Here is a 553,372-nt window from a genome sequence, read left to right as displayed (position 1 = left end):
CCCAGCTTTTGCTGTTGTGGAGATTAGGGGAGTGAACCAGCAGATGGAAGACCTTTGTCTCTGTCTGTCCCTCTCTCTGACTGTAACTCTACCTCTCAAATAAATAAATAAAATCTTAAAAAAAAAAAAAAAAGGGCTGGTGCTGCGGCTCACTAGGCTAATCCTCCGCTATGGCACCCCGGGTTCTAGTCCCGGTTGGGGCGCCGGATTCTGTCCCAGTTGCTCCTCTTCCAGGCCAGCTCTTTGCTGTGGCCCGGGAGTGCAGTGGAGGATGGCCCAAGTGCTTGGGCCCTGCACATGCATGGGAGACCAGGAGAAGCATCTGGCTCCTGGCTTCAGATCGGCACACGATCTGAATCTTTGGAAGGAAGACCTTTCTCTCTGTCTCTCTCTCTCTCTCACTGTCTAACTCTGCCTGTCCAAAAAAAAAAAAAAAAAAAAAAAAAAAAAAAAAAAGAGAAGAAGAAGAAGAAAGAAATTATTATTTTTTAAAAATTTTTTTTTTGACAGGCAGAGTGGACAGTGAGAGAGAGAGACAGAGAGAAAGGTCTTCCTTTTGCCGTTGGTTCACCCTCCAATGGCCGCCGCGGTTGGCGCGCTGCGGCCGGCACACCGCGCTGATCCGATGGCAGGAGCCAGGGGCTTATGCTGGTCTCCCATGGGGTGCAGGGCCCAAGGACTTGGGCCATCCTCCACTGCACTCCCTGGCCACAGCAGAGAGCTGGCCTGGAAGAGGGGCAACCGGGACAGGATCGGTGCCCCGACCGGGACTAGAACCTGGTGTGCCGGCGCCGCAAGGCGGAGGATTAGCCTAGTGAGCCACGGCGCCGGCCGAAAGAAATTATTATTAAAAACTAGTCAGAGAACAACCATTCAAGGGGCTGGCTCTGTGGCGCAGTGGGTTAATGCCCTGGCCTGAAGCACCGGCATCCCATATGGGCACCGGTTCTAGTCCTGGCTGCTCCACTTCCAATCCAACTCTCTGCTGTGGCCTGGGAAAGCAGTAGAAGATGGCCCAACTCCTTGGGCCCATGCATTCACATGGGAGACCTGGAAGAAGCTCCTGGCTTCAGATCGGCGCAGTTCCGGCCATTGTAGCCAATTGGGGAGTGAACCAGCGGATAGAAGACCCCTTTCTCTCTGCCTATCCTCTCTCTGTGTAACTGACTTTCAAATACATAAATAAATAAATCTTTAAAAAAACCCAATCATTCAAAACCACTTGCTTTGTTTTTTTAATTAATTACTGATGTTCCTCAATGCTAAGGAATTGTTCTAACCAAGAGGTTAATACTCTGAAACAAGTTGATTTTCTTCGGATATATTTCTTTGGCTGATGAAATCAAACATGATTTGATCCACTCCCAGCAGTCAATGGCTTTCCTTGCTTGGCTAACAAGTCACTCAGAAACTTAATTTGGTTGTAGCATCCTTTTCATTTTTTATTTTTATTTTTTTATTTTTTTTTAACTTTTATTTAATGAATATAAATTTTCAGTGTACAGCTTATGGATTACAATGGCTTCCCCCTCCCATAACTTCCCTCCCACCCACAACCCTCCCCTCTCCCGCTCCCTCTCCGCTTCCATTCACATCAAGATTCATTTTCAATTCTCTTTAGGGGCCAGCACTGTGGCACAGTGAGTTAATGCCCTGGCCTGAAGCGCCGGCATCCCATATGGGCGCAGGTTCTTGTCCCGGCTTCTCTTCTTCCAATCCAGCTCACTGCTATGGAAAGCAGTAGAAGATGGCCCAGGTCCTTGGGCTCCTGCACCCATGTGGGAGACCCTGAAGAAGTTCCTGGCTCCTGGCTTCAGATCGGTGCAGCTCTGGCCGTTGCGGCCAACTGGGGAGTGAACCAGCAGATGGAAGACCTCTCTCTCTCTCTCTCTCTGCCTCTCCTCTCTCTGTGTAACTCTGACTTTCAAATAAAAATAAATAATTCTTAAAAATAAATAAATCTTAAAAAATAAATATTCCATTTTGAATTTTCAGTGCCTTCTTTGACCTAAACTGCAAAGTCACACTCATCATTTCTGCACACCTTATTGGTTGCACAAGCCAGCCCTGTTCTACGTGGGACGGACTGTACAAGGACATGAATACTGAGAGGCAGGGGTCATGGGGTCATTTTAGAGGCTGCCTATCTCAATGCCCTTTGAAGAAGGCATCAACAACAACAACAAAAAAGGTGAAAACAGTATTTTTCTTTTTTTTTATTTGTATTTATGTATTTATTTTTTAAAGATTTATTATTTGAAAGTCAGAGCTACACAGAGAGAGGAGAGGCAGAGAGAGAGTCTTCCATCCGCTGGTTCACTCCCCAACTGGCTGCAATGGCCAGAACTGTGCCGATCCAAAGCCAGGAGCCAGGAGCTTCCTCCAGGTCTTCCACGTGGGTGTAGGGGCCCAAGGACTTAGGCCATCTTCTACTGCTTTCCCAGGCCATAGCAGAGAGCTGGATCCGAAGTGGAGCAGCTGGGTCTTAAACCAGTGCCCATATGGGATGCCAGCACTGCAGGCCAGGGCGTTAACCCGCTGTGCCACAGCACCGGCCCCAATATTTATTTATTTTTTAGATTCATTTATTTATTTGAAAGGCAGAGTTACAGAGAGAAAGAGGGAGGGGGGGGTCTTCCATGTGCTGGTATACTCCCCAGATGGCTGCAATGGCCAAAGCTGGGCTGATCTGAAGCCCAGGAGCCTGGAGCTTCTTCCAAGTCCCTCACGTGGGTGCAGGGGCCCAAGAACTTTGGCCATCTTCTACTGTTCTCCCAGGCCTTTAGCACAGAGCTGTGTTGGAAATGGAGCAGCCAGGACTCGAACCAGTACCATGTGGGATGTTGACATTGCAGGCGTTGGCTTTACCCACTATGCCGCAGGGCCAACCTATTTTTCTTAAGAAGTTTTTGTTGTAATGATTCTAATGCAAACATTAAGAAAAACAGTAGAAATTCTCATATAGCTCATAATCTTTCAGAGACTTTCTCGTCCCACCTAACTAAAAGTCCATATATATATATAATTAAGGCAAACATAAATATTCATTAATTAATGTATCCATCATTTCAACAATTATCTACAGTGTTCTGAAAGTATACCAGGAAGCATACTAAGTACTCTAGGCCTTAGAGGCGATGATGAACAAAATTAAGTCCTTGTGCTCATAAAATGTGGCTTCTATGTTGGTGGAAGATAAAAGACACACATACACACACATTTGTATATAATTGTCAGGTGTAAATACCAAGAGGAAAAAGCAGGACACAGGGATAGAATGAACACAGGTGCTATCTTAGGTTGGCCAGGAAAACATGTAAACTTTGAGTAAAACTTGAATGTAGTCTTTTTTTTTTTTTCTTTTTCTTTTTTTTTTTTTTTTTAACAGGCAGAGTGGATAGTGAGAGAGAGAGAGACAGAGAGAAAGGTCTTCCTTTTTGCCGGTGGTTCACCCTCCAATGGCCACTGCAGCCGGCTCATCTCGCTGATCTGAAGCCAGGAGCCAGGTGCTTCTCCTGGTCTCCCATGCGGGTGCAGGGCCCAAGCACTTGGGCCATCCTCCACTGCCTTCCCGGGCCATAGCAGAGAGCTGGCCTGGAAGAGGGGCAACCGGGATAGAATCCGGTGCCCCAACCGGGACTAGAATCCGGTGTGCCGGCGCTGCAAGGCAGAGGATTAGCCTGTTAAGCCACGGCACCGGCCGAATGTAGTCTTAAAATTCTGTTAAATTTAATTGAGTTGGTGGTAAGGGGGAGGAGAGAGAGAGAGAGAGAAGCGAGAGAGAGAGAGAGGACATAGCCATCCACTTGTTGACTGCCATGTACCAACCAGCAACCAGGCCTGAAGGTGGGAACCAGAAACTCAATCCAGGTGTCCCACTTGGGTGGCAGGAACCCAGTTACCTGAGTCTATTGTTACTGCTGCCTCCCAGAGTCTACGTTAGTAAGGAGTTGGAATCAGGAGCCAAGCTGAAAACAGAACCCAAACACTCCAATATGGGACACAGGCATCTTAACCAGCATCTTAACCAAAAGGCTAAATGCCAGTCCCCTAAATGTAGTCTTTGAATAAATGTTATCTCTAAAACACAAATTAGTTTATTTTGTTACAGCATAACAAACTACTCAAAACTTAGTGTCTTAAAAGCATAGTAACAATTTATTATCTCTCACAATTTCTATGGGTCAGGAATTCAGGTGTGGCTTTGCTGGGCAGTCCTGTCCTAGGATCTCTTAAGTTGTAGTCATCTGAAGGTTTCGCTGAGGATGTAAGGTTGGCTTCCCATGACTGACAGGCTGATGCTGCTTGTTGCTTAGAAGGCTCAGTGCCCCCCCATGGAGGTCTCCCTACAAGGTATCTGAGTATCCTTGTGCTGTGGAGGCTGATTTACCCCAGAGTGAGGTTGTAAGAGATAATGCAGAAGTGTAATGCCATTTATGACCTAACTCTGAAATCACTTTTGGGGCATTCTATTGGTCACATAGGTTAGCTCTGATTCAGTGTGGGAGGGGATTACACAATAGCAAATATAACTGAATGTGAGAATCACTGTGTCCTTGGTCTGTGTTTATCACAGTCCAGACCATCATGTTCTCTTATGTGTTTGGAATGATTTTAAGCACTTTACCCAGGGGGGAAACATCACCAATGAACACTAAAGTTTAAGTTTTTTTTTTTTTTTAATTAGTTCCATTTCATTTGCAACACTTACCTACAGGTGCACCACATATAAATATCTTGTTTGAAGTTTATTCTCCCTTGGTGTATAAATCAAAATACTTAACTAGAAAAAAAACATGAAACCACATTTTAAAAATGGGAATTCTCTCAGTGGGAAGGTTTCAGACTACAAACTTAGCTTCTTTTATAAACATACAAGTATTCAGGTTGTCTGTTTATTCTTGAAGGAGCCTTGGTAGTTTGTCTTTCAAGGAGTTTGTGCATTCTTCTAATCAAACCCATAACGTTCGTACTACTCTTCCCATAGTGTGTTTTTAATATCCTTGGGATCTGCTGTGACATCACTTTTCTCATTCAAGATATTGGTAATTTAGCCGGCGCCGTGGCTCACTAGGCTAATCCTCCGCCTTGCGGCGCCGGCACACCGGGTTCTAGTCCCGGTTGGGGTGCCGGATTCTGTCCCGGTTGCCCCTCTTCCAGGCCAGCTCTCTGCTGTGGCCAGGGAGTGCAGTGGAGGATAGCCCAAGTGCTTGGGCTCTGCACCCCATGGGAGACCAGGAGAGGCACCTGGCTCCTGCCATCGGATCAGCGCGGTGTGCCGGCCGCAGCGGGCTGGCCGCGGCGGCCATTGGAGGGTGAACCAACGGCAAAAGGAAGACCTTTCTCTCTGTCTCTCTCTCACTGTCCACTCTGCCTGTCAAAAAAAATATATATATATATATATATATATATATATATATATATATAGGTAATTTGTTTCCCGTCTCCTTTTTTACCTTAAGCAGTCTGGCTAGAACTACAACTTAAGAGATCCCAGGACAGGACTGCCCAACAAAGCTACACCTGAATTCCTGACCCACAGAAATTGTGAGAGATAATAAATGTTATTCATCTTCTCACAAAATTACTTTCTAGATTCACCGACTTTGTTGTTTTTCTATTTTCTATTTTTAAAATTTTTTCTCTGATATTTACTATTTTCTTTCTCCTGCTTATTTTGAGACTTATTTATTTTTAATTTTCTAGTTTCTTAAGGTGCAAGCTGAATTCATTGATTCGAGACTTTCCTTTTTTTTCAAAAATTTAGTGCTATAAGCTTCCCCCTAAGTACTGTTTTAGTGATAATTTACAAATATTCATGTGAATATTATGGATTTTAAAATATTCCAAGGGGCCAGCACTGTGGCATAACAGGTAAAGCCTCTAACTGCAGTGCCAGCATCCCATATGGGTGCCGGTTTGAGTCCCCGCTGGAGTCCCAGCTGCTCCACTACCAGTCCAGCTCTCAGCTATGGCCTGGGAAAGCAGTATAAGATGACCCAAGTCCTTGGGCCCCTGCACCCACATGGGAGACCCAGAAGAAGCTCCTGGCTCCTGGCTTTGGATCGGCCCAGCTTGCCCATTGCAGCCATTTGGGGAGTGAACCAGCAAATGGAAGACCTCTCTCTCTCTCTCTCTGTAACTCTGCCTTTGAAATAAATAAATCTTTTTTAAAAATTTTTTGCACCAAAATAAACTTATCTTTTAATTCTATCTTCTATAAACTTTTTAGACTACTCATGTATGTTTTATTTTTGTGTTTAGTTGGCTAAAAATATGTTCTAATCTTCCTTGCATTTTCTTCTCTGATCATGGGCTATACAGAAATAATTCAGTAAGTTTCAGTGTACTGAGTGATTTTCCAAAGATGTTTCTGATATTAGCTATATTTCCACTGCAGTTACAGAATAGATCTAGTATGATTTGAATTCTTTACATTTATGGAGATTTGTCTTATGGCCTAGAATATTGACTACCTTGGTGAATGTACTTTACTAGATGCTCTGGGTGCAGTTTTTTTTTTTTTTTAAAGATTCATTTATTCATTTGAATAGGCAGAGTTACAGAGAGGCAGAGGCAGAAGCAGAGACAGAGGAAGAGAGAGAGAGAGAGAGAGAGAGATCGTCCATCTTCTAGTTCACTCTCCAAATGGCTGCAATGGCCGGAGCTAGGCTGATCTGAAGCCAAGAGCCAGGAGTTTCTTCCATGTCTCCATGTGGGTGTAGGGGCCCAAGGATTTGGACCATCTTCCTCTGCCTTCCCAGGTACATTAGCAGGGATCTGGATCAAAAGTAGAGCAGTCAGGACTCAAACCAGTGCCCATATGGGATAATGGCACTGCAGGCAGTGACTTTACTTGCTACACCACAGTGCCAGCCTGCCTGGGTGCACTTCGTTTTTATTTTATTTTATTTTTTGACAGGCAGAGTGGACAGTGAAGAGAGAGACAGAAAGGTCTTCCTTTGCCGTTGGTTTACCCTCCAATGGCCGCCACGGACAGCGCGCTGCAGCTGGCGCAACGCACTGATCCGAAGCCAGGAGCCATGTGCTTCTCCTGGTCTCCCATGCGGGTGCAGGGCCCAAGCACTTGGGCCATCCTCCTGCCTTCCCTGGCCACAGCAGAGAGCTGGCCTGGAAGAGGGGCAACCGGGACAGAATCCAGCGCCCCAACCGGGACTAGAACCCGGTGTGCTGGCACCACAAGGTGGAGGATTAGCCTAGTGAGCCGCCACGGCGGCCCCCTGCCTGGGTGCACTTTGAAAGAAGTGTTCTATCTATGGAATTATGTCAGATTGGTTGATTGTGTTTTGTGCATGTTTGATATCCTGATTTTTTTCTAAGAAATCTCTTTTATTGTGCATTCATCATTTCATTTCTATCAGTTTGCTTTATATTTTCAAGCTGTATTTTTAAGTGTATAAGTATTTAGGATTATTATGTCTTCATATCTCTGGTATGATCTAGTATGATCTTCTGATCTTCTTTATCTCTGGTAAATTCTTTTTTCTTTTTAAAAAGAAAACATTTTAAACATATAAAAAGAGGCCCGTGTCATTGCATGGTGGGTTAAGCTGTTGCTTGCATTGCCAGCATCCCACATCAGAGTGCTGGTTAGGCTGCTCTGCTTCAGATCTAGCTCTCTGCTTGTGTGCCTGGGAAGACAGCAAAAGATGACCCAAGTACTTGCACCACTGCCAATCATGTGGGAGACCCAGATGGCGTTCTGGGCTTCTGGTTTCAGTCTGGTTCAGCCCCAGCTGTTGAGGTCAACTGGGGAGTGAACCAGCACATCGAACTGTTGTCAGCTGCGGGGCCCCCAGTGAGCTTTATTGCAGGCTCCTCCCTCCATGCATGAGAGAATACGAAGGTGGAAGCATAAGGATGTGCAAGAAAGCCGATTTATTCACAGCAAAAACAAAGTGCAAACTCGAGAATCAAGTAGTGCATGAACAAACAGGCCAAAACACAAAAAGTCCCCCAAAAGGAAAACTCCTCAACAAGGGGGAAAAAAGTAAAAAGGACCTTAACCAAGGGAAAAGCCCCCACCAAGACAAACCCCTCCACAAGGTTAAGCAGTCCCTATAAACCTCCAGAAGCATGGGGGTGATTCAACTGGCCAGCCCCGATTGAATTTTCGAAAAAGGGCAGAGTTTGGAGCAGCACTTGAGCACTGCCCATTTCTGTGCGCCTCCCCACTTTTTTAAAATTTTATTTTATTTATTTGAAAGGCAGAGTGTACACAGAGAGAGAGAGAGATAGAGAGAGAGAGAGAGAGAGAGAGAGAAAGAAAGAGATTTTCCATCCACTAGTTCACTCCCTAAATGGCTTCAATGGCCAGGGCTGGTCTGAGCCAAAGCCAGAGCCAGAAGCTCAAGCCTCTGGTCCATCTGCTGCTTTCCAAGGCCCATTAGCAGGAAGCTGGATTGGAAGTGCAGCAGCTGGGTCTTGAACTGATAGTATCCATATGGGATGCTTTTGCTGCAGGCAGGCTTAATTTGCTACATTACAATGCCAGCCCCTCTGTACCCTTTTAAAGAAACATTTGAAGTGTCATGACCTCATGTGCATGATCGGAGAGTGCCCCATAGTAATTTTGTCATAAGGACCTAAAGGTCATCAGAGGGTCACATCCTATAACCTTGTTGGGTATTTCCAGCCAGCACTGGTTCCAAGTTCACAAAATTATAGAACTTGTGGTTTCCGCTACAGGGAGAGGGGGCGGGGCCTGCTGGCAAGTGGGAGGTGTGTCTACATAGTGCACAGAAATGGAAGGGAGTTTGGATGGTGAACAGAAAGGGTCTGGTCATATGGGCTGAGCAAGGCTCTCATATGAATTGGAAGCCAGGAACTCAACTCATGCCAGCGGTAGGAACCCAACTACTTGAGCCATAGCAGGAATCTGGAGTCAGGAGACAGAGGTGAAAATCAAACCCAGGTAGTCCAGTATGGGATGCAAGTGTCCTCACTACTAGGGTTGTGTTTTGTTTTTAAGATTTATTTATGGGACTGGTGCTGTGGCGTAGAGGGTTAAGCCACCATGTGCAGTGCCAACATCCCATGTGTGTGCCACTTTGAGTCCCAGCTGCTCCATTTCTGATCCAGCTCACAGCTAATGTGCCTGGGAAAGCAGCAAAAGATGAACCAAATACTTGGGGCCCTGCATCCATGCGGGAGACCTGAATGAAGCGCCCTGTACCTGGCTTCAGCCTGGCCCAGCCACGGCCATTGTGGCCATTTGGAGAGTGACCCAGCAGATGGAAAATCGCTCTCTCTCTCTCTCTCCCTCCCTCTCTCATTTCTGCTTCTGCCTCTCCTTCTCTGTAACTCTACCTTTCAAATAAATAAATAGTTTCTAAAAAGATTTATTTATTTGTTTGAAAGGCCAAACTAGAGAGAGAAGGAGAGACAGAGAGAGATCTTCCATCTGCTGGGTCACTCTGCAAATGGCCACAACAGCTGGGGCTGGGTCAGGCCAAAGCCAGGAGCCTGGAGCTTCATCTGGGTCACCCACATGGGTGGCAGGGGCCCAAGCATGTGGGTCATCCTCCACTGCTCTCCCAGGTGCAAAAGAGCAGGGAGCTGGATCAGGAGTGGCGTAGCTGGGACTCAGGCTTGGACCAGTGCCCAAAAGGGTTGCTGGCATCGCAGGCAGCAGCTTAACCTGCCTGTGCCACTATGCTAGCCTCTTCTTTTTTCTGAAATCTACTTTATCCAATATTAACATGGCATTGTTAGTTTCTTTTTTATTACGTTAGGATATATATTTTTGTCTTTACATTTAAAATGCATTTGACATAGATATCAGATAGCTTTTACTTTCTTATCCAACATAATCTTGTCTTTTTAGTTGGAGTAGACTATTTAATGTGATTATTGACATGATGAAGTTTAAATCTATCATACTGATATTTGTTATTTGTCCCATTTTGTTTTTGTTTTCCTTTTTTTCTTTCTTCTTTTGGATTGCTTTTTTATTATTCCTGTTTTCTCCTTGTTCAATTATTAGCTATGATTCTTTCTTGTTATTTTATCATTTGCTTTAGGGTTTACAAGTACTTAATCCCCCTACCCCAGGACTTCTCCCAAGAGGAATGAAGGCAGATGCCCTTACAAATATTTGAAGATGTATGTTCATAGCAGCTTTATTTGTAGCTCCCCAAAACTGGAAACAATCTAAATGTCCATCACAACATGAATGGATAAACAAACGTGGTGTGTCCATACAATAGAATACTACTCACTAATAAAAATGAATGAATTATTTTTACATATAGGAACAACAATGACACTCAAAATAATTAGGCTGAGAAGAGAACAGTAAACCTCCAAAATTAGAAAAATGCAAACTATTCTATAATTAAACTGTACAGTAGCTGTGTGGGGATTGATAGGGGTTGGGACAAGCAGGGAGGCAAGGGTGTGAAGGAATACAAAGACACACAAGAGAGTTGTGGGGCAGTGGTTATGTTTAATTGTCTTGCTTGTGATGACTTAATGATATATACACACATCAAAACTTTTCAAACTGTTCACTTTAAAATGTACAGGTTATTGTATGTCAATTATACTGCAATAAAGTAGAAAGAAAAAATATTGTCTATAATTTTACCACCCAAATATGAAAACTGTTAGCAATTTGTCACTATCAAATGCTACGTACACATTTTCAGATATCCAAGTGGTATCTCAATATTTTCCAAAATTGTAGTATTGCATTGTGTTAATACTAGCTTGAGCTATTTCCCACTGATAGGGTCAGTTTTCATTTGTCATGGTAGTAGTTGTTATCACTGTGGTAATTGTACTGAAATAATGTTGTTATTTCAGTATTCACTCAGTCATCCCAACAACAGGCCTCAAGACCGCCCCAGGCACACTGCTCTCATCACTAATCAAACCATCATCAAATTCTGTCATTTCTGCCCTCTTAGTGAGAACATACCTGTCACCTCATTTCTACTCTCCTTGCTGATGTACCAGGTTAGACTTTCATTTCCCTTATGGAAAATTGCAATACTGATGCTTATTCTCTTATCATTATTATTTTTTAATTTTTTTTTTAATTTTTTTTTTTTTGACAGGCAGAGTTAGACAGTGAGAGAGAAAGGTCTTCCTTCCATTGGTTCACCCCCAAAATGGCTGCTATGGCTGGCACACTGCACTGATCCGAAGCCAGGAGCCAGGTGCTTCCTCCTGGTCTCCCATGGGGTGCAGGGCCCAAGCACTTGGGTCATCCTCCACTGCACTCCCGGGCCACAGCAGAGAGCTGGACTGGAAGAGGGGCAACTGGGACAGAACGGCGCCCCAACTGGGACTAGAACCCGGAGTACCGGCGTAGCAGGTGGAGGATTAGCCTAGTGAGCCACGGCGCTGGCCTCTTATCATTATTTTTATAATGAAATGATCAGGTTTTCTTTCTTTTTTTTCTTCTTCTTCTTCTTCTTTTTTTTTTTTTTTTTTAATTTGAAGGGCAGAGAGATAAAGACAAACAAGAAGAGAGAGATTTTCCATCTTCTGATTCACTCCTTTAAAAAGTCTGCAACAGCTGGAATTGAGCCAGATCAGGGCCAGAAGCCAGGAACCCAATCTGGGTTTCCCTGTGGGTGGCAAAGACTGAGCCTCCTGAGCCAGCACCTGCTGCCTCCCTGAGTATACACCGGCAGGAAGCTAGAAGCCAGCTCTCAAAGCCAGGCCCTGCAACATGGGACGTGGGCTGCTGCCCCCAGTGTCCTCTCCATGTTTTCTTATCTTAATGGCAATACTAGGCCAGTACATCCAAGAAAAAGTGAAAACAATTTTTTTCTTGAGTTAAAATTTCATTCCAAGCTAGTCAATGCAATACTTATGTATTTTATATGACTGATTACTAATCACACATATAAATACATATCTACATACTGTATAAATTTATTTAAAACATTTCTGATTATACATAAACCACTAATATAGATTTTATTTTTCATTATCTATTAATTTTTAGTGTTTGTAGTCATACTTCTACTCTCTTCTTTTCTTTTTATATTTTCTAAGGGATATGGTAGAGTATTTTGATACTTTCCTAGTGCTACATTAATATTACAGACCCAAAAGAAAAGGGCCGGTGCTGTGATGTAGTAGGCTAAGCCTCCTCCTGCGCCAGCATCCCATATAGGTGCTGGCTCGTGTCCCAGCTGCTCTTCTTCCGATCCAGCTCTTTGTTTTGGCCTGGGAAAGCAGTAGAAGATGGCCAAGTGCTTGGGCCCCTACACCCCCATGGGGAGACCTGGAAGAAGCTCCTGGCTCCTGGCTTCAGATCAGCTCAGCTCTGCTCCAGCTGTTGCGGCCATCTGGGGAATGAACCAGTGGATGGATGGAAGACCTTTCTGTCTGTCTGTCCCTCTCTCTGTCTGTAACTCTAACTCTCCAATAAATAAATAAATACAAGCTTTAAAAAAGAAAAAAGAATCTGGCTTACAGATAATTTGATTCTTTGTATTATTCATTTATTTGAGACAGAGTAAGCCAGAAAGGAGAGTACTCCCATCCAGTGGTTCACTCTCCCAATGCCCACGACTGCCAGCTGGGAGCTGGGAACATAAATCAGGTCTTCCGTGTGGGTGGCAGGGACCCAGTCACTTGAGCCACCACTGCTGCCTCCCAGGGTCTGCATTATCACACTGCTGGAGTCAGGAGCCAAAGTCGCTGTCAAACCCAGGTTCTCTGACATGGGACACAGGTGTCCTAACCTCTAGGCCAAACACCCACCCAACAATTCAATTGGTTTTTTAAACTTCCAGTCTTGATACTCTTGGAAAAAAAATTGTTTATTTAGCCGGCGCCGCGGCTCACTAGGCTAATCCTCTGCCTTGCGGCGCCGGCACACCGGGTTCTAGTCCCGGTCGGGGCACCAATCCTGTCCCAGTTGCCCCTCTTCCAGGCCAGCTCTCTGCTGTGGCCAGGGAGTGCAGTGGAGGATGGCCCAAGTGCTTGGGCCCTGCACCCCATGGGAGACCAGGAGAAGCACCTGGCTCCTGCCATCGGATCAGCGCGGTGCGCCGGCCGCAGCGCGCTACCACGGTGGCCATTGGAGGGTGAACCAACGGCAAAGGAAGACCTTTCTCTCTGTCTCTCTCTCTCACTGTCCACTCTGCCTGTCAAATATTAAAAATAAATAAATAAATAAATAAATAAATTGTTTATTTATCTTATTTTTGTTTATTTCGAAATCAGAGTGACAGAGAGAGAGAGATATCTTCCATCTACTGGTTCACTCCCCAGATGGCCACAACTGGTAGGGCCAAGCCAGAAGCCAGGAACTCCATCCTGGTCTCCCAAGTGGGTGGCAATGACCCAAACACTTGGGCTATCTTCCCCTGCCTTCCCAGGAGCATTAGGGGGGAGCTGGACCGGAAGCAGAGCAGTCAGGACACAAAGCAGTGCTGTGATATGGGATACTGGTGTCACAAATAGTGGCTCAACCTGCTGAGCCACAATGCCCGCCGCTTAGAAGGCTTTTAAATCCTTCTTGAATGTAAGTTTCTGCCAATGCCTCTCAGGTCAAATACAAAGACCTTAGCCCCAGCTATCACAGCCTTGATAATATAGCAATTCCTTCTGGCAGCCTCAGCGTTGCCAGTCTCACAAAGAGGCTTCAGCCACACTCAGCAATCCTCAGCAGAATAAATACACCTCCCTGGAGGACTTAACCAAACTCTTCCAGGAATTGTCGAGGTCCTAAATTCTCTAGCAACAGTTGGTAGTGCTGAAGACATACCTATTAGTGTTTATTAATAGCCTGCAAACTCTCAGGGCACTGGGACACTGCTTAGTAACAGCCGTAAACGTTGCCTGAATGAGTAAGTGAATGAGTATCTTCTCCTTGGGCTGGCTAACTGGTTAGGGATGATTCTTCCTGTGCAAGTATCTGGTTGTTTTGGTTTTAGCGTTTCCTGATACTAGACATGAGTGTGGCTTTGCTTAGCACAGAAATCATATTTTCACGGTATCCTCAGGACTTGAAGAGGGGAACCAGCTGATGAAGCATCGAGCATGGGAAGCTTGGCCTTTTCCCTCTTGATTTTTGTCCACGGTGTCTAGGAGAATACCACCCGGGGCTGGAGACTTACAAGCAGGAACTAAGCACATTTATTGTCTGTATTGCACACAGGGCTTCGGCACAGGGCTGGCAACCTGTTTCTTGTTTAGTTGGGGATTATTGGAGTACACACGGTCACTGCAGATTGAACGTAGTTATTCACCATTGCTCACTTGCCAAATGTCATAGTAAAGAACCAAACCCACTAAGACAGCAGGAGCAGGGCAGGAGCATGGAGGGGCGCAGCCTCCAACAGAAAGTCTCTCCAGTCCCGTTTGCGTGGCCTCCCAGCTCCATGGCTGACAGAAGCCTAGGTGGCTCCCCCAGCTCTGTGGCCCACACCGGCTTGCTTCCTGTTGCCCCTCCCCCGCCTCAGGCTGAGGCTTCAACTTCCTTTGGCCGCTTAAGAAAGCACCGTTTTGAGCTCCCAAAGTAGTTATTTTTTCTGTGTTTCCTCTCCCATGATGGATTAATTTCATGTGTCAACTTGTCTGCGATCAAGGCTGCCCACTTAGCTGGTACCACATTTCCTTCTGGTTGTTTCAGGAAGAGAATTTGCATTTGATCAGAAGAAAAAGTAAAGAAGTCCACCCTTACCAAGTGGGCAGGCGTCCCCCTGTCCACTGAGAACCTGAACAGAAGGCAGAGCGAGGGCTGGAACACGCGTCCTCTCCGCCCTCACGTTAGAGCTCCTGGTTCTCGGCGTCTCAGAGTCTGGAGCCAGGAGCCCCTGTCAGGAGCCCCCAGGTCTTTGGACTTAACTCCATCACTGACTTTTCTAGGTGTCTGGTTAGCAAACAGCAGAGTGCCTGCAGTGTTTTCTTAATAAACATCCTCGTGTACATCTATATGTGACACACGTGGGAGATACACACCCTCTCGGATCTGTTTGTCTGGAGAACCCTGTCTCCTCTTTGCCTCACCGGTTTCTGCTTTTTTGTTTTCTTTTCTCCCAACTTTGTTAGATTTCAAGGAGGAATGATAACAAACATAGGGTGCAATCTGCCATGCAAGTGGAAGTCCTCTTTGCTGTATTCTTTGGTGTCATGTGTGGTCTCCCCAGCCAGAGAGTGAATCCCAAGAAAACCATTATTTAAGCATTATCAATGTGTTTTTAAAATACCTTCCAAGTAGGAGTTCTATTAATATTTGATTGGTATTACTGATTACCTTGTTAGCAGACACAAATACGTTTGAAGGTACACAAGGGACTTTTCAAAAACGCTGGCAATTTCCAGGTCCTCAGCTCGGCATCTGCACCCAGCTCCATAGCTGAACGGAGAATGAATCTACAACCAAGTTACCACAGTGGTTTTCGTCTCTCTCTGCCTTTTTGGTGCACACCTCTAAATCTTCCTATGCAATTTTCTCAGGGTGGAAAAACCTTATATAAATACTATTTGAAATAGTAGTTTGGGCCAGCTTCTTTCAATTAAGGCACCATGATGCGAGGTCTAGCTTCCTGATTTTTCATTTGGTTTGATTTGGTCAAAGACATGACCTGGTGTCAGAAAATGGATAGCTGGCTTATGGTTAAATTCTGATACAGTGTAGTGTGGGAAAAGAAAGGAAGTAATGACTGTTTTTCATTAAAGGCTCAAGCTGGGACCGGCACTGTGGTGTAGCGGGTAAAGCTGCTGCCTGCAGTACTAGCATCCCATGTGGGCGTCAGTTCGAGTCCTGGCTGCTCCACTTCTGATCCAGGTCTCTGCTATGGCCTGGGAAAGCAGTAGAAGATGGCCCAAGTCCTTGGACCTCTGTACCTATGTGGGAGACCTGGAACAAGCTCCAGGCTCCTGGCTTCGGATTGGTGTAGCTCTAGCCGTTGTGGACAATTGAGGAGTGAACCAGAGGATGGAAGACCTCTCTCTCTTTCTGCCTCTCCTTCTCTGTGTAACTCTTTAAAAACACAAAACCAAAAAACACCAGGCTGGGGCCGGCCTTGTGTCATAGCAGGTAAAGCCTCCACTGTGAACCAGCATCCCATATGGGCACTAGTTCATGTCCTGGCTGCTTTATTTCCAATCCAGCTCCTTGCTAATGCACCTGGGAAAAGCAGCAGATGATGGCCCACATGTCTGGGCTCCTGTTACCCAGGTGGGAGACCTGGATGAAGCTTCTGCCTCTGGCTTGTGGCCAACTGTGGAATGAACCAGTATTGAATGGAAGATGTCTCTCTCTGTGTAACTCTTTTAAATAAACATATAAATGTTAAAAACAAACAAGACTTTGACTCTCTCATCTTTGTCAAAGAGAACACTACTACCGAGGAAGAATCCTGTGAAAGTCCAGCGAAGAAAGCTAAGGTGGGAAATGTTGAGGGTGAGAGCATTGTATTTCTTCCACTCAATGTGTGGGCTATGTTTTAAATGTTTGTCCCTTTTAAATCCCCTGATGCAATTTGACTGCCATTTTAATATTAAAGGTGATAATTTGAGAGGTGATTGGGCCCTGAGGGCTCATGGATGGGATTAATACATCTTCGCGTGGCTCCTTTCTCCTTCCTGCACGTGATGTGATGACGTAACCAGACTCTCACCTGAAGTATGAACCAATCAATTTCTGTTCATTTTAGATTACTCAGGCTCTGGCACTCAGTGATAGCAACGGAGACAGTAAGGCTACCCATCTTATCTAACTACCTGAGAACACCATTATTTAAAGCATGTTTAAAAAAAAAAAAAAGAGGCCGGCGCCACTGCTCACAAGGCTAATCCTCTGCCTGTGGCGCCGGCACCCCGGGTTCTAGTCCTAGTTGGGGTGGCAGATTCTGTCCTGATTGCTCCTCTTTCAGTCCAGCTCTCTGCTGTGGCCTGGGAAAGCAGTGGAGGATGGCCCAAGTGCTTGGGCCCTGCACCCGCATGGGAGACCAGGAGAAGCACCTGGCTCCTGGATTTGGATCAGTGCAGTGCGCCGGCCGCGGCGGCCATTGGGGGATGAACCAATGGAAGGAAGACCTTTCTCTCTCTCTCACTCTCACTGTCCACTCTGCCTGTCAAAATAAATAAATAAATAAATAAATAAATAAATAAATAAATAAATAAAAAGTAACGAAAACAGGATCCAGATCTTGAATTCTAAACACCATTCTTCAATAAAAGGGTCTAGGGTAGCCCCTTGAACAAGCAATTGGTTCTAAAGCTGGGACAGGGAGATCATAAGATGAGCCCAGAATATCTTGTGATCCTAGGAAGTAAATAAATACTTTAAAAAAAAAAAATACAGCCTTGTTGAGAGAACAAAGAAGCCAGGCTGAAGGTCTCCTAAGCCAAAGGTGAAACAATTTGAGCAACAAAATAAATGCTGGTATCAGAGTTTTATCTTCAAACAAAATAAAAATCCATGACTCAACACCACCAACAATTAAATGGAGAAGCGACAGCTTTTCCAAACGGCAGAACTTCAATTAATAAAAATAGAAGAGGGAACCAGAAAACCACCATTTAGAAAATACCACAGCAGGAACTGTGGACAAGATCTACTGATCCACTCAAACTAGTGGATGAGTTTTGAGAAGAAACAAGTTTCACACATTCTCAAAGTTTCTCCCCCAAGATATCCACTAACTAAAAAGGGAAAGGCAGTAACTTACAGAGGGAAAAAAATCTGACAGAATCTACCCTAGCCAAGTACCCAAGGTCAAGTATCAATAGTCAGTAAGACCTACTGACCGCAGGTGTCATGGTACAACGGACGGAGGACAATTCATTTCTGTGACATGCTTTCGGAAGGAGTAACCTCAGCTCCATCAGAACACACCCGACAAACCCAAACTGAGGGGCATTAGACAAAGTAACTGATCAACATTTTTCAAAAGTGACAAAGTTATGAAACTCAAGGTAAGACTAAGGAACTGTTGAGGCTTCAGGAGTCTCGGAGGAAGTAACTACATGCTCTTTCTGGATAGTTTTCTGGAACAGAAAAAGAACATTAGTGGGACAATTGGTGAAATATTAATAGGGTGTTTGGTTTAATTAATGGTGTTTTCACCAAGTTCTGATCACTGTGTAAGATTTTCACTAAGGGAAGCCAGGGGAGGCACATAAGGAAACGTTCTATTTTTGCAACTTTTCTGTAAATTTACAATCAGTTTCAAAATAAGTTAAGCACTCTTTTCGTGTCCAGTGATATTATGGCTAATGTCATATTTTGATTTTCGGACAAAATTATATTGTACAATCATACCAATGAAACATTTGTAGAATACAAACCCGTCATCTGTTGACCTTTTGATATGGCTGTGGTTGAGAAATAATGTGTAGTACATATGCCAGGGACTCAACCTCCAGCATCCCCTTTCACACAGGATGGAGTCTTCCGAAGTCACTCAGCAAGATCTCTCTCTCCCTCTCCCTGCCACTCTGCCTTTCAAATAAATAAAATTTTTTTTTCTTTTGGACAGGCAGAGTGGATAGTGAGGGAGAGAGAGACAGAGAGAAAGGTCTTCCTTTTTGCCGTTGGTTCACCCTCCAATGGCCGCTGTGGCCGGCGCATCTCGCTGATCCGAAGCCAGGAGCCAGGTGCTTCTCCTGGTCTCCCATGCAGGTGCAGGGCCCAAGCACTTGGGCCATCCTCCACTGCCTTCCCAGGCCATAGCAGAGAGCTGGCCTGGAAGAGGGGCAACCGGGATAGAATCCGGCGCCCCAACCGGGACTAGAACCCGGTGTGCCAGCGCCACAAGGCGGAGGATTAGCCTGTTAAGCCATGGCGCCGGCCCAAATAAATAAATCTTAAAAGAAGAAAAAGAATTTGCTTAAATGCTTTTGTCCTCAAAAAGAGAAAGAGCTGGGATTAAATGAAATAGCTAAGAAAAGCTGAAGTTTAAGCTTATGATCACAAACTGTGAGTTTTGTTGCATTTCAAGTGATGCTCACAATGTACACATCTTCTCTTCCAAGATCTTTACTGCTAAAATTTCACTTAAAGAGGCTATGCACATTGTAAAATATGTGTGTTAATTTATTAAATTTACCTGTCAAATGATATTTCAGTAATGTGTAACTGAAATGATATTGTAAAGGTTTATTTACAGTGACTGAAAGCAGATGGTTCTATAAAACTTAGAGGTAATTACAGGCTGCTGCTGCTGCTTTTTTTTTTTTTTTTTTTTGACAGGCAGAGTGGACAGTGAGAGAGAGAGACAGAGAGAAAGGTCTTCCTTTTTCCATTGGTTCATCCCCCAAGTGGCCACCACGGCCGGCGTGTTGCGCCGATCCGAAGCCAGGAGCCAGGTACTTCCTCCTGGTCTCCCGGGGTGCTGGAGCCGCAGGCAGAGGATTAGCCTAGTGAGCTGCAGCACCGGCCAGGCTTCTTCTTCTTCTTTTTTTAAAAAGATTTTATTTATTTATTTGAGAGGTAGCGTTACAGAAAGAGAGGGAGAGACAGAGAGAAAAGTCTTCCATCCGTTGGTTCACACCCAAATGGGCAAAACGGCCAGAACTGGGCTGATCCGAAGCCAGGAGGAGTCTGGAGCTTCTTCCAGGTCTCCCATATGGGTGTGGGGGCCCAAGCACTTGGGCCATCTTCTACTGCTTTTCCAGGCCATAGCAGAGAGCTGGACTGGAAGTGGAGGAGCCGGGACAAGAATCGGCTCCCATATGAGATGCCAGCACCACAGGTGGAGGCTTAGCCTACTGTGCTACAGCGCCCATGCCATTACAGGCTTCTTAAACCCACAACTGACAGATACTTCAATATTTCTAAAGAAGCCCATTTTATTCAATAGTATTTTCCACTGTTTTTATAAAAATATAAAAAGACAACATTTATAGTTTTAAAAACTTGTATTTAACCCAAATCAAGATTTTTCTACAAATTATACCTCTTTCTACAAAGTTTAAAAGCTATCACAGAATAATGTGACGTGAAACCACATTAGGAGCGATTACACATCACAGTAAGAGTATTTTGTTTAAGAAACATCTTGCAGAATCTCCTTTGCAGCCTTTCACCTTGTGTTTGCTGTGTAAACACACAAGATTAGTCCTAGTCATTCATATTTATATAGTAGATTGACATACAGTTAATGTACACTATCATAATTGCAAAATGGCAAAAGGCAATCTTTACAAGTGTCTAAAATTTTTTAAAATAAAAGACAGCCAACATTGCCCTCCTTTTATGCAAAAATGACCTTTCTTCCCCTCCTTCCTCACCCTTTTTGATGGGAGCCCTAAAGCATACTAACACACAAATGTGTTTATATGGTACTTTTACTTAAATTAGGCTTTTGAATAGTTGCTTTCTTTTCCAATACACTGAATTTTTAAAAAGGCACCAAGAGTAGACTCAAGTCGTTTCAGATTTTCTTGTCCCTTTTTGTCCTTTTGCAATGATTTTCCTTGGCAGAGGTAATTCTATGAACTTTAGGAACCAGAAGAATGAATGATAAACCACAACTTCCAACTTCACAGCTTTCAAAAAGTCTAAATATATTAATTGGCTTCTTGAACTAATCATTTAGGATAAAAAGTCAGAATAACTTTTTGAACATAAACATAAAAAAGGACACATTTATCAACAGTAGGAAATTCCCAAGCTCATCGTAACAATGTATTAAACAGTAACACACGCCAAAAACATTAGAAATTCATTGATAGATATTCTGATGTATTATGCTGAAAACATACTATTAACATATAACAAAAGACAGCATTTATCCCACAGGGAGGAAAAACATAAATTTAATCACAAAAGCAGATTTACTGGATTTCAGCTTTGATTAAGTTCTAGAGATATATACTTAAGATAAAAAAGAAAAACAAGATTCCCCCTTAACATAAAAAAGTCTCTCTATATAATCCATTATTAACACTCTTTATGCTCTGACAACATAAAACGTTTGGAAACTTGAACTCTGTGTCTTGTGAGCTGTTCGCTGAGCCGGCCGGGCGCCTGGGAACCCCTCTGCAGAACCCTGCCACGTCTCAGAGCATCAGTCTCCCGGCTGCGGCCACTCTACTTCTTCTTCTTCTTCTTTGGTGGCTCATCCTCAGAGCTGCTCTCTGTGCTGGTGCTGCTGCTACTGGAAGAGCTGGAGTCGGAGTCGGAGGAGGAAGAGGACGAAGAGCTGGTGGAGGAGGCTGATGAGGAGGAACTGGAGGAGCTTTCGTCGGTGTCACTGTCCTCAGAGGAGGATGAGGTAGACGTGTCCTCACTGTCCGACGAGGAGTCACTGGCTGAACTGTCGCTGCTGCTGCTACTGGAGCTGGTTACACTCTTAGCCCTATCAGACAACCAGTGGTTACATGCATGCAAAGCTGACGTTCAACAGAAGACCTGAAAGCCATTTTAGACGACAGCGTAGGTCTGCTGGCGTCCTCCCCCGACTTGAGGCCTTGGGGGAGCCCACTGTTGTAAAGCACACCCGTCCCCTGACAGATGTTCTTGCTACTTCAGCAGCTGACTCTCTATAATGGGGTTCAAGAGGATCAATATTTAATAATTTGGCCAGCGCTGTGGCTTAACAGGCTAATCCTCTGCTTTGCGGTGCCGGCACACCGGGTTCTAGTCCCAGTTGGGGCGCCGGATTCTATCCCGGTTGCCCCTCTTCCAGGCCAGCTCTCTGCTATGGCCCGGGAGTGCAGTGGAGGATGGCCCAAGTCCTTGGGCCCTGCACCTGCATGGGAGACCAGGAGAAGCACCTGGATCCTGGCTTCAGATCAGCGAGATGCGCTGGCCGCAGTGGCCATTGGAGGGTGAACCAACAGCAAAAAGGAAGACCTTTCTCTCTGTCTCTCTCTCACTATCCACTCTGCCTGTCAAAAACAAAACAAAACAAAACAAAAAACATAAAAATATTTAGTAATTTATGTTCTGAGTGAACAGTTAGAGGAAAGCTGTGATCCAACAATGGGTCTATTTAAACCTCATGGAGAGTTGTAATTGTTTTAAAATGATTTGTGTTTTAACTACATTAGAACAGACATGGCTGCCACAATTCCTTAATAATCTAATAACATCTCCTATTTTAAGACAAGAGAGGATCATTAATTACTATTTCCAGGTGTAAAGACTGTCGAAAGTTAGAGAAAAAGGAGAAATGGAGGCAAACAATTCCAGGGGTGAGAAGAGAACAGAGAAGCAAGCAGGAGGATCCTTAATCGCCAACTGCACACAAGCGACTGCAGATCTAAATCTTACAGTTCACTGTTTCGCTGTGACCCTTTCCATCCCTCCAACTACATTTACATTTTATATCCACATAGGCCAAACATACCTTTTTTTCTTGGTCTTTCTTTCTACATTGGTTTCTCCAATGCTGATAAACATGAGGGAGGGAAAAAGCTCCTGTTAGTAGAGTGATTACATACAGCTCAGACAACCCTTTCTGCTACTGCCCACACCGCTTAAGGTGGAGACACACTGTGCCTTTCATAAAACTTACTCAGAGAACATCAGCTTGCTATCTCCAAGTGGAGTTTCCTTTTGGAGACTGTACATACAGTCAACGTAGCCAGCAATAAAGCCAGCTGTATTGTTATCAGTTGTACCTTGAAAGGTAAGCCAGCAGTTAAGCTGACTTCTTAGCTGGGAACTTAGGTTGATAGAACTGCATCAGCTGTTTACTGAACAATCAAATACTGCATAACAGCAGCATGAATTTGAATGCCCAGAATCATATTAAAAACAGCCACTTCATATTTCTAAAAAGCAAACTTTTAAGTTAAAATCATGATTTCTTTTTCTGCACATTCCCCTCAATGTTCAGATTTTTAATGTTTAAGTACCAGAAACTTAATACTGTAAGGCTATGTTCTCTCACGTTATTTATAAAGTATGAAGTATGATGAATTTGAATGAAATGTCCAAATGGCTTGCTGCTGTATTTCTGCCAAACAATATGCATACTAAGTCGGTTTATAAATTATAGGTTGGCTTCTATCACTATAGCACTGTCCTGCACATTGATCATCTCTGCACTGTGGACTTCTCTAAATTTCTTCCATAACTTTTCTATCTTTATTTCCCTAGTCTTCAAACACAAGTCTGCTTTAGATAAAGTTGTTTTATGTAACAGAAATACTGAATTATCATTTTTCTGAGGAAAATAAGTAGAAATATTCTTATTAAATCATACAAGAACTCATACATACAATAAATTAACACATACCCATTGTTTTATTATTGACCCAAAAATCAGCAGCCATTACTTAAGAAGCCAGATTTAATATTCATACAATTCCATGTATTTTTAGGATCAAAGTACTTTTGTGATACAACTAGAAAACCAAAAGCAAATGTTAGAAAGTTTTCATAAATCTTATTCTTTATCACAGTGGTCTTCAAATATTTTTTGCTTATATTCTCAAAAATAACTTTAGGAAACTCCCATTTTTCAAAACTTCTAACTTAGTATTTGCCAGGGATATACGCCATGTATTTTAATATTTTTAAAATAAATAATAAAGTTCATGTAAACACTTGTTATGAAAAAAACAAAATGAAGTGTTCAGTACTTTTCACATAAAAATTACACTATTTTAATAAATGTATCCAATGGAAACTAAATGCCACAATCATTTCATACCTACCTTCATTTCCTTAAAGTAAATAAGTTATCTCTAACAGCTGGTACTTCTACATTGTCCTTTGTTCTCTTTAAACTGGGAATCAAACACAGGGCCTCCAATGCATAAGCATCTTGACTCCTAGGCTAAACACCTGTTCCTTCCACAAACTCTTTGAAAGCCCCTTGTACATATGCTTTTCTATCTTATTTGTATACTTAATGTATATTGTATTGCTTCCTATATCTACACATTAAATCTATTTCAGGGGCAGGCGCTGTGGCGTAGCAGGTAAAGCCACTGCCTACAGTGCCAGCATCCCATATGGGCATAAGTTCAAGTCCCTGCTATGGCCTGGGAAAGCAGTGGAAGTTGGCCCAAGTCCTTGGGTCCCTGTATCCATGTGGGAGATCCAGAAGAAGCTCCTGGCTCTGGCTTCACATCGGCCTATCTTTGGCCATTGTGGCCATTTGGGCAGTAAACCAACTTACCAGCTGTGTGACAGCGAGCAAGTTACTGCACCTCCCTATGCCTCAGTGTGCTAAAATGTAAAATAAGGATAATAATAGTACTCACCTGAACAGTATCAATGTGAAGCTTAAATAAGCTAGTATTTATAACCTACCTTTGCTGTAATAATAATCTGTTTTCTTTTTCTTTTAAAGCTTTCTTTAGTTCTGCTGTTCTTGAAGGCCTATGTAGGTATTTTCTTTTTCCTGTGCATTCATAAGTCCAATGTCCAAATTCCAAGCATTTCTGACATCTTACATGTTGCTTATTTGCTTCACTACAGGGCAAAACATAGAACACACAACTTAAAATTCTGCCTTGTGACATTTTCTGCCCTGAAAAGTTTCAACAACACAAAGTGTAAAATGATGTTTATTTTATTTAAAATACCTTTATATTTTATATTGTTTATTGTAGATTTAAGACAAAGCAGTACAATAAGTAGTTAAAAGTGTGGATCTTAAAGCTAAGACAGAACTGAGCTCCAATCTTGGCTCCTCAATTCCATTCCAGTATTGATGGACTCAGAAATGCAGACTAACTCCCTAGCTTCGACCAAGAAAAGACAGTCAAAATATTTTTAACAGTCTGCTTGGAGGATCAGAGAATTAACAAGGAGGGAAAGAATAATCAAGTCAAGATACGGAAGAAGATACAAACCTAGAGTTAACTCAGCTCTTGTGGTGGGGGCAAGCACCATGTTCCAAAAGCAGGGGGACGAATGTGTGTCCAGAGTTAAAAGTTTAGAAGGGATACACTCTCACAGTAAACCAAACCTCACAGAGACTGGAGCCCAGCTCTGGCCATCTGGGAGACTGAGCTGGATTAAGATATAACAAGGGAAGAAAAACAGGTGAAAGAACTGGAAGGGCAGAAATCAAACTGTTGTTCCTTACTGATGATGTATTATATACAGGGCAAGTCCAAAAATACTGACAGAGAAACTACTTTGAATCAATTAGAATTATTGAATAAGCAACCTTGATAAGCAAGGTTAGCAAGGTTTTACATCAGAGGTGGACAACTTTTTTTCTTAAAGACTCAGATAGTAAGTATTTTAGGCTTTGCTGAACAAGAGGGAAAATTATAGATATTATACAGGAGGTTATCTAACAGAGAAAATAATTTCCATAAATATTTTGACAAAAATTAAAATATAATTTTATATAATAGAAGTCAACTAATGAGAAGAATGGAATTTATTTTTGGAGGATAACATTTCCCTCAACTGGGGTTCAAAGTTAGTATTTCCCATTGTTACAAGCTGAGTAGGACTTCCCTCCCCCAAATTCACACAAGACATTTAAACTCTGCTGTCATAATGTAATGGCTGATGGATTAAAGGTGGAGACCTAATCTACTTGTGGCATCTGAGAGGTAGCTCCGGTGGGAAGTCTTTGGGTCGATGTGGGTGTGCCCTCAGAGGGTGGTTCTCATGAAAGGGTTGATTATTTGAGTTCAAGTTCTGCCTAGCTTTCTGTCTCTGCTTCCTGGGTCACCACATGACAGCTCCTCCACACCTACCATAAACAGCTTCCATTCCAGTGAATGGGGCTGCCCAACCCTGACCTGCACCCTCCAAGCTGCAAGCTGAAATAAATCTTTTCTTTTCCAAGAAGCTCATTTAGGCCTTTTAGTTAAAGTGACAAAAAGTAGATTAACACACCCTGATCAAATTTTTCATATGTACATATATAAATAGCAGGCTTAGTTTACAAGTATACAAAAACAGATGGCAGGCAGGATGCAATGGCCCATGGTTTGCAGAACCCCACCCTAGATCACTGTATAAAATCAGCTGATATTCTACAGAACAAAAACAGTTAAATATGAAAACACTAAAAGGTGATATTTAAAATATCTGAATATTTACATGTTTTAAAGTAAAATAGCTAAAAATAAGTAAAGATGTGAAAAATTGATATGCAAAAAAACAAATACTACACAGAGAAACTAAACACCTAAATAAGTAACAAAAGAAAGGGATATGGTATATTCATGGATCAGCAGACCCAATGTTGTAAAAATGTCAATTCTCCACAAACTGATCCAGACTCAAAGCAGTGTCAGTCAAAACCTCAGCGTGCTTTTTTGAGTGTGAGACTTAATAGTTTATTCTAAAAAGCATGTTATTCTAAAATTTAAAAGGTCAGGAACAGTCAAAATACTCTAATCAATGAACAAGAAGGGAAGATTTGCATTAAAAGAAAAAAGCTATAATAAGAAATAGAAATAGAAAGCTATAATAAGAATATGTGAGTGAGGGTATGCAAATAATCTAACAGAACAGACTAGAAAGTCCAGAAACATACATACAAATATATATACACAAATATTTAATTACTTGAATTTTTTAAAGATGTATTTATTTATTAGAAAGGCAAAGTTACAGAGAGAGGGGGGGGGGGGTCTTCTATCGGGTCTTCACAACAGCCTGAGCTGGGCAGATCTGAAGCTGGGAGCCAGGAGCTTCTTCTGGCCAAGTGAACCAATGGATAGAAGATCTCTTTGCCTTTCAAATAAAAATGAAAATAAATAAAAATTATACATATATACATATTTTATTTGACAGAGTTAAACAGTGAGCGAGAGAGACAGAGAGAAAGGTCTTCCTTCCGTTGGTTCACCCCCAAATGGCCGCTACGGCCGGAGCTACACCAATCTGAAGACAGGAGCCAGGCGCTTCTTCCTGGTCTCCCACACATGTACAGGGGCCTAAGCACTTGGGCCATAGCAGAGAGCTGGACTGGAAGAGGAGCAACCAGGACTAGAACCCAGTGCCCATATGGGATACCAGCGCTGCAAGCAGAGGATTAACCAAGTGAGCCACGGCGCCGACCCCAATAAAAATTATTTTAAAATGACAGATATTTGAGTTAAGGATTCCTTTTAAAAAAAAACAACAACATAAGGCCGGTGCCGCAGCTCAATAGGCTAATCCTCCGCCTTGCGGCGCCGGCACACAGGGTTCTAGTCCCAGTCGGGGCACCGGATTCTGTCTCAGTTGCCCCTCTTCCAGGCCAGCTCTCTGCTGTAGCCCGGGAGTGCAGTGGAGGATGGCCCAGGCCCTTGGGCCCTGACCCCATGGGAGACCAGGAGAAGCACCTGGCTCCTGGCTTCGGATTGGTACGGTGCGCAGGCCGTAGCACGCTACCGGAGCGGCCATTGAGGGGTAAAGCAACGGAAAAGGAAGACCTTCCTCTCTCTCTCTCTCACTGTCCACTCTGCCTGTCAAAAAAAAACCCCAAAAACAAGAAACATAATCACGCACTATTTATAAAAGATTGTTAAATTTGACTTCATTGAAATTAAGGATTCCTTGGGGCTGGCGCTGTGGTATAGCAGGTAAAGCCTCCGCCTGCAGTGCCGGCATCCCATATGGGCGCCAATTCGAGTCCCAGCTGCTCCTCTTCTGATCCAGCTCTCTGCTGTGGCCTAGAAAAGCAGTAGAAGATGGCCCACACCCTTGGGCCCCTACACCAATGTGGGAAACCCAGAAGAAGCTTCTGGCTTCTGGCTTCGGATTGGCACAGCTCCGGCCATTGCGGCTAACTGGGGAGTGAACCAGGGGATGGAAGACCTTTCTCTTTCTCTCTCTGCTTTTCCTTCTCTCTCTGGGTAACTCTTTCTAATAAAAATAAAATTAAAAAAAAAAAAAAAAGACCAATGGTCTCAATTCCAAATTATGCAAAGAACTCTTATGAATCAATAAGAAAATGACGTGTAATAGAAAAATAAAATGAAGTAGAAAATGGACAGGGGGCAGTGCTGTGGCGTAGTAGGCTAAGACCCCCCCTGAGGTGCCTGCATCCCATATGGGTGCTGGTTCGTGTCCCAGCTACTCCACTTCTGATCCAACTCTCTGCTATGGCCTGGGAAAACAGCGGAAAGACAGCCCAAGGGCTTGGGCCCCTACACCCGTGTGGGAGACTTGGAAGACGCTCCTGGCTCCTGGCTTTGGATCTGCCCAACTCTGGCCATGGTGGCCATTTGGGAAGTGAAGCAGTGGATGGAATACCTTTCTCTCTGTTTCTCCCTCTCTCTCTGTATAACTCTACCTCGCAAATAAATAAAATGATTAAAAAAGAGAGAAAATGGACAGAGTATAAAAATGAGATTAAGAAAGACATGAACAATAAATACATAAAAGTGCTCATAGAATAAAAGAAAGCAAATTGACAACAAAATGTCCTAGATACCTACCAGAAAGGCTTAAAACCTGGCAATAGCAAATGTTAGCAAGGATATGTAGCAAGAGAACAGTCACCCATTGTTAAGAGCATAAACTGGTACCACAATTTTAGAAAAAAAAAAAAAAAAGAGAGAATATTTTCTACTCTATAGCCTAGCAACTCCACTTGTAGGTGTTTATGCCACAGGCACAAATCTATGCACAGATATATGGAGGAAATACGTTATCTTATTGCTTTTCCTTTAAGTAGCCAATTGAAATTCTGAATGTCACAACCTTACAGAAAAGATTTAAGTATATTTTAATTATTTTTCCTGATTCATCTGCAAGTTGTCTCTTCAATGTAGACTATTTTATTGCATATTTTCTGCAAACCAGTGCATTATCCTACATAACAATATAACATCAAAATCAAGAAATTAATATTGACATGTTCCTCCTACCCTATCTTGAGACCCCACTTAAATTTTTTTTTTTAATTTATTTTTTATTTTTGACAGGCAGAGTGGACAGTGAAGAGAGAGACAGAGAGAAAGGTCTTCCTTTGCCAGTGGTTTACCCTCCTATGGCCGCCACGGCCGGCGCGCTGTGGCCGGCGCACCGCGCTGATCCGAAGGCAGAAGCCAGGTGCTTATCCTGGTCTCCCATGGGGTGCAGGGCCCAAGCACTTGGGCCATCCTCCTCTGCACTCCCAGGCCATAGCAGAGAGCTGGCCTAGAAGAGGGGCAACTGGGACAGAATCTGGCGCCCCGACTGGGACTAGAACCTGGTGTGCCGGTGTCGCTAGGCGGAGGATTAGCCTGTTGAGCCACGGCACCGGCATCCCCACTTAAATTTCAACAACTGTCCCAATCATGTTCTACACAGCAAATTTCAGTTCAGCACCAATGCTGCACCTGTTTGGTATCCTTCAGTCTCGAAGAATCCCTCAGGCAATTCTCAGGGAGAGTTGTGGGAGGAGAGTACCAAAACATAGCTAGAAATCATAGGTTTTCGTGTTCTACAGCACAGTGGGGGAACTGTGGGTCACAAGAATGCATTACACACTGCACAAAACACTGAGGGGGTGGAACTGGCAGGCCGCAGACATGGAGGTAGGCTGGGGGTGTGCGGGGGCTGACCACCTGGTCTTGGGCAGCTTAGGCTTTAAGCACATGTCGAGGCATTGCACTATGTCCCATAAAAGTCTACAAGGTTTACAGGTTAATGAAAATTTTGAAAAAATAAAGAAAAAATTGTTGCCTTTCACAACTTTGACCCCCCCCCCTTTTTTTTTTTTTTTTTGACAAGCAGAGTGGACAGTGAGAGAGAGAGACAGAGAGAAACGTCTTCCTTTGCTGTTGGTTCACCCTCCAATGGCCACCACAGCCGGCGCACCGCGGCTGATCCAAAGGCAGGAGCCGGGTGCTTATCCTGGTCTCCCATGTGGGTGCAGGGCCCAAGCACTTGGGCCATCCTCCACTGCCCTCCCGGGCCACAGCAGAGAGCTGGCCTGGAAGAGGGGCAACTGGGACAGAATCCGGCTCCCCGACCGGGACTAGAACCGGGTGTGCCGGCGCCGCAAGGAGCAGAATTAGCCTGTTGAGCCACGGCGCCGGCCTAACTTTGACCCTTTTTAAAGATTATAGTCTAGTTTGTAAAGTGTGCATCAATTTGAGTTGGAGCATTTGCTTGCAGGCTCACTCATGAGGCTATGAGCGGGAGGCTTCGCTTCCATGTCGTGTTGGCCACTGTACAGGGCTACACACAGTGTGGCTGGCCCCAGGGGGAGTGACCGACGCAAGGCAAGAAGAAGTCAGTCTTTTACAACTTTGTCTAGGAAACAGTTCTCACTGTTGTGGCGTTCTATTTTCCTCAAAGACCAACCGCACAAGAATGGGGTGGGGATTACAGAACGGGGACCCTCCTGGCGGCTGGCTACCGATTCTGCTACCTCTGTATACTTTGATTCAGGCCAAGCAGTTATGCAGTAATGTAACGGAAGTGATGCTGCACACTTCCCATAGAATCCTATGAGGTGATATGGCTTTCAATCTTATTACTGCTGATGTTCAGTCCGACCCCCTGAATAGCAAGAGTCTACCTCATTGACTATTATAAGGCTACTTTCTGTTCTGTTGTAATTGTGAGAGTTTGAAAACACAACTATAGTGACACACATCTGTTCGGATACTGCACTGTGGCACAGCAAGCCACGCCACAGCCTGAGATTCCAGCATTCCGTATAAGCACCGATTTGAATCCTGGCTGTTCTGCTTCCTATCCAACTCACTGCTGCCACAACTGGGAAGGCAATAGCACATGGCCCAAGTGTTTGGGCCACTGTCACCCATGTGTGAGACCCAGATGGAGTTCTGGCTCCTGGCTTCTGCCTGGCCCAGCTTGGTGGTTGAGGCCATTTGGGGAGTGAAGCAGCAGATTAAAGATCTCTCTCTCTCTTTCCTTCCCTATCTGTAATTCTTTCAAACAAATAAATGAATCTTTTTAAAAAGCATCCCATTATGGGTGCTGGTTTGAGTCCTGGCTGTTCCACTTTTTTTTTTTTTTGACATATAGAGTTAGACAGTGAGAGAGAGAAACAGAGAGAAAGGTCTTCCTTCTGTTGGTTCACCTCCCAAATGGCAGCCACGGCCAGTGCACCGTGCCGATCCGAAGCCAGGAGCCAGTTGCCTCCTCCTGGTCTCCCACACGGGTACAGGGGCCCAAGCACTTGGGCCATCCTCCACTGCCCTCCCGGGCCACAGCAGTGAGCTGGACTGGAAGAGGAACAACTGGGACTGGAACCTGGCGCCCATATGGGATGCCAGTGCCACAGGCAGAGGATTAACCAAGTGAGCCACGGCGCCAGCCCCGCTGTTCCACTTTTGATCCAGCTCCCTGCCCATGTGCCTGGGAAAGCAGCAGAGGACGGTCTCTCTCCCTCTTTCTTTCTCTAACTCTGCCTTTCAAATAAATAAAATAAATCTTAAGTATATATATTATATATGGCTACAAGTTTCCTGCTTGAGCAAGGGTTGGACTGGGTGACTTGCTGCTAACCTACAAAAAAAGGCAGTGAGGGAGTGTGACTTGGAAAGCTAGGGCAGGCAGCTACCGTGCATGAAGACATGCAAGCAGCCTCCAGAGGGGCCATGAGGCGAGGAGCTGAGGCCTCCTGCCAGCAGCCATCCTGAAAGCAGATCCCCAGTTGAAGTCAGCCTTCCGAGACTGAAGCCTGGTAACTGCTTGCCCACAACTCCATGGGAAGGTCTCAGTCAGAAGTACTGCCCTCAGTCAGTCCTGAATTCCCAACCCACAGAAACTGAGTTAACGCTTATTATTTTCATCCACTAAATTCTGAGGTAACTTATTTCATAACAAGTGGTAACTAATACAGTACTTTATAGTATATAAATATCCAGCTCATTAAATGTTTAGTTCCTTTACTATGACTTATCAGTATGGATTTGTGTCCTTCCATAGTTTGTTCAATGGGTTATATATCATCTTTTTTTTTTTTTTTTAAGATTTATTTACTTGAAAATCCAGTTATAGAGAGGGAGAGATACACAGAGAGAGAGAGATCTGCCATCCATTGGCTCACTCCGCAAATGGCCACAACAGCCAAGGCTGGGCCAGGCCAAAGCCAGAGCTTCATCAGGGACTCCCATGTGGGTGGCAGGGGCCTGAATACTTGGGCCATCTTCCATTGTTTTTCCCAGACCACTAGTAGAGAGCTGGACTGGAAGTGTGGCAGCTGGGACATGAACGGGTGCCTAAATGGGATGCTGGCATCGCAGGCGGTGGCTTTCCCTGCCATACTACAGTGCTGAAACCGTCATCATTTGTTTTGATGCTCGAATTGCCTCAGATTTACTCAACAGGAGCCCCATTAAACTAGATTTTCTATCCTGTGGATGAGACTCATTCTTGGAGCACGTCTTTGCTTTCTGGCACAACAAAGTCAAAGGTTCACCTTCTATTTTCCCTATCTTAGCCTCAAATCAGCCATTTCTCCAAAGAACCCTGATGACACTCAGAGCCCAGGTCAGGAGCACACTCACAGCACTGCGCTCACTGTTCTTGGGATGCTGCTGCTCTAAAGCACTCTCAGTGCACAGAGCTGGAAATACACCTATCTGTCAAACACACACATTTCCACCTACCTCAAATAAAAACTATGAACTCATATTGCCGCCTTTAGTTCTAATCCAACTTTTTCTCCTCCATACTTCCTTCTTCAGTGAGAAACCTGGCTTCCCACATCCTCAACAGATTTACTTATTGTAACCAAGTACTCACTGCTGCCAATGCTGCCCCTCCCCATACAGATGCCCTCTTTCCTTCCCTTGGGATCAGATCTTCTGCTCTGCACTGTGGCCATCCCACTCCCAATCCCTAGCCTTCCCACCTCCCTGTATCACGTGCACATGCTCCAGAGCCTGCCTGGGTTGATCCTCATTAGCAGGCCAGCACCCCTCACGAGACATGTTTCTCTCTTCACTTCGGCTCTGGCACATTGCACCAGTGCCCCCTCACACCACTCCCAAGGGCCCTGAATGAGTATGGCCACTCTCCCAGGAGGATGACCTTGTGATCCCTCATCCTTGGGATCTGGCAGTCAGCACCGGAAGCTCTGCCCACTGGGTTTCCTCCACGCTCTGCTGCACTGTACACTCTGCCCTTCAATGGGTGCCCCCGTTTCCCGTCTTCAGGGCTGACACTCCAAGGTCAGGTGAGCCTTCCACATGGATGCCTGTCTGCTGTACTTTACCCAACTACTTTAGGGCTGGCTTCCTCAAGAAGGGAAGAGGAACAAAACAAACTACAAGAATGGTTTCTTTGGTTTGTTCTGTTTTTAAAGATTTATTTATTTGGGCCGGCGCCGCGGCTCACAAGGCTAATCCTCCGCCTTGCGGCGCCGGCACACCGGGTTCTAGTCCCGGTCGGGGCACCGATCCTGTCCCGGTTGCCCCTCTTCCAGTCCAGCTCTCTGCTGTGGCTAGGGAGTGCAGTGGAGGATGGCCCAGGTCCTTGGGTCCTGCACCCCATGGGGGACCAGGAGAAGCACCTGGCTCCTGCCATCGGGGCAGCGCGGTGCACCGGCCGCAGCGCGCTACCGCGGCGGCCATTGGAGGGTGAACCAACGGCAAAAGGAAGACCTTTCTCTCTGTCTCTCTCTCTCCCTGTCCACTCTGCCTGTCAAAAAAAAAAAAAAAAAAAAAAAAAAACAAAACAACAACAAAAAAAAAGATTTATTTATTTGAAAGCCACAGTTAGAGAGAGAGAGAAAGAGGGAGAGACAGAGAAAGATCTTCCATCTGCTGGTTCACACACCAGATAGTCAAAACAGCTGGCTGGGCCAGGCCAAAGCCAGAAGCCAGAAGCCATCCTCCACTAAGCTCCTGGGCCACAGCAGAGAGCTGGCCTGGAAGAGGGGCAACCGGGACAGAATCTGGTGCCCCGACCGGGACTAGAACCCAGTGTGCCGGCACCGCAAGGCGGAGGATTAGCCTATTGAGCCACGGCGCCAGCCTAACATTCTATTTCTTAAAGAGAGAGAAAGGGCTAATACATTCAAAGTCTTGAAAGAAAATTGTTGCCCACCAGGTTACTATCCTCAGCAAAGCTATCCTTCAAAGATGAAACAGAAATAAAACATTCACAAGACAAACAAAAACGGAGGGAACTCATCACTACTATATCAGCTCATCTTAAAAAAAAAAAAAAAAGCTTAAAAGAGAACTATGATAATGATAAATATCTGAGGTTATAGGTAAACCAATTAACCTGATGTGGTCATTACACATTGTATATATGTTTTGAAATGTCACACTATACCTCATAATTTAAGTAACCACAATGTGTCAATTAAAAATAAAATATATTTTTAAAAAAGAATGATTAGGGCCGGCGCCGCGGCTCAATAGGCTAATCCTCCGCCTTGCGGCACCGGCACACCGGGTTCTAGTCCCGGTCGGGGAGCCAGATTCTGTCCCAGTTGCCCCTCTTCCAGACCAGCTCTCTGCTGTGGCCAGGGAGGGCAGTGGAGGATGGCCCAAGTGCTTGGGCCCTGCACCCCATGGGAGACCAGGAGAAGCACCTGGCTCCTGCCATCAGATCAGCGCGCCAGCCGCGGCGGCCATTGGAGGGTGAACCAACGGCAAAAAGGAAGACCTTTCTCTCTGTCTCTCTCTCACTGTCCACTCTGCCTGTCAAAAAAAAAAAAAAAAAAAAGAATGATTAACATATTTAATATATGTACAATTGCAATATGCATCCCAAAAAATCACATTCAGAAACACTACAAGATAATGCCATTTAAAAATGCAAAATCACAACTTTATACAAATATAAAATTAATACATGTCAAAATTTCATTTAATCACTAAATAATGAGGAATCAGTAATGGTTGAAATGAGAATTCAAACATCACTCCAATATGGGCAGTCAATCACGCTAAAATGAATTTACAAATACTGGTTAGTAGACAAGGCAATAACTGAATATATCACAGTTCTATGGGCAAAAATCTGCAGTGTTACCAATGTCCTACAACTACAGATTTGTAAAATAGCTCAAAGACAATGAAAAGAGCAGACTTTCATAGAGTCTCATAGCCAGGAAGGGTGGACTACACAGGATACCTACTAATCTTTTGTTTTCTTCCATTTCAAAGCCTTCCACAATTCTTCCTAACAATGAAAATACTGGGGGAAGGAAAGTCTCTTGCAATCAGTGAAACAGTCATCTTTTCTAAGCTCACAAGTTGTTTTTCCAGTATTAACAAACTACTGGCTTGGGATCTAGTCATTAAAATATCACCAGACATTGAAGAATTCACTTTGTTATAAATAAACTTTCACACATATCTAAAGTACATCTGTAATTAATATCTTATTTTTATGCTCTAAACACTAATAAACTACCTCTAAAATACTAATTTTAGGGCCAGTTTTGTGATGTAGCATGTTAAGCCACCACCTGTGATGTGGGCATCTCAGATGAGTTTTGGTTTGAGCCCCAGCTGCTCACTTCCAATTCAGCTCCCTGCTAATGTGACCAAAAAAGCAGTGGAAGGTGGTTCAAGTAGTAGGGCCCCTACCACCTACACGGCCAGACTTGAAAGTTCTTGGCTCCTGGCTTCAGCATGGTCCAGCTGTTGCAGCCATCTGGGAAGTTAATCAGAAGATGTTAAGATTTCTCCCTCTGGCCGGCGCTGTGGCTTAACAGGCTAATCCTACGCCTTGCGGCGCCAGCACACCGGGTTCTAGTCCCGGTCGGGGCACCGGATTCTATCCCGATGGCCCCTCTTCCAGGCCAGCTCTCTGCTATGGCCAGGGAAGGCAGTGGAGGATGGCCCAGGTCTTTGGGCCCTGCACCCGCATGGGAGACCAGGAGAAGCACCTGGCTCCTGGCTTCGGATCAGCACGATGCGCTGGCTGCAGTGGCCATTGGAGGGTGAACCAACGGCAAAAAGGAAGACCTTTCTCTCTGTCTCTCTCTCACTATCCACTCTGCTTGTCAAAAAAAAGAAAAAGATTAAAAAAAAAAAAAGATTTCTCTATCTAATTCTGCCTCTCAAATAAACAAATTAATGTCTAAAAAAAATTAATCTTTCGGGGCTGGTACTGTGGTACAGTGGGTTAAAGCCCCGGCCTCAAGCACCAGCATCCCGTATGGGCGCTGGTTCTAGTCCTAGCTGCTCCACTTCTGATCCAGCTCCTGGCTCCTGACTTTGGATCGGCTCAGCTCCAGCCATTGCAGCCATTTGGGGAGTGAACCAGCAGATGAAAGACTCTCTCTCTTCATCTCTACCTCTCTCTGTAACTCTGTATTTCAAAGAAATAAAAATAAATCTTTTTAAAAAATTCATCTTTCATATAGATTGCTAATTTATACTTTCAAAATAAGTAAGATTATGTTTTCTTCCTACTAAAATGAATAATATTCAAATAATATTCCATTTCTATATTCCAAGCTAAAGTTCAAAGAAGCATTTTTTTAAAGTTTTTTTTTTTTTTTTTAAACGCAGAATGAAAGAGAGAGATTGATCTTCCATCTGCTGATTTACTCCCTAAATGTCCCTAAGAGCCAGGGCTGGGCCAGCCCAAAACTAGGAGCTAGGAATTCCATCCAGGTCCCCATGTGGCTGACAGGAACCTATGTACTACAGCCATAATCTGCTCTCTCCCAGGGTAAGCATTACAGGAAGCTGCATTAGAAGCAGAGCAGGGACTTCAACTCCGACAATCTGATACGTGATATGGGAGTCCCAAGCCATAGGTTAACTAACCCTCTGTGCCACAGTGCTTGGGCTTCAAGGAAACATTTTAGTGGTATGCCATTTTAAGTGAAATAAATTTTTTTAAACACTTATTTTTTATTTATTTGAAAAGCAGAGTTAGAGAGGGACAAACAGAGAGATCCTCCAACTGCCCACTAACTCCCCAAATGGCCACATCGGGTTGGGCCTGAGCCAGGCCAAAGCCAGGAGCCAGGAGCTTCATCCATCTGCCCCACAACAGGACAGGTGCCCAAGTACCTGGGCCATCTTCAGCTGCCTTCCTAGGCACACCAGCAGGGAACTAGATTGGAAGTGCAGCAGCCAGGAATCACACTGGTGCCCAGATAGGATATGGATGCTGTGGCAGGAAGTTTAACCACTATGCCACAGTGCCAGTCCCTGAAATGTTTTTTTTTTTAAGATTTATTTTACTTATTTGAAAGGCAGAGTTACACAGAGAGAAGGTGAGACAGAAAGAATCTTCCATTCACTGGTTCACTCCCCAGATGGTTACAATGGCCAGGGCTGGGCCAGACTGAAGCCAAGAGCCAGGAACTTCATCCAGGTCTCCCACGTGGGTACAGGGGCCCAAGTACTTGGGCCATCCTCCACTGCTTTCCCAGGCCATTAGCAGGGAGGTGGATTGGAAGTGTAGCCAGGTCTCAAACCAGAGCCCATGTGGGATGATAGAATTGCAGGCAACGGCTTAACCTCTTACGCCACAATACCGGCCCTATGAAATGAATTTTTAAAAAAAATATTTATTTACTTTAAGGCAGATAAACAGGCAAAGAGAGCTCCCGTCTGCTGGTTTACTCTCAAATACCTGCAATGGACCAGCCTGGGCCACCCCAAAGCCAGGATCCAAGAACTCAATCCAAGTTAACCATGTTGAGGGCAAGAACCCAACTACTTGAATCATCACTTGCCTCACAGGTACAAATTAGCAGGGAGCTGTAATCAAGAGTGGAGCCGGGGGAACAAAACTGTGCCATACCAGGTTAAGCCACCGCCTGCAAGGCCAGCATTCCATATGGGTACTGGTTTGAGTCCTGGCTGCCCTACTTCTGATCCAGCTCCCTGCTAATGCAGCTTGAAAAGCAGTGGAAAATGGTCCAAGTGCTTTGGCCCAGCAACTACATGGGAGACGCAGAAGAAGCTCTAGGATCCTGGCTTCAGCCTGGCCCACTATTGGCTGTTGTGTCCATCGGGGGAGTGAAGAGTGAAATAGCAGACGAAGATCTCCCTCTGTCTCTTCCTAACTCCTATAACTAGAATTACAGACAGTGAGAGAGACACAGAGAAAGGTCTTCCTTCCCTTGGTTCACCACCCAAACGGCTGCCACAGCTGGCGCTGTGCCGATCTGAAGCCAGGAGCCAGGTGCTTCCTCCTGGTCTCCCACGCGGGTGCAGGGCCCTGAACCATCCTTCACTGCCTTCCCAGGCCACAGCAGAGAGCTGAACTGGAAGAGGAGCAACTGGGACTAGAACCCGATGCCCATATGGGATGCCGGCGCTGCAGGCGGAGAATTAACCAAGTGAGCCATGGTGCCGGCCCCAATAAATAAATCTTAAACAACAACAACAAAAAGAGTGGAGCTGGGACTCAAACTCAGCCACTGCAATATGGGAAGCCTGCAACTCCAAATGGTATCTTAAGCAGCTAAAATGCTTGCCAAATGCTTGTCCCTGAAATGATATTAAAATATATACAGGCCGGCGCCACAGCTCAATAGGCTAATCCTCCGCCTGCGGTGCCGGCACACCGGGTTCTAGTCCCGGTCAGGGCACCGGATTCTGTCCCGGTTGTCCCTCTTCCAGGCCAGCTCTCTATTGTGGCCCAGGAGTGCAGTGGAGGATGGTCCAAGTCCTTGGGCCCTGCACCCCATGGGAGACCAGGAGAAGCACCTGGCTCCTGGCTTCGGATCAGCACAGTGTGCCGGCCGCAGTGGCCATTGGAGGGTGAACCAACAGCAAAAGGAAGACCTTTCTCTCTGTCTCTCTCTCTCTCACTGTCCACTCTGCCTGTCAAAAAAATAAAAATAAAAATATATATATATATATGTATTAGGACATTCCCATCATACTGGCAAACTATTTTTTAACGACTGCTGTTGGCAGAATGGGGATGAGCACTCTGTATCTCTGTATATGGACACTGCTGGTAAGAATTTAAAGCAGCACAAGCTTTCTGAAGAGCAAGTAGGTAACATGCAACAAAATGTAATAACGTGCATATTCAAAACAGATGGTATAAAAGATGGTGATCCTACTTAGGACATGCCCAAGAATCTAAACTAGAGCTACTAGAACTGATAAATGATTTAAAAAGGTCACATGACAGAAGGTCAGTAGAGAAAAGTCAAATGCTTTTCCATATATCAGCAATAACCAGAAACAGAAATTTTAAAAAATACCATCCAAACACTTAAGGGTAAATGTGATGAAGGATGTGCAAAATTTCTATCCCTATAACCATAAACCTTGTTAAGAGACAACAAGGGGGACTGGCGCTGTGGCACAGTGGGTTAACACCCTGGCCTGAAACGCCGGCATCCCATCTGGGCGCCAGTTCTGGTCCCGGCTGCTCCACTTCTGATCCAGCTCTCTGCTATGGCCTGGGAAAGCAGTAGAACATGGCCAAAGCCCTTGGGCCCTGCACCCAAGTGGGAGACCTGGAAGAAGCTCCTGGCTTCGGATCAGTGCATCTCCGGCCATTGCAGCCAGTTGAGGAGTGAACCATCGGATGGAAGACCTCTCTCTCTCTGTGTAACTCTTTCAAATAAATAAATAAATCTTTTTTTAAAAAAAAGAGAGACAATAAGGAAGTCTAAAATAAATGGAGGGATATATACGTATTTTTTCCCATGGGCCAGAAAACTCAACACTGTAAAGATGTCAACCCTCTACAAGCTGAACTTCAAAATCAATGCAATCCCTAATGAAATCTAGCATCCTTTTTTGAAGAGATTGATAAGCTGATTTTAAAACTTATATGGAAACATAAAGACTCTAAAATAATCAAAATAACACTTTTGAAAAAGAACCAAATTATAGAAGAAACATTACCTAAGTTCAAGATGATTTACAGGGGCCTGCACTGTGATGTAGTAGGTAAAGCCACCGCCTGCAGTGCTGGCATCCCATATGGGTGCCGGTTCAAGTTCCAACTGCTCCACGTTTGATCCAGCTTTCTGCTACGGCTTGGGAAAACAGAAGATGACCGAAGTCTTTGGGCCCCTGAACCCACGTGGGAAACCTGGAAGAAGCTTCTGATTCCTGGCTTTGGACCGGTGCAGCTCTGGCTGTTACAGCCATTTGGGGAGTGAACCAGTGGATGGAAGACCTTTCTCCCTTTTTTTCTTGCTCTCTCCCCCTGCCTCTGCCTCTCTCTAACTATGCTTTTCAAATAAATAAATCTTAAAAAAAAAAAAAAATGATTTGCAAAGCTACACTTATTCTGAGAGTATGGTAATGGCAAAAAGATGGACAAACAGATCAATAAAACAACATTCAGAAGCAGACTCACACAGATATGTGGACAGCTATTTTTGACAATGGTACAAAGGAAGTTCAGTGGAGAAAATAGATTTTATTTATGGGTACTGGAACAATTATACAGCCATATGCAAAAAGATGAACTTTGGGAAAGAGTTTCTTACAAAGTTAAAAACACATGTACTATATGCACCCACAATCCCACTCTTAGGTATTCACCCAAGAGAGAGGTAAACTTAGGTTCACACAAAAACCAACACACAAATGTTTACAGCTGTTTTACTCATAATAACCCAAACTGGAAACAATCCAAATGTTCTTCAACAAGTGAATGGATAAACAGACTGATATACTCATATAATAAAATACAGTTAGCAATCTTTTTTTTTAAGATTTTATTTTTAAAAAGTTTTATTTATTTGAGAGGCAGAGTTATTGACAGAAAGAGAGAGATGAAGAAAGAGGTCTTCCATCCGCTAGTTCACTCCCCAAATGGCTTCAATGGCAGGAGGTAGGCCTATTTGAAGCCAGGAGCTTCTTCCGAGTCTCCCACGCAGGTGCAGGGGCTCAAGCACTTGGGCCATCTTCTACTGCTTTTCCAGGCCATAGCAGAGAGCTGGATCGGAAGAGGAGCAGCCAGTACATAAACTGGTGCCCACGTGGGATTCTGGCATCGTAGACAGAAGTTTAGCCCACTAAGCTACAGTGCTGTCTCCCAGTTGGCAATCTTAAAAATGCACTACTGATACATTCAACAACTTGGATGAATCTCAAAGGCATTATCTTAGTGAGGGGCTATCAGCTGATTTAATTTACAGGACATTCTGGAAAGAGTAAAATTACAGGGACAGGGAATAGAAAAGTAGTGCCAGAGGCTGAGGACAAGGTAAGGGTTTGCCTACAGAGGGGCATTAAGAAATATTTTGGATAACAAAAATGTTCTACATCTTGATTTTGGTGCTGGCTACATAAGCATGCGAATATGTCAAGTCTCACAGAATTGTACATAGAAAGGATACATTTCACTTAGTGTAATTTATGCGTCAATTAACCTGACTTTTAAATACATCCAAGTCATCTGACCCAGAAATAATTACAGATATATACAAAGCTTTAATTGTAGAATATCACACAAAGTACGACATGGTTTATAAGAGTCAGGCTATGGGTGGGCATGGCACTGTGGTTAGGTTGTTGTCTGGGATGCTCACATCCCACATTAGACTACCTGAGCCAAGTTGTGGCTACTTTGCTTCTGACTTAGCTTCCTGCTATTGTGCACCTGGGAAGATGGCAGGTGATGGCTCAAGTGGCTCCTGCCACCTATGTGGCTGCTGCTGGCATTCAGGGAGTCAAACAGTAGATGGAAGATTTCTCTCCATCTGTCTCTTTCTCAGTCTCTCTGCCTTTCAAATAAAATGAAAATACATAAGTAAAATAATTTAAAACAACAGCATAGAGAACACTATGAGACCATTTAAAATACTATGAATTTCATAAAAAGTTATGCATTAAAATGTAAACAATGATGATCTCTGAGGCAAGATTATAATACTTTTTTCTTATATTTTCTAATTATTTTACAGTGAACATGGATAGCATGTGAAATCAGAAAACAAATTTTACATAACATTTTTAAGGGAACATATAACGAAGGAGGAATACAGAAGAGTAATAAAGACCAGTTAGAGATATCCAAAGGCCTTCTTAACAAAATAGGTTGAGACTAGTGGAATATGTTAAGAACATCAAAAACCTTTATTTGGGGTGAGCATCTAGCCCAGCGGTTAAGATGCCCACATCCCACATAGGAGTATCTGAGTTCAATTCTCTTCCAGCTCCTGCCTCCACCTTCCTAACACAGCTCCTGGGAGGCAGTGGGGCTGGCTGAGAAGCTGGGTTTCTGTTATCCAGGAGAAGACTAGCCACAGCTATTGTGGGCACTTAGGGAGTGACCTAGTGGAAGGGAAATCTGTCCGTCTCTCTCTCCCCTCCCGCTCTCTTTTGAATGAATTTTTAAAAATTGTTTTCAAGCTGTTTATTTCATTATTTAGTTAAATGGAGGGGGGACAGGTTCTCTCTTTGAAGGGCTAGGCAAATAGGCTACCGGTACTGTCATGTTAAGGCTCGAAGAGCAGGTGGGACTACTTTCATTTTTTTTTTTTTTTCAACACCCAAACAAAATTACAGCACATGCAGAAGGAGAAGGGTAGAATCAAGTCTCAGGATACTGGAGGGGTGACAACAGAGCCTTCTAGTTCTCCTGAATGTTTTAAGTTCCATGGCCCAGATTTTGTTGGCTGGCATACCAGAGATTTCCCACAAGAAATTGCTCTCCTGCTGCAGGTGCTCTGAGGAACTGGGGCAAAACAGCAGTTGTGCAGAAAGACTGAAGGTAAGCAAATGACTCCCAAAGCAGGGAAATCAGGAGAATTTGATTGATATCCATTCCAGACAAAATTCTGGCCAGATTTACTAAATCAATTCAGAAACAGAAATCATAATCACCAGGAATCAGCCATTACAGACTAATATCCTTACGGCCTCTGGATATTTGTATTTCAACAATTCATCTAGGAAAGCATCTCACAATACTCTTAAAACAGAACAATACAGCAGATCAGCTGGATTATCACAGATAGAGAAAGCGGTTTAATGGTCAAAGTAAATAAAAGAGTGATCCAGCGATAGACTGTATTACAGATTGGTCCTGAATTTGGTGTATTCCAACATTTTTATAAGACGGATGAAGACACAATTGTGCTATTTATCAAAACTGCAGTTGACACAAAGCTGAGGGTTAGCTAATGTAAGGGATGACAAAATGAGGACCCAAAAGGTCTTGATAGGCTAGAACCCTAAGTTTGGTCTGGCAAGAGGAAATTTAACAAGCATAAAGGGAAGTCTGACACTTACATCCAGAAAATCAACACAAAGCAGGGTGTTGATTTATAACACAAATAGAAAGCACTCAAGCTTTTAAATGACTGAAATCAAAACTTGGGTCAAAAGCAGGAAAGTTGGAGGTATGCAGGGGTTAGCTTTATAAGTATTATTTTCCTTTCAGTGTAATAAACTTTTTGAAATTTCAAAAAAATTTTTTTTTTCTTTTTGACAGGCAGAGTGGACAGTGAGAGAGAGGGAGACAGAGAGAAAGGTCTTCCTTTGCCGTTGGTTCACCCTCCAATGGCTGCCGCGGTTGGCACGCTGCGACCAGCACACCACGCTGATCCGATGGCAGGAGCCAGGTGCTTCTCCTGGTCTCCCATGGGGTGCAGGGCCCAAGCACTTGGGCCATCCTCCACTGCACTCCCTGGCCACAGCAGAGAGCTGGCCTGGAAGAGGGGCAACTGGGACAGAATCCGGCGCCCCGACCGGGACTAGGACCCGGTGTGCCGGCGCCGCAGGCGGAGGATTAGCCTAGTGAGCAGCGGCGCCGGCCAAAATTTCAAAAATTTAACAGGCCACTTCGGAGGGTGAGTATGCACTACTGGAGGTCTTTAATCAAGTTAGATGACCTGGATACTGAAGAGAGGAGTGGAATATAGTAGAAGGTATAATATAAGAAATGGCCCCAAAGATGCTACAATTTATTTATAGGGGCCGGCGCTGTGGCGTAGTGGGTAAAGACGCCACATGTAGTGCTGGCATCCCATAGGGGCGCTGGTTCTAGTTCTGGATGCTCCACTTCTGATCCAGTTCTCTGCTATGGCCTGGGAAAGCAGTAGAAGATGGCCAAAGCCCTTGGGCCCCTGTATCCGTGTGGGAGACCTGGAAAAAACTCCTGGCTTCGGATAGGCGCAGCTCCAGCCGTTGCGGCCAACTGGGGAGTGAACCAGCAGATGGAAGACCTCTCTCTCTGTCTCCTTCTCTCATTCTCTCTGTGTAACTCTGCCTTTCAAATAAATAAATAGATCTTTAAAAAATTATTTACATGTGGACAGGTACAACTGCAATTTACAAAGTAAAAGTAATTCCATTCCAACTGATCTAAAGTAGATAGATGAGTTAAGTTCCTGAAAGACTAGTTAAATGGGGAATTCTTTTTGTTTTCATTTTATTTCTCTTCTTCTCTTTGTCCAAAGACTTAGGAGTGACAACAGAGGGGCCAGCAGTGTGGCATATCATGTTAAGCCTCCACCTGCGATGCTGGCATCCCACATGGGCACCGGTTTGTCTCCTGGCTGCTCTTCTGAAGTGAAGGATGGCCCAAGTGCTTAGCACCCTGCACCCACGTCAGAGACCTGGTTCTTCAAGAAGCTCCTGGCTCTTGGCCTTGGATAGGCCCAGCTCCAGGTATTGTGGCCACTTGGGGAGTGAACCAGAGGACAGAAGACCCCTCTCTCTCTGTCTCCCCCAAGATCTCTCTGTAACTCTGCCTCTCAAATAAATAAATCTTTAAAGAAAAAAAAAAAAATGACAACAGACCTTTCTCAGTTCTCATAACTTAAATACAATTTTAAACTTGTTATTATAAAAGTCATATATGCTCCTTATAAACAAAATTAACATTTTTGACTAACATAATATGAAAATAAAATGAAAAGCAAAGACACCTCTCCTCTCCCCCAAATACATCCCTAAAATTATTTTGCACATCCCTAACCTCAAAATAATCTTCCTTTCCTGAATCCCTGGGGGTATTACAATCTGTATACATCACAACAAGTTGTATTATACCTCTTCCCAACAAGACCACAAGCTGCTCAAGCTCAGATCTGCCTTTTACTTCCAATGTACCTCATGGACCAAACACCCACACTATACAAAGAAAACATCTGTTTAACTTTCTGATACTTATGAATGAGCACTACTACGGATTTTGATTAGTTTTGCCTAGTCAGCATTCATCTACCTTTGACCGGTCCACCCATGGTCGTCCATTCCATTAGGCTGGGAGAGACCACTGAGTCAATTATAGCTTCAAAATCCCACAGGTGTGATAAGACAGTCAGGTCACTGAAGTGCATTCAACTCCAAGCTGAGAGGATATAAGGGACTCTGGCATACTGCACTAGGAAGAAAACAGTCTATTCCAGTCTGGAGCCGACATCCAGGAACGCAAACCTGAGCGACAGAGGCAGAAGCAGAGAGGCAGAGACGGCGACCTAATGACATCAGTTAGCACTGAGCCTTCCTTTCACCACCAAGCTGACTACTCTGACTCCCTGAGTCTTTATCACTATACTCAGGGAACTCTCCTCATCGGGCCTGAAAAGGGAGAATGTATGGAAAGAGAACAGAAATATAAGAAACAAAAAACATAAACATATATACGTAACGGGCTCTGAGCTATGCACTACAGGTGAGCAAAAGGATGATGTGTGAAACGCTGAGAATGCAAAAGCGGCACATGTTGCTGGGCTGCGCCAGTTGGTAGAAAAAAAGGTTTTACAGGAAAAGGGCCTCTGAGATGACCCCTGCATTGTCGGCTCACCGCAAACCTCTAGCGCCGCTGTCCTGCTAGCTCCTTAGGCGCACTGGCTATCTTTCTGCTCTTGAGAAGTACATTCTTTCTGGCCTCAAAGCAATTTTGCCACTGTCTGGATGCTCTTTCCACACATCGTCTCAGGACCGGCTGCTTTCTCACCATGGCCATCTCTGATCAAATGTCGCCTCTTTGCATCACCAAACCTCGTGTCCGTCAAAGCTGACCAAACTAGAGACCGTTCCCCCCACCGGAGCGTGAGCTCCCCGAAAGCAGGGGCTCCGTCTGAATGAAACACCTCTTCGTTATGCCCAAGCTCTGGCGCCGAGCCCAAGGACTACACATTTACTCAGGGAGAGGCCGGCAGTAACTGAGAAGTAGCTGCTGGTTGAGTCCAGGGCCGGCGATGGGAAGGGGCAGCGAAAGACAGCTGGCGGGAGGCTGCTTAGGGAGCCGGAGTTTACCTCCGCGGGAGCGAAGGGGTCCGACCCGGCTTCCCTTGCCCACGCGCCGTCTGAGCAGAACGGCCTAACCCACGGAGTGACCAACCCCTGCGTGCTGCCTTCTTGTTCCACGACCCCGCAAGTCTCTGGTCACCAAACTTATCGCCCGGGCCGAGCCCCGTGGACGCTGGCAATGTGTCTGAGCAACAGCCATCCTCCGCCGCTCCTCGGAGGGGGTCCGACGCCCAGCCGCGCACCCCTGCGCCGGCTCAGCCGCCGGCAGACGCGCGTCTCCCCGCCCCCAGCCCGTCCGGGAGCCCGAAAGGGCCCTCACTTACGCTTGTCTCCGGGCTATGAGCCGATGCATGGGAGTCGCCATCTTAGCGCGGCCGAGGCCTGCCGCGCTGAGTTTTGGGAAACTCCTCGCAGGGGGCGTGGACTTGGGCCCGGGCGGCCGCGGCGTGGGCGGGGCCTCCGCGGCGTCTGGGCGGGGCCTCCGCGGCGTCTGGGCGGGGCCTCCGCGGCGTCTGGGCGGGCTCCCGGGCGGCCTCTCTGAGGAGGCCGAGGGCGGGAGGCGGGGCCTGCGGACGCCGCTGTGGATCTGTCCGTGGGGCTGAGCCGGGTTTGCGAGGACGGTGACGGGGAAGAACATTCCCGAAAAGGAAAAGTATGTATTTAAGATTCGTATGCATAGGTATCCCCCACACGCAGAGATACAGAATGAAACTACTGTGTACCGAAAACCAGAAGCCTGGAGAATACAAGAGTGGGTGGGCGCTGGATCGGAGAGAATGAGTTTAGCACATCCTCAAGTGAACATGGTGTTAGCTGTTCATTGTTTAATATAGTCACAGCAGTGTTATAAGGACCAAACGAGACTACATAAGTAAAGCTGCTTTGGCAACCAGAAAAAGACCATTGCAAACAGGACTTTAGAAAATTGTAGCTATACCTATTTGTAGTATCAACCCATGGAAATGTTCTCCCAAGTCCACAATCTTTTATATATACACACATATATATGTGTGTGTATATATATACTCTTCATATGTATAATTATTCCAAAAAGTTAGTGAAAATGGCATTAAAAGAAAAATGCACATTTCCCACCAACTTTTCTGAAATCTTGCTGTATATATTCTTGTGTGTTTCTAGGCCACCTGTTCATATTTTTCAATTAATAATTATTTAGCAAAGTGTTTAGGAGCTTGAGATGCTGCGTTGTTCAAGTTTAGGCCCTTGTGCACATGGAACTTTCTACAGACAATAAACAAAATCTGCTATGATTAGGGTGTTTTCCCCCCATAATTCATGTATTATAAATTTAACCCCCAGGGCCAGAGCTGTGGTGTATCAGGTAAAGCATCTGCCTGCAATGCCATCATCCCATATCTGCACAGGTTCAAGTCCCACCTGCTCCATTTCTGATCCAGCTCCCTGCTGATGTGCCTGGGAAAGCAGCAGAAGATGGCTCAAATGCTAGGGCCCTTGCCACCCACAGGGGAGGAAGCTCTTGGCAGGAAGCTCCTGGTCTCTGTCTAGCTCTGCCCTGGCCTGGTGCAAATACTTAGGGAATGATCTGACAGATAGATTTTCTGTCTCTTCTTTTTTTTTTTTAATACACTTTTTTATTTTTTTTTATTTTTGTCAGGCAGAGAGAAAGGTCTTCCTTTTGCCGTTGGTTCACCCTCCAATGGCCACCACGGCCGGCGCGCTGCGGCTGGCGCACCGCACTGATCAGAAGGCAGGAGCCAGGTGCTTCTCCTGGTCTCCCATGGAGTGCAGGGCCCAAGGACTTGGGCCATCCTCCACTGCACTCCTGGGCCATAGCAGAGAGCTGGCCTGGAAGGGGGCAACTGGGACAGAATCCGGTGCCCCAACTGGGACTAGAACCTGGTGTGCCGGCGCCGCTAGGCGGAGGATTAGCCTGTTGAGCTACGGTGCCGGCCTCTGTCTCTTCTTCCGTCTCCCTGACCTTCAAATAAAGAAATAAATCTGAAAAAAAAAAAAAAAAGAAATTTAATCCCTAAAGTCATATATCAGTGATATTTGGTAGGTGATTAGGTAATGGAGATTCTGCCCTCATGAATAAATGAATCTATTTTCAGATTAATGGATTAATTTGGTTATTGAAAGAGTAGTTTGTTATGAAAGTGAGTTCTCTTTGCCGTGCTTTCTTCGTCTTGCAATGTGATGTCCTCTAGTGTATTCTGATGCATTTAGAGTGAACCAGCGGCTAGGTTTACCCTTTGGCTGGCTGTCTCTGTCTCCCTCTGTACTTCTTTGTTTCTCTGCCTCTCAAGTAATCTTTTTAAAAAGGAAAGAAAAAGAATTCCAAATAAGGGAGTAAAGTGATTAATTTTGGGAGTTAGAGAAGGTAATGATGTCAACTTTGAGTAGAGCATGTTCTTTAAAGAATGGATTATTGGGTGTTGTGCCACAGCAAGCTAAACTGCAGCCTGCCATACCGGTATCCCATGTTGAGAACCATTTTGAGTCCCTACTGTTCCTTTTTTTTTTTTTTTCTTAAGATTAATTTATCTTATTTGAAAATCAGTTACAGAGGGATCTTCCATCTGCTGGTTCACACCCCAGATGACCGCACAGCCAGGGCTGGGCCAGGCCAAAGCCAGGAGCTTCTTCCAGGTCTCCCATGTGGATAGCAGGGTCCCAAACACTTAGCCATCTTCTGCTGCTTTCCCAGGCCATTAGCAGGGAAATGGATCAGCAGTGGAGCAGCTGGGACATGAAACAGCTCCCATATGGGATGCTGGCGTCATAGGCAACAGCTGAACCTGCTATGCCACAACACCAGCCCCTGTTCTACTTTCCATACAGCTCCCTGCTAATGTGCCTGGGAAAGCAGCAGAAGGTTGGTCAATTACCGGGCTCATGCTATCCATGTGAAAAGCCCTGATGGAACTCCGAGCTCCTGGATTGTGCTGGGCAGCTCTGGCCATTGCAGCCATTTGGGGAGTGATCCAGCAAGTGAATCTCTCTCTCTCACTCTTTCCTTCAAATAAATAAAGTCTTTTAAAAAGGGATTTATTTTTCTGTTCTTTAGCTTGCTTTTTTTTATTCCCCTGTGTATTTATGGGTGTATTTTCACATCTGAAAACATACAGATCTAATTTATTCTTTTTGTATATTATATGATGTGGATATTCCACAGTTTATCCAATCAGAATCCTATTGTTGAACAATTAAGTCAGCACAACAAATTTTGAAGCACTCAATGAAGGCTTTTTGTTAAGATCCTAAAAATGGAATTGCTGAGTCAAAGGATATACACACTTTAGATTTTGATAACGCTTTAAATAGGCTGTACGCTGGAGTGGATGGTGGGCACAATTAAGATTCCTCTTGGGATGCCTGTATCCCATATTGAGATGCCTGGGTTCAAGTCCTAGTTCCACTCTAGATTCCAGTTCCCTCCTTATTCCTACACTGGGATGCAGCAGGTGATGGCTCAAGTGGGTCCTTGCCATCCACGTGGGAGACCCTGATTGAGTTCTAGACGCCTGGCTTTGGCCTAGTCCCCGCATTAGCTGTGTGAGCATTTGGGGAGTAGGCCATAGGATGAATGAGAGGTATCTTTCCTTCTCTCTCTCTCTCTCTCTCTCTCTCTGTGGACTTTCAAATAAAAAATAAATATAAATTTAAAAGATTATAAACAAGCTTGCTTTGTCACCAGATTTCAGAATGGTCAGTTGTTTAAATTTGTATATTTAGTTAACCAAAGTGATATATTACTGATGAGGTTAAGTAATTTCCTCGTCATCCTTGTTAAATTAATCTGATTTTGGTCTGAGAGTGACTGTGTACCTTCAGTCCCAACATCAGGAACTAAAACCTAGTGTGGTAGGTGAAGCAGCTGGAGGCCTGAATTAGGAATATGCTCTCATAACAGATACCTGAATCTCAGCTGATCACATCATGCCCAAAAAAGGCAAAGGCAGAGTTGTAACTAATCAACCTGATGTGTCTGTACCTCACTTCCCCTTTTCTGTGTATAAACACTACCTGTTTATGTTGCACGCTGTTCTTTGATCCTCTTCTGATTCTGAGCACTTCCTGATTTGTGAATTGTTTTATGCTCAATTAAACTGTTTAATTTGTCTAAAGTTTTTCTTTTAACAGCAATAATAATCTGTTCTTCTTTCAAGAATTGGTTCTTCAAATTCTTTGCCTGTTTTTCTTTTGGATTTTTATCTTTTAATACTGATTTGTAAGTTTTTAATATTTTACATATAAATCCTTTGTCTTATATGTTATGATTTTTTTTCCCCTATTTTGTCTGTTGTCTTTTAACTTTGTGATCATTTCCCCAAAGGGAAGTCTTAAAGTTTTTATAAAATTTGTGGCCAGCATTGTGGTTTAGTGAGTAAAACTGCCACCTGTGATGCTGGTATCCACACAGGTACTGGTTCACATTTCTACTGCTCCACTTCTGATCCAGCTTCCTGCCAATAGCCTGGGAAAAGCAGCAGAAGATGATCCAAGTCGTTGGGCCCCTCCACACACATGGGAGACCCAAATGAAGCTCCTGGCTCCTGTCTCTGGCCTAGCCTTGCCCTGACTTTCAACCATAAGAGGACTGAACCAGTGGATGGAAGATATGTCTCTCTCTCTCTCTCTCTTTTTAATACTGTCAATAAAAATAAATAAATCGGCCGGCTCCGTGGCTTAACAGGCTAATCCTCCGCCTTGTGACGCTGGCACACCAGGTTCTAGTCCCGGTCGGGGCGCCGGATTCTATCCCGGTTGCTCCTCTTCCAGTCCAGCTCTCTGCTATGGCCCGGGAGTGCAGTGGAGGATGGCCCAAGTCCTTGGGCCCTGCACCCCATGGGAGACCAGGAGAAGCACCTGGCTCTTGGCTTCGGATCAGCGAGATGCGCTGGCCGCAGCGGCCATTGGAGGGTGAACCAACAGCAAAGGAAGATCTTTCTCTCTGTCTCTCTCTCACTATCCACTCTGCCTGTCCAAAAAAAAATAAAATAAAAAAAATAAATCTTTTTAAAAATGTTTAGAAAATTGGAGAGGCAGAAAGACAGACATACAGAGTTCCTTTCTACCTGTTCATTACCCAAAATGCTTTGCAGTAGCCAGGGCTGGGACCAGGGGTAGAGCCAGAACTGGTAAATCAATCCAGGTGTTTCATGTAGGTGGCAAGGGTCCAACCACTTGAGTTATTATCTGCTGAATGTTGATTCTTAGGCAATCGTTTTAACAGTCTTTGTGGTTTCCTAGATTTGGATCTTGCACAAAATGTTCTTTTGTGTACTAAAATTATTAAAATATTGTCTTATTGCTATTTAATTATAATTATATTAGTTTTGTTTCTGTGGTTATATCCTGATTTCTAATTTTTATTTTATTGAAACTCAATTTTTTAAATGATCTATTACTTCTCGATTGGTTTGAAATGCCGTAATGCCGTTTCTAGGGCCAGAATTTTGGTGTGTCCTGGCTGCTCCGCTTCCAATCCAGCTTCCTGCTAATTGCCTGGGAAAAACAGTGGAAGATGGCCCAAGTGGCTGGGCCCCTGCCATCCACGTGGGAGACCCAGATGAAGCTCCTGGCTAATGGCTTTGGCCTGGTCCAGGCCTGGCTCTTGCGTAGATTTGAGGAGTGAATCAGCAGATGAAAGATCTTTCTGTCTCTCCTTCTCTCTTGTAGCAATTCTGACTTTCAAAATAAATACTTTTTTATTTTTATATTTAAATTTATTTATTTTGAAAGTCAGAGTTACATAGAAAAGAGTGAGGGAGAGACAGAGAGAGTCTTCCATCTGCTGGTTCACTGCCCAAATGGCCCCAACAGCCAGAACTGGGCAGACCCAAACCCAGGAATCTTCTGCTGATTTCCCAGGCCTCTTAGCAAGGAGCTGGATTGGGAATGGAGCAGCCAGAATTTGAACCAGTGTCTATATGGGATGCTGGCACCTTAGGTGGCGACTTTACCTATTATGTCACAGTGCTGGCCCCAAATATCTTTCTAAAAAATGCCATTCTCATAATAAATAGTTTTCTTGAACATTATATTTTCTTTTTAAAAAAAAAAAGATTTTTTTTTTTAATTTGAGAGGTAGTTACAGACAGTGAGAGGGAGAGACAGAGAGAAAGGTCTTCCTTATGTTGGTTCACTCCCCAAATGGCTGCAATGGCCAGAGCTGTGCCAATCCGAAGCCAGGAGCAGGTGCTTCTTCTTGGTCTCCCATGTGGGTGCAGGGGCCCAAGCACTTGGGCCATCTTCTACTGCTTTTCCAGGCCACAACAGAGAGCTGGATTGGAAGAGGAGTACCCGGGACACAAACCGGCACCCATATGGGATGCCAGTGCCACAGGCAGAGGATTAACCTACTATGCCACGGTGCTGAGCCCTGGACATTGTATTTTCTTCCAGAGATCTGTTTGTACCAATATTGTACAATTACCATGGTTTTATATAATATTTTTATTTAAAAGTTTTAATTTACTTTGATTTATTTCAAAGGCAGAATGACAGAGAGGAAGACCTTCCACTTGCCCAAATGCACAAAACATCTGGGCCGGGGGAAGCTGGAAGCCGAGAACTCAAACCAGGCCTTTCACTTGAGTGTCAGGGACCCGAGTACTCAAGCTGTCACCCACAGGCTTCCTGGTGATCATTAACAGGAACGTGGATCAGAAGAGGAACCAGGACTCGACCTCAGGTACTACGGTATGAGTTGTGGGTGTCCTCGCTGGCATCTTAACCATTATGGCAAACACCCACCTCTGCAGGATATTTTTATATCTTCTAAAGTGTAGTCACTCTTCACCAGAAGCTTAAGAGCACTCCAAGAGAGTGTGAGAAAACTCGACTGCAAAGCTGGCTTTGTGTGAGAAGCTCTTTGCAAAGCTCAGGAGCGCCAACAGATTGTTTTCTTTTACTTACCATTAGCACGTCTGCTACAAACATTTCCTTTTTGTACCATTTGGTTTTAAAATAGTTTTGGGGGATTTGGTAGAATTTGAACTAACTCTGGACATCCTAAGGTTTGTTTCCATATGTTAAGTATTGTAGGCCTCTGTGAGGCTCCTCCCCGTTAGGTAATACACCTTTCCACTTGTTACACTTTGGGCCAGGATTGTTTTTGTGACAATTCAAGTTGTGTCTCCATATTTAGAAAATCCTAACCCTCCTGTTTCTTTTTCATTTTCTAAAATGAAGTTTTTTTTTTATTAGAGGCCATTTCAAAATTTATGTCACAAAGGGCCTTTGACCCTTGGAAAATCTTCCAAGTAAACTCTAGTCCTCAGTACCTTTCTGCAGAATCCAGCTGCACCTGCATGGTGAGATGTGAACATAACAGGTTTATAAGTCCAGGCTACTCAGGTTGCAAGTGACAAAAATGAAAGCAAGGGGCCAGTGCTGTGGTGTAGCAGATAAAGCCACTGCCTGTGGTGCTGGCATCCCATGTGGACACCGGTTCAAGTCCTGGCTGCTCCACTTCTGACCCAGCTCTCTTCTATGGCCTGGGAAAGCAGTAGAAAATGGCCCAAGTGCTTGGGCCACTGCACCCACATAGGATACCAGGAAGAAGCACCTGCTCCTGGCTTCGGATTGGCACAGCTCTGGCCATTGCAGCCATTGGAGTGAACCAGTGGACGGAAGACCTCTGTCTCTTTCTTTGTCTCTCTTTGCCTCTGCATCTCTGTAACTGTGCCTTTCAAATAAATAAATAAATCAAAAAAAAAAAAAGAAAGAAAGAAAGCAAAGTAACCCTTGGCCAAAAAGGGGGAGGAGTAGAAAGTAGGTCCCAGAGAAGGCACATCATTGGAGTTTCATTCCAAAGGAACTAACTTTGAGGACTTTTCCTTAAAACAGAAAGACACAAACCTTTGTTCAGAGTTATGCAGTGGCACAGTGATAACGGCACTAGTGAATAAACCTGAATACTTTCCCCAGACCTTTAAGCAAACCAGGGAATCTCTCATGGCAGCCATGTTTCCTGCCTCAGAAAACTTGCTCCTCCCTCCTTCTAGTCTTTTAAAAATTTTTAAAAGATTTTTTAATGTATTTAAAATGCAGAGAGAGAGAGAGAGAGATGTTCCATCTGCTGGTTCACTCCCCAAATGACTGCAATGGCCGGGGTAAGCCCAGTCAGAAGCCAGGAGCCAGGAGTCAGGAGCTTCATCTGGGTCCCCCACGTAGATACAGGGGCCCAAACATTTGAACCATCTTCTGCTGCTTTCCCAGGCGCATAAGCAGGGGGCTGAATAAGAAGTGGAGCATCCAGTCTCAAATTGGTGCCCACATGTGATGTTGGCATCACAGGTGGCTGCTCTACCCACTGTTCCATAGTGCTGACCCCCCTCCTTCCAGTCGTACAGCCATTTGTATGAAATTGAATCAGCAAATGTCAAGAGGCTTCAGTAGCATTTCAAGCTACTTATGTTGTTTTTGGCATTTTGGGGGTGAGCCTTCCCATTTTTCCATCCTACCTCACATCCTAACTTGGTTTAATGTAGACTAGAGGTTGTGGAAACTTCTGTCCCCTATATTCCAGAGCTTTGAGGTTTCAAGATACCTTAATCAGTAGGGTGAGAAAGCAGAACATTATAATCAGGGTTCAGGGAAATCTTATTCCTTCAGCCAGCTGGTGCCCAAGGAGGGAACTATAAGCCAAAAGTTTTAGTGGCCCGGGAGTGCAGTGGAGGATGGCCCAAGTGCTTGGGCCCTGCACCCCATGGGAGACCAGGAGAAGCACCTGGCTCCTGCCATCGGATCAGCGCGGTGCGCTGGCCGGTGCGCCGGCTGCAACGCGCTACCGCGGCGGCCATTGGAGGGTGAACCAACGGCAAAAGGAAGACCTTTCTCTCTGTCTCTCTCTCTCACTGTCCACTCTGCCTGTCAAAAAAAAAAAAAAAAAGTTTTAGAGTCTAAGAATCATGGAAGAGTTGCAAATTCCTCACCTTTCCATTGCAACAGCCTGCAGGCAGGCAGGGCCAAAGGACACAGAAATTCCGTCCTGGGAAGGATCGGGGCTCTCACTTGCAGTTAACTGGTTAATTTAATCACAAGCTTCTTAATCAGGCTGCTGTTGGTGAAATCTAGGTGGTTTCCTTGAAATTGAAACCCAGATTCCACCTATGAGCCTTGGTGCCCTTTAAGAATTTAGTTAACCTTGGGTCCAATGACCAGGGCCTGGGGAAGTTGAAGCTCCTGTGCACTTTTAGTGGTTTAATCTTTCCTAGGCCTCTGTGTCTCTGTTCCTGCCCCAGGTCTTATCTGGACACAAAGCTATATTCCTCTTGTATCTACCGGAAATCCTGCCACACAAAGTATCTCGTGGTTTTATTGAAGATTTGGGCTGCTGTGAAGGGTTGTCATGGGGAAGATGACGTAATCTTTCTCTCTGGGTCTCATTGAGTTCCTCTCAGGTCAAGCCCTCCGCTGCTTCCCAAATGCCATAGTCCCTGAACACTGCCAGGTGAAACTCCCTTCTTTCAAGGCCTGCTCAGGCTCCCTTCCATCTTGCTAAAAACCCCAGTCAAGAAGCTGCAAACACTTCTAGACTGTCCTCTCCTCCCAAGGCTCCGCCCACTTCTCGGGATTCCACTCTTATCTGTAGTCAGTGTAGATTACAGTGCCTCTTCCCACCGCAAAGGTTATAAAATGCCTTTGGCTCCAGCCTGGAGGATATTTCCCAACGACTGCACAATCCTGCTGCTGGCAGTGGGCAGGAACTTGTCCCAGGACCTGGTCCTTTCTTTTTCTGGCTAGCATCTATAATGGCTTGGTAAGCCCCTTTATTGACAGAGAGAGAGAGAGAGAGAGAGAGAGAGAGAAACAGCAAGTGCCAAAGCTCGCCCAGGCCTGTATGTGTGTCCCTCAGCTCTGCTGTTCTAGTGAACCACCTTTTCTCTCGTGACATCTACAACATGAAATAGCTTTAGGAATGACCCTCTAGCTCATGATGACAGCCCTCTGAAAACTGTCACCTGCAGCCTGTGCCTGAACCAGCTTGACTGGTCCCTACTGGACCAGTCACGGTCTCGCACCTGGGAGTTTGATATTGGAACTAAAGTTTTCTAGTTTCCATCCCTGCACAGGACTGGACTGGAAGCTTGGGCATGCCCAGCAGAAGGCTAGCCAGGGTGTGGGGAGAGAGGCAGCTGGTCTACAGAGAACGAAGTATCTGAATCCGAACATCTCCATCGGGAAGTGGTAGAAATCTCAACTTTAACGATCTCTTCCTTGCCTGAGTGTGTCTCTGATGCCGTCTTTGTTGTCCTTGCTTCTCTAGTCAGTGCTAGAAACTAGAAACTTCAGTTTCCGGGAGAGGGAGATGCCCGCTCCTGCTTGGCCACTCCTTCTCACCCCTGTGTCTTGCTGAGGACGCCTCTGCCAGACAGCCCCTTCTTGGGTAGGATCTGGTGACACTGCCCGAGTCCAGCCGCCAGCCTGCGTGTGCAGCAGGTGAGAGCAATCACGTTCCCTCATCACACCAGACTGCCTTCTCTCCTTACAGCCAGCTCTCTCCAGTTCTCTTTCTCTGTCCCTGCTTTGTTCGAACAAGAAAATTGGCAAGTGCACTCCTGAGCAGATGGCAAGCCAGGGCACAGAATGCAGGTCCTCCCTGCTCGTGTGCGGCTCTCGCCAGGCTTCTCAGAGGCCTGCCTTCCCACTTGTCCTCCCCAGAGAGAAAGTACTTTCTACCCCTCTCCTCCTGGGAGAAGAGGAGGCAGCTTCTCTCCTAGGGTAATTCTGTAGTCCCCACAGGGCACAGCCCCAGCTCCCTCGCCTCCCCAGCTCTCCCACAGAGGCTGCAGGGAAGGGTGGTCTAGAGTAGGGTGAAGGCAGGAAATGCCAGGCTAGTTCTGCCCACCCCCTTTGGAGAGTTGGCCGGCTCCAATCACTGCCAGTTTTCTTAAGGGTGTAGGTTAGTTAGCACTTTCTTTGCCCCCACGTAGAATCCCCAGTCATCAGTTCTAAAATAGCTGGGGAGAATCTCATGCAGTAGCCTGTCAGAATGACAGGCACCACCATCGTTACTCCTATATGTGTCGAGCACTGTGCCAAGTATTTAGCATTAGCGGTCTCACTTAGTCACAGCGTGAGGCAGGGCATGTTGTTTCCCCCGGTTTCCAGGGGAGGGAACTGAGATTTACAGACTATTAAGCCATTTGCCTAAAGTCACTCAGGCAGTACGTGGTGGGGCTAGTATTGAAGCCCCAGTCGCAGGGTTACAGTGCTTTTAAGGAGCCCCCTGGGGGCCAGTGCTGTAGCTTAGTAGGTTAAGTCTCTGGCTGTGATGCTGGCATCCTGTATGGGCACCAGTTTGTGTCCCAGTTCAAGTCCCAGATTCTCCATTTTCAATCCAGCTCCATGCTGATGACCTGGGAAAGCAGTGGAGGATGGCCCAAGTGGTTGGGCCCCTGCACCCACGTGGGAGACCACGAAGAAGCTCCTGGGTCCTGGCTTCAGGTCCGCCCAGCTTTAGCCGTTGCACCCATTTTGGGGAGTGAACCAGGGGATTGAAGATCTCTCTCTCTGTGTCTCTTCCTGTCTCTGTCTGCAACTCTGTCCTCAAATAGAGAGGCAGAGTTACAGAGAGACAAAAGCTGAGAGACAGAGGTCTTTTATCCTCTGGTTCACTCCCCAAATGGCTGCAATGGCTGGAGCTGGACAGATTCAAAACCAGGAGCCAGGAGCTTCTTCTGAGTCTCCCATGAGGGTGCAGGGCCCAAACACCTGGGCCATCTTCTACTGGTTTCCCAGTCATCATTTTGGAGCTAGTTCGAAAGTGGAGTAGCTGAGACTTGACCCAGTGCCCATATGGTGCCAGCACCACAGGTGGAGGCTTAACTGTGCCACAGTGCTGGCCCCAGTAAATAACTCTTTTTTAAAAAAGGGAGCCCACTGTATTCCCTCACTGGTGTGCCCATGAGAAGCACCCTTGGATCATGGCTTTGGAAGGTGAGAGTCCTTGAAGTAGAATTATTGTCAGAGACTGAACTCTTTCTACCAAATGCTCTCCAGAAAGGCAACCAGATCATCAGGTCCCTTATGTCTTTGCCAGTATTGGGTTACATTTAAGAAAAATCTTATCCAACATGATGTATGAAAATCGCCTGCCATTATTGTTACAGTTAGCATTTAAAAAATCCCAAGTGAAGTTAAACATTGCATATGTATGTCACTGGTATTTATTCCTTTTTCTTTTTTTTTAGAGATTTGTTTATTTATTTGAAAAGCAGAGTTAGAGAGACCACAGAGAGACAGAGACAGAGAGAGACAGAGAGAGAGAGAGAGAGAAGGAGAGAGAGAGACAGTGTGAGAGAACCTTCATCTGTGATTAACTCCCCAAATGGCTGCAATGGCCAGGACTGGGCCAGGCTGAAGCCAAGAGCCGGGCACTCCATTCAGATCTCCCATGCTGGGGCAGGGGCCCAATTATTTGGGTCACCTTCTGCTGCTTTCCCAGGTGCATTAGCAGAGTCCTGGATCAGAAGTGGAGTAACCAGGACTCTAATTGATGCCCATAAGGGTTGTCAGCGTTGCAGGCAGTGGCTTAAGTAGCTGTGCCACAACACTAGCCTCAATTTTAACAATTCTTAAAAGTACAATTCCGTGGTATTTAGTACACTCGCAGTGAATGTTGCGCATCCATCACCACTAACCAGTTGCAGAACTTTTTCATCATCCCAACCATAAACTCTGCATTCATTAAAATAACTCCCAGTCTATCCCTTTCCCAGTGTCCTGGGTAACCTCTCTTCTGTGTCCTGTATCTCTGTATCTGCTTGTTCTGGGTTCCTCATGTGGATTGTCTGTGTCTGATTTACTTCATTTAGCACGATGTTTTCAAGATTCATTCATGTTCATTCATGAAGTCTTTATCAGGATTTCATTCCTTTTTGTGGCAGAATGATAGACTAGGTGTATACCACATTTTATTTATCTGTTTATCTATTGGTGGGCACTTGAGTTATTTCTATTTTTTTAATTAAAAAATTTTTTTTAATATGGGAGGCAGAGAAGTGAAGAGAGTGAGAGCTCCAGTTTGATGGTTCACTCACCAGATGCCTGTGGTGACACCAGGCAGAGGCCAACATCAGGGATTAGGAACTTAATCCAGGTCTCCCAGGTGGACAGCAGGAGACCTTGAGATGTCGCCAATTCCTCCCAGGGTCTGCATTAGCAGGAAGCTGGAGTAAGGACCCAGAGCTGGGCATGCAGACCAGGTTACTGGCATGTGGGACTTGGGTGTCTTAACTGCAAGGCTAAGTGTCTGCCCCTCCATCTTTTGGTTATTGCAAATAATATCGGGCCAGCGCTGTGGCATAGTGGGTTAATGCCCTGGCCTGAAGCGCTGGTGTCCCATATGGGTGCCAGTTTGAGACCCAGCTGCTCCACTTCCGATCCAGCTCTCTGCTGTGGCATGGGAAGGCAGTGGAAGATGGCCCAGGTTCTTGGGCCCCTGCACCTGTGTGGGAGAACTGGAGGAGGCTCTTGGCTCCTGGCTTCGGGTGGGCACAGCTGCAGCCATTGCTGCCCGTTGGGGAGTGAACAATCGGATGGAGGACCTCTCTCTCTCTCTCTCTCTCTCTCTCTCTCTCTCTCTCTCTCTGCATCTGCCTCTCTCTGTGTAACTCTGACTTTCAAATAAATAAATAAATCTTTAAAAAAATTTCGCTATGAATGTTGGTGTTTAAGTATTTGACTCTTTGTTGTCAATTCCTCTGTATTTATATCTAGGAGTGAAATTATTGGCTCATATGGTAATTCTATGCTTAACTTTTTGAAAACAAAGTGTAATTTTTAAAAAGTTTTAAACAGGGGCAGGCCTTTGGTATAGCTTTTAAGATGCCGCTTGGGATGCCTGCATCCACTGTTGGTTTCCTGTGTTCAAGTCCTGGCTCTGCTTCCAGCTGTAGCTTCCTGCTAACGCATACCTTGGGGGTTGGCAGGGTCTGGCTCAAACACTGGAACCCCTGCCACCATTATGGGAAACCCAAGTGGAGCTCTTGGCGCCTGGCTTCAGCTTGGCTTAACCTAAGCTGTTGCGGACATTCAAGGGGTGAACCATTGAATGGTAGATCTGTGTCTCTATTTCTCTGACACACAATGTTTCAAATTCAATTTTTTAAATTGGCAAAGTTAAAAACCTATACATACACAGTGTAGACAAGTCAGAGTTTTATTTCACTTCTTCATGAGGGATCCAGCAAGAGTCAAACTAACAATGGAGAATTCCAAAGTCTAACATGAGAGAGAGAATGCTGAAATTAGATTACTAAATTAGATACAGAACTTTGTTCTACAGGGTCATAAAAGCATGATCTTTGGGTATATCCGTTCTTCCAGTCACAAATAATTTGCGCCTCTGTCCTACAAAAATCATTTGCAACTACCTATCTTCTGTTAGCTAACATTTAAGTTTAAGAAGTTGGGACTCTAATCTATACAAAATGGCAAGTCAAAGTTACATTTGCTTAAGGAGTCAGGTTTGTTGCACAATGTTTTGGCTTGCTAACTAAAGGGCAGGCAGTAATGGTTTTTGCCTTATCCCCAAATTTGGGTTCCTCTTCATTTTGTACTTATTGCCTTTCCTTTAGCTGACAAGCTTTTTTGTATTAATTTTCCTGTCTTCTCCTTTACTGTTTTTGTCTGTGGGTATTATGCTTACCAAAGTTCACTGCACACGTGTGTGTGTGCAGATGGGTGCCTGTGGACATGTTAGCTTTATTTTCTAGTAATGATTTTATTTTTGACATTTAATTTGTAAATCAAATATTTATCAGAAATATGTTGTTACATTATGAATTGAGGTGGAGATCTAAACATTTTTCCGAATACTTATCTAATGTCTCCAGATAACATCCTTTGACTAACTGGAAATGTCAATTCTGGACTTGATTTCTCTTCCACTTGATTTGCCTCTCATTGCTGGTGCTGTCTCACAGTTCCAATTATCATTACTCTGTTATACTGTATTCTGACTTGCACTTCTTTTTTTAATCTACATTTTAATTTCTTAAAATTTTTTCAAGTGTCAGAGAGAGAGAGAGAAACAGAAGAACAGGCAGAAAGAGTCCCTGTTCATTAGTTCACTCTGTAAATGTGTGCAGCAGCCAGGATGTGTGCAGCTTGGAACACAACCTGGGTTCCCCACATGGCTGGCAGTGATGTAACTATTGAGCCATCACCTGCTGCTCCCAGGGCCTGCCAGAGCTGGGAGTAGAATCTAGGCACTGCAGTGTGTGTTAAGGCCGTCTTGGCCGGCGCCACGGCTTAACAGGCTAATCCTCTGCCTTGTGGCGCCGGCACACCGGGTTCTAGCCCTGGTCGGGGCACCGGATTCTATCCCAGTTGCCCCTCTTCCAGGCCAGCTCTCTGCTATGGCCCGGGAAGGCAGTGGAGGTTGGTCCAAGTGCTTGGGTCCTGCACCCGCATGGGAGACCAGGAGAAGCACCTGGCTCCTGGCTTCAGATCAGCGAGATGCGCCGGCTGCAGCGGCCATTGGAGGGTGAACCAACAGCAAAAAGGAAGACCTTTCTCTCTGTCGCTCTCTCTCTCACTATCCACTCTGCCTGTCAAAAAAAAAAAAAAAAAAAAAAGGCCGTCTTAATTGGAAGGCCAAATGCCAGGCCCTCTCTCTCTGTGCTTCCACTGGGTGCCAGCAGCCGCACCTTTCATAGAGTGAGATGGTATTCACAGACGAGGGCTGTGGCTAACCGCTTCACAAGCAGCAGCACCTGTGGCCGTGGAAAAGTGTGGCATGATTGATAAAAATCCACTGAAAAGCCTGGAGAAAGATACTAATTAAGGAACCTGAAAGCAAGCGCTGAGGAAGCACGCACGTGCGCGTGTGTGCATGCATGTGTGTGTGTGCGCACAGACGGGCACACTTCTGCATGTGAGCGTGAGGAAGTGGTGGGGACACAGTGAACCAGCAAACCTGTGCACTATGTACGATGTCTTCGGGGCCTCTCAAAAGAGGACCGCGGCTGCTCTCCTGTGTTTTCCCCTTTCCTCTTGTCGTTTTTCTCTCTTCCCCTTCCTAGGCCACGCCCCGTGAGCCCACGCTGCGCCCCCACTCTTCCTCCTGATTATGCCAGGGAGACCACAGGGCGGCCTGTTTCCGAGAAAGCTTACCCACAAGTTCAAGATTTCAGTGCTTAGGATTTTAACTGCCAGGTAGAAGCCCAGACAGCGGCTTTCCACAACCAGCGTGCTGTCAGTGGTCTCCTTTCTTTGTTTTCTGACCTGTCCCTTCTTTCTTTCTCCAACCTTTTAGCACGCTTCGCCACCCACCCCCAGCCGGAATCATGTCTCCTGGAAGCAGTCTGTGCCTTCATGTCTGCACACTCACAATTGGATTTGCTACTAAGTTCACAGTCCCTTTGCAGTCTGGCTTCCAACTTCAAATCCAAGGTCTCTTGGCTTTTTTTTATTTTTTTAAGATTTATTTATTTATTTGAAAGGCAGAGTTACAGAGAGGCAGAGGGAGAGGGAGAGGGAGAGGGAGAGAGAAAGAGAGGGAGACAGAGAGAGGTCCTCCATCCGCTGGTTCACTCTCCAGATGGCCACAATGGCTGGAACTGTGCCATTCCAAAGCCAGGAGCCAGGAGCTTCCTCTGGGTCTCCCAAGTGAGTTTAGGGGCCAAAGGACTTGGGCCATCTTCTACTGCTTTCCCAGGCCATAGCAGAGAGCTGTATTGGAAGTGGAGCAGCCAAGACACGGAGTGGTGCCCATATGGGATGCTGGCACTGTAGGTAGAAGCTTTACCTGCTAAGCCACAGTGCCAGCCCCCTCAAGGTCTCTTTGAAGCCATGCCGTGGAGCCCCTGAACCCTGAGCTAAGACTTGACCAAACCACACCCAACAAATGAAGAGCAATAATGCCTCTGAAGGAAAAGACAGTTGGGCCAGGTCTCCTGCTTTGTGTAGTCAGGCCATGGCAGTGAGAATCCTGTCTTTTTTTTTTTTTTTTTTTTTCTTTTGGTTTTGAATTAAAACAGAGGATTCTGATTTAGGCCATGGTAGGATCTACAGAGGGACTCTGTATTATGTCACATAACAGGACACTGCTTTGTTTGTGATTTTCAGTACTTGCTCCCAAGCCAAGCCTTGCCTAGCTGGGCTGTGCTCTGCTAGAGCCCGGTCAGCCCCTGGAGCAAAGCTGTAAGCCTGTGAGGTTTGCTGTGCTCCCCGCTCACCGGCGCTTTCCTTCTTGGGCTTGTGATCCTCATCTCAGGCCAACCCCTGACCTGGCTCTCAGTCATGTCCATTCCCTGCCTGCTCGCGGGGACGTCTGTGTGTCACAGATCCCCAGCTTTGGCAGGGGATTTTACTTTAGAGAGGAAGCGCTAAGAAAGAACATCAGAGAAAAGCCTCAGAAGGAGTCATTCCAGGTGCTGTTCTGAAACCCTCCGAGAGCTCCAGAGAGCCCCCTCTGAGCCCCTGCACCGTCTCTCATCCCGGGAGCCACAGATACTCCAGAGACAGCTGTGCTCCTCCCCGCTGGGCACGCCCCGTGTGTGCTAACGCTGCTGGAATAAAGAGCCATCCCGAGCGCTGCTCCCTGGCCTGGGCTGCTGACCCTGTGCGAGTCTTATGGGCTACTGCTCATTCTTGGTGGAAATGTCATAAATAGACCTCCATTTAATAGACTAAGGAGTATTCCTTAAGGGCCAGTCATCCAGTTTTAAAGAAAAATGACTTAATCACATTTTTACTCACTGGTGAATAGCTCATTCTTCTGACATATTTCTAGAATACCGAAAGTTCTTATCATGCTTTTCGTTTTATAGTATCTCCATTGTGGGAGTTGCTTCTGGGTGAGGCCAGGTTATTTTTCCGGGGTTGGCTTTTATGTTTTCTGGATGAGACTCCTGATCTTTCCAGCCAGCTCAAGACATCTCTGCATTTGACTGCTGCCCCTGCTGCCCTTGGCCATGGCTTTGGGCTCCTCTGCCGTCCCCTGGGAAAAATGGTGTTAGTCACTCGACTCTGAGTGAGGGCTGCACTGCTGACGTTCAAGTGTCAAACTGTAATCATCTGTGATATATTTAGATTGTGAACTCACGTTACATTTGAACATTAACTATCTGTCAACAAGAAAATAAATGGCCCGCCTTTGGCTGTGAAGCAATATATGGGCAGACTGCCACATGCACCCACGGCTGTTCATAGTAACACTGATCACTTATCAGATTACAAATATTCACTGTCTAGATGCCTGTGAAGTTAAGAAGCTCAGCATACCAGTTGCTGCCAGGGGCCACCAGGCCGTTAGCATCATTGTCTGTAGTCTGACAGCAAGAAGGAAAAGGGATTCCTTTCCTTTGAGACCGCATGAGCCAGCGCAGGACACTCGTGTCTTAACAAGACTAAGAGCTACCGCAAGAGCACTTAGGGAAGTTTTGTCAGTTCTGGGATTGGGATGACAACTGCAGCTGCGGCAGGAGAGCTCTCTAGGGGCGCCTCGAGACTCTGGAACAGGCTGGCCGGGCAGACCTGGGCGAGGCAGTGAGTCAGCCGACCAGAGCTGCAGGCAGGCTGTGGGGTGGAGCTGCTAGAAGAGAGGGTGGGGCCAGGAGCCTGTGAGGCAAGCCAAGAACATTATTGGTGATTGAGGGGCCTATGTGAAGAGGTTAATTGTCATGGTCAAACCAGCTTCTTGGCCTGCAGAAATCTGTGCAAAGTTCACCCCACATTTTAAGGTTATAAAGAGGGAAAGGGAGAATGTCGTCGTGATGCATCTGGTTAAGCAGCTGCTTGCCAGTATGGCATCGCATACCCAAATGTTGATTGAGTACCAGCTGCTCCACTTCCAACCCAGCTCGCCTGGGGAAGCAGTGGAGGATGGCCCAAGTGCCTGGGCCCCTGCCACTCATATGGAAGTCCCAGATGGAGTTCTAAGTCTCCTGGTTTTGGCCTGGCCCAGCCCGGGCCATTGTGGCCATTTGGGGAGAGAACCAGGAAATGCAGGACCTCTTTCTCTGTCACTCAGCCTCTCAGATAAAGAAATAAATGTTAAAAGTTAAACAAAAGGCCGGCGCCGTGGCTTAACAGGCTAATCTTCCACCTTGTGGCGCCGGCACCCCGGGTTCTAGTCCCGAATGGGGTGCCGGATTCTATCCCGGTTGCCCAACTTCCAGGCCAGCTCTCTGCTATGGCCAGGGAAGGCAGTGGAGGGTGGCCCAAGTCCTTGGGCCCTGCAATCCATGGGAGACCAGGAGAAGCACCTGGCTCCTGGCTTCGGATCAGCAAGATGAGCCAGCCGCAGCAGCCATTGGAGGGTGAACCAACGGCAAAAAGGAAGACCTTTCTCTCTGTCTCTCTCTTTCACTGTCCACTCTGCCTGTAAAAAAAAAAAAAAAAAAAAAAAAAGTTAAACCAAAAAAAGGAAAGGACCAGGAGAGCTAATGATGCCACAAGCCATATGCATGAATGAATCAGCCTCATGCGTAAGTGAATTTAAAAAACAGTGGCTGGTGCCGCGGCTCACTAGGCTGATCCTCCGCCTTGCTGCACCGGCACACCGGGTTCTAGTCCTGGTTGGGGCGCCAATTCTGTCCCGGTTGCCCCTCTTCCAGGCCAGCTCTCTGCTGTGGCCCGGGAAGGCAGTGGAGGATGGCCCAAGTGCTTGGGCTCTGCACCCCATGGGAGACCAGGAGAAGCACCTGGCTCCTGGCTTCGGATCAGTGCGATGAGCCGGCCGCAGCGGCCATTGGAGGGTGAACCAACGGCAAAAAGGAAGACCTTTCTCTCTGTCTCTCTCTCTCTCTCACTGTCCACTCTGCCTGTCCAAAACAAAACAAAACAAAAACAAAAACAAAACAAAACAAAATAAAAGGGCTTTGGAGAAGGAGCAGCACAAGAGAACAGTGCCTCTGGGTGAGCACACAGTTTGACACTGAGGGTGGAGTAATGACCAAGAATTTCAGCCAATTTGGGGTTAGGAATGAGCTGTGGCTGTAGTATATCAGAAGAGCATTACAGTTAGAAAATGCACTAGTGAAAAAAGTTGGTGCTAAATTATTATCTCCTTTTTAAAAAATTGTTTATATTTATTTTAGAGTCAGAGAGATATAATGAGATAGAAACAAAGAGAGCTCTTCTCTTCACTAGTTCAATCTCCAAATGCCTACAACAGCCAGGGTTGGGGTAGGCTGAAGCCAGTGGCCTAGAACTCCAGTTCTCCAAATGCTCACAACTTCCTTGGGTGAGCTGAGCCAAAGCCATGAGCCTGGAATTCAGTCCAGGCCCCCCAACTGATGGCAGGGATTCAAGTTCTTGGGCCATCACCTGCTGCTTCTGGAGTGCCCATATGCAGAAAACTAGATAGGAGTGGCTTAGACTCAAGCCAAGCACTCTGATACTAGATGGGGTATCCCAAGCGCTGTGCCAAATACACACACTTTAAGCCAATATTTTCATTTTAAAGATTTGTTTGTTTATTTGGAAGAGTTGCAGAAAGAGAGGAAGAGAGGAAAAGAGAGATCTTTCATGTGCCTGTCCACCTTCCCCCCCCTCCCAAGATGCCACAACTGTCAGGGCCTGGTCAGGTCAAAGCCAGGAGCCAGAAGCTTCATCCAGGTCTCCCAGGTAGGTGGCAGGGGCCCAAGTACTTGGGTCATCTTCTGCCACTTTACCAGGTGCATTAGCAAGGAACTGGATCTGAAATGGAGCAGGTGGAACTGGAACCAGTGTTCTGCTCTGGGATGCCAGTGTTGCAGGTTGTGGCTTAACCAGCTGCACCACAATGCTGGCCCCAAACTGGTATTCGTTTTAGGAATTCACAAAGTTAAACAAGATTCCCACAGGACTTCTTAAATTGTTTAAAATGGCAGTACTGAGCTATTAATATATCCAGAACACTGTCCTGTGGAACATAATTTGGGAAAGGCTGGCTTACAGTAATATTTTAATAGTTGCAGTCAAGTACGAGCACTTAGACCAGCAGCTATGAAGTTTGCGGCCCACATGGGAGTGCCTAGTTTTGATTCCTGGCTCTGGCCCCTGACTCTAGCTTCCTGCCAGTGTAGACCCCTGGAAGAGTCCAATGACTGAGTAATTGCATTCCTGCCACCCACATGGGATACTTGGTTTCTCTTCTTGGCTCAAACCCTGGTTTTGGCTCAGTCCTCAGCACCAATGAAGATATTTGGAGAGGAATGAGCTGGTAGATAGGCATTTTCTCTCTCTCAATAAATATAAAATAGGAGCAAAAATTTAAAAAGATACAACCACTTATATATAACAAAAATACTGAAAATACTCCAAAATGTCAACAATGAATGATGAGTTGATCTTTTTCTCTTAGTTTTCTGTGTTTACTTTAAAGGAACTGTACAAAGGGGGCCAGCGCTGTGGCGCAGCAAGTTAATCCTCTGCCTGTGATGCTGGCATTCCATATGGATGCTGGTTCTAGTACCAGCTGCTCCTCTTCCGATCCAGCTCTCTGCTGTGGTCTGGGAAGGCAATGGAAGATGGCCCAAGCCTTGGGCCCCTGTTCCCGTGTGGGAGACCAGAGGAGGCTCCTGGCTCCTGGCTTCGGATCGGCGCAGCTCTGGCCGTTGCAGCCATTTGGGGAGTGAACCAGCGGATGGAAGACCTTTCTCTCTGTCTCTCCTCACTGTCTGTAACTCTAACTTTCAAATAAGTAAATAAAATCTTTAAAACAAGCAAAAAAAGGAACTGTACAAAGAACACAGGTTTAAAACAAGTGCTGGTATAGGTGTAGGGGACTAGTTAGAGTTTTAAAAGCTGTGTAACCTTTAGCAAGTTCCTTATCAGGTCTTGGTTGTCTCATCTATAAAACTGGAAAAATAAGGAGCATAGCCAGTTAAGCTGCTACCTGTTATGCTGGCATCCCATTAGGGTGCCGGTTGCAGTCCTGGCTGCTCCACTTCTGATGCAGCTCCCTGCTAATGCGTCTGGGAAAGCAGTAGAAGATGGCCCAAGTGCTTGGGCCCCTGCACCCATGTGGGAGACTGGGAAGCAGCTCCTACTCCCCGCTTCGACCTGCCCTTCCCCACCCGCTAGCTGTCGCAGCTGTTTGGGGAGTGAATCAGTGGATGGAGGATCTCTCTGTCTCTGTCAAATAAATAAAACTTTTTTTTTTTTTAAAGTAATAACGACCTGATGGATTATCTGTGAAGATTAAATGAATTATGAGAATGAAATCACTTAGCGCATCTGGCATGCAGTGCGGGAGCTATAGATGTGCTAACTCCCATTGTTAGTAGGTTGCTGGAGTTTAGAGTTTAAGTAAGGAGTGTTGTTTGGACTCAGGGCACTGGTGCACTCACTGAGAGGTCAGGCAGCAGAAGAGCACCGTTACTGGAGCACGTAGCTGCCTCGAGCGGCCGAAGCAGCTCCTGAGTGTGGAACAGCATGCCGACGGACTCCTGGCAGCGAAGATTATGAGTTCCCAGCTGACTGAGAACCTGTTGTCTCTGGTGCGCAGCCTGTGAACACTGTATGTTTCTCCCTCCCTCCCTCCTTCCTTCCTTCCTTCCTTCCTTCCTTCCTTCCTTCCTTCCTTCCTTCCTTCCTTCCTTCCTTCCTAAAAGATTTATTTATTTATTTGAAAGTCAGTGTTACACAAAGAGCAAAGCAGAGAGAGAGAGAGAGAGAGAGAGAGAGAGAGAGAGAGAGATTTTCTATCCGCTGGCTCACCTTCCAATGGTCAGAGCTGGGCGGATCCGAAGCCATGAGCCAGGAGATTCTTCCAGGTCTCCCACACGGGTTCAGGGGCCCAAGGACTTGGGCTATCTTCTACTGCTTTTCCAGGCCATAGCAGAGAACTGGATCAGAAGTGGAGCAGCCGGGACTTGAACCGGCACCCATATGGGATGCCGGCAGTGCAGGTGGTGGCTTTACCCGTTATGCCACAGTGCCATCTCCCACACCATATATTTCAAAAGAAGCAAACACCCTTGTTTGTGATGGCTCAGAACTAAACCTAATCTTTACACCAGAGAAAGGCATTTAGCAACTTCCTGCTTCAAAAATACCCAAGATGCTGTGCTAAATAAAAAGAACTTGTGCTCTGACCATGATGCCTCCAACATTAAATGTTCTGGAAACTTTATTGCTTCACAATTGTGATTCCTGGAAACGTGCCACTTTGGATTCTTCAGAATTCTCAAATAACTTTTTCTGACTTCATTTATTTAAATATCCCAGAATAGCCTCTTGAGCTATAAGTTTGATGACCCAGGAAACTATTTATAGCTGGATGAGTACTCTCTGTGACTGATGTTAGTTATGTTTTATTTTGAGAAGGACAAATCATTAAAAAGATTGATATGGCTGTTGGAATTTTAACCTGAAAGCAGTGCCAAAGCGAACAAGGCAGGTAAGGAATGGTTGGAACATAAGCAGATACAGACGTACTTTTTGCCAGTTTAGCTAAGGCTGAGGAGGCCTTCCAAGAGCAGGAAGACACAGAGTCAGTAATCCAGACACGGTGATCTTTTAGGAAGATTGGATACTTCCGCCTGGTCAGCCTGGGCTCTGTTGGCTCAACACATGGAGACAGAGCTCTTTGTCATAATTATCCTTGGAGTTGTTTGTATCCCCCCCGAGACAGGAGAAAAACAGATACAGGTCAACCTGATTTTTTGCTTTGAGGCTTTGGAGAATTGTGGTAGAATGTTAAAAAAAAATTAGCATCTATGTCATTTTTAAGTGTAGAGATCATTTGTGTACATTCATATTGTATAGTTGTCACAACCCACAAAACTTTTTCATTAACCCAAACTGAATTTATGTCTCTTACGTAGTTACTCTCTATTCCGCTCATCCCGAGCCCATTAACTACTATTCCACCTTGTGTCTCCACGTATCTGCCTGAACTAGCTGAGAGATACAAGTGGAATCTGAAATATTTGTCTATTTGTGTTTAGCTTCTTTTGCTTAGCATGTTTTCAACATGGAGGGTTAATGCATGTTGTAGATGTGTCACATTTTCATTCCAACAGCTGAATAATACTCCATTGTATGTATTTACCCTATTTTTTTTTTTTTTAAAAATCCAATAAACACATGGAGACAGGGCTCTTCGTCATAATTATCCTCGGAGTTGTGAGTATCTCCCCGAGACAGGAGAAAAACAGATACAGGATGGTCAACCTTATTTGACCATGGGTTGCTTCCTTCTTTTGAGAGTTATGAATAAGCTATGAGCATGGATGTACCAATATGCTTGTTTCTTCTCTTTTAAAAAAAATTCTCCTTGCTGCCTCAGCACCTTTCATGCCAATTATCCATTTACAGGCAGCACCTGATGCTTGTGTTTAATTACCAGAACAGATTTTCATTTTCCTAAATATGAGAACTGTTTGTAATTTGCAAGTTTAAAGGCAAACAATCTGGGCTCTAGAATTGCTCCTAGAGACTGCATTGCCTCCAGAGGTAGCAGGAAATGTAGATGGACCTCTGTTAAACGTGAAATGTAGTTTATTTTTTTAAAAAAAGATTTTATTTATTTATTTGAGAGACAGAGTTAGAGACACTGAGAGGGAGAGACAGAAAAGTCTTCCATTTGCTGGTTTACTCCCCGAATGGCCACAACGGCCGGAGCTGAGCTGATCCAAAGCCAGGAGCCAGAAGCTTCTTCCTGGTCTCCCACATGGGTGCAAGGGCCCAAATGTGTGGGCCATCTTCTACTGCTTTCCCAGGGCAAAGCAGAGAGCTGGATCGGTAGAGGAGCAGCCAGGACTAGAACCAGAAGCCATATGGGATGCCGGAACCGCAGGTGGAGGACTAACCTACTGAGCCACAGCGCTGGCCTCCACTTTCTTTGCTTGTTCACTTCTTAAATGGTCCAAGGGCAATTACTGTAGCCTTCAGAGCTTCATTCTACCCAATAGCAATACAGAAAAGTGTCCTCCTCAAGCCACTTTAGTTCTGTGTTGGTGGACTTTCCATGTTGAACACAACACTTTCCCTTTCTAAGAAACCCCTCCTGTCTCCACCACTGTATACGTACAGCACTTGCCACCTAGTACCAGGATTCCCTTTACTTTCTAGCTACCCTTCTGATGGGGTGAACCAGGTTTTATAGAGTTGAAGCTGCTACCCTGTTAAAGGCCCTTTAAAAAATCACAAATGTTTACTTTTAAAAGATTTTATTTAAAAGAGTCCACACACACACACACACATCTTCTATTCACTGGTTCACTCCCCAGAAGGCTGCATCAGGGGCAGGAACCTCTTCCAGGTCTCCCAGGTGGGAGCAGGGACACTAACTCTGGGCTACCTTCTATGCTTTCCCCAGGCCATTAGCAGGAAGCTGGATCGGAGTAGAGCAGCAGGGACACAAAACCGGCACCCACGTGGGATGCCAGTGTCATTAAGTGGTGGCTTTTCTTACTGGTACCAGTCCCTAAAAATCACAAATATTTAGAAGTCACAAGGCATCTCTGGACACTTGGGGGTCTAGATCCCTCTTCTTCCGAGGTCTCCAGGCCATTTATCAGAAATGCTTACATACAACTGCTTTCTGAGCTCAAGCTGGCTGCCCTGTTTTTTTTTTTCCTACTAATTTTTCATACACTTTATTGACTGATGAGTCCAACGGGCAGCATTTGGTCAGTTAAGAAAGTCACCTCACTCAACACAATTCATCACAGTGCTGTGAGTGACCCCAGTCCCCGGATTTGAGGATGGAGAGGCCAGACCTTGAATTCAAGTGTAGCACACTTGCTCGTTGATTTCATAGGGACCCTTCACATGGCGTGGGTGAAGAAGGCAAGAGCACTGTGGCGAGTGTGGGCTGGCTGTTGAGAGCTTAGCCAGGAGGGCAGGTGGACTCAGTGGGTTGTCAGCCTCCCCAGGACTCCAGGAAATTTGATTTGCTGAGCCACTGCCTCAGATCTAGAGACGATGATGTGGAGAACCAAGGGCAATATTCAAAATGCTTCCAGTCCCATACTACAGCACACAGACCCCAGTTCGACTTCCTGTATTCTTGGCTTGGCAACTCACCAGTTCTGAGATTAAAGTGAAGGTTTTAGGGCACGTTTTTTTTTTTGTTTTTTTAAGATTGATTTTATTTATTTGAAAGCTAAGAGTTACAGAGAGAGGTAGAGACAGAGAGAGAGAGGTCGTCCATCTGCTGGTTCACTCCCCAAATGGTCACAATGGCCGGAGCGGAGCTGATCTGAAGCCAGGAGCCAGCAGCCTCTTCCAGGTCTCCCACGAGAACCGGAGGGCACGGGTTTTGATAACTGTAACCAGTTCAAGTAAATGAAAACCCTGGGGGGCCCGGCACCATGGCCTGCGGCGCCGGCATCCCATATGGGTGCCGGGTTCTAGTCCTGGTTGCTCCTCTTCCAGTCCAGCTCTCTGCTGTGGCCCGGGAGGGCAGTGGAGGATGGTCCAGGTCCTTGGGCCCTGCACCCGCATGGGAGACCAGGAGGAAGCACCGGCTCCTGGCTTCGGATCGGAGTAGCTCGCCCGTAGCGACCATTTTGGGGGTGAACCAACAGAAGGAAGACCTTTCTCTCTCTAACTCTGTCAAACACACAAATAAATAAAAAATGAAAGCCCTGGGACGGGCGCCCTGGCCTAGCGGCTGCTCCACTTCCTATCTGGCTCCCTGCTAATACGCCAGGGAAAGCAGCGGAAGAGCCCAAGTGTTCGGGCCTGCACCGGGCGAGGGAGACCTGAGAGAAGCTCCTGCCTTTGCGGCCATGTGGGGAGTGAACCAGTGGATGCAAGACCTCTTTCTCTGTAACTCTGAAATAAACACACCTTAAAAAACAAAAGCAACCGCCTTTTCCCGCTGGAATCCGACCTCCTCCATCCGCGCCCAGGCCCTCCACCGCTCGCACTGGCCCTGAAGCGGGGGCGGCCGTCACCCACCTCGGCGGCCCTGCACCCAGCTCTGCGCGGGCCATGCCGTCCCCTCAGTCTGACCCAGGGACACACGCGGGCCTGAGAACGGGGCGACGAGGCTGAACGAAAAGCAACCCAGACGGGGTGCCTGGGCGTGGGCTCAGGGCAGGGACGAAATCCCACGCAGGGATTAGCGTTCTCATCTTGGGGCCCAACAGGTGGCGTGCGGGTGATGCCACCACCGGAAGTCCCTTTGAGATAAACAGCGGAAGTAGGCCCACAGCGCGTCCTCCGTCCTCCGCCTCGAGCCGGCTCAATGGCCTCCTCCTGAGGGGGGAGGCGGCCCACAGCTCGCCGGCGCGGTGCAGCGTCGCTGCGGCACGCGCTGTGCGCAGGCTCACCCCGCCAGCTCCGCGGCCCAGCCGGCTCCCCGCGGCTCCGGTCCGCCCCAGGCGCGCCTGCCAGGATGTGACGTCATGCGCTTACGCAGCTGGGGGCGGGCCCTCGGGAGGAAAAGCGTCTGAGCCGGGATCTCGCGAGAACATTCCGTCCCCCTCGCAGCTCTCGCGCTGCAGCCCTGCTCCCGTCGCAACGAGATCCTTCGAGATCTTCTCCGCCCCCGCTACCGGTGCCCCTTCTGCGGCCGCTGAGCCGGAGCCGGCCTGAGCAGCGCCCTTGGCTGCGGTCCGCTTTGCAAGGACCGAGGCGCCCGCGTGGATCCTCGCGCGTCCTCCCGCAGCCCCGGTCTCCTGGCCCTCGCGGCCCGCCCTCCGCGCGCCAGCCCCGCCGGGGTCCGTGTCCTGTGTCGGCGGCCGGACCCGGGCCCGAGTCCGAGCAGTAGCCGGCGCCATGTCGGTGGTGGGCATAGACCTGGGCTTCCAGAGCTGCTACGTCGCTGTGGCCCGCGCCGGCGGCATCGAGACGATCGCTAACGAGTACAGCGACCGCTGCACGCCGTAAGTGTGGGCCGGGCCGGCCGCGTGCGCGGGGGCCGGCGAGGGAGCGCCCGCTGCCGTCTGCGACCCTCGCGGCGTGGGGGGCGCCGGCCGCGGGGTCGCCCCGTTCCGGGGGCCCGGTGCGTGAGGGCCCCCGCTCACGCGTGGCCGCCGCCGCCGTGCGCTGGTCGCGAGGCCTTTCCGCGGCGGCCCGCGGTGCCGGACAGCGTGGGGCGCGGCGGGCACTGGGAGGGGAGGCCGGCCTGGCACGTGGGGTGGGGTCCCCCGTCCCTGGTTTTTTTAAGGGGGCACTGGCTGGTCTCAGAGAGTCGGGACGTTTCCTGAGGCCAGCCCGGAGCTCGGAGCTCTGCACACAGCAGGCGCTTAATGGAAGTAAAGTTGAAGGGGGTCGGGCGCTCGCCGCCGCGGGGCCCACGTGAGTGGGGGCGGGGCGGCGCCCGGAGGAGGGAGTCGCAGTGGCGGGGGTCGGGGCTGCGGGCGGACTCCGGGTCTGAGGGTCGCCGCAGCCGGGGGTACGTGTGGGGAAGGGGCTCTCCGCGAGGGGTTTTGTTGCAGGATGCGGCAGGGTGTGCAGTCATTGTGTGCGCAGCTACCCGCAGCCACGCGTGCCGGCCGGTGGCTAAGCAGGGACTCAGGGGCTCGCTTTGGCTCCTAGAACCCAAGTTACGGGGCCGGTGTAGACACAGCCCTAAAAGATGGTGGCTCACGCAGGGCTTGCGCTGGGTGCAGAGAAGGCAGACGGACACCCGCGCATCCGGCGCCTTCCTCTCGGGCCAGCTCTTGCAGAGGCGCTGTGGTGCTCCTCAGCTCTCAGTGCATTTTCACCTTGATTTTTTTTGTCTCACTAGGTTGGACTGTGTCCTCGCTTTATCTTCACTACTCCGAAGGCTCAGGTTTCCCTTTCGCTGGGAAAGTTCGTAGCCCTCCCATTTTAGTTTCACCGGGTGCTTCCCCTGAAAACCCGCGCCGCAGCCACCAACTGTAGTTTGATGTCTGTCCACTTTACGCTTTGCTTAATAACTTTATTGAGATCCCAGTCACTTGTCCTGCGGTTAACCCGCTGGAAGAGTGCGATTCGATAGTTTTCAGTGGAGTCAGAACACACGGAGCTGTCCCATCGTTTGAGGACATTTTTGTCCACTCCCACCCCTACCAGTCAGACCCCTTTCTTCATTGTTTACAGTTTTTAACAATGGGGTATTCTGTTTTTTATTTCCAGACTTGTATTTCCCAAGCTTGCAGGTGGTTTTTTTTTTAATCATTTTAGCTTTAATGGCCTGTTTGATACGGTCTTACTGGATTCTAGATGTTCTTTATCTGTAAACAAAAAAAAGTCTCAGGGAATTAAAAAGCCTGGTGGCCTGAGTTATGTGTGAAGCTGCTCCGTCCTGTATTGCCTAGTTTTGAATTTATCTCCAAAGGGGACTCAGAAAAAACATCCCAAATCCTGGGAAGAAATCGTTCCCGTCTTGTCTTTTTGGTAGTTATCAAGCTCTTTTTTTTTTTTTTAATTTAGACAAACAGCTACAACAGTTTTACCATGAATTCCATTTGAAACTGAAAGGCTTGTTACAAATCAAAGAGTATAATTTCCATTGCAGTTAATTTTGCTTCAAAGAATAAGTGATAGGTGACAAGGTAGAGCATGGGATTGCAGGAAATACTGTGACAGGTTTTAAAGTAATTTTCTACATTTGCCCTGTTTTTTTTCTTGTATATTCTCAGTTACAGGAATGTCATATGCCCAACTAATTTCTGAATTACTGATTAACTTTCTTTGCTGGAATCTTGAGCTAAGTGAAAGTTGAGCGTGGAGAGGTTGCTGGTGTGTTAGTCACGAAGAATGTCTCTAGACTCTAGACTCACACGCTCACGGAAGGTGGAGCTAGATGCAGGTCCTGGAGGGTTGCCTGTGATGGAATTCCCTCATTTCGGACTGGGACTGTGACAGTCTGGATTCAGTTTTTGAGGAGCCAGTAGAGTCGTAACCCAGAAGAGGTGTTTGTCTTCCCACTGAATTTCGGCCTCATTTAAGCACCTTTTGATTGCCTGGGATCTAGCAGCCGTCCATGCTAAGTATGGAAGGTTCTATGGCGGAAAAAGCCAGATGCGAAACCAAAGTGTACAATTCCTGGGGAAAGGCCGGCGCCGTGGCTTAACAGGCTAATCCTCCACCTTGCGGCGCCGGCACCCCGGGTTCTAGTCCCGGTCGGGGCACCGGATTCTATCCCGGTTGCCCCTCTTCCAGGCCAGCTCTCTGCTATGGCCTGGGAAAGCAGTGGAGGGTGGCCCAAGTCCTTGGGCCCTGCACCCGCATGGGAGACCAGGAGAAGTACCTGGCTCCTGGCTTCAGATCGGTGAGATGCGCCGGCCGCAGCAGCCATTGGAGGGTGAACCAACGGCAAAAAGGAAGACCTTTCTCTCTCTCTCTCTCACTATCCACTCTGCCTGTCCAAAAAAAAAAAAAAAATTCCTGGGGAAGGACAAGGTGGAAAAGTACAGAATACTGGGAGAATCTCACAAGGAGACCTGGTTTAAATTGGGCTTGGGATGGAGAGGGACCGTGTGGAGACATGCGGCTGGGGGCTGTGTAGGAATTCAGTGCCCAGGGAGGTCCTGGTAGCTTTGAGGGAGAGCTGCTGTAGGCTCAAGGGGGAAGGCTGAGAAGAGCCTGCCACGCTTGCTGGGTGGAGAGGACCAGGCTGCTCTTGAGCTACTGGAGAGAGTGGTGTGAGATAAATCTGAGGAGTTTGGCAGGGCACACTAGGTGGCAGGGCCCTGTCAATCCTGTTACAGATTAGTATGTAGTACAGGGGGGCGTGGCGGCACTTAGGTGTTTAAAGTGTGATTAGACCATGCCAGCAGAGTGGGTATTCTGAGATGCAGGAGGGGGAGGAGGAGGATGCTGGGGGAGACTTTTGCCTTGTTGGTCTCCTATGGGAGTTTTCCACTATGTGGTAGCTTGGCAGAGACGCGAGTGACTTGGGAGGTAAATTAGGCGGGTTTTAAATGATGAGTGTTTGTGCTGAGACTTTTTTTGATTCTAGCCTTTAGAATAAGATGGAAACTGCCCCTTCCTTTTAGTTGAGTTATTTCAGTAGGAAGGGTATAACCTTAAAGCTTCTTTGGAGAAAAAAATGTTACTGGACTGCCAAGCATAACCAGAGTTGATTGAGCCATACTTTGTATGAACAATTTATAGGCTAAAAGTGAGTTCCTTAGGAACCTGTGGGTGAATTGTTTATGTTATCATTTTTATGGACATGAAATAAAACAATACTCACATATTAGGAATTTGAAGCTGTGAAATGGTCTATTAATAACTGCTCTTGAGAGTAAAAGCTGAAAAGTGTGTACAGTTTCTAGTCAATTGGTCCATTAACCTGTGGTCCCTTAGTTGTTGAGCAAAAGTATTCCTCTGTAGCACATTGTGTAGCTCACGGTGAAACAGCAGGATGACTTGGATCTTTTGGATGCAAAGAAAAGTTGATTTGTTAACTAAAGCTTCAGACTACTAAGTCTAATGTAGAGATTATGAAAGCAGTGTCTTAGAATCATTTAAGAATTAAAATGCCTTATGTCCAAACTGATGGATGTATTCTCTAGGAACTTTATTTCATTATGTTCTTATATATAACAAATAGTTGTGTGCCATAACAACACTAAAGTACTAAGGTAAAACTAAGTTTTGCTCCTTTTGATGTCAACCTTTCCAAACGGCTGAATGGCCAGGGCTGGGCCAGGCAGGAGCCAGGAGCTTCATCCAGGTCTCCAGCCTGGGTGCAGGGGCCTAGGGATGGCCTCTGACCACAGTGGGCCATCTCCCACTGCTCTCCCAGGTGTGTTAGCAGGGAGTTGGACCGGAAGTGGAACAGCAGGAACTTGAGCTGATGCCCGTATGGGATGCTGGCACTGCAGCCCACTGCTTAGCCTGCTGTGCCCCAGCGTGGGCCCTGCTTCCTTTTTTTGATTCTGAGGTCAGGTGGGTATGTTACAGACATCTAAGGTGTGAAAGGTGTGAGTGCACTGGGGAAGGAGCACAAAGTAATTCACTACAACAAAGCGGCTCCAGCTTCAGAACAGCTGCTTTGCCACTAGGACACCATCTCCTGTTGACTCGGAGGGTCTGATGGAAGAAAACTCGAGGCCCCTGGAAACTTGTTTCTGTATTATCTTCCCCCATGTGCAGCTGGGCTGAGGACACTGCAGAAGGCTCTAGCACTTGCCCAAAGCTGGCCTCTTAGTGTTCCTGTTGATTTAAATCTTAATTGCTCACTTTTGTTGTTAAAGGTTTATTTATTTGTCTGGAAGGCAGAGTTGGAGTGAGGGAGAGACAGAGAGAACTTCTGTCCACTGGTTCACTCCCCAGATGGCTACAGCAGCATGGCACAGGGCCAGGCTGAAGCCAGGAACGTCGTGTTTCCCACCTGTGTGGCAGGAGTCCAGGTAGTTGGGATATCTCCCCCTGCGTTTTCCAGGCTATTATCAGGGAGCTGGATCGCAAGTGGAGCGGACGGGACATGAACTGGCGCCCATGTGGAATGCCATTGTCACAGGTGGCTTAACCTGCCTCGCCACAACACCGGCACCCGTAATTGCTTCCTTAGTAGCATGACTTTGTATCTGCAGAGTACTGTTTTTCCTGTGTTAGTTCACACAGGGGCTGATCGCTGTAAGGAAACAGTCTCAAGTCTAGTTCTTGGTTTCATGTAGGCCCGAGAGGGAAACTCCGAGTGTTTCCACTCTAAGGCCTGTGAACTCTGCTTGTTCTCTACAAACCCATATACAAGTGGTGGGTGATCTCACTGCTGATCTTGAAGCTCAGAGAAAAGGGATGGGGAGGAGAGGTTCAAAGCTTCAAGGATGGGAAGAAGAGGACCCCACACAGGGCCACTGCCACCTTCTCCGATCACTGTCTGATCACACGCATGGTATCCAGCGGAGCTCTGCAGTTCAGAACCAGAGACCACAGCGTTGCTGCTTGTTTGTTTTATCCTTGTTGTGACCGGAATGGGGGACGGGATGTGGAGCTTCCATGCCTGCTCTGAGATCACCAACCTCCACAAACCTCCACAAACCTCCTTGTGTTCAGCTATTTGCAAGCTCCTGTGTTTCTTTGACATTTTCCTGTTGGGGTCCTGAGGGAATAATTCAGCCTCAGAAGGAAGACTTTGCAGAGATTTATTGAGGAGAAGCAAAACCCGAGTGGGGCATTTCACTTCTGTTTTTCCAGGGTTCAGTAACATTTATTAGGATGGCGCAGGTGTATTTACCTGTGTGCTCTCAGTGACCATCAATGGCAGCAGGGACACTGTGGAGTTAATCATCTTTATCTTTTTTCATGCTCATACTTGTCTCTAATTCTCTGTGATGATCTTGCACCAGAAAGCAGTTCTAGAGCTGGCCCTGATAGTCATTTTAATCTTTTTGGCTTTCCTTCTCAATTAAATACTGAGTTTCTGAAACCGTTCTGAAACAGTTTGTGTGTTTTACGTTTTGATCCAGTTAAGCAAAATTATCACATGGTGCTTTTTGGTTGCTTTTTATTAATGGAAGTAGAATTAAAAAAACCTGCATCATTAAATAATTTTAAAGATGATTGGCTTTCAGTGGACAGTTTGAGAAGGTAAAACAGCTTCTGGGGGTCAGTGCCGGCAGCACTCGCATCCAAGAATGTACCTGTTCAAGTCCTGGCTGCCTCTGATCCAGCTCTCTGCTACTGTGCCTGGGAAAGTAGCGGGAGGTGGCCTTAGTACTTTTGCCCCTACAGCCCATGTTGGGGACCTAAATGGAGTTTCAGACCCAGCTGTTTGGCCGTTTGGGGGCTGAACCAGTGGATAGAAGATTTATCTCTCTCCCTCTCTCTGTAACTCTGCCTTTCAAATAAATAAATCTTTAAAACAAAGTGAAACAGCTTTTGAAGCAAACTAATTGGTATATTTCTGTATAAAATATAGACTGTGGCTGCATTGCAGCTATAATGACACCTAATTTTTATTACTTATGATGTGCCTGTCTCTGCCATTAGTCTTTTTCTTTTTTTGAATACGAATACTTTTTTTTTTTTAATTAAATATTTTGTTTTATTTATTTGAAAGGCAGATTTGTAGAGGCAGAGGGCAAGGGAGAGGCCTTCCATTGGCTGGGTCACTCCCCAAATGGCTGCAATGGCTGGAGCTGAGCTGATCCGGAGCCAGGAGCCAGGAGCTTCTTCTGGTCTCCCACATGGGTGCAGGGGCCCAAGGACTTGAGCCATCCTCTGCTGCTTTCTCAGGTGCATTAGCAAGGAGCTGGATCTAGCAAGGAGCTGGACCAGAAGTGGAGCAACCGGGACGCGAACTGGCACCCCTATTGGAATCTGGTGCTGCAGGCTGGGGATTTAACTCAATGTGCCACATCGCTGGTCCCATCCTCAATTGAATTTTAATTGTTGTTGTGTAGCAAAAATTGGAAGTTCTAATAGTGAATTTTCATTGCTTTGTAACAACTTGGGAACTATTTGCTGTGTATACCTAGACCAACAACAACAAAAAAGAGGATAAATAATTTGAACTGAGCAAACATTCTTTTTGACTATGAATTGTATGGGCCACTTTGTATTGCTATTTGGAGTGCAAATGTAGCTTTTAAAAGAAGGCAATCATATTAACTGACTTCGAGGAGAATATTGTCTAGAGCACATTAGAAATTAATGTTCTGTCCATTAAAACATTCTCTAATAACAGAATAAAGCTTCATTGTCCAAAACAGTAGCCAGAAGCCACTTTTGGGTCTTTTGTGGTTTAAATGGGATTAGTGGGACTGAAGCATTGAGTTTTAAATTCTGTTGAAGTTTGAATAAATAGCCACATGTGGCTAATGGCTACTTTCTTGGATAGCACATATCTATAACCTAAGACTTCAGGTTTTATCAATTAATGCATTTTATGTTCAAATCTGGTATACACATGTACAGTTGTTTGTGTTGATTTCATTCTTTTTTTTTTTTTGGAAAGGGAGAGAGAGGTAGAAATAGAGAAAGAGGTTTCCTATTCACTGATTCTTTCCACAAATGTCCACATAGCCAGGGCCGAGCCAGGCTTATGCGGGGAGCCAAGAACAAAATACAGACTTGCTACATGGATGCCATGGGCCTCAGTTAGCTGCAGCCTCCTAAGGTGCATGTGAGCAGGAAGATGGTTGTCTGAAATTTGACTCCGACTGGAACTGGAACACTCTGATCCGGAATGCTGGTGTGCCAAGTGGTGTTTTAGTCACTACTAAAGACTCATCCTTCCTGACCTTTCTCTTCTAACCTTTCCATTGACTGTTAGTCCCAAACATAGATTGTCATGTATGGTTTGTAAAAAACTATCTTAGGGTGGTTACACTGTGGTGCAGCGGGTTAAAACCCTGGCCTGCAGTGCCGGCATCCCATATAGGCGCTGGTTTGAGCCCCGGCTCTTCCATTTCTGGTCCAGTTCTCTGCTATGGCCTAGGAAAGCAGTAGAAAATGGCCCAAGTCCTTGGGTCCCTGCACCCACGTGGGGGGACCTGGAAAAAGCTTCTGGCTTCTAGCTTCAGATTGGCTCAGCTTTGGCAGTTGCAGCCATCTGGGGAGTGAACCAGCAGATAGATGCAAGACCTCTCTCTCTCTCTGGCTCTACCTCTCTCTGTAACTGTCTTTCAAGTAAATAAATCTTAAAAAAATTTTTTGGAAGAGGGAACAGAGATGTTAGCAGTCATAGTTCAGTTTGTTGTTGGGGCTCGGTAGAAATTAAGCCTCAATTAGTAAGTGTAAAAGGAAGGAGTGATTAGTTTTAAGGAGTGGATTGGGAAGTCTTTAAAGCCAGAAGAGGTGATGTTCCTGGAGACTAAGAGAAAGACCCAGGCGTTCCAGGTGACAGACAGTGGCATGGCAAAGTGGACACTGGGAGACTGTAATGCTGATGGGTTCTGGATGGGTGAGGTGCAGCTCGAAAATGGGGTTGAGTTGGGCTGCAAGAGGCCTGAGGTTCTGTGTTCACGAGTCTGAGCCTTTAATTTGTTGGGTGTTGTGTGGAAAGTAATTAGAAGCAAGACAACTTGAGAGTTATAGAGACAAGATAAGAAATTAGCCCTGCAGTGGAGTTTACAGGCGGGCAGCATTAGTGTTGTTTATTCTGAGAGCTGGGGATTGTTTTGAGGAGGTGCAGATTAAAGCAGGGCTACAGGAGATAATGGAAGACAGATTCAGTTGTGTGGGGATTGAAGTTGGGATGCACCTTAGAGATTCTGATCTGATGGATTTGTGGAAAGATAGCGGTGTGCCAGTTGTTAGGTACAACTCTGGAGTGGGAGGAGTGAATGGAATGGGCACTTTCCTGAAGGGTGGTATGGACTGTGATGAGAGACTTAGAAGTGATAGCAGGAGGTTTTATTTATTTTAGTGATTGGTAGCATATTTGTGTAAAGGAACAAGTTGACACCTGTGCCCTTTGTTTTGTTTTGAAAGTTTATTTTAAAATCACAGCTAGAGAGAGAGATTTTCCAGCGGCTGATTTGCTCCCTCACTGCCTGCAGCAGGAGTCAGGAACTCCTTCTGTACTCTCCCACATGGACGGCAGGAACCCAAGCATTTGAACTGTCACCTGCTGCCTCCCAGATGTGGGTATCCCAGGCATTGGTTAACCTGCTGTGCTACAATACCTGTACCCCCTGTTCTCCTGCACTTGGTAGACCCAAAGAACTTAAGAGAAAGTCTAATGCAGTCTCAGGCTGTGTCATGTTCTTCCCATCAGTTAGTTCAGAGCATTTCTGCTACCGCTGCTTGGGAAAATTGGCTCACAGGAACTCTTAGTCAATTGATAGAAAGGGTGGCTAAGGTCCAGAGAGTTCTAGTCTTCTCCCAGTTTGGACAAAGCTAGTGAGTTGATAAAGATTATCTAGTGTTTCTGTAGCTAAGATTTGGACCAAGGCAGAATCCTTACCTTTTTTTTTTTTTAATTTTTATTTATTTATTTATTTTTTTAGACAGGCAGAGTGGACAGTGAGAGAGAGAGAGACAGAGAGAAAGGTCTTCCTTTTGCCGTTGGTTCACCCTCCAATGGCCGCTGCGGCCAGCCCGCTGCGGCCGGCGCACCGAGCTGATCCGATGGCAGGAGCCAGGTGCTTCTCCTGGTCTCCCATGGGGTGCAGGGCCCAAGCACTTGGGCCATCCTCCACTGCACTCCCTGGCCACAGAAGAGAGCTGGCCTGGAAGAGGGGCAACCGGGACAGGATCGATGCCCCTACCGGGACTAGAACCTGGTGTGCCGGCGCCGCAAGGTGGAGGATTAGCCTAGTGAGCCGCGGCGCCGGCCAGAATCCTTACCTTTTAAAATAATTCTTTTTTTAGACTTATTTATGTATTTGAAAGGCAGAGTTAAAGAGAAAGGAGAGAGAGAGAGAGAGATCTTCGATCTGCTGATTCAGTCTTCAGATGACTGCAACAGCAGGGGCTGGTCTGGTCTGAACCAGGAGCTGCTTCCATATTTCACGTGGGTGCAGCAGCCGAAGCACTTGGGCCATCTTCTGCTGTTTTCCCAGGCTCGTTAGCTGGGAGCTGGATCAGAAGTAGAACAACTGGGACTCAACTGGCACCCATATGGGATACTGGCATCACAGGCGGTGGTTTTACTTGTTAGAGTACAGTGCTGGCCCTAGAACCCTTCTTACTCAGCAGAATTGGAAGAACTGAGTTCAGGGGAGCTGAGAGGGTCAGAACTGGAGTGGAGCACATAGAGACATGATCTAGAGTCCTCAGGCCATCACTTCCAGATTGCAGGACCTTGGGTAAATTTACTTATTAATGCCTTTGGACTTTGATCTCTTGTAAAGTGTTCAGACACAATGTTTCTGAGGTTTCAGTGGCACAATTCATAGAAGCAGTTGGTGTAGCCATTATTAAAGTGGGCGGGAGAGAAGGCTTAGTCTTGTCTTTCAGCAATTTTTGGGTGATGTGGATAAGTTTGATGTTATTTTAGGTTGAGAGAGAGCAGCTGCTAGAAAGGGAAGTGACGTGCTAAGAGTAAAAGAACACAGGGTGAGATTCTGGAGGGCCTGGAATGAAAAGCGTGGAGGGAAACTGAGGGGCCATGACAAGAAAAGCATCAGCTCCAGTAGAGCTGACCTTTCAAGACCAAAGGCAGTGTCGCGCCCTTCTGGTGGACAAAACCAGCACGTGGCGTGAGAACTGATGATTTAGAAGAATGTGTAAAAGTGGGAGTGAAGTTCCCTGTCAGAAATCCCAAGTCCTTGGAAGCTCATTCTAGAAAAATTCTTACATGCAGTTGTTTTTCAGGGTTTGTGGACTGTATTCTTGGTGATGTAATTAGTAGTCTTAAAAACAAGAAAAACGTTTAAATGGTATTGGTGTGAGTGGACATGATTTTTATTGGGATTTTGAACACACGACCTGGAGAGTTAGAACGTGGTGGGAACGCTGGTGTCCCCCCTCGTCCACATTTCACACGGGCGGTTATGCTGTCCGCTCCAGCTTCACTTGTAGAGAGGCAGAGCGTTCCGTGGAGAGTTACAGCGGCAGGGCCCACGTTGTCCACTTAGCATGTACTGCTCAATCTGTGACTTCAGGCATCTCGCCTGCTATGGTTGTGTGTGTGATATTGCAATACAGTTTGATTCTTAATTGTTTGTTTTATCTTCTAGGGCTTGCATTTCTTTTGGTCCTAAGAATCGTTCAATTGGAGCAGCAGCTAAAAGCCAGGTAGAGTTTTGTTTTCTCCTAAAATGTCTGTCTGCTCTGGTTTGTGCAGCCTTCTGTTCAGCAACTGGTTGAGTGTCCATTGTGTGCATAACAGAACTAGATCCTGTGTGTACAACCCCACACAGGCCTGATCCCTGTTTTTGAGTACTTGAGTGAGAAGCAGTTAGCTTTTTAAAATAGCAGTAGCCTTGCACATTGTTTAATGCAGACTGCTAGGATGTATTTGGCCCTAATTTGTTGAAGCAAAGCTTGCTTGTTCTTTGATACTTGAAGTGCTCTTTGAAATCTGTCTTGTTGGGCCATTCGTCTTACTGGGTTTTTTTTTTTTTTTTTTTTTTTTTTTATAAATTTTTTTTATTTTTGACAGGCAGAGTGGACAGAGAGACAGAGACAGAGAGAAAGGTCTTCCTTTTGCCGTTGGTTCACCCTCCAATGGCCGCCGCGGTAGTGCGCTGCGGCCGGCGCACCGCGCTGATCCGATGGCAGGAGCCAGGTGTTTATCCTGGTCTCCCATGGGGTGCAGGGCCCAAGGGCTTGGGCCATCCTCCACTGCACTCCCTGGCCACAGCAGAGAGCTGGCCTGGAAGAGGGGCAACCGGGACAGGATCGGTGCCCCGACCGGGACTAGAACCCGGTGTGCCGGCGCCGCTAGGCGGAGGATTAGCCTATTGAGCCGCGGCGCCGGCCGTCTTACTGGTTTTTAAGGTCAGTGTTGATCTAAGTTTCTGAAGAAGAAAAGCATGCCTCTAGAAACACACTAAAGGACTTGCTGGTAGTTTTCTTTGTAAACCAGGAACCTGACATGCGAGGGTGCTTCAAAAAGTTGGTATTAAAAATGAAATTACAAGAGAAGTTCATTTTGGTGTAAAGAATTGTTGAAATCATATATGAAGCATGCTCAAAAATTAATGGAAAATGTATATTATGTAAAAATTATGAATTTTAAAAATGTTAGTACTAGGGTAAGCTTAATCTTTTGTTTCTATTTTCAATGGACTTTTTGAAATACTGTTGTGTTTTTGAATAACCAGAACAGCAGAACCTTAGCAGTCCTTTCCCAGAATGTTTGAGCTATCTGTAGAATGAGGGAGGTGGGTGTTGGGCTATTTGTGGTCCATTCTGGAGCACTGTACAGAGTGAATAGGTTTCTCGTTATGGACTGAGCAAAACCTACAATTTATGAACCTAAAAAAATGATGCTTGATTGATCATTTTAAATTGGTTATTTATAGTCTTTAAACATGCTAAGATTTTTTTTTTTTTTTTTTGACAGACAGAGTTAGAGAGATAGAGAGTTATAGATAGTGAGAGACAGAAAGGTCTTCCTTCCGTTAGTTCACTCCCCTAATGTCTGCTATGGCCGGCACTGTGCTGATCCGAAGCCAGGAGCCGGGTGCTTCCTCCTGGTCTCCCATGCGGGTGCAGGGACCCAAGCACTTGGGCCATCCTCCGCTGCCCTCATGGGCCACAGCAGAGAGCTGGACTGGAACAGGAGCAACCGGGACTAGTACCTGGCGCCCCAACCGGGACTAGAACCTGAGTGCCGGAGCCGCAGGTGGAGGATTAGCAAAGTGAGCCACGGTGTCAGCCTTAAGATTTTTTTTTTAAGATTTATTTATTTGAAAGATAGAGTTACAGAGAGGCAGAGGCAGAGAGAGAGCTTCCATCTGCTGGTTCACTCCCCAAATGGCCTCAAAAGCTGGAGCTCAGCTGAATTGAAGCCAGGGAGCCAGGAGCTTTTTCCCAGTCTGCTTCGTAGGTGCAGGAGCCCAAGGACTTGTACCATATTCTGCTACTTTCCCAGGTGCATTAACAGGGAGCTGGATTGGAAGTGGAGCAGCTAGCTGGGTCTTGAACCAGCGCCCATATGGCATGGCGGCACTGCAGGCCGTGGCTGTACCCGCTTTGTCACGGCGCCGGCCCCATGTCTAAGATATTTTAGGAAGCGATAGATAGCAAATACAGTTCAATTTGAAATGTCTTTTGAAATTCTAGTGGGTTCTCTGTTTCTGAACTTGCCTTTCTTACTGAGAGCAGTTATTGTATTGAACTGCCTCCTGAGTTCTGGGTTGACATAGTTTCTGTGATACAGTTTCTTTTTGGCAGCTTACTCTAGCAGGGCCTCATTTGGAGCCTTTGTTTTATAAGAGAACTTAGGTGGCTGCCTTTTGACACAGCTGAAACAGAAGCTCTGCTTTCTCTTGTGACGGCCTGTTACACCTCTGCCGTGGCAGGAAGGGCCTGTAAATCTTAAGGAGAAGTTCGTTTGGATTATTTTTTAATATCTTTGCCAGAACCTTCATCCCTCCCCCAACAAAATGTTAGACTAGTTCATCCTAGAGGAATTAGAAATTGTAGGTAACTTGTTCAGCCATTATCCAGAAATTACTTCCTGTAAGAATGTGAGATCATAATCATATTACACAGTTCTTATTTTCTAAAAATGTTTTTCAGTTGCTTGGTTTTTCCTTGTATGGGTATCTCATAATTTACTTCAGTGTTCCCTTGTGATTAACTGTGCAGACTGTTTTCAGGCTTCTGCTATAATGATAAATAATACTCTTTGCATTTGTCTTTGTGTACTTAGTCTGGTCTTTTTTCCTTGTTGAATAGATTATTTACAGTTTCTGAATTGATATGTATTGACAAATTGGTTCCTGGGAAGTTTGAGCAATTTTCAAAAGCTTTTTCATTAAGGTCAGTGTTGATGTAATTTCTTTAGAAACACAGTAAAGTACTTCCATGAGTTGTCCTCGTAGACCAGGAACCAGCCTTTTCCTGCTGAAGAAGCCCCTCCCGGCTGCTTTCCCAGGAACTTTCCTTCTGCTGTTTGAATTCCTCTATTCTTTTCCATAAAACTCTTTTGCTGAAAATTGCTTTCTGAGTTTGTTCATCTGCTTCATGTTTCACTGTGGGTAGAGCAGGTTCCCAGGGTTCAGATCAGCTGTAACATCTTGGTGATGTTACATGAATTTTATGTGAATGCTTGTTAGAAGTCCAAGAACAGAAAGTACTTCTCTCACTGTTTATGTCCCGAGTTCATGAAGAAGTGGGAAGAACTGGCCCTGGCCGCAGCACTGCTGTGGGGCTCCATGCTCAGCCCTCATTTTGCGTGCTGGTGGACAGTGTTCAGAAAGGCTTAGTGTCTGATGACAACCAAAACCAAGAAGGCAGCTTTGTAGAGGTAAGGTGATGCCATTTAATCTGAGGCTATTGAAGAAGAAAACTAATAGTGTTTCCATTCTTTGATTTGCTTTCCCTTAGGTAATCTCCAATGCAAAAAACACAGTCCAAGGATTTAAAAGATTCCATGGCCGAGCTTTCTCTGATCCATTTGTGGAGGCAGAAAAATCTAACCTTGCTTATGATATCGTGCAGTTGCCCACTGGTTTAACGGGTATAAAGGTAAGGTTCTCATGATAATATAACTTTAGGATTAAAATGTATTTTTACTTGTTCAGTGTGCTCATCATTTTATTAGTACTTTTCTGATGTCAAGTTGTAATGAAAAGCCTTCCAAATTCTTAGGAAATGCTTTCACTGGTACATACCATTTGACATTTCTAAAAGCGATTTAGATTTTTATTTGCTAGTCATTGTTGAGGCTGTTGGTACGAGTTTAGGGCTTTGGGAATGATGGCTTGAAGTTAATACTGCCATTGCTTTCCCAGGCACATTAGCAGGGAGCTGGATTGGAAGTGGAACAGCTGGGATATGAACTGGTGCCCAGATGGGATGGCGGTACTGCAGGGGGCAACCTAACTGTGTACTGGGAGTGTCTCAGATTGGTGTAAGGAACCCTGTCATGTGAGACTGTTGCTTCCCACGGTCTGCATTAGCAAGAAGCTGGAGTCAGGAATCAAACTCCGGCACTCCCAGTATGGGCTGTGTGAGTCTTCACCGCCATCTTAGACTCTGGGCCAAACAGCTACCCCAGGTTTCGTTATTTTACATTGTGGTCCTACATCTTTTTTTTTTTTTTTTTTTTTGACAGGCAGAGTGGACAGTGAGAGAGAGACAGAGAGAAAGGTCTTCCTTTGCCGTTGGTTTCCCCTCCAATGGCCGCCGCGGTAGGCGCGCTGCGGCCGGCGCACCGCACCGATCCGATGGCAGGAGCCAGGTGCTTCTCCTGGTCTCCCATGGGGTGCAGGGCCCAAGCACTTGGGCCATCCTCCACTGCACTCCCTGGCCACAGCAGAGAGCTGGCCTGGAAGAGGGGCAACCGGGACAGGATCGGTGCCCCGACTGGGACTAGAACCCGGTGTGCCGGCGCCGCAAGGTGGAGGATTAGCCTAGTGAGCCGCGGCGCCGGCCGGTCCTACATCTTGAAATACTGTGTGGAAAGCACGTCAAGGCCAGTGCTGCTGCTCAGTAGGCTGATCCTCCACCTGCGGCACTGGCACACCGGGCTCTAGTCCTGGTCGGGGCGCCAGATTCTGTCCCGGTCGCTCCTCTTCCTGTTTGGCTCTCTGCTGTGGCCCAGGAGTGCAGTGGAGGATGGCCCAAGGACTTGGTCCCTGCACCCCATGGGAGACCAGGAGAAGCACCTGGCTCCTGACTTCGGATTGGTGCGGTGTGCCAGCCGCAGCGGCCATTGTGGGGTGAACCAATGGAAAAAGGAAGACCTTTCTCTGTCTCTCTCTCACTGTCCACTCTGCCTGTCAAAAAAAAAAAAAAAAAAAAGGAAAGCACGTCAAAAAGCTAAAAGTTGCCTTCAAATTATTGCTTCTAAAACTAGCTTTCTTCAGCTCCATGTTAAAATAATGTTGCATTGTTGATGTCGGCGCTCTCATCGTAGGCTTCTGGAACTAGGAAGTGAAGAACTACGGTAAATCTAGACCCTTTTGTTTTCTCGCAGGTGACATATATGGAAGAAGAGCGACATTTTACCACTGAGCAAGTGACAGCCATGCTTTTGTCTAAACTAAAGGAGACAGCAGAAAGTGTTCTTAAGAAGCCTGTTGTTGACTGTGTTGTTTCGGTGCGTTTCATCTCACACGGTACTGATAGTGGGGAAAGAGAAGGGGACTTCCTGTTGCGTGCCAGTAGAATTACTTTTTGTCCTGTTACAATGGTTAAGAACTTAACACACAAGTCTTCATTTTCTTAAATATTGTTTCTGCCTCCTCAATTACTCAGGCCTCTTCCATTATTCTGCCACTTAAATCTTGTCTGTTCTTCAAGGCCCGCCTCACAGCCTGCTTGCTCTTGGTTTCTTGGTGTGGTACAGGGTAGCCAAGCATTTGTTGAATGAGTTAAATGTATCCAAGTACAAATGGCTTTGTCTCTGTTTGCTGTGTCCAGTACTAAAGTCAGGGTAGCATTAGACTTTATCTTGGCTTTCACATATTCTTGCTTACAAGAGTATTTCAAGCAGTTTGTGGAAAAACTAGAATTAAAAAGTATTTGTTTTGGTGCAAAAAGTTTTGAAGTTTCATGCATAGTTTTTTTTTTTTTTTTTTTTTTTTTTTTTTTTTTTTACAGTACTCACTTTACATGGACTCTTTATAGACACCTTCCAGCTTGGGGCCTGGCCACTTGTAGCTGTGTGCTTGGGGTGTGGTGGAGTCTGAGGGTGGTTGTGTTGGCTTTGCCACCAAATGTTCTCTTTGTTACCTGATACGGAGGTCTGTGGCCTTTCTTCTCTTAATGTGGTTGTGGAAAGATCTCAGATTCCATGACCTTGAGTCCTCAGTGGTTCAGTAGCAGGCACCATGTTTCTTTCTTTTTTTTTTTTTTCATTTATTTAAAGATTTGCTTATTTGAAAGAGTTACAGAAAAAGAATGAGAGGGAAGGAAGGGGGGGGGGGAGAGAGAGAGAGAGAGAGAGAGAGAGAGAGAGAGAGAGACCTTCCATCTGCTGACTGACTCCCTGGATAGCTGCAGCAGCCAGGGCTGGGCCTGGCCATGGCCAGGAGCTCTGTGTGGGTCTCCCATGCGGGAGGCGTCATGTTTGTTAGATGCTTTCTACCTTTTCTCAGCTCTCCATTGTCCCCCAGGCTCCTCCCTATTTCCTCTTCCGACGCCCTGAATTTTACTTCTGAATTACACTCGGTGTTGAAGTAAAACTAACATGAGAATAGAAGAATGCCTGAATGGCTTTTCCAGTTTTGGCATCTAATTAAATGATGATGAGTTAGGTCACTTTGGAGATTGGCTAGGAACACTCCAAGGACTTGTCTTATAAGTGTACTTGCATTAGAATTTCTTACAGTGAGAGGATAAAAAACAGAAAATGGCCCGTGAGGAAACCAGGCACAAGCTTCAAAGACACGTTACAACAATACGAGATGTGTCCTCCATCCTGAGCCTGGAAGTCGGGTTTTTATTGGGAGGTCAGTCACGTACCCAGTGTAGTACCAAGATCCCAGACTCATGGAAGGACAGCGTTGGGCGTAGCAAGCCACACTTGAGCATACGGGGAAATCTTCCTGTCAGTTTAGAGAACTGTCAAGAACTGTTCAGAGAACTTGTAGATGACAGGCGAGGGCCAACGTTGCAGGTTGGCCCTTGCGAAGGTAGCATTCTCTGCCTTGGTGTGAACTGTTCTATGTGGTTGCTACTGCCTGTTACATGGTGTCTGATGTCCATGTGTGACGTGATGTGTGGCTGTGCACTCACCCAAATGCTACTAACTCTTCTCTACTGTTAGGAAATACTACTTTGATCATTCAGAGATATTTGAAAGTGTACCTGGATTTTTACCAACTAAAAGGAGGATTCCATAAAAAAGTAAACTGGGACAATTTTTTTGTAGGTTCCTTGTTTCTATACTGATGCAGAACGCCGATCAGTGATGGATGCAACACAGATTGCTGGTCTCAATTGTCTGCGATTAATGAATGAAACCACAGCAGGTGAGGGGGACTGTTGATTACTTTTCTGACTTGTTTAATGCTTTTTTTCTTTTTAAAGATTTTTTTTATTTGTTTGAGAGAGAGAGAGAGAGAGGGGTCTTCCATTTGCTGGTTCACTCAACAAATGAAGTGAGCTAATTGGGAGCCAGGAGTTTCTTCCAGGTCTCCCATGCAGGTGTAGGGGCCCAAGCACTTGGACCAGCTTCTACTGCTTTCCCAGGCCATAAGCAGAGAGCTGGATCTCAAGAGGAGCAGCCTGGACACAAATTGGTGCCCAGATGGGACGCCACTGTCTGGGCAAAGGGCTTAGCCTACTACGCCACAGCACAGGCCCGACTTGTGTAATCTTGAGGTTGCAAAATCTTAAAGCCCTAGGGCTTCTTCCTTTTTATTTTACTTGGAATCCTACCATCCTTGCTTACCACTTGTATGTCGTGGTTTTTTGGATATTATGTCATATTTGAGGAATTAACCTGACCTGAACTTCTAGACCGTCATGGCACAGATGTTGCTCTTTAAGCACATACTTGTTTGGAAAGGAATGCACTGTATGTGGAACAGTGCTTTGGTTTACAAATGGGCCTTCTGACTGACTGACGGAGGAAAGGGATGTAAAGCAGCATCCTAGGACAGGACATGTGGGAATGTTGATGTCCAAGGGGAGACAAAACCCAGGAAGAAGTGCTTGGAAAATGGGGAAATTGGTTCCTCATAAAAGCCTAAGTAGGCCGGCGCCGCGGCTCACTAGGCTAATCCTCCGCCTTGCGGCGCCGGCACACCGGGTTCTAGTCCCGGTCGGGGCACTGATCCTGTCCCGGTTGCCCCTCTTCCAGGCCAGCTCTCTGCTATGGCCCGGGAGTGCAGTGGAGGATGGCCCAAGTGCTTGGGCCCTGCACCCCATGGGAGACCAGGAGAAGCACCTGGCTCCTGCCATCGGATCAGCGCGGTGCGCTGGCCGCAGCGCGCCTACCGCGGCGGCCATTGGAGGGTGAACCAACGGCAAAGGAAGACCTTTCTCTCTATCTCTCTCTCACTGTCCACTCTGCCTGTCAAAAATTAAAAAAAAAAAAAAAAAAAAAAAAAAGCCTAAGTAAATCTCAGCTTTTAATTCTTCGAAGTTAGTTAGTCATGAATAAATTGTACAAGGCTTATAAAGACTTGGATTCTATCTAAAACAGAACCCATGATGTAGTATCATTCACTATATATAGAATATTTTATACTTCTTGAATTTTGTTTATTACTTAGATGATACTATTATGTTGAATTTTTTTTCCTCTTGTGTAGTTGCTCTGGCATATGGAATCTATAAACAAGATCTTCCTGCCTTAGAAGAGAAACCAAGAAATGTAGTTTTTGTAGATATGGGACATTCTGCTTATCAAGTTTCTGTGTGTGCATTTAATAGAGCAAAACTGAAAGTAAGTACGGTTTGTTTTGTTTTTTTCCCAGACTCTTAACTGTATTAAACGTATAGTGACAGGTGTTTGAGAGAAAGATTAATTTGGTTGAAGAGTTTTGTAGCCATTTAACCCAGGGAGTTGATATTGTAGGGGCAGGGATTGAGGTTGTTGGCCTAGAATAATTCATCACATGTTGGTAGGCTGTGAAGCAAACTGCATAGACCTTAAAAAAAATGTTAAGATTCCTGAGTCTTAGTTTTAATCTGATGGGGAAAATAGTGCTTAACTTGGAGGCTTATTAGTGAGGAGTGTTTAAACATGTAGTCTCTTAAGTGTTTTCATGCAGGGCGGGGTGGAGTGGGGTTTGAGGGAGAATGTTACAACTCATGTGCTCTTAAATTTGAGTGTCCTGGAAGAAGGCTAGAGGGGCTGGAACTTGGATGCAAGAGAAAGGAGACTGCGTTCTAAAATCTGGAAGTGCTGGGGTGCAGGCAGTTGAGTGCACTGAGCAGTATAGAAGGTGGAAGGCAAGCGGGGGCCAGAGGGTGATCACAGCTGAGTTTGCTGGCTGGTGCTCGGTCCGCAGTAGAATGTAAGGCCAGTTCTCTGTCCCACTCTGGATGATTTTAACTCATGTTTGGTTTAATTACTTGAGTTGTATATCCAGGCTCTTGGTGCCACGGTCTAAATTGGGTTGCCCTGCCCCGAGATTGGGAATTTATCACCAAATACATGCAGGTAGTTTTGGAGGGCATTTTGAGATTAGATTTGTTCTATTTCTTTGAAAATGTACTTGGTTCTAGTTTTTATCCTACTTTGTGTCATTTCTAGGGTTTATTTTTTTAAAGATATATTGTTTGTGTATTTGAAAGGCAGAGTTAGGGAGATAGAAGGAAAGATCTTCAGTGTGCTGTTTTATTCCCCAAATGGACTCAATGCCAGAGCTGTGCCAGCCTAATCCAGCATCATGGAGCTTCTTCTGGGTTTCCCATGTGGACGACAGGAGTGCCATCCTCCAGTGATTTCCCAAACATATTAGCTAGGGGCTGGATTAGAAGTGGAGCAGCTGGGGTGCAAACCAGTGCCCATATGGGATGCCAGCATTGCAGCAGGCGGCTTAACCTGCTTCACCAGAATGTTGGCCCCTTATTTTTCCTTTTTAAAAGAAAGCAAAACTTTTAGATGATTAGCAAATAGGTTTGTGATTTTTACAGCTATAATCATGGGCCGATTGTAAATTTTCAGTGTTTATACTTTAATTATGAATAGAATTCTTTCTTTCCTTTTTCTTTTTTTTTTTAAAGATTTATTCATTTTCTTGAGATGCATAGTTAGAGTAGAAGAGACAGATGTCTTGCATCCACTGGTTCATTCCCTAAATGGCTGCAGCTGCCAGTGCTGGGCCGATCTGAACCCAGGAGCATCTTCCTGGTCTCCCATGTGGTTCAAGGGCCCAAGCACTTGGGCCATCTTCCACTGCTTTCCCTGACCATTAGCAGGGTGCTGGATCGGAAGTGGAGCAGTCAGGATATGAACCAGCTCCCATATGGGAGAATTTAGTGTGCTCTGTGTTAGAATGCTGTGTTACACCCTTTCCTGTGCCCTTTTAGAGCTGACAGTGCTTTAAGAGGCTAACACAGAAGGGGAAAGTAAGTCTCCATAAAACCCAGAGAAGAGATGGTCGTTTCTTCTTTTGGATCCTGTCTGGAGTCACAAATGCAAAAAAGAAAAGAATGAGTTTTGTTGTACACCTGCTTTGTTTTTCTCAAATGTCTTTCACTGTCAGCTGTCCCCTGTCTGTTTCCTGGCCCTTTAGATTGCTTGAAATTCAATTAGAAAAATATTCATTATAAAACTGTCTCTCAAGCTTTGGAAACACTCGTGAATAAAGCATTTATAATCTTGACACTCTTTAAACATTTTGTGTATTTTTTCTTTTTTTTTTTAATTTATTTATTTTATTTGAAAGATTTACACAGAGAGAAGGAGAGGCAGAAAGAGAGGGGTCTTTCATCTGCTGGTTCACTTCCCAATTGGCCACAGCGGCTGGAGCTGTTCCAATCCAAAGCCAGGAGCCAGGAGCTTCTTCCAGGTCTCCTGCATGGGTGCAGGGGCCCACAGACTTGGGGGCCGTCTTGTACTGCTTTCCCAGGCCATGGCAAAGAGCTGGATCAGAAGTGGAGTAGCTGGGACTCAAAGCAGCGCCCATATGGGATGCTGGCATTGCAGGCGGCGGCTTTACCTGCTACGCCACAGTGCCGGCCCCGCTTTTTTCTAATTTTTAATAAAACAAATTGGAATCACACTTGGTTCTGTGTCCTATTTTTTTCCCCCTTCTTTTTCCAGCTAACATGTCAAGAAAATTTCCCCCATGACACTTAGCATTCTTCAAAGAGATTATATTTTACTGGCTTTATTCCTTCTTTAGGGTATCATCACTTGTTTAGCCTGTCTTCTGTTTAATCCAATTAGATCTTGTTCCATTCTGCTAGATATTTGGAAAATAGATAATCTAAATTAATTAGATTTGCATGTTTAGGGATTTAGCATCTTTCAGGTAGTATACTGCATTGAGCTAGACTTTGGGCATTTAAAGATTTTGTGTAGTAACAAGATGAGAAGTATACCCAAGATATGTTGGTCTTTGGCATGCAGTTGCTGTTGGAAGTGACATTGTGGATTTTGGAAGGAAGATTTGGTTTTTTGAATTCCACATATACCATTAGTAACTTTGTGACATGTCGGCTGTCTCATTTGTCTAGTCTTGTGGTATTATCTCTGAGTTGAGGGTTACAGTGTCTTCTTCACAGTATAATTGATAATTGTAACAAGGATTAAATGAGATTGCCTGTTTTTTTTTTTTTTTTGGACAGGCAGAGTTAGACAGAGAGAGAGACAGAGAGAAAGATCTTCCTTCCGTTGGGTCACCCCCCAAATGGCTGCTACGGCCAGCGCGCTGTGCTGATCCGAAGCCAGGAGCCAGGTACTTCCTCCTGGTCTCCCATGCGGGTGCAGGGCCCAAGCACTTGGGCCAACCTCCACTGCCTTCTCAGGCCACAGCAGAGAGCTGGCCTGGAAGAGGAGCAACCGGGACAGAATCCGGCACCCTGACCGGGACTGAACCCGGAGTGCTGGCGCCGCAGGTGGAGGATTTGCCTAGTGAGCTGCGGCGCCAGCCAGTTTTTTTTTTTTTTTTTTTTTTTTTAAAGATTATTTATTTACTTCAGAGGCAGAGTTAGAGAGAAACAGAGACAGAGAGATCTTCCATCTACTGGTTCACTCCCCAGTGGCCACAATGGCAGAGCTGGGGTGCTCAGGAGCTCCTTCCGGGTCTGCTATATGGCTTCAGGGGCACAAGCCCTAGGGCCATCGTCCACTGCTTTCTCAGGCCGTAAACAGAGAGCTGACTTGGGGCCGGCGCCGTGGCTCAACAGGCTAATCCTCCGCCTTGCGGCACCGGCACACCGGGTTCTAGTCCCGGTCGGGGCACCGATCCTGTTCCGGTTGCCCCTCTTCCAGGCCAGCTCTCTGCTGTGGCCAGGGAGTGCAGTGGAGGATGGCCCAAGTGTTTGGGCTCTGCACCCCATGGGAGACCAGGAGAAGCACCTGGCTCCTGCCATCGGGTGCGCCGGCCGCAGCGCGCTACCGCGGCGGCCATTGGAGGGTGAACGAACGGCAAAGGAAGACCTTTCTCTCTGTCTCTCTCTCTCTCTCACTGTCCACTCTGCCTGTCAAAAATAAAAAAAAAAAAAAAAAAAAAAAGAGAGAGCGGACTTGGAAGAGGAGCAGGCAGGACATGAACTGGCCCCTGTATGGGATGCCAGCACTGTAGGCAGAGGCTTGATCTACTATGCCACAATTCCAGCCCTACCTGTTTCAATCTTGAAGTACTCCTTCCTCACTTTCTAAACTACTTGACAGTTAGATACGAATCATCATAAGTTTTAAAACTGAGTAATTAATTGTTGGAATAATTATGCTTTTTTTCTAAAGGTCCTGGCCACTGCATTTGACACAACACTGGGAGGCAGAAAATTTGATGAGGTGTTGGTAAATCACTTCTGTGAAGAATTTGGAAAGAAATACAAGCTAGACATAAAGTCCAAAATCCGTGCATTGTTACGACTCTCCCAGGAGTGTGAGAAACTCAAGAAATTGATGAGTGCAAATGCTTCAGACCTCCCTTTGAACATTGAATGTTTTATGAATGATGTTGATGTATCTGGAATAATGAATAGGTAACCATATCAGTATTTTGCTGTTAAGCTGAATTGTGTTTTTTCCTCCACATTACCTTAATTAGTTTATTGTTGAAATTATTGTTATGTGATAATTTCAGTTCTAAGGGTAAATATGTTAGAGACTGTCCAGGATCCTCCTTTTTTTTTTTTTAAAGCTTGAGTTTGGTTATTCTAGAATGTAGACTAGTTTTTGTTCTGATTAATTGAATATTCCAGCAGATTGCTAGTTCTTCATACATATGCATGTATTATATATGTTGTCAGTTTTTATAAAATAAGAGTGAAGTGCTTTATGTATGTGTGTGTGTATATATATATATGTGTGTGTGTGTGTGTGTATATATATATATATATATATATATATATATATATATATATATGTTTGTTTTGACAATCAGAAGGATCTTCCATTTGCTGGTTTACTCCTCACATGACTGCACTGGTCAGGGCTAGGCCAGGCTAAAGCCAGGAGCCAAGAGTTTCATCTAGGTCTGTCTCCCACACTGGTTGCAGGGGCCCATGCTTGGGCCATCTTCTTCTCACAGGTGTATTAGCAGGGAGCTGGATTGGAAGTAGAGCAACTGGTACTTAAACTGGCACCCGTATGGGATGCCAGCCTGGCAGGTAGTGGTTTTACTTGCTGTGCCACAGTATTGCCCCAGAGCAAAGTGCTTTAATGCAGAATTAAATTGAACCCTAGTCTTTTTTTTTTTCTTGAGTGGTTTAGAATCACTTGAGGGTCCCTTTTTTTACACTGCTTCTAGAATTCTGGGTAATTGACATGTCAGGACGATTCACTTTTGGAATTGCCTGGTTGGGTTTCTTGGATGATGGGAGTGAGCTGCTGTTTGTTGTGGCTGTGAACTTGCTGGTAGACTTCACACAATACTGATGGCTTTTCTAGGGAAATTTGCCTTAACTAGTTTTTAAAAATTGAGATGGTGGTGGTAGCCTTGTATCCAAATTTGTGATTGTCCTTTCCTGTCTTGAAAGCAATGACTTTTACTTTTATCAAGCAGCTTTGTGTAGTGTGTTTGTATGTGTGTGTGTGTGTGTGTGTGAGAGTGAGAGCGAGCGAGCTCACGCGCGCGCGAGCAGGGTAGTCCTGAAGTAGCTTGCATTTTGTGAGGCAGTGTGTCCGCCTGGGTGTTGTTCTTGGTGACATAGCTGCATTCTGTCTGCTAGGAACGCTTCTGTGCTCTATTTCATGGCCTCTTTATTTATTTATCTGAAAGTCAGGACTACACACAGAGGAGAGGCGGGTGAGGGGTGTCTTCCATCCGCTGGTTCACTCCCCAACTAGCTGCAATGGCCGGAGCTGTGCCAATCTGAAGCCAGGGGACAGGAGCTTCCTTCCAGTCTCCCACGTTTGTGCAGGGGCCCAAGGACCTGGGCCATCTTAGGCCACAGCAGAGAGCTGGGTCAGAAGTGGAGCAGCCAGGACTCGAAGCGGCACTGCAGGCAGCGGCTTTACCCTTTTATTTTGTATTTTATTTTATTTTTTAGTGTTACCCACTAGCAACCAGCATTCTGCTCTTTGTCTCTGGGTTTACCTGTCCTGGGTTTTTCTTAAAGGTGGACCCATGTGTTGTGTGTGTTTGGCTTCTTTTGTGTTTGGGGTCTTCGGCATGGTGTAGTGCTTTTGAAGTTCCCTTTCAGTGTAACATCTATCAGTACTTAATTGCTTTTTTGGGCAAAAAACTTCTGTTTGGATATGTACATTTACTCATTCATCAGTTGATGGACATTTGGGTGTGTTTTCACCTTTTAGCTCTTTAGGATACAAATATTTGTGAACTAATGAGTTTTGAATATCTGTTTTCAGTTCTGTCAGGGTATTTATATAGTAGGGTGGTTGCTGGCCAGTGACGACATGTTAATTTGTGTAGGCAACATCTGTTTTTCTCAGTGATTGCACCATTTTAACACCCCACAAGCAGAGTGACAGTTACTTTTCAGTTTTTTTGTTTGTGATCCCAGTGGGTTACCACTGGCTTTATGGTTATCTGTCTTCACCATTCTGATCATTGGATTCCTAAGGAACAGTGCTGGTGGCCTGTGTTCCTTCACTTCCTGTGTGTTGCACACAGCTTGTTTGCTGTGTGTGTGCTTCAAAGTGACTTAAGTTGCTGGATGGAAATCCTTGGCTCGTGTTTGCTTGAGCACCTTCAGTGGAGCCAGGCTGCAGTGCCTCTCTGTGTGATGCTGCTATCAGGTGTGCAGTGCAGGTTTGGCTTGTGCGTTATTTGTTCTTTTTGACTACCTGTTCAAATGTCTTTGGCAGACGTTTTATTTTTTTGTGAAAATTCAATAATAATATTACAGTAGTTTGATACTTGTTATTTTGATTCATTTTTTTCTATTTATGCAGTGTGCCTATTATAGTTTAATGATTTTTAAAATCTAAATAACTTCTTGAATTAATGAAGTTTTCTTGAACTTAGTTGGTTTAGTATTTGTTTCTGTGCTTTGGTTTTCTTCTTTGGTAATTCTTTTACTTTGTTACTGGACTTTTCTTAAAGTTGTCTGCTGCATTTGTCATTTTTTTCTTACCTCTCCTGACATTATCATGGTAACAAACTATTGCATACTTTCTGGTTAGTTTTCATTTCTGACATTTGTTCTTTTATTTCTAATTCTTGTTTTTTTTTAGTTCTGAATTTTTGTTCATTTCCTTTGTCATTTTTTATTCCCATAGCAAACCATGTTAAGGTGTACATACATTTCTGTGATTTTTAATATGTTTGCAAGGTAAAAGACCACTGTGTAATTCTAATAATGTGTTCTTATCACCCAAAATATAGCCTGGTACCTGCTAGCAGGCACTCTCCATTTCCCTCAGAACCTAGACTGCTGCCAGTACACTTATTGTCTTATGGGTTGGCCTGTCCTTTTACTTTTTCTTAAGTGCAATACATACTCCATGAATCTTTTCTTTTTAAAGATTTATAAGTCAGAATTAGAGACAGATCTTCCATCTGCTGGTTCTCTCCCCAGATGGCAATGGCCAAAGCTGGGACAGGCCAAAGCAAGGAACCAGAGGTTTCTTCCAGGTTTCCCACGTGGGTACAGCAGTCTAAGCACTTGGGGATCTTGCACTGCTTTCCCAGCAGGGAGCTGGATCATAAATGGAGCGGGAGGGACTCAGACTGGTGCCAATCTGGAATGCCAGCGTCACAGACAGCGGCTCACCCACCAGGCCATAGTGCTGGCCCCCTCCATGAATCTTTAGATGGAAATTGTGATTTAAGAATTTTTCTTATACTTTACTGTTCCAAAACACGTTCTTTTGTTTCTGTGAAATATACTCTTGCAGCATGGTGACAGTGTACGTTCTAAGATGTGGTAGGCGATTTATAGTTGTGTTCTTACACAAGCCCAAGAATTGGAGCCAGCTACCCACTAGGCTGTCAGGTGCCCTGTTTGTGGTCTGTTGTTGACAGAAGCATCTTCAGGCAGTGCAAAGGGCCCTGTTCACAGTGAGGTTGCACTGCTCTCTGAGGTCTGCTTGGCCGCCTCCTAGCCTCCTTTCTTTATTGTTGCTGTCTAGCTCAGTTTGGAATTTCTTACCAGTAGTTTTTTCAACATAATCCTTTTTCCCTTGAGGGAAACTTTGGATTATGCCCAGTTTGGAATTATTTCAAAGGCGGAGTTAGAGAGAGGGCGAGGCAGAGGCACATCTTCCATTCGCTGGGCCACTCCACAGTGGCCAGGACTAGGCCAGGCCGAAGCCAGGAGCTTCAGCTGGGTCTCCCTTGGAGGTGCAGGGGCCCAGGCACTTGGGCATCTTCAGCTGCTTTCCCAGGCCATTATATGCAGGGACCTGGGATGGAAGCACCCAAATGGGATGCCAGCTTTACTCACTGCGCTGCCGTGCCGTGCCATGAAGGCCTTTTGGACTCTGGTTCTGGACTGTGTAAACCCCTCTCATTGTAGTTGCTGTGTTCAGCTTGATTTAAATTTCAGTTATTCTGGAGTTTTCAGGTCTTTTTGATGTCTGATTGTTTCTTTCTATTTCCTTTGGCACAACTCATTTGAAGCAGGAATTAAAGCTGTTGGTGGCTTGTCTACTCATTTGTTTTAGGGTTTATGGGGATACTTTGTTACCTAGTTTTTGTTTTGTTTTGTTGATGTGCTTTGGTTTTGCTTTCTTAGTTGCTCTGTGTGTGTATTCAGTGGGCTTTAAAGAGATTGAAAAACTTGACCAGGCTGGGCGCTGTGGCACAGTGGGGTAAGCCACTGATTGCAGTGCTGGCATTGCAGTGCTGATCTGAGTCCCAGCTGTTTGGTTTCTGATCTCAGCTCCCTGCTAATGGGCTTGGGAAGGGAGCAGATGATGGCCCAGATACTTGGATCTCTGCTCCCTACGTGGGAGACCTGGATGAAGTTCCTGGCTCCTGGTTCAGACAGTAGATTTCAGAAAAAAGAAGAAATGGCTAGCATAGTGGTACAGGTAGGTGAGCTGCTGCCTGCGATGCCAGCATCCTGTTTGGGCACTGGTACGAGTCTGAGTCCCTGCTGCTCTACTTCTGTCCCAGTTCCCTGCTAATGTACGTGGGAAAGCAGTGGAGGATGACCCACGTGCTTGGGTCCCTGCCACCCATGTGGGTGACCCAGATAAAGCTCCATGTTCCTGGCTTTAGGCAGGGCCAGATCTGCATTGGCTGCTTGTGGCCTTTTGGGAGGTGAACCAACAGATGGTAGAACTGTGTCTCTTCAGGTCTCTCAGTTACTCTGCCTTTCAAATAACTAAATAAAACAATCTTTTTTTTTTTTTTTTCTTTATCCTTATACTGACTTGTAACTGGAATATATAAAGAACTATTACAACTTAGTAATAAGCCAACCCAATTAAAAAATGGGCAAAGATCTGAGTTGACATTTCTCTAAAGTAGATATGCAAATTGCCAGTATATACAAGGAGATGTTCAAATGCCATTAGCCATTAAAGATGTACAAATGAAAACCAATGTGAGGGGCCAGTGCTGTGGCTTAGTGAGTAAAGCTGTGGGTGCCAGTTCGAGTCCTGGCTCCTTCACTTCCGATCCAGCTCTCTGCTATGGCCTGGGAAAGCAGTAGAAGATGGCCCAAGTCCTTGGACCCCTGCACCTGCATGGGAAGATATAGAGGAAGCTCCTGGCTCCTGGCTTCGGATCAGCACAGCTCTGGCTATTGTGGCCATTTAGGGAGTGAACCTGCAGGTGGAAGACCTCACTTTCTGTCTGTCTGCCTCTCTGTAACTCTTCCTTTCGAATTAAAAAAACACAAACAATATGAGATACTACTTTACATCTACTAGGATTGTGCTTGTTGGAAGAGAGAATACACATTAGAGGGAATATGGACTAGGGCAGCCATCTAGGGGAAGTCTGTCGGTTTCTTTGCTTGTTGTATCACATCTCTGCTTCTCTATCTGTCCTACATACCCATCAGTTATATGTTTTCTGACGTAATTCAAAGTACATCGCAGATGTCTATGTACTTACCTCTTTTCAAAATACTGTTTTATGTATTAATCAGAATTCAGGTTTTTTTTTTTTTTTTTTTAATTTTTTTTTTTTTTTTTTTTTTTTTGACAGGCAGAGTGGACAGTGAGAGAGAGACAGAGAGAAAGGTCTTCCTTTTGCCGTTGGTTCACCCTCCAATGGCCGCCGCGGTAGCGCGCTGCGGCCGGCGCACCGCGCTGTTCCGATGGCAGGAGCCAGGTGCTTCTCCTGCTCTCCCATGGGGTGCAGAGCCCAAAGACTTGGGCCATCCTCCACTGCACTCCCTGGCCACAGCAGAGAGCTGGCCTGGAAGAGGGGCAACCGAGACAGGATCGGTGCCCCGACCGGGACTAGAACCCGGTGTGCCGGCACCGCAAGGCGGAGGATTAGTCTGTTGAGCCACGGCGCTGGCCTTTTTTTTTTTTTTTTTTTTAAAGTTTGCTTATTTGAATGATAGAGTTATGGGGAGAGAGCACACTGGTTCACTCCCCAGATGGCTGCAGTGGCCAAGGCTGGGCCACAGAGAAGCCAGAAGCCAGGAGAGCTTCCTGGTCTCCCATGTGGGTATAGGGGCCCAAGCACTTGCTATGTTTTCTGCTGCTTTTTCAAGCACATTAGCAGTGAGCTAGATCGGAATTGGAATAGCCTGGGCTTGAAGTGGTTCTCAAATGGGATGCTGTTGTGGCAGATGACGGCTTTACCATAGTGCTGACCCCAGGAATTCAATGTCTTATGGTTACTTTTGTGTTATTTTTACATAATGGTTAGTTGAATTTTTTTTAAAGATTTATTTATTTATTTGAAAGTCAGAGTTATACAGAGAGAGAAGGGGAAAGAGAGAGAGGTTGGTCTTCCATCTGCTGGTTCACTCCCCAACTGACCACAACCCCCAACTGACCACAACGGCAGGAGTTGGGATGATCCAAAGCAAGGAGCGGTAGTTTCCTCTAGATCTTCCCATGTGGTTATGGGGGCCCAAGGGCTTGGACCATCTTCCACTGCTTTCCCAGGTCGTAGCAGAGAGCTGAATTGGAAGTGGAACAGCCGGGACTTGAGCCAACACCCATATGGAATGGCAGCACTGCAGGCAGTGGCTTTACCTGCTGTGCCACAGCATAGGCCCTGGTTACACAGAGAGAGGAGAGGCAGAGAGAGTGAGGGGTATTCCATCCACTGGTTCATTCCCCAGATGGCTGCAATGGCCAGAGCTGCGCTTATCTGAAGCCAGGAGCTTCTTCTGGGTCTCCCGTGCAGGTGCAGGGACCCAAAGACTTGGACCATCTTCTGCTGCTATCCCAGGACATAGCAGAGAGCAGGATCAGAAGTGGAGCAGCAGGGTCTCGAACCTGCGCCCATATGGGATGTCGTGCTTCAGGCCAGGACGTTAATCCGCTGCGCCACAGTGCTGGCCCCTCAGTTAGTTGAATTTTAAAGTGTTTCATTTGTGGAGTTTAGGTAAACATATCTTTATGTTTTTTAAAGACTTATTTTCGTGAAAGAGTAACAACAGAGGGAAGAGTTGGAGAGACTTTTGACTGGCTGGTTCACTCCTCTGAATGCTTGCCAAACCAAAGCTAGACCAAGCTGAAGCTAGGAGTGAGGATCTCCATCCAGGTCTCCCAGGTAGATGGCAGGGCCCAAACACTTGGACCATCATTGGTTGTCTTGCAAATTTATTAGCAGGAAACTAGGTTGGAAGCTCATAGTAGCCTGGGTTCAGACCAGGCAGTCTGGTGTGGAGTGCCTGGAGTCCCAAGTGGTGGCTTAACCTGCTGCCTCACAGCAGCCAGCTCCCTTATTTTGAAACATCATTATCTGGGAGAGTTTCCCGCAGCCTTCATTTCCAGGGTTGACCACTGATATAATTTTGTACTTTTTGTGCTGTAGATTAAATTTGCCTATTCTACAACTACTTAGAAATGGAATCAGAACCTTTTATGTGAGATTTCTTTTACTCAGCATAAACTTTTGTTAAGTAGTTGTGTGCATCCTCCTCCATTCCTTTGTTTGCTGACTAGGTACCCTTGCAAGCTCACCCTTGAAGAATACTGGCTTGCTTTAGTGATTTGCTGTTGAGAATGAGTTGCCATTTTAATCTTCAAACATGAAAGAGTTCAAGTTGTTACACATTCTCATCAGTATTCATATCAGTAATCTTTAATTTTTGTCATTCTAGTGTGTATATTTTATACGTGTATTATTTTTTAGGTTTCATTTGTAAAAACCACTTAGTTTTTTTCTTTTTTATTTGAAATATTACTTATGGAAGGCATAGAGAAGTACCTCATCTGCTGGTTTACTCCTTACTCCCAGAGTTCCCAGCAGCTGGGTTCAGCCCATTCCAATCCAGTCTAGGTCTCCTCCTTGAATTCTAAGGACCCAGGTGTGTGGAGCATCACTTGCTGCCTTTCACGATGTGCATTAGCAGGAACCTGTAATCAGGAGCAGAAGTAGAACTCAGACCTGGGCGCTTAGATACAGAATGTGAGTGCCCCACGCTGTGTTATCTCCTGCTCCGAACACTCGGACCAGTTCCTTTTCCTTTTCTATTTTTTTAAAAAAAGATTTATTTATTTATTTTAAAGTCAGAGTTTCACAGGGAAGGAGAGGCAGAGACAGAGAGGTCTTCCATCTGCTTTTTATTCCCGCAATGGCTGGAGCTGGGCTGATCCGAAACCAGGAGCTTCTTCTGGGTCTCCCACATGGGTGCAGGGCCCCAAGGACTTGGGGGCATCTTGTCCTGCTTTCTCAGGCCATAGTAAAGAGCTGGATTGGCAGTGGAACAGACCAGACTGAAACTGTCACCTCTATGGGATGTCAGCACTGCAGGCAGCGGCTTTACCCGCTACACCACGGTGCTGGGCACCCCCTTCCCCTAGTTCTTCTGACGAATGTAATCCAGTGATTTTTAGGATAGTCACAAAACTGCGTAACCATCACAGCATTTTCCTTACCCCATATTAAAGTCCTCAATGAACTATCAAGTTTTTCAAACATAAGGAATAGGGAGCAAGTTTTGTGGCGTAGCAGGTTAAGCTGCTGCCTGCAATGCCGGCATCCTGTATGGGCACTGGTTCAAGCTGGGACCTTTTGGGTAGAGAACCAGTGCATGGAAGTTCTTTGCCGCCCACTTCCTGACCCCCAACTTGGCCTTTCAAATAAATTTTAAAAATCTTCTTTTTTAAAAAAAGGTAAAGTAGACCTCTAAATCGATGTTGCTTAGTGAATGAAGACAGTGTGAAATGTGCATATACCATGTAATTGCAGCTATGATATTCTGGAACAAGCAAGACTGGAGACGGAAAAAGGACCAGAGATTGCCAAGGGTTTATAGAGAGGTAGGGATGAATGGCTGGAACAAGGGAGTTTTAGGGCAGTGAAACTACCCTGTTGGATACTGATATGGTGGATCCTTATGAATTTGTCAAAACCCTTAAAAACTTTACCCATATTGGTTCATTAATTTGTAACATGTACCACACTAAACATTTATTTGTTTATTTGAACATTTATGTGTTTGTTGAGTTTGGTACTGTAGCATCACAGGTAAAGCTCCTGGCGGCTCCACTTCCTATCTAGCTCCCTGCTGATGGCCTGGGAAGGCAGTGGATGATGGCCCCAGTTCCTGGGCCCCTGCACCCATGTGGGAGACCAGGAAGAAGCTCCTGGCTTGTGGCTCCGGATTGCCCACCTCCAGGCATTGCGGCCATTTAGGGAGTGAAGCAGAGGAGGAAAGATCTTTCTCTCTGCTTCTGCCTCTTTCTAAATCTGCCTTTTGAATAAAATAAAATAAATATTAAAAATTATGTGTGTATATGAAAACCAGAGGGATAGAGAAGGCAGAATAAAGAGGAGAGAGACATAGAGACATATTTCATTTGCTAGTTCACTCCCCAAATAGCCACAACAGCCAGGTTAGGGCCAGGCCAAAGCCAGAAGCCAGGACTCCACCCTGGCTTTCCACATGTGTGATGGGAGCCCAGTCAGGCACTTGGGCCATCTTCCACAGTCTTCCCAGGAGTGTTATCAGGGAGCCCAATTTGGAAACAGAGCACCTGGGGCTCGAACAGGCCTGCAGTATGGGATGCCAATGCTGCTAGTGGCTTAGCCCACTTGTGCTCAGTGTAGGACTTTACTAGGGGAAACTGGGCTGGGTATAAGGGGCAGCACACATGGGAATTTTCTTTAGGTTTGTATCCCAGTGAGGCTAACATTGATCTATTCAAAAGAAAAAAGAAACCATGTACCCATTAGCTCTTCTTTCTCCCCGTTTTCGTCTTCCTACTCCTAGCCCTAGGCAGCTGCTAATCTTTCTGTCTAGATTTACCTGTTGTGAACATTCCATGTGTTCTTTCTTGACTGGCTTCTCTGACCCTTGCATGATCTTTTCTGGGTTCTGTGTTGTAACGTGTCAGTTTCTTGATTGTAGCATTCATTTTTGCTGCTTTTGGGTTGTTTGCACCTGGTGACTGTTAGAACAAAGCTGCTGCTTGAGAACATTCATGGACACATTTTTCTGTGAACATTGTGAACTGTTTATTTCTTTGGATATATACCTACTCTGGAATTGGAGCACACGGGTAACTCTGGAACATTTTGAGAGATTGATAAACTCTTCTCCAAAGTTGATCTGTCAGTTTCATTGTACATTACCCAGCAATGTTCTCTGTATCCTTTCAACACTTCTTAATATTTGTTTTTAAATTGTAGCCATCAATTCCACATACAAGTGGGGTGTGATTTAACCTGTTTCTTTCTTTTTTTTTTTAATAGAAGCAAATTTCTAGAGATGTGTGATGATCTCTTAGCTAGAGTGGAGCCACCACTTCGTAGTGTTTTGGAACAAGCCAGTAAGTATTTTTGCAATTGAATTGTGTGTGTATCAGTTCTTTGGAAAATGTGACGATCTTTTTCCCCCAAGCAGTTAGTGGGATCTACTCGAGTGCTGAGTTAGGCTGCTTCTGTCTTTCCCTTCCTTTGAGGACCCCTCCCCCACCCCACCCCTATAGTCTGCTACTAAATGTCAGGGAGATCGAGTCAGTTTCTCTGAGAAACCTAATTTTCACTCAGAGATGGATGCAAGTTGCTTAATGATTCCATGGTGGTGAAAGTTGTCTTTTGCTGTGCTGACAGAGTAGTCTAAAGCCTTTCTGTCCGTGCATCCATCCTTAGCTGCATGAAAAGCACAGCATGTACTGATGTAATAGAACACGTGAATTTTGTCTTAGGCTAACGCGTGGTAGTTTGATTTAGTAATATATTATTACTAATTTTCCTAAAGCCTTTGTTAACAAAACATTTCCTTAGAGCTCACTGTTTTGTTGGTTGCTAAGTCTTTTAGAGTGTTGAGATGTTCTGCCAGTTTGGCACAGGCTTAGCTCTTAAATCAGAATGGTGATGGGAGGTGGGCATGTTCTTTCCACACTGGGACAGCCCAGATCTTTAAATAGCCTACTCAGGAAGTTGTCAGTGTGTGTTAGATAAATGTGACCAGGAAACCAGGTGGTAGTAGAGACATGTTGTATCTCCCATCCTCGTGTGGAGACTGTATTTTAAGCTGGACTGTGCTTATGCTCTGGATGTGGTGATGGAATGGCTAGGGGGATTCGGAATCCCTCTTTTCCTTCCTCTGAGGCATGGCATTTCAGGGGCATTCTGGTATTTCAAGGCCCTCTTACTTCCCTTGGGTTGGCCTTCTCAGATGTTTGGTCTGTTGGTGTGAACTGTTCTTTCTGCGGAACTCCATCAGGTGTTCCAGACGCTGTACAGACAGTGCAGGATGTTGAAAACTGCTGGCCTGCTCCTCCCGAATCCCACGGTTGTTGGGCCACCCTCTCCCCATTATTTTGAGAATGAAAACAGTGGTTTGTTTCCATATGCCTGTGCTTGTGTGAGTGTGTTCATGTGAGTGTGTGTGTGTTGTGGACAAGTTCCAAGTCTGAGCAGCTTCTTATGATACTGCTCTTTTGTTTCCTAATTACAGTAAAATACTAATTTCAAGGTTCTTTAACAGATGTGTAATTGTTTCCCAACAGAGTTGAAGAAAGAAGATATTTACGCAGTGGAGATAGTTGGCGGTGCTACACGAATCCCTGCAGTAAAGGAGAAGATCAGTAAGTTTTTTGGTAAAGAACTTAGTACCACGCTAAATGCTGATGAAGCGGTCACTCGAGGCTGTGCATTGCAGGTGAGTCGTCTTTCTTCCTAGCTCATTGCAACCAGAAAGCAGTGGTTCATGTGTCTCACTGATACCCCGAGGTTAGCACAAGGTGATTTCAAGGTGTAAGATTCTGGAACTTTTAAAAAAAAATGGGTAGCAGAGATAATGTTAATAAAAGTAATCATACTCTTTTAATGAATTCACTAGAGCGTAGCTATCTTTAGGCTTTAAATGCCAGAATTTGGCATACATGAAGTAGTGTTCTGCATCAGTCGCTAAGGGCTGAAGGTTAATGGAAACATGATAAGAGATACTAGATTATATAGGTAATTTGACAAGTGATAAAAGTTTATGAAATTGCTTATTTGGACAGCATTAAATTATTGAAGTAAATGTTTATAAAGAAAACCATTGATGATCCTTGTTGAAATCAGTATTTGTGGATCAGTGTTTATCAGTATTTGTGGTTACTTTATATTGTCTGTACTTGTCAAGTAGAATTTTTAAAAATTACTGTTTTAGTGTGCCATCTTGTCGCCTGCTTTCAAAGTCAAAGAGATTGCCATCACTGACGTAGTACCATACCCCATCTCGCTGAGATGGAATTCTCCAGCTGAAGAGGGGTCAAGGTAATGTGTTCATTGATCATTTTATCTACTTGAAGGTAATTTATTGTTAAGCCTAAATAACACAGTGTGCTCGGTTCCTCCCTAAATGAGGCTGTAACGTTTTGTTGCAGCATGTAAGGCAATATATGTTCTCATTTATTTCTACCTTTGATCCTGATGCCATCAGTGACACCTCTTGTGTGCTGACGGAAGTGCATTCCTTTTTTATTGACTATAAAGACAGTTCTTGGGAACTCTTTGCATCTAGAAATAATGCTGTACAGAAGAGAGAGAAATGGGAATACCCTGAATTTGTGTTGTTTTTGCCTTTTTCTACCGTGCAGTGACTGTGAAGTCTTTCCAAAAAATCATGCTGCTCCTTTCTCGAAAGTCCTCACTTTTTATAGAAAGGAGCCTTTCACTCTCGAGGCCTATTACAGCTCTCCTCAGGAGCTGCCCTACCCAGATCCTGCGATAGGTGAGTAAGGAGTGGGGCATTTAAAAATGAAACTGGAGGCTTACATCAACTTGAAGAATAAAGGTGGCAGAAAGAACAAGTGCAGTATTCTGAAATATGGATACCTGAGACACAGAACAAAATCTTCCAGCTTGTTGTCAGGCCCAGAACCAGGTTATCATTTCCTTGGCCCCAGTTCTTTGGGCAATGTTTTTCGGGTAATGCACGCTGGAGTTCAGGCCTTTGTGTGAGGTGATGCTGGGTACTGTAAGGAGTTACAGGCGTTTAGTTCTGATGCTCAGATGCTGTAACAGGATAGACACAGAACATCGTTCGTGAGACAACATTAATACATACTAGGTTTTGGAAACGTTTTGGCTTAGAGTATTAGACTCTGGGGGGATAGTGCAGTCTGAAAATTAGCTGAGAGAAAAAATTACAATATCAAGACCTAGAATACATGGGTAAAGTACTAAGAATATGCTGGGCTGGCATCATGGCGTAGTGGGTAAAGCTGCCGCCTATGATGCCGGCTTCCCATGTGGGTACCAGTTCAAGTCCTGGCTGCTCTGCTTCTGACCCAGCTCCCTGCTAATGGCCTGGGAAGGGAATAGGAGAATGACCCAAGTGTGTATCTGCTACCCATGTAGGAGAACTTCTGAGTCCTAACTTTGGCCTGGCCCAGTCCTGGGCATTGTGGCCACCTTTCGAGTGAACCAGTGGATGGAAGATTGATCTCTGTCTGTTGTTCTTTATCTGTGACTCTGACTTTCAAATAAAGTTGGTTTTTTTTTTTTTTTTTTTAAATATGCTGAATCACATTTAGAAGCTGTGGAAAGTTAAACCCAGTCTTTTCTCTCATTTCTAAGACAGGAATTAGGGTGATGATACTTTGCAGAATTGTGAGAATAAAATCAATAAAAAGCAAAACCCTGGTGACAGGAACAATTTACTAGAAATGGCAGTCTCTTGATACATGATAGTAGTGTGGAGTCCTTGTTTGTAGACGAGAATACGACAGATCTGTGCCTTAGGAATTTTTTTTTAAATATTTATTTTACTTATTTGAAGTGCAGAGTTAGAAAGAGGTAGACACAGAGGGAGGTCTTCCAACCTGCTGGTTCACTCCTCACGTGGCCGCAATAGCTGGAGCTGAACCTGACCGAAGCCAAGAACCAGGAGCTTCTTCCAGGTCTCCCACATGGGTGTAGGGGCCCAAGGATTTGGGCCATCTTCTACTGCTTTCCTAGGCCATGGCAGAGAGCTGGATTGACAGTGAAGCAGCTGGGATTTGAACTGGCACCCATATGGGATGCTGGCACTGCTGGCCAGGGCTTTAACACACTGCGCCACAGCGCCGGCCCTGTGTCTCAGGAATTTAACTGTTAGTAATATAAAAATGAAACAAGGGACTGGAACAAAGGAATAAATTAGGAATCCTTTAGTCCTTAATTAGGACAGAATATTAAGAATTTGGCTTCATGTGAAAGAGAAAGAAGAAATGTGATGATGTGGTGAGATTCTGTGCGTGTTCACTTTGCTTTTTGAAGTGTTGTGTTAGTTACTGACATCACCTGGCCCTGTGGCCGTGTGTTCATTTTGAAGTCATGCTCTTAGGGTGTGTGTTCTTCTCTCTTGTCTCTCATGTCCCTAGCCCAGTTTTCAGTTCAGAAAGTCACTCCTCAATCTGATGGCTCCAGTTCGAAAGTGAAAGTGAAGGTTCGAGTAAATGTCCATGGCATTTTCAGCGTGTCCAGTGCCTCTCTAGTGGAAGTTCACAAGTCTGAGGAGAATGAAGAGCCGATGGAAACGGATCAGAATGCGAAGGAGGAAGAGGTAATCTGGGTGTTTGGGCTGTGAGTGGTAGCGGCCAAGGGTGACCTCTCTAGAAATCCTAGCAAGTGGACTGGTGACGAGAGGGGAACGTTGTGACAGACCTGTGAGGGTGGTTGGTGTGTGGCTCCCTTCCCCCATGTCAGTAAACGAACAGAAGAGTTTTACACAGAATTCGTGTAGAAATGGAACTTGAGTTGGCTGCTGCCTTCGCTTGAGTTAACTTGATTCTTTGTAGTTCTGGAGGAGAATGCCCCGAGTCTCGGTTGTTTGTTTTCACAAGTAGAGTAGGTTGTACACTTTACGTGTGTTGGAATAGGCCCTGGGTGTTGTCACTGAGCTTCAGCGTCGGTGCTTTGGGCGCCTCCAGTGTTTGGATCTTAGCCCTGAGATTCTGTTGAGATGGTTTGAGGTGGAGCCCAGGCGCTGGAGTCAGTGCTGGTGAAAGCTTCCCAGGTCGTTGTAGTGTGTTGCAGGAGTCGAGGCTCTCCACACGCCGTCATGATCAGTGTCAGGCTTTGTGCTTCCCAGAGGCCTCCGTGTGTTCACCCCCCCGACCCATTGTTGAGGTTGAAAAGGAGCTGCTTGAAAACACGTAGGAAATCCAATCACGAGGAAGCTTGGAGAAACTCACACTTGCCCTGGGAGTTGTGTTTGGTAGAAGGTGTTGAATGATGTCACCTTGTATACTGTGAATACAGTTCCACAATCCCACTGTACAGACTGACCGGTTAGGGCGCAGAGGGAAACTCCCGTGTTCCAGACAGCGGCTAGGTCTCCTGATACGGAGTGATTCAGCGGGAGTTCCACGCCCTGTAACTCTCAGTGTGCTGTGAAGTCTGCTTAGCCTTTCGGTAGCAGTCCCTGGTTTCGGGATTTACTGTGACCTGTTTTCCAGAAGATGCAAGTGGACCAGGAGGAACCACATGTTGAGGAGCAGCAGCAGCAGACACCAGCAGAAAATAAGGCGGAGTCTGAAGAAATGGAGGTATGCGTCGTGTCAGGTGGGGGCTCACAGTCTGGTGTTGGCTGAGGGGCTGTATTTTTGAATTAGTTACCTTAGGGATTCTTGATTTTTTGGAAAAATTTTTAGCAGATTTTATAGTATGTTTGGAAAGTGCTTTACACTGCCTTACAAACCCGAGTTTAACTAGGCCTTTGATTGGTTCACGCTGATTTTTTTCTGAATGGCTATTAGTAGTGATCAATGTACTTAGGATTTATTCTTCACTGGTAAAATAACGAGACTTAAACTTTTGTGCTGATTTTTCTTTTTCTTTCTTTCTTTTTTTTTTTTTTTTTGACAGGCAGAGTGAATAGTGAGAGAGAGAGACAGAGAGAAAGGTCTTCCTTTTTGCCGTTGGTTCACCCTCCAATGGCCGCTGCGGCCGGCGCATCGCGCTGATCCGAAGCCAGGAGCCAGGTGCTTCTCCTGGTCTCCCATGCGGGTGCAGGGCCCAAGGACTTGGGCCATCCTCCACTGCACTCCCGGGCCATAGCAGAGAGCTGGCCTGGAAGAGGGGCAACCGGGATAGAATCCGGCGCCCAGACCGGGACTAGAACCCGATGTGCCGGCGCCGCAAGGCGGAGGATTAGCCTGTTAAGGCACGGCGCCGACCTTGTGCTGATTTTTCAACTTTGTGACCCATGTCTTTTTAGTGAAACATTTTAAATAATGTGTTTAAATACATTGTGAATAGTGTATTTCAGAATGGATATGTAACATGTTTGAATATTCAACAACATTCTTTTTTTTTTTTTTAATTTATTTATTTGAAAGGTGGAGTTACACAGAAGGGGGGGTGGGGAGCGGAAATCTTCAAGAGAAAGAGAGAGATATCTTCCATCTCCTGGTTCACTCCCCAAATGGCCACAGTGGCTGGGGCTGGGCCGAACCAAAGCCAGGAGCCAAGAACTCTTTAGAATTTCTAATTGTGATTTTTAAAGAAAGTTTGAGCCTTAAGGTGGCTTAAGTCTGTCATCCATTTTCATATCACTTAAATTCCTTTAGATACACAATTAATAGTAAAGAATAAAAAAGACAGAGGAAATGATACTCCTAGATTGTTCAGGTGGCTGAGGTGTTTTCCAAGCTGGGAGACCCTGTGTGTGGTTGGGCAGGATGGGAGCAGCAGCAGAATTAGCAGTTGTCGTCCTGTGTGTGTGGACAGTGGTGAGGGAGGAGTGTGCCGTGGGAAGTTTCTCAGGGGGTTGTTGCCTGGGCTTCCATAGTTCTTGTCACAGTATTGTTTTTAAGGGAACTGAAATACAAATGACACATAAATTTCAGTAGCTGAGTTATTTGGATGGGAAGTGGGGAAATGACATTATAGGCTTGCATCATATCTTAGAGGGAACTGAATTCCAAAAGACTTAATAGTTAGAAGTTAAAAAAGCCAAAAGCTTGAAGTGAAATTTTTAAAATATGATTTATTTATTTATTTATTTGAAAGAGAGGGGCAGAGAGACAGAGATCTTCCATCCACTGGTTGCTCCTTGGATGATCGCAGTGGCTGGCTGTGGCCCTGATCCAGGCTGAAGCCAGGAGCCAGGAGCTTCATCTGGGTCTCCCATGTGGTAGCAGGGGCCCAAGCACTTGTGCCGTCTTCCACTGCTTTCCAGGCACATTAGCAGGGAACTGGATTGGAAGTGGAGCAGCCCGGACTGGTACCTACATGGGTTGCCAGTGTCACAGGTAGTAGCTTTGCCTGCTATGCCAGAACGCTGGCCCTTTGAATGCTCTCCTCTCCTCTCCTCTTTTTCTTTTTTTTCTTTCTCTCTTTCTCTTTCTCTCTTTCTCTCTCTTTCTTTCTTTCTGTTTTAAAGATTTATTTTATTTATTTGAAAAAATTACGGAGAGAGGTAGAGACATAGAGAGTGGTCTTCCATCCGCCGGTTCACTCCCCAGATGGCCGCAACAGCCGGAGCTGAGCTGATCTGAAGCCAGGAGTCAGGCGCTTCCTCCAGGTCTCCCATGTGGGTGCAGGGACCCAAGGAGTTGGGGCCATCCTCTGTTGCTTTCCCAGGCCATAGCAGAGAGCTGGATTGGAAGAGGAGCAGCCGGGACTAGAATCGGCGCCCATATGGGATGCTGGTGCTTCAGGCCAGTTTTTTTTTTTTTTTTTTTTTTTAAGATTTATTTATTTATTTGAAACTCCGAGTTAAAGGAGAGGCAGAGAGAAAGAGAGAGAGGGAGGTCCTCCATCCTATGGTTCACTCCTCAAATGACCTACAACGGCCAGAGCTGAGCTGATCCAAAGCCAGGAGCCAGGAGCTTCTTCCAGGTCTCCCATGCAGGTGCAGGGACCCGAGGACTTGGGACATTATTCACTGCTTTCCCAGGCCATAGCAGAGCTGGATCAGAAGTGGAGCAGCCAGGTCTCAAAATGGTGCCCACGTGGGATGCTGGCACTTCAGGCCAGGGTTTTAACCAGCTGTGCCACAGTGCCGGCCCTTGAATGCCTTTCTATTCTGTGCATGGGAAAAGTTTGAAAGAGTAAAAGCAATAAAAGTAATCACTACGAAGAAATTAGTTACATTTGATGATACGTGTTTGTATGAATAAGCAATAAAAAATAAGAAAAATCTAGACGAATCAAGCGTTTATGGAAAGAAGTCTCTAAAATCCTAAGAAAACTATGGGTAAAATATGACTGGGTAATTTTGAAGAGGTAGTAAGTATGGTTTGTAAGTGTGAGAGAAATGGGGTTGATCCAAAAACTAAAACAGTGTGATGAAGTTAATTGAATTCCTGTTCGTGGACAATGGGCAAGACAGTGGATTCTCACTGTTTGTGAGAGTGTAAATAAATACAGACATCCTAGAATTCACATTGAGAATACATTACTGATTGATCTGTACTCAGTTCTTAACCTTCTCTCCACCAATTTCTATGCATGTCTGATATATCTTTAGGTAAAAGCAGAAGGAAAATTTTAAGTAGTGATTATATGTTGATTGTGGGATTGTTACTTATGAATGTGTGTGTGTGTATTTTAATGTATTTTACATTGTGGTAAAATGCACCTAACATAAAAATTGCTGTCATGATTGTAAGTATACAGTAATACTAAGTAAATACATCTTGTGGTGCAGCTGATGTTCAGAGCTGTTTGATTTTGTGAAATTGAAGCCATACCCACTAATCAAACTCCATTCCCTGTTTCCCTCTGTCTCTTGTCGACCACCATCTGTGTCCATCTCTGAGTTTCAGTTCTTGAGATACACCTCAAGTACACATACTCCTTTATTTTCCAGGTACTATGGTAGCCCTAAGTTATTTAGACTGTCGAAGAACAAACTAGTAACGCAAAGCAGCTTTTGGAGTGTGACCGTTTTGAAATTTAAGAAGGTCTCTGTATTTGTGTGGTGTGGGCCTGTCCACAAAATCAGTTTGTTGAACTTCAGAGTTAGCTGAGGACAGTCCTCAGATTCCCCTTGGTTGGATAACTTTGAGAACTGAAAGGAATTAGGGAAGAAAGATTCTCTTGTCTTGATAGATTAGTAAGTAAGAGGAGATTACTTGTTTTCCTTAAGTCTGATGAATTTATTCTGTTTGTCTGACTTCAGACCTCTGAATGTATGTGTTTTTAATGACTTCTTTTCAGACTTCTCAAGCTGGATCAAAAGACAAAAAGATGGACCAACCACCTCAAGCCAAGAAGGCGAAAGTGAAGACGAGTACCGTGGACCTGCCTATCGAGAATCAGCTGTTGTGGCAGATCGACAGAGAGATGCTCAACCTGTACATTGAAAACGAGGTTGCTATTGAAAGTCTCTTCCGTGAGCTAACTGATGTGCACCCCAGGCTCAGACAGTGTCTGTTGACCTTAATGTGTTTTTGGTTGTTTAGACTTCGAGAAAGTGTTCAGGTTTGTGGGTGCTGCTGAGGTGAAGTTCAGGTAGTAGTGCCCACAGTCTGAGTTCTCGTGGGTGGTGCTGCTAGGATGGCTGTCGCGGTATAAGCTCTCTCGTGAGCACCCTCGTTTGGGGGGGCTGGTGCTCCTGTTAGTGTGTGTGTGTGCCCGCTTACTGGAGATGGGTGTTACATCACAGAAGTCGATCGGTAGGAGAAGTCACAGCATGAATGACAATGCTTGCTTACTGCAGTGTTTGTCTGTTGCCAGTCATAGTAGGAAAAGATAATTTTGTTACAGTGCACGCTGGGAGGTCTGGGGCCCTGGACCTTAGAGTAGTTTGGCTCTGCAGGATCATTCATGTCTACGTAGTATGAATAAACGATGTTTCTTGGTATTCCTTAATAATAATAGAGCACAGCGTATCACCTGGTGACACTGGACTAGCAGTCTCTTCATGTACCTGTGTTAAACTGTTTTTCTTACTTTTGCTTGAGTGTCTGAGCCTGCCCATAAAATTCCTTTGTTGAGCTTCAGAATTGGCTGAGGACAGTCGTCAGGTGCCCTTGGTTGAGTAACTTGGAGAACTGAAGGAGACTCTGGAAGAAAGATTCTCTGCCTTGAGAGTTACTAGTATTTAAGAGGACACCATCTGTTTTCCTTGTTCTGTCCTCAGGGCAAGATGATCATGCAGGATAAGCTGGAGAAGGAGAGGAATGATGCCAAGAATGCTGTGGAAGAATACGTCTATGAAATGAGGGACAAACTCAGTGGCGAATATGAGAAGTTTGTGAGTGAAGATGTAAGTGTGCCCCGAGGGCCTCGCTGCCGTGTGTCTTCCCGGCGCAGGTGCTAGAAGGGGAGTCTGCGTCAGCGCGTAGAGAGTTGCAGGGTCAGCTTTCCCAGAGGGGAGGGGCACGGTGTACAGGCTGAGCGTCCCTAACCCTGGAATCTGAAACCAGGAGCCCCTTGACACGATGCTCGAAGGTTGCAGATTCGGGGGGTGTTTTGGATTTCTACATTGGGAACGCTTAACTGGCAGTGTACATGCAAATATTTCAAAATCCGAAAAGCTTCAGAATCTGAAACTTCTGGTCCCAGGCATTTTGGATAAGGGACACTCAGCCTGTGTGTAATTTTATCTTGTGTTCCTTGTGTAGTGGGTGCTGGCCAGAGGTTATTCAGTTTCTGCATCAGTTTCACGTCCTAGCTTTTGACACATTTGAATGCTGTTCTTTACCTGGCGTTTTTCTTCAAGTCCACTCACCTTTTTTTTTTTTTTTTTTTTTTAGTTTAACATAATTGCATATAAATGCAGGTTATTATTATTTTTTTAAGATTTATTTAAGTATTTGAAAGGCAGGGTTAGATGTGTCTGCTGATTCAGTCCTCAGATAGCTTCAGCTGCAAGGGCTGCAGTGATCCGAAGCAAGGGGCCTCTTTCAGGTCTCCCACATGGGCTGTCTTTCACTGTGTATTGGGGGTGTGTTAGCAGGGAGCTGGACTGGAAGAGGAGTAGCTGGGACTCAACCAGCACCCATATGGGATGCCAGTGCCGCAGGTGGAGGCTTCACCTACCACAGCACAGTGCCGGCTTCAGTGCAGTTTTTTTTTTTTTTAAAGATTTATTTTATTTGAAAGAGTTACAGAGAGAGATGTAGAGACAGAGAGACAAAGAGAGAGGTCTTCCATCTGCTGGTTCACTCCCCTAATGGCTGCAACAGCTGGAGCTAAGGTGATCTGAAGCCAAGAGCCAGGAGCTTCTTCTGGGTCTCCCACATGGGTGCAGGGGCTCAAAGATTTGAGACATCCTCCCCTGCTTTCCCAGGCGCATTAGCGGGGAGGTGGATTGGAAGTGGAGCAGCTGGGACTTGAACTGGTGCCCATATGGGATGCCAGTGCTGTAGGCTAGGGCTTTAATCAGCTACGACACAGCGCTGGCCGCCTCAGTGCAATTTTTGATGAAATTTTCAGGCATATGTAAAGTCCCCTACAGCAGAGAGAAAAACAGTATAATCCCCTGTGCCTACCATACCAGGAGACATCTGCTGGTCTGTCTGCTGTGTCCTCCTCCCCCCACTGTACCTGTGACTACCCTGGTCTTGTCACCCATTTTTTAATGACCTAATTACAATTCTTTATTTAGGATCGTAACAGTTTTACCTTGAAACTAGAAGATACTGAAAATTGGTTGTATGAGGATGGTGAAGACCAGCCAAAGCAAGTCTATGTTGATAAACTGGCTGAATTAAAAGTAAGTGACTTTTGTTGAGAGTGCACTGTGTAACCACCGTAACTGTGGTTAGAGTTTCCGAAGAGAGTACCTTGAAATAGGGAAGAAGTCTCGAAAACTTAGATGCCCTTGATGACTTAAGAAGCTTGTTGTTATTCTCAATATCAGTAAAAAAATAAATAAAAAAAGAACTGTGAAAATTTCACTAAATTGGAGATACAGTGTGTTTGTGATATAAAGGAATAGAAAGACTGGCAGCAAGATGCAGTACTGTCTCAGAGGCACCTGTGGCACAGTTGCTGCAGGGCTGTGTGTGTAGTTTTGATCCTCAGTAAAAGCAGAGCACTTGGTTTTGTAGTTAAGAATATGGTGGTTAAACGCAGAGTTAAAAATAGAGAGTCCTGTCAAGGTGGGGCCTGTGTTTAGAAGCAGACACAAATGCACAGGATGAAGCTGTCACACAGTCCTGTAGATTCACTCTGGGTTCCTTGGTGCCTGTGCACTGAGGCCTCTCTGACCACCTGCTTAGGTGGGATTGCTCCGGGACAGCGTGCAGGTTCACATCACTCCTGGGAGTCCCCACGAGGTCCAGCGCATTGTGTGAGACATCATCCGTGCAAGTAGAGGGACTGATGGCTTCAGCTGTCGTCAGGTGTTTGACTTCTGTCATTCCCGTCCCAGTTGGTAGAAGCAAGTCCCTCATGTTCACAGTGCACATTTCCAGGAAGAGAGAACCCCATGCGTACCACATCACATGAGGGCACGCCTGCTGTCCCTGTAGTGTACAGTTTTCAGCTGTTTGTTTCATAAGTGATTATTTTTCTTAGTTGATTGACTCTGGGCCCGGATAAGATCCACACATTTTTATCAGTCAGTCTCTCCAGTCTGTGATCTGTGTCCATAGTTTTCCCATTGAAGAACCTGGCTCAGTTACGCAGAACGGGTATTCTCCTCTGTCTGAGCAGTGCTGTTTTCATGTCCATGGTGGTATCCAGTATTATCTGGTTAATTGATGGGTACAGCTAGAAGCTTCATCACATGCAGAAGTTTAAATAGTTTTTAAGTGAAATATTTAAAAAAAAATCATTTTGGCCGCTATAGTTGGCGATCTGTTAGTAGGGACCTAATTTATGGTTTGTCCCCACTGCCTGTTGAGAATTAAGGCTTAGGTGACAAAATTGAAATGGTTGCACATGAATCATGGGCTGGAGAAACATGCTTGGCTTTGTACATACAGCACATGGAAAGGGAATATGCCGTAATCCATGCTCAGTCTTATTAGAGACACTGTGCCTCTGATAGTGTAAGATACATGAAGAACTTCTGTTTTCTGTTCTGTTAAGAATCTAGGTCAACCTATTAAGATACGGTTCCAGGAATCTGAAGAAAGACCAAAATTATTTGAAGAACTAGGGAAACAGATTCAACAGTATATGAAAGTAATCAGCTCTTTCAAAAACAAGGTATCTGGTTTTTTTTTTTTTTTTTTCCTTATGTTGGTAGAGTTGAATTTTGAGGCATTTATGTAGCAGTTTTATATACTTACGAAGAACCATAGAATCTGCTGTTCATCTTCAGTAGACAGTCTGGAATTGAGCAGTATTGTTCAGTTTTCTTCCCTTGCTATGAGATGCCATCTGTGTTCATCTTAACATGCTTTGTCCTAGTCTTAGAACATGTTAGGCATGTGATTTGGTTGGTTACGCAGATGTAGGACTCTGAGCAGTAAACTCGTTTTTGAGCATTGTGAGAGAAGTGTTCCAGATAGGTGTGCTTTCATGGAATCCACACATCACATATGAAGTAGATGGGATTGTCAGCACTGATAGTAACTTCTCACTACTCTAAGCTTCACCTTCTTCGTACAACAGTTACTAACTTGGGAGAGCTGTGGTTCAGCCCTAAGTCCGACTCCAAAGCTTGGGTTTTAACCACTCTACTATATGCTAGACTCCAGGTTCTTGACGCATTGTCACACAAGAAACTGAGAGTGATAAAGGAAAACTTGATTTTTCATGAAACTTTTTCATCTTGAAAGTCCTCCTCTTAGAAATGCTGTTCATTACTGTTTTTGCTCGGAACTAGCATCCCTACACTTTAGCTTTCATATCTAATGAGGTGTAGGTGTTTTCATTGTGAAATTGTCTTGATAAGAGTTCATTATTATAAAACATGCATTTGTTTATACTTTTGAAACTTTGAATGCCCCATTATGTATTCTTAGTTTTCAAATTTTTCTGAGTGTTTTCGGAGTTGGGGTTGTTTTCTCTCTTGAGCGTGTAGTTAGTCTGCATAACACAAAGGTAAGTGTGCTCCGTGTCGTGGGGGATGGTGACGGTTGGTGGTGAGGGAGGTCGGCCCGTCCCTGGACGCTGTCTCGTGTTGCAGGAGGACCAGTATGACCACTTGGATGCTGCCGACATGGGGAAGGTGGAGAAGAGCACCAGTGAGGCCATGGAGTGGATGAATAACAAGCTGAATCTGCAGAACAAGCAGAGCCTGACCCTGGACCCAGTTGTGAAGGCAAAAGAGATTGAAGCTAAAATTAAGGTAATTTAGGACTTGAAATATTTCATAGCCTTTTCTTCTTATCAGTAGTTTCCAAGTGACATTTAGGAGGGAGCTTCAGTGTTGGATCATAGCTTCTGGTTTGGGGGTTGGGTGGGAGATGCTGATGCTGGGTTTAGCATACTGTTTAAAATTTGTTAATTTTTAAGAAACTACAATTTTCTCTTACCATTTGTAGGAGCTGACGAGTTTCTGTAGCCCTATAATTTCAAAGCCTAAACCCAAAGTGGAACCTCCGAAAGAGGAGCAAAAAATTGCGGAGCAGAATGGACCAGTGGATGGACAAGGAGACAACCCCGGCCCTCAGGCTGCTGAGCCGGGCACAGACGGAGCCGTGCCTTCCGATTCAGACAAGAAGCTTCCTGAGATGGACATTGATTGATTGCAACACTTGTTTATATTAAAACAGACTGTTATAAAGCTTTAAGTTGTCACCTTTGTTCTGAACATCAACTAGAGCAAGTGAATACTGCAGATTGCTTAGTTCTTAGGGGGTTCCGGGGGAGGGGTAGAGGTAATGTACCGAGCAGTTGACTTCTAAATAGTTAGATACAGACGTGAGTGCATTGTATCTTTTTCATATTTAGAAGCCCAGTGAGTCTACCTGCGCTTACGCTTTACTCATTCTGTGTTGAATCCTGCTTCTCCGGGGGCGCATTCGGGAAGTGGAGCTGCAGCAGAAGCTGTGCCTAGCTGTTGAGCAGCCTTGTCGTGACAGCCTGCGTGCAGAGCTGGATTGTGCTCTCAGAGTAGTTGTGGAGCTTGCCACAAAGGCTCCCCGCCTGGGTGGGGGTGGGGGTGGGGTCTCCCCCTGCTTCTGAGGGCTGGAGCAGAGCTGCAGAGGTGTGCTCTCAGCTTCACAGCTCACCTCCACCCCCGCTCCCAACCCCCCCCCCCCCCCCCCCAAGCAAGAGCTCCCATTCACAATGCCTTGTGGTGCTCTTGGGAAAGTCGGCCCCCTCCCCCGGAGCAGTTTGTTGACTGACGCTCCGAGACCTGGAGCCTCTGCTTGAGTGTTCACTGTGCCCCTGTGCCCCAGCGGCAAGGGGCCCTCCCTTAAGGTTCCGCACGTGTGGTGTGCGTGCTGTCAGCACAGCACAGCGCCATGCGGTTGATTGTTTCTCATCGTGGCCTGTTGGTTCAGGTGGGAGAGGTTCTGTGTGTATCTGAGGCACATCTTGAACTCCTAGGGCGAGAGTTGAGTATGTTTTCAGCTCACTCAACAGTCGCTTAACTTGTTCAGTGTTCGTAAGCAGCTAACGGATCATGCAGAAACCTGCACTGCGTTGTGCCGGATGTGTTAGTGTTAAAGCAGTGTGCTTCCCCATGCGGTAGAATACGTCCGTCTGCAGCCAGTCCGTGCACCCCAGCAGTCTGCCTGCCCTTGGGGGCAGTATTCGTAGAATGAGGCGTTTTGGACACTCCAGGGAAGCCTGAGTTAAAGGCCAGAGCTGGTACCTGCCTTACAGACTTGTCACAAGCTGTGTTGGTTTTGCTTTGGATCTTTGTAATAATGGCTATTCCATATAACAGAGCATGCCTCTGTTGATTTTGGCCTCTGTTAGAAATAAGATTGTACCTTGCATAGTTACAGTTTCTGTCTCTGTCCACATAGAAATGTTTCTGAGTGTTAGAAGCCCTCAAGTTCTGAATGGCCGCCTAGGAGGAAGGCGGGAGTGCTCTCGTGGCGGTGTGCAGGCGTGCATGGGAGCCCCGCGGCTGGGCCTGGGCCCACTCCACCTGTCAGGCTTCAAGAGCGCCCGCTGGCCTGCTTGCCGAGGCCGGTGGCATTGCTTTGACATGCTGGCTGCAGGATTAAGCCAACTCATAGGCTACTGACTCAGTCCTTAATGGCCATTTCTTCTAAATGATTTGTGTGTGCGGTTGTGGGGGAGGGCTTGGGTGTTGGGATGGGGTGACTTTGAAGTTTAAGACTAGAAATACGATGCTACGGTCTGCTTGCTCTCTGTTTAGACAGGCTTTCAGACCGGCTGGATTTGCAGGGGTGCCGGGCCGCTGGGTGGTAACTGACTGCTGTGCAGAAGAGCGTCTGTCCAGATCGCGTTACCAAATTGGTTTGTGAAAACTCCAGGTCACGTTCTTACACTAAGGAAAACATGGCAGTAAACATGAGACAAGTTTAGGAAAAACTAATAAAAGAAACCTGTCTTACACTCAAAGGAATGGTTTCCTTCATTTTGTGATGAAGGCTCCTGGGTGTGAGTGAGTGGATTGTGACTGTGTGCAGTGAAAGCTCTCGTCTCGGGCCGGTGCTGTGGTGTTGTGGGTAGGGCCGCCACCTACAGTGCTAGCATCCCATTTGGGCATCAGTTCAAGTCCCAGCCGCTCCACTTGTGATCCAGCTCTCTGCTATGGCCTGGGAAAGCAGTAGAAGATGGCCCAAGTCCTTGGGTCCTTGCACCCATGTGGGAGACCCAGAGGAAGCTCCTGGCTTCGTCTTGGCACAGCTACGGCCGTTGCAGCCGCTTAAGGAGTGAACCAGTGGGTGGAATACCATCCCCACCCTTCACCCTGCCTCTCTGCCTTTCAAATAAATATTTTAAACACCCCCCCCCACACACACACACACAAAAACAAAAACCAAACAACCTGCTCTTGTAAGTACAGTGTGAAGCTCTGACCTCTGTGGAATCTTGAAGTTCAGTGCCAGGGCATGGCCTAGAATGATGTGTGGTGTGAGTGTGCATAGGCTGTTTGCTGGTGTTACCGTGGGGAGGTGATGGGTGTGGAAGCAGGAAGCCACTGGGAGAGACTTAGCTGCACAACATGTGGGGCCTGGGTGCGGAGGGTGGGAGTCCATTCTGGTGGGAGAAGCTTACCTGCCACAGCCTACCCAGCAGGCCTGCTCCAGCCCCAAGTCTGCAGAGTTTAGTCCCACCTCAGCCTCTGTCGGAGGGAGAGAAGTGGGCGTTTGATAAGGTAAAGTGAGGAGCCGAGCCTCCTTTGATGGGAATATTGGGGTCACCTGGATTACCAGGGGGGGTGCCAGCCTCCCTGCATGATGCTGCCAAGGAGAGTGTACGGGCTCCCCAGGGGCACAGATGCAGCTCAGAGTTCACGGTCAATGAGCCGTGGATGAGCAGTCAGCAGAGGGGCTTGGGTTGGTGGCGCTGGGTTGCTTTTCAAGCACAGATGTTTCTGTAGAGGGTCTCGCAGTAGTGGCTAAGATGTGTGGGGCACTGGCAATTTTAAAAATTTTAGGTTTTTTTGTCGGTTTACAAGTGCTTCCATTGGCTCATTCACTCCTCAAATGCCTTCAACATCCGGGGCTGGGCCTGGCCAAATCCAAGTCTGGAACTTAATCTCGTCAGGGAAGCTGGTGTTGGAAGTGAAACTTGGTAGCGAGTAAAGCTACCGCCTGCAGTGCAGAGGTCCCATATGAGCACCGTTTCTAGTCCCAGCTGCTCCACTTCCGGTCCAGCTCTGCTGTGGCCTGGGAAAGCAGTAGAAGATGGCCCAAGTCCTTGGGCCCCTGCACCCGTGTGGGAGACCCGGAGGAAGCTCCTGGCTTTGGATTGGCACAGCTCCAGCCATTGCTGCCATTTAGGGAGTGAACCAGTGGGTGGAAGACCTCTCTCTCTGCCTTGCCTTCTCTCTGTAACTTTTTCAAATAAATAAGTAATTAAAAAGTCTTTGCACTCCAATATGGGGATGTGGTGTCTGAACCTTCAGACGGAAAGCCTGCTCCCTTAATAAATCTCAACCTGAAAGAGGATGTTTCGGGAAGGCTCCTTGATGTGTGCTTGAGGCGTTGAGCCTGGAATTGTTGGAGGCCGTGGGACATACAAGACTCCATGGTGAGGCAGGAACCCAAGGAAGGGGCCGGTGGGCTGTGGTGGTTGGAGCAGGAGGTAGGGAGGGGCGTGGCTCCCGCCGGCCTTGCAGTAGCAGTTGGGCTGTTGGTGATCCTTTGCAGGGTGATGAGAAGGCAGCAGAAGGCGGGCCTCAGCTTTTCTATTGGCCCGGCTTTGGTTAGTACACTCAACTGTACTTTTTTTTGACAGGCAGAGTGGACAGTGAGACACAGAGAGAAAGATCTTCCTTTTCCCTTGGTTCACCCTCCAATGGCTGCTGTGGCTGGCGCACCGTGCTGATCCAAAGCCAGGAGCCAGGTGCTTCTCCTGATCTCCCATGCGGGTGTAGGGCCCAAGGACCTGGGCCATCCTCCATCCTCCACTGTCCTCCCGGGCCACAGCAGAGAGCTGGCCTGGAAGAGGAGCAACCGGGACTAGAACCAGGGTGCCGGCGCCGCAGGCGGAGGATTAGCCTAGTGCGCCGCTGCGCCGGCCAGCTAAATGGTTTTCGCACAACACTGCCTTAAAGTTCTACGTGAGAAAAGCAGTCTCCGTGTTTGGGAAGATGGTGTGTGGGCCTAGGAACCCAAGTAATACCTCCAGGGGAGGTGCCTTCCTCTTCAGGGTAGGGTTGTGGGGATTTCTTCGTTTTTCTAAGACTTCAGTAATAAGCCTTTTGGGGTTTTCTGATGTTAAAAATTAGAAGTACTCGTTAAAAGCCTGGCTCCAAGGTCTCAGCGCGGGAGTGGAAGCTGCGGTTGGAGCCTGTGGTGTGTAGGGGTCATGGAGGTGCTGGCAGCAGTGGTGGGAAGACGGGGTGGGCTGGGTATTCTGAGAGGGGCCCTAGGGTGCTGCTTGGTTCAGCTGTGTCAGGAAGAGGGTGTGGAGTGCTGGAAAGGAGCTTCTGGAACATGGATGCAGGGAACCTGGGGGGGGGGGGAGAGCAGAGCTGGCGGCCGGCCTGGGGAGTGGCGGTGGCCAGCAGGGTCAGAGGCTGTGATTTGAGGGCCTTGAGGTGAGGCCACATTGGGCCCAGCGCCGGTCAAGAAGCTTGGCCTGGTAGCAATGAGGGGTCAGTCGGGAGGCAGGTTGGGTGGTGGCCTGCACCCAGCCTCGTGTGTCCCCTCGTCCATCTGGAGCCCGCAGTGGTTCGGGACTTGCTGGTGTCTCCCGCAAAGGTCCTGGCCAGGGCAGCCCTGGGAGCTGACTCCCAAGCCTGGCGTGTCGCTATCCTTGAGCTGAACACCACTGTGGGGAGCAAAGACCGCACAAAGTGTAGAAATGAAGTGACCACGGCAAGCATCAGTCTGGGAGGCGAAAAACTGGCCAAGCTAGGAGCAACACATCTGGGAGGGTAACGGGCAGAGGCTGCTGGGGCATCGGGGAAGCTAAGACCCCAAAGGCTGTTTGGCACACAAAGAGTGCTTTCCAGATTTGCCCAATATGCAAGTACCAGGCTAACCCTGGCCCCGGCACCTGGTTTTGGTGCGTGGTGGAATGTTGAGTGCCAGTTCCCAGGTGGGATTTGCCAGGTTCAAGTGCAACACACACAGACCACCTGCAGCTGTATTTGGGCCTTTTCCACCACTAGTGTCTGGGCTCCCATCCTCTGAGGGCCAAGTGGACGGTTAGACTGGGAGTCCTGGGCAAGTGGAAGGAGAGAGCACGTGGCCGCCTGCCCAACATGTGCTGGTGGCTTCACACCAGTGGCTTAGCTTTACATGCATCTAAACTGGCCTGCTGGGTTTGGGGAACACAGCGCTGCAAATTCTGGGCAGAGTGTGTGTGGCTCAGCTTCCCGGATTCAGTCCCTGGGAAGCATTTCCGAGGAGGAGCTGGATCAGCAGGTAAAGCAGAGACCAGCGGCAGAGATGGGTCCCTTCCCGCACTGCCAGTGGGGCCGTGTGATGCCACGAGGACCAGGTGGGCTGGACAGGGGATCAGACTGGGAAATGGGGAGCCCATGCAGTGGCAAGGGCAGCCCCTGGGCCTGTCCCTGCCTGCTCTACACTCCACAATGAAGAACGGACTGTGCCTTGATTGCAGCCCGCGTGATGCGTGGGGCAGGTGCCCAGTGAGCGAGCGCTGATGGGCAGAGAGGCAGTGGTTACAGTGCAGGGAGAACCCAGCCTGGAACTCTTCCTGGAGGCCTCCCCTCCCCCTGCTGGATGAGGAAGGGCCCGTGCAGCAGTCACTCCCTGCCTGTGGGAGATAGGATGCCTGGGAGCCATAGATGGCACCACCCCCTACATATGGTATTTTTTTATGTATAGCGGTATGTACCTAAGACAAAGCTTGCTTTATAAAGTAGGTGCAGTAAGGGATTCCTGCAACAGTTGGTCTGAAAACTGCCAGCATGGACAAGGCGGACAACGGGCTGTTACATCCTGGGCATGGAATTTTAAACAGCTGTTTCTGGAATTTTCTGTTTGATATTTTTGGACTGTGGGTGACCACAGGTAACTGAAATCACAAAACAGTGGATAAGGCATCTACTGTATTTGGAGTATTTTCCCTCCCTAGCTGCCTGGCACACCCTGACTACAGCCAGTTCAGATTTGGCCTCGTGTCAGCGGCAGTGTTGATGCTGCCACGAGGGGGCGCCATCACCCTTTACTCTGGTCGCTGGCCTGCAGGTCGGAGTCAGTGCACGCTTCAGGCTTCACAAGGAACCCCAGAAGTTTTGCGAACACGGTTCTCTGTCCTTTGGGGGAGCCAAGCGCACACTGGTGTAGTTTAACAGAGGGCTTGAGATCACGGCCGGCAGGGCTGGATAGCTGGCTCCCTTTTGTCCCGTGCCCGTCTGTTAGGCCCCATCAGCTTGAGTGTAAACTCTCAGGGGTTTGTTAGTAAACAGCATCAGAGCCTGAGGCCACCACCCTGGAGCCAGGGAGCCGGAAGTGTCTGTGGGGATCTTGTTAAAATGCAAATTCTGGGGGGCCGGCGTTGTGGCATAGCGGGTTCCATGTGGGCGCTGTCTCCAGCCCTGGCTGCTCCACTTCTGAACCAGCTCCACACACATACTCCGGGGAAAGCAGCAGAGGATAGTCCAAGTGCTTGTGCCCCTGCACCTCACATGGGAGAAGCTCCTGGCTCCTAGCTTGGGCCTGGCTCAGCTGCAGCCATTGTGGCCATTTAGGGAGTGAATCAGCAGATAGAAGTTCTCTCTAACCTTTTCAAATAAAATACAATAAATTTAAAAAATGCCAAGTCTTGCTCAGCAGGACTGCAGCCTCCCAGTGTTGAGTTCTAGCAAGCTCCCAGGTGATGCTTCTCAGGGACCGTGGAAGCAGCCTTTAGGGGCCACAGCTGCTTCACCTGTGAACCTGGGAGTGCACCGGGCCTGCCCATCACCTGTCCATCATGCCAGTGATGACAGCTGTGACGACGATCAAGGTTGGGGCTGGTGTGGTGGTGTAGCACGTTAGGCAGCTGCGTCCCCACTCTGAGTGCCAGTGCCTTCCTGGCTGCTCTGCTTCCAAGTCAACTAATGTCCTTGAGACGGCAGCAGAAGACGGCCCGAGTGCTTGGATCCCTGCCATCCACGGGGGAGACCTGGTTGGAACTCCAGGCTGTTGGATTCAGTATGGCTCAGCCCTGGGTGTTGTGGCCATTTGAGGAGTGAACCAGCTCATGGAAAACCTGTCTCTCCCTGTCTGTCACTGGCCTTTTAAATAAATAAATATATAAATAAGTACTGAAAGTGAGCGAGCAAGCTATCTTCCACCAGCAAGGCCAGAGGCCTGGTGAACACCAACGGTGAACTGTGCTCAAGTTCCAGGAGCAGCTGCCCCAGGCCCAGGGCGGCTGCGGCACCACCACCTGCGGGTGCCGAGGAGCCTGCTTTCTTGTCCTAAGCCCTCCAGCAGCCGGGCTCTGGAGGATGGTGTTGACCGCAGCTCCCGGAGTGGAGATGCACTGGCCCTGAGTGTGGGGTCCCAGCCCCTGGAGGGGGGCAGCAATCCCCGTGAGCAGCCTCGGAAAGGGGGCAGGGGCGAGACACCTCTGTGCGGGAGTGAGGGGCAGCTTCAGCAGAGCCACCCTGGGAGGGGCACGATAGAGACCCGACTCCGCGGGTGCCCAGGCGTTCCCCTGCTGATCTCTTCAAAGACGCCGCCCTGGCACTCTCCGCAAGTTCTGGCCAGGTCGGCTTGTCTGCTGGATTTTCCTCGTGCCCAGTTGGGAGTCAGCCAGCTCGTGGGCCCAGGTGTGCACCTGCACCCTGAGGGCCTCGGCTCAGCTCTGCCGGGGGCAGACCGTGTGTCTGACTAGCTCTGGGCACCACCTGTGTTCGGGGACAGGGAGCCTGCGTAAGGCGGCGCGGTGGGGGCGAGGAGGCTGTGGTGTGCCTTCAGCAGCGCCAAGGAAAGCCTGGGATTTCTTTGCGGCTGCTCAGCCACAGGCCCTGCTGGCCGAGGGGATGTGGGCTCTGTGATGCCCCCGCCCCGTGTCACCACGGGAGCTTCTCTGCCCAGGCCCTAGCCTCGTGGAGCAGGTGAGTCGTGGCTTCGGCCTGCAGCCTGTCTCCTGGCCGGCTGTGAGCTGCCCCACGTGGAGAAGCACTGGCCCAGTTCCCTTCCCACGCTGAGCCAGCAGTCTCCCGTGCCTGCCTCAGGGGACGCCCCTGCCTACGCACAGCTGGAGGGCAGTGGCTGTGGGGCGGCCGGGCCCTCCTGGTCAGAGGGAGACATCCGCTCCAGGCACTTCCGGTGAGGCAGAGTCAGCTCTTCCACCTGCCCCATGGTTGCTTTCAAAATCACCCCAGGTGGGAGCTGGTGCGGAAGAATTGGCCGCAGGGAGGCCCTCACCCGGGAGACGGAGCTTAGCGGCCGCAAGTACCCGGGCAGCTACAGCCATGGTCCTGGCCCAGCCTGGAGTGCAGGCAGCAAGAGTGCCCACCGCCGTCTTCATGGCGCCTTGGCTCATGCGCTGGGGCCTCCACATCGGCAGGTAATCAGTCATCAGGGCCACAGGCCGGTGGAGGAAGCAGCGCTCGAGAGCACACAGGTGAGCCCGGGGCTGCCAGTGTGGGTGGTGTCGGCCGGCAAAGAGGGGGTTGGAGCAGGCGCTGGGGAGCCAGGTGACAGCTTGACCACAGGCCGGCAGAGGGTGACAGAGGGTGCCAGGTGCCAAGCTCAGGGCAGGGAATGGCACGAAGCGTGGCCTGGGGCGTGGACGCTGCTGGCTGTGGAGTCGCCTGGTTTCTCAGCGCTGCTGTGTTTTGCTGCTGCTGGGGAGGAGAGGACGTTCCTGTGGGCAAAGTGCGGAGGTGAGCGCCCTCAGCAGAGACAGGTGGGGCATGGAGGGCTGGGGTGGGGGATAGCACAGGCCCCGGGGGGTCTGTGAGTGGAGGAGGCTCCCCTAGTCTGGCACCTGTGTGTGTCCCTGGCACACACAGGCACCTTTGCAGGGCTGCCGGGGCTTGTGTGGTTTGCTTGATCGGGTGGGAGAAAGGCCGGGTGGCTCGGTAGGCCAGGCCCGTCTTGGGAGTGCCTGCGGTACAGCGCCTGGCCTCACCCCTTGCAGGACAGAGGTGAGCCGTCCATGCAAGCATTGGCCTGGGCAGGGAGTTGGTGTTAGGGACACCAGGGTTCTTGCTGTCCTGCTGAGGGTCTGGGGCAGCCATGGCAAGTGTGAGAGCTGGCATTCAGCAGTGTGGTGGGCTCCAAACTGTCGAGAGGGGTGTCTGCTTGAGGCTGGGGCCGAGCCTGGGGCCAGGGAGCTCCGTGGTGGAGGAGGGGGCTCAGTGAGGGGTGCCCACGTGCTGTGAGTGCAAGCTGGGGGCACCTGCTCCCCAGGACACAGTCTCCACGCCGGAAAAGGCAGGGGCAGGTTCTGAGAGGGTTCCCATGAGCCACCGCGGATCTCAGTGTGGAAAATGCCTTCCCAGCCTCACCTGCTGCAGCACCTGGCCCGGGTTTGTAGGTGAAGAGCCTGCTGGAGGGGAGAGGCTGGCGGGGAGGTGCAGGTGGTGGGTGGGAGCAGGGCCAGGCAAACTGCCCTGGGGGGCCATGGGAGAGTGTTAACCTTGACTCCCCTCTACCTCCCGGACGGGGTCCCTAGGGGGTCCTCGGGGCCTGTCCTCTGCTGCCTCTTGTGCTGGGGACAATGGATTTGGTCCTTGTCTGCACGCTGCTCCCCGGAGGTGCAGGTGACAGGACTGAAATGTGGCCTTGGCTTCCGAGAGGCAGGTCGGAGTGGCAACAGCCGAATTCAGATGTCGATCTCGCTGCGTGTGGCACGTGTGAGTGGCAGTGACAGGGAAAGGCCGGATGGCGTGCGCAGGTCGCCAGCCCAGGTGCGGATCTGCTGTGAGATCACAGCAGGTGGGGCTGGGTAACTGGCTCCCTTTTGTCCTGCGCCCCTCAGGCCCCATCAGCCTGAGCGCATGGAGCCGAGGTGTCGGAGCTGGGGGCTGTCGGGCAGCGCCTCCCGGAGCAGAGCTGATACGAATCCTGCCACTGCTCCATGCCCCCTCTGTGGCCTCGGGCATGTCCCTTACCCTCTTGGGGCCTCCATTTCCCATCCATGAAATGGGCATCCGAAGGGTCCCTCTTGGGGTTATTGTGAAGATTGACTGAAGCACATTCGGTGGGTGCTGGGCTGGGTCGGGGTGAGTTTTCCTGTTTGGGTTAGTAGTGCTGTTCATGTTCCAGGGAGCAGTGTTGGCCAGGGAGTGTGGCCCTGGCCCAGGGCTTCCTGCCTGTGGAGGTGGTGAGCAGGGGGATGTGCCCTGTCTGTGTTTGCCACCTGTGGGGAGGGCTAGCCGAGGCCCCCACTGCCCACGACACTGTGTTCCCAAGTCCTTGGGAGTCCAGGAGGGGAAAGGCGTTTCTGGTCCAGGGTAGGAGGTACGTGCAGAGACAAGGCCCAGTTCTGCAGGGGACTTGAGCCAGATGGCGCCAACTGGATGCACAGGCACCCTCATGGCACAGGGAAAGGAGGCTGCTCATTCGCCCCTCCACCCGTAGGCCCCCGGGGGAGAGGCTGCTGTGGGGGTGAAGGGGGCACAAGGCTGAATCTCCTGGGCTTTCCTCAAAGGGGATTAGATGTCTGGGGCCTCCCTGGCAGATAGCGAGGTGGGGACTGGGTGTCTGGGGCCCAGCCGGCCACTTCCCGGCCCAGTCGTCACCACCGGCCATTCCTCTGGCTCTGAGTGAGCACGGCTCCTGCCCAGTGGAATCCAACCTCACTGTTCTGCCGGGAGGCACCCCTCTGCCCCCCTTCCCCTGATTCCTGGTGGGGGCCCAGGATGGCTTCGGTCTCGAGCTCTGTGTCCTGAGCTGCACGGTCCCCCCCACAGCTGCTCCTCTTCTCCCGCTCCTCAGAGAGGCTCTCCTTGGCTCTCCCTCTGCACACGTGGTCTCCACCCTTTCCCGTTCCCCACCACCTGTTTTGGGGGCTGAGAGGGCCTGCAAGCAGAACCTCCGCTGGCTGCGTGCCCTCGGCCCTCGGCCCCACTGCGGCTCCTCTGTAAGTTGCAGATCCTCACGGACCTGTGCTTGGCAGAGCGAGGGAGTTAACCCTTGCTGAATGCCAAGTCCACAGTGAGCACCTGAGAGCTGTGGGCACGGCAGGCGGGGCTGCAGCTGCTCTGTTCAGGAGGGCGCGACCCACGTCTCGCCTGTGTTCAGGTGCCTGGGACGTGGCCTGCGCGTTGTGGTGCTCGGTGAGCACACGGCGGGAGTGGATGGCAGGGTGGGGCTTGCTCCGCTCCTCACTGCCGTGCCTGGGTTGGGACATCCTCAGTGAAGTCACCTCAGCGGCTCGGCTTCCATTCAATGCCTTCCCTGAAGACGATGACTCGGGAGCGGGCGCCCTTCCTTGCCCCTTCAAACTGGGCAGTGGTGGAGGTGAGACGGGGCGGGACTGGCCAGTGGCCTTAGCCTTCCTGCCTTGGTTCTCACAGGGGTGCTGGCTGGGCACCTTCAGGCCACTGTGCCCTCCCTGTCCCCTCTGGTGCTTAGCTTCCCCTGGGGGCCTGGGCTTTGTCCCAGTGTCCACCACAGCCTGGCCTGGCGGGGAGATGAGTTGGGAGGGTAGGAGTCGGGGAGGGTCTTTGGGGAGTGGTCCCAGGTGTCACTTTCCTGAGGGGCAAAGAGAGAAGAAGGTGACCGGTAGTGCCAGGTCCCCATGGGAGAGCACTAGCAGGTGTTGGTACCTGCCTCCCAGGCAGGAGGTGAGACAGAACCTCTGAGATCCTGTGTCAGTGTGTGAAATGCGTGGAGAGATGATGTCCATCCCTGTCTCCCAGGCTGACCGGGCTTCAGATCACCGACTTCACAAAGCCTTGCTCAGATCCTGCCATGAATGGGTCTCTCGGTTTCTGCCTGAATTCCACGTCCAAGGGCAGAGGCTGTGAGGTGGCCCAGAGCCCTGGAGCTCGGCCCCCACAATGCCCTGCCCAGAGACCGCCGTGCTGCTGGCCTGTGCCCAAGTCTTCCTGTGAGTAATGGGGCCGCAGCCTCATTTGTCTGATTGATGCTGAATATTCTCCTGGTTTATTCCTTTTCTCAGCAATTTAATAATGATCCATAAACCTGTCTCCCCAGATCTAGATTTGGAAGGTCTGCATCTCAGGGGACCATTTGGATTTTACACATTTTTTAAAGTGACCGGGGCTCTGAGCTCCCCGCTACCCGGCTCACAGCCCACACGTGTCACCAGTCAGGTCCCGGCAAGTCATCTAGGTTCTATGATTCCCTTGTGCCGAGGTCTGTGTCCATGTCCTGTCTCCTTGCTCTGGGTCCCATCTGCCAGGCCTTGTGGGGTGCTGGGGGCCCTGCTGTCCAGGGAGGCACCCTTCTGGCTGGGCAGGGCTCTGTCATCTCTCCTGGGAGCAGCTGTTAGGGTGCTTCAGGTTCACCCACGGGAACCTGAACTCAAGGTGCTGAGTAGAAGGAAGGGGCCTCTGCCTTTTCCTGGATGGATGGGTGGATGTGGATGAGAGGCTCTTTATCGGGGAAGTTGGCTCCTGAGAAGTCTCATGGCAGCATCTGTAGGCTGGAGAACTAGCAAAGCCAGCAGCACAGATCTGTCCAAACCCTGAAGCCTGGGGCTGGCATTGTCGTGTAGCAGGTTAAGCCGCTGCCTGTGATGCCTGTGTCTCGTATGGATGCCAGTTTGAGTCCCGGCTGCTCGACTTCCGATCCAGCTTCCTGCTAATGTGCCTGGGAAAGCAGGGGAAGATGACTGTGCTCCATGGCCCCATCTCCGCCTACCCACCCCCACCTCGCTGTGTTGGGGGAGCTGTGGCTACTCTGGACATGATGCCCAGGGTTTTTGCTTATGAAGAAAATTGTTAATATTATTTTTTACAAGATTTTTTTATTTATTTGAAACTCAGAGTTACATAGAAAAGGAGAGGCAGAGAGAGTTCTTCAATCCATTGATTCACTCCTCAGTTGGCCACAATGGCCAGAGCTGTGCCAATCTTAAGCCAGGAGCTTCTTCTGGGTGTCCCACACGAGTGCAGGGGCCCAAGGACTTGGACCATCTTCTTTTGCTTTCCCAGGCCACAGCAGAGAGCTGGATCAGAAGTGGAGCAGCTGGGACTTGAACTGGTGCCTGTATGGGATGGTGGCACTGCAGGCAGTGGCTTTACCTGCTATGCCACAGCACTGCTCCCCCAAAATCATTAATATTTAGAGTGAACTGTTTGGCTGAGCTGAAGATAACCTTTTTCCTTTGCTTTATTCATTGTTATAAATTGCAATCAAAGATAGCTTAATGGTGAAATTGCTGTAAAATGGCAGAGAAAACATTTCTTAGGGTATTAGCTTTGTTTTAGTAAAGTACCAAGTAGTGATTTAAGTTGCCACTTTCGGGATTGGTTCTGCCTCTCTGTGGGGTAATACAATCAGTGAGATCTACTGCACACTTCATTTTCTCGAGAATGCAGATCATCTCCCAATATGCCCTGGAGAAAGCTAAATTACCTGTAACATTTGATAGTCCCCATCCATCCCCAGTGATGTGGCCAAGGAGCGTGTTGGGGGGCAACAGAGGCAAAGACAGGACGTGGGTCCCCCTTCCGGGGCCCTGTGTGCTGAGCTGTGTGAGGACCCAGGTGGCACCCAGGCTGGGAATGGAGGCTGGCTGGGTGCCACAGCACGTGGCATTCTGGAGAAATGGAAGCAGGCTGAGCTGAGCACGAGGAGCCCAGACCACCTGCTGGCGACGGGGCTGTGAGCGTGCCGCTGCTGCACCAGCTTGTGTGCTCGCTCGGCTTGTTCCGAGTCCCTGCTAGGTGTCTGGGGGCACTGGTGAGTTAAGGTTCTCATCGGCCGTCTGGGCTGCTCAGAGCGAAGAGCACTGAAATCAAAGGTGCTGCTCTTCTGTTTCTTTTTCCGATACATTTATTTGAAAGGCAGAGGGATACGTACAGAGACAGAGATCTTCTGTCCACTGGTTCGCTGCCCAAATGGCCAGGCGCTCCGTCTAAATCTCCCAGTTGGGTGGTGGGGCTCAGGCACTTGGCCCATCCTCTGCTGCCTTCCTGGGTACATCGGCAGGGAGCTGGATTGGAAGTGGAGCAGCCGGAACTCGAATTGCCTCCCATGTGGGCTGCTGGTGCTGTACGCAGTGCCTAACCTGCTGAGTGAGAGCACCAGCCCCGCCACGCTAGATTTTGAAGACTTTGTACAAAAAATGCAAACTGTAGCTTCCGGGGAGACCACCCTTGGGGCAGGCAGTGATGGAACTGGGGCTGCGGCTGGCGCAGGCAGAAAGTGCTACTTCTGTGTTCTAGAAAGAACACACGGAGGCTACTGAGGAGCCTCCTGCAGGGACTTACATTCATAAAGCCCCCCTCTTCACTAGAATGAGAGATCCTTATGCATGGGCGACAGCTCGTGTTCGTGTGTGTAGCCACATGTGTCTGCAGCCATATGTAGCCTGGTGTAGATCCTCCATAGAGCAGCTGGTTGGCAGGCTCGCTGGGATTTTTGAGGGCATAGATGGAACACAGAGAACCACAGATGGTGCCGCAGGATGAATGGTGTCAGGTGGTGCTCGGAGAGTGCACACATTTTGGTTGAGTGCAAAGATGGTTGAATGACAGGTGGATGGAGATGGGTGGTGAATCCTTGGTTGGATCCGCGAAGGGGGGAATGGATGGATGAACGCAAGCATGGAGTGGAGAAAAGGTGGAACATCGGGCGGGGGCTTGGTGGACAAAGGGGGAGTGAGGAGGGCTCATCCCAACGCAAGCGCTGGCCGAGGCCTGCCGAGGACCTCCCCTCTCCTGGCCAGCAGCCGGCACGGTTCTCTTCCCTAACGCTTTGTGTTTGGCCCAGACACATCTGGAGCATCTGGAGGCTTTGTCTGGCTTCTCCAGAGCTCGCCATGGCTGTGCTGTGGTAGTCAAGTCCATGTTCCTACTTAGAACTGCCAGCTCCCTTGTGGGCCACCTGTGTCACCTGGCAGGGGCAGGCTGGGACATTTGGGGTACAGATAGTATACTGCTAGACTGTAGGTTAATTCCTTCGCACGTCAGTTATCTTATTATTATTTTTTTAAGATTTATTTATTTGAAAGGCAGAGAACTACAGAGAGGCAGAGAGAGAAAGACAGACAGACAGAAGTCTTCCTTCTGCTGGTTCACTCTCCTCATTGGCCAGAGCTGGGTCAATCCAAAGCTAGGAGCCAGGGGGCTGATGCTATTGCATAGCAGGTAAAGCTGCCACCTGCAGTGCCGGCATCCCATATGGGCACTGGTTCGAGTACCAGCTGTTCCACTTCCAATTCAGCTCTCTGCTAAGGCCTGGGAAAGCAGTGGAAGTTGACCCAAGTCCTTGGGCCGCACCCACATGGGAGACCTGGAAGTGGCTCCTGGCTTCTCATCCATGCAGCTCTAGCCGTTGTGGCCAGTTGAGGGAGTGAACCAGCAGATGGAAGATTGATCTCTCTCTCTCTCTCTCTCTCTCTGCCTCTCCTTCTCTCTGTAACTCTGACTTTCAAATAACTAAATAAATCTTAAAAAAAAAAAAAAAAAAGAGCCAGGAGGTTCCTCTGGGTCTCCCATGTAGGTGCAGGGGCCCAAGGACTTGGGCCATCTTCTACTGCTCTCCCAGGCCACAGCAGAGAGGTGGATTGGAAGAGGAGCAGCTGGCACTTGAACAGGCGCCCATAGGGGCTGCCGGCTCTGCAGGTGGCAGCTTTACCTGCTAAGCCACAGCAGTGACCCTGGTTATCTTCTTATACAAACATCATAGGACTTCCCACCAAATCAGGAGTGTGACAGAGAGGAAGAGGGAGGAGGAGTGGCTCCATGGGTGCCGGTGGAGGGGGAGGGAGAAGCCAGACAGAGCCTTTGCTTTTCAGTTCCTTGCTCCTGACCCTTGCGGGAGTATAACCACTGCCCTGACATGAGCAGGCACGGCCTTCCAGAACATTCTGCTGGCCTAAACCCCTTTCTCAGCAGTCCTTGGAGGCTCCTGTGGGGAAAAGAAGTCTCCGAGGGAGGGAAGGACGGCCTGGGGCCTCTGGGCTGGAGCTGTCTCGAGGTGGCAGGGCTGTGGAGGAGGAGGCCCTGAGGGTGTGGGGGAGCAGAGCTCTGTCGCAGCCGGGGGCCTGCGTCGGCAGTGGCGTGGGCAGCGGCCTGCTGTGTTTGCCCTCTCGAGGCTCTGAGTTTTCCGCCTTAACAAGGCCTTAATCATTGTGATCAGCAGTCAGCTCATCACCCTTAATTGGATTATGTTGTGAGCAGGGTTCCTGGAGAAGGTCCACAGCAGATGGGGCACAAGACAGGCCGGCTGGGGCCCTCTGTGCGCCAAGCACGCTGGGCGGCCTCAGCAAAAGCACGCAGCCTCCCGGGCGCCCTTTGCTCTGATTTTTAGGATGCTAGATGCCGGTCTCGTCCTCCGTACTGCTCTCCTCTCTTACTCTGTCCTCTGCCCGCTGCCTTCTGGCCGAATATTCCTGCTGTTCTGCCACGGGAGGAAGACGGCCACAGCAGCCCCTGAGCCCCCTGGCGCTCGGTTCCCGCCACCTGAGACGATGAACAGGTTCATTCCAGCCCCAGTTACCTGGGGAGAGTCTCACTGACCCCACTGGGTCAGCTGCACTTCCCAGGAAGCAGGTGGCCAACTCTGGCCAAGAAGGGGGTCCCCGGGTACACACATGGCTGCCAGTGGCTTATCTGTGGCTGTGAGAAGGCAGGTCTCAGGGCACAGAGGACGACTCCCAAGGTGTTCAGCATAGGAGGTGGTTGTGGGACAATGACTAGGTTGTCCTTACCCAAGCGGGGAAATGCTGTGGGACTCCCGTCACTATCAACAGGGCTCTGGTCAGACTCCACACGACGTCTGAGCAGTGTTCCATGTCAGGCCCAGCCTTTTAGAGGAGAGAATTTCAGTGGCTTCATTGGGAGTGGCTGAAGACGTCCGTCATTGCAGGACATGCTGTAAGTTCTCTCACCATTACAGGTGGTGCAGGGCTGTAACACTAAGGCTGTCTCATGAGTAATTCTTCCGATTTGTAGTACAGGGAGGTAGGATACATGGCGAACTCTCCAGCTATTAAGGGGTTGCTAGAGATGCTGGACATCCATGAGTGACAGGTGTCGACTGTGCGTTCAAATCTAAGTGTAGCAGAACCAGCTGCTAGGTGATGCAGAGAACGCCGGTGCTTTTCTGTCTAATTGATAACATATCCCTTCCCGACCCAGAAGGGTTGCCCCGGGCCAGGCTCTCGTTTGATAGAATCCCAAGGAGGAGGAAAGGAAAGGAGGTAGCAGCATGAGGGCTTGGTTCTTTCCCGTCTGGGGTTTAAATCTCTAGCAAACTCACCTGTGCTGGCCTGGGTCAGATGCCCCCTCATAGATCAGTCACTGGCGCGAGGTAACAGGCCCACCCTGGTTGTCTTAGGTGGGGGGAGGCTGAGGACATTGATCCCAGAGTTCTTGGGAGAGCCGGGGTAGCTGCCACAAAGGGTATTCACCGCTGTTGTGGGACGAGTGTTTGAAGAATCCTGACACGCTGCCCAGTTGCCAGAACCATCTCCCCAGCTTGGCTCCCATTGCGTGGCCTTGGTGCACCCCTGTCTCTGTGCTCTCTGGCCAGCTTGTGTGCTTCATGTATTTATTTGTAAGCATGATACTGACTTTACTCTTACTAAGATAATTTTTTTTTTGACAGGCAGAGTGGACAGTGAGAGAGACAGAGAGAAAGGTCGTCCTTTGCCATTGGTTCACCCTCCAATGGCCGCCGCGGCTGGTGCGCTGCGGCTGGCGCACCGCGCTGATCCAAAGGCAGGAGCCAGGTGCTTATCCTGGTCTCCCCTGAGGTGCAGGGCCCAAGCACTTGGGCCATCCTCCACTGCCTTCCTGGGCCTCAGCAGAGAGCTGGCCTGGAAGAGGGGCAACCGGGACAGAATCCGGCGCCCCAACCGGGACCAGAACCTGGTGTGCCGGCGCCGCAAGGCGGAGGATTAGCCTATTGAGCCACGGTGCCGGCCTAAGATAATTTTATGCTAAACTTTGTAGGAATATAATGTTATCATGAATGAATAGGTGACAACAAAGCCTCATTTTTTATTAAAGAAGTTTTTATTGGGGCTGGCATTGTGGTATAGTGGGCAAAGCCACTGCCTGTGGTGTCAACATCCCATGTGGGTATTGGCTCAAGACCCAGCTGTTCTTTATTTTTCTTTCAAGATTTATTTATTTATTTGAAAAGCAGAGCTGCAGAGAGAGAGAGAGTGAGGGCTGGAGAGAGAGAGAGGGGTGTTCCATCTACTGGTTCACTCCCCAGATGGCCTCAATGGCAGGAGATGCACTGATCCAAAGCCAGGAGCCAGGAGCTTCTTCTGGGCCTCCCATGTGGGTACAGGGGCCCAAGGACTTGGACCGTCTTCTGCTTTCCCAGGCCATGGCAGAGAGCTGGATTGGAAGTAGAGCAGCCAGGACTTGAAGCGGCACCCATATGGGATGCTGGCACTGCAGGCGGTGGCTTTACCTGCTATGCCACAGTGCTGGCCCCACGACCCAGTTGTTCTATTTCCGATCCAGCTCCCTGCTGCTGTGTTGGAAAAGCAGTGAAAGATGGCCCAGGTGCTTGGGCCCCTGCCATTCACGTGGGAGACCTGGAAGAAGCTCCCGGCTCCTGGTTTCAGCCTGACCCAGCCCCAGCCACTAGGCTATTTAGGAAGTGAACTAGCAGATGGAAGATCACTCTCTGTCCCTAGCCCACCCCCCACCCTCAACCTTATATAACTCTGCCTTTCAAATAAATAAATGAATCAGCCTTAGAGAAGTTTTTATTTATTTGAGAGGCACATACGTGCATTTATACACGCACATTCACGTGTACACTCTGACTCCCCTCCATCCCTGTCACATACTGGTTCACTTCCCAGATGTTTGCAGTAGGCTGGGCAGGAGCCAGGAGCCAGAAACTCAGTCCAGATCTCCATGTGGGGTGGCAGAGACCCAGTTACTTGAGCCATTTCATGCTACCTTTCAGGGGCCTCATTAGCAGGAAGGTGGAGTTCGGAGCTAGAGCCACGATCTCCAGTGTGGGACACGGGATTTTTTTTTTTTTTTTTTTTTTTAAGATTTATTTTACTTGAAAGGCAGAGTTACACAGAAAGAGAAGGAGAGGCAGAGAAAGAGAGAGAGAGAGAGAGGAGGGGAGAAGGGAGAGAGGAGAGAGGTGTCTTCCATGCATTGATTTACTCCCCAACTGGCCACAACACTTGGAGCTGAGCTGATCTGAAGCCAGGAGCCAGGAGCCTCCTCCAGGTCTCCCACATGGTGCAGAGGCTCAGGCCATCCTCTGCTGCTCTCCCAGGCCACAGCCGAAAGCTGGAAGTAGAGCGGCTGGGACTTGAACTGGCGCCCACATGGGATGCCAGCCTGTAGGTGGCGGGCCCACCCTCTATGCCACAGTGCCGGCCCCTGGGACATGGGATCTTAACAGCTCTGCTAAACATCTGTCTCCTGTTTAAAAGTTAGGCTTTTCAGTACTGCTTCTTAGGTTACTGTGTTGATCAGGCCTTTCTGAATAGAGTTAAATAACAATGGTACAACACATACGCTTGTCTTGTTCCTGATTTTGATGTGAGAATTTGAATGTTAATGCTGGTAGGTGTGATGTGAGATGTTTATTTGAGAAATGTTGTTTCTTCAAATTAAGCTGTAGCTTTTAAGTTGCACCAACCTAATGGAGGACTCAAACCAGGTCGGCCTATATGGGATGTAGGTTTGCCAAGCAGTGAGTTAACCACTGCACCAAATGCCTGTTCTTTCATTGATGTTAGATGTAAAATAAAAGCACCTTAGAAAATTACATATATTTATGTGTGTTTATATGTATTTTTTCCTCCCCATGTTAATGTTGTATAATTATAATTTATAAGATGTAATTACTAACCTCACAGGTTGATTTTTTTTTTTTTAATTTGACAGGCAGAGTTAGACAGTGAGAGAGAGAGAGAGAGAGAGACAGAGAAAGGTCTTCCTTCCATTGGTTACTCCCCAAATGGCCACTGTGGCTGGTGCGCTGCCGATCCGAAGCCGGGAGCTAGGTGCTTCCTCCTGGTCTCCCATGCGGGTGCAGGGCCCAAGCACCTGGGCCATCATCCACTGCCCTCCCGGGCCATAGCAGAGAGATGGACTAGAAGAGGAGCAACTGGGACAGAACCAGCACCCCAACCGGGACTAGAACCCAGGGTGCTGGTGCCGCAGGAGGAGAATTAGCCAAATGAGCCACGGCACCGGCCCCAGAAGGTAGATTCTTTATATGAATAACTTCCTAGTGCTTAGCCATTTGCATAATCCTGGGATAAGCCCTGCTTGTCATTACATGCAATTGTCTTCCTAGTGAGTTGAATTCTGTTCCTGGCATTTGCTGGGATGATCTCTGTCCTTTGTGTTTCTGTGGGACGTGGGCGTCACAGTCGGGGCTCAGTGGCCGATTGTGTGTTAGGCTGAGGCTCACCTTGTCTCGCAGTGGAGCAGCTCGCGTGATGCACAGCAGCGGTTTCAGGAAAGTTGCATCCAATGCCTGGACCTGCACTTTTGTGGAGGTGAATGTTGGGAGACTTTTTCTTGGTTTTGGTCTTAACACACTCTGACGGCACAGTTTTGGTAATTTGCATCTCCGTGGGTCATCCACGCCAGGGAGATCTTAAAAGAACAGCTAAGTATGTTACTGCTGCAAATCTCCCCTGTAATTGTTTCACTTCAACAAAGGTTATTATTTGGGGGGAAACACACACACACACACACAGATCTTCCCTCTACTAGCTCACTCCCCAAATGCCTGGGGCCAGGGTGACACTGGGAACGCAGTGGCCACTGACTTGCTGCCTCCCAGCAGGAAGCTGGAGCTGGGAGCAGACCTGAGACTTGAACCCAGGCCCTCTGATGCGGAATGTGGGGGTCCCAAGTGGCATTTTAAACTTTTTATCAAATATCAACCCCTGCTACACACACACACACACACACATTTAATCATTAAAGCTTCATGTTTTTAAATTGATGTTTGCCAGAGACTCGAGTATATTAAATCTGGTTTCCCCCAGAGAACAACCTCACGGGTATGAATGTTGGTTTATTATCTTTGAATTCATTTACTTAGCTCCCCTCTATTTTCCTCGGGATAATCTCACGTTTTCAGTGCAAGTCGATCTGTTTTCTCCTTTTTTTCCCCCCAGGTGGTGAAAGTTTGGCTTCCAGCGTGATCTGTGACTGAGTCTGGGTGTTTCTGGGTTGTTCAGTGAATAAATGCTGAGAGGCACGAGTTTTTGTTCTTTGCCTCTCCAGTGTTTCCTAAGCAGCTGGGACATAGCTCCTGGCACATAGTAGGACTGCAATATCACGTGAATATTTTACCAAGTCAGTGGGGAAATAGAATTAAAAGATAAGTTTATTTTGGTGCAGAACTGGCAGGGGGAGGTGCAGGGGAAGGAAGGGACAGGTCAAGGTCACGGCAACCTGCAGCTTTCAGCTTGTGCCGCCGCCTTGCACCGCGGCCTCCCACAGCACACAGCAGATTTGTCTCTGGAGTTGGTGGCGAGCAGCACAAGGCACCGTCCTCTTCTGAGCTCCCTTCTCTCTCGCTGGTGACCTGACGGTGGGCAGGGGCTGGCAGAACACGAGGAGGCTGCGGGATGCGGGGCGTGGGCCGGGGAGGGGTCTGGCAGGCAGACCTTGGTGTTGAGGAAGGGGACGTCTGGGCAAGGTTGCCCTTGGGTCTTGCACAGCTGGGAGCTTGAGCCCAGGGTCCCTGGCCTGTGACAGCTGACGTCCCGGGCTGGTGGGTGCCTGCCTGCACCTCCTCCTCCCCTGGGGCTCCCAGACCAAGTGCGGGATGCCCAGTTAAATTAGAATCTCAGCCAAACACGCGGGCTTTGGGGTAGGAGCCTCCCAGGACCTGGATGAGGCCTCTCGTTGGGAAGGCAGAGGTGGCTCCATGTACCCCACTCCCAGCCTGGGAAGTGGGAACCGAGGGTGCTGGCGCCCCCACCCCTGGCTGCCTGTACCTCCCGGCTGGCTTTGTAGAGATGAGTGAAAAGGACATTTGCTGTCTATCAAGTCATTGTCACTTGGGGGACACAGAAGGCCAGGCTGGCTGCTGGGCTGGGTGGGGCGCTGAGCTGGCAGTACAGACAGCAGGGTGAGGTGACCACTTGAGTAGCGCAGGAGGTGACCACAGGCCAAGGGCAGTGGCCTGAGGCTGCAGGGCAGGGGGCGTGGAGCTGGGGCGGTCCTCTGTGCTGGCTGCTCCCCAGGGCTCTGGATGAGTTCCCGGATGGAGGAAGGAGGCAGTGTCGGGGAGGAGATGGCCTCCAGGTGTGGACACGGAGCTTGCATGCCCTCAGAGTAGCCTTGTTGGTTCCTGGCAGAAGGTTAAAAACTACACAAATAATTTTAATGGGTGTAATGATGTGCCCTTCACAAAATAATGTGGCATAGTTCCGTAAGTACTCGAAAATGATCATTGTGTGAACAGCTATTAATTAGCGAATGGCTTTGGAGAAAAAATTTCCATCGGTTTGGAAAGCACTGTTAAGAACCCATTACGATATATCTGGGGGTCAGAGCGCCATGTCACGTCAAAGCAGAGATTCATGGCTCCACTCTTAATCATTTCAAAATAGCTCACAGTGTGTGGTGCGTCTGACTGCGCAGATTTGGGGCACAGAACCCATATGTCTGCATTAGGCAGGGAACGGATCATTTCCGGCCCAAGTGGAGAGCAAAGCGCTTTCGACAGCCATTTGGCAAGAGCATGCACGTTTTATAGCTTCTCCGAAACCCGTGATTTTAAATGCATAGTGTTCAGCTCGTGTTTCCTTTCCCCCGTGGCCTGTGTGAGTCAGGAGAGCAAAGTCAGGCATTGCTGGGATGGCTGACCTGGACTTGGGTGTGGGGAGCCAGGCTCATGCGTGGCTTCTTGCCCCTTCTCACTGCAGGGAGCTAGGCTGGGGTCTGCTTCAGCCTGGTGCCCTTCTTGCCTCCTGGAGCCTGGGACGCTGGGAAACCTGGGGTCTCGGGGAGGGGGCAGGTACCCTTCCGAGGGAGTCCCTGAAATCCTTGCTGGGGAGGGAGGAGGAGGAAGGGTCTGCTGGGTGCTGGACACTGTGCACCTGTCCACAGCCCTCTGGGGCAGAAGGGAGAAGGGGTGGTCGTCCTGAGTGGCCAGTGAGGAGGCGGACGCTCAGGCATAGGAGGGCTGTCCTAAGCCCAGGAAGGAAGCCGCAGGCTGGAGAGAATCATAGGCCCAATAGGGCATCTGCCACCTGCAGCCTCACTCTGTGTGACTTGGCCGCGAAGAGGGCAGTGCCTGGGGCTGCGCCATCTGTCACAGAGGGACCCTCCCCCCAGTGACTGGTCACGCTGAGCGTGGCAGTGAGTTGGGCATGCTCACTGTTCAAGCCAGTGAGCCTCACTGCCAGTGTCTTGCTGTGGTGTAAGTGGTGTGTGTGTGTGTGCGTGCGTGCTCAGCACTGAACACAGATGTCCTTCCGAGCACGTGTGTGCACCTCATTCTGTCTCTGGTTACTGCTCGTGTAGCTGCCGTCTGTCTGTCTCGTTGGTTCCACCTGCAGAGTGCACTTCAGCACTTCTTCCCGTGCTGTCCCTGTCCTGTTTGTGTGGTCGTCACAGCCTCCTGCCAGCTGCTCTGCCCCGCCGCGCCCTGGCCCTCTCTGTCCTGTTCTGAGTGCAGCAGGTCCGTGGCCCTGTCACACCGTGAGTTGGGCCGGGTCACTTGTCCGCTCAAAACCCTCTGTGACTGCCCTGTCACAGGCTCCCATGGCTCTGAAGGCCGTGCCCGACCACGCCTCCCGCGCTCCTGTCCACGGCTCTGGCTCTCGCTGCACCTCGCGGCCTCCTAGCTGCTCTCTGAAGTCACCTGGCGTGCTTCTGCCACAGGCCTTTGTGGTTAGCACTCCTGCAACTGGTAACGTTCATCCCGGGATGTCATGTGGCTCCCTCTCCTACCTGCTTTCTGGAGTCGGGCTTGCGGCAGTGGAGGGGACAGAGTTTCTCCAGGTGATGTCACGTGGCTCCCTCTCCTACCTGCTTTCTGGAGTTGGGCTTGCGGCAGTGGAGGGGGCAGAGTTTCTCCAGGTGATCTGTGCATGAAGCCTTGCACACATGCTGCCCAAATCCAAGCCAGTGTTCACGCTTTCTTCTTCTTCCTTTTGAAATCTGTTTATTTGAAAGGCAGAGTTACGGGGTGGGGGGGGGGGAGGGGAGGGCGGGAGGAGAGCCACATCGTGAGATCTTCCACCTGCTGGTTCACTGCCCAAATTCCTGCAGTTGCCAGGTGTGTGTGTGTGTGTGTGTGGGGGGGGGGGTGGCCAGGCTGAATTCAGGAGCCAGGAGCTTCCTCCGAGTCTCCCACATGGTTGCAGGGGCCCGAGCACTTGAGTCATCTGCTGCTGCTTTCCCAGGCGTGGTAGCAGGGAGCTGGATTAGAAGTGGCTCAGCCAGGCCACAAACCGGTGCCCATGTGGGATGCTGGCATTGCGGTGGTGGCTTAACACTCTGTGCCACAGTGCTGGCTCCAGCGTTTACACTTTCTGATGAAACAATGAAAACTTCCAAATTAAAGGAGAAAAACATAGGCACACATCACTTAAAGGGCGAGCTCTGAGAACCGTGCCGATGGGCGTCTCATCATGTGCAGACCCTGGGGGTGCAGGCCACTCAGTGGGGCCTGGGGACAGCACAGAGGGGCTCAGCGGGGAGGCCTGGGCTGTCTTCCCTGCTTGGCCCAGTCCTGGCCACTGTGGGCATTTGGGGAATGAACCAATGTATAGGAGATTTCTCTTTGAGCTTTTGAATAAATAATTAAAATAAAAAATAATTTGAAAGACATGGTAAGCATCGGATGTGTATGGCAACATTGTTTTACAGTGAGGTTTTAGAGCAGCAGGGAGAAACTGGAATCCTTAGGCCCGGGTTACTGAGCCACCACCAGGTGTCTCCCAGGGTGCGCGTTAGTCGGAAGCTGGGATTAGAAGCAGAGCTGGGACTCAGGCCCTGGCACTCGCATGTGGAATGAGCTCCTCCAGCTGTAGCGTTGACTGTGGCACCTGGCACCCACCCCGGGAGAGCTTTTAGTTCGTGGAGCTTTACTTCTGGAAGGCCCAGTGAAAGGCTGGGGTGTTAAGAGCACTACCAATGTTAAAGTTCCTAACTGAAAATTCCAGACGTCCTTAATTGTGGTGGAATGAGAAGGCTATGCCAAGATGGCCGCTGGCGACGGAAACTGCCTGGCAACAGGCTGTGATTGGTTAGGGCATAGACCACCCCTTGACCGGATAGGCTGCCTTGGTTATATAAGCAGCTGTAGCAACTGAAATAAATGAGTCTGCAGGCTGCTCGCCTTTGGCCCGCTTTCACCTGACTCCCGGGATCTGTTGCCCCACCACGCTCCTCCTCTCAGAACGAATTCACAGCAACACTTAACGTATTTCTAGTGTTTTATGCTTATTTGCTGTCACAATGTACCAGTTTGTGTATAGTTAACACCTGTGGCCAAATGGCCAGGGCCCTACTCTGCAGCGGGCGGTCTCCCCGCCCAGCTCGGAGCACACGTGGCTTCCGCTCTGGCTGCAGCAGCTAACAGCTGGGAGTGGAGGTTTCAGGGTGAGTTTTTCAATAGCTGGCCCTCAGCCGTGAGGCCGACAGTGTCACGGCGGGCAGCGGCAGCCGGGCCGGAGTGAGGGCACCTCGTGGGTGTTTCTTGGCTGTGGACATCAAGCAGGGTCCCAGAGGAGGGCTGTTGGAGCTCTTGGGGGTTTTCCCAGTGGCTTCTGGGGAGATGCAGCTGACTTGAGGGTCAGATGGCAAAGAGCGTGGGACAAGGCTGAGTGGTTGCCTGGAATGCAGTAGGTCCTTTGCGAGCCTGGGGCCTGTGTTCTGGGCATGGCGGGGCCAGGCTTCCTGTGATGCAGACGCAGCTGTCACCGATGCGGTCACAGTCACAAGCGCCAAGAATCAGGGCACAGGAAGTGCTCGTCTCGGCCGTGTGTGCGCTCTCAGTTCTCAGACTGGAGACCATGAACTGCTGGGAGCAGATGTTAGGTTCAGGGCGCTTGTCAGTTGTCGGTACTGCGCACAAAAAAAAAAGCTTAAAATTAGAAGGTTGATGGAATTTTAAGTACAGCGATCACAATGGTTGGAGGGAAAATAATTGTAGCAGTAAGCAGCCTATTGTGAGAGATGAGAATGAGCAATGGAAATGGGAGCTGATCTTGAATTTAAAATCCATGGTGTGCAATTAAAATGGGGATTCTGAGATGATGGTTCCATTAACTGATACTTAATTGCAATGGAAACTGTGTAGCAGCACTTGGGGATCCTTGGTATGTGTTCATTCATGACTTAGGTGATGCCATCCATGACCACAGAAACGCTGGTCATGCTTACGCCTTGAGCACTTACTGTGGGCCCAACACTGGACTTGAACCTTTGCATGTCTGGTTACCACCTCCCCCACTGACTATTCTCCTGGGCCGGGAAGGACTGGCAGGCAATCCCTGTTTTGGCCAATTAAAAAAAAAAATGGTGGTAAAACTATGAGTCATAAATTGACCGTTCCAGCCATTTTTAACAGTATAGCTCAGCCTCAAGGACACCCACAGAGTTGTGCGGCCACCACCAGCGTCCAGGTCCAGGTCTTTTTCTTTATCCCAGACAGAATCTCTGGACACACTAGGAAGTCTGCTGCTCTTCCTGTCTCTGACTTTGCCTTGGCCACATTGCCTGGGATGATGTCGTCCCGACCTCTGACCTCACCATGGCTCGGTAGTAGCAGGGTCTACCATTCTCGGCCCTTACAGGACACAGAGCCATCCAGGCTGGCCCAAGATGCTCCCATGCCCCTGGGCATCACAAGTAGGATGTTCCCGGACAAGGTGGGATCTCAGCTGCCACGTGAGGCAGAGCTGCCTTCCCTGCGAAGGCCATGGCCAGCGCCCTGCTCTGCTCCCTGCCCTCTTGGGCTCCAGATGGGAGCTGACGTTTCTGAATTGCATGTCAGCTGCAGCATTTTTTGGGTCTTTGGCCCAGTCTTGCTGGCTCCCAGGTGTGGGGCCACACTGGTGCTTCTTCAGGAATGCCAGCCCCGCCATCCCCTCTTGTCATCTGTGACATCTTAGCCCGGAACCTGCTTTCCCTGCTTTGGCAGGACACACCCCTCTGCCGGGCCCATTGCTCACTGTAGAGGGTTCTGTGTGTCTCGCGTGGCTTTGAGCATGCTGGTCTGCTGGCATCTGGCCTCCTGCTGGTGAGCTGTGTGAGGGCAGGCCCAGGATCCTGCTGTAGGTACAGCAGTGTGCCTAGGGCTGAGTCACTATTCCAGTGGTTAAGTGTGGGGCGGCTCCTCCAGTCTCCTGGCTCTGTGTCCCTTAGCTCCGGCTCTCACAAGCTTGCGCCTGTGTCCCTGCTTCCTGGGCTTAGAGGGGCCTTGAGCACATGGACCACAGCCAGTAGGTGTGCGTGGAGGTGACCAAGGCAGGATCCTAGGGGACATCATTGTGCCATGGTGGGTAAAGCTGCCACCTGCAGTGCCGGGATCCCATATGGGTATTGGTTCAAGTCCCAGGTGCTCCACTTCCAATCCAGCTTCCTGCTAAAGGGCCTGGGAAAAGTAGTGGAAGGTGGCCCAGGTGTTTGGGCCCCTGCCACCTATGTGGGAGACCCAGATGAAGCTCTTGGCCCCTGGCTTTAGCTTGGCTCAGCCCTGGCCATTGCAGTCATTTGGGGCATGAACCAGCAATGGAAATTCTCTGTCTCTGTCTCTCCTTCTCTCTCTGCAACTGTTTTTCAAATAAATATATTTTTTTTAAAGAAGATGGGATCCTGGAGCTCCAAGGGGCTGAGCCCATGGTGTACCAAAGACCCCGAGGGGGCTGTGTGCTGTTGAAAGGGGTGTGTGTTGACATTCAGGGGAGTTCGGGTCGGTTCTCAGTTCCTTGCTTCCTTCTGAGGTTTGCTCTCTGCAGCCTCTCCGGCCCTGCACGGGAGCTGTGCTCATCACCATCCTGCTCACTTCCTGCCGCTGTCGCATGGTGAGCCAAGTGGGTCTGAGTTTCCTGGGCCTGCAAGTGTTACTTCAGTCGGCCGTGACTCCAAGGTGCCCTGTTCCTGCCTGGCTCTCGGCTTTGCAAGGCGAGTGAGAATGAGCACGTGATGTCTGTGCAGGGTGTTGGATGAGGACTCTGTGGAAAGCGACGGGACAGTGGCAGCTGTCCTGGAAAGTCCCTGGGCATGCTGCAAGGTCAGAGCCCGAGCCTGCATCCCGAGAGCGTGGGCGAGGAAGCTGCGTGCCCGGCAGTGTCCATCGCCATTGACGGGAGCTGAGCTGTCAGGGCCTCCCTCATTTGTTTTCATGGTTGTTTTTATTTTTAAGAAACATTTTCACATTATTTGAAAGGCAGAGAGAGAGAGAGCGAGCGAGCGAGCTATCATTCAGTAGTTTAATCCTCAAAGTCAGGAGCCCAGAACTGTGTCTCCCACATGGGTGCAGGGACCCAAGCACTCGGGTCATCTTCTGCTGCCTTGCCAGGCACATTGGCAGGGAGCTGGATCGGAAGCTGAGCACCCGGGGCTTGAACCAGCGCTCAGATGGGATGCCGGCATCGCACGTTATGGCTTAACCCCTGCCCCACAACACCGGCCTCCCTCTGTGTTCTCATCCCAGAGGAGGATCAGCAGTGATTGTGATGCTGAGGCTAACTTGCTCTGTAACCTGGCGCAGGGACGGAGAGCTGGGTGCCTCCCTGTGTGGGGAAGGCGCCTGTGACTGACGGTCGCTCTGCCTGCGGTGTTCTGTGTGACCACGAAAGAGAGAATGTTGGGAGCAGCCCAGGGTTTTCCATGGGCCTGGGGCTGGTGACAAAGGACATTCTGTAGCGAGCCTGGGTGCCCCATGCTACTGCCCGGGTGCCTGATGCTGTGCGTGCGTGGGTGTGCGTGTCCACAGCCAAGGAGTTCTTTGTTGCGCCTGTTGGGTGGCTGGCACGGGCCCAGCTGTCTATGTTCACTCAGGCTGCTGCTATGACCCATGCGCTTTGGCTTAGAGATTCATTTTGGGGTGTTTGGTACAAAGACTTGAGATAAGTGCTTCCTGCTCAGACTCAAACTCTACATGAAAGGCACATTATTAGCACTGTGATTTTTTGTTCAAGATTTATTCATTATTTGAAAGACACATTACGTTTAGAGAGGTAGAGAGAGAAAGGTCTTTGGTCCACTGGCTCATTCCCCAGAATAGCTAAAGTGGCCAGAACTGGATCAATCCAGAGCCAGGATCCTCCTCTGGGTCTCCCACACAGGTGCAGGGGACCAAGCAACCTGGGCCATCTTCCATTGCTTTGCCAGGTGCGTTAGCAGGGAGCTGAATCAGAAGAGGAACAGGGGCCGGTGCTGTGGCTTAGCAGGTATAGCTTCCGCCTGCAGTGCTGGCATCCCATAGGGGCACTGGTTTGAATCCTGGCTGCTCCACTTCTGATTGAGCTCTCTGGTATGGCCTAGAAAAGCAGTAGAAGATGGCCCAAGTCCTTGGGCTCCTGTACCCATGTGGCTCCTGGCTTTGGATCGCCCCAACTCCAGCCATTGTAGCCATTTGGGGAGTGAACCAGTAGATGGAAGACCTTTCTCTCTGTCTCTGCATCTGCCTCTCTCTAACTCTCTGCCTTTCAAATAAATAAATCTTAAAAAAAAAAAAATAAAGAGGAGCAGTTAGGACATGAGTTGGAGCCCATATGGGATGCTGGTGCAGCTGGTGCAGGCTTTGCCTATGACGCCACAGTGCCTGCCCAGCAATGTGATTTAAGGAGTAGATAATCCCACGACCTGGAGGTGGTCCCCCAGCACCCACTGAGCACTTGTCACCAGAGGGGACTGGTTGGGTGGTGCCCCAGGCAGCCTGAAGTCGCTCTCCGAGCTGCAAGGATCCAGTAGGAATTGGGTGTCGGGGTCCCCTCCGCTCTCGGCTGTACTGGTTTCTACATCTACATCCGCAGAGGCAGGAAAGAGACCGGCTTGGCACCCAGGCTCCTCAGGGCTGGCCGTGTGGCCACACCGCGTCTCTGGCCTGGCCTTGCTGTGGGCAGGCCCCTCACAGCCCCGTGGTCTCAGGCAGGGGAGTGGTGTTCGGCTGCGTTTCTGCCCTCTCTTGGTGGATGAGCTTGAGGGTTCCAGGCATCCCAAGAGGGGCCGTGCGCAGGCCTGGCCCTCCTGGGTCAGGAGGTCGTGCACGGAAACAAGGTGCAGTGCTGGGGGAGCTGCCCTCATGGTCCGCCTCCTGCTCTTTTTGTTCTTGGCAGTTTCTGGAGGGCTCCGCGGGGGGCCTGTGGTGCACAAGGATGCCGGCGATTTTCATAAACTCTCCCACCACAGGAAGCTGCAGGCCGGCTCGCTGGTCAGCCATGCAGACCTCCGTCTGCACATGTGCGATGGGGAACCGGCCTCTCAGTGGCCTCTGCAGCTAGCATCCTGAAGACAAGAGAAGGAAGGTCGTTAGCGTGAGCCGCGGTGGGAAGGATGCTCAGAGTAAGGTCCTCACGGCGTTCATCTGGCTTTGTAAAATCTTCCTCCCGTGTTGCATCTCATTGCTCCTCGTGTATCCAGACATCACATCAGCGTGCTGTGACTTGCTCTGCTAGGCGGAACTGAAGGTCAAGAAGTCGGCGATGACAGCCACAAGGGCACTTAGCTGTGTGACACCTGCCTGGTTAACATGGAACTGGGTGAGGGCCCCCGGTTGTGTTTGTGGTGACAGTGCAGGAGAGCCCAGGCCCGCCTCTGGCCCTGCAGCTGCCTCCCTGGATCTGAGGAGCTGGGGGCCGCTGTGTGCTTCTGGGTCTCTGGCCCCCTGCCTCAGAACCCCCTCTGGTCTGAGGAGACAGGTGGGCCTCGCTCGCCAGGGTGGCTCACTGCTCATCTCTCTGCCCCAGCTCAGGGTGCCTTAGCCCGGGACGGAGTGTCCCCGGGACCGTCTTTCCCCTTCTCTCCACTCGGGCCTACTAGGGTGGGGCAGGGCTTTCAGAGCCCCCAGCCCCAGGTGCTGGGTTTCAGGTCCTGGCTCCGCCCTCTCCATGTCCTGGCAGTTCCTGGAGGGAGGACCCACGGGTGCTACTGATTCAGCTCCTCTAAGGTCAGCACTGGGCCCTGGGGCCAGAGAGGCAGAGACTCTACTCAGGATGTCTCAGCTTGGGGCAGGGGTCCCGAAGGACCTGGTCAGTGAGGAGGAGGGGCTCCGCAGAGCCGCCAGGCTGAGCCTGCAGCTCTGAGAGCTGGAGAGGAGAGCAACAGGCTGCCCTCTGGGAAGCAGCCCACACGGGAGGGCGGCCGGAGCCCTGAGCCACGTGGGGCGGCCCAGCCCCTGCTCTGGTCCCCATGCTGCCGGCTGCAGCAGGAGCTGCCCCACTGCGGGTGCGGCCCCCTCTCCATCAGGGCCTCCTGCCTCATCTCCAGGCCAGTGTCGGTCTCTGCCCGCCCACCCTCTGGGGCTGGCTTCAGACACAGGATGCGCTGCGGTGTGGAGCCCCGTTTTGCTCAGTGACCTTGTCGTGCCTCAGGGACTGTGAGGGGTCAGTCCCCGGCTCTGAGCCCTGGAGGAGGCCAGTGCTTCACGGTGGCTGCCAGGCCCTTCCGTGCGGCAGCTGTGTCACAAGGCCCTGCGGCCTTACTCTCTGCAGACTGGTGTTGCATTCACTTGTCAGTTAAAATAGATAATCACAAAAACCAGTGACAGTCGCACATGAATTTTATTGAAAATGAGAGGCAAGGCAACCCCTCGGGACTGGCAACCAATTGGGACCGGCAACCGATAGGGACCAATACTCCATACCAGGGTGACGCCCCCAACCCTATCATCCAATAGGGCTCACAATCCCGAACCCCTGGTATACAGTGAACAATTAAAAAAAAAAAAAAAACCCAGAATATGGTTGTAAGATAACAGCTGACAATGACAAACCCAGGAACAATAGCAGATCCAAGATACTGTTGTAAGGTAACATACAGGGCACGTTTCTGTCAACTTAGTTCCTTGGAGTTTGGGCCCACATAGTGTCACAGGATACACCCTTAGCCATTAGCGAGCAAAGCTAATGTGTACAGAAGCAGGAGACCTGCAATAAGCTTTTAGCCACACTCACTCCATTTTGATTTTGACTACATTGGGAGCTCCTCTCCCCTGCTCTGTCTGCCCCCCAAAGCTCAGGGCTGGGTGCTGATGGGCTGGGGGAGGGCGTACCAGTTTTTCTCTGCAAGCTCCGTAAAGCTGTGTGGGTAGAAAGAAAATGTTCCCACGGCCCAGAGGCTGGGACAAGGGGAATGTGAAAGGGTGAAGACAGCCGTGGCTTTGGGGTGCATGTCTGAACTGGGGACCTGCACCTGGGAACTAGGCCACACGCAGGCGTCACATGCAGGCCAGGTAGGCTGGTTGGGGAGCAGCAGAGCCAGGTTGAACCTCCAGGGAGTGTAATGGAGGTGTGGCTAATACCCGTGATTTCCAGAAAAATCAATGTAGGTGTCATAGTCAGCACGCGGGACCGGAGTGAGGAAAATGCCCAGGAGCCCACAGCATCTCTATGGTCGCTGGGCCCCCCAGGCATGGGTCTCAGGTTCACCAGGGCCCAGGGAGCCTGCTGTCTGCTGCAGGGCTGGGTCGTCGGTCGGGTCCCCAGGCTCAGCCTGGACGAGGCTGCGCGGAGGATCTTGACTGGTGCTTCTGCTCTGTGGCCCTCCTGGCATGGGGCGACGGGGGAGGCCAGTTCTGGGGAGTGGGGGCCCTTTGGGCTGCGTGCAGTGCCTTGGAAGCCAGAGCAGAACCACTGGAGGGCCTCGTCTCTGCCTCTGTGCCCACTGAGGCCTGGTGCACGGGATGATCCCACTGACAGGGGCTGGGGTTGTGAGACCCTGGCAGGTGTCATGACATCTCCCCAGAGTGGGGCGGGAGAGGCAGCAGGGGCTGGCCGGGGTCAGGTCCACCCGAGAGCCTTTCCTCGACGCACACGAGAGACGTGATGCAATTCACATGTAACAGGTGTGCTTGTATGCTCTTCAGCGGGCTGTTTCTCTTTACATGTAAGGGCTACCAATGTGAACAATAATTGGCTAAGGTCTTCCCTTCCAGAAAAATCCTGTCGATTTATTAAATATAAATAGAACTATTATTTTAAGGAAAGTCAAACAGAACATTTTTAAGATTAAAAAACTATAGAAAGGGAAAACTGAAAAACGCTCCAAACCTGTCCCTGGCGTCTCCTCACATGCTTACTAGTTCCTGAGCGTCCCTTTGGGAAAGAGTGATCTATGTGTGTACTTGCACATACAGTCTGTGGTTTTTTTGTTTTTTTTTTCTGTTTTAGACCTCAAAATGTTTACACTTACCTGCTCTTTGCTTTTGTTTTCTTCATATCGTAGTGTCATCTGGAAACGTCTCCTGGCCTGTCCGCGTGGGCCTTGTCCTTTCTTTCTCATGGCTGCCTGATTGTTCTCCTATGAATATAATTTTATGGAATTAGCTCCAGTTGCTGGTCCTGTTGATTGTCTGCTGTTACAAACAGTGCTGTAATTTTGTATCTATTTCTTGGGGGACCTTTGGGAATATATTCAGAGTGTAAATTCTAGCTGTGGTCTTAGTAAGCCAAAGGGCATATGAAGTTTTTAATTTTGAGAGGTATCATCCTGTCAAGACCAGCACAGGCCAAGAGCTAGAAAAATCGGCAGTGGATCTTGGCTTATTATATTTTGTTTTTCCTGTAAACTACTCTGTTCACTTATATTGTTCATTTTCCCATAAACCTTGTTTTTTCTTACTGTTTTCTGTGACTCTTTGTTGTCCATGTCATAGGTGTTGCTTTTTCACCTTTTGGGTCATAGATTGATTTTGGTGTTGATGTAACTGAATGTATCACTCTTTTTCCATCACGGCTTTTGGGCCTTGGTGCCACACTTTGAAAAAGTTGGTCTTGGAATTCTGGATTCTGGCTCAGCCTCTGACCAGTTCCTGCCCTGCGGGGTGATGTGTGGGAGCAGTGATGGCGGGGTGAGTGTGTAAGGTCCAGGGGACCACGAGACGGCATGGCTTAGCGTGGTTTGGCACTCTTCCTCCATTGGCTGCCCGAGAGCGCCTTCCCCGGAAGGACCTCTCCAGGAAGCCATCTGGTCACCGTGACTGGCGGTCGGGGCAAGTGTGAGGTTTCTTCGAGCAGTGGGCAAGGCTGGGGACACAGGGGTCAAATCAAGCCAAGGTTGGGGAGAGCCCTGAAGACAGCAGGGCCTGGGTCAGCAGAGTGAAGGAACTCGGTGAGTTGGCTGCTGCCCCTGGGTCTGGCCATCCTCGTGGTGGAACCTGGGCTTCAGGCTGAGGACCAGAATTGGATTCTCGGAAATGAGAGAGAAAATCACCTCTGTCCTTCTCAGGGTCGCCAGAGAGTCTAGGGCCCAGAGGAGATGAACTCTCTCCTTACCCTGTGTGTGTCCATGTGTGTGAGTGTGTGCACCTGCGTATGCACCCAACAGATCCCTAGGTGAAGGGGCAAGGCCTTGGCCCCTTCCCTTCCCCTCTGTGGGTGCATTCTCTACTCTGTGTTTCTCCACAGAGGCTCTTGCCGGGATTGGTGGTCCCGGGAGCAGTGAGTGTGTGTTTGGCTCCTCTGCTGGGAGGTTGGATTTTGGACCAGGTGGGGAACTGCAGGTGCTCTTGACCTTTGATGGGGCGTGGTGCTGAGAGGAATGGGGTTTTCACCTTGAAAGGGCAGCAGCAGGTGCATCCATGGCTCACTGTTCATGCCGTCTCTGGAGGTGCTGGGGCCAGTGGAACTCAGGACTCGGTTCTGGCGGATGCCTGTTGGACATGGGGGAGGCCAGTATTTAAGGAGTTCTTTTCCCTGTGTGTGTTTTTTTTTTTTTTTCCAATGAAACAAATACAAGACCTGGGTTTATTAGTACAGGAATACAATAAAAGAATCTACACTTGTCTCTTTGGAGTGCTGTATTAAAAACTTCTGTAATGTTAACATAATTTAATGATCTGTGAGTAGAGGTAAATTTTAGCTTGAGAGGCAGAGAGACACAAAGGGAGATCAAGAGTGACCTGCCATCAGGGGTTGATTCCCCTAATGCCTGCAGTGGCTGAGCAGTGCTGGGCTGGGCTGAAGCCAGGATCCAGGAGCCCCAGCTGGGTCTCCCATGGGTGGCAGGGGACCAAGTACTTGGGACATCTGCTGCTGCTTTCCCAGGTGAACTAGTTGGGGCTTGCACTGGTGTTAATATCGGATGTGGGCATTGCGAGTGGTGGCTTAGCCTGCTGTGCCACAACACTGGCCACAGTTTATGTTGTTTTAAGCTATTAAAACTTGTTACGGCAGCAAAAGAAAATAGCTATGGTGGGGTATCTTTTTGTGACCATGCCATGGTTTATTTAGCCATTCTCCTGTTGGTGCCAGGTGTCTAAATTCCTAGTTTATCTTCCATGGTCCAGCAAGGGGTTCCCTGTACATGTTTCCGCATGTGGAAGGGAAGGTACCGTACTGTGGCAGTGTTTTCTGAGAACAGCCTTGGTAACCCCAGTGTGAAATACATTTTATGTAGTGACCCACTATGTATACCTACAGGAAAAATGGATCACATCGCAAGACCTTGTCCTTGCCCTTCCTGTTTGTGCTTTGTTCTTTAGATTTCTGGGCTACTCCATGCCTTTCAGAAGCAATGCCCGCTGCTTGCTAGTAACTCCGTTGCACAGTTCATGGCTGTGTAGTGAATCCATGTGGACACTGCCCTGGTCAGCGCTCAGCCCAGCGGGGACACCAGAACACGAGATGTCCATCTGCAGTTCTGCCTCCAGAGATTCTAGAAACAGGCACTTCTACTTCAGCATATGTGTAAGTTTTATGTTATGATTTATTATTGCTTTTATTACTAAGATTTCTGGAAGCTTTTTATTTTGAATTAGTTGTGGATTCCTGAGAGGTTCCAAAGCTAGTGCACAGCAGGTGCACCCTTCATCTGGTCCTTCCCCACGGTTCCATCATGCTGATTGTAGCACAGGACCAACCCGGGAGGCTGATGTTGCTATGATGTGCGGCGTGGATCCACTGTGTGGATGTGGGGACCAGCGCGGTGATGGAGATGCAGATCCACACAATCTTGTCCCTGTCCTCAGCCATCCCTGACGTCGGGGGCCACTGATCTGCCTTTCCCCCGTGTAACTGTGTCACCTTGAACTTGAGATGCGAGCCGACTCTCGCAGGAGGTGACCTTCTGAGATGGCCTTTTCCACTGTGCCTTCAAGCTCCAAGATCATTGGTGTTTTGAGAGTTCCTTCCTCCTTATTGGTGGGTAGGATTCCATCACGGGGGTGTTTGATCTTTCATTCTGTCGGGACATTTTTGTTGCTTCTGACGTTTGGCTATTATGAACACAGCTGCCACGAACAATCAAGGGTAAGCGTTATGTGGATTTAATGTTTATATCTGGGGGATTGCTAGGTCAAATGCGATTGCTCGTCCTATGTTAAGTGTATGTTTAGCTTTTAAAGAAATTGCCCAGCTGCCTTCCTGAGTGACTGCACCGTTTTATATACCTGACATCTGTGAGACGTTTCTCCATGTAACTTGGAGCAGTTGGCATCGCCGCTGTTTATTTTCGATGTTCGGATAGGTGCAGTGATGGCTCCTTGAGGTCTTGGTTTGTGTCCCCCTAATGACAAATGATGTTGAACATCTTCTATGTGTGTGGTGGCCATCTGTATATTCTGTCTGGTGAGATGTCTCTTCTTGGCTGTTGTTTTTATTGAGAATTGATTATTAGTCTGGAGGGAGGTGAGGAAGGGAGGCACAATGGATTCTGGTGATGTTTAGTGCTGAATGGATACTAAAATTTAAAATATCTTGTCTTAGAATTTTTCAGACGTGGAATAAGGGGCTGTAATAGTTCATACTCTCACTAGTACTTTTCCGGGTCCCTGTTTCCATACACCTTCATCAATAGGTTTAAATATTGAATAATTTTTAAATTGCTCTTGAAAGGCAGCGTGAAGGAGGGAGGGAGAGAGAAATAGAGATAGAGAGGTCTTCCCTCTACTGCTTCGTTCCTCAAATGCCCACAGCAGCCAGAGTTGGGCCCGGCCAAAGCCAGCAGCCTGGACCTCCATCCGGGTCGCCAGTGTGGGTGGCAGGCGCCCAGCTACTTAAGCCATCATCTGCTGGCTCCTAGGGTGTGTATCAGCAGGGAACCGAATTGAAGAAGAGCTGGGATGAAAGCAGGGGCTGTCATGTGGGATGTAGGTATCTCAAGCAGTGTCTGAACCAGCGTGCCGAATGCCTGCCCTACACTTCCTAAGTGTTTAGTGTTATTCACCTTACTCTCGTGGTTTTGTTTTGTTTTTGCCAATTTGGTGATTATGAACACAGCTGCCAACTCCAGTGACTGATAACAGATGCAAGTCTTAACCTGCGTTTGAGTGCTAGTGAGGTCGAACATCCTTTCCTAAGACTGATTGTGTATTCAACCATTTATGTCTTATTATTCTTTATCAGCTTCTCTTATATGGAAAATGACTGCCAAGTCTTCTCTTAACAAGTCACCCAGAACCTAGCAGCTAACATAGCGCACTGGTCCCCGAGTGCTGGTGGCCGGATGGTTCCTCTGGTTTGGCCTGAGCATAGGTCGTGCTGCGTGTCAGCTGGCAGGATGCTGTGGTGTGGCTGGTCCACAGCACCCAGGCTGCAGCCCCTCTGCTTGCCTCTGCCCTTCTGTGAGGGAATCAGGGAATCTTCTCACCCTGAAGGTCCGAGACATCCTGGCACTTCGCCCCGATTCATCTTGGATGGATTGTGCCACGGTAACATTGGCCAAAGCAAATCCCTCCCCCCCTTTGAAGATTTATTTATCTGAAAGAGTTAGGGAGGGGGAGAGAAAGATCTTTCAGCTGCTGTTTCACTCCCCAGATGGCCACAATGGCCAGTGATGGGCCAGGCCAAAGCCAGGAGCCAGGAACTTCATCTGGGCTCCCATGTGGGTGGCAGGGGCCCAAGTCCTTGGGCCATCTTTCATTAGCAGGTAGCTGAGATAGAAATTGTGCAGCTGGGACACAAACCGGTGCCCAAATGGGATGCTGGCATCACCAACCCCTACTGAAGCCAGTCTTAAGGCTAGTACAGAGAGCTGGAGGACACAATTGAGGCACAGATGCAGGGAGGAATGAGATTCTGGGGCCATTAGTGTAGACAGTGTGCCATCCAGCTGCTGCCCCCATAACCCTCCCACACACACAGTAAGCTGTCGCCCTGCCACTTGGCCCTGTGGTCCAGAAAGCATCTGCTCTCACCATCATGCTGGGAGCCCAGGGTGTCCTGACGGACCCTGGCGTTGCATCTGGCTCCTTGGACGTGATTCTGCGTAAGCTGGTGACGTGTGAACTGCGAGAAGCTACCGCCCCTGCTGTCAGGGCCTAAAGGCAGTGGTGGGACATGGACCGGACAGCGGCAGTAAATGCTTCTCACTTCCAAGCGGGCGAGCGGGAGCCACTGTCCACAGCATTTCTCTGCCAGGAGGGGTTTCTGGTGGGACTTCAGGGTGGCAACTCTGCCTGGGTGAGCGCCCGGGTCTGCTCCCTGCTGGTGGCTCTCTAGTCCCCGGCTCCAAGGCCCCTGACTCTGGTCTCTGAGTGTCCTTTCTTCCCCATTATCTCCTTGGCCACTTCTGAAGAGCAACTGCATCCTTCAAGAACTAATCAGCCTTCTTCCTGCTCAGAGGTCTTTTGTGTCTTGAACAATTCTCACCCAGGCTGAGGGCATGTATAACTGTAAGGCCGCCACAAAGCACACCAACCCCCGGGGTAAGGGAAAGCGCTTACTGGGGGAACCCGACAGGCTGGAGTGAAGGGGCGAAGAAGGAAGAGAGAGAGGAGAGTGTAAGACAGACAGAGACAGAGACCGAGGAGAAGAGAGAGAGCCACGTGTTCAGGAACAGGTCCTTTTAAAACTTTGCTGAAAGTAGGAGCAGCGAGTTCCATTAGGATGCGGGTGGGGCTGACACTGGTGGTTGGGCCATGTGGCCACCTGGCTTCCAGCAATGGCGGCGGGAGCTAGAGCCTGGGATGGTGTCAGGGTGTAGATTGCGCCATAGATAAGACTGCGCCATTTTACTAACTGTAACAATACAACATCCTCGAAGGTGCTGTGGATTTTCTGTGCCTCCAGTGGCATTTGTCAAAAGCCACATACATTTTTGAGAACTCTGTCTTTTCTAGGTTTAATCACTACTGCTCTGGACATGTTGGAAACTTTTTTTTTTTTTTTAACATTCTATTTATTCATTTGAGAGAGTTACAGATAGACAGAAGTAGAGGTATTCTATCTACTGGTTCACTTCCCAAATGGCCACAACAGCCAGAGCTGGGCCTATCTGAAGCCAGGAGCCAGGAGCTTCTCCTGGGTTTACCATATGGGTGCAGGGGCCCAAGGACTCAGGCCATCATCTACTGCTTTCCCAGGCCATGGCAGAGAACTGGATTGGAAGAGGAACAGCCAGGACACAAACTGGTGACCTTCTGGAATACTAGTGCTGAAGGTAGCGGCTTAGCTTACTATGCCACAGCCCTGGCCCCTGGAAACTGTTCAGATTCTTTGATCCCTTTGCTAAGCTGAGAGGAGCTATAAGGCTGTCCCATGAACATTTACTAACACATCTTCCTGTGCCAACGTTTCCACTAGTGAACGGCAAAGCAGGCTATATTAGCTGAGCCCAGAGTCAGCATGGCAGACAAAACAAAATGGCATGGATTGAAGCAGGATGACAGATGGAGGCTGCAATGAAATCTACCTTCCATGAGAGGGAATTTAAACAAGTTTGGTGGGGCTGCTGTACACAAATGGTGACTGTGATTCTGCCACCTGGTATTTTCACTCACTGATAACCTTTTTTGTAATCTATTCATTTTAGTTGCTTTAAGAATTTCTTTTCTTTTTTTTTTTTCTTCTTTTTTTGACAGGCAGAGTGGATAGTGAGAGACAGAGACAGAGAGAAAGGTCTTCCCTTGCCGTTGGTTCACCCTTCAATGGCCGCTGCGGCCAGCGCATCTCGCTGATCCGAAGGCAGGAGCCAGGTGCTTCTCCTGGTCTCCCATGGGGTGCAGGGCCCAAGCACTTGGGCCATCCTCCACTGCCTTCCCGGGTCATAGCAGAGAGCTGGCCTGGAAGAGGGGCAACTGGGGTAGAATCCGGCGCCCCAACTGGGACTAGAACCCAGTGTGCCGGCGCCGCAAGGCGGAGGATTAGCCTGTTAAGCCACAGCGCCGGCCAAGAATTTCATCATACAAATCTTGAGGGCATTTCATTGAGCCATTCTCGTGATGAGTGATCATGTATGTTATTGCTAATCTTTTCATTATTACTGTTGTATCTTTTTCATTATTTATTTGAGAGGTAGAGTTAGAGACAGAGGGAGGGAGAGACAGAGAAGGGTCTTCTATCTGCTGGTTCACTCCCCAGATGGCCGCAACAGCCAGAGCTAGGCCAATCTGAAGGCAGGAGCTTCTTCCAGGTCTCCATATGGGTGCAGGGGCTCAAGCACTTGGGCCATTGTTGTTTCATAATGTGCATTTGCCATGAACTTTTTTAAAATTTTTATTAATTTATTTATTTTGACAGAGTTACAGACAGAGAGAGAGACAGAGAGAAAGGTCTTCCTTCTGTTGGTTCACCCCACAAATGGCCGCCACGGCCAGGAGCCAGGTGCTTCCTCCTGGTCTCCCATGTCGGTCAGGGCCCAAGCACTTGGGCCATCCTCCACTGTCCTCCCGGGCCTCAGCAGAGAGCTGGCCTGGAAGAGGAGCAACCAGGACAGAACCGGTGCCCCAACCGGGACTAGAACCCCAGGGTGACGGTGCTGCAGGTGGAGGATTAGCCAAGTGAGCCATGGCGCAGGCCTGAACTTTTTTTTTTTATTAAAGATTTATTTTTTTGACAGGCAGAGTTACAGATAGAGGTAGAGAAGTAGGGAGACAGAGAGTGATGGAACAAGGACATAAGCCTCAGCCATTCTCCCTCATTGCCCAAAGGAGATAAACTTTGGAATGTATTCCTTGCCCTTGAAACTCAGTTGGGCCTCACACCCTACTGCCTTCATACCCCACCCTGCATTCTTTTCCAGGTTCTCAAGCCCCGTTCCCCTCCCCCCAGCCCCTGCCCAGTTCCTGGAATTCCTCTCCCTGCTGCTCCCTACCCCTTCCCTTAGCCCTAGCCCTCCTTAAAAAGGCCCGGCACCTGGGGGTCGGGGCCTTCTGTCACCTGCTCCATCTCGTACACGCAGGCCGTTGGTCACCCACCTCTGTGGATTTATTTTCTCTGAATAAATTCAGTCTGGCTGTAAATTCGTGCACTGCCTCTTCTCTAATCTGCGACTCTATTCCTAACATTTTGGTGCCCCATGTGAGGAGGCACCAATCTGCAGCTTTTTTCCTAACAGGTCTTCCCTCTGCTGGTTCACTCCCCAAATGGCTGCAATGGCTGGGCCCAAGGACTTGGGCCATCATCTGCTTTCCCAGGCCACAGCAGAGAGGTGCATCAGAAGTGGAGCAGCCAACGCCCATATGGGATACAGGCACTGCAGGTGGCAGCTTTACCCGCTACACCAGCCCCAGGCTTCCCTTTTCAACTGCATGTTCTATGACTGACCTATTTCCTTCAGGCGAGCTGTCCTAGGGGCAGTTCCGGGCTGAGGGCCCTCAGGCGTCTGGAGCTCAGAGACCCTGTGGTGGTGTTAGGTAGGAAGTTTGGTATGAGCTTAGGTGTGTGTGACATAAAGGCCTAAAGGGAAGACTATGTCCAGCATATGCTGCAACTCAAGGTCATCCCGATGGTGTTTCAGGGGCAGCCCGGTATTCACATCCTGCCCTGCCCCCTTCTACCTGGTAGCCTGCCAGGTGGGGTGTTCCCACCCCTTCCACCTGACAAATCTTCCACAATCTCCCAGGTGCAGCCCAGTATCTGCATTTCAAACAAGGGATCCCAATTCTCTAGGGTGTCCTGCCCACCCTTTCTCCTGTCTGATAACATTTGCATCCATAAATAGAAGTTTTTCTATTTACATCCAAAAAGCCCTTTGTTCCAAGAGGAGCAGAGGTGGGGAAACAAGACCCATCTCCTCCGCCTCCCCCCCCCCCCCCCAGCCCTCAGCCCTCTGCCTCTCTGTTGAGCTGCCCGCCTGCCTGGCCAGGTGTAATCTCTACTCAACCATGTAACCTCACTCCTCCCCCAACCCCCCAGTCCAAGTGACTGGGCACTCTCTCAGGCTCTGTCTGGAGAGGTGCCCATCCTTCGTTACGGATGTCCCTTCCCTAATAACTTTGCTACTTTTACTCTCCACTACTCTGTCTCACACCTGAATTCTTTCCTCACGAAGACAAGAACCCTGCATTTCTCCGGTAACAGTGTGATCTGCTGTGTGCTGGCCCCAGGCATGGGTGGGACCAGTGGGAGCTGCCATTGCTGCCCAAACGGGGGGTGCGTGTCTTGGCGATTGACCTGGGCAGGGGAGGCTTCCTGCCTCCCCTCCAGCTGTCTTTGGAACACAACAATCCATCTGACTCAAGGCAAACCCATCGCTTCAGGCCCCTGGAAGATGGCGGTGTGCTGGTAGGGTTGCATCCGGTTTCCTGACCTCCCCTACCCAGGCTCCCTCTGGCTCTGGGCGTCACCCATGCACAGGGAACATCTTTTCCATCCTGCCGTGTTGTTCTCTATTCCAGCCAAGTGCGTCCTGTGCAGCACCTTGGCTTTTTTTTAGTTTTCAAAAAAATTTTTGTCTTTCAGGTCAGCTATTTTCTCTTGTTTTGAGCACTGTGTGTGTTTATCATTAGTGTTTCTGCCAAGATTTTTGTGGGTTGTTGCCTGAGGGAAGCCTTGATTTCATTCATGTTGAAACTGCAGCCTCATTGTTTTTCCTGTTTCATTTTGTAATGATTTCTTTTTCTTTCTTTTTTTTTGACTGACAGAGTGGACAGTGAGAGAGAGAGAGAGACAGTGAGAAAGATCTTCCTTTGCCGTTGGTTCACCCTCTAATGGCCACCGCGGCCGGTGCACCACGCTGATCCCAAGGCAGAAGCCAGAGAGAGAGAGAAAGGTCTTCCTTTTTGCTGTTGGTTCACCCTCCAATGGCCGCTGCGGCCGGCGCATCTCGCTGATCCGAAGCCAGGAGCCAGGTGCTTCTCCTGGTCTCCCATGGGGTGCAGGTCCCAAGCACTTGGGCCATCCTCCACTGCACTCCCGGGCCATAGCAGAGAGCTGGCCTAGAAGAGGGGCAACTGGGACAGAATCCGGCGCCCCAACCGGGACCAGAACCCGGGATGATGGTGCTGTAAGGCGGAGGTTTAGCCTGTTGAGCCACAGCACCGGCCATAATGATTTCTGATAGCTCTCACTGTGACTTCACCCTTAAGTTTCTTTTTAAAATTTTTTATGATGTATTTATTTGAAAGGCAGAGTTAGATAGATACATAGAGAGACAGATATCTTCCATCTTACAGTTCACTCCCCACATGGCCCCAGCCACAGGAGCTGAGCAGATCTGGAGCCAGGAGCTTCTTCCCAGTCTCCCACATGGGAGCAGAGGCCCAAGGACTTGGACTTGGGCCATCCTTTACTGCCTTCACATGCCATAGCAGAGAGCTGGATTGGAAGTGAAGCAGCCAAGACTCGAACTGGTACCCATAAGGGATGCTGGCACCAGGCAATGGCTTTACCTGCTAGGCCATACTGCAGGTCCCCACCCCCTTCAATTTCTTAAATGTTGCCTTGAGAAACAACTAACATCAAAGTTACCATTGTAACCATTTCTAAATGCATGGTTCCGTGGGTACTTAACATATTTATGGTGTTGTGCCCTGGGCACCGCCACCCATCTCCGTAACCCTTTTCATCTTGTAAACCGGAAACTGTGCCCGGCAAACAGCAGCCCCCACTGCCCTTCCCTTGCCCCTTCTCCGGGGTCTCTGGAGGGTTTTATCTCCTCTTGAGTCCCTCCTATAAGGAGAACAGCGGATTCCATGTAATAGGGGTGCACAGTGTCGTTGTATGTGTGTATTGCACTTAGCGTGATGTCATCAAGATTATCTGTGTTGTAGCCTGTGTCAGAATTCCTCTGCCTTGCAAGTGTGAATTGCCTTCCACTGTGTCTGCCACGTTTTGCGTGTCCATTCATCCACGGGTGGACACGTGGGTTGTTTCTACATTTTCGCTGTTGTGAGTCGTGCTGCTCTTTCAGTCCCTGGTTTCAGTTCTGTTACACACTCTGAAGTGGAATTGCTGGATTGTAGGCATCTCTGTTTTTAATAATTCAAGGAACCTGGGGCTGGCTTTTTGGCACAGCTGGTTAAGCCACCGCCCGCAGCTCCAGTGTCCCAGGTGGGTATCGCTTCAAGTCCAGGCTGCTCCACTTGTGATCCAGCTTCCTGCTTATGTGCCTGGAAGGCTAGCAGAGGATGAGGGAAGTGGTTGGGCCTCTGCATCTACTTAGCAGACCGGGAAGAAGCTCTTGGCAGCTGGTTCTGGCCTGGTCCATCCCTGGCTGTTGCGGCCATATGGGGAGTGAACCAGAGGTTGTAAGATCTCTCTGTCTCTTCCTCTCTCTGTAACTCTTGATTTAAAAAAAAATTTGAGGAGCCACCATGCCTTTTTCCATTCCAGCTGTACCATTTTATGTTCATCCCATGTTAATATTCTGTAACTACAATTCATTAAGTGTTCCACTCTGTAAATACGCCACATTTGATCTGTTCTTTGGCTGATGGTCATTTACATTGTTTCCAGTTTTTCTTAATTACAAACATTGGTGCCATGAACATTCTTTAAATGTATCTTTGTGCATATGTAGCAGAATTTCCCCCAGGGTAGATACTCAGAAGTGTAAGTGCTGGATTGCAGGGTTTACACATTTTAACTTAATTGAAATTTGCCCAACTGCTCTCCAAAGTGGTGGTGCCAGTGTGCACTTGTACTGCGAGTGTGAGAGGCGTCTGTTTGCTCAGCTGCTCATCAACGGTGCGTGTTGCTGGAATTGTTGATGACTGCCACTCTTAGGAAGGTGGAATTAGGCTGCGATGTGAGCTTAGGGAGCGTTGTCCTGGTCGTTAATGAGATCAGGTAAACTTTCAGATGTGTTGACTGGCCATCTGGTTTTACCTCTGTGGTTTGTATGTTCATCTCTTCACCCGTTTTCTACTGAATTGTTTTACTAAGAATTTCTGTAGTCTGGATCCAGATACTTCGGTATATGACTGTAAACGTCTTGCCTCGGTGACTTGTGTTTTTACTCTGGTTTCTTTTGAAGTACAGACACTCAGGGAATTTGTTTGTGTTACAGATGGTGCAGTCACACGGTTGACAAGACTGTTAGTATAAATGAAACGGTCTCCTCATCCGTCCAGCCCCCGGCACTGTTGCTCATTTCTGTGCTTCCCTCCCAGACAAGCAAGCTCCAGCAGATAAATATCCCTTAAACATAGAACATAATCAGAGTTGTTTATCTTTTCCTTTGTAGTTTTTGCTTTTAGTTACTTATTTAAAAATCTTTCTTGCTTTGAGTTTTATAGATGTTGTTTTATTCTGTGTGTTTCATGGCTTCCTCTAACTTTATCCTACTTTACTTGGGATCATTGCTTTACTAAAGCTGATGGAGTTGCATTTACTACTCCCCTCCCCCCTTTTAATGCTGCCTCCTGTGATACAGCCCTTGCTCCCCTACCTAGGTGGGGCTGTTTCTTGGCTTGTGTTCAGTTGCCTCTGTGTAACTATCTGTAGCAATACAACTATTTTTTAAACTTATTTTTAAGGAATATGAATTTCATAAGTATAACTTTAGGAATATAGTTATTCTTCCACCATGCCCACCCTCCCACCCATACTGTTAACCCTCTTCCTCCTCCCTCTCCCCTCCCTAGTCCCATTCTCCATTAAGATTCATTTTCAATTAACTTTGTACACAGAAGACCCGCTCTGTACTAAGTAAAGATTTCAACAATTTGCATACACACACACACACACTGAGAACTAGTTTTACAGTTAAATAACAACTGTTAACTCATAGTACAACTAATTGAGGACAGAGGTCCTACATGGGGAGTTAGTGCACAATGACTCCTGTTGTTAATTTAACAATTAACACGCTTACATATGATGTCAGTGGCCACCCAAGGCTCTTGACATGAGCTGCCTAGGCTATGAAACCTTTTAAGTCCACAACTTCATCAGTATTTGGACAAGGCCATAAGCAAAGCAGAAGTTATCTCTCCCCTTTAGAGAAAAGTACATCCTTCTTTGGTGGCCACTTCTTTCCACTGGAGTCTCACTCACAGAGATCTTTCACGTAGAACATTTTTTGCCAGTGTCTTGGCTTTCCATGCCTGAAATGTTCTCATGGGCTTTTCAGACAGACCAGGAAGCCTTAAGGGCTGATTCTGAGGTCATAATGTTACTTAAAGCAATTGTTACTCCTTGAGTCTGCTGTGTGGACTGCTTCTCATACAACTGTGTTTTAATTACCATGGAATTTTATTGGATCTGGTTGGAGTTGCATGATATTGATAGGTTAAATTGGGAGAGAATGTGTCTTTAGAATATTGGGCCTTCCTAATTGTGAGCTTTAACATATATCATCATGTATATGAGTCTTATAAAATATTTTTGTAGGGCTGCCATTGTGTCATAGCAGGTTAAACTACTACCGTCTGTAATGCTGGCATCTTATATGGGTGCTGGTTCATGTTCTAGATGCTCCACTTCCAATCCACCTTCCTGCAAATGCACCTGGGAAAGATGGCCCAAGTGCTTGGCCCCTGTACCCGCGTGAAGCTCCTGGCTTTGGCTTGGCCAGCCCTGGCCATTGTGGCCATTTAGGGAGTGAACCAGCAGATGAAAGGTATCTCTCCTCTCTATAACTCTGCTTTTCAAATAAATAAATGTTTTAAAATATTTTTGTAAACATAATTTTCTCCATAAAACACCTGCATGCCCTTTGGTTAGATGTATTCGTTGGTATATTATATATTTTTGTGGTATTATAAGTTTTGTTTAAAAGTTATGTTCTTGAACTGCAGCTTTTAAATAAGATCGTGATTGATTTTTCTGTGTGCAGTGACACAGTTGCCAAAGCCTAGCTCTTAAATGCTGTTAATAGTGTGCCTTGGAGAACCCTTGTGTTTTGTACATATTTACCCATATTTTAAATAATCTTTGTTTTTTCCTTTTGGTTCTTATGCCTGCCGTCTCTGAGACCGTCTGTCCACCTGCCTCCCTTCCTCCCTCCCTCCCTGTGCTTCCTGGGAACTCAGCACCACAGTGAGGGGAGAGGGGACTTAAGCACCTTTGGTTTGCTGACTCTAAAGGGCATGGCTTAAACAGTTGACCTGAAATGTGATGCGTGTTCCAGTAGCTCTGTTAATTGAGATATTAGCTGCTGTAACTGGCCTTCAAATCTCAGCAGCTGTCATGAAGAAATAACTTTATTTCTTGCTCAGTTAAGTTTCTTTTCTTTTTCTTTTTGGACAGGCAGAGTGGATAGTGAGAGAGAGAGAGAGAAAGGTCTTCCTTTTTGCCGTTGGTTCACCCTCCAATGGCCGCTGCGGCCAGCGCATCTCACTGATCCGAAGCCAGGAGCCAGGTGCTTCTCCTGGTCTCCCATGGGGTGCAGGGTCCAAGGACTTGGGCCATCCTCCACTGCCTTCCCGGGCCACAGCAGAGAGCTGGCGAAGAGGGGCAACCGGGACAGAATCCGGCGCCCCAACCGGGACTAGAATCCGGTGTGCCGGTGCCACAAGGCGGAGGATTAGCCTGTTGAGCCACGGCGCCGGCCACAACTATCTTTTTTTTTTATTAGGGATTTTTTTTATTTATTTTCCTTGAAAGTCAGAGTTACACACAGAGAGAAGGAGAGGCAGAGAGAGAGCGAGAGAGGGACGTCTTCCATCTGCTGGTTCACTCCCCAGATGGCCGTAATGGCCGGAGCTGGGAGGATCTGAAGCTAGGAGCCAGGAGCTGGCAGCTTCTTCCGGGTCTCCCATGTGGGTGCAGAGGCCAAGGACTTGGGCCATCTTCTGCTGCTATCCCAGGCCATAGCAGAGAGCTGGATCGGAAGAGGAGCAGCCGGGACTTGAACCGGCGCCCATATGGGATGCCCGTGCTTCAGGCCAGGGCGTTAACCCACTGTGCCACAGTGCCGGCCCGTAGCACAAGCATCTTTTCCATCAGTTTTTCATTCTGTCTTTTAAAAGTATTTATTTATTTATTTGAAAGGCAGAGTGAGAGAGGCAGAGAGAGAGGGAGAGAGAGAGGACTCTTCCATCTGTTCTGCCGAAGCTGGGCTGATCTGAAGCCGGGAGCCGGGAGCTTCGTCTGGGTCTCCCATGTGGTTCACAGGGACCAAGGACTTGGGCCATCTTCCAGTGCTTTCCCAGGCCATGGCAGAGAGCTGGATCAGAAGCAGAGCGGCCGGGACTTGAACCGGTGCTCATATGAGATGCCGGCACTGCAGGCGGCAGCTTTACTTTGTGTGCCACAGCGCCGGGCTCTTTTTTGAGGAAGTGATGAATGGATGTTGAATTTGATCATGTGCTTTGCGTATGTACTGAGGTGTTGGTGTTTTTTCTTTAGTGTGTTAATGTAGTGAGTTACAGTGGTAGATTCTGTGAAGTTGATGTGTATCTGTATTCCTGGGATGCGCCCTTGTGAGGTATTGCCTTCTAAAATCTGATTTGCCACAATTTTGTTTGCAATTTTTCTGTTGCTCGGAAGAGAGATTGGCCCATCATTTTCTGGTCTTTGCTCTCACCTGGCGTTTGTTTCAAGGAATCATCAAATGAACAGAGGAGCTCTCTCTGCTGTTTCCTGAACCATTTGGTGTAAGGTACGAGTGCCTCTTACACTGGCTGGCTGGGTGTTTCTGTGTGGAGATGAACTATTGATTTGTTGTCTTGTATAGGCTTATTTGGAATTTTCATTCCTTTCTGAGTTTTCTTGGCAAGCCAGTTTTCTAGGAAATAGTCTACTTCGTTTAAGCTTTCATATGAATTGCCTAAAGTTTATAGTCATCCTTTTTTTTTTTCTTTTGTTAAAAGACAAATCACTGGTAACAGTGTCTTCTTTTTTTATTCCTACTACTGTTTATGCTCTTTTTCCCTGATCAGTGTTGCTGTGGGTTTGCTGTTTTATTAGATTTTGAAGAGAACCAGCCCTTGGTTTTTAATACTTTTTCATAAATAAAATGTATTCATTTTAAAAGTATTTATTTGTTTGAAAGGCAGAGCTGCAGAGAGGGAAACATAGACACACACAGACACACACACACACACTCACTCACACTCAGATCAATTGATTGGTCTGTCTCCCATCCTCTGGCTCATTCTCCGAATGGCTGCAACAGTTGAGGCTGGGCCAGGTGGAAGCCAGGGGGCTGGAGCTCCATCTGTGTCTCCCACGTGGGTGGCAGGGGCCCAAGCAGTCGGGCCATCTGCTGCTGCTCTCCTAGGTTTGTTAGCAGGGAGCTGGATCATAAGTGGAGCAGCTGAGACTCGAACTGGTGCTCTGCTATTGGATACTGGCAGCACAAGAGTGACCTGACCCACTGTGCCACAAAGCTGGCCCCAAGGTTTTAAGAAAAACTTTGTACATTAGAAAGGCAGAGTGGAGGAAAGTGAGAGCCAGAGACAGACAGGTAGGTAGATACATCTTCCAGATGCCCTAAATGGCTGCAGTACCTGGGCCTGAGCCAGGCTGAAGCTAGGAGCTAGGAAATGGCTCTGGTTCTCTCACAGGGTTCGAAGGAGACCCGGTAGCGGGCCGCCCTCTGCTGGGACTTGGTTCTTGTACTCAGGCCTGTGGTGCAGACATTCCAAGTGGCGCTTTGACTTTTGCACCACAATACGTGCCCTTAGGTTTTATTCTAGAAGGACGGACAGAGCCCCCATCTGATGGTTCACTCCCCAAATGCCTGCAGGGGCAAAAGGAGCCCCCGGCTGAAGTCAAGCGCCCAGCAGGCAGGCCTGGTCTCCTGCATCACCCAGTGCTTCCGGGGGTTCTCACGGGGAGGAGGCTGGCGTGAGGGCCCAGAGCTGGGCACAGAGCCCGGCACTCGTGGGATGTGGGATGTGGGATGTGGGATGTGGATGTGGGATGTGGGATGTGGGATGTGGGATGTGGATGTGGGATGTGGGATGTGGGATGTGGGTGTGTTAACCTCTACACCGAATGTCTGCCCCTATAGTTGGTTTTTTATTTGCTTTTTCCTTTGATTTTTCTGTCATACTTTTGCAGTTAGTTGAATGAAGTGCTCAAGTCTTTGATCTTTAGCCTTTTATTCTTTTAGACATTTTTTCCAAATTTCCACATTTCTTTTTTACTTTATGTGTGTTATTATTATTTTTAAAGATTTATTTATTTATTTGAAAGAGAGAAGGAGAGGCAGAGAGAGGCAGAGAGAGAGAGAGAGAGAGAGAGAGAGAGAGGAGGAGGAGGACTGGGGGGGGGAGGGAGAGGGAGAGGGAGAGGGAGAGGTCTTCCATCCGCTGGTTCACTCCCCAAATGACTGCAATGGCCGGAGCTGCACTGTTCTGGAGCCAGGAGCTTCTTCCGGGTCTCCCACAGGGGCACAGGGGCTCAAGGACTTGGGCCCTCTTCTACTGCCTTCCCAGGCCATAGCAGAGAGCTGGATTGGAAGTGGAGCAGCCCGGACTCGAACTGGCGCCCAAAGGGGATGCCAGCAGTGCAAGCAACGGCTTTACCTGCTACGCCACAGCCCCACTTTATATGTATTGTATTATAAAGTTATGGCACACATCTGTTACACCGAATAGTATGTTTATGATATATAAATATCTGTACATCAAGCAGTATGTATAGCTATCTGCAGCTGTTTTCCGGGCGATCTTTCCTAGTTTGTGTTAGGATTTCTTGGCCTTCTGAGCTGTTCACACGGTAGTCTCCAAATGTGTGGGGGTCGCTGAGTGCCCCTCTCCTGCTCTCAGCGTTCTGGGAACTTGCTCTCGAACGGCGACTCTGTGGTGTTTGCAATCTTTGGTGACATTGCACTAGTGGAAAATTAGTTTTTTGTGTAGTTTCATGTGTTTTTGGAAAAATCGTGTTTGATTTCTGCATGTGGGGTACTCCCTACTTCTGTAGATCCGTGTTGTGGTTTAAATCTTCACTATCCTTAGCGATGTTTGCTTTTTCCTGACAGTCACTCAGCTGTGCTGAAACTTCCTGCTGTGATGGCAGGTTTTCCGGTTCCTTGTAGCGCTGTCCGCTTGGGCTTATGTGTCCTGAGGCCCTGTTTTCGGTTTGTTTTGTCTGCCTGCTGAAGGAACACTCTCAGTGCGTAGGGTCTCTGTCCCTGCTGTTTGCATTCAAGTCTGCTGTCAGGTTTTAATACGACGGTATATTTTTTATATTAGTGTTTGGCTTGCTTTTCAAATTCCTTGTTTAAAACATCTAAAAAATTCATACATATGTTATTGAGATATAATTCACATACCATAAAAATGTAAACTTTTGAAGTGAACAGTTCAGGGCTGTGGCCTATTCACACAGTTGGGCGGTAATCGCCAGAATCTTTCTCTAGCACTTTCTCATCTACCCCCAAAGAAACTACGGACACCCTCACTGTCAGCATCTGTTCTCTGCCACAGACCCTGGGAACCTGTAGTGTTGCTCTCTGGGCGCCTCATAGAAACGGGCGCGTGCGACACGCAGCCTCTTAGCTCTGGCTTCTTTCATGGGAGGTACGGTTTCCAGGTTTCATCTAGGTTGGGGTACGTGTCAGTGCTTCCTTCCTTATGGTGGCTGTGCACCATGCCCCATGAGCACTGACCATGCCCCGTGTGCACAGACCACGCCCTGTGTGCACAGATCTCACCCAGCATGTACAGATGATACCCCGCACTCACAGGCCATGCCCTACATGCTCAGGCCACTCCCTTCATGCACAGACCTCGCCCCATGTACACAGACTTTGCCCCGTGTGCACAGACCACGCCCCGTGTGCTCAGACAACGCCCCACATGCACAGACCTCGCCTGCTTGTCCGTTCACCAGCTGCAAGATGCTTGGGTTTCCCAATTCCTTATTTTTATCTTTACCTATGCAGATGTCTTAGAAGCTTCCCCTAGGGATAAATTTGTAGCAAAGTCGAGGTTTAAAAATTTGCCAGTCTCGGTCTTGTAACTGGCACGTGCGGGGTCTTGCCTTGTGGTTTCTGTGCAGTGCTGGTCTCCCTCCCTCCCTGCCTTCCGCTCGGCTGACAGGCCGCTTTGCTGCTTGTTGTGGGTGTGTTCGTTCCCTTTCACTCTGTCTGTGGGTTTGGAAATCTCACATTCAAGGCCTGCAACCAGCATTTATTTCCTCCTTCCAGCCAGTACCAGAGGTTTAGAATTCTCTCGCCTCTGACATGGACTTGTTATCCAGTATTTGAGTTCAGTTTTGATTTTTAAGTTTCCCGAGTCGATAATTCTTGCTGTGTACACTCGCTTGGGCATGTTTAGAAATGTGTTGCCTACTGCACCGTCTTGAACTCCTTGCTTCTTCTGTGTCTTGAACTTCAGGCTTTCCGAAGTGCCTGTGTGAACAGTTTTCTGGTGCTCATGGAGCGTGTTATCCTACTGCTTTGTGTCGCTGCTGCGAAGTGTCAGCTGATTCCTGCTGCAGTTCCAGTCAGCTGTGTTTTCTCTCTGGGTTTTTTTTTTTTTTAAAGGTTTGTTTATTTGAATGGTAGGACATCAGGGATGGAGGAAGGGAGGGACGAGGGGAGAGACATCTTCCACCCAGTGAATCCCTCCTCGAGTGACTACAACACCCGGGTCTGGGCCAGGCTGAGCCAGCAGCCAGGAGCTCTGTCCTGTCTCTCACACGGGTGCAGGGGCCCAAGGGCTTGGAGCGCTCTGTGCTGCTTTCCCGGGCACATTAGCAGGGAACCGGATTGGAGTGGAGCAGCCTGGACTCCGGCTGGCACTGCAGTGTGGGATGCTGGCGTTGCTGTGGCGCAAGGCCGGCTTCTCCCTGTGTACTTTGACTCCCTGTGTACTTTGACTTGACCGTCGCTTGCTGCCTCCCGGGGTGTGCATTCGCTGGAAGCTGGAATTAGGCGTAGAGACGGGACTTGAACCCAGGCTCTGCAGCAGGGAATGTGGGTGGCCCGGGTGGCCTGTTGAACTGCGGTGCAGGTCCTGTACCTGTTATTTAATTATGTATCACGCATATTCAGTTTAATTTTGTACACACATAATCAAATAGTCTTGCTTTATTCCTTTTGTTTTTACCTCTTGCGGCCCTGGCTAGGACCGCGGTGCCCAGTGCCGCGTTCTGTTAGCAGTCCTGGGGTCTTTGTCTTCTCCCTTGCCCAGGGCACGGCTGCACGGTGTGACGTTGCGGCTTCTGTAGAGTCTTTGCTGTGGAGCGTCCTGGCCTTTTTGGTTGACAGTTTCTGTTTCTGCTTGGCTAAGAAGCAAACACGAAGGTGAGGAGTGTAGGGCTTCCCTATGCTGCTTCTGTGCCCTGTGCTCTTCTTCGTGGATAATGCGGCAAATCAGTTCTCCCACCAGTGCCTGCTGCGGCTGGGTCTGGGCCGGGCACTCAAGGCAGGTCTGCCACGTGGGTGCCAGAGTCACAAACACTGGAGCCGTCACCGCTGCCTCCAGGTGTGCCTGAGCAGGAAGCGGGAGCCAGCTGTGAAACCCGGGCGCTCCCGTGTGGCGCATGGATGTCTTAATGGATTTTTAAAAAAGATTTATTTATTTGAATGACAGAGTTACAGAGAGAGGTAGAGACACACAGAGAGGTCCACTCCCCAGATGGCCGCAACGGCTGGAGCTGCGCTGATCCAAAGCCAGGAGCCAGGAGCCTCCTCCGGGTATTCCACATGGGTGCAGGGGCCCAAGGACCTGGACCATCTTCTACTGCTTTCTCAGGCCGTGGCAGAGAGCTGGATCAGAAGAGGAGCAGCTGGGACTCGAACCAGCGGCCATATGGGATGCCGGCACTTCAGGCTTGGGCTTTAATCCGCTGTGCCACAGCACTGGCCCCCTTAATGGATGTTTTAACTGCTAGGCCAGAGACCAATCTGGTTTCTCCCAATACTAAGTAGACTGGGCAGTTCTGGAAATGATGAGACTTCATCATTATGCATTATACTTTTTCTAAATTGCTGGATTTAGTTTGTTGATATTTTATTTAGGATTTTGGGATCTATATTATGAATAAAACAGACTTGTAATTTTCCTTTCTTGAGTTGTTTTTGTTATAAAAGCATTATTCTAACATCACAGATGAAGTTGGGGATAGTTTATTTTTTTAAGATTTATTTATTAACTTATTTGAAAGGCACAGTTACAGAGAGGCAGAGAGAGAGAGGTCTTCCATCTGCTGGTTTACTCCCCAAATGGCCACAATGGCTGGAGCTGAGCCGATATGAAGCCAGGAGCCTGGACCTTCTTCCAGGTCTCCTGGGCAGGTGCAGGGCCCCAAAGGACTTGGGCCATCCTCCACTGCTTTTCCAGGCCATAGCAGAGCACTGTATCAGAAGTGGAGCAGCCGGGACTTGAACCAGCACCCATATGGGATGCTGGCGCTTCAGGTGGGAGCTTTAACCTTCAGCACCATAGCGCTGGCCTCTGTTCTCTTTCTGTTCTTTGGAGGACTGTGTGTTAAATGGTTGTTTTGTTTCCTGAACTATTTGATAATATTCACTGGTGCCACGATCGGGCTTTAAGGTTTTCTCCCCGCGTTTCCTGCGAGATGATTGTAGATTCATGTGCATTTGTAAGATACAGAAATGCCCTGGGTGCCCACTGCCAGCTTCCCTGAAAAGCAGCATCTCACAGAGCCATGGCGCACAGCCTGGCCGGGGCTGACGATGCACGGAGCATCCCCTTGGCAAGGGCGCGTGTGCTTTTACAGCCGCTCCGGGTGCCCCACACCTCCTCTGCCTGTCTAGCCCCGGGGACGGGGGATCTGCTGTTGCTGGAAAGGCCAGGGCCTGGGGCATGGTCTGGGGTGCACCTGTTGGCCCTGGCCGTTCTCAGCATCACTCCCTGGGGAATCTGTCATGGTGGGTTTGTGCGTCGGGAGCTCCTCCCCCAGGGGCCGAGTGGGACTCTGTGGGGCGGATCTGCCGCGGGAGAGCATCTGGCTGCTTTGCAGTTGCCAGTGTTGTGAAGAGGCTGCTGGGACACGCGGAATCCTGGTTTGGGAATGAGGGCGCCGTCTTTATTTCTTGCAGACAGCTGTCTGGGAGTGTGATTAGTGAGTCCCATGACAGGTGAAAGGTGATTTTTTTAAAAGACTGCCAAACTGTTTTCCAGAAACACTGCCATTGGGAATGGCCGCGTGACCAGCGTTTCTGCTGTCGTCGCTTGTCGTTTTACCAGGGTGGTGTTAGCAACTCTGCTAGGGGTGTGGTGACAGCCCTGGGCCTGGCATTTGATGGCTGTGGGTGGCTCCCTGCGGGGCTGTGGCGGGGTCTGCCCTGTACACCTGGCAGAATGCAGAGTGGAGGCAAGATGCGCAGGAGAGCAGGGTGGACCATGCAGCAAACTCCAGAACCAAGGGGTGCATGGACAGCCAGCCCCAGATACACAGAGGCCCAGACAGACAAATGGCTCCCAGCAAGAAAAAGCACCCGGCAGTGGAAAAAGCCTGGACAAGGCTGGGTCTTCCCTCTGCACCCTCCAGAGGCGGTGGGGCCCGATGGAATCTTCAGAGGGAAAGAGTTTGAGGTGGGGGTTGGGCACCACCCATTTCTGTGCCCTTACTAGGAAATATTGCAAGTATCAATGGCGTCAGGTACGTGATGGGGCATGAGTACCCACCATGGTAATTTTGCTGTGACATTATAATCACCTAAAGGCCATTGTGGGGACACATCCTGCAGCCAAGTTGCATATTTCCGGCTCCTGCTAGTTCCATGTTTGTCACATGGTGCAACTTGTGGCTTCCCCTAAAGGGAGAGGGGGCGGGGCCTGCTGGTAGGTGAGAGGTGGGCCTGCACAGTGCACAGAAAGGACTTGTCACGTAGTCAGGGCCAGGCTGTCATATGGGCCGGCCACAGGTGCCCCTTGGCGGGTTGGCTCTGGCTGTCAAGCCGCCAGGTGTCTCTGGCTGTCAATCACTGGCTGATGCGCTGTGCTGCGGGTCTGCCCGGAGCTGTCCAACAGCTGTTCGGCTGGGGCTGCCAGGCCTCAGCTGCTCTCTCCAGCTGCCTGCGTTTCCAGAACATGAGTACTTAGCATCTGTGTGTCTTCTTCGCTGCAATGTCTATTTCCGAATTTTTGTGTTTTGCTCATTTTCTAAGTGGAGTGATTGTTACTATACTGTTTAAAATACATGTATTTATTTGAAAGAAAGATGGGGGGAGAGAGAGAGATAGAAATAAAGAGAGTAGGTATATAAGTCAGAAGCCAGGATCTCAACTTGACTCTCCCACATGAGTAGCAGGGACCCAACTCCTTGAGCGTTTGCTGCCTCCCAGGGTGTGTGTGAGCTGAGCTGGACACGAGTGGAACCAGGCACTCCAGTGTGGGATGTGGGCGGCCAGACCTCTGAAGCAAGTGCTGGCCGGTTATCTGGCTCCTGAGTTTTGTGAGTTCTTTGTGAACTTCAGCCACTCGTGCTTGCTTGGATACATGCTTTGCAAATGCTGGTCCCTAGTCTGTATTCCCCCACGTTCCTCTGTGGAGACTTAACCCCGTGTGGATGGTATGTGGAGGCGGGGCCTTGTGGAGGTGGTGAGGTCGCAGGGGTGAGGAGACAGTGAGAGGGTGGCGGACGTGCTCCGGGACTGGGCTCCTAGCAGATGCTGACCCTGCTGGCGCCCTGACCTTGACCTTGCCTGCCTCTGGAATCGTGAGGAGCATGTTTCTGTAGTTCGGAAGCCACTGGTCTGTTGCACTGTGGTCCAGAGACCTGCACAGGGCCAGTCAGGTGCGAATGGCAGTGTCGCTGTTGCTGGGTGGGGAAAGGCTGTTTTTAGAGATCGGCGGTTCTGTCAGTAGACCGGGAGTCGGGCTCGTGCCTCTGTGTGGCGCACGCAGCGTCAGCCTGGCAGTCAGACTCGCACGCCGGAGACTGACTTCCGAGGGCGGCTTCTGCCCGCGGCCTGCAGCTCTTCCCTGGGTCATGAGCCTGCTGGCCCGGCCTTGCCGAGCTGCCACGATTGATCGCACGCATCCACTGCACGGCATCAGCTCCCCTGCCCCCTCTCTCGGGAGGGCCCTGACAGGCAGCCGTGCTCAGTGAGGCCGGGCCACCTCGCTCCCCCGCATTCCCTTGCCTAGTGGCTTGTGGTAGTGCCCACCCCGGGAGGTTGGTAAGTGAGCACTCACCGTGCTGTCCCAGGGAGAACGAGAGCCCCGGGAGTGCAGAGGGATTTGAGTTGGGCCTGCCAGGGAGCCAAGGCTGGAACCCAGGGGAGAGAGAGCCCTTAGGGCCTGGCTGGCCCAGCAGCTCCTGGGAGCAGCCAGAGCAGGCGCTCTTGCCTACCTCACGCCTCCCGTACAGACTGCCAGCAGCAGAGGTCACGTTTCTCAAGTTTTATTGTAAAATCCTCAGAAAAAGAGCATTTACAATGACGACACTCATGGTGGTGTGTGAGTCTCCCCGTCCGGTGGAACCACAGAGACATCGTGTGTGCAATACTGTGTCAAACGTCAGCGCAACACAAGCTGGTTTCAAACGCCACGGACTGTTACTGTGTTGGTACAAATTTCTACTAAAGTTGATGTATTAAAAATAATTTATATATATTGTATAAATAAGGAAAAATTCACATGTATAATAATTACAGGAGGCCTTTTGAGAAATATTGGTGATTAGAGAAAATATATTTTGGGAGTCTACACAACAGCTCAAAATAACGTAATCTGCCTTGACGGAAGAGATCCGGAAGTGGTGTGGGGCGGGGAGGGGAGAACCGCCGAGGACAGGTGGTGCGTGTAGCTTCCCACGCCAGGGGCCGCGTGGCTGCGCCATCTCGTGGAACAGGAGTCCTCGGCCGATGCTCCGAGCCCAGCTCTGTTCTCAGAGCCTCTCGTGACTGTCAGAAAAGCGTGGGGAGCCGTGGGGCTGGGTGGGCAGGCGGGTGCCACTGCATGGGCCCTGGGGGTCAGGGTGGGGGCCAGCAGACCTGTGGCCCTCGCGTCTGTGAAGCGGCCAGAGCAGCCAGGCACCAGCCGTGCTCCTGCTGTCGGCAGGTGTCGCGCTGGGCGGCGGGTGAAGCCTTAGCCTTGGGGCCCTTGTGTCTTGCAGGCGGTTGGAACTGGCTGCCCATCCTCAAAGACCACGCTCTGCTCCTGGTGAGCATGTGCCAGGGCCTGCTACGGCTTCTCCTGCCCCGGAGCTGCGGGGCCCCCCGTGTCGCCGGGCTTGGTGTCGCGGCGAGTCAACAGTTATTGCTTTGTGGAGTGCAGGAGAGCCCTCTAGGGTGCAGCCGCGCTCTTGGGGCCCCATGGGAAAGGGATGGTCCTGTGTCAGTTACGATGAGCTGCAAAGAAGGGTGTGTGAGTTGTGCATTTGTAAAAATAACCAAAAAAACAAAACAACACACCAACCACAAAAGCACCTGCTGAACACTCCAGTGCTGGCTAAAGGAGCCTCACGGTGAATTTCGGAGGGGAATCCCCACTTGCCCCATTTTTGGTCATTTCAGATCTGGGGTTTGGCTAATTTGGCTTGCCCACGCACTTCCCAGTGCTCCAAAGAGGGTTGTGGATGAGTAACACGCTTGCTCGTCTCTCACTGCCTACTGGGAGGCGGACGGCCAAGCCCGCGGGCCCAGACAAGGTGCTGGGATCCTCAAGCGGCCTGACAGGTGGTCCATTGCAGCCGACAAGAGCAGGAGGTGGGCTGCATTCCCCTGGCTGCCCGGGGTCTCGTGGTCACACTGTGAGGGTAGGCACTGTAAGTTTTTCTCCTGGAATCCTTGAAGCATCTCTGTTTTGTCGTCTCTGATTGTGGAGAGGAACCAAGGCAGCGAGTGGCTTTCTAGAACAGAACTGCTCAGCCTGGACGCCGGTCTGGGAGCCGAGAGCAGCATGCGGCCCGTGGGGGACTCCTCACCGTACCGCAAGCTGGAGCGCTGGATGGGCGGATGCCCCGGGGGCTGGTGTCACAGTAAGGCCACTTGCTCCTGGGATGGTGGGAGCCATTGTTGTGTGGCTCATGGGAAGGCAAGAGGAAAGGGAGAGAGCCGAGGGTGGGGGGAGGCTGAGGGGCTGGGGCTCTCAGAGACAAGGCATGGCTCAGATCAGTGGTCTCTGTTCCACTGGCCAGGAGCCCACGTCCCTGACAGCACGGGGTAAGCTCTCTCTGGTCTCGGTCCCGACTCCAAGGGCTGTGAGCTAGGCCTTGGTGTGCGTGGTTCTGGGCAGCCAGGGGCTGTGGCCCAGTGGGTCCTGACTGCATTTGGCGTCCGCTTGCAGGTTCCTGGGCAGTGGAAGCTCGCAGGGGACCTCTGGGCCAGGGGCAGTGTTTGGGGGTGCTGGATGCAGGGGACAATGTGAGGTAGATTGGCGGATGCATAGGAGGGAGGTGGGAGCAATGCCAGCTCTCCTGGAGGCTGGCTTCTCAGGAGGAGGTCACAGATGGGGGTGGGGGTGGGGGCGGAGAGCGGTGCACTGAGGGATTTGCCAGTGGGGACGGCGTGTGGAATGAAGCACACTGTGAAGAAGGGATGGAGTGCGCTGTGTATGCCCCCTGTAGAAAAATAGATCCAGAACGGACCAGATTCATATCTCAGTTCTGAAATCTCCTTTAGTTCACAGGCTATTGGTCGACAGAAACAGGAAGATGGGGCATTCACAGCCGGCTCCTGGCTGCTTTGTTCGATGGAGACCCAGCAGCTGGGATGCTCCTTTGAGGGGTGATAAGCATCTTCTGGGTGCCCCCTGGAGGCAGGGGCCCTTTTCTGCCCAGATGAGCAGGGAGTGGGGAGGTGCCTGGGAGCGGGTGGGACTTGCAGGATTGGGTTTCCCATCTCTGGCCATGTTGTCCCCAGCTCAGGGTACCTGAAGGGTTGTGTCTATAGCTGGCTCCAGCCAAGGCTTTCCCAGGCTCTGGCAAGCTCTAGTTGGTGCTTTGGGGAGAGCAGCTGGAGATGAGAACAGCTTGGAGGCCCAAGCAATGGGTCTGGGCTAGTCCCAGGTGGGGCTGGCAGAGGCCATGTGGCTGAGGCCGTCACTGTGATCCCTATGGCCACACGGGGGACGGCTGAGCCTCATGCCAGCTGCGCCAGAAGTTCATGTGGCTGCGAGGCCAACAGACCCTTCCTCCCGGCCATGGGGGGTGGCCGGGTGGGCTCTTGCCCCAGAACCTTTGTGCCAGGTCCTGCATGCTTGAGCTGGGGGAGGGTCTCCATTTCAAAGCCTTCACGTTGCCACAGGTGTGGGCTGTGTATCTTGGTGCCGGTAGCAAAAACCTTGAACTCCTGTGCAGTTAATGTCAAGGTTTCTGAGGGAGTTTCCGCCGTAAGCAGCTCTTTGGTGGTCGCACTAGCACCTGCTTGCTGGCTCCATCTGTAGGGAGGGCGGGTTCCCAGCAGCGGCTGCAGGGGGAGAGGGGCAGGCCAGGCTGGCCCCCGCCCGAGGAAGTGTCCTGATTTCCTGTGCAGGGCCTTTGATCCTCTCGGTCCCTGTGGCTTTGCCTCCTGGGGCTGCGCGCCCTCCTGGAGGTGCAGATGCCTTGTCTGGCAGGGCTGACCCCGTTTTGCCAGGAGGGGGAGGTTCATGAGCACTGGAGAATTGCAGGGACACAGTGGGAGTTGGGGAGTCCACGTACCCGGGTACTGAGGCAGGAAAAAAAGGGGGGAGATGCGTCTTCATCCATCCCAGCCCCTGGACGCTGAGTGTTCAGGTTTGAGGTGAGTTCCCTCACCTTCTATTCTGCATATCTTACCTTTAAGGAAACCCGAACACCCACGGTCCAGTCCAGGCACACGCGGCGGGGCTGCAGGGGCTGCGGCCTTCGTGGATCCGGACACCGGAGACTCACGGGGATGGCTGAGCTTGGGAAGTTGGGAGCCCGCGGGCGGGAGGACAGGGCTGTGTGTGTCCAGGCGAGGCAGCCCAGCTCCCTGTCCCCAACACGGTGACTGCGTAGCAGCAGGCGGAGGTGGCCAGAGGAGCTAAGGTTTCCGTGATGGGGCTGCCTCTCTCCGCCCCGTGTAGCTTGTACAGCGAGCAGGTGAGCTGGGAAGCACGCCCTGGACGTGGGCGAGAGAGGGCCGGCGGTGTTCTGAGCCCCATGGAGCGGGGTCGAGTGCGGGACTGGGTGGGCTGCATTGCACTGATGCCCACCTGGGAGCCCCCCATGGGCTGCAGTGTCTGGTGCTGAGTGGGGTCAGTGTGTATGGAAGCAGGTATGGAAGCGTGCTCTCTGCAGTGTGGACAGGGCCCGCTGGCTGGGCAGCCAGCCAGTGGACAAAAGCACAGCTCTGGAACCTGCCTGGACGCCACTCGGGGCGTCCCTGGGGTTTCTGCACCAAGCCTGGCGGCCACTTGCCCCCAGTCACACAAGCCTGGTCCACCTTGAGTCTGGTGCTGGGCCTGGCTAGGGAACGCCTCTCCCGCACGGTGGAAGCAGGCACGCGGGCCTCGGCCTCCTGGGCGCCCGCCCTGCACCTGGACAAACGGGGTGGTGGCCGTGTGGGGCCCTTCTTCTCGGGTGACTGTTGTCCTCTGTGGCTGTGGACGGTGACGGGGCCCCCAGAGCCGTGGCCTAAGGCAGGGCCTCGGGGAGCATCTTCCTGCTTAGTGGCATTCACGATTATAAAAAAATCATCTTGTCAAAAATTTCCAAAATAAAGCGTGTGATTTCCCCATCCCCCAAGATGCAGGAAGTCCTTGGACTCTCCCCAGGGCTGGCGACAAGCCGCAGGGACGGAGGAGCAAGCAGCAGAGGTCCCAGGCGGGGGCGCCATCCGGCGGGGCAGGGGACCGTGAAGGACAATGGCAACGTGAAGGCAGCGACTGGAGGGCGGCGGGGTCTGCGGGCCCCACGCGTGTCCGTGTGTCCACGTGTCCAGGCGAGGGGGCGGGCGGCTGGCGCCCAGGCGACTCCTTAGGCGGCAGCACGTGTTCCGTCGGAGCTCAGGGCGTGCATCGGACTTGCGAACGAAAAACCCCATCTCGGCAGCAGCGCGCACCTTATACTAGGAAACTTGCAAGGAGGCCAGCGTAGAACCACAAAGCGAATACGGAATTTGGCTTTTGTCTGTGAAAATGTACAGCGGACCAGCGCGGGGCCGCGGTGTCAGGGCCGGGCGGTGCGGAGTGCTCCCTCACACCTCGCCCACCCACACCACCGTGCTCCCGCCCCTCACGCCCGGCACCTCGCACCGCAGCGAGCGCTGCCTCGCGTTGACCAGGAACAGTGACTCCCGGGCCGGCGTGAGCAGGTACTGGCCGAACAGCCCGCTGTCCCGCACCACTCGGCCCGGCCCTGCGGGCGGCTCCCTCAAGTTCTTGAGCAGGGCCCGCCTGCCCGTGGCCAGCTGCAGGAACAGCAGGTGCGGCCGCGTGGCCAGCGCGGCGTAGACGTCGTACTGGCCGCCATGCGTGGCGGAGCGCTGGAAGGCCACGTCGGCCACGCCCGGGCCCACGGGCAGCTCGTGCAGCGTCTGGATCTCCCCGCGCACCGTGACCTCCTGCACGTGTAGCCGGGCGCTGTCGGCCGCGGCGCTGACCACGAAGCGCCCGTCGGGGGACACGTGCGGGGCGCCTGTGACGGCGCCGTTGGGGCCGACCACGGAGTCCGTGACGCTGTCGATGAGCAGCTGCGCGGCCGCAGGGCCGTCCTGGCTGCACTGGACGAAGTAGTAGCCGCCCAGGTGGGTGTGCGCCATGGCGCGGGGCGCACAGCCGTGGCGCCGCAGGCTGATGGTGCCCAGGGGCGCCAGCGTCTCCAGGTCCACCTTGTGCACGGTGGGGTCAGACCTGTTGAAGACGAAGCCGAACCTGGGAGGGGAAGACGGGTGGTCAGAGGGCGGGGCCTCCTACGTGGCGGGGGCGCCTCTCAGGGCCCCTGGGGAGATCCAGCGCTCCGCAGGGCGTGGCTCTGCAGCCCCCGGGCCGGGTGTTGACAAGCGGTCAGGGACCAGGGAGGCGTTAGGCCGCTTCTCCTTTTGGGGCGCCTTTGAATCCACCTCCCCTGCCTGTGTCCGGGCAGGTGAGCGCGGAGGGCGAGGCCTGGCCGTGCCCTTGGCCCTGGGGAGAGCAGGCTGGGGGGAGGAACCTGGGGCAGCAGGGGCTGGGACAGCGTTCGCCTTTGGAGGCAGATGGGCTGGTGCCACCCACTGCCCCGCGTGCCTCTGGGACTCCAGGACGGGGTAATTCCTGCCCGGGCTGCTGGGCGGTGGATCCGGGCAGGAAGCGTGCAGGAGGCTGGGTGGGCGCCAGCTGCCGGCACCTGGGCTGTGGGAACCTGCCGGGGAGGGGGTTCCAGAATACAGGGGCAGGACTTCTGGGTCTTCAGGGCCTGGGTCTGAATCCCTTGCAGACCAAGGCCTCCTGGGGTCAAGGGAAGTCTCTCCCCCTAATTTTCTTCTGCAAAACCGCCCATCAGAGTGGGGAAGAGGCTGGCTCCCCGCCAGTGTGTGTTTTCTACTGGGTAAAGAGCCGGGAGCGCGGGAAGAGCGGAAATCCCTGCCCCTGGAAGCTGCCCCCGAGCCCGGGCGGCCTCCGCGGCTTTGTGGGGCTGCCCCGTGGGGCGCATGCTCAGATGCTCTGTCCCTGCTCTCCCTGCAGCGAGGGGGTCTTCCCTGGGAGGCTCCTGTGGAAGTCCATGAGCCACAGCTGTACTAGCGGCTCCTGTGTGCCTGCCCTGGATGGCTGGAGCGGACACTGCCAACAATACTTACGATAGATTTTTTTTAATCATTTATTTGAGAGGCAGAGAAACAAAGAGTAAGCTCCCATCCACTGCAACAGCCGGGCTAGACCAGACCAAAGCCAGAGGCCAGGAACTTAATTTGGGTCATCCCTGTGGGTGAGGGGTCCAACCACACGAGCCGTTACCTGACGCCTCCCAGGGTGTACATTAGCAGGAAGCTGTAGTCAGGAGCAGAACTGCTACGGGACGGGGGCATCTGCAGTGACCACTCCTAGGCTACACGCCTGCCCTCTGCCAGAGTGCGGCGCTCGGCCACCAGCGCTTCCCGCTCTGCTCGCTGCTCCCCACGCCGGCCTCCCTGGGAGCCCTCCTGACCTGGGACAGCCCCTGAGCCTCAGCCGTGAGTACGGGCTGCCCTGGTGCTGCTCTCCCACAGCAGGCCCCTTCTCTGCTCCTTGCTGGTGGGCTCTGAAGTCCGCCCAGAAGACGCTGGGACAGGTCCCGCTCCGGGCAGAGCTGCCCCCAGCTGGCCTGGGCTGCAGCCTGGAGCCCGCAGAGCATGCTGGGCCCAGCTCACCTGACATGGTTGATGATGAGGTTGGTGGGGGGAATGAAGAAGTCCTCCACTCCCGCGAAGGGGGTGCGGATGAGGTGCTGGCCCTGGCCGGCGCTGGCTTCTGTGATCACCTGCAACAGAGGGGGGAGTCAGCGTGAGCACCCACGGAGGGGGTCGGGAAACCCAGGACCCGGCCTGTGCAGCTGCAGGCCCCTGGCATAGGGGCTGCTCGGGAGAAAAGTGTGGACAGACCCGTCTTGGGGAAGGCACGGCAGCTAAGCGGCAGTGGCGTGGGAGTGTCACAGGCGCCCATCTGTGGTGGGGCAGGGGCGTGTTCCTGGGCTCCCTCCCGTGTGCTCGGGCCTGCCCACCCATGTCAGCACCTGGACGCTGGAGCCTCTGAGGTCCTCAGCACGGACTCCTGACCCTGTGGGCTCCGTACCGCTCCCTCTGCAGCACGGAGTGCCACCGTCTCAGTATCCGGGGACAGCGCTCGTGGCCATGTGTGCGCTGTTGGCTGAGACCTCTCCTTCCACGGCAGGTGCGCGGGCCTGGGCAGTGGGTGTCTTGGTCAGATGCTGCTCCCAGCCATGCCCTCTGCAAGCCATGGCTGCAGAATTTCACCAGGGAAAGCGGCAGTCCTCTGGGGCCACTCAGAGGTGCTGGGGCTGCCTCCTAGCTGCCTCGCCCATAGCACACTGGGGACAGATTGTGCCTTCACCCAGGGGCTTGCTGGGGGAAGTACTGCAGTAGGCCTGGGCGTCGTACCACTGGGTTTGACACAGCACGGCCTCTCCGCTTCCCTGCTGGGGGCTGGGCAGGTGAGGAGGGCTATTCCCCGGCCTGTGTCCCTCTCGTGTCTGTGTGGGAAGAAGGGCAGAGTCGGGGGGATGTGCAAGGTTAGGATGGGAGCGGGGCTTGGTGGCCCCGTGGGTCGCCCCCATGGTCCCAGGAGGCTGCCCCCACCTGTGGTTGTTGGTCCTCCCGTTCAGGCCGCTGCCCAGCACGTGAGACCTGCAACTGGGGGAGTGTGGGCTCCAGGGCCCCGGGATCAGCCCCAGACCTGGGCAGGATGGGAGCCCGAGGCTGAGCCTGCGGCATGAGGGCAGTTTCTCGGGGGGACGGGGGGAGCTTCCATGCTTGCCCATTAGCAATGGGCCTGCCTCTCCCTGCGGGGCGGGGCTGGTCTGAGCCTTTCTGGCTCACGCTCCGCCGGGGCAGCAGGATGGCTACTGGAGTGACGCCGGCTGCGGCGGGCTCTGGCAGTCCTGACCTCGCAGCACGCTGTTTTCCTGTGGTGATCTGAAGCGGCCAAGTCCGTAGGAAATAACCCCTCGAGCCGAGCTGAGCATGTAGACGTGTCGGCATGAGGCGTGAGGGACTGTGTGGGGGGAGCTGTGGGGGGAACCGCCCGCCAGTTCCAAGCAGCCTCGCAATCATCGCGGGGCGCCAGGCCCTTCATTGCCGCTTCTGAAGTGATGGGAAATTACAGGCTGCCGCGCTGGCTGTCACTCCGCTCCAGCACTCTGCCACCCTGTGTTCAGGGGTTCCTGCAGAACCCAGTGCCGTGGGCACAGCGGTCTCCTCCCTCCAAGCCGGGAGTTCGTTCTTGCTGTTTTCTTGGGTCCCCGCAGTGCCCCACGATGACGGCCGGGTCCCACCGTGACTGGGCGCGGGAGACACATGCATGAGGCTACTTAGGAAAGTTCACGGGAGAATGCAACTGAGAGCCTTCAGGTGCAAAGCATTTTCACCTCCACGCATTGTGTTTCCATCGTGCGGCTTTCCTGTGAACTTCTATACGGCATATTCATGCTGTGAGCTGGCAGGAGGTGTCCACTCGTGCCAGGTGGGGTCAGGAGTCTGGACGGCTCCCTCAGCTGGCTGCAGGAAGCCGGCTCAGGGGCACTGGAGAGGTAGGGGCAGAACGCATGCCCTGGGCCAGATCAGAGGCAGCCAGGAGCCGGGCCTGGCTGCGAGTGGGCAGAGCGCGGAACTGGGGCAGGTGGCAAGTGTTTAAGAAGTGGCGGCTGGGAGGGCCGTGGTGCAGGGAGCCGCCTCCGTGCCCCTCGCTGTGGTTCGAACAAAATGTAACAGATCCCCTACAGCTGGGCATTTAGAAATGCCAGGAGGGTTTGGGTTTGAGCGTGTGGCAGATCCTCACGATGCACTAACACGGATGGTGTGGCTGCATCTTGGGAGAAGTTGTCTAGATGAATTCTGAGATGCCAGGTGTCTGGATCACGGCACGCTGGGGCTCTCGGCTCACAGGCCGCGGCCATGGGTGTAGCCGCACGTGTCCGAAGCACGGGCTGCCCTCCCCGCACCCATGGCGGCGAAGGTACGTTCCTCCCGCCGTGTTCGTGTTTGGCGTGTGAGATCACGGTTTCCTAGGGGTTCATTAAACTGCGGCCCCTGCCCTGGGCCTGAGGCCGGGGTTTCCTACTGGACTTTGGGAAACAGCCTGCCTTCTACCTGACCTTCCTCCGATGCCTGCTTGTGGGCTTAAGGATGCTTGCTGTGTTTACGGCTGCGCCTTGTCAGCATTACTGAGACGTCCTGCACTTTATCCTGTGTTGTTTGTTGGTGTCAGGAATAATGCCTGACCTCCTGCGGGTGAACCCTCAGTGCATTCTGGGAACTTACTCCCTGCTTGGGCGTTTAACCGCACGGCTGGATTGAGGACAACCGTGCTTTGGTTGCGGATGGCTCATGGGTATGACGGTGATCCGTAAGATGGACGGAGCGCAGTGTCCTGGAGCCCAGCGACATCCCGTGCTCCTGCTGTCCACGTGCAGTGCCTTCCCCGCCTGTGTGTGGTGACGCCAGGGCAGACCCCCTCCCCCGATGTGCAGGACAGCGCCTCCGGATGTGGACAGGGCCCAGCTCTCGAGCATCGACGGCTCCTTCTCCGGAACAGGACAGCAGTCTTCCGTGGCCCCGTGGTGACCTGGAGGCCACTCGGGGTGAGCCTCCCCCCCACCCCGGAGGCTCCCGAGCTGGCTTAGACTGCGCTTTGCTTTTTCACTGGGTTTTATCCGTTGGGTCCCAACACACTCGGGAGCTGACCTCCCTCCACGTGGGCTCCGCAGTTCAGAGCACACCCCGATTGGGTACGCTGAAGACCGGATGAGACGCACAGGTGCCTTTGGCGATGGTAGGTCTTCAGAGAATCTCCCAAGGTGATCTGTGTTGCTCGTTGCCCAGTCGGAGGTGCTTCCGCCCTTGTGTTGTGAGCAGTCGTGGACTTCCTGGAGGGAGTGCGCTTGTCGGCCCCTCCCTGCCTGCGGCATTGCTCCCTAATTCTCTGCTCTTGACCGAGGGTGGGAGCAGCTAACCTCGTTTTCTGGTTTTGTTTTCGATTAGTTTGTCTTAGCTCCTTCTGGACATCGCATTCTTTTTCTCATTTCTGAATGCAAATGTTCTGTGTACAGCTTTCTCTGGGTCCCACTGATTTTGGGGTGAAATAGTCTAAAACACTATCAAAATTTATTTGAAAGTCAGAGTTACACAGAGAGAGGGGAGGCAGAGAGAGAGAGGTCTTCCATCCGATGGTTCACTCCCCAAATAGCCCCAACGGCCAGAGCTGGGCTGATCTGAAGCCAGGAGCTTCTTCCAGGTCTCCCATAGAGGTGCCAGGTGCAGGGGCCCAAGGACTTGGGCCATCTTCCACTGCTTTCCCAGGCCATAGCAGAGAGCTGGATCGGAAGTGGAGCAGCCAGGACTTGATCTGGTGCCCATATGGGATGCCAGTGCTTCAGCCCAGGGCTTTACCTGCTACACCACAGCGAGCACTGGCCCCTATAGTTTCCCTTTTATCCACGAGAATTATTAAGTCACAATTTATTGACATAGCCCATGGCATCTAATTTTACATGAAAATACTTCATGGATGATTTTCTATATATTTATCAAACTAAGCTTGTTTAGTTTTGCCATGTCATGATTTTATCTCCTTGATGTGTATAATTTGAGTATTTTCTTGATCAAGTTTTTTTTAACCTAGTTTTTTGATATTTCCATTCATCATTACAGATGTATGTATGGCACCTGTTTACTTTTTTTTTTTTTTCTGTAAAGACCACTTAATTATTTGAAAGAGAGCAGAGACAGACTGAGAGAGATCTTCCACCTGCTGGTTTTCTCTCATGATGGCCACAACAGCCACAGCTGGGCCAGGCCCAAGCACTTAGGATGTCTTCTGCTTTTCCCAGGGCACTAGGAGGGAGCTGGGCAGGAAGTTGAGCAGCCAGGACAAGAACCAGTGTCCCCAAGTGATCCCGGCATTGTAGGCTGTGCCACAACACAGGCCCCCTGCTTTTAACCTTAAATCCACCTTGTCGGATATTTATGTTAGTAATCATGTATCAGTGCCGGTGCTGTGGTGCAGTGGGTTGAAGCCCTGGCCTGAAGCGCTGGCATCCCATATGGGCGCTGGTTCTAGTCCTAGCTGCTCCACTTCTAATCCAGCTCTCTGCTGTGGTCTGGGAAAGCATTGGAAGATGGCCAAAGTCCTTGGGCCCCTGGACCCGCGTGGGAGACCAGGAAGAAGTTCCCGGCTTCAGATCAGCGCAGCTCGGCCATCAGGGGAGTGAACCAGCACTGGAGGGATGGAAGACCTCTCTCGGTAACTCTGTTAAAAAATCAATTTGATAACCTGATTTTAAAGAAAAAAAATTTTTTTTTCTTCTGAAGGAAGTATAGAGAGATAGGGAGACATCACCCCTGCTGTTTGCCTCCCGAAGTGTTTACTGGGCTGAAGCCCAGAGCCTGGGGTCCCCGTGCAGGTGTCCCCGTGTGCGGCCATCACTGCTGCCTCCCAGAGTCCGCCTGAGCGGGAGGTGAGGTTAGGAGCTGCAGCGGGGCTTGAACCCAGGTCCTCCTGTGTGGGACCTGGGCGTCCAAACGCTGCCCTGTCTCAGGTCTTAATCGGACAATCCAGTTTGTTCCACCGGAGTCAGGAGTGGGCTTGGAGTAGTCTCCCACCTCCCCCCTCCTCTCACCGCAGGGCTCGTCCCCTTGGAGGCGGGGGTCAGCCTTTGTCTGTTGCCCTCTCCTCATGCAGCCGTCCTCTGTCACACCCATGCACTTCCAGGCACTCTCTCCCCGCCCATTTTACTTCTGATTTTAGATGTTTTTCTCCCTCTCCTGGCTGATGGGGTTCACCTGGTGTTTGTCCTGCCCCTCTGAGGCGCTCCCCGGGTTCCTGCAGGGCGGCCGCTGTCACGTTCCAGCCCTGCTGAGCACGGCGGGGATCCGAGTCCCTGGGCTTCCAGCTGCTGCTGTTCCGTCTCCCTGAGCCTTTCAGGTGACTTCTGGTTTATTCCTGGGGTCTCGCCAGAGGGCACAGACACGTCGTTTCTCATCAGTCTGCCAGGGCCATTGTGGGTCCCCTTCCGAGTGCTGGGCAATCCTGTGCTGGAGTCACGTAGTGGCTGACCGCATTCCGGCGTGGCCTTTTCCCTTTCGCGTCCGCCGTGGGTCCCTCGTCACAGCTCCCCGCATTTGCTCGGTGGATTTGAAGTCCTCATTCTCTAGCTTTCAGGCTTCTGCTTTGGGTCTGAGTGGACAGTGGGTGTTTCTCAGTCTATTTACTGAAGTCGTGGTCTTTCTGGCAATTTTGTTGCTGGTCGTTCTGAGCGACCTTCTGCCTGGCCCCAGGGTCACTGATTGGGCATCACATGGGGGTTGCAGCTTGACCTTGCCCCTGAGTGATGGCCGGCAGTGTTCTCGCTCCGGAGCAGCAGTAGGGGGGGCAGGGAGGAGCAGACCCGGTCTTCGGGGACCCCTACCAGTCATGCGATGAGGGCAGGCTGGCTCTGCCGGCAGTTCTCATGGCCTGGGCTGCAAGGGCCCGAGCAGCTGACCCTGTCTCACGTGTGTCTAGAAGAGGCTCAGGCGCTGTCTCTGGGGAGAGGAGGGCTCCGGCACTCAGGTCTCGTTTTACAGCACTGCCTCCCCGCTGAGCAGAGTGCGGCAGGCACACGCAGGCCAGGGCTGGGGTTGACCTCCCCCGCCAAGTGCAGGGAGGAAGCCCACCGCCCGCTGGAGCCCAGACTCTTCCCAAGAGGTGCTGCAGCATGGGACAAATGCGCAGGCTCCACGGCCACGGGACCCTGGGCTGATGCCCTTCTGTGTCTTAGCACCCTAGGGATCAGTGTGCTTTGTTCACGGACATCAGTGCTGGGCTGCTTCTCCTTCTGTTCTTCACTGGCCAGCAGCACCTGCGCTTGCTTTGAGAAGTTCCTCCAGCCTCCCCCAGCACAGACGGGGGAGGCCCAGGGCCTTATTGGGGGGCTCGGCAGAGGCCAGTATTCCAGGGCGGGCGGCACCTGCTGCTTGCTGTGATAGGAGAACCCTATCTCTCACGACCAGCTAGCCTCCATCCGCCGCTTGCCCAGGGTGGGATGGTATTGCTGGAGGCCGTGTCCTACTGTGTTCTAGAGTGTCATGGACTTTCTTGGGGTGGCTGTCATTCACCACCCAGGCGGATGGGAGACCATAACCTCATAGGGAGAGGGCTTTCTGGGGGGCTGGATATCAGACTCCGCGTGTTCCACGTACCTGGAGGCTCGGCTGGGACTTGTGTGTGTCTCCCCGGCTCAGCACCCACACCTGGTCATGTGACTTGTCATACACCAGCTTCGTCGGCAGAGGGTCCACACCTATGGACTTGAAAAGCAATAGTGACAAGTTGGTCATTGCTGCTGGGACGCTGATGGGATGGTCATTTCATGGTGACCCACCCTGGGAGTCAACGCTGCTGCGTGGGAACCTGGGATCGAGGCCTGCTGTCTGGCTTTGTCCCCAGAAACACAAACGTGGTTGTCGTTCACGTGATCCTTTTAAAAACTTCTTTCCTTGCACGTGTTAAAGGGCCCAGAGCAGCTGCGCAGAGGCCTGCACAGTGAGGCTCGGTGTCGTCCGCTCAGCAGAGAGCGGGTTTTCGGCACCTTTCTAGCTCCCTGGCTGGTCCTCCTCTTGGCATCTCTGGGCCAGTTCCCATGGGTAACTATTTTTTTTGTTTTTTTGACAGGCAGAGTGGACAGTGAGAGAGAGACAGAGAGAAAGGTCTTCCTTCCATTGGTTCACCCCTCAATGGCCTCTCTGGCGGCGCACTACGGCCGGCGCACCGTGCTGATCCGAAGCCTGGAGCCAGGTGCTTCTCCCGGTCTCCCATTGGGTGCAGGGCCCAAGCAGTTGGGCCATCCTCCAGTGCCCTCCCGGGTCACAGCAGAGAGCTGGAAGAGGAGCAACCGGGACAGTACCGGTGCCCCAACTGGGACTAGAACCCAGGGTGCCAGTGCCGCAGGTGGAGGATTAGCCTGGTGAGCCGCGGCGCTGGTCGGGTAACTATTCTTTTGGCTTCTCCCCTTCATCCTGAATTCTGTCCTGTGAATGACCTCCCGCTGAGAAGACGGCGCCGACCCTTGCCCGTGCCCACTCTGGCTCCCTGCTGCGAGGGCTTCCCTTGCTCTCTCCCTCTAATGAAAGCTCCTGTGCCCCGAAGCCTCGAGCAGAGGCTGCCGCTGGTTTCCTCAAAGGCACCAACGCCACTCATCTTCAGGAACGGAAGCCTTCAGCCCCGACGCTGTCCTCCTCCACCGAGAGCTGCCTGACCCAGCACTCGGACAGCACCGCGCTGGCTTCCTCTAAACTTCTTCTTCAACGGCACACTCTCTCTAGCCCCGCCCGTGTCTGCCCTCTTCACAACCCGGCTCCCTGCAGCTTGCATGTGGCCACTGTCTCTCCTTCTGGATTCTCATTCTGAGAGGGTGTGGAGCAGCGGGCTCTGAGTTTTACCAAAAACCTCTTAGACTCTCAGCAGATTTTAACACGCTCTCACTGTGCTGAAGACGAAAGCTACAGTCAGGCAGAGACCCAGGGAACATCCAGGGCAACACACCAGGACCTCAGCCCTAATCCTGAGGCTTTTAACTGACTCCGAGGCACAGGGAACTCACAGAAGCCCCGCTTGGGCCCAGGTGAGACGAATGTGATTGGCTCCTTACTCTAGGCCGAGCAGGGGAAGGGTGCCCTCTCCGGTGGATCACAGCCATTACAGGACTGTGTATAGACTGCTGGGCATTCAAGAATAGTAGGCATTTCAAGGGGCAGATGATAGGACCGAAACTAACATCAGAAAGACAATGGAAACAGATCCACCGGTGGTTCATAAAAAGAATTTACATATAGCAGAGGGAATTTAGTGTAAGTTTCAGAAGTGAAAATGAAATACCTGAAATAAACTCAATAGGTTTTTGTTGAGCCTCTGTTAGACACAACAGAAGACAGGATTGACAGAGAGTGATGGAACACACGGGAATCGAAGTAGACACAGCCACAGAGGCTCAAGCTGGAAGAGCTCACTTTTAAAGAGAAAAAAAGGTCGTAGATTATTTGAAGAAATGATGGCTGAAAAATCATCCTTGTGATTACAGATGCCAATCCATGTCTTTCAGAACCTCTGCAAACCCCAAACCAGAACCAATACAAAGAACACCATACCCGGGCGTGCTCGTGTTCAACTGCTGAACACCAAACCGAAAATTTGAAAAGGTGACAGAAAAAACTTTGACAAGAGCAACGGTAAGACTGGCAGTTGGCTTACCTGCAAAGACGAAGGAAGGCCATCGTAACCATCTGTAATTATATGCCATGTGAAGCTGGCCTTCAGAATGAAAACACTGTATTACTAAAAAACAGTGTGAAGGGGGCCGCTGCTGTGGCGTAGTGGGTAAAGCTGCTGCCTGCAGTGCCGGCATCCCACATGGGTGCCGGTTCAAGACCTGGCTGCTCCACTTCCGATCCAGCTCTCTGCTATGGCCTGGAAGATGGCCCAAGTCCTTGGGCCCCTGCACCCACGTGGGAGACCCAGAAGAAGCTCTGGCCATTGTGGCCATCTGGAGAGTGAACCAGCAGATGGAAGACCCCTCTCTCTGCCTCTCCTTCTCTCTCTGTGTAACACTGCCTTTCAAATAAAAGTGTTAAAAAATGATCCCAGACAGGACTATACACTTCATCAATTCAGAAAAATGGAAAAGGTAAATATCAATTAGTATTGCCTTGTCATAGTAATATCTTAAGTGGTTAAATTATACAAAGAATCAAAATTCACTCCCCCAGTAAAACCAAAGGCAAGAGGAAGGTGAAGAGTCGAAGTGTGCGCAGGTTGCGGCATTACTGGGGAAGTGAGGTAACAACTTATAGGAGACTGCACTGATCCACGGATGCATGTGTAATCTGTTATGTTTAAAACAACACAGAGAAGCTATCTTCCATGAGGGAGTATGTATAAACTGCACAACTCCAAAAGAAAGCAGAAAGAAAAAGCAACATAAACAGGTAGGTCAAATAAAAATACTAAGGTGTCAGATACAACTCAAATCTAATTATATTACATATCAGCGCATCAGAATTTCCAAGCAAAATATGAAGATTAATAAAGCAGGAAATATACAAATCTAGCTCCATGTAGCTCTATCAAAACACTTCAATTTAAGGTCAGAGAAAGGGAGGAAAAATTAGACCAGGAGAATACCTGGCAGAAGCATTGCTAGAGGCGCACTTCCCAGGAATAAAGCAGTCTAAGCAGAATGCATGATTGCTTCAAAGGATCAGTAGATAGGAGTTTGGAAACACAGATGACTTCTGAGTAACTGTGGAAGACTTCAACACCTCTGAGCAGCTTTGCCAGGCAGACCCAAACTGTCACTGTGCGCGCTGAGGCGACCTCACATCTCTGTGTGTGTGCAGGATGCACTCCCCTTTAACATGCATACGCACCACGCGCCAGACTGTCACAGGCTCAGTCTAAGACAAGCATCAATAAGTTCGAAGTATGTTCTCTGGCTGGAGTTAGCGAAAAGAAAAATCTGTCCTATTTGCTGGACAACTTCTTCATACAATACGCTCGCGCCAGGACCGCTCGGCCTCCCCCTGCGCCTGGCCGCACTGCCCGTCCCCCGCAGATCCCTCCCACGGGCTGCCAAGTCAGCCTCACGTTCAACTTGCCAGGTTCTGTGCTAATTCTCATTTCACTGAGCAAATAAAGCAGCAGGACAGAGGCTCAGGTAATGACCACCTCTTTCCTCCCGTTACAGTGGAAGAATGTGTCTAAGGCAGGCGGAGACCACGGCCTCCTGGCTACCCCGCTGCAGAAGAGAAGGGAATCCTGGGACTCATCCCATCAGCATACACTGTCACGGCCCCTCCTCCTGACTGCCTGCTGTCACCTTTGCAGCCGGACTCCCCCCGTGGGCCACCTTCTCGCTCCCTCTCCTGCCCTTTAACTCCGATCCAGTCTAGTAGGCTCGAGTTCCCTGTCCCCATCCTGTTCCTGCAAGGTGCTCTGTGACTCTGGGGTACCACACCCCAAGGGCAGGTCTCGGGCTCCTTAACACACACGTGCCACGGCCCACTCAGCGTCCCTGCAAGCGCCACCCTCTCCCGATTGCCTCCCACCCTTGTTCCCAGAGCACGTGTCCTGCCTGGCACCACGAGCTCAGACTTGCCTCTGGAGCGAGGGTCAACTACAGACCCGCAGAGCCCCTGTCGCATTCCCAGTGGCTCCGCATGCCCCCTGCAGCCCTGAAGACGCACTTGGGGGCTGCGTCCCTGACCAGACTCGCAGCTCTAGGGTCTGCATGAAACGGAGCCATGCAGGAGCAGTCAGCCAGCGCTAGTGCCAGCCGCCCTGGAGCCTTGCCTCTCCCTCTCCCCTGACCACCAAGTGGGGCATGGGGGCGGGGCCTGGGGGTACCTGCAGCACTTTCTGGGCATGGACGTCCAGCACGAGGACTCTGCCCAGCGCTGGCTGCGCCGCGTAGATGTAGCGGTTCCGGACGTTCACTGCCGACGCCCACTGGCACGGGGCTGTGCCCTCTCCTGCCGCTTGGGGACAGATTTCTTCCTGTGGGGGACAGAGACTGCCATGAATCTCCATAACCCCTCCCCCCATCTGTGGGTCGCCCCCGCCCCCTGCCCCTTCCTTCCCTCTGCAGAAGCCCTGGTCGCCAGAGCCCCGCCACCCTCTCTGTGAAGACGTTTGTGTCCACCTCCGTCTGCCACGGTCCCAACTCCATCTGCTAGAAGGTCTGAGTTCCTCCACTCGCCACCTCCTATTCAGGCCCGAGCTTGGGGCAGAGGGGCCGGCTTCCCTGCCCCTCTGACTTCAGGTCAGCTCACGTGACTGCCCCCACAGGGACACACATGCCTTCCTTGCTCAGAATAAACCCTCCGTCTTTGCCGAGGCCCAGCTGCCCCTCTCTGTTCTAGCTTCTGCTGTCCTCTCCCTCGCCCCGCCCCAAGCCCTCACACAGAAACCTGCCTGCTCTCCCGGGTCTCTGGTGGAGACCCCCGCACACCTGCTCTCCCAGGTCCCTGGTGGAGACCCCCGCCTGCTCTTCCTGGCCTCTGGCGGGCAGCACGGGATGCTCTCCTCAGTGCTGCAGGCTCTGCTGTCACCACACTGAGGGGCCTCCCGCGACTCCCCCCGCTCCCCAGACTCTGTACTCCCCGACCTTGCTGCGTGCTTGTCCCTCGCCACACTTGACTTCGTGCACCATTTACTGGGCCTGTCCCAGCCTGGCTTCTGCTCCTGGACTATCTGTTCTTTGAGAACAACATCTTGCCTGCTCTGTCCTTTACCCCTAAGAGGGCGACTGGCACAGAGCCGACGCTGGCCACCGATTTGCTGGACGAGGCCACAAGTGCACAGGGGACTTCCTGTTCCCAGCCTCCCACAAGATGCCATCTCTCGTGCCGCCTCCCGACTCTGGCCCAATCTGTCTCAGTCTTCCTGGTGGTTCCTGGTTCTGCCTATCTCCAAACTGCTGATGACACCCAGGGCTCCATTCTGGGTCCCATCCGTGTCACGTCACAGCCTTGGCTTCAGCCAGCACTCACAGTCTGCTGGACCCCAGGCCTGGGTCTGCAGCTCAGACCTCCTCCAGCTCCGCCCCTGCTCTCTCACAGCCACCACGCCCCGCCCTGGGTCCCCAGCACCATCGGGTTGGCCACGTCCAAAGCATGAGTGCCAACTATGACTGTGGCTTCTCCCCATGGGGTCGTCAGGAAGAGATCCTGGACCCCTCTCCTAGACCTCCACGTCCACGGCCTAGACGGCGGCAGCAGCTTTCACACGGGCCCCGCCCCTCTTCCCTCCGCCCCAGCAGGTCCACACGGGAGAAGCTGAGGCTCAGAGGGTTAGCTCACTTTTCCAACATCCGTTCTCCTGCTGTGTGTGGGAGGTGGGCTTTGATTCGGGGTCTACCCGATCCTGGGCCTCACACTGTGGAGTTGTGCTGCCTGGGACACCTTCAGGCCCTGTTTCACTGTGTCCCATTTAGCCTCTTAGCCAGGAAAACTGCACACTCTTTACCACCTGAGAGCTCTTCCCCAAGCTATTGGTTAGGTTATTGCAAATAGATGGTAGATGAGTGCCAAGGTGACAGTGCAATTATTTAAGACTAACAGCAAGAAATTAACTAGGACCACTGTTTGTGACTGCTGTCAGGGCTCCTACATGGGAGGAAAACTCCTAAGAAACAACACTTCTAATCGTTCACTCTTTCCCATGAAGGCGCCTAACCCTCACAGGGAAGAGCGACAGCCGGGAAGCACGGCAGCCTGCAACACGTCCGTGGCGGGACGCGCTGGGCCCTGCCCCTCACGGTCCCCGAGGACACGTGGTGTGCACCCCCAAGGGGAAGCCACGTGGAGGGTCAGATGACCTCTGGGGTTCAGTGCCACAGTCCCAAGCTCAGAGTATCCCGCGGGGCCAACTGGGAAGAGGGGCCTGGGCCGGGAGGTAGCAATGCTGGGTCTCCCGCTCTGCTGCCTGCAATGGGACCTTCTGCCTTTGCGTGGGAACCCACCTCCACACCCTGGCCCGTCTGAGGGCTCAGCGCACGTGAGTGGCTGCTGAATGGAGGGAGGGAGGGTTAAGTTCTCAGCCTCCGTCCCTCTCTTCACTGTGAAAAATACGAGACCCCGAAGAGCAAGCGGAATTAAGCAATCCCGTGGTACACAGGGTTGAGGACTCCCTTTTAGGATCCTGTCTGTGTGTGACGTCAAGGCTGCCCAGGCCACAGAAACTTACGAAGTCCATGAAGATCTTCTCGGTGGGTTTGAGGTGCCGCTGGACCTCGCAGTCCACAGGGTGGACCACCACGATGCCGTCATCGGAGAAGACGTAGAACATGTTTCCCACGCTGAGGCCTGGAGGGGACACAGAATGGTCACACCCCTCCCAGGGGCCTCGCTGCAGAAAAGGTCAGGTGCAACATGGAACATGCACGGAACCAGCGATGTGGACACCTGTGCTGCAGGGACCCAGTGCAATGCCTGGCCTGGGCAGGGCAAAGTGGGGCAGCAGGAGGCCTGATGGCGTTCAAGGGCATGGGGAGCAGGTGCCTCAAGATCCATCAAGCACAGCTCCGCCCTGCAGTCCCCAGGCACTCACACACAGCAGCCCCAAGGCCTCCAGGGCTGGTCTCTCCCTTAGCTCCCACAGTCCTTTGGTGCCATTCTGAGAGGAACGTCTGCACGTCAGGTCCCATGGACCAGACCGCGCCCCAGCAGCCGAGGCTCCGACTTCTGACCACAGGAGGCCCCTCCTAGGAATAGGCCAGCTTGGCCCTGGCCTGTCGGCCCCTCCCTCCAGCCACTTGTGCCCGCTCCTGCCCTGTCGGTTTCTGTGGCTGTGGCTGTCCAGGGAAAGGGGGCCTTGCAGACCAAGCGCAGCGTTCTTCATCTAATAGACTGGGGCTTGGCTCAGGCTACCTGCCTTTGTGCCGGAGCTGGGGTTGGACCCTGAGCCCTGCCTCTGGCCGCCACCTGCTGTCTCTCCATGAAGAGGGGACAGTGACACGAAGATGAATCAGGTCCGACTTCTCCCTTCCTCTCCCTCTGTTTGCTTCTTTAAAGCTACAGCATCATGATGTCTATAGAACCCAAGAAGCTTGCTTAGGAGTTCAGGGGAAATGGAGTTACAATAGGTTTATTCTGCTGCCCCCAATTTTGAGATCCATGCATAGTTTTTTTTCACAATACATATGTCTCGCGAACTTTTGGAAAACCCTTCTTATGCACTGGATTTCAAAGTCTTTGCACCAAAACAAACTGACCTTTTAATTCCATTTCCTATGAACTTTCTCAAGTCCTTTCTTATAGTAGTAGCAAGCCTATGCATACCCAAATCTGCAGATTCTCAAGGCCCTTAAATGAGTGGCACAAGGCTTGCATGGCACACACATCTTCCTCTAAGTACATCATCTCTGGGTTACCAATGACACCTAACGCAATGCACAAGTGTCAACAGTTGCTATGCCGTATTGGTTAGGGCAAATGACGGGTAAAAACGCCTGTCCATGTCCCCTTTCTCCTCAGCTGTTTCCGTCTGTGGGTGGCTGAGTCGCATACAGAGGTTGACTGGGCACAGCAAACCCTGGCCTGCACAGGGACAAACCCTGTGTTCTGGGGTAGCTGGCTAAGCACACGCCTCTGTAAGGAGCCAGAAAACAGTGAGCTGGGAGGTTGCTCCTTCCAGTGTTCTGCAGGGGGTTTTCTGGGCCGACGGCCCTTGGTGAGAGGAAGGCTACTGTGGGAGGCACCCACGACCTGATTTAGCGGGCTGCAGCATCTTGCTTAGAGCAGCTCTGGGCCGCAGAGCCCCTGGTCCTGGCAGCAGCTCCTCGGAAGCTGTTGATGCCAGGGGAGAGCCCACATGCATGCCCTGGGGAACCCTGGGGCGCCAGGCAGAAGCTGGCTGCCTACAAGTGCTGTCACCTGCTGTTGCTTTTGCCTCCCTGCCACAGGCCCCCGGAACGGCCCCTTTAAGGGTCTTCTCAGGAAACCATAAGCAGGAAGAACCCACCTAAGATTGAAAGCTCTGGGGCTGGTGCTGTGGCACAGTAGGCTAAGCCTCAGCCTGTGACACCGCCATCCTGTATGGGCAGCAGTTTGTGTCCCAGCTGCTCCTCTTTCCAATCCAGCTCCCTGCTGATGGCCCAAGTGTTTGGGCCCTGTACCCATGTGGGAGGCCCGGAGAAAGCGCCTGGCTCGTATCGGCCCAGCTGCAGCTGTAGCAGTCATCTGGTGAGTCAACCAGCAGATGGGAGACCTCCCTCTCTCTGTCTCTCCTTTCCTCTGTAACCTTGCCTCCAAATAATTAAATCTTAACAAAAGATTGAAGGCCTAACAGAGTCCACACGGGGTTTGTAGCAGCAGGCAACCCTCAGGCTGTGCACGGTGCCCTGCACACAGTGGGCCCTGCCCCGTGAGGCTCAACACACAGTCAGAAACTCTGTTGCGGCCTGGTGCTCTGGTCTCCTTTCTCCCAGTGAGGTGCCAGTGTGTCCCGAGGCCCACGGGCCCCTTCCTTTGGGCTCCTGTGGTCCCTGTCACTAGGTCTCGAGTTTCTGGTGTGAAGGCTGCAAGCACGGAGCTGCCCCTCATGGGATGGGACCTGCCAGTAGCCGCCCTGGTCGATCTTGGTGCAGCTGTGCCAGGCCTGTGCCCCGAGGCAGCTGTGGGTCTTGTGTGGGTGAGGGGGACCCCACAGCTGCAGGTCACACCACACAGCGGGGCTCCCACACAGGAAACAGCCTTGTTTCCCAAGAGGGGAGGTTGTGCTTGATGCTAACACACGGTGCCTTCCACTGCTTCCCATACCCGAGTTTGTTTTTTTTTTTTTTTTGACAGGCAGAGTGGACAGTGAGAGAGAAGAGAGAAAGGTCTTCTTTTGCTGTTGGTTCACCCTCCAATGGCCGCCGCACTGTGGCCAGCACACTGTGCTGATCCAAAGGCAGAAGCCAGGTGCTTCTCCTGGTCTCCCATGCGGGTGCAGGGCCCAAGCACTTGGGCCATCCTCCAGTGCCCTCCCGGGCCACAGCAGAGAGCAGGACTGGAAGAGGAGCGACTGGGACTAGAACCTGGAGTGCTGGAGCCGCAGGCGGAGGATTAGCCTATTGAGCCACGGCGCTGGCCTCCATATCCGAGTTTTGCCCACTGCGTGGGAGCCTAAGGAATCCTGAAGTGACCTGGCCTAGGACCAGAGAGGGACAGGTGCAGGATGAGGACCCTGTGCCACCCAGCAGTGAGTGGCTCACTCCCTCTGTACCGTGCATGCACGCTATTTTTGAACCATGTAGAACTGTCAAGGCTAGATCACTTCTGAGGCTAGACCACTTCTGAGGTACACTGACAGTTTCATATGAGTCAACCTAGTATCTTAAGGTTTGTCGGATAAATTTTTGAAAGATCTATATGCATTGACAAATACAATTGATAGAAATCATCAACATTTCCTTCACCAGCGCTCACTTACGATACAGCTACTATCTAGCGGAGATCTATATTAAGCAAAACACCAAAGCCAATGCCAACATCAACTTCTCAGAAAAAGCGTGAGATCCAGATGTGACTGGGCACGCCTGCACGTGCTCTGAGCGGCTTCTGATGGAAACTGGACGTATCTCGGCTGCCATTACGCCCACTCTGAACTGGCTGTAACTTTCAGTCTACGCGTGCGATTCTGACCTGCCACCTGGTTGGGAGCCTGGGCCCTGCTGGTGAGGGCGGTCTGGTGCCTACAGAAGTGGACAGCAGCTCACCCAAAGACAGCCCACCAGGGAGCCCCAGCACATGAACACAGGCACAAAACACAGAGCAATTTGGTCCCCTACCTTCCTCTCGCCACAGAATGTTGGCCACTGCGGCGGCCGTCCACGGCGGCAGAGAATTAAGGGAGCAGGAGGGCGATTGAAGGAGAAGAGGAAAGCAACGTTAGATCATGCAGTGATCCGTCGTGAGCACACGAGGACCCAGTCCTTCGCTCACAGAGTCGGCACCACTCACTGCCCAGCCACAGGCCCTGGGGACCCCGGGCACGCACGAATGCTGCTCGGTCTCAGGGCCCCTCAGGTCCTAAGTCAATCTGTGCCACCAGGTCCCCACGTAACAGAAGTGCACGGCGTTCCCCACACGCTGTGGGTGACAGGGGAGGGAGCGAGGTCTCGCCCAGATTTCCTGGAACACAGCCAGAATGGGTTTTTGACTATGATTCTCCCGGGAGGGCCAAGTGAAATAAACGCTACCGATTATCTCCTTTGATGACACAATTTAGGCTGGGGTCTATGACCAAGGGAAGGAGACTGAGACCAACCCCTGTGGCCATCAAGCCACATGGACCTGCCCACCTGGGGAGCAGCAGCTCTCGGGAGAGCATGCTTGGCAGGCCACTGCTTGGGATCACTCTCCCGGTGGTGTGCATGTACAGTACCCCCTGATCTGCAGGGGACATGTTCCTGGACCCCCAGTGGAGGTCTGAAACCTTGCAGAATACCAAACGCTGTATGAAGTTCACAGAAAATGTGTGAAGAAAAACTGTGCATGCATTTCAGAGCTTTGGGCACCAAGAGAAACATTTTTCCTTTCCATTTCTCACAGGCTGTCTCAAGTGCCCTTGGGTAGTTAGGCAGGAAGCAAGACCAGGGCTGGGGTATCTGAGTTTCCTCTGGTCCTTGGTTCTGTCTGCTGTCCAGGGATTTCCAGAACTGTCCAGGTTCTGGGGATGGTTTCCTGACCTCTGGGTACCCTCTGCACCCATCTGTATGCACGGAGGACACAGGGTCTACCCAACCCTCAGCACCCAGTGCCCTCCCTGGCCTCCCAACAGCCCCAGCGGTGGGGCAGGGGGAGGGGGGAGCTAAGGTAAGAGTGGACTCACGGGTCTTTCTGGCCGAGTCTTCGATGAAGAGTGAGGAGATGTCTTCGTCCACGCCCACCTCGTTCTTGGCAATGCAGGTGTACGCCCCCGTGTCCTCATACCGAACACTGCCAATGTGGAGTTCGCTCCCATTGGCTGCAGGAAGCACAGGGCTCAGGGGATCCTGCCCGGCTGGAGACCGCCCTCTACCTCCTCCCCACTCCCTTCATGGGACCACTGAGTGTGGGAAACATAAGACACACCCCTGATCCGGTGCTCCCCTGAAATGTGCTGGGCGGGGAGGGGTGGGAACGGGCGGACCAGCGCCCTCCGGAGCCCAGATCTCGGAGCGAGTGGGAAGACCTGTGTTCTCTCCGGATACACCTGACTTAGGATGAAGCAGCATTCTTGTTTCCGTTCCTGGGGGAGGGGCCGGTGGGAACCGGAGGGGAACCGCCCACGGGAAGCAAGGCCGGTTCTTACCTAAAAGCGAGAGCTGTTTGGACAGCTGGGCCGAGACATCCATGCCGTTCTTCAGCCAAGTGATTCTGGGCGTGGGGATGCCCTCTGCGTGGCATCGCAGGCTGGCGGCCACCCCGGGCTCCTGGGCTTGGGTCTCGGGATAGACTCGGATGACCGGCGGCACTGCGGGTGAGAAGGAGCGGGCTAAGAGAAGGCCCCCACTGGCTTCGGGCCCCACCCTGAGCTCCTGCTCCTGAAGGGCGGGGCCGGGAGGCGGCCCTGGGGATATCCCGCTGGCCGGTTCACCTCGATCCTCTCTCCTCTCCCACGGTGCCAGCGCTAACACGCGGGCTGTGACGCGCCTCGCAGGCTAAGCACACCAGGCTCTGTGCCGTGCTAGTCATGGTTTTCTCCAGGGAGATCTCACGCGTGTGGCGCTGTTCTGATGCTGCGTGTACAGAGCAGCGGCCGCAGAAGTGTTTCTGAACAGATCAGGGTCGGCCGTGTGATCCCTCTCACCAGAAAACCACCGGGCAGGGCCGTAACTTCTTGTAGAGGAAGCTTCACAGAGTAAGCACCCCGAGCACCGACCGGCGCCCCCTCCGGAAGCCTGCTCACTTTCCAACCCCTAACCGGTGGGCGGACTCAGCCACGGGTGCTGGCAGTCCAACCAGGGTGGGAGGGTCTGAGCGACCTGGCCCATTTGCCAGGTGAGTCCCAGCGACGAAGGCTCTGTCCCCCCTGCACAGCGCTCTGGCCCTTCACTGATGTCTGCAGCTCCTCCCTCCTGGCCCTGGCTCTGCGCCCCGGGGTGTGTGTGTGTGTGTGTGTGATTGTGCGTGCTTGGGTCATTCTCACATTCTCAGCGGGCTTTTACTCATCCACGCGCCATATCCCGCGGACTTCCAGAGGAGGATCTGTGGCAGCTTCCACACCTGGGTATTAAACAAAAGCATCACACACCCTTTGGAAAGAAGGGAAATGGATTCTTCTGGAAGCGCACATCTCCGAGGTGCTTCAAAAAGCTCATGGAAAAACGGGATTAAGAGTGTGTATTTTCCATGAACAGCTAGAGCACCCTTGTGTATTTTCCCAGGGTTATCATAAAACCTCTGTTGTCCAATTAAGAGTCCCAAGACCTTAGGGAAACACAGATTTTCCTTGGGATCAGCGCACAGAACGAACTGACATTTAGGTAGAGGAGCCCAGGGCCAGAGCAAGGCCAAACGCCAGTGACCTGTGCGTGGATAGACCGAGGGCAGAAGGGAGACTCCACTGTCTCCCTGGCAGAAGTGGACTCTCCAGTTTCCATGAGAATTCTTCAGCGCACGCTAACAATTTCCTCGGTGCATTCCGAGCTCCAGTCTTCCCTTGGCTGACTTCTGGGGCAAAGCCAGGGGCAGACGTGAAAGCCAAATGAAACAAGGCAAAGAACCCCACGCACCCTCACGGCCGGAGCTGTCCCAGGATCGCGAGCTCCGGGGTTCCTACGGCACCTGCTCAGGGCCCAGGCATGTACATACACGCTGAGTCGTCCCCCAGTTTCTCTGTGTTCCAGGCTCTCGGGCAGGGTCCTGGCCCTGTCACTCTGGGGGTGTGGGAGGAAGAGGGGCCTGGTGGACGCTTTTCTGGATGATGGCTTAGAACATACCGTGTGTCTCCCTCCTCTGACCCCCTTAGTTCAAAGAGGAAAGCAACTCCCCACACCCAGCATCTGGCAGAGGCAAGAATGGGGTTCATGCTGAACAGGTGTCAGCAGAGGTGGTGCTGGGGGCCAGGACAGGGCCGGGAAGGTGACGCAGCAATGTGAGGCCAGGCGCTGGCCAGCCTGAGCCCCTGCTCTCCTGCCCACCACTCTGATTTTCATGAGCCTGCCTAACAAGCGCAAAGTAACCTCAAGTAAGGTGGGGGTGGGGTGGGCAGATAGATGGGGCAGAAACACATGCATGGGAGGGGCAAGACTGCACAGTGGGCTAAGCTGACACCTGCATTGCTGGCATCCCATACTGGACTGTTGGCTTGACTCCTGGCCGCACTGCTCCCAAACAGCTCCCTGCTATTGCACCTGGGAAAGCAGCAGAAGATGGCTCAAGTACTTGGGATCCCTGCCATCCATGTGGGAGACCCGGATGGGGTTCCTGGTTCCTGGCTTCATCCTGGCCCTGTCCCAACTGTTGTGGGTATCTGGGGAGTGAACCAGTGGATGGAAGCTTGCTCTCTCTGCCTTCCACACTTTTAAAAAAGAGCAATTAATTAGAAAGGCAAATAGCAGTGCAACTGATAAGTGAATTTAAGAGCAGACTTTAAAAACCTTGAATAAAACAGCTAGGTTTTTGGCAGATTTGATCAATGGAAAAAAAAAAGAATTAACAGAGAAAATTAAAAAGAGAAATACTATAGTCATTCAGTAATGATTAATAAATGCACAAATCTCAATGACAGATCATTTAAAAACAAACTTTAAAGTATCAACACCAAATTGGGAAGAGATTATTTAAACAATGTAAATTGCTGCCAACCCCAAAGCCAGTCTGTCTGGTTAGTTTTATTGGAGCGCTTCTTTGCACACTGAAGGGTGTGTGTGTGTGCACATGCGTGTGCAGTGCTGGAGTCGAGCACAGAGGTGTTCCAGATTTCATGACCAAGCTGGTGTAACCAGGACACCAAAGCCCAGAGAGCTGAGGAAACACGGCTACACACCCGTCTCACGTGGGGTCAGATGGACTGTGACCCTCAGTGCAATATTAACAAAGCAAATCCACTGTGACCACGTGTGCTACGTCTCAATGGCTAGCTATTAGGAAGTCTACAATTAGTCATAGGCAAAGTTACAGGCAAAGAGAAAAACCACTTAATCCTCCTGCTAGACACGGACAGGGCCTTTGAAAAAAAATCCAAAATCCATTTCTTGGGGCAAAAGCGTCCATAAAATAGGAGCAGATATTTTCTCCCTGCCATGAAGAATCTCTCTACAGAAAGCAGCAGCGGCAGCATTCTTCTCAGAGCGGACAAACAGTAGGCCAGGAACAAAGGAAAAAGAAAAAGGAAGAGAGGCGGCCAGGTTCCGCCAGACTTCATCAACGGGGGGGGGGGGGGGGGTAACTAACGAGAAACACAAAGATTATGGACACGGAGGAAGGCTGTTTCCTGTGGGTGTTCTCTAGGTGACAAACCCGACGCGGTAAGGATTAATGAGAGCACAGCCAACGGGGCAGGCCCAGAGCACACAGTCGCTGCGTGCTAACATCCCAGCAATGGCCACACGAAAGCAGAGTGGGCCCAAGCGAACAAAACTGCAAAGCCTCACAAAACTGCAAAGCCTCACAAAACTGCAAAGCCTCACTAGCAACTTAAAAAAAGACAGGAGCAGCCGGAAGGAGACATTCTCCGATAAGATGATCTACCATTGATAAGAACCAACATCCTCCAATTTGAACCAAATATATTTAGTCTAATTAATGTCAGTTGGTCAGGGCTCGACAAAACAATTCTCAGTTTATCCAGAAGAGAACAACGTGCCATCAAGGCAGTGTTGAAAACCGAGCATGCTGACTGCCATTTTGTTACAGGAGACATTACAAAGTGCTGCAATACCGAACTTCGCAAAGCAGGGAGGGGGCAGGCTTAGGGAGTGCCCACCGGGTGCCGCACCAGCCATCATGATCAGTGTTGCACAGCTCTGTCAATTCAACCTCGGGACTGAACAAGTGACTCCAAGGGTGATGGCCACTTCCCGGGGGGGTTCTGGGGACAGGCGCCCCAGGGAACTCCTAAGAACACAGAGCAGGCTCCACTCCTTCCTCTGCCCACAGCAACATCTGACATTCCTGATGCCTGCGGTGCTGGCCCTTTTGCTGTTGGGGGGCTTTGTCCCGGGAGCCAGGGACTCAAGGAATGGCTTGCGAGAGGTCTCCTCCCCAGGGGCACACCAGCCATGACCTTTGAAGGGAGACAGCAGACTCCTGGCCAATAGGGCCTCTGAGTCCCCTGCGGGGCTTGGTAGGGCAGGGGCTGGCCCCCACAGCGTCTGAGGTCACAGGCCGGGCTGAGGCTGGGAATTCCCATCTTCCTAACAGGCTCCCAGGAATGCCCAGAGTCCCCGCTGGCAGGGGCTTCGGCACAGCCTCCAGGTCTCTCGGAGCAGAAGCCCCGGGAGCAGAGGGGTGGTGGCCACACAGCTTCCCCCTCCTCTCCATCCCTGCACCTGCAGGACTGAAGCCTCGAGCCTCCGCCTGCTCCGTCTCTAATGCCCCATCGCCCCCCGGTCTTGACCCAGCCAACCGGGGGATCCCGAGGAACACTGTCCCCACGACCTCTGTCCTATGCCAGGCCCCAGGATGCCAAGGCCTCCGAGCCGCCTCCGAGGGGTTCCTTCACTGTGCCTTCCAGAACTCAGGTTTCATCCTCGGCAAAACCTCCCCAGTCTCTCACCCGTTCTGAGTGGCCCTTGCCCCTCCCTTCCCCCTGGAAGGCCAGGGCTCTCCAAGGACCCTGCTTCTCCCGCAGCCTTGAGTGGGGCCCCTCATTCCTCACACCATGATGGGATGTGCGACCCTCATGTCCATTTTGCCAGCAAACCATCCAGTTTCCAGTCTCCACACCCTGGCTCATTCTTCCACCCACTGCTCACACCCAGCTGCCCGGATGCGGCTCGACACCTCTCCCAGTCCTGCACCAACGTCCCCCTTTATGCAGATCGATCCTATCGGTCCAATAAGACGCCTTCTTCTATCTAGAAGAAAAAATGATTGGCCCCCCTTCTTAGGGCAGCTGTACCCCGCTCTGCTCCTTGGAAGCACCTGGAAGGACTGCCCATCCTTGGCGGCTGGCACCTCTGTCTACCGTCCTAGTGACGCTGTGCCCACTGCTCCATCTGAACCGCTCCGTATCTCGGCCACCACCACGTGCTGACCCTGACTGACGGCTTCCTCTCCCGGGTGGCCCACAGCATCCAACACGGCCCATGACCCCTCCTTGCGGCCCTTCTGCCCAGCCCCTGCTGGTTCCGTCTCATCGCTCCAGCTCTGAACCGGAGTTCCTGGCCTGCGGATGTCCTTTCTCGGTGCTTGTGCTCAGTCTCCTGTGCACTGCTCTGACACAGGAAGTTTCCATCAGAGCTCAAGCCCCTCCCTCCCACCGGCTCTCTGATGCCCAGCACCTGCCCAGCATCCCTGAGGGGTTCGGCAGCCAGCTTTCATTTAGGCCAGCCCTGGGAGCTCCCGGCCTCTTCCCTAAACCTGTTCTCCCTTCCCCTCTCATCTCAGGGCTCCACTCATCCAGCTCCCGGATGAGGCGCCTGAAAAAGCAGCAGAGGATGACCCACGTACTTAGGCCCCTGCATCCATGTGGGAGACCAGAAGCACCTCTCGCCTCCTGGCTTTGGCCTGGCCCAGCCCTCGCTGTTGCAGCCATTTGGAGAGTGGACCACCGAATGGAAGAGCTCTTTCTCTGTCCACTGTGGCTCTCAAGTACATCTTAGAGCTGTTCCTGAGCACCTTTCGCCGGGTGACCCTGAAGGTGCGCAGCCAGGCCCTGCAGAGTCCTGGGCAATGAGGGGAGCAGGACGAGAGGGCCCCTGGGTCCTCCCAGCTCACTGTCCTGTGCCGCAGAAGATGAAACCCGAGGCAGCATGGAGCCTTGCCTGCAGGCCCACCTTTCCCTGAGCTGACTGCTCTGGGGAGAGCAAGCTGACTCCAGAAGCCAGTTTTGACCTAGCTCGCAGCTGCATGGGAGATGGCTCACTGCCCCAGGACTAGACTAGCCCCTTGCTGGGTGACGAGGCTGTGAGTCCAACAGTTGGGGTCAAAGAGGCCCAGGCCCTGTGGAAGCACCTGGCCCTGTGCTGGTCCCTGCTGGTGGCAGCTGTGGCTCCCCTCAGCCCCAGAGCCTTGGAGCCAGCCTTCTACCAGACAGGGATGGGTGAACAAGAACTCTGGGCATGGAAGGGCCTCCATGGGGTCCTGCGAAACAGGTGCACAGCACAGCTCCCCACCAGCAACACGACAGAGACCCAGCTGTTTCTGTGGGCCCTGATCATCCCTTCTAATTTTCTGTTCATTTGCATACTAAATATAATTGGAAATTAATATATCCTGGGTAAATATATTCATTGTCTTTTAAGTGTGTGAAACCTTCCAGCGAAAACATTTGAATACCTAACACAAAAGCCCGTTTTCTCTGGCCAACATCTGTCATTGCCAAGCTGAAAGGCAGCCCAAGTATGTCCGTAAGTAAGTTGTGCCATCAGAAATTGCCAGGCTGGGGTAATAGCAGATTCGGGAGATGATTGTTGTGCTTCGGGAGAGAATTGCTACTTGTCTCAGCTGTGGGGAGGTCAAGGGTGTTTTTAATTTAATGAATTCATCATTTATGTCTGAAGATCTTGCTTCTTCCTATGAAAGCAATGAGGGAGTTTGCACAAAGCTATAAATCATGTCAGTGTGTGTGGCTCACTGGGCAGCCTGGGCTTTGGGCAAGTTACACCGAGGCTTTGAGAGGAAGTAGTGACCTGCAAGGATTCTCCCCCCTGGCCGGCAGGGCAGGACACAGTCACGGACAGCGAAATCCTGCAGGACACAGCACAGCCTGTATATGGGATCCTTGCCCTGCTGCCAGGGAGCCGGGCAGCTCCAAAGGGAAGAAGCCTCGACTCTTATTCTTGGCTTGGAAATTTTTTCTAGGTCTTGATTTTCCCATCTGTATAATGGGCTGGAAGCTCTCTGGGGGGCCAGCAACGCTGACCACCTGTCCCTACCAACTTCTGGAGGCGTTTGCCAAGCGTTTTCTAACTCCTCAGGCCTGTAGGTCTCAGATGGCTGGAGACAAGGCAGCACCAGCCCCTCGTGAGGACGTGAGCCCAGGCCTCTGTGGCTGAGTTCACGTCTTCAAGCTTCATCAGAGCTGTTGCCAGGGGGTGGAGGTGGGGATCTGCAGCGAGCCTACTGTGGAACGGCCCAGCCCTGCCTCTGGGAAAACCATTTAATCTGAGCCTGGTTTCCTGTCCACACAGCAGGGCTAGTGCCTAGGATGCACACAGTGTTACTACTGTGATCCAGTCTCTCAAGTTACAGCATCTTCCCACACTGATCCCACTTCACTCCTTTCAAGTCCAGCTCAGCAAGTTCCACTTCTGCCATGCTTTGAAAGCCTCCTGTCGCATTCCCAGGCCAGCAGCAATGCCCTCTTGTCCTTAGAAGGTGACAACAGCCCACCTTAGGATGAATCCAGACACCATGCCCAAGTGTCTGGGAGTCAGCCCAGTCCCAGGCCCTCGTGGGCTCCTGGGATGTAGCCACCTGAGAGCCCAGCCAGAGTCGTGGTGACAGAGCCAAGAGACAGAAACCCGGTCGTCACACCCGCTGGTCCCAGCGCACTCCCTCCCATGCCACTCACAGCACTACGCTGCATACATCTCTTAACAAACAGGAAATGGGTCTCCAGGGGCCCGCCGGGATTTCAACAACAAGGTTTTGCTCTTTATTTAGACTCCCAGGGCTAAGAGTACCCTCTCTGGCTAAGCCTGAGCAATCGCTGGGCTGGTGGGGGGCGAGGCAGCTGTGGAGCCTCAGACAGAACCCCCCTGCCAGCTGAGTGCCCCGCCTCCCACCTGTTCTTTACTTATGCCCAGAACACCACAGCATGTGTAACGGCTTTGCTCCAGGGGTGCTGGGAGTACAACACAGGCTCCATCCATACTAAGAGCTCAGTCTAAAAAACCTGGGGTCCGGGGATAGCCCGACACTATGGACTAAACACTTGGGGTATCGAACAATTTGAGATCACAGCATTCCCCCAGCAGCCCAAGGCATTTACAAGTTTGCTCACCTGTAAGGTCCGAGGTTCTGGCCAGGGGGATCCCCCAAACAGGCTGTGAGGGCAATGTGAGGGGGGCAGGGTGAGCGGGGCTGCCCTGAAGGCCATGCAGTGTCGGTGAGCTCATGTTCCCAGACTTGCCTGAGGACCTCAGGTGTCCCCTCTCATCACCCCGTGCAGCCATGCTCCAGCTCAGACAGCCCCGCCAAGGGAGCCCCTGGCTCCAATCCCAGCCGCCGGTTCACCCACTAGGGTTATAATGCAGAACACGTGGCCTGCCTCTCAGGGAATCCACGAACTTCATCAGAGGCCAACACATGCAGCCAGGAAACCCCCAGGCCTCAATCCCAGTGCAGGAGCAGCACTAAGGGGCGGGTGCTGTGGCCCAGAGGGTTAAGCTGCAGCTTCGAACACCCACATCCCACGTCGGAGTGCCAGGTTCGAGCCCTGGCTACTTGCTCAAGTCCCTGAGAGGGAGCCAATGATATCCCAAGTACTTGGGTCTCTGCAACCCACGTGGGAGACTTGGATGCAGTTCCTGGCTCCTGGCTTCAGGCTAGTCCTGGCTGCTGTGGGCATTCCGGGAGCGAATCAATGGGTGGAAGATCTTTATCATTCTGAATTTCAAATACATTTTTAAAAAACGAACAGCCAGATGGGGCTGCGGCAGGAATGCCTATGCTGAAGCCTTAAGCGTCCTCTCGGGTAGAGGCAAGGTGAGCTCACACGGCGTCCCTTCAGTGGCTCCTACCCCGAATCCCGAGGTCAGCAAGGTGAACCTCACAATGTCCCAGCAACTGCTGTAGGCAGGACCTGGCGGCTTCCACACCACTCCAGCACACCCCGACACCGGCTCAGGCCCGCTGGGTTTGGCTGGATGAGACTCGCTTCCCTGTGCTGACCTGCTGGGGAACCGTGGGGAGACTGAACTGTGTGTTCTGCTGGCTGCAGCGGCCAGCTGCCACGGCCAGTGCTGTGATGTGGAGGCCACGGTGCAGGCTCTGGGTCCAGAAGCACTCCTCACAGCAGTGGGAGCCCGGGCGAGTGACCTCACGCAGAAACGCTGCCACACAACACTGACGGGAGGTCTGTGCTCAGCCCGGGGCTGGCCTGGTCAGGGCTTGGAAAGCCCGGGTTGGTGCAGCTGCTGCAGCTTAGCCATTTGCCCAGGTGCTAGGCGTGCAGGCAACACGAGGCTCATCCAATCAGAACGGAGCCCCAGACCTGCTCCGCTTCTGTCTGAGCTGAGCCCCTGGGGGAGGGGAACACTGCGGCCTCCCCACTGCACAGGGTGTGGCTCCCTGGCTCCTGGAGGAGGAGCAGCGAGTTTCAAACTCCAGGCTCCAGAGCCCATGGCTGCTCAGCCAGGCACCCTGAGTGCTCCGCAGGGCCGAGGACGGGGGAGGGGATGCAGCATGAAGGGGACGACACGCGTGGCGCCATTTACTGACCATTCACCTGCAGGACGTGGGTCTGGAACAGCTCCTCGTGGCCGGCAGCGTGGCAGGTGTAATTGCCCATGTGGATGGTGGTCACCTTGGTGATGTACAGGGAGTTGTCCTCGCCGAAGTCCTGCGTGGGCAAAGCCGACAGTGAGATCCAGTCCTCACGGAGCAGGCTGTGCAGACACAGAAGTCTTCCTGTGTCTGGCCTCGCTTGCCTGGAGCGGCCTGCAGGCTGTGGCTCTGGGCGGCAGTACCGCCATCACCCTGCACACGCCAGCACTGACCCCTGACGTCATTTCCAGCCTTGCTGCCCTGGCACCTCCTCCGGGAGGCCTGGCTTGACCTCTGTCCTCAGCGCACCTGCTCTTGACCTCACCTCACGAAAGCCTCTCCTCCTTCCTTACCCAGGAGGCCCTGTTCCTGGAGGGTGGGCCTTCTTTAGAGCAGGGGCCAGCCAAAGTCTTGTTGAGGGAGAGTCAATGTTCTTGGCTCTGTGGGTTGGCCAGGTCCTGTCAATCATTCGACGCTGCTGCTACGGCAGAACAGCCATCCCCAGACACAACTCAGGGAGTCAGGGAGGGCGGCTGTGTCCGCTGAAATGTAACTAAATGGTGTTCAGCTGCATCTGGCCCGCGGGCTGCAGCTTGCTGACTGGTGATTCAGATCTCACCTGAGTCCCAGGATGACCTCAGGCAGGTTGCAGAGACCCGAGTAACCCAAGGAGACGGGCTGGAACGATGAAGACAATGGAGCAAATGGAAAACAGGGGCAGGGCCTTATGGCAGAGCCAGGGAGGGCTGATGGCCGGGGTGGTGCAAGCAGTGGCCTGAGAGCCTCGGGCTGGGAGTTCAGCAGCATCACAACACGGGGCCTCACGGGCCCAGTGGGCAGGGGCGGGAGGAAGGAGGGGCTTCTGGCTGCCTGGGGCCCCCAGGAAGCACTGCGCACCTGTCACTTCCTGCCTCAGCTCTGGTCCAGCCTGCGGCACCCTGCACAGCGCCGGCCCCTGCTGGGCCCCGGGCGCAGACGGCTGGGAGTGAAGGGAGTGAAGTGCACTCTGGGGGAGACGCTCATCAGGGCTGGCCTGAGCTCCTGGGCGTCTCTGAAGCTAGGGTGTGCGGAGCTGAGTGCACAGACAAGGCCCAGGCTCCCTGGCTGGCCAGGGCAGTCTGCGAGGAGCTGGGGGAAGCCTGGCGGTGGAGACTCAGGGCCCCAGGCTTCGGCTGGAGCTCTGCCACGGACCACACGTCCCCTAGCCCCTCCGGGCAGTGGTCTCTCCACTTGTACACTGCGGACAACACAGGTGCCCAGGCTGCCTGCTGGGGCTTCGGGAGCCTGGCAGGAAAACCCACGTGAATACACGTTCTCCTGTGGGATGCATGATGGGCACGGTGTTCTTTTTCTGGCTATTAACAAAAGAGGAGAAAATCCTCTGGCCTCTGGAAGCAAACGCCCAGGAGCTCAGGCAGGCGTTCCTCAGGCTGAGGAGTGCTCTGGGCTCCCAGCGCCGCACGAAGGCTGAAGTCTGCACGGATCAGCCGTGGGTGACACGCCCTTAGCACCAGCACAGTCTCCAGAGGTTACCGTGCGCCGAGAACCGGACCTACCACGTTCTTTTTTTTTTTTTTTTTTTGACAGGCAGAGTGGGTAGTGAGAGAGAGAGAGACAGAGAGAAAGGTCTTCCTTTTTGCCATTGGTTCACCCTCCAATGGCTGCTGCGGCCGGCGCATCTCGCTGATCCGAAGCCAGGAGCCAGGTGCTTCTCCTGGTCTCCCATGCGGGTGCAGGGCCCAAGGACTTGGGCCATCCTCCACTGCCTTCCCGGGCCACAGCAGAGAGCTGGCCTGGAAGAGGGGCAACTGGGACTAGAACCCGGTGTGCCGGCGCCGCAAGGCAGAGGATTAGCCTGTTAAGCCACGGCGCCGGCCATCCTTCCACGTTCTGATTCTGCACCTGAAGATTCAACCAATTGCAGATGGAAAATACTGCGCCTGTACTGAAAACGCGCAGACGTCTTTGCTTGTCATCATTCCCTAAGCCACACAGTGCGACAACTGTTTACACAGCAATTGCATCGCGTTAGGTATTGTAAGTCATCCAGAGATGATTCACAGTTACGGGAGGTAGTGTGCGGGTCTGTGTGAACACCATGCCATTCTATACAGGGGACACAAGCATCTGTGGATTTCGGCGTCTGTGGGGAATCCTGAGCCGGTCCTCCACGCCACCACTGGACAATGCCTCGTTTAATCTGCAGGAAGAAGCACTCAGAAAACCCAGAACCTAAAACAACACAAACCCAGTCCCCGAGGTGAGACACAGAGCTGCCCTTGAGAACACAGAGCGTGATCTTCTCTTACCCCGGCCCCTGGGAGCCCAGGGTGCAGACCCCACCTCTGCCCTCTGCAGTCCCCACCAGGGGTCATTTGTCCTTACAAAGCAGACACCAGATTGGGCAGCTCCTGGCTTGGGACCTGGCTCAGGACGGCTCACCCTGGTTCCCCTCAGGCCCCACCTCCCTCTACTGGCCGCTTGTCTGATGGCCCAGCCTCCCCACAGCACTCGCTGGCCCTCTGACGCTGTTCTCGGGATTTCCTGAGCTCTTCACTGGTGTCCCCCGTGAGAACTGGACCTTGTGTAGGGGAGGGGGATTCTGGTGCTCTGTGATCCCTACTGTGTCCGCTGGGACTGGCACAGTGCCTGTCACACAGTAGGCCCTCCATTAAGCACCTGTTGAATGGACAGCAGGGCACTGGGCTAGGCTGCCTGCAGTGACTGCGTCTGCTCTGGCCCTTTGCCCACCAACGCGCCCCCTCCTGCCTTTGCATCCACCCACATTGCTCCAGCTGCGCTGACTGCTGGCAAAGGCAGAGGACTGGTCTCCAGTCTTGTCCCTCATGTCCCCACCCTGTCTCCATCTCCACCTGCACCCCTGGGAGAGACTCCTGGCTCTTCTGCCTTCCTCTGGCCGGGGCACGCGGAGACAGCTCCAAGGCAGACTGAGCTCAGAGCAGCAGGAGAGATGCAAAGGCTCACGCCGGGAACTGCAGACTCACTGGTGGCGTGCAGTGTCTCTCAGAGTCATTTAACCTCCCCGTTGGCTTTTCCTTGCTTGCCAAGCACAAGCCTGTGTCCCTGGGAGCAGAGACATAACTCATGGGTAATTGCACTGCCCCGGGAGGACAGGAGGGCCGCTCGGATGCTTCTGTAAGCACCCAGTGCATCACTGGCCTGTGGTGTAGGCTCTGGGGGGAACCTGACTCCACAATAAACAAGATACTGTCTCTGGGCTAAAACAATCAGTATCATATCATTACAGAGCCAAGTGCATATTGTTGTCTGGACAGGAATACTGGCTACAGAAATAAAATTTACCTCATTGGATGCAAGAAAATCTCTTTAAAAATTGATTTATGAGAAGCTACATAAAACGAAACCTGCAATCTTTCCTCTCCTGAATGTTCGTTGAGATGGATCTGAATGTTGCTATCAATGCTTGATTGCCTCTCTGTAATTGTCTTTTTATGGATAGCTTTCCTTTTTTTTTTTTTTTAAATCCTGGTGCATAAAAACGTATTAGCAAAATCAAGCTTCCTTCCAGAAATAAACAGATGCCAGATTAGACAATTCTATGTACTGATGCACAGCGTTATTGGGAAAGGGACCATTTTACTCAAAGATGTGATTTTCATCTTTTAAACATCTAAGTATCTGCCCTTATTAAAGAGGGTGATTAAACAAGAGTGAAGTATTAAACAATAGCTAAGCCGAGCTGAGCTGGGGGTGCTGGCACCATGACACATGAACAGGAGCTGTAAGTCACGGGACAATGGTCATCAGTGACCAAACGTCAAACACCAGGACCCTGAGCAGTGTGGGAGGTGAGGTCAGGCATCACCAGGGCCATGGCTCAAGCTCAGCTTGGAATCATTCGCTCAGAGCTTTCCATCTCGGAGCACCGCCGCTGTCTCGGGAGGAGGAGGTAAAGGGATCTTCCTGCTGACACTGGCTCGATTCTGCCCCCTAGAATGTCACTCTTCCAGCATCTCACTTGCCCCGGGACTACAGTGGGCCCAGTCCCTAGTGATAAGCAGTGCTCTGGGGATGGACGTATTTACTGCTCGGGTGTGGGCACATGTGCCCATGACCTGCACCAAGCCAGGACCAAGTGACGCCTCAGTGAGCACCCACACACCGGCACGGACACAGGCAGCAAACGAGAGCACGCACGCCCGCACAGGCACGTGTCCACTCCCTGGCCCACCACAGCTGGCCACCTGACCGACCCCGGGGCTGCAGCCCTCAGAGGACAATCTTGCCACTCTGCAGGCACTGTGGAGCAGTCCTCTTGCTCAGCAGCTGGCCGTATCCCTACGCAGCCCACAACCCCGTGAAGGAGTGCTGGTGCTGGGCCGAGGCGACGGAGCCACAGGGGCATGGGAACCTAGGTGGCAGGACTGAGTCACCGGCTGACTCGCACACCTGCTGTTCCCTGGGGTCCACTTGTGCTCATGACTGTGGGTGCTAAGGGGAGGCACTGCGTTTCGCTGGGCATTGCCGTGTTGCTGGTGCCCAGCAGGAGCTTGTCACTGTTTGCCGGGTGAACAGGTGTGTTGCCGAGAAGGAAGGGTGGTGCGGGACTAACGTTTCCTAAAGACAGGGCCGGCCTTTGCCCTCAGCTCCTGCAGGTGAGCTTGGCCCTGGGGATGTCTGCCTTGCAGGAGTCTCTGGCTTGGCTTGGGGTCTGGGGGGGCCGTACAGTCTCAGGTCTGCCTTTGAGGGGGCTGCAGACTTGGGCCACGTCTGATGCAGCTCTGGTAAGAACTCTGGACGCAGAGGCCTGGGTGGGAGTGCCTGGTGACAGTACCCTGGGTGTGCCATCACACGCTGATGCTAGGGGAGTTAGGGGTCTGTACCTCCCCCGGAGAGGAAGGAGGAAGCTCCTGCCCACGTGATGCCCTCCTCCTGCCCCTGCCTGATTTTAATCTGGACTCTTTCCCTGTAATAAACCTGAGTGTGAGTGCACGAGCTTCCATGGGTTCTGTGAGTCCTTCCAGCAAATCTGAACATAAAGGCAGTCTGGGATCTGACGTGCAGTTGATGAAGTAAGGCAGGGGCATCTTACATGGCTTCACTGTGGCCCCGAAATTTAAATAGGGGCTTCTGGCCCAGTCGGGTGGATGCTGAAATTCCATGCCCTGGACCATATTTGAGTATCTCGGTGCTCAGGGTGTCTAGGCACCCACCAGAGGAGGCTTACAGCAAAGACAGCTCTGAGCACAGAGCTTGTCCAGCTGTGGGGCCAGCAGTTAGACACCTCTATATTGCCAGGACTCCAGAGGGCTGTGTGGTAACAGTGGCAGCCAATGGGGCCTGAATGGGGCTTAGGATCTTTGCTGATTGCCTGGACTGCCCGGTTGGGGCCAGAAGGGACTTGGGCACTGGACTGGACAGTAGCAGTCAACTGAAGTTCTAGACCAACAAGAAACCTGCTCCTTTCTTCCCGGAAAACTGTAACCCTTACCCTGGGAACCTTGGACCATGAGTGCCCAGCCCTGCCCTGCCCGAGAAAGCCTTACCCAGGTACCAGCTTGCGACTTAACTGGACCACACTCACAACCACAGTAGCCACCTGCTGTTCTCAAAGCTCTCGAGGGAGGGTGTGATTAAATTTTCTTCTACCACTCACTCGGGGACCAAGACATTCAATCAGACGTTCTCTCCTACGGGGTGCTTAGAGCTCTTACCGCTGCCGGGGGTGTATGAACAGGGGGAGGCTCTCAGGAGGGAGAGCAGGTTATGGCCATCGACGCTGAAAACCTTCAAGAACTCTCACAGATCTGCTTGCACAAGTGTGCACAGAAGAATGCACAAGGCTGTTCCTGCTATTTCCAGGAGGCAAAGCTGGACAAAGCTGCCAACCTGAACGTGAACTCCTCTATGTGGTGCTGGGCAAGGGAGCCGGGCCACAGCAGGTGCTGGGCCTGGCTCAGGCTACAGGGCCTCCTAGAGATTCTCTTCTCCTTGCTCAGAGTGGACAGTGCCCTTCAACCGTGCTGGCCGAGAGGGGCACCATCAGCCTCCTCCCCTGGCTGCGCCTCTGCAGGGAGGCAGTGAAGCTCAGGGTAGACGAGGCTCTGCTGAGTCCCCGGGCTCTGCCCTTGAGAGTCTAGAAGCCAGCCCAGAGCCCTCCTGAGAGACCTGAGCACAAGCCGAGCCCTGAAGCCAGGCCCAAGGCAGGAAGAGGCGACCTTGAGAAGGTGACTGGAAGGCAAAGGTCAGAGGCAGCACTTGGGGCAGAGCCACCCAGGAGATCCAGGGGCTGATGTACCTGGGGCATAGGACCCCATCTCTGGGAGAGCTCCGGACAGCAGCCCTAATGTTCTGGATTTGCCCAGATCCTCACAGCCCCAGATGTTTGGATGCAGCCGGGTTGTCAACATTAGCTGGGGGGAATTGGCCCAAGCCTTGAAGTGCTTCAACTACAGTGTTTTCAAAGATCTTAAAACAAAATGTACCCAAGTGTTTTAATGAGATTATTTTAATGCAGAACCTAGCACGGCTGTCTGTCGTGCTGCAAACAGCCCTCCACGCTAATCAAAAACGCCTCTCATCTTTTCACAATGGATCCGTGACTGGTTCGTAGCAAGACAATAAAAATTAAATGACTCATGAGCTCCTAAATCATTTTCTTTTGGTCTTTTTTTAATAACTGACTTCCAAAGAGGAGCTAGCTGAGAGCACACGCTTCATTAGAATTATTTGTTCCCATTTTACACCATTTAGGCACGGGAAAAAAGTGAACCTTTTAACACATCCTTCAGACATGGCTACAAATACTTTGTTCTAATAGGTTTTGTTTTTCTGCTTTTATCACTGTACTCTGCCTGCGACAGTTGAAAGACCAAATAGCGAGATTCAGTGAAAAAAACCCAACACGACAAAAAAGAGGGGCTCTTTCAAGTCATTTCGGATGTACGGAGTTTGTAGTAGGCCTTAAAAAAAACAAACCAGCATGCAACAGAAAAATGTTCTCCCTGGGAAGATCCTGGCCAGACACTCAGACAACCCCATTTGCCGGTCTCAGAGCCTGCTGCTCCCCTGCCATGCCGCAGCCAGCTGGCTGATGAGACCCAGAGGGCCACCCACAGTCCCATGTCCCAGCAGGTGCACAGCCGCAGGGCCTGCGGACTGTGTGGTCACCACAGGAAGCAGACCCAGCTGGTCCAGGAGCGAAGCCATTAGTGTGCTGGGTGCTGCGACCCCCAAAGAAGGAACCCAGAGAGCCCTGCAGGGTTGTGTGGCGTGGCTGCAGGTCCAGGGCGAGGGTCCCGATCCTTCTGAGTTGCCTTGTGGCGTCACTGACAGGCAGGTGGTGACGCTAGCAAGGAACCACACAGACCCTGGCACCATGCATGCAAACACACAAACTGGGTTTGGGACAGGCCCCCTCCCCCCACCCCCCAGCAGCTGCTGCAGGGCCTGGGTGGGTGCAGAGGCAAAGGGCTGAGGCCTACATGGGTTTGCATTGCCTCATCACTGCCGAAAGTGAGGCGGCATCCCCACCCCAGAGCCCAGTGTGGGGACTGGAGGAGGGCTGGGGGGCTGCAGCTGCCTCTGAGATGGTCCCCACCCGCCCCCAAAGCCAGGATCTGAGCCCAAGAGCAGGAGCTGCAGGGAAGAGGGAGGCACGGTCCTGCTCCGCGTCCAGGTGAGGAAGTGTGGTGTCTGCGCGGGACCCGGGACTTCCCGACCCCCAGGTGGGACTCAGGGTCCCTGCTGTGGCAGTGCCTTCCTTATCACAGGACTGTGTGGCGGATGGCCGGAAGGGTCCCCGAGGTTAGCCCGGCCCCTTTCTGACTGATCACTGTCGCGCTGCCCCAGGGTCTGCACGGAGCACTCTTCCCTCCCCCCAGGGCTCCGGCTGGGGCCCTGGCAGTGACCATGCACCCTGCCCCACAGGGCGTGGTGTCTAAGGAGCAGAGCAGGGCTGTGGGAGAAGGGGTCTGGCCACTGGCTTCTGGTACCCACAGTGGCAAGGCCTACGGGAGCTCCTCCTCTGTGAGACAGGAGCTCCTGGGGAGCGGCTGGGCCCAAGTCAGGACAGGCAGAACCGAGGGTGCTGCTGGGCCCTCTGCCAGCTTAGTGCGGGGTGAGGGCAGAGGGCCGTGGTTCCTTGGGGCTGAGGCAAGGTAGAGGCACAGGGCCGGGCCAAGAGCTGCCCGTGCAAAGAAGCCGCCCGTCAGCCTAGCGGGAAGCAAATTCACAGGGCATGTTTTGCAGGATCGGGGGAGCAGCAGCGTGAGCACAGCTATTGATTTCCCATCATACAACAGGAGGCGTCACCCTCCAGACCTGGTCAGGAGCTGCCTGGGCTTCGGCCCTCTGAGGCTCTGCTTGTTGGCTGGGAGGCTGCTCTTCTGCCAGCAGGCTGGGGGGAACTGGAGCCCCCTGCACACGGGGGCTAAGGCAGGCTCAGCAGGACGCCATGGCCGTGCCACACCCCGTGATGGTCTTAGGGTTGCCCAGATACCATGAAGTGAGCCACAGACACCTGGAGGAACACTGGGTGGGAGCCATAGGTGGCCTGGGCACTGCTTTGTGGGAATGGGAAGTTAGGCGGGAGACCCTGAGAGCACTGGCAGGGCTCCCCTCACTTCTGGGACCCATATTCTTTGGGGTCCCTTTTGGAATGCATGCTTCATCTTAGGAAGGAAATGAGGACTCTCACAGCACACACAAAGCTGACCCTGTCACAGTCAAGGATCTGCAGTCGCCCCCGCCCACAGGGGAACAGCTGAGACCTTCAAGGCCCTCCACGTACTGGCTGCTCCCCTCCCCTGCCCCCAACCCCAGCTTGCTCGTCCTCGCTCCTTCCTCTGGCCTCCGGGCAGGTGTTGATGGGGGCTTGCTCGTTGGAGGCTGGGGATGGCGCTTTTGCTCTGTGTTTTGGTTGCAACTCCCGGAGCACCCAGGGAACCATTCCAAAGGTTGAGCCTGCGTGTACGCCATCTGGACGGGCGCGCACACGATGGGGAACCCGTAAGTGCTTCTGACGGCAGCGCTGGCCGCTGAAGAAGCGAGTGGCTGCTCCTCACTTGGCTCCGGGCTAGAGGGGTGCGTTGCCTTTCTGATCAAATAGTACTCTGATGCTCAAGGCATCTTTGATGTTTGCAAGTCAGAAAAGTTTAATTACATGTGTCGTTAGGATGGCATTCTGTAATAGCTCTGCGACTGAATTCATTAGCAGAATTCTTAACAGATAAGACAAGACAAATTAATATTTTGTTGCCCATGAAAGCTTCTCATTAAGAGAGCGGTGAGAAAGTGATTAATATTTTGTTGCCAATCAAGATGTCTCACACGAACGACAAAGGCAGGACGCCCGCACCTCTCCCGGCGCTCGCTTCTCCCGGCCCGGGCTTTGAAGACTCAAGTGCTTTCCCTGTCCGCAGGGTGCCGGGGACTGTGGGGACCCAGCGGCCCTGGAATCACGGCCCCTTCAGTGCTGCCCTCTTGGGCTGGTTGCCCCTGACCAGTTCTTGCTTCAAAGATGCCCCAGGATTGCCAGTGACCTGGCTCCAGCCCTCTTCAGCCGGACACCCGCCAGAGCTGCTCTCACTGTCCCTAGTGGCGTTGCCACATAGGAAGACACGCTGGGTGCCAGGCACTGAGCAGGGGGCTTCACGCACGCGTTCAGTCCCCAAATTCCCATGCAAGGAATGCCGCCATGCTCAGAGGCATGCAACAGCTCGCCTGGGGCTGCTCAGGATTACTGGGGAGCCCGGGCGGTGTCTCTCTCCCCAGTGCTCGGAGGTGGACATGGACAGGGTGGCCCCCATTCCCAGCTACAAGCAGCAGGGGCTCGGGGTGCCTCAGTGGGGACCCAGGCTGCGAGGTGCTGAGAGCGTCCCGTAACAGCAGCCACAGTTCTGACACTCAGTGATGATGAGGTGTAAGAATCAGCAGGTGGCAAATTCTAAACGCTAAGGACTTGACAGCCACCTGCGCACGTCCCCACCTCCCCCTACAGGGTTCCGGGAGGCAGGCACTGCTCTTTATTGCCATTCCACAGAGGAGGCTGGAGCCGACAGCGCTGTGCCGGCCTTTCTACAGCTACTAACCTAGGCGGCGGCAGAGCAGAGCCTTAAACCCAGCGCCCTACGGCCCCAGAGCGTGCTGTTCACTAGCAGGCTGTGCTGGGCTGTGGTGTGTGTGCTATGTGGTCTGCGGGATGTGTGTGGGGTGTGTGTGTGGTGTGTGGTGTGGTGTGCATGAGGGATATGTGTGGTGTTTATGGGTGGTGTGTGGTGTGTGGTGTGTGTGATACGTGGTATGCGGTATGTGTGTGGTGTGTGGTGGTGTGTGGTGTATGGTGTGTATGAGGGATAAGTGTGGTGTTTATGAGTGGTGTGTGGTGTGTGTGGTATGTGGTATGTGTGTGGTGGTGTGTGGTGTGTATGAGGGATAAGTGTGGTGTTTATGAGTGGTGTGTGGTGTGTGTGATATGTGGTATGTGTGTGGGGTGTGTGGGGTGTGGGGTGTGTGGTGGTGTGTGGTGTGTATGAGGGATGTGTGTGGGGTGTGTCGTGGTGTGTGGTGTATATGAGGGATGTGTGTGGGGTGTATGGTGGTATGTGGTATGTATGGGGTGTGTGTGTGTACGTGGTGTGTGGTGTGTGGTGGTATGTGGTATGTATGGGGGGTGTGTGTGTATGTGGTGTGTGGTGTGTGTGTGGGGTGTGTGGTGGTGGGCGGGGTGTGTGTGGTATGTGGTATGTATGGGGGGTGTGTGTGTACGTGGTGTGTGGTGTGTGTGTGTGGGGTGTGTGGTGGTGTGCGGGGTGTGTGTGGTATGTGGTATGTATGGGGGGGTGTGTGTGTACATGGTGTGTGGTGTGTATGAGGGATGTGTGTGGGGTGTGTGGTGGTGTGTGGTGTGTGGTGTGTATGAGGGATGTGTGTGGGGTGTGTGGTGGTGTGCGGGGTGTGTGATATGTGGTATGTATGGGGGGTGTGTGTGTACATGGTGTGTGGTGTGTGTGATATGTGGTATGTGTGTGTGGTGTGTGGTGTGTGGTATGTGGTGTGTATGAGGGATGTGTGTGGGGTGTATGGTGGTGTGCGGGGTGTGTGGTATGTGGTATGTATGGGGTGTGTGTGTACGTGGTGTGTGGTGGTGTGTGGTATGTGGTGCATGGATGTGCAGTGTGTGGTGGTGTGTGGTGTGTGGTGTGTATGAGGGATGTGTGTGGGGTGTGTGGTGGTGTGCGGGGTGTGTGGTATGTGGTATGTATGGGGTGTGTGTGTGTACGTGGTGTGTGGTGTGTGTGTGGGGTGTGTGGTGGTGTGCGGGGTGTGTGGTATGTGGTATGTATGGGGGGTGTGTGTGTACGTGGTGTGTGGTGTGTGTGTGGGGTGTGTGGTGGTGTGCGGGGTGTGTGGTATGTGGTATGTATGGGGGGTGTGTGTGTACGTGGTGTGTGGTGTGTGTGATATGTGGTATGTGTGTGGGGTGTGTGGTGTGTGGTGTGTGGGGTGTATGAGGGATGTGTGTGGGGTGTATGGTGGTGTGCGGGGTGTGTGGTATGTGGTATGTATGGGGTGTGTGTGTACGTGGTGTGTGGTGTGTGTGTGGGGTGTGTGGTGGTGTGCGGGGTGTGTGTGGTATGTGGTATGTATGGGGGGTGTGTGGTGTGTGTGGTGTGTGGTGTGTATGAGGGATGTGTGTGGGGTATGTGGTGGTGTGCGGGGTGTGTGGTATGTGGTATGTATGGGGGGTGTGTGTGTACATGGTGTGTGTGATATGTGGTATGTGTGTGGGGTGTGTGGTGTGTGGTGTGTATGAGGGATGTGTGTGGGGTGTATGGTGGTGTGTGGGGTGTGTGGTATGTGGTATGTATGGTGTGTGTGTGTACGTGGTGTGTGGTGTGTGATATGTGGTATGTGTGTGGGGTGTGTGGTGGTGTGCGGGGTGTGTGGTATGTGGTATGTATGGGGTGTGTGGTGTGTGTGTGGGGTGTATGGTGGTGTGCGGGGTGTGTGGTATGTGGTATGTATGGGGTGTGTGGTGTGTGTGTGGGGTGTATGGTGGTGTGCGGGGTGTGTGGTATGTGGTATGTATGGTGTGTGTGTGTACGTGGTGTGTGGTGTGTGTGATATGTGGTATGTGTGTGGGGTGTATGGTGGTGTGCGGGGTGTGTGGTATGTGGTATGTATGGGGTGTGTGGTGTGTGTGTGGGGTGTATGGTGGTGTGCGGGGTGTGTGGTATGTGGTATGTATGGGGTGTGTGGTGTGTGTGTGGGGTGTATGGTGGTGTGCGGGGTGTGTGGTATGTGGTATGTATGGTGTGTGTGTGTACGTGGTGTGTGGTGTGTGTGATATGTGGTATGTGTGTGGGGTGTGTGGTGTGTGGTGTGTGTGGTGTGTGGTGTGTATGAGGGATGTGTGTGGGGTGTGTGGTGGTGTGCGGGGTGTGTGGTATGTGGTATGTATGGTGTGTGTGTGTACGTGGTGTGTGGTGGTGTGTGGTATGTGGTGCATGGATGTGCAGTGTGTGGTGTGTGGTGTGTGGTGTGTATGAGGGATGTGTGTGGGGTGTGTGGTGGTGTGCGGGGTGTGTGGTATGTGGTATGTATGGTGTGTGTGTGTACGTGGTGTGTGGTGGTGTGTGGTATGTGGTGCATGGATGTGCAGTGTGTGGTGTGTGGTGTGTATGAGGGATGTGTGTGGGGTGTATGGTGGTGTGCAGGGGGTGTGTGGTATGTGGGGTGTATGGTGGTGTGCGGGGTGTGTGGTATGTGGTATGTATGGGGTGTGTGGTGTGTGTGTGGGGTGTGTGGTGGTGTGCAGGGTGTGTGGTATGTGGTATGTATGGTGTGTGTGTGTACGTGGTGTGTGGTGGTATGTGGTGTGTGGTGCATGGATGTGCAGTGTGTGTGGTGTGTGGTGTGTGGTGTGTATGAGGGATGTGTGTGGGGTGTATGGTGGTGTGCGGGGTGTGTGGTATGTGGTATGTATGGTGTGTGTGTGTACGTGGTGTGTGGTGGTGTGTGGTGTGTGGTGCATGGATGTGCAGTGTGTGTGGTGTGTGGTGTGTGTGGGGTGTATGGTGGTGTGCGGGGGGTGTGTGGTATGTGGTATGTATGGGGTGTGTGGGGTGTGTGTGGGGTGTGTGGTGGTGTGCGGGGTGTGTGTGGTATGTGGTATGTATGGTGTGTGTGTGTACGTGGTGTGTGGTGTGTGTGTTTTCTGTGTGGCCTGCATGTCTGAGTTGCCCTGTACCTCTCATGGGAGTTTCTGGGAACCCAGGGCCTGCCCATCTGCGAGCCGACTCGCCCAGCAGCAGCAGCTGTTTCCTGGGAGGTAACGAGGGACATTAATCTCTGGTTGCACCCACAATTATCCAAATTGCTAACCTTATTGTGAAGAGGAGAAATGCAATCCAGTTGGTGCTAGAGGCATGTTGGAGGGAGGGGAGAACCACTCAAAGTAATGTAATTAACGGGTGGCAAGTACATCAGGAGGAGTTTTGGCTTTGCCTTGATTTCTGACGTCTTTAAATGGAGCACAGGGACGCTCAGACACCAGCTGCCCTGTCCTGACGCGGAGCAGTCACTGCGGGCCAAACGTGGACTGACATCTCACCTTGAGACCTGACGCCCACAAACCCATGCGCCCCATCACACTCCCCCCCATCCCCGAGTCTTCACAAACAGGACTCTGCCCTTTCTAGCTGAGGTCTCAGGGAAGCCCTGGCCACCTCAGGCCCAAGGACAACCACACGCAGGAACACATGGCGCTGCGTTCGCCATGCTGGGCAAATCACAAAGAAGCCATCCTGCCCAGTGTGCATGGGTGCGGGTGGAGAGGACCCCCCCAGAGCAGGCCCCATCGTCCACCCATCTTCCCAGCAATCTTGGGGATACTCCCAAATGGGCCTCGAGAGGCTCAGAGTCCCAGCTTCATGGCCTCTTCCTGGCCTCTTCCAATGAAGCAGCCTCAGAGTTGGCAGGGATCATGAGGGCCATGGGGTGAGCTTGCTGCCCCTAGGGATGGAGGCTCCGGGTCTCCTGTGCTGTCTCTGTGCACGGATGCTCCATCAGGGAGCCCATACCGGGCACCTTGGTTCTTCCTGCTGCTCTGGCCCATGGGGTCAGACGGACCCGTCAGCTCGCTGTCCCCCACCCTGAACTCTACCTCTTTAGAGATGTTGCTAGGAGCCCACTGTTCACCCTGCACATGCTACTTCTCTGGGCCAGTGTCCTGGTGTGGCCCAGTCACGTTGCCCTGACCCAAAGAGACCAGGGCTGCCTCCCTTCTGCCTGAAGATCAGATTCCTGTTACCATAGCCCACGCCCTGTCAGCTGTCCTGGCAGCCCAGGACGTGGCTGACTTCACTCTGTCTTCTCCCCTGGACTTCTGGGAAGCCACATCACCCCAGGGCCCAACCTGGACCGATCAATGTACTTGACTTATTCCCCGTCTTCTTCAAGTCTAGAGAAGGGAGGGACTACTCATGCTGCTTTTTTGCATCAAAGAATTCATTGAGGGTTAGGAGGTTAAGGGATCTATTCAAATTCACAAAGCTTTTACAGGTGATGCTGGGGTCCCAACCCAGCTGCCACGGTCATCAGAAGCGCCCCCTGCTGGCCATGTGAGGCTTGCATGCTCAGCAGCTCTGCTCCCCAGTTTGTGCAGACTGATCACCTGGTAGAGAAACTCCCCAAGGTGGGTCCCTCTGGCCTGGTCCAGCCTCCCTCCACCACCTCACCTGGCACCCTGCCCTCTAGCCCACCAAGCCCCTAACTCACCTCTGCCTTCCACAGGGATTACCCCTCCCCCATGTCCACTGTAGGGCCCAGAGCCTCGCCTTAGGGTGCCCTAACCAGCTGCTGTCCTCTGCCCCAGCCCTGCAGCCTGGCCGTGACCCCTGCCTGGGGCGGACCCTCTGAGCTACGTGAACAAAGCACACAGCCCCTCCTCTCCACAGCCCATTCTCAGAACCACATCCAGGTCATCGCTAGCGCAGGGCCTGTTCAGTCCTCCTGCTGGCCTCTCCCGTCAGCACACCCTCTGCTTGGCCTGCGTGGCCGTCCTGCATCCTACTCTCTGCACGAGCTGGGATTTGACTTTCCAGTAGCTCCAGGCTGACCGCAGGCCGGAGAGGCACTGCCCCTGACCAGGACCCTGCCACTGCCACGGGGCATCTCCCACCACCTGCTTTGCCCAGGACACACAGGCGGACTCAGAGGAAACACCAGGTGACTTACGTTGATGTCTTCCAAATCCAGGAAGTTCAAGGTGAGCCCATTGCGCTTCCAGATGATCGGTGGCCTCAAGTCTCCTCGGATGGCGCAGGTGAGCACCGTGCTCAGCCCCACGGTCACAGTGGTCACACTGACCCGGTCCTCGGGGGCGAGGCTGAGCCGCAGCACCTCTGCAGAGAGGAAGGAGACGGTGGTCAGGGGCGGTCAGGCCCAGGCCCAGGCCCAGGCCCAGGGCGTGGAGGCTGCACCCCAGGCAAACGACCACAGATTTACTTAAGGGCAGGGGCTGGAAGGGCTTCCAGGTCCCCTGAAGACGGCTGGCCGTGGGCTGAGAGGCTGCACAGATGGACCCTTCTGCAGGGAGAGAGGCCGCGACTTCAGTCATGTGCCCAAAAGGCTCTGGGACTCGGACTGGACTGGGAACCGCGGCTCAAGTGCAGGGAGCAGTGTGGGCTGTGGATTTGTGATCGGAGCTGCATCCCAGAGACAGGCCAGGGAGCGGCTGTGCAGCGCCCTCTGGGGAGTGCCCGGCCTCGTGGAGTCTCAGCCTTGCTGAGCGCAGTCAAGGTCGGCTGGGTGGGCCGACGGGCTTCTCACCCACTGGGGACGATTTAAAGGTTGCACGGTCTGAGGTCTGGGGAGGAAACCGGCTGACCTTTGAAGGCTGAGACTCACTCAGACGTGGACTCGGATTTCTGCTCCGTGGCCATACCCTGCAGCCCTTCATGTTTCCGACATGGACTCCAGGCTGCGCGGACTGCTAATCCTGCCATTTTATACTTGATAACTGGCAGGAAGACTGCTCATGTTTTAGGCAAATGGGGAGGGTCCAAAGCACTTACAGGCTTTTTGAAAATCTCAGGATTTGTAGAGAAATTGATCAAGCTCACACTGCTCAAATGCCAACACAGGAGGGGGCTTGACGGGGAGGGGCAGCAGCCCACTGCCCGGATGTCCTCCCAAGCTCTTCTCCCAAACCTGCCCACTCAGGGGGCTGGGAGACATCAGCAAAAATGTCAGAAGCTCTATTCACTTTTGTCACTTTGTTGGGTCGTGGGGAGTCCTGACAGGTGGCCCCTCAAAAAATTCCAGAGCTAAGCCCAGATCTGGGAGCCGAGCTCTGTGACTCAGGGACACTGTGCATGGTGACCAGGCAGCAGCTCCTCTGCAGGCAGCACATCGGGGCTCAAATCCTCTTGCCAGTGTGTGCCACGCATGGTGGAGCAGGTGCACTGACGGCAGCACCCAAGGTCAGACCCCAGCAGCAAAGCCCCTCCAGCCCAGGACCGACACAGCGTACACCGGTGTCTCACCAGTGCCTCCTGGATGGATGCACAGAGAGATAAACACCGGAAGTAAAGGGGCCAGTAGTGAGGGGCAATCACACGTGGACAAAGTGTGACTCAGGGTGAGGAGCCTGGGTGAGAGAAGACAGGCCCCGAGGGATGGGTGCAGAAGGAGTGTGAGAGTGTGAGAATACAATATCCCCAACCTGCATTTCTAGCGCCTCCTGAGTACTGCTGTGCTGGCTGCCCTCCCCTCGCCGAGTCACGAGGCTCCGCCTTGGCCCCCCAGGCCAGGCTTTGGAGCTGCACAGCCGGGACGGAGAACAAGAATTTGCTAGAACTCTCTGGTTTCCGCTCTACTCTGCAGACCCTCAAGACTCAGAACCCACAGTTCTCCCAAGGGAAGGGCCCTGAGCCTTGAGGGGTGCACGGTGCCAGTGGGTGTATCCTGACCCCAGGATGCGAGTCCAGACCAAGAGCACACCCAGGATCGGTCTCAGCCACGCTGCCCCCAGGCAGTGACCAGGAGGCCTTGCAGTGGGAGCCAGGGACAGCAGTGGTGACTTTGCTGGCCCCCTGCACACTCAGAATCCGGCCTAGAAGTAGCGGGGACGCAGGCGGATGTGAAATCCATGTGTCTTGCACAGAGCGAGACTCCCATGCGCTGTTCTGGGTGTCAGCTGCACTTGGCTGTTTGGGGCTTGTGGAGAAGCCACGTTAATTGCTCTCTGCCCACGTGAGCTCTGGTCAGACCAACTGCACGGTCAGGGAGGGGCCTGCATCTCACTGAGGGGTTGGTCAGCTGCACAGACACCTGCCCTGGGGCTGCCACACTCTCTGGGAGGAGTGGAGAGCACCCCGATTTTCACAGGCATCCCGGGGTGCTGCATGGAGCCCGAGGCCTGAGATGGGAGGGGGTAGCCGGAAAGGGGGAGTTTGGGTGGGGGGGATGAGGAGCTGAGGCATCCAGGCCCTAAGAACCAGGCCCCATGGGAGACCTAGGGCCCCACCTCCATATAGCCCCCAAATCATATATTTCAAGCCATTTTCAAAGTAGGTCTGGGAGGAGCCTGTACCACGACGCTGAAAACAAACAATGAAGGCCCCAGTGGGAGCTGGCGGGTGGGGGGCTCCTGTGCCAGCGGCTCCCAGAGCACACGTCCATCAGTGCATGCATGGAGGCGGCACCTTGCACCACAGGCCGCGGGCAACGGGGAAACATGTGGGCACCGACAGCGCCGTCGCAACGCCACGCCTGTGGCTACACAAACATCAGCCACATAGCAAACACTCAGGTCACTTAAAGATTAATTAAACGGGTGTTCTATTGGATTTAATTTGTGTCAATATTCCCCAGCTCCTTTAAAAATCCTGAATAGACTGACAGCCATGGAGGCCCCTCCTCCCGCTCTCACGCACAGAACAAGCCTCCCCCACGGCCCCCACAGGCCTGACTCCGCAAGTGACAAGACCATGACCTCCTAGGGTGATTTCCACTGGGAGGAAAAGGCGAGACAGCTTTTCTGCTTGTGCTGGGGTGCAAGTGAGCCGGGCAGGGCCCCTGGGCACCAGGCCTGCTCTGCTGCTGGCACGCGGGGCAGCCCTAGGCCTCAGCTCTTGTCCCAGAACTTGGCTTAGACACCGAGGAAAGGGCAGGTTGGGCTGAGAGGCTCTGGGGCCCAGCCTGCTGTGAGGATCTGGGTTGGAGACCGTCTCAGTCCTTTAAGTACTGCCTGCTGCACCCTGCACTGTCCCCAGTGCTCCTGGGCCCCTGTTCTTTACCTACTTGCCTCAGTGGTAAAAGCAAACCACAGGTGCAGAGTCCGATGGCTTCCCTGATTCCCTTGGGAAAAAGAGGCCCACATCACCTGCACTGCAACAGCCATGAGGTCAATGGGGGATGGGAAAGCACGAGAAAGCCCCTGTGGAGGACACCAGCTTCACCCTGTATCCCGCAGGGGCATCCCAGGCCTCAGTGTTCTGTGCCTGGTGTCTGGCCCACAGCAGCTGGGATCAAGGCAGGAAGACGTCCTTGGTTTTTCAGACACTCAGCGTCACAAACACAGTGCCGGCTTCTCCCCTGCACACCAGGGCCTGGGAGAGGAGTAGCCGCAGGTAACGATGGGGCCACTGCCCCAGGCTCAGGAGCCTCTTGCCTGGACAGTGGCACACTGGTTGCAGGTGAACCAGGCTTTTGTTCCGATTCCAGCATTCACTTCCTCTCAGGCACTCTCTCTCACTCGAGTTGAACTTGAAGAGACACCCTCAGCCCATCGGCACCCTCCTTCCAGGGTTCCGCTGCTTCGCAGCCACAGAAACGAAATTCTTCAAATGCTTGTCAAGTCGTGTCGATTTTCTTAAATCTGGGATGCACTAAATGAACACAGCCCTGCCTGGACACCGGCTGTGTCCTGGGGAAGACACCTGTCAGAAGCTCCGTCAGGCAGCTCGCAGGGTCCTATTGCTGATGCCCTGAAGGACAGACCCAGGGGCAGGGCTCTGCTTGTGCAGGAGGGCAGTTTGGAGGGAGACCCTGGGCCAGGCGCTGCGATGCTGTATCGATCTGGTCTTGGCCCTGTGGCCAGGGCCACACTGTGAAGGTGTTGAGTGGGGGAGAAACCAACGTGGAGTCTGTGTGACCACTTGGCCTTGTGACTTTAACTGTGTTCACAAATGCAGCTTCTTTGGCTTGCCCTGGGGGGACAGTGCTGGCTGTGTGGGCAGGTGTTCAGTGTTTTTTTTTTTTTTTTGCCTTTGTTCCCTCAGTGGAGCTGCCACTCGGCCCCTTCCAAACACCTGCTGACATTTGCAGGTGGGTGGCTGGGAACAGGTGTGATGCAGCCTTTTGCCTGGGTGCAGGCTTTGAGCACTGGTGGCAGCCAGGCTGCACAGGTGGCTCTGGGCCAGCCAGGCTTGCTCCAAAGTCACCCAGGAGGTCACTTGCACGCATCCAACATGTTCTGCTTCGTTATGCATAAGCGGCTTAGATTTTTCTGCCGCTGACATATTCCCTCTTGCTTGCTTCGTGCTGTCAGTAAACTTGTTAATTACCAGACTGTCTGTGGATAATATTTCCAATGGATCCGTGTTGTTTGGTGTTACTTCGGCCTTTGTGACAGTTTAGTCATCAAGTTCTGCGCTTTGCTGTAAACACATGTCTACACAAGTTGCATGAAGACAGAGACCCTATCTGCTGTGTTCGTACCCTCAGCTCTTCAGACAGTGCCTGGCACACAGGAGGGAGTGCTAAGCAAGCAAACGATGAGGGAGCCTCATGCAACAATCACCATTTAGCACGGCACACCACCAGGATGTAGTCACAATGCATGGGCGGGCACAACAGGCCCAGGGCCTGCCAGCCCGAAGCCCATGGCTTAGCAGCTTACATGGGGAGGGAGGGTGGAGGGGCTGGAAGCCTGGGCTGCGCCCCGAGACCCTGCAGTGGCCCGCCCCCACAGAGGGGAAAGGAATCTGAGTTACTGTTTCCCAGGGGCAAATCGTGGTGAGGTATGGATGGGGCCAAACCATCCAGGAATCACCTGAGACCCTCTGACAAGAGGGGCTTCCATGGCTGCCCAATCCCCCCAGTGCCTCCTGCACGGGGAGAGAACTCCCGCCTGGCCTGGACCTTGAAAGAGGGGTTCGGGGTTGGAGCCTTGTCCCTCCCCAGCTGGTGACGCCATGGACAGGTGTAGGAAAAGGTGGCCGATGTTTGGAGGTGGGAGGATGAGCAGGAGCCAGGGAGGAGGGGAGTGAGCAGCAGGGTGGTGGGGGACACCTGTGTCCAGGGTGGCCGTGAGCTGCTGGAAGACCAGGACTGAGATCTGACCACAAGATCCACAACCCAGAGGTCACGAGGGACCTGGATGCTTTGGTAGAGCCTAGGGGAATGAAACCACCCCTGGGAGGGACTGAGCAGGAAGGGGAGGCGGGAGTGGGGTGGCGGGGCGGGATCCTCTCCTGCAGCGCAGCTCTGAAACCGGGGATGTGAGAAATCTCCTCTCCCCATGTGGGACATTTCTCTGTGTCTGCGGTAGGCTGCTTACATTATCTTCCAGAGGCCCTATAACGGATGCTTTGTCCAAGGACAGCTCTGGTAAGAAAAATGCCTCCTGCTCTCTCGCCACACACTCCCCTGCCATCTGTCAGTTCGGAAATCTCCACATCTGACCCACAGCAAACTGCTTCTCGCGGCAGCTTTAGGTGCCTGGGGGGGTTGGGGGTGAGGGGGTGGGGGCTCTGCCGCTGAGGGAACAGTACACTACAGGGGTGAGTGGCCCCAAACCTGCTCCACCGCTCCCCACGGGGACAGGCACGAGCAGCCCACCCTGGCAGCCCTCTGAGCATGGTCGCCTCCAGGTGGCCACGTGGTGGGGGGCAGCAGTCTCCGGCGGAGGCTCTTGCAGGCTCTCCTCCCCTCCTGTTCTCTGGGAAGGCCCAACAGTGCCATGTTTCTCCCATGCAGCTGTGCAGACAGAAATGCTGGCTACGTGGGCCCTGGGCTTCTCCCTCCATGCTCACTGGCCACACTAGCCATGCCAGCCCCCTCCCCCCCCCCAACCCGGAGGCGCTCCCCTCAACCAAACGCACCAGGACATGCCGACCCAAACTGGGGAATCTGGTGGAAACCAGCGTGAAACTCCGGCTTTAGCTCCATCTTGGCTATGCCCTTGCCCTCCCTGCCTCCGGTTGAAGCTGATGTGGTGGTGAGGGCTTCTGCCTGGGAGGCTGTGGGGCTGCAGGGGCAAAGCCCACACACAGAAAGAGGCATTCCAGCCATCATCAGGTCGGGCCACAACCAACCGTCTGAATGACAGCCTTCCAGACCTGAAGATGGGGTGTTTTAGAGGGGGGTCTGCAGTCTGAATGCAGGGGAGTCACCCCCACCCCAACACCGCTGCAGGGCCAGCTTCCTGGGCCTGGTCACTGGCAGGGCTGTCCCCATGAGGGGACAGGGAAATTGAGGCCCTGAGGGGTAACCGGGGTAGGAGAAACTCTACGGAGGATTTCCAGCTCGGCACCCCATTTTGATGCCTTGGGGTTGGAGGGAGAGGGGGACAACTATAAACCGAAGGAAAGAAATCCAAATCTCTTTCCCAAGTGCCAGCAAGTCAGAGAAAGGGAATCTGAGAGCCAAGCCCAGCCTCTCCGTGTCCTCTCCAGAGTACCCAGCCAGCAGGGCCGGGAGGCGCAGGAAAGGCCTGGGACGGGGTGAACCCCACTGCCCCCCTGCACAGTTTGCATTCTTGGGCAACAGAGAGGGTGACGTCTCCCCAGCTCACGGGCGTTTTTGATGTGGCCATGGCACAGGACATGTCATGGTCAGAAATGAACAGTCTTGCAGACTGGTGCCTGGCACGGGTCCCAGAGCTCTGAGTGGGGTTACGCACACATCAGGGCCAAAGCCAGTGGCTGACAACTGATCCTCATGTCAGAAGCTTTCTGGGTCCCATGTCGGTCCTGTCTGTCTCTCTTTTGCACACTGTCAAAGCAGACTCAGCCAATGCTACCTCCTACACACCACAGTACCCCTGCGGAGCAGGGCTGGGTCAGGTTCAAAGGCCTCAGCAGTGTTTGGGATACAACAGTCCACAGATGTTCTGGCCTGTGTCTCCTCCTCAGACACCAATCACAAACAAAGCACCTAAACCCCAGGACTGCCCTGCCCTGCCCCTCCTGCTCTGTCCCTGGAGACCCACTTTCCCACCAGCTGCCCTGCTTCACCTGGTTGACAAGAGGCTTCCTGGAGCGGCCCCGCGACGTGGCCTTCCTTGCCCCTCAGCACCCCAGCCGTTAGGAAGGGGCAGGGTTCTGACTACCCGGTTCATGCTGTATGCCCGGCTTCCTCCCAGGTTCCTGCTGTTCTTGGTCTCCCCACACCCCTCCATGCCTGGGCCTCCCCTCCAAGGGTCTTAGCAAGGCTGCGGTTGGGGAGACAAGCCTCATGCCAACAGGCCTCCGCCGGCCCGCAGCGCGGCGCTGTTCCTGCACCCAAGGCCCAGCCCAGCAGCCCCAGACTCTGCGCGGCTCCTGCTGAACTCAGCCTGTTGCTGCAGAGTCTCCATCTGGACCCTTCCTGAGTGATGCAACATGACGTGCGTGGACAGCACCAGCGGGTGTGGAAGTGCACCTGTCCTTATGTCCCATGCTACCCCACCGGCAGAGTGCCTGCTGGGAGTCCGGCCTGGTGCAGCCCAGGTGAGTCGCAAGCTGACCCTGCCACCGCAGAGGATGTCCCTCCCCCAGCCAGCTCCCTTTCTCACTGTCCTGTCTGGTTCCTTCAGCCTCGTCTTGTCCCTGGCTCTGTTTACCTCCTCCTTCCCAAGTCTTTTGGTCCAGCCTCTCCTCCACTAGTGCAGCCACAGGCCAGAGCATTCCCACAGGCCTCCTGCTTCCAGGTCCACATCCTGGGCATTATTTTGACAGGGCATTCATTCCCCAGGCTGGGGATCAGGTGTCCCATGGCCCGGCTCCCCCTCCCCCTCCCCGCTCTGTGCCTTCCCCAGCCTTCTCTGGCTGCCCCTCAGTCAGGGCCTCCTCTTGCACCTTGTTGGGACACAGTCCCATTACGCGCTCTGTGCCAGGTTCCACGGAGACCAGATGACAGATCCCCTTGCCCTATGAGGTGGCATCGGCTGAGGACAGAGGGGTGGGCTCACGAGTGGTGGGAGCTGCCTCTGCCTCCTCTGCACAGGGCCTGGCACCCAGCTGACCCCAGCAAACACAAGCTGGACCCCAGGCAGATGAGCTCGCAATGAAAGTGAGGCGGGGAAGCAGTGTCCAGAGAATTGAGGTGGCAGGGGAGCTGCTAGGGGCCTGGGATGCTCGGCCCACGGCGGGCGGTAGGAAGAGGGTGCAGGAGTCATGGCAGCCCTGCTCCCCTAACCCAGAGCACAGGCCCCACAGGAGGCTGCACAGCTGGGAGCTCCCCTGACTGCCTGAGATGCTGGCCCTGCACACTCCCGGGGGCCTTACTTTCCTTGGTCAGCAGCTGGCACTCCACACGTTGCCTCTTGTCCTGGCAACAGGGACTGTCACATGACCCCAAGCAGAACTTACACTCCCTGAATGCTGGCTGTGGGTACAGGGGTACGCTGAACAGGGCTACATCGCACCCAGGTTGCCCCAACCTGGCCCCAACCCCAGGCCCACAGCAGGGCATCCGAGCCCCGGCTGAGCGAGAGCAGACCGTGACTTTTTAGCAAGGGGCCCTAGGGATGCTAAGGCCGAGTCCGGTCACCTTCAACAGGACAACCAGCCAGTCCTGGCCAGACACCTGGGAACACGCAGCCCTGCAGAGCCGAGCTGTGAGGGCCTCGGTGCAAATGCAGCATGCACGGAGCGCACAGCTGCCGAACGCCGTTGCCAGACTCCTGACCTTGGAGCTGGAAATGAGTTTCTTTTTCTTTTCTCCACAGATGGGCCAGGAAGTGGTGGGCAGAGCAACACTGGCTTAATGAGCTCCCTGTACACACAGGGTGATCACCAGGGACACGTGTCTGTTAACCTGCACGTGGTGCAGGAGCAGCCCGGCCCCATGCTGGCTGAGCAGCAGCTGAGAACACACCCTGGTGAGCCCTGGCCCCCCCTGGCCTGGGCAGACGATCACAATAGCTGCACCTCGCCACCACCCCTGCGGCCACTGGAGCACTGGCCCTGGAACTTGGAGAGCAGGTGGGGAGCAGGTCCCAGCTGCGGCGGAGCCTGGGGAGTTCGGGAGGGAACGGCTTCAGGATTCTTCTATGGAGAGAGCTTGGACAGCCGCCCACCTCTGCCCAGTCCCTCCCTGATTAAGCAGTCAGGGTGTCACTGACGTGGGGAGCAAAAGACACCGTCCACCCTTGTCCTCTGCTTGCCCAGCAGGTAGGGGAGAAGTGGGTCTCAGGAACTGAGTGCGGCCCTGGCATGTCCCCTCTTGGTCAGTCTGCCACAGCCACAGCCACAGCACGTGTTTCAGGGAAGCCTGGCCCAGAGCAGTGGCCACAGCTTGCCCTTGGATCCTGGCTCCTCACTGGAGTCCTTAGCCTTGGGGAGGGTCTTGTGGGGACTGCAGGGTGGCGGGCATGCCACCTCCCCAGCACCGTGTGAGAGCAGGGGAGCCACGCCTGGCACTATCTCTGCAACTGGAATCCCTTGTGACTCTGTGTCTCAGGACCACCAATGCCGGGGGAAGGGGGGGGGCGAGGAAGAGAGAGAGTGGGGAAGAGACATAGGGAGATAGATCCCTCACCCTTCTTTTGGTCTGAAATTATCTCCTTTCTGACTTCAGTCCTTCCTTTGCAATATTTTGATAGTAGTGGCAGTTACTAGTCCTTGATCAAAGAAACCCTCAAGCAGACATCTGTGTCTGCTTTGTTTGTAGATAGCTCTTCTGGTTGTTGACTGAGGACTGCAGGTGTCAGTGGGGCATGGGGGTGCCCACAGGCACTTCTGCCTTCTTGGTCAGCCTTCTGGACTGGGGTGGCTGGCTTGGCAGGTGGCCTCAGCCCGTCCCCCAGATCTAACTGGTTGTGTTGAGATGGCGTGAGCCATGTGCAGGCTCGGCCGAGCAATACTGATGAGTTGTGTCTGCCAGCAACTAGTGGAGTAATTTGCCTTTCTAGCACCAGCCCTTTAACTGAAAGGGAGCAACTTTTGCACGAAAAGAGACAAAACTGGTGGGCTTAAAGAAAATGTCAGCCACCATTAAATAAAATGTTCCTGAAACATCCAGTTGGTCCTAAAGCAAGCTTTAAAGGCGGCTTCCCTTTGAAGGCCTAGGCACCAGCGACAGCTGGGTGGGGAATCAGGCAATCAGGACAGAACTGATAAACCAACACAGCAGGCCTCAGAGCAAGGACCAAGGCTGGATTCCTTCCTACTGGGCTCACTCCGTGGTGGCCCAGCTCCAGGGTCGTCAGGGTTCTATCGGGGACGGGTCCCAGCTGGGGAGGGGGGCATGGAGGACTTTGTAGTCTTCACTGGGATTCGGGAGTGGCTGTCATTCAACTGCTTATTTGCAACTGTGCAAAACGGGCAGGCATGGTGCTGAAGCAATGGGTGTTAAAGAAGGAAAAGGGAAGAGAGCCCTTGGGGGCAGCGCTGTCTCAGCGTCTCATGGCGGCCAGACAGGGCCAGGTGGACCTGAGACTTGGGTTCCTGGGAGCTCAGGCTCACTTGGGTTCTATTTCACCAGAGCCCTCCTGGAGGTGAGGCCCCCTGGGGTTTGCTGCACCTGTTAGTCTCGCTTTGAGGCATGGAGAGCTCTCTGAGAGCTCTGTGGCCATGTATCCTCTCTCGACTCAGCGGGTCGCCAGCCAGACGGGTGGCTGTAGCTCAGACGTCTGTAAGTACTGGTTGGTGGTGCAAAGCTAAGGGAGAAACAAAGTCCTAAAGTGATGGCATCCCTCAATGACCACCAGTGTTGCTAGGGAGACCTCCACGTCCACACGCTGGTTCTTCCTTCTCTCCCTCCTGCTCCTCCTCTTTAATTGAGGTCAGCCTCCCCTGGCAGCCCCGAGCTCTGTGAGGTGCACCTGTCTGCCATGTGCTCCCTGCAGGGTTCCTCTCCCTTCTCTCCAGCATCTCACATGGAGAGGGGAAGAGCACAGGCCCTTCTTGGAGTGATTTAGCACAAGGCCTTCGTGATGCATTGAAAATGAACACTGGCCCCAGGTAAGAGGTGCTAAACCGATACTTGGCAAGCACATCATCCATTCCGCTCGGATGCTCTCTCCTCCTTAAATCACCGAGGTGTCATTTTTATGATGCAGATCTAGCTGTGAGGCTACAGGACTGTAAAGTGTCATACAAAAGCGCCAGTATGAAAGAAAGAAGAAAGAAAATTAACTTGGGGGGGGGGCACGTATTAGCATTTTGAAAATGCTCCGAGGCCCGCTGCCGTGACTGTTTATCAAGGGGCGCCCGTGTCCTGGAACCCTCCACCTTCTCCCCCCAACAAAAAGGGGACTGGGCCACCGCACTGCTTTGCACGTGGTTCCTGACAGCTCGGCGCTGACGGCAGAGTTACGATAATGGGGAAACGCATTCCAGACTAAATTCCATAGGACACTGGGGCCGTCGCCTCCTCTGATGACAAATCTTTCTTGATGGCTTCTCTCGGTTGGCTCAGGCTCGAGGCTCTGGAAGCTTTGACAAATTAATGTTTTCAGGATTTCTGCCCCCGGGAACGGCGAGCAGTGCAATCTGCTGAGGTCAGGGTCTGCCTCCTGTGCTCCTGTTGCCAAACTGGGGAAGAGGAGTCTGGTGCCCCTGGAAGCTGACTGCTGAGCCTCCCAGACAAGGGCAGCATTGGTGCGGAGCCTCTCTTGTGGTGGGCGTGTTCTGTAGGTACCATGGCTAGCCAGAATTCCACGGATGGAATTCCTGGGTGATGTGATGCAAAACAGGCACCTCATTTGAAAAGAGGCTTCTCCCCATTCCTTTGGGGGCAATGCTATTTTTTTTGGACAGGCAGAGTGGACAGTGAGAGAGGTAGAGACAAAGGTCTTCCTTTTCCGTTGGTTCACCCCCCAATGGCCGCTGCGGCCGGCCCGCAGCGGCTGGCGCATCGCTCCGATCTGAAGCCGGGAGCCAGATGTTTCCTCCTGGTCTCCCATGCGGGCACAGGGCCCAAGGACTTGGGCCATCCTCCACTGCACTCCCGGGCCACAGCAGAGAGCTGGACTGGAAGAGGAGTAACCGGGATAGAATCCGGCGCCCCGACCGGGACTGGTACCTGGGGTGCCGACGCCGCAGGCGGAGGATTAGCCTATTAAGCCGCGGTGCCGGCCTGGGGGCAATACTTTTTAAAAGATGTGTTTATTTGAAAAGGAGGTGGAGAGGGCTAGACCGAGAGAAAGAGATCTTCTATCCCTTGGTACTATTCACTAATTGGCTGCAGAAGCCAGGCCTGGACCAGGCTGAAGCCAGGAGCCAGGAACTCCACCTAGGGTGGCAGGGGCCCAAGCAACTTGGCCCTCTTCAGCTGCCTCCCCAAACGCATTACCAGGGAGCTGGATCGGAAGCAGAGCAGCGGAGCAGGGTGTGAACTGGCGCTCAGGTGTGGGATGTGGAGGTTTAACCTGCGGCCCCATAATGCTGGCCCCTTGCAGTGCTGGCTTAAGAGGCACAGGACTCAGCCCGGTTGGAAGGAAGGTGCCCCAAAGGCGGCCGCCAGCAGCCCGGGGCCAGAGGCTGAGCCCCGACTTGCTCTGCACCTCCAGCCAGCAGCAGCACACTTGCTTATTGTAATTTTTAAAAAATATGTTCACTATCAAGTCCGGCAAGTGCGATTCTGCTCTAAATTGAATTTTACCCTTAATGAGATGCCAAGTCCCTTCTGTTCTACCAGAAACCTTGAGAGCGTTTATTACCGAGTGCAACAAAACTTTTTGCTGTTTTCATGTTTCCTAATAATAGCCTGAATCGTAACCTGAATTTTTATGCAACTAATTATGACTGTGACTTGGGCATGAAAGATTTATATGATCGGAAAATAAATTACCTGTGTTATCTCCAGGCAGGCAGGGGATGAGCCTCGTAAGGAAGTGAATCAGTTTTCTAGGTCATCCCGTGTGGTGTGGGGTGGCCAGAGTGTGTGTGTGTGTGTACGTGTGTGTGTGATGTGATGGGGATGCAGGTGACGCCCCTGGGGGTGCTTCCTCCACCCTGAAGAGCAGCCAGCCCTGGCCGGGGAGGAATCAGCACTTTTTCCCAGTACGATATTCAGAGCCCTGCTTCCTAAGCCCAGCGTGCCAGAGTCCACAGCTCCAAGGAAACAAAAACGCATGGAGGTGAGTGGGTTGATGGGAAGCAGGAGACAGCTCGGCAAGGGGGACATGCCAGGACTGTGAATTCCTCTGATCAGATTGGAAGCCAGAAGCCGATTACCTTTTGTCCCTTCAAGTTTCATTGTTGCCCCTCAAAGTGAAAACAAAGGACTGAAAATCCCACCACCGAGGGCGTGAGTGCCCACTGTCAGGCGCTAGCCCTGCTGCCCATTTGTGGCTCAGTTTGCCCACAGGGAAGCTGTGAGCCCCGGGGGGTGCAGAGCTGTGCAGGCAGTGGCACTCAGGTGTGCTCAGGGCCCTGCTGCATGCTGGGTCCACGACCACCAGGTGAGACCTCCGGCTGGCTAACACACACAGGCTTGTTCATTTACTCAGCATTATGTTGAATCGTTTAACTTCTCAAGAGTCTTCAGATCTTTTAATCATCCTCATATTCTTCTTATTGCAACAGATCACTAAGCTGTTATTTCAATTCAATTAAAAGGTGTCATCCAAAGGTAATTTATTCCATGTGCATTGTTGAGTGGATACCCCCGTTACGCCTGCATCTCCAAGGAATCGTAACTCTCCCGTTTTATTAGTCGGTAAACCACTGTGGCACGGGAGGCGATGCCACACGTGGTGAGTGTCTGTGGGCACTAAGGTGGCAGCAGGCCTGGGCTTCGGATTCTATGCTAAGATGCAGAAAATACGAGAACCCTGGGCCATCCGTTAGTGTTTGTACTTTTCAGCTGTGCCCAGAGACCCAGTTTGACCTTCTGATCTGGGCACTGTTTGTCATAACATGGCCTTGACTTCCCTCATGCCCCCCACTGCAGGAGCTGGGAGGCCATTAAGGGCCAGAGCTCAGGCAAGTGCCCACTGGGGGCCCGGGGCACCACGCTGGGGGCAGTTTAGCCTCTCTGACCCTCATTGCAATTCCCACCTTCCTGGCTGACTCTGAGATTTTTCCTTGTTCTCGCCAGAGAAGCACCATCCCTGGAAACATGACAGGAGGCTCCTCTTCACCCTCTAGAGCTACCCAAACAACTGAAATGAAGCAGGTGCTACGTAATGTATTTAACTCAATGTATCCGAATATTATCATTCCAACAGGTCCTGAATATCAGAGTTAGTGGAACATGTGAGCTGCTTCACCCACGGAGGCTGGGATGTCTCTCACACTCCTGCCAAACTTCCATCTGGACCAGAAGCAGCTCAGGTGCTCAGTAACCACAGCCAGCCGGCGGCTGCTCTGCCGGAGACCCGTGCCATTTGGGTAACAGGAAAAGCCCGGACGCCAGGATCTGCCTATCAAGTTGTGGATGCAGCTCTGGAGTCCTTGGGGCTGTGGCACCTCTGGGAGGAGGGGTGAGCTGTGTGGGGTTAGGGCTACCTGGCCCATCTGCCTACAGAGGTTAGCAGCCCTGCTCCGTGCGGTGCGGACAGGGGAGGTGGGCTACTGATGAGGTCTGAGACTCCTCTTATCCCGAGCTCACAGGAACCCAGCAGCCCCAGGAAGGGAAAGCTGGCTGCAAGGATGCTCATGACCACATGGCCCTGTCCACAGGTTTTTGTGTGGCCAAAGAGAAACCCAGGTCTACCAGTGGGGGAAGGAGGAACCTGCCCAGTCCAGGGCTGACCAGAAAGGGCCCGCATTTCCCTCTCGGCGGGGGTCCCCTCTGCCCTCAGGGAGTGAGCTCGTCTTTAGCCTGCTGTGCCCCAAGCAGACTTGTTCCCCGGGAACAAGACCTCACAATGAGGACACTTGCGATAGCAAGGCCTGCACTTGGAGGCCTAGGTGCTCACTGGTGTTGGGCAAACCCCTCAGCCTGGCCAGCAGCTGACGGAGCTGTGTACAAGGCTCTGGGCAGGTGGGGTGCTTCTCTACTCTGGTGTGGCCATGGGCGGTCTCTGTGTCCTAGAACTTGGACAGTTAATCCTCTGGGTCTGTCCCCTCTTTGGGCTACCAAGAAGCCTTGAGAACTCAGAGACTAATAGAGAGACCTTGAAAAATCCTGCCTTGCTCTATAAGAATGCTGCAATTATTAATATCTCACAGAAGAAGGGCTCTCTGTGCTGTTTTTTAAGAGAACAGCAACAAAAGGGGAAATGAAATTAGCCACTCTATGGCTCCTCATCCATCAAGGTGTCTTTAACTCCATAAACTGCTCACTTAAACTCTGGCCACCTACTAAGTAGTTTCCAGAAAATAGCAGGATTCTGCCTGGCCCTATCTGCACCTGTTACGATAAAAGTGATTGAATGTCAATCCTGTCGATGCAGGTGGAGACCTGGAGACCGGGCCTGAGCGAGGGGGCTCCTGGCTGTCGGGTCCCTGCTCTCAGGCTGCCCATGTGACCCAGCAGGCGCATCCTTCTGTCAACACAACGTGTCCTCGCTCCAGAGCCCACGCCCGGCTTCAAGAATAGTCAAATGCAATTACACACATGAGGTGGTCTTTCCAGCCCCTATTAAATACTGGGAAGATAAAACCACCTTCAGAGGAACACATCACAAAGAAACTGCATTTGCTAACAACAGTAGGTGCACCGGTACCAGCCGCTAACAATTACCGAGTGCCCACGGTGCCCCTCGCATGGTGCTCGGCTCAGGACCTCCTGCACAGTTTGTGGGGCCCAGTGCAAAAGGAGAATGCAAGGCCCCTTGTTAAAAAAAATGCTGAGGATTCGGAGACGTTCACAGCAGAATCTTCAACCAAGGGTGGGACTCCTACGCCTGCCCTGGGAGGCTGTGCGTATTTGAACTCGCTAATTCTCACAACAAATACTATTACACCCTTCATTTTACAAATGTGCAACCTGGGGCTGAGAACAGTTAGGAGACTGCAGGAATGCAGGGTTTGAAGTGGCTCCAACAGAGAGAGAGAGTGGTGATGGTGGGGAGGAGGAGGGGCCGAGCCACTGCCCAGCACATGGCGAAGCTGCCGAGAACACGAGAGCCCCACCAAGGCTGCCCCAGACTCAAGCTGCGAGCGCTGATTTAGTTTCTGCAAAACAGTATCATTTGTCCCATTAAATTAATGTTGTTAATTTGAAGTTTATTGGTTTTTCAGTTTGTCTTTATTTCGTTTATAAATCTGCTTTAGCGTCACGGTTGTAGAAGGGCTCCCCACGTAAGAATGTGTGCCAAGTGTTATGTCTGCACACATTTAACATGATGCTACACATAACTCTGGCAGGCAGACACAAGGCACACTGTCCCCTTTCAGGGGGCTTGCACCTTGCTCAGGATGGGGAGGGGACTGCATCTCTTGTCCCCCAAGGTGGGAGCCAGAGGGGTTACCAGTGGGGACCTCCCTGGCTGGCTCAGGGCCCCCGTGGAGAGGGAGGGAAGGGAACGAGAGAAGGGGTACAGGCAGGTAGATGCATGAAGGCCCAGAACGGAAGGGGCCTGGAAGGTCTCTCCAGCCCTGGCTCCCCTCCTGGCTGTTCTTCCACCTCCCTTTGACTTCCAGGCTCCCAGACAGTGGCCGGAAGGCAGGCAGGGGCTTGTGGGATCACCTAGGGGCTCAGAGTCATAGTGCGGGGAACAGTTACAACCCTTGCAGCCTGTGTTCCCAGCTGACCCTGAACAGGTGCCCTGGGGTCAAAGGCTGTCCTCGCACCACAGTGAGGTCCCCATTCTCACAGGACAAGCATACAGGAGTCAGTGTCTTACTCTGCACCACTCCTGACTTGTAATTCAATGCTAAGACGTCGTACAATTTTGCGGAAAAACAAAATGAAAAGACGCTACAATTTTTTCTGGGAGCATTTTGGGGCCTCAGAAGAAAGTGCTGCCCAAGACCAAATACTTATAATTTCCCCCAAATGGAAACAAGCTGGGTCCATCAGCCATGGCACACTCTTACATCACAGGACAGGAGCACAGCTCTGCTGGTGATGAGCTTACAGCACAGGGGTCTCACCACGCCGGCTCCGAGCCAGCAGCCGGCACCAGCGATCCCACTGATCTGAAGTGCAAATACAGGCAACCGCTCCCGGTGGTAGAAAGGAGGGATAACCATTAAGCTGCGGCGGCCAGGGAGGGTGGGTGCCAGGGATGTTCGGTTTCTCGGCTGGGAGCGTGGCTACACGGGGCGCACAGCCCTGCTTCACCGCACTGGGAGCGTCTCCGTGCCTGGTGCATGTGTAATTTTAAAAATGAAATGTTGTCAAAGGAAACATTTGTGCTCAGCAGTAAATAACGGACATAGATCAGGTATACTGTCATTCCCCGTCAGCTCCCATCCTCCTCCCCGGGAAAGTTCTGGGAGGAGGCTGCCTAGAGCCAGGGCTCTCCTAGGCCCTTGGCGTGAACCCTGGGCCTCTGGACGAAGCAGCTCCATGAATGAGGCTGACTCCAGGGGCTCCCTGGGGGGCCCCGGGTTTTCTCCCCATGTTTTAGGCACAAAGTCCTGTTCTGATCCATCACTGAGGTTTCAGGCCAAGGACCGCTGGTGCTGATGTGGAGCAGGAGATGGAGAACAGTCAGTCCTGGTTCAGGCAGGGCCCTCAGGGCAGACGCCCATGTCACAAGGGACCTGTGTGCACCAAGGTTTCCAGGAGGCGAGGGCCCTCAAGGGATGAAAAGATCAAGGCCCAGAGCGTGCAGGAGCCCCAGATACACAGAGCATGAACACCTTGCTGGACCTGCAACTCAGACCTCCGGGCTCCCTGACCCAGGCTGGGGAGCCTGGCACGCTGTCCTGAAGATGCAGCCGCACACACGAATTGCATCATGCACTGGGGGCGCAGCCCCTCCCCATCTCTGGCCTGTGCTGCACGGCTGTCGTCCAGGGCTATGGCGGGGCTAGAGCACAGCAGAGGACCATCCTTATGTGGAGGAGCTCTTTTGGGGCAACCGTGTGTTCTCTGGACTTCTAGTTCATAGGGTGTGGTCCACCCAGGGGCCTGGTTGGAGGTACACGCTGAGCCTGGGCTGGCCATCTGCACACAACTCCTAGGGACGTCAGAACTCCTTTCTTGGTCCAAGGGAAGTGCGAGAGTGATGACAGAGGGTAGGAGTGGCCGGGGTGGGGGTGTGTGCATGGAAAGCACAGGTGCACAGAGCTAGCACCTCTGGGAGTCAGGAGACAGACACAGGGCAGGCTGCACATCAACTCCCTGTGGGGCCCATCCTCCTCGGATCCGAGGTGTGTCAACTCCTTCCTCCTGCCACCCTAATCTGTGCCTACTGGGAGCCTGGAATGTGATCTTATATGAGAAGAGGCGCTTTGCAGATGTAATGACTTAAGGATCTTAAAATGACATTATCCTACATTTGGGGTGGGCCCTAAATACAATGACAAGTGCCCTTGGAAGAAGGGGAGGGGACAATGGGAGATGAAGGTGGGCTGCAACGGACAGAGCGGAGGCCAGGGCTGTGCTGCTGCAAGCCCAGAGGCAAGGAAGGCTTCTCTCCCGGACCCTTGGCAGGAGCCCACCCCTATTAACCCGTTAACCCGTTAGCACCCAGCTTCAGCCACTGCCTCTGCAGCTCCCAGAGGATACAGCCAGGGTATTGTGATGTGGCCATTAGCTATGTGGTCCTAGGAGACCCTGCAGGGCCCTTGGTGGAGGCCAAGGGCACAAGCCAACCCACAGCCTGCACGTGGCTGCTGGTTCTGACCCCAGCAGTCCCTTGAGGGTCTCCTGGCCTCCAGAGCCACATGACCCAGGCTGGTTCACCTCAAAAGTGGCAGGGGGCATGAGGAGGGAGAAGAGCCAGGAGGACGTGGAGCTGCCAGCCACGGGTTCAGTCCATGCCCCCAGCCAGTGGCAGAGAGCTCACAGCCTCCCTCACAGCCCAGGCATGAACCTCCGGAGGCCCAGTTACTACCAGCCATGTGCGATCCACGTCACTGAGGAGGTGGACTGGGTCAGGTGGGACAAAGGAGACATGTAAGCTTCCCCCAGATGCTCCTGAGATGTGATATCACCAAGGCCCCCGAGCCAAAGCAGGGCTCCACCACCCCCTGGGCCTGGAAGCTCCCCGGGGGCAGAGGTCTTGGCTGCCTGGCCTTGCTCCTGCTCTTTGCCAGGGCTCAGCACAGAGCCCGGCACCAAGGCCCACTCAGGGCTGCAGAGGAGCACCCCCCCCCCGCCCCGTGAGGCCCCCTGTACTGCCACACCCCCACACCCCCATGACTTTGTCCTCGGGCACAGCAAGCTCCTTTCGACCTCCAGGGCTGCTGCACCTATGGCCGCCTCCACCCCAAGTCTCTGCCTTCCCATAAGCCCTCAGGGAGGTGCCGCTCCTGTCCAGTGCTCTCCAGAGCATCCCCACTGTCCTTCTGTCCCTCCCCACAGAGACGAGGTTCTTTCAGGACAGGATCTGCACCTGGTCTTGCTGCGCACTGACTTCCGGCAGCCAGCGCCTGCCCAACCGTCTGACGGGTGATCTGTGCTGGATAAAAACTTGGTGTTCAGGCCGGTGCCGTGGCTTAACAGGCTAATCCTCTGCCTTGCAGCACTGGCACACCGGGTTCTAGTCCCGGTTGGGGTGCCGGATTCTATCCCGGTTGCACCTCTTCCAGGCCAGCTCTCTGCTATGGCCCGGGAGTGCAGTGGAGGATGGCCCAAGTGCTTGGGCCCTGCACCCCATGGGAGACCAGGAGAAGCACCTGGCTCCTGGCTTCGGATCAGCGTGGTGCGCCGGCCGCAGCGGCCATTGGAGAGTGAACCAATGGCAAAAAGGAAGACCTTTCTCTCTGTCTCTCTCTCTCACTATCCACTCTGCCTCTCAAAAAAATTAAAAAAAACAAAACAAAACTTGGTGTTCAGCACCAGGAAGGGTGGAGAGGGTGAGTCCCCTGTGTCCTGCCACCTCCCAACAGCCCGGAGCCAGCCGGCTGCCCGCTTTGCCTGAGATCCTGGGCCTGGTGTTTGTGATCTGCATTAACAGCCCCTTAGGCCACGTGGAGGTTGTGAGTCCCAGGCCTCAAAAGCCCCTGCTGACTGTTGCTGGGAACCCCTTTCCAGGAACACGTCTCCCAGAAAGGAGGCGGGTAGTTGGCGTGGCGAGAGCTGGCAGCCCCTGAGCACCCAGCCCTCGCTCTGCCCAGTCCTCCACGCGTGCCATCTCTGCGAGCCCTCGGGACAAGCCCGCAGAGAAGGCGCTGACCCCCCATTGCACAGATGAGAAGAGTGACGCACGGCACGGTGAAGCGACCCAGCTCTGCAGGATGCCCAGGCTGAGCTTCCTGACGGCTGCTGCAGGCCTGGCCATGCACTTGCTCAGATGTGGGCCGGATAATGGCAGGGAGAGAGGAAGGCGGACGATGCCGTGGGGCTGTAGATGGGGCAAAGTGGCCGGGAAGGTTCTCTTTTCTCGTGAGCCCCCTGTGAGCATGTGCCGGGCAGACACCCTGCCGGCACTGCGCCTTTCCAGGGCACAGGCTGTCGGAGGGCAGCAGGTCAGGGGCCAGCAGGGCCGTGGGATGGGGTCAGGAGTGCTAGACTGAGCAGTGGCAAGGATTTCACTAAATGAGTTGCTGGTCAACCTAGGCCCGGGACCTAGGACTCTGGACCTCCAGACTGGGTAGCAGGCCAGGCCTGGCTGACCAGGTGGGCAGAGCTGGTCAGGGACATGGGCACCCACCTCCTCCACAGGGCAGGAATTTAGAGAGCGGCCGCCACATAGCAAGCCCCCTGTGGGCTCTGGGCAGCAGGGAAATGCTTGGTGGGTAGCTGCTGTGTGTACACAGAGGCCTCTCTGAGCAGGGGCATGGAGGCAAGTCTTAAAGGAGCTCGCCGAGAGCAGGAGGAGGGGTGAGTGTGGAGAGCGGCTGCCAAGCAGGGGAAGCAGGATGTGTCCTGGATCTGGAACCTGCAGCCACCGTGGGCAGAAACTGCCGGCTCTGGTTTCCTGCCAGCTCACAGTCGCATTGTTGAGCCCCAATTAACATTCACAGAATAACTGAAATATGTAATTGGAAAACTCAGAACGCATTTTAATCCCATTAGCAGCAGGATCGCCTGCTCCCTACAGGATTTTTCTTGGGAGGTGAGCGGGAGGCACAGCAGTGACTCCTGCGGGAGGGAGGAGAGGCCATCTGTTCTGGGGCGGCGGCTGCCTGCTCCGTGGTCCTGCCCTGAACCTCACCTGGGCCCAGGCCCATGGAGCCGGAAGACTGGCACCCCTGCTCTAATGCTCTGAGTCCCTGGGCTCCTGCTCTCTGCCGGGCGAATGCTGTTCCCCAAATAGCACAGTCCTGCACCATCCACCTGACCTTCCGGGAGAGACAGCCATCGACACCTGTCACGTCTGAGGAGCAACTTGAGGGCATGCAGTGCCTGTCGGCATGAGGTTGGGGCCCGGGCTGGCCGCTTGCCTCCAGGGAGCACATCTTGGTGACAGGTTTTCAAGAGTAGAGGTGGGGGAACTGGACGTCCCTACAGGTATGGTGCAGGAGCCCTTCCTGGGGCCTCTGAGCCCAGCTCGTGGGGCTCGCCAAGGTTCCTGGGGCTAGTTTGGTAGATCAAATGACATCCAAATGGTGGCCTCAGACCCATGCCCTGACTTGGAAAGATGAGTCCACTGGCAAAGGACAAAGAACAGGACAAGACACGTCCCCGAGACAGGAGCTGTGAGAGCTCTACTGCAAGACCCGCTCCCGGGGTCAGCCTGCCTCAGCTTCTCTCGCCTTCCTGTCCACGTCAAACCTCACGCTGGGGGCATTCCCCAGCGTGAGGTTTGACGAGATGAGCAGGGGCGCTCACAGGAACCACTCACAGGCATCCGAAAGCGTGGGCTGCCTCGGCGTGGCGCGGGGAGCAGGAGCCAGGCACAGGGGAGGCAGCTGTGACCCGTCCAGATGTGGGGAGGGGCTTCCCGGTGCCAGCTCTCATTGCACTGTGATCCAGCTAAGCCCAGAGAGCCTATTTGTACATTGGGAGCTCCAAGCGCATCACCGGGAGCGAATCTCGCAAGTCTGTGCCCCCAGGCCAGACTGCTGCTAATCAAAGCACGGCTTCCTTTAATTAGAACGGTCACGTCAGCACCAGCACCATCTTTGCACTGCTGGAGTGTGAAATTCCGTCTGGATCCCAAGACGGGCGTCCTCTGAGGGAGAAGCAGGATGGAGGCGGGGGGAGGGGGCAGCGAGGGGCGCAGCCTCACCTTCGGAAGCCGCACAGCTCCTCTGTAGCTCAGCCTTGGACCCTTGCTCTCTGTCTGAAGTCCTTGGCTGCCTTCCTGGGGAAGACGCACGCAGCTGAGACCTGCTGAGGCTGTAGCTCCAATACCTCCCCACTCCCTGTTCTGCAATGGTTAATAAGCTGACTCTCCAAAATCCGAGCGGACATGCGGTATCAGATGCTAGGGACACAGGAGAGAGGACAGAGTCCCGTCTCCCTTGGCCCAACGAGCTGTTCCTGGAGGGGAGCGGGGGGTGGGGGATGAGAGGCAGGCCGGGTGCTGTGTGAGGCACGGCTGCGACAGGGGCTCTCACAGCAGGCAGGTGTGCTCAGCCGTGCGAGGCGTGCAGCAGGGAGCCGCTGAAGGCACTGGAAGCCCCATGGCCGCCCTCACAGGAGTCACGTGATGCCGTTCCTTCAATGCCCCGCCAGTTCATGAGGGCACAGGGGGATGTGCAGAGTTCATGTCAGACAGACGGGGCTGTGTTGGAAAGAAGGGAGAGGAGGCCGGAAGTCTTTACCGACCATGAACAGGAAACAAGAAGACAGACAGAGGTAAGTTACGACACGGCCGGACACATGAAGGCCCTGTGCTGGGAACAGCCCTGCCGTGTGAGCGGCGCCATGGCAGGATGCGGGGAGCTGAATGAAGTGTGAGTGCGGCACAGCCAGGGGCCAGCCCGCTGGGACCCCCGGCATTTCCCCCCATGGCTGCCCCCGGCCCGCGCAGGAAAGACCCCTCAGTCCCTTTGCCTCAGACGTCACCCTCACAATTGCCATAGGGGAGGACCTGAACGCCCTCACATGCCTCTCAACACAGAAACCACCTCCCAGGTCCCCTGAGGCCAAGGGCATTCCCGTCACCCCTGGAGCCTCCCCGGCCTCAGCTTGCACTTCCCTGGGAAGCCGCAGCTGCAGGGCGTCCCTCGGCCCGTGAGATGCCTCAGGCCTGCGGTACCCTGGCTGGCCTTCAGATGCCCCGGTGGCTGCTGCCCTGGCGGCAGTGGAAGCAGCGGCTGGCATCGAGCTTCCCACAGACCCCAGGACGGTCTGCGCGCTTGGCCGTGTCCAGGCCAGGGCTCTCTCTCAGGGTTGACCACAAGCCCACCACAGGGCCCTGGGGAGGCCGCTGGGGTCAGTAGCTCCAACACCCAGGGCAGCAGTAACTCGGCTCTGCCTCAGACCCTCCTTCGGGTGCCTGAGCCCTATGCTCATGGAGCTTGAAATCTGGGCGTGCGTGTGACGTAAGGAAGACGGACAGGATGGCTGCTACGTGGTCCCGGTGTGATGGAGCAGGGCCAGGAGCCTGAGTTCTAATCCTGGCTCCACCATTTACTGACTCCAGCCCTGGACAAATGCCTAAACCTCTCTGGGCCGCAGGTTCCTCTTCTAGAAAGTGGGAATCATAACTCGATATGCCTTACACACTTTCCACGGAAACAGCTCCTTGTGTGCCAGGTGCATGGTTACACTGTCAGCTTGGATCACTAGCAGAGACGGGCAGCGGGACACCACCCCAGGTCCCCGACGGGAGCAGGTAAAACACTGGCACTGAAGCTGGGCTCTTCTCTGAAGAGCTCTGGTTTCTGGGCAGAACATTCTAGATGCCAATCCAGCTAACACAAGCTAGCCACCTCTTCCATCTTGACAAAAGCCTTCTCTCTTACTCATAGGCTTGAGAAAACCAACTCAGGAGCCACGTGGCTGCTCAGAAGCGCACAGGCAGGACCCTGGCTCATGGCCATGTCACCCTGGGGACCCTCTTGGCACAGCTGAAGCAAGGCAGGCCCAGGGCAGGGGGAAAGGTGGTATAGGGGTGGCTCCCCGTCACACGGCACTGGAACTGGCCCACACTGGACTGCGAGATTCTAATTTCCTGGTGGCTTTCTGGAGACAACTCTGGCTCTGTTTTCCCTCCAGTATTTGTGAGTGTCAAGGGGTCATAAGACTCACTGCCCACTTCTATGCCTCGCTCCATGGCAGTGGTTGTAACCCCACAGCAACCACTGACATAGGTATCTTTCTATATCATGCATGAGAACCACTCCCACCCCCACCCCGAGGTTGGGCCGCCCCTGCGTGGCCAGTTCACGTGGACCGGGCAGAGTTCCTCGGCTCTGAGGGTGTCACAGCGTGCGGCTACTCTTGGAGCAGGGCCAGGCGTTGTGACGGTGGCTGTTGGGCTGTCAGCTACATGGACACCTGCACATCAGCGGTTTCTGCCCGTGGCCTGGTGCTGGTCTCTGCTGGAGGTGGCCGTCTGGGCCACTCCTTTTCCAAGATCAGCCCCGCGCCCCTCCTGTCCAGACGTCTGAGCGCTGCCTGACGTCGCCTCTGCGGTCCCCACTGCCTGCACGGTGCTCAGGGATCACGGCAGCAGCCCACTTCCTGCGCACCATCGGCTGTGCGCCAGCCACAGCGTTTCTGCTCACACGGTTCCTCCGGGCCTTTACTCCAAACACCCACCTGGATGCCATTCAAATGCCGAACGCCACCTCCTGCAAGGAGCCTTCCATGACTGCCACATCACAAGCACTCGGCATCCACCCCCGCCTCCACCAGGAAGCAACTGGACTGGTCTGGGATGGACCCCCGTTCGGCAGAGGCCTGACCTCAGTCACCACATCTGTACACAGGATAACAATCGCACCTGTGAAGTGTTCAGCCTAGTGCCTGGCACAGAGCAATGGCTCAGAGAAGAAGCTACTACTTTTACATTTTTAAACAATTGCCTTATTTTTAGTATCCCCACCTTTACTTCTTAACGACTGGGTAAAATCCAGACTTAACTCTGAGGCTGGACCGTGTGGAGCCCACAGGTCTTAGATCGCAGTCTTGGGGACCATAGGAACCTGTAGTACCAAAGAGGCCCCTCTGTGCCTGGGATCCGCAGGTGGGCCAGGGAGCCTCAGGCACCCCGGTTAGCACAGTCAGGACGAGGCTGCTGCCCGTCCTTCCAGGCCTGGCCGGGTCAGCCCAGTCCCCAGTCCCTCTATTGAACTGCCCGAGGTGACATCTCTACTCGTCTGGAAATGGCATCACGGTCAATAGCCATAACACCAGGCACAGGACCTGCCCAGCTGAAACCCGTCACACTCACAGCACTCAGGCCCACAGAGACAAAGTGCCAAGCCTCTGAGGAGGCTCCTCCCCCAGCCCTCAGCCCTGGATGCTGGGACAGGGCCCCTCCAGGGAGGGCCTCTGCTCCCTGTAACGTCCATGCCTGGCTCTGAGCAGGGGCAGTTCCTGTCGGGACAGCTGCCCAGCTCTGGAGGGGCCTCTGGGACTGAGGGTCACATCCACCCCGTATGTTCCTGGGCTACAGCGACAATGCCTGTCCTCCCTCCACGGAGGGTGTGTGGGACGCTGCTCCCCGCCCCAGGGGCAGTGCTGTGCCTGCAGCCCTGGCTGGGGAGGCGTGCACAGGCCTGAGAGGGGAGCACTGTGCCCTCTGCGATGGGGCGCTGGCCAGCAGCAAGGTCAACTCAGACCCACTGGAGTCCCAGCCACCCCTGGAGCCAGGAGAACAGTGAGGTCCTTTGGGAAAGAGAGGTCTGAGCCCGGAGCAAAGCAAAGCAGAGCTGGAGCTGAGGTCACACGGTGTCTCCGGCCACCCCCAAACCGCTCTACCCAACTTCAGTGCACCCTGTGTGGGGGCCGAACGACTAACTGCTCTGAGGCCCAGGCCTAACCCTTCCTCTGGGCTCTTTCCTTGTCTGTCCAGATCCACTCCATCCCCAGTCTCCAAAGTCCAGCCCAAGCTCATCTTCTTCCAGGAAGGCCTCTGGACATTCGTGACCTTTGCACAGCACCCAACACTTCCCCAGAGGGGCTGGCAGCTCCTGAGAGCAGGGCCTGGGCTCCTGAATGAGCGACTGGAACTGCCTCCCTCCCCCAGGCTCAGTGCTCAAGGAAAGGCCTTCTAGCCTGTGTTCCAGACCGGGAGCAAACTGCCCACGGGTGGAGGGGCAGGCGTCCTGCTGTTCACACACCTGCTTCCCAGCTCTCCTGAGCGCTGGGCCACCCAGGAGCCTGTCCCGGCACACACGTGGCCCAGAGCTGCCCGAAGGCCAGCGCCAACCTCTTGCTGGTGGCGCAGGGTGCTGCCGTCATGCCCCATGACAGGTGAGAGGGCTGATGTGAGCGGCCCAGCCCGACGCACAGCTGTTTCTTTCTGCGCTCACTGGCTGTCACTGTGCTTGATGAGAAACAGAACCAGAGCAATGGTTCCTGAAGCAAAAAGAATTGTGGCTCAACTGCATTTATATTCCGGTGGATGAAACATACTCCAGCACCCAGAGTGAGGCCTGCGTGCGAGCGGTACTGACGCCTTGAATCCCCAGAGAGCGTGGCCAAGGTGAAAAATGAGGCCTCAGCAAGAGCTGGGGGCCGTCAGTCTGTTAGGAGCGCGTGGGTGCGGCAGGGGGAGGGCCCGTCCTTGTGGCCAGGTGCCCTCGCAAAGGCATCTCCGTGATTAATTAGCGAGTCCTCTTCCAGGACTGTGAGGAGGGCAGTGGGCAAGCAAGAGGGAGTTTTCTCCCTGCAGGGGACTGGTGGCAGAAAGGTGAGACCACTAGATGCTGGAGTGAACAGGATGTCGCGGCTGCTTCAATGAGAAGCCACGGGCAGCACCCACACCCTTGGCTTTGCCCCTTGCCGCCAGCCTCCTGGGCCCGTGGAGAATGGCGCTGGAGGGCAGAGCTGCTGCAGGAGCTGTGGGAAACCCCAGCCTGCTCTGCAGGGACCCGAGACAAAGCCCCCATGTGCCTTCCTTCTGAGGGGGCATCCCTGCTTCTGGCGCCGGGCAGTTGGGCTCTCCATGTGGTCTGTGGCTACTGACGTGGGGACCTGTAGCCCCGGGTTTTAGCTCTAGGAATTCTGTGTGGCTCTCACTGGTATGAGGCAAGGCAGGGACCACGTGGGCTACCAGACAGGGGGCCCCAACACGGCCCTCCTAATAGTCCTCATAGGTGGCAGTGAGCACTGCCTTGGCCTCAGATCAGAGACATCAGCACACCCAGAGGTGGGCAGGCCAGGACACAGGTGCCCCTGGCGCCAGGATGCCTGTCTGCACCGCCGTCTCTTACGGGCGTCTGCTGAGCCCATCCAGGGGCTGCTTGCTTTCCACACAGCTCTCTGCGAAGAGACCCCAGTGAAATGCCGGGGCACTGGGCTGTTAGCTGGGCAGCCCCTGTCTGCAGGCAGCTGGCGGGGCTCGGCAGGCCCGCGACCCACTCCTGAGCCGCGTCCCCCTGCCCTGTGCCTCCACCTCCCCATCTGTCTCCTGAGCCTTCTCCCACTGCCATGCAGTTTCTCAAACACCCAGCCACCCACCCGGGAACATTTTACAATCTGCTCACAGATGGAAAAGTGAAAACACATGGGAGGTACAGGAGATCTGGGAGCAGAGGTGAGCCTGGGGGCACAGAGTGTTGACTCATGCTGAGCGTGTGTCACCCAAAAGGAACGACTCAGGTGACAGCAGGGCCTGCTAGAGGCCCGGAGCTGCAAACTAGGTTTGGGCAGGGCAAGTGCTACCTAGGGGAGTGCAGACTGGAGACAGGAGCACACCTCTGTGTGAGGCGTGCTCTTCACCTGCCTGTATCAATATTTTTTTTTTTTTTTTTTGACAGGCAGAGTGGATAGTGAGAGAGAGAGAGACAGAGAGAAAGGTCTTCCTTTTGCTGTTGGTTCACCCTCCAATGGCCGCTGCAGTCGGCACATCTCGCTGATCCGAAGCCAGGAGCCAGGTGCTTCTCCTGGTCTCCCATGGGGTGCAGGGCCCAGGCACCTGGGCCATCCTCCACTGCCTTCCTGGGCCATAGCAGAGAGCTGGCCTGGAAGAGGGGCAACCGGGATAGACTCCGGCGCCCTGACCGGGACTAGAACCCGGTGTGCCGGCGCCGCTAGGCGGAGGATTAGCCTGTTAAGCCATGGCGCCGGCCATCAATAAAGTTTTATTGGAACACAGCCACACTCCTTAGTTTACAAGCCATCTATGGCTGCTTTGTGGCACAAAGTCAGAGTTCAGTAGCTGCAACAGAGACTGTGTAATTCCTGAAGCCAAGACATTGCTTCCTGGCCCTCCGCAGAAGAGGTGTAGGGGCTGGCAGAGGAAGAACTCACTTACAAAGATGGAGAAGAGGTGGCCAAGGAGGTGGAAGGTACAGGTGTGTTGCAAGGAGACAGTCAGGATGGTCTGACCTGCAGAGAGGTCAGGGTAGGGACTGAGGCACCTGTGGGTCAGGTATGACCCCTGCAGGCCTCGTGACCCTCATCTGGGCCAGTATGTGGTGGCAACGGTGAGACCAGAGGGAAGTGCCAGGAGTCAGGTGAAGGGCGTGGGGTCGATGAGAAGAGACAGACCTTTTAAGACGTCCAGCTATTCAGTGAGAGAGGGCTGCGCAGCAGTGGACGGGGCTCCTCCGGCAAGCCCCTGATTCCAGGCCTAAGCCTCACAAACTCTCTAGAGTGTCTGCGTCTGCACCTGCCTTGGTCACAGGATCCAGCCAGCCTCCGAGGTGTGGCCTTGCCAGGCCTTGGGTCTTCACCTGTGCCTGCAGAAATGGGCACTGGGGTAGGGAGGGGCATAGAGAGAGGAGAGATGCGGCCCAGGGCAGAGCCTTGGGGCCTGCACTGCCGTGGAGTGGCCTTGGCCTGGGGCAGCTCACCAGTCCTTTGCCCATCTCTTACCCTTTTTCCAGCCCAGAGTCTAGAAGCCAAGCCGGCTGAGGCCTTCCCATGCAGGCTGCCCCAGCCCTTTCCCCGGGGGCTGCACCGGCTTCTGGGTTCCATGGGCCGAAGAGCTTAGCAGGTGGGCCTGGCTGGAGGCAGGCCAGTGGGTGTGGACAGCGCCTGCAGCCCACTCCAGGCACAGCCTCGGGGGGCTGAGCGCCCCTGCACCATGGAGGCTCTGGGGTTGCTCCTTGTGCCTGACTCGCCCCCGCCCCGAGAGTCAGCATGGGAGTTCTTTTTTTTTTTTTCTTTCTTTTTTTTTTTTCTTTCTTTTTTTTTTTAAGAGTGTGAAGTTAAGTAGCAAACTCATGGCTGGCAACTTGGAAATTCACATTTCCGAGATGAGAAGATTCCCGTTAACAAAACACCTTCATTTTCAGAAAATCCATGCTCACAGCTTGCTCTGCACAGCCTGCCCCCACAAGTTACGATTTATATTTTATTACAAGGTGAAGAGAGACAAAAAAAAATCCTCGCAGGGGAAAAACAAGCCAGTGACTCTGCACCGCAACTCCCTGGGCGTTGATTTAAAGGGACATTGTCACCCTGAATGTTTTCATCCAGAGGAATTAGAGAGCGCCGCCAGGATAATTTAGAAGCCCTGATTTAAGGGCAGCCTCTGTGGTCGGGCTGCACTGTATTTCCCTTTTTATGGTTCCAGAGAGCATTTTCTGAGAGATAATAATGTTGGGTGATATTTCTTCTGTGTCATGCGGAGGCCCAAGAAGAAAATTAAAATAGGTCCCTCCCAGCCCCTCGCTGAGGCCAGCCTGTGCAGCGGCGAAGACCGTCCCCGGCCACCCCCAGCTACCCCACCTTCAGGGCTTCTGACCGGCCTTTAGGTGCCCTGGCCGGCTTTCGTGGCTCAGCCCCTCAGCTCCCCACGCTGCCACCTCAGTACCGAGCTTTCCGTGCCCCTGTGTGCTGCCACCCCCGCGCCCAGGTCCAGGCCCGCACTACCTTGTCCACCTGCAGCCCCCTCTCCTCCCAGCTGTCGTCCCTAGACCAGCCCTTCTCCAGATGGCTCTGGTCCCACCTCTCCCTGTCTCCCCGACAGCCCTGAGGTCCGACAGGCCCCTAAACCCGCATCCTTTCCCCCTGCAGGCACAGCGGCCTCTGTGTCCCAGCCGCCCCTGCAGTCCAGCAGTGCTTGCTGGGATCTGAAACAACCCCCCTAAGATCTACCCTCTCTGTCTTGCTGGGATCCGAAACAACCCCTCTAAGATCTACCCTCTCTGTCATGCTGGGATGTGAAACACCCCCCTCTAAGATCTACCCTCTCTGTCTTGAGGCCACCGGCCAGACACAGGGGATCCGGTAAAGGAAGCCACGTCTGTAGGAGATGCTGGAGCCACACAACTCAGGACGCCTGGACACCCATGTCAGTGTGGCAGCAAACTGGACAGCAGCACGGAGCTGTCGTGGGGACACAGAGTAAACCTGCCATGCGAAGTCGCTGGGGTGTCAGGCGTCCAGCCTCCCGACGAGCCCAAGTCCCGCTGCCCTGGTTCTCCTGCTGCCCCCAGCAGGGTCTTGTTTCTTTCTCCCTGTCCCTGACAAACTGGCTACACAAGATGGCCTGAGGCCTTCCCATCTGTCCATCAGTGTGCTCTGGCTATTCCCTCTGGCTGGCTTGCCTGCCTTCCCCGTGCCCACTGCGGCCTGTGTGACCCCAGCCGTTCCCCTGTGGAGAGACCCCGGCACTGGGGCATGAACTGTGGCACCCGCTGCACTCAGCTCCACTGTAGTCTGTGCTAATCAGCCCATCATCTTTTCGCCTTGGCTTTGCAGTCTTCCTTCCCCATGGGAGAGCGAGTGTCTCGGGGACAGGGGCCAGACACCCCCGCTGCCGCCCTTGGCACTGTGGGATAGCCCCGCACAGCCAGCAGAGTGCCTGATGTGAGCGTCGGCTCCACCACTGTTTCCTGACTTCGTGACGTCTTGGTTCCTCCTCTGTGAGATGGGAATAAAAGGTGGATGGCAGCCCAGAGAGCCTACTCTTGGCGGGTGCTGGACCCACCCCTCCGGCTCCTGGCACCACCGATTACCCCTCTGTGCCCGTCCGGGACGACTGCAGCCTGAGGCTCGGCCCATGTTGCACCTGGAGATCTGTGCTCCCAAGCTACTTACGCTGCGAGCGCTTCATGGCTCATGCTCTCACTCCAGGGCTATGCTGGAGTCCCGACACTGTCACTACAGAACGGCCTGGAAACCTTACCTCCAGGTCTCCTGCCCACCCCTGCTCGCCTCCCATCCCATCTCGTAGCTCTGGCTTCAACCTCAGTAAGAGCCGTAACTGCCTGACCAAGCACTGAGCCGTCTGCCGCATCACTTCCTCCCACGTGGCACACCTGCTGTGGTCCAGGAGACATCTGTGTGGGTGCCCTGAGCTTACATCTGTGTAGTCAAACACGGCCGGAGGAACCGTGACTGGGTTCCCTTAGAATTCAGGACTAGGGGCTCCGCAGGGGCCCCAAATGCTGTCCAGAGACCCCTGCACCCTCTCCATTCTTTGCCCCTGACTCCTACATGGCTGCTCCCAGCCTCCTCCCACCTCCACACGCTCCTCACCTCCTCCTGCACGTTCACTCCCACGACCTTGCTTCCTCACTCACTGAGAATCAGTCTGCACCCCCATCCCCCACATCCACCTGCTCCCCGGATGTGCTCCCAGGCCAGGCTACATGGCCGTCCAGCCAGCAGCCATGGCGGCTCCAGGCCCTCCTCCTGGGCACTGGTCCCACATCCCCTCGCCTATGCAAAGCAGTCGCTCCAGCTGTGTCACCCCCGTTTTCCACAGCCTCAGTTTCCCCTTCCGACTTGACCACTCCCACACACACACCTGCAGCTCCTCCTGCATGCTGGGCCCCTGCAGCCCCTCTCTCCTGCTGTCACCCCTCCTGTCTCCTCATCACAGCACGCTCCTCAGAAGCCCTCCCACCATCTCTCCTGTCCCTCCCTCCCACCCCGGCTCAGACTCAAGCCACTGAGAGTCTCATGTCCCCCCACTGCCATCTGCCGTGGTTTGGGAGGGCCTTGTCCCCCAAGGGTGCACAGGTTGGAAATGTGGTTCCCAGGGTGGGCCTAGTGGGAGGAGCCTAGCGGGAGGTCACGGGGGACACTGGGTCCGGAGGGGATCAAGCAATTCTCACGGACCCCAGTTGGTGCTCACAAGCGAGAGGTGTCATCAAATGAGACGCGGCCCTCCCCTCTGCTCCTCCTCCCTCTCTCGTGCTCCTGCAGCCACGCCATCTGCCACGATGTGACGCAGCGGGGGCGGGGGCCTTGCCAGCGCTGTGGCTGTGCTGCGTGGACTTTCAACTTCCCAAACTGTGAGCAAAACGCAGCTCTTTTCTTCATAAAGGACCCAGCCTCAGGTCTTTCATTACAGCAATGGAAATGGACTAATAGATTGTTCCTTAAACCACTCTTGGAGGTTGCCAAGCCCCCCCCCCCCCCCCCAACAAACACAGGGCTCGCCTCACCCCACCTTGCGGCTGGCCGCTTCCTCGCTCATCCTCCTGGCTCTCAGGACATCGCACTTGCAGGCTGTCCTGCTGCCACTCTGACACCTCCCTCCCCTGTGCTGGCTCCCTCTCCTCTTCCCAAGCTCTTCCCATTGGGACTCCAGGGCTCAATCTTGGATGCTCTTGCGCCCTCACCCACGCAGGGGTCTCCTCGAACCTCACAGCGGGAAGCGGCCGGCGTGTTGAAGGCTTCCAGATCCCCCTCCAGCTCAGCCCTGCCTGCTGACCTCAGCTCCGCACTCCCAACTGCCCGTTCCACACTGCCCCTGGCGTGCTGCACAGTGTCTCCAACTCCGTGCACCCCCGAGTTAACCCCCTGGCGCCCTCCTCAGCCTCCTCCATCTCAGCCGCCGGCCCTCCATCTCCCCAGGCCCCACACCTTCACATGATTCTACGATCCCACGTCTCTCACGCATCAGGCCCAGCACCTGGTCTTACCCACCACTGCGTCTCACCAGGATGACTGCGACACCCCCAGCTCACCTGTCTGCTCCTACTCCCGCCCCGGGACAGCAGCCGCAGTGATTCCCCAGAAACACGCCAGACCACGCCACTCCTCGACTCGAAGCCCTCACCTGGCTTTTTGGTGTGACAACGGAAGTCCTCACGCTGGCCTCCAGCATCCTCCAGGACGAATAACTGTGCCCTCTCCTTCCTACCCCACTCCAGCCACCAGCCCGATTCAGACCTAGGGCCTGGGCTGTGGCTGCCCTGGTGACTGGGTGCCACGTGGCCTCCCTGCCTGACCCGAGGCCTGACAGCCCTTGCTGCATGAGGCCTTCTCCTCCCTGAACCACCCTAGTGAGGTCTTGCTGCCCCCACTGCCTCTGCCCACCCCCACGTTGTTGTTCTCAAAAGCATTTCCTGGTTCTAGTCTACGTCCCTGTTGGTCCGGGTCCCCTCACTGTGACACCAGTTCCCCAGCACAAGGGTTTCTATTGGCTCAAGCGCTGTGGCCCGGGGCAGTGCCTGCCAGAAGTACTTGAGAGAAGGACCATGAGCACCTGCCTGAGGCTGACCGACCCAGGGGGCACCAGCAGGCTCCGGTGTAGGCTCTGCAAGGATGCCTCAGAGGCCACCCTGGGGGAGGTGCCTGCCCATCCTCACCATCACTGGGCTGCCCCCCAGAGTCCGCGTTGGAACCCTGGGTGGGAAATAGGCTTTCGACCAAGGCCAAGAGGACAGCTTCTCATGCCCAACAGAATTGCATCAGAAAGGGTTTTGCCCTAATGTGCTGTGTCCCACGGGCAGGATCTCACACCATCTTGTGAACACATACTGATTGATGTCCATGACTTCTCTGATAGATGGAGGAAGAGCTGGTTCCTCAATTAAGGAAGAAAAAGCTACTTCTGTCTCCAGCCACGGCTTCCCTACCTTTGAACTTGCACCAGCAGCAGCCCATTTCTAAGTCCTCTTCACAAAAGTGGACAACTGAAGACTGTGGCCCATGCTGGGGCCAGGCCTGGGCACAAAGAGGCATCTGGGGAAGCTCACCTACCTGTGGGAGTCAAGAAGGGCTCGATAACGGATGGACTTGGGTTTCAGAAAGAAGCGGCCCTCTGTGGGGGCCCTGGCGACTCAGGGAGGATGAGGACCCCTGTTCTGAATGAAAGGTGTGCTCCTTGGGCCCACCGTCCCTGCAGAACTGGAAGCCCTGAGCTCTGGGCATCGCTTGGCCTTCTACAGGGCAGTGCTACGGCTCCTTAAAGGGACCGGGGTAAATAAGAGCAGTGGGACACACACACGGCAGCCTCTGCACAGTGCCTGGTGAGCGGTGCCCCGGGCTCCACCCCCAGGGCTGTACACCATGGGGAGGACCTGGCTGGAGCAGGGCGCAGCCAGCACACGTGCACAATGGCGACATGGCTTTGAGCTGGGCTCCCTGAGCCTCAGGTTTCCTCATCTTCAGAACTCGTGGGTCGGGAGAGGTGCCAGGCAGTGGCTGCTGGACAGTGGGCTCCGGCGAGCTGTTAGCAACTGGCAGGAGAGACTCTGTGTGAGGGCCCAGAGCGAAAGGGAGATGCACGAGCCCAGGGGCCTCTGATGAGAACGGGAGTGGGGGGGTGCTCAGCCAGCGTGCTGCCCTCCTGCCTGCCCTGCTGCCTGTGAACAGGGGAGAGAGTCCTCTGAGCGTCATTTCTACCCCCTACTGGGTGCGCTTTGCTCTCCTGGAAGGGTACGATCTGCCTGTAACACCTGTGTGACCACGGCAGGCCCAGGCCATCTGGAGGAGGCGCCCCGAGGCCCAGCTTGCAGGCTGCCTGGGGCAGCTCACCCCGTCCTGGGGCTCACCCTCATGGGGAGAAGGGAAGCACAATGAGTCTGTTGCCAGGGGTGAGAATCCTGGCTACAGCCCAGAGTGGAAAGCCACTGCCAAGTGCCCTGTGCCAAAGAGGGATAGCAGGTCACCCGATGGTGGCAGCCAAACCGGCCAGGGCCCTCATCCCACCACTCCCTGCAGCCCACAGCTGGCAGTGGCTGGGGCTCACTGGCAATCTGTGCAGGAACCAGGCTGTTTTCCTGCTCTGTCTGCTGAGCCCAAGGTGTGGCTCAAGTCAGTTTCAAGTGAACACTTGTCCCAGCTGCAACCAGGTTTCCAGGGGCCAAACACAATGCCAGCCTATGTACATAAAGAAAAAGCCTGGGGCCTCCAGAACCCCACTGCACATCCCGAAGGTGCTGAACAGGGAACCCTGGGCAAGAGCATTCCAAGGACTGTGTCGTGTGCAGAACATGTGCTCCTCCCTCGATAGGGACCACCTCCCACTGGCCGAGTCTCACCCTGCACTGGCTGGGGACCGCCCTCCTGCTCATCAAGAATACAAATAGCCAGAAAGATCAGCTTCTGCAGCCATGATGATCTGCTAATCTCCCAGGCCCCCAGAAAGGTCTGGGCCCAGACACACCACTGCCAAGTGCACAGCGTGTGCTAATCCTGGCCTGTCTCTCGGCCTTGGGCCTCCTTACGGTATATGGGAAGACCTGTCATGTGCCCTCGTGTATAAAGGGAGCTGTGACTAGCTTCCCACTGACCAGTGCAAGGCCAGCTTCTGAGGAAAGAGGAGCCCAATGAGGACAGCAGGGGGCGGACGGGAGTGTGGTGGAAAGCTGACTCAGCTGAGCGGTGGCTACAGGTGACACGGAACCTTGCCGCTCACCCAGCCATCTGTGCAACCAGGGTGGGCCACCAACCTGGCTAGTGCCACACAAGGGGAACAGGAATTGCCACAGCCACTTGGAGCCTTTCTTTTTACTGAAATCTTTTTAAAAAGTTCATCATGGTCTTTGATGTTTTCAACATATGTTTGCAAGCACCTACTGCGTGCAGCCTGATGACCCACCTCGTGGAAAGCTCTGGGCTCCACGGCCCTGCTCCGCTGTGCAGTGAGTGCCTTGCTTGGTCGTGATGTAGATCACCACGCCCTCTCTGCAGCCCCTCCCACACCATCCAACTCTACCCCCTTCAGTGGAAACCTGCAGGCTCAGTGGTTTTGCAGCTCAGAACTTCTGCAGGGGAAACGACCAGTATGGGGACCTGCATTATTGCACAGCAGTGTAAACCTCTGCGTGCCACACCAGCATTCCATATGGTCACAGGTTCAAGTACTGGCCAGAGTGCTTCCATCTGTCACCCATAGAAACACCAGGATGGAGTTCCAGGCTCCTGGCTTTGGCTTGGCCCAGTCCTGGCCATTGCAGCCATTTAGGGAGTGAGCCAAGGGATGGAAGAATTTCTTTCCCTCTGCCTCCCACCACCCCACTCCCTATAACTCTGCCTTTCAAATAAATTAACTACACACACACACACACACACGCCCAACATGGCTGCGTCTGCACCACACAGCCCTCTCAGGGCAGGCCGTACGCTCCCTTTGTCTTTCCAGCCTCCTGAGCTACTGCTGTGGCCCCTCTGCTCCCTTCTTCGCTTACCATCTGGACTATCATAGTTTCTGCCTGTATCCCAGAAACCTATCATCTTTATGCCTCTGCCCTTGGCACCGAGGGAGGGCCCGAGAAAGCTTTCGGTGAGCGTCAGGACAAGGTAAGGACCAGCGAGCTGCAGGTGATGGTTTCCAGGAAACCTAAGCTGAGTCACCACCCGCAGTCTGAGGTTTTCAACTCTGCCTCCTTTGGGGCCTGTGTACCTGCTGACCACAGTCTCTGCAGGCCTATCCAGAGACCTATGCAGAGTCCCAGGGTCCTGCTCTCCAGCCAGCTCCCAACAAGAGCCACCCTCGTGTTGGGGCCTCTGCGTGCCCTCCAGCCCTGTGTGTGGCCCACAAGCGGTTCACCCACTTGCTATGTCCCATGTGAGTAGAGTTCCTCCTCCATCCGAGTGCTCCTAACCTCGGGGCACCACCAGCTCTGTGTGCAGCCCACAAGTGGGGTCCGGTAGCGGTGGAGGTGGAGGGTCTGTAGACACAGCCACGGAGCCTGAGAAAAGGAGGCTGGGGAGGAAGGAAAAGACGCACCCTGCAGAGGACAAGGGATTTGTGCTCCAAGCACCCTCCGTGGGCTGACACAGCCTCAGGAGGGTTTGCCCTCCAGACATGCACCAAGGAGTCCTCCCTCCTCACCTCTGAGCCCACAAAGGCAGGGGGATGCTGCTGGAGGCCCAGGAGGCAGCCGGGCTAGGGGAAACCCCGGGCTGCTTCCTGGTCTCTTGCCTGGCAGGGGGCAGCTTTGGACATACAAGGATCCTCTTCCTTGGGCAGCTGTGCCAATCCTCAGACCTGCGCGCCACCCCAGGGTCAGGGAGCCTGCTGGGAGAGCAGGATGTGACCTTCAGTGCTTAAGTGCCTGCCGTCTGCACAAGAACCTTGCAAAACCCCTGAGCTGCACAAGTGTAACGTGGTCCTGTTCTGCTGAAAAGCCGATCTAAATAATTGCATTTGATTTCTTTGTAATGGAATTATTTGCTTGCTCTGCAGCTGTTTTTGAGTGTTTACTAACATTCAGGGAGCTCTCGGTGAAAAATCTTGGGTTCCTCCATGGTGTGCGACACGGGGCTGGGTGGTGTGACATGGGGCCAGGGGACGGCTCTGCAGCCCTGCAGGTGGTCCTGGTCCCAGGGACAGTGATGGACTGGGTGTTCATCCTCCCACCTGCCTCTCTCTCCAAGAAGAGGGTGTTTTTTTTTTTTAATCACAAAGCATCATGTTTTAATAAGTTTTCTTTGCAATTTGTACATAATAGATTTTCAATAACAACCTGTAATTAGCTCATTTTCTGCTATTCAGTTGCTCTGCACCGAGGCCACTGACAGCCTCCAGCTGGGATCTTTAAAAATGGAAAGAGCTTGAAGACTCCTAGAAAGTGCCGGGCCCCACCATGCAGCTGCTCAGGGTTTGCAACTTCCAAGTGAGGGAGGAAGGAGAAGCTGGCGCAGGGAGACAGGGCCGGCACGCATGGGTGGGTTCTGGCTCCAAATCGACCCCTCCTGGTGTGATGGCGGCAGAGACAGGCCTGCTCCAGAGCCCTGATTTGCAGGGGCCAGCCCCGTCCCCGCCAGCCTGTTCCTCGCGGGCCGAGGCCGCTGCTGGACATCTGCTGAGGGGCTCAGCACAGGGGGCAGCTCAGACACTGCAGCCCTGTCACTCCCCCGCCTCGCTGTGCAGCATGGAAGACCTCCAGGGCCAACCCCAGCTGATACTCAGGCTCCTCCCCTCGACCTGCCTGGGCCAGGGCCCTGCCGTGACAGAGCCTCAGTCCTTCAGGACGCCTTCTGCCTGGCCCAGGCTCTCGTCTGACTTCTGCTCCGCCGCGGCGTGGCCCCTCGCGCACCCCAGCTCCTCGGCCCTCAGCACCATTCACTGACCTCACCATCTCCAATCAGGTGCTGGGGGCTCACCCAAATGTCCCTTCCTGCCCTGCCCTGTCTGTGGACGGCAGGTAGCCCTGCCCCGGGGGCTCTGTCTCAGCTCCTACTTTGTTCTCTGCCGTCTTATTTCCCAGCTGTCTCTGTGCCTGCTGGGCAGGGCCTGTGCGGTCTTGCCCATAGCTGTGTCCCCCCTGGGAGCTTCTCTGAGAGTGGGCTCTGTGAGCGCTTCGTTGTTTACCCACTAGGCTTCCCGGTCTCAATGCTGCCTTCCTGGTGCCCACTCGCCCCTGCCCCGCCCTGCCTGGCCACCCCACGCCGGCTGGCCCTGCCCAGATGCTCTCTTCCTTCAGAGATCTTCAGCCCAACCTCGCTCTAGATCCCCCAGTACTCCTCTTTTTTTAAAATTTATTTATTTGAAAGTCAAAATTACAGGGGAACACACACACACACACACAGATCTTCCACCTGCTGGTTCACTCCCTAAATGGCCACAAATGGCGGGGCTGGGCCAAGCCGCAGCCAGGTGCCAGGAGCTTCCTCCTGGTCTCCTATGTCCTTGGGCCACCCTCCGCTGCTTTCCCAGGCACATTATCAGGGAGCTGGATCGGAAGTGGAGCAGCTGGGTCTCGAAAAGGCACCCATGCGAGATGCTGGTCCTGCAGGCAGAGGCTTAGCCTGCTACACCACAGCGCTGCCCTCCCCCTCCCCCCACCCGCACCATCCCAGCACTCTTCCCTTCACAGCTCTGCACGCCTGAGTTGTGGAAAGTGGGTCTCTGGGCTGTGGGCTTTAGCTTGAGGAGCCTGCTCTGCTACCCGGAGCTTCTGCAGCCACACAGTCTCCACTCTTCGTTGGGCAGTGGCAGAGGGCCCAGACCACATGCTGTGTCCTCCTCCAGGTAGGGGGATGTGGCTGGGGGCTCTGGGGGAGACGGGGAGGCTGTGCTGCTGTGTTTTAGATTCCCAGGAGCTGAGCTCGGAGGACAACACAGCTGTGTCCTGTGCCTGTAAATTATTTCCCCAAGTGCAGATTTGCACAGATGGCAATGCCAACCTCCTGGTGGGATGGCAGGAGTGGGCGAGGGGTGGGGAGGCTGTGCAGGATCCCCTGGCCAGCGTGTGCTGCCTCTACCAGGGGCGTGGCCATGCTCAGCAGGGCCCGAGGGGCTGAGAGGCAGCCCTGTGTCCCAGTGCAGCTCTCAGGCGGTAGGTGATTAAGCACTGGGCAGGGGCCGCCCAGCCCACCGTCACCGCACCCCGAGGAGAGCTGAACGTGAGCTCTCCAGGTTGAGCGGCTTGGATCTCCATGGAGGCATCATTAGCTCATGTGGCAGCAGGGGTCACCTCACAGTCGGTCGCTCATTGGGCGGATGAGGGACGTTAGAGCTGCTAGGGCGGCCACACGGGTGCCCTGGCTGCCCTGGTCCAGCCTGACTGATGCTGCCCTCCACGGGTCCAGCTGTGAGGTCCTAACCTGGCCTTTCCTCTGCTCCCTCCTCCCAGGGTCCCTCGGGAGGTGTGTCAAGGCCCACTGGGGTCCTGGGTCATGGTCACATCGTGTCTGGATGCCTCTGCTCCAAACTGCATTTCTCCACATCTCCGAAGCCCTCACCGAGCAACACTTAGCTTGGGCCTCCAGGGCCAGGCCCCATGCCAGGCAGGAGGTGTGGCAAACAGAACAGCCTTGGGCCTCAGGTACCTGGGGTCAACAGTGGGCAGGACAGCAGTGGCCCCACATAGGTGGGGGCTGTGGGACACACCCTGGCGTCTCCAACTCCATCTCTGACCATGTCTGCATCCACTGGATACCTACTGCGTGCCAAGTGCCATGCTAATCACTGCCAGTCCTGAATGGCCCTATTGGTGGTTATGCCTACCCACAGATGGGGCCTTGAAGCCAGCCTAAGCTGTTCAGTCACACAGCCGGTGAGAGGCAGAACAATGATTCAAACCTTGGTCAGACTTGGACTTTGCAGTCCCCACTCTTGGCCATCAGGCTGCAGCCTTGTTTCCATGGGGAGAGAAACCCAAGGCTGTGGTCACACAGATGAAGCTGTGTGGGCTTGACAGAGGGGGAGAAATCAGCGAAGACTTCCTGGAGGAGGCCACCATGGAGCTGGAGCTTGGGGTAAAGGGAAATCACCCTGGGGACAGTGAGGTTCTTCTCACTGGAGAGTGCAGGAGAATTGCCAAGTATGCTAGATGGATGCTAGAACCTGAGAAAGTTCTGGACTCAGACGTGAGTTCAGTCCTGATTTTGCTTCCTGCTGGCTGTGTGACCTTGCATCAGCTACGTCCCTGCACTTCAGTTTCCTCATCTGTCCACGGGGACCTGACATGCTGTGGTGAGCCAGGCGCCCGTCGGGTCTCATTCCACGTGGCTCAGGTGTGAGGAGCCCAGAGTGGCACGGACGGCACGGTCACTCAGCCCTGGAGCTCTGCCCCAGGAGAGCGTGGCACGCCCAGTCTCCATGAAGCCCGCCCCTCTCCCCTTGGAGTCGAGACAGCACCCCACCCATCCCCAGGAAGGGAGCGAGACTCCCACCTGCCAGCTTCCAATTTTCAATTCTGCTTCAGCCAGTGAGGGGCCAAAGGCAGCGAGTCCAATGCTGGCCACTTCATTTGCAAACCCTGCATGAGGTGGCCGTCCTCCTCCTCTGGGGTGAGGGCAGCCACTGGCATCGGTGGTCTTGGCCTCAGCCAACACAGAGAGCAGTGCCCAGGTGTGCCTTGCTCTCCAAATTGCACAGCCCAATCAATCCAGTGAGGATTTTTGCTAAAGCCCGTGCTCTGTGCCATCCTGCTCCCCACGAGCTGAAACTCAGAAACCTACAGCAGCAGCAAACAGCGGTGTCCTTCCCAGGTCAGCTCCCAGCTGCACAGACCCTCCAGATGCCAAGGGCCAGTGCACAGGGTAGCGGGGGGACCGCCCTTGGCTCAGGTTACCACGCTGCTCCTCGCATGTGCAGCTCTGGGTAGGACGGGCGCAGGGCACGGCTCACGCAGGCAGAGGAACCGGACATGGGAAGTGAACCACTCACATTTTCAGGCCGTGGCAATGACGGCACAGGACCACGATCCATTTCCCAGGCACTGTTTCCCGCCGCACAGAGGTGCCCTGGCCGCAGAGGCAGCGCAGTAAGCAGATTACAGCACCGCCTTCCCGTCTGATGGAGTTGACGAGTGCTAGAGGCCAGGGAGGGCATTTGGCATCCCACTCGGTCAGCGCTCTGGGGCACTGGGGCACAGGGCTCCCGACCCCAGAATGTTAATGCAGGAAGCCCCTCCCCCCATGCAGCCGGCTGCCCAAACCCTTCCCTCGCATCCAACACAGAAGCTGGGGCTGCCCTCGTAGGATTAATTAAGAGGACAAGTATCTTTCTAACATGCAGAAGACACTTGTACTGAATATAAAGTGTGAAAAAAAAAAAAAAACCCTCATTTAAGCAACATGTTTTTCCCACCATCCCAAGCTGAGCATTGGGAAAAGGGTAAAAACATGCCTAATGGAGAAGTCTTTTTGACGAGCAGCCGTGAGAGGAACTGGCTGGGATGCACACACAGGAGTCCCCCGTGCTCCTTGTCACCGGGGACCTCAGGGATGGGGTCTCTGCTCCTTGTTGGCAAGCAGAGCGGGGCGGGCGGCGGAGGCTGGGTGCTGCGCAGACCCTGGGCCTTTAGTTCCTAGATGAGCCTTTGATTTGGGAAGCAGCAGACGCTGTACTGAGGTGCACACTGGCGAGCCTCAGCTCCATGTGACAGCTAGAGAGAGACCACATGGACCACCGAGCACTGTGCCATGCCTGAGGCACCTGGCCTCGCCCGGTTCCTCGGAGGTGCAGCCCCAGCAGCCAGCTCCAGAGCCGGCACCGCCCTCAGCCACCTGCACACTGCAGGGAACACCGGCCCAGCTGCATGGCGAGACACGATTTAAGAGACTGCCCTCTCCCAGGCTCGGAACTGCGTCAACACAACACGCTTCTTGAGGGCAAACATACCCAGGCCCAACCTGCTGTGGCAGAGCAACCATGTCTGCTTTGGCAGGCACCCAGCTGGAGTCGCCTGCAGACCCCAAGCTGCTTTGCACCCAAGGACGCTGCCGAAAAAGGGATTAGGAAACAAAACTTCAAAGTCGCAACCCCTGCCGGCCCGTCAGCTCCACTCTTGAAAATTAAATCCAAAATGTTGTTGCTGGAATGCGTGAGGCACTACTTTGTGGGTTTTAGTGGGATTTCGTTAATGCCCATTGATTGCCGGGAAGGTACCTGCATGTCTCATTTCAGTGATCTGCTTAAAATGCACTGAACCAAGAGCGACAGGAATCTCGAGGTCCCGTGACCATGAACGCCACTGGTCCACCTGCGCTCCGAGGGCCTGCGTGTCAAGCCTTTATGGCTGGGTCACCTCACTTGTGGCTGCCTTAATGGCTGCATGTTTGCCTTCTATCGCAGATCTATTATTTGGGTTGGGCTGTGATGAATGGTTTGGCTCCCTGGTTCAAAACCAGTCCAAGGCGACGGCAGAATCTGATTTGCTTCAAGAATGATGAGTGTAAGGCTTTTCAAGTAATAATCCAGGAAGAAGGGAGCCGACACCGCACTGCTCGGCGTGAGACAGACGGCGGAGGGGAGGCGGCTTGTGCCCCTCCTGCAGAGCAGCTTAGGCTGATCATGACCTTGATGGGGCAGCAGGCAGGCCTCCTCCTGTACCACAGCCTCCCCCCCACCCCGCCCCCAGGAATGCAGCTCATGGAGCAGAGGCAGCCGCAGGACCTGGTACCAGGCTGGGGCCCAACAAAGCTGCTGTGGGGCTAAGAGGAGCGGCGCCTGGAGATGCCCCCGACCCCCAGGTCCAGCCATGGTCTCGGACTCTCAGCAGGCTCCAGATTTTCCCTCCACAGCCTCTTTTGCACGGGGGGCTGAGCTCAGACAGTAACTGTGGGATGGATGGCCTAGAGCTGTCCCCAGAAAACTCGCCCTTCTCTCCTGACCCGGGGTGCTGCTGTCCCTATAAAGGACCTGGCTGGTCTCTGGGACTGGAGTCATCGGGGATCTCAGTCTGGGACAGCGGATGCAGGAGAGAGGACGGGAAGTGGACATGGAGGACAGGCGCGAGGCTCTTGTCCAGCCACAGACAGGTCCACGCTTAACCACGGCCTCTCCGGAGAATGAAAGCAGGTGGCACGTGTGTGGTGTAGATGCCTCTGGAGTTCCCAAGGCCCACATAGGAGCCACCAACCACTCAGCTGCTGGCAACATTCCCGATGGTTTAACAGCCGGCGATCCTGAGCCAGGGCTGGGGAGCTGCCGCTACTTCCACACATTCCAAAATGTTTAGAGACGTATTTCTGGGAATAAAACTCATGGCCCACAGAGCGAACACCTCCAGTCACAGACATGCACAGTCGTTCACAAAGACGGATGGGAGGAGGAAGGCAGGGGGCCCACGGGGTCAGAGCGCATCACGCCCAGGGCTGGGCTGTGGTCCCCGGTAGGAAGGCGGCTCCAGAGTGGGGAGGTCCCGGCCACATCGCACTCAGGCACACTTCCCACGGGGAGGACCCACACTCATTTCTCTCTTCTGGGATCCCATGTCCCTCTTCTCGTTGCCTCCAGAGCCCTTCTGACCAGTGGATCCCGAGGCCTCCTTCTCAGGCCTGTGGGTGCTGGGAGCAACTACAGCTCAGACACAGACACGGAGCAGGCCCGCCTTGCTGGGCACTGAGCACCAGGGGAAGGTGGGACCGAGGCAGGGGCTCACGCCCAGCTCCCCAGTGCCAGGGCCCGTGGTTGGGCGTCCTGAGCCTGTGGGTCACGTCCCGGCACAGACACAGGACACACCCATGACTGGCCCAGAGCGGTCTTAACGCCCTTGGAGGTAAAGGGGCTTCCTGGTTTTGGGGTCAAGGACGTCCCCTGCAGTGTCCAGGCTGGGCCTAGCCCCGCCCATCCCCCCTTGTCATTGCAGGCCTGACTGGGGCCGTGGGGGGAGGGGGCGCGGCAGCACCTGCACATCTCCTTTAGGCCCTGCCCTTGCTCCATCCACGGTCAACGTAAGGTCACCACAGGGAGACACAGGTGCTCAGACACCCCATCCACACGTGGCGCGCCAGGGGCTCCACATAGGGCCACTTCGCATGCTCACTCTGTTGGCACGAGAGTACCGACTTCCTGTGTCTCTGCAGGGCCCCCAGCTCTTTTCATCTTGGACCCTCATTCCCTACTGTCCCTGGGAAGCTGCAGCTCCCTGCCCCCGCCTGGGCAAGTCTCCAGACCCTAGGGCTCCCTGCTGGGGCCAGGCCACATACTGAGGACAGCCCCAAAGTCTGTTCCCTCCATGTGCAGACGCAGAACCCCCAGGGAGTCTGGCTGTGTCCCCCAGCTCTGCTCCAGTCCCAGTCCTGGGTCCCCGAATGAGAGAAACGTCCTCTCCAAGGAACAGGGCGAGCTCTGCTGGTGTCACCCCTTCTCCTTTCCTCTTTGTCTTACAGCTCGGCGCCTACGGCAAAAGAAATCCAACCGCCATTGCTCCTCAAAGAATCCAACCTGGGCAACACCCGAGGAGAGGGCCCAGGCCCTGACCCAACAGGTGCAGGAGCAGCCGTGTGGACAAGCCTCTCCCATGTGGGCTGAACTTACGGAAGGCCGTGAGGAACTCCTGCAGGGTCAGTGAGCCGTCGCCGTTGAAGTCGTCAAATCGGAGGAGGTCACCAGGTGAGCAGCCCAGCAGGTCCCCATCTAGGTCCTGGTCCTTTAGCACATGCTGTGGGGTGAGGAGGGGGACAAGGCCAGAGCACATAGTGAGTCCAGAGTTGAGGGCTTTGCTGGGAGATGACCCAGGCCCAGGGGCGACTCCTGGGATGCCTGGAGGGTCTCAGGTAGCATGCGCAGCTCTCGGTTTGTCTCTTACAACCCCTAGTCTTTTAGATGAGAAAACTGAGGCTCAGAGAGGGAAAGTGATTGCCTCAAGATCGCACAGCAGTTGGAGTCTAGACCAGAACTCAGTGCCTTAGTAGGGGGCAGAAAGACCCCTACAGATGGTCTGACATGGGAAGGGCCCTTGAAGCCACCTGGTCTGTCCCTCTGCGCTGTAGCTGGGGCAACCAAGGACAGAAGGGACCCAGGCAAATGGTGGCTGAGCTCACTGTGGCCACTCAGTGCTTCGTCAATGCACCATCTAGCACCTGCTGGCCGGGTGACAGCACACCCTCAGGAGGGGCAGGTGCCATTCTGCTGACCGAGGCCTGAGCCCCAGCCCTGCCTGCCCTGTCCTGTCCTGCCAGCGACGCACATAGCTGCCCTAAGGATTCTGGCACAGGGGCTGCAGGGGGGCCCTCGTGAGCTCCTCTCTGGTCACAGACTGGGCCACAGGACGCTGAGGCTTCCCCAGTGTGACCACCCAGAGGCCATTGGGAACTTGGCACTGAAATTCCAGGCTCCTGCGCTGAGCTGGCACTGGCGGCCAGAGGGCCTGGAATAGAGGTGCCGCAAGCAGCACGCTAAGGACAACTCAGGAGGAAGGAACCATTAGTTTTATTTTGCGGCGTGGGGCGGAAGGGAAGAGCAGCAGAGGCATCTTCTCTTTGTTTAACATTCTCAGTTTGCCCGCTATATTAAAGGCAATTTAATGTGATAATGTTAAAAAAATGACCCTTCACCCGGCCAGGAAGGGTGCTCGATAAAAGGGAGATCAGCCGTAACGCTCCAGATCAATCTTCCCCAGATGGAAATTTCCCTTTGCCTATTTCTGCATTGGAAATTGATGAACTTTCCGTGGGGCTCACGAGCTCTCCCCGCACCTCTGTGTCAGTGTCAGGGAAAGGCCCATTCTCGCTGGGCTCTGTCTGGCAGATTTATGAAATGGACTTTAAGTGTATTAAATTTTAAAGAGGAAATCATAGTCCAATTACCACGCCAGTTAACGGCTTTGGCTGCCTCAAGCCACGTCTCTGCCCCGGGGAGCAACACGCCCGGGATGGCTCTGTCCACCTGCACCTACCTGGGAGCCGCGTGGGCCTGGGTGCCGAGAGCTCACAGCTGCCTCTGCCCGTGTTTCTCCCTGACCAGCCTGCAGCAGGGGAACTGTCAGGAGTCTCTTTCAACAGGCAACCATAACTAACAGGACCAGGGCAGCCCGGGTCACCTGGGGATGCCTGGCCCTGGCCCTTGGGGTCTCCGTCAGAGCTGTGGGCTGTGCTGAGGGAGCTGGTGACATGCTGGCAGGGCTGGGCAGCAGGCCTCCTTGGCTGTACAATTTGTACATGCGGCCCAGGTCTGGGAGAGCAGAGTGAGCTCCCTGGAATCAGGCTTGGGACTGGCTGGTGTGGAAGTCCCTGAGCCGGGGAGCCTGTGTTTCAGACGTTGGGCTGGCTGCTCCTTTCTTGGGTTTTGTGAGCACCTGCTATCTCCACAGACCTCGAGACACTATGTGGAACCTTCTGGTGGGAGCCATTCACCCCAAGGGAGCCCCTGGGACCAGAAGGAGAGCAGCTCACTGGGGCTGGGTCTCCTGTGGCTGGGCAGTGCACACAGCTCAGGCCAGTGGCTCGATTTCCTCCAGCCTCAGTTTCCCCATCTGCATAGGTCTGTGACGTGAGATGACAGAGTCTCTCCCTGACAGCGGAGGGTGGCTGAGAGGTTTCAGGAAATAATGGCAAAGACGATCAGGATGACAACTGTGGCCACTGCCATCGCTGAGCACAGAGCCCGTGCCGGGCACCTGGCCTGAGCTCGCTGAACCCTCCTGTGGACACTGCGAGGCTCACAGATGAGAAGTGAAGGCGCAGGGAAGGGAGGGTGTCTCCCAGAGCTCACTGGCAGGCTCAGCCGCTGGGCCATAAGGGCCCCGCAGGTGCCCCGGCAGGTGGCAGAGGCTGTGGCCCCAGGGAAGGAGGCTCAGCTTTCCCTGCCTTTTTGACATCACAGACACTAACTACCCTCGCACCACCGTGTGGACCAAGGGTGTGCATGTGATGGGGAGGCAGGCCAACCACAGGGTCCAAGGCCAAGGTTTTCCCAAACAGGAGGTGGGCGTGGGAGTGCACACAGAACTTCCTGCAAGAAACAGGCTGGCATTTGGATATCCAGGGCTGGTGACATCTCAGGGCAGAGGGCTTGGGGCTGCCCAGCGTGCAGCTCCACGGATGTTTGCCGGAAGCCAGTGCTGCTCCCCTGACCCTTCCTGCTGGGGAAAGCCCCGGGCTGGATGAAGGCAGCATCAGGGACCAGCCCCTTTGAGGGGGCTACGTCTCTATCTGTGCAGAGTGGCTGGGAGAGGCTGCTGGGAAGAAGTAAGGAACACTGTTTGTTTGTAGGATGTTCGGAGGCCGGGAGCACCTCGGGCCTCCTTGGCCAGGACAGTTACAAACAATTGTCCTAACATGGGCTCCCACGTGGTCCTCAGTGTCCCTGCTGCCCATAGGGCCACTGTCCCTGAGCCTGTACCCACCTGGGCCAGTTCAGAGCCGCTGAGGTGGCCGTTGCTGTCTCTGTCCAGGTCCTGAAACAGAGACTCCACCAGGAGGCGCTGCTGGGAGGCAGGGTCGCGGCTGCCGTTCTCCTGCAGTGGCTGCCGTTGGGTATGGAGCGCTACAAGCACGTTCTTCAGATGGGCGTAGCCGGCCACGGTACACGTGTCCCCTGGAAGAGAGGAGGAGGTGACTGCAGTGAGACTTAGTCCTTGGTCCTCAGAGAGGGCTCACGAACAGCCCTAGGCGTCATGACCCTTGTTGATCCGTCTGCTGGGCAACCCATCCCACAGATGCTCATGGAGCACGCAATGCGTGGTGCACCTGGTGCTGATGCGAGGATCCGTCTGACCCACGGCATTTGCCGAGCACCGGCTGAGCAGCCAGAGCCGAGTGGGCAGCAGCCAGAGGGGGATGGCCTCAGTGGAGCTGGCCCTGCTCCACTCTGTAATAGTTTGCGCTTGTCTTAATCCTACCTTACAGGCTGCTTTTGGGTCCTTAGCCTCAAAGATTAGAGAGCTTTAGTTAACAGTACTATTAAGCCCTGCTTAAGGTAATTAGGGACACTCCCAGAGCTGGATGACTTCAAAACAAACACGTGTATACAAGTGTGCAGCCAAGAGACAAAGGAGGCTTTGCACAGCCCATGACTCACAGGCCCCTGGTGCTCGCTGGCGAGCCAGAGCTTGGCAGCTGAGGCCAGCGACGCACCGTGGCACATCGCTCCTCTTGCTGGTGACGGCGGTGGGCAGGGGCACTGGCCGGGCACAGCAGGTAAACTGAGGCTTCTGTGGGATGTCAGCCGAGCAGGGCGGGCCCTGGAGGATGCAGAACTTCCTGTGCCTGGCTTGGCTGAGCCCTGGACAGCGAGTGTGGGCCCCTCGCCTTCCATTCTGGGGTGAAGGCCAATGACCGGGCTGCTGGGCATGGATTGTGCGGGGCCCGGGGCTCCTCCCCTTACTTCCGAGGGCAGTCTAGGGCTCCAGGCAAGGCTTGTGTGTGCACAGACAACAGAGTGGTGCTGCGGGGCACGGGCTTTGAGGCCGACGGGCTGGAGCCCCAGCCTGCATAGCCTTGGTCCTGGGGTCTCGGTGATTTCGTCCACAAAGTGGGGATAAGCAGATTAAATACGATACACTCAGAAAGGGCTTCACGCTGGCTTGGCCCCAAGTCAGGGCTCACAGAATGACAGCTGCCCCTCCCTCCACCGCATTTGCTGAAGGGCGGCAGTCGGGGGGCTGCTGTGGGAAAGGGATGCTGCTGGGTTGTGCATGTCTGTGTCTCTCCTCCTGCCTCCCTCACCAGATAAGCCTGGATGCCCAACCTCTTCCTCTTGTACTTGCTCATGTTTCTCGATTTTCTGCCAATTTGGGGTCGATTGATTTCTGTCAGAAACAGACGCCCATGACCGCTTCCTTCTGCATGTTTATTTAGGAAAAAATCAATTGCCATGCTCAATACAACCAGATCCATTTGCTTTCTGGGAGCCTCCCTGCTCTGACAAGATCGGCGCTCTCCCACCCCTCGCCTGTGCCCGGCTGGGTGTCCGTCCCTGGGAGACCCCGGGACCACCCCCTAGCCAGCCCGGGCCTCCAGCCTGTAGAGCTACTTGGCGTTGAACACGCCAAGGTCTCAGCCCACTGCAGAACCACTCGCGCCGCGGCAAGGAGCCACTGCCAGGTGCCTTCTTCCCGGGCCTGATCAGAGGTTGGTTTTGGCAAAGAGGAAGAGTCTTGCTCACATCTGTCCCCCACCCACCAAGCCAGAGCGATGCCCGGGCCTGGGACACGGACAGAACCAGGGTGGTGATGGAGCTGCTGGGGTGCCACGTGGACAGCCGGCAGACAGCATGGCCATGGGATGTTCTACTCAGGAGTGCTAGTGGCCACCGGCTCCTCGGGATATGTCCAGGCCCGGGCAGAGATGGGTCACCCTTGCCTATCTCCCCACCATCCTCCTGACTGTGGTGGGCTCAAAGCTCCTCTGAGCTTCCCAGGCGCTTACTGTGCCTCCAACACCAGTAACCCGGCTAAACCATGGAGGCGGCTCCTGCCGAGCTGTGTGTGTGTGTGTGTGTGTATATGTAGGGGCGCTGTGACAGCTTCCGCAGGCTATGTCCCTCCCAGCACGTCCTACAGCGCCCTGGGGCGCACAGGTTGCCAGCATCTCCAGCCTGCAGCTACCCTGTCAGCAAGGTGGGGACTTGTCTGGAAGCCAATCTTGGGGCCAACAGCGAGTGCCCTCCTCACCCTCCCGTGTCCAGGGTCAGTGTCCCCGCTACCAGCTTCCATCTACAAACCACGCACCTGATGCTGGGCAGGCAGTGCCACTCACACCCTAACACAGGCTCAGCCTCCTCTGTCCCCTCTCCTTCCCCATAGGCCTCTAGTGCAGGCTCTGCTGGCCTCTGGGGTGCGGAGACGAATGGAAGGGCCCCTGGAGGACAACCTAGACCCCTCTTCATCCCAGGAGCAGCTGCCAGAGGTCTTGCCTGCACTCACAACATGACGTCACTACCCAGCATCACTGTGCTCCACAGCACTCCACAGTGGCCCCGCAGCACTGGGGAAGAGTCGTGGACACAGAGCCCAGCCAATCTGAGGGGTTCCTGCACCCATGGACAGGACCACTCCCCAAACCCTAACTCTCTGGAAGCCCTCCGTTGCCTCATGGCCAGCCAGGACAGCCCTGCTGTGGCTCCCTGTCCTCGCCCCTCTTGGGGGAGGGGGACTGCCTTCCTTCCCTCTTCTAGCCCTGAAAGCTGTAGCTCCCAGCTCGGCCTCTAAGGGGAGCTGGCCTGTCCTGAGGCAGGCAGTGGACACCCCAGAATGGGGGTCCAGACAAGGTATGTAGGGGTGATGGTGTACACCATTCTCCCCTTCACAGCCACCTCGGGCTCCGGGCAGTCAGGGAGGAGAGGCTCAGCCGTGGGGAGCCCTGGAGCCCTGCGGTCGGTCAGACCTGGTCTGGAGCGAAGGCTCCCACCCTGCTTCCAGTTGTAAACTCTGCCCTTTCCATGATGGAGCGTGTGTCCGTCAGCGCACCCAGGAGTCCAAAGCACAAGAAAATGAAGCTGCCGCGACCCACCTCCCGGAGGCCACTGCCGGCACTGCACCGGCCAGAGGCTCCACTGGCCCCCGTGTAAGACCAGGCAGGGCCTGGAGGGAGGCCTATGAGCTCTTTCCAGCCAGCATCCTCGCTGCGTTGATCTCCCCCTGGTCCTGCTCACCTTCCACGGCATCTGGGCAGGGGGGTGTCGACACGCACAGCGCAGGTTTTCTCACCTGCACGCGGGTCTTTGAGCCCTGCTCTCCACCGTGCAGGCCACACGGGGGGTGGCGACAGTGGGCGTGTAGAGGCTAGCCCCAGGGCCCTCACAACTAACCACACCCCCACCCCACATGCTCCTTCCCCGGCTGCTGGGCTCACTCACGTACTTTACCTTGGCCACTGCAGGATCACCCCCAGTCCACATGAGCACCCTGCCTCCTGCAGCCCTGTGTGTCCTGGCCCTGACTGTGGTGGCCTGGGTCCCAGCGAGGGGGGCACTTCATCTCTCCGGCCCATGGCAGGCCCAGTCTCTCTTTGGGCCTCAGGACACTGCGCTCCTTCCGTGGGGAGGTCCCAGGAGGGCGTGCAGCACAGGCCTGGTACCCACGCACTCCCCACCGGTGGCCTGTGGGAGCTGATCAAGACATTGAGAGTGTCGTGGCCGTCCTCACCCAGGAGGCCTGGCCAAGCCTGGGGTGGGAGAGACTCCGACACTGACTGGCGCGGGGGTGGCGTGACTTCCAGGGCGAAGGCAGGATGCTCCCATGCAACCCTGAGCTCTGGGCCTTGAGCAAGGCTCACTGGGGCTGCCACGTGGGGACCTGAGGGGGCTGTTTCCCTAGTGGGCAGGGCTGACACACAGCCCCTGGAAGGGCAGCTGTGTGTTGCTGCTGTGTCTCGCTGGTTTCCTGGTAGAGAGAAACTTGTCTTTTTTGTGCCCCACACTGGGTCAAGCCTTATGGGGAGACCTGAGAATGGCACACTGTCCTTTTGATGGCTGTAACCGCTCTGAACACAGCGGGCTCCAGCCTGCCCTGGGGCCTCTCCTCGTGTGGTGCTCCCCTTTCTTCGGGCCAGGCTCGGCCTCCTCCGTGGGATGACCCTCGTCCGGCACTGCACACATGCGGCCACCCTCCTCGGTCAGACTCCCTCTCCACCTGTTCCGCCTGAGGCTGGGATGGGAGAAAGGCCACAAATAGGAGTGGTCACCACCGTGGGCAGCCGGGGCACAAGCCCACCTGGGGCCTGCAAAGATGGGGAGGGGACACTGGGCAAGTCTCCTCTGCAGATGTGAGGAAGTGGGGTGTTTGCCTCTACCCCTCCTGGCTGAGGCTGGTCCTGGGGAGCAGCCCACCCCCCATCTAGCACCTCTGAACTCCAGTGAGGACCAAGTGCAGGTCTCCGGCAGTGGTGCCCTCCGGATGGAGATGCAGGTGCCTGGGACCAGGTGCTGCTGCCAGAGTTATGGGGGACTGTGCGGCAAAGCTGCCTGTGAGCTCTGGGCTTAACCAAGAACTGCACAGATGTCCTTTCCACCTGTTCGATCCCCTCCACGAGAGCCCCTCAAGTTCCAAGCAGGTGGCCACTATAACTTACTCAGTGACTGTGGCTGACAGACGGAGCTTCAGAGTGCCCGGAACGGCCCTGCCTGGCGACTCCAGGTGGACACAGACCTGGACAGAGACTGCTGTATCTGCCTGATACCAACAGCACTGATGACACGCATGGCAAGGCTGGACAGAGCGCCGGTTGGGGAGCCGGGAGAACACCTGGCTTTGGTCGTGAGACCCCAGGAGAGGCGTCCTCCCCCCGCCCTTCCTGCCTCCACTGCCAGCCTCGAAGGGGCCGTACCTTACCATCTCAGGGGGCATGGCACAAGAGGAAGCGCGAGAAGACTCTGCAAGTGTGGTCAGCCAATGAGCGGGGCTGGGGCTCCTCTGTCTCTGTCCCCTGGGGCAGGGAGGTGAGTCGCTCAGTGTTTAGGGACCAGAGAAGAGCATGCAAGTCCTCTCTGCTGGCCACCGGTTCTGGGGCCTCTCAGGGAGGAGGCTGCATGTCTGCTCAGCCTGACATTGACAGTGCCCTCAGCACCGTCCTGCTGGCCTGGGTGCCCTCTGCACAGCAGGGCAGGCCCGCCAGCCCCTGGCACTAGCCCCGGGCCTCCTGCCAGCACACGTGTGGGACCCTCCTTGTGCTCAGTTCAGGCCTGCATTGGCAGATAAAATATTGATCAGCCCGCGAGGAGCCCAGAGTGCGATCCTATTTTCATGTCAGAACTTGGTAATGAACTACATTTATCAAGCCTGTTCTCCATGAGAAAGGTCAGTCGCAGATCTGGCTAAGTTGTTATGACACCTCATTAATCTAGCTCCCTCCATAATTGTCCCTCTTTGAAGATTCTAACGCTCTCGCATTCCAGCCGCACTCCCTGAAAACCGGGGGAGATGATTATAGCAGGAGCACGGGCACATCCGCGTTTAATTTTTGAGCAAAGGAAGATAGGAGGCAGGTAGCAGCCGCTGGAATTAAATGTCCATCAAAGGGACACTTTCTGTTGTGAAACAAAGGGAAGCGGGGGACACACTGGAATATTCCACCAGCTTCCTGCGCCCCTGAGCCTCAAAGGGACCATCTTCACACTACAGCAGGTGACGCTCCTCAGGTGTGTGGGGGGTCGGTGCTGGGGGCCTCTGAAGAGTCAAGGGGACGCAGCACCGTACCACACGGGGAAGGTGGGAGTTGCCACCTAGGCATCAGGAAGCTCAGATCTGAGCTGAGAGTGAGAGGTCAAATGGTCCGAGTTCGTGCCTTGGATACCAGGGTAGGGCACCTGCGTGGTGACAGGGACCAGAATGACGACTGTGTCTTGCTGCCTCCTCCCCTCCCGTGCACCACTGTCATGCTTTCACTGAGCCCTTGGCCTCCAACTGTCTGCAGAGGCCCCTCCCTGCTCCATATTCTTCTCTTAGCCTCCGTTCTGTTGCTTCTCTGCCTTCTGCGGAACATCAGGTACACGTCAGATGCACCTGCTGGACTGTGAGCTCCGCAGGGCAGGGACTGGCTTCATCTGCAGGTGCATCCCCAGTGCCTAGGCCAGCACCTGCATGCACAAGGTACTCATTAAATGTCCTCTGACCCCACAGCTGTGGAATCCTCGGTGGAGAGGAGACGACAACCACAGTTACCCTCACCCAAGGGGCCAAGGTCTGGAACTCTGGAGGGGCTGGAGGCCTGTGTCACCCATATCAGCTCCTGGAGGCAGGGGAGGGGACTGCTGGGGGGCAGTGGAATTAAGCTGAGGCTCAGACCTCCCTGAGCATGCCAGCGATTCCCCCACACCCCTCAAACTTCCACAACTGGTCACACAGTGACTCCAGGCCACAGGGGGCTCTTGCCCTCTGGACTCTGGCTCATAAAGAAGAGTCTCCTCTGAACTGCACGTGGCAGGCAAGAGGCCGCTCCCTGGAGCAAAGGCTGTGCTCTCTTGTTCTGCAGTTGCTTGTCAGGACAGCCCGGGAGCAGCTCTGCAAAGAGGCCAGGCCCAGGGGCTATGCCAGCAACAGCTGCCCCAGCAGGGAGGCATAGCTGCAGGGAAGGCTGGATTAGTGAGAGAACACAAGGCTGGCCCTGGACAGAACCTGAGACACAGGCAGGACGTGCGGAACAGAGAATCCAGCCCCCACCATGGCCTCCGGAGTACTGCAGGAGGAGGGACTGCGCTTGGGGGTCCCTCTACGAATCTCAAGTTTCCCGGAGAGGAGTATGCGCGATGCAGACAAAGTAGGAAGGAGCTCCTTAGCCATTAATGGAAGCCAGGACTCTCCAGGAGGGAGTGGTCAGAGGGGCAGGGCAGGGGGAAGGAAGGGAGGGAGAGAGGAAGGAAGGGGTGAGACAGAGGGTTGTGCTCTGAGTCGCCAACAAACAGGCTGTGGGCATCTCTCTTCCCAAACCATCTGCATGCCGTCCCTAGGGAAACCACTCAGCGGCCAGCTGTGCCCTTGGGCCAGGCTCCCTGGACTGTAGCCTTTGCTTAAGCAGGTAGGAGAGCTCAGCTCCTTCCAGGCAGACCTGGGGCCAGAGCCGGGATTCAGACACTCTCACCTGGCTGCCACTGGGTCTGCTTGTGGGCAGACCTTCCCCTCCCCACACACTTTAGTGGCATGGTTCCCACAGGGTCCCCAGCCCCCTGACAACCAGTCACATGCCACCTCGAGAAAGCTGCCATCTTTGCCACCAAAGGAAAAGTGTGGCGTCATCGTCTGGCACCAACACTGCACGCAGGCCTTGGCCACGACGTGTCATCCCGAGGTCTGTTTTGAGACCGCTAAGCTGTGCAAAGAGCAAGAAGCGTTTTACACTCGGATTTAATTTATGAGCTGCTGTAACTTTGTTAGAGTTTAGCGTAAGAGGAACAGATGTTTAACTTGATGTAAATTCATGAACATTAACAATCTTTATGCTGCCATTTCTGGGAAGATTCAATTAACAATAAACGCCAAAGCCAGTGGGCTTATCGTTAGGACACATTTTAGCTAACATGATGAAGTTTCATTGGCAGGGTTGACTGAGCCACAAAATTCTGAAAATTCCAGAGATTGTTAAGCACACATGACAGAGTCTTCCCACAACCCCCAAACTCGGATGGGGGGCTTGAAGTCACGCCACCTGGCGAGCCACTGCTGCTGTCCCTCGGGCCTCTCCCAGCACTCAAGCTCCCTGGGGGGTGTTGGCTCCCGTCTGGCCTGAGCAGGAACATGGGTTCTGCCAGCCTTGCAAGACTGCCGACTCCGCTGACTCCACCTGCTGCAGGTGCTGCTCTCAGGTGCCCACCTCCCTGCAAGGCCCTTTGCTCAGATCTGACTCTCCCTGCAAGGCCAGTCCACGGAGCAGCTCCTGTTGGCTTCCAGCCACACGTGCAGCCCAGCGGAGTTTTTCTGTTTTGTCTTCTCCATAGACAAAACTTCTGGAAGTGAGGATTGAGCTCCTGATGACCCTGCATCTCTGCAGTGGACACTGTTGCTCTCCTTGTCTACAAGGCCATGGGGGACCCAGGGAGCATAAGTCTGCACCAGCTGTACCCTGCCTGCCTTCACTGCAGTGTGACTAACACCAGAACCAGCAAGCGGCCCGGTGCACTCATTAGATACACGGGGAAACTGAGGCCCAGGTCAGGGAAAGGACATGGTTATTCCATGGAGCCGACTAACGGCAGGTCCAGGAGAACCTAGGCTTCCTGAATCTGGTCCAAGCTATTTCTTTTTAAAAAGTTTTTATTTACTTGAGAAGGAGGGAGGGAGAGGGAGAGGGGGAGGGGTAGAGGAAGGGGAGGGAGAGGGATCTCTCCACTCTCAGCACCCATCTGCTGTTTCACTCCCCCACATCCCTGGGAATGGGGGACTGGGCTGAAGCTGAGAGTTGAATCCAGGCAGGTTTTCCATGCTGGGTGCAGGGACCCAGCTACTGATCCATCACCACTGGCTCCCAGGGTCTGCATTAGCAGGAAGTTAGAGTCAGGAGCCAGAGCCTGGAGTCAAACCCAAGCACTTGGATTTGGGGTGTGAGTGTCTGAACTGGTACCTGATCTGCTCTGCTAACCACCACCCCGGGTCCATCGTCTTTCACAGCACAACATGGGGTCCTCAGGAAAACCAGAGAAGGACCTGCTGACCCAGCTTTCCCGAGAGGCACTGCAGGGCAGGCCCAGCTGAGGCAGAACAGAGAGGCAGAGCTGCTAGGGTTTTGGAAAGGAGCATGGTGAGGACCCTTTGGTAAGTTCTCACACTTTGGTTTGTCTTAGAATCACTAGAGACTTATTAAAAATGCAAATTCTGGGCCTTGACTCTGGAGGGTCTGGGATGAGGCCTGGGGAGCTGCTTTTTAATAGAGTCACTGCTGGTTCCAGCACAGACAATCCGCTAAGCACACGGGGGAGGCACAGCCTGACAGCAAACGTGCTTCCCAGGCCTGCATGGCAGGGCTCAGCTGGTTTAGAGCTCAGTGGCTCTGGGGTCTGGAAGTGACACCCGCCAGAGCCGAAGTCAGGAAGTCAACGCAGGCAGCAGCAAGAGGGTTCCTGTTCCAGCAGAGACCCAGGGACACAGCCAGGTGGCTCCTTATAACACCTGGGTCCTGGCCCCATACCGGGCAAGGGTGTGCTGGTCCCTCTAACCACAGCAGAGGCCAGCAGAGGGCACAGAGCACACAGGACAATGGCCCAGCACTGCACTCACGCTCTCTCTTGCTGTGTGGAGCTGCAGCCACCACGGACAGGGTCACTTCCCCGCAAGGTCACCTGCTGGCATCTGGCCATGCCACTCCTGGGCTCCCAGGCCCGGCTTTTGGGGTGTGGGGACTCTGGCAGCCACGGGGTGCTGGGGAAACCTGAACACCTACAGCTCCTCATCCTCCCAGGACTCCAGCGGGGCCTAGCGCCAGGCTGCCCATCCGTCCGTATGTTTCCATACACTGACTCTATCACACCAGCTGGCGCCGAACTTCCGGGGCTGAAGGAACAAGGCCTGCTTGGGGACCAGGAACAGGATCTGCACATCTACGACCCCACATGGGTCTGACACACGCTGGGCCATGCACACCTCATGCCTCGCTCCCCGGCTGCGCTGGAGTGTGGTGTGGCAGGCCCCACCCAGCACTGGAGGGAGGATCTGCCTTTCCACGTGCCTGAGTGCGTGGACCGAGCCTCATCTCAATTTTCGCCCCAGCATCAGGTGATCTAAATGAGCAAAACCAGCTAGACCTTTGTTAGATAAATGGTACATTTGCTCACAAATGCCTGGTTCAATTGATGTTGCTGTACAATCTGCCATTTGACATTTCCAATCCTTCCTTTCATTCCTATTAGAGAAAGCAGAATTGGTTGGATTCCTGGGAGAGGGAGCCACGTCTACGTTTTATGGCTGACTGGCACATCTGTCAGGTGGCCTCAGAGTGGAAGAGTGATGTTTGAAAATGCAAATAAATGCTAAAGCTGCCTGGCGCTGCAGACTATTTTTCACTGTTGTGTTGGTAGAAAACCTCCCCACAAGGAGGCCCCTTACTAAGTCACCAGCTCGGACGGTGGGCACCAGCTTCCTAGAGACCCTGGATGTCCGGCTGTCGGCTCCAGAAGCCCAGCACCTTGGCCCCTCTCCCCTGATTCACGTGCCCCTGGAGAAGTCCCGGTGCTGGCCAAGGGTAGGGTCCTGGTTGGGAAGTGGGAATGCAGGAGGCACTGTGGAGTGGGCAGTCCCTCCTCCTATTTAATTCCACTGACTTGATTTCTGGAACCAGGGAGGGCTTCCTCCCCAACACTCACCACACGGAAGAGCCGTGCACTCGGGCAGCACCCCATGGCCTGGCCAGTGCAGACACACAGCTGCCGACAGCCCTGAGCCGCTGACAACTAGTCAGTGTCTGAGTGTCCAGGCAGAGCAGTGGACAGGACCCTGGAGTCACAGCAGGCTCTGGGGCTGACGCTGCCTCAGCCAGGGGCTGAGACAAGGGCCACAGCTCCAGAGGGAGGTGAAGGGGTCAGACACCGCTCCCACCTGGACTCACCCACGAGCCAGGCAGGTGTCTAATGCTCTCAAGCCTGCTGTTGTGCCCTGCAGGTCCCCAGGAAGTGTTGTGGAACTCTGTGCGGTGCTTTGAGTTCTCTCAACAGCTGGGGGGGCTCTCTGGCACCCAGCAGATGGGGCCAGGGGGCCTGTTCCCTGTGGTACCAAGGTGCATGCTCAACGTGTGCTTGTGTGGCACTCCATCTGCTGATTGCCATCTCACCCTAGAATCCAACAGAGTTACATTCACAGCATTTCCTGCCCCCCAGGGTTTGGCAAGGATTTTCCCAAGGATGCACCTTATGCTGTAACTGCAGGTTTATCACCACCTGATCAGGAGTCGCTCACCACTTTGCAGAATTGCAGCGCCGAAAGCAACGGCACCGAGTATTCAACTTGTCCCACACGCACTGGCCAATTCTACACAGCTGACGTCTGACTGCACGTATCACCTCTGTTCCATTTCTCCTGTTCATCTCACAGTTTTCGTTAAAATACATATTCAGTTCAAGATAATAAATGTAGGCCGGCGCCGTGGCTCAATAGGCTAATCTTTCGCCTGCGGCGCTGGCACACCAGGTTCTAGTCCCGGTCAGGGCACCGGATTCTGTCCCGGTTGCTCCTCTTCCAGGCCAGCTCTCTGCTGTGGCTTGGGAGTGCAGTGGAGGATGGCCCAAGTGCTTGGGCCCTGCACCCCATGGGAGACCAGGAGAAGCACCTGACTCCTGCCTTTGGAATGGCACGATGCGCCGGCCGCAGTGCGCCAGCCACGGCGGCCATTAGAGGGTGAACCAACGGCAAAGGAAGACCTTTCTCTCTGTCTCTCTCTCTCTCACTGTCCACTCTGCCTGTCCAAAAAAAAAAAAAAAAAAGATAATAAATGCAGCTTCACAAAGATGTGTGGTATAAGGCAAGCATCAGGTCTGATAGAGTTAGACATGTGATATACGTGAGCAAGCCTGGTTATGGCCTTACTTCCTTTCTCGCTCCTGAGTACTGTGGGTGTTAGAGCCCAGTGGAGATAGAGGTGGCACCCCTGCAAGGGTGGGGAGGCAGATGTGTCATAGAATCACGCCCTGGAGCCCCCAGCCTCAGGCAGGGCTGCAGACAGCAGCCCCTGAGGAAGGGGCTTCACCTCTGCACACGGGGTGGGCAGAGGCTCCATGCAGGAACCATCAGGACCCGCTTCCCTCTGTGCCATCCGCCCCCCTCCAGAACCAGGCTGTATCCTGCCTGTTTTTCAGGGTCACCCATGAGGCAGGGCATGAGAATGCTGGGCTAGCAGGTGAGGCACTGGGCCGGGGCAGATGGGAAGCAGGGACCTCAGTCGCCTGGCCTGGGCCTTGGTGTTTTTCTCTTCTTGGCATTGTCTCAGGGGTGTTGGTGCAGACACAGGAATCTTCAACTCCAGAGCCAAGCCATGGAGCCACTGGGTTCTAAAGGTAAGGAACAGGGGCCGGCGCTGTGGCGTGGTAGGTTAAGCTTCTGCCTGCGGTGTCAGCATCCCATATGGGTGCTTGCTCAAGTCCTGGCTGCTCCACTTCCCATCTAAATCCATGCTAATGGCCTGGGGAAGCAGCAGAGGATGGTCCAAGTGCTTGGGCCTCTGCACCCACGTGGGAGACCTGGAAGAAGCTCCTGGATCCTGGCTTCAGAAAGGCCCAGCTCCAACTGTTGCAGTCATTTGAGGAGTAAACCAGGGGATGGAAAATCTCTCAGTCTCTGTCTCTGTCTCTCTGTAACTCTGCCTTTTGAATAAAATAAATACATCTTTAACAAAAAAGAAAGGTAAGAAGCAGCACGTCTCCTCCTCCATGGGAGGGGTGAGTGGGCTGCCAACAATGCCACAGAAATGGATCCGCAGAAGGAGCTCCCTGAAAGTGACCACATCCCAGCCTCTGCCCACGCCAGCCTGGCTGGGCTCGCGGGCTCACTTACTTCAGAAGACAGGGATCAGAAAACAGGGCTGCCATAAGCCGGGACTTCGTGCCCTGGCTAGACTCCGCAGGTATTGGCATTACCTGAACAGAGGCTGTTAGGCCCGAGTCGACGCAGAGAAATTTCCTGAGGTTTGAAGATTTCTCTTAACCTCTCTGACACGCATGACTGACAGGAAATCCCAGACCGAAACACAACACAACACAACTCCACAATAACTGGAAGAGAACGGTAGACCTCTGGGGGAGAGCCTGGCCAGGCACCTGCAGTGCGTGGGCCGAGCAGGCCCTCCGACCCTGGAGCCTGGGACTGGGACCTGATCAGAATTCCGGAGTCTGGGAGGGGGCTGCAGAAGCTCTTGATTCTGAGAATGTAGGCCCCAGAGGATGGAGGGGCTTTTCAGCCCAGACAGCCCCTCCCCCGCAGAGAGCATTATCTGAGACAGAGCTCAGTGTGGGGGCGTCTGTGCTGCTCATCCCCAACACCCGGGCAGCAGCACCTGCTGGCTGCGACAGGGCTGAGCTGGCGCCCACGTCCCTCCCACGCTGAGCACTCGCTCCAGCCCTCTCTCTGCTCTCCACAATTCCTATGTTCTTGAGCCCAAGCTCAACTTCCTCTTGTCTTGTTGGCATGGCAATGGGTTCAGATGCTGGGAAGGGTTCAGGACCCAGGGAGCGAGCGTTAAGAGGGGCCCTACTGGGCTTTATGATGGAGAATGGACCCGGCTCCAGACCTCAGGGGACTGGCAGGCTTCACACCTGAGATCCTGGGCAGGTGTCCAGGGCACCTGGGCTCCTGTCATTCACACGGATAGTGGGGATAGTTTGTCCCGGGCTATGTTCACCTGCCTCCTTTTGAGCTGGGCTCTGCGCCACTGAAAACTCCACCAAGGACATTCCAGAAGGGCCAACATTACCTGAGAAGTTCTCTGAGGAGCCTCAGGAAACGCTATGTGATGACACCAGTGGCCCCAGTACAAACTGGGGCTACAGGTCAACATGTCCCCCGCACCTGCCATTTTGACTTGGTGACTAGGATTTCTGGTTAGACTCGCAAGAGGGAGAGAGGAACTCTGATTTCTGTTTCCTAACAAGGCTCCAAGCCCCAGGCCCTCAGAATGGGGCTGAGTGCACAAAGGACACTGGGGAGTGAGTCCTTATCTGTCCCTGTCCCTTGTCTCTCTCACACAGCTGTGGATTGGTGGTGCAGCCCACAGACACGGGCAGCTCAACCCCAGCTTCAGCCCCGTCCTCTGACCCTGTTTGCCTCTGGAGGGACAACCCAGCTCAAACTCCTTGGGTACTAATGGGAAACCAAGGCCAGGGAGCAGTGGGAGGTCAGCCAAGGGCCCAGGGGCTGGTGATGGAGCCAGGCCAGTGTGGCCTGGCGTGCTGAGCCCCACATCCTTGGGGGCATTTCTTGCAGGACTCACTCCCAGATCTCTCATGGGAGAGCAGCTCCACAAGATGGTAGTCAAGCTGAAGGGAGGGATGGAGGGGGCTGTTAGAGGAGAGGGGAGGATTTCCTACAGCAAGAGTGAGATGCTGGAGCCCTACCTACGAATGAGGGCCTCTTACGGGGCAGATCCTACTAGCAGCGCCACGTTGGCGATCCTGCCTTTCCTGCACTAGGCATGGCTGGGACAGTCAGGCATCTGGGCTGACATCTCACCCAGGGCTGGGGAAAAGTGGGGCCACCACTATGTGGACTGCGGGGTCCTCTAAATGAAGCCAATCTCTAGGGCCCGTGAAATCTCAGGAGAGCAGAGTGAGGGCTTCTCCGTGGAGGCACAGGCTGCCTCATGTACTGGGAAGGACCTCCTGGGTCAGGTACAGGGAGGAGTGTGAGAGTGATAGGAAACATCTAGAAAGATCTATGCTGCACGATGTGTGCTCAGGCCCTTGGACACAGAGCTGCCAGGGTAGCCGCTTTAGGGAAGGGCACTCCCGTCCGGACCTCTGGGCCTTGGGAGGTCAGAAGCCCAGCATCCCACAGCATCACCCAGGGCAGGAGGGAGCCTGGGAGATCATGCTGTCGTGTGCCACAATGACTCGTGTTCCTTCCCTCCAGAAGTCTCTCTTTGGATGTGGGGTCCAGGAATGGCCAACTCCACGCTGCTGTTGTGTCTGTGCTGTGGAATTCCTAGGAGGTGGCTTGTGTCCCAAGGGTACCCCCACATCAGTCAGCCAGGGCCTGCTGTCCTCACTGGGCCACTCCCTCCAGCCTCTGCCCTCTTCCCCTTCCTCTGGCCTGTCCTGAGCAGTTACGTGTGGATGGGGATATAGACAGGGCCTGGCGTGGGGCTCTTCTGGGTGTGGGTAAGATTCTATAGCTTGACCCCAGTGCTGGTTCCACCGAGATGTTCTCTGTGGGAATCCAGTGAGCCACACACTCGTGATTGACTCACTTCTCTCTATGTGTCAGACTTCAGTGATGTGTTTATTTCAAAAAGGCAACCTGATGTCTCCCCACATCTGAAACCTATCTGCTGCTCTGAGCTCACAGCCTTGTCCTCACTCCAGCCCAGGCCTGGATTTGTGGGGTTAGGGGTGGGCAGTGGAGCCTCCAAGGACAGGCTCTCCCAACTGGAGCAGCAGGGGCTTATCTGGTCTCCAGGACCCTGCCCTGGCCCAAGAAACCATTCTGGACTAGACATCTCTTCTGCCAGGAAATGGGCGGCCCACCTGCCCTGGAGCAGGTATGGGGGCCCTGGGGAGAAGGTTGGGTGGAGACGGAATTTGCTGAGGAGCCTTGCTGAGGAGGGAAAAGCCCTAGAGTCAGGGGATCCTCCTAGCCTCCTGGTATCACCCCTGCACTCAACTCCTGCACCTGAAGGATACTAGTGCCACCTCCCACAGCAGCCCTGTGAGCGAGGCTCCCGAGACCCTGGGTACCTGGGTGGGCTGTGCTTACCCGGCAGCTGTCTCCTCCTGTCAGGAGCCTGGCTACAGCTCTTGGTCCACCCACTTGGGCATGGAGGAGTGGCTGGGTCAGTTTGCACCTTTGAGGGTTTCTGAGGCCCCAGCACAGCCAGTGGCCTCTCTGGAGAGTCTTGAGCACAGGGGGCCTGAGAAGCCTCTCACAGACCTCACCATGGCCTGTCTGCCACCCTTGTCCCCTGCTGGGCTTCCTAGTATTTCAAGGACTGAAAAGAGGATCAGGTGCAGTTGGAATTCGACTGCCATGGCCCCATTTGCCTCACTGAGCACAGAAATGTAAGGACATCAAGGATCTCCTGTTCAGAGGGGACCAAGGTGGACACTTGCACGGCCTCACCTCATGGTGCTTCCATGCCTGGCTCAGCAGCAGGTCATCCCTGGACAAGCCAGCTGGCTCCCTCCAGGCCAGGCAGAGTCGGGTCCTGTACCAGAAATGCCATCTTGGCCAGCCCTGTCCTGGAGACAGCTCACGTCTCCTTTTTTTCTAGAAGGCTCCCCAGGCCAGCTCATCTACGCATTCCCGGGGCGATCGAATCCAGACCCTGCACTAGACTTGCCCCAATCACCGTCCATGGTGCTAAATCTCTTGGCAATGTGGCGTGATGGGATGCTTGCAGAGTGGATGAGGCCCAAGGTACCACGGTGGGATCCTCCAGGACAGGACCGGTGTCTGACTTGCTGCAGCTCTTACGCCCATGACACCCCAGAGGGCTTGCTCAGGAATTTTTAGGGGCTGAACCACCCGACCCAAGCAGAACTAGCAGTCCTGCAGCAGGGCATCATTTACCACCAACCGAATGCCCGGTTTGGCAGGGATCGGTACCCAGGAGCTTGCCCTGCCCCGCTATGCGAATTACCCTGAGTCAATGGACTCACGGCCAGGGCTTCCCTAAGCCTGGATCCCAGATGGACAGGGACCAAGAGGGGCACTGTCAAAGGGCTTTCAACCTTACCCACTGGGTGGCAGCCACCTCGAGTGAGGCCCCTGGAAGCACAGACCCTCCTCCCCAGTCAGCTGGGGAGAAGGCCGGGTAGAGTGGGGCTGGGCCCGGCCAGCCCTGGCCAGCCCTCACCATTCAGTAAGCATGCGCTGAGCCTGGCTGTGTGAAGTGCAAAGGCCCGCCAGGCCCCAGGCTGGACGTCGGGGCAAGGCAGGGGCCGTGGCCAGAGGCAGACGGGCAGCACAGTGGACCGCGTCCCTTCCTTCCGATGCCTCCTCCCTGCACCCTCCTCAGCCAATGCCTGCTCTGAGGGCAGCAGGAGTCTGTGAATGGGGTGGGGAAGTGATGGTGTCAATGATTTTGTCACCTGTCTCCACAGGCTCAGGGCAGGACTGAGAAACCGACAGCTGACGTCACAGCCTGGAATGGTCACCCAAGCCACCAAGATCTCTCTTCAACCTTCCTCGCCTGCCTCCTCCACCTAGTCCGTCCCAGGGCCCTGTACACTGCCACCCCTGTGCCAGCCCCACACAGTCCCCCCCGCTGAGCCAGCCAGAGCAGTCACCCCTCCTGGAGCTGTCCTGACTCCCCAGCCTGTGCGGGTTTCCTCCAGTGCCTCTGGGCATTCAGGGCCCCAGTGTGTTGGGGAGAGCAGGCTCTGTCTACACAGCACACTGTGTGCACCCCGGGGCAGGGGCTATGTCGCATTTTCCCGGGCCTCCGTGGGGTTGAACGGAAGCCTGGCACACAATGTGTGCTTGGGACATAGGCTGTGAATCACGGCATCACACGTCTGTTTCAGACCAGCCATGGGACACCGCTGGCTGCTGGCAGAGGTGGGCTGGGGGCTGCAGGCCCACAGTGCTGTCCTCAGGGAAGCATTTGCCTGGTAAGGTCCAGAGCCCTGCACCTGCCCTTGCATGTGTAGGGCTGGGGTGGGTAAGCCAGGCCTATCCTCTACACAGCCTGCTGCAGGATTACCTTGTAGATCAGGGAGGGTAAGGCTACCACATTCTAGGTGGGGGCTGCTTGTGCCTGTGACCCCAAATGACAATGCCTAAGTACGTGTTCCAACTCAGCAGCTGCCCGCAGAGAATACTTCGCAGCAACCCCTGCAGTTCTCTGCCTGGTTTTTGAAAGGAAATGAGCTCGAACTCACGGCAGCCACAGCTGGCTCGGCTTATCTAATTGGGGCGCATTAGCACCAAACTGCAGCTGGCGGAGCCCACAAGCAATGGATCTGGGTCCGTCCACTTCTGTGGATCGCACCCATCTGAGCAAAGGGCCGTGATGACAGCTTTTACACTACTTAGTCAAGCTAATGTATTGCGGAAAATGGTGCAGAACTAACATCAACATAAACGAGGGAGCAGGCTGGCCTAAGAACAGGCTGCCCAATGGACACAAGCACAAGCTGTATTTCAAATGCCACCCAACTCAGGGGGAAGCCCTCCTGCCACCTGGTGTCTCCCAGGGTGGGCCGGGCGTCACACTGGACACTGCGCACCTCCTGGACATGTGCTCCAGGTGCTGGTGGCAGCAGACCCCTCACCAGAGAGCCAACCCAAGAGCTGGAAAAGTGCCTCCTACAGCCGTTGCCTGTCTCAGTGGAAGTGGTTTAGCTTTTAAGGTGACAGGAGGTGAGCATCTTGGGTGACGCTGTTTGAGGCATGGAGACTATGGAGTTAAAGCCATCAAGGCTGTGCCCAAAGCTCCTTTGTAATGGCATGGCCTAGCTGGGTGTCTGGGTGGCTGGGACCTATGGTGGGGAGTGGGTGGGAGGCAGCTGGCAGGGGAGTTCTGGATGTCTGTGTGTCACAGGCTATGCGTGAGTGTGACTGGCTGCTTGGGTCACCTGTGGGGAGGTCACTGTCAGCAGGTGCGTATTTGGGTTGAGCCTGGGAGCGGCTGAGCATGCAGAGCCAGGGGCCGGTGGGGACACAGTTCTGGAAGGGTCTGGCTTATCCTTATAGCCTCTGCCCCCTGATGCACAGTGCACACCCTGGAAGCTGGGGACTGGGCACTCCCTGGCCCTGCCCATGCCTGACCCCTAGCTGCACACCCCTATCCCTGTGCCATGCTCTTGGAGGCTCTGGGGCATGTGCCAGTTGTTCAGGTCAGTGCACCTCCCTGGGCCAGCCCCAGGGGGCAGCACATGGGTGTGGGCCCAGGACTGGGCTCTGCTGGGCTCAGTTCCTGCCCTGGTCTCCCCAGGCTGCTTCAGCTCTGGTTGTGGCTGTGGACCCGAGGGTGGCTGAGTGTGCATGATGGAGTCTGGCTATTTCTCCAGCCCCATCACCTTTCTGGGTTCCCAGAAGGCCTGGGTTTTTGGAGCCAGGGTACTGAATTCGGTAGACTCTCCTGGCCACTCCCTACTAGACTCACAGATCCCTGGTCAAGGGGCTGGCACAGGGAAGGTCAGTGAGGGCTCTGCTCGCTGTCTACCCCAGGCCCCTGCTGGCCTTACCTCACCCCACACAGTCCCCTGGACCCCAAAAGGCCTGAGGGGAACTGGTCATGGAGATGCTCCTTCCTTTCCACCCCACCCTCAGCGAATGGCCCCTCCACCTAATCCCCATATCCAGATCACACGCCGGCCACTGCCTTGACCTCCAGCCTAGTCCTAGCCATTCCGCCCTGGCTCCCACCATTTCCATCTCCTAAATTCTTCCCAGGGGTATCAGTTTCCCTCCAAATCCTATACTCTGGCTCAGGGGCCTGTCTATACTGCCTCATCCCCAAGACACCAGGGCCAGCCTCCTGGGGTCCAGTCTTGCCCCCCACCAATGCTCTCCCACTTAGGCGCTGAGGAATCTTCAGGGGCTCCCCTTGCTGCAGAGGGCTCCGCGGTGTCCTCCTAGGCTGGCCCGGCTGCCTCTCCAGCTTCACCCCTCCCCTTATGCACCAGCCCCAGCGTCTCGGCGGAACCTCCACTCACTCACATAGGGCCCTGCTACCACAGCCATTTCTCCCTGCTGGACAAACGCACAGTCTTCTTTGGGTCTTAGCTGGCATGTGGCTTCCCCACCCGTCACTTCCCCGAGCACCTCTGGCTGGGTTCAGCCTTCTCTTGGGAGCTCTCCGAGTGTCCTGGGTACCAGCTCAGAGCGTCCACTGTCTCTGCTTATCTACCATGGCCCCCTCGTCACAGACTCAGAGCCAGCGGCCTGGCCTCGCCACTAGGCATCAAACAAGCAAGGGGATGACCCCAAGGGCTCTGTCCCCGGGCTTCTCCCGCACACCGTGGGCTCCGAGTTTCCTCCTGAGCTCAGGGTCTGGGATGCCTTGGGGCAGCCACGAGGGTAACTGCACACGAATTCTCCATGCTCACAGGCCTTCACTTCCGCCTCTGTGAAACCTTCCTCTGGTCACATCCAACGCCTTCACCTCACTGGGGACTGAGAGGAATGATGGCAGACATGTGGGGCCTGAGGCAGTCTGGCCAGGGGCTGTTCTCTGTTCTGGACGAGGAGGGAGCTCCCCGCAGTGTGGGGCAGTGAGGGGAGTGGAGCCAACAAGGCGCCGGTCTCACCTCCCAGCCCTCCCTCCCTCCACGTGTAGTTGCCCCTGGGTGCCCGCTGGCCAGACTGGAGGGCTTGTGCTGTGCCTGTGTTTTCCTGTATTCATGTCCTGGGCTGCAGGTGAGGGGAACAGCCCTGGGCTGCCTGGTAGGAACTGGTCCTCTCTCCGGGGCCTCATTTCCTCTCCTGCGAGATACACCTGATCATCTCTGCCCTGGAGATCCTGAGAGTCAAGGCCCAGGACGGAGCCCAGCCTGGCACAGGGGAGGGGTGCTCTGCACAGTAGAGAGGTCTCCTCTGCATTTGGATGGGAATCCCAGTCTCTTTGGGGTGGGTGGAGGGTGTGAAAGGTCACCTGTGTGGAAGGTTCTGGAAGCCTAACCTCTCTCCACAGGAAACACTTCCAGGGGCTTGAGCTCAGGGTGTTCCTGGAGCCCAGAAAAAAGCGTGCCTATCCTGGTGGCGCTGTGTGGGGATGGGCGCTCGGAGGGGACTGTAATGGAAACATAAACCGTCCTACTTCAAAGCAGGTACTTCACTATTTTGCAATGACCATTATAAAGCCATTCCCTGAACGCCCACTAGTACATACCTCAGCCCACATCGCAATTCCCTCTGTCGCTACAGACCCCCGGAGAAGGCAGGGGAGCCATAAAAGAAACATAAAGACACAGTCGTAGATGAGCCTTGGACCCAGTTCTTTGAAGCTTAATTGATGGGGAAAGCTGCCGGCCCCAGAGAACTGCAAGGCCCACGGCGGAGACATTTGATTAAGCGGCCCCGTATCACAGCCCACACTAAACTGGACATCATTACCCAGTAATTGCGGGTACATTAATAAAACGATGATGTGGGTTTGCTCAGGACATAAAAAAGGAATAAAATAATTCACTTAGATAACTCAACAGAAATGTGCAGCCGGCCCCTGAGACATCTGCGGGGGAGAGTTGCTGGGGTCTCTGTCTTCCCTGCCCTCCTGAGAGGGGCCCCAGGGCGTTCACTGCCTCAAAGCCTCCTGGGATAGACAGACACACGGCCAGGCTACAGAATCACAGCCAGGTCCAGCTGTATGGCGCCCTCGGCCCTCCCGAGTCACTGTCACACAGCCGTCAGCCAGGACCTTTCCACTAACTTCCGGAAGGCGAAGTGAGAAATGTGTGCACGGATTCCTGCATGTATGCACTGACTACCCGGGAGGGCGACCGTGACCACGAGCTGGCTGCCCACTGGCTGTCAGCAGGGCCCAGCCCTGGAGCACAGCAAAGCAAGCCCAGCAGCATCACCCAGCATTTCCCGGGCATGTGGTCCCAGGAGTGCCTGCGTGAAAGGGGGCAGTGGGCTGGGAGAGGGTCCTGGGGACTTCTCAGGGAGGCCCTGTTTGTTCTTTCTCTCCCATGCTTCTCTGAAAAGGGGAGCAGAGCTGGCTGCCAACATTTCCGCACAAACTGCAGACCGTGTCACCCCCCTGTTCCCCTCCCCCCGCCAGTGCCCTGCTCTCTGCCTGTCCTCATCCAGTCTTTCCAGGCCACCATGAAACGCTCTTCCTTACAGAAACCCCGTGTGCACACTGCAGACAGGCCGCTGCCGGGCTGTGTGACCTCAGGTAGGCCACTGACCCGCTCCTCATCCTAGAAGAGCTCCAGGCCCTACCCTACTCATGGGTGAGGCCCCCAGTACACAACAGTCTGCCTCCATGCCCCACCACGGCCCCCAAGAATGCCAGCACCAGCGCTGCCAGGTCCAGCACCTGCCCAGCGCTGCCTCCTGCGGGACACCCCCACCCCCAGGTTAGTGACCTTATCATCACCCTGGCAGCTCACATGGTGCTCACACAGGGCAGGGCTCAGGGAACAGCTGGTTTGGGGCCAGAAGATAAATGGGTGCAGACCTGCAGCAGGGTGGAGAGAGGCCTGTGCGGCCGGCCCAGCCCAAAGGGTGGTGAGGTTTAGGTGGAGCCAGGGTGGGTGCAGAGAAAGGCAGCAGCGGACAGCTGCCCTTGTCAAGGAAAGAGGTGAGGTGCTCTGGTGTCTCATGGGTCCCCTCCCTTCCCCCCCGCTGCCCCTCAGGGAGGCGGCAAGCTGAGTGCTTGCTCGGCGCCTCTACTGTTACCCACAACACCCAAGGAAGCAAAAGCATTTGGAGCCAGCTTCTGCCCCTCATTTCTGGCAAGGGCTGTGTGGCTGTGGGCATAGCAATGGGTCTCTGTGGTGTCTCAGTGGGGGCGCCTGGCCCCAACAGCAGGTGTGGCTGAGCTGCAGGGTCGGCGGGACCTCTGTGCCTTTCCAGTACCCCTGATGCTGTTCTGTGGTTTCTTTCTTTATTTAAAAATATTTAACTATTTGAAGGGTAGAGTTAGAGAGAGGGAGAGGGTGAGGAAGTGAGGGAGACACAGAGAGAGAATATCTTCCATCTGCTGGTTCACTTCCCAAATGGCTACAGCAGCTGGGGCTGGGCTAAACCTAGGAGACAGGAGTTTCTTCCAGGTCTCCCACATGGGTGCAGGGGCCCAAGGACTTGAGCCATCTTCCGTGGGCTTCTTAGGCACATTAGCAGGGAGCTGGATTGAAAATGGAACAGATGGGCCATGAACCTGCCCCCATATGGGATGCCAGCTCCTGTTCTGGGGTTTGTTTAGTTGTAAAACTAGAAAGAGCCCAAGGCACTTGGTACACTTCAGTTAGGTGCTTATCACTAAGCTGGAACTCTAAAAGCTCTCTTTTCACTGGGGATATGAGGAAATATAGACAGCAGGAAAGGCAATGACTGGCGGCAACCCTCAGATTCCAACAGAAAGGCGGCCCCTGTTTCTGCACGCTCCCCTTTGTCATTTGCTGCAGGCTGCACGTTCGTGCACCGTGGCCTCTCCAGCATGCACGGCGCCCGAGTGTGACCCTTCTACCATCTCCTGACACAGCCGTGAGTCCAGGTGCTCCCAGACCCGTAAGTGGCAAGGGAAACTTTCCGCTGACCCTGGAACACCCACGTGTCTGTAGGAGTCCAGTGGACTGTGGGAATCGAGGCCACCCCCTTCATCAGAGGAGAAACAGCCGGGGTCACCCTGTGAGGCCATGAAGAAGAAAGGCGCTACCCTGGCAGGCGGGAGACAGCCACGCATCCCAACAAGGGCACAGGCCACCTGTCCTGAAAAACCCACTGCAGGAAGTGAGGCAGGCGCACATCTCTGGATCTGTCCTGTGAGTTCTCTGTGTGGAGGACAGAGGGAAGGCTGCGGCCAATGTGACAGGTCTTCTCAAGGCCACGAGCTGTGCCAGCAGAAGGCTGGGCTGTAGGCTCCCTACGCCAGCGGCTGGGCTCCCTGGGAGGCTCGGTGGAGCCACCCTCTGGCCCTCCAGATGCAGGAGCGCCGCACCCACGGCCAAACACAGGCGACCTTTCAGAGCACGGCTGAACCAGGCGATCAGAAACTCACTCTGGATCCTGCTGTGTGAGGCCTCTGCCCTGTCCTTGAAAAGTCTTCACAGCTGGGGGCTGCCGTGTGCAGCTCTCTCACTTGTTCACGGCAGTGAGAGACATTCTGATCAAGAAGGGTGCAGCTCCCACTGACTGCCGGCAACACCTCTTGACTCAGGTGCTGGACTGAATTTCCTCCGGCAACTTCTACTTAGTTAAGGCCGCAGTCTCAGTGGGCAGTGATCAATACCGAAGGACAGGATGGTTGAGGGAAGCAAAGTATAAAACCCAAATCAAATACAATTATTGATCAACACTGAACTGCCTTAATCATTTCTATGCTAATTCCAGATAGATACATACATATTGGCATTTTCATTACATAAATACATTGACATTTTCAGCGGAGTAAATATATCGAGCAATTCACAATTACAACCTTTGGAGAACATCGAACAAATAAAAAATATAGTCAGAGGCATAGAATGGAAATTGCAGTGAATTCTTATAGCCCTGAGATAGCCTGTGGAACATTTTCAGATATCTAACACGGTGCCACTTTCTTAAAAGTTTTAGGAGCAAAACATGCATACTGTGAAAACAAGCCAATGTGAAGTCATCTATTAAGACCAAGTAGGGGGCTGTGGCACAGCTCAAAAAGCCACTGCCTGCAGTGCTGACATCCTATGTGGGCACTGGTTCAAGTCCCAGTTGCTCCACTTCTGATTCAACTCCCTGCATTGGCCTGGGAAAGCAGTGGAAGATGGCCCAAGTGTTTGGGCCCCTGCACACACATGGAGGACCTGGAAGAAGCTCCTGGCTCCTTGCTTTGGATCGGCTCAGCTCCAGCTGTTGCTGCCATTTGGGGAGTGAACCAGAGGATGGAAGACTTCTCTCTCTCTCTCTCTCCCTCTGCCTCTTCCTCTGCCTCTCTGTAACTCTGCTTTCAAATAAAATAAATAGATCTTTAAAAAAAAAGAGACCAATTAGACCATCTTTCTTGCTCCAATGATTGGAAGAAATCCGTGCCCTAATCCTTCCTGGTTACTGTTGACTATATGATCTGTGACATCAATTTTTACTTTGTTCTAAGCTTTCATTGTAAGTAATAAATGTCAGTTTCTATTCGTTGGTTCTAAAAGAGAAAATGAACTAAGAGCACTATCAATGCTTGGCTGCTACAACCTTTGACCACGGCAGAGAGATGCGGTGAACCTCACAGCAGGCAAGATGCCGGCCAGGCGCCTCACTTGCGCTGGGAGGAGACTGCTTTAAGCTTCACAACTGGTTCTCTCTTTTTTTTTTTCCAAAAAGATTTATTTTATTTATTTATTTACTTGGAAGACAGAGTTACACAGAGAGTGGAACACACACACACACACAGAGAGAGAGAGAGAGAGAGAGAGAGAGAGAGAGAGAGAGAGAGAGACTGGCTCTGAGAAAGAAGAGAGAACAGAGAGATATCCTCCATCCGCTGATTCAGTCCCAGAATGGCTGCAATGGCTGGGGCTGGGCCAGGCTGGAGCCAGGAGCCAGTTACTCCACCCATGTCTCCCACATGGATGGCAGGTGCCCAAGCACTTGGATCACCTGCTGTTGCAGAGAGCTGGAGAGAAGTGCAGCAGCTGGACTCGAACTGGTGCTCAGATGGCAGAGGAGGCTGCTTAGCCCGCTGCATCACAATCCCAGCCCCAAGTATTCTCTTTCCTCACCTTCCTTCAACTGCTCAGAATCACGACAGAGTTCATTGGCTTAGTGTCTGACCATGCCTTTCTTGTCCAGGAATTTCTCTTGACCGTACATCCGTTTCCTACTCCCATGTCCAAGGGCTTCCGGCTGTGCAACCTCACTTCTGCTGAGCACAGCCAACCTTCCTCCCGAGCACCCTGTCTAACGTGAATGCACTGTCTCCTGGATTCCCTACGGCGATCCCTCACACACCTGACCTTGTTCTGCTGCTTCTGCCACTGGCTCTCTTTGATTTCTTCTCAGCTTTCCTGGCTGACAGCCCTCCTGCCTTTGTAAATCAGAGAGGAGGTAATTTTCTGCGTCCTTACGCATCTGTAAATGTCTTTATTTGGTACAGAAGTCCAGGTCCAGAACGGTTTTCCCTCGGAAGCTGAAGGCGACTGCTGCGCATCTCGCCAGGCTGGCGGTGCCGGCCGTGCCGTCCGCCAGCCCCGGCCCTGCCCCTTTGTGGACGACAGGCCTTTGCTGTCGGGGAGCTCTGCACTGCGCTCTTCGTCCTCGCCGTTCTAAAGTCCCCGGAGGATGCAGAACCGTGCAGCTTTCCCCACTTCCCCTGCTCAGCTCTCACAGTCCCGCCATTCAGAGCTGCTCTGGAGCGTTTCCTGCTCTTCCTTTGATGGCTCCCTCCTCCCAGACGTCTTTGTTCTCGGTCCCCAGGTCGGCAGTGGGATGGGAACTGGCCTCCCCGGGGACCATCTGGTGTGTCAGGTTTCACCTCTTCTTTGATTTGCCTTTACATCTATGTCATGGAAGCTGCCCGGGCCTTCTCTGTGACTTCTCCTATTGGATTTACCATTTGGCCGTTGCATGTTCGATGACAAGGAACACTTCCAGTCCCATTCTCCTTTTTGACAGCAGCCTGCTCTGACTTTATGGAAGGGTCACCTTCTCCAGTTCCTCTGGGGTTTTTATGAGACGTGGATTTTTTTCTCACAGCCCATCTCACCCCCGTTCTTTTCACTTGGGCTGCTGCTTCTCTTCGTGCTCCCGGTTTGCTCCAAGGGTCTCCTGGGCTGTGTTTGTCCACTTAATTTGCATGTGACAGGTTGATTAATGGAGCCAGCAGGCTGGGGCTGTGCTGGTCTCTTTCCCTGGGCCAGCTGACTGAGAACGCCCACTCCAGGTCACTTAGGTAGGGAGTGGGCAGGCAGACAGGGGCCACTGCTAGTCCACCTGGGCTTTCAGTAGCTGGAGGTCAGATCAGCACCACCGACTTCCCTCTCCTCAGTGTTCAAGGAGATCTTGAGGAAGGCAATTACTAATGAATAAAAAAAAATCCTGTTTGTTAAGAGCTTCCTCTCGGTCATTTTATGCCTGCTTTATTTCCATTTATCTTATTAATTCTCCCAACAGCCCTATTTTCCATTTTATAGGTAAGGAGACAGACACAGAGTTTGAGACACCTGTCCTCACCGATGCTGTGGCAAGTGGCAGAACCAGGAGAACCCAGAGCCATCCCCTTTCCAACACTGCATTTGTTTGAGGCCACACGCCCAGGAACCTGCAGTCGCCACTGGCTGCCCTCACCTGTCCCCTCCGGGCTGCGCGTCTCACAAATTCACGGCACGGAGAACTGTGCCCGATACGGTCTCCAGGTCTGACCCGGAGCAGAAACAGCCTCTCCTGCTGGGACGTGGGGCTCGTGGCAAAGCCTCCATCACAGAACACGGCCAGGGAGGCAGGAGCTCTGCCCAGCCCAGGGCACTGGTTAGTAGACGGCTCCCGAGGAAGGCCTCCCTGGGGAGGACTGAGGCCCCGCCACAACCCCTGGGAATCAGGACTCTGGACCTCAGACACAGCAGAAGGGCAAACACCCCCACTGCAGGTGTGCAGAGCTGGGCTTGCTCTGGTGACCACAGAGTCTTCGCTAATGAACCAGCAGCAGCAACGTCTCCTGCAGACGTCCTGCTCACAGGTGGACTGGCCGGCCAGCCTCCTAGTGCACACCCAGGCCTGGTCCTTGGTCAAAGGCCCTGCAGCACCCACAGCAAAGCCATCATGAGGAGGCCAGAGCACGTCTGGGCAGTTGATCTCCTACCCCAGCAGAAGAGGAACCCAAGATGCTGACTCCGCTGTGAAACCCCCGCGCCACAGTGCCAGGGGCCTCCTGCTCGGCAAGGAAGGGCGTCTTCTGGGCGAGGGAGGGGCCTGGTGGGCTCCGCATGGACTCAGAGCTACCGAGCGTCAGGCTCAAGGTCACGATGTAGAAGCTCCCTTCCTCTGCACCTGTCAATACTCTGAAAACTGTCGTTCAGGCCGTGACCTACTGGGCACCACAGCAGCCGTGGGAGACACACGGGGCCTGCGTCACTGCCGCTGACTCACAGATAAGCAAACTGAGGCTCAGAGGTGAGGGTGCCTGTCAGATTCTTCCAAGGGCATAAAAAACTAGCTGAGGCAATTACTTTTCTTTACTGCTGCGATGTCTCCATTTAAATGATACTTTGATCTAAGAAGCGGCCGCAGGTGTCTTTGGAGGAGCACTGGCTGTCTGAGAAAGCCTTGCTCCAGAAAGCATCTAGGACAGCCCCGACTGCCTTCCAAGGCCTGGGGCTGAGCCTCGCCTGGGCCCCACGTGCCAGCTCCTTCTGCTGGTCTCAAGTCTACAGTCGGGGGCCCCAGCTCGGGCGTGGGCTGCACTCCTGCTGGGACACCCTGTTCCCAGGGTCTCTTCCTGACACTTCCTGCTCAAGGACTAGGCCCCACCTGAAGGCTTCTTCCCCACTAGGCCTGGAACTGAGCAGCTGCACAGAGGCAGGCAGGCATGGGCAAGGTGCACCATGGCCTCCGGCTACAAGTCTCCATTTCAAAACTCCACACATGGCACAAGAGCCTGTATGGCTGGAGGAAGCCACGCTGAGGAGTCCCCTTGGAGGGCAGGCAAGAGCAGTGGGGGGCTAGCAGAAGAATCTGCCTGGGGACCAAATCCCCAGCCAGCAGGGGCAGGGGCAGGCCTCTGAGTCTTGCCACACCGTCTCTCTGCCCTCCAACGGTCTACTCTATTTCCTCAACGCGTGCAACAGGAAGTCACCTGGTCTGAGAAGACGGAAGATGGAGTGAGTTAGCTGCAGCCAGAGCTGGCAATGAATTTTCCAAATAGCTTTCTAGAAGCCCTCGTCCAAGTTCACAAATCAGGCCTGTAGCAGCCCCAGTGCTGCGGCCCTGCAGACGGGGAGGGTTGCTCCTCGTTGCAGGCAAGCCTGTCTGTCTTGGCCAGACCTTGCTCCTGCATGGCGGAAGACTCCAACCAGTCCAGGATTTTACAAGTTGCCTGAGACTGCAGGGGAGAGCCAGCCCCTGCCTCGCACGTGTCCACCCCGAGAGGCATCAGGCGCTCCTCCTGACACGTCAGAACCATGGGCTGTCACAGCCACACTGACCCAAGGGACTGCAAGCTCAGCTCCTCCTCAAAGGCCAAGGAACCGAGGGCCAGCCATCGTACAGGGTCACAGCCAAAGGCCAAGGAACCGAGGGCCAGCCATCGTCCAGGGTCACAGCCAAAGGCCAAGGAACCGAGGGCCAGCCATCGTCCAGGGTCACAGCCAAAGGCCAAGGAACCGAGGGCCAGCCATCGTCCATGGTCACAGCCAAAGGCCAAGGAACCGAGGGCCAGCCATCGTCCATGGTCACAGCCAAAGGCCAAGGAACCGAGGGCCAGCCATCGTCCATGGTCACAGCCAAAGGCCAAGGAACCGAGGGCCAGCCATCGTCCAGGGTCACAGCCAAAGGCCAAGGAACCGAGGGCCAGCCATCGTCCATGGTCACAGCTAGTGAGCAGGACAGTGTTTCAAAATGACAACCCCGTGGTTTTTCATTTTCAGTGGATAATTTTTTTCTGCTAAGTGCCACCATTATTAAGACCAGACACAAGGTGGAGTGTTACAGCCTCAGGGAAGTGCGGCATGCGCGGAACATAAAGGTGGCAAACTCCGGGCTCTTGAAACACACAGCAGATACAATTCTCCAGAAATTGAGGCTTGTGATTTGCAGGAAACAGGCTTTTTTTTTAAAAAAATAATTCATTTCTAAAGCCCTAAAATCGTGCCTTTCAAGGAAAAAAGTAAAGCCCCAAGGACCACAATGTTCAGAGCTCAGGCAGCAGACCTGGGAGGGTGCCTGGGGACCTCCCACAAGAGCTCAGATGGGCTGGCTGGGGCCAGGGCAGAGCCATGGGAGAGGACAGCAACAGAGGCAACCACTAGACAGGGCCTTGTGTCCCCTTCTCGGAGGAGGTGGTGGTCAAACTCCCTGGTAAGCTTGTGTGCGTCCTGTGGGAAGGAGGTCAGTGCCACAGGAGAGGGGCCGGTGGCCTGTTATAGATGTCCGGGTCCAGCTGGGGCAGGGCGGGGGGCGGGTGCAGGTGTCAGCAGGTGCCTGCACTGTCCCCGTGTGGCCGCCCAGTGCCTTGGGGCTCTTCAGCCCACAGCTCTGCCCTTACTGCCACCAGCTGAGAGCAACTGTGGGCAAATTACTTAGCTGAGCCTCAGTCTTCTCATTGGAACAATAGGGGTAAAACGGAGCCTACTGGGCTGGTGGCTCTCAGGCTTAAACGAGGAACTCCTCGCCGTGGAGCTGAGCACAAAGGAGAATCTGGCTCTTGTTATACTGCTAACAGCGCCACACGGGCTATGGAATCCGCTTACTTAAGCAGGCAGAACCAGGGCACTCCTGCATGCGGAATAATAAAACACCCAAGTCATTACCATCTTTCTAATAACTGCCATTTACAGCCACGAGGGTTTGTGTGGTTTATAGTCAGACTCGGTGAAATCTCAGAGTGGTTCTCTCAAGTCCACAGGTCCAAAACTGAAACACGTCTCGTGATGGCTTCACTCCTCTGCAGAGGGAGGGCTGGGGTGCATGTCCCTGCCTCTGCACGGAGCTCAGATGCAGGGGGCAGCAGGTGGCCCTGGGGGAAACCCCTAATACTCTTTAGTTGCTAGAAAATGGAGTGTAAGGCTTCTCTCCCTGTTGGAGGCCTGTGCAGAGGGTGCTGTGTGTGTGTACCTGTGTGTGTGTGCATGTGTGTGCTCTCCCCCTCCCTGTGGCCCCCTCTCTCCAAAGAGCTTCAAACAGTGCAGAAGCCAATGACATACAAGGCACACCTCTTACACACCAGAAAAGCTAAGAGCCAGTTCAACACCGCAACAGGCGATGCTGCCACAGCACCGAGGAGCTTCAGATCACAGAGGGCCCAGGACACTGCACTGCTTCTCCTGTTCTTGGAGACAGCTAACCACCCACCAAGGGGGATGGTTTTCAGAGACTGAGATAAGACCCTCCCAGGAGCCCGGGCTGCTATACTGCAGCCCCAGGACTGGCCTCCATCCCCGGGCTCTCCTCTCTTCCTCCTCAAGGCTTCTGCAGGGGTTAGGTTCCTGTTTTGTTTCCTGCAGTCAAAACCACTTTCCCATCAGTGAGGCTCAGTGAAGCTTCCAGCGGCATGATTCTGCTGTCTTTGTCATGTGAAAGAACGCAGAGGCCGGCAGTCCACTAACGCGCCCCAGGCCCAGGGTCATCCAGCTCACCCCCCTGCCATCCCCTGGGTGTGGCCCTGGCCTCCTGGTCTGAGACGGAGCTAGAGGGGCAACCACAGTACCCTCCTCCCGGGCAGCCACGCGTCCCCCCGAGCTGAAGGCGGCCTTCTGTGTGACATCTCTCACAATGACTGATTGGCCAGAGATTAGCTAGAGGCCAGCTCAGCTCTAAGGATGCCTGGGGGAGGTCACCATCTACCTGAACGGCCACGTGTCCAGGTCCCTTTGAGATTCTGTTACTGAAGGGGACGAGGAGGTGGGTGTTGAAGGCAACTAGTGGCGTCTGCCATAAACTTTTTATAGATGGCTTTCTAGAAGCTTCTATCGCCCCTACTGCATCTCCACTCCCACATCTGGGGCCTTTTTGTAGTGTCTAATGTTACTGCCTTGTGTTCTGGCATCTGTTGTGCTGTCTGCCGCCGAGTAATTGATGTCCTTTTATATGGAATCTGTCTTTTATCACCGGTTGCTTTTAAACTTCTCTCATTGTCTTTGACATTCTACAATTTTACCACTATGAATATTTGTTTAGTCTTTCAATCTGAATTTATTATCTTGCTTGGGATTTGCTATATTTTCTCAATCTGAAGATTTAAGTATCTCTTCGATTCTAGAAAATTTCCAGCTATTATCTTTTCAAGTATTGCCTTTCTTTGTTCCCTTGTTAGATTTTTTTAAATTAATTAATTTACTTATTTCAAAGGCACACCGACAGAGACAGGGAGAAGGGGAGAGAGATAGGGATAGGGAAAGGGACACAGGGGCAGGGGGAGAGAGGGAGAGAGATCTCCCACACAGTAGTCCAGTTCATTCCCCAAAATGTCCACAACAGCCAGGGCTGGCCAGGCTGAATTCAGGAGCCAGGAATTGCATCGGAGCGTCCCACATGGGTGGAAGTGGCCCAAGCATCTTCTTCAGTCTCCCAGGTGCGTTAGTGGGATGCTGCCTCAGAGGCAGAGGCACTCCAACACGGAACATGGACAGCCTAGTGGCACATGAACTGGCTGTGCCACAATGCCCACCCTTCTTTGTTTTCTCACTCCTGCTTTTTTCCACTTCTCTAACTCCTACCAGGTGTCCACTGGATCTTCTCCTTTGCATCTGTATCTTAGCAGCTGCTTCCCATTTTCCCTGTTTCCCTCTCCACTGCTGCATTTGTGAACAACGAGGAACTTGGACAGGAGCTGATCGTGTACCTCTCAGCCCCAATTTCAATCTATAAAAAACTCCGCCCCCAATTCCCAGGGATCCTGGGAATTAAACAACAGCTGCCTGGCTCCTTGCTCTGCACTGAGCAATAAATCCTTACTTTCTTCCACCACCTCGATATCAGGGATTCGTTTCCAGCACTGTGGGCAGGCAGGTACAGATTTGGGGGTTCCACAGCAATACCTCCAACCACGACGTCGTCTGCCAATCACAATGCCTCCACCTACAACACTGCCAATGACAGCACTTCGAGTACAATGCCTCCAAGCCTAGCGCCTCCAAGTACCATACAACAGCAGTGCTCATCCTCCTGGGCTTTCCCATGATGAGGGGTCAGGCCAGAGCTGCTGACCAGCAAGGGCAGGTTTTGCAGACAGGCACCTGTGACGCTCTGCTCTGTTGAGGGGGCTGGGAGCCTGGGTCGGTTCTAAGCCCTGCTCCTGCTGTGTGGTCTCAGGGATGCCACTCATATAACCCAAAACCTTGGTTTGTCCATCTCCAAGAAGGCTTGCTATGCAGGACTACCAGAGAGAAATGATACCAGCTGGGAGTGCCACCCAGGACTGCGTGGGCAGCCCTGATAGGGTAAAAACAGAGAAGGAGCTGCAACAAAGCAGACAAGCCGCTCTAACCTGCCCTGCGACACAGAAGAGTCCCTGTTGCTGACACGGGAATGTGGCCACCGGTCCCAGTGGCTTCCACAAATGTTTCAAAGCCATCGGAGACTGTCGGTCAGCCTGGCGGTTTCTCAGCTCAGCCCTTAGGGGACAGTGGGCACCGAGCTTCTGTGATGGAGAGGAGGACCTGGAGAGGCCTAGTACCTTCCATCCCCAGCAGCCCTGCAGTGCCCAGTGCCTGGCCTTCTGATTTCTGCTGGGTGTGGATCTGTCCAGCCTCCTGAGTGAGGCCAGATAGCTCCCTGTGCCCAAGGACTGGACTCATCTCTCCGCCCAGAGTGTGTGCACGGGCTGGGCATAGGGTGGACGTCGGTGAGACCAGCCCTAGGCTTGGGTTTAACTCAGTGTGCTTGGCACCAGCTCTCCGGGGATGGCCCGGGGCTATCCTGTAATGGCAAGGCCACAGTGGTTCACAGGCCAATCTCATTCCCCTACATCAAACATGTGGCCCTGGGCACAGTCTTTCTACCAGACAGTATAACCAGGCGACAGCAGCAACGTGTGTACTTGGGGCGGTGAGCAGAGTCCCTGCCTGTGCTGGCCGGGGTCTCAGGCCTGCTCTGTTCCTGTGGCTCCTGTCAGGCCAACGGGAGCCTCTGTCGGCTGCTGACTGAACCGAGGAAGCCACGTGGTCAGGGTCTGACTGTGGTCGGTGCTGGACTGGTCAGGGCGATTTTATGGGTCTAAGCTGTGGCTGCTGTGTAGCTGTGTGCTAACAGCTGAGCAGCCTTCGGGGGCTCCTGAAACACACGATGCCCGCTCACAGGGCCAGCAGCTGCACTAGACGCGTGTCCTGCGTGGCCAAGGGAAGCAGCTCTGGATACCTGAACATTCTCCCTAATAGATATTCTGACAGCTTATCGAGTTCTGGAGAGAGAAAGCAAATAACCAGCACTTAGCGCGGTGCTGAATTGAATATGACTGAGCCTGTCTTGGGCTCAGGAGGCAGGCCGGGCCCCCGCGGAAAGGCAGGCCCAGCGCTAACGATGTCACATTAGCTGTGGAGGAGAGGAGGAAGCACAGCCTCCAGTCGCTTAGGTCTGAATGGTCGAGACGTGCTTCTCATCCGGGAGTCCAGATGCAGCACACTTTGCTCGCGCTGGCCCTGCACGCCCTTCGCGCTCCTGGCACCTGGCAACAGGTACACACACAGCTGCGCCCTGGCCCTGGGGGAGGAGATGTCCGGAGCTGTCGGACCCTCGGGGGCCCTGGGTGTTCAGGCTTCCTGGGCGCGCCCAGCACGGTGGCATTTGTCTGTTAAGCGGAAGAGGCGTGGGGGCCAGGACCGCAGGGGCCTTGGAGGACACAGGGGCTGTTATAACTCCCGGTCTCAGTCCCCTCTGCAGCCCAGAGGTAGGAGGGCCCTGCCGCAGGAAGTCCGCCACGGACAGCACGGACGGCAAGGCAGACGTGCAGACAGCTACTTACACTGCACCACACTTTCACCTGCCGCAGATTCCATCACAAGTACATATTCCATGTCGTCTGGCTCCCAGGGCTTGGGGACGCAGCTGTGTGGCCACCAACCACAGGCTCTCTGCTTGTACGGCTTGTGTTTCGGGCAGTTAAGATGAGTCAGGCACTTTGGGTATGCCCAGCTGAGCCACTGAACCTGGACTTGGGGATGCAGTCTGAGAGGGCTTCTAGGAGGAGGGAGCTAGGGGGTGCTGTGACCATTTGAGAGGAAGAAGCATGCTGTGGAGAGCCTTGGTGGCCAGGGCCAGATCCCAGACCCAAGGTCCCCCACCTCCTGCAGGGAAAGGCCAGGCCGCGGAGCACAGGTTACAGTTCCCTGCAGCTTATACTTCAGCGGGCACCAGGTAGCAGAGAGGCCCAGGGCAGCACCTAGAGCTGGGTGAATGGTGGCCACAGAGCTCAGAGCCTTCTGCAGACAGCAGCTGCAGGGGATGCCAGGAGTAAGGGTGGTGGTCCGAGGAGCGAGAGCATCTGGCTCTCCTTGCAGGCATTCTTTTCTGCCCACGATCCTGTGGGATTTCTTTATGGTGTTGACATTGAGCCTGCAAATGAGACCCTGGAGGCCACAGCACAGCACCCCTTCCCTACCCCTCATACGTCCATTTCCTGGCGGCTGAGCAATTCCAGGGACACACAATTGCTTTCTCAATTTCAGGTCAGTTCTACCGTCCAGGGAGGGTGTGGGGACAAAGCCACACCAAAGGCTGTGTGGACCCTGGAGCCCAGGAAGTCCATCGGGCACTGGGGTGGAGCTGGGGTGGACTCGGGGCCCAGGGGCAGACCCTGGGCAGGGAACCACAGGGGATCACCCACAGAGGGTGGGGAAAGAGGGCGCGTGTGAAGCTCCGGCACCCAAGCCTGGGCCAAGAACTGCCAAGTCGGCAGTTCTGAGTTTCTCCGTTTCTGTTCTCCTAAGGCCCAGCCCCTGCCCCCAGGATGCAAGTTAGCCTGCGATCTCCCCGTCACCCCCTCCCCAGGCAGCGGCAGGGTCCCGCTCTCCTGCTGGGTCCCAGGGCCCAGCCCAGATATGCTGCCTACGGTTCATGCAGATAGCTAAGCGGCAGCAAGTAAAGAAGGCACGTGCGCCTGGCTGGGCAGCAGGGAGCAGGCTGTCAGCCGCGCTCGGCCTGGAGGAGTCTGCTTACAGGCTGCAGTGTCGAAGGTGCTCACTTCGGCCAAGGGTTAAAGCTCTGACCCAGCCCTTGTTGAGCAAAGAAGAGTTCTCTCGGACTGGGCCTTCCAAGTAACCCAGCCTTGAGCGGCCCCGCTTCCCTCAGCCATGGCCCTGTCAGCATCTGTGCCTGCGTGGTTTCGGAGCACCTGCCCCCCCGCAGCCTCCCTCCCCAGCAGCCCGCACTCCCCCAGGACGAGGCAGAGGCAGGCGGTTGGGCACCAAGAAGCCCACAGCGACGTCCCGAGAGGAGACGTGCTCCAGCCACAGGGGCTCTGACTCCTGGGTCCGCTCCCAGTGCTGGCCACGCACCTGCAGCTCACCTGCAGAAAGGCCGTCAGCTCCGACTCGGGGCGGAGCAGCCCCCACGCAGGAAGTCTGTGGTCAGCTCAGCCTGGCGGCGCGCGCAGGTGACCCAGCGTCAGCTCCCACAGGACACGGGGCCTCCTCTTCGTCCTCTCTCAGGCCAGAGCGCCTACTTGTGGCTACTCTGACAAACAGCCTCAGGGGGATTACAACCACAATCTGGGGGCACGTATCTGAGTAGTGGTTAAGATGCCGCTTGGGACACAGGCAAGGGTATGCGGAGAAGGTCATGGACAATGGAATTAAGAAGTAAGTTTATTTTGGTGCAAAAATCCACACATGGCTTTCTCATAACACCCATTTCCTGTGAACTTTTTGAAGACCCCTCGCGTGCATGGATTTTAAAAATGTTCTGCACCTAAATAAACTTATCCTTTTCACAAACTTACTGAAGTACCCTCCTCCTCCCTGGACAGAGCTTGGAATACAAGGAAAAGCAGCCAAGGAACGAAGTCTCCTGTGACCTCATTGCCCGGAGCAAGCGTCCAGATTCGGTTACACGTATGGGAGCCCCTGCACTCTGGACATGCTGTGTGGTCTCTGCTTTGCTTTTATCTCCTGACCAGGCTGTCCTATGTCCCTGGATGCTCTTTTAGCTGGAACACAATCTGCAGCAACCCAGTAAAATTCCATCTTCCTGTCCACGGCACATGACCTCATCCGTGGTGGCCGTCTCATTAGCTTTTCTGATGTAAGTAATGCAGCCACCCACGTCTGTTCTGCAGCACCATGATGGTGTCCTTGGCGGGGAAGCAGCTGAGCCAAACGGTGCAGAGAAAATCTCCAAGAGGGCAGGTACACTGCGTACCCACAGGGTGAGGTATGACGGGTATTTGGAGAATGGCCCATCCGGGAACTGATGACTAAATGTGATAAATCTCAAGAATGTTTGTTCAGTGGATGGAAGCAGCCATGCAAGAGTGCATCCTATGCAGCGAGAGTTTTGAGAAGTTACAAAGGTGGCAACGCTGGTCCACGTGGATAGAAATCAGATGAGCGCTTACCCTGGGCAGGGGAAGAGGGGGGACTGATGAGAAGGGACCCCGGGGCACTTCTGACTGGTGCGGGAGCTACACGGTGGGAAGCACCTGTGCAGACACCCCGGAGTCAGCCATAGCAGCGTTTCAGTTCTTAGAGATGCAGAGTACGTTTTCATTAACGGAGCCCCCTTCCCCACCTTCCCCACCCCTTATTTTGCTTCTTAAAGAGACCCCTGTACTGTTCTTTGGCTCAACTACAACTTCTCTGGGACCCTTCCCGTCTCTGCTCCTCTGCTGGCCAAGGCACTGGCATCCCTCCCACAGGCTTCCAGAACAGGGCAAGATGTATGAATATTCCATGGCCTTCACTCTGCTGGTCTCACGTTCAAAACTCGCGTGCCCCCACCAAGGAGCTGGTATCTGAGCCATGGCCTGTTTCAAGGCCCCTAAGCCCAGTGCTCTTTTTTTTTTTTTTTTATTTGACAAGTAGAGTTATAGACAGAGAGAGAGACAGAGAGAAAGGTCTTCCTTCCGTTGGTTCACTCCCCACCCAAATGGCTGCCACGGCTGGCGCTGTGCCTACCCAAAGCCAGGAGCCAGGTGCTTCTTCCTGGTCTCCCATGCGGATGCAGGGGCCCAAGCACTTGGGCCATCCTCCACTGCCTTCTCGGACCACAGCAGAGAGCTGGACTGGAAGAGGAGCAACCAGGACTAGTACCCAGCGCCCCAACCGGGACTACAACCCAGCGCCCATATGGGATGCCAGCGCCAAAGGATTAACCAAGTGAGCCACGGCGCCGGCCCCAGCCCTGTGCTTTTTTAAACCCCAGGAGTAGGCTCCAGGAGAGCCTGGGACCCAAGCAGCCATCCCGGTCGATGCTCAGCCAGGCACTCCACCGTGTCCAGGGCTTGGCTCCCCCTCTCCTTTCTATCCCCCTGTACCGGACACACCAAGTACAACCTTCTCTTGATCTTTTCTTTAAAACATGCGGGAGAGCTTCCAGTGATCTTCCCCGCCACAAGCACCTAGCTGTTCCCTGACCTTTTAAAGCCTGTTTTATGATGAATGAGAAAAGGAGCCATTGTTTAATCCAAAGCTGGCTCCAGATTTGACCTTAACACATGAAAATGTGTTTTGGTCCAATGATCGTTTTGCAGAATCTAAATCTGAAAATATTCTCACTTCAAAGCTCAAGTTAAAAAATGTAAACATTGCAATAAACCAGCATTCATTATTTGTGAACAATATTTAAATTTACTAAGTTTGATTGGCAGGGAAAGGAAACCAGATAAGGCAATGACACCCTAACTCGACCTGATCTCCGTTTCTGGGAAACAAGAGAGGACACATTGAAAGAAGTAAACTTCCCCTTGCAATGTCCACAGTGTCCAACCACACTCAGTAAAAATAAAAACCAGCTCAAAGCAAAGGCCATGTTTGCAACATCCACTTTAATGTCAGACAGCTAAGAGCAGCAACGCATAACCCTTCAAAGACAGAAAGTTCCAGAATAAGGGCAAAGACTCCCACTCCTTGGAGATGGCACAGTCCCTGCTCTGTCACGGCCCCGCTCACCACCATGAGCAACCTCCCCATCACACAGAGCGTATGTGCCATCTTACCCTGGACTGCAATTTTTCCCCCCTAAGGTAAAATTTAGGGAATTAAATCATTGAGAATAAAAATGTTCAATCACAATGACACAACTGTGTAAGAACTTTTTTTCCTCTTTGGAGTTTATAAACCACAAAATTCCGCTTTGAGCAAGAAGCCTGTTTTAGAAATGAGTTCAACGGTCCAGTGGAAATAGAACATGGGGTTAACTTGTTTCCTAGACCCTTGCCACAGAGAACAGGTCTGCAACAGGTCTTGTTCCCATGTACTCTCCAGGGAGGGGTCCCCCGGCAACCCCGCTGTGCTGGCTTCTTTCCAGAGCTTTCCAGTGACACACACATCCTCTCTGGGCGAAAACCATCCTGGAGTGGGAGCCCCTCCCCTCGGGGCCCTTCTGTGTCACCTTGGGGTTTCCTGGCTGATGAGGGCCATCCTTGCTACTTCTGTGCTGCTTGGAATGCGAAGCCCTCATGCTGCCCCAGGGCCTCCTCTGTGGCAGCAGCAGGTGCTGCACTCTGCCCGCACTGACACCTCGCCCCTCCTCGCTGCCTGTTTGGGGCCCATTCTCCCTGTTCTCTGCTGAGAGTCTGCAGGGGTCCTTCAGTGTCAGATCAGTGCACCTTGACCAAAATGCATGTGTGTTTCTTCCTCTTGCTCCCAAAACATCTTTGTGCATTCCTAAACTGTTCCTGCAGTTTCTGAGGCTGGGAACCAGTGGCCAGGCGGCCCCAAGGAGGGCTGAGGGTGCTGCCCCGTGCTTTCCAGGACTGAACACGTGAGTTTCTCCAGGGCGGTGGTCTCATGTGAGGCACAGCCTCTTCCTAGTGGGTTTCCTGGAGATTATGGGAGCATCTTCAGTAGTCACAGTGGCTGGGGTCCATGGGGGTGGGGTTGCTGTTAGTCTTGAGTGCGCCAGAATCACGATGCCGGATTTTCTGCATTGCACATGAATTATCATTTTCCTCCTTTTTTTTTTTTTTTTTTTTTTTTGCTATTACCCAGGGCCTACTCATGTAGGTGAAACCATATTTCGAGTTACTGGAACCTAGAAACTAACTTTGCTTAGACATAAAGACAATATTGTGTGCATGGTTTAATCTTCTTGGAATTTTCCTGGGATTCAACTGTTATGAAGACCAAAGGGAGAGCACACACTGCTTTGTTCAGAACTTTATCAAAGTTGTTCATCAGGATTTGTTGCCAATGGCAACGCAGCATGGGGTCTGTGTACTACCCCCTCAGTACACCTGCATCGGCTGCATTTATAGAAGACGCCTTCGTGTCTGCACATGGCTACTTCATGGCGAGCTGTGTCGTGGTCTTCCATGAGCATCTGTGTACTCAAATATGTAGCGTGTTACTGCAGGCTACTGTCTTGCCATCCTTGTTTATATTCCAATAACGGCATCGTATGTTGAAAATCTATGTGTGCACAGTCACACTGTGCAGTTACACTGTAATTTTCATTCACTGTAACAAGGAAGGGGAATATTTTTGTTCCAAAAGTGGGCACTGGATCTGAAAGGGCTGAGAGCCAGCGCTTGAAGGTTCAATTACTGGAGCTCACTCTCTCCACACATCCAGGTGGGAGCCAGGAGCTCACTGTCCGTACGCTGAGGGTTTCTCTCACAGTTCCAGGGGCTGAAGCCTTGGAGCCTGCTGGGCGGCTGTACCTAAGGGAAGCTCAGCCCATGCCAGGCAAATTGGAGAGTGCTGCCCATCCACAGACAGAGGAGGCTGAGCACGTGGGGAGCCCCCAGGGCTGGCAGCCACGCTCAGGGACCCCAGGACCCCATCCCCCCCCCCTCCAGCACAGACACTTCCAGCTGCCTCCTCTGCTCTTTTTCCCAGGAGTCGCTTCTTGAATTTTTTTAAATTAATGTGAATGTCAGCACACACGGCGGGGACTGATCCAACCAGGGGAACGGGAATTTCCATCTCCTTCTTGTTTCTTTACATTTCGAGTCTCTGTGCTCCTCTTCCATGTCTTCACAAAGCTCGGGGAGTGTTACTGTGAACTGTAGTCTGTGCTCTGCGTGGAACCTCGAGAACACTGAGTCCGGACCCGGTCCCCAACTCCTGCTCCCCACACAACCCCTGCCCCCCCAGGCTCCGGGAGCCACGGCTCTACCTTCCGTTCCACTCCTTAGCTTCCAGGTAGGAGAAAGAATCTGCAATATTTGTCTTTTTTGTGTGTGGCTCATTTCACATAATCTTAACCCTAGCTACTTTAATTTTTAAAGCTAATGTCTCAGTCTGTTATTTAACTTTACTAATTTCTATGATTTTAACCTAGCTCCTATTTTAATACTTGGTTTTAAAATTCAATCTTTTTTTTATCCCTTTCTTTTCCATTTTATCTCACATTTAATATCGGATTTAAATTCTAGTCCTCTTATTCCTTTTCTCTTGTCTCCTGTAGCTGTCAGCTTTTTAAACCTCTTATTTTAAACCTCATCTGTTTTATTGATTTTCCTCTGTTCTCACTTATTCCTGTTTTATTTCCATTTGGGGTTTTATGTCTGCTCTATCATTCTTAAAGAAAAAAATTGCCCTTATTTATTCTTTTCTATTTCCAAATTATCTGGATGCTCCCAGAGGAGAAAAGAACACAGGAGTGCAAACAACCTCACATGAAGCACCACAGAGGGGCAGCAGTGACAGGGCCCAATGCCACCAGGAACAGCCACCCCTGTTCCCACAGGCGTGACAAGGTGTGTGTTCCCGGACGCTCCCCAGGCCAGCTCTGGCCCTGCTTTCCCTTTGGGATGTGTCAGGCACTGGGGGCGTCCACTGTAACCCCTCGGTCTTCACCTCCCCCGGGAGCCCCTCAAAACCAGCATCCTTGCCAAGTTCCCTCTGCTGGTGTCCTGACCGTGCCTCCCCCTAACCCTGGCGCCCTGCCCTGCCTGAGCCGCTGAAGTCCTTCTACTGGGTTAGTTTTCACCTCACTCCCTTGCTCTTCTGTTACAACAGACGGCACCCTGGGGGAGGCCACCGGACCGGACTTCCTCTCCCCATGGAGATGGCCCCATCCCGAAGAGCTGCAGCTTCTTCGCAGCTAGGGGAGTTCACCGCCGGTGGAACAGAAGGCCGGAGCTCGCCACCACTTCGCAGCAACCCAGAGCTTGCCTGCCTGTGTGCACCACCTCTGGGCCCTGTCCTATGGCACAGAGCAGCCCTGCTGAAGTCACACATGTGGGCCAAGCCAGCACCGGCACGTGGGTTGCTGCTCAGAAACATGGACGCAGGTATTCCCGTGCGGTCCACTATCCATGACTGGTCAGCTCCACAGCACTTTGGAAAGCACACCTTGAGCTGGCCTCAGCGTCTGAGAGGTCAGGGCCCCTGAGCAACAATAACCTCTCAGGCCGCATTCTGTGGCTCTGCGGTGTGCGGATGGGTGGGGGTCCCACAGGGCAGCCTCTGACTCCAGGCCCCCAACCTCAGAGGGTCAGAGGGTGCTTCTAGCAGCTGGACATGTGGCTCTGTGCAGGTGGCAGCAGCCCACAAAGGGACATGCTGGCAGGGCGTCCCACGCCCGGGGCCAGGGTGCCTGCTGAACCCTGACTTAGGTCCTGTGCCCCAGACTCTGCATACCCCCACCCGCCAGCGTCACCCCCATTAGCACACAGTGCTTGGGAAATTGTACAGTTATGAGGCGGGCGCCTAAATGAATCCTGAAGGAGACGGTCCATTTTTTTTAGCCACTTAATTGAATGTGTGGCAGTAAATCTTTTAGTCTTCTCTTAGCATTTAGAATTTCAATTTACTCCATGGATTTTGCGCTCAACCCCCAGTGAAAATGAGCGTTGGTGCCAAAAAGCTTTTAATCAGGCGTTCTCAAAATGTCAGTCCCTCTTATCTCCGAAGCCCGCGGAAATCTTTGTGCCGCTGGTTTTAAAAATATATTCTGTGCGCCCTGTTTCTTTCTTTCAGTCTCCTGCGTTCGTTATCGTGGCTTAATCAGAGTCACTCTTGATGTTCATCCCTCTCTTAATCTTCTCCGATTTCTTTTTAAGGTGAGCTTTCCACTTCAATCCCGCGTCGCCGACCTGTTAGTGCTCTGCGTGCCGGCTGCCTGCTGGGTGAGGACGCGCGTCTGAGCAGGGCCCCTGGTTTTATGGCTCAGAAGGTTAATTGCCCGGTGTTTAATTAAATCAGTCATTTTTCTTTAATGTTGTTTGTGAAACTCCATGATAAATGAAGCCATAAACCTTTCCTCATTTTATGAGGGGTTTGAGGTTTGGGCATTCCGACTTGCTCTTTTTTCAATGGCTGGCCATGCCATGCTAATCTTAAAAAAAAAAAAAAAAAAAAAACCTTCATGGGAAAAAGAAACCCTCATAATATCAAGAAAGAAACAGAACTTCTGGGATTTTAGTGGCCAGTGTTTCGCCACTGTTTGGGGAAAGGTGCTTTTTCTATACTTTTATGGGAAAAAGAAAAAGGCCTTAGGCAGGTTCCTGACCTGGTGGGCCCGCCCACCCTGAGGTGGGAACTGGAGCCAGATTCTTGTCTGGAGCCTTCTGGGTGTCGCTGTCCTCTGAGCGCCCACCAGGGGGCAGCACGTTCCCCACCCGCCAGATCCGCTCATCAGCACCCCTGCTGGCCCCACAGCCTGTGTGGGGCGGACGAGCTGGCCCACCGATTTCTGTCGGCTTCTGATTTCCGATGAGCCTAATCAGCTGTGCAGTGTTCAGTCCTTGCTCCTTGATTTGTCAGGAGAATGAGTTATCTGGGCTGACGCTCCCCGTGATTTGTAGGTTGGAGAACTCAGCCGAACTGCTATGACCTTTTCAATATTCTGTTATTAGATGGGCTGGCCATTTCCACTTCCTCCAGAGCTGAGTGTCTTCAGCATGTTCAGAAGAGGGAGAATGGCCAGTTAATCAGAGTGCCGAATGTTGAAAAGGTCGAACCAGGGCTGCGGGCATTAACACGCAGCGTCTGCACCAGTGTCCTGCAGCCTGTGAGGCTCACAACCCCGGGGTCTGCTGGAAGCTGACTGCGCTACGAGGTTTAGCTCCGACCCTCTTCTCCCCTGGAGACAGGGACTGCCCCCCACCTCATCTAAATGGGCAACCAGACGTATACCAGCATGGTCAACAAGGCCCCGCCTGCCTGGGATCCTGACTCCCTCCCCATCCTCACCTCTCACCACCCCGCACTTCACTTTCAATGCTCCCGCCGCCATAGCCTTGGATGTGCCAAGCTCCTTCTAGCCTGGGGATCTCTGCACGAGTGGAGCCTCGGCTTGCATCTCTCTCTCTCTCACCTCCCCCCCCCCCCCCCCAGAATTGGCCATGGCTGCCTGCCCAACATTCAGCTCTCAAGTCAACTGTCATCTCTCCAGAGGCCCCCCCAGGACACCCCGGCCACTGAAGGTCCCTGTCAAAGCAGCACCTGTTCTCTTTTCTTCAGAGTCATTCTCACACTTTTCTGCCCACGTTCTTACTCTCGGCCTTCTGAGGCATCTACTGCTTCACCCCCAGGCTTGCACCGTCCTACACACACAGCCGGCTCTTCATGTCTTAGTGACTGTGTGCCAGTGACAATGCAGCTCACCCAAGACCATCCACACTCTCCTCCGCTCAGTGGCAACGTCCAAGCACCTGCTGCCCATGGCCCTCTCACCTCGCCTCCTCGGGGGACTCACAGCACACGCTCAAGCTACACTGAAGCCAGGTAAGAACCGGAACCTAGAATCTGAACTCACTGTAACAATCTGTTACCCAAAGATGCCGCAGACAAATAGCCTAAAAGAGCAGTTTGTTACACAAGCAGGGTCCTAACACACAGCAGTGAAATCATGCTCAAAACCCAAGTTTTAAACCTAGGCCTACTTAAAACACACACCCTGGCTTGAGAGGGCCAAAAAGCAAAAAAAACCCTACAAGGTCCCTGTGCTTAGCAGCTTGGTGCAGGACACAGGAACACGGCTGAAGGATACATTTAAACTTGGATTTGTGTTAAAATGTTCAAGTCAAACAGGATCGGGATGAGAAGAAACTACGTGTTGTGATTTCAGATCCTCCCCCCCAAGGCCTGCCCTGAGGATGACTCCGTGTTACCTTTCCAGGGGCAGACAGGTGGACAACAGCTGCTCTTCCCTCCTGGAAGAAATGAGCTCTCTCCCAGCTGCTCCACTTCCAATATAGCTCCAGCTCCCTGCTAATGTGCCTGGGAAAGCAGCATAATATGGTCCAAGTGCTTGACCCCCTGCACTCACATCAAAGACCTCGATGAAGCTTCTGGCTCTTGGCTTCCATCTGGCCCAGCTCCAGCCATTGTGGCCATTTGGGGAGTGAACCAGCAGATGAAGATCTCTCTCTCTCTCTCTCTCTCTGTAACTCTGCCTTTCAAACAAAATAAATAAATCTTAACAAAAGAAGAGCTCAGCTCAGGACTGACATGGGGTGAGGCAGGTGCAACTGACCTGCTTACCGCCAATAGGGAGGAAGGGACACGGAACTGTCCATTATCCTTTGCCCTCCAGTGACTGACTCACCTTGGCCTGCAACCCCAATCCCTCAGACATAAGATTTTCACCTCTGTCCCCAAGAGGTGGGTTTTCAGCACGACCTAAATAGAATCCATGCAAGCATGTGGCTGGATGTGCTACTACTGAGCCAGCGTGGAAGATCTGGGTGCAGAACAAGGAGGCATCCAGGTGGTGCGCTTCAGCTTGGTTTTCTAGGAATCCAAGCAACAGCCTGGAAAGGCCCGGATTTCAATCTCGTTCCCATCAGACACTGGGCTTTTGAAGTATGACAACGGGAAGTGGCTTTGCCATCAGCCGCAGCATGAGACGCCCCCTCTGTGAACGCCGGCAGCCAGATCTCGGTCTGCGGCCGGCGGCATGGTCTGAACATGGTGGGGTGGCTCTGTGTCTCTCCCTGGTGCCCCCACACCTTCAGGATCAAAGACTTGCACAGTGCTGGCAGGCAGGTTTCCCCGCCGCTGTGGGCTTTTCTGCAGCAGGCCAAAACAAGAGTTTGGAATCAAAGATCAGGAGAACAGAAAAGGAAATTAAAGCTAATGGTTTTAAGGAACTGCCAGCTAAGATCCACGGGAGAGAGAAAACAAGCACAATTCCACAGATGACACGAACACAGCTGAACAGGAGCCTGAGCAACCTCACACCTGGCTGTCGGCTGGCACCGTGTTCTCCAGCTCCCGCTGCTGAGTACGGCGCTACAGGCAGGATGAAAACCTGGAGTCTGACACCCTGCAGGTCAGAGACCGCCTCACCCAGCCCCCCGAATGTACATGGACCCTGCCCAGACAGGAGTCTGGTCTTCACCCCCATCTCCAGGGAGCTGACCACTGTGCACTTGGAGTGAGCTGCCTGGTAAAGGCCTCTCTGCTTGCCCCAGGGCTTTAGGTTGGACACGAGGTCCTTGCAAACCATGTGACCATGTTTGAGTGCGCTGGACCAGGGAGTATCGGCTCAGCCTCTGAAGACTGTAGGCTAAGGTGAGCCACGTGGGCAGCCAATCATGTTCACCTGGGTGAGCCTCAGCAGAACCTTTGGGTACCAAGGCTCAGGTGACGTAAGACGTCATCACAGCGAATCTGAACAGTGGGCCATGTAAGAGCTACGAATTATTTACAGAACTTTCCATGTAGTATTTTTGGATTGGCTGACTGCTGATGACTGAAGCTGCAGGAACCAAAACCATGAATGGGGGTCGGGTGGGGGTAACTGTACGGCCACACACCGCAGCTTCAAGAAGCAAGTGCGTCCCCAGCTCCACCAGGAGCGGGGGACTGGGAGCTCTGGGCTCGGGACTCTCCTTGCCCTGCCCCACAGGCCCCTTCCCTCTGCTGGTTTCCATGTGCAGCCTTGTGCCGCAGTGTCTGCAGTAAACCCCGTGCGTGCAGAGGCCCCTCTGAGTTCTGAGAGTCCCCCGCGCCCAAGCAAATGCAGGGCCCGCTGGTCGGAAGCGAGGGTGTTGGGGACGATCTGACTGCAGACACCGAGTTCCAGAGAGCAGGAGGGAGAGCCGGCCGACCTCCCCAGCACAGGAGCAGCACATGGCGACAGCCTCCCCGAACCAAGGAAAACACGTACCAAACAGAACCACGGGGTGGCAGCCCCAGAACCTCGCCCCATGGCCAGCCCTCGGCCTTGCTGCCGATGCACCTGGACCTTACCAGCCAAAGCCCACCAGGCCGTCTCCCGGCTCTGCCCGCGGACTTGCTGTTGACTCATCCTTTGGCCCACTCTAGCCATGCTGTTTCGCTGAGTGACGATCAACTGCAGGCCAGGATTTCTGGGGCCAACTGGCTTTTCCTGCAAACGGGGCTGGCACTTAAGAGACTCGGCTTTCCTTCTGGTGGAAAAGGCCAGTCCTGAGCCCAGTGTAGTGACATCCTGATGGATGGGGAAGCTGCCTGTGAGGCCTGGTTCCTAAGCTTGGGCAGGGTTCTATGAGGGACTCCGGCAAGCACACCCACACGTGGCCGGCTGAGGGCCACTGGCCTGCAAAGCTACCCCAGCAGGTCTTTTTCTTGTTATTGTTAATCTTTTCAAATCTCCGGAAACTCAGTGCCATCCGGCAGCTGAGACTTGGCGAAAGAGAGTCAGAGTTCTTAATAAAGAAGCCAACTAGGCAAGCAGTTGTATTTGTCAACTGGCCCCTTGCTAATCGCAGCACTCAGCCCTCCACTCTGAGACACCCAATGCCATTCCCAGCAGAGTCAGGGAGGCCACAGCAGGGAGTGGACTGAGGAAACAGTCAGGGGGCCGGCGCTGTGACACAGCAGGTAAAGCTGCTGCCTGCAGTGCCGGCATCCCATACAGGTGCTGATTCGAGTCCCAGCTGCTCCACTTCCGATCCAGCTCTCTGCTATGGTCTGGGAAAGCAGAAGAGGATGGCCCAAGTCCTTGGGCCCCTGCATCTGCACGGGAGACCTGGAGGAAGCGCCTGGCTCCTGGTTTCAAGTCAGTGCAGCTTCGGTCACTGTGACCACCTGAGGAGTAAACCAACAGATGGAAGACCTCTCTCTCTCTGCCTCTGACTCTCTGTAACTCTGCCTTTCAAATAAACAAATAATTTTTTTTATTTAAACAAAACAGGAGGAGATGGTGAGGCCACCTGGCAGGGGCAGGATGGGAGAGGAGGCTGACCCAGCATGGTGCAGCCCCTCCCTCTGCCCTGGCTGGCAGACAGCTCAGCTTCCGCAGGTCCTTCCTGATGGGGGTTGCTCCTCCACGCTGTGACTCGGGACTCAGCACGCACCCTGTGCCTGAAATGGCACCAGTAAGGTGCCTGTCGCCTGCTCAGCTGCTCTCGGCAGGGCTTTGTTAACTCACTGGCCTCCATGCCCAGCAGTGTTGTGGCTGAGGCAGCCTGGTGGCTGAGGGCACAGCACAGCTATGTATTGTAGCAGGTGGAAGAGCACCTACGTCTTTTCCCCAGGTGCCAGAGGGGCTCTGCTGAGGGAAGCGAGACCTCCTTTGGGCTCTGCTTCCCCAAAACGAGACCATCCCCTGGGTTCCGGTCCTACCTTCTCCAGGAAGCCGCCTGCCCACATCAGCTCTGGCTCTCTCCTGTGAACCACCAGGCTGTGGCCCCTCTGGAATCGCACCTGCATTATCTTCTACCTGCCCCGATGTGACTGGAGTTCTGCAGCACCAGTGGACAATGGTGGCTGTCAAGTGTTCTCAGCTGGGGGCCGAGGGCATGGGGAGGTGACTTGGAAGAAGGCAGCCATGGTTGACAAGCTGGGCAGTGGGCAGGGAGACAGGGCTGATGCCAAATGCCCTGGCCCTGTCGCTCTGCAGGTAAAGGACCTGTCACTTGGCCCCAGGTCCCCAGACCAGTCCTGCTGGGGTGAATGGCCCAGATCATTGCATTCACAGAGCTGTCCCTGGGAGAGTTTTCATTTCAAAAAACCCACTGACCACGGGCCCTGCAGGAAGTCAGGTAGAGTACACCCACAGGAGGAGAGCCCTGTCCCTGCCCTGAAGAGAGACAGGACGGGTGTGTGCCAGGGCCAACAGCATGGTCAGGGCCCGGTGGTCAGGTGTCTCAGGCCAGACAGTGAGGAAGTGGCACGGCTGCCCTTCAAGCACGTTCAGGACTGCGCTCCTGCATCCTGCTTTCTGGAGATCTGGTGGGAGGGATTAGGCAGCAGAGACTGTGGTGGGTGCGGGCTGAGGCTGGGGCCAGCAGGAGGCCTGGGTCAGCCATACCCTTAGAGAACAGGTGGTGGTTAGTGGTATGTAGAGACAGAGAGAATGCTGGGGAATTCTGTAAAAGGGGGCAGGGGCTGGGAGGTGGAGGCTAACAGGCTGCCCTGCCTTAGTGACTGTGACTGGGCACAAACTGTCCCAGGCATGCACACGAGCTCTGCCCTCAGGCTGGAAGTAGAAAGAACCTGGTGACTGTCTGGCCAGCCCTAGGCACGGCTCTTGGATGCCTGAGTGGCCTGGGGTGATGCTGGCAAGCTAGGACCCAGAGGGACGAGGCATAGTGCCCCGAGTGAGAGAGGAATCCCACTCCCACATCACATGTAGAGGCCAGCTTGGCGCTGTGTGAGATGAGCTCCCCCAGACTGAGCAGGCATCCACAGTGGGGGCCTCCACCAGGCCAGCTCTGCCCGTGATCCAGGCGCCCATGTATCTACTCCTGGGGACTTCCTCCCATGGGGATTCTCCTGAAAAACAGCGCTAGTCAGCACCCCTGGTGGAGACAGCAGACACAAGCCTGACTGGGGACGGTGAAGGACTGACTCCTGGCAGGAGGGTGCCGGGCCTGCCACCCGCACACACAACACAAGATCGCCCTGGCACCAAAAAGCCTCGCTCTCCTCCCTCAGAGAATGCAGCAGCTCCATCACGCGCATCTTCATCGGCTGGGAGACAAGGAGGTGTCATCTCCCCCTGGTCGTCAGACGCCTCTGAAGTGCCACGGGAAGAGGAGTCTACATTGACCTCACCCCGGCACTGTTGGTTCTAGGCACGCTGTTTCAATAAACTGACGTGGGGCCTGAAGACTAGCGGGGCACCCACAGTGTCTGCTCAGCCGCAGGGGCCCTGCACGGTCAGACCTGTCTCCCGGGGCAGAAATCCCCTCCTGACAGCCCCGCTGTCTGCCCGGTCATTACCAGCAGGGGGAGGCCTACTTTCCACTGCCCACAGCCCCAGCCACCGCACAACTCATCATTTTAGGGTGGGAACTACATCCAGAGAGGAGGAACAGAAGTCCTCAACCCTGACAAGCTGGGCACCTGCGCTCGGCTTCCCTGCCGTCCTCCCAGGGGCCCACGGCTGCCCGCTGGGTCAGCGTGCACACACCTCATCTGCTGCAGGGAAGGGCCTCCAGCTTGGCGGAGAGCCTCCTGTTCTGCTGTGACTTCAGGATGAGCAGTGGAGACGGCCTGCGTGCATCCACCCACTGCCTGCCCTGTGGAGTGCCGGTTTCTATTCTCTGCCCAGGGCGTCAGAATCCCCAATGCAGGATGCCTAAGAGAGGGCACAGGGTTCAGCTCGGCATCTGGCTGGAGCTCAGGCAGGGTGTCCCTGTCTCTTGCATGGTCCCTGGGAGGCTGGGTCATTACTCGGGCCTCCTGGTCACCACCTGCAGCCTTCCAGCACTCTGTCCTGCAGCCAGCAGCTGCTGACCTTCCGGCTTCTGGGCAGGCTCTCCTGATAGTGGTCAAAGGCCAACCGGGAGCAATGGCTGAGACGCTACTGTGCTGAGGACCCATCCCAGGCAATGGAGCGAGAGGGGAGCAATGACGGCGGGCAGCAGGCAGAGGGGCAGGAGCTGTGGTGTCACCAGCACTCCCCAGAGGACACAGGGACTTATGCCATGTGGCTTGTTTCCCTCAACAGGTGCTGCCTCTCTCCAGACCTCTGGAGGGTTCTGGAATCCACATTTAAAATGCGGTATGTTACGGTGCAAACTGGGCTTCCAGGGCACGGACCGGCACAGCACTCTGTTCTTACGGTGCCTGCAGGGAGGAGCCTCTCCCACCAGCTGTCCCTGCGGCAATCATGTGGCTGATGGCTATGACTGTATGTTGGTGTCCCCCAACTCCCGTGCTGAAGCCAAAGCCCCCGGGGTGGGTATTAGGAGGTGGGAGAGGAGTAGGCAGTGTGGACAGAACCCTCATGGCGGCACTGGTGCGCTCATCAGGAGAGAATGAGGGAGATGGTCTTTTCCTCTCTTTGCCACAACAAGCCAAAAAGCAAGCCCTTGTCCACACCAAACCCACCAGCCTCCAGAACTCTTCTGAAGCAAACCTCTTTGCTTTATAACTCAACCAGCCTCAGGTATTTGTGACAGCAACAGGAAAGTGACTAAGACCCCTCCACTGACCTGCAATGCAGTCTTCTGGGCAAGGGACCCCAGGTGCCACATGACCAGTGCTGCCAGCACTGGGTGCAAAGGCAGGGAGGGGGACAGCATGGGGTCTGGCAGGTCCTCCTGCCCCTCCCCCTGGCTCCCTGCTCTGACTTCCCCAACCCTGCCCCCAGACGCCCCACACTCAAATGCTCTGGCCTGGGATGAAGGAGCTGGATGTGCACTTTTCTTCTCATCGTCCTTATGGAGGGCAGGTCACTCACACAGGTCCTTCCTGGATGAGAGTCTATTCCAGTAGAAGGAGGATGGGGCCAGACAGGGCAGGTGCGTCCCGGGGCTTGTCACCAGAGTTGACAAGCTCTGAATCCACTCTCTCCCCGACACAGTATGGAGCTGGGCAGGTGGGACCACGTTCTGAAGCCAAACCCTGCCTCCACCTATGGACTGCGTGTCTGCACTCCCCCACACGTCCTAGGTTGAAGTCTAAATCCTCTACATGATGGGGCCTCTGAGAGGTCATTAGGTCACAGGGTTGGAGCCCTCAGGAACGAGATTAGTGGCTTCATAAGACAAAGAGGTGATCTCTCAGGCTCCCCACCATGTTAGGGTACAAGAACAAGAAAATACCTGCAAACCAGGAGAAGGCCATCACAACCTTGTTCTTGCACTTGCAGCCTCCAGAACTGTAAGAAATACTTTTCTCAAGCTGTTCAGTCTATGCCGCTTTGTTACAGTAGTCAGAATTAACCAAGAACCCCTCATTTTAGTAATTTAGGCCTGTGACAGTGTCAGTGACGTAGGGTCACAGGGCTGAGAGGAACAGCTTGGAACCCCAGCATTTTAGAGTTGGGCCATCAAATTCAAGTCAACCTGGTAAGACAAGGGGGCTGAGCCCCCCCACCCCACCCCACTAAGCAGGTACACAGCTGGATTGCTAGTGTCCACTCTGATACCTCTGTCCCTCCCTAAGGAATTCTCTGAAGATGTGCTGGCATTGGTCACCCGAGCACTCCTTGCCTGCCCTGTCTGGGTGAGAAGCCCTTTTCCCAAAAAAGCGATGGTTTGACTTACTGCTGAATGAAGAGATAGTTTATAAAGTACTATTTGGAGAAACAACCACACATCCAAAATGTTCATAAAAAAAAAACTTCTCAACTTACATATCAAAATATTACCCATGGTTCTCTTTGATAGTAATTAACTTCCATTTTTCTTTTTTGTGCTTTTTTCCATATTTTCTAAAATCTTTAGAAATAATGCATAATACCTTTGTAATGAGAAAAACAACAACAATTAAAAAAGCAACAGCAGCTGCTTTTCGAGACCCCCAATCAAGGTTTTCCTGCCTTGATTGAGATAGCAAAGTCTCACGCTAGCGCCCCATTGTCAGGAGCAGCTGGAGCGATGCTGTTAGCACGAAAGGAAGTAAACCAATGGAAAAAGTGGAGGAAGGGCTCTAAAGTAGGTGCAACTTCGCGACAAAAGTGTACCCTCTTCTCTTCGAGCTCCTGTAGAATACAGCTGATCCATTTCAGGCATCTCCCAACTATGCCCACTTGTCGAGAGATCTGGGTTTCTGTCACACAGGGACCAGTAACAGGTTCTAAGGTTAATTTGTTCTTCCCACATTGACACGACTTAAAGTGAGATGAACTCTGGTGAGAAAAGAGGGGAGACAGCAGAAGACGTTCCAGGCTTCTGCGAGAGCAGGCATGTTGCTGGTGACAACCGATACTCACACCTGAACAGATGGAGGAATATACTACACTTATAGACTGGAAGACACGGTCTTGGTTAGGTGTCCTTTCTCCCTGAATTGACCCACAGGTTCAATGCAATCCAAATAAAATCTCCAATGGGGTGTGTGTATACAGGCAAGAGGGGGCAGGCACTCATCAAGCTAACTCTACAGTTTAGAAATACATAAAAGGCACTGGCGCTGTGGCTCAATCGGCTAATCCTCTGCCTTGAAGCGCCGGCACACCGGGTTCTAGTCCCGGTCGGGGCGCCGGATTCTGCCCCAGTTGCCCCTCTTCCAGGCCAGCTCTCTGCTGTGGCCCAAGAGTGCAGTGGAGGATGGCCCAGGCCCTTGGGCCCTGCACCCCATGGGAGATCAGGAGAAGCACCTGGCTCCTGGCTTCGGATCAGTGTGGTGTGCCGGCCGCGGTGCGCCAGCCGCGGCAGCCATTGGAGGGTGAACCAATGGCAAAGGAAAATCTTTCTCTCCCTCTCTCTCCCTCTCTCTCTCTCTCACTGTCCACTCTGCCTGTCAAAAAAAAAAAAAAAAAAAAAAAGAAAAAAGAAAAAAAGAAATACATAAAAGGCCCAGCGCTCTCAGAGAAGGACAAGGACTTGCCCTGTGGAAGATTCAAATTTAGAAAGCTCTGGTAATGAAGACGGTGTAGTACTGGGGCAAGCAGAGGCCAATCGGGAGGGAGCGAGAGCTCTGCACAGACCTCTGCTGACACGGACACTTGCTGGTGCACAGAGGCGGTGCTGCAGCTCTTGGGGGAAGACACATTCCAACAAGTGCTATCGCAATCTGGGGTCCACCTTTTTTTTCTTTTAAAAAGTCCTGTGCTTTACTCTATTCACAAAAAAATTGAAGCCGGGTAGACTGGAAAATGAACATAGGCTTCCACTTCTGGAGCGGCAGCATGAGCAGCTCCGTCAGTCTGTTACAACAAGACACCTGAGGCAGGCTGCCCTGACAAGGAATGAGGCGTTTATTTTGGTTGATTCTGGAAGCTCAGAGTCCAAGGTTGAGTGAGCTCCAGCGGTTCAGCCCCTGGTGACTACATTCTTGTTGCAGAGTTGCAGGGTGATACAGACTATCAAATGGCAAGAGACAGGGAGTGAGGGCCTGTGTCTGTCTATGTGACTTAGAAAAAGCCAACAGGTTCCACCCGTGGCTTATCCAATGATATGAGGACCTTAAGCCCTAACTCCAAACACCGTAACTGAACTAAGTTTCTTCTCTAAGTATCACTGACACAAAGTTTGGGGATCAAACACCCAAGTATGAGGGCACAAATATTCAAATCCAGTCATGTTCTATAAACCTGCTCTGCAGAGAAACAATTAGAATCAGTGAAATCACTAAAAAGAAAAGGAAGCCCACCTCCAATCCACCCATTAAAGGTACCTGGAAGCTGTCCTAAGAGCATACAGCACACAGAGAAACGTTTGTTCAAGAATATTTACTAAGTCTTAAGAAGAGAACAGAAGTGATCAGAAGCAAATGCATGAACTACTGAAATCCGTACAGGACATGAAAGAAAATTTCACCCATGAAACTGAGATCTTAAAAGAAATCAAAATGAAATGAAGAATTCAAAAGAACAAATAAAAAATGCAGTGGAAAGCCTTAACAACAGAGTCGGTGAAGGAGAAGAAAGAATATCTGACTTAGAAGACAAAGCACAGGAAATTATACAGTCAAACAGAGACAAGAAGAGACAATTAAAAACTAAAAACACTGATGGGAATCTACAGGACAGTACCAAACGACCCAGCACAGGGTTCTAGGAGCTCCTGAAGGTGCGGAAAGAGAGAAAGGATTAGAAGGCCTTTTCAGTGAAATAATAACAGTAAACTTCCCTAATTTGGAGAAAGAAAGAGACATCCAAGTACAGGAAGCACACAGAGCTCCTAATAGATATGACCATAAAAGATATTCACACTGTGACATACTATAATCAAACTCATCACAGTGAAACATAAAGAAAAGATTCTAAAATGTGCATGAGAGAAACACCAGATTACTTTCAGAGGATCTCCAATTAGACTCACAGCAGACTTCAAACAGAGACCCTGCAGGCTAGGAGAGAATGGTGAAATATAGTCCAAGTCTTAAGAAAAAAGAAGTCAACTTAGAATACTATACCCTTCAAAGTGTTCATTTATAAATGAAGGTGAAATAAAGACCTTTCATAACACACAGAAATTGAAATAATCTGTCACCACCTGCCCAGACCTACAAAAGATGCTTAAGGATGTGCTGCACTCAGAAACACAGAAACATGGTCATCACTATGGAAGAAGGTAAAGGAAGAAAAACTCTCAGTAAAAGATCAAAGGAAGTTCAAAGTAAAAAATAGGAGTATTTATGGAAAAATGGCAGGGCAAATTTTGTTACTTATCAATAGTAACATTGAATGTAATTGGCCTCAACTCTCCGGTTAAAATATGCAGGCTGGCTGAATGGATTAAAAAAAAAAACCCATCTATTTGCTGCCTACAGGAAACACATCTCACCAACAAAGATGCACACACGCTGAAAGTGAAAGGATGGAAAAAGATATTCCATGCCAAAGAGAGCAAAAAAAAAAAAAAAAAAGCTGGTGTAGCCATCTTAATATCAGACAAAATAGACTTTAACACAAAAACTGTTAAAAGAGACAAAGAAGGGCCCTACATAATGATTAAGGGATCAATTCAACATGAAGATGTAACTATTATAAACACACATGTACCTAATTACAGGGCACCTGGCTATTTAAAAGAAATGTTAAGGGATCTAAAGAGAGACACTGACTCCAATACAATAGTAATGGGGGACTTCAATACCCTACTTTCAGTAATGGACACATCAACCACACAGATAATCGCATGGAAACAGCAGAGTTAATTGACACTATAGACCAAATGGATCGAAGAGATATCTACAGAACTTTTCATCCTACACTTGAAGAATACACATTCTTTTCACTTGTGCATGGAACTTTCTCTAGGATTGACTACATACTAGGCCATAGAGCAAGTCTCAGAAAACTCAAAAAGAATAGAAATCATACCATGCATCTTCTCGGACCACAATGGAATGAAGCTGGAAAACAGCAACTCGGAAATCTCTAGAACGTATGCAAATACACGGAGACTGAACAACATGCTCCTGAATGAAGAGTGGGTCAAAGAAGAACTCAAAAGAGAAATCAAAAGCCTTCTGAAAACAAGTGAAGATGACAACACAACATATCAAAACCTATGGGATACAGCAAAAGCAGTGTTAAGAAGAGAGTTTATAGCAACAGGTGCTTACATCAAGAAGTTGGAAAGGCACCAAGTAAATGAGCTAGCAATGTATCTCAAGGATCTAGAAAAACTGCAGCAAACCAAACCCAAAACTAGTAGGAAAAGAGAAATAATTAAAATTGGAGAAGAAATCAACCAAATTGAATAAAAAAAATACAAAATATCAGCAAAATGAAGAGATTTTTTTTGAAAAAATAAACAAAATTGACATATTGTTGGCCCAACTAACCAAAAAAAGCAGAGAGAAGACTAAAATCAATAAAATTAGATTTGAAAAAGGAAATGTAACAACAGACACCATAGAAATAAAAAAGAATCAGCAGAAATTACAACAAAGAGTTGTATTACAACAAACTGGGAAACCTAGAAGAAACGGATAGATTCCTGGACATATACAACCTACCTAAATTGAGCCATTAAGACAAAGGACACAGAAAACCTAAACAGATCCATAACCAAGACAGAAACTGAAACAGCAATAAAGATCCTCCCAACAAAGAAAATCCCAAGACTGCATGGTTTCACCGCTGAATCTTACTAGACATTTAAAGAAGAACTAACTCCAATTCTTCTCAAGTTATTCAAAACAGTTGAAAGGGAGGGAAATCCTCCCATATTCTTTCTATGAAGCCAGAATCACCTTAGTTCCTAAACCTGAAAAAGATGAAACAGAGAAATAGAATCATAGACCAATTTCCTTGAAGAGCAAATATGCAAAAATCCTCAACAAAATTCAAACCAATCGAATATAACAACACATCAGACAGATCATCCACCCAGACCAAATGGGATTTATCTCCGGTATATAGGGATGGCACATTTGCAAATTAATCAATGTGATACATAACATTAACAAACTGAAGACCAAAAACCATGTGATTGTCTCAATAGATGCAGAAAAAGCACTTGAAAAAATACAACACCCTTTCATGAAAACTCTAAGAAAACTGGGTATAGAAGGAATATTCCTCAACATAATCAAGGCAATTTATGACAAACCCACTATCAGCATCCTATTGAATGGGGAAAAGTTGGAAATATTTCCACTGAGATCTTGTACCAGACAGGGATGTCCACTCTTACCATTGCTATTCAACATACTCCTGAAAGTTTTATCCAGAGGCATTAGGCAAGAAAAAGAAATCAAAGAGATACAAATTGGAAAGGAGGAAGTCAAACTACCCCTATTTGCAGATGACATGATTCTATATATAGGGGATCCAAAAGACTCCACTAAGAGACTATTGGGACTCATAGAAGAGTTTGCTTTCTTCTGAAAGCACTTTACAGATTCAATGCGATACCAATCAACATTCCTAAGACATTCTTCTCAGATCTAGAAAAAAAAATGATGCTAAAATTCATATGGAGACACACAGGAGACTTAGAATAGCTAAAGCAATCTTATACAACAAATACAAAGCCAGAGGCATCACAATACCAGATTTCAAGACACACTACAAGGCAGTTATAATCAAAACAGCCTGGTACTGGTACAAAAATAGAAGGATAATCCAATAGAAAAGAATAGAAACACCAGAAATCAATCCAAACATCTGCAACCAACTTATATTTGACCCAGGAGCTAAAACCAATCCCTGGAGCAAGGACAGTCTATTCAAAAAATAGTGCTGGGAAAACTGGATTTCCACATGGAGAAGTATGAAGGAAGACCTGTACCTTACACCTTACACAAAAAATCCACTCAACATGGATTAAAGATCTAAATCTATGACCTGACACTATCAAATTATTAGAGAACATTGGGAAAACCCTGCAAGATACTGGCACAGGCAGAGTTCTTGGAAAAGACCTCAGAGGCACAGGCAGTCAAATACACAATTAACAGATGGGATTACATCAAATTGAGAAGCTTCTGTATAGCAAAAGAAACACTGCGGGAAGTAAAGGTTGTCTCCCAACCGACAAAATGGGAGAAATTATTTGCAAACTATATAGCTGATAAAGGATTAATAACCAGAATATATAGAGATCAAAACTCCACAACAGCAAAACAAATAAACCAGTTAAAAGATGGGCAAAGGACTTAAACAGACTTTTTAAAAATTTATTTGACAGAGTTAGACAGTGAGTGAGTGAGTGAGAGAGAGAGAGAGAAAGATCTTCCTTTCGTTGGTTCACTCCCCAAATGGCTGCTATGGCCGGAGCTACGCTGATCCGAAGCCAGGAGCCAGGTGCTTTTTCCTGGTCTCCCATGTGGGTGCAGGAGCCCAAGCACTTGGGCCATCTTCCACTACCTTTCCGGGCCACAGCGGAGAGCTGGACTGGAAGAGGAGCATCAGGGACTAGAACCCGGCGCCCACATGGGATGCTGGTGCCGCAGGCAGAGGATTAACCTAGAGGGCCACAGTGCCGGCCCTAAATAGACATTTTTCAAAAGAGGAACTCCAAATGGCCAACAGACACACACAAAAATGCTCAGAATCACTAGCTGTCAGTGAGATGCAAATCAAAACCACAATGAGGTTTTATCTCATCCCACTTAGAATGGCTTTCATACAGAAATCAACAAACAACAAATTCTGTTGAGGATGTGGGGAAAATGTACACTAATCCATTGTTGGGGGGAATGTAAACTAGTAAAGCCACTATGGAAGACAGAATGGAGATATCTAAAAAAATCTGAATACAGACCAACCCTATGATCCAGCTATCCCATTCCTGGGAATTTACCCAAGAGAAATAAAATCAGTAAACAAATGAGTTATCTGCACCTCCATGTTTATTGTAGCTCAATTCACAATAGCTAAGACATATAATCAACCTAAATTCCCATCAATGGAAGACTGGAAAAAGAAATTGTGGGGTATGTAGGCTATGGAATACTACAAAGATAAAAAAAGAAAACTGGTCATTTGCAATGAAATGGATGAATCTGGAAAACATCATACTTAGTGAAATAAGCCAGTCCCAAAGGGACAAATACCACATGTTCTCCCTGATCTGTGAGAACTAATAAAGCACCTAAAACAAAATCTGTAGAAGTGAAATTGACACTTCAAGAAGGGATAACTTGAGGCCGGCGCCGTAGCTTAACAGGCTAATCCTCCGCCTTGCAGTGCCAGCACACCGGGTTCTAGTCCCGGTTGGGGCGCCGGATTCTATCCCGGTTGTCCCTCTTTCAGGCCAGCTCTCTGCTATGGCCCGGGAAGGCAATGGAGGATGGCCGAAGTGCTTGGGCCCTGCACCCCATGGGAGACCAGGAGAAGCACCTGGCTCCTGGCTTCGGATCAGCACGATGCGCCATCCGCAGCGGCCATTGGAGGGTGAACCAACGGCAAAAAGGAAGACCTTTCTCTCTGTCTCTCTCCCTCACTATCCTCTCTGCCTGTCAAAAAAAAAAAAACTTTAAAAAACAAACAAACAAACAAACAAACACAGAAGGGATAACTTTAATAGCCCTTGACTTGACTGTTGAGGAACAGTATCTTTTTTTTTTTTCTTTTCTTCATACTACTTGTTGAACTCTTTATATAACATAATCATATGTGTATAAAGTCAATTGAAAATAGATCTCAGTAAAAAAAATATAAGAGTGGGAATAAAGAGAGGGAGGAGGAAGTTTTTAACTCTAAAGCTGTATAGTTCTGTATACATTCCTATGGACTTACTTCTAAGGGTACAGTTTAAAAACTTGTCATGAGACTCCAGATCCCAATAAGCTTGGTGGTAAAAATGTCATCTTGTTTGTTAAAGTGATCATAATAAGTGTTAAAATGAACATATAGGTAGGATTTAATGTTAAAGATATCATACATATAGGATCAAGTGTCTGGTAATAATAATAGATATAATTTAAAAAGAGAGAATGTCCAACATGAGAAGCAGTCCACACAGCAGACTCATAGAATGACAATCACTTTAAGTAACACTCTGTCCTCAGAATCAGCCCTTAAGGCTTCCTGCTCTGGCTGAAAAATCCCCTAAGAGCATTTCAGGCATGGAATGCCAAGACCCTGTGGCACAAAATGTTTTGCATGAAGCATCTCTGTGGGTAAGACCCAAATGGAAATAAGCAGCCATCAGAGAAGGATGTACTTTACTCTAAACAGAGGGAAGAACTTCCATTTTGCTTATTGCCTTGTCCAAATACTGACAGGGTCTGTGGACTCAAAAGGCTTCCATTGCCTTGGCAGCTCATGTCAAGAGCCTCAGGTGGTCACTGATGTCATACAAAAGAGTATAATAAGAGTATTAATTGTTAAATTTTCAACAGGAGTCACTGTGCACTAAATCTCATGCAGGACTTCTATCCTCAATGAGTTGATTATGAAAGTTAACTGTAAAACTAGTCCTCAATTTGTGTGTGTGTGTGTGCAAATTGTTGAAATCTTTACTTAGTACAGAGTTAGTCTTCTGTGTACAAAGTTAATTAAAATTGAATCTTAATGGAAAATGTGACTGGTAAGGGGAGATGGAGGAGGAGGGAGGTGAGAGTGTGGGTGGCAGGGTAGGTATGGTGCGAAGAGTAACTATATCTCTCAAGTTGTACTTATGAAATTTGTATTCCTTAAAAAATAAATTAAAATAATAATAATAAAACAAAAACAAAGAGAATGTCAGATAGGATTAAGAAACAAGATCCAAATACATGCTGTCCACAAGAGGCACAGTTTAGAATAAAAGACACAAATAGGCTGAAAATAAAGTGGGAAAAGGAAACTGAAGTACCTACACTGCTGTTAGATGAAACAGATTTTAAATAAAAAAATGTAATTGGTGTTAGAGACATAATGAAAAAGTTCAATTCTTTTAACCATATGAGCATATGTACCTAACAGAATTCTGAAATTCAAGAAGCAAAAATAGACAGAATTGAAGGGAAAAAACAGATAACTCAACAACAGTAGATGGAGGCTTCAGTATTCCACTTTTGATAATGGATAGGGCAATTAGCCTGGAAATCAATAATACAAGACACAGACAAAGCTATAAACCAACTAGACCTAACAGACCTCGCAGGGCTTCCTTCCCAACCACAGCAGAGTACATATTTTCCTCAAGTGCACGTGGAACATGTTCCAGTGTAGAACCATGATGGACCAGAAAACAAGGCTCAATCAATCGAAAAAGCACTGAAGTGGTACAAAAAGTTTTTCTATCACAAAGGAGTGAAAGCACGAATCAGTATCGAAATGAAATTCAGGGAAGTCAGGGACATACGGAAACTAAACACACACTTAAATAGCCAAATGTGTCAAGGAAGAAACTACATGGGAGAAAATACTTTGAGATAAGTGAAAGTGAAGATACATTGTAACAAACAAGACACAGCTAAAGGAACACTTGGAAGGGAGCCTGCAGCTACACATGCCTATATTGAAAAGGAAACAGAATCCCAAACCAATAACCTGAACACATGGGAAAAAGATCAAACTAAACCTAAAGTAAACAAAGGGAGTGCACAGTAAACTTTATTTATTTATTTTTTTTGGGACAGGCAGAGTGGATAGTGAGAGAGAGAGAGACAGAGAGAAAGGTCTTCCTTTTTGCTGTTGGTTCACCCTCCAATGGCCGCTATGGCTGGCGCTTTGTGCCGATGCGAAGCCAGGAGCCAGGTGCTTCCCCCGGTCTCCCATGGGGTGCAGGGCCCAAGCACTTCGGCCATCCTCCATTGCCTTCCCGGGCCATAGCAGAGCTGGCCTGGAAGAGGGGCAACTGGGGCAGAATCCAGCCCCCCAACCGGGACTAGAATCCGGTGTGCCGGCACCGCAAGGCGGAGGATTAGCCTGTTAAGCCACGGCGCCGGTCACAGTAAACTTTAAAGTGTAAATTAATGAAAGAGAGAAGAAAAAAATGACAGAGTAATTCAAAATTAAAAGTTAGCCCTTAAAAATACCAAAATTGGCAAAAACCTTTATCTAGACTGACAAGAAAAAAATACAGGCAACCAAAATTGCTAAAAATAGGAGGGAAGGGGGGGGGGGTGCTGTTACTTTGACTTTATGGGAAAGAAGGATTATAAGGGAATAATGTGAACTCACTTTCAACAAATGATGTAACTTGGGTGAATTGGATAAATTTGTAGACAGATACTAACTACTAAAATGAATTCCAGAAGAAACAGAACATACTTATAAGTAAAGTTTCTTAATTAATTACTTGAATATTTCACATGAAGAAAAGCACAGGACCACATGGATTCATTGGGAAATTTTACCAAACATTTAAAGAAGAATGCCAGTTCTTCAGAAACTCTTCCATAAAACAGAGGTGCAGGAAACACTTACCAACTCATTTTATGACTCTGATATGAACCTTGTACAAAAACGAGACAAGAAAATGCAAGAAAACTACTGACCAATATCCAGTATGATCACAGGTGTTCAAAAAATACCAGCAAACTAAACAGCACTACCTGAAATGGATCATGCAGCATGGCCAAGTAGGATTTACTCCAGGAATTGTAGGGTTATTTTAGCTTATGAAAAATCAGTTAATGTATATACTATGAGCAGAAAAAGGGGGGAAATTACCATCTCAACTGGTGCAGAAAAATCATTTTACAAAATTGCGCACCCTTTTTGATAAAAAACACCCAGCAAAATAGGAACACAAACAAACTTCCTAAACCTGACTAAGGGAACCTACAGGAAACTCACAGTTAATGTCATATTATCAGTGAGCGACTGAATGTATTCCCCTTAATTAAGGAACAAGACACGATGTCCACCTTGACATTTCTGACCAGAACTGAACTTGAGGGGACAACTGGGGCAGTGAGACAAGCCAATAAAATATAAGATGCCCAGATGAGAAGAAAAGAAGTAAAATTCTATCTTTTCATAGGTAGTTCTAAATCATTCAATACAAAACCACTAGAACTAATACATGAAATTTCCAGGTTTTCAGGGTACAAGACCAATATACAAAAATTAATTGTATGTCCACACATTAGCAACAAGTGTTCTGAAAATGAGACTATAAACCCAATTCAATTTACAACAGAATTTAAAAAACTTAGTGCTAAATTTACTCAAAGAAGTGTAAATTTTATACTCCAAAAAAGAAAGTAGTGATGAAGAGCTAACACCAATTTTAAAAGACTAGAACAAACGGAAAGATATCCTATGTTCATGAACTGGAGGAATTAATACTGTTAAGAGGGCACCACTCCTAAACTGACCTCCTCAAGATGTGAAAACTCCCAGAATCCCAGCCTGCTTCTCGGACAAAATGACAAAATGCAGTTTCTTTTGGGGGTGATAATGCTTTAAAACATTACAATGATGACTGTACAACTTTGTGTATGTACTAGAAACCACTGACCTTGTGCACTTTCAATGGGTGAATTGGGAGGTATGCTAATTAGCTAATTATACTCATAAACTTCTTTAATATGTTAAAAAAAAAAAAGCTGATTGTGAAAGGCGGAGCCACAAAACAGAGATAACAGGGCGCATGCCAAGCGCAGCCCCAGTGAAGTTCCAGAACAAGTAAGCCACACTGGCACACATATTGTAAAGACGAGTAAACGTAACTACAAAGAAAAGCCAGACAGTGACAATCACAGAAGCCAGGAAGCCCAGGTGTGGCCTCTGACAGGCAGTGGAGGAGGAAGACCGGGACACAAGAGAGGGAGTCGTTTTGTTAAAGGTTACTTGTTTTTATTATTGGAGAGGGAGGAAAGGGAGCATCAGAGAGAAGGAGAGGGGGAGAGGGAGGTGAGGGAGAGGGAGGTGAGGAGAGGGGGGAGAGGGAGAGGGAGATGAGGGGGGCAAAGGGAGAGAGGGAGAGGGAGATGAGGGGGGTAGAGGGAGAGGGAAGTGAGGGAGGGGGAGAGAAAGAAGCAGAGGAATAGGGAGAGGGAGGTGAGGGAAGAGGGAGAAGGAGAGGGTGAGGGAGAGGGAGAGGGAAGTGAGGGAGGGGGAGAGGGAGTGGGAGGTGAGGGAGGGGGGAAAGGGAGTGGGAAGTGAGGGAGGAGGGAGAGGGAGTGGGAGGTGAGGGAGGAGAGGGAGGGAGAGAGAGAGAGAGTGGGAGGTGGGGGGAGAGGGAGGGAGAGAGAGAGGGAGAGGTAAAGGAGAGGGGGAGTGGGGGGTGAGGGAGAGGGAGGTGATGGGGGGAGAAGGAGAGGGGGGAGAGGGAGGGGGAGACAGAGGTGAGAGAGAGGGAGAAGGGAGAGGGAGGTGAGGAACAGGGAGAAGGGAGAGGGGGGTGAGGGACTATGCAACAACTGGAGCTGGGCCAAAGCCAGGAGCCTGGAACTCCATTTGGGTCCCCACGAGGGTGGCAGGGTCCCAGGTACACTGAGCATTGGCTACTGCAGGCAATGCACATTAGTAGGAACCTGGAGTGGGAGTGGAGATGCGATTCCAACCCAGACACTGATGGTGGCAGGCTGGATGGTATCCCAAGTGTGCCACACACCTGCCCCAACAGAGTATTTCTAAAGCCCAGCCTAATGCCTCAAACACAGCTTGTCTTAAGAAATATTCCTTAACTATACAGATGCATTTATAGCCCTTTGTCTGTATGCCATATTGCATAGTAAAAATGAAGAAAAAGATTTCATTTCACCAGTGGCTTCTTTTCCAATTCTGTGAACAGGCTATCCCTGAACGAGGACACATTTGCAAGGGATCACCCCAATTCTGAGCTAGCACCATGGAGGAGAAAGTGAACCTGGAGCAGCAACACAGCCCTGTGACGCTCCTGTCACAGCCCAGGAAGGCAAACTTGGATTCACGCACACCGGCAGGGGTCACCAAGCAGTCCTGTTCATCGAGGTTTCCTGGGGCCCTTCTGAACTGTGCACTCACTGTTGCCCTACTGACTGCCTGAAATCCAGCTGCCGCTGACCTCCCCCTTGCCTAAGTGTTTACTGTGTGCTCACTCTGGGCCAGGTGCTGGTCAGGCCCAGGATACGGTGGTAAGTGAGGCAGACCCGGTCCTTCCAGTTTAGGAGGGGACAACATGACCTCTGACCTCCTGTCATCGATGGCAGACACAGAGGAAAATCGAGGCCACAGCGCACAGACCCTGGCTCAGTGCAGAGACCCTGGCTCAGTGCAGACAGCCTGGAGCAGCGTGATACCTTTCAGACTTACCTGTAAAATATGAATTGTGTGGGTACTCCTAACCTGGAGGCTTCGGAGATGTACAATTTGGTCTCCAGGAAGCAAATGACTGGTGCACTATAACTGACGTAACTGTTTTTGTTTCACTTTTCATTTTAAATTGCTCCGACCAGAAACTTAAAAGAGCGCCTCCTTCCTATGACTTCGTCACTCGTCCTTGGGTACCCAGGACACCTGATGGCACACAGGTAAATGGAGATGTCACGACCAGGAAGTCCCTAAGCTGCCAGTGAGGAGACTGCCATCTTCCGTGGCACAGCAGAGAACGAGTTTTTGTCTCAAACCCATTAGTTCTCCTGTCTGCTTTTCAGAACTGACAGCCTCCCTGGGGACTCTCCTTAGTACTAGACAGGGATGTAGACAGACAGAGAGGCTTATTGTTTCTCTGATGTAATGCCCTGGGGATGTGTTCTGACGTGTCCTGTGTGTGGAGCATGAACTCAGGCGTGAGAGGGAACCAGGACAGCCCTGCCCAGGCCTGTGTGTGCAGACAGCTGTAGCAGCAGTAGCACCAGTGACCTCACGCCTTCTGACACCTGATCCCGCCACACTGCTGCACCTGCAGCTTCTCTTCTTCCTCTCACAACTCAGGGCTCTCACGAGAGCCAACACAACGCTGGCAAATCCCCATGGCTCTCAGAGCCATGCCTTCTGCGATTCCTTCGCACCTGTGATGTGTGGGCCATGCTCGCCTCTGGTATTCCACTTCTCTGATCCTAGACATCTCGTCCATTTGTGGAACTCCCTGGGTACTCAGAGACTCACTTTGAAGCTGACTGTGACTGGGAACAGGAGGGAACACACGTGGTATCTATGTCTAATGCTTTCTGAGCGCTCCTGGGGTAGGTAGTAACATGAGTCCCATCCTATGGATCAAAAACTCAGGCCCAAAGCAGCTCAATATTGTGTCCAAGTTCTTGCAGCTCAGAAGCTCAAGAGCTGGGTGGGACTCCAGGTCCCATTTCTTGGAACGCAGGCCTGGGCTTGCTGAACTGACTTGCCACACGGCATGCCCGGGGAAGCAAGTTCATGCTCTCCTGGCGGGTGAGCTGTGGACTGAAGAACTCAGGGAGGCAGAGCTCAGCTCCAGGCCCCCACAGAGAGGGACCCCGATTTCCCTAACATTCACCATGGCTTTGTGACTTGCTTTCCCAACACAACGGGGACACACGTGGCTGTGCATCGAGGCCGGGCTCTGTGAGCTGCAGCCATCCCCACCTACCCTCCCCTTTCCCTGTCACAGGGACAGCAGATACCCATGCTGAAGGGGCCTGAGCTGAGCCTGCTGACGGGCACTGATGTGCAGTGTGAGTGAGCAATCGGTAGTCACTGGGCTGCTGAGATTCTATGGGTTGTCTGTCGCCCTGGCACAACCCAGCCCACCATGAAGCTGGGGTTTTTCCTTCACTTCCAGGAGAGTCGTTTCCACCTGCCTGCCCTGCTAGTTCCCACCCTTCCCCCTCCTTCTCTGACTTGAAACTGTAGGTAGGAACCCCAAGAAACAACTCATTTATTTGTCCCATTAGTCATTTATGTGTATTCCAGATTGTGATGGTTTGAAAGGTTGGAGAGAGAGATTCTGACGAGATGAACTTGCTAGGTCTCATGGAGTGGAAACAGAGGGAAGAGGGTCTACCAGCTGCTTCACCGTGGTGCATGATGTCCGGTGGGCGAGGACAGGAGCCACTTCACACTGCCCAAGCTCTTGGCTAGTGAAAGGGGTTAGGTTGCTACAAAGCTAAAGCCGGCAGCTTGTGCCACATAGTAAATACTCTGTCACCCAAGAACCAGTCACTTGCTCTCTGTGTGTGTGGGGCCAGAGAGGGAAAGGGGGACTGGGGAGGTGAGAGAGGGAGGAAGAAGCGGGAGGCAGGGGGAGACAGAGACGGAGAGGCTGTGGTGGGCTGTGGGTAGAAATCCAATGATTTCTCTCTTCACCTGGCCTCCACCACTCTGCCACGTCTCTGTCACCACTCTGCGGCCATTTGGAAGTAAACCTCCAATGCTATGGCCAAATCCGGCCAGCTGACTGAGCCCATCACACCCTGATTTCCCCTGAGCTTTACCACCCTCCGGTCAAGGTCTCCTTGAGCATCACCCGCTGCACCCCTGCCCAGGCCCCCACGGGCTCACCGCAGGAGCTGCCCAGCCGCCCTCTCCTGGGGATGTTCGCTGGGCACAGCCCTCTCCCACCAGAGTTCCCTGGGATCCCAGATGTGGCATCCGTGCCAGAGAGCCTGACCAGGGGGTGGGAGTGGCAGTGGTGATGGTGGGATGGGGAAGAGGACCTTTCTGAAGGACGGGGCCTTCTTGGGATGAGCAGAGACACCTGTCCACACCAAACTGTGGTCCCGGTGAGTGACAAGCCACTGCCCACTTCCCTGGAGGGAATTTTTTTCCAATTAACTGAAGTCATGTACCTGCCTGTCTGCCTGACGGCCCCAGGGGCTCCAGAGGAAGCCGAGACATCCCGTCACTCGGCAGGGCCTCCTCAAACATTTGCTCTGTTAATTGGCCGCCAACACCTTATTAAGAGGCGGGTCTCCCACCAGGGTTCATAGCTGACTGCCAGCAGTAAGTCGGGCTCCCTGCCCCCACTCTGCAACACTGTGGTCACCACGGCAGCTGGTGAAACACTCCGACTCTGAGCAGGTGCACAGTTCCCAGGCTAAAGGGTTCCAGGAAAGGGGGCGCGGCAGGACTGCACTGCAGCCCTGGCGCCCTGCCACCCTCTGCCTCCTCCTTTGCCAGCCTTTCTTGTGTTCTGAGAAATCTGATGCCTTCATTCCCCCTTGGTTCTTCTCTCCTTAAGGTCGCATCTTACAGAATAGAAGTGCTTAAGTATTAATAACTTCAAACAGTTATTGTTTAAACTATGAAGCTTGTGGGGAAAGTGAACTCTGCCAGGAAAACAGCCACTGGCAGAAAGTTCCACAGAGGGCGGTGGGCGAGGAAGGCCCAGTGCGGCCCCTGCCCTATGGTGCAGCTCCTGGGGGCTGGGCTAGGGTGGGTGTTGCAACTCAGAAGAGGCAGGTGCAACACCGCATGTGAACCAAGGGTGGGAGAAATCACATTCGCACTTGCACGTCCAAGCAGTGTTTCCTTTCTGAGGCAGCGTCCTTCTCTCCAGAGCGGGTGACAACGGGGTGAGCCCTCAAAAAGGGCCGGCCCGTCTCCAGTTTCCTCCTCTGCCAGGGGAAGTTAATGATGCCACCTACCCTGGACGGCTGCTGTAGGACCCAACGCGCCAAGCACGTAGGGCTCAGCATCAGGCCTGCCCTGAACACAGCTTTTTAACTTCACTGCTACCCTGTCCTCTGTTACCATCCAACCTGTAGTCCTTTGAAAAGGCACCAAGTGCTAAATCACAATCATTTATTGCCAATTTTGGTAACTGTAACCACAGCCAATCACGGCAGGGCTGCCCCTAAAGGAAGCCTGGTGGCGCCTTCGCTTCCAGATGCCGTCCCCAGCCGTGGGGAGAGACACGCTCTGGAGCTCACTGCTTCTCATGGTCAGTGTGCGGGCCCCATTGTCACCACAGAGAAACCAGCTATCCCAGCAGCGACTTTGCCTTCCTCGTCTACACACCCCTCTTCCCACCAGCTCTTCCCAGGCCCAGCAATTGTTTATTTTGCTGAGAGCCACAGAACGTTTTAAAATGGAGAGTCTGTTCCTTTACAATCGCTAGGGGAGTGTTTGTGGAAACCAGTCTGGCAGGCAAGCAAGACCTTCATGCTGCTTCATGTGGCGAGGGCTGGGGGTGGGGACTCTGGGGAGAGCAGCAAGGCAGAAGTAGAGACAGAAGGGGACAAGTGGGAATAGAGGTGTTGTCCTATGTAAGCGCAGCCCTCTGCCCGCGATCTCCGTGTGTCGGCAAGCACTTCCTGCCTTCCCAAGGTGCTCACTGCCATGGCCCCATCACACGCCACACAGAGAGAACGCTGTAGAGACGGGTGAGTGTGCCTGGGAGGCACTGACTGCGCTGTGGTCTCAAAGTGCTTACTGACACAGACCTGGACGGTGCGGCCTGGCCCACACCACAGGCTGCACGGCGAGGATATGCATGCAGCACTGCCCAGTGCTCCCACAGCCGTGATGAATAAAACCAGAGATTACATCAGGCACAGAAGAAAATGATGGAACGGGCAGGCTGCTTATGGTAAACTTCTTGGGAGTGTAGCAGTAGAGCCTACAGTAAGGATAAAAAGTGTAGCAAATACACAATCCAGCGATGTGGTCATTTATTATCTGTATTACGGACCGCCTGTAACTGTGTGTGCCGTGCTGGTGTACGGCAGGGAGTGCGGTGGTGTGTGGAGCACCAGCATCACCACACACGTGGTGCTAAGACAAATGTCGACGTCACTCAGGCGTGGCCACGCTCGGCTCCACTGAAATCTTACAGGTCACCGTTGTTTACGGGTCCAAGCTAATGCACCGTGCGACTGCTCTGAGGTCCCGATCCTCTCTTACCTCTTCTAGTCTCCATTTTATTTTTCACTGTGGCTTGGCTGATTTATAACACCATTTTTCATCTCATTTCATAGCTCATGTTTCCTCAAATTGAGAGAACACAGTTGCTGTCTAAAATGTGCTCTGTTTTGTGTAGTAATTTTTCCCCCCAAAGCACACTCTCCGGCTGCAGCTGGGGTGAGCTGCTCCCGTAGAGGCCGGCTTTTCATTAATTCCCGTCCAAACAGGCCCATTCAGCTCGCAGCACCGCTGACTTCTCCGTGCAACACTGGTTGACTGCTCCGGCTGTGGCATGGCAGCTAAATCCGCGGTCCTGCCACAGAAGCAGGGTCTGAACTGTGCCGTAAACAGGGTGAAGCGCAGATGGACAGCCCTGAAACTCGCGGTGCAAAAGAGAACCAGGGCTCACTGTGACCACAATTAGGGCCCAGCGTCACCGACCCTGTGCACTTCCGCCCCCTTCCGACGCCCCGCCCCTGGTCTGGGGTGTTCCTCTGCCGCTGCCTGTCAGGAAAGGTCCTGCTATCAGACCCACGATGCCCTCTGCCACCTCTACGGGGAGGCGCCCCAAACCACCGGGCGGCTCAGACAGGGAGAAGTGATGGTCTCAGCTGGGAGGGCCGTGCCAGGCCTGGGGCTGTGCATCCTCCCCTGACTGTGTGTGGATGAAGATGCCTGCAGATCCCTTCAGAGAACTCCCTTGGGTTCTTCATAATCACTGGAAACCTGGATCGCTGCACGAGCCACACAGCATTGAAAAACAGAGACAGAAACACTGGTGGGGAGTAGAGAGGCAGAGGCGTGGGGATGCCAGTCAGAGAGCTCCCTGAGCAGGAGGGGTGCGAGAGGCAGGAGCTCGTGTAAGCACCTGCTGCACACCGAGGCCTTCAGGACCCACCGTAGCCAACCGAAAGGGGCAGGGGCGGGGCGGGGGAGTGGAGGGGACGACAGACAAGCAGTGGGAAGGGAAGCAAAGAAGGAGGAAAATCAAGAGAGGCACTGCCGGCTCCCTGCACTAGCCTAGCTGTCCAGTGGCAAAGAGCGAGGCACAACCACGACACAGATTCCTCTGCTGACACGAAGTGGCTGCAGTTCACCGCCTCTGGCTGTTAATCACCTGCGAGCAAGGTGAGTTTGCGCCTTCATTTTCCGGAGCTTTCTGGAAGAAACCTTTCCTCTGGGTCCCCTCACTAGTAAGGAATCGAGATGCATCAAAGCGGCTGGGAGCAGAGCACTGGGGGCAGGACTCGGCAGTCCCTGTAGCCCGGTGGTCTTCACTGGCCTGGCTCTCCTGCCAGTGCGTTCTGGACCAGGCTCTCCTGGGAAACCTGGTACGAGTCCGGGCTCAAGTTCTCCCACAAGAAGGATCCACGGGCAGTTCCTGGAGACCCAGGGTGCTGCAGAGGGCTGGGCCCCAGCTGGCTCATGCCCCGTATCCCCACTCTCCCCGCTGAGGACTTGGTTCCACAGACCTATGTCCGTCACCCAGTGTGTCCTTGCTGTCCCTGCCTCCAGAGAGCCTGCTCGGCTGGGGACCGAGGCCTCAGACACTGCTGCTGCTGCAGGTGAGCACCACTTCCTCCCCGCTCCCTGGATCCCTGCGAGGTCGGCTCCCCCAGCACGCTCCATTTATTTCAGCTAATTTGACACAGTGGTAAGTGCTCCTCCCTCTCTTTGGAGAGAAGATGGCTCAAATTGGGCCGCAGCTTTCCTGCCCAGAGCAGCAGACAGAGAGGCTGGGCCAGGGCGGGAGGGGCCGAGAATCAAGAGCAGCCCGGCTCCCAGGCCCGCACTCAATTCTCACACCTGCTGTTTGCCCACTGCTGGCCCCTCCAAGGATCCGCGTCTATGAGGTTTCCAGAACCCACTAGGGAGCAGGGCACACCGCGGCGGGCACACACTGTCAACATGTCTGAGTTGTGGCTGGTCTGACAGCTGCTGAATTCGTCACACAGATAATTAGATCAACCGCTGGAGCACAGTGCCATTTAGAGACAGCTACACAGGGGCCTTGATCTTAATTGAAGGCACCATTGAGTCTCACAGAAGTCCCTCACCAACTTCTTCCCTAACTCAACATTTGACTGAGTGAATCACATAACCTGCCCCATGTAGGGCCTGGCCCCACTCCAAGGTCGAGGCCACCCGGCCCACAAGCAGGGTCTTGCTCAGACAGGCCCTGGAGGGAAGCTTAGGAGGCTCCATGTCACCTCTCCCCGTCCTCTCTCCCGCTTCTTCCTCCTGTTCCCTCGACACCCTCAACAGCCCTCTGAACGCAGAAAACCCAGCGAGTCCTTGGGGACAGGATCCTCCGTATGAACCCTTGCCTTGCTTTTCTGGGTGCTCTCATTCATGTTACAGAGAGGCTTCCAGTATGGCTTCCCCTGGAGAAGGCTGTCACGTGTCCTGATCAGCCTCTCACCATTGGTTTGTACACCCTTCCAAGAAATGAATGAAGTGCCAGCAACAAGCTAGGGTTACACAGACAAGAAAACCTGTGCTGGAGGAAGAAAGGTAATCCAACAGAAGGTGTAATAGGTGGCAGGGCCAGCACTGTGGCGTAGTAGGTTAATCCTCCACCTGTGGCGCCAGCATCCCATATGGGTGCCTGTTCTAGTCCCAGCTGCTCCTCTTCTAATCCAGTTCTCTGCTGTGGCCCGGGAAGGCAGTAGAAGATGGCCCAAGTCATAGGGCCCCTGCACCCACATGGGAGACTGGGAAGAAGCACCTGGCTCCTGGCTCCTGGCTTCGGATTAGCATAGCTCCGGCCTAACGGCCATTTGGGGAATGAAGCAATGGAAGGAAGACCTTTCTCTCTGTCTTTCCCTCTGTCTGTAACTCTACCACTCAAATAAATAAAAGAAATCTTAAAAAAAAAAAAAAAAAGAATAGGTGGCTGCTGCTCTTGGTGGGAGTTCTAATGGCTTCGTGGTTAGCTTCTGGCTTACACAGGAAGTCCCCCGGGCCCAGCAGGTTTCCTTCAGAAGAATGAACCTGGACACACTGGGCCACGAACTCCTGGACAGGCCACAGGCTAACCTTCACAAGTGCAAGGTCAACGTGAGGTGGGGGTGGGGTGGGTTAGGGTAGCCGAAGGTCAACAAACCACTGGGGGGAGCGCTTGGGCTTCCAACGGCACCCTAGCTAGGTGATCTGCTTTATCACCGATCCAACCTCCTTGATTTCTCTCCCCTTACTGACTCTGCTCCAGCAGCTGTTGTCTCCCTGTGGATCACCAAACGTACCAGGCAAGCTCTGACATCCGGCTCTTCGCACCTGCTAATTCTACTGGGGCACTTTCCTCCCAGATACTCAAAGGCCTTGCTCCCTGACTTCCCAGCCTGCTCAGTGCTCTGCGCCAAGGCCACACCAAGGCAGCTCTCACTGACTTCCCTCCCTACTTTACTGCTCTCCTGGGCACCTGTCACCACCTAACACTGGCACCTCCAGCTCTCTGCCCATCTCCCTGAGCCGGACTGCTGTGCGTTTGGTTCACTCCCACATGCTCAGTGTCCAGGACCGCACCTGCTGGGTAAATGGAAGGGATGACACAAGCGTGAGTGCACCATGGCCAAAGCTACACCTTGGGAAGCTCACACTTGAAGCCAGCCAGAAAGTGGGCTTGGGGAAGTGTCTGACCGAGAGCTCGGTGAACATCGACGAGGTCAGAGAGGCCAGTCGGGCCAGTGAGGGAGCTGATGATGAGACAGATGCCTAGGGTGGCAGGAGACACAGACGGAAATATGGAGGTGGGGTCGGGGGTGAAGACTCCACTGGGTCTTTGCCACGGCTGGAACCATGAGAAGCGTGGGATGGAGAGAGGAGTTAGAGAGGGCCCCTGGGGGATTCACGTGTGGGGAGTTGCTGGGGAGAGGTGGAGGGTGGGGTGCGGACCCTGGAAGCCTAAGGAGCAGGCACGCAGGAAGGGTAACAGATGTGTCTAAGGAGGAAGCAGGAAGGCAGGACCAGAAAGCGAGAGACTCGGCATCTGGCAGGGCCCGGCGAGCAGCACGGTGATGGGGCAGAGCGGGCAGAGTGCAGGGAGCTGGGCCGGCAGAGACGGCAAGGTAAGGGAGGGCTTCAATGGCACCCAGAGCCACACTGTGACAGAAGTCAGCTTCTCTTCGCATTAGGATGAGAGAGGCTGAGCCTGTCGGGGCCCCGGCAGCCGAACAGTGCGTGGAGCAGGGAGGGTGAGAGACAAGGAGGAGGGGTGCAGACAACAGCAGGAAACAATGTGGGGCTCAGAGGCTGCAGCTTGTTTCCTCGGTGAAATCAATGCAGTGTGAGGCTGTCTCGGCTCAATAACTGATTAGCAATTTTTAATTACGGGGAGGTAATTAATTCAAGGAGGAAGCAGCAGTTCTGTGAGGCACACCATGCACGCTGAGCTGATAACACGCCTGCACATGTACAGGGGCTCACACCGGGGGCCTTCTTACACAAAGCCCACAGGAAACATCCAAAGAACACAAGCATTTGTTTTAGGTCTTGTTTCTTGATTCTGGAGGCAGATACTACAAACCGGATAGCTGAGCTCCAAGGGATGCGGGACAGAGGCCAGTGTGGGGGCTGGGAGTGGACGTGCAGCTCGGCCGGCTCCTAGGCACGTGCAGATGCCAGCAGAATCCGGGGCCAGGAGCGACCATGAACATTACTTTTGTCCTTGAGGTCTTAGAGGAGTCTCGGAATGAAGTAGCCTCTGCATGATGCCCTGGGACAGGGATCCTAGGGGTTGGATCTGCTTTGCTCTTGTCCAGGAGGCCAGGGGCAGTACCCCGATCACATTGGCACCCTCACATTCTGATACATTCAATACAAAGGCCAGACCCGTGTCTGTGGTGCTCACGTGAAGGCTGGGAAGGGGTCAAGCACAGAGACTCCTTTGCAGGTTGAGAGGAGCAGCAGCAACCTCTGGACTGAAGTGTGGGTAGGGCTGGGCGTGGCAGGGCAGCTGCACGGACAGGAGAGGGAGTCTGGAGAAGACGTGGGGCGGCTCTGAGAGTCAGACAGGCTGAGGGAGGCCTCTGCCTGCTTTTGACCCCAGGCTCCACGGGCAGCCTCTGGGAGCCACCAAGTTTCCCACTGTTTCCTTGGAGGGCAGAAAGTACTCTGGTCTTCTTAGGTCCAGGGCCTCCGTGGTTTGAGATGATGGAGCCAGCTTTCCCTGGAGACCACAGCTGGGTTTCCTGCTCATCTGCAGGGTTGGCAAGTCCAGGCCAGTGGCAGTGCCTGAGTCCCACCCCCGCCATGGCTCAGAGCCAAGGGTGAAGTGACCGCATGTGCCAGGGTCGTGGGTTGCCACTGATGACAGCCCCAGAGCTGTGGTGCCTTTGAAGGGCTGGCTGCTGCAGTAGAGCCTGGACCCTGGACTTGGCTATGCCTGTGACTGAGAGACCCCGCCCCCGCCCCAGGAAATGAGCAGGCTGCACCTGTCCCTGGCTTGGCACACAAACCTCCCCCCAACCCCCCAGCTTGCTCTGGTCCACTGTCTGCTTTTACTGCAGCTTTTCCCCTTGTGTCTGCCAGGACCTACCCTTAAATCCTTAGCTCTGCCTGGAGACTGTAGCCCTAGACAACCATCATACACACACACACACACACACACCCTTCGACACCCTTCAGGGTCCATCTCGGACATCTGCTCTCCCCAAAGCCTTCTCTGAACATGTCCCTCCCACCCTGGGGCTGACATTCCCTGACAGACTTCCAGGACTCCCACCAGCCTGGGAAGCAGGGAACCTGGCTCTCCCCTGGCTTCTCTACTGCCTCCTAGAGGCTTGGGTGACTCATGACCTTGCCATTCAAAGAGCAAGATGGCCAGGGAGCGTGAGCATCAAAGCCTAGTTGTTCACTGAATGGACGTGGAGGACCACCGTTCTCCCCCCAGGCCCCCACTCAGCACGGCGACCTCAGCTCACAGACAGCATCGTCACACAGGCAGGCGGGGGCTGATGACGTTTGCGACGACGACATCACCACAGGTGCTGTTAGGATGGCTAGGAGCAGGGTGCCCACTAGGCGCCAGGCACTGCTTACTTCGCACTCACCTTTCTCCACCAGGCAGCTACTTCACTCTTTCCATTCTGCACAGCAAGTGAGCAAGGCTCAGAGAGCGTGTGTCCTGTCCAAGGCGGCACAACTGACTCACTATCCCACCGACCTGGGCCTCAGACTCCAGCACCCCTTGCTGTAGGGAATGCTCTGGCAGAGTTCACCCCAATTCCCAGCAGCACCTGCCAACATTCCAGCCCTGCAGCAGGGCCTCACACATCCCAGGAAAGGAATCCCCTGCTGACGGCCAGGCTGGGCTGGCACAGAGACTTTCCCTGGCAGGGCAGAGGGACTTAGGAATCCAGAAGCGCCCCACCCCGGGGGTGGGGAGCTACTCCAAGTTCCTAAGGCAACAGAGTTCACAGTAATAACAACAGGGACAATGTAACAAGACAAAGGGCAGCTCTTCCTAAGCAAGATGCTGAGCTTTTATGCCTGCTTAGTCACACTTGATGGACCCTGTAGTGTGTTCTACTTTCTTTCTACAGATGTAAATCATTTCCTCTGCTTTCAGTAGCTTGGGAGCTGCTGCCTGAGGCCACCAGAGCACCTGCAAATGCCACTCGGCCAGAGGCAGCTACCAGCCCACCCCGGGAGCTGAGCCTCTCACTGGCTTCTCTCTCCCATGCTTTCCAGGTTTGCTCGGAACATTCTATCACCCTGCATAAAACAGCCCGGCGGGGGAGTGATGCTGGAAAGGCAAGCTCCTCTTCCTGAACCGCATGAGAGACAAAGAAAGAACTCAAACACAAGTCTGTAAGTTAGAGCACCAACCAGCATGCACGCAGGCACGCGGGGTCACACGACAACTTCTGCAACACAAACTGACAAGTTGCTCGTGGGGCCGCCCCACGTCTTGGTGCCCTCTCTCGGCAGTGGGTGGCTCTGAGGACGACAGAACTCTAACTTAGCCCCAAGAACAAAGAGGCGCGACGTTTCCCCCTCTCCTCTCCTTGCCCCTGACTTTTGGGGACCAAGACTCTTCTGACTGAGAGAGCTGGGATCAAAGCTGCAGACCGCAGCTCAAACAGCACTTTGGAGTTCAGCTGGATTTTTGTACGTGCTAATGAACCCTAAATGACAGAATATTTCATTCTGCATTCACCAGGAATCCCATTGCCATAGCAACCAGGATGTAATAACCAAAGTTTTCTTACAAAAGGGGCAAGCAGCACAGCCTCCTCTTGCTGAGCAGTGTGGGCCAGTCCCCACCCCCACCCAGTGCTCTGCAGAAGCTCAGGCCCCACAGACACGGAGGCTCGGGCCAGCATAATCCACCCCCACCCCCTTTCCCTCGGGCTCCTCCCACACCAGTGCCATAAGGATTGCCTTACTATTAGCTTCGGGGGCACACAGAGTAGCAGAGAATGAAGTCATAACTCTGCTTCGTGAAGTCTGTTAGGAACAGAGAATGGCAGATGGATGGTTTCAGAATTTTTGTTTGGGGGAAGATGTCTTTAAGCTGCTGTCTTAGTGACTGACTCTGGAAAATTCGGGACACAGCTGATGACAAACTGCCACAGTGGGACTCAAGGTGGCAGTAAATATTCTGCTGCGATTGAGAGGCGGGGACTGCGGAGGAAGTTGGACTTCACCTCCTCTTTTCTCCCCAAACCCCATTCCCCTGCCTCCCCAGCATGGCCTGCACCACTGCTGTCTCCCTGTTGCCTGCTGGCACCATGGTCAGTTCTGGTGAAAATGCAGAATTGCCCACGTGACAGTGCCCCCACTCCTGAGGGTGGGCCTGCCCTCCCGCCCACCAGGCCTCTCTGGAGGAACGCCAGAAGAGGAGGCAGCCTGGCCCTCCTGACTGCTGGGACCGGGGCTGACCCCAGCACCAGGCTCTGGAGTTTACTCAGGGAGCGCGGACCCAGGGCCAGGTCTGCAGCAGACAGACCCTGGCTCCAGCTGGGCCTAGGGGCTCACACTCAGCGCTTTCCTCACCGACTTCCCCTCTACCTAAGCCATCCAGGCTCAGAAATACCCGCCTAACCTCAGGACAGAGTCCTTGTTCCCGTGTCTCTGCTGCAGGCCTGCGGCCACACTGGGTCACAGCAACGCTGACAGCAGGCGTCAGGAACACCCAGCACCTGCAACCCGCCAGGCACTGAGCTCGTGGTGTTCCCACAGCACGCTCTTCTCTGTGTTTCTGGAGCAGGCAGTGCTGCCATCAGCCCCATGATGCAACTGAGGCAGAGGCCCAGAGACAAGAACAGAGGCACCCAGGGCTGCACATCTGGGAAGTACTAGAGCCCAGACGCAACCCAGGGCTTTCACGGAGCCACGGGCACTGCTCTCCCCCAGAGAGGGATCTTTGGGAGAGCAGCACCTCCAACATGAGCGGGTGAAAATTTCTAAGTCCCGTGAAAAACTTAACGAATTGGAAGGATTCAGTGGACAAATTCAGTCAACCGGAAGCAGAAGTGACTATCATCTGCTCAAGGCTGGCCCCTTCCCTCCCCAGCTCGCCCCATCCTCCCTCCCCCAGGCAGGTTTGGTGGGTTTGTTTCTGCCCCCACCCCCACCCCACCCCATGAAATGAGAAACACTGTTAGAGTAACAGCCAGCAGTGAGGGGCGCGGTGCACAGTCTGATGCCAAAATAAAACCTTCAGAAAGATGCAATTTGGGGCAGATCGGAAACAGAGAATGGAACACGGTCTCTGAAATCCAACACAGCCAATAAAGCTGGAGCAACCGGGGGAGCGTCGGGAACGGCAGTGTGCACAACACAGAGGAACGGGCAGGTGCGCACCAGGCGGCGCCTCCAGACCAGGGCTGTTGCTTCTCCCACACCTTGGCCTCGCTCCCATCATGCATCTCATGCTTTCGAATGCACCTCCGTGTCAGTGACCCGAGCTCAGCCATCAGAGTACCCAGCACTACCGCCTTCGAGGCTAAACGCGCCTTTCCAGAGCCTGCCTGCTCCAGCACCTGGTGCTGCCCCTGCCCCTGCATCAGGGTGGGAGGGCAGCCTGTGCATGGGGGCAGGTGGCCTGGGCTCCCTGCCTTGGCTGGGAGCAATGCGGCACACATGTGAGTCACACGTCACACCAGCCTCGGGCTGGGGGCCCGTGACGGGGAGGCAGCAGCTCGGCACTTTCGCTCTCGGAGCCCAGCCCCTCGCGGTGCCCACTGCACAGAAGTCCTTGTGCGCCAGCATCACAGGCACAGGGCAGGTCTCCATCCTTAGCCTTCCCCTCCTTCCTTGCCCCCACCCCTAGCAGGTCTCTGACTTCACTTCCCATGCCCCCAGCAAGGTCTTTATGGGCCTGCACCCAGCTGCCCACATTCCACCAGTGCCTTCTACACATTCCTCAACTTCCCCACGAGGGGCTGTGCTGTTGAAGGGCAACCACTGCTTCTACAGAGCGTGGGGTGCACGACCTGTGGGGGCCACCCCACCCAGGGATGCACATTCTAACTCTTACCCCCCCCCCCCAAGCTTCCGTGAGCCAGGAAGCATCTGAGTGTGAGAGGCCCTGGGCTGGGTGCAGAGACCTGATGGGTTCAGATGATAGTCCCCATGGCTGCCTGCGGCTCTTCTCAACGTGGGAGCGGACGCCGCCCTCCTCTCCCCACCCAGCACGAGTACAGAGCCTGAGCCCTTCGGCCCCAGTGCCCCAGACACTTCCTCATGTGCCACAGGCCCGCCTGCCCTGTTCACACGTGTTCGGAACAGGAAAGCCGTGTGATACTTTCCCATCTGCAACAGCTCCAGGCCATGCGGACATCGCTGTGCTAGCCCCACGCACGGACAGCGCAGCCTCCTGGCTCAGGGGACCCTGTCTGAGGGGTAAACAAGTTTCCTATTGCCACCGGGCAAGGGCCCCGCCCATGAGGAGAGCTGGGTGACAACTGGCCATCTGGTCCCTAATGGACACACGTTCTGCGCCTGCCTCAGCTGTGCCTCCCTGGACTCTGCCCTCCGAGGAGCCTCCTCTGAGGGCAGGGCACTCTGGACCACAGACACGGTCACACCTTACTGAAACGCCATTGCTGCCACTTTGCACCAGCATGGCCGTTTTCCATCTTTACTTCCTTTATCCACCTAACCTGTAGACTACAGCACAGGCTCACTCATCAACGCACATGAAGACATGGACCCCAGAGCCCGGAAGCGTAGGGGCCAGGGGCCAGGCCTACCTTGGAGGAAGCAGTTCTTGCTGTGGGTGACGGACAGCCTCTTCCCCAGCAGGCAGGCTGCGCGGTGGAGCTCACAGTGGTTCTCGTAAAACCTGCCGTCGGAGCCACACACGGGCACGTAGCTGGGCCTGCACACCTCCAGGCAGCGGCATTCAGGCTCTCTGCTGGCCCCATTGAGCACACATCGGCTGCCGCGGCTGCAAAACTTCTTCCCGCAGGAGGCCAGCGGCCCATCGTGGCCAGGAAGCCCTGCCAAGCACAAACACAGAGTGTCAGTCGCCAGCATGGTGCAGCGGGTAGCAGGCAGTGGGCACGGGCTGCCTGTGGCTCCATCTACCTGTGAAGACAAGGTTAGCTGTGGTGGGGCCTGGGGGCCTGGGTGCCCGACAGAGTCCCTGCCCCTCCAATAAGGAGCAGCAGGGCTCAGGTTTCAAGCTTTGGGCATGAGGGCTTGGATAAGCTCTTGCTCGCGACTCCTGTTGCCGTGTGAAAATGAGGACACTCAGCCATTCTACGCTCACCACGCAGTGCCTTACAGAGCAGAACAAAGCCTGTGCCCACTGTGTCCAGGCCCCAAGCCAACAGCCTGACTGCACACCTACTGAAACAGATGATTTAAAAAAAAATCGTTCCCCCCTTCTCTCCCTCCCTCTTTTCTTTCATTATGGGATGCCTCTGACCCAGGCTGTGTGCTAGGAACCATAGGAGGCCCCGAAAGGAACAAGACATGACCCTGGCTCTCTCTCTGTCATTCTGTTAAGGGACGACACACATGCGCACATAACTTAGATCTGAAAGTGACAAGGACCACAGAGAACATCAGGCAATGAGCCATGGAAGCCCAGGGAGGGCAGCATGGACCCCAGGGACTGAAAGAATCAGGGTTCTCCCTGGGCCACAGCAGGTGCAAGCCAGAGCTCCCCTGGCCCATGTGCCTCATGGGAATGGGAGTTCTGCACAAGAGTGAGAGGAAGAGGGGCGGCAAGAGGTGGTTCTAGGAGACTTAGCCAAGCAGAGGAACTCAGGTGGGTACCAGAGACAGTGGGGAGCGAGCGCAGGGTCACGAGAGGAACTGTGGCTTAAGGAGAAAGTGGGACCCTAAGTGTTCAGGATAGGGCTGGGGAGACAGGTGGGTGTTGCTGTCTGGGAACACGTGATTCTCTGTGGTCAGCCTGTGTCCGTGGCCCTGGCCTTGCTAGCACTGCACTATAGCCATGGGCAAGAAGGCTGAGATGCTGGGGTGTCCCCTGATCTCAGCACACACCTCAGTGACCTCAGGCAGCGGTGCTCAGAGCTCACACATCACAGAGTTGGTGGCTTCTTTCCACAGGAGCACACGTAAGTGAACGGTCAGCCAGGCGTCCACAACCGATGCTGTATTCTACTCTATCAGGGTTCCACAGACCAAACAACTGTCACGCGTCGCCAAAGGCAGGAGTTGGAAGTTACAAAGGGATAGTAAGATGCGAATCGTTAGAACACGCATGCAGATCTGGTGGCCACAGCAGGCTCTGCTTTAATTAAATCTTCAAAACACTCAGCACGGCAGAATGGCCCAGTAGTGAAGGCTCAGCTCCTACCCCATGGCATTAAAATGTCTAAGGAAGAAAAGGATCTCTCTTCTCTTGTTTCCAGTAAAGTCTGCATGTCATCATCACAGATTTGAAAGGACAAAAAAAAAAATCATCTATTGGCAGATTAACAACTTGATTCAATAACTCATTTAAATTCTCCTAGATTTGTCAAGCTAGGAAATATTGACTTCTCTTGAATCGTAATAAACCAGGAGGTCAACACCTCTTTGCAGAGCGTAACAGTGCAGGCCCTCAGAAGGCCACGCTGCCTTCCTCCACCTACTCTGCTAATGCACGTGTCACTGCCGGTGTGGCCAAGGCCGGGTGGCATCCCTCGGCCACTCTGCAGAAGGCAGCGGGAGGCGGCTGCTTGGCAGGCAAGGCTCTGCACTGAGGCCCCTACTCGCTGAGTTTATGGTTCCTTTGCCACCAAGTGTGTTTGATCAGCACGATTCTCCTGGGTTGTTGGAAAATTGTTACCTGATAAAGTGCTGGCGGCTATCAGAAGAAGCTAACACGGCTCTAAAAATACCAGCCTTTGTTGCTCTCCCCAGACAGGGCCAGGACACACAGCACTGCTGCTGGATCCCTGTTTGCTACACTGCTCCGTGCAGCCGGCTGGCAACCAAGTCCCTGCCCCGTTCTGAAGACGCAGCACCTGTCCCCGAGCCCCCGGCTTCTCAGAGCCTGCTTCGTGGCTTTTGCTGGGACCGTGCTGTCCCGCCCCTCAACCTCAGCTCCCCTAACCTGGCTAAACCGGCTCCAGCTCACCCTTGGGGTCTGCTTCCTAGGAGGCACTCACACTCGCTCCAGCCCGAGCGTCCTCTCTCTCAATCCCCACGCTCTGCCCCAGACACTGGCCTCTGGAGCCCAGAGCTGTTGGCCCTTTGTCCTCCGGTGATACCAGGACACTCAGGTTTAAGAGACGTCCCCTGTCTCCTCCAGTGGGGTTGGAGGGAAGAGGAGGTTGGAGGTGGAGCTTCTGTGTTAAAGGGAACCAGGCTCCTTGAAGAAGGCACTTGAGAGACCATCTAATCCGGGCAGTCATGCCAAAGCCAGCTCACCATGGACAAGGGAGAACCCACTGCAGCCGACCCTCTGCTCTGAGGCATCTACAGGTGCACAAAGTGGGGACTCCCTCTGAGTGGCCACGTGTGGCGAGCACGCAGGTGGGACTGCTGCTGCAGCCCTCCCCACAGGGAATGCTCAGAGAGGTCAGCGTCACGAAAACACCTGTCCCAACTGTGGCCGGGGAAGTCGTCAGGAACACTCAGATTATCCCTGACACGGAAAGCGGCTCTTGGCAAATATTTGCTCCCTAATTATGTGCAATTCCGGCAAAAGTGCTTTAAGCCGTGCACATGCCCTTTACAACGGCTGTGCCAGCAGGCTCTGCAGGGAGCTGGGAGCACCCCAGGCGCGGTCAGCCCCGAATCACATCCACCACAGCCACAGGTGGTCATCCACCGTCTCCACACGCTGACCAGAGCAGGGGATGGTCTCACTAAAGCAAGCCCTGCGTCGCCACTTCCTTCCTGTCACTAGCACAGAATGAATTCCCCGCTTCTACGGGGAAGACAATAAAACAGTAATGAGAAAGCTAACCAGGTGAGACCACCGGCGACGGCCTCCAGTATTTACGAGGACAACCACGACGCACGCGAAAGCTACAGTGTGCTAACTCACAGTCATAAAGAAAGCCGTTTACCCGGGTTAAGGCCTGATCATCTTGCCAAAGCAGCTGCTTTTCAACACTAATTAGGTGTACTGCACACAGTCAGAAATGGGGTCTGTTACCTTACAGTCATGGTGCAGGAGAAATGAGTCCATTGTACCGCTCGGTGCCGTAGATGGCCTTTGTGAGTCTCATAGGGACCCGTGCTAAGAATGTCACAGACCAGAGGAGGGGAGTACAGGAGCGGCACCCTGAGCTACACCACCAATGGAGTGCTACCTTGTTCCCCTGAGCAGGGACCCTGCCCTGTTGCTTCTTCCACACTGCCCACATCCAAGAGCACACAGCTGGGTCATTTGGCTTCCGGTCTCCGACTCAGGTTCTCCGACTGGCTCCTAGTCCAACGCAAACCAACGAGTGGTCCCTTCCCAGGGACTGTGTCCCAAATGACACGTCAGGGCTGCTAGGGTTTGAAGTCCAAAAAAGAAAGAGCTTCTACCTGCTGGTTCACTCCCCAAATGCCTGCAACAGCTGGGGATGGGCTGGGCTGAAGCCAGGAGCTAGGAATTCAATCTAGGTCCCCCGTGTGGGTGGCAGGGACCCACACACTCGCGCCGTCACCTGGTGTCTCTTTCAGGGAGCACCTCAGCAGGCAGCTAGAGTCAGGAGCAGAGCGAGGACTCGAATCCAGGCACTCTGACCTGGGATGAAGGAGTCCCGACTGGTACCTTCATCACTAGGTTGAACACTTGGCCCTCACGTTAAGATATAACTGCCGTTATAACAAAGAGGCGGGGCTTTTGAGAGGTGATGAGTGGATTCACGCCATCCTTGGCACGGGTTCCTGACGGAAAGTGTGAATCCGGCTGGCTCCCACCGCTGCCTCTCAGGCACTTCTTGCTATGGTATGACACAGAACAAAGGCCTCCCAGAGGCTGGTACCTGCTCTTGGACTTGCCAGCCTCTGGAACCCTGAGCCACGTACACTCCCACTGCTCAGAATCCCCCAGCCCCTCACGTTCTCCTACAGCAGCAGGAAACGCACTAAGACCAGGAGAAAGTCAGCGGCTTCTGCGCTGTGGGTGCTGAGTGCCTGCTGGTACTTCTTAGCCCGTGCAGCTTCTCCGTGTCTGAGAACTGACCTCCAGTGTGATGACTGACGAGAGCCCCACCTCTCCCCTGGCAAGGGCTCAGGTGGGCTTGCTCCAGACTGAAGTTGGAGGCACGTCCTGGGCTTCGTCCCACAGGTTACTGGTGTTTCCAGGCACCTGGGCTGCACCCCCATCATCTCATCTCACCCCACTGCGAAGTCACAGTGAGGGGAAAGGGTGGCTGAGGGAGACTGCTCCCCACAGGCCAGGAAGACCAAGACGTGCCTGCAGACAACCAGAAACTGTGCTGCAGCCTCCAGAACCCTGGCCAGCCACAGCAGCTGCACCCAGCTTCTGCAAGACAGGGGTGCTGTACAGCGACCAATGGTCCCTTACACACGGAGGTGGGAGGCAGGGAGGGAGAACCAACCCAGCTCCCACTGGCTTACTCCCCAAGTGTCCACACAGCTGGCACTGAGGCAGGCAAAGCTACGTGCTGGGAACTCCATCCAGGTCTCCCAGGTGTGTGGTAGGCAGCTGCCCGTCACGGTCGACATCAGCAGGAAGCTGGAATCAGAAGCCAGAGCCGGGAACCGAACCCAGGCATTCTGGTACAGGAAGCAGGCATGCTGACGGATAACTTAACCAGTAGAGCAATGTCTACCCCTATACACTTTGTCTTTAATGCACTGCAACCAACTCACTGGGGGGCTGCAGCCCTTACCCAGGTCATGGTCACGGTTCTTGACGACCCAGAGCTGGGGACTTGCTAGTGAAAAGCCATGCGTGTGCAGCTCAGACTCCCAGATGTGCCCAAGGTTGCCTGGATACAGAGACCACCCATGGGCCTTGCACGGGACTGCAGAGTTTGATTTGTGTGCGAGTCACTCAGAGCCCCAGCTTCCCATCCAATGTGACTTCTACACCCGATGCGGGATGGCGGTGACAAAGGAGTGCTCCAGGTGTGACCACCTTCCAGCTCTCCAGCCACCTACTCACCCAACAACTGTGTACTCAGCACCTAGGACACACCAGCCCCAGTCCTAGGTGTGTGAGTTACTGTGCCCAGGGCACCTGTGCTGGTGTTGGGAGACACAGACAATGAACAGCACGCAAGTCAATGTGACAAATGTGGACCGTGGGAAAGGCCAGGAAGGAAAGGGGCAGGTACATTTGCATCTGGTGATCAGGGAGGCCTCTTTGGAGAGGTGAGATTGGCTCAAGACCTGGATGTGGGGATGCCCTGGAACTCCTGGCACAGGGCAGGAAGCAGGCACGAGAAGCGGCCTGGCTCCATAGCAAACCCCGTCGGGGACAGCCAGTCCACAGGGCCCTGTGATGCAGAGGCAACGCTGCCTCCCCCTCCCCACCTGTGCCACCTGGGGAAGTGGGCCAAGACCCCATCCCCATGATATTCCACACACCCAGCTCCACTCCGGAATGAATGAGGCCTGTGCTCCAAACAACCGTCCAAGCCAGAGAGCTCTCGGTGTCCCTGAGGGAGAACAGCCCTCCTGCGGCTCCCACCTCAGGCTCCTGGATGCCCTGCGCCCTGGGGCTGCCTCACGTCCACCTCCAGCCTCTAAGCCTGATTCACCCTTAACTGCTGGGAAGACATCTGTAATTCCTGCTCAGGGTTTGTGCATGTCGACGCCCAGGTGGAGATGGCAATGTTTAAAGTAACCACTATTTTGTGGAGGCACGTCAAGTGCCAGTGTCACTTCCTGCCCTGGCAAACCCTCAGACCCCATGACCTCATCTGACAGCCCAGAGAAGCAGACACACTCTCTGCGGCATGAACAGATGCCCAATTTAGAGATTAGGAAACCTGAGTCCGGAGAGACTTGCCCACAGTCAGGCAGCAGGTGGGTGGTGGAGCCTACACTCCATTCAACCTCACTCCTCACCCCTCATCTGGGATACTCTGCTCAGCCGGGGATACACTACCCACTCTGGGGGGACACGGGAGACTGCCGAGGGCTGGGGTGCTCCCCTGTCAGCCACCCTGGCCTGGAGCAGCTCTGCCGATTGCACAGGCAGCGGCTCCTCTGAGGGTGGCAGCTGACACCACTGCAGAAAGCAGCCCTGCTCGGCGCTATGAACACTGCAGGCCAAAAGCCCCTTCCTCGCTACGCGGGGCACGAGGCCAGTAACCCTCCTCCCCGTGATACTTCTCAACTCCGGCACCTTCCTGCTCCCACCCCTGCCGTTCCAGCTGAAAGCGGACAGGTGACCGCCAGGCAGGTGGGATGGCCTCTCAGCGGGCACAGATGGCTTCAAACCCAATCGCAGTTCACAAAGGCAGAGTCTGACCAGCTCTGGAAGGCCTGACCAAACGGCAGCTCCCAAAGTGTTGACTCAAACACGGGGGGTCCACCGCTGAAGGTAACGCCTGGGGTGTTGCACACAGATCCTGCACAGAGGCAGGACACACCAGCCTCAAGGTACACCACAAAGTCACCACCAGAAACGCTTGGAACAGAGACCGAAGGGAGCCGGGATCTGTCAGCATCCGTGGGCACAGAGCGTCCTACGTGCTGCCTCTGCTGGGCAGTGTCAGGGCAGGGCTTCAGGCCGAACCATCCTTCTACCACCTTACCCACACTGCTACCTCAAGAAACCGACTGAGTGCCTGCCCTAAGGGGCCCCAAGGAGGGAAACCATGGGTCATGGGAGACCTTGAGGGTGATGTGTGCACCAGAGCAAGGGGGTGGCTGAGCCAGGCTGGTGAATGACCGCCAGGCCAAGAAAACCACGACCTGTGAGGTTTATCCTCCCCCCAGAAAGAATCATTTGCATTTTTTTACACAAACAAAAGCACCAGTTAACAGGGGCCATGCAGGCCTCGAATCAATGGTGAACAGTGAGTAGAGCAAAGATGCGAGCCTCTTGCTTGGACCCTGAACAGGAATCCAGGATGATGCACGGGGTCTGCCGCTCACCTTCTGCCCTATTCCCCCAATTTCAGACAATTTTCTCAGCAACACCCACGTGCCCACAGTGGCAGGTGTCACCCGAGCCAACTGCCCATGGCTCTCATCCTTCTCCCTTACCTGGGGGCCCCTGGTTACACAAATGCCCCCCAGAAAGGGACGAATGTGAGGCCCCAAAATACGGAGTTCACTGAGTCAGAGCCGGGCAGAGCGAGCGGCCTGTGTGCCAGCCTCGGAAGTTCCCACGGTGCTCCCGTTTAACCCCGGCCCAGCCAGTCCTGTGCGCCTTAGCTCAGTAGCTGTGGGACCCGGGCACACCCCACCCTCTCTGGTTTACTGCAGAATGAGGATGGAAATGGTCTCGCCCTGCCAGACCGGCACTGAGGAAGCAGTGAGTTCATTAGCAGACACCAACAGCCTGGGACCCAGGGAACGTCCTGGAATCACCAGGACAGGGCAAGAGGGCGCAGCTGCACACCAACAGCTGGGGTCCCCGCTGTCTCGAGTGGGACGGCCTCTTTGGCAAGGTGGATCTGTTCCCATTGTAAGTATCCACGGGTCTTCAAAGGCAGGCCCCAAACAGCCAGCTTCAACAGATCCCACAGAAAAGCCGCCCCAGCAGGTTCTCTGGCCTCAGGGATTTGCCTGCCCTGGGCAGAGTCTGCCCAGTACACAGGGTAGGGCTGCCCGAGGACGGCCACGGGCTCTCAGGGTGGCGTGACCCACAGCCCACACTCTCCGCGGTGCTGCCGGGGACTCACCAGGGCCCTGCCCTGCCAACGGAAGCTGGATCTCAGTTTCTTTTTTATTTATTTGATAGAGCTAGACAGTGAGGGAGAGAGACAGAGAGAAAGGTCTTCCTTCCGTTGGTTCACCCCCCAAATGGAGCTCAGTTTCAAAGGCAGCCCAGATGCCAATGCATCTCAAGAACCACCCAGGCCCACTCCCCGGAGTGCAGCCTAGCTTGTCCTCACCCTGCTGGGGGGCCCCTCGTGCCAAGTCCCGGCTGCAGGGTGCCATGCCCCCAGCAGCTCCCACCCAAGGCAGGCTCCTAGGCTGCTGGCTGGCACTCTGCATGCCTCACTGTCGTCAACGTGAGCCCCCCCTACCCCCCGCTCCTCTGGCTCCCCACACAGAGCTGCCTGCCCTGCGGGCGCCACAAGGCAGCCCGTGCACCTGCCTCCGAGGAGGACACGGTGCAGACCCGGGGATCTGATCATGCGAGGAGAGCCATGGTTTAGGGGCACCGACATGGGACCACCTGTGGAGACTGGAGACGTGGGGTCCACAAGGCACGCCTCGTGCACAGGTGAGCCTCGGTTTCCTGGGTCAGTGCGCCCACCTGCGGCCTTAGGAGGGCTCCCGCGGTGGACGAACCGCCCCACGCCTGCGAGTCCAGGCGGCGCCTCAGCGCCCGCGTCCCCACTGGGATGTCCTCTGGCCACAATAAAACTACACAAATCCTTCCTTCTCCTCTTTCCCAGTGTCCGCCCTGTCCAGTTACCTCAAAGGGCTTCCTGCGGAGGGCGGAGCCGCACACCAATACGAAGGGCGCGGGCTCCCTGCCCCGGGAGCCTGCCTTCCACAAAGCGCCTTGCTTCACGGCTTTGCTTTACAGCACTTCCTCCCGAGAGGTTCCCGCCCCCTCCCCTTTTCTTCACCTCCAGCCGCTTCCGCTTGCGTGTGTCTCTGGTCCCAGACACCTCCTTCTCCCTCCAGTACCAAGCTGCCCTGTGATGGTCCCCGGCTCTCCGCCTCCCTCCGACGTGGAGCTCAGGGCCCCAGATGTCGCCGCTCTGCACAGGACGCGTGGCTGCTTGCCCACGACCGGGCTGTTTCCCGCATCTCCAGCGAGGAGCCACTCCAGGGCTTGACGCCTCAGGCCATCCCCATTGACTTGAGGGCTTCCTGCGGGATCACCCAGCCTGGGATGGCTGGGTCAGCTCCTGCCACCTAGTTTCTCAAGGCTTTGGGGTACAGAGCTCGGCTGTCCCTGCTGCACGCATGCCGCCCCAGGCAAATGCGTTGCCTTGATGGGATCATTTGTCACTCGTGTGTCTCACAACACGAGCTTCTCCTTGATTGCACTTGCAAAGAAAAAAAAAATGGGAGCTGAACGACAGTGCCTAATATTAGCACAAAGCATGACTGTTTTCTAACCAGTAGGGTGTCAGTTTCTCCTCTCAGAGCTGGGCACTTTTATCACAGTGGGATTTGCAGCCACACTACTAGGGAAAGGATAGCATCTAGAGAAAGCTTGGCAACATTGTCCCATGGATCATTTCACTGCTTCCATTCTCAACTCACACCTCTGGCTCCACTGAACCAAGCAGCTGGTAAGGCCCTGACAGGAGGGCATGAGGGTTGGAGTGGGGCGTTGGCCTGCTCTACCCCTGAGGCCAGTGAGCACGTGCTGCCCAGGGAGACTCCACAAGGACTCAATAGCCTGTGTGCTTCCACAGAGACCCACAGGTCCGTGGCCACCGCTGCGGTCACTCTGCTGGACGCTGTTCTTGAGGCTGCGGCTGCCTTAAGGTAATCAGGCACCCAGACTTCAAGCCCACAAGCAGGCAGTGGAAATCGCCGTGTGTAGCAGGAGGCTGCACCTGCGCAGCCACTGGGGACAACCAGAACAGAGCTGCTGGAGCAGAGGGGGACAACCCAGACAGAACAGAGTATCAACCCCCAGGGCAAGGAAGCATGGTGTTGGTTTCCGTGAAGGAGCCATGATCTTTCAACCCAAAAGAAGACCAGAGGATTTTAGGAGGGAATTGTCACTATGGAGTCGCAAATTAGTGACTTCCAAGATCAAGTAGAGGAGGTATCTCAAAACCCAAAGCAGAAATAAAAATGAAAGAAAAATCATTACATATAACAGTCCTTCTAGATAAAACTGTCAAGGAAAGGGGGGCCGACACTGTGGCACAGTAGGCTAAGCTTCTGCCTCTGGTGCCAGCATCCCATATGGGTGCCTCTCTTCGGATCCAGCTCTCTGCTATGGCCTGGGAAAGCAGTGGAAGATGGTCCAAGTGCTTGGGCCTCTGCACCTGTGTGGGAGACCCGGAAGAAGCTCTTGGCTCCTGGCTTCAGATGGGCCCAACTCCAGCTGTTGTGGCCATTCAGGGAGTAAACCAGCAGATGGAAGACCTCTCTCTTTGACTTTCCCCCCCACCAACTCTACCCCCTCAAATAAACTAATTAAATCTCAAAAAAAAAAAAAAACCTGTTAAGGAAAAAAGAATTGAAGAAAATTCTGTAAACAGGTCAATCTTTTTAAGATTTATTTATTTGAAAGGCAAAGTTAGAGAGAGAGAGAGAAAATGGGGGTGAGAAACAGAGATAGAGAGGGGAAGAGAGAGAGGGAGAAAGAGAGATTTTTCTATCTACTGGTTCAGTCCCAAAATGGCTTTAATGGTCAGAGCTGGGCCAGGCCAAAGCCAGGAGCTTCATCCGGGTCTCCCACGTGGGTGTGGGGGCCCAAGCACTTGGGCCATGTTCTACTGCTTTCCCAGCCCATTAGCTGGGAGCTGCATCAGAAGTGGAGCAGCTGGGACTTGAACCGGCGCCCATATGGGATGCTGGCACTGCAGGAGATGGCTTAACCGACTGCACCACAGCTCTGACCCCAGTGGGTGAGTCTTAAGTAGTCGATCACAAAGTGTTTTCAGTTTATATCAGGAGCCAGGCAGGGACACTTGTTATCACTATTTTCATGTGAAAAGAAAATATAAAACAAGAAAATGAAATGATCATTAAGAGTTGGAAAAGGAAGACAACTGTCTTCGGTGATTATGCACTGGTATACTCAGCAGACCAAGAGAACAGTGAAGAATATGAAAATCATAAGGACAGATGATAAATATGTCAAAGGAAATCATTCTGTTCTGCTTTAGCAGTAAATAATTAGAAATGGAAAAAGAGTGAAATGGTCCACTTCTAATACTGCTGAAAACCATAAAATATTTACGACTAAATTTGACAAGAAGGCCATAGAATCTATATGAAAAAGACTATAAAATCTTACTGGAGGTCATAAAATAAGATTTGAACAAATGAAAAGACTTTTCTTATTCTTGAGTGGGAAGATGGAAGACATGATAACAAATCTATAAATTTAATGCAATCATTTTAGAATTGGATAAAATCTTAAGAAGTTTATTTGAAAGAATAAGTGCCTGAGATGACCGAGAAAAATACGGAAAGAAATGGTGAAAGGGAGTGTGCCTTCCTCTTGGCTGATCGGACCAGAGAGCTGCTTGGTAAAGTATTGAGGTAGGAATGGACGGATCAATGACATGGACAGAGTAGTAACGCAGAAGAGAGGATCCAGAAATACATCACCTGGTCTATGAAAACTACACATGACGAGGATGACCATTCCGACAAGAAAAAGAAAGCTGCTTGATGAATCAAGTGGGGACAACTAACTATAGTCACATTGGAACCTTATTTCACACTACATAAAAATCAAGAGCTACCAATGCGGAGTGGGCATTTGGCAAAGCAGCTGCCATGGCTTAGGAGGCCCACACTGCATTACTGGTGTGCCCGAGCTCAGTCTTCCTCCCACTTCCTATTCCAGCTTCCTGCTCGTGTGCACCCTGGGAGGCAGCAGGTAGTGGTTCCAGGAGCTGGGTCCCTGCCACGCACATTGACTGCCTGTGCTGAGTTTGAGCCTCCTGACTTCCACCTCGCCCAGCCCTGGCTGTTGTAAGCGTTTGCAGAATGTCTAGCAGATGGAAAATCTCTGTCTTTGTCTATCCCTATCTGCCTTCCAAACAAAATGAAAACAAATATAAAAACTTATAAAAACAATATAAATATTTAAATTACTCTGATTAATAACGAGTGGATAGAAAAGAATGCTTAAATACCATGCTGGCACACACAGAGTCATGGGCAACCACGAACATACCTATTCATTAAAGGAAAAGAACAATTTCATTAGTTTCGAATTCCCACACTTGCTCCTCTGCAACTCTATTCCCTCGTCCCCACTTGGAAGCGAGCATCATCCTGCATGTTTGACTTACGATGCTTTGCTTTTCCTTGCGGTTTTATCTCACCCTTGCATTCCTCAGCAATTTAGTGTTTGCTTTCCATGTTCTTGACGTTTATACAAATGAATTATATTGTCGGCGCTCATCTGAGATTTCTCCTGCACTTGCAGTGTGCTTTGCTTCATGCACATCTCTGCTCAACCCGTAATTCCTTCGCTTTCACTTACGGCACCCACGGCGGACGCCGATCATCACTTATTCAGATGCTCTACGTTGAGCTGCTCATCGCCTGTTTCTGTGATCCTCTTTGTCGCACGTTTCCTTTATTGTGGATCAAATGCTTCACTCTTTCACTCTTCCCTCCACTGATACAAAAGTTAAATAAATTTTCGTATTCTACTGTTTACAGCATCGATTGAGAAACATGTAACTAACCCAACATCTCAAGTTTGTCAACGCTTTTCCCCTCCACAAGAAGGGTCTGGGAACAAACGACTCCAATCACCCCTTCACTGACCCAGTTTTCCTGGCAGCGGCTTACTCCTCAGACCGTCTTCATACAGCTTACGTTAGGGTGATCGAACGTGATGGTGCTAGCCTCATTTACAGAACGATTTATGCCAGGTGAGCCTGCGTTCCCAGGTTTTCCTCTCAGCGTGATACGCCTACTGTTCCTTTGCCCTCGGCTTCCACTGCTGTCAGGACACCGCGGCCTTTTCATCTCTCTGTTGGTTGTCCATTCTTTCTCTTCCGAAAATTTTAAGAGCTTCTCTTGGGTTTTCTGCCATTTCTCTATGATATAAGGATCTGTATTTCTCTACGTCTGTTCTGCTTAGGTTCCTGCAAGTGGGGATTCACGTCTGTCATCAGTTCCTGAACTCTGTGACCTTCCGTTAAATATTACTCTACTGTATCATGTCACACACGCCGCCCCGTGCACCCCCGCTGTGATCCCGTGGGCGGTGTAAGTTCCCATCCTGTCTCAGGACCTTGCGTCCACACATTCCCGCCTGTGGATTTTCTGGGCTGCATTTATTTATTTATTTATTTATTATTTTTTTTATTTTTTGCCAGGCAGACTTAGACAGTGAGAGAAAGAGACAGAGAGAGAGAGAGAGTTATAGACAGTGAGAGAGAGACAGAGAGCGAGGTCTTCCTTCCAGTGGTTCACTCTCCTAATGGCCGCTACAGCGCGCTGATCCGAAGCCAGGAGCCAGGAGCCAGGTGCTTCCTCCTGGTCTCCCATGCGGGTGCAGGGGCACAAAGCACTTGGGCCATCCTCCACTGCCTTCCCGGGCCACAGCAGAGAGCTGGACTGGAAGAGGAGCAACCAGGACTAGAACCCGGTGCCCATATGGGATGCCGGCACTGCAGGTGGAGGATTAACCAAGTGAGCCACGGCACTGGCCCCTAATTTATGTTTTTAAGAGCTCACATTTCCTAGAAATTAATCTGGGAAGCTGATTGAGAGAGCTCAGCTCTGGGGTCCTCCTGATGTTCAAGGACTGTGCAATTCTGGGTTCAATGATGTTTGAGAACTTACAGATGGGCAGGCGGTTTGCGTGGGAGCTGTGGCTGCTTGTGGCTACCCAGCATCGGGAGGCTCCGTCTCTCTCCCCACAGCCATGAGCTGACACAAATACCTTTTCTCGAGGCTCTTTGGGACTGATAGGTTCCTTTTCTGTTCATCCTCACATTGGAGACATAACCTGTTGGTGCTCCAAGTTTACGTGGGGGTAAGGGAGGACTTTCCAAGTGTGCCCATCCGAGAAGGGCTCTGGGACTGGGCCCTGGCTTCCTGCCTCCTCTCGGGGTGCAGCCCAGAGCTGAGTTCACCCAGTCGTGCAGAGCGCACCAGGTGGCGCGCCCTCCCTGCTGCCTCACCCCCCTGCGTTCCTCACCCCACTTGCTTCTTCACCCTCTGACTTGCCCTGATTCTCCTTCCTCAAGTCAATCCTTGGAAAGGATTTAAAAAATATTTATCTGTCATATTGCCAGAAGCAGAAGCCAGATGGTGATTTTAAAAAACAAATAGGATCCAACAATTAGAAAACACTTCGAGATAAACACAGGGGCATCGCCCTCAACACGCTGCTGCTTAGCCCTCTGGAGGCGCCCTGGGGACAGGCCTTCTACTGAGCAGCCTGGGAAGGCTTCAGCGACTGCCAGGCAGCTGGCTGAATTTTCCTGAGGCTACCTGTGTGTTTAAAGCAAATTTAAATCCTTCTATCATCCAGATCTCAAACAATAAAGAGAAGTCTATTAATGGCATGCAGGGCAGGAAAACCAGAAACAGCACATGTGTCACCCGTAACCTGTGCCAGTGTCTCCCGCCTGTGAGCCCAGCGTGTGTGCCCCAGCACCAGTGCTCTCCTGCACACACACGTGGCGGCGACAGGTGCAAGGCCAAGGACTGACTCCTTTGGGGCCACTTGTGATTCGAGGAATCAGAAGGCTGAGTTCAGTTGGAAGGATCATCTGAGTAGGCCCTGCCTTGCCCGGGGCAGGCTGAGCAGTGGGGACGCCACCCCAGAACTCACGTGTTCTTTAGTCTCTGTTTTGATTGGTCCTGCTCTCCCCAGGCAGGAGCGTGGCAAGTGGGGCTTGGCGCTCACTAACATACTTCCATCAGAAATCCTGCACAGAGGTCCTTCTGGAATACGTACTGGCTCGATCTTATTAATGGTGCCAAAATTGGACAATATTAAACATCAAAATATTCTTCTTAGTAGATTATGTTAACCCAAACAAAACTACCTTTGATTTGTGATATTTATGATCTCAACTCTTAACTTGTACGAATGACTTTTTTTTATCACAAGCAGAGAAAATTCCGACAATGTTCTATTTTCAAGAAGTCCCAGGGACAGTCCAGTGGGCATCGAGGCCAACACAGGGACGGGGGCCACGTGGGAAGCTGCCCTGGTGGTTTTTGCTAGGCAGCTGAAATGGACGGCAACAAGATGAGACCGAGCCAACAGAGGGAAGGTGGCTGGTGGTATATCACGAGGTTGATTATTTTACAACTAGGAGGACATAGCAACAAATAGATAACTTGTGGACATGGGAAACAGGTTTAATGACAGAGAGACTTACAAATATGAATGAGGGAAGGCAACAATAAAGTCTAGTTGGGCTGGCATTGGAAGTATTGATGTAAACTCATGGTCTGGGGGTGAGGAACATCCAACCTGTGGGCCATGTCAGGTCCACAAAATCATTTTGCCTGGCCCTGCGAAGGCAACCCTAGTTGGGACTCAAAAGTCCACACATCCATATAGCAGAACAATTTTTATGCTTATGTATGGCCCACAAATAATGTTATAAATATCCAAATGGGCCTTGGCAGAAAACAGGTTCCCAGGCCTGGTATCAGACACAAATGTAGGAACATGTGCACCCAGACGTGTTTCTTCCTGTTGTTCCCTTAGAGAATCTGCAAGCAGCAGAACCCGGCAGCAAGGAGCTACATGTCACTCCCACATCTTGGTGTCTAAGTGCAACTCACCACTAAAGCAAACCAAGGCTCTTTGAAGAAACGGCTTCTCCCAGGGCTGGGCAGGGCAAGAATAGAATAGCTGGGAGCGTCTGACACCAGGGAGTGAAGCGGCACTTACAGAGTCAGGAGCTTTGAAAAGGAGCACAGACGCCGGGCTGAAGAAGTGCTTACTGGTCAGATCTGGGACGTTCTGAGCGCGAACATAAATAATGACAGTAACCCAGAATGGCTCTGTTTGTTCAATGGAATCCATGAGTCCACACTTTTTAAAAGCGAACAAACAAATGGAGAAAAGAGAAAACATTTCCTTATAGAGTTTCAACTAGAAAATGTAAAAGAAATAATGGAACCGGGAAATTTTCATTTGGCAATCATCGTGGCACTCAGTCAGTCAGGAAAAAACATCAGCACGTGCCAGTACGAGTGGGTGAAACGCAGAAAAACACTAGGATATTGCCATAGTCTCGGAGAAGTTAATCACAAAATATTGACTGATTTTAAAAGAAAACAGGGCACAACTTGATGGTAAAGCTTTCAAACACCAAGCCGGTGCCGCAGCTCACTAGGCTAATCCTCTGCCTTGCGGCGCTGGCACACCGGGTTCTAGTCCCGGTCGGGGCACCGATCCTGTCCTGGTTGCCCCTCTTCCAGGCCAGCTCTCTGCTGTGGCCAGGGAGTGCAGTGGAGGATGGCCCAAGTCCTTGGGCCCTGCACCCCATGGGAGACTAGGAGAAGCACCTGGCTCCTGCCATCGGAACAGCGCGGCGCGCCTACTGCGGCGACCATTGGAGGGTGAACCATTGGAGGGTGAACCAACGGCAAAAAGGAAGACCTTTCTCTCTGTCTCCCTCTACTGTCCACTCTGCCTGTCAAAAAAAAAAAAAAAAGCTTTTAAGCACCACCTTACTCAAACGTCAGATCGAGGGCACTGATTCTGAATTGATAGCTTGTAGGGGCAAGAATGCACGCTAACCCTGGTAACAACCTTGCTACAAACTCATAGTCAGGGCAGTCCCAGGAAACAGATGAACCCAGAGCCAGGGCAGTGCTGAAATCATTGGCCTGCCATCGTTAACGATGCTGAGGACAGGCAGGTCAAGGACAGCCCCAAGAACTGTTGTGAGGCCAAGTGTGCCGAGGACAGAGGTCAGCTCTGGGCGGTGGGGGCTCCGGCTTGAAGGCCCTGCCCCTGGGACTTGTGTGGACATCTGGGAGTTGCTTGCACTGTTCTTGTGATTTTCCAGCAATAGTAAACACATTGGTGATAACGGAATTCGACACTTCACAGAAAGTTCTACCTCCAACTAGAAAATGGAAGTTTGCACAAGATTGTTGTTCCCATTAGACCAGACTCGGAAAACACCAGATATGTACAAATGTATGCCGTTTTTTAATGCTATCGGATAGTAATGAAGGAATATATAAGAAATCAACGTGACTCAGGTTGTAGAGAACAAGCCTTCGGCAGAAGAGACAGCATCTGGAAAGAAGGATTCAACGGGCTTCGAGAGGGACAGCAGCAAAGGGGATCGACACAGCCAGGACGGCCGGTCGTCAGCAGGGCCCAGGCTGAGGCGGGGAGGGCAGGAAGGCTGGACAAACAGTCGGACAGAACGGCAGCAGAGGGCAAGGCACCATGAGGACCCACACGCAGGCAACTGCAGCTCCCAAGGAGAGGAGCAAGGGCGTCAGGCAGAGGAACATCTGGAAATGGGTGAACATTCCAAACCGGATAAAGACATGAACTCAGTATCCAAGACCAGGAGACCCCAACGGAAAGAAACACAATGGAACTCACAAGGACAAAACACCACCCAGCCAAGGAGAATGACAAGTAGAAGCCAGCCAGAGGCAAACGAGATACTGTTCGATTTTCCAGAGGACAACGATGCTCCTCCTCTCATCGGAGACATTGGAAGTCAAGGGGAAAAAGAACAGAGAGAGTAAAGAAATCACATCAGTAAACACACAGCAGAGAAAGTCAGCAAAAAACTATGAATTTCTAAGGTACAAGTTATCAAAAGGTGAGCAACACAGGGAATGCTAGTACACGTACTGCAGACATTAAGCATTCTCAGGTGATGTGATGAGCTTTAGACAAATGAGCTAAAGGGGAAAGTCCCATAAAGAGGACCCCCTCGTGACACTGGGCAGGATGTTCTGGGACTCGAAGACTCAATATACTGAAGATGTCAGTTCTTCCTGTTGCATCTGCAGATTTAACGACATCACAATCTCAAATACCACGAGACCATTTGACAAACTTTGGCAAGCTGACTCTAAAATTTATATGGAAATGCATATAAAAATGTGTAGGAAATATGCAAAAATAATAACAACAACAGATCTGGAGAACTAAAGCTACCTTAATTCACAAATTACTAGAAAGGCACAATGAGGAAGGCCACGTGGTGCTTGAATAAGGAAGTCTACAGAACACTGAGGGAGTCCAGAAACCGATTTGTATAGAATGGCTCCCGAACTTTAGAAAAACAGCTTTGTTAAAGTATAACTGGCAAACAATAACCTAAACCTATCCAAAGTGCAAAATTTGAAATGTTCTGGCCTATGTTTACACCCATGAAGCCACACTGGAACCAAGACAACAAGCACGCTAGTCAGGGTCCCCATGCCCCCACAGGACCCTCTTTCCTGTACCATGCACCAAAGGCGAAGCTGTTTCTTGTCCCCATTCTGCATTTCCTATAATTTTACGTAAATGGATGAGTGGATTTTCACCCGACTCTCGGGGTCTGTGTGGTGACTCCACGCCTCTTGCCCCCACCACGCTCTTCCTCTCAGAAACAAATCCACAGCAGATGTTAATAGCAGATCCTCTTGCTTTGTGTGGCTTGTTTCTCTCTCACCATACCTGAGATTCACTTGCACTATAATTTAAGCAATGGACGTTAGCTTCATAAAAGTTTGTCACGTGTTAACAGTTCATCCATCTTTATTGCAGAGTAGAATTCTACTATATGGAGATACTTAAAGTTTGTCTACTCATTCAATGGTTGATGAATGTGTGGGTTGTGCCTAATATATTATCATTTCAATAAAGCTGCTATAAAAAATCACATACAAGAACTTGTCTGGACCTATGCTTTCATTTCTCTTGGATAAGTACTTGGGATTGAATTGGCTGGACTGCATGGCAGAAGATGTTGACTTTTAAAAGAAATTGCAGAACTCTTTTCCCAAATGGTTTTGCCATTTTACATTCCCATCAGCAGTCCATGAATGTTGTGGTTCCCCCATATCTTGGCCAATACCTGCTGTGGTCATTCTCTTCAATGTTAACCATTTAAATACCTGTGCTGGTGGATATCCTCATGGCTTTAATCTAAGTCTTCTGATAACTAATGGTCTTAATGATTTTCTTATGCATTATTTGCAACCCCTATTCATTTATCCAAAAGAAATGGAATCTTAGGCCTGTGCTGTGGCGTAGCAGGTAAAGCCGCCACCTGCAGTGCTGGCATCCCATATGGGCGCCGGTTCGAGTCCTGGCTGCTCCACTTCTGACCCAGCTCTCTGCTATGGCCTGGGAAAGCAGTAGAAGATGGCCCAAGTCCTTGGGCCTCTGCACCTGCATGGGAGACCTGGAAGAAGCTCCTGGCTCCTGGCTTTGGATTGGCCCAGCTCTGACCGTTGTTGCTATCTGGAGAGTAAACCAGCCGATAGAAGACCTATCTCTCTTCCTCTGCCTGTTTGTAATTCTACCGTTCAAGTAAAAAAATGCATCTTAAAAACAAACAAAAATGGAATCTGACATCCACAAAAGGGCATGAGCTTTGTGCAAAATAGTCACCAATAAAAACAATGCTAATGTGTCTCTCCAAGAGTCCCTGAAAAGCTGGGATACAGTCCTACAATGAGATCTTATGTGGATTTACCCAACTATGTGGATGCAACTCAAAAATGTGATGTTGACTGAAAGAATCCAGACAGAAAATAGAGGTCTATCTATGTCAAGTTCAAGAACAGCTGGAACTAACCCAAGTGGCTAGCCCATAGCAGTGCTCGCCTCAGAGTCGGGGGTGGAGAAAGGGGCCCCAGGTCACGCTGTAGACTGAAGATGTTCTGTGCCCTGATTAGAATGATGGTGCACACACTCACTGAGAACCGTTGACAAAGACCTGTACATTTCATGCTGTGTAATGCTACTTAAATTTAGAAATAACCCACATTCAAGTCATATTTTTCCCACCAACATACTTATCACCCAAAGAAACTTGAGAAACTTCTATTTCTCCCACATCCTCACCAGCAATCCAAGGCTACACCCAGAGTGGGTGGCTGGTGGTGGTTCGGGCAGCACCTGGGTGGGGTGGGGCTCAGGTGAGCACCTGTGCTCTGATCTTGAGTGATGGCACCTGCACAGCGGAAACTGCGAGGACAGTGGTGGTGGGGGAGAGGGGGTCTGGTGTGGTCCAGAGACGCCCACGCCATGGAGGGGCTTCTAAAGCCAGAGGTGGCACTGGACAATGGGGGCAGGCCCTCTGTTCTGGGAATGCAGCCAGGGTTGGCTCCCGGGTGCGTGGCTGCTACAGCAATGCATGGCCCCAGCACTTGAGGTTTAATGGCCTGGGGCTGTTGTCTTGAAATTCTCTTTGAATGTGTGTTCTACCCAAGCAGCCCTATGGGACAGTGGAGAATGTGCCGGGGGCCTGAAGCCTTGGCTCACAAGCACTCCAGACTCCCATCGCTTCCTCAGCTCCCCAGCACGGCCCTCTGCCACCTGCTTCCCACCCCCACGTGCCCTGGGCAGCTTCCCCCAGTCCCCTCTCCACCTTGGGCAGCAATCGGGTCTCTGCCACTGCTCTCCACCCCTGGCACGGATGAGCCGGGATGTGAGCAGGTGGCTGGCTGCACCCAGACCACCCGCCCCAGCTGGCGGCATGGTGGTGTAGCTGGTGGGGGCCTCTGGCTCACCTCTGAGTCAGGCTCAGACATCTCTCCGGTGCAGGGGTTGTGATCACTCGTGGGGTGGCAGGCTCACGGGGGAATGACTCCCTCATCCCTGGCTGGGCAGTCCCGGCTAAAGCCACAGCGAGGAAGACGCCTCTACTGGCGCTCTGCGTGTTCCCTTTCACGTGACCGCACCTGTGGGATACACACACCCCATCTGCTGAGCCCTCCACCTGTCCTCCTGGTGTGCATTCTACAAGGTGACCACAGCCCTCGCTGTGGGCCACACTGGCAAGCTGCTCCAGAAGTGGAGCCACACCTGACCCCTCAAAGGATCCCTGAATGCTGCTCCTGGGAGACAAGCAGCCCGCCCTGTCATCGTAAGTGATGGGGCGTAAGGGACAGAGATGGGGAGACACTGCGGCCAGCTCCTCTGAGTGGGCATCACGCTCATTCATCCCCCCATCTATTCAAGTGCCGCCTGAGCACCGCTGTGTGCCAGCCTCTATTCCCTGTGCTACAGACACGAGTGCCTGCCTGTGCGGGCGTACGTTTGAGTGCAGGAGACAGACTGAAATGACAAGCGTTCTGACACGTCAACGGGGAAGAGGGACAGGTGCACGATGCAGTGTTAGGATTCTGCCCACATCCCACAGTGGAGTGCCTGGGTTCTAGTCCCGCCTCTGCTTCCAATCCAGCATCCTGCTAATACACACCCTGGAAGGCAGCAGGTAACGGACGGGTCAAGGACTTGGGCCCCTGCCACATATGTGGGACATTCAGATTGAGTTCTGGGCTTCTGGCTTTGCTCTGGCCCGGTCTTGGATGTCGTGGACATTTGGGGGAGTGAACCAATGAGTGGAATATCTCTTTGTCTTTGTCTCCATCTTGCAGTGTTTCAGATAAAAAGAAAGCAGTAAAGGGAGATGAGGAGTGAAGGGCGGGGGTGATTTAGATAAGGTGGTTAGGGAAGGCCTCTTGAGGAGGTGGCCTTTCAACAGGGCCTTGCATGGAGTGAGGGAACAGCCAGAGAGGACTGGAGGCCAGGCCACGGGCCAAGGCTCCAGGGTGGGAGTCAATCATGTTTTTGAGGAAGAGCAGAGGTGTGGCTGGAATGAGGGAGGGAAGGACAAGGCTTGGAGAGCTTGGGGGGTGGCTGGGGACAGAGCCCGCGGAGCTGCACAGGGGACGCTGGCTGCATGCTCAGTGCGGCGACAGCCACCGTGAGCAGGACAGGGGTCCTGACGTGACGTGCATCCTGACGAAGCCGTTCCGGCTGCTTGCTGAGAACTCAGGAACCTTGAGAGGAGAGGCAGAGAGGCGGCCCTGGAGGCGGCTGCCGTCTTCTGAGCGAGCAACGCTGGTGCCCCGGCCAAGGAGGCCCGGGACGCATTTCAAGCAGGCGTGCTGGCGAGAGGGTGATTACCATTCACTAAACGAGGGAGGAATGGGACACAACCAGATATGGGGCAAAAAAAAAAAAATACCCAAGAGACACAGGGTGGCTGGTGCACCCTGGGATGCCGGCATCCCTTAGAATATGGCGCGAATCCTGGCTCTACTTCCGGTTCCAGCTTCCGGCTAATGCACACCCTGAGGCAGCAGGCAACGGCTCCAACGTGCGGTCCCTGCTCCCACACGGCAGGCCTGGACCGAGTTCCGGCTCGGCCCAACCCTGGCTGGTGCTGTTATCTGGGGGAGTGAGCCAGGTCTGGAAGATCTTTTTCTGGCTCTGCCTTTCAAGCAAGATGAAAATAAATAAAAAAAAATTAAAGAGAGTTGTTTCCGCTGCATTAGGCATGAGACGCCTCCCAGGTCTTCACTGGGGGAGCTTCCAAAGGCAGTGGCTCGGGGCGGCAGGTGTGAAGGCCACGGGTTAGATGGCGTTACCCAGGAGCGAGGGCCGGCAGATCAGAGTGCCACCCTCGACGACGAGCGGGCCCGGACACTGTGAAATGGAACAATTCCACCTCTTCGTCAGAAGCCGTCCGTGCCATCTGAAAAGGATGCACTTAACTGGGACAGGCTGCTTCGGAAGACGCTCCAGCCAAACGCCTTCCACCTTCCCTCGTGTGTTCCTGGCGTTGCAGCTTAGAAACAGCACCTGATTCCCCCGGGCCGAGGCCGCTGTCCTAACGAATGGGGCCCCGAGTCTGCCACTTTGGGGAGCGTGAGGCTCAAGGAACAAGGAACAGGTCAGGGCTGCAGCTCCGTGCACAGCCGGGCCCCTGTTTGCAAGTTTCCCTCAGACGGCTGCCACCTGGGGGCAGTGGACTAGAAAGGGCCGCTCCTCTGCTGTGTCTGTCCCACCCGCCTGGAGCTGCCTCCTGGCTTTGCTTTTGGATTGCACAAAGTACCGTGCTACTTGGCTCCTGGCCATGCGTACCACCCCTGTGTGGGACTGCTCTGCCAGGGGGAGGCGGCAGCCCTGCTCTGGGTCTTGTGCTACCGCCGGCATTCGTTGGCATCAGCAAACTCCAGTGCATCCAGGCGGCACCTCGGCACTCCTGTCTATCTCACGAGCCGGAGCTTGCACTTCTCCCTCCCGGGGAAGCCCCTGCCTCGCTGGCTCTGGCGTTTCTTGTGCTCCATCCTAAGGCACCTCAGGTGCTCTCTGGAAGCAGTGGAACCCCAGAGGCTGGGTGGGGGAGCGGGCTGCCCAGTCCTTGGTGGTGGCTTTGCAACTGGGAGAGCTGAAGGGGGCAGCAGGGGGACAGCGGGAAGGTGCAGGTGGCATCCCGGCAGTGACGGGGTGCTGGTGGGGAGGCGATGGCAGTGGTGGTTAACAGCGGTGAGAGGGGATGCTGGTGGCAAGGAGAGGAGTGGTTGGAACCCAGCCTGCTTTCTCATGGCAGAACACTCACTGCACACGCCAAGGCTGGCTGTGCAGGTGCCGGCTGCGCCCTCAGCACGCAGGGCGGTGCGTGGATACTGCGGATGGAGCTGAGCAGTGGCTCTGCTTCTGGTGGCCAACTGGCTCCCCACCAGGTGCCGCTGCTCGGTTCAGGGCAAAGGGCACCAGCCCCAAGCTGAGCCACGCCTGCCTGTGGCACAGGACAGGGCTCTCTCTGGAGAGACAGCATCTGCCAGGTGCCACCAGAGGGCGCACCTGGGCCCGTGATTGCAGGGGGCGTCTCAGCCGCCCAGGCAGGGTGCACGCCCAGCACTGGCTCAGAGCAATTCCACTGCCCATGGTTTCGAGAGGAGGCCAGGTCAGGAAACATCAGGGGACAGTCATGTCAGAGGGACAGGGACAGCCTCTGGGCTAGCTGACACTGAACTAGGGAGACAGGCAACCCAAGTGGCTGGTGTGGAGACGCCAGAGCAAGAGAGATGGTGTTTTTTATCCAACACACTAAAGACAAGGAGAAGCCACCTTTCAGTGAGCCCTGAGTTTTCCCAGCAGTCAATGAGATAATGACACCAGAGGCACCTGGCGCCCTGGGTTTGCCGTCGCATTTTGTCTCCCATTCACGGTGCTCAAGCACTGAGGGGCAGGTGGCTGTGTCCAGGGAAAGGCACCACGGCTCATCTCGGCTGCTGCGGTTGGGGGATTAGCCTGGATGTCCCCAAGGCCTGTGTGCTAACAGTTTAGTCCCTGGGGGGTGCCACTGGGCGGTGGACTGCAGGAGGCAGGAATTGGGGGGCGAGCTCAGGTCGCTGGGGTGGCCCTGGGAAGGTGGAGGGCTGCTGTGAAAGGCTGAGGCTGGCCCAGTGCAGTGTCTTTGTCTGTCTGTCTGTCTCTTTCTCGGGCCTTCCTGCTGGCCACGTCATCCCTCCACAGCACGTATGCCCCCACTGCAACCGTGGCCCTCACAGAGACCCAGCCAAAGGACTTGAACCCCCAAAACGGTGAGCCAACACAAACCCCTTCCCTTTTTGTTCTGGTGACAAAAAGCTGACTACTGCACAGGACAGTAGGAAACCCTGCATGGCTGGGAAGGGGCCGGTGATGCTGCTGTCCCCTGGGCATTCCCACAACCCGGCTTGCTTCTGACCACCACCAAAGGGGAGGAGCACAGGTTCAGGAGCTTAACAATCTTTAGCTCTGCACCTGGAACATGGGAGCACACAGCTCCTCTGGAGGCCAGCGGCAGGGAACACAGGCACAGAGCAGCCAGCACGGCGGCTGGCGCACGTGGGTGCAGGAGACGGAAGGTCTTCTCGCCCTTGCCACGGAACAGGTGGCCTCATTAAAAAAGAAACCTGTACATACCAAAGCTTCTTCACATTTAGCTAAAGCCCAGGTGGGTTCCAGGAGCTCCTCTCAAGGTCTTCAGACAGTCCAGCACCACGTGGTCTCCCCCTACAGTAGGAAACCCAGGGGGAGGCAGCTGGAGCCTGACACGGGCGACACAGGCCCGTCCCCAGCTGGGGAAGCCATTAGGCCGCACCCCCGGGCCCCCAGGAAGGAGGCAGGTTTAGCAACGGTCCACAGGGTCCACAGCAGGTGCTGTGCTGAGGCAGTGAGAAAGAGACACAGGGAAAGCCATTTTGAATGTGAGTCCAGATGGCTCAGCACAAAACACGGCAGCATGGTCAGCGACTCCGCAAAGGACGATTTAAGGCCCAAGTGACCTCCTCAGACTCCAGCGACATCCACAGCCCTGCTGCTGGGAGCCGCGTCTCTGTACATCCCTTCCGGCTCCTCTCTGAACTGGACCTGTGAACTTGTAATTAAAGCACTGGCTGCCTCACTCGTGGATACTTTTGCATACTTGCTCTGGGTTAGGCACCGGGTCCTGGACACAGCAGAGAGCAAGGGAGACATGGAGTCTGTCCTCAGAGCTTAGGGTCCAGGTCATGGCTGCCATATCCGGCTGTGCGGTACGTGGACTGCACAATCAGCCCAGTGGGGGGTGAAATCTACGCACACACTGCTTGGGGCTGAACGTGCCTGGATTAAGGACTCCAACTGTCTTTGCATCATGATGCCAATCACCCGCCTGCCAAGAAGCCACGGGGCTCTGCTGACCCCCAGGGTGCTTTGTCCTGATTGACGCAAGGCTCCTGAGCTGGCATGGGCCCTGGTTAGATGGACGTCACCCACGTCCAGGGCCGCGGCTGCTGCACCAGCCTCTCCACACCCTGCAGGAGAGGGAAGAGAGCTATGTCTGGCCCACAGCAGGGCCATGGGGGGGCCTCGAGGAGAGGCATCCCAGAGGAGAGAGGCTGTTTCTGAAGGTGGAGTGAGGGGAGGGAAGCAGCAGTAACACAGCTGGCTCCGGTCCCTGTATGCCGAGAGTCGCGGTCCCGGGGAGGTGGGGTGGACCAGCTCCGGCTTCCCCTGTAGCTCTCGCTGCCCCCGATCGGCCCAGCAGCTCTGGCAATCCAGAAAGCAGCTGTATCTCCCAGCGAGAAACTCCGAGACAGGGCACGAGCTGTGGGGACAGCAAGTGTGTGCCCTATGTCTGGCTGAGGGAGGACGCGAGGGGGCAGAGCGGGGCTAGCAGCCTGAGGCTGTGAGAGAAGGCAGGTGCATATTCTCACGCTGCCCAGCAGCTCTGCGGCCTGGGGCCTCCTGCACAGCGGGCCCTGGGTCTGCGTGGGGCTCCAGGAAGCTGAACGGCACGGTCAACCCTGCCAGCTCCGCTGCTCCCCAAAGGGAGAATGTCCCAAAGATTTAAGGTGGCCTCTAGACAGGACCGTCAGGAAGACTCACAGCTCCCACAACCAGTTAGCCACAGTGGGCTGCGAGCCAGGCCATGGCTTACAGGCACTGTGACTCCCGCACAGTGGGGCAGTGGGTGGCTGGGCAGGCAGGGGTGGCGAGAGGGGAGCAGCCTCTGCCTGGAGGTGCGGGGCTCCACCCTGCGGTCCCTGCTCCTGGCAGACGGGCTGCACAACCCCCACAGGTGCTCCGACGCCCTCCTGCCACCGCAAGCCAAGAGCCGAAACCCAAGCTAACACGTCCTCGCCTTCCAAACTTCAGCCCCAGTCCTAGAAGGATCGGGTGGACACGTCAACTTCTGAAACAACCTCTTAGTCTCAGCGTGTCTTATGGTCTCAGTGCTCGGTCTCTCAAACACCCAAAGGCCCAGGGAACATCTGGCTTTATGGAGCCTGCGAATACAGCAAGTCACAGCAGTGGACTTCCTCCCTGTGGGCCAGCTCCCCTGCCCCTCCAGACCACCCCAGCGGGGCCACCAGAGGCGAGTGCTCAGGCTCGCCAAGTCCCACCCCTGCTTCTGCCCTGACCAGCTGTGTGACCTCAGACCAGCCACTTCACCTCTCTGAGCCCCAGTTCCGGTAGCTACGGAGCACAGGAACCACCCAGTATTTCCTTCAAGATGGGAGATGGCTCGCGGGCGGCTCCCAGCACGGTATGGGCCACTAGCTTGGGAACTGGAAGCGTTCCTTGTTCCATCACTCTCTGTACAAACACTCTCCTCTCAAAGAGGAACCCAGGAGCCGGCGGGGATGGAGCGCCTTCCGGCTGGGACGATGCAGCTCTCCATTGCAGGGGCTTGTCCTTCTCAGCCTGTGGGCCACTGCCTTTGCTAGGCCTCCCAGGCTCAGAGAGACACACTGGATGCGTCCAACACTCATGTGTGTGTATGTATGTGCGCATGCACGCGTGTCAGCCACAGGCCTCCTGCACGGGGGGGTGGGGGTGTAAAAACGCAGCACGTAGCAGGCGTGCTCCGTGGCAGGGCCTGGGAACGTGACTGCATAGCACAGCTCCCGTGGTCAGGGCAGCCACGCCTCCGGCCAAGCAGCCCTGCGCTGCGGGGATGCGTTCTCATGGGCCACGTGGCTCTGGAGAACTGTGGCGCTTGCGTCTCTCTGGGGAGGTGCATGGGATCTTTGCTTTCCGTGGTGGAATCTTCTGGAAAATTGAGCATGCCCAGAGTGCAAGCCAGCTGGGGAGGTGGTTACTTCAGGGGCTCTCTAGAGTCTCTAACGGGAGAAGCAGCATCCTATAAAGACTGACAGCGACTTCGGGTAGCTGAGACCACAGAGACACGTGCACGCCCAAGGTGGCCAGAGGGTACTGTAAGCTGGTGAGTTTGGAGTAGATGCAAATCGTCCCTGTAATGGCATCAGTCTCACACGTTTGTGCTTTGAAAACAACGGGGTATTCTAGAGGGCCTGCAGCCCACATGTGAGCAAGCGTCAGGGTTTTGGTCCCTGCACCTGGGTACAGCAGACAGGTGACGTCACCTGCCACTTTCCTTGCAGCAGAAGGGCCTGCTGTGCCATCGGGGCTGTGACCTCTCGCTCTGGCTTGTCCCAGGGGTCCTGAGCCGCCGCTCCCTGAGCTCACCCTGCTGTGGACTCTGCTGGCTCCAGGGCCTTGCCTGACAGGCTTCAGAGAGCACCGTGCCTTGTGCCCACCTCCCAGGAAGCACGGAGGGTGGGCTCAGGTGGGGCAGGTCTGTTCTGGGCCCCAGCTGACTACAGTGAGACCTGTGGGTGAGGCGCAGTGCTGTGCTCTGCTTGGAGGCAGCCGTGAAGCCCCCAGCCCTGAGCATCAGGCCCCCCAGACAGGGGAAGCCACGGCCCAGGGCCACAGCCAGGCCTCCCACCTCCCCTCTGCAGGAGCGGCCTGCCCTCAGCTCTAACTCCAGCTGCCCCCTCTCTCAACGGCCACCAACCTTGACCTCTCACAGGGTGGGCTGTGTTGGTCCCATTTCACACGGAGGGAAGCAGGCAGAGTGAGGCTTCAGCTGGCGACCGTATCTCGTGCTGCCAACCTCCCACCCCAGGGCTAACGGGGGAGGAGCCAGCCGTGACAGTCAAGGTCGGGAGAAGGGGTCAAGGACGGGGCTATCTGCAAGCTCCTTCCAGAACCTGTGCATCCAACCTGTGCCCAAGGACGTCCAGGCCCCTGGGGTTCACTGTGCTAGGGTCTCTGGGTGGCCTGCAGGAAGGACCGGGCGCAGCAAGTCAGGAACCGCTTCCCTGCGAGGCGTCTGCTCTCGGCACAGGCTCCCCACTGCCCGGGGCCTCCTGAGGCCACCAGCACTCTCCACACCGAGTCGCAGCTCAATTACAGGCTGAGGGCCCTTCTCTGCCCCTGCAGGTTAAGGGGGTCGGCATCACGGCTCCCACTTGGGGATTTCCGCATCTCTGATTATTGATTACTGGCAAGACCATGAGCACTGGAGGCCAGAGCTGTAATGAGAACTCCTGGTTAGTGCCCGACACAGCCTGCCCAGCCACAGGGACACAGAGCGCTGGGGAAACAGGAGCTTCGATTTCTCCTTGTCCAGGCAATTTCCACACTCGGCACAGAGAGCCGCCTGGGTGTGCGATGGAAGTTAGAGGTGAGATCCTCACATGGGGACCAAGTTTGGAGGAGGAGAAAGAAACGCTCGGGGAAAACCAATTTAGTTAATTGTCTCTGTATCACCTGCTGCCCCTGCGGACGCCAAGCTCCAGTCTCGCTCTGCCGCCCAGTCTTGCTCCAGTTGGAGTGGCCCTGTGGGGCGGGTCTTGTCGCTTCTGCATTCAGTGCGACATCTCCCACAGGTTGGGCTTAATGGGAAAGTGACATTTGCAAAGGGTTCGAGGAGTGGCCCCAGGACAGTGATGCTTGTTGCCATGGAAATGAATATGAATTCTCCAGTTCATCGCTATTGTCTCAGCAGGACCTGGGAGAGGAAGGGCTGAGGCAGAGCCCTCCCAAGTTGGGTTACAGTTACCAGCACGAGGAGAGGAGGGAGGACTTGAGGCAGGCCTGGGCGCACTGTGTGCGTTGCTTTAGCCAAACTCATCGTATCAGAATCTCCCTCGACAGGACTACGGGCTGCAATACGACTTTGCACAATAAGGGGCTGATCTGCTGCTCGCCCTCTTTCTCCTTCCCTCCCTCCTCCGCTCCCTCCCCTAAGTCACAGCTGTACTTTCCCCACGAGTGTGCCCGGCGCCCGGTGAATGAGAGAGCACACGGCCACTTGTTACTCTCTATCCATGACCAAGCCCATAACTGGATGTGCAAGGTCCGGCTGTTTTCTCCCTTTTCAGAAATGGCCCCCAGGCCAGGCTCAGAGGAAAGGGGCACTCAGGCAGGCACAACTCCCCGGCACTCCTGCAAAGCCACGGGGAGCAACAGGCATTCCCAGAGCTCTCAGGTGGGCGCTAGTGAAGTGCGGTCGGTGGGCAGTGGAGAGAAGACTCAGGAGACGGGGCTGTGCATCCCTGGGTCAGAGCTGCAGCACGCAGGGTCCGGGCTCTTCCGCAAAGCCCACCTCATGAGGGTGGTGTGGGGGCGTGGAGTCTGCTCTCAGCACTGGCTCAGGGAGACACTGGGAAGAGCGTGGTGCTCTGGCTGGGACACGGCTGAGCGTGGGCCCCGACACCTCATTGCTGCAGTTTAATCCCCACCGTGAGGTAGGAAGAGGCTGAAAACGTCCTGTGGCCTGGGTGCTCGGAGCTGGGCACGTTGGCAGGTCCTCAGGGTGCAGCCTCGTGATGGAACACGGGTGGCTTTCCAAAAGGAGGGGGAGAGACCCGAGGAGAGGCACCCCCCCCCCCCCCCCGATTCTCACGGCTCAACCTTGGGACGCCGGCAGCAACAAGGCCATCACTAAAGGAGGCCCCTTGACCTTGGCCTAGGATTGTGATCCAGATAAACCTGTCTTATAGCAAGGCACAGCCTCAGCACAGACCAATGTAGGGGGCAAAGATGGTTGCTCGTTCATTAGCTTATTTGGCAATTGTGCACTGAGCACCTACCACGTGCACGGTCATCCTAGGTGCTGGGGACTCCACGGTGAATGAGGCAGGCTGTGGATTTCCACTTAGGGATTTACTATTCCAGGGCTAAGTGGAAGCCTCTGTGGGTGGGGCGGCACACGGGGCGGCCGGCTGGGCCACTCCCTGTGAGTACACTCGGTTCAAGTCTATCCCACAGCGATGCGGCAGGTCAGCATCCTTTAGGAACCCTTACGGCGAAGGCCAAGCCACAAACACTAACTCCGGCAATTCTTTATCCGCTCCGGAATGGAAAACACTCGTCGGGCTCCATCTCATTACAAGGCTCCCCCTGGCCCTGATGCCTCAAGTTGTCACGGAGGCAAAGAGGAATTTCTGCAATTGTAGGGCAAAGAAAAGGCTCGGCTCTTCTCTCCGTCAGTGAGCTAAAAGCCAGAGCTGACGTGGTGCGGGTTTAAAACTGGAGCTCCGCTGGCGTTGTGCCTCACTAGGCTAATCCTCCGCCTGCGGCGCTGGCGCACCGGGTTCTAGTCCCAGTCGGAGCACCAGATTCTGTCCTGGTTGCCCCTCTTCCAGTCCAGCTCTGTGCTATGGCCCGGGAGGGCAGTGGAGGATGGCCCAAGTGCCTGGGCCCTGCACCCGCCTGGGAGACCAGGAGAAGCACCTGGCTCCTGGCTTCAGATCAGTGTGGTGCGCCAGCTGCAGCGGCCATTGGGGGGTGAACCAATGGAAAAAGGAAGACCTTTCTCTCTCTCTCACTGTCCACTCTGCCTGTCAAAAAAACAAAGAACAAACAAACAAAAAAAAACAAAAAACTGGAGCTCATTGGAGTGCACCAAAACCTAGACTCATTCCCCAGCAACCTGCAACAGCCGCATAGTCCTGTTTGTTTCGGAAGCAGAGGGCACTGTGCAATTCTGTTCCACCTGTCTGCCCACAGGAATGTCCCTTTCTGGCCTGGGAAGTTAGGCACGGGAGCGAGGTGGGGGGACTACCCACTCACCCCCACACCACGCTTCCGGTTTTGCAGATGTTCAGAGCATAGCTGAGGATGGAGACTGCAGGTCAGGTCGTCTGTCATGATTTAAGTTTTCCCAGTGCTCACAAGCATTCGTGCAGTTCATGTTCTGAATTAATCATTCCGCAGGTGTTTCTTGCCCACTAAGGTCCAGGCAGAGCCCTAGGCAGTACTGGAGCTGTGATGGGGTTGGGCTCTAGTAGGAAAGCTGGGACAATAGTCAGACAGCGAGACCAACACAGAAGGAAACCAGCTCGGGGGCCCGCGCTGTGGCGTAGCAGGTAAAGCCTCTGCCTGCAATGCTGGTATCCCATATGGGATAGCCCGGCCGCTCCACTTCTGATCCAGTTCCCTGCTAAATGCGCCTGGGAAAGTGGCGGAGCATGGCTCTAGTGCTTGGGCCCCTGCACCCATGTGGGAGACCCTAAAGAAGCTCCTGGCTCCTGGCTTTGGTCTGCCCCAGCCCTGGGCATTGTGGCCATTTGAAGAGCAAACCACTGTTGGAAGATCTCTCCCCCCCACCCTCTACTTCTCCCTCGCTAACTCTGCCTTTCCAATAAATAAATATTAAAAAACAAAAAAGAAACTCAGCACATAGTCAGGAACTCTAGGCAGAGAGTGAAAATACACCGATTTGGTTGGTAAAGGCGAGGGAGGCTACTTTGGGTGATCAGGAGGCTGCTTGGAGGAGGTGGCATTTGAAGAGCCAGGGAAGCATCTCTGGTAGAGAGAAGAGCTGAGGTCATGGCTAAGGTGCAGGGTGAGAGGCAGGAGGGACACTAGAGACACTGAGGTATGGCGGGAGGGCAGAGTGCGGGCGGTGAGCTCAGACAGGTTGCTGCAGGATTCTGAGGGGCCTCAGGACCACGGCAAGGCAGAGCTGCACTGGGATGGGGAAGCCCGGCAGGGCCACAGGACCTACGTGGAAAACAGATCACTGCTGCATGCAGTTTGGACTGTAACCGGGCAAAGAGGGGGCGGGAGAGCAGCGAGGGGTTTCTGTGTTTGTCAAAATGAAAGATGAAGGCGGCTCTGGCTGGGGCACGGTCGTGGCGACACAGAGAAATAGACAAGACTCAGGGTGTGTTTTGGAAGGAGAGTTGATAAGACCTGGTTGATGGATGAGATGTGCAGCTGTGGGGGATGGTTAGAAAATAAATGGAATGTTTTTCGGAGAGAATAACTCGACATTTTGGTGTATTGCATGCTAGTCTTCCCCAGTTACATAAACATACATATGTATTGTTATAAAATTGGAATCTGGAAGTAGTTCCACACCATGCTTTTACACTTAACATTCTTTTTGTGAATATTTCCACAAGCAATAATTTTTAATGGCTGAATAATTTCTCACCAGGTAGAGCCTACTGTAATTTCTTTAACCAATCACTGCTTGACATTTGGGCTGCTTCCAAAATTTCTTCTATCATAAACAAGGCTACAGTAAATATCCCTGTACAGAACTCTCTGGGCAATCTCGAATTTTTCTTTTTTTTTATACCTTTGCAATAAACTGTCTGAAGTAGAATCAGAGAGTCAATGGCATTTGTAAAAAGAGAAGTGATAAACAGCTGTTGCCAAACTACCTTCCACACACAGCGACGGTACCATTTTATATTCCCACTGAGTACACGTGAGAACTCTCATTCCATTCAATCACTGCCAAAACTTATCACTAAAAATTGTCAATTCCATAGCCAAAAAAATGTATGGCTGTGATGAGCTTGTGTGAGTTTGCCTTATGTTCATTACCAGTGAAGTTCAGCATCTTTCCAGTGTTTAATACGTATTTGGTGGCTGGATGGGAATGCGTATGTGTATGTACCCTTTTGAGGCTTTTCACAATTTTTTTTGATAGGATGGGCAGCCCTCTTATTGATTCCTAAGAGCTCTTTATATAGCAAACCTATTCCTAACTACAACTATTTTTCCCCCCAGTGTTTTGTTTGCCTTAGAATATCTAAAAGCTTAAAGATTTCATGCCACCAAATATGGCAACCATTTCTGTAATTGTGTTTGCTTCTGTTCTTTGGTTTACAAGAGCCTCAGTCCTCTGCAGAACACAAAAGTAGGGTTGGGCATTTGGCCCAGTGGTTACGATGCACACACCAAGCACCGGAGCACCTGGGTTCAATTCCCAGCCCAGCTCCCGATGCTGGCTTCCTGCTCACGTGGACCTGGGAAGCAGCAGTGAGGGTTCACGTCCCTGCCACCTGTGTGGGAGACCCGGATTGAGTTCTTGGCTCCTGACTCTGGCGCCGACACAGCTCTGGCCATTCTGGGCATCTGGGGAGTGTACCAGTGGTTGGCAGCTCGCTCGCTCTCTCTCTCTGCTCTCTAGTAAATAAATAAGCAAACCCACAAAAACATCTACTCATATTTATGGTGTTGTGTACTTTATTTAACTTTTAAAGTCCCCATTCTCAAGTGATTTCTGCAGAACAGGAAACACCAACCTCATAAACTATTCTGCGATTCTGGGAACAGCATGTACTACCCTTCCCTCTCGGAAACGTATGGTGTGCAGTAGCAACAGAGATTAGAGTCCTGGAACGAGGAAATCTGCTTACCATACTCTCCCCTTCATTAGACTGCAGAGCCCTTTCCCTGTCACTATCACAAATGCTATGCAAGGGTGTCTTGGGATAAGTACCTTAACACAGCCATTGCACCCAAGTGGGATCTGGGATGGCCCCGTATTTTTATCACAGAGACTTCATACCCCAGCTCTGACACCACGTCCATGGTCAGCACTGATTTCCCAGGTTTGTGTCTGATCAGTTCTATTGGTGTGCTAAATTCTCACGGTACAATCACGCCCTTGTTTTTCTTCTGTTCCTTACAGCTCTGGCGGATGCTGTGTTCCCGGTACATAAAGCTTCATGACCACTGTATTGTTTTTATGGATGTTATCACCATAAACCCACTTCCTTCTTTCTCACTGCGTTCTACTTTGCCTCTCAAAGTGTCACCTTTGCTTTCTTTTTTGTGCTCAGACTAACAGATCTTCGCTCACTCTTCTCCCTTGAACCCCTGAGGGCCATTTGGTTTTAAGTGCATGTCTTTTCATTCTGTCATTCATCAAAAATTTATTGAGTACTTCCTCCACACCAAGTTTTAGGCACCGGGGAATACTATGGTGATCAGAGAGCAAATACAAGACACCCTCAGAAATCACAGTGCGGGAGGAAAGAAACCACTAACCAACAGTTTAATAAGATCCCCAACCTTAGGCAGGTGCTGTCTGCCTTATTGAAGGGGACAGCATTGTGTGATGACATCACATGGCCTGGCGGAGCCCTTGTGAAAGACTTTCTAAAGGGAGGGACATTGAGGCTCAGCTCTGAAAGGCGTGTTTGCTGACCACATGGTACTGGTGGTGGGCACTGGGAGAATCCCACACGGAGGCTGGCCTGGGGCAGGAAGGGACTGGCTGCCAGCCAGTGAGGCTGGGACCAGGAGGACCTGGTGGGAGTGGAGGTTGGAAGGGTCAGTGCAGTCGCGTCCTGCAGCACCCTTTGGGGCCTGCTGAGGAGCTGGGCCTTTAGGCCACAAGTCTGAAGGGTTTTTAGCAAAGGAACTGCAAGCAGCGATTTGCTGGAGACTACTGCTCACGACAGACCGCACACATCTCTTTCCAACTCTGTCCTCCGGCTTCATGGAGTTGCTCAGCTGAATCCCAATGGTGGCAGCATTTACACCACGGGAAGGGGCGCAGGCTATAAGTCCGGGCTCCCGCCCGAGAGCTGGTTGTTACATACCTAGCTGCATGCCACTGACTGACACCATCTCCAACTGTCCTGGGGAAGCAGTCACTCTGGTTATCTGGGTGGAAGAACCGATGCCAGGGGAGCAAGAAGACAAACAGGGAGAGGGGTTGGAAGTGATGATGAGAGTCTGGTGGAGAAAGCGGTGTATCTTGAATTGGAGTAGTTAGGGTGGAGGTGGAGAGACGCAAAGACTACGGCCAGAAAGATCCGGTGGTGGGCCGAGCCGTGGAGCCTCAGGATAAAGAGGTGACACTGGCTCACGCCAGCGGATGACTGGGGTCGCCGTTCACTGAGATATGGGCACAGGTTGAAGAGCAGCCATTTTAGGTTCTGTTTTGATTGGTGTTTTTCTTTGATAGGAAGCGTGGTAATGGGGAAAGACCGTGAGCTTGGGTTTGGACACTGAGTTTCAGTTGCCAGTGAAGAACTCAAATGCAAGGGCCAGGTAGGCAGCTGGACATGTGGGCCAGGGAATCTGAGCAGAGGTCCATACAGCAGCAACGATGTGCAAGCCATGGCCCTGGACGGGACAGGTGCAGGCGTGGCTGCGTGCCGGAAGAGAACGTGGAGTTGGAAGAGAAGGTTGCTAAAACCGATCTCCAAGATGAGGGTTTGAGGAGAGGTACTTAATAGAAATACTACATGGCTTTGCTTTATTTGAGTCGGGTTAGGAGATTTATCTCTTAATCCTGGAGCTGTTCTTTCAGGTTTCTTTAAAATGTTTGACTATGTCTGTTTTCAATGTGTCCTTGCTTTACCCTCTCCCTTTTACCATTACTATTTTGTCTTCAGCTCCACGGGCCCAGTTTTCTTCCTCCTTCCCACCCTCCACACGTCCATCCCTCCTTCCTCTTGCCCCTTTATTTGGGGACTATTTGTAGCTACTGAAGGAATACATTCATTTATTTATACCGATGGACACTGGAGTCCGTAACTCACTGATCTGGAATCTCGGGGCCACTCCTTTTAGGACACAACTTATCAAGCTATTTTTTTTTAAATGTATTTATCACTTGGGTGGAGTACGACCCAGGACAGTTTTTAATAAGAAAACGAAGGGGAGACGGCATCTATTTGAACTCCTGCATATCTGAGCATGCCTTTATTTTGCTTTCTTGCACAAACAACTCCCAGGCAGGCACACAATTTGTGGATCTTTTGTCCTCCAAACGCTCCCACTGCTGCTCCATTCTCTTCTGCACTCAGAGCTTACAGACAAGAAGCCATGACCTGATTTGATTTTCCTTTCAGCATGCTAGCAGAATTCTTGTTTGTGCGTATTTCCAAAGCCTGTCCAGCATGCGTCTGTGGAGTGGGCAGTATTGAACCGGCGGAGAATACATTGTATTGTGGGAAGGAAATATGCTAGGGGTTGTTAATACAAGAGAATCTAGGAAGCCGCAGGATCCAGGGACGCAGGCGGGGGGTCACTGAGCTGCTGCAGGGTGGGGGGAGGGACATGGAAGCCCCAGAGCCTCCCCCGCACCTGCTCATACATGTGGGCTGAATGAGGGGCACAGTGGGAGTTTGAGTAAAGATTTTAAAGCAAAGACGTCATCCTGATGGCCCTGACGATGGGCTCACACTTCATGGAGATGGCATGCTACTGAGGAGGACCCACAGGGAAATTAAATAAACTACACTTAGCGGCAAGAAGAGCAGGCCTCCTTAGCTCCATATCGGGGGTGGTTTGAGGAGAGCCGGGGCTGGGACTGAGATGCAGGCTAAGAAGTAGGCAGCATGGGGGGCAGCTCCTGGGACAGAGAAGAGGGTCAGGATGAGCTCCCGGAATCCCACACGCCCTGTGTTTCTCCCGCCCACGTGGGAGGAAGCCAGCGTAGAGAACCAGCCCTGCACCAGGGATGTCCCGCCGCCTCTCTCCTTCCACTCCCTGGCAGTGCTGTCTAGAAGGAATTTTCTAGAAACTTTTGAAAGGAGCTACAGAAGCGCATTCCTGGAGCCTAGGACAGGAGGGACTGACAGGGCTGCTCCCCAGCTGGGGCTGGGGTGGGCAAAGGAAGCAGAGTTTCCAAAAGTGTCTATTCCAGTGCATATAAATCAGTACCGGACTCCTCCTGGGGCTATAACTATGTCCCTGTAAACAGCCCAAAAGCCGCATTAGGCCACCGTGGGAGATGGGACGGACGCCGCACTGGGGGTCTCCTCCTGGCCACCCTCCGTGGCTGCACAGGCACAGCTCAGGAAAACCAGGATGTCGGAAACATTCGCCTCACTGGCATCTCTCCCCCTGCTCCCAGGCATCACGTGCTCACTCGTGGGCACCCTGGGCAATTCCCTCTCTGCCGGGGCTGCCTTCTCCTCGCCTTGGGAGCAGGACTTGGGATGAAAGGTGCTTGGAGCCTGGCGCTGGCATCTCTGACGGCAAAGGCGGTGTCACCAAGCACCCCACTGTCTGCCTGCTAGGCTCACAGATGCAGACTGGCAGAGTGGGCTGCGTCCTGCGAGGGGCCATGCTCAGCCCACCCTGCACCAGCCCCCAGCCTGGACCATCACTGCTGGGGATTCCTGCAAGGGAAACCCACTCCCTCAGTGGCAGGGGTCATTTCCATTGAGGCAGAGCCCTGGGAGAGGGAACTGCTGCTCTATTCGTTCATGGTATAGAGGCTTGGTTCAGTTCGGCCAAGGACCAAGTTCTCGGGCAGCACAGCTCTGGTGGAGGGGAGGGGGGTTTCTGGGAGTAGGGTGAAGGGAGAGGAAGCAGAGTTCTGGAGCATGGCCCTGCCAAAAAAGAACAGCAGGTGGGCTGGGCAGGTATTGCCAGAGGCAGCCAGTTCCGGACAGCTGGGGCCAAGCCCACGGCCTAGGTAACTCCTGGGTGCTGGACAGGAGCGCAGCAGCAAGATGCATCCGCTTTGGGGGTGGTAGGCACTCAGGGTGCCTGCAAGATGTCCCACCAGGGTCACGTAGGGAGGGGCTTGGGCTTCAAGGCACTGACTCCTGGGGAGAACGACCACACATGTCTACTCTTCCGCAGACCCACATGGAGCCCTAGTGAAGGGACCCAAGGGGCCTGGGGCTGTGTGGAGCCCTGCCCTGGGGCTGGTTCACAAAGCCACTCACGGCAGTGCCAGGGTTGACCTGAGACATTATGCACATGGGCAGTGGTCAATGCCAGCCTCAGCTCACTGCCCCGTGCTCAGGGTCTCTGAGCAGCGGCTCACTTCCTGCAGGCACTGTCACAGGCCAGGACCCTGGCTTACATCCCCGGCAGCACACAACCTCTGGGAGAATGGGGAGAGGCTGGGAAGAGGGAAGAGAAGCCAGTGGAGATTGCTAACGGCTGAGCAAGGCGGAGCTCAGAGGCAGCGGCTCGGGCACGGCAGGAGAAGCAGGCCCCCCGCTTCGCCCATCTCTGCGCCCCAGTACCTCACAGAGGCCGTGTGGCTCCCTGAGGCAATGGCAGAGTTGCCTTGGCCTTGGGATAGGCCCTGTCCTGAAGGTGACCTGGAAAAGAAAAGACCCCCCCCCCCCGACCGGTGCCAGGGCCTACAGAGCACAGCCTGGGAGTGGTTCCTCCACAATGGGAGCCCAAGGACAACCTGATGCAGCTCAGTTACTGAGGAGTGGTCCCGGACATACTCGTAGGAACAAGGGGGAATGCAAGAGGGAGGGAAACAAGCCAGTGCGGGCTAAGTCAGTGAGCAGGCTCTCGCTGTGGGCAGCTGGGCTCCAGGCTGCTGGCCAGGGGTGTCACTTCTCCATTCACCCTCATGCATCCTTGACGAGGATTGCTTCCGGGGTCACCAGCTCCCCAGCACGTGCAGCCTGCCCTGCACACTGACCAAGGACACTCCTGAACCTGAGAAAGGCTAGCGGGCAGGCAGAGCATCGCGGTGGCCGCCTTCTGTGTCATGAGGGGCACTGCTGCACCTGCCACAGGGCCAAGGATGTTTGCTGAAGCCGTGCAACTTCAGAGAGAGAGAGAGGGCTGCAAGCAGCTGGGCCAGCCTCCCGCAGCGCAAGACAGGCAGGAGGCCTGGGGGGAGCAGTGGTGATGGACAGGACTACTGGATTCCGAAAAGGATCCAGGGAAACTGAGTCACTCGCCTGAAGCCTCAAAGATGCCCAGGGCATGTTCAGGAGAAGGGAACCAAGACTGCCCAACTCCCAGCCTCCAGCGCGGCCACAAGAGCCTGCCTGCACCCTCCTGCCGGCGCGCTTGAGGGCAGCGCTGTCCAGTGTGGCTCCATGGGCTGCGGCGTCTCCCAGTAAGTTATGTCCACCTGTGAGGCTGCTTCTCTCGTGGAAGTTTCGGTCCTGGCTGTGCACGCAGGTGGAGCCTGTGTTGTGTGTCCGAGTGTGGGCAGCCATGCCACCTGCCAACCAGAGAGCTGCTGGCCTGGCACCCCCAGGCTGGCGGGGTCCGTTCCCTGCCTCCCCTCGGGCACACCCTTTCCTGAACCCGAGCTGCCAGTGTGTACTGCAAACGTGCGCAGGAGAGGCACAGCCAGGCAGGATCCTCCAGGAGGAACAAGGAGATGGCTGCAGGCCCCAGTCTCATCTGACGCCCTGCGGTGGCCACCAAGCTCTGATGGACGGCTAAGTGACCAAGTGCAGCCACAAGTCTGTGGCAACAGGACCCTCACCATATTTCTCCCTCTGTGTTTACAAAAAGACACAAGACTGCAAGCTGATGGCACGGACGTCCCTCTCCCTCCCCGTAATTTCTCTCTGTTGCTGATTGTACCATTGTGATACCTGGGCTTTCAGTCATGAGAATGAAAGATGCTAAACAGATCCACGCTTGCGTGGGGCCAGATCCATTTTTATCGAACCGTCCCTTCTGCAGCTTTTCTTGAGACGTGATGTGGATGCTTTTTATCTATCACTATTCATCAAGATTAAGGAGGGAAAAAATATCCTCATCTGTTTTTGACCAGAATCAATAAAAGCGTGTTCCAGGAAGCCAATATAATACAGCATGGTGTCATTCTTTTATTTATATTTTAAGAAACTCCAATCATCTTGAACCACCGCAGGAGTGAGAAGAGAAACACAGAGGCATCCATGCGTGACCCTCTCGGAGTCTCAGGACCCCACAGTTTCCAGTGCCCCCCTCTCCCCCTGAGCCATAGCGGCTCGCTCAATCCAGCTTCCAGAGTCAAGTGGAGTGAATGCGCTCACTGGCTGAGTCTGCAGCTCACAACTGACCCAGCACCGCCGACAGCCCCAGACTCAGTACCTCGCCTGCTTTGTTTTTCATAGCATGGAATTATACACACCATGCCTTTCCTAAGGCAGCAACAGGTGTCCCGTACAAAGCCCACTCCGTCATAGCCAGAGACTTCTGAAAGGATAATTCTCAAAAATCCAGCTTAGTGGAAAGCCTTTGCCTCTAAATACACCTGCGGAAAGCCCACCCTCCTTCCACACGGACCACCCCGATTTCTGCCCACCCTCAGCCTCCTCTGCAGTCTTCCACGCCGGCCGAAGCATGCACGAGGCAACGAGAAACCGAACAGGGGTGGTGGAGTCTACACATGGGATTTAAATTCACTCAGGCTCCAGAAATATCCAATCATTCCTATCTGAGACTTTTCCAGGTGCAGGAAAGTGATAAGGGGAGCTCGATGCTAATAACTTGCCTTGAAAAAGAAATTGCAACCTTTAAGGATTCCCATCCAGGATGCAAGGGACCCAAAGGCTGTGAACCTCCAAGCTCGGGCTGAACTCTCACACTTCCCAGTGCTGGGGCAGCTCACAGCCAGCACGAGAAGGTCTTCGGTCCCTTTTGCAAGCGTACCTACTTGAAACCAGGGCAGGCGGCCCACCCTTCACACCGCTCCTAGTGGAGATGAGGGAATATTAGGCTTCAGCCACACCACCACCACTCCCAGGTGATGCTCTCCCACCTGAGCGTGGGCACCTGGGCCTGCCTGGGCCAGGGTGGCTCGGTGGTGCTCTGACTCCCCTGGGTTAAGAAATCCAACTCTACCCAGGCCAGCCCCTCTGCAGGTGCCACCTGATGTGCTGAGAGAGGCATGAAACTTGTTCAGTCACAAGTAGGTCAAAATTCTTGTCCAGGGGACCCCTCCAGGCTGGATGGAGACCCTCCCCCACCACATTCCAGCACATCGCACTGCCTGCAGCAACACTGCCTCAAGGCAGGCTCCGTACAGTCTGCCGGGCTTGGGCAGCTGGCATTCTCTCTGCTCAGATCACTGCCCCTACCTACTCTCCCAAGACTTCACCTTGAACCGCACATCACCCGAGGCACCCACCCTTCCTCGGTCTCCAGGTTAGGACCCGGGGTTCCCGCTGAATCCTCCCATAGTTCCCTCTCACCCCTGCGCACCTGTGGCGGGCAGCACCTGTTGCTCGCTGGTCAGGGCGGGAGCCGGGTCTACACAGGTCACTGCTGCAGCCCCAGCCCCTCACAGGGTGCGCTCAGGACATTAACTCAGCAGAGTTAGATGCCTGCACCCCTGGAAGGAAGGAATAAAGGCAGGCAGGCAGGCAAGATGTCGACAGACAGACAGACGTCTTCTCACCCACAGCCCCCAGTCTTCCCAGGGTGCTCAGAGGGCTGAGCAAAGCCAGGCTGGCTGGTTTCTCCAGAGCCCATGATGTACCAGGCTGCTCTCGGAAGCTCCAGCCCCGAGCCCCACCCACAGCCAGATTGCTCAGCAGTGCCCAGCCCCTATCTGGGGACCACGAAGGCCTCTGCCCACCAAGACACTGGATGTTCAGCCTTAGCTTGTGTTTCATGCAGGGGAATCAAAACGTCTCTAATATTTTCAAATCAAATCATCTCTTTTATTTTCCTTTGCCTTCCTGCTAGACCTGTGTCTGCTGCCACCCCCAGGCTGCTGCATCCAGGCCCGGCCAGCCATGAAGGAGTGGGCAGGAGCCAATGGGCCCTGGCTTCCCCTCTCGCAGCCCAGCTGTAACCCCTGGGCTCTCAGGACTGGGGTGGAGTGAAGGTGACAGAGGGGCTCCTGCAGGGCACTGGGCGGGGTTGTCTTGGGGCAATTTGCTGGTTTCCCATACACGGAGCCCACGGGAGCTGTTGGCCCCTGGAGCCAGGGAAAGGGGTAAGCACAGGGGAGTTCTCAAACAGCCTCCTCGCTCCTTCCATCAAGCCCCTGGTGCACCCCTTCCAGCCTCGGATTCCAGGCCTAGCGAGGGCAAGATGCCTGCTGGTCCAACCCTCACCGTCTCCCACTACAGCCCTTGACCGTGTACGTGGGTGCAGAGGCAGAGAGGTGGCTACCAAGCTGTGCCCACACACCATGTGAGAAAACTGGCCCTGCACACAGCTCCCAGCCCCTCTCAAAGGGCAGGGACTCTGAAGGCCTAGCACCCAGAGATCTGGCTCTGACCCCCGTTAGTCTTCCCATCTTCCCATCATCGTGTCATACTAAACTCCACCTGCCAAGAAGAGTCAGAGACGAGGAGAGGCAGCTGCCGGCTAAGGAGGCCTTGCTGCTGGAGATAGGTCAAGCATGAATGCGCCATCTGTTCCGCGTCCCGGGGTAGCACGGGCCTCATCCGGGTACCCTGGTGGCCGCTGTCACCCCATCAGCCCAGCTGCAGTCCTGGGGACTGTGTCGCCACAGGGCTCTTCTGTGCAGCGACTCTCAGGGATTCCTGAGAGGCCTAGGAACAAAACGCATTTCTCGGCAGCCAGCTGGGTGCCATCAGCTGTGGGCAGACTGACTCTCCAAGTACAACTGGGGCACAGGGCTGGGGTGCACCAGCGTGGGTTTATTCCCCCAAAGAGTACAGGCCCTCCTGGGTCCCCCAGACCCATGGGTGGTTCTACCAGATCCACCCCAGTGTTTACCTAGAGGGAAATTCTTGGGGATCATTTAGTTGACTTTTGAATTTATACTTGAGTTTTAAAGGAGGAGTAAAAAAAAAAGACAATCTTTGAACAACTCCCCTTAAAGGTTATAAAACACAGATAATTTACATGTAGAAGCAGATGGCAGGCTGGGTGCAGCTCTAGGCAAACCACACATCCCCCGGCAGTGCTTTTTCATGGACACTGCAAGTTTATATGTGGTTTATAAACTCACGGCTGATGGTCTCCACGGCGACTGATGGCAGGGCATAAAAATGACAACACACATGACCTTCATTTCTCCCAAAGCAGCTCTTCCCAGACCTGTCCCTATGTTGGGGGCTCCCAGGGCAACTTGAGCCACGCCAAGCCCATCATGCGCCTGGCTACAGGCAGGACCACGTGGCTCTCATCCACCCCAAGCTGACACGAGCACCCCAGCTCCAGATCTACTCGTCCCTCCTCCTGAGGTCTCTACTCTCGTGTGACTCCTGCCCACCCTCCACCTGCAATCAGGGGAGCCTGGCTGAGAACATCTTGTTTGTCTCCTCCCACCTAGGACCCCGGGCAGGTGGCAGCCTGGAGCTGCTCCTCCTCCCACAGCACCCCCGTGCCAAAGTCCCCCAGGGAGGCCCTAATAGGACACCACCTCTCACCATGGACCCAGGGTTCAGGCCTCACTGCGTGGCTCAGCACATGCTGTCCCCCTGTGGCTACTCTGACCACTGGTCATTCAGCTGTGCAGCAGCTGAGAGGACTCTACAGCCCTCAGAGAGAGAACCAAGGTTTAGGGTGTTTGGGCACAAAGACCAAGCAGCTCGTGTGGGCTGGAGAGCAAAGAGGGCTCCCAGGAAAACACTGTGACCTTGACTGACCAGGGTCACTGTGGACCGCCCCCCCCCCCCCCCCGCTCATGCCACGCATGGCTGGGTGCCAGCACGGCACGGCACGGTGGCAGCGGCAGAGGCGGGGGAAGCACAGCGCAGCCTAATGTACCCGGTGCACTCCTGTGCCGGGCACTGCCACGAGCCCCGTCTGCAAGGGCAGAGCCGCTCCCAGTGCACGCCGCGGCTGCCGAAGCTGAGGCACCGAGCTGCAAAGTGGCTTGCTCTGATCCCGGTGCGGCCGAGCTTCCAGCGCCGGCCACCGTCCTCCAAGGTTGCCTGTTAAACCGCTGCCTGTGCTGTCTTTTCTGAGGGCAAAGCTGTCCCCTGAGAAATCAACACAGTGCTAAAGCTTCCCCCGGATGTGTCTAAGCCCTGTGCTGCAGAGAAGCACCGCGGCCAGCACCGGGGAGGCAGAGTCCTCGGTAACATCCACGCCCGGGGCTTCCAGTTCACGTTCCACAGCGCTCACCAAAGCACCAGAGCGATGCCATACGCGGCGCCATCATTTTTAAAGCACAGTTTTAGAGCCCGCCAATCTGGTGGAAATTTCCTAATTTTCCGGCAGAACATTCCTTTCTTTTTCCTCTCTCGGAACAGATGGCGAGATTTTTATCTCGAAAAACTTCTGCGAGGAAATTGTTATTTTTGCCCTGTGTTTGCATGTGTGAGTGCCCCACGCGTTCCACGTTCGCAGGGGAGTAGCTGCGCAGTCTTTGCTCACCCTTCACATGCTGAGGAGACATTTCAATTAAGCGCTCTCAGTAAACAGCGATCATCAAGTAGCAAGGAGCTAACATTCCACTAATTTGCCCTGCCGACACCATATGCCACCGCCTCCCGGGGCTGCCTTCTCAATGGCTTCTGCTCACACATGGCTTCTAGCTTGTGCTCTGTACTGTTTGTCTCCTGCAGACTCAGCAGCCTTCCTCGATGACCCCCTATGTGAGGGGGAAGGGGCAGGCATGCCTGGCATTGCCAGTGCCCCAAGTCCAGTACAGGTGCACAGATGGCTGCCAGTGGCCTGTCCCCTCAGGTGCCACTCCTGGCTTTTCATGCATTCACTCCCGGTACGAAGTAAAGGGAGAGTCAGGTGCTCCTGGCTCCTGGGGTGCCCCGTGTGGCATGCACAAGTTACTGGCTGGTTGCAGCCAGTGCTGGCTGGGGAGCAGAGGCTGCTCATGACAGCACTGTTCAGAGCACAGGACTCCTGACTTGGGAGTAGGAAGACTGAGGCTGAACCGGATGGCTGAGAGCTCCAAGGTCACACAGGGTGGCCTCAAGACTCCCCAGGGAAGGAGGGCACAGGCTCTGGGCTTGCTGTCTTTCGCACAAACTCCCCAGGTGTGACTTAGGTCCACAAGAAGTCTGACACCCAAAGATGAGGACAAGGGTTTGAACGCCAGTAATCAGATGTGAGTGTGCTCTCAAGTGCTCATTTGTTTAATTGTATCTGCTCAAAAGGCTGAGTGACACACACACACACACACACACAGATCTTCCATCTGCTAGTACATTCCTCAAATGCCCACCGAAACAGCCAGGGCTGGATCAGGCTGAAGCCAGGAGCCAGGAACTCCATCCAGGTCTCCCAGGTGAGTGACAGGGGCCCAAGCACTTGAGCCATCACCTGCTGCTTCCCAGGATGCAACAGCAGGATGCTGGGTTGGAAGCAGAGTAGCTGGGACTCGAACTGACACTCTGATGCAGGATGTAGCACCCCAAGTGGTAGCTCCACCTGCTGCGTCACCACGCCTACCCCCAGTTCTTTTTCAAAGGCACATCTGGCACTAGTGTTTTGTGTAATTGACTAATTCACGTCCAGATGTTTAATGGCCGATTGACGAATTTATGCTGGGGAGGTAATTCTGACAATGGTTTCACAGGTTTCCCTTCCAGCAACATCTTTAGTTCAGTGGTGGCTCTCAGATGCCCAGAAATACGCTGAGAGGGGAGGGGGATATCCCTGAAAATCCCTCCTCCCACCTCCAGCCCCTGGCCAGGTCTCTGCTCTGCTCCCTTAGACCAGCCCTGCTGGACGGCCTGCTGGCTCTACCGCCCCTTCAGATGCTGTGCCTGGGGCTTGGTTTGGGGGAATCTTGACACCAGTGGTGGAGTCGCACAGAATCAGGTGCCACACGGAAACCATCAGAGAAGTATGAGAGAGGCTAGGGCGACGCCCTCGGCTGTGGATCCAACAGAGCCTAATATTCCAGGACACACATGTGTCCAGAGGCTAGGACAGGGGAGCCTGGAAGCCTGGGCCTGGGGACCCAGTGAAGCCATCTTTGAACCGGGAAACAGAGCCCTAGTGGGCGGGTCTGGAGGGAGCTTCTGGAAGCATCACTCAGGTGGAGGTCGGGGGTGCACGACCCCACAGTCGGCTTTCCCTCCTGCGTGGCAGAGTCCACAGAAATAGCTCCTGGATTTCTTTCTGAGATGAGGGCTCCCCTATGGGGCACCCCACCCACCCACTTCCTGCAGTGTCACCCTGTAGCTCACTCTTCATGCAGGTCTTCCAAGCACTGGCAAACACAGCAAAGTCAGACAAGAAAATGGGGGCACCGTGGGTTTTGTCCTGGGTGAGGGGAACCAATGGCAACAGACCCCCTCCCTGGCCACTGCTCTTGGGGTTTGCCAAGCTTCTCCTGGGAGAAACCCTGTGGTCACCCATGCAGCTGAGGGGACAAGCCAAGCTCCCCTTTCTGAGTTTAGGTCAAGTTCAATGCAGAGATATGGAGGGGCTTCTGTGGGCGGCAGCCGTATGTCACAGCACCGACTGGCTGGCTTTGAAAGAATTCCTCCTGCTCAGAGCAGGGCCAGTTTCTTCTCTAAGCACAAACACCCGCCTTTCCTCATTTTCTCTGCTCTGGGAACAACACATCCAAGATGCAAACCCCCAACACCCACGCCAGCTTCTCTCAGGGGACACAGGTGAGCCGATCAGCTGCAGGCTCCATGCTCTTCATGAAGCAGAGGGGTCTCCCTGAAAGCAAGAGCAGGCGAGAGGGTGGGGGTCCCGCGGGAGCTCAGGGGCGCATTCGGGCCTGGGCCTTGCCAGCGGAGGGAGGCTGTGGTTCCAACATCGCCAGCTCCCCGTGACCGTGTGCACACACACTGCGTGCTCGCAGCCCTGGGGCCTTGGGGAGGCCTGCGAAGCAGCCCCAGTCTTGTCTGTCATTCATAATTCAGGAGAACCAGGGTTAAAAAGGGTGCATGAGCCATGGACATGATTTCTATGCAGCGAGTGGAGGAGCAGCATCCTCGCACGTCATGAAGTTTCAGTAACGGTGGGTTAACAGCAGCTGTCCTGGGTGGAGCGCCATTAGCTCCATTACGACAGGAGACAGTGCTTCTCCCAGCTCAGCATCCCCGGGAACACGTGCCACCTGTCATCTCAGCGCCACGAGTGGCTGCCTTGACGTGGGAGCCTGCGGCGCCTTCTCAGATCGGATCCGCCGAGGAGCTGGGGCGCTGGGAGGAGGGGAGGCTGCAGCTGCAGACCAAGGGGAACAGGCCCAACAGGGCCGGTGCTCAGTGCCCGCTGGGCAAGGGCCCGGATCCATGTTCTTCCCACTACGGGGGGCACGGGGTGAGCGGACGGAGCACGTGGGAGGGAGCAGAGGGGGAGAGTGGAACCGGAAAAGGTGGGGGAATGAGCTCTGGGCCTATGAGAATCGAAGGAACCCTCTCCCCGTTTTGGCCGTCTCCCAGGATGGCCAGCTCAGCTGATTGGAGCAGGCAGGGCCTGTGCACTTTGGTTAACTCCAGCTGTCCTGGCTGAGGGTCATCTGTTCCCATCAAGGAGCCTTTGGAAATGAACTCTGAGAGTGTCCACAGCAGCCAAAGGCAGAAGGTGCTGAGTCCAGGCAGAAACACACACGTGGACCACGGCTCCCAGCCTGCCTCTCTTTCTCTCTTTTTCTCATTGTCTCTCCCCCCACCCCCATCCCCGAGATCAGCCAAGGTCAGTGGGGCACTTGGCTACATCTAGAACAGTCTCACCACAGAGGAGAAACTGAGGCCCCGAGGGGCAGGGACTTCTCCAAGGGGAAGTCAGAGGAATGCAGAACTGTTACTCAGGCCCCAGCAGTGCGCTCGCCTGCTCCTCTGCTCTAACTCTTCACCCAGGAAACACCACTGAGACTGCTGGGAGCTCTTAGCACCAAGATGCCCAGAGCCAAAGACAGCAAGGTCTCCTGCTCTCTGCCTGTCCTGTTGCTTTCCCTGGGTCACATTCTGCAGGTGCAGACATAAAAGGTCACCTTCCTCCAGGAGCCCTCGCCAGGCTGCAGAGGGCCTGGGGCTCCCCTGATTCCACACAGCGGGCTCTGGGAGCACAGAGGGACTTAGCCATGGTGCTCCTGGGGGCCCTTGTGGGCAGTCCGAGGGACTACCAAGTCCAAGTCCAAGACAACACACCTGAGTTCCAGGTGCCGGTGAGCCTCCCACCAGCCAGCCTGGGAGTTACAGCATACACCACTTCCTGGGTGGAAGTGTAGCCTACGTGTGTCTCATTGCTGAGGCTGAGAGCCGTGCCTGGAACCATGGGGGCGGGAGCCAAAGCGGTGGCCCTCCCACAGCAGAACCTGTCTGGATGGAGAAGCGGCTGGTACACGGGGTGGCTGCCTGGCCCATTCCCCTTGGAAATACAGCAACTGCACTGCACTGCGGGGGTCCCTCTTGCCAGCTGCCTGATTGCCCGGTAAGCAGCTTGTCTAGGAAGACACAGGCAGTTCTGGGGCAGCATCCTTTGCTCATCCCTCTCAAGCACCGAGCCAGAGAACTGAATTATTTTAAAGATGACAAAGGATCTGTGTTGTGCTGAGCGATGAGAGCAAAACAACCCAGGGATTCCAGGTGGGATCTACGGCCGGGACATGTTCCCAAGCTAAGAGGTTTCTGCGCAGGCAATTTCTATAGACATTTCTCATTTAAATGGAAATTCCTCCCGGGGCACCGACCACGGCAGTGACACGCGAGCTGCTCCCGGAGAAGCCTCCTGTAGTAGCTCAGTGAAGCCTCACGGTTCACTGCCTGCAGGGCCGCTGATCTTCCTGGATGTGTGTGCTTTGCCGATGACGGAAGTTGGGGAAAAAGAACCTAGGCAATGAGCCAGGAGCACTCAGCTCTTAAATGGCAGAGTCAGGACTCGAACCCAGGCCGTCTGGCTCCAGGATCCGTCGCCTCAATTGTATCCGCCACTCAGAAGCGCGGGGAGTGGGGAAGTGCGGCTGGTGTGCGAGGATCTCCCCAGCGGGTGCTGGCAGGTGCTGGCACCCTGAGTCCAGGGGGCTGTCTCAGGAGGAATGGAGGCTCTGAGACAGGAAGGCGTGGGGTCTCGGAGCCTCCCGAGTCCTCTGTCACAGAGAGGGGGGCTGTGCTGTCTTTTACTGGGAAAGCAGGGGCTGTGTTTGGCAACCCCTGGCAGGGCCTGTGCGCTTTGGTTAACTCCACCTGTACCCTTGGAGGGGACTTCGGGCCGCTGAGCGGGGTGTGTTGGTGCTGCCCGGCCCAGAGAGACCACAGACAACAGCTCTGCTGTCCTCAGACCTCACCTGAAAGGCGCCCATGATGGCGACAGCTCTCTCTCAGTCTGTGCTAGGAACCATTCAGTCCTGATCTTCCTAGCCGTGCTACGAGGCAATCCCGGCTAGGGGAGAAGTGGCTTGTTGGAGGGATACCAACAGTGCTCTGGGAACTTGGATTCAATGCCCGTGCCCAGAACAGTGTCTGAGCACATACTCGCTGAGAAGTGCCGGGCTCAAAGTGGCACAGTGGGTACAGACATCTCGTGGGAAGCCACGGCCCATATCAGAGTGCATGGTTCAAGTTCCAGTTACTCTGCACTTCCGATCCAGCTTCCTGTAAGGTGACCTGGAGGCAGTGGATCATGGCTCCTGCCACCAGTGGGGTTCCTGCCACCCATGCGGGACACCTGGATGGAGCTCCTGGCTCCTGACTTTGGCCTACCCAGTCCTGGCTATTGAGGGCATTTGAGGAGTGATCCAGGTAATGGAAGATCCCCCTCCCTCCCTTTCTCTTTCTTTTCTTTCTTTTTAAGATTTGTTTATTTATTTGAAAGGCAGAGTTACAGAGAGGTAGAGGCAGAGAGAGAGAGAGAGAGAGAGAGAGAGAGAGGTCTTCCATCCACTGGTTCACTCCCCAAATGGGCCCAATGGCTGGAGCTGCGCAGATCCGAAGCCAGGAGCCAGGCATTTCCTCCTGGTCTCCCACGTGGGTGCAGGGGCCCAAGCGCTTGGGCCATCTTCCACTGATTTCCCAGGCCACAGCAAAGAGCTGGATGGGAAAGTGGAGCAGCCTGGACTCAAACTGGTGTCCATACGGGCTGCTAACACTGTAGGCGGCGGCTTTACCCACTAAGCCACAGCACCAGCCGCATCTCTTTTTCTATCCCTGTCACTCCGCATTTCAAATACACACACAAATCTTTGAAAACAAAGAGGCTGGCTCGATGGTGGATAGATGGGTGGACGTGTGGATAGATGGGTGGACGTGTGGATAGATGGGTGGATGGATGGATAGATGGGTGGATGGGTGGATAGATGGGTGGATGGACAGCTGGCTGGCTGGCTGGCTGGCTGCCTGGCTGGATGCATAGACAGTCCAGTCCAGATACAAGCCCACGCCTCACCTCCGGCTACTCTGCTGCATCTGCAGGCCGTGATTCTACACCCAATGACAACAGCTGTGACAGGCAACTGGCGGGGATGGGCCCAGGCGTAGACACCCACCGAGGTCTGCTGATGCCAGCCTCGCCTGAGGCCTGCAGCTCATCCCTCTCCTCGTTCCATGGCCTCGGAAGGACATTACTGAGTGGACAGAGACGCACTGCAGCATTCACAGGCTCTCCCACTTGGCTGAGATGCCCCTCCGAGGGCAAGTTCGTATTGCCAGGGAGCAGTAGCTCAACACACTGGGCCACAAGGGGATCACGGAGGGGCTGTGCTCTCTCATCCCAGCCACATGAAGACAAGGCCCTCCCAGGCCCAGGCCAGGGGGCAGGGCCATGAACAGCTACTCTAACTCAGACCCCTCGTGGGCCCAGACTCTTGCCCGACCTAGGCTGCCGATGTAGGAAACCCCTAGCTGGAGCCCATGGCTGGGAGCCACAGCACACCCCAGGCAAGGGCAGCTGATCCCCCTATGCCGAGCAGACAGTGAGTGCCCAGTAAGGTTCCTCTCATGGCCAATCAGGTTGAGTGGACGGAGCCTGAGGAGGGGCAGTGGCCACGCAGGTTCAAGGCTGTGTGTGCACAGTTGGGAAAGCTATGGCCGCACTTTGTCTTTCCTAGGTGGAAACGACTGGGCAGTGGGGAGATGAGGCCCAGCAGCAGCCGTTCCATCAACTTCTCCCACAATCAGGGAGTTTCAATGTATTTATCTGGTCAGGCCATGATGGATACAGTGTGCCCAAATATATTACACGAGGATAATACAATCTCTTATCCAGAAAGCCACCACATTATAGATACGATCACGCTACTTTCTCAAAAGGGCTTGGTACCCTAGCAACCAAATAAGAGGGAAAAACAACAACAACTAAGTCATAAAAATTACATTCCATCTGCAAGACTTTGTTGAAATTGGTTTTGCAATAAAGCATGCACTGTAAAAACAAAGGTTTAATGATATATGTTCAATGAAAATCTGATTGCAAAGCAAAAACACGTACGTGGAAGTAAAGCTGCAAAGCTTTTTTTTTTTTTTTTTTTTTTTTTTTTTTGGACAGTCAGAGTTAGACAGTGAGAGAGAGAGAGAGAGAAAGGTCTTCCTTTTTCCATTGGTTCACCCCCTCAAACGGCCACTACGGCCGGTGTGCTGTGCCGATCTGAAGCCAGGAGCCAGGTGCTTCTCCTGGCCTCCCATGCGGGTGCAGGGCCCAAGCACTTGGGCCATCCTCCACTGCACTCCCGGGCCACAGCAGAGAGCTGGCCTAGAAGAGGAGCAACCGGGACTAGAACCCAGGGTGCCGGCACCACAGGTGGAGGATTAGCCTAGTGAGCTGTGGTGCCGGCCAAGCTGCAAAGCTTTTAAAAATGAAACTTGGCAAGGAAGTCCTCAGTTTGGAAGCTGTGTCTGGAAGGGAGCTGGACTTTTTTTCTTCCCTTGCTGGTGGTTCTGCCCCAGTTCTCCCAGAATTGTAAGTTGCAGAGATGGCAGGTGCTGGCCCAGACCCAGCAGCCAGCTGTCAGGAAAGCAAACTACCTCTGCCCCTGAAGCTGGTGTTTCTCTCCCTGGGGGGTAACCCACTGCCTGAGAACACGGCCAGGGCATGCACGAGGCAGCCGCAGTCTGTACGAAGCCACCACCACCCTCTGTCGATTGGGAATTTGGTTGTTTTGTTTTGTTTGGGCAGGGGTGGGGATGGGGTCCCTTTGACATCCAGTCTGAGTGCAATGGTTGAGACCCCAAGATGTGCGGGCCCTCTTTTGTGCCCCAAGGTTTTGCTCACAGCAGTTCATTCCTCCCCACCCTTGGAGCATCTCACATGACCTGGTGTCCCGCCCAGTGCCCACTCACGTGGTTGGTTAGTGGCAGGCTCCACACCAAGGACGGAGGAGAGGGACGAGACAGGCAGGACCCCGCCGGGGGAGTGGTCGCCTGTGGAGCACACAGACTCCCAGACCAGGCTTTCCCTCCTGGGAATTCCTCCATCTTCCCAGCTCCTCGCCTCTGCTCCTCTTAGTTTTCATATTAAAATTCCAGGCGTGTTATCTTGAGATTTATTTGTCTTTCTCAAGAAAATAACAAGCAGGGAAGTGCTTAGCCCCAAGAGTGAGAGGGAGATTTCCGGGGAAGCGCTGGGGACAAGGGGCTCCCCTGTACCTGCTCCCACGGGCACAGCCCCAGAGGGACGCTGCACAGCTGCTCCACGGGCTCAGATGCATACCCTGAGGAGGGGGCTTTCAATGGGCACTGAGGGTCCCTCCAAATCAACCACTTTCCAGGAAGGGCCAGGAGAGCAGACCTGGCCAGCTGAGGCAGAGGGGAGGGGTCTGGAAGGGGCCCACAGCAGAGAATCGGCCAGGGGAGAGCATAGGAGGGAAACCCTGGGGTGGGGGGCCTGGCGTCGGGCTGAGCCCAGACCCAAGCAGGCTCGACGGTGGCTGATGGACAGGCACCCAGATGCCAATGCCATGAGATGATGCCGGTGAGCCGTGAACCGGACTCCTGAGCGTGGGCTCCTGGGCTCCTATGCCAGCTCCCATTCCCTGCACCAGGAACCTCCGGACCAGGCCAGCAGCCAGCAGCCGCCGTGAGCGCTCCGTCTGACTGGCCACCTGGGGGTTCCTACAATGGCTCTCAGCCACGTGTATCAACCTTTCCAAGGTAACTTCCTGCTTGCCTGGCCATGCCAGGGGCCCTCAGAGCATGGCAGGCCTCTCCACAGCTTTGGTTTCTACAGCACATCTGCAGCACGGCCCTCATGCATCCGTGTGCATATGCACACTCAGGTGCACACACGTGTGCATGTGCACCCCCCTCCCCGACACACACACACACACACACACGCCAGCCCCACTGGCTGTGAAGCAGTAAGCCCAGCTTATGACTGTGGACAACCAGCTGACTCTTGAAGGTTTGGCTTAAGATCCCCCTGAAATTCGAGTAAGAAGCCACACTAGCCTGGAACTTGCCTCACGGTAGCTTGGCCCCAGCATGGGAACCAGGCCCCCTGAGCACCTGGGGGTGCTCAGCTGAGATGCATCAGAAGCACCTGCAGCCTGGCTCCCCAAGGCTGAGAGACCACCTGCTTGCTCCCCAGGATGCCTGAGCTCTTCCCGCCGCTGGCTGCGTTGGCATCCTAGTGACTCCCGGTTTGTGCCACCCAGAATCCTGACAGGTCTCCAACCATCTTAATGGGGAGACTCCATCCCATGGACTCTTTGCAAGGGTGGAGCTAAACACCCAGGGTGGAATTTACAACCCCTGATATTGAGTAACATTGTTCCCAGGGTGGGGAAAAAAGGGGAAATAGAATATCAAATCCATTCATGATGTATTTGTTCTCTCCAGGTGGGTACAGGGGACTGTTAACTCTGCTGCAGGGTGGCCTGGCTGTGCCCAGTCTGCAGGCCATGGGGGTAACGTTAGCCTTTGCTGCCAGTCCTCCCTGCAGCTACCACCCACCCCACATTTTATTGACCTCAGCAACAGGTCTCCTAAGAGCAGGCAGGTGGGCGCACCTTGTGCACAGAAACTCAGCCCCCTCCCTGCACAAACAAAATTCTCTACAGCCAAAAGGAAACAGAAACCATTGGAAATGCAAGTCTTTTCCACTTCCGTGGCTTTCTCCTTTATCAGATACCTTCCCTTTGAAATGCGGCAAAGCCCTGGAGGGAGGCTAGAGAGCAGAGCCAAGGAGCCTCTTAGAGATGTCACTTTCCACGTTGCCGATCCAGGCTGCTGGTCAAACGCTGCTGGTCGCCCATGTCGTCTGCATGTATGGCTCCAGCTACAAAGCTGGCCTCAGGCATTTCCAGCCCGCTTCCCCACACGGCCCACCAAAGCCCTTCCCCACCCATTTCCCCATTCGGTCTGCTTCTGCCATTTAAGCACAGATTCTTTAACTTCCGGAAGAAAGGGGGCTGCAGCCACCTTGGAAGGAGTGGACGAGGCCATTAATCAAGAGCCGGGAGAGGCCGACTCGGGCCGCCCGCGCAGCTTCCGGTTACAGCCCAGGACCAGCTCCCGCCCAGAAGGGGTTAACGCCACTGTCACTGGGCAAGAGAAATGCGGGGAAAATTCATCCCGGCAGCCTCGCCTTCGACAAGCACCCATCTATCCAGACGTTCAGCTGAGCTCTCCCGCGTCCTGCAGGGCGAACAGTCATTGTTTAAAAACGTCACGATAATAATCAGCTTTTGCGGCAAAGATATGAAAAATGTATTGCAAGATCAAAAGGATGATATTGTCTTCCAGTGGATTACACATTCCGCCCACAGAAGGGGCTAATCTGATGTCCTCAGAGAGGAAATAGGTAAACACTTCCAACATTATCACCATCTGTGTTTCATTTCTTGGGGCCCGCTCAAGAAAAAAGTTATTTATGTATTAATAAAAAAGAATCATTTTGTCCTTAAGTAAACAGTCAGGGAAGCCTTGAAATATCTGCCTTGGGTTTTCCAGTGCCAGCCACTGCCGACTTGCAGAGCGAGCGGGCGCGCCACCACCCAGGCTTCCGGGCTCCAGTCTGTGTCTCCCTTTCCCCACCCACCAAGGGGAGTCAGTCCTGGAACCCGGCCAAGCAGCATCTCATTCCCACGCTCTCCCTGGTGGGAACGCCAGGTGTCCCGGGGTTGGAGTCCCAGGCCCTCGGAACCAGCCAAGCCACACGTGGTCCCTAAGCATCATGAACTCCATCTGGGGACCGCTGTGCCCCCAGATGGCGGCGGCGGCTGCTAGTCACAGGGTCTCCCAGCACGAGGGTTGGAGTCTCGGCTGTCACCAGCAGGGGCACTGTCATTCAACAGAGGAGGGAGAAGGGGCGGGAGGGACCAGTGCTGAGGCGGTCAGGGGTGGAGGCCAGGCCCACGCGCCACATTCCATGCTGTCAGGGAGACACCAAGGGCACGTCAGACACCCCAGGTCCTGGCTGGCTCCATCTGCCTCCGAGGGGAGGTTCACGCTGCCGCCTCCCCCTCCCCCAACACAGCCCAACTCCCCCTCTTTGCCCCCAGAGCGGAAGTGCAGTGGTTGAACTTGGAGCAGACTTCCAGAAGCACGGAGATTCCACTGTTTCTCCCCATTTCCATGGGCCTGAGAGGCCAAAGCCAAGGGCTCATAGGATTTTTGCTGAGGCCAGAAACACACAGTTTCTGTGTGTGTGTGTTTGCCAGTGTGCAAACAGCTCCCAAGGGTGCTTTCCCGTTTCCCACTGCCCTGGGACCTAGGGAAGCCTGTACACAGCTGGCCCACACAGGGAACACCACAGCCACCCGAGTAAGCCGGGACACGGAGCCACGTGGCAGGACCAGAGCTAGGTCCACACTCTGGATTTTACAGAAAAGTGTCCAGAACTTCAACTGTACTTAAAACAACGTCAGTGTTGCTCCGCTGCCCCAGGTTTACCCTAAAACAGAGTTCACTCCTTGGTCAGTATTTTCATGCACTCGCTGAGACTCTGAGGATGAAGAATACAGCAGACGGCTCCAGCTCGAGCAGTGTGCGGTACGGGACGAGGGGTCACAAGGAAGGCAGAAGAGACCTGGGGGCTCCTGGGACTAGGTTGCTCCTCTGCCCACGGTGGCAACGCTCAGCCTGCACGCCAGTGTGAGCTCTGGCTCTCGGTTCTTGACACCTGCACTGCCTCCAGGGGGCTGACCTCGCTGTCCTTGCCCATGTCACACTGCCCACCCTCTCCACCCCTGCATGGACCTCTTCCATAGCAACAAGGCTGCCTGGGGGCTGACAGCGCCCCCTGGCTGCAGCTGTCGGTCCTGCACCCTGCCTGGCTCGTCCTCCGGGACTCTCCCTGCTCTCAGCTCCTGGTCTTTTGCAATTCCCAGGCCTCCTTGTTGTGTCTCACACAAACCCATCATTCTTCCATGTGTGAGCGTCAGGGCCCTGTTCCTAGAGAGGCCTCATAGGAGTCCTAAGCCTCATCCCCATTTGCAAAAGAAACGACAAGTTTCACAGTGAAACTAGGGAATGCTGGCTTCCGCTGGAGCCCAGCACCACCGAGAGGACCCTGACTGCGTCTGGTGGTCTCCCTGGGGACTTTCCACAGGCAGATGCCCCGGGTCCAGGTGGGTCTGGGTTCCTGTCGCCCCGGCTGTGTGACCGTGAGTCAGACACCACACCTCTCAGGTCCCTCCTTTGACAGAGAAGGGCTTGAACTCAACGCTCTCTTTTCATTTTTTACAGATATACCTGTTTATTTGAAGGGCAGAGTTACAGAGAGAGAGAGAGAAATTTTCTGTCTGCCAGTTCCTCTCCCAATTGTCGCACAGCCAGGGTTAGGCCAGGCTGAAGCCAGCAGCCGGGAACTTCATCCTCTACGTGGGTGCAGGGGCCCAAGCACTCAGGCCATCTTCCCTGCTTTCCAGGCGCAGTAGCAGGAAGCCGGATAGGAGCAGGGCAGCCGGGACTCGAACCTGCGCTCACACGGGATGCCAGTGATCCTTTAACCAAGGGACTTCCCCCACTACTCAATCAAGGGGGAAGTGTGCCGGTGCCTCTCCTGTGTTAGCGTTCACCTTGTCGCACTGAGTTACCTGACACCACCTGCACGTGGGGAGGGATTTCTAGCGGCAAGAGAGGCGAGGAAAGCGCGCTGGGCGCTTGTCCAGCAGTCGGAGCAGATCCAGAGACGCGCTCCCGTGGAAACCACGCAATGTGCTGCCAAGGCCCAGCCCACCGCCCCACAGGGAGGTGCAGGCAGCCAAAGCCTCCGGTGGGCTCCCAGCTCGCTGTGCACACCGCGTTCTCAGTACCCATCCGTGGACGTCGCCCCGCTAGGAAGATGTCCCAGCTGAAGAGATAACGCCGTAGGCAGTGCGGGTTCCGATCCCACGTCTCACGGCTGCGACCCAGCCCCCACTGTCCTCCATCACCCGACCGACCGCCTTGCACAGGGATTCTCACATCCTCAGCACCTGCTCTCCTGCCAGGGATCGAAGCCCCCTCATCAGTGGTTCGCTGGGGCTTTAACAACCTCTGGTTCCACATTCCAGCTCCACAGCTCAGCTCACCAAGGTTCTGCTGCTACTCATCTCTCCTAGGAACATCTTGGGGAGGGGTGGGGATTTGATCCCTTTTCCCAACACCAAAAACGACCCCTGCAGATCGGCAAGGAAACCCTGCCAAAGTTACAGGCGAGACCCTGCTGCTTACACTGCAGACACATCGGGGTTCCCACGAGTGAGTGTTCCATGCCAGTGCCCGTGGAGAAGGCTGGGGTGCTTGGTCCTGACTAACTACCACACTCTTCATGTCTCTTTTGGATCACTGATGTGATTTATCCTGCTGCTTGATCAACCACGCCCCACAACACACTTACAAATAAAAGACCACGTGTTCTAGGGTATCTGAATAAGGAAACGATCACACACTCCCCCAGCGGCACTTCAGAGCCTTCTAGCTCTCCAACTGGATGAGGCAAGCTCCAGGCCTGGGGAGGATCAGAGAAAGCGCCCTGTCACGTGCGCACACCCTGCACATCCCCTCACCCCTCCACGGAAGCCCTCACCGGACAAGCCCAGAGCTGGTCACAGGTGCTGTCCGAGGAAGGGGCAATGTGGTGGAGAGAGGCACGCCCACATCTTCAGTGGGACACCATGGCCAGGACACCTGCTTCTGTGACAGCCCCTCCCATCTCAAGGCTCTGACAGCATGTAGAACCTTCTCGGGGTGGAGGGAATGCTGGCCAGGCACGGGGCTGACCAGGTGCTTGTGAACGGGCTTGGCACACACAACATTTCGGGGGCAAGGCCTGGAATGTCGGCACCCACTTCTCCCCAGCAGCCCGGAGAACCCCTCAGAAACATGCCACACTCTGTACCCCTGTGACGCCAGGGTGTGCTCTCAGTCTCTCTCTCTACCCCCAGTAAGATGCAGTGGAGGCTTAGAAGAGACAGACAGCCCTCCTGCAGAGAATGTCACCTCTCCGTGTGACCCTGCAGGGGGGCGAGGAGGTGGAGCGGAAGCAATCAGGGCCTCCATAGTGCCGATGACTCAGCCTGGGCCTGCCCTGCTCCTGCACTCAGCAATGTGTGGAAATAGCCACTGGGAGGAGGTCTCCTGCCATACGAAAGAGTGGGGGAGTCGACAGGACCCCTGCCCTGAGCTGCCCCAGTGCCAAGCCCTGGGTCTCAGGGACGGGAGACGTGCTCCGGAAGCTCACAGGTAACTGGAGTCTGGCCTCGGTTTCTTTCCAAAGGCCCCCGAGGAGCGGCAGGTGCAAGGGAGGTCTCCAGACATCAGGAATTAAACCGTCTGCTCTGCAGGTGAGGCACCTACAGAAGACCACCGCACGCCAGACCAGCCCCGTGCCCTGGGGGCAGTGCAGGGGCCCCTCGGTCGCTCCTGACTCTGCAGTCCTGGGGACAAAGCCTTGACCAGACTTTCCTAGGCTCCCCTGAGCCCTGTTCTCACCTGGGCCTCATGCAAGAGTCCTGCTAAGCCCATGTAGCCAGAGGCCCCTCCCCCACCCCCTTCTCCTCTTCCACCGTGATGTCACTCAGCCCGAACTCCCCATGGAACCAAGCCCCATTATGTTCTGCCCTCTCCCTCGCCTTGCCCAGCAGCTACAATCCCTTGTGTCCCTGTTTAGTAGGGGAGCTAGGTTGAGCAGCATCTCCCCTACAACTGTTAGGCAGCTAGGCAGATGTCAGCCTATGTGTACAAGGGGCCAGGGGAGACGTGGGAATTTCTGTGTGGTGGGATGGGGGAAGGTGCTGGGGCCAGGCAGCACGCACTCATGTGAAGTCTTGTTCTGTAACTTGGCTGGGTGGGTCCCAGCCCTGTCCCTGCAGCGGCTCAGGGTATGTCATCTGCCATAGCCAAGGGGGCTGTTGGGAAGCTCTGGCGGGGGGTCACCCCCAGAAGACCCAGGAAGGTGTCGGGGGAGGAGAAACGGGGGCCACATCTACATCCATGCAAACCGCAGGCTGAGTGTCAGGTGTACTCTGCTCGCTGTGGCTTTGCATCAGACCCGGCGAGCAGGCTCGCAGCTACTCTCCACCTGCCTCACACAGGAGTTCTTGGTGATGAGAAGACAAGACGCCCTGAGCAGCCTCCCCCAGCACCAAGCCCTCCTGCACCATCCTGAGCGAGTGTCAGGGTTTCGCTTGCTGGTCCTCCATCCTCCCTCAGCTCCCAGGCTTGCTTCTTTTCCCACCGCTCCAGGTCCAGGTAGCAACACCTGGGAAAAGCCCTGTTGCCCTAAAGGACCTGTCTCTCCTCTCGCCCTGAACCCTCGGCCTCGTGGTACAAAACCATCATATACCGAGGTCTCCATGCTATGGTGCAGACTGGAGTTTAAAGCATGAACACCCTGTGTCAGGGAGCTTGACTTCCGCACGTCATGACACCTTTTCCCGAGAACAAACGAGCAGAGAGACTGAAGACCAAGGCCTGCGGAATGAGAATTCAATGCAGGCGTCACACACCTGGCGACAGGTGGGAGGCGCGGAGGGACCGCCAACGGCAGGCAGAGGTTGCTAATGCCAGAGCCGCCGTCCTCACCAGCCTCACCAATCATGTGTAGGGCAGTTCCGAGCCATCTTATGCCGGATCATTCTCCCATGTCTCTACCAACTCTGTGGCTTAAATTCTGTCCCAATCACCTCCCAGTGTCACAGCCACCAGCCCTGGTGTGCTCAGTGACATCCCAGCTACAACAGATCAGAGGACCCAGGCCTCCCGGGTCCCCAGAGGTCCCACCTGGAAGCTTTGCTCTGTGCACTGAGGGAGGCTGCAGGGCCCCGCCCAGAACCTGCCTCTGCCTCCCTGAGCACAGACCCCTCAGGCCAGGTGTGGCAGTGGGGGCACTGGAAGAGCCCAAGCTCCCGACGTGACAGATGCTACATTTTTTCCAATGACAAAACCATGCTCCTTGACTGATTCCACAAGCAGATTTTTCTGGTTAAATCATAAGAAAGACAGTCCCACTCCAATTACCAAATACCCTAAAAAAAAAACAAAAAAACAAAAACACAACAAAAACCCACCCCATATCCCAGATGCTAACGTTGAAATTGCACACAAGAAACATCGTCACTGGTTTCACACACGCAGCATCAGCAGGGCTGGCCTGGGAAAGTCCACCTGATGCCGCGGGCGTCCCTAGAACAGGACAGACCTTCCAGCTGGACCCTCCTCCAGTTCTCAGCACACGGACAAGGGAAACGTGGAACACAGGGTGTCTGCTCTCCAGGACAGTCCCGTGTGGACACCGAGAGGCCAGGCTGTCCTGGGGACAAGGCCATCCCAGCTGCAGCACTTCGGGGAGAGGGGCACTAGACCGTGGGACTAGCGAGCCTCTCTTGGATCAGACTGGGGGGAAACAGGACAGGGCCTCTGCTTGAGGTCTCACCCCTTCCAGAACCAGCTTCTCACCCCTAAGCCTTCCAATCCGGGCCAGCACAGAGCAGGGTGGAGCGTCGACACCACAGGCCACTGATCTCGGCGGCAGGTATTTTAAGTAGCGCCGAGGTTGAGAAAACTCCTTGGGACAGAGAAGTCACCTCCTTCAGGGCCGCTCACTCACTCACCTTCCAGCCCTCTGCCCACCCAATCGTGTATCCAGTCAACAGTCATTGCATTTGCTCAATCCTCTACCACACAACAGGTGCATAAGTGAACAAGGTGAGACTCTGTCGGGCTGCTTGCAAGCCAGCGAGGGTGTAGGAGACACATGGTAGTCGCACCGTAGAACCCAAGGCCCAGTCTACCCCGGCAGGGGCCCAGGAGGAGGCACTGAATCCCTGCCAGTTAGGGACGGCTTCACAAGGTGCTATGGTTTAGATATGGTTTCCCTCCCCTGAAAACACTGAGGGCTGGCACTGCAGCTCAATAGGCTAATCCTCCACCTAGTGGCACCGGCACACTGGGTTCTAGTCCCAGTCGGGGCGCCGGATTCTGTCCCGGTTGCCCCTCTTCCAGGCCAGCTCTCTGCTTTGGCCCGGGAAGGCAGTGGAGGATGGCCCAAGTGCTTGGGCCCTGCACCCGCATGGGAGACCAGGAGAAGCACCTGGCTCCTGCCTTCAGATCAGCATGGTGCGCTGGCCACAGCACGCCAGCCGCTGCGGCCATTGGAGGGTGAACCAACGGCAAAAGGAAGACCTTTCTCTCTGTCTCTCTCTCTCACTGTCCACTCTGCCTGTCAAAAAAAATAAAAAATAAAAAAAAATAAAACACGGGTACGGTCACACTTGCATCCCAAGGCAGCAAGACAACAGAGCCATAATTCAGCTCCTTTTAGGAGGCAGTAAGGTTTTGCTAAGACCACTAGGGCAGAGGCCCCCATGATTCAATCGTAGTAGTTTCACAAGAGGAAGAGCGACCAGGACACACTCACACACACACACACACACACACGTGTGCATGCTTCCTGCCTCCTGCCACGCGATGCCCAGACCTCGCACTTGCAGAACTGACAGCCAACACACACCTCTCTGCTTTAAGACGCTGCCTGCTTCGGGTGTTCCACAGCAGTAATGGTGAACGGGCGAGGACCGCAGGTGATCTGTCTAATCTGCGGGTGCGGGGTGGTCTGGGCTCAGAGGGGCGGCCAGGGGCACAGGGAGAATAACACAGGCACAGGGAGGCAGGCCGGCCCACAGTGGGGGCTCCCGCTCAGCCCCCGGTGCCCAGGGTTGCCTGACAGTCTGGGAGCTCCCTGGAAGCCCACATGCTGCTGAGATGTGGCAAATCAGGATCCGGCTTGTGTTGCTGCAGTTTCAGGCGGCCCCTTCCAGCGAAGGCTGCAGGGGCAAGGGGGAAGACAGGGAGCCTGGCTGGGGCTGACCAATCTACTAATCCTGGCCAGAGAGCAGCATGGCCTGGGCCCAGGCAGTGATGGAGGGGCGGCAGGAGACAGAAGCCACCTTGCCAGTGAGGGGGAGAGAAGGACCAGAGTCCAAGGGGCTCCCAGGCCCAGCAGGAGCCAGGGGACACTCCGAACCAGCGGGGGGCGAGGGCCTGCCTCCACCCCCAATGGAGCACAAGGGCCCGACCCCCCAGCAGCCCAGCCTCGCTGGTGCCGGCCTCCGGCTGTTTGCTCAGACCCTGCTGGCTGTGAACGAAACACTCTTCCAACTCTTCCAGCGTTTCTTCTGTACCACAGAGGCCTTTCTACCTTGAAACACTCGGGTGGTTTAATTTGTTTTCGGAAATAACAAAAGCAATTAGACTAATTGCCTTCAGAACGGGGCACGCACAAGGAGCAACCTCACCACCATGAAGGGGGCCCTGGCAGATCTTCCAGGTTCGTAATTTATGGAGCAATTTGCCTGTCGTGTTACCGGCAGGTGCCAGGTGCCCAACTTCCAGGCTTTCAACGGGAAGATGAAAATATGAGATGGTTAATTCCTACCGCTGGGAGCCAGGAGAGAGCCTGCTCCACTGAGTACCCCACCCCGACACCTGCTGGGGCACGGTGGCCTTCTCACACTGCCTTGTGGTACTGCTGCCCCATGGGGTCACTCACTCCACTGGTGTGCATGACTCTACTTGCAAGGAGAGCAGGTGGGGATGCTGACCTGGCCCTGGTTCACGACTGAGCTCTGGTTCCCTAAGGCCGATCAGCAAACCAAGGGAGAGTCACCATTTCCAGTTCTGCACACTGTGACCTGCGCTCGCCATGTGTGTGGAGGAGCCAGGAGCTCTGTCAGAGAGCGCTGTCCCAGCGCTAAACCCCAAGCTGCTAAAGATCTCCCTCCTCCTTCTCCCCAGCAAGCACGCATGAGTATTACTGAGCCCCAGCGAAATACAAGAGAAGAAACCAGCCCAGGTCCCACCCACTGGGCACACAGAGTCCAGGTCACAGCACAGCACTGAACCAGTGAACACTCACATGGACCATTCTGCACTATTTTGCTTTTTGAAAGGCAGAAGGAGACACAGGGAGGAAGAGTGAGCTCTCAAGCACCTGGTCACCCCCCAGGTGCCCTCCACGGCTGCCATCTAGGTCTGCGATGTGGGTGGCAGGAACCCCACGACCTGAGCCATCACCTGCTGTCTCCCAGTGCTGCGTTAGCAGGGAGGCAGGCTCAGGAGTCAGGGTTGGGACTCAGGTCCAGTTACTCTGATATGGAATGCGATGTTGTCACGGCTAGCTCCGCACAATTCAGATTTCACCACAAGTGCAGTGGGAGAGAGGAGGCACAGCTGCCTTTCAGGTCTACTTGGCTGGGAAGAACTGGCTGTGGGGTCAGAGCGGAGGAAGAGGGATCAGCGTGTGAGGCAGGGCTCGAGCTCCATGGGAGAAGAGACAAGCCCATCCAGGAGGGAGGCTGTCGGGGAGGCACCAGGGCGGACTGGAGATGCCAACGTAGAAGGGAGAGCCAGGCGGGAAAGGGCTAAGCAGGGGCTCAGTGTCCCTGCCAAGCAGGGGTGGGCACTGGCGCTGCTCCCCGAGGAGGGCAGGGCTGCAGCAGGTGCAGAGAGAGCCGGGGGCTGGCAGAGGGGAGAGAACAGCTTTACTCAGTGCCACGTGTGGATGCCAGACCCAGTTAAAATGATGTCTAATGGGGGAAATCACAACAATGAAGAGAATGGGAGAGGGTTGGGCCAGGGGTTCAAATGCATTTCCAGAAGAGCACTCACAGATGCACGGGCCAGAGGGCGCCCCAGTGCCCAGCCCAAGGCCCAGAGCAGGTGCACAGGAGGAGCAACACCTTCCCCAGAGGCACGGCCGGGACGGGGACAGAGAAACACTGGAAGTCTCCAGATGGAAAACTTCCTGAGGAAGAAAATTTTTCTTTGCTGAAATAAGTGCAGAGTAAACTGGCTGAGAAGCACCATGGGGTGGGGCATGATGTACGGGCCACCCATCTGAAGTCCAGCTCACGGCCTGCCTATCCTTTTGTACTTTCATTTCTATTGCTTATAGTAATAATATAATAATAATTTCTATTATTTCATTTGAATGTCCAGAGAGATATAGAGATAGAGGCATGGATATGTTCTATCTGCTGGTTCACTTTCCAAATGCCTGCAACCATGTAGGGAGTGAACCAGCAGATGGAAGACTTTTCTCTCTATCTGCCTCTGCCTCTCTGTAATGCCACCTTTCAAATAAATAAATAAATAAATAAATCCTTAAAAAAAATGGGAGCTAGTATTCTCAGCTGGTTTTAACAGGATGTCACTTCTAGAATTCTGGGAGCAAGCAAGACTGTTGGAAATTAAAAGCATAATTCTTGAATTAAAAAGGTGAATGATCAAATTGGATGGTAAGACCAAGGGAATTTTCTAGAATGTTCTAGAATATTGCAGAATGTAGAATAAAATACAGAGAGACCAAAATTTGGAGAGAAACAGAGAGACATAGAGATCCAGGGAGCTCCATATCCAACTAAGATTCCCAGAAACATAGAAATTTGAGAAGAGGAAATTAAATATATATGTGTATGTGTGTGTTTATGTGTGTGTATACTGGTTTGCATTGGAGGAAGAATGTGCATCTTTAAGTAGAAAAACTCAGAAAAGACCACAAAGCCAAACATATCATTGCCAAATTTCCTAACATCAAAGATGTTAACTAGTAACTTTTTCATCATGGAATTTAGCATTAAGTTCAATTTTGTATAATACTGCATTACATTACCACACGGTTATCTGTGTTGGAGGTAAGTACCAGAATTGCCCCACCCTAATCCTAGCCCTGTCATACTGGGCACAGATACAAGAGACAAATCAGCATGGGTTTACCGGAGAAGCAGGGACGGCAGTGGTCTGAATGCTGTGTCACCCTGAAATCCCGATGGTGAAAACCTGACCCAGGGTGACGATGTCAGGAGATGGGGCCTGCGGGTAGCCATCAGGTCCCGGAGGCAGAGAACGGGATCAGTGCCCAGATAAGGGAGGCCCAGAGAGTCAGCAGCTCCTCTGCCAAGTGTGGACCCAGCAGGAGGGCACTGTCCATGAACCTGGAAGCGGCTCCAGACACCGACCGTCCACCAGCAGGACCTTGGACTTCTCAGTCTGCACAGCTGTGAGAAACACATCCCTGTGTTGAGGGACCACCCAGTGCACGTCATTTTACCATGGTTGCCTGAATAGACTGACAGGATGATCCTAAAAGCTGGCTGGTAGATGAATTAAACAAGTCACCCACAGGAGCAAGAATCACTAAATGCTGGCCTTTTTTTTTTTTTTTTTGTCATAACACCGCTGGCTTGAAGACAGTGCCTGTAAACACACGAGCGTGTGGTTTTCTGTGCCTGGATACAAACGGCACGTTCCCCTTTGTGTTGGATGAGCCCATCCGATCACTCACATATGGGCAGAGAGCGGAACAACACATTCCCACTGGGCTGGGTGAGTTCAGAGCTGGCGGGCCTTCTCCACATTCTTGCTCTCATCTTTGTCCACAATGACCTTGGAGGCCACACCACAGAGGGAATCTGGTCCCAGAATTATCGCCTGGGGCGAAGAACCCTTGATTCCACCATCATGGGGAAATGGGCAGGCTGTGACGGGTGTGCACAGCAAGTCCAGTTTTCCCACTGATATTAGAGAAATTATACATATCGTATTATAAAGAAGCTTCGACTTGGAATTCTACACCCGGCCGGGGTATCAAGGAAGCGTGAAGACAGGATACGTGCATTTCCAGACACTTGGGTAACAGAAGGCTGACCTCCTGTGCGGGCCTGCTTAGGAGAGACGGGTGCACTCCAGCAGAAGCAAAGGCGATTCAGAACAGCCCGGGAAGGGGACTGTAACACGAAAGAGTAATCCAGAGGGGAACAAGACACAAAAGGGCCCAAAAGAGAGGACTCCAGTTTCAACAAAAAAGGAAGTGAAGGCAGACAGCGTGAGTGGACACTTGGAAGGTGTGGGATGGAGAGTCGGCGGACTGCAAGCGGAACGGAACACCAGGACGTGGCTTGACTCTGGAGTCATAATAATGTCAATGGGACTTATCTATCCTCAGCTTCTTTTTAAAGATTTTATGTATTTATTTGAGAGGTAGAGTTACAGACAAAGAGAGGGAGAGACAGAGAGAGAGGTCTTCCATCTGCTGGTTCACTCCCCAAATGGCTGCAATAGACAGAGCTGGGCCTGTTTCGAAGCCGGAACCCAAGAGCTTCCTCCAGGTCTCCCATCTAGTTGCAGGGGCCCAAGCACTTGGGCCATCTTCTACTGCTTTCCCAGGCCATAGTAAGAGAGCTGGGTCAGAAGAGGAGCAGCCGGGACTCGAACCAGCGCCCATATGGGATGCTGACACCATAGGCAGAGGCTTAGCCTACTACGCCACAGCGCCGGCCCCGTCCTCAACTTTCAGAATCAGCGTAAGGACACATGATGAGAGACCATCCAAATGCTGCTGTGTTGAGACCAGACCATGGCTATGGGGTCTAATCTCAGCCTTTAAAGGTGAACAAACCAGGGTTGGAACAGCAGTGTGGTTTTCCCAAGGAACACTGAGCATATTGCTGGGCCAGGAGGGTTATGGCGTCGGCCCCTGTACTCCTGGGCCCTGGTGTCCTGTCTCCTGGGCCGCGCCCCCTGCCCGAACTCACTCCATCGGGCTGTGGCAGGGGTGCTCCTGCCTGCCTTTGCCCTGTCGCAGGCTGCAGGGACTTCTGCAGAGTTCATTGTCAGTCCCGGCTCTGCCTCTCTCCCCCTCCCTATCTCCTTAGAGGCTTTTCCTCCCGGGAGGGGCAGCTGTCCATTTCCCCTCCAGACAGATAACCTTGCCTGTCCAACGTGCTCTAATCTACTGCTCTGTTTCTGTAGCTTTTGGATGCTACTGGGGAGAGAATGATTTGAAAAGGAAAAAGAAAATCAATGGTGTGCTTTGTAGAGGCGACACATCAAGCACGCCAGCTGCTGCACAGCCCCCAGGGTGCAGAGCACAAGGGAGGGGGCGGGAGGCCACCCAACAGAGTGGCTCCTGGTTAGAGTCTGAAACCAGCCCTGGCTGCTCAGGCCTGGGCTAAGGCCACTTCACCTTTGGTGGCCTGGAGTGTGGCTGCTCCAGCAGTTACAGGGTCAGGAGGTAAGTTTGGCCAGTCCTCTGCCTCCAGGCCCACGCTGGTACCGAGATGCCTGCATGGAGGAGTCTTCCACATTTAGGAACCTGAGAAAGCAGTATTACGGAGCAGAATTTCTATAGGAATCCAGGCACTGGGGTGGCATGCCTGCCCGCAGTAAAGAAGCCAGAAGCCGCTCCAGTCTCAGCTCCCCCTGCTGGTCTTTCTGTCCATTCTGGGCTCAGTGAGCTTAAACAGGACTGAGACTTGGGACTCAGGCATGGGGGGCAGCTCTCACTCACAGGTGCTGCCTGGTAGCTAGGGAAGAGGACCCTAAGGCAGTCCCTCCATGCCCCAGCTTCCGGCCCCTGGGATAACCTCCCCCACCGTGCCCGGCAGCTCCAAGCACACTGACCGAGGGGAAATGGCAAAGGGGACACAGAGGCAAGTACTTGCGGAGAAGTAGCCAGTGCCAGCACCCTGCTCGAAAACACAGCAGCCTCCAAACAACGGCCCAGCGGCCAGCTCATGAACACAGCACCCTGGACAACAAGGACTCCGCCTACCAAGTGATCAGGCTGGGTCAAGGCCTCGCAAGCCCACGTGGAGGGGTGTCCGTAGCTCTGCCAAGGTACTGGGAAATGCACCGGCCAGTGGAAAACAGTGGGAATTTTCTTGTTCTACATTAGTAATCGTATTCCGCAGGTGTCACCAACAGCACTCTGGGCTGCGGGGGGGGGGGGGGGGGGCGAGATGAAGCTCCATGGCTACCACGACATGCAGGTAGGCACACAAGTATGCAGCTCTGCAGGATGAGGGGCCGTCCTGTGCACCTCAGTACACAGCACTAACAGGGACCACGCATCACGGTGCCAGAAGAGGGAACTGCCGATGCCAGGGTCAGCGGGCAGCACTGCTGTGCCCATGACAACTCTGCAAACATCTCTCTCTGTCTGAGCCCTTCCCTTCAAAGGCACTCAATCAACGGCCATCCTTTGTAGGTTGCCTGCTAACCATCTCATTGAACTGGCCCTGAAATTGTAATTGATTGTGCCACTTGGTCTTGGTACCAACACCCTGGGGGAATCGATCAGTCCCAGAGAGACCCCAGGGCAGCTGCGGACAGCCCAGCCCATGGCCCCGAAGTCACCATGGCACCAGCTTCCCACAGCCCTGGTCTGCAGGCACAGCGTGAAGGGGAGCACGCGTGCGCCTTCCAGGGGCTGTGAGCCCCAGGCACGGCTGACATCTGCGTCGGGGAGCCCGTGTCTCATTTCTCTGGGAAAGCTCACGAGGAGGAAAGCCAAGCTCCAGAGGAGTGGGCTCTGCCTTTAAGACAACAGCATCGATTTTCCCAGTAAGCTTCCAACAGGTGGGAGAGAAGGGCACACAACAAAATGTCATTTATAACTTAAAATTCAGCATTGAAAAGGGCTCTGCAGTAATAGCCCACCCTCCATCATTTCAAAGGGGCTGTCACCAAGGCAGCGCCCCCTTCTGAGTCACGGGAGGTGGCCGACGGGGGAGGGGTCGCAAGGGCGGCTCTGCTGGCCTCCTGCTCCCTGCCCCTCCTCCATCTGCCCCAGTCCTGCCGTCAGAAAGCTATTTTATCTCTGGAGAAGTTTTATGCCAGGGATATATGACCAGAATACAGGAAGGTCTTTTAAATTTATTTTCAATAGCCCTGCTCGTCTCTTCTCTATGAAATATTTAGCATTTAACTCGTTATTTCTGCTGCTGGCACAGTCTCAGGTGCAGGTGGCTTTGTAGAGATGGCAGAATGTCACAGCAAGGTAATTGTTTCTCTTTATTTCCTCTAGATAAAGAATAAGTAATAGGCAAGTCGGAATGATCGGGCGGCGCTTCCATCAGGGGCTCTGGCGATAACATAAACCGGGAGATGGGATTTGGAGTGGTCTGCATAATTGGCATGGCCCCCTCCCTCCCAGGTTCACCTGAGAAGGAACCTGCCTCCACACGCCCCTTCCAGCCTGCTCTCCCCTGAGGAGGGGCTGTCCCTGCCCTCTGCAGACTTCCAGTGGCCGAGCTACCTGTAACGCCCAGCCTGCCGGGCCCTGGCTGCTGTCCACCTTACCGCCCTGGCTCTCAGGGCACAGTGGGCCCTGGACATCTTGCATGCTGGCCCAAGCCTGGTTTAGTGCGGCGCAGCCACTACTTCTACCAACGCATTCACACTTCCCAGAAAAATTTAAGACTGGGAACTAAGTTTGTTCGTTTTCTGTTTCTTCCCCCACTCCAAGCATTTTAAGCAGACAAGATATGAATATTCATGAGTGATAGGACAGCTTCCAGGGAGAAGCCATGGGGGAAATTTTTACAGCCTGGCCACTTGGGCCACTCAGATCCCTGGCAGACTCTCACACAGGGAAGCAGTGCCGCGGCTGTCAGAGTCACCACCCTGCCTGGAAGGCTGGCTACACCCACCAGGTCATGAGGGAGGCGTGGCTTTCAAACCTTTAACTCCAAAATTCACTTATCATTTAATTCCATTTTGTGAACTTTCCCAAGTGGCCTCCTGTGTCCGTTCCACAAGAGGACGGGCATCTCCGGCCACAGTCCCTCTGTTCCGGAGCCCGAGGCTGGTCCTTCCACCCGCGGAGCAGCCCGCAGACCCACAGACAGACACCATTACCGGGAATGGTGCCTGGGAATCCGGGGCATGAGGTCGGGACCGAGCTTAGCCTGGGTCAGTGGTGCTCAGTCCCCAGGGCTGGGGGCATTAGCAAACACCTACGTGATCCACCTGAGGGTTACTCCCACCACGTTGGTCTCTTGGGCAAGGTGTTCTGTTATCTAGGGGAGGGTCTTTGGCACATGGGGTGTACTCAGTAAGTCCCTTGATTTTCAGGCACTTCTGTGTTCCTATAGCTGTCTCCTGCCACTGGCATCCTGCCCAGGGAACCAGCAGAGGAATACCTCCGACAGGCAAATACTCACCTGCCAGTTTTGTGTTCACCTTGGTTTAACATATCTGTCCAAAAGCTTCAGTAATTATCAGTGTGAAATCAAGCAAGCAAGGAAGGAAGAACAGAAGCTTCAAGTAAATTCTTTAAATCTGCCAACAGCTTACTTGGCCTAAAGGAATACTGCTCTGATTTTTAAGGGGAGGGAGTGAAAACTCTCATAAATGATCAATAAACAGTTCCACCCTTTTTTCTGCGCTCTTCTAACAACCTGCATTCTTTCTGGGTTCCTCCTAATACATCGCCTTTACGTTGGCATTTCTTGCATGCTGTTTATTCCGTGTTCAATAATTTTTGCACATCTCATGTCAATTTCACAGCAAACCCGAGGAGATAGGGTTCTCTGTGCTCCCAACTACAGATGAGCAAGACGGAGGGGGAGAGCACACTGGGCTGCAGCCTGGGTGGGGGTGGGGGAGACTCCCGAAGCCCAAACCTAGCAGATCTGCGGCATGTTTCTTTGTAGCTGGCGCAGGAGGACCCGGCCCTGTCATGCCTGGCCTGCCTCTCTTCTCTCACACGACAACCTTCTGAAATGTTAATCGGCTTTGATGGGAACTTTTCCGAAAGCATCTTCTTCAAGCTTTGTTTTCAAACTCTGCAAAATTCACCCCAGTAATTGATAACTCCGTGTCCAAGCACTCCAGTGTATCTCTGATTGGGGACATTTCATAGCAGCAGACGCTTCAGCTACGGGAGAGGCCCCAGCGTCGAGCCCGTGTGGCTTCCACGGTGACAACACCCGAGGCATGCCCGTGGGACAAAGTCCTCTTTCCAGATTCTGTTCAGGTCCCTATCATGGGGTAAATGAGCTTCCCTAGAAAGCAAGTTGTGTCAATGCCCCGATTGTCCTCTCTGAACCAAGGCCCCCTTTGGTTGTCCTCCAAGCCTTTACCAACCAAAGCTAAGAGGCCAGAAGGCACGGGACCTGATTTCTCAGAATGAAATGTGTGCCGTGAAAGCCCCCACGGTACCCCATTTGGCAGCAGACTCCCTGGGCCACGTCCATCCCTGCGGTCTACGGTGAGGCCGTCCACACCATCTAAAAATGCCTCGGCCACTCTTCTGAAATTTGATCAGGTGAGCAGGTCCGCTCTGCTTCTGTAACCTGCTCGGGTTCAAGCCACAGCAAGGAGCATCCGTCACTGTGGTAACAGGTGGGGATAAATAATACATTTCCAGCAGAGAGCCCTATTCTACCGCAGTCGTTAGGATGCATTCCCGATATTCGGGGCTTGCAAATTCAATCTTAATTTCTTCTCTGATTTTCTCTTTAAGATTTCCCATGGATCCCCCGAGTCATGAAAACGTGTAGTTTATCATCTCCCTGATCAACAACAGCAGACTCCCCCCAAGTTGCCTCGTCTGCTTCCTTCCATCAGATCAGGACAAGATTTTAATTTTTCATGAAGAGCCAAACTATAGCTTTCTACATGGCCAGATAACTGGGGTAATTTGCTCACACACTAATGCAGTTGCAGCCGGAGGCTCCTGGGGCCTCGCGCTGACCCGGATTGCTGAACGGAACGGAGGCTGCACGGTCAGCGGGAGGTGGAGGAGGAGGGGGTAGGGGCAGTGGGGGGAGAGAGGGAGGCCTTCACGGGCCCCACAAGGTGCAGGAAGACGCCACCCCATCCGCACAACACCCATGGGCCTGCCTCAGTCCCCACAATAGCCAGATAAAAAATGACCTCTTCTTTCTCAAAGCTTTCAACATTTTCCATGTAAAGTGAAATTCATTTGGAGAGTTAATAAGGAAAATGGAAATTTCAAATGCTGAGAAAAAATTGAGATAAGGCAAAGAAAAAAATGAAAAATGCTGAAACAAATCGGAATTCCTGGTTCCAGGCTCTGCGAGAGCTTGCTTCATCTCCTGCACGGCATTTGTCTGCACCCAGCGCGCTTTTCCCTCGTGGGTGCACTTGCTGCTCTTCTCCCTCCACCACAGCCAGAGTCCCAGGAGCATCTCACCCACGGCAGGGCTCCTGGGGTTGGCTCGGCGCTGGGACACAGGAAGAGCTCAGAGCTGGGTGGGTGAGTGAGCCCGGCCCCACGGAACACGTCTGTAATACAGCCCAGTGAGGACGGCGTGACAGCCCTCACATGGACACGGCACAGATGTTCACTAGCTGGCGAGCCATGACCGCAGCAGGACAGAGCGTGAAGAATCCCAAGAACACGAGGCCCGGCGAGAGAAGCCCGGGAGAGGGGCCCTGCGGTGGGTGACAGGGACGGAGCGAGGACCAGGGCTGCCTAGGGCGGGGTGGGAGCGGGCAGTGCCTGCACATGGGCAGATGTCTTCCTGGGGCAGGGATAGAGAAGTGGCCGAGCAGGCGGCAGGAACAGCTGCAGCGCTGCGTAAGTGAGCCGCACACAAAATGCAAGAATTCTACGGCTTGTAAACCATACTTCAGGAAAACTTTTGGAAAGTGAAATCCTTTGTGAATGCCGTGAGTTCCTTTTGTGAGCCCTGGGAAAGGCATAGTACGTTCCATTCCATTCACTGACACCAAAGAAACTGCATCCCAAAGCCCAAGAATTAAGACCACAAAGCGACAACCTTCTCCCTCTCTCCATGGGCACCAGATAGGACGTTTGCACAGCAAGGAACAGAGAAGGGAACAGAGAGGCTGATGGCGACCCAAGGGGAAGTCAGCCCTGGGGGTCACGGTCCCCCCACCCCACTGCCGGCCACTCCGGTTGCTGGAGCCAGACTGCCCGGGGTTTGCAGCCGAGCTCCATCACAGACCGGCCCTAGGACCTTGAGCCTCGCCTCTGTGAGTCACAACGTTCTCACTTGCAAAACAGGATCAAAGCAGCAACCTCCTCACATCCGGCTCAGGCCCACACCTGGTGGGGAACAGGCCTGACAGCAACATCTCCCAGCAAGTCACTGAAGCACTCACAGGGCCACCCTGCTGCTCCAGGCCACCTCTGGAACCACATAGCGATGGTGGCTCAGAGGGGTCCCCCTCCCAACCTCCTGTGGGCCGCCCCTCCCCCTGGCCGTGCCGGGCTTTGATTCTGGGGAAGCCGGTTCATCCTTGAGCTCCTGGCTCCCAGAGTGCAGCTGCCTGTGAGCTTCTGCTGTCCCAGCGCGGCCTCCCAGCAGCCCCCCTCCCCAATTCCTCACTCTCACACTGAGCCTGGACCCCCTGCTTAGGGACAGCAGCCGAGCGCAGCCACCAGACGCGAGACCCTGCAGAAACGTGTGCGGAGAGGGCGGCCTCTGGCTCCCTGGGAAGGTCTCCCTCCTCCGGAGGCTCACTCACCCCTCAACAGCCCTTCCCGGATCCAGGAGGCCACTGCCGCCCAGCCCGTGTGTGTGGACAGACACAGTCCTGCCTGGGACCAGAAGCAGTCATGGCAATGACAGATACTGGCATGGCCCCTGCAGGATGGGACCTCGGCTGTTGGCGCAAACAGCCCAATAAGCTATGGCGCTAGGGGCTCCCGGCCGCACTGTGCCAGGGCTACGTCATTCTGACTCTCGGGCTGGAGGTGTTGAAGGCTGGCTGGGGGGGTGGGGGGGGCCGTGGGTCTGATCTGTGACCCTAACCACCCAGGAGCTACCATGCACACTGAGGGAGGGACTCGCCCCCGTGGATGTGCCATGAGCTCGACAGCACGCTCCATGTGTGCATTCACTCATGTGGGCTACGCACTGCTGTCCAGTCTCCCAGGGGCGACAGAGCAGGATGGGGACCCACGCACACAGAGCGAGAGTCGGATAAGGCGGCCGACAGAGCCAGCCCAGCACGGACAGGGGACAAGGCAGCCACCAGAGCCGGCAATGCATGTGCTGTTATCACTCAGGGAGCTCGGGCTCCTGGTGGTCACTGTGGCACCTGAGAGAGTAGCCCCACAGCAGCAAAACCCTGAGAGGGCAGAGCACGCTGGGCTGACCGCACGGCTGCTCATCTCCAGCAGGAAGGAGGCAAACAGCACCTCAGGACGAGAATAATCCAAATAAGCCAGGGACAGCGGCAGGCCAAGGCAACAGGTGCGCTGCCCAGGAACCATGAGCTCTCAGGAACCAAAGCCATCTTCAGAGGCTACACAGGCGCCTGGCACAGCGCATGCGGCTGAGCTTACGCCTTGCAGGGGGGCTGCGGCATTCACAGCCCTACAGGTACGTGGGCTACAGGGAGCCCGGGCCTGACACCACCCTCCTCGCAACAAAAGGGCTACAGTGTGCTGCCTGCAGTCATGACCGGGCTCTCTTTAAAGCCAAACCTGGGAGGCGTTGGGCCCTAGTGGCTGCGATGCCTGGGTCCAACATCTGACCCCAGCTTCCCGCCACCAGTCCTGCAGAAGGAGGGTGATGGCTCCAGTACTTCGTTCCTGCTGCCCTTGTGGGAGACCTGGACTGAGTTCCAGGCTCCCAGCTGCAGCCCTCCGAGCCATCACAGGCATCTGCAGAGTGAAGTAGCAGATGGGAGCTCTCGGTCTCCATCTTTTTCTGTCTGTCGCTCTTTCTCTTTGCCTATTCAAAACAAGCACACCTTTTGGGGCCACTCAAGTCCCTGGCTCATTGTGTGTTCTTTCTTCACAGTCCACCCTGGCCCTGCCTGAGACTGGCCTCATTGTTCAGCCTGGAGGCCAAGGCCAGTTCCCGAGGAGCCTTTCTTTGCCTTCTGGTGCCTTTGCATCTCAGGAGCCCACTCTGCGGTGCAGCAAGGTGCACAAAAGGCACAACAGAGGGAGACACCAGGGCAGGAGGAGGCCTCTGAGCGGGGGCAGGGGTGTTGGGCAGAAGAGACACCTCCCCAGACCCCTCTCCAAGCAAAGCCTCACCCAGCGATGTGTGCTACACAGGGGCTGGCCGTATGGGCCCTGCTGCCCAGATCTCCTCCATACAGCTGGCCAGCTGGTCTACCTCTACTGTCTGTCTCTGGACCCTTCTTCCCCCATCCTCATGCCAAATCTCCAGCTCCTACAGTCCTCCAAACCCTGGCCTGGCCACCCAGCTGCCTTTTGCTGGACCTGGACTAGGCTCTGCTATCCCTGGGCCTGTCTGCCCTTTTCCCAGGTGCACCTCTGCCCAAGCAGATGTCCCACACAGGTTCTCTCTCCCCTGGGGGCGGCAGCTTCCCTGCTGCACTGCAAGCTGGGGGAAAGTCCAAGCAGAAAGTGGTGGTGGGAGCAGTCACCACCTCTGAGGCCTCTCGCAGAAAGCTGCAACGTAGGAAGAGAAAAAGCTGCAGGAGGTAAGATCCTGTCCACCTCCCTTTGAAGATGACATTGGAAGAGAGACCACATGCACAAATAGGATTTTTTTTTTTAAAGAAAGAGTTAAAATCCCTGTTAAATTCCCCTTTCAAGAAGAAAGGCTGGAAAGGATCACCAACTTCCATGGAAGAAGAACTTGATCCTCCCACATTTATTTATTTATTTATTTATAGATTTATTTATTTATTTATTTGAAAGGCAGAGTTACAGAGAGGCAGAGGGAGACAGACAGAGAGAGAGAGAGAGAGAGAGAGAGAGGTCTTCCATCCTCTGATTCACTCCCCAATTGGCTACAATGGCTGGAGTTGTGCTGATCCAAAGCCGGGAGCCAAGAGCTTCTTCTGGGTCTCCTATGTGGGTACAGGGGGTCAAAGGACTTGGGCCATCTTCTACTGCTTTCTCAAGGCATAGCAGAGAGCTGGACTGGAAGAGGAGCAGCTGGGACTTGAACTGGTGCCCATAGAGGATGTCGGCACTGCAGGTGGCAGCTTCACCAGCTTTACCTGCTATGTCACAGCGCTGCCCCATCCTCCCATATTTATAAGAACCATCATGTGGCAAAGATGGTTTGTATCAGGTTTAAAAGAGCTCACCTTAGAATTTGGCCCCTGCTTTTGCCAGAACATAGCAAGAAGCTCTTCTGCTGCCCAAGCCCCCATGGCTCACCTGCACCTGGCGGGAACACTCTACACACTGGCAGCCACACCTCTAGCGTCTCTCAAGTGGCAACACAGCTCGGTGGAAACAGCCTCATCACAGCACACGATGCCTCGGATCCAGCCACACTTCTGCAGCTGATGTCAGCGAAAGGACCTCAGCGTCCCCTTTAAGATGGGGATGCCTTCCATCTCATCTTGCATGGTTGTCCCAAGGGTAAACGGAGACCACGCATGTGACAGCGTACAGCCACTTGCATGGAAGCACCCTGTATTTATTAAGCCACAGCTCTCGTGACGGCCGTGGGCAGGATGCTCAGCCTACATCATGACTCAGGCACGATTCGGAGGTAACCTCACCCCCAAGAACTTCCCAGGTCTTCTCTCATACTCATCTCTTTGTGAAGGATTTCAATACATTTATACGACCCTCAACATGAATTCTGTTTTAAAAGTGAAATGTGACTGCCCAGGTTGTGCCATTTCTCCGCATAGAAAACAACTTTAGGGGACACCCCAGGACATCAGGGCGTCTCTCGTGGTCGTGGAGAGGAGCCTGCCCTGGGACCACCCGTGCTGAGAAGCATGGAGAAGGAGGCAGAGTTCACACTCACAGGTGGCTCTCGGGAGCAGATGCTAAAGAAACCCCCATCTGGAGACTCATGGGGGGAGCAGAGGGACCTCTTCACGGGCAGGAAATGGTGCTGCTCCCCGTGCAGGCAGAGCTCGCCAGCTCGGGCTGACCGCGAGGGCCGCCAGCCCATGTTGGCCATGGCCAGCACTGGCAACACTGAGAGTGAAATGTGATTCGACTGCGGCGTGTGCAGCCATTCGAGCACGGCCAGGACAGGCAGCTTGGCCTCGGGCCTTCAAGCCCACCGTAAGAGAGGTCAACGATTTATCATCTGCACCATTCCAAGCAGATACGCACAGCGCAGCAGCCAGGGCGGCTGCACACACGCTTTATCCTCAGCGGGCTGGCTGGGCGGGCAGGAGGCGCCACTGCTGCTCACCACAGTGCTCAGTCCTCCGCAGACACCCTGGCCCTGGTCTCGGCTACAGACTCAGAGGGGGCAGGTGCTGAAGCTGCTGCCTGCAACGCTGCCATCCTGTATGAGTGCCGGCCGCACTGCTTCTGATGCAGTTCCCTGCTAGTGCGCTTGGGAAGGCAGCTCCCTGGTACTGCTTGGGCCCCTGCCTGCCGTGTGGGAGACCTGCAGAGTTCCAGATTCCTGGCTTTGGCCTGGCCCAGTCCCAGCCACTACAGCCATTTGCAAAGTGAACTAGCATAAATGGAAGATCTCTCTTTCTCTTTGCCTTTCAAATCAATCAATCTTGTTTTTAAAAAATCAGATACTGCAGAAGAGCAAGTGGACTGCTGCGGTTTGCCCTGGGTAGCCCGAGCACCTGACCCTCTGTATGTGGACACACTCTGGTCCTGAACATGGTCACCTGAGGGCCAGCACCCTGTCACCCCAGCAAACGATCTGTCACCATGGGCTTCTCCCAGAAAGTAGACTTCCCCTCAAGGGAAAACTCGACATTCTCTCCAACCCTGGCTCTGGGGACGGCCTTCCCCTTGGGAAACTGCCACATCCCCAGGAGGACAGGAAGAGCTGGCCCCTGGGAAGCGGCAGTGACACTCACAAGCACGGGAGCTCCATGAGGCCACCAGGAACACACTGCCAATGAAGGAGAGCAAGACAGGCCTGTGGGAGGTGAGGAGCTGGGGGCGAGAGGCCAAGCAAAGAGGGAAGGGGCAGAAAGGAAGGGAAGAGAGACTGCGAGAGAGCAAGAGAGACATGAGAGCAAGAGAGAGAGGGAGAGGGAGAGGGAGAGGGAGAGGGAGAGGGAGAGGGAGAGAGGGGCTATGAAAGAGTAAGAAACAGAAACCTGGAGAGAGGAGACAGAGAGAAGACAGAAGGGACATGACAGAGTGACCTTGAGAAAACCTTGAGGGAGATACACAGAGACAGAGAGACTGGGAGATGAAGGGAGGGAGACGGAGGGGAGGCAGGGAGGAAGAGGAGGGGGGAGGACAGGGAGGGAGTGATGGATTTCTCTGAGGACAGGAGAAGAGGGTGATTCCAGGAAGCAGTTCCTGCCTGTGCCATCCTTTAGTTTCCTTAAAACTCACTCAATCATCGCCATGACTGAAATGGCTTTGGGGGAGATAAGTTGAAGAAAAATGTGTTTCCCCCTGAAGAATCCATCACCCAACACAAGTTACTCTCACTGGTTTAAGACAGCAAAAACAGCTCAGGTGACCCTTCACATGCCCAGACACTGTCCCCACCCCAAGTCCTGGGCTGAGGCAACAGGTGCACCCAGGCCAGTGAGCTGAGAGCCAGAGCTGGCTGTGGCAGGCAGAGGGGAAGGGGCTTTGGACCACACTGTCTTGGGCACTGAATATGCTTGAAGCTCCATGAATCACAGTGGGGAAACTGGGATCCAGGGAGAAAACCTGCTCAGCCACCAGCCAGGAGGAGGGGGAGGACCTGGGCCCCAACAGGACACATGGCCTCTGTGGGAGGCTCCTGACAGCCAGCGGCCCTGGCACTGCCCACCCTCGCTGCAACGGCTGTGCCAGGGATGGCAGCTCGACGGTCTCGCCCACGCCAGCAGCTGTGTCTGTGAGCTGGGGCTCTGATTCTGGAACACACTATGAGTGGCAGAGAAAGACCTGAGTGTACCCTGCTCAAGAGACCCTAATGTGGACATTTTATCCTCGGAGCACACAGAGGGCCTGCCCCACAACTCCGGGCCTCGCTGCCCGGCTCTGCCCCACATCCTGCACCTGGCCTCAGCGCCATGCCCCTCCCAGGATCAGTTTCAGATGCTCACACTCAGCAAAGGGCAGGGCTGGTGATGGATGGCGCGGCTTGTCTGGCATTGACTTCCTCCTGCAATCTGAGCTGTCACCATCCTCCTTGCGGATGATGGAGCGGGAGCCACTCTGAGGTTAAGCGTCTCTCCGACAGGCCCCCCGTGCAGGATGGCAGGGTCCATGTTGCCCTGACCTTCTCTGCTGTCTGTCTACGTGAGCTCAGGTGAGGCTCAGACATTCATTTATCAAAGGTAAAACCCGAACCTCAGAGGGTTACGGCGGGCGCTTCCTGCAGTGTTGATGCCAACATCTCAGCACAGCATTTGCTACACGGCAAGCCTCTCTCAGGTGGCGTGGTGAGCCGTGGGAGGAGCCTGCTGCTGCCCCAGCAGGTGAACCACTGTGCTAGGGATGCCCAGCCACCACTGTGCACCCCGTCACATGCTGTCACAGGCTGTGCCTTACCGTCACATGCCATTATGCCCCATGCCTCACTGTCACACGGTGTCACAGCTCTCACAGGCCATGGCTTGCCGTCCCAGGCTGTCACAGTCACCTGCCATGCCCTGCTGTCTGTACCAACACATGCCACCATGAGCCACGCCTTGCCATCACACGTTGTGTCACACCATGCTCACTGTCACATGCCATCACAAACCAAGCTCTGCCCTCTCATGACATCACGTGCCATAGCTGGCTGTCACAGACTGTTACACACAGCCATGGCTTGTCATCCCAGACAGCGCTCACCCACCTCAGCGCTGCTCAGCAGAGCTCCTAAGCGGCCCCCTGCAGTGCCCAGTGGAGGGCTATCATTAGCACCTCCTGGCTGCCTCTGATCTACTGAGATTTCAGGGGAGACCTGGGCCTGCCTCCCACCGCGCTGTGGAGACCGGGCCTGCCTCCCACCGCTGCGAGGAGCCTGAGACAAGCGTCTCTGCTGGTCTGGCCTCTGATTTTCCGTCTTCAGAGCCCAGTATCGACTGCCGGTCTGAAAGGGATCATTCCACCCAGTGGCATTTTACAGACATGAAAACTGACGGTCAAAGCAAGAAGGGGTCACACTCAACACAAGGAGAGGGAAGGAACCAGCACAGAGGCCTCGTCCAGCCAAGTGACAATGTCTTAAAGGCCTGGGCACCAACTGGGCTATCTGCTGTCACCTAGCATGTGCTTTTAACAGGTGTTTTGTCATTTTGACTTCTGCTGATATAATTAACTTGTGCTAATTAGGATTTTCTTTATGTGCTAAGAGAAATGAGGCCATCTTGGTGACAGGCTCTCTTTTTGGTAAGAAACTTGCACAGACTGCTGACGGGGCACGTCCTTCCACGTGCAAGGTGGAAGCTCTGTTTTTATCCGGGTGAGAAACATGTTATGTAAAAACGTCGACTTGGAAGAAAAGTCCCACAGCACAGCCAATGTTCCTTGTTGAGGAAAATGGAAACACAGCAGGAGCTCCCTTAGGGCAGGGGTGGGAGTGTGAGACTGAGTGTATTTCGAACCTTCCAGAAGGGCCCTCATCCCTGCCATGGCCTCGGACCACAGACAGACTGCCCACTGGAGATTCACGGGATTCAGGATCCTGGGAGCGCCACGCTCTGCTGCACAGGGCCTGGGGGAGGTGTCCAGTCAGCACAGCTGGGCCCCTGCGTGTCCTCTCCTTGCTCTGCTTCCCATCCTGGCACAAAGTGCTGTCCCTGAGCAGGCTCAGCCGCACCCAAGACTCTTGCGAGAAGTGCTGAGCTCTGCACTCCTGGAATGAAGGGGTGAACTCTCGGGGGAGCCCACTTCCTAGCTAACCTGGAGCAGCTGCCATGTCTACGTCACCTCAGAGACCTGGTTCCTGCTCAGAGACCGTGCCGGCACCCGGGTGTTGGGAGGGAAGCAAGAGTCACACAAAGCGAGGGAGAACCTAATCGGATTCACAAGGTACTAACCCTGTAGACGGGGTCGTTTACATAACGGTTTCTTTTTCTTTAAAAAAAAAAGAGGGAGGGAAAAATAGAGAAGTCTTCCATCTGCTGGTTCACTCTCCAAATGGCTGCCATGGCCGGGGCTGGGCCGATCCGAAGCCAGGAGCCAGGAGCTTCTTCCAAGTCTCCCACGTGAGTGTAGGGGCCCAAAGACTTGGGCCATCTGCTTTCCCAGGCCATTAGCGGAGAACTAGATCAGAAGTGCAGCAGCCAGGACTTGAACTGGTGCCCATAGGGGGTGCTGCCCTTGGAGACGGAAGTTTAACGCACTACACCACAGGGCCCACCCCTCCGTCAGGGATCGATCATAGCTACCGTCTCAGGTAGCTTAGGTAGAGGGCTCCCATTTTCCCAGAGAGGAGCCCTAAATGTCTACAAGGTGTCATCCCGAAGGCCCAGGTAGCTCAGATGGTCTCTGTGGCCCGTGGGAGAATTTCACACCAAGAGCCCGTTCTCAGAAGGCATCCTTGGAGCCAGCGTCAGTGCTGGGGAAGAACTCGCCTACCTCTTGTGGATGCTCACAGCACACTGTGTCTGAGCCACTGCTATGCATCACCCCAGGTAACCCCAGCTCCTCACTCCATGTGGCCCAGAGCAGCGCTCAGGCTCTGCTCGCTGGCCCTAAGCCTGCCCCAGATGGTGCCAGACGGGCAGGAGACTCTGAACAGATGCCCATGCATGTGGCCAGGTCAAAGGTCAAAGGTCAATCTCTGCCCTGCCGGCCTGGAGGCTGGGACCAGCAACATCACCACCTATAGCCCTTCCCTTCTACAAGGAAGGGCCTTTCCCCATCATCACCTCAGCTCCCAGAAACACCTCGTGCCAGGTGTTCAATGCAAGACGTCAATCTCATCTCTCCCCTTTGAAAACTTTGTTTGACCTGCCTTGCATTACGTGTGGTTGCCTTGCAGGCCACCTTCCATCCTCTCCTCCGATTGATTTTTCTTTCTGAAATCTGTATGGTGCTGTGAAAAAGGCAGCAACCTGCTCCCGTGGAAGGCTCTGTCCAGCACACAGCGTGCCGGCCGGCATCCGGAGGTCAGCGATAACCTCGCACCGACTTCTTAGGCGCTCTGACTCCGGTGCACATTAGCATGCACGGGCACACAGCAGAGTCCCTGGGACCCAGGCACCGCCATCCATCTTGCCGCAGCTTCACGGAGCTTCTTAATTTCTGCCAGGAGGGCAGCGTTCGGTTTTGTTGATCCTTGCCGCTGTTTCTCTGCTTTGTATTAATTTCTGTTCTTCTCTTTATGATGTTCACAGTGCCTGCGCTGAACTCTGGGCTCCCTTCGAGCCTCCCTTCAGCAGCGCCCTGCACTTCAATTTGCAGTCATTTCCAGTAGGACCTCTGACCCTTGGGTTATTTGCGAGGGTGGTTTTGGGTTTCTAAATCTACTGAGTTATAATTTTGTCACGTATCAGTTAAAGAGTACTGCCTGTCAACTACTTCGCATTTGCTGAGGCTTCTGGGACCTGGGATGCAGCTAATTTTGTGGTTTGACTTAAGAAGATGTGGAAGTTTACATATAACGAGTGAGCGCAGCGTGCTTATTCATGATCACTTCCAAATATCCAGCTTTTAGTAAATTTGTATGATAACATTTACCAGCTGCTCATGAAACGTCCTGAGACTGTGGACAGCTTTGCAGATGTTCTCCCTTGAGCCTCCAGACCTTGCTTTACGTCTGTTTAGCAGCCATGCTAACTGACGCAGGCTCAGGGATCTTCTGTCGTCCTAACAAACTGTTTTTGCCAATGTATAGTAAAACCAATGACACTTTTGTGCCATAAAGTAAACTTTGATATTAATGCTTCCACACAGTACTTTTTTCTCTTATTATTTATAGGTGTGTCATTTTCCATTTTCATTCCAAATTTTGTGTCATATTTAGACATGACACTAGTAAGTAGCCCATCTCTGGATGGCAAAATTTAACCTGAGAATTGTTGTTAATTAACAAAGGCGTACAATCCAATGACACTGCTGATAGGGGCTGGCACTGTGGTGTAGAAGGGTAAGTAAGCCTCCACCTGCATCCCATATAGACATCAGTTTGAGTCCTGGCTGCTCTGTTTCTGATCCAGCTCCCTGCCATTGGCCTGGAAAAGCAGCAGAAGATGGCTCAAGTCCTTGGGCTCCTGTACCCACGTGGGAGACCTGGAAGAAGTTCTTCGCTCCTGTCTTCAGACCAGCTCTGGCCGTTAAGACCATTTGTGGAGTAACCAGTGGATGGAAGTGTTTCTCTCTCTCTCTCTCTCTCTCGCTCTCTCTCTCTCTCCCTGCCTCTCAAATAAACAAATAAATCTTACAAAAATACTTCTGATATTTTCATATTTATTCTTGGCCACTTGATTTTGTGTATTTATTTGTTGCTATTTTATTACTAAATACATTATTATTATTTACAATGCTTTTTACTTTGTTGCATTTTGTTTACTCTTCTGCTTCCTATATAATTGGTTGCATGTCATTTATGTAACTTCTACTCTTCTTTCTTGGAAGTTATATTCGATTTCTACTCCTCTGCAGGCTATCTTTAAGGTTTTAATATGCATTTTGACTTGGAGCCTAGCGTTAAGGATCAGAGAAAGCTCTATTACCAAGCCTCATCTCCTGCCTCATGCTTAAACATCCCTACATTAGTTATCACTGCATTTTTCTACAGCAAATGCTTACTTGTATTTACTCATGTATTTTTGCCAGATCCCTTTCTCACTAGCAATTTCTGTATTCCATTATTTTTTCCTAGGTTCAGTTGCCTCCCTCCTGAAGTATATCCTTGATTGCCTGTATTAGGAAGAAATTGTGAATGACAACCTCTAAAATTATTATCAACAAGTATCTCAAACAGAATTCCACATTGACTGTTTTCCTCCAGAAATCTAGAAGATATTCAGTCGTCCTTTGGCCTCTACTATTGTTAGTGTAAAGTTTGCAATCACCAGTTGTTCCTTCTTTTCTCTTTGGTCACTTCATGTTTTTAGTATTCTTCAGAGCTCTGTGACATAAGCTGTATTTATTCTTTTTCATGAGTTTGTGTGCTTCTTAATTCTGGAAGAGTCGTAACCACTATCGCTTCCAGTGTTTCATTCCTTGCATGCTCTCCTTATGGACTTCCTTAATTTCTCTTAAAAGTATTCAACAATATGTTTTAACAGTATCTCTGATAACACTGCAATCTCTTTAACGTTCTCTCTCCATGTCAGTTTAATGTTTCCCATCTTTGTGCCTCTGAGCCTGAGTAATTTCTGAAGACCTGTTTTCCAGTTTAATAATTCTCTCTCCAGCTATGCCTAACAAGCTTTTAAGCCACCTACGGAAGCACCACGTTGAATACCTTTGCCATATTTGCTGGTGTTTTCTCTGTTCAGTGCTGTGTGTGCCGGGGGCCCAGGCCACACCTGCCTCCGGGAGGGGGTTAAAGCCCCTGCGTGGCCCACACGCCCTGTGCCTCTGATTGCAGGCTTGCTCACCAATCACTGCCCTGGAGCGTTTTCTGCTCACTCTTGGCACCTAGGAACCTTCAGGGCGAGCTACATACTTGGAAAATGAAACGTTCTCCTCAGTAAAGTGTCTTAGCCATCCTTTCCATGGCTTTGGCAGGGACGGCAGAGGGGTTCAGACCACCCTCTGGAGTTCAGTCTTCCATGCCTTTGCTTTGCGCATCTCTTACCTTCCGAGGGAACAACCAGCCCAGGGCCAACTCTCTAAACCATGCAAACTGGAAGACAGGAAAGCCCAGCAGAGAGGCCCAGAGCACCGGTATGTGCACGTGCACCAAGCACAGCAGACCCACTGTGTGTCAGTCACGGTGCTGGCGCTGAGCCCTTCACAGAGAAGGAGGCCCAACATGCACGCCGGCATTCGGTGACATCCACGTAACGCCAGAGAGACAAGAGAAAAGGACAGCATTCCTACCCGACCCCCCACTCCGGAGTCCACCTTCTCTGGCCCCCAGGCCCTAACAGGGGTCACCCTGCCCCAGACAAGACCACGTGTTGGTTCCGTTACCACACAGTGCTGCGCGAGCAGGCCATCTCATTTCCTGGAAAGCTTTGCGGGTCTCCCTCGGCACCAGAGTGGGCTCCCCGATGGCCGCTGCCGGTCTGAGGACGCCCCTGGGGGACGTCCCTGTGAACAGAAGCTTACACTCAGGCACATTTTCAGGGAGGTCCGGGGCCCTGCCAGCACATGGCACCCGGCCAGGTGGCAGCGTTTCAAGAGGAAGTGCCCAGCATACGTGTCTGTAGGCCCCCTGGGATTCCTGGTGGAGCTTCAGGTCAAATTAGTCTGAAATGCACCAGGCTAAATGGGAAAAAAAAAAAAAAAAAAAAAAAAAAAACCATGCAATCCCAAGGTCCATCTGCAGAGCAGGGCCTGCTTTAGGCACTTTTGTTCCCACGCAGCTCTGAGGAGGAGGCATGGACCAGGGAAGCCGCTCAGGAACTCAAGGAGGCAAGTCCTTCCCCCCAACAGCACACAGGCGCCCACCCCTGCACCGCCAGGCTTCTCACGCAAACGCTTGCATCAAGGCGCAAAGTGAACCCATGCTCTCGCTCCTCTCCATCCGGGAACTGCACGTCACTGATGGGAGAGGCAGTAAGCAACCTTCTCCAGCCTGAGCCAGCAGAGCAACCACATCCATCCCGAGTCGACAGTGAGGCCCATGGCTTCCCCGCAGGAGGGCAACAGCAGCCGACGACACCGATAAGGAGCATGGACGGGCCCAGGCCCCTGCCCTCTCACAGACCAGGCTGTGGGCCCACAGTGGACGTGCAGCTGGGCTAAGGCTGGCCCAGGCCCTTGCAGGGAAGGGCAGGCCTGTGTGGTGGGTGGGACCTGCACAGCTCTGTACCACGTGGTGGTCACCAGGCTGTCCGCGTGCTTGTAGGTGGAAGGAGCCGGCATCCCCGAGACAGTGTGAAGGCTGCTGCCCCTTGCCTGGGCGGGGCGTGCCACAGACCCTCCCCTAAATGTGGTGCTTTGGCCGATATCTCCAAGGGAAAGGGCAAACAATCCCAGGAACAAGCTCACAACCTTCACAGGGCAAAACGTGACTGGTCCCAAGCAGAATATTCTGGATGCAGTTCCCTCCCCAGGTATAAGACACCTGTCACAAAGAGACTGAGCAGCCTCTGGGGTTCTCTGGAGACGGCCGGTTATCCTGGGACATCCAGGCAATGATTAGCCCACACTCTACTCCCAGGACCCCTCAAGGACCAAGGGAGGCCCTAGAGGGAGTGTCAGCCCAGCGTGTGTAGACGAGTGGCCATCAGTCAACTTCCACATTGTGCATTGGAATGCCATCTGTCCCCTGCACACTGCAGCTCTTCTCCTGCATATTAATGTTCACAAGCTAAGAAGCCAGGCATCGGGTGGCTGGAAGCATGTTGATAGCAGGAGTCACCAGGTGCCAAGTGTGCCATAGAGAGCTTTCTGGTCAAACAAGCCAAGGCATGAACGCATGGACTGATGTGGGACCAGCACAAGCCCAGGTGTGAATGCGTGGACTGACGTGGGACCAGCACAAGCCCAGGTGTGAACGCGTGGACTGACGTGGGACCAGCACAAGCCCAGGTGTGAACGCGTGGACTGACATGGGACCAGCACAAGCCCAGGTGTGAACGCGTAGACTGACGTGGGCCAGCATGGGCACCGCAGGGCTCTCCTGGGTTCCTCTGGGTGCAGTGATGTTCAGAGGCTGCGGGGGGCAGATGGGCTGGGCCGCAGTGCGTGGGTGAGGGATGAGGACCAGCGCCACCTCCAGCCTGTAAGTGAGGCTCTGTCTTCCTGCCCAGTCATTCCCTCTGCACCAGAACCCGCCAAAGCAAACGTGACATCTGAACCACGGCCACCCCGCTGCTCTAAAAGTGGCTGTGGTCGTGTAGAAAGTACAGCATGGTATGGTCAACTGCACGCAAATACGCAAACAGCCTGGCACACAGAGCAACCTGGGGATGAACGTGCAGGCCCCTCTCTGGGGTGTTTACCTGGGAGAGGATAAACCGCCTGACCCCCCGTCTGCCACCCAGCTCTTACCCACTCTCACACTGATCTCCTGGCCCCGGCCCTCAGAGCGCTAAGGCCCAAGACAACAAGCTACAGTGGACTTTACATTGGCCGAAGGAAGCTCTGAAGCCACCCGGGCCTGCGGAGCAGCCTCCCTGCCTCCCCTGCAGGTCCTCTCAGCCACAACATCCACGCAGGCGCCCTGCGTTGGGAGTAATGGCGAGGCCTCAGCAGAGATGTGCGCACCCAGACGAGACGAGTGGTCAGAGAGTTCGCACTTGGTCCTGCTGCCTTTCGCTCGCCCTCAGGGTAGGGCTGTCCCGGGGCAGGGGCCCCCAGGGCCAGGCTCTTCACTGCCTGACTCGTCCTCCAAGCTGCCACCGCACCTTCCTCTCCTGCTCAGGACACAGCCTGCCTCTCACCCCTCACTGAGGGGCCGGCCAGTCTCCAACCCCCTGCTGCTGCCTCCCACAGGCCCTCCTTCCACTCACCCAATCCTCTCCCTTCACTCCTCCTACAGGGCCCCTTTGCTGCTCCACTTGGGTACCTGTTCTTCTGGGCAACCTTCCTGGGCTGGACTGACTCCCGAGAGCCTCAGCTGCACCTGCTCCTCCTCCCATCTCTGGTTCTCATGCCAAGATGCCTCCCCATAGGGGCTCAGCACAAAGCAGGTGGGTTAGAATAGACTGTGGGTGGACAACAGAATATGGTCATTTGTGAAGTCTAAAAAGGACTCTGCAAAGTCGGAAAGAGGCTTAAGAGCCATAATTTATCCCTGCAAAGGATAACTTCGATGTGCCGACTCTGTCATAAGCGCCCCAGCATTCATCACTTTCTGCGTTGCAAATCTTGGTGAATAAGACCGTGAGTGGTGAGTCGTGGGGAGAGAACGTTTCCTCCACATTTACTGCAGACAGACAGGAGCACGCGGGATCAGGACCCATGGCAGCTCGGGAAGCTCCCAGGACAAGAGACTGGGGGTGGTGGTGGACTGACCTGGAAATGCCATTCGCACTGCATGCCCACTGATTGGAGTGTGCAATGAAGGCGGAAGTGCTGAGGGAGGTTATGGACAGCTGTAGCTCCCGCCTCCCCGGCCTCAAGGTGCACATTTAGTGCCATGTGTGCCGAGAGACCCCACAAGCCAACAACAAGCCTGATGCATGGAGCTGAGGCCTCAGACGCCCTGTGACCCCTCGTCGTGGGCCCAGTGCGGGCACCTTCTCAGTGAACTCCTGCACACACATCTCCTTTCTCTAAACCTTCTGAGTCTTTGCTTTCTTGGGAGCACCGCCTACTGCAAAAATAACTTTTTTTTTTAAATGCATACAATTGTGATTTATTCTAACTTCCATTTAAAGAATAAAGAAAAAAAATGCCAGTGGGCAGCACATTCCTGCAACTTGGTTGAGCTACTTCCAAGTTTACCAGAGACGTGCCTGCATGGAGGATGCCAGCAGCCGGCACCAGGTCTCAGGGTCTCGGCTTCAGCGCCCGTCTGCTGCCCTCCTGTCTGTGCGACCACCCCAGCTTCCAGATCCTGTGTCCAGGAAGAGGCCTGCTGAGCGGGGCTCAGGAACAGCCGCCTGCTGCTGCCTGGGCGTGGCGTGAGGAATGATGGGGCTTCTCGCCATGTCCTTCCGGCAAACGCTGTTCACAAGAATCATCCCGGCGTGGACGGCTACCATGCACCGAGCACGCAGCTTGAGGTCAGTGGAGTTCTAAGCACTGGAAGTACCTTATTCGACGTTCAGGACACACATGCACCTGACAGGAGAGAGATCTCAAGGAGGTGACCCTCCAGGTGACCCAGCCTCCTCCTGAGTGACAGAACCAGAGTGGAAGTCAGGTGCATCTGAGTGCAGAGCCCCTGTCCTGCTCCTCCAAGGACAGTTCCTCCTGAGTGGGAAAGGGAGGCTGGGGCGATTCTGTGGCAAACCAGGCACCTCAAACTGGCTCTGCTGGCAGTGCACATGCACACAGACACACATGTGTACACACACACACACAGGGCACATGCACATAGACACATGTGCACACACATATACACACAGGGCACATGCACACACGTGTACACACATACACAGAGCACACATGCACATGGACACACATGCGTACAAACACACAAATACACAGTGCACACAGATACACATGTGTACACACATACACACAGGGCACATGCACATGGACACACATGTGCACACACAGTGCACATGCACACACATACAGAGACACACATATATACACACACATACACACAGTGCACATGGACACATGTGTGTACACACATACACACAGGGCACTCGCACACAGACACACATGTGTACACACAGACACAGAGTATACATGCACATGGACACACATGTGTACACACATACACACAGTGCACACAGACACACATGTGTACATACATACACACAGGGCACATGCACACGGACACATGTGTGTACACACAGATTATACATGCACATGGACACACATGTGTACATACACATACACACAGTGCACACGGACAAACATGTGTACATACATACACACAGGGCACATGCACATGGACACATGTGTGTACACACACATACACACACACATTCACACTCACAGTACTTGTACTACAAATAATTTCCCAAGCACTGAGTAGCTGCTGTGGCACAAGCAGTAACCAGGAAACGTGGATCCTGGCCATGAGTTCTCTGCTCAGCGTGGTTACGGCGGGCTGAGGGTCAGTCCTCACCGCCCTGTCTAAAAGACGTGGCAGCAATCACTATGGCGCTGTCTACTCTGGTCCTGGAGGGTCAGGGAGCGTTGCTTTAGGGTGGGTCCAAGCAAAAGTCAGATGTTCAGACTCGGGGCTGGGAGGCTGCGGCGGCTGGGGAAGACCTGTGCAAACTGCGATTCCCAGTCATGGCCCCAGATCCAAACCTAGGGGCCCCACAACCTCCCGGCCTGTGCATGGCCCCAGATCCAAACCTAGAAGCCCCACAACCTCCCGGCCTGTGCATGGCCCCAGATCCAAACCTAGGAGCCGCACAACCTCCTGGCCTGCGCCCTGCCCGTCATGCACTGCTCATCACGGTGACAGCTCACTCACTTCAGTGCCGCACGCTCTTACATGATGCTAAACTCGCCCTGCGATGGAGCTCCTGCTCAGCTGACCAACCCCGTGGTGGGGACCTGCTGAGGATGGCCGCCTTTGAAGCTCTGTAACCACTCAGAGCTTCCACAGCCCTGGGACCCGGTGAGGCTGAAGCTTCCGTTGTGTCCTGCAGCTCATGGGCCTGGCTCTCGGGCCCCTCCTCCCTACAACCTTCACGCCTGCACTTCTGTGAACGCCTCTGATTCTCCCACTGTCCCCGGGAGGGAAGCGGAGCCCTCAGGGTGCAGAGGGAGCCAGGATTCTCATGGCAGCTGGCCGCCCTGTCTCAGTTCCCCACGCCAGAGACCTCAGGGCTGATGCTGCTGCTCAGGGTGACTGAGCCTGGCCTCGGGCTTGTCGCACCAGCGGACGCTGCCTCTGACTGAGGGTGGCGAGACCAAGGCCGTGGGCTCAGCTCGCTCCCCAGGAGAAACTCTCCCCCAGCCTGTCTTTGGAAAATGATCCCCCCACCCACAAACTTTGATCCCCAGTGCTTACGATGTGGCAGAAGTGATTCAGATCTGACCCAGGCAGTGACAGGGCCCAACCCCGCAAGCTACGGTGTCATCTGGGGCACAGAGAGCAGCCAGTGAAACGCAGCATCCCAGAGGTGTTCATTTTCCAAGCCTGCACACTCAGGCTATTTTACAAAACAGCCAGGTTTTTAAAGCATCAAGCTGATTAACATATTAACCTTTGAGGATATAAAAGCTGATATAATAACCAAGCCCGTTTCCAAAGGAGATTTCCTAGTGACTAATTGGACTCTAACCTTTCTGGATAGAGTAGGCGATCCTGCAATAACTTAGCGTAATTAAATTCTCCAAAGGAAATTGCCCAGAAGAGAACACTCTGGCCACCCGGTGGGGAGCCATTCAGCTTGGAACATTCCCACCGACAGGACTCCAGCTAGCTTCACAGAAACGCGTGCTTTAACTCCCGAATCCGCTCCGCAGCCAGAGGGGCAGCACATAAAAGGGAGTCTCCAGCTGCCCTGTAATTTCCACCAGTTGCAGCCTGAGCGGGGCCCCGTCACGCATAGTGGGAGACACGCTCCTGGGGACCACGAGAAGAGAGGGCAGGCTGCAGATGGGTGGGCACGCGCATGACTCCGCCTGTGCAGTGCAGCTCCAGGTGAGCCAGAGACGCGGGGCGGGTGGGCTGGGAAAGTAAAACACCCTTCCACCAAAACCACATGGGGCAAAATGGGGAGCAATTTGTTACATAGCTCACAATCGCTAGAGAAAAAATAAAAAGCAAGAGCCAACTTTGCTGCTGACTGGAGGGCAAGACGGGTCCTGTGTGAAGGACAGGCAGGTTCTTGACCTGTGTCTTGTGCTAGGCACTCTAATCAGCTCCGGCATGAGCTTCTGCAAGCCCGCCCCTCGGGAAGGAGAACAGTGGGGTCCCCAGGGAAGTCCTATTGCTGGGCAGATGACAGACTCAAAATCAGAGGGAGAATCATGTGTGCATGGGAGAGGGAGAGAGAGAGAGAAGGGGAGAGGGAGAGAGAGCGCTCCCGTTTGCTGGTTCATACCCCAAATGTCTGCAATGGCCAGGGCCAGGCCATGACTGGAGACAGCAGGCTGAAACTCAAGGAGCAGGTGCAAGTGTGGTCATTCCAGCTGACATGGGATCTATTTTAGGAAAGTCAGCAGGCGCAACAATTCCTCAAAGGGCACCTGTGGAGTCTCTGGGAGGCAGAACTCAAAAGATGTATCCCAATATTCCATACCCTGACCCTTGGGAGCCACAACTATGCTACCATACCTGTGACTGTGCTGTCTTGGGTTGTGTAGTCCTCTCGTGGGCTGAAATGCATCTTCCAAAGAGATATGCTCAAGACCTAAGCTTTAGTATCTGTGAATGCAACTTTATTTGCAAATAGGGTTCGGCCGGCGCCGCGGCTCATTGGGCTAATCCTCTGCCTGCGGCACCAGCACCCCGGGGTTCTAGTCCCGGTCAGGGTGCCAGATTCTGTCCCAGTTGCTCCTTTTCCAGTCCAGCTCTCTGCCATGGCCCGGGAAGGCAGTGGAGGATGGCCCAAGTGCTTGAGCCCTGCACCCGCATGGGAGACCAGGAGGAAGCACCTGGCTCCTGGCTTCAGATCGGCACAGTGTGCCAGCCATAGCAGCCATTTGGGGGGTGAACCAACGGAAAGGAAGACCTTTCTCTATGTCTCTCTCTCACTGTCTAACTCTGCCTGTCAAAAAAAAAAACAAAACAAAACAAAACAAAAAAAAAAACAAAAAACAAAAAAACACCAAATAGGGTCTTTGCAGCTGCCATCAAGTTCAGACATAGTCATGAGGACAACCATCAAGTTCAGACATAGTCATGAGGACAAGCCCTAATTTGGAGTGACTGCAGTCCTTCTGAGAAATGTGAAATCTGGACGCAGGCGTACACAGACACACAGGCAAGACACCACAGAAGATGCAGGCACACACTACAGGGAAGCTGCCACCAACCAAGGAGCACCTGGAGCTTCCCAAGTTGCAGGAGGCAGGCAACCACCTCCCGCCAGCAGGTTCAGAGGAACGGAGCTCTGCCCTGCTGAGCCCTTGACTTTCACGTCTGGCCCGAGCGCAGTAAGGGAACAATGCATTTTCGATGCTGGAGTGGCCCAGTTTGCAGTCCTTTGCCAGGGCAGTCGTAGCAGACGAATACACGCGTCGCTGACCATAAGATAGGGAGAGCATCTAGGTGGCACCCATCACAATAACTGGAGCCCTTGGAGCAGAGCTTTCTCCGGCTGGTGGACGGGAGAAGTCGGGGAGGCTTGAAGCAGGAGAAGAGATCAACATGCTGCTGCGGGTTTGAGGATACAGGGGCCACGTGGAAGGATGCAAGTGATGTACAGGAGCAGAGAGTGGTCTCCACTGCTACCCAGCAGGAGAACGAGGACTTCACGTCGCAAAAGAAACTGAGTAGGGGCCCCCGTGCGGGCAGTCAAGACCTGCAGTGTTGGCATTCCATGTGGACACCAGATCAAGTCCTGGCTGCTCTACTTCTGACCCAGCTCCCTGCCAATGTGCCTGGGAAAGCAGTGGAAGATGGCCCAAGTGCATGGGCCCCTGTACCCAGGTAGGAGACCTGGAAGAAGCTCCTGGCTCCTGGCTTCCAATTGGCCCAGCTTGTTGTGGCCATTTGGGGGAGAGAACCAGCAGATGGAAGATTCTCTCTCTGTCTCTCTCTTTCTCTCTCTACCTGTCCTTCTCTCCATCTCTGTAACTCTGCCTTTCAAATAAATAAATAAATCTTAAAGAAATAAAAAAGGAACTGAGTTCAAACTAATAACCTGAATGAGGCTGGAAGTAGGTTTTTCTCCCAGAGCCAGCAGATGAGCATCCAGACTGTCTATCACCTTGACCTTGACCTTGTGAGACCTAAGGCAGAGAACCCCACTAAACCCACAAGGGTTTTTCACCCACAGAGATGCTGAGAGAATAAGTTTGACAGCACTAATCTGCCTGACTCCCTCTTTAGCAGAGGGGCTGGAAATTTAGCCCGAAATCAGAGACTTGCACGAGAAATATCAAACTGATCACAGATAATTCTCCCTCCCTTCTTCGAAGGAAAATAATCCACAAGATTGCACCAGAAACAAAGCCGGGGTGGTCACAAACAAGGGAGTGCTGGAAATGCTAAAGAAGCAACTCTTCAGGGAGAGGGGATGACTAAGCCCAGACAGACAGCACTGGCCAACTTCCTTTTGTGAACACTCCTAGCATCTCCAGTCTCAAACGACTGGCCCACAGAGTTCCGCACTGGCTCCCAGTAGGCTCCCGGGAAGCAGGAGCACACCTTGGGGATGCCCGAGGCAATCGCAGGGTTGTCTGCAGGAATCCGATCGGCTCGCACTGCAGGAGACGAGGACGTGCGGCCCCAGATGCATCGCCCTCCTGAGAAGGAGCCCAGAGGCTCTGGCTCTCAGGCCCTGGCCCCTTCTTCTCATCAAACGCTACCTCTTGTGGCTTCTTTGCAATCCACCAGTCAGTGACTCCCAAACTATGACCCAGGGCCATGCCTGTTCCAGTCCTCCATGGCCAAGCCCACGGTGCTTCCTCCTCTCCCACGGGCACATCCAACTTGGCACATTAACCCAGAGGCCATCACCTACCCCAGAGGATCTGCCTTCCCCCCACCCTAGGGTTCCCTGGCTCAGCATCCAGTGTTTCACCCCAGATGTCCATGGTAGAATTCCAGGAAGGAACCTTGACCTTTCCCCTCCCTCCCCCAGCAAGTTGCCACACTTGACCCCCCAGGGAAGCCAGGGGAGCCCACCTCCTCCCCATCACGCCATTGTTCTACTGCAGCCTCTGGTTACCGTGGCAGCCTGCTGACTCAGCTTCTCACTGCGGCTCCATAATCCCCATTCTTTACAACGGCAAATCTCATCAAGTCACATCCCTGATCAAAACCCTCTGACCGAGGCCAGCATTGTGGCTCAGTGAGTTAAGTCACCGCCTTAGTCGCCAGCATCCTATATGAGCGCCAGTTCGAGTCCCATCTGCTCCACTTACAATCCAGCTCCCTGCAAATATACCTGGGAAATCAGTGGAAGATGGGCCAAGTGGGAGATCGGGATGGAGTTCCAGGCTCCTGGCTTGGGCCTGGCCCAGCCCCAGTCATTGTGGCTATTTGGGGAGTGAACCAGCAGATGGAAGATCTCTTTCTTTGTCTTTCAAATAAATGAAATCATATTTTTAAAAGTCCTCTGATGGCAACCATTGTTCTTAGGATTAGCACAGAGCCCTCCCCTGGACTGGGCAATGCAGGCCCCTCGTCACCCTGCTCCATCTCCCTCGATCTCTAAGTCACACCTGCTGCCCCTCCCCCTAGGAATCTGCCTAGATCCTCCCTCCACTATCAGTTCTTAGCCTTCAAGCCACTTCCTCAGGGCAGCCCTCCTGACCTCCCCAGACTGGGTTGGTGGCCCACGGCTGTCCTCCTCCCCAGCTCTTCACACAACTGTCATCACATGATCACAGCCGTAACCACACGCGGAATGCCCGGCCTCGCCCTTGAATGTGAACGCACAGAGGGGCTGGGACCCTGTAAGCCGAGTCGCTGCTGTCCCTTCACAGCACGACAACGGCCCCTGTGTGCAAAGGTGCAGGTGCGACTTCTTAGACACCAACAAACAGAGCACAGGATCAAGGCAAGAAGCCAGGTCACAGAGCACAATGTCCAGGAAGAGCCCCCCTTAGGGAGACAGCGCGAGTGAGTGCATGAGGAGAGAACAAGGAAGACGTTCACAAAACAACACCCAGGCCAGCCCCAGGCGACCGGCTGCTCTCTGCACATCATACATTCCCCTTTTTTACGATCTGCTTGTAGAGTCAGGAAAAGCCCATGAAGGATATTATTTTTTTTGAAGATTTATTTATTTAATTGTAAGGCAGAGTTACAGAGAAGCAGAGGGAGGGAGGGAGAGAGGGAGATAGAGAGAGAGATAGAGAGAGGGAGGGGGAGAGAGAGAGAGAGAGAGAGAGAGAGAAACTTCCATCCGTTGGTTCATTCCCCAAATGGCCACAATGGCCAGAGCTGGGCAGATCCAAAGCCAGGAGCCAGGAGCTTTTTCCAGGTCTCCCATGCAGGTACAGGGCCCCAAGGACACACCTGTGGCAGCAGCAGGTTCTCAGACACCTGTGTCCCAGAAGGGGCTGGCAGGAGAGCTGCCCGAGACAAGATTCGCTTTCCCAAGTCGTCAGTCCGAGCTTACAGAGAAGGAAAGTCCACCCTTGCAATGCCTCTTAATCAAGGCCCAGGGGAGAGTCGCCCACATGAAGCCGAGTTTTCATTCCCATTGGGATGAAGCTATTTTAGAATAAACTTTGCCCTTAGGAGAGGGGCTGCATTCGCTACAGTTGCCTGCATGCTTCTTTCTCACTGGTAGATGAGAAACTGCAGCTCTCGGTGATAAATGAAGGAAGGCTCCCACTCGCAGATGAAGCCAAGGGGAGGGTTGTTTATAATGCGAATCCTCCCGAGGCCTGAAATCGTCGCATTGGGGTTACACATCAACGTCTGGCAGAAAACAAATCAGTTGCAAGATAGAATCCAATCAACTGCATTTCTTCCCCATCTGTGTCAAGAAATACCTATCCCACGTGCTGGGGCTAAGTTTATCAAGCACCCTTACTTGAGGCAAGACAGTTGCAGAAACCCAGAGGTGGGTGGGACTGCGGGCTGCCTGGCCCTCCCTGCAAGGCGGGGCCTCTGCTGCAGCTGGACAGTGACCCTTAACTTGAGGAAGCACCCAGTGAATGGCAGATGATCAGAGTAGTCACACTTAGGGAAAATGCTGACCATTGTTTCATTAAAAATAAGGGCTGGGGGAGGGGCTGTGCTGTGGCACAGTGGGTTAAAGCCCTGGCCTGAAGCGTCTGCATCCCATTTGGGCACTGGTTCCATCCCTGGCTGCTCCTCTTCTGATCCAGCTCTCTGCTATGGCCGGGGAAAGCAGTAGAGGATGGCCCAAATACTTGAGCCCCTGCACCCACATGAGAGACCTAGAAGAAGCTCCTGACTCCTGGCTTCGGACCGGCGCAGCTCCGGCCCTGTTGCGGCCATCTGTGGAGTGAACCAGTGGATGGAGGACTTCTCTCTCTGTCTCTACCTCTCTCTGTAACTCTATCAAATAAATCAAATAAATCTTTAAAAAAATTAAGGGCTGGGGTGGGCAGCTGACAGAGTGGTTAAGATACGTGCATTCCAAATACAGCCGCCCGGGTTCCAATCCCAGCTCTGTTCTCTGATTCTAGTTTCCTGCTAGCAAACACCCTGGGAGGCAGCAGGTGATGATCCAAGTCGTCAGGTCCCTGCCACCTGTTTCAGAAGTCCACATTGTGTTTCGGGCTCCTGGTTGTGCCCTGGCCCAGCCCCAGTTGCTGTGGCTTTGTGGGAGGAGGGAACCAGCAGAAGAGAGATCTCTGTGTATCTGTCTCTCTTTGTCGCTCTGTTTTTCGTATAAGACAAGATAGATAGAATTAAAATATAAAAAGCTGTATGTGGTTCATGTGCCCAGGGAAATGCACTCTCGTTGTAAAGCTTTCGGGTCCACGGGCACCCTCACCCCAGCTAACACAGACTCCGCTGGAGTCAAAGGCGGGAGACTGATGACCGTGCACTGGGCGGAGCAAACGCAGAGAGCACTGACATTACACTTCTGTCCCCTCTGCCTCCCAAGCACAAGCAAGCTGATTCTATCAACAGGATGGCCTGATGAGTCAGTAGCTCAAGGCCAGAGAAATGAGAAAAGGAACAGAAAAGCTGTGACATGGAACAGAATGAAGTCCAATGCTCAACGGGGCGGGCAAAAGGAGGGGGGGAACAAGAGTGGTCACGCTGGCTTCTGATCCCTGCTGGCTTGGACAGTCCATGGGACCCCTGCCCAGCGCCACAGTGGGTGCATCCATGGCCAGAAACACTGCTTGAGGTTGAGGGCCAAGGCCGAGGCGAGAATCAGGCTGACAGGGAGACTGAGCAGCCGTGTGTGTTCCCAGCACAACACATGTGTTGTGTGCTGCATGTGTCTGCCGGGTAAACAGATCAATGTTGGCTGAATCAGCAAGGCTCATCACATGACAACACACTGGGCCTTTGACAGGCAGGCGTTGCAAACATTAGTTTTGCTTTTGTTTTTTACAAAAAATGAACGGCACCGTGGCCGCGCCAGCTCTTTTCAGTCTTGCCAATCGGGCTGAGTCTGGGCCCACTGGGTTCTGAAGCCATCGGCACCTGCTCCACCATCTCTGGTGCTCTCTTTGGAAAGGGAGCACAACGAAAACCCAGCCTCGGTTAAATAAGCAGGTGTTTGCCTAAGGCCCCATCACCATCCCAGCCCGGGCACAGCTCCCACGGGTCCTGCAGGCGCAGCGAGCCATCCCCCCGGGGTGCTGCCCACCTCAGTCCTCATCGCCCTGGGCCTCCTCCTGTTCTCGGGGCAGCAGAGACCTGTTCTCCTTCTCTGTCGACCCACGTACCTGGCCTGTCCCTGGTTCTGCCTTGCTCAGTCCTCTCTCGGGTTCTTGACCCACGAAGAGCTGTTCAGTGGCAGGGCCGCCTCCTCCTCACTCCTTACAGCAGCACCCTGGTGCCCTCGCAGAGCAGGGAAGCACTCAGCAAGCACCCATTTATCCCAGAAAGCCTCTGAAGGGCTTGGGCCCGAGTGCTCCCTCTCACTATTTAAATGGCTATTGCTCTCGGCCTAGGAACACGCAGTTGGATTTTCCCTTGTGTTGTCCTGGCACTGACTCACTTCGTAACAACAGAGTCCTCTGGCGAAGGGCTGCGGTGCTGCTGGGCTGCCGAACACTCAGGCATCTCATCGTGGGTCACGGGCCTGATGCTGAACACTCGGGCCATCTCACTGTGGGTCACGGGCCTGATGCTGAACACTCGGGCCATCTCATCGTGGGTCACGGGCCTGATGCTGAACACTCGGGCCATCTCACTGTGGGTCACGGGCCTGATGCTGAACACTCGGGCCATCTCATCGTGGGTCACGGGCCTGATGCTGAACACTCGGGCCATCTCACTGTGGGTCACGGGCCTGATGCTGAACACTCGGGCCATCTCATCGTGGGTCACGGGCCTGATGCTGAACACTCGGGCCATCTCACTGTGGGTCACGGGCCTGATGCTGAACACTCGGGACATCTCATCGTGGGTCACGGGCCTGATGCAGTGACACACGCAAGTATTTGTGGAAACCAGAAACAGCCAGGAACCGCACGAAGCTGGCTGGCCGGCACGCCAGCCCATCACATCTGCTGACCAGTCAGAGCCCACTGGCCGAGGGCCTGGACCTTGCAGTGTCTGTCCTGAGCCCGGCCAGGGGCCCAAGAGTGATGCACAAATCCACTGACCCAGGCCCAGATGCCAAGGCTCAGAAATGGAGAGCAGTGGAAGGTTTGATCCACTCCCCTGGACCTAATAACGACAGCTGGCACTCGAGAGCCCGGGGCGTACGAGGCCCCCTGACACGAGTATTCCTGTCCTTTGTCTCCTTCAGTCCTCGCCGTGAGCCCATGAGACTGGCACCAGTGTGATCCCCATTCTACAGCCGGGAGAAGTGAGGCTCAGCAGAGCAGACAAACCTGTCTAAGGTCACGGAGCTCCTTCTGTGTGGCGCCTCCAGACAACAGACTCCAGCTGCCGGCCCCCAGCACCACCAACCACATGTGGTAGCCCACACCAACGCTCCCAACACAGGGGCACCCCTCCAGAGCACGTGCCACTGACCCCCAAAGACCAAGCGGTAGGTCAGATGGGTCTGCCTGTTTCTGTATGGAAAAGATGACCTCTGGAACCCCGAGGCCTTGGCAGGACCGTGCCAGGGCTGGGCAGTGAGCTCCTGCTGTCCAGGTGGGACGCGCCTGTCAAGACTGCACAATTAATTTATGACTCCGGAGTTCATTACGGGGCCTCCCCAGCAGCGGCCCCAGCCCTCCCTGAGAACAGACTGTGCCGGCTCTCGGCAAGATTGATTTTCCCGGCAGAAGGAAAAAGCACAGACTCAGCTCCCCACCCACAGTGTATCTCGCACTGCGAGAGAATTGGGAGAAAACACAGCATTTCGAAGGCAAACAGAAACAAAATGGGGGTGGCGCGTGACTGAGGGCAGCGCCGTCCTGGAGCCCCAGGGAGCCCTTTCTGGAAGGCAGAAAGCCGCACGATTCTGCTCCGTGGCTCGCCGGTGAGTCAGCGGGACGAACTCAAGAGCCAGGTCAGAGCCACGGCTTCTGCTGGTGGTCGCCTCCGGCCTCAGAGCCCATCTGGGAGATGGGACCGGCGAGAGCAGGCTCTGTGCAACTCTGGGGCCATGCCCTTAGGAAAGCCATTCTCCTGATGGCCTGGGACACTGACATTCCAGGTGCTGGGCCATCTTGCAGCCCCAGCACAAGGATGTCCTGTGAACTCAGGGACTGGGCTTGGGACATCTGGAGGCCACAGACCACACCCTCACAGTCACTCCCAGCACTGCCAGACCAGCCGGGACCCCATGACCTAGGCTCAGCATCTGCCAGGGGCCCAAGTCCCTGCAGCAGGACACAAATGGCTGCCTGATGCCCCGACATGTGCTCTTCATCTTCCTAGACAGGTCCTAAGGTCCGGAGCACAAAGGACCTGGCTGCTCCATTTCAGGTCATGGCCTCTGTCCTCCCCACTGGCCAGCAACCTTACCCCAGTCCTGCTGACCCCCATATTTAGCACACCCACAGCTCCATCCAGGAAAGGTCTCAGCCAGCGACCCAGCCCCAGGCAGCCACACTTGCATCCTCTGACTTCCACGTCTAAGTGGACTGAGTGCACGTGACCCAAAGGCAGCCAGTGTGAGAACTTTCCCCTCCTCCAGAGCTCAGAGCGCCCCACACTCATTCTGCCACCTGTGCCACATGCTGTCTGGCTGCTGGGGCCTCACTACACTTCCCTCCGTGCCCTGCTCATGCCCATCTCCTCTGGCACAGTCTGACACGTGGCTGAAACTGAGGGCCAACCACGCAGATCCCCCTGCAGCCCCAGGCTTCTGTCCTAGGTCCTGGACAGGTACTGTGGATTCGCCAGCCAGGCATATTCTCAGATCCATGCCCTAACGCAGACAGCTGCGATCTTGGAGTTTAAAATCAGCTGCTGTCCAGTGCCTTCTGAACAGAGAGCTCCGACACAGAATAACACAGGTCCTTCTCCAGAGACTGGTAGCCCACTGGGCTTGGACAGTGTTGGTCATTCCATTTTACTTCTACATACCCTCAATGGCATTTTAGGGTGTCCATGTGTTTCTCTCAATCCCTTTTCATTCCACATATAAATCACGTTTTAAGTGCTGTACAAAGGTAACTTTACATTCATATGTTTGTAGGCTCCTACGCAATCAGAAAAAAGGGCAGGGGCTTGGCACACAAACCAGCAGCAGCCTCGGCTACATGAAAAAGTAAGGCCAAGAGACTGGTAAGATTTTCCAGAACCCAAGGAGCCCCTCCTAGAGCTGTGCCCTCACTTATCCTACTCTGCAACATCCTCTTTGCTTGGATGTCGTCCAACTCCGAGAGACAAGCATGGCGCTTCTTGCTCTATCACTAGTCATATCATATCCACCCTAATAGGGCAGAGCTGTCTTATTCCCTACACAATCATTTGTTAATCATGTTACTGAGACCATAGTTGAATTGTATTCTTTTGTTTGAAATATTTATTTATTTATTGAAAGGCAGAGTTACAGAGAGAGAGAAGGAGAGACTGTGAGAGATCTTCCACCTGCTGGTCACTTCCAAAATGGCCACAATGACTGGCACTGGGCCAGGTCAAAGCCAGAAGCCAGGAGCTTCTTCCGGGTCTCCCACATGAGTGGCTGGGGCCCAGGAACTTGGCCCATCTTCCATTGCTTTCCCAGATGCATTGGCAGGGAGCTGGGTTGGAAGTGGAGCAGCCAGGACTCGAACCGGTGCCCATGTGGGATGCTGGTGCTGCAAGCTGTGGCTTAAACCCACCCTGCTACGGTGCCAGTCCCCAAAATGTATTCTCTGGTCAGAGAGAGCAGTGAGTTGACGTCATCACAGTGGATGAGAACAGAGACCCGGGCCCATCCACAGAGGCAGCCCGGCACAGGAGCAGCCAAGGGCTGGAAGATGCACTTGGTTAAACAGAGCCATACGAGGCACATTCTCCCTGGGGATCCTTTCAGTTCCAAGCCAATGGGAGTCAGTGCTGGTGACCTTGTGTTTGGCCACCCAGGGGACAGATGGCAAGGACAGCACACTCGGGCCTCCTGACTTCAGGCCAGCACTGAATGGGAATGGACCACTCGTTGCCAGGGGTGAGGAGCTGGGACAAAGGATTTGGACTGGAGGTGCCCGCGGAATCTGTGCAGCGGGGCGAACAGCATGCTCAGAGCGTTCCCTGGAGCCTGTGCATTTTAGGATTCAGAAGAGAATCCAGCAGCATTGCATGTCTGTGAATTACAGAAGTCACGGCTTCTCAGAGAGAAGCAGAAACCCACAGAGCAGAGGAACAGGTGAAAACACAGGAGGATAAAGCAAAACCCAAGAGAAGCGGGTGGAGGAACGTGATGCGGAGATCCAAGGGAGGCGGCTCTGGCCAGGAGCAGTGCAGGAGGGAGACCCGGCGTCTGCACCAGCCAGGGCAGAGACAGCGCTCAGGCGGGCGCGTGGCATGGGAGGCAGGGGGACGACCCATAGACGCCTTCCCAAGTGCAGAGGACAGAGAGCCCACAGCGGGCAGCCAATCGAGCCCGCCCTGCCCCCAACACACAGAGACAATTTCAGAGGACAGTGCCAGAGTAAATAACAAAAACGTGGGTGTGGAAAAGCTTTCTGAAGACCAAAGCGCCGATGAGTTTGTACCGTGTTCCAGAACAAAGCACGGTGAGAAAGGTATACCTACCCATCCAGGCAAAATACTCCAGCAGCAAAGACAAAGCCCCAGCAGTTCCAGCACTTTACCAAGAAAGCAAAAGAACCCAGCGAGACTCTCTCCGGAACACAAGATACTGACAGGTGATGAGCAATGCTTAGATGAACGTGTGGGGAAGTGACTGTATGTAAGAAGCACAGCCAGGAAAACTGTCCATCGGGTGAGAAGTATCACATTCCTAGGTACGCCACACTCAAGAAATATGACACTCACATACTCCTGATTCAAAAATGTGCTTGATGGGCCAGCGCTGTGGCATAGTAGGTAAAGCCACTGCCTGCAGTGCTGGCATCCCACATGGGTGCCGGTTCAAGACCCTGCTGCTCCACTTTCAATCCAGCTCTGCTGTGGCCTGGGAGAGCAGTGGAAGACGGCCCAAGTGCTGGGGCCCCTGCACCTGCGTGAGAGACCCAGAGGAGGCTCCTGGCTCCAACTTTGGATTGGAGCAGCTCCGGCCATTACGGCCAAATGGGGAGTGAACAAGCAGATGGAAGACTTCTCTCTCTCTCTCTCTCTCTCTCTGCGCCTCTCCTCTCTCCTCTCTCTGTTTAACTCTTTTTTTTTCCTTTATTTCCTTTTTTTTTTTTTTTTTGGCCAGGCAGAGTTAGACAGTGAGAGAGAGAGACAGAGAATTACAGACAGTGAGAGAGAGAGAGAGACAGAGAGAAAGGTCTTCCTTCTGTTGGTTCACCCCCCAAATGGCTGCTACAGCCGGCACTGTGCCATCCGAAGCCAGGAGCCAGGTGCTTCCCCCTGGTCTCCCATGTGGGTGCAGGGCCCAAGCACCTGGGCCATCCTCCACTGTCTTCCCGGGCCACAGCAGGGAGCTGGACTGGAAGAGGAACAACCAGGACAGAATCTGGCGCCCTGATTGGGACTAGAACCCGGTGTGCCGGCACCGCAGGCAGAGGATTAGCCTAATGAGCCGTGGCGCTGGCCTCTGTTTAACTCTTTAAAGTAAATAAATATTTTTTTAAAAGTGCTTGACAATGCAATATTAACACAGTACAACTAACCCAAGAGAAGAAAAGTGACTTTTCTTCAAACTACAACAGAAGAGAACCTTCAATAAGCCAGTGTCACAATATAAATAAGAGAGAAATTGAAATCAATGCTATTAGGTTGTTTAATAAGCTGAAAAAAAGCTGCCAGCATTTTTTTTTAAAGTGAGAGACTAAACGAATTTCTCTGTTATTTGGCTCCAGTCGCGGGTAATAGTAGAGAGCAAGAGTGTGGGGAGGGAAACTGGCAAGAGTGCGGCTGAAACGCACTGCAGTGAGTCTGTGTCGGGACTCAGAAGACGACGTCCGTGGATTTGAGAATCGGAGAAAGATGGGCTTAAAAGTCTGCCAACGCTTTAAAAGTAACCTCCGGGAGATTTAAGAATGAGGAATATACAATTAAAAAACACTGAACGATGATGATAAAATAATAATAGTTCACAAAATAAGGTACAGAAGACAAAGGAAACGTAAATTCAGAAAACAAAGGAAGCTGAAAGAAAGAATTCTGCTAACCACACAAACGGAAAAGATCACCACACAAACAGGCTGTGTGTTCCTATGCTCCACTTAGCCTCAGAATGGCTCCAAAGACAGCACTTGGGGCTGCCACTGTGGCGCAGAGGGTGAAGCCCACACTGCCATCCCACACTAAAGCTCCAGTTCAAGCCCCAGCTGCTTCCGTTCTGATCCAGCTCCTGGTGGTACGCCTGGGAATGCAGCGCAGGGTGGCCAAAACACCTGGGCCCCTGCCACCCATGTGAGACAGCCAGAGCGAGCCCGGGGCTCCTGGCTTCACACTAACCCAGACCTGGATGCTGCAGCCTTTTGGGGAGTGAACCAGCAGGTCTATCTCTGATGTGCCTCCCTCTCTCTGTCACTCTGTCGTTCCAATAAATAAATAAATCGTAAACACACAAACACAACAATTGCTTTTTTAAGAAAAAAAAGCAAATACAGTAAACATAAAAAGATTAAAGGATGGACAAATGTAAGTCAGTGCTTTCTAAAACAATACAGGTTCAAATAAACATGCATGGGCTTAGTGACTAACAGAAATAGCCATTGAGTAACCCAGGCAGCTAGTGATGGTGACCCCAGGTAAAGCAGGCACAGGGGCACACAGCATGCAACAATTCAATGTATAAAGACACTGAATTTCCCTACACAAGTGGTGCAAACATATGAGAAGTAAAACATAGAAACTAAACACTATGGTTCTGGCTCGTGAAATGTATTCTAAAACAACCACCACCACCAAACACCAAGTAAAGAACACCACACGGAACCCAAGGCAATTTTTTTGAAGAATGACTTTGAGTTCTGGAAGGACTAGTCATCGCAACTAGACAAGAAAACCAAGGAGCAGTGAAAAATATCGGAAAAGAGGAGATAAAATGATAGCCTTTTCTGGAAAAAAATATGTAACCCATAAAATCACCACTAAGATTTATAACAAATTTAATAAGGGAGTGTTTACAACATACAGAAAAGAAAAATGAAAAAATGTACAATAATAAATACAACAGCAACCAAAGATATTAAATGAGTATGAAATGTGCAAAACGCATGCAAAGAAAATGACAAAAGTTTACTGAGAAAAAGAGACTCTACGTGCCTGATCGGGAAGGTTCAGGATCGTACGGATTTTCACGTCCTCTAAATTAACCCACAACATCAACACAGCTGCAACTGATCTCAGTGATCTTTCTCTCTGGACTATAACACACATGATTCAAAATCATGTCGGGGGAAAACTCCAACAAAGAAAAAATCAGGAGAAGGCAGGATGGGCGCTGATTTTTCTGACATTAAAGTGCCTTGTACAACTGGGTGACTCACTCAAACAGCGGGGCGTGGGGGCAGGAGCAGGCAGATCAACAGAATGACAAATCCAAGAACAGACATCTATGTGACAAGTGCCATCTCAAAGCATTCCATTAGCAGTGGCGGGTCAACTGGTCAGCCACACGGAAGCTGACCACATCAACTCTGCCTTGTTGCAAACTGGAGAGCCCAGCAGTACTGAGAGACAGCACCCATGAGTGCTGTCGCCATCTTTAGCTGTGGCCCTGCCAGGGTTCTACAGAGACACAGAGCCGATGGGTGTGGTGCAGGGGGAAAGAGAGACGGAGGAAGAGTATGCTGAGGAGCTGGCCCACAGATTGCTCAGGAGGCTGGCGAGCTGGGCATGTGCAGCCCAGGCCGGCAGGCAGACGCCCGGGCAGCAGGGGAAGCCACAGTGCAAAGCCCTCTGGTAGCCGGGAGGGCGCTGGCTGCACCACGTGATGAGGGGAACCCACCTCCCAGAGTCCACTGATTCAGCATTCATCTCATCTGAACGACACCTGCGTAGTGACGTCCACGTTAACGTCTGGCCTCGTACCGGGCCAGCACCAGTGCACACACGAGTGACGGATCTCGGGGACAGGGAGAAACCAGACGAAGCACACACTTCACACACCCGTGTGTCAGACCTCCCATAGACGAGATGGAAAGGCAAGCGGCCACGCGGGAAATTACGCATGCAGAAAAGTTAACGTCTGTGATATCCAGCAATGTCGTCTCGCAAATCAACGGGACAAAGAGGAGCCACGTCGCAGGGAGCAAGACGAGGAATCAGTCAGGCTACAGAGAAATCAATAAGAAGGGCTGCCAACCAGATGAAACGGTACTCATCATCACTGATAATCAAAGCGAGGCAAATTCAAATGATGGAATACCATTTTATACAATCCAATTAGTAACGATTTTTAGAACTGTTAATGCCCAGCAAGGGATGGGGTGGGGGGAAAACGGCACTGTGTTGGATTTCTGGTGAACTGAAATAACCTTCCAAAAGGGCAATGTGGGCCGGCACCATGGTATAGCAGGTAAAGCCTCTGCCTGTGGTGTCAGCATCCCATATGGGCGCCAGTTCGAGTCCCGGCTGCTCTTCTTCCAATCCAGCTCTCTGCTATGGCCTGGGAAAGCAGTGCAAGGTGGCCCAAGTCCTTGGGCCCCTGTACCTACGTGGAGACCCAGAAGAAGCTCCTGGCTCCTGGCTTCAGATCAGCCCAGCTCTAGCATTGCAGCCATTTGGGGGAGTGAACCAGCAGATGGAAGACCTCTCTCTCTCTCTCTCTCTCTCTCTCTCTGTCTATAACTCTACCTCTCAAATAACTATTTAAAAAAACTAAAAAATAAAAGGGCAATGTAACACTGGGTTGCTAAAAACCTAAAACTGCATATATTGTGCTCTAAACTCCAACAATTTCCCCTCTAGGACGAAACCTAGAGTGAGAGTTCAGATACCACACGCTGGCGCAGGGAAGCCTGCACAGCACAGTCAGCCAGATGGCAAACTCCTTCACGTCCACACGGTGATCTGGAAAGCCTGGCTGTGTCCTTACTGGCTGACCTCAGTGCAGACCAAGCAGCTTGGAAATTAGGGGAAAACAATGAACAACCCTTCTCAAAACCGAATCCTGAAGGGTCTAGTTCCCTGCCCACCACAGCAGGAGACAAAACTAAGCATCACCTGTGTGTGTGGTTAGCGGAGTTCCGCGTCTTTCACCATGAAGCAACACTAGCGAGATTAGTCCGAGCAGCCCCTTACGGGTGGAAAATGATAGAATGGAGAAAGAAGAACAAAATTCAGTGAAACCAAGCTCTGCGTCCCGGGCTCACTCGTCCTGTGGAGACCGAGGACCTCCATGCGAGGAAGGGGTCCCCCTCCTGCCCCGGCCCCTCACCCTGACAAGGATGTGGCTTGTCCATACCCTTTGTTGTTGTTCATGCATGTTCCCAGGCTACCAGGGGTTGCCAAGGCTTCTCTGCCGGCAGCCAGAACATGCCCACTGCTCCTGGTGGTCACACAACGACCCACAGGGCCCCGGCAGCTGCCTGCACAGCTGGCTCCTACCCAGAGAAACAGCCACCAGGGGCAGCCCCAGCCCTTTGTGCTGCCGTCCCAGACCCCAGCACCTTGCGAGGTGCAGAGCCACAGGCGGCAGGTGCCGGGGAAGTGCCTTGGGGCTCCTGTGCCGTCAATGAGCAAGGTGGGAACCTCTGCTTGCCTACCCCGCCCAGGGCGAAACACATAGGACAGCCTGGGACCGGGCTGCTCGGCGGCTGCAGGGCAGCCTCTCAGAGAGGGTAACGGCAGCAATCACCAGCCTGGGCCCCTCCGGCGTTTCTCCGGCAATAACTCGCTGTGCTTTTCTAACCAGACATTATCCCTCCTTCCCAGCAAGTTGCCTTTTATAGAGAATTTTGTTGTTTAACAAGAATCATTTCTGCCCTAAGAGGTGCAATCACGAACAAGAAATCAAAATAAGTCATCCCTAAGATCTTCTAATCAGAGAGAGAGGGCACGGAGCCTGCGACCCCACCAGTCACACACATTTCATTCTGGGCCTAATTACAATACTTAGGCAGGAAAGGTAGGTGTTAGCCTTAGCAAGGGAAGCTGCACATGATTGAGAGTGAATTTTGTGCCCAAAAAATCACATGAAATTACTGGGGATAAACAAGCAGCTGAAGTAGACCGTGAGTGCCACTGTGTTTAAAAAAAAAAAAAAAAAGTCACACCAGCAGAAAAAGACGTCCATGAAAAGACCCTGGAAGGAAACAGCCCAGGGGATGACCGGAGTGGCTTTCCATACTTCTTGGCTTGATTTTTCTCATCTTCTTTTTGCTTTCCCTCTCTTCCCTTCTTCCTTGTCTTCTCTCTCCCCTCCCTTCCTTTCTTCCCCACTCACTTTTTGCAGTGTGGGTGTTTCCTTATGTAATACCCCAGGGCTCGGGGAAGAGGGAGCAGAGGGAGGTGGGCTGAGAAGCCTGGGCCCTTGTCAGGGAACAACAGGGCTGGGAGCGGTGCAGGTGCACCTGTGCCTCCCTCCCACGCCAGCCCACGGGCCCTGTGCCACCTCTGGGAAGCCCTTCAACACCACTGTCACCTGCTGGGCCGGCCCATGTGCTGCAGGAAGCATGGCACTCAGGAAGAGAAGCCCGCATGGCCCTCGGCTCACTGAGTTTTGCCAGGGGTCCCCCCGGGCGCCGGGTGCGAGGCCAGGAATCCGGGGCATTGCTGTTCCCAGAAAGTGTATCACTGGGCTCCGCGGCTGTCAGGAGAAGGCAGAAGATGCCTGGTGAAGGGGTTTTCTTTAAAGATTACTTGTTTATTTATTTATTTGACAGGCAGAGTTAGACAGTGAGAGAGACAGAGAGAAAGGTCTTCCTTTTTGCCATTGGTTCACCCTCCAATGGCTACTGCAGCCGGCTCATCGCGCTGATCCGAAGGCAGGAGCCAGGTGCTTCCTCCTGGTCTCCCATGGGGTGCAGGGCCCAAGTACTTGGGCCATCCTCCACTGCACTCCCTGGCCATAGCAGAGAGCTGGCCTGGAAGAGGAGCAACCGGGACAGAATCAGGCGCCCATATGGGATGCTGGCACCACAGGCAGAGGATTAACCTAGTGCAACATGGTGCCAGCCAAAGGGGTTTTCAAAAGCAGGTTTCGGGAAGAGCCGTGCATATCACGTGTGCGCGCGCGCGCGTGTGTGTGTGTGTGTGTTCACGCACACGTTTCTCACTCGACACAGTGCAAGAGGATTCCATGCTGTTTTGGAAAGCAGAGAAGGAGGTGCTGAGGGGCAGACGTGGCCTCAGTGAGGTCCAAGGGCACAGCAGGGGCTTGTGGTCCTCCTGGAGGGCAGAGGGGATGTGGAGGAAGAAGGCTGCTCTGGGAGGGGCCACTGGGTGCGCACTGCCCCTGCAGGCTAACACCTGGATTCAACAACCAGGTCTGAAGTTGGCTTTCTGCTCTGTGCAGAGTCACTGCTCCCCCCATTTCCCCAGTGTGGTGCCTCCGTAGGACGAGCGTGTCTAGAACGACCCCCATCCCCAGCAGCACTGACAGCGTGGGCACTGCCTACCTTGGGTGCAGTCTCTTCCCTGTTCAAGGAGTGTTCAAGGATAGAGCCAAGGCCCCAGCTGATCCAGTGCAAGGCAGCCTCGGGGGCTGGGCTGAAGTCACCCAAGCAGGGCTGTCACTTGTCTCCCTGCTGAGCCCTGGCTCCAGGCCAGTGATAACACAGAGCCGGGTACCACAGGGCACTGCAGTGACAAATCCCTTTGGCCTTGCTGGGGACAGTTTTTGGCTGCATTTCTTTCCCTTGCAAATGGAAAACCCAACTCAGGAAGAACTGGAACGCCCAGGGTACCAGGAGCCTCATCCTGGCTGCTCCCGTCGGCAGCCCCTAGGAGGGCGCACAGCCCTGGTGGGCTCTCAAGAGCACCATGGACTTCATGGAAACTGGAATTAAGAGGCACACTTACTTTGGTAAGAAAAAGGAAACTGGAATCCATACACAGTTTTTCCACGGTAAGCGCTTTCTGAGGACCCCTGGGTTTGTGGACCTTAAGGAAGGTAGGAGAGCGTTAGGCGACCTTACGGCCAGAAGCACAGCTGTGCGAGGTGACACCTGTGTGAATCAGGCAGCCTTACCCATCGGGCCACGGCATACGTGGGCTGCAGGACGTCACGCTGGACGTGATAAACGCATGCATCTCACCACCGAGGACGAGAGCTTCTCACGACAGAGAGAGGAGGACTCTGCCTCTTAATGCTGCTTTTACACCAATAAATCCGGTGTGGTAAGAGAAGGGATGGAACGCATCAAAAAAATGCCCTAATGGAACGTATTCCCAAAATTACCCTGCCTCATTGTGGCCATCTTTTTGGACATGGGCAATGTCTCTAGCATCCCCTTTCATCCGCACAGCCGTCGTGCTCCTATTCCTACCATGTATAATTGACTTCTTTCAAATGTTCTTGCAGGAACGAATGGCTGCTACATCTCAGGCCATTAGGCAGGAACAACAAAAGCCTGCTCTCGACCCCACCCTGTGTCTACAACCCCATATCAGCAGGAAGTAGCCAGAAAGAAACCACGGGCATCCCATCTCCTTATCTATACTCAGAATCAGCATTGATGGAACAAAGACATAAGCTTCGGCCATTCCAGCTGCCTGCCCAAAAACAGATAAAATCAGAATTTACCCCTCACCCCTACAGCCTTTGAAGTCCCAGAATTTATCCCTTATCCCTGCACCCCAGTTCAGCCTCATACCCTGTGTGTTCCCCACCCTAATCCCTGCATTCTCCTCCAGGTTTGGAAGCCGGAAGCGCCAAACTTGAAGAAGCTATACAGAGGAGCGTACCTCTATCTGTCGCCCCCACCTCCTCTCTAGACTCCTAGCCCACCCTAAGATATACAAAGTCCCTCGCACTGAGGTCCGGGCCCCCTGCCACGTGCTTGGGCTCTGTGCACGCTCGCAGGTGGTCACCAACCTCTGCAAATTTATTCTTCTTGAATCAATTCATTCTGGCTGGGAGTTCCTATCGTGTGTCCTTGCTGTACTGCCCCCTTTTCCTTACATTCGTATCTGTCAATTTAAATAAATAACTCCGAATTTTTAAAAAGTCTCTGTAGGATCAACAAATGAATAATACAACTGGGGACAATAGCTTTCCTTTTAAATCCTACTATATTTTACCAGAAAAAAAGATTCTCAGTGCACATTATTCTTTTTCACTTTGTTGCATATTATGTTATAAACACTTTCTAAATTAACTCTCAGAGAGAGACCCTATTAACTCTTTACTTGGCTATAAATGTCTTAGTGAGCATTTTTATTAAATTCCCTTCCATAGGATAGGCAGAGAGGGCAGCCACAAAGTGATGCCCATTTCCAATTTATGCCTGAGAAAGCCACCAGGCCTCTGTGCCACAGAGGGACTTCAGCGGCCGTCATCCAGGTGAGTGAGCTAACAAGCTGTGGGTTGTCCCAGGACAGGGCCAGGAAGCATCTGGCTCCCTTAATGACACAGGCATGCATTCTGGACCTTGCACAAAGCAGAGCTGGGACACCATCCCCAGAGTTCCCATGGGACACAGAGCTGGAGCAGGGGTTGTTGTGGGCTAGCATAAGCCTAAATCTCCTATTCCAGGGGCTTGCCTTTTTTAAAAAAATATTTATTTATTTATTTATTTGAAAGGCAGAGTTACAGAGAGGCATAGACAGAGCCATAGACAGAGAGAGAGAGAGAGAAAGAGAAGAGAGAGAGAGAGAGAGAGGTCTTCTATCTGCTGGTTCATTCCCCAGATGGCTACAACAGCCTGAGCTGCACTGATCCAAAGCCAGGAGCCAGGAGCTTCTTTCTGGTCTCCCACGTGGATGCAGGGGCCCAAGGACTTGGGCCATCTTCGACTGCTTTCCCAGGCCATGACAGAGAGCTGGATTGGAATGGAGCAGCCGGCACTCAGACTCGAATGCTGGGATGGGATGCTGGCACTGCAGGCGGCGGCTTTACCCACTACACCACAGCGCTGGCCCCAGCTCCTGCCTTTTATTTAGAGGACGTTTATATATCCCGTTTCCCTGGGTCCATGAGGGGAGGGAAGGAGGGAGAGGGGAGAGGAGGGGAGGGAGAGCGCGCCCCCTCCCCTCACCAAGCTTCTTATGCGCTTCAAAAAGGGGAGTGCAAGAAGAGGGACATCCTGGGGAGGGGCCATCTTGCCGTGGGCTAGGTTGGGCCTAAATTTCCTATTCCAGGCTTTTGCCTGTTACTTAGAGAGGAATTCTCAGTACAGGCACAGACAAAACATGCGGTGGCTTAAGGTTTATTTGCAGAGTGAGAACAACACACAGGAACACGAGGGCTTTATTTAGGGAGAGTGGGGGGAGGGGGAGGGAGAGGGGGAGGGAGGGGGAGGGGGAAGCTTCTTATGAGCTTCCGAAAGCAGAGTGGCTACACAGTCCTGTCCCTAGACCCCAGGTAAGGCGTAATCCTGGCAAGGGGTCATCTGATTGACAGGTAGGTGGGGTGGGGAGGCATGGCCTCCAGCTCTTGATCTATCTTATCTCCCTGCCTTCTCCCACATCAGAATCACCCAGAGGAGTCAGAATTCCAGCAGGCGAGAGAGGCTGGAGGCTCGCAGGTGACCCACGCAGCAGAGACACGAGCCATGGGCACAGGGGCTCCCATGCTGCAGCTCCCGGCGAGTCTAATCTGAGTCGCACTCAAAATAAAAAACGATGGCTGCTGTGCCTCTTCCAACTCTCTTTTGCTAGGCTGGAATTGGCAATTCCTATTGAATTCTCCAAGAAAACCTCGAGCAGTTGGTCAGCATTCTTCCTTCACCACTCTGGAAGACAGTAAACGGCCTATTTGCCTTACTCTCTTGGGTGTTAGAATTTAAAAAATAAAAAAACCCACAACTCTTATCTCCTTGCCGCCTGGCATCATTTTCTCCCCCTTAACTCACCGTGCTGTTCCTTCCTGGCCCCTCTCCAGCCTCTTCCCATCCAGCCCGAGTTCTGGAGGCCAAAGCACGACATGATGCTGACGCAGACATCTCTCTGATGCGACTTGCAGCCTAAACAGTTTTCGCTAGCTTCTGCCATATTAAATATTTCAGCGGCTGCCACTTTTTAAATTAAGCTAATTGATGGTGCGGTGGACATACCCTGGGCCTCGGTCTGCCCTGGCGGCCCTGCAGAGCCCAGCGCCTCCGCGGAGGGCATCCAGAGAGCACTCTCAGGGGCTCTGACGATCAATAATTCAGCACGGAATTCACAGCCCAGCTGCTCGAGCACAGGGACCACTTGCTGGGGACTAGAAACTTTTGTATTTTGACCACATGGGCACGATTAAGGAGTTGGCAAGACATCTTCTGGGGAGCGTGTCATGGACTGAACTGTACCCCCTCAACAGTCCTACACGGAATTTCTAACCCTTTGTGACTGTATCTGGAGGCAGGACTTTGCAGCAGGCCGTGAAGATCAGTTGGGGTCATACTGGCAGGGTCTTGGTCTCCTAGGCTTGGTGGCCTCAGAAGAAGAGACTCGCTTCCGCACCCTGCATGCGTGCAAACACGGGAGAGGCCGTCCACCTGGCACCCTGATCCTGGACCACCAGCCTCCTCTGGGGTATTCTGTTATGGTGGCCTGAATAGACCGATACAGGACATACACGGAAACCACCCAGGACTGGGCTCCACGTCTGGAGCCGTGTGGGTGCACATGGGATGGGTGGGGCCATCTGATCAGATGAACCACGAGTCCCAGTGACTGGTAACAGAGTAAGGGGTCCATTTGGTCCCAAGAGAAAGTGCCCAGGCTCCCAGGCCAGGCAGAGCGGGGTTGCATCCTGGCTACTACCGTGTGTGCTAACATCGACTGTAACCCAGGTGAACCCTGGCTTGGTCGTGTGTGAAGTGAGACTGATGCGTTGATGAAATGTGTTCATGTCTGCAGCCTGACACCCAATCCGTGCCGGTACACAGTAGCTGCTCCTATCATTATGGTCATTCATTCATTCAACAGGACCCCAGGCCCCTGAGCGCAGCGGCAAGCGAGTCTGATGCGACAGTTTTCTCTTGCAGCTTACAATCGAGCTCACCGAACACACAGCAAACATTGCATAAGAGAAGTTGCATGGGGGAAGTGAGGGTGGGAAAGTCAGCAGAGGCCGCCCCGGGAGCTCAGCCCTGAGGGGACACCAGCAGGCAAGACCGCAGCAGGAAGGCTGCAGGAGTGAGAACAGCAGGTGCAAAGCCCAGAACCCACAAGAGGGTGAGTCAGTGCGTCTGGAGGCAGAGACGGAGGAGAGGGAGGGGGGAAGCACACAGGGGAAGAAGGGAGTGGGTCTCGGGAGGCTCTGGCAGGAAGCTGGATTTTACCCTAAATGTAACAGGAGGCCCTTGGTGGCGTGAAGTCAATCACTTTCATAGTCTGGGTTCTCCAAAGTCTGACAGACAAGCAGAAGAGGCTCTTCTGATGGCCTCTGGCCACGTAGGAGACGAGGGCAGAGGGTGTCACTGCCCGGGAGCATGTGGGAGGCAGCGTCCCAGGACCTCAGCTTGATAGCAGCTATAGATTGGGGACTACAGGGTGGGAGCCACCTCTGCAGCCTGCCACAGACAGGACACCCGGGGACCCGTGCTGGCTCCAGGCCACACATCTACACCAGCACTCACAACATGCCCAGGCCTAGGAGGGCCCTCCGGACGGGCTCCTGAGTCAGGCTGTGTGGTACCACCGTGGTTCACCCAGGCAGCAGGGGAGAGGCCCCAAGGGGACGCCCAACACAGCCTCCCGGGCCTCTATGCACTGCTGGCGACACCTGCTCAGGCCCCCTGAGCCTCCCTTGGAACCACTCCGTGTGGCCACAGTGCCAGCGCCCAATTCAGAGAAGGCATCCTTGAGCAGACTCCCGTATGGCTCGTCTCTGGAATCTGAGGGCTTCCCCAAAGGCGCGTGGCCAGAGTAGGCCCGGGGTCCACAGGTGAGCAGGGCGTCCGGATGACTCCCATCAAGTACAGGAGCCCTCTGGTTAACCACACAAGTGACCCGGGCAGCCGTGGAGCTGTCCCTGTGAATCAGCCCACCAGGCAGCTTCACCCCAGCCCAGGCTGGCAGGGATGCTGGGTGAGGGCTGGGCTCTCCTTCCCACCCCTGCCTGCCCCCTGCAGGCCCCTCCCCTGTCTGGTGGGCCTGCACCAGGGCCCACCCTCCTGAGGAAGCACAGAGCCCCCGCCCAGGACAGCTCCTTGATTTCACAGCCTGAACACAGAGAAGCCTGCAGGGCACGGATGATGATGACACCGGACCAGCGACGCTCCCCAGCTCAATGCACAGCTCTCCCGCTTGGGTGCCTTCACCTTCAGCAATCTGCTCACTGCCTCTGCTCTCTAGGGGCTGGCAGATGACCATCGGTATCCACCTTGGCAATGTCTTCCTCTTTGCTTATGATCTCTGTTAGCCATGCAATTGCTGGTTAGCGAGCAGCAACCAAATGAAGCTCTTCAGGGCAAGAAAACAAGGCACCAAGCATGCCAGGGTACACAGCACCTGTGCACACATGCGAGGACATCGCTGTCTCAGAAGGCTGGGGCCTGAGGTCCCTCGGCTAAACCACACAGGGTCCCTGGCCCATGCCACCGGCCGGTGGGACTCGGTACTTCCTGAACTCCATCTCCCTTCAACTGTGTCTGTCAAAGATGAACTGGTGGAGCGTGGATCCATGCCTGGTCTCACGCTGGTGCCAGGGTCACGGGGAAGAACTGTGCAGTGTTTTTTCTCCCACCAGCCAGCCAGAGCACCCGTCAGGGGCACAGGGCAGCAGTTATGGCTCCTGGCACTGGTCTATTAGCTAAAAGGAGGTTCTGATAGATGGCACCACCTGTGTTCTGTAGTAAGCGACAGACACACTGTAGCTATTTTTATTCTGCTCAGTGGGAAGACAAGGTAATTGAGGCTGCCCCACTTAGAGAGTTGAGGAGAAAGCAGCCCTAGAGAGGGACTGCCGAGGCTGTGCAGGGAGGAGGTCCTGCAGGAGAGAGGCAGAAAATCCGTTCATGAAGAGGGAAGTCCAACTGCACGGCCAGAGCCCACTCCCTGGGGTGGCACGGGCAGGACTGGCATTGACAGGGCTGGCCTGGAATCTGCACAGAAAAACAGTGGCTTTTCTGCCAGTCCCTGGCTGCCAGTGAGACCACGTGAGCGCACCCAGCCCAGACTGAGCTGAGCGAGGGAGCGTGAACAGTGTGCAAGGACAGGTCCTGGCAGCGGGGCCAGGCAGGTGCGGGAAGGTGTGTGCGGGGAGCTGGCGACAGGCACCTTCACCATGCAGGGGTGGCAGGCCCAGGAAGGGGTGATGCGACAGAGGAGGAGGTGTGGAGCTCCAAGGCCAAGGGAGGTGTGGGGCCGAGAAGAGCTTGCAAACGGGCTGAGGTCTGAGCGTGAGTGCATGCTGGCCGAGTCCCTTTCCCTCTAGAGGACGCGAGAAGGAAGGGTCCTAGCCCTCAGCTGCCCCACCCAGCAGAGGGACAACCGCTGCAGGCTGCTCGGCTCAGGCCCCCATGGAGCCATGACTGCCGTGGACAGGGGCGGAGCGGAGTGCAGTGACCCCCACGGGCCTGCGCAGCTGTCGCCCCAGAAGACTGCTAATGAACCAACTCGCAGGCGCCATGTGTCCCCGCCGCCTCTCGTCTTGTTTCTGGACTGTTAGGAAATGAGAGGTTTTCGTGCAGGCTGAAAAACGACCCTTTATTTCAACTCCGCGTTTGAACACCTTCCACTTCCCTGCAAAGTGAAAGGTGTGTTTGTGGGGGTGGGGGAGGGGGTACTCCTGTCTAACAGAGTTGGAGGAGCGAGCAGCAGCCGGGCTCCCAGGAAGACAGGATCACTCCCGCCGCATCACTCCCACCAGACACCATTGCCGTTGGTTCCGAGAGAGCCAGGGCTCCCCACGTGTCAGGCGGGGCTGGCCAGTGCCCCAGTGCCTCTTCTCTCATGGCCGCAGCCATAGCCTCCCGCCCCGCGTCTCCCACACACACAGGCCAGTGTCGTAAGTACTGCAGACACAGCAAGCTGCTAAACACCAGGAATCATCTCTGAAATGCGCGCCTTAACTGGCCCTGCCAGAGCCGTAAACCGAGCAGCTCGCTCCCGTTCCCCATCTACTGCCCCCGGATCGCACGGCTCCTTATTTGGAGACGCTGAGATGACAAATGAACATCAGCAGGCACAGGCCGAGCAGACTGCAGGACAGTGAGCAGGTGCACGCAGGTGTATGAGCTCCGGACCCAGGGAAGGAGAGCCCGAGGGACACCCTGACGGCCAGGACCAGCCACACAGCTTTGCAGGCTCTGTCTTGCCTGGCCTCCATTTCCTGCCCCCGTGGAACCCTGTGTGCTCCCCAGCTCTCACCAGCTGAGCTCCCCAAACCAGACGGCCCATGTTTGGAAGAAGTGACCCTGGTCACCAGGGCTTGTGCACCCTGCAGAACCCCAACAAGCATCTGCCCGTCATCGCAAGAGCTTTGCTGACAGTGGACACCACGCAGCAGGTGGAACGTGGTTGTGGCTAAGATACCACACCCTCTCACACCGTCACAGCTGTCATGTCAAACACCCAGCACGGTGGCTGCAGGTGCTGCGGGAGCACTTCCCACCCGAAGACAAGCTGCCCTGGAGGCTTCTCGGTGGCCAGCCCCTCTCCCAGCTTCCTCCTGAATCCAAGAAGCAGCCTCATCGACCTTCAGGTCCTCCCCAAGTCTCACTGCTAGGGTGCTGCCTGCTCCAAACACCCTCCCTCCAGGCTGCCCCCGACCTCCCACCCTGGCCGGGCTGGGCCAGCTCCCTGTGCTGCCTGGTTAGACGTCGCACTACTGGGGAAGCTGTCCTGACCGTCCTGTGTGCATTGTGTCTACGGGTGCTCCCGCCCCGCACGCTGCTCTACACTGTGAGTCTCACGCCCATCTGCTCCCCCGTGGGCCCACGGTGTCCCTGGCATATGCTCCTCTGTGCACACTCGCTGCACTGAAGGGGTCTGGTCAGGGGATAAGGCAGGGCTGGTGCCGAGATGGCTGCAGAGCCGCCACCCCAGCGTCCTGCACACCCAGGCCTCCGTGCACCAACCACAGCCCCCCAATACACGCAGCTCATGCCCAGCTCAGCTGGCTTAATGCACACACAGCTCTCCCGACAGCACACGTGAGTCAGCATGGCAGGGAGCGTCACCTCTTTACCCAGAAACGAGAGAACCGAGACGCTGAGCAGCACTGGCCTCTCAGCCTCTTACCATCCAGTGTGGTCACGCGACCCAAGCCCTCTCTGTCAGAAGGGGTGGGGCAGCGATGAGTGGCCCCTGCACGGGGTAGGCAGGAGAAGTTCCCAAGGCACACCTGCCTGCTGCGCCCCAGGCTAACTGGGGTCTTGATGCCCACGGCAGTCTGGGAACCTCTGCCAGCCTGGGTCCCTGAGTGACCTCACGAAGGACAGCCACCACACAATCTAAACTCCTGCCCACAGCTGTTCCCGCAGCAGGAAGAGAACTTGTACAACGTGAAGCCATGGAAATACAGAGCTGATCTGTGACCGCCAGCTACCCCACCAACAAACGCCCCGGCTCAGAAAAGGTCAATGCCTTTGCCACGCCACGAACACAGCAGCTGCGAAGTCTGTGCTTTAATTATGGAGCCTGAGACGACCCTGTGCAGAACCAGCGTCCATCACAAGGTCCCTGAGTCAGCTGTCTCCTCTTTCTTTTTTTCTTTCTTTTTTTTTTTTTTTTTTGACAGGCAAAGTGGACAGTGAGAGAGAGAGACAGAGAGAAAGGTCTTCCTTTGCTGTTGGTTCACCCTCCAATGGCCGACACGGTCAGTGCGCTGCGGCCGGTGCACCACACTGATGGGAAGGCAGGAGCCAGGTGCTTCTTCTGGTCTCCCATGGGGTGCAGGGCCCAAGCACTTGGGCCATCCTCCACTGCCTTCCCGGGCCACAGCAGAGAGCTGGCCTGGAAGAGGGGCAACCGGGACAGAATCCGGCGCCCTGACCGGGACTAGAACCCGGTGTGCCGGCGCCGCAGGTGGAGGATTAGCCTAGTGAGCCACGGTGCCAGAAACTGTCTCCTCTTTCAGATGCGAACTTACATGAACTTCAGATGCAGAACCCAGTAGCTAGCGTCACTCCTGGGCAGGCTGCAGGCTCTCTGGATTTTATTGAGCACATACTGATGCAATGCCCGGATCTTGTCAAAGGTTTCTATAAGTATTATTTCAGTTCAGTTTCCTAGTATCCTGAGATAGGCATAATCAGCCCTGCACAGAGGAGGAACCTGATGCCCAGCGCGTCTCTAGCGCCCAGTCAGGCAGCTGGAAAGCAAAGCCTGCCATCAAGACAGGATCCTTCCCAGTCCTGAACACACAGGCCCTGCAAACGGCAGAGTTTGGCTCTGCAAAGACTCACTTCCTAAGAGCTGCTTGTTTGGATCGCTACCAAGTGGGCTATTTTTGTATAACCCTCTTAATCCGTAACATTAATTTTCTAGAGAAAAGAAAGCAGCAATGTGTTTTCCTAAAAATCTGATACGGCTGGATTTGTTCATCAGTCTCCCAAACACTGCTGCAAACCGCTGACGAGAAGTCGTGGGCTCTGCGTGACCAGGTCTCTCCTCCAGGGTGGAGGCCAGCCTGGAGGAGTGACGGACACTCAGTGAGACCCCCAGTGTGCCTGTTTGGAGTCTATGGCACATTCCTTCTACTTCTGCTGTAAACTCTGTTAAAACCTCCTTTGACACAGAGCGTATTTATTCTCTGATGTAATGCAATGGTTTTAAGGAGTTTCTGCCAGTCCTTGAGACAGCTGGACACACCCTGGGGTTCTATAAAATCTAGGGTGGGAGCCACAAATCTAAGGGAGAAAAAACGGCTCAGGAAGAACCAGCATCAGCAGATGACAGAGCTGGGGCAGGAGCTGGCGAGCAGTGGCCACGGGGACCCCTGGTGTTCACCATGTCTGCCAGGCTCAGGGGAATCGAAGGCACCCTGCAGGCTGCTGGCTTCTCCAAGGGCTCATGACACAGCACTTCTCCAGGGTCCCGTGTAACCCTCAGTCACGGACGCACATGCGTAGACTCAGCAACATCACAGACGGGGAGGCAAATATGCATAAAGCAAGAAAAACTTGTGTGTGCCCGGAGCCTCCATTCAGGCCGAGAGATGCGCTCATCCTGTCTGTCACGTGTCTGGAGGAGAGACAGGTTCAGCGAGAAAGAGAACCTTCTCTCCTCCAGCCAGAAAAACTGTGGGGCTGCTTCTCAGTGGCTGTGAGGTCAGGCGCCCCACTGGAGCACAGCGAACCCCCCACTGACTCCCACATACACAAGGCACCTCAGCAGAGGAAATCCTGGCAGGCCCTCACCCACGGCTGGACCAGGTCCATACCCAGTGCTGGGACTGGCAGGCTGAGCTGGCCACACACGGAGACTGAGGCGGGTCCAAGGGGAGTTTGGAGTTTTGTTCAGTGAAAGCCTCAAACCCTGTCTTGGATACAGATGGGTGGTGCAGTGGGTTAAGAACTGCTGGCTGCAATGCCGACAGCCCATACTGGAGCACTGGTTCCTGTCCCAAGTGCTCCACTTCTGGCCCAGCTTCCTGATAATGAACCTGGGAAAGCAGCAAGGGATGGCCCCGATACTCAGGCCCATTAAACACTGTGGGAGACCCGGATGGAGTCCCTGTACTCCTGTCTTCAGCCTGGCCCAGCCCCAGCACTTGCAGCCACTTGGAGAATGAACCAGGGGATGAAACTTCAGGATTGGTCCTACCAGGGACTGGCAAGGCTCAAAGCCTGCTGCTGCCACCAGGGGCCTGCAGAAAGAAGCAGGGCTGGGGCCGCGTGTGGCGTGGGGACCTCCCACAGGGGCAGGGGCAAGTCCCTCGGGGCTGCACCTGCTCCACAAACACCCCTGTTCCGAGTGGGCCTCTCGCCCCTTGGGAACGCACGGGGCGGAGGCAGCAATGAAACATTTTATTTGCTAGGACTCCGAGCTACAACCTGCAACAAATCAGCGTGAAATGAGAAAAAAAGGGAAAGATGAGCCCTTTCCAAGTGCCGGTGACGCTTTGGTTCCCAACAGCACAGGTTTGGTGCCAGCAACGGAAATCACCAGACTCCTCGTTCATAGCCATATTGTCAAATAAACGACCCTAAAAGCATTCCAGGGAGCTCATCTCTGGCATCCACAGCAATCTGCACCATTTTTCTGTGTGCGGGGTGGGGTAGGAAGCAGAGTGCACTCTGGGTCAGGGAGCTGAGGATGGAGGTCAGCGCTGGAGAGAACGGCCCCACGGATATACGCGTCCTGTTAGGTCCCCTCACCCGGCCAAGGGGCTGTGCAGATGTGACTGAGAGCAGGACCTCGAGATGGAGAAATATTGCTTTACCCAGGGGACACAGAGGGAACCGCAGCTCCTTCTAGGAGGCAGCTGGGAGGATAAAGTCAGGGAGAGGGGTGATGCCAGAAGTGGACGTGAGACTGACGTGGGGACACGAGCCAAGGAAACAGGCAGCCACGAGAAGCCGCAAGACACAAGGAAAAGGACCCTCCCTCGGGACAGAAGCACCACCTCTGTGCTTCTCTGAGGCCACACAGACGGAACCATGCCCAGGAACCTGCAGTCGCCACTGGCTGCCCTCACCTGTCCCCTCTGGGCTGCGCGTCTCACAAATTCACAGCACGGAGAACTGTGCCCGATGTGGTCTCCAAGTCTGACCCGGAGCAGAAACAGCCTCTCCTGCTGGGACGTGGTGCTCGTGGCAAAGCCTCCATCGCAGAACATGGCCAGGGAGGCAGGAGCTCTGCCCAGCCCAGGGCACTGGGTAGTAGACAGCTCCCGAGGAAGGCCTCCCTGGGGAGGACTGAGGCCCCGCCACAACCCCTGGGAATCAGGACTCTGGATGTTGGACACAGCAGAAGGGCAAACACCCCCACTGCAGGGCAAGACATCTGCGCTGTGGAGCCAGCCGGTGTTGTTAGGGCAGCACCCGGGAACACACACAAGCTTTCCCCACACATGGCTGCCTCGCTGCTTCGGCAGCACAGGAAAACAGGACGTGGGCGCTGAGGGGTCTCCACCCCCCCCGCCACGGCCCCTTCCCGCCTGCTGTGATGCCTTCTCCCCAGCCCTTACTCCCACTGCAGATACAGAACCTGCAGGCCAGAAATTCTCACCTTGGAGAATAAACTAGGTGTTCTTAAAAAAAAAAAAAAAAAAAAAAAAAAAAAAAAAAATCAGCCAGCGCCACGGCTCAATAGGCTAATCCTCTGCCTTGCGGCGCCGGCACACTGGGTTCTAGTCCCAGTCGGGGCGCCGGATTCTGTCCCGGTTGCCCCTCTTCCAGGCCAGCTCTCTGCTGTGGCCAGGGAGGGCAGTGGAGGATGGCCCAAGTGCTTGGGCCCTGCACCCCATGGGAGACCAGGAGAAGCACCTGGCTCCTGACTTCGGATCAGTGTGGTGCACCAGTCACAGCGCGCCGGCCGTGTCGGCCATTGGAGGGTGAACCAACGGCAAAGGAAGACCTTTCTCTCTGTCTCTCTCTCTCACTATCCACTCTGCCTGTCAAAAATAAGAAATAAAAATTTAAAAAAAAATCAGACAAAGAAGGGCTGCATGAAGAGGACTCTGCAGGTCACAGTGAACAGATCCCCCCAAACTGCCGGTTGCCCATGGTTTGTCTCAGCAAAGGCCCACATGCAGGAGCCTCCCCACGCCCCAGCCTGCTTGGCCTCCTGCACTATGGAGCCGACGCTGGGACGAGGCAGGCCCAGGAGCAGCACCGAGCCCCAGGATACACAGCTCATCCTGTCACCATGTGGAGCCACAGAAAGGGGCCCCTTACTGTCTCGAACATTTCCCCATTTAGCCCTGGTGATGCGGTTTCTGATACCTCTACCTGCTGTGTGCCCACACCTGCTGTTACTGCAGAACCACTGAATCCGAAAGACCCGGCCTTGGAAGAATAATGTGGTTGAAGGAACACAGCCCAAAGGTCAAAAACAATTTTAACAACAAAAATTCTTTGCTTGCTTTTCTGTCTAAAACAGCTACTGGGCTACAAACACATAATTCATGGTGACATCTGTTGGCCACCCATGTCCCCTCGTTCCAGCTGTCCCAGCATCGCCCTAACCTCTTCACTCCCGGCCTCCCTGCCTTTGCTTCCACGCAGCCTTCTCCTCCCTGTCCTGGGTGCCCCTTGCTCTACGAGAGGAAGAAAGGAGAGAAAGAAGGTGCCCGTTGTGTGGACTGACCTGTGCCCCCTCCCCATGTGGAAGCCCTAACCCCCGAGGCCAGGGAGTCTGGAGTTAGGATTTCCCCCTTTTTAATTTTTTTTTATTTTTTAAAATTTATTTCACTCATTTGAAAGGCAGAGCTACAGAGAGGGAGAGGGGGAGAGAGAGAATCTTTTTTTTTTTTTTTTTTCTTGACAGGCAGAGTGGAAAGTGAAAGAGAGAAACAGAGAGAAAGGTCTTCCTTTGCTGTTGTTTCACCCTCCAATGGCCACCGCGGCCAGTGCACCGCGCTGATGTGCAGCCAGGAGCCAGGTGCCTCTCCTGGTCTCCCATGCGGGTGCAGGGCCCAAGCACTTGGGCCATCCTCCACTGCACTCCCGGGCCATAGCAGAGAGCTGGCCTCGAAGAGGGGCAACCGGGACAGAATCCGGCACCCTGACTGGGACTAGAACCTGGTGTGCTGGCACCGCAGGTGGAGGATTAGACTATTGAGCCGCAGCGCCGGTGAGAGAGAATCTTTCATCTGCTGATTCACTCCTCAAATGGCCACCACGGCCAGGGCTGGGTCAGACCAAAGCCAGGAGCCAGGAGCTTCTTCCGGGTCTCCCATGTGGGTGCAGGGACCCAAGCACTTGGGCCATCTTCTGCTGCTTTCCCAGACCATAGCAGAGAGCTGGATGGAAAGTGGAGCAACTGGGACTCACCAGCACTCTTATGGGATGCCAACACCGCAGGTGGAGGCTTAACCCACCACGCCACAGTGCCGGCCGCAGAGCCAGGACTTTGAAGGAGGCCAGGTGAAATGAGGTGATCAGGCCAGGGCCCCAACCAGGGAGGATGGCCGCCTTGTAGGAAGAGGAGACACCAGGAATCTCCAGCTTCCTGCCTGCCCCGTGAGCGCGTGCTGAGGGGCAGCCACAGACGCTGGGAAGGGCGGCCTCACAGAGTGACGTGCAGCCTGATCCTGCATCCCCCAGCCCACACAACTCCTGGCATAAACAGCGGCTGGGTTGCCCAGGGGGGAGTTTCCTTATGGCGGCTGGGGTACAGATGCACAGCACAGGGGGTTTCTTCTGACCGTGGGAGCTGAGCACTTTCCACTTACGGGAGCGGGGCCCGGGTCGGCCGGGCTCCTCCGTGGGACCTGCCCGGCTCATCCTTCTCTCAGAGCGCCACACAGAGGCTCTCATACACTGGCTGTCGGGTGAGCAAGCGAGTGGGTGACAGGACGCAGCCCGTCCACCCCTGTGCACGCCCGTCCACGCCCATCCATGCCAGTCCACGCCGTCCACACCATGATCTCATTCAGCACCAGCCCTTACCCCGTCCTCACAGTGAGTGCTCACCGCAGGAAGACACCAGAACACACAGACAGGATTCAAACCGACGACTCAGAAATAAACCTCCTTTTTTTTTTTTTTTTTTTTTGTTCCATGCGCTTCTATATTTAACTCATTTATTCACTTTCCAAATTGGAAGCCCACAGCATACTGTCTTACGGTTTGCTTTTTTTCTCTTAATAGCATATTGTGAACCAGTTTCCAGCTCAACAAACATACTTCCCTAACATTCATTTAAACAACTGTCAAGAATGCTATGGAATGAATCCACTGTGATTATTTTGGTCAATTACTTTTGAGGGATATTTTAGAACATTATTATTATCAGTGCTGTGATAAACATTTTTAGATTATTTAAAATTAACTTCTGAATAAAAACATTTACAAAGTACATGTAGCACAAAATAATTATCCATGTGTATTATTTTGCATTTGCATATATTAAAAAACATCTTTGGGTAATTTGTCCATTTCTGCCAATATTGCATTTCTGAGATTCATCAGTGTCATTATACGCAGATGTAGTTTATTCACTTTTATCCTGTGATAGCACCATCAGGCCAGCTGGCTACCCCTACTCTCTATTCTCTGGATCACAATGGAAACCATAACACTCTTTATCACTAGACGCTACAGAACCATTTATTTATACATTCTTCTGTCCTGGATATGTAAATAACCTACATACTGAAGCTACTTCAAAAGATTGCTAGCACTTTCTTTTTTATACCAGCAGGACAACTATGGAAGAGATCTTATGGGGTACCATTTCTGGGTGCTGGGGTATGGGTGCTGGCAGCTGTACAAGGCCAAGATCACTTTCCAGGTACATGTTTCACCAGGAGTGCCACACAGGCGTGTGCTCTCACCAGGAGCACGGCACAGGCGTGTGCTCTCACCAGGAGCGCGGCACAGGCGTGTGTTCTCACCAGGAGCGCGGCACAGGCGTGTGTTCTCACCAGGAGCGCGGCACAGGCGTGTGTTCTCACCAGGAGCGCGGCACAGGCGTGTGCTCTCACCACGCATGCACAAGCGCCACCAGCGTGTACTTTATCTTCAGGAAGTTCTCCTCTATTTCTGTTCCTGTGGCTTCTGCATCACCTTTAAAACCAGCTTGTGAAATTCCATGCAGTCATCCACATACCCGATAGGAAGGAAGTTGATCACCAGAGAAGAGAATAAATTTATTTACAATGGTGAGCTTTCTTATCTACTCATTAGGTCCTTCATAATTTTTTCCATGAGATCTTCCATGTTTTAGTTATAACCATTCTTCAAACTTTACATTTATAATGCCAACAAGGACAGCACTGGTGCAAATCAGTTTCTCTTTTTGCTGTTAGATATGAAATTGAATTTTGTGCACTCTTTTTGCTTCGTAATCTAATTAAACATACTTACCTGAATAATTGATAGTCCTTTGTTTCTTCTACACAGTCACACATTTGTGAATAATCATAGCTGTCTTTCTTTCTCTCCCGTTTTAGAGTCACTCCTTCACTGCACCGGCTGGGACCTGCAGTGTGATGTCGGGGACGGGAGGCAGGAACGCCGCAAGCCAGCCTGCCAGCATCTTCGAGGGACAGCGCTCCACACTCCTCTAGAGAGGGCAGTGCTGGCTGTGAGGCTGACCTTGTTCTACCTGATGTCACTGCAAACTCAGGAGACAGTACCAGCATGCGGGACTCACACTTCCTCAGACGCACTGTCTCACCCCACACGGTGATCACTTCTCTCTCTCCCTCTGCTTGTACGTCTGTGTGCCTTTGTATATGCATGTGTGGATGCACATAGGTGTTGTGTGTATATACATGTACATGCATGCAAATGCTCTGTACACATACAGGTGTACGCATTTATGTATGCATATACACGTAGGTATCATGTGTGTATATATATATACTTTTTCTACATATATAGGTACATGCATTTATGTTTGTATATATGTATATGCATGCAGGTACTGTGTGCATACACAAGTATACGTACATGTATGTATACAACTCTTTCTACATATATGTCAATCTTTGTACCTATGTGTACATTTGGGAGCCACCTGAGAACAACTAAAAAGCATCAGTGTCTTTAACCCCAAAACACATATATGTCCTAAGGACAGGACACCGTCCAGAGAACAATTATAAAAATTCACACAGGTACCACATTATATAACCCACAGTCCTTACTCGCACTTTTTTTTTCAATTGTCCCAATAGTATCTTTATAGCTGTTTTTCTCTCCTAGTCCAGGATCCAACCTGAGATCAGACCGCACTTAGCTGTCACCTCTCTTTAGCTGAGAACGGCACCTCAGCCTTTCTCTGGGTTTTGAGACCTTGAAATTTCTGCGGAGTACAGGGGAGGTGTTTGTAACCCTAACCCTAACCCTAACCTGGATTCACTCCGTGTTTCTGGATAAAACACAAGGTACAACTTCCTGAGGAGCACCACGGGTCTGCCACTGCGTCCCGCTCAGGCACAGGACGCTGGCTTGTCCCCACGCTGCTGATGTCAGCTTTAAGTGTCCTGGAAATAGAATTACTATTAACCTTTGCAGGCAGAAAGTAATTTGTGGAGAAGCACTTCTAGAACATGCTGATACTTGGTTTTTCATCAATGTTCTTAAAGGTTTATTTATTTTATTTGAAAGAGTTACAGAGGGAATGGGAGACAGAGAGGGAGAGAGAGGGAGAGGGAGAGAAGGAGAGAAGGAGAGAGGGAGAGAGGGAGAGAAGGAGAGAGGGAGAGAGGTAGAGAGGGAGAGAGAGAGAATATCTTCCAGTGGCTGGTTCACTCCCCAAATGGTTGCAACAGCTAAGGCTGGGCCAAGTCAGAGCTAGAAGCCTTATCACGGTCTCCCACATGGGTGCAGGGGCCAAAGCACTTGGCCCATCTTCTACTGCTTTTTCTAGGCCATTAGCAGGGAGCTGAATCATAGCTGGAACAGCCAGGACTTGAACTAAACCCTACATGGGATGCCAGCCTTGAAGGAAGTGGATTAACCCAGTATTCCCAAATCCACCAGGACCACAGCACAAAACCCATGCTGTTGGTAACGCAAATCAGGTTGAGGTCTGGGCAACCTGGAGTGAGGATCCTGAGGCTCAGTGCCCTCTTACTCTGAGACATTATAACTAAAGAAGCACATTAGCATCCCCCCAAGTGCCCCCCGAACACCAAGGCAAAACGGTGATGGGACAGGCACTGGACAACTTCCATGGATACTTCCACTTAACAAGGGAGGGAAGGTGAGGCCCCCGCCAGCCACGGACCCAGAGAAGCTCTGAAGTCCAGCCAGCACTCATTTCCACCCTCCTGCCGGGGGAAGCACCTTCATGGCTCCCGGCGCCCCCTGCAGGTCCCACAGAGCCACCTGGACTGTAGCGGCTTCTCTGTCGGCTTCCTGCCCGTGCTGGTTTCGTATCACATCTCTCCCTCTCAGACCAAGTGTGCAAATCCATTCTAAAAAGGTACACATTTTTATTGTATCAGTTTATAAGGTACTCTGTGGTGGTTAATCATTTTATATGCTTATTTTTAATTTATTTGTTAAAGAAGCAATAAGACAGAGCACCTACCCACTGGTTCATTCCCCAGGCTGCAACAGCCAGGGCTGGGCCAGGGCCAGAGCCAGGAGCTGAGAACTTAACTGGGTTTCCCACACGGGTGGCTGGAACCCAGTCACCTGCTGCCTCCCAGGACGCACACCAGCATGGAGCGGAATTCCGAGTCAGGGCATGAACCCAGACATTCTGATGGGGGAAGACAGCCATCCTCATGCTAGGCTAAAAGAGTGCCCCGGTGACGGTCAAGCTATGTGTCAGTTTGACCAGGTCTTGTTGCACAGATGGTGGGTGAAACACTTTTCTGGATCTTTCTGGAAGGTGTCTTTGCAGAGGCGAACAGTCCAACAGCTGTTCTTTGAGTAAAGCCAATACCTTTCCTGATGGAGCTAAGCCTCTGCCACCAGCTCAAGGCCTTAACAGAACACAGAGCCTGGTCTCCCAAGCAGGAAGGGACCGCGCCAGTGCTGGCCAGTGCTTGCCTCCTCCAAACAAAAGCCAAGCCTGAAGGCCTCTGTGAGACAAACTGCACTGTGTTCCGGGCTCCCTGGGGGCCGCTGCTGGACACATCCTTCAAATACTAGTCCTGCTGGTTAAGAGAGGCACACCCTTAGGATCCGGTGAGACCTTTCTCCTTCTTCCGGGTGACAGGATCTACCACAGCGCCAGCATTTCTGAGGTTTTAACAAAGAATGTCATACTCTCCCTCCTAAACTCACTTTCTAGATTTGACAACCTCCTACCATCGCTGAGCCGACGGGAACACACTGGAGTTACTGTACTGAATGGCTTGTTAGTGCCTCTCCTGTCTCGCGACAGATCACGGGCCGGGTGCAGTCAGGTGTTGGTTTCAGACTCTGCCCCGATCAGCTCTTGGGTTGCCTCTTGGACTTCACTCTGTACAGATCCTAGATTTTGTATCACCACAGGTGGCAGTCACATCACACCATCCACTCCCCCCAGAGAGTTCTGTCTCAGGTAACTTCTACTTGAAAAGCTATTTAATTTGTCCTAAAAGGGAGACAGGAAGGGGTTCTCCAGTCCTTTGGTTCACTCCCCAACAGCCAGGACTGGACCAGGCCAAAGCCAGGAGGTGGATACTCGACAGAGGGCTCTCATGCGTGTGGCAGGGACCCCAGCATTTGAGCCATCAGCTGCTGACTCCCAGCAAGCTCATTAGTAGGACGCTGGAAGAGGAGTCAGGATTCGAACCAGGAACTCAGCCTCACGATGTGGGACGTGAGCATCCCAAGTGGCATGTCCATCCCCTGCTGAACACCCACCCCTTTCCTGGAGCTTGGAAGCACACTGGCCTTGTTTGCCTTTGAAGGGCTCTGCAGGGCTCCGCCCACACCTCCAGCCACGCCCTTCATGCCCTGCCCATGACACAGGCCCACACCAGGTCCCCAACCCACGGTGATCCTGCACTGCCACACAAGGTACCTGGCAACTCAGAATGACAGCAGGCAACCTCCTGCCTTTCAGTCTGCTAAGTTCAACAGCGGAGGAGGGCCTTGCCTGGTGGTTTTGGCTCAGGGGCGCCCCCGGAGCTGTCGTGGGAACAGCAGGATGGTGACATGGTCCCTACGGGAGCTCAGGGTTCCAGCACAGCAGAGGCTGCCCCGCCTCGGATGACTGCTCCGCAAGTCCCTTAGCTCCACTTCCAGGAGAGCCCCCTGTTCAAAGGGAGGGGACGCAGACCCTGCCTCTGCCCTGGTGCAGGGTCGAAGCTATATCGTAAAAAGGACAGGTAAACAGGAGAAACTGCCATGCTCAGCTCTGGAAACAAACCTGCCACGAGTCATTACTACCGTCCCTTTTTCCTTAATGTTCTAAGGGTCGGCGTGGGTGGGGAGGGGTGTGTGAGTCCTTTCAAGCTGCTACTGTGTCCTCGTCAGTGCCCACGGCTCTTTGAGCCCTGCTTTCTGTCAGGCACAAAACAACATTCCAGATGCTCTGTGCACTTTCCTGTTCCAGCTCTGGAATCACCTGTCTCCCAGGAGCCTCAGCTCCAAGGTTGGAGTCACCTGTCTCTCCCAGGATCCTCAGCTCCAGGGTTGGAGTCACCTGTCTCTCTCAGGAGCCTCCCTCCAGGGTTAGAATCTCCCAGCTCTCCTAAGATCCTCAGCTCCAGGGTTGGAATCCCCCAGCTCTCCCAGGAGCCTCAGCTCCAGGGTTGGAATCCCCCAGCTCTCCCAGGAGCCTCAGCTCCTGGGGGTAGAGAGCCCAGGTGCCATGATTGCTGTTGGCTACTCGGGTTGGCTCAGCACACAGAGCTAGGAAGTGTCCCCTCTGCCCACACACACCCACTATGAGCTCTTACTGACACTGCTAGTTCCACTCCAAAAACAAAGGGAATACCCCCAGCCCCCGCCATTGCCTTTCCCTCCACCCCCGTCTCTAACCTCCATTCCTAACAGCGACCCCTCTGCCTGCCATTACACTCAGTGCAGTGACTACTTACTTGTTCTGAAGTTACGCTTCAGTTCCCTTACTAACTTAACCAACTTACATCAACTAACTAACTAGCTTTACTCCTTAACTAATTACAGTTCCTCCGTTTCTAACGACTATTCTTCTACCATAATATTTGATTTTTCCAAAGTTCTCCCTACATCTCCCGAGAGAATCACAGGAGTATTCTGTGTAAAGCTGTCGTGTGGACAAAGACAGCAGACTCTCAGCGGTGGCAGGACGCATCTTGAGATAAACCCACCTTGTCAGGGTCCATCATCTCTCGCCAGCTGACTGCTAAGTTCCGTGTGCTGTGTTTGCTCCAGACTGGCGCGGCTGTGTTCAGAACTGGCCCTGTCTGTGTTCACACTGCTCTTGTCAGCTTGGGCATCAACTACATTTTGGTCTCAAGTGTTCCTGAGTCTTCTGAATTCTGGAATCACTGATGTGAGATTGAAATTGTTCCTTAAACATTTGTTGGTACTCACACATGAAATGTTTGAATCTCTTTTCTTTTTTTTTTTTTTTAAGATTTATTTTATTTATTTGAAAGACAGAGAGAGAGAGAAAGGTCTTCCATTTGCTGGTTCACTCCCCAAATGACTGCAATGGACACAGCTGTGCTGATCCAAAGCCAGGAGCCAGGAGCTTCTTCTGGGTCTCCCACGTGTGTGCAGGGACCCACGGACTTGGGCCATATTCTACTGTTTTCCCAGGCCATAGCAGAGAACTGGATCGGAAATGGAGCAGCCAGGACTGGAACAGGCACCCATATGATGTGTTGGCACTGCAGGCCGGGGCTTTAACTCACTGCGCCACAGCACTGGCCCCTCTTACCTTCTTTTGGGAAAGATCTCTAGTTAGAATTCTATTTCTTTAACAATTGTAAGACTGATGAGAGTTTTAGCAATAGATTTTTCTAGGAATTTGACCATGAGAGCTTTCAAATATATCAGCAAAATAAGCTTCTATTATTGTTGTAACTTTTGTGGCTTCAATAATTATAACCCCTTTTTGTTCCCAACCTAGAATTTATTTGCTCCTTGTCTTTTCTCCTCTTCGCATTACTAATATTATCAGAGTTCTGTCAGTTTCATTAATCCTTTTCTTAAAAAAAAATCAGCATTAGGTATTGTTGACGGTGTCTGTTGTATTTTTGGTTTCAATTTTACCCCTTTAATTTTTGTTCCTGTTTACTTCCTTCTACCTTAGCTGCACTCACTCTGCTACTCGTGCATTAACTTTGGGAGTCGAAGGTTTAATTCACCAACTTTGTTCCTGTCCTCCAATGAAATTATGTAAGATTATGTAACAGCTCCCGGCGTGATCATGAATTCATCTATTTCTTCTGTTGGTTCTGTCAATTTTTATGTTATATATGTTGATGCTAAAGCATATATTTAGAAGTTATTATCATCCTAAAGATTTTAATCTACAGTCATTTAGCAATGCTCTTAATCTCCAGTAATGCTTCCTGCCCTGACTTTGCTTCACTCTAATATCCTCACATCAGGCTCCGCCCAGCGCCCTCCTGGGTTATTCCACACTTTATTATCAGCCTTGCAGTATCCTTGTATTCTAAATTTTTCTGTCAAACAGCTGTTTTTTTTTTTTAAATCTATTCCAATAAGCATTTTCTTTCAGTTGGAACATTTGGTACATTTATACTTATTATAATTACTAACATACTTGGCTTTACAGTTCATGTATTATCTTGTATTTTTTTTAAGATTTATTTATTTTAAAGTCAGAGTTACAGACACAGGGAGAGGGGGGAAGAAATCTGCCAACTGCTGCTTCACTCCTCAGCTGCCTGCAATGGCCAGAGCAGGGGCCCAGCCACTTGGGCATCTTCAGCTGCTTTCCCAGGCACATCAGCAGGGAGCTGGATCAGAGGTGGAGCAGCCGGGACATGGACCGGAGCCCATGTGAGACGCTGGTGTCACAGGCGGTGGCTCGACCTGCTGTGCCACAACACTGTACCTTCTTTTCTATTCTGCCTTTTCTATTTTGTCATTTTTTTCTCTTGACTTGTGCAGTATGTTTTAGTATTGTTTCCCATTCCACATCTCCTCCACCACCAAATTCAAAAGTTATACTTTGCCGTCATTTCCCTGGACATTTTTACACTGCATACTTAGGAAAATTAAGTCTGCAAATAACCTTCTCTTCTCTTCTCTTTCAAAGATTTTAGGACAAAATTTCAGATTTCCGTCTTTGGCATGTGCTGCACTTTTATACATTTTATTTCTCACTTCCAGAGTCGCGAGGCATAATCACTGTCTCTGGTTATGAACACATCCTTAGCTTAACCCAAACACTCCCACTTCCTTTGCCCATCATGTCTTCCTGTGTCCGGAGCCTCCCTTCTTCCTAACTGAACACCATCCCTTACAAGGTCCTTTAGTCAGAGTACTTTCAGAGCTTTTATTGCTATGTCAGAAAAGTCTCAATGTTTCCATTTTAATTCTTATCTTTTCAGGTGTAAATCTTTACTCAAGGCTATGTGCTGTGCGAATTTCAGAGCGAGGAAACACTGTCAACTGCTGGTTCTGGCCTCAGCAGACGAGCAGGCACCTGACCTCCCCATCTGCCAAAAATAACCGGTCCCTGCACGAGAGCTGCCGAGCCAAGGGAAACACACGGCTCCCACGTTCGCCCACGTTCTGATGGGGGCAGGTTTTAACAGGTTCCTGGTCCAAAGCTTGGCATTTGCTCTCGAGTAGAGTGGTAGAGGGACAAGCTACTGGGACAGCTACCTAGGCTCTAATGTGCGGATCAGAGTTTCTGAGAGAAAGAGCTGAAGAAAAGGAGCCCTGCAGGGGGCAGGTGCTGTGTGGTGGCAGCTTCCAGCACTGCTGGGGACACCCAGGTCCCACAGCAGAGGGCCTGCTGGAGTCCCGGCTGCTCCGTACTTCTGATCCAGCTTCCTGCTAACGAGCACCCGGGAGGCAGCGGATTTTGGCTCAGACACTTGAATCCCTGCCAGCCATGTTTGAGAGCTGGGTGGGGCTCCCAGCCCTGGCTGATGTGCACATTTGGGGAGTGAACCAGCAGATGGAAGATATACATGTAGATACTCCTCTCTCTGGACGCCTCTGCCTTTCAAATAAATAAATAACTAATTTTTTTAAAGGCACTACAAAAATCTGCATACGGTTTGTCTAGGGTCCTAAGGTAAATCCTCGGCTGCAGGTACAGCAGCAAGAGCCCAGCGGCCTGGAAGAGAACAGCTCTGCAGCGTGAATATCGGGACAGAGACGTCCCTGACTGCGCAGCGCTCAGCAGACAGACTTCCGACCCAGCTGCAGAACAGCGACCTTATGACCTCGACACGCCACTGGCATCTGGGGGTGGAATAAGGGATTACGCTGGACTCTGTCCCTGGGTCCTGGGAAGAAGACTAACTGCTTGCGATTGCTGAACTAATGGGAAAATCGCCGTTCCCTATGAGCTCCTGGGATCGCACCTGAGTTTACACTGAGTGATGAGATAACTCGGGGTAGGGGCTGGGAGACACAAAGACCAGGCACGGGATCCAGGGTTGGAACTTAGGGTCAGCTGACCTCTGGGGAAAACGGAAGCTAACGACTGAGCTCAGTCACATGACTAACAATTAACTCACTGACACCTGCAAAATAAAATCCCAATAAGAACTCCAGACACCAGAGCTCGGCGGAGCCTCTGGCTGCAAACACGGACATGGGAGGAGGATGCTGCCCTGGTCCCAGTGGTGAGGCTGCGCAAGCCTGCATCTCCACCTTTCCAGGTGCTGCCCCGAGCGTCTCCTCACTCAGCTGCTACTGACCTGCACACAGCACCGCCCCAGCTCTGGTCCTCTCATGAATGATCAAGTCTAAGGGGTCACAAATACCCCAGAATAGTTTGCCAGCTGGTCAGAAGTTCAGGGGTCCTTAGAGACCCCTAAGCCTCTAAGTCTTGAGGAGGACTGAGCCCCTAACTCGGGGGTTGGCACTCACTGCAGGGCGTCTGGGACAGCATCGAACTGCAGTGTACTGGGGGATGGCAGAACCACAGGCTAGGAATAGGGCCTGCAGCCTACAGCCCAGGGAGAAACCAAACGCACGCCCTAATGGGAAAAGGTAACTTGTAACCAGGAGATAAAAGCGCCAACTGATGCAGACCCAGAGAGGCCAGCCACAGCAGCGAGAGCAGGCTGAGGCTTTCGACGTAAGCAGTGTGGGAAAGAAAAGAGGAATATTTCAAAGAAGGTACTGGAGCCGATCAGGAGGAAGGCAACGGCACTCGTCAACTGTGAGATACAGTATCTGATTTTAAGGACTCACAAGCCGGAATTAACATCAAAATGGGCCCTCCGAAGAAAAGGTGAGTGAGGCTGAAGCTGGGAGAGGAATAAAAAGATAGGAAACCTGAGCACAGGACCAGGGAGTGCTGGGGCCTGGTTATGCGCCCACACTCTGCCAGACCGCACTTCCTCGGAGCTCGCTCAGCTATCACTGCGCTGGGTTCTCGTCTCCCCTGCGGGTCTCTCCACGAACCGACCTGAATTCTCCCTCTGGCTGCTTGCAGGATCATGTCTTCATCCTCAGTATTCCGTAGCATACAGCGTACGTGGGCTTAGAATTTTTTGCTGCACCTGTTTGGGATTCATTGGCATTCCTATCGCTGGTGATCGAAGTCTGCCCTCAGTTCAGCAAAGACTTTCCAAGCATCGTCTCTTCCCGCGACTCTCCTGCGGCTGCACGGCAGGCCTTCCTGCCCCAGGCCTCACTGCCTCTGGAGCCTCACCTCTGCCCAGCATCCGGCTCATGGCCTCACAGCAGCCTGCCAGCTCGCTTCGCTTCCCACTAATGTGCTCTGAGGTTCATCCAGATTCTCAGCATTGATTTTCACTTCCAGAAATCATGTTTGGTTATTTTTTCATTACTATCTTATTTTTGGTTTACCTTTTTGCTCCATTTTTTATTTCTTGTATTATGTACAGTCTGGTTTTTTTATTTTTATTTTTTAAGATTTATTTATTTGTTGCTTGAGAGTCAGAGTTACACACAGAGAGGAGAGGCAGAGAGAGAGAGAGAGAGGTCTTCCATCCACTAGTCCATTCCCCAATTGGCCGCAATGGCCAGAACTGCACCAATCCGAAGCCAAGAGCTAGGATCCTCCTCCGGGTCTCCCACGTGGATGCAGGGGCCCGAGGACTTGGGCCATCTTCTACTGCTTTCCCGGGTCACAGCAGAGAGCTGGATCAGAAGCGGAGCAGCCGGGACTAGAACTGGCGTCCATATGGGATGCCGGTGCTTCAGGCCAGGGCTTTAACCCGCTGCGCCACAGCACCGGCCCCTTTGTTTTGTATCTGTTAATTCCAGTGTCTGAAGGAAGTCCTTGCAGCTTCCTCACTGCTGGTTCCGCCTTCGGCGCCTCGCGTCCCTCCCTGAGCCCTGATGTGTGGCCATGAGCTCGTACTCCCTGCGTAGCCCACGTTGGGGAAGGACCGTTCCCGACGGGATCTGGGCCAGGATCATGCCCAGCCAGCGCTGCTTTCACATCAGCTCTCGGCTCGAGGCTTTCTCAGACCAGTGTGCTCTGTGAGTTCCGCCGGAAACGCCGCTTGTGGCTGCTGTCCTCATAGAAGACACGGGTCCTCGGCCTGCGCCACAGTGTGAAGCAGCCAGTTCTCGTCCCTCATCTTCGACGGGAGACAGGATGTGTTTATGCCTGCTGCTCCCTTAGGCTACACACGTAGCCTCCCGGCATCTGCAGGGAGCTCAACTATAGGTGGAGGGAATTTTCTGACAGGTGCATCCTAGGCACACCTATTGTCACCCACACCTCTTAGGGTCCTAAAAATCTAAACTCAAGGTCACCGGCACCGGGCAAATACAGTCAAAGCCAAAGTACACTGCAGAGCCCCGTTTTTCAACTTTCCCCGAGGGAGGTTTGGCCTCTCAGGAATCTTTGCCTGTCTGTCTTCTGTCTTCCAAAGACTGCTGAGTAACATTTCAGATGGTGCCTGGGGCACCTGCACCCCATACCAGAGGGCCTGGGTTCAAGACCCAGCTTTGCTTCTGCTTCTGGCTTCCTGCAAAAGCATACCCTGGGCGGGGCAGGAACAGGTGGTGGCTCAAGTCCTTGGGTCCCCGCCTCCCAGGTGGGAGACCCAGACTGAGCTCCCAGATCCTGGCTTCAGCCTGGCCCCGCTTTGCCTTCTGTGAGCATCTGGAGTATGCACCAGCAGAAGGGAACATACACATTCTCTCTCCCTACCTCTACCGCTACTGCTACTGCTACCTATCTCTATCTCCATCTCTATCTCTATTAACACTTTCAAACAGATAAAAAAATCAAAGATTGCTTAACTGTTTAATTCATCACTTTAGGTTGATTCAAGTGAAACATCAGCTAAGGTATCCTGTCTCCCATCAGAGCCAGAAATACAGGGCTACCCAGCTGCCAAGTTGTCATCTTCTCCTACAATGGGAAACGCGATAACTTACTTCAGACGGAAGAAAATAGCTTGGTGCACTTACATTCCAAGCTCCTCACCCCACACACTTCACCAAGCACTCACAATGGTATCCTGCTTCCTACTTAGCAACAGACACAACCTCAGGTACCCCCTGCCCCAAACGTGGGTGAACAGCAGCTAATGGCGAGGGCCAGCCGCGGCTACTCCTCAGAAGGCCGGCCAGAGCCACGCTCAGCTTGTGCAGACGAGTTCAATCCACACAGCGATCGTACGAGCTGCCAGCAACGGCCACCACCATTTCAGAGGTGAAAAAAACAAGCACCGAAGATGAGGGCATTTCCCCAGGGTAGCAGAAGCAGTGGTTGGGATCCTACTCAGAACGTCTGCCTGTAGCATTCCGAAAGACGACACCGAGAGGACGTGACAGATGTCAACACGCGACAATGGATGCTGGAAACAAGAGGAGAAAGGACCTGCGTGCTGCCGACCGGGAATCTAACAGGGGCCTTCCTTGAGCTGGGAGAGACTCGGGCTTGCCAGCCCTGTGGGAATGACGGCCTTCTCGATTTTTCACACAGCACATCCTGTGGCCACTGCGTGCTTGGACCACCTGCCCCCAGCTGGAAGGCTGTCTCGTTTCTCTCTTCTGTAGACGGAGCTTAGCTAGAGGACTCATGCAGATCCTGTTAGTTCTGCCCTCTGTTTCAAAGATTTATCTTACTTATATGAAAGGCAGAATGACAGGCAGAGAGAAAGAGAGAGCGCGAGTGAGCTCTTGCAACCACAGGTTCACTCCTCACATGGCTGCAATGACTGTGGCTGGGCCAGGCCAAAGCCAGGAGCCAGGAGCTTCTTCCAGGTCTCCCATGGGAGTCTAGGGGCCCAGGGCCTTGGACCATCTTCTACTGCCTTCCTAGGCACATCAGCAGGGAGCTGGATCGGAAGCGGAGCAGCCAGGACTGGAACTGATGCTCGGATATGAGATGCTGGTGTTGCAGGCAGCGGCTTCACCTGCTGTGCCACAACCCTGGCCCCAATCCTGCCCTCTTACCGCTACTTAGATTTTTCTAACAAACCTCCAGGGATTTACCCACATCCATTCACAGCACAGCAGCCCAAGAAATGGGGGAAGATGGGTCCCACGGACCATGGCGGCTGTGCGAAGCTGCTCGCACACCACCAGCCCCTCAGAGGCGCACGAGGTCGGCCTGCCTCTAGCTCTGCCTATGATGCTTGAAGAGAAGCAAGCCTGGGAGGGAGTGTAAATCTCCAGCTAACTTTTATGAACCGACTAATAAAGAAATAATGGGAACCCAATAATTACCAATTACAGCGGCAAGAAAAGCATAAGAACAATAAAGCAGAAAACGTACACAGCCAACAATTAAGACAATTTTATTAAAACAACACTTGTGACTCAGCGCGCATTAATCCTCGCCACACAAGGGCTGTAGCTGCTGGCTGTCTGAGCCGCGCCCGCAAAGCAGACAGTGCAGAGGGAGTTAGCAAGTCCTCCGCGCCCTGGGACCCATCTCAGCCCAGATGAAAAGCTGGCTACCCGCTGGCTCAGACTGAGACGTCTCTGCTCATTAAATCCTCACTCAGCTCAGGGAACACACCATGTTTATTATTTTCCTAACACCATGTGACTGATTCGGGAGCCAACAGTATCTTGGGGATAAGCATACTGATTAAAACATACTTTTAAAATGTCTCTTTTTTAAACTCAGTGAACCAAAATACATAAATTAGAGCTATTCTGGTCCGCTGAGTACCGTAAATGTATATTTAGTTATAACAAAATATCAGCTGGAAGTATCTTTGGAAACTAATTACTTTACAATATCCGTGGAACGTCTCTTCAACGCTTAGAGCATTGCTCCATTTTACGGACACAAGTCACAGAAAAAGGAAGCACGTTAATTAGCAAGCTTGGAGCGCTTGCTTGCAAATGTGTAGCCTACGGTGAAAATTTACAGAGTAAGGCGTAACCGTGAGAGAAGAAGCCAGCACCGTGGGAAATGTGACTGCGAAGCAGGGGCTCGCTTTTACACACTGGCCTTTCCCACAGAGGGCTGAGCGAGTGAGGCCCCTCCCTCGGCCTTCCCCACACTGACACGGGAGCATCCTGGGACAGGACTATGATGCCTCTGACTCCCAGGGGGCGGGCGCAAGAAGCAAGAAGAGATGGGAGAGGCCGGCCCCAAGGACAGGAAGCAAGGAAAGATGAGACCAAAATCTGAGAGAAGTCCAAGGCCTCCGGGCACTAGTTAAGACCCTCCCAGGCCAGCCCAGCACCCCACTGGCCATGGGATCTCAGCCGAGTCACCTCCCCAGTCCAAACCTGCATCCTTAGCTGTCCACTGCGAGGTTACCTTGGGAGGACCTTCAATGGGGCCATCCACGTGACTCCATGAATGGAAGAACCAAGAAGGGAGCCAGAGCTGGCCAGGAGGACCCGGTCACCCCCACTCCCTGTGCTCTGGCAGGCCACGTTGGGAAGGGTGTGCAGCTGTCAGGGCCAGCTATGGGCCCTAGGGAAAGCTGAGAACTGAGCCTGGGGGCAGGGGAGTGCCAGGCCCAGCCACCAGCCTGCTCCACAGTCACCTCGAGGGGGTGTCACCGTGTGGCTCACAGCACCCCAAGTGTCTCTGACCTGTGACACCCACATCCGCACAGACCCTGCTGCGGGATAAGCTCCGAGCTCCAAGATGCCGAACTCTGTTTACACTGTGGAATCGGCTTCGTCTGCTCCCCAGCCTGGGACTTCTCAAAATTAAAACTTGAGATCTGGACAGATGGATCCACTCTGGACAGCTTTGCCTCTGCAAATCTCACGGGCCAGACCCGATTATTTAAATTTCCCAAAGGGACGGATGGTGTTGAGCTCATGCAACAACAAGGACTCTGGCGGCAACCACGGCAGGAGGCTCCTCCACTCTGCTCTTGGAAAGGCCAGGCGATGTCCGTCGTCCTGCACGTGGGTTTCCTCCCGTCACCCGGAGGACACGCACACTGAGTTCTCCTGCCTAAGAGTTTAGCATCCAGAGTGGGATGTGGGAACTGAGCCGTCGGCGCCCCCTCTGGACGGCCTGGGCAGGGTGGGAAGGGAGCGCTGGGGTGGGAGACGGTCCCAGGGCACCTGCAGCGCTGCCTGTGTGGGCAGCACCTGCCATGGGGAGCTGCTGGCACACAGCGCCCGACACTTGGTGAAACCTGGATTTTTCTGGCTCTGTTTTAAACTGTCATCATCTGAAACCAGGAAATATGTCAAGTGATAATTAAACCTCACCACAGACAGGTACTTTGAACAAGATTAACTTTTACCATTTCCCATACACACATTCTGAACACTCTGAATCCCCAAGGTAAGGGATTGTTATGGCGACAGTTGAAAAAAAAAAGTCGTCTTTTTAAGATTTTATTTTTAAAAGAATCAAAACAAGACCAAATCTCCATGCTTTCTCAGTGGATTTTAAGTTGAAAACTTCTGCCACAAACGCACCTGTCGAGAGGAAGCCCAGGGGAGGACAGAGGGGCAGTCCTGCTCCCATGCGCTGTGTGTCTGGGAAAAGGTCCTTGCTGTCTCTGAGCACCGGTTCCCCGCTCTGTTAAACATGAGGGACACCGTCACTCATCCCAGTTCCTGAACACATAAAGGAGAGGACACACGGGGCGGCCCTTCCACAGCAGGAGGCTGCCCGCTAACACCATCCTTACGCATACAACACGATTCTCAAGTCCAACGGCAACAGCGACAGGCTAGCTCAGCTTCTACACCTGCCGCCTTCAAAACAAACAAACCAAATCCTGCACTCACTTTGTCTTCCGCCAGAGTGTCTAAGCACGGGATTAGACCTGACCCTGTCAAAGGAACGTCTCCTCGGAGCCACAGGCCTCCGGGTTTGTGTGTGAACACGCAGTGGCTCACACAAATGACAAAGCGCCAATGCAGCAGCCAGGCAGGTGCAGGGGCCTGGGCCCTGCAGCGGAGAGCGAGAGCTGACAAACAGGAAAGCCAACAGACCGCAGCGCGTTTCACTCCCACAACTCATTTCCCAGACTCCTGAGCTGCTTCTCAGGCCTACTTCTCCCACACGGGGGGTGGGGGGCCCCTGTTTCTCTCCCCCTCGCTCTCCATCTCTTGCAGCACAGCTCGGGGCCCTGGGGGGCCTCCCATGGCCTCTCACCTTGTAGCCACATCACCTACACAGTGAGGGGCCCTCGTGTTCCAATGGGAACATTGCAACCAAGTGGGGCAAACCCCGTGCACCTTCCACAATGTTTTCCCAAATGACCTTTGCAAAGCCCATTTTAATTCTCCGATCAACTTCCCCTGGATTTCAAAGTGTCCCCTGTTACCTCTTCTGTCTACAAAATAAGGCTGTAAAGCCTATTTCAGACAGTGTTTATGGGGACCAAGTAAGAGAATGGATATGAAAGTGTTCCCAGGGAGAACCTTCCAACCTGCAAGATTCGTACCTGATGAGCGAGGAAGACTTTCGTCCCTGCCTCCGACCTCACGCCCAGTGAAGACGGGCTGCTTAGGAAAATGGGAGATAAAACCTTCCAAGGAACACACCGGGGGAGGGGGGCGCACCGGAGCGGCTGCCGGGGAGGAGCTCGCTCCTCTGCTTTCCAGACTTCTGTGCTTTGTCTGAGGACAGCAGCGAGAGTTCTGGCTCCTGGATGCTCCTGGTCTCCCTTGCCCCTGAATCCAGGTGAGGGGAGCCCTCATCACAGGAGGCAGCAGGGATCTGAAGATTCGAGAAAGCGCCTCCTATCTGCAGTCAGGGATCGGGTTCACGTTTACATTCTGCAGTGAGTTCTGTGACCTCCAGTCAGGGATTTAACCTCGTGGCCTGAGAGCCCGTCTCTGAAGCTGGGGAGCGATGCCCTGCCCTGGAGTCCAGAGGAATGCCCGCTCACCACCTCCGGGCTCACCACCTGCGGGCTCACCACCACCGGGCTCACCGCCAAGGCACTCAAAATCCTTTGGCAAGCAGAGGTGTGACAGCTTCTCAGAGGTAAGTGGTGACACACACTAGGACTTCTTTTTAACCCTCCTGCTGTGTGTCGCTTATTCAAGCACAGTTCCAACTACCATCGGGGACCTGCCTCCCCCTTGTCAGTCCATGCCATGCTGATCAGGGTGCAGACGCAGACTTCTCCGAACCCCACGGCACAGCACCCTGGGGTCTCCGTCACTGAGGCATCGGGGCTCCAGGCCTGAGCCTGCCCAAGCGTACCGAGCACTTTTATCAGCAATGCTGGACCAGAAGCTGTGTCTTTTCCTCTGGGCTTCACATTGTGAGGAGCGGTGGCTGGCACTCGCCTTGGGAAGAGCAGCCCTGAGGGGTAAATAAGGGGAGAAGCCCAGGAGCGTAGGCCCCAGGTCGAGCGTGCCAGAAGCCAACATCCCCTACCCCTCCACTCCCGCCCACTTGTCCAGTTCCACAAGCCAATGACGCCTCTTTTTGTGGGAGCTGGCTGGGCTGGGTTTTGAGCACTGAGCCCCCAAGCGAGCGAGCCCCAACCAGAATGACACCGGGGACTGTCCTGCAAATTTAGCTGAGACGTCTCACCTCACAGGTGGATTCCTGCTCAGGCAGACAGATTACAGTTTTGTTAAGAAACAGCATGAATGGGGGCAGCCAGGGAGGCGCTGGCCTGGGGGCCCAGCAGGTAAAGCTGCCACCTGCAACACCGGCATCCCCCAGTGGCCTGCTGCTGCTCTGCTTCTGATCCAGCTCCCTGCTAAAACTTGGGAAGGCCGCAGAAGATGGTCCAGGTGCTTGTGCCCTTGCCACCATGTGGGAGACCAGGATGGAGCCCCTGGCCTGGCCCAGACTTGGCTGCTGTGGCCACTTGGGGAACGAACCAACACGTGGGGCATCTCTATTGCCTTCTCTGTTGTTCTGCCTTTCAAATAAACAAGTAAATCTTCAAAAAAAAAAAATAGGCATGATTGGCAGGCGAGAATTCTACCACTGAACAACCAATACAAAAAAAGAAGACTGGAAAAATAACAAGAAGGCAGACTTGCTCTTGGTGGCTTCTCTCTCTCTCTCTGTCTGTCTGTCTCTCTCTTCCTGAGTTTCTAAAAGATGAACTAGAGGCCAGCACTGTGATGTAGGGGGTAAAGCCACCGCTTGCGGTGCCAGCATCCCATATGGGCACCAGTAAGGGTCCCAGCTATTCCACTTCCAATCCAGCTCTGTGCTATGGCCTGGGAAAGCAGTAGAAAATGGCTCAAGTCCTTGGGCCCCTGCACCCACCTGGGAGACCTGGAAGAAGCTCCTGGCTCTTAGCTTCAGATTGGCCCAGCTCCAGCAGTTGAGGCCATTTGGGGAATGAGCCAGTGGATGGAATTCTGTCTGTCTGTCTGTATCTCTCTCTCTCTCTCTCTCTCTCTCTCTCTCTCTCTCTCTGCCTCCACCTCTCTGTAACTCTGCCTTTCAAAAAAAAAAATAAATATTTTCTAAAAAGATGAACTAACTTGACGACAAGAAAAGGATTAGAACATGACAGTCAGCTGGGTCCACTGTCTCATTTCTTAATAAAGAAAGAACGCCAGGCAGCAATGAGACAAGACAGACAGAAACAGATGATTTTTAAGTGACAGATAATTAGCCGAGTGTCTTGCTGATGGCAAGCGCACCGTTCACAGGGAGATCACCGCAGAGGTCCCGCAAAGCACAGACTCCTTCCAGCTTGGAGGCCAGGCAAGGCATGCTGGGATCTCAGAGCTTCTGGGTGGGCATCATTTGCATGCCTGGGCCCTGCAGGCCGGGATCCGTGGCTGCGGGGTGGTGCACTGTTGTGAAGGGCTGAACTCAGGGTCCCTATCAGCCTGCAGGGGTTCACACCCTTGGGGGCCATGACCTTGGTGGGAACGTGCCTCTGTCCCCATGTATTCCAGGTGGGTGCCTGTGCCCAAACATTGCTATGGCAAACCCAAGGAGGCTCCTCACCAGCACACGTCACAGCACAGCAATCATCGCTCTGAACGCCCCAGCCCCGGGCCTTTAGCTCATTTGCGTGAGCGCCTTTTAAGTCTTTTCTTGTTCAGGGAGCCCCAAGTAGTTAGAGCAGAGTAACTGTGAGGATGGGACTAAGGCACCCGAGCTTTCCTGGGACTGAGCAGAGATCAAGCACAGCACACAGCACAAGGTGTCCTGGAGCTGCAGGGTCCACAGCCAAATGGGGTGGAGGCCCCTGGAGCTGGGACTTCACCTCTGGGAGAAAAGCAGATGGGGCACAGAGTCTGCTCTCAGTGTCCACTGTGTGTGAGGGACAGGAGACCCAGGCTGGAAGAGACTCAGCCCCTGCTGGGTCACACCTACACAGCCCGACCAGAGCAGCCGCTGAAGGCCAGCTGGGTGGTGCTGCGGTCCTGGGTGTGGGGGAGCACTCCCAGAGCTCACCCAGCAGCACCAGGGGATCCACGGCAGCCCTGGGCTGGATAGCGCAAGGTCCTGAGGCTTCCCCAGCCCTGCAGAGAGCTGCACGCAGCCAGGAGAGAGGACAAAAGGGCTGCTCGGCCAGGGCCTGGGATCCATTGAGACCGCACACAGTGGCAGGAGAGAGGAGCCGGGCTCACCCAGCTGTCACGGTCCAGGCACTAGGACTGACCTAGGCTGATCCTGTGCACCCACATTAGCCTGAGACCTTTCTGGCTAATGCTGTGCTGGGCAGCCTCGGTCTTTGCGCTGTGTTGTGATGTAGTAAAAGAAAGAAAATAATAAGCAAGGTTAAGATGGCTTCAGACCCCAGAGTCCAGAAACCCCCGATGCAGGGGGGAGATGTTAGGTGTGTTGTCTTTAAGTTCTTAGAGGCACCATCAGCAAGAGGCTGGTGTGCTTCCTCCGGTCAGGAATTGGAGCAGAGCAGAGCCAAAGAAAGGCTGGCCGAGAAGAGGGAGAGGAATGAGCCAAGTCTAAGATGATTATTCATGGAAAAGTCCACAGACTGCAACATAAAGGTCACACATAAGCCCGCTTGGAGACTGGAAAATGGAGTTGGTGACCTGACAAAGTCCTCTATGTCTGCAGCCAGATGGGTCGATGCAGGACAAGAGCTGGGATTAAAAGTAGCAACTCGGGGCCGGTGCTGTGGCATGGCAGGTTAAAGCCCCAGCCTGCAGCACCAGCATCCCTTATGGGGGCCAGTGGGAGTCCCAGCTGCTCCACTTCCGACCCAGCTCCCCGCTAAGGCACCTGGGAAGGCAGCAGAGGACAGTTCAAGTCCTTGAGATCCTGTACCCCTGTGCAAGACCCAGAAAGAGCTCCTGGATCCTGCTTCAGATTGGCTCAGCTCCGGCCATTGTGGCCATTTGGGAATGAACAAGCAGATGGAAAACCTCTCTTTTTCTCTGTTTCTACCTCTCTCTGTAACTCTGTCTTCAAATAAATAAAATAAAATAAAGTAGGAACTCACTGAGCACAGGGGGTGTGGCCCTGGCTGAACCTTGAGTTCTGCACACACAGTGGCTCCTCCCACCACCCCCGCGAGGCCATGCGAGGGCGCTGAGCGGCCGCTTCATTCCCTGCGGTTTAGGCAAGGAGGGTTTTACACACCCAAGGAGAGGACATGTGCTCTTAGCCAGTCTCAGGACCTATTTCCACCTCCTCCCTGGGGGAGCACGGAGGTTGGTTTAGGGCTTGAGCCATGTGGCACAGGCCCAGCAAACCGGAGTCCTTGCTGGGACTTTGCTGGTGTCCTTCTTGGGGACACAGGGTCACTCTCTGAGCCGTGGCTGCTTGCAGTCATCCTACGAGGCCGCATGGAAGAGGCCACAATGCCGAGAGAAGGAAGGAAAGGGAGAGCGTGAGAGCCCACAGTCGGCTTCCTTAGAGCTGGGCCACTCTTGGGGCTGTGCTGTGATTATGCCTTGTGCCCCCAAACTGATGCTGGAGTCTGAATCCCCAAGTTTTAAGATAATGATGAGAAGAGGGAAAATTTAATCCAACTCCGATGCTTCCAGGCTGGGCCTTGGGGAGCAAGCGGCTTAGTCATTAGGCGCAACCATGGAACCCGCTTCTGAATCCTGGGGGCTTCAAAGGAGGGGGAGAGACCGCCAGCCAGACACAGAGGGAGATGTACGCTCCCACACGGACGTGATACAGCCCACCAGGTCCTCATCAAAGACTACGCCGCGTTTGTAGTCCTTGTTCCTCTAGAACCACGAGCAGCAACAAACCCCTGATCTTCACGCGGGATCCTGCCTCAGTTCACCAGTCAGGAACACTGTCCACTGCCCTTGGCCTCTGCCACCAACCCGGGTTTCCAGGCTCAGCCACAACAGGTTGGCTTTGTGCAACCCAGAGCTGGGACTGATGGCGGACGTTATTACTATCTCCTTTTGATCAGACACGGTTGAGCAACACCCGAAATCGCACGGCGAGTGAAATGGCAGACGGTAGAGTCCCACCAGGTGTCTCTGAGAACTGAGCCCCAGGTCACTGCTCTTCAGCAGAACACATCGGCCAGCGGTGCCACTCACTGCCCCCTCCACTTGGCAGGAAGGTTCCACGCAAGGCTGCCCTGCCAGGAAGAGCCAATTCTGGGGAGGGGGCGTGGGAGTGTAAAGGAAACTGGGTCATTCTCAAATTCCTGGAGCCCAGGGCCTGCAGGAGAACAAGCGATGCTTCACCGTGCAGGAGTGAGAATGGTGTGGGGGCGAAAGCTCCCACTCGTCCCCCACCCGGCAGTCGTGAATTGACAAAGACCCACTGCCCCAGGCACTGTCAAACCAAATTCCTGACATCTGCAGCCACTGAAGAAGTTCATTCCGAAGAACCCAGAAGTTTATTAATCTGCCTCCTCGGAGCGCGCCAGCAACCTCACCCTCGACCAAGATGGAATAAGCAGGCAGCAGAGAGCTGCAGAAAACATCTGCTAAACAAAATGAAAATTAATGGTGAACAGAACGCAGTTCTTGGTAGCTGAAGTCACCCAGATGTGGAGAACTATAAAAGGGCTATTAGAGGCGGCTTCCAATTAGCGACGAATTCCAAGGTTTTCAGAAAGAGAGGCTGGAGTTTCACACTCAGGGCTGGCAGGTCTTATTTATTGAGGAGATCTGCATTGCTAAGCAGCCCGAGCAGCCACAGCCACCCTGGGTGTGACTCTCACTCCCTTCTCTCCCGGGCCGCCTCCCTCCTCTCCCAGGCTCTCTCACAGCCTTACAGGAAGCCAGGCTCTTCTGGGCTGGAAGACGTGAACGGGCTGTGTGAAAGGTGGCAGCTGCTGATCACGCACTCACAGGAGTCTGGAAAGGCCGAACGGGAGGCCCACGTGCCCAGGAAGGCTGAATTAGCCCCAGCCACTCACCCAGCCTGCTCAAGGGTTCCCTTGCGGCTGTAGATCAGTGCAATGGCATCAAACAGAGAACACTGCTGGCCTGACAGGACGGATTCTGGCCGCCACGGCCAGCCCCAGCCCTCTGAGCACACAGGCAAAGAGAGGGGAGCACCTCACGTAACGGATGAAAAGAGACTGCAGGTGGCTGAGAGAGAAGTCGGAGAGCAGATGAAGATGCGGCCAGCACAGGCAGGTGGGGCCCTGGGGGATGACCGGGGCTGCCTCCTTGGGGGAAAGCAGAGGTCCCACCCAGAAGACCCCCAGCTTGCACCTGTCTCTTCCTCCAGGTCCCCTGAGCATCCCAACCACAAACCCAGCTTGGAAACAAAGGCCCACGGTACACTTCTTCCCAGAGTCCCTCTCAGCATCCTGCAGTGGAAGCCTGTGTCGTGCACAGGAGCCCTGGGGTGTGACGGAGCAGGAGCAAGTCAGTGCAGCAACCACCAGCCGCTGGAGAGAGGGCCAGCACATCAGAGGGGCATCGGCCCACAGGGCGGCCTCGTCCCTCCCATGGGTGTGCATGGAAAGGAAGCAGGGAACCTCACATGCGAGGCGCTGGCTGTTCTGCCTGTGCACGGATGACTGGCGGGCAAGGGAGGCGAAGAACGTGGACGTTCTCTGCGAACTCCAGCACCGCTGAGGAACTGCCGTGCGCACAGCCTCGCCATTCCGGTGAGCGCGTCCTGGGGAAGGCAGTCACCAGTGTCTGGACAGGGCTCTCGGAGCAAGGCCTTCGCAGGACACTGCATGCAAGGCCAGGCCCGAGGGGTTCAGAATCCTCAGAAGCCAATCTGTTTAACTCCATGGGAAACACGTTGTGGGCAACGCCACGTACCACACTGCACACAGAGAGTCACAGCCTATGAAAAACCCTGCAAGACTCTACGGTAAAAACATCACGGCCGATGGCAGCAACGATAACACTGACTCAGCTTTACCGAGTCCAGCATTTTCTGAGTGTGTCAGCGTCCGCGCCTGACACAGAAAGTTCTGCAAACAGAAGCTTGTCCGCTTGTACATGTTCTCATTTCCTCCTCTGGAGGCTGGGCATCTAAAGCCAAGGGCTTGGCAGGGCCAGGCTCCCTGCAAGGGGGTGGGGGAAAGATCTTCCTTGGCCTCTAGGCGTTTTCTGTGGCTGCCAGCAGTCCTCCATCCTCGCATGGCTTTGTCCTTGTGTGTCTGCACCTGTATCTCCCCCTTCTTTCACTGGATTAAGGTCACCCTGAATCCCATATAACCTCACCCTACCTTGATGACATCTGGCAAGACCCTATTTCCACAGAAGGTCCCATTCACAGGTCTGGGTCACGGTTTGGAGAACACAACTCAGCCCACGACACCAAGTATGTCTGACTGTGGAGCGCTTCATCAGAGCACAGCCAGGCACAGCGCTCACCTCACTTGATTATCACCGGGACAGGACTAGAACGCAAACACAGCAAACACAAAGCCGAAGTGTGGCCTGAACTTAGTTCAAGAACAACTCCTGAGCAACCGCGGCCCTAGACTAGGAATGGGAGGGATCTGAGGATCAGAGGAGGGAGGGGCTCTGCTTTCAGGAATCGAATAACTTGGTGGGCGCCCTGCCTTGGCTAAAGGCTCCAGGAAAGGATGAGGAGAAGGGGGCGTGGCAGAGATGCAGGACAAGGCACACAGGTTGCAGGAACGGTGTGAGCAGGGCCGGAAGCCAGAGAGCTACATAATCACCAGGGACCCAGGATCCCAAGGCATCTTGGGCTGGGAGCAGCAGAGAGGGGGTATAGCAAGGAAGGGAGTCCTTGGCTACACAGTGCATTCATTTCTACTGAACAGCCCCCGACCCACGGTGGGAGACCCCGGGCCCTGCTTCCACTGCTGATGCGAGCCCCTCTCTCCTCCTACCTCACAGACTTAGGCAACAGTTTCCAAAGATCACATGGTAGGAGGTTGTCATGGGTCACCCTTTTGTGGCACTAAGCCCTGGATGGGGCGGACAGCCCCAGATCAAAGCAAACCACAGGAGCAAACCCTTTGGGTCTCCACTAGGAGGTGTCCACCCCGAGCCCTGAGAGCTCTCTTGCCCTCGTCAACCCCCCGGGCCTGCCAAACCCACCAGGAAAACTCAGTGACTAAGCCGTGACCCTTCCAGTGCCAGCTCAAGACAGCCAGGATCCAATCCGAAGCTCCTGATGCTGTAGGATAATGTCTGCCTTTTGCTCACAGGGATGAGAATTTACTAAAATATTCGCAGTTCCCCTATTATTCTCACCCTCACACCCTTTTGGAGATTAACAACCCTACAACCCACATGAGTGAATTGCCAAACCCAAAAATACTTGGAACTTGCAATTTCCCACCTTTCCTTCCTTCCTGCCAGGTTATAAGCAGTGACATTAAAAGAACAGGGCTATTTCAGGAACTTCAAACACTCAACCTTGACAGAAACAAGCAAGAAAGACGTCAGTTCACAATAGGAAGGAAAAAGTTTATTGATGTCAGGACAAATGTGCAAATACAAACACAAGGCTTAAGCTCCCAGTCAGTCAGCTGTGTGAGCTGATGCTTTGCAGGGGTGGGGAGGAGGCACAGGAGACCAGCACAGCCCGGCCATGCCTTTGCTCACTCTCCATTTACTCACTCCTCAAGGGGTTTGAAGTCGCAAGCCCAGTTTGGCTTTCTTATGCCTTTAAGTAGAAATATACATAGTTCTCCTGTAACCCCAGCCTTGTTAGAGATTTCTAACACAGAGACAGTAGGAGCCCAGAGTTAAGTTTATATTCCAAGGTTAAGTTTATACATGATTCCCCAATGCTAATTACTCTCAGGTATTCACATTCAAGGGTACTAACATGAATAGAATAGTACTCATAATATCATTGCACATCAACTTCTCCACTCCTTAGGGCTGTTTTTCTCCAACATGCACAGTCACTGACCACTGTGCCCATGACTTACAATAAGAAACATCCTTCCCGGACCCATCCATCATCATCCAGTGTCATTTGCTTTTGATATCCAAACAGCGATGCTTGCCAAACAGATAGAGTTCAGAGGCTCTTCAATCCAAAACCAAAGACAGTTGCAAATGGGAATGGAAGCCAGAAACTTACCCCCAGGAGTCCAGTTAGGCAGACCCTTTGAGCTCCAGGTTTCAGAACCACGGACAGCAGCCAAGAAAAGGTTGGCCCCAACACTAGTATAGGAAGTCTAGGTTTCCAGTCACTAGAGACACAGGTTGATAACACGGCCATTCTATGCCTTTCATTGTGTTGCAAAAACATAGAACTAACCAGGAAGCAGGGAAATGTTAGATTCAGGTGTGGACAGGGAACTGTTTCATTACTTTTGATTGCTATTCTTTTTGCAAAGAGTCCCACAGGGACAGATATGGTTAAGGCTAAAACCAAAGGCATCCCCTAGATCAAAAACTCACTTTGGTTTCTGGCTTCATTCTCCCATCTATGCAGTAAAGATACGATTGGCAATGATTCCACAAATCATTCAAAAGACATCCTTTTATTAGTAGCTAGGTATTACCGAAAGTGAATAAGGGAAATTTCAATTTCCACTAAAAGATTTCTGAAATTACCACCCATATACCCTTACCTAGGAGACCAGGTAACAAATGTGCTAAAGGAATGCTGGCAGGAAAAACAGGACATCATGGAATTGTTTCCAAAAGGAAAATTAATTGGTTATTTCTATTTCAGCTTAGCCGAAGCTGTAAAATCTAATCAGCAATATTTTTCACAGTGGCATCTCTTTCCAGATACTGAAATACCTCAGACCATGAGCATTTTAGGGGTTGTTGTTCATGATGTTGTTTTTGCTGGGTGAAGAGGTTTCTCTGAAGTAACTATGAAAACGATCATGAATGAGCCAGTTCCCCAGACCCCACCTCTGAAACCCAAAGGGAGAAGAAAAGAGTCATCTCAAGCCAACCTGGACTTCAGCACTTGAGTGCCCCACAGCCAAGTGCTAAGCAGTTGACACCCAGAAAAGGCCACACGAAATTTCAAAGAGCGGGCTGTCCCCAGTCTGAAGTTCATCATGGTTTCAACAAGCTACCTCCACAATGTCAAAACTGAGAATGAAATAGGTATGAGGTCATTCTCCCTACCTTCTCTTCTTGTGACGTCATAGCTTCTGGACTCCTGCAAGGAGAGAGAGACTCGTGTTACCGAAGAATAATTCATATGTACATACGCCTGCAAATATCCCACTTCTTATGATTCACATTCATGAAAACATGAACCAGGTAAGTAGAACGTGACACTCAGTGACATTAGGTCTACAAAACTCTCAGCACACACACACACACACCCCACTGATGTAAACAATGTTTCTTTGGAGGCTTAGGCAAAAATGGGGGAAAAAATGTTAATCATACAGGTTTTCAAGAGCACAGCTGTTTCCCAGAGTTTTCCTTATATGTTCCTACACAGCAAACACAAGTTACTGAGAAATCAAAGGGTGATTTGCCTTAATAAATACCAGTGTCTCAGATGAGATGGAACTAGCAACACAGGGAATGTGCTTTTAAAAAACCTTTGGAAACAGCCCTGAGAAACCAGCCGGTGTTCAGAAAGGAATAGGGGCAGAGGGAACACCAGGAGAGAAGAATGACCCCGGGAAGTGGGGTGGAGGGAGAGGACAGGGCTGCCCAAGAAGGAAAAGTGCTACAGAGAGCACAGGGGAGGGAGGCTGGCAATGTGTTCTTCGGCTTCCTAAGTGAAAACACATCTCTACCATTCATCGTAAACACGCAGGATAACAATCCCAAGGTTGAGAATAAGCTCAAAGCCATGCTAGTGACTGAGGAGGAGGGACGGGCAAGGCACGCACGGGCTCGGTCGCCACCACGGAGCTGCTCCGGCAGCAGCGCCTCGGCAGCAAGCAGCACCGGCTCTGGCCTCCTGGTGGTCCTGCTCAGTGGGACGCAACCTCAGGGAGGAAACAGACCAGCACTGGGCGTGTCTGTCCCGTGCCAGCTGCATTCTCTGGCCCACACCTCGCGCACCTGTGAAACCCTAGGGCAGCGCAAGGGCAGAGGCACGAGCAGACCGCCACGCGGCACCTAGAGCCAAGTCGGTGTACAGCCTGCTGCTTCCTCGCGTGGGGTCGCCAGGGCGGACTTTGGAGAAGAGGGCATGGAGCTGACGGGCAGAAGGCACAACGCGAAGCCTGCTCTCCGCCCAGGGCCTGCACCTCCAGCCCTGCACAGCGGAAGCGCTCCCTCCCTGCAGCAGGAGAGCTCACAGTCAGCCTCTCGGCTGTGGGGCAAACTCTGGGAGCCTGTTACTGCGATCACATAAAATCTGCCACGTGATCTAGGGACAGCTGGCACTCACACAGTCCTGCCTCTTACAGAATAATCTGGTGCCTCTGACACTCCTCAAGTCGGCTCTCACCTCAAGAGTATTTAAACATTTTCCTGGTATCTCCTGAATATCTCCTTTTTATATACATCTTGTTATCGTAAGTGGAATCTTCCCTTTCATTAAATCTTCCAATTAGTTTTTGTTTGTCTATATGATGGCAATCAATGTATATTGATTTTATAAACAGCCGCTTGATTAAATTTCTTTTTGTTTGTAACTTATTTTCATCTATTCTTTGGGTGTTTCCATTTGTGTATTTTTTGTGAGTTTTTTTTAACATTTATTTCAGAATAGTTTTGATTTACAGTACAAAGAATTCACATACATTCCTCACCCTGCTTCACCTATTAATAATATCTCATATTAGTGCCCTTTTCCCAATGAATGAACCACACGCTCATTTTTTTTTTAATCCAAACTCCTTTTATCCCTCGCAGCTCTCCCTACCTTCTGCGGTCAATCTGTGTTCACACTGAGTTTTCTCTCCTAACCTCGGCTCCCACAGATAAAGGAGAACACGCAGTTTTTGTCTTCCTGTGTCTGGACTTATTTCACTCAACTAGTGGCCTCCAATTCCACCCATCTTGCTGCAAACGGCAAGATGTCATTCTTCGTTGAATTATTGAGCGGTAGTCCGTCAGGTACCTAGATTCTTCATCCGGTCGTCTGATGATGGAAACCATGGTCGATTGCATGCAATGCCTCCTGTGAACGTGATGCAGCACGTGTCTCCCTGACACGAGTTCACATCGTTCCATTTGTATGTTTAGACAAGCTACTCACAGCCAGGATCCTGTCTTTCCTGCTCCTACACACTTTGCTGCTTTCTCTTGCTTTCTTCTTCAGCCCTGTGCCAAGTGTTGTGGACGCAGGCTCACCCTTATCTTGTCTCTGACATCCAATAGAAAACCTCTAGCATCTCCCTACATAAGAAAATGCTGGAATTTGGCTTAACAGATGCACTTAAAATATTTAGTGTAAAAATGAAATCATTTTCTGTTTTACTGGGCTTTTAAATAAACACGTTTTAGCTTCATATGGCCCAACTCTTCCTCATCCTCGTATTGGCCACTTCCTGCCCTGGGCTGTGAGCTGCAAGGGGCCAGTGTCTTTTTCCCTCTGGCAGCCTCAGTGCCTGCAGATGCTCAATACATATTTGTTGAATGAAAACTCAAATCAAATAAATTATGTGTTGAATTTTATCAGGTAATTTTTATGCATGAATGGAGATGATCCTATGGGTTTTTTTTTTTTCTCCTTAGAACTATTAATATGATGACTTCCATAGATTTCATAACACTCCACTAACCTGTTTTTCTGGGGTAAGTTTTTCTTGATCATGAAACATTGTTTAAAATATACTGCCATTGGCCACCGCTGTGGCTCAATAGGCTAATCCTCCACCTGCGGTGCTGGCACACCGGGTTCTAGTCCCGGTCGGGGCGCTGGATTCTGTCCCGGTTGCCCCTCTTCCAGTCCAGCTCTCTGCTGTGGCCCGGGAGAGCAGTGCAGGATGGCCCAAGTGCTTGGGCCCTGCACCCGCATGGGAGACCAGGAGGAAGCACCTGGCTCCTGGCTTTGGATCAGCACTGTGCGCCAGGTGCAGCGCGCCGGCCACAGCAGCCATTGGAGGGTGAACCAACGGCAAAGGAAGACCTTTCTCTGTCTCTCTCTCTCTCACTGTCCACTCTGCTTGTCAAAAAATTTATATATTGCCATATTCTATTTGCTATACTCTTAAATATGTTCTTGAACTGAGTGAACTACAAGATTCTCTACTGATATTCATAAGTGAGACTGAACTACCATTTTCTCAGGATTATACTAGACAGAGAGACAGACAGAAAATATCTCCCATCCACTATTCACTCTACAAATGCCTGCAACAGCTACTGCTGGGCCAAGCTGAAGCCAGGAACTGGGAACCCAATGCAGGTCTCCCACAAGGTCAGCAGGAACCTAACTGCTTTAGCCATCACTGCACCTGCCAGGGTTGCACTAACAGAAGCTAGAATCAGGAATAGAGCCAAGCACCGAACCCAGGTATCCTGACGCATGATCCAGGAGTCCCAACCTGTGGTCTTAAGCACTAGACCAAATGTTCGTCCCCAAAATGTCTTAAACCAATTGATATTTAAAGGCTTCTTCCACTTCACTTTTCAAAAAATGATTAAAGAGGAAGAAAGGTTAAACAAGGACAAGCTTTCACATATGGTCAGTGACCAGCTGAGATTTAAATGCCAAAGTCTGGTTGCCAAGCCTAGCTAAGCAACAACATCCCATCTTTAAAAATAAAATAATGGGGGGCGGTGCTGTGGCGTCACAGGTAAAGCCGCCGCCTCCAGTGCCAGCATCTCATAAGAGTCCCAGTTCGAGTCCCAGCTGCTCCACTTCCGATCCAGCTTTCTGCTATGGCCTGGGAAAGCAGTGGAAGATGGCCCAAGCCCTGTGAGGGTCCCTGCACCCACATGGCAGACCTGGAGGAAGCTTCTGGCTCCTGGCTTTGGATCAGTGCAGCTCCGGCTGTTGCGGCCAACTGGGGAGTGAACCAGCAGATGGAAGACACACTCTCTCTCTCTCTCTCTGTGCCTCTCCTCTCTCTGAGTAACTCTTTCAAGTAAAACAAATCTTTAAAAAAATAATAAAATAATGCTAAATGCTCAGGGATCATATATAAATTCAATGAGATAGAATTTTGCTTCTTGCTACAGAAGAGTGGCTTGCATTATACTAACCCTCTGCCAGCCCAACTACAGAAGTCGGGTTTAAGGAAAAAAGTTTAGAAGACACCAGACCAGCACACAGGCAGCCAGACTCCAGGAGCAGTGTTGCAGAGAAGGGAGCAGGCTGAGGCGGCTCCGAGCTCTGTATTCACTGCCACATTCTTCCCAGGGGCACTACTTGTTTCTACCAGAACCAAACAAAAAGCATTGTTCTAGAACTTAATATGACTGAGTTGGGAGATACAAATTGTGGCACAGGGCTACCAAAGCCACCTGAAAGGAAACCAGAATGCCGTGGGTGCAGGGGCCCAGGCTGGGTGCGGCGGAGCAAGCCTGTGCGTGTGACACCAGCATCCCCTATCCGACGGCTGGTTCACGTCCCGGCTTCTCTGCTTCCAACCCAGCTTGCTGCGAATGCACCTGGGAAAGCGAGAGATGGTGGCCCAGGTCCTTGGGCCCCTGCCATCTATGTGGGAGACCTGGACGACGCTCCTGGCCTTCGTCTGGCCCAGCCCTGGCTGCTGCCACCACTTACGGAGTGAACCAGCAGACGGAAGATTTCTCCCTCTGTATCTTAACCTCTCTGTCACCCTGCCTTTTAAAAAAATAAGTAAATAAATATTTCAGGAAAAAGTGAGGCCAATATTTTATGCTCTGCCCCCAACTGAGTTGCACAACCGTGGCTGAGCTGTACACATCAACAGCAGGAGACTGAGGAACAGGCAAAAAATTAGCTTCAAAGTGGCAACAAATGCCTTAAATAAGTCTCAGATAATGAAATGTTGGGAAATATCTTGACAGCATCAGGTGCTAGGCAGACAAAAGCCGGACCTTCCAAGGAGAGTGGTCCTGGCCAATGAAGCAGACTTTCGGTTAGGACCATTCTTCACTGCCCAGGGAATCCTGTTCTATGGGGGAAGCTGAATCCGGAGAGGCCTAGAGGAACTTCCTGAGCCTGCCTCGAATTTGAAAACCTGTCTTTAAGTTTCAATTCCCTGGTAGCAAACACCCCAGCCCCAGGGAGCTTCTGCCTAAAGATCATTAAGGTGGTATAATAGGAGTAGCTAAGACCCTTTTGCATCACAACACCCCACACCCTTGCCCACGTCTGCTCATCCCCTCTGTACCTCAGCTATATATACACCTCCCTTTTACAATTAAGTGAGGCCCTGCTTCGACTGGGCTCCACATCGTGCCAGATTGTCCCCCGGGTTTGGGGAAGGCTGAGTGGCGGGTGGCGCACTTTCCCCTCCTCGGTCAAGGCAAGCTGCGGGCAGCCTGCCTAATTCTCCGGCGGTGGCGAGGAACAGTCACCGCACTGTTCCTGCACAGATCAGGATCTGCCACTGTTCTCTCCATCAACAAAGAAAATGCTCTCCGTGGAAGACAACAAAACAGCCTCAGGCTTTATGGCTTTTCATATATAATCTTCAGCATCCGTCAAAACCCACCAAGCCTGGCAATCAACAGTGTGAAATGGCCAAAACTCAGGAAAACAGAGAACAGAGACAGACCCATGGGTAATACAGATCATGCAAGTAGCAGAAGCAAGCTTTGGAATAACTGTGGCTAACCCGTTCAGGGAGACAGAAGGAAGAAACCACATGTCACCAGAAAGCTGGAATCTATTTTAAAAATCAAATAGGAATTCTAGAATTAAAGATTAAACAACTGGGGCCGGCGCCATGGCTCACTAGGCTAATCCTCCACCTGCAGCGCCGGCACTCCAGGTTCTAGTCCCAGTTGGGGCACCGGATTCTGTCTCAGTTGCTCCTCTTCCAGTCCAGCTCTCTGCTGTGGCCCTGGAGAGCAGTGGAGGATGGCCCAAATGCTTGGGACCTGCACCCCATGGGAGACCAGGAGAAGCACCTGGCTCCTGCCTTCGGATCCGCGCAGTGCTGGCCATAGAAGCCATTAGGGGAGTGAACCAACGGAAGGAAGACCTTTCTCTCTGTCTCTCTCTCTAACTCTGCCTGTCAAAAAAAAAAAAAAATTAAACAACTGGAAGAATAAATGGATTTTACAGCATATTAAACACAGCTAAAGAGAGGAATCCTAAGATGGAAGCTAGATTAGAGGGAAGTAGCAGAGTGAAGACCTGCAAGAAAGAAAAGAAAAACACAGAAGAAAGGGTGATGGAGGTAACACGACACAGTGAAAAGGGCTGACAAGCACGTCATCACATTGACAAGAGCCAGCGGTTGGGTATCAGAGATGGAGAGGACACTGCCCATGAATGGAACCATGAGACTGGGATTCAGAAGCATATTATATAATTCCCAGAGAGAGTCATACAGGAAGTAGGTATTTTGCAAAAGAATGACAACTGAAACACAACATTTTAAAAACTGGGATGTGGCTACTGCACTGTTTGGAGGGAAAATATAATCTTTTTAAAAAGATTTGTTTATTTGAAAGGTGGAACAACTGAGGGAGGGAGAGAAAGAAAAAAAGAGATCTTCCATCTGCCAGTTCACTCCCCAAATGGCCAGGAGCCAGGAACTACATCCAGGTCTTCCATGTGAATGGAACAGGCACATCACAAGTTAGAACCATAGCAAATACGATGACACACCAGAGAGTAAGACGTCAGCAACGCTGGCCAGGGCCACACGTTTGTAGGAGGACCTGGAGCAGCGCATGCCCCACCGTCAGAGGACACTGCCCGCAGGACTGTCCTCACCGTCCAAACTCCAGCTCCGCAAAGCTGCTCCCGGAGACAGGAGCCGCTTCCCGCGGGCACGGCCCTTCGTTCTCGCAATGTTTATGGCTCAGTCTTCCATTTCAACAACTCCCTGTGCTAAATGCTGCTGAGACAGCCACCATGATTTCTGCTTCCCGAATCCAGCAGTTCTTCTCCTGAGGAAACACCCTACAGCAATGCATTCACATGAGCGTTGACACGTGCAGACGGCGGTGTGTCAGAGCGTCCACAGCACGGGACAGCCCCTGACGTCCACCGACACCTGGGTGGGCAGGCGCACGAGCAAATCCGTACGGCGGGAAATCACAGCCACCCCAAAGGGCAAACTCGGCAGCATCCGTAACCTGGATGAATCTCACGGACAGAAGGCTGGGCCAAAGGAGGCAGATGCTAAAGAGTACAGTGTGTAAGATTTTATTTTTGTGACTTTCAGAAACAAGCAAAACCTCTCTGTGTGGGGAACCTTGGGGAGGCACAAAGGTGCTTCTGGGGTGGTAGAAGCATCCCAGGCTGTGATGATTGCGATCACATAGACGATCATAAAAGTTAACCAAGTTCATAAAAGTTAACCAAGCGCCAGACCCAGGGTGTGTGCACCTCACTGTGTGTTTGATACGCATCAGTGACAAATCTTAAAATAAAATCAGACCCGTTTCCCAAGAGTACGCACGCAAAGCCTTTTGAACAGAGGGAGCAAACCTGCTCCCTGGTTTACAGATGAGGAAGTTTCTAGCAAGTGGCGGCTGCAGCTCGCAGGACTATGAACAAGGAGGAAACGGCCAAGTCCACACTACACTCGGGTCTCTCAAGTCCTGAGCCATCACGCTCTGCGGCCGCCACACAGAAAACCAACAGGCACTCTAGAGAAGCAGGGTGGAGACTGAAGAAGCTGGAGGCGCCAAGGCTCGACCCTGGCTCGTCCCTGCCAGCTGTGCCCCTGGTCACCATCGCTGAACCTTCCAGAACCTCAGTGTGTTCATCTGGGAAACAAAGGCAGGACCAGTGTGTTCCTCTCAGAGTGGCTGTGGTGATTACTTGGACTAAAAGCCGGTGCCGTGCTGACAGCAGAACGCAGACAACAGGCCTCCCACCCTGGCCATGGTCACCCCACTCATTAGCGACAGCCACCGAGGGCCAGAACTGAGCAGACCACAAGGGGGCGGTGAGTGCGTCCAAGGACCCCCTCAGTGACCGCAGCTAAGTGAGAATCCATCTTTCCAGGCCTTGAAAAACCAACCCCTTAAAAGCCATAGCAGAAATACACAGCATCAATGACACCGAGGCCCTGGGCGCACCGTTTGGGGGAGAAATGGTTTTCGGCAGAAGCCGCAAACCAGATGGTGATAAACGAGAGTTAGCACATGGGCATTGCTTAATGACTAAATTTCTTTAACTAAAACTCTAATTTTATTATGGCATAAATCACACTTTCTCGAAATAGGGAATTAATTTTAGATTTTTCATTCACTGTTCATAACCTTTCCACGAATTTGACAGCCAAATCATTTTAAATGTCATTTAACCAATACAATACAACAGCTTTATTCCTCGCTGTACCCTTCCTGAATCCATTATCTCCCACTAAAATGTAGAAGAACTTCAGTAAAAAATTACCATCCCATCAAGCTGTATTTTACTGTGCAGTTGAACTGCATAATCTTTATTTTTGAATCAATAGAATGCAAATGCTGAGTAATATTTTTCATAATCCACAAGTCTATAATGGATTCCTAGCTATCAAAAAGTAGTCTAAGAGCAGGTGAAAGAGCAGGAACAAGCAGCCTCCGATGCCTGCTCTGAATGCTTCCTGCATCCACGTTGGGCCCAGGGAAGAGACGGGGGGACGCGTGGGGCCGTGGTCACAAGTGCTGCACCATACTCCCAGCCCTCCCTGCTAAGGGTGCAAACAATCTGCGCTGAGGAAAGACGCAAGTCAAACAGCAAGCTGAGCGCAACTCCACGTGGCCAGTTCTAGGCAGACAAAGTAAAGAAGAGCCCGCTGTGGCCAGCCATGGTGAGCGGGCCCCAGGGCCCGGGTGCCCGGCCTGTGACGATGGCACCACCGTCCAGCAGGCCAGGGGCTGTCCAGCTGGCCCGTGCCCCAGATTCCCAGAGACACTACCTAAGGCAGTCTTTTGTGTTTAAGATTTATTTTATTTGTTTGAAAGAGTTACAGAGAGACGTTCACATACATACAAACAGAGAGAGAGAGAGAGAGAGAGAGAGAGAGGGAGAGAGAGAGAGAGAGAGGTCTCCTATCTGCTGGTTCACTCTTCAGACGGCCATAGTTGAACTGATCCGAAGCCCGGAGCCAGGAGCTTCTTTGGGTCTCCCATACAGGTGCAGGGGTCCAAGGACCTGGGCCTTCTTCCTCTGCTTTCCCAAGCCATAGCAGAGAGCTAGATCGGAAGTAGAGCACCTGGGTCTTGAACGGGTACCCATATGGGATGCTGGCGCTGCAGGCCAGGGCTTTAACCCAATGTGCCACAGTGCCGGCCCCAAGGCAGTTCTTTTGCCAGCTCCCTTTATCAAGCATCGAGTACAGCAGAGATCGAAGCCTTGTTCACAGGCAGGACTCATCACGGCCAAATTCTGACATCTAACTCCCCAGGTTTCCATTTCTATGCTGCTCTTAAAACGCACTCTCCTTTAGCAAGCTTTCTTACAAGTTTTCGTTTATTCATTTGAATTTTAAAAAGTTGACTCTAGCCGTTTGCATTTTTGCTAGCAATACACCATTCTACAAATAAAATCGTCCCTTGGACCGACAGAATACAGCTAAATTAAGTGACGCAGTCTGTGGCATGTGTTCCACCAAGCTCCCACTTGCTCAGGGCACACCACCCGCTGTGAACGCTTGATCTCATTTGTGTGGTTAAGTTAAAGGCAGAAGAAAAACCACCAAGGTGTTAGGTTTCCCAGCACCCCCCCGGCTGGGTCCTGAAAGCCGGAAGAGGGAGAAGGTTAGGGGAGTAAGGCTGCGCCCAGGTCTAGTCTAGAAGTTACGCCACCGAGAGTCCAGCAGAGAAGAGGATTTCCTGGGGGCAGAGCCTGCAGATCCCCTGCCTCTGCCCCCAGCCCACCAGAAAATGTCCAGCATGGGGATGCTGGCTCCTGAGAAAGGCCAAGGAGTCAGAGTCCACCTCCTGCCGCAGGGCGAGCAGTGGTTCCAGGAGCCTGGAGCCCAGAGCCCAGGGGGCTAAGGAGGGGCGTGTGCTCCTGGTGCACTGGCTCTCCACCTGAAATGAGAGGCTCACGGAGCGGAGGAAGTCCTGCACCTGTCAGTGGCCAGGTGAGGCCTCCTCTGCCTTTCTCACTGCCCCAGGACACCCAGAACTAGAAGAGAGAGGGCAGGGCAGGGCTGTGCCCATAAAGGAAGTCCAATTCGCTGACACTTTGGGGCTTGAACTCCAACAGTGCAAGGAACGAATCTTGCCCCCTTCTTTCTCCTCGGCCACCACAGATGGATCTGCTCACGGAAGCCTGTGTCGGCACGGGACTGGGAAGTCCAAATGATTCAGCCAGAGAGTTGACGAAGAGTGCTTCATCAAGAATAGTGGAATAAAGGAAGAGACTGTGTCTGGACAATTTTAAGAAAGTATCAAAGAAATCTCTTTAATATGAAGGTACTCTTGTATCACACTATTAAAAACAACAGTCCCAAGGGCAGGCAGGCGGCCTAGCATCAAGGCAGTGGTTATAGGGTCTGCACCCCACATCCGAGGGCCTGAGTCTGAGACCCGGCTCTGCTCCTGACTCCAGCTTCCTGCCAACGCAGACACCAGGACACCGTGGGATGGCTCAGGTTGCTGTCACCCATGTGGGAGGTCTGGATTGAGTTGCCGACTCCTGGCTTTGGCCCCCAGCCTGGGGCTGTTACAGCATTTTGGGAGTGAACCAGCAGGTTGGAGTTCTGTCTGTCTCTCACATAATTAAATCATGGGGACTGGCATTGTGGTGTAGCAGGTAAAGCTGCCACCTGGGATGCCAGCACCCCATAAGGGTTCATTCTCCTGTCTGTCCTGGCTGCTCCACTTTCCTATCCAGCTCCCTGCTAATGGCCTGGGAAAGCAGTAGAAGATGGTCCAAGTGCTTGGGCCCCTGAACCCACATGGGAGATCTGGAAGAAGCTGCTGGTTCCTGGCTTCAGCCTGACCCATCCCTGGCCATTGCAGCCATCTGGGAAATGAACCAGTGGATGGAGGATATCTCTATCTATCTATCTATCTCTCTATCTCTCTCACTTTCAGATAAATAAATCTTTTTTTTAGAAAAGTAAATTATTTAATTTTAAAAAACAGAATAGGGGCCAATGTTGTGTCCTAAGAGGTTCAACTGCCCTGGCATCCCACATATCAGTGCCAGCTGGAGTCCTGGCCACTCTGCTTTTGATCCAGACCCTTGCTAATGTGCCTGGGAAGGCAGCAAGAGATAGCACAAGTGCTTGGGCCCCTACCACCCACGTGGGAGACCTGGATGGAGCTCCAGGCTCTGGCTTCAGCTTAGGCCAGCCCCAGCCATTGTGGCCATGTGGGGAGTGAACCAGCAGCGGATAGAAGAAGGACTTCTCTCTGTCTGTCTTTCTCCCCTCTGCCTCCTTCCATCACTCTTTGAAATATTTTTCAAGAAAAGAATGGAAATTTATTTGAAAGAAAAAAAATTAAGTATCACCAGGATGATCCCAATGACAGCATCCCGGCTGGCTCCCCTGACAGCATCAATCTTACCAGGTCTGCAAGGGGGCTGTGAACAAGGCCCTCGGAGCTTCCAAGAGGTCTAGCAGCAGCTACAGCCCCCTGCTGCAGCCACGAGGAACCACCCAGACACAGTCTCTCCATCTGTGAAAGGGGCAGAGCAGGGGGCCCAGGGATGAATGAGGTGTCGTCTCGGCAGCAGGAGACCCACAGACACTGCTCGCAGACGGGAGCAAGGGAGACCAGGGAGTGGGGAGTCTGATATCCACAGTGACAACCAGACACAGAACACACAGAGACAGTCACCAGGCCTTCCGAAATTAGGATGATTCGGCTGTTAATGATCTCATATTTTTTAAGTCACCACTATCAGGACTGAGTGATTGTAAAGGTGAGTTGTCCTTTAAAACCTCATGCTAGCCGGCACCGCGGCTCACTAGGCTAATCCTTTGCCTGCGGCGCCGGCACCTGGGGTTCTAGTCCCAGTTGGGGCACCGGATTCTGTCCCAGTTGCTCCTCTTCCAGTCCAGCTCTCTGCTGTGGCCCGGGAGTGCAGTGGAGGATGGCCCAAATGCTTGGGCCCTGCACCCGCATGGGAGACCAGGAGGAAGCACCTGGCTCCTGGCTTCAGATCAGCGTGGTGCGCCGGCCGTGGTACGCTGGCCTTAGCGGCCATTTGGGGAGTGAACCAATGGAAGGAAGACCTTTCTCTCTAACTCTGCCTGTTTAAAAAAAAAAAAAAAAAAAAAAAGACTCACGCTAAGTTGATCCATGTGCTCTTAGTTTAAGGACGGCTTCCACAGCCACAAGGGAATGCCAAGTCCCGGGGGGGGAGGGGGGCGGTTCCTGATTGGTCACTACTCCGCCTGGCTGCAGATGAGCTCCGCCCACAGGCAGAGCAAGGGAGCCACAGGGAGAGCGGGCACCTGAAGGCTGTGTCCCTCTGACCACCCAATAAATGAAGAGCTAACGAGCTTTCTGATGTGGAAAAAACCCCACTTCTCTCCTTGAGAACCACAACCCATCCTGACCGGGGGTGGCACAGGGCTCTAACTGGGTGCCCCCCAGAACTCCCTCCTCCAGGATGGGGCATAGCTATGGCACCACACAAAGCTGCGGTCACCGCCTTCGCCCCGTCCCCCAAGGCAGGGCCTGCCGTGTCACTGGTGCTTGTTGCGACTCAGGGTCCCATGCTAAGGATACAGAGGCCAGCTATGCGGACCACAGGATCCACTTCTGCGTCCCGTGTTGCTAAGTTTCTGCAGAAACGTGGGGACGCCAGGCAGGGTGTGCCTCTCTCTGAGGGGCTGCGTGCCCACCGGCTGTCCTGCCGATTAAGCCTCTGCCTGCCCGGCTCGGGGCCAGGCCAGGTGCGGAGTGTGCTGGGGAGGAGAGCGCGAGCGAGGACTGCTGGCCCCAGAGACAAGGGGCAGGAGTTTATGCTTTAATTATTCATCACCGCCTCTGGATGCAGCCCACAGACAAGTAGCAAGCAGCAGCCTTAGGACACGCCATTGCAGCCCGCCTCTTTCATCCCTTCGCTGCTGCCGGCGAGAGATGAGGCCTGGGCTCAGAAAACTCAAAGACAGAGAAGGGAGAGAGGTCCCCAGCAACACCGACCTCACGCCCGAGTCCATTTTCCACTCAGGTTTTGCTCATGGCGTGGAGGGGGCGGGTGTCACAGACAGGATCTGATGCAAAGACGCAAAATGCCCCGAGTCCTGGTGAAGCCGGGGAGACCTGGCCAAAGCCTGTGAGCCGGTGAACGAGCAGGCAGAGGCTGTGGCAGTCCAGGGCTGGCCGGGAACGGCGTCTCAGGGGGACGCTGAGAACCCTGCAGGGTCTGATGTCTAAGCACAGGCACACTCTCTTCCCCAGAGGACGCATGGAGACCCCGTAGCCCAAGCACGCCACCAGAAACTGCCATCTCGCTCAGAAACAGGTCTCCAGTCCTCCTGCCCATCCAGCGTCCCCTCTGCCACTCGCTCCGTCATCACTCGCAGCATCCACGGATCCAGCACGGTGGGGACCTTCCCATCCCGCCCCACCCTCTAATTCCTACTTGTTCGCTCACCCCAGACTCTCAGCAGAGTTCCTCAAGGGTCTCCTGAGCCGTTCGCCCACTCAGCCAATCATTATCTCTGTCCTGGGGACAGAGCAGAGCCCAGATAGCCACAGCTCCAGTCGCCATGAGGCCCACACCTGAACGTGCCGAGATAGGACGGGGGCAGGAGATGGAAACTCACAGAGCACCCAGTGGTAAGGGCCAGTGTACGGCACCAAGTACCATGGGGCAGGGGGTGGGGGAGACCGCCATCTTAGGTAAGGAGCTCAGGGAGGACTGTCCGGGGCTGGCACGGGGGCAGAGACCCAGGCCCTAGGAGCAGCATGCTTATTGCCGCCGGCTAAGACCCTCCCTCTCCATGGTCGGCCGTGGCTCTGTAGGGGCCCGAGAGAGAGGACAGTGAGCATCAACCCCTCAGCTCCTGTTTGCTGAGCCCTCCCCACACCCGCCCCCTTCCACGTTCACAGCTGGGGGAGCCGCCACCCCACACGCCTTATGCTCAGACTTTGGTGACGTTTGATTGTTGTCTGGACAAGTCATGGGTGTGGGATCCCGTGGGGACCTGTGTGTGCACAGGGAGATGAACCCGCACACTCACTTTGATTAGAAAGCACTTTCACTGTGCCCCCTGTAACACTCATATTAAAAACAGAGCTCACAGTTGTTCAGATTAAATGAGTTATATTTAATTAAAAAGCCTGGAAGGCACAATAAGGCTCTTTTTCAGTTTTCTTCTACAACAGGAAGAGAGCACCAGTGGCCAGCGCAGCTGGGTTGATGCCAACTCGGTACCCGGCACATGCCCACCTGCTGAGTAGGTGGGAAGCCCCAGGGGCTCCAGGTTCCACGTGTGGGGATGTGGGAGTCAAGGCACTGGCCACACCACAAGTTTGGTAGCAGAACGGGGGCTTGTGCGAGAGCCCTGGACGGCACTCCTCATGGAGTGCACGGACGCCTACCCCATGTGCTGGTTCAGGACAGGCCCACCTGGGTCACCCCCACTTCCCGGAGGGGTGTGGGCTATGAGCACAGGCAAGCTCTGTCCCCACCAGTCTGAGCTGGCTCTGCCCTGAAGAGCAGGGGCAGACAAGGGTGTTTTGCCTGTGCTTCTGCCACAGCTAACCCAGTGGTTCCCAAACAGGGAGGGACCTCTACCACGGCTCAGAGTCCAGGCCACACCCTAGGCTGGTTAAATCACTCTCTCAGGGGGCAGCACCCAGGGACCCGCATTTTGGGGCTCACCAAGTGGCTAACAAGCCCTCCAAGAATGAGACTCTCTCTGCAGGTGCTGCTCCAAAAAGCCCTGAGGCCACAGCAGGAGCCAGCAGGGCTCCACCTGCCCTCCACGGCCGGGGACATGAGCTGGGCTTCCCTGGCACTTGGCTTCTCTTTGCCAGCACGCCCATGTTCCCTTCCCATGGGGAGGGCCGCTATCTCAGCAAACGGGATGCTTGGGAGGGGGGGGGGGTGCAGGGGGAAGGGCAGGTTCAAGCAGCCGCAAGTGAGCGGCCTCCCAGTAACCACCCAAGGCCCCTGGCACACGGGGTCATCACCAACCCAGTGTCAGCTGCCCGGACTTCAGTTACCTCACCTATGATACGAGATTCAGGGCGGTACCTCTGAGTGCACCGAGAGCCCAGAGACTCCACGAGCAGAGGCACTCGGTGCTGGATGGCTGCTGGGAGCTGGCCCAGTGCCACTCAGAGACAGCACCCTGGAGACTCTGGGCATCACCAAGTCCCGGCACCTGGCAGAGCACCCAGCCCACTACAGGTATCTGCTGTGCTTCTGGGCCTCTAGATGGGGGGGGGGGGGGCGCGACCGTGGGCCCTGCTATGGCAATGGGCAGTGGACAGTGGGCTGTGGACAGTGGGCCGTGGGCCGTGGGCAGTAGACAGTGGGCTGTGGGCCATGGGCAGTAGACAGTGGGCCATGGGCAGTGGCTGTTCCCACACACCTCTTCTCACCCCAGCCCAGGATGCCATCGTGACCCCCACCCCGTGGGGCTGCCTACTGGCTCCAATGTCCATCAACTCTGGGATTTCCTCCCCGCTGTCTGCTGGGCCTGAGCACCCAGGCGTGAGGCAGAGAAAGCCCACGTCACAGCCCAGTGCTCCTGAGAAGACAGCAGGCTGTGTAACGACCCCCGGGAGAGTGTGGGGCCGCCGGAGAGAAACGTCGGGGGCGTATTTTAGACCCATTCCAGTTCCAATTCGAGCATCCACCGGGGCCTCGGCCAGCCGACAGCTCCCAGAGTTCCCACATGAACATGCCTGGAACGGAGGCTCTGGCTCCAACAAACGAGGCAGCAGCGGAGCCATGGAAGCCGAGGTCCTTCCTGGAGAGAGACTTTTCAAGTACATTTTAAATGCCAGGATAGAAAGACAAACACATGAGAGGCTCTCTGTGCAAGGTGTGTGCAGTAACAGCTCCTGTGGCCTTTAATCCAGTCGTCCCACGACCAGCATCAAGGACAGCCACCAGGAACCGTGCACGTTCTAACGCCATTACTGAGCAGTCTGTGCCGCCACACGCACCCTGCCTGCCCACGTGGACAGAACCGGCAGCCGCCCTTGGGAGCCAGGGGCGGCTTCTGCTGACCCCAGCACCCCATGCTGCGTTTGCTGGACTTTGCATTTCACTCTAGGTCCACATTTTCGGCGAAGGTGAGGTGTGCCTGCCATGGTGATGCTGGCCTCTGCAGAAGGGACAGCAGCCAGACCTAGGCCCCAGAGACCACCGTACGAAGGGACCAAGAGCTGAGTCAGGGGGTCCAGCTCTATCCCCCACACACAGCTCCTGAGAGCCCCTGAAGCCCCTCTTGGTTCCCTACGGAAGCTGAGAACGTCTGTAACAGACGGGTTCTCCGAGAAGCACCTGGTCCAGAGCCCACATGACACCACGTGGTGTGTTCACTTGCAAACTGCTCAGCAGCAGAGGCAGACCCCGGGGTAGCCGGCAGGGTGCGGCAAGAGTGCCAGGCCGCTGAGGCTGCCACACCAGGCCCGGTGTGGGAGGGGAGCACGGCGCCCGTCACTCGTACTCGGTGGTTTTCTGAGATGAGAGACACAAACCACAGCTCTGACCCCCGCCTTCTGTGCAGGCGCTCGGCACCAAGCACCATGCGCGGCCCCTGGGACAGCTGGGAAACAGGACTACTGCCGCCTGTGCTGTGCTCGCAGCTACCTGAAGGCAGGCGAGGGCCGGGCACACCCTCAGCTACACAGCTGGCAGGGGCAGAGAGAGCCTTGCACCCCTGGGCCCCGGGACCTGTGGCGCCCTTGACACGGAGGCGAGGCAGCAGATTTCCCAGGCTGCAGGGCGGATGGGCAGCACGCAAAGAAGCCACTTGTTCCCCAGAGGAAAAACTCAATGTTGGGCTCTTAAAATGACGAGCTTCCTGGAGATGGGGAGAGCTGAGGATGCTGGGGACAGCTGCCCAAGTGTGGTGCGGAAGCCGGCGGCACCATTCATTTCTCCCCGAGCCACCTCTCCTCCAGGCCAGCACCCTCACAGGTGGCCAGGCAGCCAGCGCAGGGGCCTGTGAGCAACACAGCCCCAGCAGTGACCTATGGAGGGCTCGGAAAAGTAAGGGCAGGACCCTATCTGCAACTCTTACAAAGCAGTACACAGACCTACACACACACACACACACACATTCAGCTTTTTTGTCTCTTGATCCAGACCCCAAAGAAGAAAACTCCCCCAGCCATAAAGTGCTTGAACCAAACCAGTCGTGCCTGCTTGTGTCCAGCTTGGACGTCCGTAAGAGCTGCAATTTGGACTGAAGGGCTTCATGGAACGCCGAGCAGGAAGGGGACTGTGGGCTGTGTCTATGTACAAAGTACCGCACAGTGGGGCAACTGTCTCCTTCAAACATGTGCAGTTCAAAAAAAAAGAAAAGTGCAGCTGAAGGGGACAAGTCTCTCCTGATTCCCTGCGACCAGCGCCAGCCCCCGCCAGCACAGTACCCTATCGCTGCCCCGTGTGGCAGGCTCTGAGGACAGAAGACCCCAGGCCCCAGGCCACTTGCACTCCACTCTGCAGGGCAAACACTCCCATGTCCATAGCTGTGAGCAGGCCTCCAGAAGGGGGAAAGAGACTGGACTCCCAGTGCTCCTAGCTTCCAGCCTCCAGGGAATGCTCCGGCTGCCAAGCACGAGGCCCTCACCGGAGAGGTGAAGATGAAGGGCAGAGGGGCTCCTGGCCACTGGAGTTTCTCCCACACAGCAGCTGCCACGCCACCTTCCCCGGGGTCAGCCGCCCAGAGCACAGGGCCACCCTGTCCTACTGCCTCCGTTTCTGGAATCGGTACCATCCATCTCCCAGGGGACCGACCATGAAACAAGCCCGGGAGCCCCACAGCAAGGGCCATGGCAGTTGAGACAGGACGGCGGCTCCGGCTTGGCAGGATGGGAAACAGGAATGCTCCCCGGGGGCCTGTTCCAGTCTGCCTGACACCAGCGCAACATTCACTTCTCCCTCCCTCAGTGGGAAGCAGGAGCAATAGCCCCCAAGTCATGGAGGGTAAATCGACCAGGTGACTGGGGCTTGGCACATCTGATGCTGCCAGCTCCCGAAATTGTGGCAATCAGAGCCCCATTCATGACGATGTCCCGGTCACACCAGGGTGGGAAGTTTCCGGGAGCCGCAGAGGCATAAATAAAACAGTGAGCTGAGTAAATGCTAAATTAAGGGGAAGAGAAATAATGGTTTCTGTGAACTCATAAACGCTCATTTTCCTGGGTCACAGACCTTGGCAGGGCCAATTAATTCTGTCAACTATGATTTGAAAACACTGAAGAGCACACAGCGTGCTAACCCATCTAGGCTGGGAGGGCTTGCTGGGAGCAGAGAGGGAGGAGAAACACCCGGCACGCATACTGAACAGAGACGGGGATGGCCCCTGGCCAAGCACAATGATCAAACCTAGATCCCCAAAAGAGAGCGCTGACCCAGCATCCGCAGTGCCCACACAGCCTGGCTGGGCTCTGGGGACACAGGCAGGGCGGGACCCCAGCCTGGGAGCTGAATTCTCCACCTGGCCACAAGAGCGCGGATGTGGCCAACCCTCAGCAGGAAGAATGACCAACAGGCAGGCCAGCAGGCAGCTGAAGCCTCCCCGACTCTAAGCAGCGTCTCAGGCTGACAAGTGCATGGGTGTGGTGGGAGGGACGGTGGTCTCTTGGCCACTGGCGCTTCTTCCACTCAACCCTGGTGTGCTGGCTCCCGCTACAGTTCCATAGCAGAGACCACAGTGGAAGGGACAGAGGCCCAACAGCTCTGCCTGGTGCAAGGTGACCTGTTCATCTGCTTGAGGAAAATGACTAGAGCCCAGGATGCCTAAATCCATTTTCCCACCTGTCCTGTGGGTCAGTCGTGTCAAGCCGTTCCTGGCACATCTGTGGCCTGCCCACGGCTCTCCTATTCCTCACTGCGGCAGGCATTACCAGCTTGAAAAGGCCAGGGTTCATGCAACTGGGGCCTCCTGATGGCATTCACACTGGGACGAGGGAGAGGGATGCTCCTCCATGGGGAGTCTCGGCATGACCTGTAGCTCGTGAGAACTGCACAACCTCAGGACCCTCTCCCAGCCCCCCGAGTCTGAATCTGCACTAGAGCAAGAACCCCAGCCGTGGGCAGGCTTGGCCACTCCCCACAGGTGCCGGAGAAGGGCACCGACCACAGCACTCTGCAAGAGAAAATTCCTGGGGGGACCTGCTGCCCTCTTGCCTAGGAATTCACTGACACCCTGTGCACCTGCTAGCAGGAGGCTGGGCCTTCCTGTTACTTCCAGAGAAATGAAAATGCACATCCCTGGACACAGAACACTCAGCAGACAGCCATGGCTGAGTGCTGGGGATGCTGGGAGGGGAACCCCTGCCCCCAGCAGTGGCACCCCATCCTCTGCAGAGTCCTGGAGCCCTGTGAAAAGGGGTGTTCCCTAACCCAGGGCTGTCCTGCCTCCTGCTGAGAGGGCTCAGCCAGAGGCCCAGCTGTGAAAGTGACAGCAGGTGCTCAGGATGGGCATCAGCACAGGAACACATAAGCTGATCAGGCAGGCCTGGGCCCACATCTGCTCACAGGGAGCACAGGGTCTCTGCTCTCCACGCCCACCAGTGCGGTGAGGGGCGAGGCAGAGTCGAGACAGCAGCGGGCAGACATCAAATCCCACAGTGGACCAGCTGCCCTAGGCCAGGAACCCATCAAAACAGATCATCGGGAGCACAGTGCGGGGCGTGCACTTCAGTACGGAGGGCAGCAGGGACTGCGCGTTAAGCCCATTGACATGGGTAAGGGCACTGAGATCTAAGGCCAGTGACAGAGGTAAGGGCACGGGGACGTCTGTGAAGGCATTAATGCAGTCTCGGCAGCCCCAGAACTACTGAGTACCTGAGCCAGGCGGAGGGAAGCCTTGCAGTGAGAGGCACAGAGCAGCCGCCTGCAGGCAGCCAGGGCAGGACCAGGGCCGTCTGGGGCTGACCTGGGCATCAGGGGGGAGGCGGTCCTGCATGTCCCCTCCCCCACCCCGACTCTCACAGGTGTCTGACGTCAGAGCCTGGGCCTGCTCTGTGAGGACAGGGGCCTGGGAGGGGAAGAACCACTTAGCGCACAACTGGACACGGCAGTTAAGGGTCAGCTGTCAAACGCACCGAGGATGCACCAGACTGCGTGGTAGCCACCATTCCACCCCCAAGCCCAGAGAGTGGGTGGGACACGGTGCTGGGACACAGCCCCAGGAGGCCTCTGCCAATGCCCACCTCTCCACAGCAGATGCACTCACGGGGGCTGCCACACACCACCACTCACGCTTTCCTGGCTGCCTCGTCCTCCAGGGCAGGAAATCCTACCAACATTGATCTGACGGCTGCATTTGTCTTGGCCACACTATAGGGGGTGGGGGAACCCAACAGTGTTTCCCAATTCCCACACATTGTATCTGTCAGAATTGTTTGCTGGGAATTCAGAATGGCTTTAGCATCCCAGGCCACGTCCGCTTGGAAAGGGTGCTCCACCCCGCGACAGCTCTCTTCATCTGCGTACAGACGGCAAACTCCTTGAAGGGATTTCAGCAACAGTCTCAGTGCATAAAACAATAATTTAACAAAATTCACACTTGCTTAATAAAAGCTTTAAAAACGTGCGAACATCTCCACATCGGTCATTAACTCCTTATTTAACTTGAGGCCTTGCGAGTAATTGCTGTAATAACTTTAAAGACAAGTCCAATCTTATTAACGCATTCCAACATCTTTAAAAGTCTAAAGTACGGGGCTGGCGCTGTGGTGTAGCAGGTAAAGCCCCAGCCTGCAGTGCCAGCATCCCATATGGGCGCCGGTTCAAGTCCTGGCTGCTCCACTTCCAATCCAGCTCTCTGCTTTGGCCTGGGAAAGCACAGGAAGAAGGCCCAAGTCCTTGGGCCTCTGCACAAGCATGGGAGACCTGGAAGAAGCTCCTGGCTTCAGATTGGTGCAACTCCGGCCATTGCGGCCATTTGGGGAGTGAACCATCAGGAGGAAGACCTCTGTTTCTACCTTTCTGTACCTCTGCCTTCCAGATACATGAACAAACCCCATGGCCATTTGTGAAGTACTGGTCCCAGGAAGAACACACACACAGAAATACCTTACCATTTGGATCTGCAGACATTTTTTACTTCGTTACAGGTTTAGGAGATGCTTTTTGGGTTTTTCCCAGGAACTAAAACCGAGCACACTTCAAGGAGTTTACCATGGTGTGGCCCGTAAGCTATGGCTGTATCCACAGCTATAATGCAAAGAGGAAACTACATAGAAATTATGAGATGCAAAGACGACCTGGGATATTGGTCAAACACAAGCCTGCCTTGACCGCAGGCTCTCACAGATTGGCTGGGGAGACCGTTCATACTCCCACAAGAAATGCACCTGCTCTCTCAGAGTGTTGTCTGAATTTCACAGTACCAGAGTGACGTCATGACCAGCACTGAATGTTGCCTACGTAACAACCGGCTTTAAAACAGAGTGCGGCTCTACCTGCTCATGCAATTATCACACACTGTCAAGAAGAGAGCGATAAATAAGACTGGCTTCAGGGGCCCGTGTTTTGGACCAACAGGTTAAGCCACTGCTTGCAACACCAGACTCCCATGTAACTGTGCTGGCTTGAGTCGCAGCTGCTCCCCTTCATCCAGCTTCCTGCTAACGCACCTGGGGACGCAGCAGATGACGGCCCCAGTGCTTGAGCCCCTGGCTGTGGCTTGGCCCAGCCTTGGCTGTGGTGGCCATCCAGAGAGTGAACTAACAGACAGAAGGTTCTCCCTCTGCCTCTGCCTCTCCTTCTCCCTCTCCCTTTCTCTGTAACTTTGCCTTTCAAATAACTAAATAAATGAATCGAGAGAGAGAGAGAGAGGGAGAGGGAGAGAGAGACTGGCTTCATCCATATGTGAAAACAGAAGTGTAGGATTAAGAAGCAAAACAAGGGAACTCTGAGTTCAGAAAGCCACACCAAATGTCACCAACAGTGGCCAAAGGAAGATTCTAGGGGAAAGGAAAGAACCAGAGCTCCTTGGAGGAGGGGAAGACTCAGACATGGGGAGAGAAGGCACAGGGACCCTGGTGAGTAGGGGCACCTGGCTGGGGGAACGTGCATACGGTGTCATCAGGTCAGCAGAGAAATGGATTAAAATGAACATTCTGCTCCGGAGCTAAGCTTTCACTGGGGCGTGCTGTGCACAAGGCCCACGCACACAATCGCCACCTCCCTGGACCACCGATGCAAGCAGACTCCCCGAGTGGAAGTTAAAACACTGCAAAAACCAAAGCCGTGGCCGAAAACTACAATCGATGGGGCGGCTGTGCGTGCGTCCGAGCTTCTGCAGAGTCATCGCTCCGCTCTCCGGGAGCAGCACCATGGGTGGTGGGGGAAGAGGAGCAGCATAGCGGCCCCAGACACAGATGCCCCAGAATGAGCTTTCTGCTTGGTGGGCAGCCTATGGGGGCGTTAACCGCTACGATAAAAGGCCCCGGTTAATATTCATTTACCTTCAGTTTACCTCCAGCCAAATCTCACCTTAATTGGCTTGCCGTTTTTAATTGGAATGAGACATTGGGTTGATGCTGATGAGCCCCCACAGGAAGGAGAGTGATCCTATCTGCCTGTCTGCCTGGGTGCTTTGCTAGTACATATTTACCAACGCATTTGTAGGATGTAAGTGATCCCTGTGGTTGGTGTGCGGGTATGAGCACACGATGCCGACGTTCCCACGAGGGAGACACCGCTCTCCCCAGCGGGTTGGCTGCCAGACTCTGTCGAGCCAGCATTAAGTTGTGTCCTTCATGGATTTAGATGGGAGAGACGGTGCTTCTATGTAATCATCCGCTCACCACAAAGGCCAGCCACACCAACAGCAGCAGCAAAAGTGTGCCTGAAATTACTTCTGGAGCTCCCCGAGGACCGAGGAGAGCAGGTCTGGGACTGCATACCAATTAAGCAATAATGGAAGGAGACGGTGTCTTCTGATCAAACAGTGCATTAATCGTCCCGACATGCAGTGGATCCTCACTCGCTGTCTGCTACTGCTGACTTTTTGAGGTATTTTCTATTTCTCAATGCACAGGACAGGACGGGAGTGCAGAGAAAAGACGAGGGGTTGCTTCAAGGAAGCCAGGAGAATAGAAATACCCTGGGGAGGTCCCTGGCAAGAATTCACATCACTGCAGAGACAAAACCCCAGGGGTTGTTAATGACAGGGTGGGGGGAAGTCTCCATTTCTTCAGGTTGAGCAAGCACAAAGCCTCTGCTGCAGGGAGCCCACGTTCCCATGAACCCCGTTCGTGGCCCACCACCTAGCCCTGGGCCAGGGTGAAGATGACAAAGGCTCTTCAGGATGCAAGACCAGGGTTCACGAGGCAATTAGCAGTAGATCCACAGCCTCCAGGGAGGTGTCGGAACCAGTTTTCCGAGTTCTGCAGGAGCGTTTACATAGACCTAGCAGCCATTCATCATTCTTATCTGTTCATTAAAGCAGGGCCCCACAGGACCACTCTGCCAGTCCCCCGCTGCTCTGCCTCCCTTGTATCTGCATACCTGAAAGTCGTCCACTCCGCTCAAACATCTTATAATTAAAATACTTCATTAATTCACACGGGTGTGCTCCACCAATTAGTCTGCCTTCTCGGCGTTTTGTTAAATACACAGGGAGGCCATTCTCCAGAGGGTCTTTGTGGAAGGCTGACCACGTGGCCAGCGCTTGGTTTTGGAACACACGGTCAGCATCTGAGAGATTCTGGAGCCGTGGCTCAAGGCGTAATAGATACCTCCCATCCACACCGACTCAGTTCCTTCCTTCTGGCCCCCAAGAAAAGGGGAATCACAACTTCAATTCCCACTGCGCTCTAACTGGCCTAAACTGAAGGTGGAGGGGGAGAGACTAACACTGACATCGGACCAGCTTGCAATGTTGCATCAGCTGTTACGTGACTGTACCTCCGGCCAGGTCTCCTCCACGCCCACATTCAGGCCTCTGTGGGCTGCTGGATCCAGACGTCCCAGCACGGCCATGAGGGAGGCCCCGAGCAGTGCAAGACGCAGCCGAAAACTTCCCGGTTCCATTTTGCTGTGTCTGTTGAGACAACGACAAACAGTCAGAGCAAAGCATTGTCAAATGGACAGCGAGCCAGGGTGAGTCAGAACATGCACCCCGGCACCAGGCAGGCCTGAATTTAAATTGTGGCATCAGCCCTTCCATCCTACTCTGGAGAAGCAACATCACCTCCCAGCCTTGCTTTACTCATCTCTAAAATGGGGCCAATCACTCACACCTCACAGCACTGGATTGAAGGAGCCAGTACCAGACAGGAAGAACACTCCAGAATGCCACCTGCCATGAAGAAACCCCCTTGACACGCCGCCCACCACGACATCCACAAGAACAAACCAGGGCGAGACAGCCGGGTCACTGCTGCGTGGTACTGCACGCGCCTGCCTCAGTTTCCTGAGAAAGCATCGAGGTCCTGGCACACAGTCAGGGCTCACGAAACGCTGATGAGGAATCCTGACGGTCACGGCACCACAGCATGCCAGGGACAGAGCTTCACCACGGCATGGTCAGCTCCAGGATTCAGTTTCAGAACCGATCATTTTTATAGCAGGACCCAAGCATTTAACCACGGTGCGATTCCCACAGCCTGGAAGGGGACGGCTGAGGCCGTGGCCTGCTGGCCTGGAAAACAAGCAGCGGGGATTCAAGGCAGCCCAGGGAAGACAAGGATGAGGACATCACAGGGCAGCTGCACCGCAAACCTCAGCTCCCACCGTGGGCTCCGCACGGTGCCAAGGGAAGGAACACTCAGATCAGCCCACCGGTCCAATTAGCTGCACTTAAAAAAAAAAATGCCTCCATTGTGAATACACTGGCTATAATTTCAGCATTTCTGACTGTGAAACACAGCCAGACGGAACCCCTCACGCAGCGCCACAACTGTCACTCAACAAAGGGTCAGGACTCCAGGATTGGTGCACGCGCCATGCGATCTACTGCTTCATTCCACGTGGGCCACACTTCACCCTGAGTCATGGCTGAGGGATGAGAACACAGGCCAGCACCCCACGGGACCCTGCCCAGAGCAGGGCTGCAGCAGGTGTCCAAGAGATGTCCGGGTGCTCGAGGGACTCCCAGTCTGTCTAAGCACTGCACCCTGCCACCAGCCTGGAGGAGCCCTACCCTAATCAAAGAGGCAGAGGCCATCACCCAATCCCCAGTGTGGAACCAGGGCTGCCCAACACACTCCTGCTGCACGCCAGGCTCGCTCTGGCTGCCGTCCACACCCCAGCGAGATGCCTTTCTGCCTTCGCTCTCTATTTCCGGCTGGAGACAGAAGTGTCCACAGGGAGGAGAAGTCAGACTAGAAATTACGGGCATATAACACCGGCCGATGAAAAGGCAAGGTTACAAGGGGTGACTGTGTTTTAAGAGAAGGTGTCTCCTTATTTTAAAAAGAGTCCAGAGGCTCCTGCTCCGACATTTGTTTCTTCGATGGATCATCTTTGACACCTGTTAACGGAAGCTAAGCAGCTAGGCAGAGGCCGGTGGCCAGTGAATAGGACGTGAAGACCACAGCCTCGCCGCCGGCAGCACCCACTGCGCCCTTGGGGGAAGGGCGAGTGGGGCCCAGGAGTGCAGCTTCGGCCGCTGCCCCCCGAGAGGCCGGCAGTGCTCACAGCTGCCACCCAGCGCCATTCTCCTACTCCAGCCCTGTAGCTGGGGGTGTGTGAATTCCTACAGGGATGAGGAGGAGGAAGGGGAAAAAAAAATCAAGCAGAGAATCAAAACGTCTCTCCCATATTGCAACTGGTTTTTCTAAAAATAAACAGGTGACACCCTACTCTCCATAAATTATCTTCTTCTGAACACAAAGCCACGTTCCAGAGCCCACAGAAGGCAGCTACTAGGTCTTAGCAGTTTTTTTTTTTAAGATTTATTTTATTTATTTGAAAGGCAGAGTTACAGGGAAAGAGGGAGAAACACAAGATCTTCCACCTGCTGGTTCACTCCGCATCTAGCCACAACAGCCAGGGCTGCACGAGGTCAAAGCCAGGAGCCTCTTCTGTGTCTCCAATGCTTTCGCAGGTGCATCATCGGGGTGCTGGACTGGAAGCGGGGCAGCCAGGACATGAGCTGGCGTCCACATGGGATGCTAGCACTGCAGGTGGCCGCTGGACCTACTGCACCGCAACACCAGCCCAGGTTTTCACAGTCAGAGGAGGTGGGGAGGAGGCGGCTAGCCTTGCGGTTTAGATGCCCGTCAGGACTCCTGCGTCCCACGTCAGTGCCGGGGTTTGACACCCAGCTCCAGCTTCCTGCTAATACAGAGCCTAGCAGGCAGTGTGGTGCACCAGGAACTGAGCTCCTATCACCCATGTGGGAGACCTGGATTGGGTTCCTGGCTCCCACCTTCAGCAGGTGAATTAGTTCACTGGGGAGTGAACCAATGGGTAGAAGCACTCTCTGCCTCTCTCCCTCTCTGTCCCTCTGCCTCTCAAATTAGAAACAAAACAGCCATGGCCACTGAAGCTAGAACCAGAAAGATTCTGCTTCCCACCCCTTGTCATTTTCCCTGCGTATCCAGTACCAAACATTGCTCAAGGCGAAAACACTCACAGGGAAGTCTGTTCCTCTCGTTTTCAAGCCTCCTCACCCAAATAAACTAGAAACAGCCAGACAACCAAAATCCATTCCAAGCAACGTACAGATGCCAACTCCTGGAGTTAGAAAATAGACAAGATACAAAACTGTGCGTTCCATTTTCAATCTGCCTACTAATGGAAGACCAGTTACATATGGCGTTCTGTTATTAACGGCAAAACACCCAAATAAAATCCATTCATTGCCACTGTTGTCTTATGTCCTTCTACTGTTGAGTGATTGACAACTCTTGACATCTCCAGCAACATCCTAAAAATTGACATCTCAAGTTTTATGACAGCATGGTTCATAATAAAAGAATTAATACTGGGTGTAAATCAATTTTGATGATCTGTCTAATAACCAAGTAGAGACTAGCGGGTTCTCACTTCCACGGTGATTGCTAGGTGTCAGGCTACTGTTCTAAATGCTTTACAGGCATTAACTCCTAATCCTGTGCTTCTACTCCTTGCAGAGGGCAATGACTATTCCTAGTCAGATGGCAGAGGCAACAGGGTCATAGAGAGGTTAAGCACCTGTCAAAGGCACGTGGCAAATGAATGGCAGAGCTGGGATTCCAGCGAGGCAGGGGGCCCCCAGGTCTACACACTTAATCCGCGTCTTGGCATCTTGCGTTTCTTCTCAACACTTAGCAGCGCTTCATTTTGCTCAACAGTTCTTTGCCATAGAATGGGGGCCCCTGGGGACCAGAGTCTCTCCTTTTCTCTGAAAACCTTCAGGACCTGCCATCCTTCACTGATGACCCCAACCAAGGCCAAGACACAGAGCAGGGGGTCAGAGTCAAGCTGCTCACGCTCTGGAACGGCAGCCCAGGGTGGGGCCCAGGCAACTGTGCAGCAACAGACACCTGGGGGAGTGAGTCCATTAACACACCCAAGACGTCTCAAGTTCAAACTGCTTTTGGATAGAGGGGCGGAGAAGGCTCTTCCATCACCAAGCTGGGGAGAGGGGCTGCTGTCAGGGAAAGCGTAAACCTGTTTCCACCCTAGAGCTCCCTTTGAGATCAATTTAGGTTTAGAAGCATCATCCAACCCTCACTAAATCCTAAGCAGTCACAGATCCACCCAGGACCACCTTTTCCTCCCAAGGACTCCAGGTGCAACCTTTGATGTTTACGACCGATGATCTTCAAGAGTGGGGGCTTTGCCTGCTGCCTCTGTGGTTCCCACCTGAGTCAGGAGGATCAGGTGCAGCTCAGGTGCAGAAGTTCATTGACGGTTTGAGGCCACGTCGGCAGCCAGACCCAGACTAAAATCCTAGCCTCCTGCCGTAGGCAAGGTTTGGTTTTCTTACACGGCTGCGAACGTGCACACACCGTGTCAGCCGACATCGTCTGTCGAGCCCCGTGGCTTTTGTCAGCGCTGGTGGAGCCGCCAGCAGATTGCCCACCCTCTTCATGAAATCCACAAGATTTTCGGGTGTTACAAAATCAGCTGACATCTGTGCTTTTTATTTATACTTAAAATCATAGACTACAAATTAGTATGATGTAGCATTCTACACACGGCCTTGTTTTTCAAAGAAAGTTGGAAATGTGTGATGTAGGAATGCAAATTGCTCAGGAGCTAAAGGTGTTAATATTCCAAAATGTGCACCACGCAGAGCACGCACACCAGCTTGCCTACCGAGCACGGTAAGAGGCAAGGAGTTTAACACAAACCTCTGTTTGCTGTGCCAGGCCTGTGGGCAGGAGTGGAAATTCTAACCCAGAGAGCTTTGGGGACAGTGTTGCCCCTGTTCTCTCTGTCTATCTCTCGGAGAACACGGCAACTTTGCCACAACAGCTAGGACGGAGTAACCGCACGGAGATGGCTCCTCTTATGGAGAACAGGACCAGAAGTTCAAAGACTCTTTGGGAGAACTGAGCAAAGCAGGAGCCTCGAAGGGGAGAGCAGTAAGGCGAGTGACCCTGAGGCGGCTGCATTTCCACCCTTCCTTTCAGGAAAAGTCTCAGCCCTAGCGGATCGCCGCAGGTGTGCTGCCCCGTGCACGCGGCAGGCAGGCCCTGCACAGAGCCCTCCTCCACGTGGCTGCCCAAGGTTAAGAGAGGGAAGCAGCCGATCAGCCCCAACCCCGACCCCAAGGCTGTCAGCCAGGTAACTCCTTCTGAAAGCCTCAGACCCTGCTTTGTATTTGCGAATGTTTTACGAACAAAGAAAAGGGTTCAAATTTCCCAAGCCAGTTCCAAAAACACAAACCCAGGGAAGTTGAGCATGGAAGCATTTCAGTCTGATCTTGGGAGAAACCATAAGGAAGTTGGGTGTCAATTTCTATTAGCGATCTACTCTGTATTTCTATTCAATAAGTGAGAGTTATTCTATTGCCATGTTCACATGCCCACGTGTGACTTCCCTAACCCTTGCCTTGCCACCTTGAGGTTATAGCTCTTAAGCACCGGGTTCTGTGTCAGCGGGCATCTCATGCCTTGTGCCATGTGTGAAGAAACACAATGAAACAAGTGCTCTTGAAACAAGATGCCATGTCATCAAGGCAGGAACATCTGCCCAGCCGCACACAAGCAAGACAAGAAGGCGGGTTTTGCTGAGAATACCCAAAAACACAAGTTAGGAATTAAGGGAGGGTTTTTGTTTTGTTTTTTTAATCTTGACTGTTCAACGCCAGTCTCCGAAATTAAGTGTTAAGTCCAACAAAAGATCACATGAGGTCCCTTAAAAAAAAAAAAAAAATCAAAACTCCTGCAGCTCTCAGTGGAATCCTGAATGGATGGAAGGTGGGCAGGAGGCAGGAGATCCGACCCCCACCACCACCGCCTCCAGGGCACAGCCACAGGGCACAAGTTCTCCCTATGGAATATAAGAGCCTTTCCAGAACCCACACACCGAAGGAGGACCACAGAATTCTAAAAGGAAAGGCGCTGGGGTAGTTTCCACCTTAACACACGACACCAAAGCCGTCTGGTTTCTTCTGTGACCTGTAGCCCAGTCCCAAGGCTTGGGAGACAATGGGGTCTTTATTCCCAGGGTGGGAGAAAGAAAGCCCACCTGCCCCCAGCTATGGCGGGAGTGGTCAGACGACACGCGAACGCGACACGTGCAGGCAGACAGGAAGCAGACTCGACCTGCCCGCCATCACCCCCGGCGTGGGGCCCCGGGGCCTGTGTCACAGAAACCACACTGCCACTCCACTGACCAGGGCTTCCCCGGGAACCCCTCTTCACCCCCAGCCCCACCAGGCCCTGGGCTTGCCATGGGGAAACTGGTCCACCGCGGGACTGGCCCACCTCTTACTTCCTCTAAACCAGCCTTAAACAGCTCGGAACCTTGGAGCCAAGTCATGCCCGCCGCCTCGCCCCCGCATCCCGCACCGATCGTGCCGTGGGCCGTGACCTCGCCACTTCCCGCTAAAATCCTGGCCCGCAGACCGCCAGCGGACGCGTGCACGCCGGGCCCTGGGGCGCTCTGGCCAGTAGCCGGCAGGTGCGGGCGCTGTTCTCCCGCCACGGGAAAGCTCGGCGGAAGCGACACCTAGAGGGGAGCGCGGGGCCCGCAGCACGGGGCCGGCGCCGGGAGCGAAGTCGGCTGGACAGCGCCCGGGACCGCTCAGCGCGGCGGCTGGGCTCCGGGAACGTGCGGGAGGCGACGCGCTGCGCGGGACGCTCGCCCGGACCAGCACCTGCCAGCCACCGTCCGCTTCCCTCGGGCCTCGGCTCCCTGGACACTGGGAGCTCCGAAGTCCTCAGGTGGTAGGGCCCGGGGAACCTGCGAGGGGCACCGCCGGGTCAGCGGGTCAGCTTGTCCCTAAACTGCAGGCGACACGCGCCCGTGGCGGAGTGCCCTGCCCGCGATGTCCGGGTACCCCCAAAACTTGGAACGGCTGTTTTCCTTCTGCGGGCGCACAGCGGGGCGGAGACCACCCACAGCCCAAGCTCTCTTTGGACCGAGCCTCAGCACGACCGTCCCCGGAGCACTGGGCTCCGCCGAGACTCCCCGGGGGGGTGACCCTGGCCGGCATAAAGAGGGCCACGGGCTGCCCGAGTCCGGGTTGCGCCCGATTCTCTCCCCTCCAGCCTCCTCCGCGGCCAGCCTCCGTAGCCAGGGCCCGGCGAGGCGCAGCGCGCCCTTCGGGCTGCAGCAAGGAGACGCAAGTTTCCCCGCAAAGCCGGGGACAGCAGGTGCCCAGGACGCCCGCCTCGCGCCCCAACCCGCAGCCAAGGGCATGGGTCCGAGCCCGGGTGCCTTCGCTCCCCTGGCTCCGCTGACGCCGCTGGGGATAAGGAGCCCAAGAGAGGAGCCTGTGGGGTCTCCGAGGCGGGCACGAGCCGCGGGCTCGGCCCGAGCGGTTCTGCGTGGCACCCCGCGCGCCTGCGGGATCACTCCGGTCCCCGCCGCAGACCTCAGCCACGAACCGCGGCGCCTCAGCCTCTACCTCGACTCCGAGCCCCGGCCGGGGGAGTCGTGCGGAACCCCAGCCCCGTGGTCCCGCGCCTGGCAAACTTGGCACTCCCGCCACGGGTAGTGAGGGCGGGCGGGCGAGCGAGCGCCCGCGCCGGGCCCTGCAGCGAGACGCGGAGCTGCGGGCAGCGGGACCCCGGCGGAGCGCCGCGGGACGCGCTGGCGGCGGCGGCGGCGGCTCGGCTCCCTCCCCGCGCCCGCTCCGGAGCTGCGCCCGCTCACCTGAGGCGGCCGGGGCCGACGAGAAGACCAGGTGGCCGGACTCAAGCGTGCGGGAGGAAGCGCCCCGCGGAGACGGCGGCAACCCGGCCCCGCGTCCTTCGGTCGGCCCGGCGGGCTGTCGGCGGGTCCAGGGCGCGCGGGAAGCTGCCGAGGCTCTGGCTGCCTGCGCCGCCGCTGCCCGCTGCTGTGCCACCGCCGCCGCCGCTGCCCTATTTCAGCCGCCGGGACCGGAGCCCGTGACGTCACCCTCCGGGCCCCGCCTGCCCAATCGCCGCCACCTGTGCGCGCCGCCCGCCCGCCTGCGGGTCAGATCCGCGCGGCGCCCGTGGCAGGTACGCGGAGCGGCCGGGCGCGCACGCGGGGCTCCAGGACTCTGAGCGCGCTGGGGCCACCTCTGGCCGGCCTCGGGGAGACGATCAGGGCCGTTTTTGACCCTGGACTCGCGTGAGCTCCGCTGCAGCACCCGCGTCCCCCCTCCCGCGTACTCCCCCCACTTCCTCTCTGCTTCCCCCTCCAGGCTCCTTCCCAGGCCGGCCCCCAAGGCCGCGCTCTCAAGGTGCACAACTCCCCGATCAGGGGCCAGGGCCTGGGCTATGGCCTGAGCTATCTCCGGAGGCACTGGGGCACAGTTCCCTCGGTGGAGAGCCAACAGCCTGAGAAAGAGCAAAGTTTTAGTTCTCTTCTTAATCGGCGCTCCCCCAGCCACAGAATCTGAGCAGATCCTGCGATACAGGACAGCTGCCCGGCGGTATTTGCCTGGCCTGACAGAGCTGGGGCCAAGGTCCCCTCTGTTCGGTAACATAGGACATGCCTGCGCTGGCCGCCGCCCACAGTCTCACCCCCAGACTGTGCTGGAAACACCTCCAGGACAGCTCTGGCTCCCTGGGTGCTGGTGCTGCAGCCTTGGCGTGGCCTCACACCCAGAAGGCAGGCCCTGTCCAGGCCAGCGGGCAGGAGCTGACGGCCTGCCTTCTGCTCTGTGGGTCCCAGGTGACCCCCCTGCTGTGGGGGACCACTCCAGAGCTTTGTGAGCTCCCCTGGCCTGGAGGAGGCGGCAGCAGAGATTTCTGAAGATGAGATTAGTAAAAGAGCAGGAAGACAAGGCAGACAGGCACGGAGGGTCAGCAGGTTTCCTTCAGCTCGGCTGCTTGCTGGGATCGGACCGTGCATCCCTCCGAGCTCTGCCACACGCACCAGCTTCCCTGTCTGTCCACGAGGGCTGACGTCCCAAGGGCAAACCACGACTTGTGCTCGGAAGGGTAGAGGCCAGCCCATCCTCAGAGTGCCTGCCGCACGCTCTCCCAGATGTGGCCGCCCAGGACTGCGCCTCGGAGGCTGGCGCAGGCCCGATCCTCTGCAGCTGTACTGGGGAAGCAGGCACTTTCCATCCCGGGAAACAGAGAAGAGAGGTTGGGCAGGGAAGTTGGGGGTGTGCCGTGCCTCCCCCTGGAATTTTACTGCATGCCTGTGGTCAAGTCGGAGCCCCCTACCCACCGCAGGGGGGCTGGGTTCAGCTCTGCTCCCAGAGGCACTGGGAACAGCAGATTTCTGTTCTTAGCTCAGGGCACAAAGTCCCTGAGTCAACCTAGTGGCCTTATTCCATGGCAAAAGCAAGGCTCTGGTGTGTGGGTTTAACTGGGTTTTTTGATAACTCAAGGTCATATGTAAGTCGGGGTCTGTGGGCTGACCAGGATCAGAAAGGGGTGTGTTTAAGGCAGAGAACAGGCTCCAGACTTCTTCAAGCTTCCCAAAGAGGGTGAATGTGATTGCTGCTAACCAGATAACACCCCTTAGAGATGAGGCTGACATCTGGAGGGAGCTACTGAATTAAAAGTCACCTTGGAATAAAAAGGTGACGTGTGAATGACGAAGTGGAACAAGCCTCCAGGACGTGGCATCAGGAGACCGTGACGCCTCCTGGAGCCACTCAGCCCCATCGCCTTCCCAGGCAACTGTTGGCTTCATAGTGCAGCCCCACTGAAGAGCAGGCTGGATTTCACAGGGAGAACTTCAGAATCTTCCTGAAACTTGTTTCAGGACTTGCCAGCATGCTGGTTCTCAGGATTCTTAGAAAAAAAAATTTTTTCAAATTTCACACAATGCAGTACATTTGGAATGAGGGTGCTAAAAGGGATGCTAAGTTCAGATCGCTGCCCCTAGCCTCACTCTAAATTGTTGGTGCCTGGATCAGCCAGAGGGACTCAGAGAAACACACAACAGGAACTTGTTAACATACTTTTAAAAGACGAGCAAGTCTCAACTTCCCACTTTTCCAGATTTAAACCTCTCTTTCTATTTCTACTCATCAAAAACACAACCATGTGATGAAAAATGTCATTTATGATTGCAGTTGCACACATCTGGGTACCAGAAATAGCCCCAGGGCCGTGGGGCCAGAAGCCAACCAGGCACATCCTGAGATTCCACCCACAGTGTCCCCATCATTGGTTGGGGCTCAGGTTTTCCAGGGAGACCCTCACTGGCCTTGTCAGTGCCCAGGAATACAAAGAATCTTCAAAAGATCACAGAAAAAGCAAACAACTTGCATGGACCTGAATTTTTTGCACCCAAACAATCAACTATTATTTCCATTTTTCAATGAATTTTTGAATTCCCTTCATATCAGACGAGAAAGTCATGTGGGAAGACAAGAAAAGGCAGGAAAAGCTTCCTTGCCGGATATAACCTAACATTGTGCTCTCTGTCTCCAAAATGTCTGTGTAGGTCTTCAAAGAAAACCATGCAGTGCACCGAAGATGCTGCCTTGGCTTAGGAGAGTCCCAGCTGGACAGCATAAGGACTGGGCCCATCTCTTGTCTCTGTACCCGGTAAGCCCAGTGAGCTGGAATCAGTCCCGTCCTTTCTGGATTTTGTTTCTGCCTCTCAGGTGTGCCCCTCGGTCTAATACTAACGCCGACTTTTTCAATGATTCGCTGATGGACCCAAGACGTTAAGGGAATCCTAGAAAGACTGTACATAAGGTTTACAGAAAACATTAGATCATGAATCTCATAAGCGAAGCTTAAAACTTTAAAACCACACTCAGAAATAATTGTTTTCCACTTGGATTTATGGAGAAAAGCAGTGAGCCTGCAGATAAGTAAGGTATTCATTCAAGAGGTAAGTGTGAGTGCGGAGCATTTTCAAGGTAGCGAGAAAGAGGTTTTGAGTAGGAATTTGAATGCAGACGTTGGGACAAACGAGCAGATCCGGGGATGGACAGGGAGTCGTGCATGATGGCAGGGAGGGAGATGAGCATACACCCTCACCTTGGCATTGTCCCGGAGACCACAGTCCCAGCAGCCTCCCAAGGGCTACCTCCATAGCAGGCAGAAAGAAAGCCCAGCTGAGCCAAGATTTCCACACCCACAGTGCAGAATTTGGGGATGCTAAGGATCTGCTCCAGGTCACAGAGAATCACATCTTCTTGAGCAGAAGGGACAGGAGGGCTGAAACAGAGCCCACAGTAGGGCAGCCAAAGGAGGGCTGCCTCCTCGGTACACAGACTGTCATGACAAAGCACTCCATGTCATGTACGTAGCATGGCGATCTTGAAGAGGGATCACCCAGAGAGGTGAGCTCTTTGTGCAGGGAGTTTGCTTTGTTGGGAAATGAGGGTACTTCAAAATGTTCATGGAGAAAAGGCATCAAAAAACAAGTCTATTCTGATGCAAAACCACTGTGAAATCCACGCATAGGTCCTTCAGAGCATGGATTTGCCATGCACTTTTCTGAAGACCCCTGGTCTGTGTTCCATTCACACAGATATACAAAATCATGGTGGACCTTCTTGAGTCTACCAGACTCAAGACAGCCATGCAAGATGCGGATGACCAGCTGGTACTAGACTCGGCTCAGGCCTGTGCCCCGACCCCCTGCCCGGGGCCTTGACCACCTGCCCTGCTTCCTGGCCAGAACAGCTCTATCCATGCTGTTGAGCAGTCTCAAAGCGAAGCCCCCTTGGCTGCTGCTGCCACTAACACAGACCAAGAAGGAATCCACGTGACACCAGCTGACAAAGGTCAAAGGTCCCATGACACCTGTGTGCCCTGCCTCCTGGACATGTGGGGGGGAGTTCATGACCTGAGAGCCAGACTTGGGCCAGTGGGAGATGGGGTGCAGGAGGCTGCCAGCTGACCAAGTCCCCTTTCCTCTCTGGATGCTCTGACCTGGGCACAGTGCCCCAGCCCCCTGTCCTCTCTGCACTTCCTTGGAGACCGAACACGCAGCTACGCTTGCGACAGGACTGCAGCCTGCTCTGCCAGTGTGCTTGTCCCTCCCTGCCCCGGCTTCCCTGGCCTACACTCCTGCTCCACAAAGTACAAGCCAGAACATGTGCGCTTTCCCCCCGGGTTCTGTCTTCTAGAGAATCCAGGCTGCGAGACACCTGGAGGTCAGAGGGACGGCTGGTTTCAAGACAGCAGATGACAGAGGTCTCTCTGAGGCAGAGCTCAGAGCCTAGACTTGAACAGGTGACAGGTGGAGGCACCAGCAGATGTAGCAGGAAGAGCGTTCGGGCACAAAGAACGTGGTAGAGGGACTGCCTGGATCTGATCCGGGCCAATGGGGCTACGTGGAAGAGCCAGGCAGACAGTTGCAGAAGGCAGAAGGGTGAGCAGGCTTCAGGTCCCGCTGGGCCCTGGAGGCTGCCGTAAGTGTGGACTTGAGATCTGATTTTACGTGTAACGGGAGCCCCCGGGGTCCGAACAGGAGAACAACACGATCTGCTGTGTGTTTTCAACAGATCCCTCTGGCTGCTTGGTGGAAATCAGGCCAAGTAGAAGGGAGAGGGCCCAGTGGCAAGAGTGAGAGCAGGCAGAGGGCAGGGAAGACCAGCCGTTCAGCTGTTCAGAGGCCCCGAGTCACGTCTGAGCGATTATCACCATCCCTGCCGTCAAACCAGCGCCTGATGTGTGCTGATTGCCACCCACGTGCAGGGCACCAGTCCTAGCACTCGCTGGGTCCTGACTCATGCCATCCTCACAGCTCTATAAGATCCCCATCTTATGAATTAAGCTTATCTAAGGCAATTTGGCTGGCAAACGGCAAAGCTAGGATTCCACTCAGAGCCCGACCCCGTAATCACTATGTGATTTGGTACCCGTTACCCAGGGTGTATGTGGGCCAGGCAGCCAGTGCCTACCTCAGCATGCGTGTCCTGCAGACAGGTGCTTGGGGACCCTGACATTCTGAACCTATCTGTGTGTTCCCTTCATCGTCCTCACCAGGAACTCCTGCCGAATCAAATCAAAACCACACATGCAGTCCTGAAGACCACGGCGGACATCGCCCTCCTCTTCTCTGCCTACCGAATGTCAATTCCTTTCAGGCGTCTAAGCTCCAAAATGGACTCAGCCATCATGGAGCCCCATGCCGAGAAGTGAGCAGGTCAGCCAGTTCTGGCCAAGGAGAGGGGAGAGGCCAGCAGAGGAGATGAACAGAGGCACAGGGAGAAGGGGAAGTCAGCTCTGCCCTCTTGGTACTGTCAGTAACTGCAGGCAACCACAAGATCCACGACCACCTACGTGTGGCCCTCAGAGCGGCCGAGCTGTTCCACAGGGGTAGGACGGACAGGCAAGGGGAAGAACCAGGCCCTGAAGAGCTGCCGAAATGACCAACTCAGCAGCTCCTGTAGCTGGAGATCTCAGTTTCCCTTCCTACGTAAGTCAGCTGCCTTAGGGATTTCCTTTACTGCAAGTGGAACACACACCCAACAAGCAAGAAGCCAACATGTCAATAAAAGCCTGCCGCATTGTTAGACTGGCTGCAGACAGAGCACGGGGGGCGGGCACGAGGAACGCTGACCTCATCTCCGCTTCTTCTGCCAAGATCTCCACGCTAGTCCAAGAGTAAGGTCTCCACTGCCACCAGGCGCTCAGACGGACGGCAGTCTCCCGTGACGGAGCACGGGCAGTCCACGGCCACTCCGCCCCGAACGCGCCCCATCTCGGCTGGTCTCGGGAGCTGGGCAGGGTCAGGCCTGGTCGCTCCTTGGATGGCAGCCTGTGAGGTTAGCCAGCACCCTCCATTCCTCACTGCTCTGGAGACAAAAGACGGCGGCGCATCGCAAGTGACAAGAACAGGACGCTTTGAGGCTGACAGATGCGTGCTCACACGTCCACATTGCCAGCCATATGTGACTTGCAAATGCCTTTCACTACAACCCTCCTCAAAACAGTTTAAAATAGTTTTGCCATTTTGGTGTAGCGTGTGACGAGGAGTGATTTGCAATTTTAAGCAAATTATTTCAGAGAACCATGTTAAATATTGTCTTTCTAAAGTTTGCTTTGATGCCATCATTAACAATATTTCTAATATACAGTTGATACTGACAAGCTTCATTTTGAGTCCTTTGACAACACATACATAATAGTTAATTTTTATTGTGTTATATGAAAGCAAGCCTAATTTCCTGAAAGACATACTAAAAATGATAAGTGATATCTAGTTTGGGAACTGAATATACACTAAAAAGTATCTGAACGTTTAACTCCTTGAGACAGGATCAAGTATGGCAAAACTGTCTCCCAGGAAATGATGTGTGGAATTCTGGAATTTTATGCTTAAAGACACTGCTGTTTCATTTTTACATATCAGTGTTTTCCTTAAACATTACAGAATGGAGAAGATTTCAGGCCACTATTGGCAAGGCCTCTGCAAATAACACGTTGTAGGTGTGGCTGGAGCCTTTATTCTCGACAAATGGGAAGCCAAACTGGGTATAATTATCACCCTATTTTCTCTTTCTGACACTGTGTTTGAAGCACGAAAGACATCTTGATGTTCTATAGAAGGATTTTTATTAGATGAATGCAATTTGCAGATTGGGGAAGGTAATTTTGAAGCAGAATTATAGACTTACCATTTTTTGCTCCTAATTATCTTGTATTTCATCACTGGGTTCCTTATGTTTCTAGTCTTTAAACACAGTCTATTACAGGCACAAATCAAACATATATGGCTGAGAAGACAAACAATTAAAAACTTCAACAGCCTCAGGCATCCCCTAAGTCACTGCTGTTCAGCCCAGAGATGAACCGGGGACAGGAGCCAGGCGTGTCCTCGGCTGACCTCCCCCGAGCGCCACACACTCTGTCATTCACCAACAGCCTCTCGGTCTTCGATGACAAGAGGAAACAAGTCTAATAACATCACCTACTGATTTTCTGATTAAGCGCTTTATTTTGAAATAATTATAGATTCATAAGCAATTACAAGACATAAAGCCAAAGGGCCCTGTGTGCCCTTCTCCCAGCCTCCTCCAGTGGTGACGTCCCACTCATGGCACAGTGTCACAGCCAGGCCACTGAGCCCGTCCAGACAGAACTCTCCCTCCTGGGCCCTTCCATGGCCACACTCACCTCTTCCCTAATCCCTAGCAACTGCTGATCTTGTCTTATTTCTAGAATTCCTCGTCATTTCCAGAATGTCCTATAAAAGGAGCCATGCAATGTGTAACCTTTCGAGAATGGACTTTTCTTCACACAGTGCAGCCACCCAGAGCTAGCTCCCAGGGGTTTTACGCAGCAGGGTTTGCTCCCTTGTAGGACTGAGTAGTATTCCGCAGGATGGAAAGACCATATTTGGTTAACCACCCAGGCTGTTTTCATTTTTCTGGCTACTATGAATAACGTTACTGTAAACATGTGTGCACAGGTTTTCGTATGAACAGAAGTTTTTGTTTCTCTGGGATAAATGCCCACAAGTGCAGTTGCAGGCTTGTAGAATATTGTTTCTACCACACGTTTGATGTTCCCACCAGCAATGTCCGGCTGCTTCCATTTCTCTGCATATTGCCCAATTTTGTACTGCCATTTTTTAAAATGTCAATTTTTATTTGTTTGAAGGGTAGAGTAACAGACACAAAGAGAGAGAGATAGAGAAAGAGATCTTCCACCCACTGGTTCACTCTCCAAATGCCAACAACCACCAGACCTGGGCTAGACCAAAGCCAGGAACCAGGAACTCCATTCACACCTCCTACAGAGGAACCCAAGTACTTGGGCTAGCATCTGTTGCCTCCCAGGTGCATTGACAGGAAGTTGGATCAGAAACCTAGAGCAGCCAGGACTTGAACCCAGCACCATGATATGGAATGTGGGCATCGAAGTGGCAGTTTAACCCACTGCACAACACTCACCCCATGTCACTATGTTTCATTTCAGCCTTTCTGGTAAGTATGCAGTAATATCTTGCTGTGGCTTTAATATGCATCTCCCTAACAGCTGATGATGTTGAGCATGGTTTCCTCTGGAATTTGTCATCTGTGCATCTTCTTTGGTGAAGCAGGTTTCCTTCTCTTTTGGCCGCTTTCTAATTGGGTTATGTTTATTTAACTGTTTATTTAACAGTTTATTTAACTGTTTAGTATTTTTAAAGATTCACTCTTATGTGAAGGGCAAAGTGAGAAGAGATATTCTATCCACTTGTTCATTGCCCAAATATCTCCAAATGCCAGAGCTGGTCCAACCCAAAGCCAGGGGCTTGGAACTCCATCCTGCAGTCAGGAGCCCACATGGGTGCAGGGGCCCAAGAACTTGGACCATCTTCTGCTGCCTTCCCAGGCGCATTCACAGGGAGATGGATCAGAGGCAGAGTAGCCAAAATCAAATCTACGGTCCGATATGGGATGCTGGCATTCCAAGCAGCAGCCCGACCCACTGCCCTCCTCCATATAAAATTTACAATGATCTTGTCTACATCTACAAAAATACTCTGCTTTGGTTTTAGTAACAGTTACGTTAAACCTGTATATCAGCTTGGGGAGAATGGACATTATGTTGAGCAAATCTGTGCATTTATTTCAGTTTTTTGTTTCTATGACCAGCTGTTTCTCAGTTTTTTCATTTATTCCTCATGTTACATCATTCTTATTATATGTTGCTGAATTCTCTGACAATATTTTGTTAAGAATTTTTACTCAGGAAGAACATCTGGTTTGGGTATCAGGGTAATACCAGCTTTGTGCAGTGAACAGGACATGGTCCCTGTTCCCTTTTCTGGAAGAGACTGTGGAGAATTGGTATTAATTCCTTAAATATTTGATACAATTCTCCAGAGAAATCGATTGAGATACATATTTCCTTTTGATGACATTCTTAATTATTAATTCAATTTCCTTAATAGTTGCAGGACTATTTAAATTATGTATGTACTACTGGGGGAGCTGATCGTATCTGTACAGAGCTGTCGTTACTATTACCTTGTTCTCCACCTGATGTCTGCAGGGTCTGTAGTGATAACTCATTTCACACCTGACACAGACAATTTGTGACTTCGGCCTTCTTTGTCATTCTTGCTAGAGGTTTGTCAGTTTTATTGATCTTTTTCCAAGAAACATCTCCTTGTCTTTTAATTTTCCCATTTTATTTTAATTTTTTTTATTTTTTATTTTTTAAAATTTTTTATTTAGTAAAAATAAATTTCCAACGTACAGTTTACGGATCACAATGGCTTCCCCCCCACCACAATTTCCCTCCCCCTCACACCCCTCCCATCTCCCGCCCCCTCTCCCATTCCATTCACATCAAGATCCATTTTCAATTATCTTTATATACAGAAGATTGATTTAGTATACATTAAGTAAAGATTTCATCAGTTTGGACCCACACAGAAACACAAAGTGTAGAATACTGTTTCAGTACTAGTTATAGCATTACTTCACATTGGACCCTAATTTAAGGACAGATCCTACATGAGAAGTAAGTACACAGTGACTCCTGTTGTTGACTTAACAATTTGACACTCTTGTTTATGGCATCAGTAGTCATGAATTTTTCTTCATGATTTCCTTCCTTCTTGCTTTGCATTTATTTTGCTGTTCTTCTTGTAGGCTAATGATTTGTGAGCTTAGATAATGTAAGACTTTTTCTCTTTTCTAAGGTATGTGGTATAGCTATAAATTCCCCTCTAAGCCCTGATTCAATTACACCTCACAGATTTCAATATGCTTTCTTTTCATTTTTACTCAGCTTAACGTGTTTTTTAAATTTCTCGTGACACTCCCTCTTTGACCTAAATATTACGTGTTATATAATATATATTACATAATATATATTATACACATTCATGCATATATTATACATATATAATGTATATATGCATGAATGTGTATATACATATCTAAAATTTATTACCATCTATTTGTTTCATAGTTTTACAAATTTAAATAAAATACTGGAATGTTACCTCTTCTTACCTTCCTGTTTATAACAAAACTGTCTTAAATATATTTAGACCGATATAGAACATGATGAAAATTTTCATTTCAAACATCAGACATCCTTTAGAAAACTCAAGAGAAGAACTTTCATTGTATTACCCACATTTCTGCTTACTATGTACTTTCTTCCCAATGTTCCAAGGTTATTTTTTCAAATGATTCCTTTCTTTTTAGAAAATTTCCTTTCAACACTCTTGTAGGGTAGCCCTGCTGGAGATACAGTCTTGTAGTTTTCCCTTTCTTGGTAATGTCTGATTTATCCCTCGGTGCCTGAAAGACGTCTCCCCTGGACACAGGATGCTGGGTTGACAGTGCTTCTCTTCGGCGGCCAAAGTTGCGCCACCTCCTTCTGCCCACCCCAGGGTTGTGGGAAGTCCTCTGCCCTTCAAGTTGTTCTCACCACCTGCACTGTCACTTCTCCTTTGTTGCTCTAAAGGTTTTCAACTTGTCTTCCATGTTTCGAAATGTGATTGTGATTTACCTTGGTGTAGGTTTACTGGGATTCACCCTCTGCAGAGGTCCCTAGCTTCCTTGACTTCAGGGCTGGAATCTCTGGCCACACTTGGGAAGTTTGTAGTCATTATTTCTTTTCGTTCTTTCCCAGCCCTGCCTTCTTTTGCTCTCCTTCCCGGACCCTGCTAACACAAGGGCCCAGGGGGCCCAGGACCCTGCCATCCATCACTCCATCCATTTTCTCTTTTCTGTTCAGATTGGGAAATACACTGCTCTCTGTTCAAGCTCACTAACCACTTCCCCTGTTCCCGCCATCGGCTATGGAGCTCACCATTAATTGTTTTTTTTAATTTCAGTTACTTTTCAGCTGTAAGGTTTTCATTTGTGTATTTCTATTAGCTTTTTGTTACTTTAACTACATAGCTGAGAGGAGCTACTTAGGATGAAAGAAGGTTTATTTCAGTTTATCGTTTTGCAGGTCCATAGGCCAAGACTGGGCAGGCCCATTGGTCCAGGCATCTAGGGAGGCTGGAAGACGGTGGTGGACAATCACATGAGGAGCCAGGGAGCAGACAGACCCAGCGAGCACTCTCCTTACATCACACACACACACACACACACAAGTAGCTTCCTCCTAGTCACCTAATCCAATACAATGCTTTCCCAAAGGCCCCACCTTCAAACACCATGAAGCGGACCAAGCCTCCACCCTCAGTCCATCAGCATTAACACCAAACCAGGAATCACTAAGATTCTGAAGTTTGCACATCTGCATGAACTGGGGGACTCCAGTCCCATCAAATCCCTGACGTTCTTCTTGATGTCTTCTATTTCTTCGTTGAAACTTTCTATATTTCTCACTTAACTTCAACTAAGTTTGTAATTGCTTACTGAAACATTTGTATGATGCTTTAAATCCTATCAGATAATTCAAACCACTTTGTCATCTCAGTGTGGGCATCCAATGGTTATATTTTTAATTATATGAGATCTTCCCATGTTTGTATGATTAATGATTTTTGAAAGAAGCTTGGACATTTTGAATGTTATGTACCGAGACTGTGGATCTTGTTAAACTTTCTGTTCTAGGCAGCTTCCTCTGACAGTGGTCTAAGAGGAGGCTAGGAGGAGGGGTGCCATCTGTTCCTGCCAAGTGGGCACGGAACTCCACGCCCAGGCTCAGCTGCCATTGACATTGTGGGAAAGCTGGATGCAGTGGGGGCTCCATCTCCCCATCAGGCCCCTACTGACCCCACAGTGCATTGGGGGTGGCTGTCACAGAGGTGGAGGTAGGGGTGGCTCCATCATGGAGGTGGGGGTGGGGGTGGCTCCGTCACAGAGGTGGGGGTGGGGGAGAGTGGCTCCATCACAGAGGTGGGGGTGGCTCCATCACAGAGGTGAGGGTGGCCCTAATGAACAGATAATATGTCAGCCTCGTGGTACAGTGGATTAGGCTTCAGGCTGTGACCCAGCATCCCACGTCAGGGCACCAGTTCTAGTCCTGGCTGCTCTGCTTCCAACCCAGCTCTCCGCTAATGTACCTGGGAGGGAAGCAGGTGATGGTTGACTATCTGGGCTCCTGCCACCCACGTGGGACACCCAGAGTTACAGGCTCCTGGCTTTGACCTGAACCAGCAGATGGAAGATCTCTCTCTCTCTCTCTCTCTCTCTCTCTCTGACCTTTCAAATAACTAAACAAACCTTTAAAAACAACAAAGATGTGTGAATCTCCTAAGGTTAGCATGGAGGGACAGGTTTCCCAAGCAGATGAAACACCTGGCCCTCCTCCTGGAGGCCCTCACCCCGTCCTCTGCGGTCACCTGGCTGCCAAAGCAAACCCACGTCTCTGAGCCAAGCCCCCAGGTTCCAGGCAGGCCAGAATCCCTGGGGGGTGGGGGGGACTACCCCACCTCTGGGGTTATCTGAGGAAGCCCACTGTGGCAGGGCAGGGCCTTCCCCTTGCTTCATTAGCTCTGCTTCCCAGCGCCAGGAGGGCCCACAACACACGAACAAGCACGCTTTTATCTGCCATCCCATGTGCTACGAACACAGGACGGAGCAGGCCTGGGAAACCAGTGTGGTCACCGATTCCGGAATGATCTTTCCCATGGAGTCTGCAGCGCCCTCACCTGACACGGAGAAACACCCCAGGCCCCATTCGCCTAGCCACGCCTCTGTGGGAGCCAGGAAAGAGAGGCAGGACTGACTTTTTAGGATGAGAATAAAAATGGCCACGAAAACGCAGGCCCCAGTCACCTAAGCTGAGCAAACACAAAAAGTGACAGCAGGCACGGTGCAATGACGGGGTTGCCTGCAGTCACCCGGGGGGTGGGGGGGGCAAGGTGTGTCTGGCCCACATGCTGTTCACTAAGGCGTCTCACTCTGATGATGCATGAAATTATCCACCCTGGCAGAGCTGCGCCCACATTCACGCCAACCGGCAACGTGGCCTCCTCTCATTACCCTCCCTGCCACACAGCCACCTGGAGGCGTGTGATTGATGACAACCTCATAAACCTGGGGGAACGGGCCAGTCCTGGTGCCCTGGAAGAGCGAAGCTGCCACTCACAGTCGCATTAATCATCACGTGTCAATGCCGCCTTCCCCGCAGTCACGCCTTGGTGGGCCACCCCACGGCCTCTAAGATGTGACACAGTTTCTAGGACAGCCGCACCTGCTGCTCTCAGGGACACTGCGTCCCGAACTTCAAAGCAAGGTCAGGGTTCATCTCTAATTATCCCACTATGTCCTGGCTCTGACACCCACTAATGGGGCGAAGAAAGGGAGTGGGGCTGTTTACATCAGGAGCAATACTAGACGTGGGATGCTGGCCTGATTCATTTTGCAGCTTTGGGGTTTTTTTATTTGCTCATAATTTTCTACACTACTGCTTCCAATTTGATACAGTCTGGGCCTGAGATGACAGTAAGAATGGGATAACAGATGACGAGCTCACAACAGCAAACACAATCACACTCACCCTGCGTGTATGCACAATCAATATGTCACTCGGAAGAGGGGACCACTGGCCGCTAGGCAGAGCGGGGAATGTAAAATGTCGCAGGATTCAAGACGCACTTCTGTGCTTGGGAGCTGTCACCAGAGTGGCCTTGCTCATCTGGGAGGGAAACCGGGCTTAATGTTTCATAAGCAGTTGCCTTAAACTACCGAAGTAGGAACCCAAAGGGAGATTTGGGAGAATTTCCATAGGATCTCTCCGGCTCTACTTGGCAGGGGTGCTATGGGCTGAGCTGTACAGGTTGTGTACTAACTCTAGGAGCCACAACCCCATGGGCCACATTTTGAGTCACGCAGTCATTACGTTACCATTACACATAGCAGCATGAGTGACTTGGAGCTGGTGCTCCCGTGGGCTCATAGGAATGTCAAAGACTCAACCTCACAATACCCAAATTTATAACCCAGAAAATCCATGCACAGATCCCTGAATTATAAAACCATTAAACTTCTGTTACAAGGCTCAGTAGGACAAGGGGCCAGTCCGTTTACTTGAGATGTTGTGATCAACAAAGCTACCATATAGAAACATGCATGTCACCATTTCTGTGTGTATGTATCGAGTATTATGAAAACTCTTAAACAAGCTCTTTAAACATGAGCTTTCTTTGCTGGGAAACATTTCTGCAGGCTGTTAGAAGTCAAATCTTATTCACACTAAACCCTGTGAGCTCCTTCCTTCCTTCCTTCCTTCCTTCCTTCCTTCCTTCCTTCCTTCCTTCCTTCTCTCCCTCCCTTCCTCCCTCCTTTCTCTCTCTCTCTCTTTTCTTTCTTTCTTCTTTTAGTTGAGCATTTATTCCCAATCCATTAGGAAAAAAGTCCATTTTACGTGGCTACACAAACCCTTTACTTCATTTCTTCTGAAGAAAAGTACAAAAGACTAGACTAAGATCAGACGGGCATTTAAAGAAAAATCCTTTGACTAGGAGTCCAAAAACAAACTGTACATGCTTCATTTTCCCAAAAGAATTAGTTTTTGTACAAAATATAAATAATTTTGCACTATAAACAAGGACTGCCGTATACACACTTAAATCAGAATTCTCGTGTCTGCTTGACCTCCAATTTGTCTCCAGCACAAAGTATACTTGCACCCATGATCTAAGAACCTGAAAAGGCAGAAGTCTCAGAATGTTTTAACCTTAACACAACTGGAAAAATGGCTCTGATTCTTTGCTGGAACAGCACTTTCACTTGAAGAATTCGCCCTACTAAAACAGAGCAGGCCTCGG

At 52.9% G+C, this 553,372-nt stretch overlaps 3 protein-coding genes and 1 non-coding gene across 5 annotated transcripts; 2 read left to right on the top strand and 2 right to left on the bottom strand.

Moving 5' to 3' along the window:
• Positions 1 to 19,772: 19,772 nt before the first annotated feature.
• Positions 19,773 to 46,358, bottom strand: ZCCHC10 (zinc finger CCHC-type containing 10). Its single transcript, XM_062189169.1, has 4 exons — positions 46,260 to 46,358; positions 24,209 to 24,370; positions 22,293 to 22,334; positions 19,773 to 21,299 (listed from the first exon to the last, which is right to left on the bottom strand). Exons 1-4 carry the CDS (start codon positions 46,298 to 46,300, stop codon positions 21,032 to 21,034), a joined length of 513 nt encoding a protein of 170 aa, XP_062045153.1. The 5' UTR covers positions 46,301 to 46,358; the 3' UTR covers positions 19,773 to 21,031.
• Positions 46,359 to 73,484: 27,126 nt separating this feature from the next.
• On the top strand, positions 73,485 to 121,558 carry HSPA4 (heat shock protein family A (Hsp70) member 4). 2 transcript variants are annotated; one of them, XM_062189168.1, is made up of 19 exons: positions 73,485 to 73,706; positions 84,372 to 84,429; positions 87,694 to 87,834; positions 89,288 to 89,410; positions 91,187 to 91,286; positions 92,574 to 92,707; positions 96,683 to 96,927; positions 107,190 to 107,266; positions 108,452 to 108,603; positions 109,099 to 109,205; positions 109,529 to 109,662; positions 111,296 to 111,477; positions 112,373 to 112,462; positions 116,082 to 116,234; positions 117,007 to 117,132; positions 118,477 to 118,584; positions 119,907 to 120,026; positions 120,952 to 121,113; positions 121,310 to 121,558. In XM_062189168.1, exons 1-19 carry the CDS (start codon positions 73,600 to 73,602, stop codon positions 121,511 to 121,513), a joined length of 2,523 nt encoding a protein of 840 aa, XP_062045152.1. In that variant the 5' UTR covers positions 73,485 to 73,599; the 3' UTR covers positions 121,514 to 121,558. The 2 variants fall into 2 exon arrangements, with proteins under 2 accessions (XP_062045152.1, XP_062045151.1); XM_062189167.1 differs by having other exon boundaries at positions 73,527 to 73,706; positions 112,376 to 112,462.
• LOC133758972 (small nucleolar RNA SNORA26) lies at positions 94,288 to 94,407 on the top strand. The gene has a single exon (XR_009865867.1). It is a non-coding gene; the product is annotated as a small nucleolar RNA SNORA26 (small nucleolar RNA).
• Positions 121,559 to 183,732: 62,174 nt separating the features above from the next.
• FSTL4 (follistatin like 4) lies at positions 183,733 to 531,220 on the bottom strand. Its single transcript, XM_062189768.1, has 15 exons — positions 531,095 to 531,220; positions 507,181 to 507,214; positions 355,529 to 355,777; positions 276,249 to 276,439; positions 273,440 to 273,563; positions 228,541 to 228,707; positions 213,274 to 213,394; positions 204,032 to 204,193; positions 203,570 to 203,704; positions 202,527 to 202,553; positions 198,941 to 199,059; positions 196,601 to 196,750; positions 192,403 to 192,510; positions 185,860 to 185,969; positions 183,733 to 184,408 (listed from the first exon to the last, which is right to left on the bottom strand). The coding sequence occupies exons 1-15, from the start codon at positions 531,218 to 531,220 to the stop codon at positions 183,733 to 183,735; spliced, it is 2,499 nt and encodes an 832-aa protein (XP_062045752.1).
• Between the last annotated feature and the right edge of the window lie 22,152 nt (positions 531,221 to 553,372).

This window comes from Lepus europaeus, chromosome 4 (assembly GCF_033115175.1).
Source record: "Lepus europaeus isolate LE1 chromosome 4, mLepTim1.pri, whole genome shotgun sequence".
In the NCBI taxonomy this organism is placed as follows: domain Eukaryota; kingdom Metazoa; phylum Chordata; class Mammalia; order Lagomorpha; family Leporidae; genus Lepus; species Lepus europaeus.
Note: the sequence above shows the minus strand (reverse complement) of the source record. Positions and strands in the feature narration are given on the sequence as shown.

Coding starts and splice junctions, on each gene's coding strand:
- FSTL4 (XM_062189768.1), bottom strand. CDS start 531,220: ATGGAACCGGGAAGTTTTCGGCTGCGTCTTGCACTGCTCGGGGCCTCC. Junction 276,440..355,528: donor CAAGAACTGCTTCCTCCAAG/GTAGGCCTGGCC, acceptor CCTCTCTTCCAG/GGGACACGTGTACCGTGGCC. Junction 196,751..198,940: donor AGAAGATCTTCATGGACTTC/GTAAGTTTCTGT, acceptor TGTCCCCCACAG/GAAGAAATCTGTCCCCAAGC.
- ZCCHC10 (XM_062189169.1), bottom strand. CDS start 46,300: ATGGCGACTCCCATGCATCGGCTCATAGCCCGGAGACAAGC. Junction 24,371..46,259: donor CTCATAGCCCGGAGACAAGC/GTAAGTGAGGGC, acceptor TTTGCCCTGTAG/TGAAGCAAATAAGCAACATG. Junction 21,300..22,292: donor AGAAAGACCAAGAAAAAAAG/GTATGTTTGGCC, acceptor GTTGTCTGATAG/GGCTAAGAGTGTAACCAGCT.
- HSPA4 (XM_062189168.1), top strand. CDS start 73,600: ATGTCGGTGGTGGGCATAGACCTGGGCTTCCAGAGCTGCTACGTCGCT. Junction 117,133..118,476: donor AGAAGTTTGTGAGTGAAGAT/GTAAGTGTGCCC, acceptor TTCTTTATTTAG/GATCGTAACAGTTTTACCTT. Junction 118,585..119,906: donor ATAAACTGGCTGAATTAAAA/GTAAGTGACTTT, acceptor TGTTCTGTTAAG/AATCTAGGTCAACCTATTAA.